This window comes from Phodopus roborovskii, unplaced genomic scaffold (assembly GCF_943737965.1).
Source record: "Phodopus roborovskii unplaced genomic scaffold, PHOROB, whole genome shotgun sequence".
Classification (NCBI taxonomy): domain Eukaryota; kingdom Metazoa; phylum Chordata; class Mammalia; order Rodentia; family Cricetidae; genus Phodopus; species Phodopus roborovskii.
The window spans coordinates 58345059-58921774 of record NW_026126407.1 but is presented as its reverse complement, the minus strand read 5'-3'; the positions used below and the strand labels follow the sequence as shown (position 1 = coordinate 58921774).

Here is a 576716-nt window from a genome sequence, read left to right as displayed (position 1 = left end):
GCTAATTTTCTGTTTTAAATGATTTCAGATTGTTCTATTACATATCTGTTTAATAAACCTGTCACTATTTGGATTTGGGTCATTTACAGAGAAGGGGAAATGCAGACAATGAAAACAGAAAGATATGGATCATGCAAAGCATGACTTTGCAAAGAGATTAATATATTGGTAAGATACATGCACAAACGATCCAGGCTTCACTTTGCTCTTTCTAAACTGCTATTTGAAGGTGCTACATTCATTAACATACCTTACTCTGGCAGTGAAAGTGTACATTTTTTGCACACTCTCACCCATGCTGGGTTTTAGCAAACATTTGCAAATTTTTGTCATTTTGATAGATAAATAATTTGATCTTGTTGCTATTAAACTAGCTTCTCATTATTCATGAGCATAGTTGCACATCTTGGACTTGCCTTAGTAATCTGAAGTTCTTAAAAATGTCCCCTTGCTGCTATAAGCACAGGAGCTGTGCCCTTTCAGAAGGAGGCTTCATTTTTCACACCTTTTCCTCCCCCTCCTGGAGGTTGGCTGTTTCTCTGGCAAAGCCCTGGGAAAATGTGAAGATGGTGTTACCACACTTCTGTGAACACATGCTTTTAGGATGTCTGCATATTGAATCTCTGGTAGGGAATCCCAAGTCAGTTCACCTGCCATCTACTATACCCCAGCCCTTTACCTTCCCAAGCAGAGGTGTTTTTGTTCATTTGTTTGTTTTTGCTTTTTTTTAAATGTAAACTCCAAAAGTAATTAAAATTACAAAACACGGATGAATCAGAATGTTTCCTGTGAATGGGCACATTAGTTTGTCATGGATGAAGCTAGAAGGATATCTTTAATTCTTTTAGATTGGGATCTTTGTATCAAGAGGGCAGATACCCAAATGGAAAAAGAGTTTTAATGACACTTCCTTCTTGTCAGGAAGCAAGGGAGTAAAGGGTTGTAGCATCTCACCACCCAGTAAAGGCATGAACCTGTGGAAGTCAGGCATTGGCTCTAGGAGCTAGGACCTGATCCTTTGGGATGGACCACATTGCAACTGATACCCAGACCAGTACATGTGCTGTCCCACAGGTTCCTAGAGAAGAAAGCCATGGATTAGGCTGTGTTCTGAGTAACCAACTCTTCAACAGTGAGATTCCAAGGGCCTGGTAACTCAACAACACCTGCTTATTGTGCTTCCAAATTCCAGTCACTCATTTATATATCAAACACTGTATCTATTTTAAATTAACACCTCTTTAGCTTTGGGGGGAGAGCAAAGATAATTGTTTCCAGATACATTTTTCTGTAACTAAGCCCTAAATATGTCATCATTGTATCTAAATACCACCTAGATGTGTGCTTAGAATATTCTCTGTCTTTTCCATTGATATGAGGTTTGGTTATATAACTTGTTTAGGACAATGGAATGTGAGCCTGAGTGATGTAGATCCTCATAGGTAGAAGTTTTAATGACTACCGCATGGAATTCTAATTTAATAGTATTTCTTTTTATGAATGATATGATCATCAGCCTCCTACAGAGTAGGGTCCTCTTCCATCAGTCTTTACCAAGACCTCTTTATTTCTTTAATTGATATGACTTCTGAAATCAAGAAGTATAAGTCCCATAAGGTTGGTGGGGTTTTGTTTGCTTATTTAACATGCTTGTCATGGTTCTCTTGTATATCCATATAAAATCAGCTTATCAACTGTTGTAAAAGTAGGATCTAGGACTGTGAGATATTTAAAGTTGACATTTTAGATAAGTTTAGAGAGTCTTGTCATTTTTTTTTTGCAATATAATGCCTTCTTATCCATGACTATAATATGTATTTCTATGTATTTACTGTTGAATTTTATCATCAGTTGTGTTTAATGTTTTACAGTTTTCAGTGTCTCAAGCTTCTATTGAATTCTTTTGTTACATTTCCTAAGAATTAGTAATTTTTTTTTTTTATTTCATTGACAATGGAATTGCTTTCTTGGCTTCTTCCTTTTAGGGTTTGTTCATTGTTAGTGGATATGAACAGAACAGGGTTCTTTTGCATAGTTATTTTGTATCTTGTTACATTTGCACATAATTTATTAGCATTAGCAGTTTGAAAATATTTACCTAGGAATTTCTTTAGTCATCACCTTGTCATCTGAAGACACGTGCTACTGCCATTCCATTCTTTCTGATCTGGATGCTAGTTACTTAATTTTCCTCAATTAATTATTTTAGACAAAAACTCTAACATGAAGTTTAGTAGATATGACAAGAGTAGACATCTGTGTCTTGGTTTTGGTCTTGGATGGAAGCATTTAATCTTCCATCATTAATTTTAATGATAGATGTGGGTTCTTCACAGAGAGATAATTTCTTTTTTCTTGATAGTTAACTATGGGCTTAAATTTATACACTCTACAAAATACTTCATGGTTAGCTTTCTCATTTCATTTCTTTTTCTCATTTTCATATTAGTTCTTTGAGAATGCCATATACTGAATTTTGATCATATTCTCTCTCCTCCCCAAACTGCTCTCAGATCCAATAAAACCCCCTAGCTATCTATTATTGTGCATTCCTTATATAAACAAACCAACAAAAATCCTCAAGTACAGTTTTGCTGCCCATATGTGCTTAGATATGTAGGAATTCAGTAGAGTGTGGTTGATCTATCAGGGAATATGCTTTTAAAAAGAATGACTCCCCCCTTTCTCAGCCTCTAACAATTGCAAATAGCTCCTTAAATAAGGGTGAGACTCAAGCAAACCTCAACTTTCCATGTTGGAATATTGTCTGCATTAAGTTTTCTATTAGCTGCTGTAAGTTTATATGGGGAACCAACTTGGTGTATCTGAAAATCAGTTTCCTCGTATTTGTTCACCAACCTCTTACACTATTTGCACCCTTTCTTTTGCAGTGTTTTATGACTCTTGGAAGGAGAGGGTGTGATACAGATGTCCCATTTAAGGCTGAGCATTTCCTAGGCTTTCCTTCTCTACAGCTTGACCAGTTCTGAGTCTCTATGTTAAACCACTGCAAAATACCTTCTCTGATGAGGTATATACTAATACATGGGTATTAAACTAAGTCATTGAGAATTGGTTTAATACTAGTCATTCAAGAAAGCAGTAGTAGGTTCTCCCCTAGGAATTTATAGCTTCTTGGCTCCAAGAGTGGTGCCACGTGTGAGGCCCAACATGTGGAATAGGCCTAAAATCCACTCAGGAAGTGGCTGTTTACTCCTGAGACATTAATGCACATATTTTACCAATTGCCATATTTTATCAAGCTAGTTGTTATTGACTTAACTGTGTCAGCTTGATGGTTACTTAATCTCCTCTGGTAGCATGTATAGTACCTTTTAGTACTATGTAAGCTAGCCAGTAAGAATGAAGTTTCTAGATAAGGTTTCTCTGTGTTCTAGGATTCAAGTATGTGGTATCTTCCACAATAGGATCTTAGCATCAAGTCCTAGAGTATAACCAAGAGCATTGCCAGTAACCTCCATTGTTTAGGGATTCTATGAGACCTTATAGGTTGTATATATTGGTTTTGTGTGTCAACTTGACACAAGCTAGAGTCATCACAGGAAGGAGCTTCAGTTGAGAAAATGTCTTAATGTCTTAATGAGATACAATTAGTGATTTTCTCAATTAGGGATCAGTGAGGGAGGGTCCAGCCCATTGTAGGTGGTGCCATACCTGGGCTGCTTGTCCTGGGCCTCTATAAGAAGGTGGACTGAGCAAGCCATGGGAAGCAAGCCATTATGCAGCACCATTTATGGCCTCTACATCAGCTCCTGCTCCTGGGATTCTGCCCCTTTTTGAGCTCCTTTCCTGACTTTCAGTGATAAACAGCAATGCTAAAGTGTGGGTTATTCAAAAACCTCTACTTGTTCTTTGACAAATTGGTACCAGGAGTAGATATTGCTGTGATAGACCTCACTATGTTTTGGGGACTTTGGAGGTTTGGGTTAGAAGAACCTTTAGGTGTTAAGAGCTCAGTGGGGTATTTTTTAGGAACTTGGAAGATAAGAACACTGAGAGAAGTGCAGAGGATGGAGGCCTGGCTTACAAAGTTTCAAAGAGAAGTTTAAAGACTATCAGGGTCATATGTTATTTTGAATTAAGATCCTGGGGTTCCAGTTGTCTGAGGCTGAAGAATCAGCTGTGATTAACAAGATATCAGAACAACTAAGGCAAATTTTTGCTTTGCTGGAATACTTGATGATGGTTGGCTAGAGCTAAGAAATTAGTGATGATTAAGAAGACACCAGCATTCCTAAGGTGAAATCTGGGAAGTATTTCCCAAAAGCACAGAGAAGTTGTGTTCCAGAGGTTGCTATGGTTTTACATTGTGTTGGCAGCCAGACTTGGGTGTAAGAGTCACCCAGGTGGTACTAGTTTTGAAGGCATGAATGGTCCATAGAGAACAGCTGAGGCTTAGCACTATGAGACCAGCATAGTCCACTGGTAAAGGTTCAGCCTCAATGGTAGTTGAAGATCCAGGACTGAAGGGGTCATACAAAGATGTTGAGACTTGCAGCCATGAAGCATGCCTATGATTGGCTATTGGTGAAAGGGCAGCCCAGTTGCAGCAGAAGACCCCTGTGTTTTGGAAATGTCAGTATCATGGGATGACTGCCAAGAACATTATCAGAAATGGAGTGGAGCCATCTGGACCCTAGAAGACAAGCTGTGTGTGTTGTAGGGGGCAGAGCTGGAAGAGTGTTCCAACCTCTTTGGAGGGGTTCAGAAGATCATAAAGGATCTCAGTTACTAAACTACTGGAATTTTGTTTTGCTTTGATTTGATTGTGACTGTGTCCTGATTCTTGCCTTTTGAAGAAAGATGTATTTTTATTGGAGTCCACATTTGAGAGACCAAATTGTAAAACACTTTGGATTTTAAGAGATTGGTTATTTTAAAGGGATGTAAATTTTTAATGTGTTTGAGTTTGTAAAGACCTTGGATCTTTTAACATTATTTAAGATCTTGGGGATGGATAAGAATGGAAGGGTTGTGGCTTAATAGTGATGTGTTTGTGTGTCAAGTTGACAAAGGTATCTACGGCACTGGACAACAACTCAGAAGAAAGTAACCCATTCCTAGCATGGAGCTTTTGTTAACATGTGTCACTGGAAGAGCAGCCAAGAGTTCACATGCTAACCCACAAGTAGGAAGCAGAGAAGGTACATTGTGGGTGGTACATTCTTTTGAAGTTTCAAACAATGCCCACTGACACACATCGTCAAACAAGGCCACATTTAACTCTTCCTAAATAGGTTCACCAACTGGAGACCAAGCATTCAAACTTCCTCTTACCTGCTGGGCTTCCTCTCCAGACCTGAACCCTTACTTCTTGCTTGTGCTGAGTCTCAGAGTCAGCCAACAGCCTTTACAGTTCTTTCAATATGTTCATCTCTAGATGAACACATAGCCTTGCATACATCTGTGTCCTTCTAGTCTTTCAGAACTTGTAGATTTTTAAAAGTATCTGTGGACATCTCACTCTTCACCTTTTACTTTTAAGAATTTTGTTTTTAATACACTTTTTGCTTGTACAATTTTTTTTGCTGCCTCTGGCAGATGCTGTGTTCAGAAATTGCCCCTCACTGTTTTTGAAAAAGGCTGCAGGAAAAGATTGTCTTGTGGAAAGCTTTGAACAAGTTCAAGTAAATACATGCCTTATGAGATGCTGTTCCCAGGAAACTTTCCAACAGGCCAAAGATGACCATGACCTGAGAACTTAGGTTCTGGGTGCTCAGAATAGTTCTGCCCATTCCAGTGGCCAGAAGCCTTCTGGCCCCACCGTGTGCCGGCTGCTGGTTGCCAAGAACACCATAGAACTGGAGATGAATAGAAAAGCAATGTCAATGTAACAAAATCTTAATCATGTTTAGCTGTGTTTTCCTTAGTAAAAGATCTGTGTGTTTTTTAGAGCATTTGGGTAATCTTCAGAGTTCTAGAAAAGTCACTTTTGACATTTTTACTGCCATTTTCACTGCTTTTTGAGACAACAGATTTGGAGAGGTTTTTATTGTGCTGTTCCCACTGGTATGCCTCTGATGTCCCCCTGATGGACTTTAAATATGCAGCTAAATGATTTGCTTTAATAATCCCTTTTGTAAAACACTGCTTCCATCATCCTAAAGGTTTTACAAAGACAGTGATTGAGTTATAACCATCTACTTCTTACAAGGAACTTCTGTACAGCAAGCATTTGATATGCATTTGATGAATCTAAGAATGAACAACTGAGTGAGTAGAGTAAAGCTGATAAAGAGTTAAACCCAATGAAAACTTAAAATCAAGTCATTACCTTACTCAGGTGGGGTATACATCATTTTTATTGTAAAGATGGATGCAAGATCAATTTTAGAATTTGTAGGATTAAAAAAACAACATTTTAAAATGAATAAACAATGTGTCCTAAACAGAAAATGGTAGTATTCTCAATTTTATATAAAGAGGAACTAAGTCACTTATCTGTAACAACTGTCCTAAGGTCACAGAACCAGTATGAGGAACAGCCTTGTTTTAATCAGTGTCTGCCTTTGACATTAGTATACATAAATATTCATCAGTAGGGGCAGAAATGTATATTAGTGGTAAGACATACAAGGTTTAGAATTAGGATATTTCTGAGTTCAAATTCTAGTCTTATACATATGTACCTCAGATAGCTATGCATCCTCCCCAGATCTCATTCTATTCATTTGAATAAATGGGGGCATAGTAACTCCAGCATTCAGAGTTTGGGGTACAGAGTGAATGCAATGATGCGTGCAAAGTATCTGTATATGAAAAATACTAAGTACATACCACATGCTAATTGCATTAATGTAGATGGAGTTTCCATTCCACCTGGCCCCACAGCCATTCAGCCCCAAATAAATACACAGCAGAGACTTCTAGTAATTATAAACTGTTTGGCCAATGGCTCAGCCTTCATACTGGCTAGCTCTCTCTTAATTATTAATCCACTTCTATTAATCTAAGTATTTCCACATGGTCTTATCTTATGGAGAAGGGTGCAGGCCTATTACTCCTTCCTCAGCTATATGGAGTCTCTTTGGCAGCTCCTCCCAATGTCCTCTCCCCAGAATTCTCCTTGTCTGGTAGCCCCACTTATACTTCCTGTCTGGCTACTGGCCAATCAGTGTTATATTCATCAACCAATAAGAGTAACATATATACAGAAGGACATCCCCATCATATTAAATAAATAAAAAAACACATTAAAGTTATTAACAGACAAGAAATGGAAAAGAAATGGACTTGTTTTTTTCTTCTATCAATTATCTTATTTTAGAATAGTCCTTTTATTAAAGGGACAATGGCACAACATTCTTCTAGGGAAATAATTCTATTTTAAAAGCTTACACTGAGCTGGGCATTGGTGGTGCACACCTTTAATCCCATCACTCAGGAGGCAGAGCACTTGGATCTCTGTGTGTTTGAGGCCAGCCTGGTGTACAGAGCTAGTTCCAGGAATGGCTCCAAAGCAATACAGAGAAATCCTGTCTGGAAAATCCAAAGACCAAAAACTAATAAAAGCTTACACTGAAAGTCTTGAAGTTCATTTTTCTAATAGTGTATATTCCATAGGCTTTGGATACATTGGGTAACACTCCCTGTGCCTCCATGTGAGCACTGTGAATAGGCTTGTATGTGATGCTTAGAATAAATAACCTCTTCAAACTCTCATGTCAGTAATTGTAGGCTGTAAATAAAGGATGCTCTGTTTGGGAGGATTTGCAATGGTGAGTAATTGGAGTTCATTTGGCACATTCACTAGAAAGATGGAATGTTCATGAGATGTATTATGTACCAGTAGATTCTTCCCCTGCTTGTTCTGTTCTCCAAAGTGGTGGCCATCAATACTTCTAAATCCTGGTCCCAGTCATGGTACCCATTTGGCTTGAGCCTCAAAGATCCCATCTCTGTCATTTTCCACATGCTGGTTCATTTTACCTTGTCAGCCATGGGAATAAGTATGGACTGATCATGCAGAGATGCAGACAACTGTCACGACTTTTGGGTGTGATAGGCTTAAAGACTGCAGTCCACATCATACCATATCCATATGGATTCATATAATTGAGGTAGGGAAACAGATACATCAGCAATTACTTTTAAACATGTTGAAGTATATTTTGTGTACATGCATTCATGTATGAACAAATATTTGTATGCGTGTGTCTTTTAATGGCATGCATGTCTCATTACATTCATTTGTATCTGTTTGTACTCATGTAGGATTTGTATAACTACATGCCTGTGTGTATGAACCTGGGACATGTCTGAACTAATGTGGCTCAATGTGTAGTGATTAACCAAAAAGTTCTGTTTATAGATTGTCTTGCTTATACCCAACTCCACACTGGCTACTTCAAGAAAGAAGTTAATCTCTACAGACATCAGTTTGCACATGTGCATAATGAGAATAGCTAGGACTGAAGCATCCAGATAAAAAGATTAAATAGCACTATATATGAAATATAGTATTGGTATAGTACCTATCACATAGAAAAAGCCCAGTAAATCCTACTTGAAAACACACTACTCTACCACCCTTTGTTGTTTCTTTATTTTTTTCTTTTGCACTTAGTTACCAATATATTTTACTTACTATTTTCACCTTATAATCAGTAAATCCAAAATTTGTGCTCAAGGGCAAGCTTATCATTTATTTTTTTAAAACTGTTGCTGCCCAATCCTCAGGTCCAGCAGATACTTAATAGTTAATCATGGTCAGTTATACACATTTGGCTTTGTACACATCTGTCTTTTTGTCTGTCTGTATATGATTGACTATACCCAAAATGAGGGTATAGTTGTCTGCTCGAATATATTTAGAAGACTATGTGTATATATGTTGGGTGAATAGATTCAGCCAAGGTTTCCAATATGGCAAATATCAAGAGACTGAGACAGATTTTTCCCATGTTCTGACAGTAGATACCATATTCATTGACGTCACACCTTGGGTTTCACTGACACCAGTAGACCTAGGAAATATGGGGTTACTTGCAGGTCAAGGAGAGCCTCACTGAAGCCCCATTCCTGTTCTGTGAATCTTATTTCTGCCTAATCTATCTATGCATTGTCCAAGCCTGCTGGTTCACAGAGGTATGCCCTTATGAAATGAGTTCAATGCTGTGGTCTCATGTTTCTATCTACAAATTGCTCTTCAGATATGGTGTGAGATTGATGGGCATTGGTTTCCAGGCTGCAGCAGAGAAATGGAAGCATTTATCGCTTGTCTTTAACATAATTTTTAAGTGATCATTTCAATTCTTCCCCAACACTGAACATGCCAAGAGTGATATTGATTGTGGTAGACATGGAGATGCACCATGGAAACCTTTCAAGTAGGTTGGGGAGGGTGTGGTCAACAAACACCCTGTGGGTTTTTGTTTAAGTGCAGATAGCCACCTGATCAGATGTCACATCATTCCCAGGATATCTTAGGCAATAGTAAAATGGGAAGAGATAACCTTGTGGACCCGGTGATAATGTTTCTGTTTTGTAGTACTTGTGTCCTAGTTGGTCAAATGTTTATTCAATATGCCTCACTTTCCATGTCTCTGTTCATCTCTCTTCTTTCACAGGTGATGTCTGCCAAATGTTTTGCCTCCAATTACTTCATTGCCCAAGAACTGAACACTAATAAATATGCAGTGTCCTAAAGAAGCTGGTCTACGGGCATATGAACTTACAGTGAATTCTATTATATTTGCCTACGTGCATATTGCTTCATTGTGCTTCCATTTTGGCTCACACAGCAGCTTCCTTGGTTGTTTTTGTCACTGATCACATTTTATGAATGTGTGAGCACAGGCACAGAGACAATAATGATAAACTCTAAGTCACATGACAAGTATCTCCAGGCACTTTCTAGAGCTGGTGAGAGGCTAGATGTTGCAAGTACACCTGTTTAGTCTGTATGTTGCTTGGAAATGGGGCACACTGTACTATAGACTACACTCAGGTGTGTGCAACAAGTAGAACTAGCTAATGATTGATGCTTTCATGACTGGAAGCAGTTCCTGTCAATTGGGATATGAACTCCATCCTGTTGCTGGACAAGGTACTTGGCTCTAAACCAGACAAGGGTGCTAATAACCCAGAGAGTGAGAACTCTTCTGATAAAGGTAGAAAAACTTGGCATCTGGATATTAATTTTTGTGCAAGTTTTTTCAGCATATTCACTGAGAGTCCACCCTCTGAAGACTTGGTGGTTTAACAGTTATGCAGACACACTTCTGGAGAGCAACATGGCAGTCAAGAAAAATGTAAGAAAAGCGAGTTTGCTTTATGTTGAACATTTTATTTACTTTTGTATTTTTAACTGTGTTATAATTGAAACAGAATTACCTCAATTTTGAATCCTGCCAGGGAAGCAGGTAGGCTGACTGCAAATCTATGCCTTTTCCTCTATTCATCCAGATCCAATTCCCTAGTCTGATTTTTATCTCTACAGCAGAATACTTGTTTGCTAGAACCTTCCCTGTACCCCTGACACTATCTCCTGTGAATTCTACAGACCTTTCTCTCTTAACCTCTATTCTCATTTTCTGACTCATTTCTTTATCACAGCCCTCAGCTCCATCAGGCACTCCTTGTTATCCCGTAGGCCATGCCTGTCAAGGAAGCAATTATGCTGACTTCATTTCTTCACCTCTCCTGATCTTCACCTCTTCTGATCCAATTACCCCAGTCTCATTGCCAGCTCTGTAGCAGGGCACCTGCTGTGGTCTCCCTTTCCTTTCTGACCCTATCCACACACAAGAGAGCACAAATCCTCCTTTCCACCAACTCACCTTATTATTCCAGCTCCCAACTCTAGAAGGCACTCCTTGCTGGCCAGCATGCCACTCCTGCCATGAAGCAGGTAGGCTAACTGTAACTCTTCCCCTCTCCTTCCATTCCTACAGATCCAATCTCATCTCCAGCTCTATAGCAGGCTTTCTGGGGTGGGCTTTCTTTACTTTTAACCCCTATTCCAAAGACACTAAATAAGCATACCCTGGTGGAACACCTTGCTTTCCTCCTTCCTATGAGCCCCCCAGGCCTCTAACCTATCCCCCAGTACTCTCACATCCCAACACCCAGAAATGCAATTTACCTGGAATCTTCAGTGGCCACGCCTATCAGGTCCACAGAAATTTTTCTACCACCCAATACACAGTCACCACACAGAAAAGAAAAAAAAAACCAACAAAGACAAAACCAGACAGCAGCACCTAGATTAGGATCTTCCCAATCTCAGATTCTTAGACATCAGTATTAAAACACAATCCACAATAGCCAGAACAATATATCTCTACTAGAGCCCAGTAACCCAACCACAGTAGGTTCTGAATATTCTAACATAGCTGAAGCATAAAAAAAGACCTTAAAACATACTTTGTGAATTCTATGGAGGTCCTCAAAATGGAAATAAATAAATCCCTAAAACAATTCTAGGAAAACACAGACAAGACCTAAAAATGGAAATAGAATCAATAAAGAAAGCATAAACTGAGGAATTCTGAAAATGAAAAATTTGGGAATTCTAATAGAAACCACAGTAAAATACAAGAGATGGAAGAGAGAAGTTCAGACATTGAACACACTATAGAAGAAATGGGTACATCAGTCAAAAAATGTTAATCTGACCCCTTTGCTCATCACTCCTCCCTATCTGCAACTGGATTTCAGGAGTTCAGCTCAGTGTTTAGCTGTGGGTGTTTGCTTCTGTTTCCATCAGCTACTAGATGAAGGCTCTAGGATAGCATATATGATAGTCATCAAACTTGTTATCAGGGAAGGGCATTTAAGGTAGCCTCTCCACTATTGCTTAGTTAGTTAGTTGCGGTAATCCTTGCAGAACTCTGGTCATTTCCATAGTGCCAGATTTCTCTTAAAACCTATAATGGCTCCCTCTATTATATCTCTTTTCTTGCTCTCCACTATTCTTTCCCTGACTCAATCTTCCTGCTGTCATGCCCATCTTCCCCCTCCTCTCCTCCCCTCCCCTCTCCCCCCATGCTCCCAATTTGCTTGGGCGATCTTGTCCCTTTCCCCTTCTCCTGGGGACTATGTATGTCTTTCTTAAGGTCCTCCTTGTTTCCTAGTTTTTCTGCTTGCTCTATGTCTGAAAATCATATATGAGTGAGTACATACCGTGTTTGTCTTTTTGTGACTGGGTTACCGCACTGCATGGTCTCTTTGCTTGTGAATTTCAGGATTCCATTGTTTTTCCACAAGTAGTACTTCATTGTGTAAATGTACTACATTTTCTCCATCTATTCTTCAGTTGAGGGACATTTAGGTTGCTTCCAGATTCTGGCTATTACAAAGAATGCTCCAATTAACATAGATCAACATATGTCCTTGTTGTGTGAATGTGCATCATTTTGGTATATGCCAAAGAGTGAAATTACTGAATCTTGAAGTAGACTGATTACCATTTTCCTGAGGAAACTCCATACTGATTTCCAAAGTGGCTGTATGAGTTTGCACTCCCACCAACAGTGGAGGAGTGTTCCCCTTTCTCCACATCCTCTCCAGCATAAACTCTCTTTGGTGGTTTTGATTTTAGCCATTCTGACAGGAATAAGATGGTATCTAAGAGTTGTTTTGACTTACTAAGTATGTTGAGCACTTTCTTAAGTATCTTTTAGCTATTTTATATTCCTCTATTGAGAATTCTCTGTTTAGTTCTGTACCCCACTTTTTAATTGGATTATTTAGTATTTTGGTGACTAGCTTCTTGAGTTCTTTGTATATTTTGTATATTTTGGAACTCATCCCTCTGTCAGATGTGGGGTTGGTGAAGTACTTTTCCCATTCTGTGGGCTGTCATTTTTTCTTACATAAGCTTTGCAATTTCAGGAGGTCCCATGTATTAATTGTTTATCTTAGTGTCTTTCCTACTGGTGTTATGTTCAGGAAGCAGTCTCCTGTATCAATTCCTTCGAGGGTACCTCACACTTTCTCTTCTAAAAGTTTCTGTGTAGCTGGATTTATTTTGTGTCTTTGATCCATTTGGACTGAAGTTTTGTGCATGGTGATATATATGGATCTATCTACAGTCTTCCACAGGTCAGCATCCATCTTCTACAGTTATGCCAGCACCATTTGTTGAAGATGATTTCTTTTCTCCATTGCACAATTTTAGTTTCTTTGATGAGCAAATGGGTCAAAACCAGGCTGGAGAAACCCATATAAGCTGCTGACCTGAACAAGGAAGAGCTCATGGACTCCAGTCTGATAGCTGGGAAATCAGCATAGGACAGACCAAGATTCCTTGAATATAGTGTTAGTTGGGAGGATTGGGCAGTCTATGGGGCCTCTGGTAGTGGATCAGTATTTATCCCTAGTATACGAATGAACTTTGGGAGCCCATTCCACATAGAGGGATACTCCCTCAGCCTAGACATATGGGAGAGGGCCTGGGCCCTGCCCCAAATGATATGACAGACTTTGAAGACTCCCCATGGAATGCCTCACCCACTCTGGGGAGCAGAAGGGGGGTGGGATGGGCATTGGTGGGAGGAACAGGGGAGGATGAGAGGGTATGCGAACTGGGATTGAAATGTAAAATAACCTTGTTTCAAATTTAAATAAAAAAATGTGAAAAAAATGTTAATCTGACCCCCCCCCGATAGAAAACATACAGAAAAACTGGGACACTATGAGAAAATCAAATCTAGGAAAAATAGAAATAGATGAAGGAGAAGAAATCCAGTTCAAAGGCCCAGAAAATATTTTCAACATAATCATAGAAGAAAATGTTCCTAACTTAAAGAAGGTGATGCTTATAAAGGTATAAGAAGCATACAGAGGCCCCTTTGCCTGTCATCTGCTTGATGTGAGTCTGGGACCAGCTCAGGCCAAATCCCCCCCCCACATCCTTTGATGGGAACTCCCTGGGTTAGCTTCTTTGGCCCTGCTGGGCCCATTGCTCGGGGTGAGCTATTGGCCAGATAATAGGCCCAACACCCCCACCATTTCCTTAGAACTTCCTGGGTTGGCTCTGCGCACATTGGACCCACCTCTCCATGCAGGACCATTTTGATCCTGTCCTCACCTGACCTTTGGGTCTCTTTGCCTGCCTTCTGCCTGAAGTGAGTCTGGGACTAGAGCAGGCCAAATCCCCCTGACCACATCCTTTCCTGCGAACTCCCTTCATTAGCTCCACATCTCAACCCCCCCCATGACCTTGGCCTGAGTGGTCCAGTCCAGGTACTCTGGACCATCCACCATTCAGAGCCTTCCTTCCCCTCATCCTTGGCCCTGCTGGGCCCACTGCTTGGGGTGATCGCCTTGCCAGAGCACAGGTCCATCAACCCCACCCTCAACTTAACACTTCCTAGCTCAGCTCTGAGTATACTGTACCCACCCCTCCACAAAGAACCAACTAGAGCCTGCCCCCAACCTGACCTTTGGGCTGCTTTGCCTGTCTTCTGATTGAGACCTGGCATGCTGGACCATCCACCATCCCTAGCCTGCCTTTCCCTCATTCTTGGCCCTGCTGGGTCCAGTGCTCTGGGGTTGGCTCTGAATATACTGGACCTGACCCACCACACAGGAACATCAGGAGCCTCTCCTCATCAGTCCTTTGGGCTTATTCACCTGCCTTCTGTCTGAATGCTTGAGACCATCCTGAGCTTACATTTCCCATATCATGGCCTTTCTGTGGCCTCTGCTCAAGAGAACTCCAAGAGAGAGTTCGAATCATCCAGAGTTGCAGACATTGAACTCCTGACTCACCTACACCCACTGGGAGAGAGGAGAGAGAGAGAATACAACTGCACCCACTGGAAGAAGCAATGGGAAGACATCAATACAAGAAAACACTCAACAATAGAAAGACAAGTATGACACCACCTGAATCTAGGGACTCTACATCAACTAGAACTGAACACAACAAAGCAGATGAAGCAGAAGAGAACTACTTAAAAAATAACTTCGTGAAAATGATATCTCATATCTTTAAAGATATGAGAAAAACCTTTAAAGAAATGGACAGTAAAACAAACAAAAATTTGGAAGAAGTAGAGGAAAAGACCAAGCAAAAATAAAATGTCAAGAAATGAACAAATCTCTAAAAGAAAGCAAGAAAAGCCAAGAAAAAACAATCAAACAGATGAAGGAAACAATTCAAACAGTTCAAGACCTGAAAACTGAAATAGAGACAATAAAGAAAACTCAAACTGAGGGAATGCTGGAAATAGAAAAAAAAAAAAAAAACTGGATAAATGATCAGGAACTACAGAAGCAAGCATAACCAACCAATAGAATAGAAAAGATTGAAGAGAGAATCTCAAGTGTTGAAGATAAACTAGAGGAAATAGGTTCATTGACAAAAAAAAAAAAAAAATCTTAAATCCAAGAAATGTGGGACCCCGTAAAAAGGCCAAACCTAAGAATAATAGGCATAGAATAAGGCAGAGAAGCCCAGGTCAAAAGTGGAGAAAACATATTCAACAAAATCATTAAAGAAAACTTTCCCAATCTGAAAAAGAGCATGCCTATGAAAGTACAAGAAGCATACCAAACACCAAATAGACTGGAACAACAACAACAATAAAAAGTTCCCATAATAATCAAAACACCTAACATACAGAATAAAGAAGAATATTAAGAGAAGCGAAGGAAAAGGCCAGGTAACATATAAGGCAAACCTACCAAAATTACACCTGTTTTTCCAGGGAAACTCTCAAGGCCAGAAGTTCCTGGATAGATATTCTACAAATACTAGGAGTTCACTGATGCCAACCCAGGCTACTATACTCAGCAAAACTCTCTATTACTATAGATGGAGAAAACAAGATATTTAATGACAAAGCCAGATTTTCACAATACATAACCACAAATCCAGCCCCACAGAATGTTCTGGAGGGAAAACTCCATTCCAAGGAAGCTAACTTCACTCACAAATACATAGACAATAGATAATCGCACTTTACCAGAATCCAAAAGAAAAAGCAGGACAAACATACTCACAATATCACCACCAACAACATATCTAAAACAAAAAAATAACAATCAATGGTCCCTACTTTTCCTCAATATTAATGTTCTTAACTTTCCTATAAAAAGACACAGGCTAACTGAATGGATATGAAGAGAGAACCCATCCTTCTGCTCCATATAAGAAGCACATCTAAGCTTCAAACACAGACACTAACTCAGGGTAAAGTGTTGGGAAAAGATCTTCTAATCAAATAGACCAAAGATGCAAGCAGGTGTAGTATTCTAATATCTAACAAGTCAGACGTATTACCAAAATCAATAAAAAGAGATGAAGATGGTCATTTCATAATCATCACAGGAGAAATCCATCAGTACAAAGTCTCAATTCTGAACATCTATGCATGAAATAAGAAGGCACTCACATTCATAAAAAAAATTACTAAAACTCAAATCTCACATAAAACTTCACACACTCTTAGTGGAAGACTTCAACACCCCACTCTCACTGCTAGACAGGACCACAAGATAGAAACTTAACAAAGAAACTAACAGAAGTTATATCCCAATTGGGTTTAACAGACATCTATAGAACATTCCATCCAAACACAAAAGAATATATCTTCTTCACAGCTCCACATGGAACCTTCTCTAAAATCAACCACATACTCTGCAACATAACAAACCTCAAAAGATACCAAAAAAAAAATGGAGTAGGACCCTGTATCTTATCAGACCACCATTCTTTAAAGTTGGAATTCAACAACAATACAAATTTCAGAAACCCAACAAACTCATGGAAACTGAACAATGCGCAATTGCACCATTCCTGGGTCATGGAAGAAATAAAGAAATAAATTAAAGATTTCCTAGAATTTAATGAGAATGAAGAATCAAACATACACAAACTTATGGGACACTTTGAAAGCAGTGCTATGAGGAAAGTTCATTTCACTAAGTGCCCATATGAAGAAAACTGAGAATCGTCACATTACAGAATTAACAGCACAACTGAAAGCCCTAGAATAAAGAGAAGCAAACTTACCCCAGAGGAGTAAATGCCAGGAAATAATCAATTTGAGGGTTGATATCAATAAAGTAGAAACTATGAAAACAATATAAATAATCAATGTAGTAAAGAGTTGGTTCTTTGGGAAAATCAATATAATAGACAAACCCTTATCCAAACTAACCTAAAAGTAAAGAGCAAAATCAGCAAAATTAGAAATGAAAGAGGGACATAACAATGGATACTGAGGAAATCCAGAAACTCTTCAGGTAATACATTGAAAACCTGTAGTCCACAAAATTCAAAATTTTAATGGAAATGGACAAATTTCTGGATAGATATCTCTTAACAAAATTAAGAATAGAACAGATAATCAATTTAAATAGACCTGTAACCCCTAATGAAATAGAAGCAGTCATCAAAAATCTCCCATCCAAAACAAGCCCAGGACCAGATGGCTTCAGTGCAGAATTCTACCAGAAATTCAAAGCTCTAAGACCAATACTCCTCAAATTGTTCTACACAATAGAAGCAGATGGTTTATTACTAAGCTCTTTTTTAGAAGACTACAATTACCTTAGTACCCAAGCCACACAAAGACACAACTAATAAAGAAAACTACAGACCATTATCCCTCATGAACGGTGTCTGATAATGGGAGGGGTTTCTGCCATATATAGAAAGGGGAAACCAGCTCAAAGAAGCTTGAGACTTTGTCATGAAGACACGACAAGATGTGGGCACTGCTATGTGACAAAAGGAGACTGGAAAGCCATCACTCTTGCTGATCCCTGCATCTAGCATCCCAGCCTCCCCTACTGCAACTCAGTAAATGAACTATGATTGGGTATCTTTTGAAAAATCTATATACAAGCCCAAAAAGGAGAGGGAATCCAAGTGCCATAGGTAAAATCACTAAAACATTCTATGACACAAAGATACATGTTAGAGAAGGTTTGCAAAGCCATGTTAAATTAAATATAGTGATAACTACATAAATATGTGTCGGTAGAGCATGAGACGCTTAATCTCAGGGTTGTGGATTCGAACCCCATGTTGGGCGCCATGTAAAGAATAAGGTTTTTCTGCCCGCCGCTGGTCTTGTCCCACCGCTATGCCAGCCCCAATTAATACACCAAGACTCTGTATTTGATATAATGCTATTGGCCAGGTACTAGTTTCTTATCGGCTAGCTCTGTCTTAAGTATTAACCCATTTCTGTTGATCTATGAATTTTCAAGTGGTCTCATTACCAGGAAGTGGGGCAGGCATCTGGTCTACCCAGTCTCTCCATGCTGACTCCTCCCTACCCCTTCTGTGAATCCTGCTTGTTTCCTAGTCCTGCCTATCTTGCTTTTCTATTGGCCAACAGTGCTTTATTCATTACCCAGTATGAGAAACATATTTACAGAATGACATCTCCCATCACACCCCTAATGATCCACTTCCTTCATATATCTTCACCTCAAAAAAGAACCACAACTTTTGAACAGGTAGAAACCAAGTGTTCAGATACACTATACTATGTGGTACAGTTCACATTCAAACCACTGCAAGAGGCCTCGGTTTTATTGTCTATTACATTAAGCTATACCTAATAAACTTAACACGTATTTTATGAATGAAATAAATGGCCAAATGAGTGAGTAAGTGAATGAGTGAATTTTACATGCATGGAGATATGTCCAGAAATAAGTCCAGGAGATTATGTTAACATTATTTAGCTGAGCGGCTTTGGAGAATGGAAAGGACTTTTCCTGATTATACTTTAAAACTATTCAACTGTTTCAGAAATTACCTTTGACTTAAAAGAGTGTTGCCATGTATTCATGCTTTCTTCCTGTTGAAGGAGACAGGATTTATGTGTTAAGCTTGTGTAAAGGTGTATCAAGGCCTGGATACCTCTTCATAGTGAAAATTAAAATGTGTCTCACTATAACAAGAAATTACAGTTGTGATATTTCTAGAAGTTCCTGTTTTTAAAGTTCCTTTTAATTTAATAATTGCTCTATTTTTAAGAATTCTTTTTAAAAAGTCACTTTGAGTTGAACATTTTGGCAGCATACTAAAAATATTTCTTTTAAAATTGGTGTGTATGCAAAGCATACAATGTATTTTAAATAATCCCCACCTATAACCCCTTCCCTCATCTTCACTTTCCTATGCCCCTTTATTCCTTTTGTTCATAAACAGCTTCACCTCTATTTTCATGCCATGTACACATGTAGCTATATAAAATTTAGCATCCACAAATGAAAGAGAACATATTTCTTCTTCAGAGATTTCTAATATGGTTAATTTGATAATATTCAGTTGTACCTAATTTCATGCTATTGGAATAATCCAATTCTTCTTTTTGGAAGAACGAAGTTTTATTGAGTGCATACACATACAGTCTTTACTTTTCTATGCTGAAGAACACCTAGGTTTAATCCATAACCAGTGCTATGATAGACACCCATATACAAATAATGGATACAAACTCAAGTGTGATATAGACAGATCATATGGTAGATCTATTGAGGGGGCATAAATTAGTTCATCTTCTATGAAAATCAGAATTGAGGTTCCAACTTATTGTTTACAGCCAGAGAGCAGAGGACAACACTTCCTCTGTTCCCAGATGAGGTGAAACATGAAAACTGGGAAATCAAATGTCATTAGGATTCTATCCTCTCTGTCTCTCTGTCCCATGGGACACAACAGTCTTCCCTGAGCCCCACAAATGTCTGTTGTGTGGGCAGATGCTCCCCTGGTATTGATCCCTATCCTGAGAGAGTTTGGCTAGGTGATGCTTAATGACTGTAACCAGTTTTAATAATAACACAAGAATAAACAAAGGGAGAAATTTGGCCAACCTCTTCCTGTTTTCAGTTTTTAAGGTATTTCCACACTGACTTCCATGGCAACTGGATTAATTTATGTCCCATTGCTGATGGCACAGAGGATCTTCTAGTGTGTGATCTGACTGTACCACTCACATGTCCCAGTTATATATTCCTGGATATTGACACAAAGGACTCCAAGTCAACATCTCACAGAGAAACAACATATCAGTCATCACACATTCACAATAGGTATGCATCAACAGAGTGGTCACAAAGAAGAATGAAGTTGTGCCTCTTGCAGAAAATGGATTCAAGCAAAAACCATCATAGTAAAGGGAATCCAGTAATTCTCAGAAAGACAAATATCATGTTTTCTTTTATTCGCTGCTCCTATATTTTATATGCCTATATAAATATATCTAGATTCTATATAGGCACATAACATCATTTATGTGTATAGGGCATCAAGGTAGAAGTGTATTACATAACAGTTTCCTCTGAGAATGAAACATTCTATCCTACAGGGAAGCTTCTCATGCAAGAAGGTAAATAATTTAAAAAAGCTTCAGGAAGTCCCTAAAACTGACAAGATTCACCAGATCCCTCCCTGCTAGAATAATACAAACTGAGAATTGCCTTCAGAGGAGACAAACTAAACTGGAAAAGAGAGTCTCCAATCTGTTGACTTGCCTGAAGGCTGTGCAGTATGCTCCAGGTTCCCAACTTTGTAAACTGTCACATGCTGGGGTGGGCCTTGGAACAATTTCTGCTCCTGTACATATAAGTGTAAGTGTTATAGCTCTAAAAGGAAAGGCTTCCCCATCAGTAGTGTTACAACTCTGAAGGGAAAGGTTTCCCTGATGGAGGTGTTGAGACTTTGAGGTAAAAGGCACCTGGCAGTTAGGATCCAAGGAATATCTCACAGCCACATCACACAACAAACCTCACACTAGAAATTTACTGGGAGAGACACGAGGGTGGTTGCCTCTGCTCAGGTGAGAATAGTGGGGAAGTGGGTAGGAGACAGGCTTTATATAGGGTTTCTCAGCACGGAGTTTTCCAGGGTGGGAATTGGCAAGATTTCAAGCCAAGGCCAGGAATGGAGGCATTTCAATTTCAGGGCTTGGTGAGTTTTTGTGCTCAATGATTGGAGGAGTTTGGTAGGGGTTTCAAACCCAAAAGTGGGTGTAGTGAGATAGTCCTTCTTTGGCACTGACCACGCCCATTGGGGGGATGGAGCCATGGGCAGAAGTGACCTGTGGAGGGAGGTCAGAGAAAGAGCCGGGAAATGCTCTCTTGCTGGTGGGACTCAGACAGGAGAGCATCAGGTGGAATTTCCTGGTGTTCATCTGTCTAGGTTGTAAGTAATTTCTCCCTGAATAAACATCTATTTGGCCTATTTGTTTATCCTGATCCTTATTTAACTGCAATATCTGGTGTCAGAAGCGGGATTAGGATTTTCAGGAGACCTGGGTTTCACCCAGGCAGCAGACGCCACTCCCCTCCCCCACCTTCCCTAACGGGCAGGGTCCCTTGCCTAACCAGGTGGACTCACCACAGCTTTGGGACATTTGCCTCTTCCTTACTGCAAAGGAGATCTTTGCCGCCAAAGCGGACCTGAGAAGGCACTCACCACTTCTCCTTTTTTGCCCACTTCTGCACTGCACTTTGCATTCGCACAGAGCCACTTGGCACCCTCCTTGCCTGTGCGTTTTCCCGCCATAGTCCTGCGGTCCCAGCAATTCCACAAATCTCCTTTTAACAAAATTTCCCTTGCCATAGTTTGTTAAGAGCTATTCTACAGGGACCGGAATCAGAAGGATCATCTGCTGCCGGACAATATTTGGCAGAACACTTCCGGGCAGAACCGGGATCAGACGGGCCTCGGCGGCTAGGAGCTATTTGGTGGTACACCTCCAGGCGTAACTACCACAAGCTGAGATCTACAACTAAAATCATCAAAGTTCCAAGACAGCAGAATTAAGGTAATTGTAACATCCTTTGCAATTTAAGCTGATATAATATCTGAGATCAATTTTTCCATAACTATGGCAGATAATTTTACAATGCAGGACTTTAGGAAATATTTTACTTCATATATAGAAGGGATTTTAGCAGAAGAAACTTATGACTGGACCAATATGTACTTTTATTTTGTAATAGCAATGGATTTCATCATTAACATGATATTCTTAAAGAAATGGTTTGAGATTACAGCAAAAAATAAGGAACTTGAACAAACCATAGGAGACTTAGTAACAAGTATTCGAAACATTGAAAATGATAGAATTCAAAGCATAGAAAGTATAGAAAGAAAGGTTCAGAATATTGAAGATGGCGTTGGAGAGCTGACAGGTAGAATACAAACCGTGGAACATGAAAATGACCAAGTAAAAAACAGAATTTGTTTCATGTCAGATACCTCAATAACCAGAACAGAAACAATGCAATGCATTAACATGCTAGCAGAAACAGCTCATTCCTGGTCCGAGGAAGCTACTAATAAGTTTAAAAAACTGGAACATCAGATAGAAAGATTAGATGATAGAATCTCTTCCATGTCTGAGGATAATGGCAAGCTAGCAGATAGAACATTGTTTCTGGAAGGCAGTTTACATGCCATTCAGATAATATCTAAGGATGAGAAGATTAAAAACATGGAATCATTTGTAGTTGGAGAAAGTAAGAAGCGGACTGATGCAATGAAGTCTCTAGAAAGTTATTTGATTTAAGAAGTTCAGACACTCAAAGAAACAATGGTGAATAGATTTCAGGCTTTAGAAGACCTTCAGTAGGACACAACAGAAGAAGAACTACTGGTAACAGGGCATGAAAAAGACTTAAAATTTTCCACACTATTTAGGATCAGGGGAGCTTTCCCTGTATCTATTAATGAAAAACAAGCAACGAAAAAACACCCAAAAGGTGTCGTTGCATATCACTGGGAACCAATACGTATGAAAGATTTAAAAGGTATAAAGGAAGCAGTAGTCTCTTGTGGCATGCACTCACCTTATGTGAAGCAATTAGTAGAATCATGTGCAAGGAATAACAAGGTAACCCCTACGGATTGGGATCAATTAATATCAGCTGTCCTTGAAAACTCCTCTCAATTAGAATGGAGGGCTTTATGGAGAGAGGAAGCAAAAGCTCTTGAACTTCAGGGCTTAAAGAAAGGTTATACAGCTCCCCAAGTTAAAATTCTTGGTGAGGGTCTCAATGGTGTTCCAGAAACCCAAGCTGCCTATGATGAACATATCTTGTCTCTATGCTGTACTGCAGCTTCGAATGCTTGGGATAAGGTTCATGAATTAGGAGAGAGGATAGAACCCTATACCAAGATAAGGCAAGGACCTAGAGAACACTTCAGTGTCTTTCTAGAAAGATTATCTAGGGCAGTACAATTAGAGGTAGCAGACATAGATGCTAGGTAAATACTCATAGAATCTTTAGCTTATGATAATGTGTATCCTCAATGCAAACAGGTGCTTTGGCCTTTAAAAATGCGATCAGCACCCTTGCATGAATGGGTCCTAGTTACAGGCAACATTGAGTATAATGACAATAAGAATGAAGCATGGGTAGGAGAAGCCATATCTAAAGGTCAGAGAAGACATCAAGATAACAGAGTTCCTTACTATGGTGACTTAGAAGCTTGGGTAGGAGAAGCCATCTCCAAAGGTTTGAAGAGATATCAACATGTCAGACGTTATAACTGTGGTAAGATAGGACATCTAAAAAGAAATTGTAGGCAAAGCTTCCCTAGAAATAGCACTCCCAGGAATGAATCAAACAAAAGGCCTCAGCCTCCTGGGTTATGTAGAAGGTGTGGCAAAGGCAGACACTGGACAAATGAGTGTAGATCGACCAGAGACAAGCAAGGAAACCCTTTACCATTGGGAAACTCCTTGGGGGGCCTCTCAAAGGCCCCCATGTCACAGGTGGTCTGAACATTCCCAGTCACAGTGGAAGACAATCTCCCACAGGACAATTAGAAAATTATGTGCCTATTATAAAAACTCATACGGCTATGGATGACAAACTAGTGATGGAAGTTGAATCAAACATGACAGAAGGAAATAAAAAACCTATTATTTTGGCAAACTGCTATAAATAGTCATAGGCCTAGATTGATAGTTAAGATGAATAATAGACTGTTTGACAGTCTCCTGGACACAAGAGCAGATGTAACTATCATATTTAATAAATCTTCGCCTCGAAGATGGCCCCTGCATGAGGTAAATGTTCAATTCTTAGGGATTGGAACCCTGTCTTAGGTGAAACAAAGCATGAGATGGATTGAATGTATAGGACCAGAAGGACAGAGAAGAAGGTTGAGACCATATGTGAATGATGTAGTGATAAATTTATGGGGTCATGATCTATTACAGCAATGGAATACACAGATTATCATTCCTCCAGTATTAGATAGGAACCATATACGACCTCATAATTGTGGAAAAAATATTATAAAGTACTATACAAGACAGATACCAAATATCCAGGCTGTACAAAAACAGAACACAAGTGCTGAACAAACAGAGGAACCAAAAGCCCTACCTTTTAAATGGCTAACAGAGGAACCTGTCTGGGTAGGACAATGGCCTATGACCTCTGAGAAGTTAGAAGCTTTAGAAAGCCTGGTTCAGAAACATCTAAATGCTGGACATATCGAGGAATCAACCAGTCCTTGGAATTCTCCTGTATTTGTGATCAAAAAGAAATCTGGTAAATAGAGAATGCTTACAGACCTGAGAGCCATCAATAAAGTTATCCAGCCAATGGGCTCTCTACAGCCTGGAATGCCCTTGCCTTCTTTGATACCCAAAGAATGGCCTATTATAGTTATTGATTTAAAGGATTGCTTCTTCACTATACCTTTACAAGAACAAGATAAAGAGAAATTTGCCTTCACGGTACCTAATTACAATAATTCTCAATCAGTGAAGAGATATCAATGGAAGGTTTTGCCACAGGGAATGCTAAATAGCCCCACCTTGTGTAAATATTTTGTACAAAAACCATTAGAAATAATTCGTAAACAGTTTCCACAATCCATAATCTATCATTAGATGGATGATATATTGTTAGCTGACTCTAAAGGAGAAATGTTAGAAAAAATGTTTGAGAAAGTAAAGGAAGTTTTACCTCAATGGAAATTACAAATTGCACCTGAAAAAGTATGAAAAGGAGAGTCTATCAACTACTTAGGATATAAAATAGGTCTACAGAAAATTAGACCACAAAAAGTACAGATCAGAAGAGATCGCTACCAGACACTTAATGATCTTCAAAAGTTACTAGGAGAGATTTCTCAACTGCAAACCATTATTGGAGTAGAAGGGCATGATTTGAAAAACCTGAAAATGGCCCTAAAAGGAGTTAAGGACTTGAACAGTCCAGCTGAAGGTAAAAAGGAATTAGAATGGGTAGAAAAGAAGCACATGTGGACTGTGTGGATCCAAACCTAGACTGTATTGTGGTTATATTACCATCTAGAGAATATCCTTCAGGGATTTTGATGCAGAGAGAAGATATCATACTAGAATGGATATTCCTACCACATAAACAGAATAAAAAACTAAAAACATATATAGAAAAGATCTCTGACTTGATTATAAAAGGTAAATTAAGACTTCGTCAGCTAATAGGAAGGGGCCAGCAGAAATTATAGTACCTTTAACTAATGAGGAAATTTCCTCCTTATGAAAAGATAACGAATATTGGCAGAGAGCTTGCAGTAACTCTTGGGGAACAATTAGCAACAACTATCCCAAAACTAAGAGAATCAAATTCATAAAGAAAACAATTTGGGTCCTTCCAAGAAAAACATCTATTTCTGGAGTTCATACATTCTACACTGATGCAAACAAATCAGGTAAGGCAGGATATAAATCAGGAAAAATTAGTAAAGTGGTTCAAAGCCCTTACAATTCTGTACAAAAGGCAGAATTGTATGCCATTCTCATGGTACTTATGGATTTTAAAGAACCCCTCAATATAGTTACTGACTCTCAATACGCAGAGAGAGTCATTTTACACATTGAGACTGCAGAATTTATTCCTGATAATACAGAATTAACTTCATTGTTTATACAGTTACAAGATACTGTCAGAAAGAGGACTCATGCTATATATATAACACACATCAGATCCCATATGGGTCTGCCAGGTCCTCTAGCACAAGGCAATGATGAAATTGATCGTTTATTGATAGGAAGTGTGCTAGAAGCCTCAGAGTTTCATAAGAAACACCGTGTGAACAGCAAAGGTTTAAAAAAGGATTTTTCTATCACTTGGGAACAAGCCAAGGAAATAGTAAGGAAATGTCATACTTGCTCATTCTATAACCAAACTCCTTTACCACCAGGCAGTAACCCTAGAGGTATAAATATGAATGAAATATGGCAAATGGATGTGTTTCATTTTGCAGAATTTGGAAAATTAAAATATGTACATCACACCATAGATACATTTTAAGGGTTTCAATAGGCTAATGCTCTGAACTCTGAAAAGGCTGATTCTGTTATCACACACCTATTAGAGGTAATGGCCATTATGGGCATACCTGCACAAATAAAAACTGACAATGCTCCAGCATATGTCTCCAGCAAATTGAGACAGTTTTTTGAGTATTATAACATAAAGCACGTAACTTGTATACCATACAATCCTACAGGACAAGCAGTGGTTGAGAGATCCAATCGTACTTTAAAAGAAATGCTCCATAAACATGCAGGAGGAACCAAGACACCCAAACACAGATTACATAATGCTTTATTAACATTAAACTTTCTTAATGCTGATGAAAAAGGAAAAACAGCTGCAGAAAGACACTGGACAATAGAAAAAACTTCTGAACTAAATCAGCCAGTGTACTTCAAGGATGTACTGACCTCAGAATGGAAAGCAGGATATATGTTACGTTGGGGTAGGGGTTTTGCATTTGTATCTACAGGAGAAGAAAAACTATGGATACCATTTAAGTTAATCAAGATTCGAGTTGAAAAAGAGAAACATCTTAATGAAGAGAAATGACAAGTCAGCCAACAAATTAGGTCCCATGAGGTGTGTGGAGGCCTCTCAAAGGTAGGGGAAGTGTTCTGTTCTTGTTCTTACAGGAAAACAGAAAACCTTTCATCAAGCAGCCAAAAAACACTGAACATGTAGGTGCCTACAGAAGAGAAGATAGCTCTTCAGAAACAATCACTTAAGGAAGCAGAATCTGATATATGGGGAAAAAAAACATTTAATTGTAGTAAACTATTTCTATACAGAAATCTATTTCTCTCTACTATCTAATATTCTTGAAGTCCCAATTTATGTAAACCAATGCTGGCTTTGGAGTTGGATTTGGCTTTCCTTCTCTAAATTCAAGCATGTTGTTAAAATTAAATTCATGGTTTCTGCCTTAAATCAAGAAGCCAATTGGTGTAAGGCAGAAGAAAACATAATCTGGGGACTCATTTCTTATATGCAATTTTCTCTCTGAAATCCTAATTTTCTCACATACGTTTTAATGCTTATTGTTGTCTTTCCCTAATGCATACCTTAAAACTTGAAAATTTTACTTTAATATTGATGTGTAACTTTTCCCCAAGGAATAATAACAATTCCTAACAGCAGTCTTTGAACTCTCCGGAAAGAAGATGGGGCCCCACATCATCGTTTCCACTTGACTCAACCTGATGCATCTGAACTACAAACATCACCCTAAAACCGGTTTGAGACTGTTTTGCTCGAGACAACTTATGACTAGCTAGCTGTAATGGTGCACCTTTTTATTACACCCTGGCCAGAGTTTCAAATAGAACTACAGTCAAGAATTTTCTGGCACACAGTGACTAGCTACATATGTCACAGCCAGTTCTGTTGAGAAATTTGGTTGCTAAAAATTTTCTTCCTACAGGATCCATTGGAGCAATCATTTTCCCATTTCAGCTGGAAGTAACCTTAAGATAAAGATGCCCCCTTTCCCTACCCTTGGAATTTGGGGATAATAGTCATCGTCTTTGGGTTGGTTTTAGTTATTTAGGGTTGGGAATAGAAGGTGATACTTACACTTGGGTTTATCTTTTAGACAGGAATAGGGAATGGTTGGGAAAGGTATGGTTTAGATGGGATATAGGTAGATTAGCCTATTTTCTTGTGAATTGGAGTAAGAATGAGATAGTATTTTACAGCTTACATTGTTATGTATTCTTATATGTGGTAAGCTATGTAAAATTAAGTTTATATTTTGTTATATTGTGTTAAATCTTTCCACTTACAATGTTTTATGCACATTATTTTTACCATATTCTATGTATGTATACTTTCCTTGTATTCAAAACATTTGTATATTGATACGATTTGGGATATTTATCATGCTGCCCTTTATAGTTCTACCTCTTGCCTTGACATTTCTACTCTACCTCTATTTTAGGGATTTATATGTATGCATATGTATATAGTTATATTGTTTAAGTATTTGTTCCTGCTTTACTCAGGGAAGTTTTAATCAGCTTTTTAGCTAAGTTCCTGAGTATTACAGATTATCTCCACTCATGTTTCCTGTACCTATGAGATTAGTCAGATATAGATGCTTAATCTTCAATCACTTCATAGACATGCAGAATATGGCATTTAAATGTTTTAATATTACTACTCCATTGACATGAGACACTGTTGCTCCTGAAAGCACCGTGCACTTTCCCGAAAATATGTTGGACACTGTTGTTGCTCCTGCTGGAGTTCATTCTCACCTCAGCTAATGGCCTGTTGGGCAAAGAATTGCCCCCACCTTGACCACTGATTTGGACATGCAGTCCTATGTGCTTGCAGGAGACAAATATAGAAGACTGCTTGACCTTGCCAAGTCAGGGTAAGACAGCCATTCTACCTCCCTGCTGTTGTTGTGGTCTGTCAAGTTCTCTTGGCCTTAGCCAAAACTGGGTGTATCAACATTGCTGTGAGACCTAGGGTGACTGTCCAGGTGGCTTGCTGTTTCTGTCCTTGCTGCACCTTTTGGAAGTTGTCCATCCGCACTTCTTGTCTACTTTAGTATTATTATTTTCCTTCTCAGGTCTTGATGAGGTTGAAGATTAAACTATCACAACTATTATTCTCTCTTCCTAGTTAGATATATTAGGTACTAGACTTATGTTTTTCAGCTTAGGACAACCCTATTGTAAACTCCATTATGCCTTCACCCTAGGACTAGATATGTAGGTCATTTTGTTCTCGATTTTCCTTTTCTTAGAGCACACTTGTTATTCACTGTTTTGTATATAGTTTTGTATTAAGCCTAAATCTTTTCTTTAGACTAAAAGGGGAATTGTAGTGAGATAGCCCTTCTTTGGCACTGACCACGCCCATTGGGGGTGGAGCAATGGGCGGAAGTGACCTGTGGAGGGAGGTCAGAGAAAGAGCTGGGAAATGCTGTCTTGCTGGCAGGACTCGGAAAGTAGAGCATCGGGTGGAATTTCCTCGTGTTCATCTGTCTAGGTTGTAAGTAATTTCTCCCTGAATCAACATATATTTGGCCTATTTGTTTATCCTGATCCTTATTTAACAGCAATAAGTGGGCTCAAACCTTTTATCTTATATTCACCCTTTTTTCTTTACAACCAGGGTATATGAAAGGGGGCAGCACCTTCATAGACAACTTCCTGATGATTGGGGGTGTTGAAGTCCTTTGACAGATTCATCTGGGAATAATCAGATGTCACAGGATTATGGCTCCATAATGAGGGACCAAAAATCCTGAAATAGCAAATGTTTAAAAGCTCAGTTAGAAATCTCTTGGTTCTATTGTTGAACAAATCTAGATAACAAGTTTATAAGACAGTATGCAACTAATATGATTAAGAAGAGGAGGAAGAGGAGATTGAGAAAGGAAATATCTAATTTCATATTGACTATCATTCGACCACTGGCCAGAGGATTCCAGCTGTTTGTTATATTTTTATTTTGGAGATCCATCTGGAGTTGTCAGATTTTATCTTTTACTATACCAGATTGGTTAACATAAAAACAACATTCCTCCCCAAGGAAGAGGCAAAGTCTACCCTCCTCCACTGTTAGTAAATATTATAATTGCCTATTTTCTAACACCACATCAGACAGTAAGTCTATTTTGCCCTGAAGAGTGAACATGGTCTAAGACACCCTTTGGAGATCTTGAATAAACTAAGAAGAAAACTGATGTTAAATTGTTAGGAAAATAGTAAGTCTGCCCACACTAGTGGTCATACCAGTTGCTAAGACCAGGACTGCAAGAAGGGGTAAAACCTGTACCATTTGTCATGTCATGTTGCTATAAAGTCTGTAATTGGAACTAGCAAAAGTTCTTCTTGGTGTACCACTCCTAATTTTGGGAAAAGGAACAACATGGCATAAGTCCCACACCACTCAAATGGTAGGAAGCAGTAAAATAAATTGAGTGCCCCAGAGAACAGAGATATTGTGAATGTTTAGACAAGTTTAGACATAAAGGCTGGTTGGCAATGCTCAGGATCAAGATATTATTAGAGTCTGAGGGACCCAGTGTGTTCATAAAGTACATCCCTGAGGAGTTAAAGCCATCTGTGATACCAAGAGAGAGATATGGGAGAGATAAGGGGTGAGAGTGTTATTTGGCTCAGAGAAGTTAATGAGAGGCAAGGTGAGAGAGTTTAAGTTCAATGGGTGAGGCCACAAGTGGTGGTTGTGAGTTTGACCCAAGAGGGACACATACAACCAGCACTCTCCAAAGTAACCAAGCAGAGTGTTACTCAGTAGCTGATATGTAATTAGGATGGCCCAGATTTGTCCCATGGTATTTGCAATACCAATATAGGTCACCTCTTTAAATTCTTGGTATTTTTTTTTTACAATAATCTTCATCTTGGTCATAAATAAATCAGATGTAAAGGGTAGGCCATGGTGGAGGACAATGGATAGGGGAGGTATAGGGAACTGAATTGGCATTGACAGTTTGATATAAAATAATTTCTCAACCTTATTAGGACAGGTTGTTGGTTAGAGGTAGGGTTTTTTTTATTTGTTTGTTTGTTTTTGGATGATAAACATTCATACGTATGAGCTACCCTAGACAGTTATAGATATGATTAAGTAGTTTTGTGTCATCTAGCATCCTCCAACAAGACCACACCTCCTAAAAGTGCCATTCCCTATGATCTTATGGGGGCCAAATACATTCATACTACCAGAAAAATAAGACCTGAAAATATAAATAGAAGTAATAAAGAAAACGCTGAGGGAATTCTTGAAATGGGAAATCTGGGTAAATGAACAGGAACTACAGATGCAAGCATCACCAACAGAATGTAAGAGATGGAAGATCACACCTCAGGTGTTGATACAATAGAATATATATATATATATATATATATATATATATATATATATATATATGAATATATATATATATATATATATATATATCAGTCAAAGAAAATGAAAAATCTAAAAATTTCCTGACAAAACATCCAGGGATTCTGGGACATTATGAAAAGGCCAAACCAAAGATTCATAAGAATAGAAGGATAATATTCCAAGCTAAAAGGCCCAGAGATTATATTTAACAAAACCATAGAATAAAAATTTCCTAACCTAAAGAATGAAATGCCTATAATGGTAGTAAAAGCTCTCAGAATACAGAATAGATTGGATCAGAAAAGAAAGACTGCCTAACCCCATAATAACCAAAACACTAAACAATAAAAAATATGCTAAAATCTGCAAAAGAAAAAGGCCACATAACATATAAAGGTATTAGACTTCTCAATGGAAACACTAAAAGCAAGAAGCATATAGAAAGATATGCTGCAGACTCTAAGACACCTCAGATGCCAGCATAGACTACTATGCCCAACAAAACTTTGAGTGACTATAGATGGAGAAAGCAAAACATTCCCAATAAAGTAAAATTTAAAATTTAAAAATATCAACAAATTTATCCCTATTAAAGTAACTGGAAGAGAAACTTCAATCCAAGGAGGTTAATTTCACCCATGCAAACAGAGGTAACAAATATTCTCACCCCAGCATAACGTAAAAGAAGCGAACCACAGACACATACATACCATACACTGCCTTTACAATCAACTACAACAAAATAACAGAAATTAACAATAAGTGGTCATTGCTATCTCTTAATAGCTATGAACTCAATTCTCTAATAAACAGACACAGACTAACAGGATGGATGTGAAAACAAGACACACCTCAATATCAAAGATAGACATTACTCAGAGTAATGGTTTGGGAAAATATTTTTCACAAGAAGCAAGCTGGTGTAGCTGTTCTAGTATCTAACAAAATAGACTCAAACAAAAATTATTAAGAGATAGGGGAGAACACTTCTTACTCACTAAAGGAAAAATCCATCAAGATAACGACTCAATTCTCAACATCTATGCTCTAACTGCAAAGGCGTCAACATTTGTAAAGAGAAAAATTGCAGCTTAAACCACACATAGACCACCACACTTATATAATGGAAGATTTCAGTACCCCATTCTAACCAATTAACAGGTCACTCAGACATAAACTAAACAGAGAAATAATGGCAGTAGCAGATATTATGAGCCAAATTGATCTAACAGGACATTTCACCCAAACACAAAAGAATATAACTTCTCAGCACCTCACAGAATTTTCCAAACTTAACCACATACTCCGTCACAAAGCAAGTATCAAAAGATACAAGAAAATTGAAACTCTATACTTAATGACTACCAGGTCAAGGCAGAAATAAAGAAGGAAATTAAAGGCATCCTAGAATTCCATAAAATGAATGTACATTATACCCAAACTTATGGGACACAATGAAAAACATGTTAAGAGAAAAGTTCATAGCACTAAGATGGAAAACTCTCCTATGCTCATGGATCTGTAGGTTTAACATAGTAAAAGTGGCAGTCTTAGCAAAATCAACCTACAGATTCAATGCAATCCCCATCAAAATTCCAACACAATTCTTTATAGACTTTTAAAGAACAATACTCAACTTCATATGGAAAACAACAAACCCAGGATAATCAAAACAATCCTGTACAATAAAGAAACTTCTAGAGGTATAAACATCCCTGATTTCAAGCTGTACTAGAAAATTGTACTAATAAAACTGTATGGTATTGAAATAAAATAGACAGGTAGACCAAATGGAATAAAATTCACACGCTATGGATACCTGATTATTGACAAAGAAGCCAAAATTATATAATGGAAAAAGGAAAACATCTTCAACAAATGGTGATGGCCTAACTGGGTATCTACATGATGAAGAATGCAAATAGATCCATATCCACCACTCTGCACAAAACTCAAGTCCAAGTGGATCAAAGACCTCAAAATAAAACCAGATACACTGAACTTAGTGGAAGAGAAAGTGGAAAATATATTTGAGGGTATTTGAGACAACTTCCTGAAAGGAACATTGATATCAACAATTAAACATTTTTTTGGGGGGTCATCTTTTCCTCTATTTCTTCCATTTTTTTTGTTTGTATTTTCTTCCATTTCTTTAAGTGATTTTCTCATCTCCTCTTTTAGGGCCTCTATCATTTTCTGTTTATATCTCTACCCATTTGTAAATTGGATTATTTGGCTTTTTGATGTCTGGTTTCTTAAGTTCTTTATATATTTTTTTGGAATTAGTTTTCTGCCAGATATGGTGTTGGTGAAGATAGTTTCCCATTCTATAGGCTGCTGTTTTGTCCATTGGAGAGTTTCTTTTATGTTATGAAAGCTTTTCGGTTTCAAGTTTATGTCTGAATCCAATTGGATTAAGAGACATCTATAGAACATTCTATCCAAACACAATAGAATGTAACATTCTTCTCAGCTCCCCATGGAACCTTCTCTAAAACTGATCACATACTCAGTAACATAACAAACATCAACAGATACAAAACATTGGAATAGACCCCTGAATCTTATCAGACCACCATGCTTTAAGTAAGAATTAAACAACAACACAAATTGCAGAAACCCTACAATCTCATGGAAACTGAAAAAATGTGCAATGCAATTGCATCATTCCTGGGTTAAGGAAGAAATTAAGAAAGAAATTAAAAATGTCCTAGAATTCAACAAGAATGAGGACACAGCATATGGAAACTTATGGGACACTTTGAAAGCAGTACTAAGAGGAAAATTAATCACATTAGAGAATTAACAGCAAAACTGAAAGCTGTAGAACAAAAAGAAGCAAACTCACCCCAGAGCAGTAGATGTCTGGAAATAATCAAATTGAGCCCTGAAATCAATAAAGTAGAAACAAAGAAAACAATACAAAGAATCAATGTAACAGAGAGTTGGTTCTTTGAGAAAAATCAACAAGATAGACAACCCTTTATCCAAACAAGCCAAATATCAGAGAGAGAACATACAACTTTGCAAAATCAAAACTAGAAAGGGGGATATAACATTGGGCACTGAGGAAATCCAGAGTGTTCAGGTCATACTTTGAAAACCTGTACTCAACAAAATTTGAAAGTTCAAAGAAAATGAACACATTTCTAGATAGATATCACTTAACAAAATTAAATCAAGAAGAGATAAGCAAACAGACCTATAACACCTAATGAAATAGAAGCAGTCATCAAAAGTCTCCCAACCAAAAAAGCCCAGGGCCAGATGGCTTCAGTGCAGAATTCTACCAGAAAATTCAAAGAACAGCTAATATCAATACTCCTCAAATTATGCCACGTAATAGAAGCAGAAGGTTCATTACCAAACTCTTTTTACGAGGCTACAATTACCTTGGGATCCAACTAAGAAAAGGAACTGCAGACCACTATCCCTCGTGAACATTTATGCAAAAATACTCAATAAAATACTGGCAAATCAAATCCAAGAACACATCAGAGAAATCATCCACCATGACCAAGTAGGCTTCATCCTAGAGATGCAGGGATGGTTCAACATACAATATTCACCAATGTAATCCACCATATAAACAAATTGAAAAAGAAAAATCACATAATCTTCTCATTAGATGCTGGAAAAGCCTTTGACAAAATTCAACACACCTTCATGATGAAGGTCTTGGAGAGATCAAGGATAACAGGAACATACCTAAACATAATAAAAGCAATATACAGTAACCATCAGCCAACATCAAAATGAATGGAGAGAAACTCAACGGGATTCCTCTAAAATCAGGAACAAGACAAAGTTGTCCACTCTTTCCATAGCGCTTTAATACTGTGTTTGAAGTTCTAGCTAGACCAATAAGACAACAAAAAGATATCAAAGGGATATGAATTGGAAAGGAAGAAGTCAAACTTTCACTATTTGCAGATGATATAATAGTTTACACGAGTGACCTGAAAAACTGTAACAAGTAAATCCTACAGCTGATAAACACCTTCAGAAAAGAGACAGGATACAAGATTAACTCAAAGAAACCAGTAACCCTACTATATACAGATGATAAAGGGGCAAAGAAAGAAACCAGAGAAACATCCATTGAGATTCAATAAAGATCAGGAGAAACAGATAGGCTGAATAGATGTTTATTCAGGGAGAATTAACTTACAACATAGACAGATGAACACCAGCAGGTCCTTGTTTCCAAGGACGCCTATAGATGTTCTCCTGTCCCTGTGCTGCAATCAAAAGAACTCCCGGAGGCCCTTCCTCAGTCTTAGTTCCCCCAGGTAACATCAGCCCCTGTCCCCACCCCCAATTGGTGTGGTCTGTGCCTCAGGTGTGGACAAAGTGAATATCTCATTACAAACATCAACATTTACAATAGCCACAAACAACATATAACATCTTGGGGTAACACTAACCAAACAAGTGAAAGACCTGTACAGCAAGAAATTTGAGTTTTTCAAGAAAGAAATTAAAGAAGATAACCAGAAAATAAAAAAACTTCCTGTGCTCATGAATAGGCAAGGTCAACAGTAAAAATGACAATCTTGCCAAAAGCAATCGAAAGACTCAATACAATCCCTGTCAAAATTCAGGCACTATTCTTCACAGACCTTGAAAAAACAATACTCAAATTTATATGGAAAAACAAAAGACCCAGGATAGCAAAATAAACAAATAAATAAATAAATAAATAAATAAATAAATAAACCTGTACAATAAAGGAACTTCCAGAGGCATCACCATTCGTGACTTCAAGCTTTATTATAGAGCTATAGTCCTGAAAACAGCTTGGAACTGGCACAAAAAATAGACAGGAAGACCAATGAAATCAAATTGAAAACCCTGATATTAACCCACATACCTATGAACGCCTGATTTTTGACAAAGAGCTAAAATTATACAATGGAAGGAGGAAAGTATCTTCAACAAATGGTACTGGATGCTGGCTTATGGAAGACTGCAGGTAGATTCACATCTATCACCATGCATAAAACTTAACCAAATGAATCAAAGTCCTCAACATAAATCTAGCTATACTGAATGTCTTAGAAGAGAAAGTGGAAGGTACCCTTGAATGAATTGGTACAGGATACCACTTCCTGTACATAACACCAGTAGCAAAGAATCTGAGATCAACAATTAATAAATAGGACCTGCTGAAACTGACAAGCTTCTGTAAGGCAAAGGACGCAGTCAACAAGACAAAACAGCAGGTCACAGAGTGAGAAAATATCTTCACTAACCTCACATCTGACAGAGGTTTAATCTCCAAATTATACAAAGACTCAAGGAGCTAGTCACCAAAACACAAAATAATCCAAATAAAACGTGGGATACACAACTAAATAAATTCTCAATAGAGGAATCTAAACTGGATGAAAGACAGTTAAGAAAGTGCTCAATATCCTAGGTCATCAGGAAAACACAAATCAAAGTAACTCTGAGATATCTTCTCACTCCTGTTGAATGGCTAAAATTAGAAACATGAAAGACAGTTTATACTTGAAAGAATGTGGAGAAATGGTAACACTCCTCCATGGCTGGTGGGAGTACAAACTTGTACAGCCATTTTGGAAATCAGTATGGTGGCTCCTCATGAAAATTGGAATCAGTCTACCACTAGATCCAGAAATTTCACTCTTAGATATACCCAAAAGATACACATAAATGCAAGAAAGACTTGCATTCAGCTATGTTCATAGCAGCATTATTTGTAATAGCAAGAACCATGAAGCAACATAGATGTCCCTCAACTGAAAAATGGATAAAGAAGATGTGGTACATTTACACAACATAGTACTGTTCATCAGAAAAAAAAAAAAAACAATGGAATCTTGAAATTCAAGGCAAATGGTTGGAACTAGAAGAAACCATCCTGAGTGAGGAAACCCAGTCACAAAAAGACAAACATTATATATACTCACTCATACATGGATTTTAGATATACAGCAATGGATCACCAGCCTATAATCTGCGCCGCCAGAGAAGGTAGGAAACAAGGAGTGCCCAAGAGAGATATACAGAAGGGAAAATATCTCCTGAGCAAATTGGGGGCAGGGGTGGAGGGGAGTGGGAGTTAGGAGAAAGAGGAGAAGAAGAGGGGAGAGGAGAACATGAGGGAGCAGGAAGATTGAGTCAGGAGAATAGAGTAGAACAAGAAAAGAGATACCATAATAGAGGGAGCTATTATAAGTTTAAAGAGAAATCTGGGGCTAGAGAAATGTTCAGAGATATACAGTGATGACCGCAACTAAGAATCTAAGCAATAGTGGAGAGGCTACCTTAAATGCCCTTCCCTGATAATGAGATTGATGACTACCTTATATGCCATCTTAGAGCCCTCATCTGGTAGCTGATGGAAGCAGAAGTAGACACCACGGCTAAACACTGAGCTGAATTCCTGGAATCCAGTTGCAGAAAGGGAGAAGTGATGAGCAAAGGGGTCACAAACTGGCTGGAGAAACCCACAGAATCTACTGACCTGAACAAGGGGGAGCTCATGGGCCCCAGACTGACAGCTTAGAGACCAACATAATACCGACCCAGACCCAATGAATGAGGGTCTCAGTTAGGAAGTCTGGGAAGTTTATGGTACCTGTGACAATGTATTCTGAGTGCAGGAACAGACTTTGGGTGCCCACTCCCCATGGAGGGATACTTCCTTTGCCTGGAGACACTGGGGAGGGCCCAGGCCCTACCCCAAATTTCTTGATAGACTTTGATGATCCCTCATAGAAGGCCTCACTCTTCCTGGTGTGTGGATGGGAGAATGGATTGGAGGGTTCTGTGGAAGGAATGGGAAGATGGGAGGGAGAGATTACTAGGATTGATATGTAAAATAAGAAAAAAAACTACTAAATAAAAAAATGGAAAAAAAATAAATTAGTATTTAAACCTGGGACTTGATGCTAAGTATCTGTTTGTTTTTGACCAAAACATTTCTCGTTTGGGAGTTCTTGTTTCCTAAGTTTGAACCCTTGAAGGGTCCTTGATTTCCTCTTTTTCTAATAAGGTTTCTGTTTGAGGAGGGAATAAAGCAGGCAAGATACTTCTGTTAACCATGTTTAGCACTGGCTGTTACCAAGCCAGGAGGAGTGAAAACAGACTGTGGCTTTGGAGCCCATACTCTGAGACAGAGCCCACCATTCTCAGCCTAGCACCCACTTGCTGACATCAGCTGGGAACTTTAGATGCAGAAGTCGTTGTTCCAGTCAGGACTGATGACTGAACTGGCCTACTGATGGATCAATCCCCCTTAAGCAAGCCAGGTGCTTAAGGTTCCCCCTTAAGCAAGACCAGAACCTCTGGCTCCTGTTGTCTAACTTTGGTCCTCTTTCATGTACTTCCCAAGCTCCTCCCAAAGCCCTCTTGGAAGAACACACATGACCACATGGTTTTGCTCATTAGGATGCATGAGGTGGGTTCCCCTAGAACTCTAGGTAGCAACAGCAATCTAGTCCTGGCTGGATCTTCTGCTCCTCACAGTTTAACAACTCACCTTACTTCTGGGATCACAAGATGTTCTGCACCCTCTCTCTATGTGGTTCAGAACACTGTGGTCCAGGATGCTGTGGTCTGGGACACACTCCTCTCAGCTGTTGCAGCAGTAAATTTCATTTTTGACTATCATTAAAAATTTTGAATGAGCAGAAGAGTTTAGACTCACTTAACAAATCCAAACTGTCGTCTAGGTCCAATGAATAATCTCATTTTCATACCTTGCTCTGTAATCTCTCCTTTATCTTCTTAAACTCCTTGTGTTTCTCTCAATGTGGGACACTATTCTGAAGTTCTGGAATCTTATTGATAAGCTTATTTATAAATTTCAATAAATAGCACAGAATGTTGTTTGTATATCCTTTAAACTTGTCCCAAAAGGAATCAGAGTGAATACATTATGTAGCTTACTTTTTCCATTTGTCATTTGTTTGAGACTATTTAAATCCAGTTTGTTCATTTTAATAGCTTTCAAATGTTCTGTTACACAAGTATTACACTCTTTTGATATATCCTGGTACATTTTCTTTCTACCACACGACATTTAGAAATATATATATATTCACATATCAGTGATTTTTACTCTTACAGAACCTCATTCCTGTCAGGAAAAGTATCTGATAATACACCTGTCTACATGCATATTCATTTAGACAGCATGGATTTACTTTTTGTCAATCATCTGTTAAAAAAGTTGACTTTTCTTCTTAGTTTCTAAGCAAAAATAACAACTTTCATAGTCTTGCCATATTCCAATCTTTTAAAAAAATTTAAATATCTTTTGATTTTGTTTTTGCACAAGTCTTGTCTTAGAGGCTACTCTTCTAACCAAGTAATTTTTTTTTTAGTTTTTATTTTTAAAGCAATCTTATTTTATATACCAATCCCAGCTCCCTCTCCCCTCTTCCTCCCACCATCTCCCCACCTCACCCCCATCTACTCCTCAGAGATGGTGAGACTTCCCATGGGGAATCCTCAAAGTCTGTCACATCATTTGAGACAGACCCTCCCCCCACTACATATAGGCTGAGTAAGGTATCCCTCCACAGGGGATAGACTACAAATGGGGCTGTTAGCAATGGATCCAGTAATTATTCAAATACGCTTTGATTATGTATAATTTAACCTACCACTTCTCTTCCATACAAAGTAGAACTGACAAGAGGATTTGCCTCTGATCAAAGCAGTCCACCACTTTTCCAAAGCCTGTGACCATCTTTTAAAGTCTTCTCTCTCTGGGACTATGGACTGACTCGGTAGGCATAGTACTTGCTTAGCAAAATGGGTTTGATCCTTGCATTGTGTAAAATAGCTGTGAAATTCCATGCCAGCACTTAGGAGGTTGAAGCAGGAGAATCTAAAGTTTAAGGTCTTTTTGAGCTGTGTAGCAAGTTGGGGATCTACCTGGGCCTCAAATAAGAAAGTAAGTAAATAAATACATAAGTCCTCAGCTTTGAAGCAAATCAGGATTTTTTTTGTGTGTGTGTTACATTTTTTTTTCTCATTCTTATAGCAATCCCCACCACTCAACACAAATAAGTCTTAAGACTACATAACACACTTTATTGTTGAGGCTGCATGGGCCTTTCTCCTGGTGGCTAGAAGTCATGACTGATTCTTTTATATTCCTAAATAGAGAAGACCAAGAATATATGCTTTCAGAAACATGAGAAGTTGTGTTACCTTCTTAGATAGGAGACAAACCATGCTACTAAATTTCCTTAAAACCCCTTTTCCTCATACTTATTGTATTGAAAGATGGCTCTAGAATCCCAAGAAGAGGAAAAACATGTTCAAGACCATCCCTACCCTTCTACCTAGCAGCACCCTCTACTCAGGAAATTTCACATCATGTATCCCAATTCTGCTTATCTCCGGATTCCCCCATTCCTAACGATAAAGAAGTCAACTGAGTTCACAAACTGCTCAAAATATCAGTTTCCCTCTTAAGGATACTATGAATATGAGCAAATGGTTGACTTCTCTGGAAATTACCTCCTGTTCTGAACAATGAGAATGAATAATATTATTTCCCTATTTTCTTTGTGAGGCACAAATGGCAGATTATCTCTAAAGTGTCCAACTTTTTAAAGAGTAAGAGTATAATAAATGTTAGCATGGGTAACCCCTTACATACCTGTTTTATATATGCAGTTAGCCTTAGTTTAAACCCAGCTTGATTAGGTACCACAGAGTAAACACTGTGGTGTCTAACATTCATATGTACTCAGCACATGGAGGTTCCCCAAAGATTGATCACTAAGTGGTGGTTTTCAAATGCTGAATGCTTTTAAAAATTTACCCTGACAGTTGGCTTAAGACTTTGTTTAGATTTTGTGGAGTAGTGCTGCTTGCTGAATTGGTTTAATGAATGGCTTGCTGCATAGGGAATGGTCTTTGAAACAAGGAGATGAACTGTATGTAATATTCTATAGTTTGTAAGTTGCTGTGCAAAGTGTATAACAAAAGAAAGAAGGTCATTTTGGTTCAGTTTGAGGAAATAATCAACCATGGCAGGGAAGGCACAAGGAAGGAGCAAGAGATGCTGGTCACATGGCATCCACAGTCAGGAAGCAGAAATAGATGACCACTGGTGCTCATTTGGCTTCTCTTTTTTTCTTTAGTTCAGAATCCCATCCCAAGAGATGGTGTTTCCCACATTCAGGACAAATCATTCCACTGCTGTTAACTTAATCTAGAAAACCTTTCACAGATATTCCAGAGACTCGCTACTTGTCAAGTTAATAATCAGTGATAACCAATGTGTATCAACTCAGCTATTTATAATCAGATATTTGCTATTAAACAGGGGTCTAATGAGTATAAACACTGTCATTACCTGGAAATTGAAACAAAGCCATCTGACCACCAGAGTCAGAATCTATGTGTTAACAAGATTCCCAGCAGATTCGCAAGCATAATGAGACTCAGATTGTGTTTATTGGATGTTTAAAATGTATATGAAAACACTCAAAGCTGTGGGTATAGCTTATCACAGAGCACTTACCCAGAAGTCACAAAACCCTCAGTTCAGTCCCCAGAATTCCAAACAAGAGTGCCACCACCACTAAGGAAACCAACCCCATTCTTCTTAAACAGACATGCTGATTCTGTGTATATAAATAACAGTGAAAATGGTGGACAAAAGGCACATTAAATTGAATCACTGATTTTTGAGTAATCTACAAAGTCATTTTAATTGATATCAATCATTAAAATAAGACACAGATGCATAACAGGTGGAAATTTTATACATGCAACTTGCCAATGGTTTTGGACTATGGAGGTATTGTTAGCAGTACCATGCAGTACTAATACCACAGCAGGCACTCTACACACTTCATCATGTGCCAATCTAGAAATTTTTGCAGATGTGAGATGAAACTGCATTTGAAGAAAACTTGACCCAATTTTCCTGTAGAGTTCCAAATCCATGAGTTCCCAAAGCATTTTTGAATTACACCTCCATTTCTAACAATTAGAACATGTTGCTCTAAATATTTTTGCAACCCATTAAACACCAACATTGAAAGTGTTGAATAAGATGATGCATAATAAATTCTAATACCATGCCTGGCACATATCTTCCATATATGCACAACATAAGTACACCAGCACTTTCCTCACATCTCAGGTTCTCCCTGCTAAAGGCAATGCTAGGTAGCAGTTAAGAACACAAATATGGAGCAGACTTTCATGGACTCAAAGGCTTATTAATCCATTTACTACAAGTATGACTTTGTGGGTACTTTGAAGGCTCTCCAAGGCTGTCTACTAGACATGATGCTACGTCTTCTACCAGCTTGTACAGAATGCTAAACAAATTCTTGTACATAAACCACTCAGCAGAGTATGGAATAGCTAGGGTGGGGTAGATATTAACTTTCAATACAGTTATACGTTTGGGAAAAAAGTTGTATTGTCCCAAGTTTCCAGATGTTTGGACTAAATTTTCCCAGATTATTTTAAGTAGAAATGCATGGTTCTTTGTTAGTCTCTACTCTTCCTATTCTGTTATTCCTTATTAAGTGCTCATATTCTCATTCTAGCCATGGATAAAAGAGTTGAACTCCTAATGTTACCAGCAACATGCTCAAATCACCATATGGCAACCAAAGAAAATTGACAAAAAACAGGTGTGTTCATTAAAACTGTCACTTGCAATAATCACAGTTGGTAAATCCACCAAAGTGCACAATTCTTTAGACACAGAAAAAAATGAAGACTTCCAGAAGTTAATCCAAGAATAAATGAAATCGGAAGCAATCTTTCAGATGCTGTGTGCTATCAAACTGTCTCCTTAATAAAAATATTATTTTTATTCATTGCATTCATTGTAATTGGGCATTGTCAATTTAATATTGTCTATATGATGTATTGTCTGTGAATAACAACACTGAATGGTGCTAATTATATTTGGGTGAAAGAATTGTATTGCATATTCACTGAAAGATACACGCCTTGGAAATTGTGCAAGTTGAGTGAATACTGAATGAGGGCACCCTGTGTTGCTTGTTCTAAATTTGCCTTTTTGTTTGTTCAGGGTGTCTCTTGTCTTTCTATGATCCAACATCTAAGATAAAGAGACAATTACTTTTCTTTCCGCCATGCAGTGTGTACATTGCTACTCCCTCCCCAGATTCTGGTATGTTTCATATTCCATTAAGGATTTCTTGAGCATAGCTCTTACAGGGGAATCTTGGGCAAGTGTCAAAGGCTTCCCAAAGCCATCAGCATGCACTAAGCAATAAACATTAGGAACACATTTAGATAATCTGAGTGCATTATAAGGATTTGTGTGGTGGGATTTTTATTTACTCATTTTTTTTCTGTTTGTACATGATCATGTCTGTGTATGTATACACATATGTGTGAAATACAGGCCACAAGCTCAAGAGTCCTTTCTCAAGTGCCTTTCATCTTTCATTTGAGACAGTCTCTCTCATTGAGACAGTCTATAGAAACATTGCGTGCTAGCAACTGGTTAGTGAGCTTCTTGAGGCACACTTGCCTCTGCCTCACATCTTGCTGTCACTGGGATGGCTAGTATATTCACTATAGTAGTTATCCTCACAATCCAAAGCCAGCACTTTGCCAGGTTCATTTCTCCTGGACTGTTGTTTCCTTTGCATGTGTAGTTTCCATGTGTCTTCCCCATCTTCCCGATTCAGATGCCACTTCTCTTAGTCATGTCTTGCCCAGCCTCACAACTCTTGCCACTGTCACTGACTCCCTTTGTAATACATTCTATCAATCATTCTTTTCTTCAACAAATGTTTCCGAAGTTCATTTTAGGTACTAGTTGCTGTGGTGAGAACTTAGGATAAAATGACAAACAGAACAGACAGTCCTTCTTCCTCAAGGAAAATCCCTCTGGTGAATTATATTTCAGAGAAAGAGACTACTCTGAATTTTACTAGGGCCACTGACATAAATCCAATGTGCAAATGATGTTTTCCTGCCTGCTAGCCCAAACACACTGTGCCCTCTGCTCATAAACTCCACATTTCTTTCATTTCTATGTACCCAGAATCTACAGAACATTGGCCCCATGGTTAAGGATCAACAAAATGTATCTCCTTGTGATTGTGTGAATAAGAATGCCACTAGAGGTTCATATATTTGAATGCATAATCACCAGGGAGTGGAATTATTGAAAAATTAGGAAATGTGGCTTTGTTGGAGGAAGTGTGGCATTGGGGGGTGGACTTTGAGGTTTTAAAAGCCAACACCAGGCCCTATCTTCGGCCTATGGTGAGGATGTAGCTCTCACCTACTGTTCTGGCACCATGTGTGCCACCATGATAATAACAGAGCAGCACTCTAAACTGTAAGCAAGCCCAGATTAAATGCTTTCTTTCATAAGAGTGGCCTTGGTCCTGGTATCCCTTCATAGCAATATAATAGTGACGAAGACACCCTTCTTCCCAAAGGGATAATAATCTAGTACCAATACAAGTGGAACCCCCAGGGGAACCCAGATAATGTTGTCGTTTGGCATAGAATTCCTCCTGCATGTAGAAACTCTGAGTTAAGAGAAATTCCAAGAAGTCACTTGGAGGTGGAAGAAAAATCCATATCAAGACTTTGGAGGGGAGGCAATGAGAGGAAAGGCTATGCAGCTGTGAGTGAGGAAGTGGGTCTCAGTGTTGTTATTGACTGGGGAGAGGAAAATGGGAGCAATGGAAACAATGCAGAGGAGAATTCCATGGGTGGGAGAACACAAGAGAGAAGCACACAACCAGAGACACACAAGGTGCAGTGAAGCAGACAATGAAATCCTCTAACCCCAAGAGAACCCAAGCATTTCAATAACAGAAAATTCTTTATAATATTTTCCTATTACTATAATTAGGACACCTCCCACATTTGCACCACAAACCTTGTAATCTCATGCTAGTTGTCATCTCATAAATGCCTCTGTGAAGTGTTTTTGTCAGTGCTTATGTGTTTAGAAAGCAATGGAGAGGCTAGATTTATGTCTAAGGCATCACAATGAGGGCTGGAGCCAGGGTTCATGGGATCACCTTAAAGATTAAATTAGTGTACCTGGTTAGGATATAACTAGCCATTGCTGCTGGCTCCACAGAGGCTATTATTGTTGCTACTACTGCAGAGACTTAACACAGCAGAATCCTAGAAGAGTGTCTGGACATGTGACGTTACCTCCTTCACTTCTCCCCACAAATCTGTGGTACAGGAACTTTTTCAATCCATGCATCATAGTTGTGGAACCAAGGTTTAGGAACATTAAGTGGATTTGCCAATGCCATGCAACTAGCAAGTGATAGCTGAATGAAGCTTGACCTTCAGTATCTCTGGTTTAAACACTCAGAATTTTTAAATCTGTATTTACTAATGATGAACAATAGTGAGCGATTGTATGTAAGTTAATATACTGAGAAACTAATGGTTTACATAAGGGCCCCTTAAACCAATAAAACATTAGTGGTATTGGGGGAAATGCCTGTGGTAGGTGTACACTAGGGCAGTGTGGGGATGCCTTAGGAACATGAAGGTGCTGAAGATTTCAGGATCTGAAAGGAGAAACAAGATTTGCTTGCCAGATCCCTCTGCACTCTTGGGCAATCTTGGGCAATAACATCTTTCTGTGTTTTGATTTTGTCATCTATAAATGGGAATGAAAACAGCACTATTGTTAAGGACCTGAAAGTGAGGTGAAGCATGTAGAGATTATAAGATGCTTAGCTCAAAACAAATTCTCAACAAGGGATGAAACAGAGAGAAGAAGGTAAAAATGAGAAGCATTTCAAGTTTGATGATGGACTGGAGGCTAAGGAGAGGTGGCCTTCAACTGATTTCTGCTGCAAGCAGTCAAGGGGTAGTGGTGCCTTTACTGAAATTGATGATCCTGGTGGGGAGTCAGATTTAGTCAAAGCAAAATAAAAAAAAAATAGTTCCATTTTCTCCATGAATCAAAGGAAATAGAGGGTGGGAGTCTTAGGAAAAAAGAGGAGACTGGATTTTTATAAAATTCAGAGGCAACATTGAATCATTCCTCCTTGTAAAAAATAAAGACTTTAAGAATATTAGAGAAACACAGACTCCTTCACATGAAGCAACGTCTACCTGAGTCTGTCCACAGAAGATCCTGGGAGCAGTACAAGAGTGCAGGTCCGTTCTATGGCACTGCGGGGGTAATACAAAGCAGAATGGCAGGATAGAGAGTTGAAGATGGAGCAATGATGGAGCTGTTGGGTGTCTTTCTGGGAAGCAAGGTAGACGGAGCCCAAAATGTTCCCCTTAAAAGCCTGAGGGTACAGCATTTACCCATGGAATCACTTTCCATTGGCTGAGCTTTGAGAAACTTCTATGAACTTGCTATACTTCCAAATTACACCTATGTGTGACAGGAGCTAGAACCTAGAACATTTTTCTAGTAAAATGTCTTGAGAGAGAAACATACTGTGTCTGGAGTGGTCTGCAATGCTGCAATGCAAGTAAGAATTGAGGCCTGTATATGCGAGAGTTCTCTGACTGGTCTTGGCCTGACCTACTTGTCTCCACTTCTCATCTATAGTTCCCAGGGATAACTGTATGGAACACAGGGAATGCAATATTCTGAGACAGGAAAGAATTGGCAGGAACAGCATAGGCTCTGGTCCAGTTCTCCTCAACCCCAAACTCAATGTCACCCTGTGATTTCCATTGCCTTGAGGCATAAGATTCAGGACTTCCCAGGCTTCCTAAGCTGCTACACAAGTGGGGTGTGCACAGGTGAGACTCCCACTTACCCCAGAGCTCAGGCTCATGAATCTTTCAGTGGTCTCTTGAAACCAGCATGTTCTAAATCAATATCCTGTAGCATGCATAGGGGTGTTGTATCTCACCAGATTCCATTAAGTTGGGAAACAATGTGCAGTAAATCTCTTTTCCCAAAATAAAGAGACATTGAGAACCCACATTATCGGCTAGGAAAAGGTAAGTAACAATAAACTCAGATTTTACAGAAATCCTGAAATGTGTAAATATTTTCAGTGTCACTTAACATATGTCTTAGGCATCAGATAGGGAAAAATAGGTGTTAAGTTGGGGTGTGAGGATCATATTAGACATAAACTACACAATGCCCACCCCTCCATGTAGTCGGCCTTTAGCAAATAATCATACTAAGGTGAGAATGGAAACAGCATCAATGGCCTGATTCTCTCCAGCAATTAGTGCTGGAATTTTGTTGAGTTATTATTGTACAGACCAGGACCTAAAATACACATTTGTTGGCAGGATAAAGAAGAACATAAGAGTTATGGATAACCTGAAATGGCATATTCGTCTCTGCTTAGAGTCCAATGTATGGGATTGCAGTTCTCAGTTCTATCAGTCATAGAGTCCAATGGATGTGGATTGCTGATATCAGTCCAATCAATCATAAAGTCCAATGGGTGGGGATTGCAGTTCTCAGTTTTATCAATCAGAGAGTCCAATGGGTGGAGATTGCAGTTCTCAGTTCTATTAACCATAGAATCCAATGGATGGGATTGTAGTTGTCAGTTCAATCCAGAACTTCTATCCCTAGGAATACAGTGCTATTTGTGATTCAGGCTTGTGGCCTGTGAGGAGGAATTCCAGAACTTCATTCCATGATCTCTCTACTCAGCATTGTACCCTGCCCACTGAGCTCTTTCATTCATTATGACAGGTTCTTCCAACACCATTTGGTCTGGAAAACATCCTGTTTTCTAGGCCAGTCATTCATTGTGAGCATCTCACTGCTATGCTGAAACAGCAGGGCTACTTATTGCAGCTGCCCTTGGCCATCTGATGTAAGTCAAATATTATGCAGGAAGGGGATTTCCCCACTTGTTCAGACTGAATCACATGGAACTGAATGTGTCCTGAGAGGTCTGAAAAGAGAACAGAATTCTCTGGTCTCTGCTTCTAAAGGATAGAGAGAGAGGATGAGATGTGTTGAACACTTATTTATTTCAACTACACTACATGTTCATAGATTACTCCACATCTATTGGTACTGCTGAATGTGTGAGTGTGTATGTGTGTGTGTGTGTGTGAGAGAGAGAGAGAGAGATGGAGAAGGAGAGAGAGAATTTGCTTTTCAAAAGCCTATACTAGGTGTTTTTCTTCAAACATGCTAGCAAACAGCACAGCATGCTTCTCCTTCTCATCTGCCCCAAGTAGACACCACTAACCAATCAAGCCTTTTATTTCCTTGACATCTGAATGTTTCTCATTCCATTGCCTCAATCAAATGGAGTGAGGTCAGTTGATATTCTTCCCGCATAGGAAAGATTTGTCTGAAAAAGGAAAATTCTCTTTCAAAAGCAGTTGTATTTATCACAGAGTCACACTGAAATTCTCCAAATCTCCAGGACGACACATCACCCCAAAATTACCACTGAGATCATGTTTATATGCTATCAAGGAATTGCTGCCTTGAGCCACCCCACCATTTCCCAACAGTAATTGATAACATGTTCCTGCATTTTTGTCAGTCTCTTCTTCATTCTACACATTTTACTGTTTACTTGAGCTTAATGATTAAACTAGAGCAGGTTGCAGATCATGCCTTCTCTCTCACTGTTAGCAAAAAGCATCCAACAAATTCCCATAGCCTAAAAAATTCCATTTATTGACATCTCTTTTTCCTCAGGTTCATGGAAAAAGGCAACCTGACAACATGTTTTCTTCATTCACTATTCTACCATTCCAATGCTTAGGGTAGATATTTTAAAAGATCTATTTACTTTTATTGTATGTGTATGAATATTTCATCTGCATGTATGCAAGTGTACCACATATGTGCCTGGTGCTTGCAGAGGCCAAAGATTGCCCCAGATACCCTGGAACTGGAATGTCAACCCAGAGAATTGTAAACCACTTAGAGTGGTTTCTTCTCACTCCAGCCTTTTGCCTGTGAATTTCAAGATTCCACTGTTTTTTTCCACTGAGTAGTATTCCATTGTGTAAATGTATCACATTTTCTTTATCCATTCTTCAGTTGAGGGGAATCTTGGTTGTTTCTAGGTTCTGGCTATTACTAATAATGCTGCTATGAACATAGTTGAACAGATGTCCTTGTTGTATGAATGTGCATCCTTCGGGTATACGCCTAAGAGTGGAGCTGGTGGATCTTGAGGTAAACTGATTCCCATTTTCCTGAGGAATCGCCATACTGATTCATAGAGTGTATTTTTAAAGCAGGCTAAGAAATGAGTATTGCACTTCAGCTTAGGCATGGCTGAGGGCTTGGGCTGGGAAAATTTTGAGGAATGAAGCCTGAAGAGACTATCCTACTGGCTTTGCATCTATTCTCTATACTTTCAGCTGACACCCCCTTTCCAGCCTGTTTTGATGCCATCAAAGCCTTTAGGTTGAGACATAGCCAGAAGTAGCCTGGTGGATCCACATCTTGTTATTACTCCCTCCCTCCTTGAAACAGTGAATCTGGAAAGAGTCCTCCTCGGAGAGCACTGTGTTTGCTCTCTTACTGCTGTTCCCTGTGTTTGATCTGATGTTTCTTGCCTGGAGCTCTTATTTCAGACTAGAGTAAATTATTTACCAATGTTAGCAACCAAGCCTTGTGTTATTCAGAATATAAAGCTGAAATATTAAGGAGTCAGACATTACCAGCTGATGCTGTTTATACTTTGTAGATATAGAGACAGATCAAAGGGTGATTCATAATTATTCTAACACAATGTGATTTTTCCAAATGAAAGAAGGAAAAATGCAGTTTCCCTTGGTGACTAAGTACTAAAGGATATGTACACCAACTTGAGTGAGCTTCCTTAAAGCATCAGCAGGAACAGGCAGAATGTCAGAAGCTGGTCTGGTTTGAAAATGGCCCTAGCTTTTGCCTAGTATATCAACAGATCTTGGAATATGCTCATCATAGGGCATGCCCTATCTGGTGCTTGCTCTACTTTCTCTGACCCAAGTCCACAAGTTCTTCATTCAACTCCCATTTTTCTTGCCCCAGGGATGCTGATAGTGGCCATCTAAAAAATTTTTGTCAGTAAACAGATATTTGAGCAGGATTCAAACCCAGACCTATGTCGGGGTTTCTTCATCACTATTCCACAGTTTCACCAGCCACTATCCTTTTCTGTTTCAAAGGAGGCCACCCATAAGGCAGACTTGCCCCAAGTTCCTGATTCTCAACTTCCTCATGTGTAGAAAAAGGATTTTGACAAAAATGGATTGAGAAAATTTATATTAAACAGTCAAGTGAAGGAGGTTATTGTAGAATATTATTTTAAGGTATGTTATTTTTGTTTATGCTGTGGAACATATTGTATTTGTTTAACTCTGTGAAGCTGTGATTCTTTGCCTGTTTAAAATACCTGATGGTCTAATAAAGAGCTGAACAGCCAATATCAAGGCAGGAGCAAGAATAGGTGGAGAGAATAAATAGGAAGAATAAATGGGAAGAATGAGGAGGAGCAACAGAAGGAGGAGCAAGATAGAACAAGAAGAGGAGGATATAAAGGGTCAGTCACCCAGCCATCCAGCTAGCCATGGAGTAAAAGTGAAAGTGAGATATACAGAAGAGAAGGGAAAAGCCCAGAGGCAAAAGGTAGATGGGATAATTTAAGTTAAGAAAAGCTGTAAAGAAACAAGACAAGTTAAGGCTGGTGGCATTTATACGTAATAATAAGCCTCCCTGTGTATTTATTTGAGAGCTGGGTGGTGGGCCCTCAAAAGATCAAAAGAGTAAAGACAGAAGAGCAAAGAGCCAAAAAAATTAAAAGAAACAACCAACAATAATAAGAATTAGCATAGTCCCTGTTTAACAGTTAAACAGACAGTGCCCATTACTGTTGCTGGGAAGATTTGGAATCTTTCTATAGCTCTAGGAAGCACTGTTAGTAGAAGGTACTTAGACTTGTATTCACTGGACAAGGTAGATTCTACATGAGCTTAGAGCTTGCCTACTCAGACAATGTCAAACATGTTTTGAAAGAATAAAGAGGGTTTCTGTGCAATGAGGAGAAAAATCTTAAAACTAGTTCACGTGTCAGCACTCACTCTTCCCTCTCAATAAGTGTAAATTAGGAGAATGTGAAGGGACTCTGGGGTACAAAGGTCATCTAAGCCTAACCTCACATGTGTATATCTGCAACCCCACAGTCCCAACATCACTCTCTGAGGCTGGAAAGAAATAGAGCCCGGCTATGTGTCTTTATCAGTGTAGATACAGTGTTAGACAAAACTGACACATAGCTGTCCAGAAATCTTTTTGTCTGCCTTCTAGGTAGCTTCCTTTGAAACAGAGAAGGACAGTGATGAGTGTCATATACATACATACAATATAAATACACAAACACATACATATATAAAACATACATATCTTTGTGCATATACATATGCATATGTGTATAGGGATATATAAATATGAATAATACCATATATGAAATATAAGAACATAAGATATATATAAGAATATATATATAAGATATATAAGAATATATAAGATTATACATATCTTACATATGTATACATATGTAAAAGATGTATGCAGATATATAAAAAAGCAAACATGTATGATATATCAAAATATATTAAATTATATAGATATAAAAGAAGGCATGCATAGTTAGAGGATGAGGAAGTGATTTAGGATAGGCCACTTTGGAAGCTGAGAAGTCTCAGAATAAACTATGTTCTAGCCAGAGAACCTGGGAGAACTAGTGTGGCTAAGTACAAATTCCAAGCTTTAGAACCAGGGAAGCTAGTACTATCTCAATCTATGTCAATGGCCTGAGATGATGTGAGCCCTGAAGTCTGAAGACAAACTGAAGCTTTGGCATCCAAGAGCATGAGAACAAGGGTGCCTGAGTTTCAGAAGTAAGAGATCCAATTGCCTTTCCTTTGCTTTTGGCTCTATTTGGGTCTTCAACTCATAGGCTATTGTTGACGGTACCTTTCAATCTCAGCCCACTGACACAGATGCCAGTCTCTTCCAAGAAAAACCCTGTAGATGCATCCACAAATTATGCCTTATAGCCATTGGGACACCCTGCAATCCAGCCAAGCTGACTCTTGAAATTAACTATGCAGGGGCTTTCTCAGATGATTCTGGTAACGTCTATGTGACTAGTATGTGACTGAGTTCAGGAGTATCCCTCCTGAGCCAAGAGACCATTTATTTCTTTATCAAATGAAAGTGACATTGTCTTAATGATTCTCTAAGCTCATCCTGGCAAGATATCCATTACCTATACATTAGCACCTTCCTAGGAGATAAACATGCAGTATGTGTGTATTAGCTGCTGATATTTATGCTTCCAGACATGCTTTCCAGATGTGTAAAGGCAATACAACTCTGAGCTGAATGCCAAGACACATTAACTAAAAGGACATTTGTTCAAACAGAAATGCTTCAGCTGTCAATGATTTGGAACTGTCAGCAGTGGGCCTGTTGATCCTTGGTCAGACGATCTGTGGCACCGGAGTTCTATCTCTATTCTGAGATCCTCAGGGTCCTGGACCCTGGTAACATCACACTCACATCTGCAGATTTTCTTCCCTGTAACTCCAGACACTTTAATTTTTATAAATGTAATTTTAATGTGTATGTGTGTGTTCACACTGCATGTGGTGTTTGTGAAGGTCAGCAGAGAGCATAAGCTTCCCTGGAGCTGGAATGACAGATGAGCCACCTGAGGTAGATGCTGGGAACTGAACTCAGGTCCTCTGGAAGAGCAGCAAGCACTTTTAACTATAAGGCATTTCTTCAGACCCTGCTTTGTTTCTCTAGGCTAGTTTTACATTTTCTGAAGAATGCAAAGGTGCCTTTTTTGAGATCTCTGTCCTTTTAGTACATCATGCCATTGATCCTGTGGATGCTTGAGATGCAGCAAGTTCCTGGCAGTGAGAAAACCTGAATTGATGGCTATGTTCCTTGTCTCCATGTAACAAGCTCTTGAAACAAGGGCGATATTTGTGGGACTTAATATTTGCCTCACTGGATGGGTTTTCATTCTTTTTTTTCTTTTTATTTTTGGTGTGTCAACTGAGTTTATTGTAGTTAATTATAATGGGAGTCCAAACTAAAGTAAGGTTGATTACATTGATCTTCTTAAAGGTATTCCAAATGTACAACAGATCTTGTTGTTCAAATTTTCTTCTGAATTTTTACATTGTGACAGCCTCCAGACAATACTACTGACACCATATGAGGGAACATTCTGACCTAAAAACCCAGTGCATAGGGCCCAACACCTTCCAACATGGGAACAAAGACCTTATCCATCAGAGACCTAGACCACCCATACTACCAGGGAAGTCCCCAAATATACAAAGCTTGCTTCCCATTTTTGTAATTCTGCCTCATGCTAAATGAAGTGTGACAACCAGGCTGTAGATTTTTGTGCATGGAAGGCAAAGGTCTCTATGCCTTGGGGGATGCGTGATTTGGGTGAGTTCCCTGTGCAGCAATGGTTGGACAGCACTCAAGATTTTCTTTTTGATCTGGTGGGCTTGCCTCTCATAAACATGAAGGTTATCCCAAAGTTTGCTTTCTGGTGATTCCATGAATTTAAAAGTCAAAATATGTTGTCATTGTTCCTTCTGTGAAAAGTGCTCTGACACAAGAAAAAGTAAGAGATGTCAGAGGTAGACTCAAGCCAGGACAGCACCTGAAAGGCTCCAGTGTCCAATACTGTTCATACTTTGATGTCACACTCTAAAACCACAAGATGGGGCAAGCAGATGGGTTTTCTTTTAAGGAACGAAATGCTTGTTCTAGAAACAACCTACTACTTTGATATACTTCTAAAAATAAGTTATGTCATTCAAAACTATAGCTAGGCTAGGTCCACTTTAGTATTATTTCCTCATCTATATATGCAAAGTTCTTTGAAGGGAAATCCTCAAGTTTCCTTGCTCACCTGTTCTTAACAGCTATTTCCTCTGCATTATTATCTGAGATCAGAAACATGTGTGTGTCAAAGACACTCATATTTTCTCAGGTTGTCTGTGAATGTAAGTGGGCACTGACCTTGCACTTCATGATTTCACTTGGAAGCAGATCTGGGAAAAATTGAACTCCAAGCTTAGTCCTTGTTTCCTATAAGCTCCAGGATATGAAGTAAAATTACAAAATTCTTCTATAATAAGTTACCAAAAAAAAAATAGATACCAGACACTATATTTTTTTTCACTCATTATACCAGAGAAATAAAAACAGTAAGCTAAGTACAATCCACTATTTTACTTTGGTTGTTTTTGAGTTAATTAATGGAGGCAGAGGAGAGGAGCCAGTCTGAACCAAAGACTTAACAGTGACATCAAAAAAAGAATGGGAATAAATGTCCAAGTTCAATGCGATGGAGAGACAGAAGGGTTTATAGCACTATGTTGTTTATGCAAACTAAAAACACTCACACATAATTGGTAGGCATCACATTTTTCAAGGTAACAGGTATATTTTATTTATTTATTTAATTTACAACCATTGTTATTTTACATATCAATCCCAGTTCCCTTTACCTCGTATCCTTCCATGGCACCCACTAAGCCCCTCATCCCTTCCCTATCTACTCCTCAGGGAGAGTGAGGCCTTCTATGTGGAATCATCAAAGTCTGTCACATCATTTAGGGGAGGGCCTAGACCCTCCTCTGTGTGTCTGGGCTGAAACAGTATCCATCCATGGGGAATGGACTCCCAACGTTCATTTGTGCACTAGGGATAAATACTGTTTCCACTCAGAAGTCCCATAGACTGCCCAGGCCTCCTAACTGGCACCCACATTCAGAGAGATAGGCTCAGTCCAATGCTGGTTCCCTAGTTTTGCCACTGGGGTCCATGTGCTCTCATTTGGTCAGGTCAGCTATTATTGTGGGTTTCTCCAGCCTCGTCTTGACCCCTTTGCTCATCCCTTCTCCCTCTTTACAACTGGATTCCAGGAGTTCAGCTCAGTGCTTAGCTGTGGGTGTCAGGTTCAAGTACTGGATGAAGGCTCTAGGATGGCATTTGAGGTAGTCATCAATCTCATTATAAGGGATGGGTATTTAAGTTATCCTCTCCACTATTGCTTAGATTCTCAGTTGGGGTCATCCTGTGGATCTCTGGAAATTTCCCTAGTGCCAAGTTTCTATTTAAACCTATAATGGCTCCCTCTATTAAGGTATCCCTTTTCTTGCTCTCCTTCTCTATTCTTACCTCAGTTCAATCTTCCTGATCCCTCATGTTCTCCTCCCCCATCTCTTCTCTTCTACTCACCCCACTTTGTGCTCCCAATTTTCTCAGGAGCTCTTGTCCCTTTCCCCTTTCCCAGGGACCATATATGTCTTTGTTAGGATCTTCTTTGTTTTGCATAAATTAAGATTGTTGAGTTAGAAATTATATATTCAGTTTACTAGTGTATGTACCTTGTAGAGTAGTCAATCTTTCATTGTCAACCTTTCCAATGCTGAGACCTTTTAATGCAGTTCCTCATGCTGTAGTGACCACCAAACATAAAATTATTTCTTTGCCACTTCACAACTCTAATCTTGCTACTGTTAGGAAGTATAATGTAAATGTCTGATATGCAACCCACAAAGGTTGAGTAACATTGTTGTAGAGAGAGAAGAAAATAAAAATATTAAATGAAGAGGCTTCTCACCAACTAGGTCTGATAACACAGCATGGGTGAGGAGGAATGAATCTCTTCCTCCCATTAAAGATAAAATAACAGTCATTTTGTGGTGACTTGCTGCTTTTATTCTAGGGAAACAGTCAACCAATAGTGCTTTTAGTAAAGAGATAGTCTGTAATATTTAGTAGACTTGGGAGCCTCCAAGGATTTAGGGTAAACTGTGCCACCAAGTCTATTCTGTTCTTCAGTAGGCCCAGTTTTGCCTGAAAGCATCACTGTCATGCTCTCTACAAAGCTATAGGAATAATCATGTCATAATCTGAGAGAGACACAGCTAATTTAATCTGTCTTCTTAACACTTATACCCAAGCCAGCAGGTATGTGAGCCGTTGAACATTATCACAGAAGAGAGGTTTATTTAAAGCTATGTGATTACCAAGGCTGGTTTCTTGACACTTCCTTCCAGTTTCCATATGCATTGAAGATTTCTGATTCTTTGTCTTTATCTATGGATTGAACAGAATATTGGACCTTTAGTATTTTCGGATCAAGAAAGCCATGAGAATGAATATTTCAAGTTCCTTATTGTAGTGTCTTTTAAAGAGCACACGACATGGTGTGTTTCATGAGCTTGAACTTGGGTTCTGTCATGTATTGATTGTACATCTTGGTGGATATAAGTTCATCTCTCTTGTATCTTGACTGTCTCCACTTATAAAATCCCAAGAGTAATAGTATCTGCCACAAGTTCTTAGCATCATGCTTAGAAAATGATAAATATCTAGTAAGAATTTCAGTTACATTATTCTTGTTGCAACTCTCATCATTTCCACAGCTACCATTAATGTTGGTGTTATTACCACATTATCCTAAGCAGATATGTTGCAAAGATGTGATTGTTAGAAAATAATTTTGAAATTTTCAACACAGGTAAAGACAGAAAAAATTTAAAAGAGGCATGTTAGTAGGTATCGCATTACCTTCATTGGAAACATTCCTGGTAAAATATTCATGCCTACTACCCTTTACATGTGTGCATGCTTGCCCACATACACACACACAAACACCACTTTAAATATCAATTATTATACAACCAATAATTCAGAGAAAACCAAATACTGACTTATTTTCAAGGTCCAAACAACCCCTATCCCTCCTCATTCCTCACAATGCCAGCAAAGGCAGAAAAACTCTGTTTTCCATCTGCAACTCACATAGTAAGCTTCCCAAGTAATTAAAATTATCAGCAAAACCATTCATTCTAGAAATTTTCTTTGAGTAATAGCATACATTGATGAAATTGTCATTGGTCTCTGTCATTAACATGTCATGAGTTGTGTTACTTAGTTTACTCCTTAGGCTGTGACAGAGAAGGCATGCTCTTTATTGCTCCAGGTTAGTTTTATAAGCTGATTTGTTTTTGTTTGCATCATGACAGCAATGATTAATTTCTACCAAATTATCATTCCATTGTTAAGTTACATGTAGTTCTAAGTATTTTCTCATGAATTAGTATTGATGCTGGGCTTCTTGAAAAGCCCAGCCAATGAGGTGAACACTTCCCAAGATGTTTATGGATGTTTTTCTATTGATCTAATTAAAGATCATGGTGCTTAATGCAATTAATTCCAGTTGCCCTTTCTAACAGAAAAGTTCTTATACTGTGGAAATGTAAGCACCAGGACTAACTTGCTTTGGGGATACTGAATTCTCAAGGAAATGGCTATCAGGGTACAAAACCTTGAATCAACTAGGACTAATTGTGGGATTACCCCCCTTGTATTTTAAACTAATTGATGGCTATTATCCTTCCAGATCAAATATTTATCCACATGGAGTTTAAATATCTCATGCAATTTTGTCAAGCATACATCCAGTTCTTGAGCACATGGCATGGGAAATTGTGATTTACACATCAGTCCAGAAGATTACTAGTGTTAATGTATGTTACGAAGGGGAGAGAAGGAAGATTCCTATCCAACATGCAAAGACACATAGCAGCTGAGGCTATCTGTAAAAGACTGGATCCTTTATGTCCCATCATAAACACAGAAGGTGTCCATGAGGTCCCATAGCTTCTAGAAGAGGTATCAGCTATTAAGGGTTGCTAGAACAAAAAGTGCATTTTAATTGATGGTGTATCCCTGAAGGGCTAGTTGGGAAGAGGAGAGGATTCTATTGGAAGAAAAGAGAACTAGCAGACAGTAATGTGTGGAGGAGACATAATCACAAGACAGTGCATATATGTATGAAACTGTTAAAATATATTAAGTCTAGATCACACATTGAGGGTTCGACTTTTGGAAGGTGAGAAACAACTTATATAGAGAAGAAAGATGCAGTGAGAGACAAAGCACTCATTGTAACTAGCAGCCTAGCAGTTCTATGTGCTAGTTTTATCTGCTCAGGTGTAACATGGAGAGGGCATATGATTTGCTGCATCTAGGAATGGATTTTCCCAGGCGAGAATGGTGGAGAAAGCAAGGAGACATAGCTCCTAAGTACAGGCACATAGAAGTAGTTATTGCTAGTCATGGACCAAGAGACCTAAATATGGTAATAGCAGGAGTAGGAAAGTAAGAACATTCATAAAGAAGGGAAGAGTACAGTGTGAACAGTCTGAAGATACAGTGAAGCTAAAGGGTTAGAGCAGGTCAGTACACTCAAATCAAAAAGAATTGGCAGCCACAGGGAAGGGGGCAGGGACATGGCATCTATAAGTCTGTATATCGATGAGGCGAGATCAGTAAGAGTAAGTTCTCACTGTGCTAGCTGAATTACAGAGGAGGTAGAAGAACAAATAGTATGAGAATTGCATTGGCAAAGATGAGCAGACTGGCAGAAGTCAGCCTAGAAAAAATTATTAGCACAACTCTTCACTGACCTTGAAAAGATAATAATCAACTTTATATGAAAAAACAAATGACCCAGGATAGCCAAAACAACCCTGTACAGAAAAGGAACTTCAGGAGGCATCATCACCTCTGACTTCAAGCTGTACTACAGAGCTATAGTCCTGAAAACAGCCTGGTATTGGCACAAAAATAGACAGGTAGACTAATGGAATAGAATTGAAAATCCTGATATTAACCCACACACCTACGGACACTTGATTTTTGACAAAACAGCTAAAAGTATACAATGGGAGGAGGAAAGCATCTTCAACCAAATGGTGCTGGCACAACTGGATGATGGTGTGTAGAAGACTTCAGATAGATACATGTCTATCATCATGCACAAAACTCAAGTCCAAATGGATCAAAGGCCTCAACATAAATCCAGCCACACTGAACCTCTTAGGGGAGAAAGTGAGAGGTACCTTGAACAAATTGGTACAGGAGACCACTTCCAAAATATAAAAGAACTCAAGAAACTAGTCATCAAAACACCAAATAACCCTATTAAAAAGTGAAGTACAGAACTGAAGAATTCTCAATAGAGAAAATCAAAAAGGCTGAATGACACTTAAGAAAGTGCTCAACATCCTTAGCCATCAGGGAAATGTAAATCAAAACAACTCTGGGATACCATCTTACTCCTGCCAGAATGACTAAAATTAGGAACACCAATGACAACTTATGCTGGAGAGGATATGGAGAGAGAGGAATACTCCTCCACTGCTAGTGGGAGTGCAAACTTGTACAGCCATTTTGGAGATCAGTGTGGCGGTTTCTCAGGAATATGGGAATCAGTCTACCACAGGACCCGGCAATCCCCCTTTTAGGTATATACCCAAATGATCCACATCCATGCAACAAAGATATCTATTCAGCTATGTTCATAGCAGCATTATTTGTAATAGCAAGAATCTGGAAGCAACCTAAATGCCCCTCAACTGAAGAATGGATAAAGAAGATGTGGCATATTTATACAATGGAATACTACTCTGTGGAAAAAACAAATGGAATCTTGAAATTCACAGGCAAATGAATGGAACTTGAAGAACCCATCCTGAATGAGGTAACCCAGTCCCAAAAAGAGAAATGTGGTATGCCATAGTATCACCAGCCTATAATTCACACAGCCAGAGAAACAAGATACAAGGTGTATTCTAAGAGATTTATACATGGTCCCTCACAGATGGGGAAAAGGACAAGATATCCTGAGCATATTGGGAGTGGGGGGAGGGGCAGTGAGTGGAGAGTGAGCTAAGAGAAAGAGAAGGGGAGGAGAGGAAAGCATGTGGGATTAGGAAGATTGAGTCAGGGGAGGAATAGATGAGAGAGAAAGAGAGAGATACCAAAAAGGGGGAGCCATTATAGGTTTGAAGAGAAAACTGACTCTACAGAAATGTCCAGAGACCTACAAGACTGACCCCAACTAACAATTTGAGCAACAGTAGAAAGGCTACCATAAATGCCCGTCCCTGATAATGAGATTGATGACTAACTTATCCACAATCACAGAGCCCTCATCTAGTAGCTGATGGAAATAGAAGCAGACACCCACAACTAAACACTGAGCCGAACTGGAATCCAGATGTAGAGGGGGAGGACAAGACAGAAACCTGCAGAGACAGCTTACTCGAACTAGGAGGAGCTAATGAGCCCCCAGACTGATAGCTGAGAATCCAGCATTGGCCTGACTCAGACCCCCTGAACATGGGTCCCAGTTAGAAGGCCTGGGCAGTCTAAGGAACCTCTGACAGTGGAACCAGGAGGTATCCCTGCTGCACAAAAGGACTTTGAAAGCACATTCCCCATGGAGGGATACTCCCTTAACCTAAAGGCAGGAGGGAGGGCCTAGTCCCTACTCCAAATGACCTGACAAATTTAGATGACCCCTCCTGGAAGGCATCACCCAACATGTGGAGTGGGGGGGATGGGATGAGAAGGTAGTTGGGGAGCATGGGAGGTTGGGAGTGAGGGAGGAAGGGAGATAATAAAGGAGGGTTGGAGGGGGAAAGGAGGGGGAGAGGGACTGGGATCAATATGTAAAATAAGAATAATAAATTTTAAAAATGAAAAGAGTTCTAGCAACTCTGGGGAGAGATCATGAAAGTTTGGCTATGATGAGATTGGTAAAGAAGTAGGCAGGTTGGGGAGAGACTTTTGTAGGATGGTTGGCTTGATTCATTTTTATTTTCAACATTTCTAGATTAAGAAATGAAGGGTACCTTAGTGTGGTACATTTGTGAGTGTGTCTATGATGAAATTCCCAGCTAATTAGGTCTTGAGGGTTTTGACATAATGAATGGGTCAATCATTGAAGGATTAATAGCATTTGAATTTATTAGGAGGTGGTAAAAGGTAAGAAAGGAATCTTTGGAAGAAGGAAATACTTGGAGTGTGTTCTTGGCCTTACCCCTTCCTTGTCCTTGCTTCGTACTTGACAGGTAAGTAAATAATTTACTCTATCACATACTCCTCCATCATAATATTCTCCACAATTGCATAGTGTCAAGTAACTATGGATTTGTCATGGATTTTGTTACATCTACACATACACAGTTAATAGAATGGTGGGTGGGCTCCCTGGGCTTGTTTGTGTGAGTTCGGGAAGAGAGAAAATACAGAAGCATTTCCAGAGGTTGTGGCCACTATATGGTGGGGAGGAATAATCAATCCAGAGTGGACATAGAGTCTTGGATATTTTTTAAAGTTTTAAGAGAAATCAAAATATCTCTGTGGTATATAGATGAGGTCTTCACATGACACTTTCAATGTTTCATTTCCTGAGGAGCAATTTACATTTGACTAGGTGAGTAATTCTCTCTAGAATTTGTGGGAGGAAAGAGTGTTTTAAGTGAAGGGATGGATTCAGAAGTTTAGGGAAGGTGTCAGAAGTGAAGATAAGCCTACCAGGCCTAGAAATAACTGAAGTGGTACTTCCTGGCCAGGCTGGAGAGTCTTCTGAGCCAGGATATAAATAACTGTGGTGATAAACTCTAAACATCCTTTGTGTTCTCCAGAGCTGTGGCCATTATCATGGCCAGTGTTGTTCATCTTCATTTTTAATCCTCTCAGCGTAACACTCAGGACTTTCTCCACATCCATCTTACACTCTCATGAAAGAGTAATGGAGCTGCAGACTAGAGAAACACACTTATCCAAGATGGCACAGAGTGTAGGAATCGAATGGAACGACGTGGAGTCTTTCACTGAGTGGACAGAAAATGTGAAGAGAGGGATGCATTAGGAAGGCTGAAGAAGAGGACAGCTCTGCAAATATCAGCAGAGTTGCTCTGTGAACTTTGTGAACTTTCAACTTGTAGTTCTGGCCCTTGTTGGATTTTACCATCGGCTAAGCAAGAACTTACTGAGTACAGTCTATGACCCTAACCCTAACCCTTGCCAGGTGCCATGGATACAAAAGTAGGTGAAAGCAAAACTGACCCTTATCCCAGTATGGAATTGCTGGAGACCTACCCACAAATCAAATAATTATACATACAAATGTGTTATTGCAGTTGTATTTAATGTTATAGAAAGGTACTTGGTGCAAAGGTAAATGGTCAAAGTTGTCCCAATGGAGAAGATCTGAGAGGCTTTGCATGACAATATGTTCACTAAAATACCAAAAGCATACAGGAAAGAACAAGGGTACTGGCATTCCAAGTAAAGGTAACAATATATGAAGGCCTTCTTGCAAAGCACACCTAATGTGTTTCTTTTACTGTGAAAAAGTACCATGGCAAAAGCAACTTGGTTTATGTCATTGTGCAGCTTTCAGTCCATCCTCCAGGGAAGTCAAACAGAACAGGAACCTGAAGGCAGGGACTGATATATGTAAGAGCACTGCTTACTGGCTTGCTCCCCACGGTTTACTTAATCTGCTTTCTTATAACACCCTAGACCACTAGCCTAGAAGTGGTACTGTCCACGGTGAGACAGTCTCCCACATAATCAGTAATCAAGAAAATGTCTCACAGGTTTTCCTGGCTGTACAGAGCCCCTTGACAACCAGTGTATGCCCTCCTCTATTGAACCACTCTCCTACACCCTATTGTATCCCCAACTCTGGAACATCAATATTTATTTCTCCTCATGCTTTCATCATTGTTTTTATCAGTAACATTTGTGAGAAAACTAGGTCAGTTTATGAACACTGAGAGCCACATGAATTTTGATTAACTGCCCCTCTAGTCACATATATCATCTACCTGACTTTTGAGGCCATGAATGATTGAGTTTCTGCAGGAAGGATGTCTTTGGCAATTGTCTACTGATTGCTCTCAACAATTGCTTAAAGGCAAATATAGGTTCTCTCTCTCTCCCTCCCTCTCTTCTCCTCTCTCTCCCTCTCTCCTCTTTTTCCTCCTCTTCTTTTCCCCCTTCTCTCTGCTAGGAATCGAATCTCTGCTTGGAATGATGTGTTATTCACTTATCCTCTTACTGTGATACAGTACAATATGAAAACAATTCAAGAAAGGAAACATGTGTTTACTTTGGCTCACAATCTGAGAGGGCATTAGGGAAGGCCTGGCAGCAGGAGCCTGGGGCAGCTGGTCACATCACATCCACAGCCAGGAAGCAGGGAGATGGATGCTGATGCTCATTTCTCCTTTTTCTTTCTATTCAGTCTTGAACTCAACCCACAGATTGATGCCATACACATTTAAAGTAGATCTTCGCAGGTCAGTTACCCGTCACTGACAGGCACAGAAGTTTGCCTCCTCCATAAAATTCTAGAGTCCCATCAAGCCGATAGTCACATTAGCCACCACAGATGGACAGAGGCAATCTACATTTATTTTAAGAAAACAATGCTTTAGTTCACTAGGAAATGCTTCTCTGGAAGTGGATTAATTCACTGAGTGTCATTTGCATGGGACAAGCAAATGGTAACAATTTTCCTTGTATTTTCACATAACTCACCAGGCAGTAGACAAAAACTCAGGTCCTTAGTAGCAACAAAATATTGCTTCATCAAATTATCAATTGTTTCTTTGGATTCTTCCATGATGCAAAATCTTGATTGATGCCTTAGCACAGGAACCACCATTACTGATACTATTTTTTAACACAAAGAAAGATGAGGGTTACTTCTCTACCTTTGTATTTGATGAAAGTCAGTCCAGTCCTATGGATGCTAAATGTTAACTGAATGCAACTGGTGAACCCTGGGAATAGTATGGAGCCTTTCGCTGAGCTCCCACAAAAGGGGAATCAGGGATCTTCTGGTCTTAGCAGCCTCCACACTGGAACCACCCTCCCTTCAGTATTTAGCTATAATTAGCGAGAAACAACCATATGGTGTGTCTTTTCAGGCCAGATGGGTGGCTGTCAGGCAGCACATGATCTTTGCTTCACTTTGAAAGAGTCATGAGTAATCCTGGGGATATTAATCTGACAAAGGCTATATTTATCCTCCTTTCTTTGGCTGATTGCATGTCTCTATTTCTTCTCTAGGCATCAGGGGACAGAGGGCATAAGCACCAAGATAGATTTTATAGAGATCCAAGGAAGCAGAGTGCCTCTGCTTGGATCCTAGTGGAGCCCACAACCCAATCCTCAGTTTACTTCAGGAAGCCTTGAAGACATGAAGTATCAAAATCTCATGTCATTACAGAGCCTTTGACGCTGCCAAGGCAATTTCACAGATAAGGGAAGCATGGCTGATTCAGAACAAGTTATGGAAGAAGCTAGAGTGATGGTCACATGACATCACTGTAGCTTTATATAGGCTTAACTTGAATTTTACATCTCCTAGCATGATATATTTCTTTAATTCTTCAATACTTATAGTTGTATATGTTTTGTCTGCTATGTGCAGTAAAAGCATGCAGAGGGCTAGTACAGAAAGCAAACCTTGGAGTAATGGACTAGAAGATAATCAGAACTCAGAAGGAGTTCTAAACATACTCCATCTGACTTCCTTCTCTCCAGCTTTCTCCCTGATCATTGGCTCTATATCTTTTATCTCTTAACTTCATTACCTACCTTCTGTCCTAATGAGTCTACCTCCTTAAGAGAACATCAATCTTATTGATTCTACTAATAGCCAACATGTTTCTTGTCCACCCTCTTTTTGAATCAGGAGACCTCAGTGTTCATTGACAAACCAATAGATGAGTAACAGTCAAGCTGCATGGCCACTCAGATGTAATCCCTACATCAGAGTGTCTTAGCTGAGAAGAAGTAGCAGTAGAACCATGCTTCTGGAAGCATGGTCACAAACACACTTTGGGTTGTATACAGAAGGGTCCTTAAGATTTTAATGACTTTATTAACAGCATCAATATTAAAAAATGACACATTTTATTGACCACTTCCTATTACCAATTTACATATCTTCATACAATACCAAAAATAGGTTTAAATGTCCCTATTTTACATTAATACCTAGAGTAATATCTTCATTTATGAAATAAAAGGAAAGGGAGAGTGAAATTACATGTCTGTACCCTTACATGGAATTTGTTTTGTTACTTTTAAATTCTCCCTTTCTTTAGCAGGAAAGTAGAGACACCTGTAAGGAGTAGGGTTTTTCCTCATGCTGCCAGTCTTGTCCCACCGTCGTGCCAGCCCCAAATAACACACCGAGACTTTGTATTTGATATAATGCCGTTGACCAGTTACTTGTTTCTTATCGGCCAGCTCTGTCTTAAGTTTTAACACATTTCTATGTATTTCCACAGAGTTTCACCTTACCGGGGAGTGGGGCAGGCATCTGGTCTCACCAGGCTCTCCATGCTGACTCCTCCTTACTCCTTCCTCTTTCTTCCTTGTCTCCTAGTTCCTCCTACCTTCCTTTCCTATTGACCAACAGTGCTTTATTCATTAACCAGTATGAGAAACATATATACAGAATGACATCTTCCATCATGTCCTCTTTTCTGTCTAAATAAAAAGAAGGGTTTTAACCTTAACATAGCAAAATATATAACACAACAGTTATCAAATAAGAATCACAGTTAACAATATTTAGTTCATTAACACTTAGCAAGATTTGAAGAAAATATTTCATCATCTATCCTATCGTTGTGAGTCTAAAGTCCTATATGTAACTTATCTGAAATCCTAACTAAGGAAAACTATAACTTTAACTATCTGTCTTCAACTCCTTCAAAGACCACAGAAGGATAGTATATAAACTCAAGAACTGACAGAGACAACTCACTGCCTGGTCAGTCACCTGAAGTTCTTCTGTAATCTTCCATCTTCAGCCCAAAGGCCATAGTGTCTCTGGCAGACTCTTCAGCAATGAAGGAAGGTTTAAACTGTCTTCTTGTATTGGAAGTTTGTCAGTGACTTTTCTCTTTGTCCTGCAGAATGTCCAGCAGACTCTTCTTCCATGAAACAAAAACTCTGTAGCAATGTCCATCTTGAATCATCAGTCACTTTTCTGTGGGTCCTGCATGTCCAGTTTATACAGCATAAAGTCAAACAGTCCAGACAAAAGCAATATCTTGCCCAAATGGCTAGTTTTGCCATATTGGAGACAAACTCCATAATGTGTTTCTTTGATGTCCATCCTCCTTTCTGATACAGGTGGTGTTGCCAGGAGCAGTTGTGCCTCATTGTCAAGAAAATCCCTAAACAATATTAAATGCCATATTCTGTAGGTCTTTGAAAGATTTGAAGAATTCCTATCTATCTCAAATATATCTCTGTGTGTCTTGAAAACCTAAGTAACTTAACTCTAAGCTTTGACTATCAAAGGTAATTATCTATAATCTGTATTACACTATATATTACATTTCTAAATGAGCTATATAAACATAAGACCTAAACAAAAGGCGAAATATACACATCACAAAATTAACCTTAAATTGTATCAATAAATGAAAATCCCATTCCAAAACAAAGTACTCATATCTATACCATATTTCCCTTTTTATCTTTAATCATTAATCATTTATAACCAACCCCATTTAAATGAAAACAAACATTTACAAACAATATTTGGGAATTTGGGTGTCGTTCTTTCCAAACTACTTCCTTCTGGTAAAGGGAGCTGTCGGGGGGGACACTAAGAAGATGCAGAAATCTTGGCTGTAGACTGTAAGGTTGCTTTGTTCAGCTGTTTGGAATTAAGATCACCTGGTACTCTGTATCAGGGGGTCTGGCTTGCTCAAACCAAATTAGTCTGGAAGGTATCCACAGCTTTTCATTTTCTGTGGAAACAAAAAAGAAATCCTTTTCCCCAGTAACTTGTCCTTAGGCTTAAATTTTGAAGTCAAAGCATTTTTAAAATATATAAATTGAATTGATCCAGCAGCATTTGTTTTAACAGTTGTTTCCTCAGCAGTCAAACAATACAAAGACAATATCATACCATACAGAATCCAGATTCTTTCCATCTGTGGCTTTTTTATTTTTCTGTTTCTTTTCTATTTTTTGGGACAGGGTTTCTCTGTGTAACTATTATCTGTCCTGGAACTCACTCTGCATACAAGGTTTCCTTGGAAATCACTGAGATCTGCTTGCCTCTGTCTCCTGAGTGCTGGGATTAAAGGTGTGTGTCACCACACCCAGTTCCTCTTTGTCTTTTTAAAACCATTTTGTTCTTTTTTTTTTTCTTCCATGTCTATGTATATTTTAGAACACACTGTTAACCTTTAGTGGTTTTTCTTAATATGAATCTGTCTTTACTGTAAATCTTTATCTTTGTCTAGCCACGAGTCTTTATCTGTTAAACAACCACATTGCTAAAATGAAAGTCATAGTTGTTTCTGCCTCGGTTTATCGAAGATGGCAGGGGCTATTTTACCACCAGCACTGAGAGCTGTGCTCACTGTCTTGGTCTGTGCTGCCATCCAGCAGAATGTTGCCAGCTAGGAGATGTGGTCACTGCCATTGCCAGCTCTCATACACACCAATAAATTGTTAGCAGTGCTTCTTAAAAGCCATGAGGTTTTTTTTTTTTTTTTTGTTTTTTTTTTTTTTTTTTTTGCAGCTTATACTGAGTCAAGAAACCTCCCTTAAAGGAGTCGTGTAAATCTTTGCTTGTCTCTCACAAAACAGAGTCCAACTGAGAAGAGAAAAATGCTGCTACCAAGAAACCTTGCTTGTCTCTGTTCTTTTGTTTCTAAAACCTTTTTTAAGCTTTTGTTAAAGTTTAAGTTGACGTTCTTATTATCCAAGTGGGCGCCATATGTAAGGAGTAGGGCTTTTCCCCCCAGCCGCCGGTCTTGTCCCGCCACTGTGCCAGCCCTAATTAACACACAGAGACCCTGTATATGATATAATTCTGTTGGCTAGTTACTTGTTTCTTATCAGCTAGCTCTGTCTTAATAATTAACCCATTTCTATATATTTCCACGTGGTCTTATCTTACCAGGGAGAGGCGGCTGGCAGTTATGTTCTCTCCAGACTTTTTATCCCTGAATTGTTATGAAGAATGGATTCTTAAATGTCCATGGAAGTGCCCAGGAGAGATGCAGCCCTTGGCACTTACTCAGTACACATTGAAACTCCACCACTAAACTCAGCATTGTCTTAGATTCCCAGCAATCATGAAAAAGCTCCTTTTTTTTTTTTTTTTTGTCCTAAAGACATTTCCTTGATATTAGTACTAATTCTGCCTCATTCATTATTTCTTGCTCTCTCATTTTCCTCCACAACACAACTTGCACCTTGAAAGCACCCTTTTCCCTTGCATTTTAAGAGGAGGTGATTGCTCTTATCTTCGCCCCTCCTCAGATACATCTCTCAAGCTTTGCTCTTCTTTCCTGCCTGTTTTAAAGAGTGAAGGCTGAGTGTGACTGTGTAATAACTGTGGTTTTGAAGCAAGTTTTTAAGTTCAAGTTCACTGAGAAAGACTTCCACAAATTTTTAGCAATATCTGCCTGGGCACAGAGTGGAGAATGGCAGACCATGTACCAGAGTTAGTCTGTGTTTAGTACATAGCTTTACTCCCCCCACATGCAATATTTCTAGAATTGCTTCCACATTCTGCTGAGGGTGAGCACTCAGTTGAAGCTTAGTGCACATCCCCATTGCCACTCAACAAACCATTCAAATGCATGTGGTGTGATTCACTTATTACTGCAAACATAAGTGACCCACTCAACCATCTTTTCTGAGCAGCTGGAATCAGATCATAAAAATTTTTGAAATTTTCAAACATCTGAAATGATCCATGCAATTAGATACAGAGGCTGAGGGAAGTAGAAGTCATAGTCTTTAGGTGGGGGTTCTAATAGATCACCACCAACACAGTCAAAGGGTGCCCTCTACCTTTGCCCTGGCAGCATGGCAACCATGCTGTGCAGCACACTTACCTATCTTCTTATTCCTTCCTTTGTTCCTACCTTCCTTCCTTTTCTCCTTCTTTACTTTCAAAGAGGTCTCAATATGTGTGGAGCCTGTGTTCCTCTTCTACGTGCTTCCGAGTATGGGACCACAGACATATACCACAATGTTCAGCTCTCATTTAAATTTTTAGCAAGTCAGCTCATGTAGGGGAGGAATTTTTCTATATGGCACTGTATGTGTATAGTCAGGCTAGATTTTACCCTAGAAGCCAACTGTGTCCAAACCTTGATTCTCCCCACTCAAAAAAAAAAAGGTTATTTTTATTTCTTGACAAAATTCTGGAAGTTATCTGCAAGTTCTTTTCTTGTTTGCTATTTAGTTGTCATTTGAGATGGGAAGTGTGTGTGTGTGTGTGTGTGTGTGTGTGTGTGTGTGTGTAAGCACGTGTGCAAATGGCTCTATATTTTTGTGTAGGTAAGTGGTTTTTGGTTTTTTTTTAATACAGTAGAATGAGCAATGCTTTTCTCAAGGTGGCAGTTATGTAGCATCCACTGATGATTCAAAGAACAGGGGTCTGCATATCCAGATATACAGAGATGTATTTGAGAAGAATAGATATTCTTCAAACCTTTCAAAGACCTACAGAATATGGCATTTAAAATGGTTTAGGGATTTTCTTGACAGTGAGACATAACTGCTCCTGGCAACACCACCTGCGTCAGAAAGGAAGACGGACATCGAAGAAAGAAGTTATGAAGTTTACTTCCAATATGGCAAGACTAGCCATTTGGACAAGATATTGCTCTTGTCTGGACTGTTTGACTTTATGCTGTATAAACTGGACATGCAGGACCCACAGAAAAGTGACTGCTGATTCAAGATGGACATTGCTACAGTTTCTGCTTCATGGAAGAAGAGTCTGCTGGACATTCTGCAGGACAAAGAGAAAAGTCACTGACAAACTTCCAATACAAGAAGACAGTTTAAACCTTCCTTCATTGCTGAAGAGTCTGCCAGAGACACTATGGCCTTTGGGCTGAAGATGGAAGATTACAGAAGAACTTCAGGTGACTGACCAGGCAGTGAGTTGTCTCCGTCAGTTCTAGAGTTTATATACTATCCTTCTGTGGTCTTTGAAGGAGTTGAAGACAGATAGTTAAAGTTATAGTTTTCCTTAGTTAGGATTATAGACAAGTTACATACAGGACATTAGACTCACGATAGGATAGATGATGAAATATTTTCTTCAAATCTTGCTAAGTGTTAATGGACTAAATATTGTTAACTGTGGTTCCTATTTGATAACTGTTTTGTTACATGTATTGCTATGTTAAGGTTAAAACCCTTCTTTTCATTTAGACAGATGGACATGAGGGAGGACATGATGGGAGATGTCATTCTGTAAATATGTTTCTCTTATTGGTTAATAAATAAAGCACTGTTGGCCAATAGGAAAGCAAGATAGGCAGGACTAGGAGACAAGGAGAAAAGAGGAAGTAGTTAGGAGGGTCAGCATGTAGAGACTGGAGAGAGCAGAGGTCTGGGCCCACTCTCTGGTAAGATGAGACCACTTGGAAATACTTAGATTAATAGAAATGGGTTAATACTTAAGACAGAGCTAGCTGATAAGGAACAAGTAACTGGCCAACAGCATTTATATAAAAAAAAACAAAAACAAAAACAACAACACCAAAAAAAAAAAAAAAAAAAAACACCAAAAACCAAAACCAAAAACAAAGAACAGGGATCATTCTAGACTGGGCCTCAACCAAGTTGGACAGTTTTAGATATTCCAGTCTCCAGCTCCTGTTAGGTGAGTTTTCTGTGGAAGGCTGTGATGAAGAGTCCTAGATTGAAAGACTGGAATGTTTTCTGGAATACTTAGCTTCCTAGATTAAACAGAAGTGCAATATCTTGTTCCAGGAGGAAAGGATGCATCCTGTTTATGGAATCCCAGTGCATGAGGCTCCCTGCTAAGCACTCATAAATATACAATGAGGCTTCTTTGTATCTGTGTGTTCGTCACAATAGGTCAAAAGGGGAAATTCTTACTGTCCCAACTGGGAAGACTAGAAAAGATCCCTGTGCTAGCAGGGCTCAGACTCCAGTTAGGAGGAGAAGTTTGATTCTTCCTACCACCTCCATGAAGGTTGGCTGTTGACCAACACCAGCCCAAAGTTTAGACAGACAAGCCAATAGCATCCAGGAGAACACTGACATCAGAATAAGGCGAAATATGAAAAGTGCAAGAAAGAAGAATGCAAAGAACAGTCTGTTCTGATTGTCTCGAGGACCCACTGCATGGCTCAGTGAGTAAAGGGGCTTACTTTCAAGCCTAAAGACTTGAGTTTGATTTCTGCAGCCTACATAGTGAAAGGAAAGAGCCAGCTCCCTCAATTTGTCTTCTGATATCTACACATACACTGTAACATGAGCTTGCCTACACACATAAACAACACACACACACACACACACACACACCAATCAATCAAAATTTAACTTAAAATCAGTTACTGATAGTTATTGATGAAGTGAGAACTGTTCTTGCTGTGAAACTCGAGGTGGTGTTGGTTTTGTGATCCACAAATGGCCAGATTGTTTCCACTCTGCAAACTGGACATGTGAGTATGATTGAGGAAATTGGGAGGAATAAGATATATGTGAAATATGGAAGCATGATGGAAAGGCAGGTTTCTATGGCATCTGTGACTGCTGTTATGCCAGGATTAGCTGGGAGTTAGACAGTTAGACAAAGTGAACGTCACTTTTTCATTTCCTCCTTTCTTTATTTTTGTCTGTATGTGTGAGTCTCTTTCTCTCTCTTTATCTCTATGTGTGTGTACCTCTCTCTCTCTTCTCTCTCTCTCTCTCTCTCTCTCTCTCTCTCTCTCTCTCTCTCTCTCTCTGTGTGTGTGTGTGTGTGTGTGTGTGTGTGTGTGTGTGTGTGTGTGTGTGATAGTGTTTGTATGGAGGACAACTCTTGAGAGTAATTTCTCTCCTATACCAGTGAGGTCATAGAATGTAACTCAAGTCATGATTGGGCTTGTAGAAAATTGCATCTAACTGATAAGACCCAAATGAGCTTAACTGAGAAGCAAGGCCTTTGTAATTAATTCTTTGCCACAGGTTGTAGAGTTTTAATTAGAAAGTATATAGCAGAAAATGTTTCATCAAATAGAGGAATTAAGAAACTCTCATATACCACCACCATCATCCCATTTTTACTTCTGAGGATTGGGGTGTCAGGACAGAACATGTGGCTGCTCAACAGCAAATCCCTAGTTATCTATGACATCTTTTATTATCCTGCCATTTCAGAGTTCTGGACAGCCTTTCTGGATTATGCTTTGTGAAATTTCTTGTATGCCCCAGTTGCTTCTCTATCTCAGAGGGAAATCTCAGTTGTTCTGAGGTCTCTGATAAACAGCAGAGGTCCAGCAGAACAGTGCAGCTTCCTGGATGCTCTGGTGGAGAGATTTTTACCCTTGTTTGTGTTATAAAAATGCATTCTCTTAATGATCAATTTATTTTTCTTTTAGGTGTGTCTTGCCTACATGTAAGTGTACATACTGTGTACATGCCTAGTGTCCATGGAGGCCAAAGGATGGCATCAGATCTTCTGGGACTGGAGTTTCATACAGTTGTAAGCCACCATGTGGGTACTGGAAACTGAACCCAGGTCCTCTGCAAGAGCAGCACTGCTCTTAACTGCTGATTCATCACTCTGTCCCTCAAAAATACTTTTAAATCATATTTGAAACTTCTTTGTAAGTGGGTGACTCTGACATCAACAGAAATTGCTAGGCCAGTTAGAGTAGTTGAGTCATTTTCTGGTTGAGATTACTTTCACTCTCATGGTCTCTCACTTGATTTTTTAATATTTTTCTAGCAAGAAATGGAGATTTCTCTGTAAGTGACTGACTAGTCTGCCTATTCTTCAAAGGTTCATCATAACTTTCCAAAGATGACAACATTGAGTAACCCTCTTGTTCTGCTTTGTCAAGATCTTCCTGGTTTTTATCACTGAAGGCCTCACAACTGGGAAATCCTCTCAGTTTCAGACTGATTAAAATAGATGGTCATCTTGCAGGTTTCTTGGACTGTAGATGTAGTCCAGCTGGTAGGGGTGCCTACCTAGCATTCCCAAAGCCCTGGTTCAGTCTCTAGCATAAAACTGGATAAGTGGCATGCTCTTGTATTGCCTGTATTGCTGGTGCCCAGGAGGCAGAGGAGGAACAAAAGTTCCAAGTTATCCTCACTTACGTAGTGAATTTGAGGCTAGCCTATCTCAAAACTAGACAGACACACAGACACACACACACACACACACACACACACACACACACACCTAATTACCTCTTCCAAAACTCCTGTTTTCCATCTACGTATAGAGACCCTTTGTTTTCTATGCAAAGTTATCTTTTTTTTTCTTAAACTACTTCCAAGAGCCATCTGTCTTGATATGTCCCTAAGTACCACTCTCTAATTTCCTTCCTGACCTGATTAGTAAGAGACCCTTGTCCAGGACTGACAGAGGCATATCTGAAGTGTATGTCCCATACTCACAAAGATCAGTGTCAGAGCTGCAATCCTCACCATGTAAATCATCTCAAGCTGGGATCAGAGAGGAAACCAAGGACTCACTGAAAATCACACCAGAGACAGTGTGGATGGGAGCTACAGTCAGGGCCAGAGAGAGATGTCATCTTGAAAGAAAAATTCAATTACAGATGCAAAGTGTTTCAAAATGTGGGAATTAAAAGGGGAAAATGTACTGTGGTGCAAGCAGGCAGATGAAGCAGTTATATAGAAAACCAAAATTTACACAGTCTTCTGTTTTTTAAAAAACAACACTGTGAAGCTTAAGCTTTGAAACTTAAAAATGTATTCTGTATAATGTGATTTGGTCATAAAATTATTGTGGTTGGTGTATTTAAAGATGTGAGAACATAGGAGGAAGCAGATGAGTTTTGGGGGAAATAGCTCTTTTTTTTTGAGGAAAGTTAAAACATTTTGAAAAATTCTATTAAGGTGAAATTTCTCATTCTTCCTGCAGATGTTCATGATTCTATTTTCAGTCATCTGTGTTTCCCGTTCTCAGTTAGCTCTCAGGAACCCAGGCATTCATTGCCTCCTCCCATCCATCCATTCTCCCTTCCCCTTGTCACTTGTGGAGCACTAATGTAAAGAGTAAGGTTTTTCCTCCCGCCGCTGGTCTGGTCCCGCCACTGTGCCAGCCCCAAATAACACAGAGAGAGACACTGTATTTGATGTAATGCTGTTGGCCAGGTACTCGCTTCTTATTGGCTAGCTCTGTCTTAATTATTAACCCATTTCTATGTATTTCCACGTGGTTTTACCAGGGAGAGGCGGCTGGCGATTCTGCTTTCTCCAGACTCTCCATCTTGACCCCTCCTTACTCCTTCCTCTTTCCTCCTTGTCTCCTAAGTGACCTGTGAAAGGAGGTCTGAGGAGGAGCCAGGGAACATGCTCTGGCTGGCGGGTTGTGGAGAAGAGAGCATCCGGTGGAACTTGCTGGTGTTCATCTGTCTAGGTAGTAAGTTATTTCTCCCAGAATAAACATCTATTCTGCCTATTTGTTTATCCTGATCCTTATTTAACTGCAATACACTAAGTTTAATAGCCCACTTAACCTGGCACTTAATCACACTGTATATTTGTATGCAACTTCTACTCCTGTGATTAATTCTGCCTCTTCAGAGTTACAGGTTGGTTGGTGCCTATGTTCACTCATGATGGTGATGGCCATCTCACTGGGCTTGCCTTTGGTACAGGCTGGGACTAGCTTCATTTAACTGACATCTTTTGGGAATAACATTAGCATTACAATCATGAACTCATAGTAGCAGGGGCTGCCTGCATTGGGCCTGTACAAGACTGGGCCTGTCAACATTTTCATGGATGTGGGAGGGGCTCATGGGTTCCCTATTTCTCTGGAAGGATGCTGTAAAAGAGAGTCAATCATTCTTTTTAGTGGGTCTCCATGCTCCGGTGGGTAGCTCTACACCAATGCCACATGGGTTAGTTTTACCGTATAACAAAACAAAAATACAAAAGACACTAAAGTGAGAGGGAGTCTTTAAAGGAGGAAGAGGGCAGGAGGAGGTCAGAGAGGGTGTAGGGATAAATGCAATCAGAATGTATCATTTGTATGAAACTGCCAAACAATAAATTTAATAAAGGAAAACAAACTAATTAATCAAACATTACAATGAAAGTAAGTATAATATGTAGACATTACAATGTCAAGAAAGAGCCATGTGTACTAAATAAGGTGCAACTTTCTAAATATGTAAGTGAGGCACATGAAATACAAAAGAATGCAGATGATGTGTGTCCCATTAATTAATACATGCCACAGAATAAGAAAGAATAATAGGTATACAGTCACTAAGCTTCACTGGAAAGGATCTAAGAAACTGTAACAGAGAATGGACTTAAGTTTCACTTCAAATGTAATTTGCATATATTGGCTCCACATTTTGGGTTAACAAAATAGAAGAATGGATAAATAAAATGTGTCAGTGATACTTTGACACATTGTGTATATTCAAGAAGTCACTGGGCTAGGGAGATGGTTCAGTGGGTAAAGGTGCTTGCTATATAAGCCTGAGGAGATGAGTCCAAATTCCCAGCATCCATGTGAAAAACACAATCATGTCAGTGCATGTCTGTAGCACATGTGCTAGTGGGTGGAGCATGCAGATCCCAGAGCTTGCTGTCTATCCAGTTTATCTAACCTGGTGAGTTTTGAGTTCAGCGGAGGATCCTATTTAAAGGAAATACAATACATTGCAAAACAGTAGAAGAGGACAGACAATATTCCTCTCTGACCCCCTAAGACATGCATACCTATACTCATGCATGCACACACATTCCATGTACACACAACAGAAGTGTGTCATAATTAATTAAATGTTTGAAATTTATTAATTAAGTCATCATCCACACAAGAGCAATGAACACCTGTAGTTGAATGACCTGAAGTAACTGCCTCTGAGGAAAGAAGGAAGAGTCTTGCTGATGATCTGAGTGTGCATCTGGATGGTTCCTTCAGCAGTTTGGTCATTTCTACATAAAATGATGGCTGAGGACTTTTACCATGTTCAGGACTGAGATGCACACTTGTGCTGCAGAGATGAATGTGGCTTGGCTAACTCACCTAACACACCATCCATCACTGCAAGATGATGTAATAATCACTCAGCACAAAGATACTTGATAATGACCTACAAAGAAGATTATTTGCGTTACCTGCAAATTTCCTCAGTTAAGAGCACAACATAACTTAGGAATCATATTGTTCAGTTCTTTCATGAGAAAGCCAAGGAAAGCAGATCCAATCAAGGTCAGGCTATGCTCTGAATATGAAATATGCCTAATAGGCTCACTATGACAACATTTAGGTAGAGCCTCATTGGAAGAGGTAAGTCACTGGGGGGGGGCGGCCTTAAAGTTCTTTAGCCTAGCTCACTTTTTGTTCACCCTCTGCTTCTTGACTACAGATACAATGTGATAAACTGACCTCTTGCTCCTGTCACCAAGGCTTCCTTCTTGTAACAGAGGCAATCCTTGAAACCATAAGGCAGAAAAAACCATTACTGATTTAAATTATTTCTTATCAGGTCACAGCAATGAGAAAAGAACTAATACAAGCATATGAAGATCAGGAATCAAGGCTTTTTAAAGCCAAATATGTATTTTTGCTTTTACCATGAACAAACACCCAAGCAGCTCAGCAGGATGAACCAACAAGAATTAATTTAGTTCTGTATCAAAAGGTTGGTGAGAGGTGAAAGACATAGCTCTGCTCTACTCTGCTCCATGCAGCTTTCATCCAACAAGATGCCCTGGGCATAGAATTCTCCTGGCATGAAATACAAACAAGAAAGTAAATAAAGAATAACTCATAAGATCTTGGATGATGACATCTTGGAGATGGCACAATGCCACATCTAGAATTCTATTGACTAAAGAATTATATGCTAGACTCAAATTAAGGTACCAGAATAAAAGAAAAGAAAACAAAATACAAAAGGTGAGACTATACCAAAGGATGAAGAAATAGTATCAACAAGAAAATCTATGACTGGGACTTTGGTCATAGCTCAGTGCAGGGGGCTTCCTCTTACAGAGTGATTTCTGCTGTGCAAAGCCAGATTCCCTAGAGAATATGGAGAGCTATGGAAGACACTCTTATCCATTCTTCTGTCATGGACAGCAGGACAGAGGAACTACATCTTTTTCTTCTCTTTCTAATATAATCTTCTTAAAATATGGCAAGTACAGAAGTGTGGGCAGGTGATACTGAGGGCCACTTCTTCAGGAGCTTTGGAAGGAGATGCTGAATCTCTTTAAGGAGGTGATACTGAGCTCTCCTTACGGAGGCGATGCTAAAAGTCTCCTAAAGGATATGATGCTGAGAGTCTCCTTAAGGAGGTGATGCTGAGGACCACCTCCTTGGTGCCCAGGTGGATTTAGACCTTGAATAATCAAACATAAGTGTATTAGAGGAGGAGAGTGGACAGATGCTCTCCTCTTTCAGGCATTGCAAAAGTAGAAGTCTTTTCATTATTTCTTCAAATCTAAGATATGAATGTTGTGTTGCTGTGAGGAACATGTGTTTAGACAAAAGAAGCATGTGTGTATGTTTGTGTGTGTATACAACCTTAAGGTGTAAAGAAAGGCAAAAATCTGACATTCTAGTGTTCTATTGACTTCAATAATCACAAAGAAGAGGCTCCACCTCTAATAGACCCCTCTTCCAGGCCCCACTGGGGCTCTCTTCCTCCCTGATAGGGACCTTGCTAGACCCTGTGGTGGATTAGTCAGGGAGAGTAGCTAGAGGGACTCCTTTTGGTGTACTGGGAAGAATAGTATTGAAGGTTACTTTCACAGTAATTGTGGCAGGTATTTCCTTGGAGCAAGATGTCTATAAATTGAGAAATAAGAAGGCAAGAGCTGAAATGACAGCTTTTGAGCTGTTTCACATCCAAATCATAGATATTGGTGCTGGAGAAGAAGCAAATTTTTTGGGTGGGTGTTGAGTTTGTTTTCAGGAAAATTTGATTACAAATACATTCTAGGATGATTCACTAATAATGACACATAAGGAGAGGGGTAAAAATAATAACAATGGATACCCATATATGGAACTTCCATTCTGTGCTGAAGATCTCTCCAAAGTCGACTTTTTCTCACCACCACAGGGCAGCTGACCTACTGTCAGCCAATCAGATTCCTTCCTTGGGTTCTGACTCCAGTGAAGTGATATAAAGTTAGTGGGAGTCATCAAGATTAATTATTGTTTATCCCAAAGTTGATACCTAAATAAAACCAATGTGGTATGCTATTTTATTTTCTCTGTCATCTTAACTGAGTCACAGCAAGCCCAGTGTCAGAGTGTCCAGGAAGGGGTTTCTGTGTTAGTGTTTTAACAGGTGGGCTAGAGAAACAGATTGCCCTCCCTAATGTGGATAGGCATTGTCTGGAGACATAAGGAAAAAATGGGCTGCTAAAGGAGAATTTTCTTTTTCTGTCTGGCACCTTTTGAGCTGGCTTATGTATTTATTCCTACCTACATTTGTACTATTTCTCACACCATTGGCTATAATAGGTTCCTATAATAGGTATGGATATGGATGTGAACATGGATACAGAATGCATATGGATGACTATAGATATAGTTGACATATACAGATATGTAGATAGATGTAGATAGCAAAGTGTCCTAGATTCATCTCTGTTGTTCTGATAAAACACCCTGAGATAACTCAACTTAGATAAGAAAGTATTTTTTTTATCCTCATAATATTCATCTACAGTACATCACTGTGAGGAAGTCAAGGCAGGAACCTGAAGAGTCATGTTAGATCCTGTCAAGAGCAAAGGTAATCAGTGTGAACATGTTTGTTCATTTGGAGTCCTGCTCATGAAATAGTGCTGCCACATCCAAGGTGGGTCTTCCAACCTCTTGCTAAACCATTAAGGACACCCTCAACAGGTATGCCTACAGGTCAACCAGTCCAGGATACCTTCCCCAGCCTGTCTTCCCAGGCAGTATTAGGTTGCATCAAGTTGACAATTTGAAGCAACCACCACAATTACAGAAATATTGGTTCTGTTTCTCAGGAAGATTCTTAATTTTTACATGTATTTATTTTATTTTATCTTTAATTTTTTGTATGAGTATCTCGTTTGTATGCATGTATACTGTACATATGCCTGGTGTCTTCAGAGATCAGAAGAGGCACTGCTTCTCTGGAATAGGAGTTATAGATAATGTGGGCTACCATAGGGGTACTAGGAATAGAACCCAGGTCCTCAGCAAAAGGAACAAGTGTTCTTAACCACTGAGCTCTGGAAATTCTTAATACAACCCTCAAGAAGTTTGTGCTGTGAGGGTTCATTGGAGAAGTCAGGGTTTTAAGCAAGTGCTTGTTCAGCCTACTTCCCAGCATCCTGAGAAACATTTCTGTTCCCTGACTGAATCAAAGGACCAACAACCAGCTTCTGCTACTGTGATGAAAAACTATAATATAGCTCCAGTATATGGATAAACACTATTCTCTTAAAGGCTAAAGCAAATCTGTATCTATGGACCTGGTGCAGGAGGCTTATAAAGGCAGGATTTAAATGAGTTTGCCAGACCCAACATAATGATAAATAGGTGTTTATTAGTGAAGAACTTACACAGATAAGACTAAATAACTGCCAAATAACTGCCGTGGCCTTCCTGCTCCAGAAGATGCAGTCTCTACCCAAGACCCAAGACAGTGAAAGTGCCCCCAGATACTCTACCTTAAAGCAATTATGTCCTGCACCTGAAATCATATCCAAAGGGTGTGGCCACCTCTTTAAGTTCATTGGCAGGGCAAGATGCCAGTACAGGCCTGTTATTCTAGTTACTCATATAGCAGAAGCAGAATCATGAGTTCAAAGTCCCCACTGTCTAGGACAAGTTTGGTGGCATTTTGAGTAAGTTAGTGAGGGGCCTCTGTTCAAGGTTTAAAAAGTGAAAAGAACTTAGGATCCAGTTCAGTAGTAGAGCCCCTAGATTCCTTCCCCATTAAAACAACCAAATAAACTGTCCCCCAATCCCAGGAATTCATGAGAGGAAACAAATAGCCAGGGAGCAGCAGAGCCAGGATTTGAACCAGCATGCCTTATCTTGAGCTGCTCTTTCCCACCCGGTTACAGTGCTCTAAATATATGTTATCATATTATGGAGGTTTTTCCTATCAGAAGGTAGAAGAATGGTTGCTGGATGTGGCACTACTCCCTCAATGTGTCTTTTTGCCAGTGCTCAAAAACACAAATACCCACAGTCAGCCTCCTTACCTTAGTCTGAGTAAAAGAGATGCAAATGGTCAAATGGTCAAAGCTAGATAGACAGAGGGCGTGGTCTGCTCTAGTCCAGAGCTCAGCCCCACACTGTAGACCTTCACCGAATCATTGGATGTTCTGCCACTCGAGGTATGTGAGAGGTGGTGGATCTTCTGGTGAGGCTTCATGACAGTGCGTTGATAGACAGTGGAATGACAAAGGCACTCTGCATAAACAAAACAATAATAAGAACCTGTCTTTGTGATGGGCACCTCCTAAATATTTCTATAATTTGCCCTTAATTGTCAAATGAATATTAGCATTATTATCTTCTTTTTAGAAAAGGGAAAACACAGAGAAAACTAAAGCCTCTAATTGGGGATTGGAGCCTAAACAATTAAGCTATGTTTTATTACAGAGCAGGGCTTGGAAGCCAGGGTATTGATGGGAGATGTCAGTCTGTAAATATGTTTCTCATACTGGTTAATGAATAAAGCACTGTTGGCCAATAAGAAAGCAAGATAGGCGGGACTAGGAGACAAGTAGGATTCGAGGAAATAGTAAGGAGGAGTCAACATGGAGAGACTGAGGAGACCAGATGCCAGCCTCACTCTCCAGTAAGATGAGACCACGTGGAAATACTTAGATTAATAGAAATGGGTTTATATTTAAGAAAGAGCTAGCCAATAAGAAACTAGTAACAGGCCCAACAACAGCATAATATCAAGTACAGAGTCTCTGTGTGCTAATTGGAGCTGGCACTGCGGTGGTCCCAGGCCGGCAGGAAAAACCTTACTCCTTACATACAGCACCACAATGTGCCTAATAAGAACTTCAATTTAAAACTTAACAAAAGCTTTAAAAATAGTATTATAAACAAAAGAACAAAGACAAGCAAGGCTTCTTGCTAACAGCATTTTTCTGGGTTGTGAGAGACAAGCAGAGTCTTACATGGCTCCTTTAAAGGAGGTTTCTTAACTCAGCATAAGCGGCAAAAAACTACACGGCTGTAAAGAAGCACTGCTAACAATTTATTGGTGTGTACGAGAGCTGGCAATGGCAGTGACCACATTTTCAAGCCAGCAACATGCTGCTGGATGGTAGCATAGACCAAGGCAGTGAGCACAGCTCTCAGTTCTGGTGGTAAAATAGCTGCCACCATCTTGGATAGACTGTGGCTAACACAACTATGACTTTCATTTAAGCAATGTTGTTGTTTACCAAATGAAAGACTCATGGCTACAAAAAGATAAAGACTCACAGTAAAGACAGATTCACATTAAGAAAACCTCTAAAGGTTTACAGTATGTTTTAAAATATATGTTGGCTTGGGAGAGAAAAAAAATAAAATGGTTTTAAAAAGACAGCGAGGAGCTAGGTGTGGTGCCACATGCCTTTAATTCCAGCACTCGGGAGACAGAGGCAAGCAGATCTCTATTATTTCAAAGTAAACCTGGTATGCAGAGTTAATTCCATGACAGGTTAAAGGTGCACACAGAAACCCTGTCTCAAAAAACGAAAAAAATAAAAAGTAAAAGAAACAGAGTAATTAAAAAGCCACATAAAGATAAAAAACACAAAAAAACTATGAATACTATACACTATTCTGTTGTCTTTAAATTGTTTGACTGCTGAGGAAATAACAACAACTAATAAAAAAATGCTGCTGGATTAATTCAGTTTATATATTTTTTAAAATGCTTTGACTTCAAAATTTAAGTTTAAGGACAAGTTACTGGGGAAAAGGATTTCTATTTTTGTTTCCACAGAAAATAAAAAACTATGAATTCCTAACCGACTAATGTGGTTTGATCAAGCCAGATCCCCTGAAACAGAGTTCCTGGTGATCCAACATTCAAAACAGCTTGAACAAGGCAGCCTTGCAGACTACAGCCAGGATTTCTGCATCTTCTTAGGATCCCCCATGACAGCGCCCTTTACCAGCAGGAAGTAGTTTGGAAAGAATGACGCCCAAATTCCCAAATATTGTTTATAAATGTTTGTCTTCATTTAAATGGGGTTGGATATAAATGGTTAATGATCACAAACAATATCTTTTTTAAGGTAAAAAGGGGATTATGATATAGACATGAATACTTTGTTTTGGAATGGATTTTCATTTATTGATACAAATTTAAGGTCAATCTTGTGATAAGTATATTTGTCCTCTTGTTTAGGTATTATGTTTATATAGCTCATTTACATATGTAATGTATAACTTAGTACAGATTATATATAGTTACCTATAATAGTCAAAACTTAGAGTTAAGTTATTTAGGATTTCTAGATATACAGAGATGACTAGGCATTCTTCAAACCTTTCAAAGACCTACAGAATATGGCATTTAAAATGGTTTAGGGTTTTTCTTGACAATGAGGCACAACTGCTCCTGGCAACACCCCCTGCATCAGAAAGGAGGATGGACATCAAAGAAACACATTATGGAGTTTGTCTCCAATATGGCAAGACTAGCCATTTGGGCAAGATACCGTTCTTGTCGGGACTGTTTGACTTTATGCTATATAAAATGAGACATGCAAGACCCCAGGAACATGACTGCTGATACATGATGGACAGTGCTACAGGGTTCCTGCTTCATGGAAGGGTATGCCAGACAGTCTGCAGGACACAGAGAAAAGTGACTGTAAAACTGCCAATACAGGTGGACAGTTTAATGTTTCCTGCTTTGCTGAAGAGTCTGCCAGACACACTATGGCCTATGGGCTGAAGATGGAAGATTATACAAGAACTTTGGATGACTGACCAGGCAATGAGTTGTCTCTGTCATTTCTAGAGTTTATATACTATCCTTCTGTGGTATTTGAAGGAATTGAAGAAAAATAGTTATGGTTATAGTTTTACTTAGTTAGGATTAAAGATAAGTTACATATAGGACTTTAGACTCAAAAAAATAGGATATTTTCTTCAAATCTTACTAAATGTTAATGGACTAAATATTGTTAATTGTGATTCTTAATAAATGTTATGTTATATATTTTGCTTTGTTAAGGTTAAAACCCTTCTTTTTATTTAGAGAGAAAAGAGGAGATGATGGGAGATGTCAGTTTGTAAATATGTTTCTCATACTGGTTACCGAACAAAGCACTGTTGGCCAATAGGAAAGCAAGATAGGTGGGAGTAGGAGACAAGAAGGATTTGAGGAAGTAGTAAGGAGGAGTCAACATGGAGAGAATGGGGATACCAGATGCCAGCCTCACTCTCCAGTAAGATGAGACCACGTGGACATACTTAGATTAATAGAAACGGGTTTATATTTAAGACAGAGCTAGCCAATAAGAAATAGTAACAAGCCAACAGCATAATATCAAATACAGTGTCTTTGTGTATTGTTTGGGCTGCCGCCGAGGTGGATCCTGGCAGACAGGAAAAACCTTACTCATAACAGGGTATTTACAATGTAAGTCAAGTGCTTGACCACTGGATTGCATTCACAGCTCTTCCTCCAACTCAGAAGCAAACAGCAGATGCTGGGGCCCCAGGATCACTTTATCAGGAACCCTCTTCCTGAATACCTATTTCTCACAGTTGTGATCCAAATCTTGGAACAACATCATGTAAGACAGTCTATGCAGAAACATTCAGATTTTTTAAAACCAATTTTGTTTTAATTTTATGTGTATGGTTGCTTTGCCTGCATGTCTGCCCATGTATCATTTGCATGAAATGTCATGGAGGCTGGAGGTGGGTGGTGCTTGTTGCATCTCCTAAGATTGGAGTTACAGAAGGTTGGGAGCATCCATATGGGTGCTGAGAATTGAACTAGTATCCTCTGTAAGGGCAGTGAGTGCTCGTAACTGCAGAGCCATCTCTCCAGCCCCAGCACTTAGATTTTATGGCAAGTATGATGTCTCCTGTGATCTCAAATAGCAGTTGAAAGATTTAGAGGCTGTTTTTTGATTGACTTAACCAGGATTTGTGATTCTGATACCGCAATTGGTGATCTGGATTCTTTCACCCTACTCAATTCTGTTTCTTTTGAAGCCAGCTTTGCAACTACCTACATACTTGAAGTGGGAAAGAATGAGGGCACAAGCCCAGGGAAGCTCATTGCAGAAGTGGGCATTGCTATTCCTTTGTTCTTGTTTTTATTTTGTGTACATATGGGAGTGCATGTTCAAGTGGGCTTTTGTGTGTACATGTGTGTACATGCCCACACGTGTGTGTGTGTGTGTGTGTGTGTGTGTGTGTGTGTGTGTGTGTTCAAAAACAAGAGGTCAACCTCAGATATCGTTCCTCATGTATTGGATCTTGCTGATTCAGCTAGCTCATGAACCCCTATCACATTCATCCACCTCCACAATACCTTAATTACAAGGGTACACTGTCACAACTGGTTCTTGTATGTGATTTCAAGGTCTTGAACTCATATCCTCATGCTTGCCTGGCAAGCACTTTATCATCTGAACTATCTGTCCAGCTCCCTTTGTTACTATTTATTTACTCTTACTGAATACACATTCTAGATTTTGATATTCCACATAAGCCTGGACCAGCCTCCCAGACTCCTGGGCTACATTTCACCAATCTGCTGTATATATCTCAGACACAAAGTGGGGGAGAGGGAAGAAGAAACTCCCTACTCCCCCACCCACAAACTTGTTTTCAAAGGGCTCTAGCTGCTCTGAGTCTGGAGTCATAATAAGCCTGCTGAATTAGCTACTAAGAGAGGAAAAGGCTGAGAAACTATTAGGCAGATGCCTGGCTACTTTGAGACTTTATGACTCCAGGGGCCTTTGAGACACTGAGCGGGGAAGGGGGCATGGAGGGAGACTGGATATGAAGTTGAGGCTGAGCTCATTTTCAATTATCTTTTTCTATTAATTCACAATATTGTCATTACTATTATTCTTTAACACTGGCAGATATGTTTATGTGGTTGATTGAACTCAATCAAGGCCTTTAGGTATTTCGAGCCATTTCCAAATCTAATAGAGACAATAGACTATAGAGAAGATATTATTGCTATGAGAATTAAGAAGAGTATTAGCCATGAATTTATTCAGAAAATACAATACACAGGTACATGATATATAAACTATATAATTAAAGCTCTCTTACAGTGTTTATCAAGCATTTAACATTTATAATATTGGTTACTTTAAAAATCTTAGTTAATTACCACTAAGATGCAGTTCTTTCACAGTGTACATTTCACAGAGATTTTAAAACATTGAGTAGCTACTCAGTGATCACATGGATGTTAACTGGTAGAGATATTATTGTGATTGTTATTACTAGCTTTTTTTTCCATAGGACCCTGACTCTAACAAGCCATTGTACATATATCCATGTTCAAACACACTAGTGAGATAAGACAGATTCACCTGAATACATAGGGAACAGATATTATGCAATAATACACAGCCAAGTGCACTTCTGAACACCTGTAATTCCTGCACTGGAGAGGTAGTGTCTTAGTTAGGGTTTCCTATTGCTTCTACTAAACACTATGACCAAAAGGCTAGCTATGAAGGAAAGGGTTTATTTGGCTTACACTTCAGCATTGCTGTTCATCACTGAAAGATAGGAACTTGAACTGGGAAGGATCCCAGACATAGGAGCTGATGTAGAGGCCATGCAGGGGAGCTGCTTACTGGTTGCTCCACATGGCTTGATGAGCCTACCTTCTTATAGAACCCAGGACCAACAGTGGCTCCATCCACCATGGGCTGGTCTCTCCCCCATTGATCACTAAATGAGAAAATGCCTCATTGAGGGATTTTCTCAGCTGAGTCTCCTACCTCTGATGATTCAATATTTAGTCAAGTTGACAAACAAAACCAGCCAGTTATAGGTAGAGACAGGGGGATAAAGAGTTCAAGGTTATCTTCAGCTGCATACAAAATCCAGGTCTCAAATAAACAAACAACAACAAAAACAGAGAGAAAGAACAGAGAGAAAAATAAAACCCTAACAGGAAAAAGCCCTTGTTGGTGTATAGACTTTAACTTCTCCTCTACAATCATGGTATTTTTGAATTTTTTATTTCAATGCCAATTCCCAAGGTGATAAATTATGGACAGCAAAATGCAAAAGCTGCCAGAATTATTTTCTCTTAGGGGAATTTGAGGCCCATGGTAGGTGACAATAGAAAGCATTCTAGGGGAAAATAATTAACTCTTTCACTCAGCCACCAGATATGTCCTGTGCATTGTAAAAGACACTGATTGAAGAGACAGCTATGGTGTGTCAAGGTGCTTGGATCTACAGATATCAAAGACTACTGCTTTTGTTGCATCTTTGTAATGCCACCTATTTCAATGAAATGGCAATAATCTGGGGACAGTGGCTCCATTTGAGATCTTGACTGTGGATGCTAGAATTTGGGAATCTACCATAACAATCATTAGCCACTTTGGTTAATTACACTTGAATTCAAACATATTAAAATGAAATCTTAGAAACCCATCAGGGACTCTGTCACCATAGCCACAGTTCTAGTGTTCAGGACCTCTTTCACCCACATTTCAATAACTCAACATATAGCCTGGCTGAGGGCTTCATACTTGCTGACTCATTCTATCAATACGTAGAGCTCCACTCCAGAGAACTACAACAGAATGGGTAAAATATAGGTTAGACTTAAACAACTTTGGTTCTCCTTATATATTTGGTAAAATGGATACTCAGAAAGAGGTAGCCACACAAGGGACATACAGTGCACCTAACCTCAAGTGAAAACAGTCCTTGCCAAGTAATAGCCCTGTTTCCAACATTGTCTTGCCCAGCATGCCAGTTTCCATTACAATCTAAGGTTATTTTGGCATAAAATTTGTTTGATATGCTTTGCATGTTCTGTGGAAACCAGATAGTCTTCAGGGGAAGCCCTCAAGAGCAGAACCAGCCATTTCCACAGGAGATCATGTGCATCAGAAGAAAGAAGAAGAAGAAGAGGAAAGAAGAAGAAGAAGAAGAAGAAGAAGAAGAAGAAGAAGAAGAAGAAGAAGAAGAAGAAGAAGAAGAAGAAGAAGAAGAAGAAGAAGAAGAGAAAAGCAGCAGCTGTCCTGTGCGGATGGCTCCTGGTACTGTGATTGGCAAGCAATATCTGTTTTAATAGTCTGGGGTTATTATAACAGGGGGAAAACAAGAATCAGAAAGCTGCATTAACTTGTTCTAGATTATCCAGTAACAAGGTGGGAAGGAGAATAGGAGAGACAGGAAGAAAGCAAGGGAAGGGGAGAGAGGTATGGACTGAATCTGGGTCTTGATCTATGAGTCCACATTTTCTCTAACCTTGAATTTTATCTTAAGGCTTTATTTTCATGAGATAAGAAACAAATAAAATGGCAGGTTTTCCTGTTTTTTCTGGCTCTCCTTAAAATTAAAAAATTAAAACAAATGTAAAACCAGCTTGAACAAGAACCATTCCTGCTTGGAGAGCCACACTTGCTCTTCTCCATCCTGGTCAATTATAGCAGTTCTCCCCCATCTATACACTGGGAGCCCCTGGAAACATGGCTGAGGCTGTGAGAGATAGAAGGAGATATGGGTGAGGCTTCTGAAAACCAGGGATACGCTGAGGATTCTGAGTTATCCCTTGCACCTCTGTCTCAAGATGGATGAGAGAGACAAACACAGAGACTCCCTTGATGACAGGTTCCCTTCCAACCTCAGTCACAGTTATGCCACTTCAAATCCATATTGGCAAGGAGGAGAGATGGCTTTATTCTTGTGTGATAAGGTGTTATCATCTCTTATTCATGTAGGGTTTACCTTGTAGTCACTTTGAGGACTGAAATATTTGCTTAAGAGTTCTCCCAATGGATCTCCTAGAGCAGGAGGAATGCAGCAGGCTAGTGAGTTTTTCTCACCATGAGTTGAGTTTGTTTTGCAAAAATAAACACAGTGAAATGAGTCTTTGGAGACTATCTGAATCCAAATGGGAATGCAAGCCTAGTGGGGGAAGGGTGTGACTATACCACAGAGGGCTAAGGCACTGAAGCTTGGTTTAGAAAGTAAAAATGATTTCAGAAATTAAATCTTTTAGTCCATTTGTTTTCAGCAGATAACTGTCATGATCTGGATTTATTTGATCATTTTGCAAATATTAAGTTCCTGCAATGTGCCTGCTACTCTTCTAGGCCCTACAAACTGCAGCATGCACCAGAGAGGCACATCCAGGCTCCCATGAGGCTGGCATTCATCTAGCATATTTTTCTCAACTTGGGACTTTGGAACTGTCAGGAGGCATTGTTAATTTACATAACATGGAGAAGGTAGAACACTTTTGGAATCTAAGAGTGGATTTCATGGATGTTGTAAACCATGCTGCCATATATAAAACAACCTGAGCACAACTGGCGATTGTCAGCTAGTGCTGAAGGCACTGGGAAACCCTGACCTAGCCATAAGCCCAAGAACAGCACAGACCTGTCTCCTTGCATATAAATCACAGTCAGTACCACAGTGCCAAGTGAGCAGAATATAAATAACAAATCAAATAAAGTAAGGATATACCAATGTCAGACTTTAAATATTACAAACAAAATTTGAAAACCTGTGTTTTTTTTTTTTTTTTTTTTTTTTTTTTTACTTCCACGTACAAGTCCCTGGTATTCAATTTGAGACATCCACAATTAGGAACTTCAGGTTACCGGTTATTTCTGAGAGAAATGACTAATGAGGTAGGGTCTGTGACAAATAGGCATAGACTTTTTAATTTGCCACCCAAAAGGATCAGTGGCAGATTTTATTCATCAGATACCAGCTGCAAGCATGTACTCATCATTGGATGTATCTAACTACCTTTTGAAATTCAACTACAGAGATCCTGGCTTCAAAGCTGAATGAGCAAAAGAAATGAGGTTAAGTAACCTGTCCAAGCCCATTCAACACAGCAGAGGCCAACTCTGAAACATAGCACTTTGGCCTCAAAACATGCACAGTACCTACATTTCCTCTTGGGGTGTTTCCTCTCATTGATGTTTAGGAACCCACCATTTAGCATCCCCAACTAGTCAGTTGGTATTGCTTCCAGACTCAAACTGCAAACAAATGTAGAGACCTAATCCAAAATGGTAATACAGATTCATTCAAGCCAATGCTTGAACATGTTTGTCATCTACACTCTGGGTCCCACTTTCTGAACCATTATCACCTTCCACAATCATAAGTATTCCTCCTGCTTATGTCACTATTGTAATTTTTAGACATCCAAGACTAGTGAATTCTCATACAGACAAGCTCCAGGGAAGAGTTTCTAAACCTGGTAATCAGCTCAGGGGTCAGGCTGTGGGAAAAGGTGGATGTAATATATAAAGATCAGACTATAGCCCAGCTTCAGAATGGGGGAGAGGGGAAAGACTATGGGAGTTGCACATACCTAGATCTGTCTGACTAGGCTCTACTCACTGTATAATTTCAAATAAGTCATTTAATATGCCTCTAGTTTCCTATTCTTGAAAAAGATCTCTATTAATACTTGCATTGTAGAGTTGATTAGAGGATCAAATGAGCCAATAATGCATTTCATCACTATTAAAATGCGCATCTACAAGTTACCGTCTCTGGAATTTGAATGTGACTTACAATTGACAGATTATCATAGATAATGTGTGCAGGGTTTGATTGTTTGTTTGTTTGTTTGTTTGTTTTTGCTCCATGATGCATAAAATAAAGTGTAAATTACTAATTTTGTGTTAGAGTCAATAATAGAGTTATGGCTGGAATTACAAAATCCTAAAATATCAGGAATTATTGCCAGCTCTTAGCACATCATCAGGGCCCACTAAATGTAAGTTCAGAACAGATTATCTAGGGTTTGAGTCTGACCTGAAGGCACATATGAAGATTTGGATCCATACAGCATGTGGAGAGGTCACACTCTGGGCTCTCTTCATGCAGAATCACCTTGGCAAGAAGAAATGACAAAACTCTGGCTGTAATAAATTACAATGGACAGCTCTCCATGTTTGCAGGCAATGTTTGTAACCATATTCCTCCTCTGGAGCACAATTTACAGCATAAAACCATCAATCCCTCCACCTGGCCTCCCAGTCTCCCAGCAAGCCATTCAGATTGTGAGCCCAGTGATGTGTATGTCATGTTGCATGCTCAGACAGACTCTATGGGACCAGTGATAAGCCCTTTCCAAATACCATCCCTCAGCTTAAACATGGCCACACAACAACAAATCAGTTTGGCCTCACAATAGCACATCTGAATCCTCTTGGTTATTTTTATTATTGCAATGCCACTTTCTGTTGTTTATTTTTTCTAAATTTTGACTTATTTATTCGATAGTTAGTGGACATGAAGCTCATTTGGACAGTTTTTGGTCAACATTTACTTGTGCTAAAGAGTTGACTTGAGAGAGGCAACATGTTGAGTTCATCAAGATAGAGAGTAATTGTGTCTAATAAAACTATTTTCCCATCCTTACTCCTAAGTATGTGACCTTCTTTCTATATAAAAGCTGTCCAAATACTATAAATTCTCTAGGCTTCTATAGAACAAATGATAATAGTAGATGATGACATTGATGATGGTGTTTTGTGTAAGGTAAGATGGAGAAGGAGACACTGCCTCCATGCCATTCAATGAAAGAGAAGATTTAAAATAACAAAATCAAAAAAAAAAGAAAGAAAAAAAAGAAAACAAAAACTACAGACTTACTCCAAACAGAGAAAGAGAGGAAATACTTAGAAAGAGGCAGAGAGAAAGACAAGTGATGGCCAGGCATGGGGGCACATACTTTAATTCTAGGAATTTAAAGTTATAGGCAGGTGGATCCTCTGAGGTTAAAGAAAATGTGGTCTACATACTGAATTTGAAAACATGTTCAACACCCTTGGCTATCAGAAAACTTGAAGGACTAAAGTAAGAAAATATACATGCATACAATGGAATTTTATTTAGGTGAAATATGAAACTATGATGTTTTTGGTAAAAATAGGGAAATGAAAAATAGAATAATGAGTGAAATAAGCCAGACTCAGAACCACAAATACATTATTCTATCATGTAGTGTATAGAGTATAGGGCTGTGTGTGTGTATGTGTGTGTGTGTGTGTGTGTATGTGTGTGTGTATGTGTGCATGCTTGTAAGAGATAGAGAAATGTGAAAGAAATAAGACAGTGAGAAGGGAGAAGAGAAAAGAGGTGAAGGGAAAAAGAGAGAGTAATGAAACACACTTGACAATAGAAAATTATATTCTGGAAAAGGAATGGGACCAGATGGAATGAGAAGCACAATGAAGGGTACTGTCGGGGGAATGAATAAGAATGAAATATAATGAGACATATCTATGAAATGAAAATATCACAATGAAACCTGTTGCTTCAGGTGACAACTTAAAAAAAAAACTAGTATGTTACATCTTAGACACTGTTCAATGAAGTGTGCATCCAAATATCTAATTCTGGGTTAAAGGTATCATGCTAAGTCAGTGGCAGATACATCTCTGTGTATTTGAGTCCAGTCTGGTCTACATGGCAAATTCCAACACTACATAGAGCTGATCAAACCGTCCATAAGGTACATATCCTTTAAACATCCCAATCTTTCATAATAGAAAGATTGCTTCCAGTGGTTGCCTAGTTGCCCAATTAGACCTGGACCATGACACATTATGGTTCCATTGTCATGTTCTTACCTGCAATTCTAGGTAGCAGCCCAAATTAGGTCAAAACGGCTCCCTGAATGGCAGGATTGTCTGGAGCAGTGCATGTGATGAATTTAGCCTCATTCTGTGGTATAGAGACACAACAATAAAGGCTACTTTTTCAAATTCCATAGAAAAATCTTGTGTTGTCATGCCATATCCCTAACATAGAATCTCTTGCTTCAACAATGGAAGGTTTAATGGCATTGCATGGACTCTTCTAAGTACATTTGAAGGTGCTGTACTAAAAGGGGTTTGTTTCAGGCCATACCAAAATTAAAATGAATGGTAGGTGTTTAATTCCAATCCCCCTTTTTCTCCAATACAACCTGTGACTGCAACATGTTCTATTTGACATGGGTATACCCATATGATGTTCAAGATGATCAAGTAAGTTTGGCATTTGGATCATAGATCAAAGTGCCAAGAATAAGGAGTTGTGGTAAGGAAGATTCACATGGGTTTACTCCATCTCGTTTTTGTAATGCACCAAACAGCATGATTAACTGCAGGCCCCATGCTGTACAGCAGATCTCTAGGATCCAATCACTTTTTATGGCTGAAACTTTATGCCAAGCAATGAGCTTCTTGATTTCTACTCACCAAGTTCCTGGTAACTGCCATTTTAGTCTATGCTTTTTAATTTTTAATTTTACTGTTCATCTATGTATGTGCCACATGTGTGGGTGTCCACAGAGGCCAGACAAGACATTCAGTACTCTAGAACTAGAGTTACAGAAGGTTGTGATCCACTAGATGTGGGTGTCGAGTCTCCTTCTGAGTGCTGAGTGATCTCAGTTCATTAATCCATACTTTTATGAGTCTTACTACTTTTAAATTCATGTAAATATTCTTGCTACAAAAGAAAAAAGGGAAGGGAGAGTGAAAGATAGGGGAGAGGGAAGGAAACGTTTGGAGATGGTGATGGCATCCAAGTATGTAGATTTAAGCAGGGGGGTGTTATATGTGGCATTTCCATCAATGAAGCTATTAACAGTAAAATAAAGAGAAAAGGCATTTCCCTCATTGCATAGTGAATTGCTCCAGAATTAACCCTAAGTTTTCAGATTAGAAGTTGAACTTAGAAATCCATGGAGGGTGCATGTGGTTCCTAGGTTTGCCCTCTGCCTCCTAGCCAAGTCTTGTTTTTACCCTAGTGCCCACCACAGAGGTTTCCACACAAAGCTTCTTGTATAGTTTACCTTGGCACAATAAAAAGCCGTGTCATGTTTGGTACAGAAAATTAGGAAAATACTGAGGAAAAAAAGAAAGTTGTGACAAAAATAAAATGATCTGTTTCCCACCACCCAGAGAGCTGTAGATAACTTGGCACAGTTCCTTCCAGGCCTCTCCCTCTGCATAGCTTCAGGTTTGTTTTCCCTTTCATCTTCACACACTTGTGAATACTTTGTATACACAATTTGCTACCAGATTTCCCACTTAAATTAGAAGTATTTCCATGTTATTACAGCCTGTTTGTAAACATTGCTTCCTTCCCAATAATGAAATGCAGCATTCCCTGACCTCCTTCCACCATCAGCCTATTTATATGCTTGCAAGAATCACTTTTAACCATTTACATTTCAGGTTTTCCTGACAGTTACTTCAATTATATTTCCTATTGCTGTAATGAAAGCCCATGACCAAAAGTAACTTCCAGGATAATGAGTTTATTTTGACTTCCAGTTCTAGAGAGAGTCCAGTATGACAAGGAAAGCATGGTAGCAGGCAACCAGAGTAGAGCAGGTGGAATGTCCAGGCCAAGGAAAGTTCACTTTGTGCTAGGCCTCCCTCATAGTGCCTAATAACTGTTTGCCCTAGATTCAAAATTACAGAAAGATAAGTTCCTAGAAAATTACCAACTTAGTGACCCCACCCAGAAAGGTACAGTCATGACTGAATACTTATTATGATATGACTGGTTTTGGTTGGTGTTGTTGTTTGGTTTCTTTGACCTGGTCATACAGATGCCCAAACATTATTTGGAGTTGCCTTACCCACTTGGCAGAACACAGACCAATTTTTATATCCTTGCATAAATGTTGAAGGTCTTCTTATATGAACCCCCCCCTGGGGGGGGAACCAATAACAACAACAACAAAACCCTTCCCCATACCTCTCCTCAAGGACATGACTAAGATTTGGCATTAAGGATGTCTGCCTGTCCTGCCAGCAACTGAGCAATCTTTTAACTCTAATCAGATTGAGTCTATTGTTTTATCCCAGGAATCACAAAACTGATAAAATAGGCATCTGGGAAAGTGAGAGAATGAATGGGAAGTGAGGGGAAGAAATACACTATTATAGCCAATCCTAGTGACATAGTTCCTCCAGAAATTTCCTCCTACAAGTTTCACAGTTCTCCAAAGCATGGGGACCTTGCCTTCCTTCACATTAAATATTTCCTCCCGCTGCTTCCCCAATACTTCATTTGAATTTCACTTCCTATTGCAATTATTATTTTGAAATAATTTCCAAGCCCCACTTTTATCTTCCTGGTAACTGCTTATCCTACAAGATTTTAAAAGATCTCTTCTTGCTATTCTTTTAAACCTTTCTCAATTTTGAATCATAGTTGTTTTTTCAATTAATCAGTTTTGATAATGTTTACAGTCTTGATCTGAGACTTGAAAATTATTTTAAAAATTTATATTATTGTGAAAAGTCATCTGTTAATGGCTGCATAATATTCCATAATTTGACTGTACCACAACTTACTTTAATATTATAAGAACATAGGTTAGATTGTAATGTAGTTCTTTAATTATTTGCTGTTATGAATTGTGCTATACTAAGAGATCTGACTTTCTGTGCCTGTATCTGTTTTTATTTGTTCAGTAGTGACAGGCTTTATATGCCATCATGTACTCTTGATCAAGATTCATTGAATGAATGGACCAAGCATAGCAAGTCTGAACAGTGTTAAGGCCTCTGATACCTTGCTACTCCACAGCAAGTCTTCTAAGTCTTGGATATCTGGGAAGCAAGAATCATTCTCATATAAACCTTATTTGAACAAAAGGAAGGAAAACTGCACTGATTTCCAATCACTAAGCATTGCCTAATTTTGTAATTAAAGTTTTATTTAAAACATTGCCACACCAATTCCAATCTTAGGCATATACCCAAATGACCAACATCCATGCAACAAAGACATCTATTCAGCTATGTTCATAGCAACATTATTTGTAATAGCAAGAACACTGAAGCAATCTAGATGCCCCTCAATTGAAGAATGGGTAAAGATGTGGCACATTTACACAATGTAATACTACTCAGCAGGAAAAAAACAAACAAACAAAACAAAATGGAATCTTGATATTCACAGGCAAATGGATGGAACTTGAAGAAACCATCCTGAGTGAGGTAACCCAGTCACAAAAAGAGGAACATGGTATATACTCACTCATATATGGATTTTAGACAGAGCAAAGGATCACCAGCCTATAATTCACACCACCAGAGAAGCTAGGATACAAGGAGGAACCTAAGACATTCATACAATGTCCCTCACAGGAGGGGAAAGGAACAAGATCTCTTGAGCATATTGGAAATGGGGGTAGGGAGCAGTGAATGGAGAGGGAGTTAGGAGAAAGAGAAGGGGAGAAGAGGAGAACATGTGGGACCAGGAAGATTGAGTCAGGGGATGAATAGACAAGAGCAAAAGAATAGAAGGAGCCATTATAGGTTTGAAGAGAAAACTGACTCTAGAGAAATGTTCAGAGACCTACAAGGATGGCCCCAACTAACAATCTAAGTAACAGTGGAAAAGCTACCTTAAATGTCCTTCCCTGATAATGAGATTGATAACTAACTGATAGAAACAGAAGAAGCAAACACCCACAGCTAAACATGGAGCCAAACTCCTGGAATCTAGTTGCAAAGAGGGAAGAGTAATAAGAAAAGGGGTCAAGACCAGGCTGGAGAATCCCAAAGAAACAGCTGACCTGAAAAGGGGGGAGGCTCATGAACCCCCAGACTGATAGTTAGGAAACCAGCATTATATCGACTCAGACCCCCTGAAAGTGGGTCTCAGTTATAAAGCCTGCACAGTCTAAGGGACCTGTGACAGTGCAACCAGGATGTATCCCTGGTGCACAAAAGGACTCTGGGAGCACATTCTCTGTGGAGGGATACTCCCTTAGCCTAGAGGCAGGGGCAAGGGCCTAGACCCTACACCAAATGACTTTACAGATTTTGATGATTCCTCCTGGAAGGCACCACCCATCCTGTGTGTTTGGGGGACATGGGAGGAAGGGAGAGGGAACTGGGATCGATATGTCTATAAATTACCAGTTACATACTTCAGTGATATAGGTGGGTCTTGTTGGCAAAGATCATAACATTCAGGTGGTAAAATATAGTAGGCTTAAATGCTTACTGCTGGCAGGGTTATGGTGGCCCAGACATTAGTCACACAGCAGGCAGAGACAGGCAGATATCTGAGTTTGAGGCCAACCTGATCTACAGAGCAAGTTTCAGAGAAATCCAGTCTCCAAAAGAAAAAAAAAGAAAAAAGAAAAATACTTACTGCATGGGAGTTATGGAAATATTGATAGAATTCTTGCCTACTAGGTCTTAATACAACTAAGATTAATGTCACAGTTTTAGACAGAAGGAATCACCTGGAATGGGCTTTGCCTGTCTTCCTGAGTATTCTTCTTCAATGCCTTGGGCAAGCACTTGTCTCAAGAGAAGAACAGGGAAGTATGTAATCCAACTATGTAACAAGCAGGCTTGCATATACTAGTTCTTTTAGTTTTCTTAGCAATCTTGTGAAGCAACTCCTACTTCTGTCAAGTCTTCTGTTTACAGACGAAAGAACTGGCATAAAATCACACCTGTGGTGTGATCAGAAAAAAATCACAAGAAAAAGCAGGGTGCCTGCAGACCTTCTCTACTCTCTCTATTCCCCCAGATCCAATCCTCCAGTCTCATCCCAGGTTCTTTAGCAGAACAGCCATGGAAACCTTCCCTGACCTCCTCCCATCTCCTATAGACTCCACAAGTATTCCTCTTCTATCTTTCCTCCCCCACCTGTTGCTTTGTACCAGACTCCAATCCCAGCAGGCACACCCTGCTAACCTAAGGGTAGGTCTTTCCATGACAAAAGAAGGCAGATACATACTTCCCTTACTGTTCCTGAGTTCCAATCCCCAACTCTCATCTGTAGCTCTGTATCAGGAAAACTGTTGTGGTCTCCCTTCCCTCTTGGACTTCATCCTCAATGGACTACAAAGACCTCCTCTAACTTCACTTTCCCCAACTCATCCCTGTGTCCTAGCCTCTGACACCAACAGGCATTCCCTGTGAACCTAACATGTGAGCAGGCCAGAGAAAAGAAAACACACCACCACCACACTCTCCAGAGAGGAAAGAGAAACCATGAAACAAAACACCCACCCAGCAAAGACAAACACAGAAATCAGCATTGAGAATTATACTCATCCCAAACCCAAATGACTAGAAACCTATGTAAAAACACAATCAACAACAACCAGGGCAACATGTCTCTACTATAGCCCAGCTGTCCACAGCAGGCCCTGAATATTCCCTGAATATTCCAACATAGCTAAAAATCAAGGAAATAAAACCTTAAAACATGAAGGTGACACGGGTCCTCAAAGAAGAAATTAATAAATCCCTTTAAGAAGTCCAAGGAAACACAAAGAGTTTAAGGGAATGGATAAATATGTTCAAGACACAAAAATAAATCTATAAAGAAAATACAAACTATGGGAATTGTGCAAATTAAAAATGGAGGAATTCGGAAACTACAGAAGAAAGATTCAGCAAGAGAATACAAGAGATGGAAGAGAGAATCCCAGGCAATAAAGACACACTAGAAGAACTAGATGTCAGTCAAATGAAATGTTAAATCTAAAAACAAAACAAAAAAAACCTCCTGACACAAAATATATGGGAAATATGGGACACTATGAAAAGACAAAACCTAAGAATTAAAAGAATAAAAGGAGAAAAATCCTAGCTCAAAAGGCCCAGATAATATTTTCAATACAATCAAAATTTCCTAACCCAAAGAAGATGTTTATCAAGGTACAAAAAGCATACATCTCACCAAATAGACTGGGGCAGAAAACAAAATCCCCTTGTCACATGATAATCAAAACACTAAACATAAAGTACAAAGAAAGAATAATACAAGTTGCAAGGAAGAATGACCAAGTAACATTTCATTCTAACAACAAGAAGAAAATAACAGGAATCAACAATTATTGGACATTGATATCGCTCCATATCAAAGGTCTCAATTCCCCAATAAAAAGACAATGACCAACATAATGGATTTGAAAACAGGAACTACCCTTCAGTTGCACCCATGAAGCACTTTAACATCAAAAATAGATACCGCCTCAGGATAAAGGATTGGAAACATATTATAAGCAAATGAACCTAAGAAGCACGTTAGTATAGTCACTTGAATATGAAATAAAATAGACTTCAAACCAAAATAAGCCCGGATAGGAAAAGATACTACATATTCATCAAAGGAAAAATCCACCAAGATAGCATTTCAATTCTTAACATACTTTGGACTCCTTTCTTTTCAGTTTGTATTCCTCTTGATCTGTTTCACTTGTCTTAATGCTCAAAAATTTTAAAGGACTCAAATTGAAAGAAAAATCATTTGTGGTTTATGTGAAATTAAAATTTATCTGAGTGTTATGCTCACATATAAAACATAATACATATTGTGGTATGTTTAGATTCGTGTGTGTGTGTGTGTGTGTGTGTGTGTGTATATATATATAATTATAATTTTAGATATGGTATCTCTATGTATACCTTTGTTCTGGGAAAGCTTGCATGACTTTTTTATTCTATACATACATATATACATACCTATATTGAGCTCATTACTTTCAGTGCAATATATGTTCTTAGTCTGAGAGATCTATGAATACCTTTGGTATGGAGGAGACAACATAGAATAAAAAACCATCAATCCAACACACATAAACAGAAATGAGAGAAGAAATACCTCTGGGTCCTGGCTCATTCCTTTTCTCAAACTTGAATTCCACATGACTTCCACCACCTACAACTCAAAACCATCTTGAGAAAACTCTCACACAGTGTTGGATACTGAAGCCAAGCTAATACTTATAATTTTTTGTTTAAAATTATCTTTTTATTTTATTCTTAAATTATTTACATTTAAGTCACTTTTTAAATTTTTTCTTATTTTACATATCGATCTGACCCTCCTCCCATCCCATCCCCCACCCCCACCCCACAGGGAGGGTTATGCTTCCATAGCCTAGAGGCAGGAGGGAGGGTGTGGTCCCTGCTCAAACTATTTATAATTTATGGAGAATTCCAAGCAAGATTCCAATCTTGAAGTCCCTGTTAGACCTCTTCAAGGTAGGCTTGTTTCTATGATATGCAATTCTACAAAATTACTTTTCTTTCATATATCACTATTGAGTTAATTACCCCTGCTGAATACACACAATTCTAAGGCAAATATACATCAGGAATATCACTCTTTGAGCAAAGAGGTAGGCTGAAAGGATGAAGGGATAGGACATACAGAAGGCTTTATTGAATTTATCATGGTTTAGTTCTCAGGCTATGAAATGAATGTCTGCACGTCCATTCAGTTGTTCTCGAGATAGTTCTTATTTCCTAAACATTTTATAATATTTTTATTATACTCTAAAAAACCACGTATAATCCTTGAACTTAATTATAATATGTTAGGAGGTCCTCTGCTTTTATTTTGTTATTTATGGTTTGGTCTGGAGTTTGGTGTAATGGAGCCATGCCCAAGTTTTGACTCTTTACTTTCTCCATGCAAAGACTTCACCACCCAAAAACCAGTGTTCATTATCTATTGAATCAACATATGACAGAAACATAAATTGTTGGCTACAAATGACTATTTATTTTATTTACAACTTCATCTCCCATCATAGATGTGCTTATGCCTGTGTTATGTTGGGAGTGAGACAAAGTAGATAAGGAGGATTTGGTGCAGTTATTGTTTTCTATGAGACCAATGCGTATTTGATTTTATGTAACCAACTTGGTCTTCACCAATTTTCATTGAGTAAAATGAAATGAAATGAGGGTCATGACCTCAGGACCCTCAATGCTATGACTAAAAAGAAGGGGAGAGGACTAGGACCCATTATTGTGTGAAACCAATCTCTTATCATGCCACTCCCCTCAACTAGCATGCTCTCTGAAATTTACAAGACATTTCTATCACATGCTCACTCACAAGAAGCCAGAAAAATAAAACCCCAAAATTCTTCTTTCCCAAGAGGATATCTGGAACAAAGGCTACTTTGATGACTATAAAAGAAAAGTTCATCCAGTCTGATGTTCTGAATTTAAAGTAGCTCTAGGATATAGTGTTTCATTTTCCCATTGTCCTATTTGTGTCTGTAGAACCTACAAATAATTGTTTTCTAAGAATATCTTAGTGTAGCAGATGTACACCGAATGTCCTGAAACAGCAAATGACCATAAGTATTAGATGGAACATGCAGCAAGATCAGAACCAAGCTTTCCCAATCTAATCTGTGGAGCCAGCACCCAGGCTTTGATTCATGAATGCCTATTCACTTTAGCTATAGTGAAATCCAACTATAATTTCTGGCAGGATCACTAGCTATCCTCACCTCAGCACAGGTGTAAGTCCCCGAGTTTTCTGAAGAATCTATGTTTGAATCTGGATGTATAGCTCAGTTTGAGTTGAATAAAATATTACTCTTGCACATAGAATGACCTGAAGTTAAGTTCCCAGAACTCATGTGAAGAAAAGGATGGGCACGGTAAAAGGTAATCCCGGTGCCCAAAATAGAGACTAGGGATCCCTGGGTCTTGCTGGCCAGCCAGACTGGTCTACTTGGTGAGTTCCAGGCAAATGAGAAATCCTATCACAAAATACAGGACGGGCAGTGTCTGAGGTAGGAAGTCTGAGTTTGACTGTGACCTTATACACATAAGACATATGCATGTGCTTCTGTAAACAAAAGAACATACATATACTCATCCAAAAAAGAAATTCAAATCCTTGGGTAGATAAGAGAGACAGTAATTTTTTAATTTAAAATAATAATTTAAGTCACTCTTTTAAAATGTAAAACAAGTGTTTTGTTAATTTCCTTCCCACTAAAGGTGTGTGAACAGCCTTTTGATTTCTATAAAGAGAATGAGCTAGTAAAAAAACGAAGTGATGTTCAATAAAGGCTTAGAGCTTTATTGCATAAGAACTGTGATTCCAAAGGCTTTGAGAAGAAATTTTGTCTAATTAGTCATTGTAATCAGGTGTCTTCGGGGATAAGTGCTAATTGTTGAAATAGACAAGCAATAAATCACATCTCCTTGTCATCTTGAGGGCTAGTAGCAGCCTCTGTGCTTGTGGACTTCTATACAGACAACATGAGCAGACTGCTTTCCCAGTCTTTACAATAGGCTTTCAGATAGTGAGAGCCTATCATAGCTCATCCCATACCTTCTGAATTCTTAAAGCTTCAACCATGAACTTGGAACAACGGTAGCAGAAAATACATGAAAATCATTAAAACAGAATGTTTCCTCTGTTCAGAAAGGAACGAGGCTGACAATAAATAGCATTTTTAAAAATGGCTTCCACATTCCAGTTCTGCATCAAACTGTGGAATTCTTTTTGAGCTCTTTAGTCTGCTGTGATTCTCATGTAACAGACAGTGAAGCAGGTGTTTAGAGTTGACAAATGACAACTTTGAGTTTTCATGGTAATGACATTCAAACCCAAGCCAGCATGCTATCAGTTTCTATTTATTCCTTAATATTACAGATCTTATTTGTAATATATTAAATGATAAAATCTTCTGCATACTATGGAACTATTTCATTCGTAACATTCAGAAATTACTGTTGGCACAAATGCTACCAACTTCCACAGGTACATTTACAGGTATCTCTATGTGTGCATCAATCTTCAGGTGCTTGAGATATTCATTGATGTCCTTCTATCCTAACAAGAAGAAGTGATAGTTTAGGACTTTGGACTCTGGAGTTAAAATCCTAGCAGCTCACAGCCACTCTCTGATTCTCGGATTGCTTTGCTCTGGGAGAGGTTCAGTACCATGTGGAGCAACTTCTGGAAGAGCCCTTTGTGGAAAGAATCTGGAAAGAGCCACAGCATAGGTGGCCAACTTGCAAGTCTCCAAAGGCAAGGCTGTGGCCTTTCTCAAGACTGCAGGTGACCGAAAGCCCAGCTCTGGATTGCATATTTCCGGAGCAGCTGGGCCACTCTGAGAAACTGAGAGTCCCAACCTTTAGACAGTTAAGTTTTATGTTTTTATTATTCAGTTTATTTTTGCTTTTTATTTGTTTTTTGAGACATGGTTTCTCTGTGTTGTTTTGGAGCCTGTCCTGGAACTAGCTCTGTAGACAAGACTGGTCTTCACTTGCAGAGATCCTATTTTTGCTTGATTACTAAATGTGTTTTGTATTAAGCCAGGCATGTTGCAGCTTAACAATAAAACAAAAATTTGTGAGTGCTTTAAGGTTTTTTTTTTTTCATTATTTTTTTTGTTTGAAAACATAGCATTTTAGGGTAACTTATTACATAGCAAAAACTAGTACCTTGCATGCCTTTGTGTGTAATGTGTGTGTAATATAATAGTGACTCAAAATTTATGCTGAAGGACAGTGGTGTGACCCATGTACCATCAGTCCCAATGCTCCCTGTTCTTGGCAATATTCTTCCTCTAGTCTCCAGCTTAATTGATGAAACAATTAATCATCTGCTCAACCAACCAATTGTTGAAATTGTGAACACAAAAAATTCTAGGCTGCCCTTGATTCCTCCCTCCTACTGATTAGTTCTCAGTGATAACCCAACTCCTGTTTTCCAACTGTTGCCATTCTTACCCAGCTATTCATCAGTGCAAAGCTATATTGTTTAGAGCATTTTCTTAGTTAACGCTTACCTATACTTCAAAGCCCCGAGGATTTTCATCATGTAGGAGTCCTTTCTCCCATCTCTGCACTTTGCACACATTGGTGGCTCTGCTTAAGTAGCTATCCTCTTATTTTCACTAGCTCTTGTTCTTCTGGGGATAAGAGTTTTGTTTCGTTCCTCTTAATTTCTCCTTTCTCATGCAAGGGTCGGGAAAGGTAGTAATATGAAAATAATATTGTACTGATCATCTGTTCCTTTGTAACAAATTATAATGGCTTAAAGCAACATACATTTATTTCATTTTCAGTGGGTCAATGATAAGAGTGATTTAGACTTATTGTTTAATTACAAGTCCCTTTCAAGGATTCAGTCTTCACTCAAAGTTCATCTTGAAGTTAAAAATGTACTAGCAAATATTTGCAGGGCATGGCTCCTTCCTAGTTGGAATTGTCAGTTCTTCACATTATGGGCCTTTCCACAGAGTAGCCTGCAACACGGAAGCTGGAGCTCACCAGAGAGAGGGAGGGAGAGACAGATGGCAGAAAGAGGAATGAAGGATGAAAAGGAGGAATCACACGAGGAGGGAAGGGAAGATGAGGAGAAGAAGAGGAAATGGAGGAGGAAGGATAAGTCCACCAAGTTCTGGAACACTAATCTCAGAAAGCCTCTTTCAGCCTCTCTGCTATTATTGGGTGCATTAGAGGCTGGTCCAGTGAGGTGATTACACAAGAGCCTGAACACCAGAGGATAGGCTCATTGGAGGTAATTTAGGAAGTCACTTTGGACTTGTCTTTGAGACTAAGTCCAGTCTGGAGTGTTCCTCACCTCTCCTATTTTCTCACTTTCCTACCATATACCTTTCCTGCAAAGTACAAGCTGAGACATCTGACTCTGTAGTGGGAGGCTTCATTACCTTGGCCTTGTTGTCTATTAATATGTCTGCATTTCCTTTCTGGAGATGTTATCCTGTCTCACTAGTAAGTAAGTTAGTAATAAAACTCACCACATTGGTCTTAGATGAGTGTGCATATGTCTGTGCAGGCCTGGTGCATGCAGAGGCCAGAAGAGAGCATTGGAGTCCCTGGACTCAATTGCAGGCAGCTGTGAGCCTCCATGTGTGGTGGGAACATAACCCAGGTGCACTGGAAGAGCCATGGTTCTCTCACTGGCTGAGCCATCTCCAGCCTTCACCCTATAAGTTTCTAGTAAAGTTTTTTAGTACATAAAAGTTTCATGCAGGGAAGGAAAGGCAGTTTTAAGGAAGGCCACATGCTCCAGTGGACAGCTCCACAGGCTGGAATAACATGGGCAACACAAATTGGATTTAAGATTGTGTTTTTTTGTTGTTGTTGTTTGTTTCCTTTTGTTTTAAACATGAAGTTGTTAATGGGTAAAGGTAGGGATAGGAGTAGGCGATGGAGGTGATCAATATACAACCAATGAGATTATCAAAGATTTTATAAAAATATATTATAATGATTTTAGTAAGGATAATTGTGTATGGTCACTCACATCTGTAATCTCAGCAGGTCTGGAAGACAGAGGCGGAAGCATTGCCATGAGTGTGAGACCATCCAGAGCTACATAAAGTTTGTCCTTACAAACCTACCAGGGGACTAGAGGTGCAAGATTCCCAGCACCCTCATAGTGGCTCATAGACTGCTGTGACTCTAGTCCCAAGAGATCTGACACCTTCTTGTGGTCATTGTGGGCATCAGGAATGCACACATTACACAGACATACTTGCAGGCAAAAGTACTTATACAAATAATTTTAACTAAATACACACACACACACACAAATTTTGTATCAATTTTAAAAACTGAAAAAGCAGTGAATAGTGGTAAGAATGTGTAATCCTAGCACTCAGTAGACTGAGGCTGAAGGGTTGTGAGGTTAAAGACAGCCTGGGCTACATCCTGCCTCAAAAAAATATTCCTGGACAATCTTAGCATGCAAATTCTCAATAAAAATATATTCTTGATTACAACCAAGCAGGACAAAGAGACCCAAATGCCTGCCTACCATGGCCTGCCTCAAGTGTTAAGGAGAAAGCCTGGGCCCATCTGGTACTGCAAGGTACTCACTATTATGGTGAGCAAATATATGGTAGGGTTTGGGGGGAGAGAGACACACAATGGTTCATGTTATGTGGAGAGGCAGATCTGAAGAGGAGAAGGTGGTGAGGAGCAGGCTGAGGTAGATGGCTTGCTTGTCACCTGGGGCATGGTACTGTCTGTAGCCATGGTTTGTGTTGCTGGCCATGATTCCTGTTACTACCAAAATACCAAGAGAATAGTGCTACTCAAAGTTGGCACTGCCAACTCATAGGCTGCAGCACTAGGGAAATGGGGTCCCACTCTTCATCTGACATATGGTGGTATGGGCAATGGAGAGATGCCCTCCTCTCACCTCTCACAGACTGTGGCAAGTGGAAGAGCTGGCCCCATGGTCATGAGAGCCCCTCACCAGCTGCAGCACTTGGAAGGGTGGCATCTGCACCTCACCTGGGCTACACATTAGAGGTGGCCTTGGTGGTGTAGGTATGGTTGAGCCAGCTCTGAAGGAGTGAAAGCAGAAGAACTGGCCCCACCCCTTTCTCCACACTACATAGGGTGAACTATTTGGGGCAGCCTGCTGGTAAAAATGAGAGAGAGCTGGGAGCCTAACAAACCCTGCAACCACCCTGGCCAGAACCAGGGCCATGGCCCACCTCAACATTCACCCTATCTATGACCTTCTGGAGCAAGTGAAGGGGCCCATCCTACAGACCCAAGGCTTCAGGATTTCTACAACCCAGGGCAACAACAGGATAGCAAAGAAAAGTCCCAGTGAGGGCCCAGAGGCCTTTAAACAGAACAGTGACTCTTTTCAATGAACACTTGCAAGTAAAGACCCATGGATAAAAGGGTTTACTGTGTGATACACTAACACACTATAGCTTCCACAATGAGGCTTTTCTGTTTCTTTTTTCTTTTCTTTTAATTTTATTTTTTGGGACTTGGAGATGAGTAGGATTGAGATGCATGATGTGAAATCCACAAAGATTCAGTAAAAAGTATATTTTTAAAACAAACACACACTCTCTCTCTCTTTCTCTCTCTCTCCCCTCCATTGTACTTTTGCCCATGGAAGTCATTACATCTAAAAGGCAGCTTCTTTGTGGTGGCATGACATCCAACCTTGAAGGATGGGTCGGGAGCTTGAGGTTGAAAAACACAAGGCTGTGAGCAGCCTTGAAGACAGATGCACTAAGAAAGACGCTGGAAGTAGATTGAGATTAGATATCAGTTTAAACTAAATGTAAAAGCCATAGTATGCACATAAATCAGGCCTGAAGAGGGCCATGGGTGCAGCTGACTTGTGTTATTCTGGACTCTCGAGCAACCATATCAAGCAAGTAGTCATTCCAAAATTCAAAGAAAAAAAATTTAAAAGTGAGTAACACAGTAGCATTGAGAAATTTGCACTGTTCTGCACCTCTCAGCATGCTACAGCTGGAAAGCATTGCCATTATCCTAGCTCAGAATGCCTTCCCTGCTCAGGATCTTGCCACTATCTTCTCCCACCAATGCCCTGGCCATGCCAATGTGCATAAATCTCATGTCATGTCTGTGTTTATTGTTTGGTTTCTTTTGCTTCATAATTTTTCAAAGTGTTTTTTTGAGGCGCACCCACATTTTACTTTTATTTTTTGACAGTTTCACACAAGTATATATAGTATTATAGGGTCCTGGGTAAGTCCCACAAAAGACCACCATCCACATATGCAATTGGCAAGAGCATTTATTATCTTGAGAATAGAAGTACTAGTATGCTAGGGTTTCACATCCAACATAATGGCAAAGATGGAGAATGGTGACCTCCAAGGAAAGCTTGCAGGCTCTTTTATAAAACTAAATGAATTCTAAAAATAGTACCAATCTATCTAGGATTCACTTACACAAGTGGCAATCATATTAGCACATTCTTAATTGGATAGAACTTACAAGGGTTGGCTAAGGCTTTTTCATTCTTAGGCAAGTCTGTACAAGTCCCAGGCTTTGTCCTTATTTGGTTTATTGCTTTAAGGTAATGGGGGTGTGTGGCCCAGGTCTAAAACGTGTGGTTCTCCTGGTCCTCACCATCAGGAGTGTTGGCGATTGGTTGCTCTTTGTTCACATTGTCCCCAGAAGTTTCTTGTTTACTTTTCAGAGGCAGTAACTGAGGCCTAGTTCTTAAATGAGTTATTAGGGGCCTGTTATGATGTTTTCCTGGCCCTCTCAAATATATTTTGGGCAAGCTCACCCATATTAGGCACTCAGGCCTTCCCTAAACTCCCTCCTCTTCCCAACAAGACACCTCTTACTTCATGTCTTCTTATGTATGTGTCCCTGACTTTACTTAGGGTTGCTGGCAGAAGCATGGCCATGGGGTTATTGATGGAAGCATGAAGAAGATTCTATATACCACTGAAGAAAATGACACAGCTCTCCCGGCAAACATCTGCTGCCAATAGTTCCTAGGGAGAACATGGGGCCTTATGATTCCCACAATCTTACCATTTTCTCATCTATACAAAGTGTTGATGAACCTGATCTTGGGTGGGATAGTGAGGGGGTGTGTACATGTGATGGATGGGTGCTGGTGATATGTGTGCATGTCTGTATAGAGTCCAAAAGTCTGCATCATATATCTTCCTCAATCTCTCTCCACTTTATCCCTTGAGCTGAACCTGAAGCTCACAAACATGGTTAAACTGGGTGGTCAGAGAGCTTCAAGGGAACTCCTGTCCTCATTTTACCATCACTGGATCACAAGTGCACTGCTACACATGACTTTTTCATAGATGCTATGGATCCAAACTCAGGTGCTTTATCAACTAAACCATCTCAGCCCGAGGTTCATATACATTCCTGGTGGTTCATCTTCAGGACACACTTGACTGTCTTGAGCATCACCTGGGAGATTGATGAAGTAAATTTACAGGTATCAGAGGGGATTTTCAGGGAAGTTAAAAAAAACTCACCTGAAATTGGGTAGCAGCACCCCCAAAGGCTGGCTCAGGAGGGCTACAGAAGGGGGAAGCTGGTGTGTATAGGCATCACCTCTCTCTCTCTTGGCTTTCTGGCTGCTGTGATGCATGTTTCTCTGCTTCACCACATTTTCCCCCTTATTTTACATATGATTTCCCTATCTTTTCTCCCTCCTTCCCTGCTTCCCTCTCTCCCTCCCTCTCATACCCCACCACCAACCTACCATCCCATTCCCCAACCCACCCACTCTACAGGGAGGGAGATGCCTTCCAGGAGGGCCTCATCAACAAAATCTGTCAAGTAATTTGGAGTAGGGACTAGGCTTCTAGGTTAAGGGAGTATCTCTCCAAGGGGAATGTGCTCCCAGAGCCCTTTTGTTTCACCAGGGATACCTCCTGGTTCCACTGTCAAAGGTCTCTTAGACTGCCCAGGCCTTCTAACTGAGACCCATGTTCAGGAGTTCTGAGTAGTTCCAATGATGGTTTCCCAGCTCTCAGTCTGGGAGCCCATTAGCTCCTCCTGGTTCAGATCAACTATCTCTGTGGGTTTCTATAGCTTAGTCTTGTCCTCCCACTCTGCATCTGGATTCCAGTTCGGCTCAGTATTTAGCTGTGGGCGTGTGCTTCTCTTTCCATCAGCTACTAGATGAATGCTCTATGATGGTGAATAACTTAGTCATCAATCTCATTATCAGGGCATTTATGGTAGCCTTTCCACTGTTGCTCAAATTGTTAGTTGGGGTCAGTTTTGTAGGTCTCTGGACATTTCTGTAGAGTCAGTTTTCTCTTCAAACCTATAATGGCTCCCTCTTTTATGGTATCTCTCTCTTTTTCTCTCTCATCTATTTCTCCCCTGACTCAATCTTCCTAGTCCCATGTGCTTTCCTCTCCTCCCCTGCTCTTTCTACTAACAACCTCTCCACTCATTGCCCCCGCCCCGCCCCAACTCCCAATATGATCACCAGATCTTGTTCCTTTCCCTTTGTAGCCTAGTTTCTCTGGTAGTGTGAATTATAGACTGGTGATCCTTTGTCTAAGTTTAAAATCCATTATGAATGAGTACATACCATGTTCCTCTTTTTTTGTGACTGGGTTACCTCATTCAGGATGGGTTCTTCAAGTTCCATCCATTTGCCTGCGAATTTCAAGATTCCATTTTTTTCCCCACAGAGTAGTATTCCATTGTATAAATGTACCAAATCTTCTTTATCCATTCTTCAGTTTCAGGGCATCTAAGTTGCTTCCAGGTTATTGCTATTACAATTAATGATGCTATGAACATAGCTGAACAGATGTCTTTGTTGAATGGATGTGGATCATTTGGGTATATGCCTAAGAGTGGGATTGCCAGGTTTTGTGGTAGACTGATCCCCATTTTCCTGAGAAATTGCCATATTGATCTTCAAAATGGCTGTACAACTTTGCATTCCCACCAGCAGTGGAGGAATGTTCCCCTTTCTCCACATCCTCTCCAGCATAAGTTGTCATTGGTGTTTCTAAATTTAGTCACTCTGACAGGAGTTTAAGATGGTATCTCAGAGTTGTTTTGATTTGCATTTTCCTGATAGCTAAGGATGTTCAACACTTTCTTAAGTGTCTTTCAGCCTTTTTGATTTCCTCTGTTGAGAATTCTTTCTTCAGTTCTGTACCCTGCTTTTTTAATAGTGTTATTTGGTGTTTTGTTGACTAGTTTCTTGAGTTGAGAGGGGAGACTAGCCCTCTGTCAGATGTAGGATTGGTGAAGATCTTTTCCGAGTTTGTGGGCTGCCATTTGGTCTTGTCAACTGTGTCCTTTGACTTACAGAAGCTTCTCAGTTTGAGGAGGTCCCATTTATTAGTTGTTGATCTCAGTGTCTGTGCTACTGGAATTATGTTCAGGACGCAGGAAGTGGTCTCCAGTACCAATTTGTTCAAGGGTACCTCCCACTTTCTCCTCTAAGAGGTTCAGTGTGGCTGGATTTATGTTGAGGTCATCTTTGATCCATTTGAACTTGAGTTTTGTGCATGGTGATAGACATGGATCTATCTGAAGTCTTCTACATACCATCATCCAGTTGTGCCAGCACCATTTCTTGAAGATGCTTTCCTCCTCCCATTGTATGCTTTTAGCTGTTTTGTCAAAAATCAGATGCTCATAGGTGTGTGGGTTAATATCAGGGTTTTAAATTCGATTCCATTGGTCGATACCTGTCTATTTTTTGCCAATACCAGGCTGTTTTCAGGACTATAGCTCTATAGTAGAGCTTAAATTTGGGGATGGTGATGTCTCCTGAAGTTCCTTTATTGTACAGGGTTGTTTTGGCTATCCTGGGTCATTTGTTTTTCCATATAAAGTTGATTATTATCCTTTCAAGGTCAGTAAGGAATTATGCCAGGATTTTGATGGGGATTGCATTGAATCTGTAGATTGCTTTAGGGAAGATTACCATTTTTATTCTACCTATACAAGGACATGGGAGATCTTTCAATTTTCTGGTATCTTCTTTCTTTCTTTAAAGACACAAAGTTCTTTTTATATAGGTCTTTCACTTGTTTGGTAAGCATTACACCAAGATACTTTATGTTGTTTGGGGCTATTGTAAAGGGTGATGTTTCTCTGATTTCTTTCTCAGCCACTTTGTCATCTGTATATAGTAGGGCTATTGATTTTTTAGCATTTTTCTTGTATCCTGCCAATTTGCTGAAGGTGTTTATCAGCTGTAGGTGTTCCATGGGAGAGCTTTTTGAGTTGCTTATGTGCTTCACCACATTCTTCACACCAAGATGAACATAAACCTATCAAACCATGAGAGTACATGTAAAGTAGAGCTGCTCCTCTATGTTAATCCACCGAGGAACTTACCTGTATTCCCTTCCTTCAGATGGAGAAAACAGAACAACCCCATTTTCATAGATTCACTGTCCTTTAGGGAGGGCCATCTGGAGGAGTGGACCCACCCTGGGGAATACTCAAGGCAAGATGCATAAGGAGGAACTGGTACAACTGGGACCCCTCCCAGAGGCTCCAGGTGGAGGAGGACTCTGGCACGTTATGATAGAGGAAGGAGGTGGCATCTCTGTCTCATTCAGGCTGAGCTCCTGCTTGAACAAAATGTAGTTCAAAGAGCCTCATCTGTCATTCCTGGGTATTTGGTTGGTAGAACAATATACCATTCAGAACCTTGACAGATCCAAGATCAATGCCATCTGGGCTCTACTAAGACAATTTGCACCACAAACTCCTTACAAATCCTCAGTTATTTCCACAGTTAACTCATGCTTGAAGTACCCATGCTGACTCTCATATGCTGCATTATTTTCCATCACTGTGAATGTAGGCTGTTTCTGTTCCACCCGGCCCCACAGCCATTTAGCCCCAAATAAACACAGCGATTTATATTAATTGTAAACTGGCCAATGGCTCAGGCTTCTTATTGGCAACCTCTCTCTTAATTATTAACCCATTTCTATTAGTCTAAGTATTTCCACATGGTCTTATCTTACCTGAGAAGGATCCAGGCTTCTTACTCCTTCATCAGCTACATGGTATGCTGGCTTCTCTCTGCATCCTCTCTCCAGAATTCTCCTCATCTGGTAGCTCTGCTTATACATCCTGCCTGCCTACTGGACAATCAGCATTTTACTCATCAACCAAGAAGAGAAACATATCCACAGAAGGACATCCCCATCATCGAGGATGCCTGACAGGAGCAGCTTAAAAGCTCACAGTTTCAGAAATTTAAATCCTAATTGACAGGAAGGCATGGTAAAACCCAAGTCAGTGGGAGCATACAGTGGAAACTCTTCACATATTGAAGGATCAAGAAAAAGACAATAGTTGGGACTAGGAGCCAGGCTATTCACCTAAAAAGGCCCTACCTCTACCAGCTAGGCCTCATAACCTTCAAATTCAGCTGGGGCTGAGCATTCAAAGAGGGGGAGATTCTGATTTGATTGTGACATGTGTGGGTGTGCAGACTCTCTGGGAAAGTGTCAATTATATTTTAAAGGGGGAAATGAAGACCTACTTGTAAAGAATTAAAGACCAGAGTGGTGAAGAAGTAAGAGGAGAATACAGAGAACTAAGAGACAGAGACACATGGAGAGATCTTATCTCAGGTCTGAGGAGTGTCTTGATCTTTGCATTTGGTAGAGTCCACATCCCTCTCAATTGATATTTGATCCCTTTGGACAATTTCCCCTTGACTGGAGGCCAGCAGCAGAGAGAGTAAGGACAAGAGATGATGATGTGGCACACTTATTGATTCCATTCCCCCAGGAGTACATCGGAATGAATCCCAGGATTTGAGTGAATCGATCCCTTCAAATTAAATAGTTTATTTTCAGCTGCTTCTCATGAGATCTGTCCTAATTGGGGTCTGATGCCCAGTTCACAATGGGACTTTCAGGAGTCTGACTCCACATTCTGCTGGTGGGGCTCACAGACCACAGGGCAGATAGGACAAGATATGAGCCATACCCCTTTCTGACTTCTTCTGGAGGCCCAAGATGCACTAGCTAGTTGGCAAGTAAAGACAGTAGGAGGGAATCACATTTTCAGAGGAGTTCCCCTAAGGATCTGATCTGGCTGAAGAGGAGCTGGCTTCCCCTGACAGATCCTTGCATCATGGCATCCTACTCAAACCGAATCTGGGGGTGGAGCTGGTCCAGGATGCCAACACATCTTGAAATACAGGAGTAACAGGGAGAAAAGTGAGAAAACCTGCTGCTGAGCTCTGTTCTTACTCCTGCCAGCATTTTACATCTTGTTTTTCTTGGATCAAGGTATAATTTCACATCCTGGAGGAAGAAAAGAGCTGGGCTACATTGAAATAGGGAGGGCTGGATACAGGTGGAAATGGAAGGTGCGATTTGGGGAGAAGTCTCTTCAGGAAAACCACACTCTATCTGGAGTAGCATCTGCGGGGTGCAGATGAGGACACTGAGGCATGGTTACACAGAGAACCGGCATTTGGGCATCTTCATACATATTCATTTCTACCCCGTGGAATTCCACAGCTCTCTCTGAGTGGTAGAACTCCAGCTTTTGTGTCTACCAGCTGTATGCGTTTGGTCAAGTTATATAACATCTCAAGGCCTCAGCTCCTCTGAAAAGCAGAGAGGAAGTTCATATACACTTCAAGAGGTTGTCAAGAGCCAGTGAGTTGCAAAGTCTCCATGATCTAAATGTTCATTTAGAAGAGCGGCTTCATTTGCCAGGTGATGCTAATAGGCTTTGAGCATGGGGATCTTTAGACCATTGGCCATGAAGCAGTTCAGTGCAATCAAAGGAGTGATACAAGTGTATTTGTTGGAGGGACTGTGTAGACAAAGGGAGAAGCAGAGCTCAGCTGGGCACTGTCGATGGTCAGGAAGTCACTAGCCTGCACTGTGAGTATCTTGCTGTAAGCCCTCTGCACAATAGTTTTTGCCTTGCTCTGTCAGCTCTAAGGGGAACCAGTGAGACTGCTCATTTTTGCCAAGTGGACTAGAGACAGATCTCCAGACATCCTGTGCAGATAGCTTCCCACTCTATCTGTAACCGGAACCCAACTCTATGGAAAGAAGCTGCACATGGCTTTGCCCAACTTCCCATTGCTCTGAAGGCCATAATTAGACCAGACCTCAGCATGGGCACCAGGATGTGCTACATGGAAGTTTGGGCCCTCCTTTCCAAGGGCTCACTTAACTGAAAATCTCTTCCCAAGCCTACACATCAGCATTATGCCAAATGAGGCATGAACTTTCTCTGGCCTGTAAAGCCCTACCAATGCCCAAGAGTGAACAATGTCGCAGCAGTCAAGAACTTAAGCCCTCAGTTTAAAAAGAAATGGGTTAAACTCCAGCATCTGCCACTTCTGAGTACTGGGATCCAGGAGAAGTTACTTGTAAGCATGTAGTATGCTAAGCACTTACCCTAGCTCCAAAATAAGTATAGTGACAAGACAGCATCTGGGTTGCTTGAAGGTGATTGTTGTGACAATACAATGTCCAGATTATTTTGGTTATCACTGGATGGGACCTCCACGTAAAACTCCCAGCACATTTCCTAGGATACATTGATAAGTTATAACCAGGACTCCCATGAATAGACTACTGGAGTTTACAGGGAACTCTCTCCCAGGGACATAGGCCAGTCTCTTCCTCATCAGTAGGATTCACTACTATGACCTCAACTTCTGGGGTATCTGCAAAGTCACACCTGGGAAGCCTGATATATTGTTACTGCATGGACAGGGGCATCAAGGGCATCTCTGAAGGAATAGCATCGAGACATTGGGTTGAGCAGATAATACATTAAATTCATTTCTATATCTGCACAAGTTTGTTCAATAGAGAACTTCCAAAAGTATTTCCTGAGCTTGACAGCACCCATACGTTTACTTCTTTGTTTTGCTCTGACCTCTAGAAAGCTGAAGCCAACAGTCATTTCAACTATCTTACTGATTTTGCTGAAGCCAGTCCCTTTACTGACTAAGGATCTTATATCTACTGTACCCTTTAAATATATGACTCTTTATCATCTCATTAAAGTCTAAAGACTTTCGCTGATTGTTTTATTTTAGATGCCCACTGCATTCCAGGCACTCCAGGCTTCCTCATCTGTTTTACATTTTCCAAAGACAAATGAAAATCCAAACTCCAAGCCTTTGTTGGCTCAATATTTTAACCCATAGGAGTAACCTAAGGTTAATATGAAACTCAGAGAATGGTGAAGAAAGCCTTTAAGACAAGCCTTCTTGAGTGAGAAGTTGGCAGGTGCCCAAGTTCCATCCATAAGGGATTGGACTAAACTATAAGCAAATATTGGTGTATTGGAGAGGCATGTGGGCTTCTCATCTTTAGTCCTATGTGAATGTCATATTCCAGTCATGCTGGTTAGTTTTTATCTTCACTTGACACAAACTGGAGTCACCTGGGCAGAAGGGATCTCAAATGTCAAGATCTGATTTCCTGTGACCTATATCTGAAAGGATCTTTCTTGATCATTAATTAACAGGTTAATTGACTGAGAGTTGGGCCCATTGTAAGCATAACTATCCATCCAGAAGGTGGTCCTGGGCTGTATATAAACACTATCTGAGAGTAGCCAGTGAGTGAACCAGGAATCTGCATCCCTCATTGCTTCTGCCCTTCTTTCTGTCAATGATGGATTAAGACCTGGAATCATATGATGAAGTAAAACCTTTGCTTCCCAAGTAACTTTTGGTCATGGCATTTTATCACAGCAACAGACAACACCACCCACAGGTGTGTTAATATTTATGTACAGAGTAATTCTGCAAGAGGCATGGAAAATGATCAGTTCAACAGATAGAACTGCAACTCCCTTAACATTCAGGGTCATCTGGGGTCACCTGCCACATTCCCAGTGTGTTTTTCGGTGCAGTGAATCAGAAACATGCTCCCAACCATGTGTGTGTGCATGTGCATGTACTCTTCAGGAAACAGAAGACAGAAAACAGCAATCATCTACTTAATATAAATTGGAAATTAATGCCAGGATTTGGTACATAAAATGCTAAATTTGCAACTTTACAATTTACCACTTATTTTCCCATCTTCAGAAATTCTAGAGCCTATTTCCTCAAAAGAAAAAAGAGAGAGATGATGAGTTTTACAGAGGGGGTAAATCATAGCTCTTTTCTTCCAAAATACAGAAGAGGTAGAGGGGGCAAGAGATAGGTTTTCAATAAAGTGAAGGATTCACCTGGCTCTGTTGACAGCACAGTGACAGATAGGCTGGATTTCATGGTGAAGATGTGGCAGTTAGGACCTGCACAAGGATCAGACCTCACTTGGAAAGTTAGCAAATAAGATTTTGGTGAGGACAGACCCTCCCCTTCCTGCATCACACTCAGCGGGGTGACATAGCTCAAGAGGTTCCAGCTCATAACAACAAGATATGGATTGTGATTCTGTTTAAATAAGCTTTAGAATCTTAGAAAATGCCTGAGAGAGACAGGGAGAAAGAGAGGGGGGAGAGGGAGAGAGGGAGGGGGGGGGGAGTAAGGGAGAAATCCAAAAGTCAGCTCTGAATGCATTCTTCAGATGATGGTACCTTGTATATTACTTTTTCCCTCTCAGAGCTTCTCAGAGCTTCCTCCTCTTCAGCCCCATCCCTTTTACTGCCCCACTTTTTGCACTTTTTCAAGCATTTATTGTGAGTTGTTTTAGCTCTGACTTAATGTAGAGTTTTGTTTTGTTTATCAGTGCCCTTCTTTCAATGTTACAAGCCTAGTAAGGGTTCTCTTTCCAATTTCTGGTGAAGGACACATAAGAGTTTTAACAAAAACATGGAAACCTCTTAAGGCTTCAGTTTAGAAACAGCACTTATCCAGGCACGGTGGCACAAGCCTTTAATCACAGCACTAGGGAGGCAGAAGATCTCTGAGAGTTTGGAGCCATTCTGGTCTAAGTAGTGAGTTCCAGAACAGTCAGAGCTATATACAGAGATCTTGTCTCAAAGGGAGGAAGGGAAGGAGGGAGGGAGGGAGGGAGAGAGAGAGAGAGAGAGAGAGAGAGAGAGAGAGAGAGAGAAGAAACATCATTAATTTGCTTCATTTAGTTTGAGTCACATGGGAAAAATCAGAAAATGGAAATAATATCTCACACATGTAATTCTCCTGTTGCCAAGAAATTAGCAGTTATAGGCTCAGAACTGCTACTAAGCCACTATTACTCTCATGAATTTACAAATAAATGGCCTCAATTCCCCAAGCACAGGATAAAAGTCAGTTGGATGGATTAATAAACAAAATCCACTTGCCTTTAGTCTATAATAAATTCACTGTACTTTCAAAGATATGAGCCCTGAAAGTGAAAAAGTTGGAAAATTATTCCAAACAAATAATTGACATCACCGTCCTAACAATATCTACTAAAATAGACTTCAAACTAAAACAAATCAAAAGAGTATAAGGAAGGACATTGTGCTCTGGATACACAGTAGGAGAAGTGATTGGATGTAAGTAAGAATAGACCAGAGGCAGGGATAGTCATTAGGAAGCTGCTGAAAGCATCCAGGAAAATTACTACTCCCAGAGTAAAGTAGGAAATAAGGGAAGAGATAGAATAAAAACCAGGTACTGTTATTCTACTTTGTATGTATCTGATCATCAATCTTTCACTGTTTTGCCATTGTTTACTTTTATTTTTTAGAATTTTATTTAAAATATAATTTTAATTAAAATTTTAATTGATATACAACTATATCACTTATCCTCTTTCCTTTCCTCTCTCCAACTCCTCCCATGTTCTAACCCCAATTCTCAAATTGGTAGCTTTTTTTCTTTGATTATAATTGTTACAAACATATAAATACAACCTGCTGAGACCATTTTATTGTTTGTGTGTATATGATTTTAGGGTTAACCACTTTGTATTAATGGGATCCTATGAGATGTTTTCTTTTTTCTTTATTGTGTCTATTGATATTGTCATTGTTCAAGTCTTGTTTATGCAGTCATTTGTAGAAGAGATGAGACTCAAAATATAGTTAAGATATTCTGCTGACCTAGCAAAGGGATGCTAGTAGATGCTTCTAAGAATATGGCCTCACTAGCCCCAGGATGTTGCCTAGGTTTTGAGTACAAGCATGATTTTTCCCTCCTGTTGAGAAGGCCTTAAGTTCACTTAGACAGCTGTTGGTAGCCACCAACACTGGTGCCACTACTGGACCTTCATGAAAGTCTTGCTATGCTGGTCATTGTTGTGGACCATAGGTGTCACAGTAGGGAATGACTATTAATTGCTTCCCTCTCATAGCAATTTTCATAGTATGGTATGATGAAGGCTCAACCACAAGAAGAAGCCATTCAGTTTAGCTCCAGCGCAAATAACCTCAGTCCTGTGTTCTAAGTATGCAATGCCTTCAGCAATAGGGGCTTACCTTCAACCTCTGGGAACGCTGGGATAACAGCAATACCCTATTATTGTTTGAGGGAGTCATGTATACTACCCTGGCCAACCATTTGCAAGGAGGTGTCTCTTCTTAGGACTGGTACTAGGATTTTTGTTAGTGTGTGGTTCTTCTGGAGTGTTGTCAAATCAAATAACATAGCTTTGTTATGTATGCATGTATGTGTGTATGTATATGTATGTTTAATGTGTGCATTTATGTTTTTATTATATATAATCCATTTATATTATGTATTATGTATAGTTTTAGGTAATATAAAATTATGTTTCCCCAAGTCTTTATCAAACAACCTCTGTTTTTGTCCCTCCCCCTTCTATTTCTGCATTGATCTCCCTCCCCAGTTCCAAGTTGGAATTTTACTCCTTCAAATCACATGCATCCTAGAGGCACAGACCAATAAATGAATATATTTTTATATCAAAATAATGTATTAAAAAGCTTATATTGAAATAGTAAAACAGCTGTCTCATACCTGAAAGACTGAGAACCTGGTAGTTTCTCAGTTCATTAGGCTGGGCACTTCAAAACTCAGAATAAACTAATAGTGGCTGTCTCAGGAGAGGCTGACAGCTCAGTCCATATGGCTGGGTACCTCAGCAGTCCAGACCTGGCACCAGACATGTGGAAGGTTCCTGAAGAGCTACTGGTTCTCAGTCAGTGGGGGAGACCTAGAAACTCTAGCTCTGCCATCAGTGAAAGAATCACCAGTTGTAACAAAAGCATAAGCCAACTCAGCAGCTAGTGGTAAGACCAAGTGAGCACATGTTCTTTTGTCTGGTTGCTACCACAAGTGCTGCCCATATGTCATTTAGGGCAGTCAGGACAACTCTTGAGTTGAGGCTTCTTGCTCATGCAATTCTAATTTGTGGCAAATTGACACTAAAACCAACTGTCACAAGGACTGAGTTCATGTCTCTAGCACTCACTTAAAAGAGCCAGGCAAGGCAGTACATGCCTGCAATCCCATAACTGAGGAGGCAGTGTCAATCAGAGATTAGCAGCTCGCTGGCCAGTCAGTGCAGGCAGTCAGTTAGCTCCAGGTTCAGTTAAAGACCAGTCCAAAAAATAAAGAATACAGTGATGGAGGAAATGTCAGAAACTGATACCTGGTTACATAGAAATACACACACACACACACAGTCTAGAATCAGAAGGAACTTAGTAGGGGAAAAGAAAATATATGGAAGTCCATTTAAGCTTAAAAGAGAGAAGACACTTGTAGATTCATATGTAAGAAAATTGTGAAGCCCAATGAAGAGTGTTGCAGTCATACCTTTTGTTAACTTGCTTTTCTGTCTCTTTAGCAGAATTCATGTGCTTGTGACCCCTATGGTGTCTCCTAGGAAATTCAAAGGCAGGTTTGTAATCTGCCTATCACAGCTGGCTAAGGGTATAATAGTGCTTATTTTCACCCTGTGCCTCCTTCTGTATCATTGCTCTTCTCTTCTATTTTTCAGCTTTCCATCTAATTGTGAACTTAGACTCTCTCAGTTGAGTTTAACATATTCTTTAGTATCAAAACTTATTCTTACAAAACAAATCATATTAAGACATACACTGAAGTGTGTGTATGTATTATCACATTGTTCATATACACAAGTTTATATTTTCCCTATGAGGATCCCTTTTGTACATGTAAAAAAACAGTATGAATATATGAACAACATGAAAACAGATAACAGTGTATTTATTTTGTTATTCCTGTGTCAACTTCAAATTTCTTCCCTGGTAAATTCAGTTTGCAAAGATTAAAGCAAGAACAAGTTCTAGCCAACAAGCCTGATATATCAAGTTGAGGAAGGACCAAGACCCTCCCTGCTGCATCAAGTCTGAGCAAGATATCCTACCACAATGAATGGGCTCCAGAAATCCTGATCACACTGACAGGGTCCCCACAAACAGACCAAGCCACTCAACTGTCACCACATTCAGAGAGCCTAGTTCACTCCCATGCAGGCTATCCTGCTGTCAGTTCAGAGTCTGTGAGTTCCCACTAGCTCGGGTCAGCTGTCTGTGTGAGTTTCCCCATTATGAACTTGTTCTGTTCTGTTCTATTCTATTCTATTCTATTCTATTCTATTCTATTCTATTCTATTCTATTCTATTCTATTCTATTCTATTCTTGCTCTGCCTCTCCTTCCCTTCCTCTTCTTTGTGCTTCTTCCTCCCAAGTAAGAAACAGGGAGACCACACAAGAACATAACCATGCTGCAAACTGAGAAAAAGTATCTATTACTTAAGCCAAATCTATGATAGTTTGTAATAGTTGTCCAAGCCAATTGATACAAAAACAATACAATTCACTTAAGTTCTCATCTCTATAACTGTTTGGTGCTCTTTTTTTCAGTTGGCTTTTACCTGTTGGTTGTTTTCAGCAAACATTATCACTTTAGCCTCAAAATAAAATCTTCCACTCAGATTTACAACATGAGGGACATAATATTCTGTGGCTCAATAACATCATGCACTTTTGACACTCAAAAGTCAAAGCTAGAGCTGGCAAGATGTCTCAGCTTTTAAAATATCTGTTACTGGAGCATGAGGACCTGAATTTACATCTCCAACACCCATCTAAAGGCTAGTCACTGCAAGCATGAATCTGGAACCTCAATGCTAGGAGTTGGAAGAGATAAGAGAAATCCCTAGGGCTTGCTGGCTGGCCAACTGAAAAAAAGTTTAGTGAAGAAGCACTGTCTCAAGTAATCACTGTCTGAGAAATTCAGGTGAATAACAATTCTGGAAGATGTTCAATGATGACTTCTGGCCTCCACATGTGTGTGTGTGGGGGGCATATACATGCATGTGTGCACATGCATATATACACAGGAGCATATCACACACATGAAAAAATTTCAAAACTGAGCATGTTTGCTTCACTCAAAGCTCCTACTCTGATAATATGTTCATCACATTTGATTCACTGAGTAACTGAGAGATGCCAACATCTGCACCCTTCTAGATCATTCTTACATTTCCCTTTGTTGTCATTTTGATGACAATATCTTCACAAAAGTACCTATCAATGCCTGATTAATTTCTGCCACACTCTTCTAATCTGTCTCCATAATTCCAGTGATGCCCTCTATTATCAGCTCCTCCCTTATATATCTTACATCCTACATCCCACATAATGAGACACACCCTCATGATGTTTCCTATGCCTGAAACATCAGAAACAAAATCCTGTTGTACTCCTATGTACTTTTGGCTAGCATTGAATATGGCTTATCTCTTCAAACACATCTAAATATTTAATTACCCAAACTACATGTTAATATTGTAAAGGGGGTAAATTTTAATCAACTCTAGTGTTCACGTGTAAGATTTTTGACAAGTAACTAATTTAGATGAAGTTTTCCTCATGATGGAATCCTGGTGGCTTTATGAGAAGAGGGATAGAGACTAAATCCCCAGAGAGGCTTGACGCCCCCACCATGACAGTTGCTAGAGCCTGCAATGTTATTTGCATTTTTAACCTCAAAATTGGTAGCTAAATAAACGTCTTTTCTTTATTAATTAGCTAAGCTTTGGTGTTTTATCACAAATATAAAGCTATACCAATAAGCATTCCCAACATCATATTATTTCTTACTGCTTTCTATTCATACTATTTACTTCAGCAATGTAGACCATCTACCATTCTCTTGAACTACATCATGTGTAGTAATGTCTCTAGATAGTTGAAAGTCTCTCTAATTTGTTCATCCCATCTTATTCAACTGAGCTAGTTCACCTTCTCCCTTCTAGTTTCCATTTCACTGGGAGACCCCACTACACACACACACACACACACACACACACACACACACACACACACACTCCCATCTAATTGAATTTTCATGGGTTCTTGTAAGCCCACTTTATGTTATTAATAATTGGGGATTACCTTTTTTTTTCCTGCTAGAATGTGAGTACCTTGTTGGTGAAAGAATGCTTGGAGCCTGTTCTGAATGCTTAATTATAATTAATTAATTGTTCAATTAATATGTCTGATGGGAGATTCCTTCTGTATATATGTCTCTCTTATTGGTGAATGAATAAAACAGTTTGGCCAATAGAGGCAGGAAGATAGGCAGGACTAGGAGACAAGGAAAATTCTGGGAAAGGTAGGCAGAGGGAGACTGAAAGGAGATGTGATGTAGCTACTAAAAGGAATAATAGGTTCAGGCATTCTCCAGCAAGCCAAGATCATGTGGAAATAATTAGATGAATCAAAATGGATTAATAATTAAGACAGAGCTAGTGAATAAGAAGCCCTATCCATCAGCCAATAGTTTTATAATTAATACAGTGTTTCTGTGCATTTATTTGGTACTGAAGCAGCTGTAGGACTTGGCAGGACAAGAAAAACTCCAGCAACAATATGTCAATGTGTACTAAGAAAAACACTTATCAAAAGTATTCAGACCCATGTCTAAATCCCGATTCAGAGTAGTCAGAACCCATTAAGTTCAAATTTTACTTCTGTAAAAAAAAGTAAAAAGGCTGTAATACTCATGTGCTGGCTACCAAACATGACAACCTGAGCTTAATGTCTAGGACACATGCAATGAAAGGAGAGAACAGACTCCCTAAAAGTTAAAGTTGTATACACACACACACACACACACACACATACACACCATGTTAAGTGTACCATTAGGCTACATAAACAAAACTGGAACAATGACAACATGAACAGACATACTAATGTGGAAGGGGTAAATGCCATGGGCTCTCAAACCTAGATAGGAACTATAGGCAAGTAATGATTTCTGGGAGAGAGAAAATCAGACTCTCCCAGGGTTGAGTCTCCTTATCCATTACAAAGAAGTCAGTCCTGAAACTATATACACATAAACAATAAAAATGGACTCATCAGGTTATAGTTATATGATGGGAGATGCCATTATGTATATGTGTTTCTTATACTGGTCAATGAATAAAGCACTGTTGGCCAACAGGAAAGGAAGATAGGAGAGACTAGGAGACAAGGAGGAAAGAGAAAGTAGAAAGGAGGAGTCAGCATGGAGAGACCGGGGAGACCAGATGCCTGCCCCACTCCCCGGTAGGTGAAACCACATGGAAATACATAGAAATGGGTTAATAATTAAGACAGAGCTAGCCAATAAGAAACTAGCACCTGGCCAACAGCATAATATCAAATACAGAGTCTCTGTGTGTTATTTGGGGCTGGCGCGGCAGCAGGACAAGACCAGGCGGCGGGAGAAAAAACCCTACTCCTTACAGTTATATATATGTGTATATAGATATAATATGTAAATTTGAGGGTGTGAGCAACATATGAGAGGTTATAGGGAGGATACTGAGGAGGGAGTTGCAAGGAGGAGGGGAAAGAGAATAGTGGTGCAATTTTAATTTAAAAGTATTACATTTTTTAAAAAACTAAAATTAAAATACTCTACACACACACACACACACACACACACACACCACATCATAAATGCTTGTGAGGTCTCTGTGCAATGTTATTTTCATGACTTTAGATGCAAGGTCAAATTGACTCAGGTTCTGTTCTAACTTGATTAACGTCTTGAAAATCTATTCTACTTGTCAATGTCTGTCATTCTGGGGTACTTTGATCTACAAATGAAAATCTGCTATATCATTGATTATCCTCAAGTGATGAATAGACACACATCAAAGCTTTCAGATGGATTTTGCAGATGGTATGTTTGTTTGTTGTTTCCCTTCTCCTGAATATAGATTTAGGGTGTTTTTTTTTTTATCATTGTTCACTGTGGGATAAGCAAACATTGGGTGTTATATTTTACTCAGACAAGGTATTCACTCAGACCTATATATTTATTTTATCTAGGCTCTGCAATTTTACACTAGTTGTAACCATAAAGAAAATGTTTGGATACAGTAGCTTCTCTGAACAGGATGTAACTTCTGGGTTAAAGTGCATGACTTGGTGGAAGAATAAAATCGGGCATATATTAAAGTCTGCACAGAAGCTGAGGATGGCTCAGAGGTGTGAAGGGATTACTGCACAAGCACAGAAACCCAATTTCCCATCCCCCACACACACATACTCACACACAGGGTTTTGTGACTTTGTGGGATGATACCTGGCACTAGGAGTTCAGAAACAGTCCTTCTGAAATAGAAAATTCTAGTCTCAGTGAGCTACACTGTCTCAAAACAAAGTGGAGAGAGCTAGAGAAAGATATGAAAGATATCCATGTAATCCTTTGGCCTCCAGGTATGCATGCATGAGCACCCCACTCCACATACATGTGCATGCATGCGCGCGTGCGCGTGCGCGCGCACACACACACACACACACACACACACACAGTTTTTAAAACAGCAACCCATAGCGTAATTAGATAGATGTTAAGAATGCCGAGACACCACAATAAGAGGGCAAGGTAGCTGGAAAAGACTGAAAATGAAGATTAGGTTAAAGAACAAAGAGTCACCGTTTACCAGAAGGATAACTGACTAAAAGACAGAGCAGTTAATTCAAACCCTGCATGTCAGAATTACTTCATGTAACATGTTCATGCTTATGAAAATGTCTTGCATGTAGACCTTAAACCCAAAGATTCTAAAAGTGGAATCTATGACTAAAGACATAGGATGTGACCCAGATAACTGCCAGCTTCCAGGAAGGACAAATAAGAACACATATTCAAAATAAAGCATCCTCTATAAACACAACAAAGGAAAACTTCCTCCATTCCCTTATTTTATTAGACAAAAGAAAGTAAAGAAAAAAAATTAGGACCCCCCCCCCATGATCTAAATCTGCAGTCCCTGCCAAGAGAACAGAAAATATTCTTGAAATTTCTGAATAATTGCTGAGCTAAAGAATTGCTTCCCAGCTGACATCATTCAATTTAAATCTTGTCGATAATTATAAGCAGCAATCAATAAATACCACTCATCTGAAGAAATCCAATAGTGTATAAAAGCATTCAAAAGACAATAAGCATATTAATGTGTAAGGAACAGTTAACAAATTAAACTATAAGACATTTATTGTACTGTCACACCAGTAAGAAAGAACAGGCTGGTGGGAGGGGCTTCGGATAACCCTCAAAAACAATTTAAAACTAGTGTAGTGGGTAGTGGTTTTAATTGTCAACTTGACACAATTTAGAATCTCCCAGAGAAGAAAATCTTACTGTGAGACTGTCTACATCAGGTTGGCCTTTGGGCATGCTTCAAGGGATTTTCTTGATATAAGTCATGTGGAAAGGCCTGCCATGGGCAGTGCCATCCCCTAGGTTTGACCCCTGATCTGTAAGAGTAGACAGGAGACTGAACACAGGAAACTCTCCCTTGACCATGGATGTGACTGGATGTTTCCAACCCCTCTCTCATTTCTTCACAGTGATAAACTGCAATCTGGACCTTTTCTTAGTGTTGCTTAGGCCAGGGAGTTTACCATAGCTACAGAAATGAAACTAGAACAATGAAGATTGCCAAGCTAAGAACTAAAAGATGGATGGTCTGTATAGAAGCATGGAAAACATTGAATATTAAAAACTTGACTGAAATATTTAGCAGAAAAAAATAACCCATAACTATCTAATTAAAACAAACAGGTCAAATATAGGTCAAATATAATGGGATCTCACCAAGGGAAAAAATGTGTATACTTGGTAGATTCAGTATTTATTCAGCAAACCTTCAAAAGAATGGGAGAAATTAACAAATAAATATGAAAGGGTTTTTTTAAGAATTTATTTTATTTTTAATTATGTGTGTCTGTGTATTTGTATGTTCACGTAAGTGTAAGTATGCACAGAGGAAAAAGACACTGTATCCTCTGGAACTGCATCTCCAGGTGACTCTGGGCTCCCCAACATGAGTAATGGAAACCAAACTAGGGGCATCTAAGAGCAATACATGCTCTTACCTGCTGCCATCATGCCAGTCTCCTGAGAGGAATTCCGGGCTTCCCACATAGCAAGTGGTAATATTTCATTTATTTATTATTATGTGTATGTGTACATGAGGTGGGGGCACACATGCCAGCAACATTTATGTGGTTTCTGGGGACCAAACTCAGACTGTCAGGCTTACATGGCAAGTGTCCAAGTGTTTTACCTGATGAGCCACCATTTCATCTGTTAAGTGTACTTTACCAAATACACGAGTGTTAGGACTTATTTAAAATACAACATGAAAACATATTAGTGAGCACATCTGGAATCCATGTATTATGGGAAATGCTAAACTCTGTTGCTTTGGGCTCGAGTATTATAATCCTCAGGCCAAAAGGCTTTTTAGATGATGGGAAATAGACAGCTGAAGACTCTGGTCCCTGAAAGACAGGGCATTCTCAAGTGAGTTCTATGATTATCCAGCTCTCTGCTTAAAAATGTCCCCAGCATGACACAGAGAACCAAAGATCTGGCAGAGCACAGTGGTTCCCCTAATGTACAGAAGCCAAGGTCAGGAATGATGTTTGACATCCACAACAAAGCAACATGAAATCTATTTAATAAACTGATATTTATAATGTTGTCAAAGACATGAATATGGACATTGACTTTGATGGAGAGCATTCCTTCTAGATCCATCACTGAAGTGAGGTGTCTCCAGGTTTACTAGATACTAGATGCTATGGAACTTAGACTCTATGGTGCTGGGGGAAGTATGCAGAAATGTAGGGGTTGCTGCTCCCAGAGTGCAGAGACTTTTTGAATAATTCCATTCCTTCTTGGAAGCAACTGAGACTATGGATGCTTTTCTTTTAAGACAAGAGCAGATCCTAAAATAGGACTGGCCCCATGGCCTGCCCTACTGACAGCTGAAAGTAAGCTTGAATAAGATCTGAAGGGGGGAGCTGGAGATGAGTAAGCCAAGAAGATCGGACAGATGGGTCTATGTTGGATTCACACAAGTCAAGTGAAAATCCAAATATGCATGTTCATGGCTATCATCCAGTCCACTCAGGGGCTTCCTGTACAAATAAAAAGAAGACTACCATCTTTGTAATATATTATCCACCATGGTCTGCATTAAATTAATTCACTGACTATACAAAAAACAAGTTAAAAAGTGTTTCACCACCAAGAAAAATAAAGACATCACTCTGATTCAATCCTGAGCTGGTCGAAATGTGGGAATGAGCAAATGAAAAAAAATTTAAACAACTATCATAAATCTTGTCAGTCCTCTATATCCACAGGTTAAACCAGCATATGGCATTCAGACTTACTCAAACAATGGCAAAAATTTTTAAGTATTAAAATTGTATCTGTCCTGAGCTTCTTGTCATTATCATTTTTAAATGCAATGTAAAGTATTTAGGTGACATTTATATTGCATTATCATAAGTAATCCAGAGATGATTTAAAAATCAGTTCCGTGTAACTACCATGCTATCTGTACCAGAAATACGGGCATTGATATTTAAGGCCTTGACACCAATTAACAGTAAGAGATGACAATATGTGAAAATGATTAAAGAGTTAATGGAAAATATGGTCCTTATGGGTGAGTAAGAAATCTCATCAGTGATATAGAAATAAGAAAGGATCAAATGAAAAGTCTAAACCTTAAATGTAGAATAATTAAAAGCGCAATAGCTGAAATGTAGTAACTCACCATGTGGGCTAATAAAACATTACAGCAATAGCAATCCTAAGGTAGACAATGACTCGGGATCTTCTGGGCTCCCCCACAGGACTTGGGCCACTTCTCTGGCTCTGCCCTCTGAAGCACACGTAGCTTGTCTTCCGCGCTCTGGCTGGCTCCACTACACTGCTGCCACTGTTTTTGGTGGCCTTCCCATTGTACTAGCATCTTCAAAATGCTGGGTCTCCTGCTACAACTGGGTGGTACTTTCACCAGTAGCCTCTCCTGGGCTCTCTTTGGTGACTAGCCCTGCCACACAGTGTTAAGCCTCAGCTGCTCTCCATGATCTCTTTATGCCTTCAAAACCAGTACCACCTGGGTGACTCTTACAAATTACACAGGAGGTACAACCCCAGCCACTTGTGGATCACAGCTTCCTAAGGAAACACTTCCCAGAAAAATTTCACCTCAATAATGCTGGCTTTCTTCTTAGTCACAGTTGATTCTTCAGTCCCACTGACTGTCATACTTTGTCCCAGCAAAGGTTTCACTTAAGTTGTTCCGGTATATTGTTAATCACAGCTAATTCTTCATCTCCAGCTGACCAGACACCACAGATTCTTTACACAAAGGGCCTGGTAGAGTCTTTGCTTCACATCACAAGCCAAGCCTCCACCATCTGCACTGATTATTTTATCTCCCGGGCTACTACAAACAGTTCTCTGCACTCTCAACACTCAATGGTCTTTTTAGCTCCAAGTTCCAAAATCCTTCCACAACCCTCCCAAAATCAATGTCATGCCTGTCACTGCCATACTCCACTGTCTTGATACCAACTTGTCTTCTTTAGAGTTTCTATTGCTGCAGTGAAACACCATAACCAAAGCAACTTGGAGAAGAAAGGGTTTATTTGGCTTACACTCCCACATTGTAGTCAGTTAGTGAGGGAACTCAGGACAGAACTCATGCAAGAAACCTAGAAGCAAGAGCTAAAGCAGATGCCATAGAGGGGTGCTGTTTACTGCTTGCTCTTCATGGCTTAATCATAGAAGCAAGGACTTTCTTGTAGAAGCAAGGACTACCAGCCCAGGATTGGCACCACTTACAATGGGCTGGTCTCTCTCCATTAATCACTAATTAAGAAAATGATCTACTGGCTTATGTTTTTGGTTGTGAGCCTAGACTTTAATGGCTGAGCCATCTCTCCAGCCCTGAGGTTCCCCCTTCTCAAATGACTTTAGCTTCACATAAAACTATCCAGCACAGTCATAATAATTTATCCTAAAGAAAAGATAAAATGAAGAAAGTCAACAGACTTCCAGGAATCTGATGAACAATAATCAGACATAGTTTTTCAAGTCCCTAAAGAGAAAAGGAAAATATTGGAGCAGTTAAAAAAAAAAACTTACATGTTTTAAGCAACAATGGATAAAAAGTTTCACAAAATCATGGGGGTAGGGGAAAGTAAAGCAGTGAGTTATCGTTTAGAATCTTAATAAATATAATCACATTTAGAAATAATACAGTTAACCTAGTTAGTATCTGCTGTCACCTGACCCAACTGGGAGTCATCAGTTAAGGTGCTGTTTCAACCAGACTGGCCCATGAGGCATTTCTTTGACTGTTGATTGATATAAGCAGGTGGATTTCAGCTGTATAAAAAAGCTAGGAATCAAGAGTAGAGAGAGAGGTTCTGTTTCAGTTCCTGCCCTGATGGTATAAGCTGAGATAAACCTTTCTGTCTCCTAGTTACTTTCAGTCAGTGTTTTATTACAGCAACAGAAAACAAACAGACAAAAAGAAAAAAGAAAAAGAACAATGGACAAACTGGAAAATTAAAATAAAATCAGAAAACAAAAACATAAGATACACAAAAAAACAGGAAGCATGGATAAGAAACATCAGTGATTTCTCCCTGACCAATGGAAGACAAAGACAGAAGGAAAAAGATGTTCATAAATCTAAATATGACAGAAATAGCCTTCAAAGTTAGGAAACAACATGGGCATTTTAGATAAATGCAACCTAATATGATACGTTATGAACAGAGACTGCATTGTAGGACATAGAAAGGTTATCCTTCAAGCCAAAAGGAAACAAAACAGATAAAACAAAAAACAAACAAACAAAGAAAGAAAAACTATGAGCAACACTGACTAGACAAAGCAGTATTGTAAAGTAGGATTTGAAACAGACAGAAATAAAACTACACAGACCAGTACATAAAGCAGAGGGGTTCTTTGTAATGAAATCACACTCATTAGGTAAGAGGCATGAGGTGTGAAATGTAGAATCTGAAGCAGACTTTAGAAGAAGCGATCCAGAGATTACCTGTAATGGGGGGAGGGCTGTGAAGAGCAAACAGAAGTTATTAGTTATTCATTGTGAAGAATGAAAGGGTACAATCTCATCATATGCACATAAATTAAGAGTATATTTGTACACCCAGAACAACCACTGGAAATCATTGGTGCCTTAGTTTCTTCCCTGTTGTTTGGACAAAATCCTCTGACAAAGGCAACTTAAAGAAGAAAAGGGTTATTTCAGCTCACAGTTCAAGACAAAGAAGCCAAGTCAGGAGGAGCTTGAAAAGGGTAATCACATCACATCCACAGTCAGGATGTGGGAAAGCAGGGGACCACCCACATCCACAGTCAGGATGTGTGTGCAATGAGAGCATGCTGGCACTCAGAGCCTTTCTCCATGATCTATAATCTGCTACTCAGGGAATGGCCCTGCCCATAGTGGTCAGGTCTTCTATTCTCAAACAATGTAAACAAAAAATCCAACACAGACATGCCCAGAGCCCCTCTCCTAAATGAGTCCAGATCCTGCCAAGTTGACAATTTAACTGTCATATAAGAGATATCTGATTAAGGAGGTGGTAAAGAGTACAATATAGATAACTCACTACACAAGATCTTAAAGAAACATATTTCAAAACGTAAGTGCATGGTGTGAGGTGATAGCTCATGGGCACAGTGCTTGTCTCTCATGCTTAGATGCTTGAGTAGACCCCCACCAGTGCCTACATAAATAATTAAATGTATGTATGCATGCACACATACATACATGCATATGTACATAGACACAGAGGCATGTACAACACTGACATTTAAAAAGTTTGCTATGCAAACAACATAAAAAAGTGTTAAACCACATTTAAAAGGAGTCTTATGGGCTGGCACTATAGCTTGGTAGTAGAGCACTTGGCTCACATGTGCAAGGGATTCAGTTCTCAGCATGACAATCAAAAAGTCATTCTCAGTATGAAGTTTTAAAGAAATGAAAAGGATACATGACAACAATAAAATTCACCATGAATATACCATGACATTAAAATTTATGAAGCAGAAACTGACAGGAATAAAGAAATAAATATCTTAAAATCATATTTGGAGGTGTGAACAAGCCCCTCCCACCAGCTAATAGAGGAAGTGAGAAGTTCTTAATGAGGGTATAAACCTTTGAAACAACACTGTGAGCCAACTGAGCCAGCTGATGTTTGCAGAACAGCTCACTCAAAACTGCAGAATATATTCTTTTCAAGGGCTCAGGAAACGTTCACCAGGGTAAGGTGCATACTGTCCACTAAGGTATCAATAAATTTCCAAGTGCTGAACTTATTTTTATATTTCAAAGGAATTGATGTTACTAGGTGGGCTAGTGACATTTAATTCTTCCATCACTCCATTTTCAATGGACATTTAATGGCAGTAAACACACCCATGGTGTTTCATAACCATCACCATCATTAATCTTCAGAAGATTTTATTTTTTAGTTTTGGTGAATATGTACTAGATTTTTATATTAATAAAGCTCAATGTAATGTTTCTATATACATACACAGTATGCATTAATCTTATCAAAGTGAATCTTATTTTATTAAAACATTAAATAGCTTGGGCACAGTGGTGCACACCTGTGACCCAACACTCTGATCTGAGGCCAGCCTGGGCTAGAGACCCTGTTGGAGGAGAATAATGAGATGGAGGAGGTAAAGAAGAGGGGAGAAATGGAAGGGGAGGAGAGAAGTGTATTTTTGAGTTAATGGAAAATAAACTATATATTTTAAAATAATAGATGAGTTGAAATCAAGAAAAGAATTACATTCTTTGTATTAGTATTCAGATATCTGCACTGGGCTGTCCTTGGAGTTCTGACAGGTTATACTCAGCTTAGCCAGTAAGGGCCTTGCCTACCTCCAATCCTCCACTGTCTGTTTGTCTGTTCTCTCTCTCTCTCTATTTCTCTCTCTCTCTCTCTCTCTCTCTCTCTTTCTCTCTCTCTCTCTCTCTCTCTCTGCTCTTTTTCTCTGCTCCTCTTTTCTCTCTCCTGCTGTTCCTGTCCCAAGAAACCTGTCTCCCTCTTCCCTTTTCCCCATTTTATGATCCCTTTCCCTAATTAAAAAACAAAACAAAACCCTTTTGTATGTCATCTTTCTCTCTTCGTGCACTTTTCTTAAATTACAACACTTTGTACTAAGTGAAAACAAAAATCTAATTTAAATTTTTGTGCTTTTAGGAAAGTAGTATGTAGAAGAATTTTTATAATAACAAATAAATACATAAGCTGGCAAACAGATTCAAAATAGACTAAGTTTCTGCCTTAGGACAGTATAGGAAAAAAGCAGTTTAAGCTTACAAAGCAAAGTTTGATTTTTGAAAAGATGACAAAAATTTATAAACTATCTTAGTTAGAGTTTCTATTGCTATGAAGAGACACTATAATGATGGTAACTCTTATTAAGAAAATTGGGTGGCTCACATACAGTATCAGAGATTCAGTCCATTATTGTCATTATATGGAGCATGGTGGCATGTAAGCAGATGTGGTTGTGATGCTGAGAGTTCTACATCTTTCATGCAACAGGAAATCGATTGAGACACTGGGCAGTATCCTAAGCATGGTAAAACTCAAAGCCCACCCCTATAGTGACACACTTCCTCCAACAAGGCCAACAACACCCTCCAACAAAGGGATACCTCCTAATATTGCTACTTCCTATAAGATTATGGGGGGCAATTTCATTCAAACTATCACACCAAACTTACCAAGAATAAAGGGAAGATATAAATCACTAATATTATAAATTAATGAATGGTTATCAATACAGATCCAATGGGAATTAAAAGCTAAATACAATTATAAAAACTATAACCAAGATAAGCAAACAAGAATTGTTGTAGAGGAGGGCATTTTGAATGGTTGGTAGGAATATGGGTTAGTAAAACCACAATGAAAATTAGCACACATGCTCCTGAAATAAATAAATAAATAAATAAATAAATAAATAAATAAATAAGAGCAACTGAGTGACCCAGCCATGCCACTTTTTCAGAGTATATCTTCATCCAGCCATGAACTTTTTGCATTTCCTCATCCAGCCAAAATACCACTTGTAGGTATACTGAGAGACCCAGACACACTTCTGTGTATACTTAGAAATCTAGACACACACACTTCTGGGTATAATGAGAGATCCAGGCATGCACTTCTGGATATACTTAGAGATCCAGATACACTTCTGGGCACACTGAGAGATCCACACACACTGTTGTAATTTAAGAAAAGCAGCATGCATGAGAAAGATGCTATGGAAGAGCATTCAAGCAGAGGAATTTTTTTTTCTTTCCTTAGAGAAAGGGATCATAAAGGGGGAAAAGGGGAGAGGGGAGACAAGTTTCCAAAGACAGGAGAATCAAGAGAATAGAGAAAGAAAAGAGGGGAGATAGAGGAAAGAGGGGGAAACAGAAAGATAGAGGGAGAGAAATAAAGAGAGAGAAGGATGGGAGGTGGGCAGGACCCTTTTAAAGGGAACATAGTGAATGTGCACAGGTGGTGTTCTTTGTGCTGCAATTGAGAGCATATCCTGTCAGAAACCCAAGGCCAGGCCAGTACAGATGCCTGAGTGCTAACACACACACACTTCTGGGCAACCCTCAGAGGAATCAATCAGTGTACCACAGAGGTGTCTGCATAGACATTTCATTTATGCATTGTTTACAAAAGCCAAGCTGTACAATCAGCATTCATACCCATCAATGTATCAAATGTCTGTAGTTTTTGACCATAAAGAAAACCAAATTATGCCATTTATTTAGCAGAAAGCTGAACAATAATAAGCTAGAGTCAGAAAGACAATTATTATGTTCTTTTTTAAAATCATATTTAGAATCTAGAGACAAATAGGACAGAAATGTAAGGGAAAGAGAAGGAACCCTTGAGGAGGGATAGATGGACAAGACAGGGCAATAAGGTGGGTGTCTGTGAACAAAGTCTGTGTTGAATTATACAAACTATACTTTGGACAATTAATACTAATAAAGGATGACAGTAGATGCATGCTCCAAACAACTTAACCCACATCTGAAGACTTGATACCTTTAGATTAAATGAATAATTCCTTTAAAAAACACCATCAATTAAAACAAAGAGAACAGGTCGTCTGAAGAAATGACCAGGAAGTGAACATCTCAAAGTGAGACAGATCTCCAGGTTCATGTGCTGACCAAGTATTTAAAACAGAAATGACACCAGTTCTCTACAGTTAGTAGAAGATAAGGGGGAGAGAGAGACACACACTGAGACAAACAGAGAGAGAGATTCCTAACTCATCTCATTCTAAGAGGCCAGCATGTCTGTCTCTCATATATTAAATGTATTCTAAGAGGTAGAATGCAGAGTGATATTTCTCTTGAAAACAGATGCACAAATCAGCACAACTTACCTGATGGACTCTAACAATGTATGCAAAGACTCTATTTTTATAGTCATTGGGATAAAACTAAAGGCATCTAAATGAAACATGAACTTTGTTAGAACTATGTATATAGCATGTTAACACTGGTAGAACTATGTATATAGCATGTTAACACTGGTTCCTTAATGAAGCAAGCACTGTGACAAATGTGCCATACAAATATAAGGCACTAGTAATAAAAGACACACAGGTCTACTACAAGAACACTTCTGTACTATCTGCAGAATAATTCTATAAATCTAAGCTACTCAAAAATAAGAAACTTTACTTACAAAATGGGAGATGAGAACTGGGAATAGTTGGAGGGCATGTGTATCAGGCATGGAAGTGAACAGAATGTGGATAGAGGGGTCGAGAGTCAGCAAAGCAAATGTATGAAGATGCAGTTCTGAAACTCTGAAGTGTGTTAGTTTGTGTGCTCATTTTAAAATGTAGGCATACTCCTTTGAAAGAAATTGAAAATAATACTATGTTCAACCTGCACAAGTCAAGAAAGCAAAATGGACCCCTCTCTCTCTCTCTCTCTCTCTCTCTCTCTCTCTCTATCTCTCTCTCTCTCTCACACACACACACACACACACACACACACACACACACACCAGTTAATAAAAATAAACATTTCTGTGGATGGGAAAACTGGTTCAACTCCCACCAGCGAGTGGTTATACAAAATGCAAACAGCCGGAGCATGTAACCTGCAAAGATGTGTTTAAAAGTAGAGTCTGCTACTATTTGATGGCTGTCTATAAGACTCATACTTTATTATTGCACTAGTTGCCTTTCTGTTACTTTGATAAAGTGTTATGACCTAAAGCAACTCATACTGGCTAGGAAGCAGGCATCAAGAGCAGAAGCTGAGGGATCAAATGTCAGCTGCACCAGGAAGTAGGAAGACAGTACTAGCAGTGTGAAAGCTATAAACTCTCTAAACCAGTGGCTCTCAACCTGTGCATATCAGATATTTCTATTGATTCATAACAGTAGCAAAATTACAGCTATGGAGTAGCAATGAAATACTTTTATGGTTGAGGGGGTCACCACAACAGGGAAAACTAACTATATGAAAAGATCACAGCATTAAGGTTGAGAACCACTGCCAGCTATCCCGAGTGACACACTTCCCCAGTAGGGCTCCATCTTCTAAAGGTTCCATGACTTCCCCAAACAGTGCCTCCCTAGAGCAGGGATGGGGGGGGGCACAACAAAGACTTCTTATTCAGACACTGAAACCAAAGGGCTCCTGAGAGGCAGAAATGTATTCATGGAGCAAACCCCTCTCCAGACATGGGAGCATGGCTTGGGAACTGTGACACTTCCCTTCACAGTAATGTATTTTTTTTCTTTATTTTGAGTAGTATACAGTTAGTACAAGTTAGAGACAGACTCAAGGCCAGGCTTCCTGAGACATGTGATCATATGCCTTGCCATTGGTGGAGAAGGTAGATCAAATAGTGAGTAGCATATGACACTGCATCATTAAATAACCTTGGCCACAACTCAGAGAGGGATACTGACCCATGCACTTTAGGAACATGCGTTTGATAGTTACTAGGTGATGTCCTTGGCTGGAGGGAATTCCATGGAGGGATGGAGATCACTGCTAAGTGCCCTTGACTTTTTCAGCCACTAAGAGTTCTTGAAGCCTGTGTGCTGGGGAATTTGGGCCACTGGATCCAGTCAGAAACTTTCTCCCCCCTCCTTTCAGGGTCAGTCAGCTATAATTTGGCTCCCCTCTGTCTGCCCCCATTATCTCCCCCCCAGGAGATTAACAACCACTTCACTGCATAGTTGCTAGAAGCAGGGCTTATTAATTAAAATTTAAAAAACATCATTTTATAAACCTTTGTGTTAGAAACTGCAGGAGTGACTAACCTCTCAAAGAGATTTCAACTGCTTGCCATGGGAAAGAAAACTTTTAAAAAATCATATTTATATTTATTATTTGAAGAAACCTTTCCCCCTCTAGACAACATTAGCAGTACAAAGTCCATTTCTTAAGAAGTATATATATATATATATATATATATATATATATATATATATATCAGCGATCAAGCCATAAAGGCACACATTAAGGCAGAATAATCTTGCCACATATAGCACTTGGAAATTTCCCCAGAACATTAAATTGGATTCAAATGGGGAAAGCAAGAGCCAGGATATCAAATTAAAGAAGAAGAAGAAAAAAGTACACTGGTGAATAAAAGTGACAATTTAAAATAATGATCAGTCCATTGTCTTCTTTCATCAGGTGCCAAGACAAATTTGGATGAGCAGAAACACACTTTTAATGTTTTCATTTATGAGGCTTCAAGTGAGAAATAAGCAAGCTAATGGCATGTGTTATAGATATCTGTCTGGCCAAATCCCTTACTTGTGTCAAGATTTTCATCTTGACAGAGGCAGAAGATATTAGTGAAGTTCTCAAGAGCACAGCAAGTGATTCACTCCCAAATGCGACCACTTGGGGAGCCTGGGCAGAAGGCTTAGCTAGTGAAGCACTTGTACCCAGTATCAGTCCCGGAATCCAATGTGTAAATCAGGATATAACAGTTGAATTGTAGTCCCAGCATTGGGGAAGCAGATATACTGGATCCCTGGAGCTTAATTGCCAGCCAGTTTAGCTGAATGGGTGAGCAGCTGGTTCAGTGAGAAATCCTGCCTCAAAATATAAGAAGAAGAAAAGCAATGAGGAAGACACCTGAATGTCAACCTCTGGCATCTAAGTATCTGTACAAGTACATGTGAACACAGGCATACACCACACAAAGATGCACACTTCAGAAGATTCAGCTTCCACATAGGTATTTTCAGCTTCAACCTACTTGAACCTGATACCCTGATTGGTGGCCCCAGAAGACTGTCATAGATGATCTCAGAAAGATGAGTGACTACAAATTTGGCAATGGATGACAGTCCTACAGCTTCTTAATTTTAGGAGGATTGAGGGAGAAAATGAGAAATTCGCTGAGCTTCTCCTCTGAGACTGGCTCCATGGCCTCTTTGAAAAATCTAGTTGAATTTTGCTAATGCCTTCACATTTAGCAATTGAAGAGCCTGAATGCTAAGAGACTGAAGACTGGGATTTCACAAAATATTGCTGGGGCATTATTAAAGAGTCTTAGTCAGTAGGGTGGGCCTGTTTTGTATTGTCATGCATGGGACACAGAAGTAAAAATTGAGACCTTATTAATACTGCTGTCCCACAGCTGAGAACAAAATGAGCCCAAAGGAATATAGCAGAAATTCTGATGAGTCAGCTTGAGGCTGGGGCATAGTATCTCCACTGTTATTCCTCCACATTTTGACAAGTTCAGACAATGAGAACAAAAGCAGTCACATAGTTTTTTTAAGAGTGTAAATCTGCAGGGAGAAAGATGGAGGAGGGCATCCGTGAGTCAGAATGGAAAGTCTGCAGCATGTTAAAGGACATAGGTGATTAAAAAAAAGAAAAAAAAAAAAAAAGAGGCTGGGGAAAATGGAGACCCTGTCAACACGCCTGTAGTCTGGTGAGAAACTATGCCATGACAGTGAATCTTTAGAAAGAGGAGAAAAAAATACAGCACAGTAGCACATCATAAGAGAGACAGTGGAATTCAGTATTTCCAACTCCACATGCCCAGTACACTCAGCCCTTATATATAGTGTTTTTGTCTATACATGGTGCATTGCTGGCATTTTCCCAATAACAGTTGGCTCTACCAGCTCTGTGAGAGTGTCCACGGATATCCCCCCTTCCCTATTGATTTTACTTAACACCATAAAGAACTCCAGTTTTCATATTCGACTTAGAGTGGACAGTAGGAGGATGGGGGTAGTTATCCCAACTTCACACTCACATCAGAAAGATGATTGCTTGTTTACAGTCTGCGATCATGGAATGGATTTTTTTTTTTTTTTGAGTCAGATCTCTACAGCCAGGCTAGTCTCAAACTCCCTACCTCCTTAAGAATGACTTTGAACCTTCTGGCTTCCACCTCCATGTGCATCACACCTGGTTGTGTCTGTGCTTCTTGCTGTCTCATCACATTGCTTTTATAAGCAGCTTTGTTGTGGTTTATTTTGTATCTCAAAAAAAAACTCACCAATTCCAAATGCATTCTTGTGAATTTCAATAACTTAACTAAGTGTTACAACCACCATTATAAGTCAATTGAGAACAATTGAGACAGACAGACAGACAGACACACACACACACATACATACATGCATATACGCACAATCATGCTCACATGCTCACACACAGTATTGAGTTAATAATGATGTCTATGTCTTCTTTCCCTTCTACCTTTCATCTCTTCTTTATTCAACCATTTCTTCATCCTTCCCTCCCTCTTTTCCTTCCTTCTTCACTCCTTCCCTTCCTCCTTTATTCCCTTTGGAGTGTACTGTGAGAATCTGGTGTGTGTGTATGTGTGTGTGTGTGTGTGTGTGTGTGTGATATGAGTATGCATATGTGTAGATGTGCCTATGCAAACACATGGAGGCCAGAAAAAGACATGTGTGCCCTATCCTATCACTCTCAACTTTTATGTAGGCATTGAACATTCGAACTCCTCAGCCCCTTCCTTCTACCATATCATATGAGTACAAGGATGTGTTGTAAATACAAGCATGTGGCTTCTGGCTCTATCTCCTCTTCTCTTTTGCTCTTGTTTATTCCACACAATGTTTCTGAAGTCCACCAGTGAGCTGAGTGCCAGGACTTTGTTCCTTTCTGTTCTGGCAAAGGTTCTCATGGGGCGAGCAGACCACATGAGCACAAGGAAAGCACAGCAGCGGTTTTGAGCACAGCTACAGGCTGGCACCAAGCAAATACTCTTAAACAAGTGTCTATCTATGGTTCTCAAGACCAAACACAATGATGAGTGTCGAATGGGCTTGAAGGGCTCAGAACATTAATTGGCAGTCAAAGTTTCCTGGAGACACTGTTCTGCAAAATCTCCTTTCTGAGCACCCACAACCCAATTCTAGATCACCACTGTGGGCCTTTGTCTTATTGTCTCTGAGCTTGGCCAAGACCTGCCAGCATGTGAGTCCCATGGTACAGCAGAGGCTAGGACCAGGCCTCTGCTATCCAAGGTGCTGTTCAGGCTCCTCCCACATTTCCCTTTGCAAGGTCAGCTTTCTTCTTTGTTTACCATCAAAACCCAAGACTGCTTCTGTAGGATGCTCCTAACCAAGCTCCCTCTACTGGAATGTGGTCTTCAACTGCCTCAAGGTGAGTTCTTTGGGCCTTTCTGATTCCAAGGTGCTCTGTCCACTTTCACTTTCTGTTTCCTGCCCATTTTGCTAGGTTCATGAGAGATAAGAGAGAGAGATTCAGCATAAAGCCACACTGCCTGCCCAGTCACCCCATCATAGAAGCATATTATTATCTTTACTTCAGACACTGATCCACAAATAGGTTAACTGGCCGAGGTCATACAGCTGCTAAATGCAGGTCCAGTACTTCAAATCAAGTCTTAAATCCACAGCTGCTATACTTTGTAGTACAATCCGCTGGATTCCCTTCATCTTGCTTGCAGAGATGGTTTCTACTTTCCCTTTAAAGAGCAATTTAATTGCAAATACATGCTTGCAAAGCTCATTTTCTCTTTTCCTTCCTCACTCTCCGAAGAGACAGTCATTAGGAAGGATCATTCTGTTGCTAAGTCCTCCCTGCCTCATACTAAAGGTCTCCTTCCAATGAAGACAGTGAAGGTACCCTGGAGAGTTGCGGCCTTGTCTTCTCCCTGTTGGATCTGTGGAGTCTGTGTAAAGTATAAGCTTTCTGCTATGAAGTCCTCTAGCTTGTTTCAGCCAGCCTGCAGCCCACAGAACCTCCACCTCCAGGGGAAATGCAAATGAAAGGCAAGCTGAATTTTTCATCAAATAAACAGTTGGATTCATTTGGAGTCTGGTGAGCAAGGCATGGCATTACTCCATTTTAAGCCCTTATCAGAGCCCAGCAAACAGTTCTTCCAATGTGTGACTGGGTTAAATTGACAGCTGCAGGTAGAGAGGTGATAATGGAGTCATCCTCTCCAGGTCTCATTCCAGAGCACTTGTATAAAAGCTCTCTTTGGGGAAGTGTCAGCCTTGCTGTTGAGAAACTTTCTAGAGGTGAAATTTCTAGAGGTGGTGTCTGCATGCATATGGGTTTTGCTCCCAACCCTGAGTTAGATCTAAGATCCATGTGTACAAAATATATGACCTTGGTCAAATTATAGCATTTCTTTGAGTGACAGATGGCTACCATCTCTACAGTTTTATTTCTGCCATTGTTTCATGCATTCACCCAGAACTAATGCCCATATCCTTTCTTTTGGCAAGAACAGTATAGAGCACTACAGCTGAGAGAAGCCATTTTCTGTCTGCCTATGTCTTTTAGATAAGAAACTGGATTGCAGAGATGGGAGCAATATCTAAGATCACAAAGAATCAATAGAATACAGAGCTTGGTCAAGGCTCACTATTAATAGAGAAAACAGGCAAGCAGGGAACAGAATGAGCCCAGACATGGCCATCTAAAGGAGAAATTTGGCCTATGGATGACCTCTAAGAGTTTGAGCATGCACAGATATGTAGAGAAAGCATGGACTTGCCAATTTCTCATAGACAGAAAATCAAGCTCTGAGGGAATCAGTAGTATCTCCACCATACTGGGCAGATAGTTGACCCAGCTGCTATTTATTTGTTTTAATTTTTTTACATTTTAAATGTTTAGTTATTTAAATATTAGTGGAAAGGTGTGTGTGTACAGGACAAATGTATATAGGAGCCAAAAGTCAAGCTTCGATGTTTTTCCTCAGAAATTGCTCCCCAAGCTTTTTTTTTTTTTTCATTAGTTAATTTATATATTTTTTATTTTACATGTCAATCCCAGTTCACTCTCCCTCCCTCCTTCCCTCCCTCCCTTCCTCCCTCTTACCTTCCCTCCCCCCTCATATGCACCCTGACCACACTCCCATCCACCCCCCCACACTACATGTAGAGCTATACCATCCAGGTGGTGTCATGTAAATCTGACAAGTCATTTGAAGTAGGGACTAGGATTTCTTTCCTATCTCTAGGTTAAGGGAGTATCCCTCCATGGGGGAATATGTCCTCAAGGTCCTTTTGTGCACCAGGAATATATCCTGGATCCACTGTCTGAGGACACTTAGACTGCTCAGTCCTTCTAGCTGAGACTCATGTTCAGGGGGTCTGAGTCAGTCCCATGCTAGATTCCCAGGTATCAGTCTAGGGGCCCATTCAGTTCAGGTCAGCTGTTTCTATGTGTTTCTGCAACCTGGTATTGTCGTCTCTCTCTACATCAGGATTCTAGTTATGGGTGTCTGCCTCTGTTTCCAACAGGTACTAGATGAGGGCTCCGAGATGGTGGACAAGTTAGTTGTTGATCTCATTATCAGGGAAGAGCATTTATGGTAACCTTTCCACGGTTGCTCAAATTGTTAGTTGGAGTCACTCTTGTAGGTCTCTAGACATTTCTTTAGGTTCAGTTTTCTCAAACCAATAATGCCTCCCTCTTTTATGTTCTCTCTCTCTCTCTCTCTCTCTCTCTCTCTCTCTCTCTCTCTCTCTCCTGTCTTCTATTCCTACCCTGACTCAATCTTACTAGTCACATGTGCTTTCCTATCCTTCCCTTCTATTTCTTCTAGTTACCTCTCCATGCACTGCCCCCCCCCACTTCCCCTGTGCTCTGGGGACTTGTCCCTTCCCCCTTCTGTGAGGTACCTTATATGAATCTCTTAGAATACACCTTGTATCCTAGCTCTTCTTGTGGTGTGAATTATAGGCTGGTGATCCATTGTTTTAGGTCTAAAATCCATATATAAGTGAGTACATACCATGTTCCTCTTTTTGTGACTGGGTTATCTCAGGCAGGATGGTTTCTTCAAGTTCCATGCACTTGCCTGTGAATTTCAAGATTCCATTATTTTTTTCTACAGAGTAGTATTACATTAAGCAATCTACAGATTCAATGCAATCCCTATTAAAATCCCACCACAATTCTTCACCAACCTTGAAAGGATAATAATCAACTTTATATGGAAAAACAAAAGATCCAGGATAGCCAAAACAACCCTATACAATAAAAGAACTTCAGGAGGCATCACCATTCCTGACTTTAAGCTCTACTACAGAGCTATAGTTCTGAAAACAGCCTGGTATTGGCATAAAAATAGACAGGTAGACCAATGGAATCAAATTGAAAATCCTGATATTAACCCATGCACCTATGAACACCTGATTTTCCACAAAACAGCTAAAATTATGCAATGGGGCAAGGACAGCATCTTCAACAAATGGTGCTGGCACAACTGGATGAGGGTGTGTAGAAGACTGCAGATAGACCCATGTCTGTCGCCATGCACAAAACTCAAGTGCAAATGGATCAAAGATCTCAACATCGATCCAGCCACATTGAACCTCTTAGAAGAGAAAGTAGGAGGTACCCGTGAACAAATTGGTATAGGAGACCACTTCTTGAACATAACTCCAGGGGCACAGACACTGATAGAAACAATAAATGGGACCTCCTCAAACTTAGAAGGTTCTGTAAGGCAATGGACACAGTGGACAAGAACAAACGGCAGCCCACAGACTGGGAAAAGATTTTCACCAATCCTATATCCGACAAAGGGCTGATCTCCAAAATATACAAAGAACTCAAGAAACTAGTCAACAAAACACCAAATAACCCTATTAAAAAATGGGGTACAGAACTGAAGAAAGAATTCTCAATAGAGGAATTCAAAAAGGCTGAAAGACACCTAAGAAAATGCTCCACATCCTTAGCTATCAGGGAAATGCAAATCAAAACAACTTTGAGATACCATCTTACTCCTGCCAGAATGCCTAAAATTAGAAACACCAGTGATGACTTATGTTGGAGAGGATGTGGAGAAAGTGGAACACTCCTCTACTGCTGGTGGGAGTGCAAACTCATACAGCCATTTTGGAGATCATTATGGCGGTTCCTTAGGAAAATGGGAATTAGTTTACCACAGGACCCGACAATCCCCCTCTTAGGCATATACCCAAAGGATTCACATCCATGCAACAAAGACATCTGTTCAACTATGTTCATAGCAGCACTATTTGTAATAGCAAGAACCTGGAAGCAACCTAGATGCCCCTCAATTGAAGAATGGTTAATGAAGATGTGGCACATCTACACAATGGAATACTACTCTGCAGAAAAAAATAATGGTATCTTGAAATTCGCAGGCAAGTGGATGGCACTTGAAGAAACCATCATGAATGAGGTAACCCAGTCACAAAAAGAGGAACACAGTATGTACTCACTCATAATGGATTTTAGACCTAGATCATAGGATCACCAGCCTATAATTCACATCACCAGAGGAACTAGGATACAAGGTGTATTCTAAGAGATTCATATAAAGTCCCTCACAGAACTGGGAAGGGACAAGTCCCCCAGAGCTCAGGTGAAGTGGGGGGGGGCAGCGAATGGAGAGAGAAGTAGGAGAAAACGATGGGGAGGAAATGAAAACATGTGCGACCAGGAAGATTGAGCCTGGTTAGGAATAGAAGATAGGAAAGAGAGAGAGAGAGAGACAGAGACAGAGAGAGAGAACATAAAAGAGGGAGCCAATATTGTTTTGAAGATAAAATTGAACACAAAGAAAGTTCTAGAGAACTACAAGACTACTCCCAACTAACAATTTGAGCTTCCATGAAAGGGCTATCATAAATGCCCTTCCCGGAGAGTGAGATCAACAACTAACTTCTCCATGGAGCCCTCAACTAATGCCTGTTGAAAATAGGAGCAAACACCCATACATAAACACTGAGTCAAACTAGAACCCAGATGCAGATGGAGAGGACAAGACCATGCGGCAGAAATACATACAGACAGCTTACCTGAACAAGGAGGAGATAACGGCCACTAGACTGATAGCTGGGAAGCCAGCATGGGACTGACTCAGGCCCCCCTGAATATGGGTCTGAGCCAGAAGAACTGAGCAGTCTAAGAGACCTCAGACAGTGGAGCCAGGATGTATCCCTGGTGCACAAAAGGACTTTGCGAACATATCTCCCATGGAGGGATAACTGCCTTAATCTAGAGACAGGAGAGAAGCCCTATTCCCTACTTCACATGACCTGTCAGATCTACATGACTCCAACTGGATGGCATTCCCCTACGTATGGAATTGGGGTGGGGGGATGGGAGAGGAGGGTGGTTAGAGTGCATGTGAGAGGGCAGAGAGGGTAAAAGGGAGGAATGGAGGGAGGGAGGGAAGGAGGGAGGGAGGGAGAGAGAGGGAACTGGGATCGACATGTAAAATAATAAATTAAATTAAAAAATGCTTTGACTCCAAAATTTAAGGTCAAGGACAAGTTACTGGGGAAAAGGATTTCTATTTGTGTTTCCACAGAAAATGAAAAGATGTGGATTCCTTCCAGACTAATGTGGTTTGATCATGCCAGACCGCCTGAAACAGAGTACAAGGTGATCCTACATTCAAAACAGCTGGACAAAGCAACCTTACAGACTACAGCCAGGATTTCTGAATCTTCTTCAAATCCCCCATGACAGCGCCCCTTACCAGCAGGAAGTAGTTTGGAAAGAACAACGCCCAAATTCCCAAATATTGTGTATAAATGTTTGTTTTCATTTAAGTGGACTTTGTTATATAAAATAAATTAAAAAAACATTATGTAGATGTGCCACATCTTCTTTATCAATTCTTCAATTGAGGGGCATCTAGGTTGCTTCCAGGTTCTTGCTATTACAAATAATGCTGCTATGAACAGAGTTGAGCACATGCCTTGTTGCATGGATGTGGACCATTTGGGTATATGCCTAAGAGGGGGATTGCTGGGGCCTGTGGTACACTAATTCTCATTTTCCTAAGTAACCACCATACTGATCTCCAAAGTGGCTGTATGAGTTTGTACTCCCACCAGCAGTGGAGGAGTGTTCCTCTCCAGCATAATTTGTCATTGGTGTTTCTAATTTTAGGCATTCTGGCAGGAGTAAGATGGTATCTCAAAGTTGTTTTAATTTGCATTTCCCTGATAGCTAAGGATGTTGAGCACTTTCTTAAGTGTCTTTCAGTCTTTTTGATTTGCTCTATTGAGAATTCCCTCTTCAAATCTATACCCCATTTTTAATAGGGTTATTTGGTGTTTTGTTGATTAGTTTCTTGAGTTCTTTGTATGTTTTGGAGATCAGCCCTTTGTCGAATATAGGATTGGTGAAAATCTTTTCCCAGTCTGAGGGCAGCTGTTTGTTCTTGTCCACTGTGTCCTTTGCCTAACAGAACCTTCTAAGTTTGAAGAGGTCCCATTTATTAATGTTGATCTCAGTGTCTGTGCTACAGGAGTTATGTTCAGGAAGGAGTCTCCTATACCAATTTGTTCAAGGATACCTCCCAATTTCTCTTCTAAGAGGTTCAGTGTGGCTGGATTTATGTTGAGGTCTTTGATCCATTTGGACTTGAGTTTTGTGCGTGACAATAGACATAGGTCTATCTGCAGTCTTCTACACACCACCATCCAATTGTGCCAGCACCAGTTGTTGAAGATGCTTTCCTTCCCCCCCCCATTGTATACTTTTAGCTTTTTTTGTCAAAAATCAGGTGTTCATAGGTGTGTGGGTTAATATCAGGATTTTCAATTTGATTCCACTGGTCTACCTGTCTATTTTTGTGCCAATACCAGGCTGTTTACAGGACTATAGCTCTGTAGTAGAGCTTAAACTCAGGGATGGTGATGCCTCCTGAATGTGCATGGTTGTTTTGGCTATACTTGGTCTTTTGTTTTTCCATATAAAGTTGATTATTATCCTTTCAAGGTTAGTGAAGAATTGTGCTGGGATTTTAATGGCAATTTCATTGAATCTGTAGATTTCTTTTGGCAAGATTGCCATTTTTACTATATTTAGCCTACCTATCCATGAGCATGGGAGATCTTTCTATTTCTGGTATCTTCATTAATTTCTTTCTTTAAAGTCAAAGTTCTTATGATATAGGTCATTCACTTGTTTGGTAAGTGTTACCCCAAGATACTTTATGTTGTTTATGGCTATTGTAAAAGGTAATATTTCTCTGATTTCTTTATCAGTCCCTTTATCATCTGAATAAAGTAGGGCTACTCATTTTTTTTTTTTTTAGTTTATCTTGTATTCTGCTAGTTTGCTGAAGGTGTTTATCAGCTGTAGGAGTTCTCTGGTAGAGTTTTTTGGGTCGATTATGTAAACTATCATATCATCTGCAAATAGAGACAGTTTGACTTCTTCCTTTTCGATTTGGATCCCCTTGATCTCCTTTTGTTGTCTTATAGCTTTAGCTAGAACTTCAAGTGCAATATTGAAGAGATATGGAGAGAGAGAGAGAGCAGCCTTGACTTATTCCTGATTTTAGAGAAGTTGCCTTAAGCTTCTCTCCATTCAGTTTGATATTGGCTGCTGGTTTACTGTATGTTGCTTTTATTATGTTTAGGTATGTTCCTGTTATCACTGATCTCTCCAAGACCTTTGTCATGAAAGGGTGTTGAATTTTTTCGAAGGCTTTTTCAGCATCTAGTGAGATGATCATATGGATTTTCTTTTTTAGTTTGCTTTTATGGTGGATCACGTTAATAGATTTTCATATGTTACACCATCCCTGCAACCCAGGGATGAAGCCTATTTGGCCATGGTGGATGATTTCTCTGATGTATTCTTGGATTCACTTTGCCAGTACTTTATTGAGTATTTCTGCATTAATGTTCATCAGGGATATTGGTCTGTAGTTTTCTTTCTTAGTGTGTCTTTGTGTGGCTTGGTCACCAAGGTGATTGTGGCCTCGTAAAAAGACTTTGGTAATGAACCTTCAGTTTCTATTGTATAGAGTGATTTGAGGAGTACTGGTATTACCTCTTCCTTGAATTTCTGGTAGAATTCTGCACTGAAGCCATCTGGCCCTGTGCTTTTTTTGGTTGGAAGGTTTTCGATGACTGCTTCTATTTCATTGGGGGTTATAGGTCTATTTAAGTTGTTTGTCGGTTCTTGATTTAATTTTGGGAAGTGATAGTTATCCAGAAATTTGTCCAATTCCTTTGAATTTTCAAATTTTATGGAGTACAGGTTTTCAAAGTTTTACCTGAAATTTGTCTGGATTTCCTCTCTGTTGTTATATCCTTCTTGTAGTTTCTTATTTTGTTAATTTGCATGTTCTCTCTCTGCCTTTTCATTAGTTTGGATAAAGGTTTATCTATCTTGTTGATTTTCTTGAAAAAACGGCTCTTTGTTGCATTTTTTATTGTTTTTATTTTGGATTCTATTTTATTGATTTCAGCCCTCAAATTGATTATTTCCTGGTATCTCCTCATCTGGGGTAAGTTTGCTTCTTTTTGTTCTAAGGCTTTCAGCTGTGATGCTAATTCTCTAATATGACTATCCTCTGTTCATATGGGCATGTAGTGCAATGACTTTCCTCAAACACTGATTTCAAGGTGTCCCATAAGTTCTGGCATGTTGTGTCCTCATTCTCACTGAATTTTAAGAAGTCCTTAATTTCTCTATTTTTCTTCTTTGACCCAGGTATAGTGCTATTTTGCATTGTTCAGTTTCCATGAGTTTGAAGAGTTTCTACGATTCGTATTCTTGTTGAATTCCAATTTTAAAGCATGGCAGTCTGATAAGGTACAGGGGACTCTTCCAATTCTCTTGTATTCATTGAGGTTTGCTATGCCACCTAGTATGTGGTCGATTTTAGAGAAGGTTCCATGTAGAGCAGAGAAGAAGGTGTATTCTTTTGTGTTTGGATTGAATGTTCTATAAATGTCTGTTAAAACCAATTGAGACATAACTTCTGTTAGTTCTTTTGTTTCTTTGTTGAGTTTCTGACTGGTGGTCCTGTCTAGTGGTGAGAGTGACATGTTGAAGTCTCCCTCTATAAGTGTGTTAGATTTTATGTGAGTTTTGAGATTTAGTAGCATTTCTTGTACCAATGTGGGTGCCTTGTATTTGGGGCATAGATGTTCAAAATTGAGACTTTGTATTGATGGATTTCTCCTGCAATGAATATGAAATGACCGTCTTCATCTCTTTTGATTTATTTTGGTTTGAAGTCTAACATATTAGATATTAGGATAGCCACACCTGCTTGCTTCTTGGGTCCATTTGATTGGAAGATCTTTTCCCAACCCTTTACCCTGAGGTACTGTCTATCTTTGAAGCTTAGATGTGTTTCTTGTATGCAGCAGAAGGATGGATTCTGTCTTCGTATCCATTCTGTTAGCGAGTTAAGGCCATTAATGTTGAGGGAGAGTAAGGACCATTGATTGTTAATGCTTGTTTGTTTTATATTTGTTGTTGGCAATGGTATTGTGGGTGTGTTTTTCCTGCTTTACCTTTGGGCCTGGTGAAGTGAGATTATCTGTTGCCTATGTCTTTGTGTGGGTAGTTAACTTCCTTGTGTTGGAGTTTTCCTTCCAAAACTTTCTGTAGGGCTGGATTTGTAGATACATATTGTGAAAATCTGGCTTTGTCATTAAATACCTTGATTGAGAGTTTTGGTGGGTATAGTAGACTGAGCTGGCATCCATGGACTCTCAGTACTTGTAGAATGTCTATCCTGGATTTCCAAGGAGAAGTCAGGTATAATTTTGATAGGTCTGCCTTTATATGTTACCTGTCCTTTTTCCTTAGCTTCTTTTAATATTCTTTCTTTACTCTGTATGTTAGGTGTTTTGATTATTATTTGTCGAGGGGGTATTTTTTCTTTGGTCCAACCTATTTGGTGTTCAGTATGCTTCTTGTACTTTCATGGACATGTCCTTCTTCAGATTGGGAAAGTTTTCCTCAATGATTTTGTTGAATATATTTTCTGCACCTTTGAGTTGGGCTGCCTCACCTTCCCCTATGCCTATTATTCTTAGGTTTGACCTTTTCACAGTGTCCCACATTTCCTGGATGTTTTGTGTTTAGGATTTGTTGGATTTATGATTTTCTTTGGTCGATGAATCTATTTCCTCTAATTTATCTTCTGAGCCTGAGATTTTCTTTTCCATCTCTTGAATTCTGTTGGTTATGCTTGCGTCTGTAGTTCCTGATTGTTTGCCCAGTTTTTCTATTTCCAGCATTCCTTCGGTTTGTGTTTTCTTTATTTCCTCTATTTCAGTTTTCAAGTCTTGAACCATGTCATTCACCTGTTTACTTGTTTTTTCTTGGCTTTCTGTACTTTCTTTAAGAAATTTGTTCATTTCTTCCAACTTTTTTTGTTTGTTTTTCTTCCATTTCTTTAAGGGATTTTCTCACATCATCTTTGAGGGCCTCTATCATTTTTATGACGATAATTTTTACGTCATTTACTTCTGCTTCATCTGATATGGGGTATTCAGGTCTATTTCTTGTAAATTCCCCCAGATTCTGGTGGTGTTATGCTTGTATTTCTATTGTTAGGTGTTTTCTTGTATTGCCGTCTTCTCATAGCTTCTTCCAGTGAGTTGGTGGGGTCTCTCCCTCTCTCTATGGTACTTCCCCAGGTGGGCTTAGGTGGGTCAGAGGTTCGATGTCTGAGGCTCTGGGTGGTCTTTCCACATGCAGGGGCCCAGAGGTGGGGGTCAAAATCAGGCTCTAGCAGAAGACTGGAGATGGTATTCAAAGATCCCAAAGTCTGGGACTCAGGATGTTCAGTATGCTGATAGGCAAATCTAGCCTGGGCCTGGCACTCTCCAGCTGTAGCCTCTTTGGCAGAGGTCCTGTGATTGTGTTCAAGGATCCAGCCCGCAGGAAGTCAGAGTAGCCCTCTAGCCAAGGCTTGGCAATGGGTGTCAAAAATGATGGGGGTCAAAGACTGGGCTGATACTCAGGATGTTTCAGCACTGATAGGTAGATCTAGCTGGGGCCTGGCACTCTCCAGTTGAGGCCTCTTTAGCAGAGCTCACCAAGCTTTTGAGGCAATGTCTCTTTCTGGAACCTGGCACTCAGAGTCAATAGTCTCAATGGATATAATAGATGGCCCCAGGGGCCATCTATTATAAGAATATACCAGCACATCAACATTTCTTATATGGGTGGTAAGGGCTTTACCAATGGGGCATCTCTCAAGCCTTCCAGCTGGGGTATAATCTCTGACTTTGAGGGCATGCTCTGTGTTCCAAAGGGATGCAGAGTGCTGCAAAAAACCTTGCAGTACTTTTGTTGAACTCCAAGTTTATACCTTTCTCTAGGGTCAGCCCAGGCTAAATACTTCTTGAAAGGCTTCTTGGGTTCCCCTTCTTAGGAGCCCCATCTATCCTTCCTCTGAAGGACACAGCACTTGGCCTGTACCTTCTTGATTTGAGCATACAGAATTTCTTTTTAACTTGCGATTTTTCATAATAATTTTATTATCTATGAATTTTCATATACTTCTACAATATATTTTAATTAAATACATCCAGTACTATCTCTCTCAAACCCTACCACCCAATCAGTGATTGTTGAGGACTGAGACCATTCATAGGCACCTGTAGGAAATCTTAATCCTTATATTCTCAAAAATGGCATTAAATATTGTTGGGAACCAGCAGTCTGAGGACCCCACCACCTGATGATGGGTAGGATGCCCATCGCCTTGTCTTATCTATGTCATGACTTACCTGGCTGCTCAAGCTTTACCTGGATGCCAGGGAACCAGTTATACAAGTGCAAGTTTCCCTTTTAAAGCAAGCATGCCAAGGGTGCCTCTCTCTTTGGCTCCTTCTCTCTCTCTCTCTCTCTCTCTCTCTCTCTCTCTCTCTCTCTTACTCTTTTTCTTCTCTCTCTCTCTCTCTCTCTCTCTCTCTCTCTCTCTCTCTCTCTCTCTCCTGCTTTCAGTTGGCCACCAGCTAGCCCCCTTTCTATCCCCTCTCTCAATAAACTCCACATGGGCGCTGAGTCTCATGTTTGTGTTTCATAGGTCATAATTATAGCAAAAGAACAACATTGGTATTGTAAGACTCGGTCAGACCCTTCTCTAGTACTTGGTGGCCACCTACTATTGGATGGCCAGCCTGAGGCATTCGGGGACCCTGATTAGGAACCAGTAATCCACTTCCATCCACCCGTTCACTTGAAATACCATCCCACACCGGCTACAATTTGGTAAGGTACCCTTTTTCATTGTAATTCGTTTTATTGGGGTCTTGGATATTTTCCACGGGGTGATTTAAGATTCGTCCTACCTTCAGACTGCTGAGTCCTTATAAGGCACTTTGCCCTTGGCCACATTCTGGGGCTGATGAGTTCCAAAAAATGATTGGTCAATTTTTACTTCACCCATGGGAAATAAACCAGCCTAGATATCCCCTAAAAAATAAGTCAAATTGGCCAAAATTACTGCCAGGGAACAGGTAGATGGAAGGAGTTTTTCCTACCTCTCTGCTAAACAATCTCTTTCCCTAAACTTGTTTCTGTTCTCTTCCTGCCAGGCTAAAACTCTCCTGCCCGCTGCATCTGCAGCCTGTCTCAGGGCAGGAACCTCTTTCCACCAAAAAGTGTTCTGTTCCACTAGGCATCCTATACTCCTCTTGTTTGACCTCTCTGCTGCCCTTCTCCTTTGTTTATTCTCTGTGCAGATGCCAGTGGCTCACAGTGGGCTGGGCTGAGGCAGCATCTGCTCAAGATACTCTGAGAGTTTTTCTTTTTTCCCCACGAAAGAGGTTTTCAGATTTTGTGCTAGGCCTAGCAGCATTCATGCTGACTGGTGCATTCCTGTCTCAGACCCATGAGGGGTATCTCAGGTTTTATACCCTAGCACTGCCCTTAGACTGGTACATACATTTCTCAGACCTACTGTAGTCTTTTTGGATGTTGTACTCCCGTGTCCTGTTACTTTTACAAATCCTTCCGCCTCACTCATAGAGAGAAAAAAAAGCCAACAAAATTATGTTTCATAACTTTGTGGTTTCTGCCAGCTGTTATGAATGTGTTTATGACAGCTGCCATCTTGACCATGTGGCCTAGTCTCACCTCCCATGGTCTTACCTAGGCAGAGGTAATATAGTCAGCTTCTGCTGCCAACAGAACCTGTAATTCATTTACTTTTTGTCTTTTATTCTTTGTCTCCAATTTATTTTTTTCACTGACTATGTTACACATAGCTTCACACTCTAGTCCTTCTCATTTTTACCCAGAAGAAAATTATGAAAATTATGACTGGACTAATATATACATTTTTGTAATAGCAATGGGTTTCATCATTAACATGATATTCTTAAAGAAATGGTTTGAGATTAGAGCAAACAATAAAGAACCTGTACAAACCATAGGAGACTTAGCAACAAGGATTCAAAACATTGAAAATGATAGAATGCAAAACATAGAATGCTTAAAAAAAAAAGGTTCAGAATATTGAAGATGGCATTAGAGAGCTGACAGGTAGAATACAAAACATGGAACATAAAAATGACCAAGTAGAGAACAGAATTTGTCCATGTCTGATGCCTCAATAACCAAAGCATAAACAATGCAATGCCTTAACATACTAGCAGAAACAGGTCAGCCCTGGTTAGAGGAAGCTACTAATAAGTTTAAAAAACTGGAACATCAGATAGAAAGATTAGATGATGGAATCTCTTCCATGTCTGAGGATAATGGCAAGCTAGCAGATAGAACATTGTTTCTGGAAGCCAGTATACATGCCATTCAGATAATATCTAAGGATGAGAATATTAAAAACATGGAATAATTCGTAGTTGGAGAAAGTATGAAACTGACTGATGCAATGAAGTCTCTAGAAAGTTATTTGATTCAAGAAGTTCAGACACTCAAAGAAGCAATGGTGAATAGATTTCAGGCCTAGAAGACCTTCAGTCTGATACATCAGAAGAAGAACTACAGGTAACAGGGCATGAAAAAGACTTAAAATATTCCACACCATTTAGGGGCAGGGGAACTTTCCCTGTATCTATTCATGAAAAAACAGCAAGAAAAAAAGCACCCAAAAGGTGCCATTGCATATCAGTGGGAACCAATACGTATGAAAGATTTAAAAGTTATAAAGGAAGCAGTAGTCTCTTATGGCATGCACTCACCATACGTGAAGCAATTAATAGCATCATGGACAAGGAATAACAAGGTAACCCCTAAGGATTGGGATCAATTAATATCAGCTGTCTTTGAAAACTCCTCTCAATAAGAATGGAGAGTATTATGGAGAGAGGAAGCAAAAGCTCTTGAACTTCATGATTTAAAGAAAGGTTATGAAGCTACCCAAGATAAAATTCTTGGTGAGGGTCTTTATGCTGACCCAGAAAACCAAGCTGCCTATGATGAACATATCTTGTCTCTATGCAGTAAAGCAGTTCTGAATGTTTGGGATTAGGTTCATGAATTAGGGGAGAGGCCTTTAAAAATCTTATCAGCACCCTTGGAATAATGGGTCCTATATACAGCCAGCATTTGCATAATGACAATAACACTGAAGCATGGGTAGGAGAAGCCATATCTAAAGGTCTGAGAAGACATCAATATAGCAGAGGTCTTAACCATGGTGACATAGAAGCTTGGGTAGGAGAAGCCATCTCAAAAGGTTTGAAGAGATATCAACATGTCAGATGTTATAACTGTGGTAACAAAAATGGTAGGCAAAGCATCTCTAGAAATAACACTCCCAGAAATGAATCAAACAGAAGGTCTCAACCTTCTGGGTTATGTAGAAGGTGTGGCAAAGGCAGACACTAGACAAGTGTAGATCGACCAGAGACAAGCAAGGAAACCCTTTACCATCGGGAAACTCCTTGGGGGGGCCTCTCAAAGGCACCCCCCCCGTCAAAGTTGGTCCGAACATTCCCAGTCACAGTGGAGGACAATCTCCCATAGGACAAATAGAAAATTCTGTGCCTATTGTAAAAACTCATACTGCTTTGGATGACAAACTAGTGACAGAAGTTGAATCAGACATGACAGAATAAAATAAAAAAAAAAAAAAAAAAAAAACCTTATATTATGGCAAACCTCTATAAGCACTCAAAGGCCTAGATTGATAGTTAAGATGAATAACAGACTGTTTGAAGGGATTGTTGACACAAGGGTTGACGTAACTATCCTAACAAATCTTGGCCTCAAAAATGGCCCCTGCAAGAGGTAAATGTTCAATTCTTAGGGATTGGAACCCTGTCTCAGGTAAAACAGAGCACGAGATGGATTGAATGTGTAGGACCAGAAGAACAGAGAGGAAGGTTGAGACCATATGTGGCTGATGTAGTGATAAATTTATGGGGTGATCTATTACAGCAATGGAATACACAGATTAACATTCCTCCAGTATTAGATAGGAACCATAAATGACCTCATGATTGTGGAAAAAATATTATAAAGTACTATACAAGACAGATACCAAATACCCAGGCTGTACAAAAACAGAATACAAGTGCTGAACAAACAGAGGAACCAAAAGCCCTACCCTTAAAATGGCTAATAGAGGAACCTGTCTGGGTAGGGCAATGACCTAGACCTCTGAGAAGTTAGAAGCTTTAGAAAACATGGTTCAGGAACAGCTAAATGCTGGACATATCGAGGAATCAACCAGTCCTTGGAATTCTCCTGTATTTGTGATCAAAAAGAAATCTGGTAAATGAAGAATGCTTACAAACCTGAGAGCCATCAATAAAGTTATCCAGCCAATGGGCTCTCTACAGCCTGGAATGCCCTTGCATTATTTGATACCTAAAGAATGGCCTATTATAGTTATTGATTTAAAGGATTGCTTCTTCACTATACCTTTACAAGAACAAGATAAAGAGAAATTTGCCTTTATGGTACCTACCTAATTACAATAATTCTCAACCGGTGAAGAGATATCAATGGAAGGTTTTGCATCAGGAAATTCTAAATAGCCCCACTCTGTGCCAACATTTTGTACAAAAACCACTGGAAATAAACAGTTTCCACAATCCATATTCTATTGTTACATGGATGATATGTTGTTAGCTGACTCTAAAGCAGAAATATTAGGAAAAATGTTTGAGAAAGTAAAGAAAGTTTTACCTCACTGGGGATTACAAATTGCACCTGCAAAAATACAAAAAGCAGAGTATACTAACTACTTAGGATATAAAATAGGTCTACAGAAAATTACACCACAGAAAGTATAGATCAGGAGAGATCACTACCAGACTCTTAATGATCTTCAAAAATTACTAGGAGAGATTTCTCAACTGCAAACCATTATTGGAGTAGAAGGGCATGATTTGAAAAACATAAAAATGGCCCTAAAAGGGGACAAGGACTTGAATAGTAAAAAGGAATTAGAATGGGTAGAAAAGAGGATATTAGAAGCACATGTGGACCGTGTGGATCCAAACCTAGACTGTACTCTGGTTATATTACCATCTAGAGAATATCCTTCAGGGATTTTGATGCAGAGAGAAGATATAAAATTAGAATGGATATTCCTACCACATAAACAGAACAAAAAACTAAAAACATATATACAAAAGATCTCTGACATGATTATAAAAGGTAAATTAAGATTTCGTCAGCTAACAGGAAGGGACCCAGCAGAAATTATAGTACCTCTAACTAATGAGGAAATTTCCTCCTTATGGAAAGATAATGAATTTTGGCACAGAGCATGCAGTAATTTTTTTGGATGATTAGCAACAATTATCCCAAAAGTGAAAGAATCAAATTCATAAAGAAAACAATTTGAATCCTTCCAAGCAATGTAAGAAAAACACCTATTTGTGGAGTTCATAAATTCTGCATTGATGCAAGCAAATCAGGTAAGGCAGGATATAAATCAGAAAAAAGAAGTAAAGTGGTTCAAAGCACTTAAAATTCTGTACAAAAGGCAGAATTGTATGCCATTCTCATGGTACTCATGGATTTTACAGAACCCCTCAGTATAGTTACTGACGCTCTATATGCAGAGAGAGTCATCTTACACATTGAGACTGCAGAATTTATTCCTGACAATACAGAATTAACTTCATTGTTTATACAGCTACAAAATACTATCAGAAAGAGGACTCATCATATATATATATATATATATATATATATATATATATATATATATATATATATCACACATCAGATCCCATATGGGTCTGCCAGGTCCTCTAGCACAAGGCAATGATGAAATTGAAGGGTTATTGATAGGAAGTATGCTAGAAGCCTCAGAGTTCCAAAAAAAAAAAAAAAAAAAAAAAAAAAAAACCAAATCACCACATGATTTGAACAGCAAAGATTTAAAAAAGGATTTTTATCACTTGGCAACAAGCCAAGGAAATAGTAAGGAAATGGCCTACTTGTTCATTCTATAACCAACCTCCTTTACCACCAGGCAGTAACCCTAAAGGTATAAATAGGAAAGAAATATGGCAAATGGATGTGTTTCATTTTGCAGAATTTGGAAAGTTAAAATACGTACATCACACTATAGATACATTTTCAGGGTTTCAATGGGCCACTGCTCATTGAAAAGGCTGATTCTGTTATCACACACCTATTAGAGGTATGGCCATTATGAGCTTACCTGCAAAATAAAAACTGACAATGCTCCAGCATATGTCTCCAGCAAATTGAGACAGTTTTTTGAGTATTCTAACATAAAACACATAACTGGTATACCACACAATCCTACAGGGCAAGCAGAAGTTGAGAGATCCAATCGTACTTTAAAAGAAATGCTCCATAAACAGGCAGGAGGAACCAAGACACCCAAACACAGATTACATAATGCCTTATTAACATTAAACTTTCTTAATGCTGATGAAAAAGGAAAAACAGCTGCAGAAAGACACTGGACAATAGAAAAAAACTTCTGAACTAAATCAGCCGGTGTACTTCAAGAATGTATTGACCTCAGAATGGAAACCAGGATATGTGTTTTGTTGGGGTAGGGGTTTCTCCTTTGTATCTATTAATACATCTAAGCTATTGATACCATCTGAGTTAATCAAGATCCGAGTTGAACAAGAGGAACACCTTAATGAAGAGAAATGACAAGTCATCCAACAAATTAGGTCCCGTGAGATGTGTGGAGACCTCTCAAAGGTAGGGGAAGTGTTCTGTTCTTTTCCTTACAGGAAAACAGAGAACACCTATCTTCAAACAGCCAAAAGACACAGAACATTAGGTACCTACAGAAGAGAAGACAGCTCTCCAGAAAGAATTACTTAATGAAGAGGAATCTGTAAGAAGTACGGTTTTTCCGCCCGCCGCCTGGTCTTGTTCCGCCGCCAAGCCAGCCCCAAATAACACACAGAGACTCTGTATTTGATATTATACTGTTGGCCAGGTGCTAGTTTCTAATCAGCTAGCTCTGTCTTAATTATTAACCCATTTCTGCTGATCTATGTATTTTCACATGGCCTTCTCTTACCGGGGAGGCAGCTGGCGTCCAGCTCTCTCCAGACCCTCCATCTTGGCCCCTCCTTACTACTTCCTATTTCCTCCTTGTCTCCTAGTCCCTCCTATCATCCTTTCCTATTGGCCAACAGTGCTTTATTAGTAACCAGTATGAAAAACATATATACATAATGACATCTCCCATCAGGAATCTGATTTATTGTAAAAAAAAAAAAATTAATTCTTGTAAACTATTTCTATACAGAAATCTATTTCTTTTTACTATCTTGTATTCCTGTAGTCCCAATTCATGTAAACCAATGCTGGCTTTGGAGTTGGATTTGGCTTTCCTTCTCTAAATTTGAGCATGTTGTTAAGATTAAATTCAGTTTCTGCCTTATATCAAGAAGCCAATTGTAAGACAGAAGAAAACAAAATCTGAGGACTCATTCTCTTTTATGCAATTTTCTCTCTAAAATCCTAATTTTATCATATACATTTAATGCTTATTGTTGCTTTTCCATAATGCTTACCTTAAACTTGAAATTTTTATTGATATTGATGTTTAAGTTTTCCACAAGGAATAATAACAATTCCTAACAGTAATCTTTGAACTCTCTAGAAAGAAGATGGGGTCCCAATTCAACATTTCCACTTGACTCAACCTGATGCATCTGGATTACAAACTTCACCCTAACACCAGTTTGAGACTGTTTTGCTCAAGACAACTCATGACTAGCTAGCTGTAATGGTGTGCCTTCTTATTACACCCTGGCCAGAGTTTCAAATAGAACTCCAGTCAAGCATTTTCTGCCACACAGTGACTAGCTACATATGTCACTGCCAGTTCTGTTGAGAAATTTGGTTGCTAAAATTTTCTTCCTACAGGATCCCATGGAGCAATCCTCGTCCCATTTCAGCAGGAAGTAATCTAAAAATAACGACGCCCCCTTTCCCCACTCTTGGAATTTAGGGATAATATTCATCTTCTTAGGGTTGGTTTTAGTTACTTAGGATAGGGGATGGAAGGTGATGCTTAGACGCAGGTATCTCTTTTAGACAGGAATAGGGTATGGTTGGGAAAGGTATGGTTTAGATGGGATATAGGTAGATTAGCTTATCTTCTTGTGAATTATTTAGGAAGAGTAAGGTAACAGTATTATACAGCTTACATTGTTATATATTCTTATTTGTGGTAAGCTATGTAAAATTAAGTTTGTATTCCCTTCCCAGAAGAATATTATATTTTGTCATATTGTATGAAATCTTTCCATTTATGATGTTTTATGCACATTATTTTTACCACATTCTATGTATGTATACTATTACTTATGTTCAAGACATTTTGTATATTGATACAATTTATGCACATTATTCTTGCCATATTCTATGTATGTAACTTTTGCTTGTGTTCAAGACATTGTGTATATTGATACAATTTAGGATATTTATCATGCTGCCCTTGTCTAGACATTTTTACTCTACCTCTATTTTAGGGATCAATATATATATATATATAATATATATAATATATATATATATATTATATATATTATAGTGTTTAGGTATTTATCCCTGCTTTACTCAAGGAAGTTTTAATCAGTGTTTTAGCAAAGTTCCTGAGTATTGCAGATTATCTTCACCCATGTTTCCTTTACCTATGAGATTAGTCAGACATAAATGCTTAATCTTCAGTCACTTCATAGACCTGCAGAACATGGAATTTAAATGTTTTAATATTAGTACTCTGTTGACATGAGACACTGTTGCTCCTGACAGCACCGTGCACTTTCCTGAAAATATGTTGGACACTGTTGTTGCTCCTGCTGGAGTTCATTCTCGCCTCAGCTAATGGCCTGTTGGGCAAAAAATTGCCCCCACTTTGACCACTGATTTGGACATGCAGTCCTATGTGCTTGCAGGAGACAAATATAGAAGACTGCTGAACCTTGCCAAGTCAGGGTTAGACAGCCTTTCTACCTCCCTGTTGTTGTTGTGCTCTGTCAAGTACTCTTGGCCTTTAGCCAAAACTGTGTGTACCAATGATGCTGTGAGACCTAGGTTGACTGTCCAGGTAGCTTGCTGTTTCTGTCCTCGCTGCACCTTTTGGAAGTTGCCCATCTGCACTTCCTGTCTACCCTAGTATCGTTATTTTCCTTCTCAGGTCTTGATGAGGTTGAAGACTAAACTATCACAACTATTATGCTTTCTTCCTAGTTAGATATATTAGGTACTAGACTTAAGTTTTCCAGCTTAGGACAACTCTATTGTAAACTCCGTTATGCCTTCACCCTAGGACTAGATATGTAGGTCGTTTTTTCTCAATTTTCCTTAGAGCACACTTGTTTTCACTGTTTTGTATATAGTTTGGTATCAAGCCTAAATCTTTTCTTTAGACTAAAAGGGGAATTTTGTAGTGGGATATTCAGTTTGTTTCCTTCTGTGGCACTGACCATGCCCATTGGGGGGTGGAGCCAGTGGTAGAAGTGACCTGGGAACTAGGTCTGAAGAGGAGCCCAGGAATGCTCTCTTGCTGGCGGGTCGTGGAGGGGAGAGCATCCGGTGGAACTTGCTGGTGTTCATCTGTCTAGGTTGTAAGTTATTTCTCCCTGAATAAACATTTCTTCGGCCAATATGTTTATCCTGATCCTTATTAAACACAACGCCCATCCCCCACCTTTTTAATAACAATAAGAGGTGGGAATGTTGGGAACCATCAGTCTGCTGACCCTACCCCCAATGATGGGCATGATGCTCATGGCCATGTCTTCTCTACATCATGACTTACCTGGCTGCTCAAGCTTTACCTGGCTGCCGGGGGACTCAGTTAGGCATGAGCAAGTTTCCCTTTTAAAGCAAGTGTGCCAAGTGTGCCTCTCTCTTGAACTTTCTCTTTCTCTCTCTCCCCTGCTTTCAGTTGGCCACCACCTACCCCCCTTTCTCTACCCTTTCTCAATAAACTCCATGTGGGCACTGAGTCTTGTGTTTGTGTTTTATAGACAATAATTATAGCAAAATAACAACAAATATTATTAGGGGAAAAGGAATACAACAGACTCATGTATGAATGTTTAGAAATACAGAAGTAGCATTTTATAAAGGTCTTGACTCTAGGGAACCACCAAGAGGGGAGACCTGAAGACAAGAGGAACAATGTAAAGCTAAACTGTTTTGATATTTTAAAAAAATGTCACATGTTAAGAACAAGTCAGTGACCATTACAACAGGCAGTGGAGTCCCATGAGCAGAGCTGGATCCTTCTTCTGTGACCCTGTAGTTCAAGAACTAAGATTCTCCTGTTCGAGCCAGCAGATGCAAGGAGTCAGAGATGTGAATGGTGCGTCCCTGGATAACCACCTTATGCTCTCTCTGGATGTCAGCATGTTATTGAAAGACCCGCAGCAGGCGTGGACCCTCAGGCCCTGACTCAGGAAAGGTGGCTCCCCCAAATCATTCACGAGAAGTGATCTTGATGCAAAAGCATGAGGTCTTTTATATTCCAGTGCACTGGGGTCCACAGCCATACTCCACGCGGGGTAGAGGACTGGGAACCCTGGGTACAGGGTTCAGATAGCTTTTATAGGGTTACAACAAACCAATCATCTCATAGCATCCAGTGTGGACCAATCAATTTGAACTATCCAAGCCTGCGCTTAGCCCAGGAAGTCTGCTTTCACTAGGGCTTCTGGATAGTGTGACAAGGCTCATTTCCTGTTCTCATTCACTCACAGGTGCTGTTGGTAAACAGCCCTGTCGTAAATAGTCAAGAATGACCTTTTTCCTACTCACTGCTAGAGGGCAGAGTCTAGGGAAAATTAGGCTAAATTTTCCATCCTTACATTCCCCACTTCTTCTCTGGTTAATAGTTCTAATCTTAGAACTGGGAGGACTAAAAGGCCATAATTTGGACCCCATTCATTTGCTTCCTAACAAAAGTAATAATGAGCAACAAGATAGGAATAAAAATGAGCAGTTGTAAGAGGCTGTTCCTGGGTCTTATAACCTCGAGTGGAATGGGGGTAAGTCCAGGGGAAGAGGACATATTCTGGAATGGCCACAAAGTGGGCCCTTTCACCAAGTCTCAAGGTTGCTGTGCAGTGACATCTAATGTAGACTGAATCTCCTCCAACTTGGAAGTGATGTGGAACTTTCAGAACTTCTCTTTTGACAAGTAGGCCCCTTGGGGCTGCTTTTACTTTTGCTATCTCACCCATTTGAGCACCTTAAGCCTAGCAAACAGAAGCTTGGACACAAGCACATCAGCACTATGTACAGAGGCAATTTTTATCAATTGAGGGCCCCCCTCCCATAGAGCCATTTATAGGGGGTCAGCCCAAATGGTCCAGGGGTGTTTTTAACCCTGAAAAGCACAAAGGTTAGCAGAGCTATCCAGTCATTAATGCCAGTCTCTGCGGTCAATTTAGTGAGGGTCTTTTTAATGGTTTTATTTAATTTTTTTACCTGCCCTGAGCTTTGGGGTCTGTATGCACAATGTAACTTCCAATCAACCCCTGTAAGCCAGTCCCTGACTTACCTAGGCAACAGTATTTTCTTAGCCACCATGGTTGAGGTCTCCTTCTTGGTAGGGTAAGCCTCTACCCATCCTGAAAAGGTATCTATAAAACTAAAAAGTACTTGTTACCATATTTGGCAGGCTTTACCTCCATGAAGTCCATTTCCCAGTGAATGCCTGGATGGCTTCCCCTCAGTCTCTTTCCAGGAGGCATTCTTGTATGGTTAGCATTAACCAGCTGACAGGGCACATAATGTTTTAGTACTGAGTCAGCCACCCCAATAGTCTCAGAACATGATAAGGGGATGTTTTAACCAGTATCTGTAGATGTTTAGCCCCTAGGTGGGTTAGACGATGTATCTGCTGGATGTATTCTAACCCTTTTGAGTATGGTAAAGCTTCTTTTCCATCTGAGGTATAGCAAGTCCTCTCTGTTTATATGTGCATATGTACAGTTACAAAAGCATAACTACCATAACTACTACCTGTGTGGATGTTTACAGATTTTTTTTTTTTTTTTTTTTTTTTTTTTGGCCAGCTGCAAGACCTGTGTTAAAGCCATGAGCTCAGCTTCTCGTGCTGAGGTTCCTTCTGGCAGGCTGCTGGCCCAAACAGTGCAGGTTTCATCAACCATCATTGCTCCAGCCAATTTTTTACCTTGTACCATGTAACTGCTCCCATTGGTGAACTGGTTCAATGCCTCCCCGGCCAGCGGGATGTCCATAAGATCTTTGCGAACTCCAGTCTCTTTAACCAGCAGTTGATGGAAGTCATGAATCACCAGTTCATCAGTCTCTCTTTTGCAGATCTGGGCCTTTTTGGCAGAGGCTCGATAGCCCAGATCTGACAGTTCCAGCAGCAGTGCTTTTGCTCCTTCCATGCAGTCGTGCTGGGCGGCTCCTGCTAGAAGTAGATCGTCCACGTACTGGAGCAGGGTCACCTGGGGGTGTTGGGTCCTGAAGCTGACCAGATCTTTATGAAGGGCCTCATCAAAGATGGTTGGGGAGTTTTTAAACCCTCGTGGCAGTTGGGTCCAAGTGAGCTGTCTGGTTCTGCCCTTGTTGGGGTCCCTCCATTTAAAGGCAAAAAGCAGTTGGCAGGCAGGATGTAACCTCAGGCAGAAGAAGGCATCTTTTAGGTCTAATACGGTGTACCAGCTCCACTCAGGTGGGAGGGCACTCAGGAGGTTATAAGGGTTTGGGACAGTAGGATGAATGTCCTGTGCCCTTTTATTGACCTCTCTCAAGTCCTGCACTGGCCGATAACCATTGGTCTCACATTTTTTAACTGGCAGCAAGGGTGTGTTCCAGGGAGATTGAATAGGAACCAGGATGCCTTGCTGGATCCACCTCTGGATGTGGGGTCGAATTCCTTCCTGAGCCTCTCATGGGGAACTGTTTAACTGACACTGGTGTAGCACTAGCTTTCAGCTGAATAACCTTTGGAGGCACTTGCTTCGCCAGACCCATTTCAGATATTTCAGCCCAAGTTAAGGGAGTATGGGCCAATCATCAGTCCATATTGGAGGTTCCAGCTCCATCTGAACAGTCGAGGTCAAGCCCTGGCTCCTCATGGATTCTGTACTCATCTTTCAGCCTAACAGTAAGGACCTGCAATTGATTTCCCTGTTTATTGGTAACTGATGGCTGTTCAGAGTCAAAATGAATCTGGGCTCCTACTTTTGACAGAATGTCTCTTCCTAATGCAGGGTAAGGGCATTCTGGGATAACCAGGAACAAGTGAGATACCCGGCCCACGCCAAGGTCCACTGTTCTTCGGGTAGTCTATGAATACTGCTGTTGCCCTGTGGCACCCATTACAATATGCATATTGGTCCTGTCAAGAGGGGTCCTGTTGCCCAGGCTTCCTGACTGTCTAGGGCCTGCTCTAAAAATTTTTAATTACTGCAGCCAAGATTTTAGTCAAATTTCTTTCCTGTCTTCTGTCACACCTGTTCTCCCTCTAAAGGCCAGAGTCATCGAAGCTCTCTGGGCTTCTGAGGTAGGGTCAAAGGGAGTAATCCGCCTGAAGGCCTCCATGAGCCTTTTAAGAAACACCGAGGGAGATTTGGTTGGTCCCTGAATTATTTCTCTCACCTTAGCCAAATTGGTGGGCTGTCTCACAGCACCTCGGAGACCCGCCATCAGAGCCTGGTGATAGGCTTTCAAGCTCTCCCTACCTTCGGCGGTGTTGCAGTCTCAACTGGGGCAAGCCAAAGGGAATCCCAAGTCAATAGTATTCTCTCCCGCTCCTCGGTTGTGAAGAGCATCTGCAACTGGCTGTTGACTGTTGAGAAAACACAACTCTACCAACCCCATGAGGCATTGGCAATCCTCTGAGAAAGGGAGGTGGTTAGTTTTTCAATTATAAAGATTTAGTTTTCCAATTACAAAGATCTGAGGCACAGCACTGGAGGCTACCAGACATTGGGGGGAGTCAAACATGCACAGTGACAGGGTCATAACCCTGCCCATCCATTCCAGCGTGGCTCTGCCGTAGCAGCGGCAGCAGTATGCTCCAGGGGGCAGGAGGCCTGCACTTTTACATTCTTGCTGGGTCTTCAGGTCCCAAAGATGGCCCCGCACATGCTCTCTGGCAGTGGGTCAGGATGAGAGCCAGGTCCTGAAAAACAGTTGCCTTAACAGCTTGGATAATCTCAGAATTAAGTGCCACCTGGCACCGAATGTCCGCCAACTCCGGCACAAAAGTCTGCCAGAATCTCCTTAGTCCCTACTGACAAATTATGGGTTAACATCAGTCCAGTGGTCAAGAGTTAAACTAAGAAGGAGTCGTCTGTCACAGTCAGTAAGGGGAAGTCGACCATCACAGTCAGTCCTAGGGTATAACTATAGACAAAGACAAGATACCAAAGATTCACAGAACAAAAACACATCAAACAGAAACTAACAGATCCAGACACGTGACCCGCAGAATCTCCAGCAAACATCAGGCAGCAAACAGATTCAGACTCGGTCCTACTGACCTACAGACAGAGCCAAGAGCTTCCTCATCTCCCGGGGTGCCCCCCCCGCCCCCGGAGGCATCAAACAGATTCAGAATAGGTCCTACCAACTGCCAGAAGCCTAGAGCATCCTCACCTGAGGCAGTGGCCCTATTCCTATTGGCCTACAGACAGAAGCTTACAACTGGGTGTCCCCAGGCTTCTTATATCTCCCTGGAGATTCCCCCAGGGCCACAGCTTTGTGACCAAATAGCACATCTGCTGATCACAGCCATTTAGTCCTTACGGCCCAAGAAGGCAGCTGCAAACTGAAACAGAGAATGCGTTCCAGAAAACCGATACCAGAAAACACATCAAACAGCAACTAACAGATCCAGACATGTGACCCACCCGTATCTCCAGCAAACAGGCAGAAAACAGATACCAGAAAACACATATTCAGAACAGAGACACGGGCCAATACACAATACATACAAGCACACACATACACACACACACACACACACACACACACACATCAGAGGTGATCCCCGTATTTCCAAGCTGGTTCTCGGGTAAGAGGGGTGGTAGCGGATTCCCGGCCATTCCCAGCCAATGCACCAAATGAAAGACCCGCGGTGGGCATGGACCCTCATGCCCTGACTCAGGAAAGGCACCCCCCCCAAATCACTCACGAGAAGTGATCTTGATGCAAAAGCATGAGGTCTTTTATATTCCAGTGCACTGGGGTCCACAGCCATACTCCACGCGGGGTAGAGGACTGGGAACCCTGGGTACAGGGTTCAGATAGCTTTTATAGGGTTACAACAAAGCCTGCACATCACAAATCAATCATCTCATAGCATCCAGTGTGGACCAATCAATTTGAACTATCCAAGCCTGCGCTTAGCCCAGGAAGTCTGCTTTCGCTAGGGCTTCTGGATAGTGTGACAAGGCTCATTTCCTGTTCTCATTCACTCACAGGTTCTGTCAGTAAACCACCCTGTGGTAAACAGTCAAGAATGACCTTTTGCCTACTCACTGCTAGAGGGCAACGTCTAGGGAAAACTAGGCTAAATTTTTCCATCCTTACATTATCCTCACAAAGCGAATCCTCCAGAAATGTCCCCTTTGTTGTCTTCTGCTTGGAACCCATTATGAAGTGCTAACAGCTATATGTATAATGACAGGCACATGGGTATAACCAGTATGACGTGTCTACTTGGACATAATAGGGACTTAGCAACTTGGTGTATGGAACAAGTAGTGACAGTAGTTTCCAACATAGATGCTACTTTTTTTTCTAGCTATGTGTTGACTTTTTTAATTAAAGAATCTCTAGGATAGATATAAAGACATTTAGCTCATTAGAGAAAAAAAAATCACAAGGAATTGTGCCCACCATTCTACAAGGGAAGATACGTTGACATTAAGGAAGGAAACACAACCATTAACACTATCAAGGGAGCATCTTCACTCTCTCATATATGTGGAGAACATTATGTACTGCAAAGCACTTTACACAGTGTGAATTTCTCCAAGGGGGAGTTTTTCCTTGAACATAAGGCATGGCTTACTCATTTTAGCATCTAAGCATCTCCCTGGCCCTTACCCACCACCGAGGCCTACTACAAAGCAGCTAGTCAGTTCCCACTGGACTGGGGGTATTGTGGAAGATAAGCCACGAGGTAGGGAGGTCAAGAGTGGGGGGTCCGACATGCCCCTCCATGGAGGTTTTTGGCATCAGGAATCCTTTGAGATACAAAGATATGTACTTCAAGAGAATAGTTCCAGGTGCTACCTAAAGAAAGTGTGTGGGACAAGAAAAGACCTCTGGGGCCAGATTCTCACTGGCCCCAGGGCACTATTAATCTGAATTTTACCAAACATAAGCAGTATTTTTTGGAGATACAGAGAAAACAGCAGGGAACAGACACACATTGCTCTGACTCATTCCTAACAGCTTAACTCAAGTAGCGAATGGATTGTATCATTTTCTTAACTGGTCCCCTATCCTTATACTGTTAGAATGCATTGTTCTTTTCACCTCTGTAAATAACAACACAGTGAAGTGGGGTGGATTTTCTTTCTTTCTTTTAATACCCCCCTGCCTCCACAGTTCTGCCACATCCCAGTCACTTCCTCTTCTTCTTCTCCTTCTTCTTCTCTCAGTCTCTCTCAGATTTTCCAACTGAAAATAACATCTACAGTTTCATTTTTCTTTTTTTAACCAACAAAGTTTAACACTTTCCCCTATCTTTTGCTTTATGTTTATTTTATTTTATTTGTTTTGTAAGCTATTTTCCCCCTCTTTTTCTTTCTTTTCTTTTTTTTTTTTTTTTTTTTTTTTTTTTTTTTTTTTTTTTTTTTTTTTTTTGTTTTGTTTTGTTTTGTTTGCTTTAGGTTTTAAGATCTTACTAATTTTCTAAGCTTTTTAAGTTAAAATTATCAAGCCTCAGTTTGTCATTCTTGCTTAGAAAATGATCCCATTTCACTTCTTAAGATTGGTTAAGCCAAATACTTGTTCTAAAATATAATTTAACCTACCAATCCAACATTTTATGATGTTGTCAACCCACTTTTTCGGATTCAACTCCTTGATAAATGTTTAATTTTATATTATTCTGTTGCTTATTTGTATTTAAAATAATCAGCCTTTTACTCTGGAAGTTTGGGGCCCTCTTTTCTTTTCTCTATTATCAGGATCAACTCTGATGTGAGATTAACCTGAGTTTTTGGTAGATTACAACCACCATTTGTCTCAGTGGTATTTATTGTAATAATCCCACAGTTACTCATCCTCATTAAGGTGTTATTCTTCAGAAAGGCTGTTTCTGGTCCCTCCTTTTTGGAGCTTTACAATGGCCTCTGGGGAAGTTCCTATTTTTTCTCTTCAGCCCACAACCACCTACTGAGTTTCTCTGCCAGCAGAGTTCTCAGAGACAGCCTAGGACTTCAGCTCAGAGTAGAGCCTCTAAAAGACTGCTTTTTACCTATCTATTTTGCATTTGCAATGGCAGCCTGCACTCTGGGCTTCTGGGGCCTAGTGAGCAATTCCACTAGAGGCCTAGCCTACACTTGTGCCTGTGGGCAGCATAGGTTCTCTTCTCTAGAGCCTGTACAAGTATCATTGTGTAGACAGCATGAACACGGTTCCAGAGAGGCACTGAAGGCTCTGAGAAACATAGAAGCCCCATCTTAGTCCAAAACTGAAAAAGGAATCCAATAAATGACACAGGAAAACAAACAAACAGACATTTAAAAAAAAATTAGACAGCTATGCTTAAAACTATGAAACTAACTTTCAAGATGAAAGAGCTACTCATAAATAAAAAAAGACTTGTTTCTCGGGATCAGCCAAAGAAGGAAGACAAGGAGACAGAAGAACAGGGCTGCCACTCTCCATTAGAAAGTTGATTGACACTTCTAAGTGTGGGTAAACAATTGCTCTGAGACAAAAACATAGCACATCTTAGGGATCAATCAGTTAAGCATGGCAACATAAACAAGGTACACTAAAACACAGCACACTCACAATCGTATGCGATGTCTGATAAGCAGAACTGAATCCCTTTCCATAGTGTAATACATGGTGTAAGATTGATCCCTCTCCATGATGTAATACATGATGTAAGATCGTAAATTCTGATTATATTTCTCCTTTGGGAGTGCACAGAGTGCCAAGAACAGTAGCTTGTAATGGTGAAGGCCCTATGGAAGAACCAGCTAGACTTCTCTGTGTTCATATTTAGTAAGTTGTATAGGTGGTGTCTTCAGCAATTGGGCCTTGCTGTCAGTATGTGGGAAGCAAACAACAGTCATGAAAACCTCCTGGTCTTTGGAGGGCATGCTACCAGACCTCTTTGGCCAAAATCTCAATTAGATGTTAACCTCCTATTCCTGGTACTGGAAGATTTATTTGGTGAGAAAAGATAGCCATTGGGACTTTGTTTTCCCTCCTTTGGGTGCCCTGCCTTCAAAATATGCTAATGCAGTGGTGGCACAGAACCTGTGGGAGTAAACAGCTAATATCTGATTTGGTCTAAGGTCCACTCCATGAGATGGAACCCGAACCTGTCTCTAGTCTTTTCTTGAGCTCTTTTCCCTTCTGTTTGTTTCCTTTGTCCTTTTTTTATCAGTCTCTTTGTTTTATCTTATTCCATTTTATTTCATTATTATCCTTAACATGTCTGTTTGTGTTTTAATACAAATAGAAAGGGGTCAATCCAGATGGTAGGAAGGTTGAGAGGAACTGGGAGAAGCAGAGGGAGAAGAAGCCATAATAGGGATATATTGTACAAAAAAAAAAAAAATCTGTTTTCAAAAAAAATGAAGAAAAAAAGCAAACAACCACCTCACACTCTCACCATCTAAGCCAGGGGGGATATGAGTGAGAGTGGGGAACCATGCTCTCACTGTGAGTGTGCACTCTGGGTGTGTGTCCAATGCACTCTGGGTTCAGGTACACATGCACTCTGGGTGTGAACACACACATTATTCTCATAAAATGAGCCCCCCCAAAAAAACCTGCCTCTGAAGCCAGAAGGTTCTCTCTCCCATACTAACTGTTTATGGTTTGGGGGAGGAACCAATGTTTCTTTCCTTTCTTTGGCTGCAGCATCTGTCACATGATCTGTGGTGGTTTTCTGTTCACTTTGGTTTTCAGATTGGACCTTGCTGCACAGACATGGACCACTACACCAAGTCATCCGTGCATACTCCGATGCTTGCATATGTTTGGTGAATATTGAAAGTGGAACAGAAGGGAGAGGAACAGGAAAAGAAGGGGAAGAAGGGGAAAGCAGGGGAGGAAAAAGGAGAGGAAATGGGAAAAATGTTATTGTTTTCCTCAGATGCTTATCCATTGGTCTCAGATGGCTTCTGAGAACATAATTTAGTTTTCATACTTCAGGGTGAATTCTTTGTCCTGTCTTGGACTAAGGTGAGGATTCTGTGGCTAGCATCAAAAGTAAATACACTGTTCCTTCAACTTTCCTTCCTATTCCTAAAACAGGACTCATCTACTCCATGTATGATGTTAGGAAGAGAATCTTCTGCAGCAGAGCCCAGTGCTAGAGACAAGAGGGAGGCAGCTCTTTAGCAAAGTAAGACAAGAGAAACACCAGCAGCAAAGTTTTTATTGAATTTTGGGTGCTTCAAACAATCTTGGTCAGAAAAGCAAGGGATATTCTGCCAGTTTTCCTCTGTACTCAAGGTTGAAACATCCTTCGCCCTCTTTCCTCAGCTGTGTGCTGGAATTTTATGTAAATGTGGCAGCTGGATTTGGAAACCAAACACACCAGGAACAGGAAAGACTCTGAGGACCAAAACTGTATCTCTGGTTCTATCAGTGTTGGTAAAATTATATACATAAAAACACACTTTATTTGAATTTTTATGCTACATTTAATGGCATGCATATGTAATGCCAGCAGTCAGGAAGCAGACACAAGAGGATCATGAGTTCAATGCCAGTCTGAGCTACATAGCACCATACTTTCTCCAAAATATTTAGAGCTGAAGAGAAGTAATGATTTTCTTGGATAATAAGTAAGTATATAAACAAGTTTTATTTTATCTACATATCCCAGTCTCTTTATTTGGAATTATGTATAGAATCCCAATAAGTTCTGCCATCATAAACAGATCTCACATAGCCTTACACCACCTTACCTGATAATGAAAAATGATAAAGAAAAGAGTCTACACATAGCCATGAGGAATTATGGGTTCCTGATAACAGAGTCTGTTGCTACTAGCTGCAACACTATGATCATAAACCTCCCAGTAACAGTCCACACCAGCTCCAATCCCTAGATGAAATAGCTGAGGGAGGTGTTTGTGAGGAAGGATGGCAGGCATAGGTGTATAAGGTTGTGGGAAGTGGCATGAGGGCTCTAGAAATGAGTTTAAGAGACAAGGAAAACTGACTCCTTGGTAGAGGGGGTGGTTATATTGAAAGAAAGCTAAAGTCAAGCATGGGTATCCCAAGCGTGAATATTCAAATGGAGAATTAAGGAGATATTTATCCAATGGCTGTGGAAATCAAAGGCATGGTGCAACAAGGTGGTGAATTAGAATGAAGAGAACAGTGAGAAAGCCACTTTGCCTTCCACAACCTCAGATGAATGAGCAAGGGTTGGCTCCATATTCCTCAACTAGGCAGCCACAGCAAATTCAGCAGTAACATTCCATTTATGCCAGAATGATCAGCTAGCTCAGATGTGGCCTTCATGTCTTCATCCTATCTCCTGTCATTCATTCAGCTTGTGTTTGAAAACCTGTTCACTAGAACAAGCTACAGAAGTTCACCACAGGGCAAACTGAAAAAGTTCAAGGAAGATAGAAAGCCCTTTTAAGAATCATCTGGCCTATTGGACAAGGCTGCTAGGCTGTAAGATAAGTGCTCCAGTATGGACAGAGTGAAGGAAGAGCTGGCTGGCATCAGGGAGTCTGGGGAATTCTGCCTTTTAAGTAGGTTGTTGGTGCTCACCCATTCTCTTCAGGAACAGAGCATATCATATCCAGCTTTCTTTGCTTGGTGATTGACAGTCCGTTGTTTTAGCTAGATTGTTTGGAGGCATTTGAGGATGGTAGAAGTGTTGTTTTCCTCTCAGTCTAAACCTCAAAGAGAACTTTTGTCTCTTATCTCCATTTTCCAAGACTCTGTCTAGGGGGCCCACCTGGGCTGACTGTTTTAATTAAAGTCTACATTATCTATCTGCTGCTTTTGAAGCTGCTTGTCATGTTGTAGATACTATAGCTGCACTGAGACATGCCTGAAGGCTAGTTTTGCCAGCAGACTTCCACTCACTGACATCTTCAGCCACAGAACAGAGAAAGGAGGCAAGAGATGTTTTGATTCCTGGGGGATAATGTATTTCTTCTCCTAAGAAATTAGGCCACAAATGCATTAAAAGTCAGTATTTCCATTCTCTTTGTCACAGTCCTCTAAGGCTCGTGAATGTCATGGTCACTAGCCCATATATTCTTTCAGGTCACAGGAAGTGGTAATGTTCACAGCCATGGTCTGATGGACATGTATATTATTACTCCACCAGCTTCTCCCAATACAAAGGCACAAAATGTGTCTGTCACTTTGTGATTGCCATGAGCAAAGTCCTGAGATGAAAGCTTAGGAGGAAAGGCTTGTTCTGAACTCATGGTTTAGGGGGTTTGGTACACACTGCATGGTCACACGCAGAATGGAACAGTATAGCTGTGTCTCTGCCTTATTTCTTGGTAGAAGAAGCAGAGACAACATAAAGGACTGGAAATCTTGTACAACCTACCAAGACATACTTATAGTGATTTACATCCTCTGAATAGTTCCCACCTTCCGAAGCTTCTACACTCCCCTCCCCAAATATCACCATATATTGAGACCACACCTTCAAACTTGGGCTTATGTGGGACATTTCACTTTCAAGTCATTCCGAAAAGCACTAAAAAAGTATATTGGGTTATAAAGAGGACTATAAAGAACATAATTTTACTACAAGACTATAAGGTTTGGGTTCCAATATTCATTATTGGTCAAAAAAAAAAAAAACCCTCTCAAAGAGCCCCATCAGCTAGACAAAAATTGATGAGAGTTTCAAATCTAGTATAAATTGGACTCTGATATTTACCATCCAATAGTTCTCAGCCCAGTTACTTCATGTCAGTGTGTAGCAAAGTATATTAATGCTGCACTCGTCATTGTCAGTGTTACTATTTCCCAATCAACAGCAGCAGCAGCAACATCAAAATCATGACAAATATCACAACTATTACTAACATCATTATCACTAGCAGCAGCAGCATCACCATGACAATCATGGCAAGTATCATCACCACCGTCACTATCATCATCACCTTAAATAGCATTATAATTATCATTACCACCATTGTTATCATAACCATCATCAATAACCTTGTGGATTAAGAATTAATTAATACTATTTTTTATGGATTATCCCAAACAACAAAGAGATTCCTCAAGGGCATAGACAACAAAGTCATGTATCTATTCCATATTCATTTCCAAAGACCATACTGATTACACTGTAACTATTCAAATATTATTACATAGATGAACAGGAAGATGGGACTTATGACTTACTAAGCAATAAACTTTAGAGCCTGTTTTTTGTTGTTGTTCTTTTTTTTTTTAATTACATTCCAATCCCAGTTCCCCCTCCCTTTTTTCCTCCCAAACCCTCCACTTCCCATCTCCTCCCATCTGTAGAGCCTGGTTTTGAAGACTCTAGGAATCCTTGGAAAATTTGGGCTTCTATCACTAGGCTATTTTATAAAGATCCTGAAAAGTTAAGTAACTTCTCAAAAGGCAAATCATTAAGAATTGGCAATGGCAATACTCAAACATACATCTGCCCAGTGATCATTTCATACCAGGCTGGCTCCCTAATGAACCAGCAAGTGTACTTCTACAGGATTTTCTTTACTCTGAGTAATCTAAGTAATCAAACTTTTACTGCCTCCAAATAGGGGAGAGGAGCTAGGATTGGGAGTGAATGGCAGATGGCCCAAAGATGTCAACAACACTAAATTACCTGGCATTCAGGCTGCTAAGATTTTCTACTCAAATTCTAGCCACTTATAATTAAGAGAGTGTATATTTTGTTTTCTCCATTTGCAAAACTATCCAACCAAACAGGACATGCTGAGAAGTCTGGTCATGATGTTGTTATTTGCACAGGCTGCTTTTAAAATCTCTGCAAAGAAAATGACAAACACAGGTTTAAGTCACCAATAAAATGAAGTATTTAGACTGGGGTTTCTTCCAGCATAAGGAACAGATTTCATCAAGGGGAGAGGGAGCTAGCTTTCCAACTGAAAAGGTCAAATGATAGGGCTTTTACATAAGTGCTTATGGGGGCACTCCAAGGTACCATATTGAGATGGCACTTTATGTAAATGACACCTGAGCTGTTTCTCAGAACCACAATATTTAAATGGGTGTAATAATGCCTCCAGGAAACAGCAACTGAAAGTCCTTTGCTCCATGAAAAACAGTCAAAATGCTGATATCAGAATAACAAATCAGGTCCAAGGAGATGCTATAGTTGGCAAAGTGCTTGCAGTGTTAGTCTGGGGGAACCAGTTCAGTTCCCAGACCCATGAGAAAATGAGATGGATGCTGTTGTATGTACTTGCAACCCCAGTGACGGCAAGGCAGAAACAGGTAGATCTCTGAGATTCTGTTACCAAGCAGCTAAATGGGTGAGTCCAAGGTCAGTGAGACACTGTCTCAAAAACTAAATGGCAAAGTGGGAGGTGGAAAGATTGCTCAGTGAGTTGGCTGAAGAGATGGCTCAGTAGATAAGAGCACTGACAGCTCTTCCAGAAAACAGAGATTTGATTCTTTTTTTTTTTCCCTTTGATAATTGTTTTAATTTAAATTTGAAACAAGCTTGTTTTGCATGTCAATCCCAGTTCCTGCACCCTCCTATCCTGTCCTGTCCCTACCCCACCAATCCTCATCCCCTTTCTGGTTTCCCCTCTGTCAGACTGAAGTCCATGAGTTCCCCCTTGTTCAGGTCAGCTGTTTCTGTGGGTTTCTCCAGCCTGGTCTTGACCCCTTTGATCATCACTCCTCCCTGTCTGCAACTGAATTCCAGGAGTTCAGCTCAGTGTTTAGCTGTGGGTATCTGCTTCTGCTTCCACTAGATGAAGGCTCTAGGTTATAATACCATTATCAGGGATGGGCATTTAAGGTAGCCTCTCCAGTATTGCTTAGATTCATAGTTGGGGTCATCCTTGTAGATCTTTGGACATTTTCCTAGTGCCAGATTTCTCTTAAAACCTATAATGGCTCTCTCTATTATGGTATCTCTTTTCTTGCTCTCCTCTATTCTCTCACTGACTCAATTTTCCTGCTCCCTCATGTCCTCTTCTCCTCTTCCTCCTATCTCCCTATCCCCTTCCCCCAAGTTCACAATTTTCTTGGGAGATCTTGTCCCTTTTCCCTTCTCTGGGGGACCGTGAATGTCTCTCTTAAGGTCCTCCTTGTTTCCTAGCTTTTCTGGTGATGTTACCAAAACACCAAATAATCCAATTAAAAAGTGGGGTACAGAATTAAATAGAGAATTCTCAATAGAGGAATCTAAAAATGGTTGAAAAACACTTAAAGGGCTCAACATCCTTAGCCACTAGGGAAATTCAGATATAAACAACTCTGAGATACCATCTTACTCCTGTTAGAATGGCTAAAATCAAAAATACCAAAGACAGTTTATGCTGGAGAGGATGTGGAGATAGGGGCACAGTCCTCCACTGCTGGTGGGAGTGCAAACTCATACAGCCACTTTGGAAATCAGTGTGGCAGTTACTCAGGAAAATGGGAATCAGTCTACCTCAAGATTCAGTAATTCCACTCTTAGGCATTTACCCAAAAGATACACATTCATTCAACACGGACATCTGTTCAACTATGTGCATAGCAGCATTATTTGTAATAGCCAGAACTTGGAAGCAACCTAGATGCCCCTCAACTAAAGAGTGGATGGAGAAAATGTGGTACAACACACAATGAGGGGGGAAAACAATGGGATCTTGAAATTTGAAGGCAAATGGTTGGAACTAGAAGAAACCATCCTGAGTGAGGTAACCCAGTCACAAAAAGACAAATACAGTATAGATATATGGATTTTAGGCATAGAGCAAAGAATTACCAGCCAACAATTCAGGGGTTTGATTCTTAGCACCTACATGGCAGTTTACAATCATCTGTAACTCCAGTTCTAAGAAACCCAATAACCACTTATGGCCTCTGCAGGCATTGTATGCACTTGGTGCATACACATGCAGTCCAGATACTCACACATATGCACTCTCATATACGTATGAAACCACACACACACACACACAGAGTTTACCATCACACTGATCAAGAGATCTGGTTTCTAGAGATAGTGATGATGGTGATTATAATAATTGCTGAGCATATAACTTAACTGGAAATATCCCCAGTTACCACCCCTGGGGGTCCTATTCAGTACAGTCTAGGGTTGTTATAGTTAGACCAATCCCACTGATCTGGAATGAGAGTCCCAGAGGTTAAGTAACTTACATGTAATTAATAAAAGTAAGCCAGATGCTACTTAGACCAGCTTAATTACATTCATTACCCTATGCGCAGCATCCCCAAGTCTGTCTCCAGGGTTATAACAAAGCATCTTATGTCAGTAGCAATAGTGCTAAAAAGGAAATCTCTTTTAGGAAGGTTTCCATGCCATTACCTCAGCCAAGAGGAACTATGTTATCCCTTGGAGGTGGTATCCTTATAACAGTGGGGGAAAGAAGAAGGAAATGACAGAGGAATCTAGTTTTGTCTCCACTCCTACAAAACATTTTAAGTGAGCATAATTTTCTTGGTAGGTGATTTATATACTGATATCAGTTTTATCATTTTTAGAGTTGGAGGTGTGTGTGTGTGTGTGTGTGTGTGTGTGTGTGTGTGTGTATTCATTCATGCAAATGTCTGATTATGTAGGCAGATGCATGTAGGCAGATACATGTGTGCACATGAGTGGAGACCAAAGTAGAAGTCCGGTGTCTCACTAAATCATTCTCCAAATTAATTTTTGAAACAGGAGCTCTTGCTGAATTTGGAGCTCAGTGATTTGGCTAGGCTGGTGGTCTTAAGCTGCAGGAACCCAATTGTCATCACCCCCTTGGCACTTATATTACAGACAACTACCACAATGCCCAGAATTTTATGTGGATGTTGGTAATCCAAACACGGGTCTTCGTGTTGCATAGTAGGCACTTGTTTGACTGTGCCATCTCCCAGAGTTCTCAGCACTGGGTTTAAGGGCAAATTGAGGTATGGGCCCAAGAGTCATAAGTCTATGTATTTTTTTTTTCTGGATAAGGATCACCACCTCAATTAGATGCTCAAGGGTTTGAGACATCCCTATCACCAAGGAAGGGCTTCAAACCTTGGGACCTTTGACCACAAATTGTCCTTCATGCTCAGTAAACTCTTGTTATAAATGTGCAGGCTGGGGTAGAATTATGTACTACCAAGATGGAGATGCAGGAGGAAGTGGCTGAAACCTCAGGCTAGGCTCTAATAACCTTCTCTACCCTTTTTCTTTGAGGAAACATCAGTAGATCTTGAGGTTGCTTTGCTGGTAATCCAGACTACTCTAATTAAGATGGCAATGGCTGCTACATGCAGAGGACAGTGTTCCATGAAAAGCTCCCAGCAGGGGAGATTCCTCAGCAGATGATTACAAGGCTGTACGCTATCTTTTCAATTAAGGGTATTTTGGGCCATAAGAAGAAACATCTGAGCCAGGCTGGAAAGGCTGTGGGAAGTTCTTATCCATGTCTTGGAGAACAACATATAGAAAGGAATTCATTCTAGGTTGAGCCAAGGATTAAACCAGATGGTATGAAATATAGGTGGATGAATGGAGGAAATCCAACATGAATTTCCCCAGAGCATGAAATGTTCAATAATAGTAAAGGATTGGAGAGGTTGCTGGTCAGGTTGTGGAGACTGTTATCTGGCACGGCTTTACTGCAGGGAAGTGACCTGTCTTAGAGTTTATATTGCTGTGACAAACACTGTGAATAAAGGCAACTTGGGAGGAAAGGGTTTATTTCAGCCTACAGCTTCACAGCACAGTAAACTATCAAAGGAAGTTGTGGCAGGAAATCAAGCAGGGCAGAAACCTAGCGGGAGAAGCTGATACAAAATCCACAGAGGAGTGCTACTTACCTGCTTGCTTCTATAACTTGCTCAGCCTGTTTTCTTATACTACTAAGGACTCCCAGCCCAGGGATGGCACCACCCTCATTGAAGTGGGCAATCCCACTTCAATTCAATCAAGACAATACACCACAGGCTTGCCATAAGGCTAATCTGGTAGGGATGTTTTCTCAATTGAAGTTCCCTGTGCTAAAATGACTACAGCATGTGTTGACTTTACATAAAAGTAGCCATTAAAGGACATTTTATAGTGTTTAATTCTGTAAAAACTCATTATTCATATGATGCAAATGTAAACAACAATAGAGATCATCTCTTGCCATGGGGTGGGGTCACATTTCACACTATTTTCCCTGATATGTGTCTCCAGAGCTACAGAGAACCAATCTTATATACAATATTTTTGAAAGAATAAATTAGCAATAGAGATATGGAGACAGTATTTGAGAAATGTGTAGCATGTTAAATCAGCACAAACTGGAGGTAGAGTGGATGTGAAAAATAAAGAAGAGGGAAATTTAAGTTCCTTCTAGCATCATGAGATAAGTTTACCTTCTGAACTGGAATGCTAACTTTTTAGAGATTACAAATGTAGGGTTGAAAAATGGCTGTGGTGGCCTAATATGAAGTGACTGAAAAACAGTTACAATCTTTCTGTGTGTGAAAGAGAAGTGATGAAGAAAGGAATTGAGAAGTAGAGAAGAGACACAGAATCACCCAAATGGATAGACAAAAAGAAAAAAGAAAACTAAAACAATGAGGTTTGGAAGAGGGCAGTTTTAAAGGTGAAGAAGTGAGTAAAATACAAACTAAGATAAAATGCTCAAGCAGAAGTGTGTGTGTGTGTGTGTGTGTGTGTGTGTGTGTGTGTATGTGTGTGTGTGTGTATGTGTGTGTGTGTGTATGTATGTGTGTGTGAGTTTCAAGCACACATGGGCTTAAATATGCAGGGGCACATGCTTGGGGAGTAGGAGATGATTTGGGGGAATGGAGAGTTAAGAATTTTAGAGGAAAAAAACAGCAGAATGAGAAAGAAGGGGGAGAAACACTGGGGAGCACTGTGGGAGTGCTCTATTGACAGCATTCTATCTGGTGATGCCAGGTACACAAGTGTGGGGAGCTATTAAATTAGTTAAGAGCCTGAAGAGGATAAAGAGAGGAGAGAGGGGAAGACAGAGAATGAAATGAAGACACATGTGCAAGAGGTCCCTGTGGATGGAGAGGAAAGCTGTCTTGACTCTCAGTCTGTGCAACCTCCTGTCTGACCTTTCTAACCAGGTTCTAGTCAACTGATCCATAGCAAGACCATGTTGCCTCTGTTTGCACCTATTAAACAAGATGACACTTCACAAGCCAGAAAGGGACTGATCCTTCACTTGCCAAAGTAAAGTTCTTTTGCTTTGCCTCCAGGGTATCCACTGAAGTTTCACTCAATGCCCCAAAGACGGAGAAATTTTGATGTCACACCAGGCAACTATGCTTTCGAGGACAGTTAGGACCTACATGAAGTGATTATCTGGGCCAAGAACACCTTTTCTGGGAAGTATCATGGTAATTGCTGTCAGTCCTCTGTATGACAGATGGGAAAGTCTTGGAATACGTGAATAATGAAGTAGCAGCCTATTCTTGAATCCAATATTACTGACCTAATTGGGAGTCTGAATCTCCTGGGGTTCCCTAAACCATGACATGGCTCTCACAAAATCCGGAGACCAAAGCTGAAACATAGTTACTTATCACGAATATTCTGATTGCAATCAGTGGCCACTTTGGAAACAGGAACTAGTCCAATGTCTTATTTTCCTTCTCCCCAAGATTTGTGGTGATTAGACAAGGAAATTTCTCTATCGTAGAACAGACTTGAATAGAAGAATCCTTGCTCTCCCAATCCCTCCCTGCTTAGCTTGTACTCTAAAGCTCATTTTCTTTCTTAAGTTTGCACTAATAGTTCCCACATCATTTGATTTTGTGTGTGTGTCATTACTAATGTATGCAAATTGCCTTGTATATAATAGACTTTCAATAAATGATAGATGTTGGCTTTATAATTATTATTATGGTGGACATCTTTGGCCTGAAAAAGATTGGCAGTGTGACAGATAAAAACCCATAAAAACCCAGAGTTACATTTAGAAAACTACCACCCAAGTGTGCAGTAGCCCTAATTAGAATTCTCATTAAATTCTGATAATGAGAAATGTGTAAGAAGACACTTTTTAATCTCCCAGGAGAAAAGAAGAAATAAGAAGACTGTTGTTTTTTTTTTAAGTGAAGGAAAGAAAAGTAACTTTCCATATGATCTCACCTGGCTTCTCAAACTCTGTGGGTGCTGTGGGGGATTAGATGGGGTGTTCTTGTGTTCCCTTTGACCTTACAGGGTATTCCATAATTTTCTTGCCAGACAATGTTTTTTCCAAATTCAAGAAATAGTGGACTCTTATAGTGAGTGAACATAGGCTATGGTGTAGTTAAGGGTGCTGGAAAAGAGGCCCGGACAAAGGTTGGCACATGTGGACTTGCTGGAGCATGGAGTCATCCCCATATGAAGTAATGTAACTGAATGGGGTCATGAAAAAAAATTAAACAGTAAAATGTTTTTTGAACAAGTGATAATGAAAACTTAATTCAAAAATCAAGCGCCTAATGGATCCCAAATGTTTGCAACAGAGTTCCCTGACTGAAGCTTTGTTCTGAACACACAGCCTGTGCACTTGGCACTGTGCAGTGCGGGTGAATGCTACACTAAACACATCTGTTCACATTTGAGACTTTTATATGCTATGAATGTAGGGTTTTTACAGTGCATACAAAGTCTTCTGCTTTTACAGAAGCATAATGCTGTAATTATGGACAATGAAGACTTAATATTTTCCTACTGCCATCCCTGAGCATAAAAATATAGAATTAGTATATCTTTGGGTTCCATTTGTGTTTTGAGTAGCTCACTTGAGTTTTATTTTAAAAATCATTAAATGAATTTCAACTTGAGGTTAGAACAGAATTTGCAACAATTTCTAAAATAGACCAAATGTACTTACCCATTTAGTGTTATGTCATTATGTCCATAGCATTGACAGTTATAAAACTATGTATCAACTCTGAAAATCATTAATAACATGCTACATCCTATAGTATCAATATTCAGCCAAGATTGAATTTTTTATGACAAACCAAACAAACACTTCCCTCTCACATTCACGTTCTTTTAATTAAAAGGATGATTGCATGTATGTCAAAGAATTAATTCTAAGTAGCTATATATGGTCTATTATTAGAAAATATTTGTGTGTATTTTGTATAGTTATAGTCTTAGGGTCATGTAACAAATTCTTGAAGGAAAAGGGCCCTGATGGGAAAGGTGTAAGGTGTAAGAAACTGTGTTACATAACAACACATTCCTTCAAGGTCACCATGTGACCCAAGAAAAAAAGGAGATGATTAAAGGGGTCAAGCAGTATGAATCAGGACCGAGAACTTCAGTGCTGGCTTCATGTGAAATGCTAGTGACCTTTCTTTAAAGAATAGCATGGGGCTACACACAGAATTGGGTTGTTGAAGGATTTTCTATGGTTTTAAGAAATCTTTGAGCTTGGCCATCTTGTTTCTTTAAGCATCTCTTCCCATATGCAACGATGTGGCTGTTGTTATAGAAGCCAAAATAGCATCTTTATCATTTGACCTCCAAGAAACTTCCATTAGTCATTCTTTTGTTTTTACATGATGTCTAGAAAGATTTGTTGAATGTCTATCCTGCCATGGGCACTATGGTGGATGCTGAACATTACAACTGCAATCAAAAATTGGTACTCAGGGAGCTTCCATTCCAATGAGAAAACATGGATAATATGACTAGACATAAGTAGCTAAAATAATACAATATGATGCAAAGCACTCAGTGATATCAAAGAACAGAACAGCTTAAATACAGATGAGGAGGTTTGTGGCAACACAGGTAACACAGGAATAGGGAAGGCTGGAGGTGTCAGGTCATTGAGAAGGGAGAATATTAGTGGAAACTTGAAAAAGGCGAGAAAGGATGGCATGAAGGATAGAGGGAGGGGTAGAGGGAGGGATGAATGGAGGGATGGAGGGATGGAGGGATGGATGGGGAGGATGGAGGAAAGAATTGAGGGAGGGATGGATGGGGGATGATGGAAGGAGGAATGGAGGGGATGGAGGGAGGCAGGGGAGTGCTGTGTGAAGAAGGATCCTGCATGTTCTCTCATTGTTTTAGTTACTTTTCCAGTTGCTGTGATAAAACATAAAATGAAAGCAACTTAAAGAAGAAAGGGTTCATCAGGCTACAGTCCACTGTGGCAGACAACATGGAAGAGCTGGTCACCCCTCTATCCAAAATCAGGAGGCAGAGAGACAGATAAATGCCAGTGCTTAGCTCACTATAAGGTAAAGAATTCTGACACAGGGAATGGTGCCTCCCACATTTAGGGTAGGTATCCACTTTAAATAACCTAATCAAGAAAATCCATCATAGGCATGTCTAATATACACAAACCCCACAAGTGTGCCTTGAGGTTTGTGTCTTCAGTGATTCTAGATTCTGTTATGAGCAGTTTTTCCCACCAGCCTGGTCCCTCAGCAATGCCAGCCCCAAATAATATACAGATATACTGTATTAGATATAAAGCTATTAGCCTGTTACTAGAGTTTCTGTCTTAAATATAAACCCATTTTTATTAATCTAAGTATTTCCATGTGGTCTTATTTTATTGGAATTCTTCTCTCTTGGTCATATATTTTGAATGTCCTCCTACCTCTTCCCAAAAGCTCCTTCTCTCCTAGTCCTGCCTATCTTGCTTTCCTATTGGCCAACAGTACTTTATTCATTAACCAATATGAGAAACATATTTACAGAATGACATCTCCCATCAAGATTCTATCAAGTTGTGAACAAAAATATTACTCTCATCTTTAGGACTGTGCACATTTAGGACCAGATCATTTTCAGTTGTTGTAACTGGATAGTCCTGTATACTCTAAGATATTTTGCAATATCCTTTGTTTCTATGTGCTAGGTACCAATAGCAACCTGGCCCTACTCACCTGCAATTCCAGTGTTGCCAACCAAACAAACACCCCAAGTAGGGAGGTAAATTATCCCTGTTGAGAAACTCTATCAATGTAGTAAACCAAGTGTGAGCACAGAGTGAGAACACCAACAAAGACTGTGATGGTTGGAGCTACATTAACATAAGGATGAGCTGGATGACAGAAAACAAAGGGGAAACTGGGTGCCACACTGTACAGCTTTCCAAAGGGTGTAAGATAGAGGGAATGCAAAGACAATGTGGTATGGTAATTCTTGAGATAATGTGCTATGTACCAGACATTGCTGCAGAATATTTTATTTACACTGTGAAGGGCCACAGATCACAATGCCAGGGTTAAAATTTTGTTCTCTCTGGCCATGTGCAAAACCTCCTCTTACCTGTTGCAAGTAAGGTTTTCCTGCCGGCCTGGACCCACAGTGGCGCCAGCCCCTATTTGATTTAATGCTGTTGGCCAGGTACTAATTTCTTATCGGCTAGCTCTGTCTTAAGTATTAACCCATTTCTATTAATCTAAGTATTTCCATGTGGTCTAGTCTTACCGGGGAGTGGGGAAGAAGTCTGGTCTACCGAGTCTCTCCATGCTGACTCCTCCCTACTACTTCCTGGAATCCTCCTTGTCTCCTAGTCCTGCCTATCTTGCTTTTCTATTGTCCAACAATGCTTTATTCATTAACCAGTATGAGAAACATATTTACAGAATGACATCTCCCATCATCTCCTCTTTTCTGTCTAAATAAAAAGAAGGGTTTTAACCTTAACATATAGCAAAATATATCACATAACAGTTATCAAAAAAGAATCACAGTTAACAATATTTAGTCCATTAACATTTAGTAAGATTTAAGAAAATATTCCATCATCTATTCTATCTTTGTGTGTCTAAAGTCCTATATGTAACTTATCTTTAATCCTAACTAAGGAAAACAATAACCATAACTATCTGTCTTCAACTCCTTTAAAGACCACAGAAGAATAGTATATAAACTCTAGAAAAGACAGAGACAACTCATTGCCTGGTCAGTCACCCAAAGGTCTTTTGTAATGCTTCATCTTCAGCCCATAGGCCATAGTGTGTCTAGCACACTCCTCAGCAAAGGAAGAAACTAAACTGTCCACCTGTATTGGCAGTTTGTTAGTCACTTTTCTCTGTGCCCAGCAGAATGTTTGGCAGACTCTTCCATGAAGCAGGAACTCTGTAGCAATGTCCATCTTATATCAGCAGTCACTTTTCTGTGGGTCTTGCATGTCCACTTTATACACCATGAAGTCAAACAGTCCAGACAAGAGCAGTATCTTGTCCAAATGGCTAGTCTTGCCATATTGGAAGTAAACTTCATAACATGTTTCTTCGATGTCCATCTTCCTTTTTGACGTAGGTGGTATTGCCAGGAGCATTTATGTCTCACTGTCAAGAAAACCCTAAACCATTTTAAATGCCATATTCTGTAGGTCTTTGAAAGGTTTGAAGAATGCCTATCTACCTCAAATACATCTCTATATATCATTTTGACTATTATAGGTAATTATCTATATCTGTACTAAATTATACATTATATTTCTAAGTGAGCTATATAAACACAATACCTAAACAAGAGGAGAAATATACACATCACAAAATTGACGTTAAATTGTATCAATAAATGAAAATCCATTCCAAAACAGTATACCATAATTTCCTTTTTACCTTTAAAAAGAGGTTGATAGTTGTTATTAACCATTTATAACCAACCCCATTTCAATGAAAATAAACATTTATAAACAATATTTGGGAATTTGGGCGTCGTTCTTTCCAAACTACTTCCTGCTGGTAAAGGGCGCTGTTATGGGGTTCCTAAGAAGATGCAGAAGTCCTGGCTGTAGTCTTCAAGGATGCCTTGTTCAAGCTGTTTTGAATGTTGGATTACCTAGGACACTGCTTTAGGGGGTCTGGCTTGCTCAAACCACATTAGTCTGTAAGGAATCCACAGCTTTTCATTTTCTATGGAAACAAAAATAGAAATCCTTTTCCCCAGTAACTTGTGCTTAGACTTAAATTTGGAAGTCAAAGCATTTTTAAAATATATAAATTGAATTAACCCAGCAGCATTTCTTTTAACAGTTGTTTGCTCAGCAGTCAAACGATACAAAGACAATATCTAGATTTTCTCTGTACTTTTCATCCTAACGTGGCTTTATTATTATTCTGTTTCTTTTACTTTTTATTTTTTATTTTTTGAGACAGGGTTTCTCTGTGTAACTTTTATCTGTCCTTGAATTCACTCTGCATACTAGGTTTATTTTGCAATCACAGAGATCTGCTTGCCTCTGTCTCCTAGAGTGCTGGAATTAAAGGTGTGTGCCACCACACCCAACTCCTCGCTGTCTTTTTAAAACCATTTTATTCTTTTTCTCTTCCAAGCCTATATATATTTTAAAACACACTGTAAACCTTTACAAGTTTTCTTAATGTGAATTTGTCTTTATTGTAAATCTTTATCTTTTTGTAGCCATGAGTCTTTTATCTGGCAAACAACAACATTGCTAAAATGAAAGTCATAGCTGTGTTAGCCGCGGTCTATCCAAGATGGCAGTGGCTATTTTACCACCAGAACTGAGAGCTGTGCTCACTGCTTTGGTCTATGCTGCCATCCAGCAGCATGTTGCCGCTTGGAGATGTGGTCACTGCCATTACCAGCTCTGATACATACCAATAAGTTTTTAGCAGAGGGTTTTTTTTTTTTGTTTTTTTTTTTTTTAAGCCATGTGGGTTTTTTTTGTTGTTGTTGTTTTGTTTTGTTTTGTTTTTTTGTTTTGTTTTTTTTTTTTGTTTTTTTTTTTTTTTTTTTTTTTTTTTTTGGTGCTTATGCTGAGTCAGGAAACCTCCCTTAAAGGAGCCGTGGAAATCTTTCCTTGTCTCTCACAAAACAGAGTCCAACCCAGAAAACTGTTGTTAGCAAGAAGCTTTGCTTGTCTTTGTTCTTTTGTTTTTAAAACCCTTTTTAAAGCTTTTGTTAAATTTTAAGTGGAAGCTGTTTGGCCACATTGAGGCGTCATATGTAACAAGTAGCCAGCCCCAAATAACACACCAAGACTCTGTATTTGATATAATGCTGTTGGCCAGGTACTAGTTTCTTATCAGCTAGCTCTGTCTTAAGTATTAACCCATTTCTATTAATTTAATCTAAGTATTTCCACATGGTCTCATCTTACTGGGGAATGGGGCCAGCATCTGGTCTCCCCAGTCTCTCCACGTTGACTCCTCTTTACTACTTCCTCGAATCCTCCTTGTCTCCTAGTCCTCCTATCTTGCTTTCCTATTGTCCAACAATGCTTTATTAATTAACCAGTATGAGAAAAATATTTACAGAATGACATCTCCCATCACTTACCTGACTCTACTATGTCACAAAATAAATACTGAATGCTGCTCCTCGACCTGAAATCTTATTAGCTATCTAGGCTGGCTCCAACAAAAACAGGGCATATAAAAACAAAGTCTGGAAAAGGTACTCTATGAAAGCAGTGATTTGGGGAATATCCTTAAAAAGGAGAGAAATGCTAGGAAAAGTGAAGTGAAGAAGGGAAAGCCAACCCAGGGAGGAGATAGATGAAACTTATAACCCCTGTGAACATCTGGCTTCCAACCCTCTAGAGACCCTGAGAGGAACTGATATGTCATTTAAAAATTGTCTAGCCCCAAATCAGAAGTGAACAGTGAGTTCTAATCGTCCACTGGTCAAGATTCAGAGCATGAAGTTAACTCATTCAGCCTTGCATGCAGAAATTGCTCTGTTTCATCTTAAACTAAGGTCAGAAAGTTCAAACCCACTACTGCTTATTCAAGGTTAAACAAAAGGGTATTTGGCCTAAGAAGTAACTAATGGATGTCTTACTTTGACAACAGGATATTTAGCCTAATGTATGGTTATTGTCCATTTTGCCTTGACAATAGGATACCTGGTTTAAGGTGTGGTTACTTGATGTTTTGAGTATTGAGAAAGTAATTACACTTGCTTTTTCTTTGTATCTTGGTAAGGAAGTCTCTTCCTTCTCCCATTTTTGGTTGAGGTATTTAAAGACTGTAATAAACTTGGGTCTTTTTTTCCCAGCAGTCACCCTCCTAATTCTATTCTGTGTCTCTGTCTTTCTTTAGTATCTATAATTTTTCAATCTAATTCTTAATCCACACTCTCCGTCTTAGGCATGAATATGGGCAATGACACTCCAGGTATTGGAATGAGGAAGGCAAAGAATCAGAAAAGCAGACACTCCATAGCTCACCTGGCCCATCACTGTCTGCTATTTGTCATAGCCATGGGCAAAGTTAAAATTAATTAGCCAAGAGGAGTAAAACTGGGCTCCAAGGATATCTGCTATAAGACATGGGGTGCATAGTTATTTACTGTCATAATATGAATGGGTTAACTCATTGCTCTGAGCATAAGGAGGAATAGGATTGATTAGCTACATCCCATCCAGGTAGGGAAGTCACCAGCAGAAACAGGAGGCAGATATTCAGGATACACCAGTGTGAAGAACAGAAATAAGTATGTGCACACTGGTGATCTTTCTCCATTTAACTCAGTCAGGGTTCTGCTCAGGGTGCATTCCTGCCTGCATTTAGCATGGTCTTTCCACACCAATTAGTATAATCAGCATAATCAGCCATGGCTAGAGGCCCGGCTCCCAGGTGATTCTAGATACTGTCAAATTGACAGATAACATTAACATCAAACTACTTTTCCTCCATATTGTGTAGAATGATGAGTCTCCTTGATTTGATGACAGCTGCAGGAGCCTGCTTTGCATTATAAAACATGTACCAAAGTTGAGTTATTTGTGGGTAGACTACCCTTGGGAGGAATTCCATGCCAGCCATTGTCCTCTACACACCTCCTTAGTCAATGAGGTGTACAAGAGTAGGGGCTACCCCCCCCCAGTAGCAGTGACCCCAAAGAACAATATTCACCAGATGGAATCCTAAGCAGGTAGTGCTGGAAGTTGTATTGTTTTTGCTGTGAGGAATAAGAAATGAAACTGAGCTATCTCCCAAGAAAGTTATTCTGCATCTAAGTGAGGAATTACAATGATAATAAAGCATATATGGATGATATCTTCCACAATAGCCTGTAATATAGGGAAAAAGGAAAAATAAAATGGAAATGCCTTGACGTTTCTTACATCTGGTGGTACATAAAGGCTAGATCAGGGGTTACAAACCCTTCTTCATATCGCAAGACTTGAAACTGATGCAGGGAATTAGACAGTGGAAGAAGAGTGGGAAGAAAATGGTAAATCCCCCCTCTCAAGTCTGATATCTAATACAATAAAAGAAAAAAAAACCTGATAAGAAATACTCTCCCTCTGAACTACTTGAACTGAGAAAAACTTTTAAATTGGAAATGAAATAGCCAATCAAGGGCTGGCTTGTGAGTCTGTGGGACATGGAGAGGATGCAAATATGGTTGAGTAAGTGCCCTGAAAGCATAGAAACTGAGTAATACAGCCACCCATTCCCCCTTGAGACAGAGGTTGCATGCCTTAAGGCAATGTAAAGAAAAACAATCATCTGGTGAACTGGCTAATACAAGACATTAGAGATATTAGGTAATTTCTAGCCAAGGACTTCATAAATATAAGGACAAAAAAAAAAAAAAAAAAAAAAAAAAACAAAAACAAAAAACAGGAGCACAGAAATAGCCATGTGTATGGAAGGGCATGTGTGATGCCTAGTACATTGGCTTTAATAGGGTTGTGTTCACAGGGGAATTAAATATGGTTCATTCAACCAGGACCTCACAGGTGGTATATGGGGCTCTAGTGGCTTTGCTAAGTGTCATTGTGGAATGTGATATTATACAGCATATAAATTGGGTTTGTAAGGTCTTAAAGCATTCAAGACAAAGAGTGGTACAGGAAAGCAGATGAAACTGGTCACTCATAAGCAAATGTGTAAAGATTTGCTTTGAATTGAAATTCCTATAGAAAAAAAAAGTTAACAGAAAACCAAATACTGTGATAGTCAATCTCTGGCAGACCTTAGAGCCCATACAACAATTCATCAAATGGCTGAAGAAAGAGTGAATGGCTGCAGCATCTTTAAACAAAAAATATTAATATTACTGTAGAAGTAGGAAGTTAGCTTCCCTAAGCATGCTGGATACAGTCTCCCCTGTGAGCAAGTTTATGAAGTAGAGATTGTTCCACCAGCCTTGGGCCCTTTCAGTAGCTATGCCTGACCATTAGAGAGTTAATGGCCAAGGTGAAACTGGCCCTAGTGAAAACTGGGGACCCAGGTCCAACAGTAGACACAGCAGTCAAGAAGGTGGCCTTGCTTTCTCATAGCCTTTGGCCATGCCAAGTAATAGAAGCTGGTCTGGATGAGCTCATCAGGACAAGGAGGTGAGCAAAAATGCAGAGATGGGGAGTATAGGTGGTTTATGGAGTAGATCTGGATTGGGAAGATGTAAATGGAGTTTCTATCCTATCTGGTCCCACAGAAGTTTAGCCCCAAATAAACACCTAGAGGCTTATATTCATTATAAACTGTTTGGCCGATAGCTCAAGCTTCTTATTGGATAGCTCTCTATTAATTATTAATCCATTTTTATTAAACTACATATTGCCACGAGGCTGTGGCTTACCCATAATCCGGCATGTTACTACTTCAGCAGCTACAAGGCTTCTCCTCTGTGGCTTCTCTCTGCCTCCCTCTCCCTAGAATTCTCTTCATCTGGTAGCTCTGCCTATACTTCCTGCCTGGCTACTGGCCAATCAGTGTCTTATACATCAACCAATAAAAGAAACATATATACAGAAGGACATCTCCCATTAGGTGAAAGACAGTGTCTCCCATTTTCACCCTTGCAGGCAACATTGCTATTTTAGTAATTGATAATTGATATGGATAATGAGCTCTTCTCATGCTCTATTGGACCTTTCTAACCTTTAAACTACTACCTTAGTTGCTAAAGACCAATTGGCACTTGCTTGGAATAGATGATAGTTAACCTTCGAAGATTCCATAGAATAGTTTGTTATTTAGTGTTTTGTAAGTTTGGATGCTTCATAAATAAGGAGAAGGACCTGGAAGAATAGAAAAATACAAAAACAAAAAACAAAACAAAAAGCAGTTATAGAGTATGAATGAAGATATATTACATGACATGTGTGGGGAAAGGCACTCCCAAGATCCAGTGTCATGGTTGAGCAACCCACCTATGAGTTGTTGGCTATGGAAGAACTTGAAGTCCTATAAACAGGAAAGACTATTATTGCTGTTCTTATTTGCATGTCAGAACTAGATGGTAAGACCATGGTAAGGAGACTGCACTATCTGACTACAAGACAGCAAACTGGAATTGAGCTAGAAGTTCTCTTCTTACTGGCTAATTTTCATAGTTCAGGAAGGTACTATGCAGTTTGCTAATGAAACTTTCAACAGTCCTCCTCAGCTATAGATGCTGAAGATCATATGCCAAATAATATACTCTCGCTGGTTCTATAGTGGCATGGCTATTATGGGTGTTATCAACCATTTTACAATTAAGTTTGTGACCTGCTTCACAGGAGGAAATCCATGTTTGATGCTGTAAACCAGAACCTGTGGTTGGAGAGGTCATGGGTGTTGGTAACCAGCAGTCTGCTGACTCTGCCCCCTGATGATGGGCGGGATGCTCATGGCCATGTCTTCTCTACATCATGACTTACCTGGCTGCTCAAGCTTTACCTGGCTGCCAGGGTACTCAGTTACTCATGCGCAAGTTTCCCTTTTAAAGCAAGCACCTCTCTCTTGCTCTTGCTCTTGCTCTTTCTCTTTCTCTCTCTTCTCTCTCTCTCTCTCCCTTGCTCTCTTTCCCCCTTCTCTCTTCCTCTCTTTCCTGCTTTCGGTTGCCCGCCAGCTACCCCCCCCCCTGCTCTCCCCTCTATCCATAAACTCCACCTGGGTACTGAGTCTCGTATTTGTGTTTCATAGGCAATAATTATAGCAAAAAGAACAACAATGGGTACCAGTGAAAAGACACTGCTATTGTTTTCTTAAAGTGATTTGTCTATTGAATTGACTTCTATACATTGTGATTATACTCAAAGATTACTTGTGCTATCAACCTTGCTCACAGAGGAAGAATTCATATTTGTAATAGGTAGTAGTTTCTTTGGAGGCTCTTACTGGTTAGACTAAGAATAAATGACTGTAAATTTGTACCTCTCCTTTCAAAGTTCCAAAAACATCACAGAGAGGAGGCAAAATATATCAGGACAGGAAAAAAGTATGGAATATTCCAGAGCTTTTCTTTCTAAATAAAAAATGCATCTTCCTAGAGGAAAGCAGGCTTGTGATGCTCAAGCTCATTAAGACTTAGGAGGTCCAGGAAGCTCATAAAATTTACAAGTGTCTGGATTCCTGTGCTGAGGTTATATACCTAGTATTCAGTTGCTGAGCAGAGAAAACTTTTCTCAGGAGCTGCCTACAAGTTGCACAGGGGAGCTCCAGGGTTTATAACTCAATCCTCTATTAGGATGGAATTTGTTTGTTTTTTATTTGTTTTTTTTTTTTTTATGATACAGCTGCCCATGAGTCAACAAGCGCTTGTAGACAGCATTTCATGCATGTTGCTACACATAACTTAGATACACTACTGGTTCACCAGACTGGACGTGACAGGTCCATTCCCTTGTCTGCTGTTGGTGTCCTGATTGGGGGTGAATAAACAGTAGTCCATGTCTCTTTAGGAAAAGTTATACTACCACACATAAGAACTGTTGTTGTGTTTGCTTCTTCTAAAACCTCTTAGGTTTTCACATCAACCATTTCATCTGGTACTCAAAGAAGTCCTGCAGTGATGTGGGGCATGGCTGAAGAGCCTCACTGTGCAGAGATGTTCATATACCCTAACAGACTAAGAGAAAAGCTGACAAAGGACTAGTGGCAGAGCCAAGCTCAAGTCTCTGTGTGTCTCAACACTTGTCTCCAACAACTTAGGTGGAAATCTCTGAGGTGTTTCTTAAAATGCCTGGTATTTCCAAATTATACTATTCAAGTCTAAGACATACCACTTTATACAAGTTGGTGGACTTCATCACTCCATCTGTAGAAACTGCCCTAAACTTTTTAATAATAATTTAATGGTTCTAGCCAAACAAGTCTGAGTCCAGCTTTCTGGATATAGAATTTTTCCCAACCCACATCTAATTGTGACCAAGAATCCTGAGATGTAAATTATTAAATTGGTTCCCATAATAGGTGTCATACCTAGAATAAGAAGAGATGGGAGAAGAAGGAAGAAGAAATGTGTATAGATAGGGTCCCTGGGTACGAAGACTAGAGCTGTCTTAAATTACTAATGAGAATCATCTCTAAACTAGATGAGCAAGGGGAACAGGTCTAGTATCATGCAGTTGTACTCAGAGCTGGAATGAAAGTCAAGAAAGTGTTCCTGACTCTAACTTAACTCTCTTAGGACTCCATTTATCTGCAAAATAGCAGGCAATTCACTTCTACACCTCTGTTGCCCAGACCCTCCACTCCCCAATGCTGATATAATTGCAACCATAAACCTGATTTGCCGTTTCCCAGGACTGCTCTACCACGATTGTCATCACCTTCACCTTCACCACCTTCTGGATAGCTTGAAGTTATCTCTAAGTCATAGTCCACCACAGATAGGGTAAGAATTGAACTGAATTCCTCAGAACCTTATGAACTGTACAACTTTCAAGAGAGCTTGGGATACTTCAGGAAGAAGCAAAGGCTTTACAATGCAAAGATCAGATATTCTTCTATGTATACTAAACTAGTTATGTATGTGGTGAGAAAAGGAGGGTACAAACCATAAATGCAAAGATGAAATGAAGTAGAATAGTGATGGGAAATATCATTCTGTAAATATGTTTCTCTTATGAGTTACTGAATAAAGCCCTGTTGGCCTATAGTAAAGCAAGATAGGCAGTACAAGGAGACAAGGAGGATTCTGGGGATGTAGTAGAGAGGAGTCAAGATGTAGGAAGTGAGAGAAAAGGTCCAGATCCTTTCTCTAGTAAGATAAGACCCCATGGAAACACCTAGATTGATAAAAATGAGTTAATATTTAAGACAGAGCTAGCCAATAAGGAGCTCTAACCATTGGCCAATAGCAGTATAATTAATACAGCATCTGTGTGTGTTATTTGGGGATGATGTGGCTGTGGGACCAGGCTAGTGGAAAACTGCTTGTAACAGAATAAAGTGGTGTGGAAGGAAGGAGAGAAGAAACCCTTCAGATATAGAGAGGAAGAAAGAGTGAGCAAATGTGAAGGAAGGAAATGGAGTCTTTAACTTGTATGTCTCCCCTCACTCTATGTCTTGCCAAAGTCTTAGAAGGCAGGCCTGATTCATGAAAATTTACCAATGACAGTCCTGAGTCTGAGTAGAACAAACTCTCTGTACATGTTTGTCAAATAAATCAATGAACATAAAAATATTTCTACCTATAGACAAACTTTTAAAAAGTATATTGTTATCCTTATTTCATAAATAAAGAAATCTAAATTTAAATCAATTACCCAGGGGGTATAGTGCTAATAGATTGAGTGTCCCCTCCAAAAATAGGATTTAGGATTAGATTTCCATTATAATCATAGCGAAGTGTAGGACCCTTAGGTACTTAAATTCTGAGGGCTCTATAGAATAGGGCTCATGGGAATTACCACAGGTTTGGTTTTCTGATAACAGGCCATGTTCCTGACTCTTTAGTCTGTCTCACACATGCTTATGTGTCTGTCAGCCACATTATGACTCAACATAGAGGCTGTTGCCAGACACAGGAATTGTGACCTTAACCTTTCCAAACTCCAGAATTATAAAACCCAATAAAACTCCAGTATCTATACTATAGCAAACTGTGGTATTCAAGTATATCTTCAAGAAACTGACTAAGACACATAGGTTCTAAAACATGAACTGTGGGTGTAGCTAAATTGGTAGAGCACTTACCTAGCATGAATGAGGCTCTGAGATTGATCTCTAACACTGAAAAATGAGCAAATAAATAAATAGGTAAGTGGGCTAAAATTGAAACTTAAGTCAGACAGACTGACCCCCTAAGACCATACCCTACATGCTTCCCATTATATTTAGTTCTCGTTGATAAATTCTCCGAATTGCTTGCATTTATGAACCAAGGAAAACTTATCCTTCTGGGACCAATTGAGAACAAATGTTCTCAGACATCTGGCTCATGCTTCACCTCAGTGTCTGTTGCTGGATCCTAATAGCTCCCTCAGGGGATAGGGTGAGAAGGCATGGCATCAATGGCACAGACACTAGAAGTCAGGTAAAGGCATACAGCAATATCATTTATTCAGCAATGATGAGAACCATATATACCCTCACACCACCCAGCTGTTCTGATCCATTGACACTGTGCTCACCCTGCGTTGGCTAGGTGTGATTAGGACCTCTGACAGCATCTGTTGCTAGGTCTTCAGGTAGACTCCAGGTTAGCTCATCCCTTAGCCTTATAGGCCTTATCTTCCTACATAACCACCCTTTTTTATTTATTACATGGGAGCTCAGCAGGAGCCAGAATTCTTCGCTTAGGCCTTGTTGACCCCATGTCATAAGGACTTAGCAACTGGACTGTGACTGCCTTAGGTTAGCCTGCCCAGCAAGCTCTTACCCATCATGGACTACTAGCCCTCAAAGAGCATTCATCCCTGGAGAGTTGCCAGGGTGTGGGGAGGGGGGGGACTAGGTTGTAGTCTTTTGAATTTCAGATAACCAGATGTGCATAACCCCCTGCAGAGGATTTCCAGAGGGATGCCTAAGAGCCATTAACACCTCAGTTGCTGCCTGATGCTGTCAAACATGCTGCAGGAGACATTCAAAGAGAATAAGGATTAACAATACCACCCCGTCAATTAAGGCTTATATGGGCATCCAGGAGGGATCAAATAGCCTTTCTATATTATTCCAAACCTTTTCAAAAATGAAGAGTCAAAGGCCATAACCTCTTCCCTTATCTGATCTAATTGAAAAAATATGTGTCTTAGCTGTAATGAATAATATAGAAACTTAGCTGACCATGGGCCCTTAATATATTTAGCCAGCTCCTGGTGTACTAAACTAACATTCCTCATCTTAAAAGATGTCATACAAAATAAAGAAAGCAAGGGTCACAATTGGGTCTCATCAAGGTATTTAAAGTGCTAATTTCTTTCTCTAACAATAAATCAATTTGTTTGGTGGGGGGACAATGAGAGCAACAATAGTGTGTGTATGTGTTACCCATTCTGGGTCATTCCCTCCTCCTTGGTGGAACCAGGCTGATCCAAGGATTCAAGAACAGGTACATGTCTCTTACCAGGACCTATAATCGGTGTCCTGTCAGTCAGAGGAAAAGCACAAGCATACCCTCACACATGGGTTAGCAGTGTGGCTGGTGGCTGCCATTGGAGATAAGTTCTCTCCATCTCACTAGAGGCAGGGGTGTGTTCTTTGGTAGAAATGCCCTGTGCTTGTCATCAAAACTGAGAAAGTTCATTTGTTCATATGCAAAATAATCTCTGCTAAGGTCAAATGAGGATCTCTCCTAGTCTCTGGTGAAATAGACCTAGCCAACAGCTCCTTAAGAGCACTTAAAGTCCTCTCTGCAATGGCTTGTCCCTGCAGATTGCAGGATATGCCAGTGGTATGGGAGATTTTCCAGGATACTAGCAAGCACTGAATTGTTGAGAGGCATAGGCAGGGACATTGTCAGTCTTAAGTGACTATGGTACACCCATAACTACCATGGCTTACTTGAGGGCTTTGTTAGCATTGACAGCTTTCTCCCCAGAAAGGGTAAGGGCATAAACAAAGAAGAAACAGGTATCTATTAGCACATGATCATATTTAAGATTTCCAAAAAAGACATAATGTGTAACATATATCTGCCAGATGGCATTGGGCAACAAGGCCCAGGTATAAACCCTTGTAAGCTGAAGTGGTCCTAAGGAAGCAAGTGGCACATGCCCAGGACAAATCTTTACAATGAGAAAGTAGTAATTTTAGAAGAAGTCAATGCAAATTCTGTGGGGACAGCCACCTAGACATCTTGATTCAAGAGCCATGTCAATGGAATGGGGCTAGGAGGCTCAATTGTGGTGGATTTCTGAGGGACAGTAGCCCTTAGAATTGAGGGTGTGATTCATGTTTAGGATAACAATTTGTCACACCTGTCTTTTCATGGACCTGATGGTCATCAAAGACAACTCTAACATCAGTAGTTAGGATAGCACCCATATCCTCCAGGATTTTTCTGCCCCAGATGTTTCTCAGTACAGTAGAAATGATAGCATGAATGGGTGGTAGGTTTTGAATCTTGTTGGCCTCCTACTCCACTGAGGGGAGGGCCAGATCTAAATTTCCAGTGGGAGAAGCAGGGCATCTCCGTTTCTGTTAATATGGTGATGTCTGCACCCTTGTCCATCAAGTCTCAAGATGTGGTCAGCAATGGGGAGCATGGAAAAATGGGCAGTGTCTGGTAGATTTTTGGATTACCAGAGCCTCATCTTACTGGCAGGGTTGAGGAGTACCCTGCATGGAGTTTAAAGGGGCAAATGCTTCAGCAAGCTGTGAATATGCAATCCTTTGCACAATGAAATTCTTTATTGTATCTGGGCTATCAGGTCCTAGGTTTTGCCTAGGGGCAGTCATGTCACCAGTGGCCTCGTTTGCCACATCCCCAACAAGTTCTACCTACTTGGGGGCCCTTGTGTGTGCTGTTGGCACTCTGCCTGTCTGCAAAGAGGGCATCCAGGGAAGTGGTGAGGGCAGCAATGGAACTGTAACTGAGTCAAGATCTCTTGTGGCTAGTACCCATTTGTTAACAAACTCACTGCAAACCACTGAGACCACTTTGCATGTTGGGGCAATTGCTTGATTACATTTCCCTAGTCAGGCCTGGGTCTACTCTCCACTTTATTGCCACATTGGCATGTGTGAGAAAATCAGTAATAAGTCCCCCTAGCTGTTGAATAAGATTGTTAAAGTAAGCTGAAGGGTCCCTTGGTATGCATGCCTTAAGAGCCTTGAAGGCCAGGTCAGAAACCTGTTTGTAGTAGGTTTGTTGGATAATCTGTACCCAGTGAATGGGATAGACAAAGTTACCCCATTCAGTGAACATATCAAGGGTCACTGGAACAGTAATTAAGAGGTTCATTTGTGCTGGAGCTTCTGCTTAATCATCATAAGCAGATTTCCAGCTTAAAAAAGGGAGCTGGTTCCAGCACAGCTTTGAGCAGACTATACCAATCAAAGTAAGTCTATAGTTGCATTGTCCATTGAGTGAGGACCCATTCAAAGTCAGGTTACCCATTTTGTAGAGGGAGACAGTAGCCAATCAACTGTCATAGAGAATATGAAAATCAACAGGGGTGTAAAATTGTGTTTCACCTTCATGTTTTATGCTGAGTGGGGAACTTCCATGGTCTTTTAGGCCACGGCTGTAAGCCCACACAGTGTCACTGTACCAGGGATGATCTTTAGGAACTGAGCCTTGGTTTCTCCTCCACAGCCCTTATATGGAGGTGCCAGGTGAGCCAAACCAGAAAAAAAAAGTGCCTTCCTAACTGGAGGGCAGAAAAACATGACAGACAATGCAAAAGAAGGAAAGGAAGGGTCCCAATACTTACCTGCCAAAAACACACTACATCGAGGGGCCTACTCACGAAAACATGCCATCTTGGGGGCACTGTCCAATGCTGCGAGTGAGGAAAGGGAGACAACTAGAACCTCTTTGGGCACCAGATGTTGCTGGGTCCTAATGGCTCCCTCAGGGTAGGAAGTGGGAAGACACTGCATCAATGGCACAGGAGTTAGGTAAAGGGCTAGTTTATTCAGAGTAGTTCATTCAGCAATAGGGAGACCCTCATATACCCTCCCATCACCCAGGCATTCTGATCCATTGACATTGTATGGTGACCTCTTGTTAGCTAGGCACAATCAGGACCTCTTATAGTGCTTTGCTAGGTCCTCATGCAGACTCTAGGTTGGCTCATCTCTTGGACTTGTAGGCCTTATCTTCCTACAGGTGTCCTTACATTTTCCTATTCCATGCGCTTCTGTTCATGGTTTTGTGTTCCTTTAATTATTTCAGTGGCTGAGGCTCTTTGGGGCCTTTGACTTTCCCGTTATTTTACTAATAGGTGGCAAATGCTTAAGAATGAAATCTCAAGAGCCTGGGCACACATTGTAAAGAGTGATCCCCTGCCACTACCCACTGTGAGGTGTCACCTAACATTTGATCCCTGCTTAGATTCTTCTTTTCCTGTCAAGCACACACACACACACATACACACACACACACACACACACACACACACACACACACACACACACACACACAAAACAAGAAACCGACCTACCCCATTATCTTGGCTGTCAGTGGGTCAGAAACAATGGTACATCAATGTTTCTATTAATAACAGCCCTGACTTTTTGAACACCCACCATAATTAGATGATGTTCTGTCTTCTTTCTAGTACTCAAAAAACACAAGATTGGTGTGATTGGATTTGTTCCAGAGATGAAAAAATATAGGCACTGCAAAGCTCAGTAACTTTCATTGGTTTACACACCTAGAAATTTTAAGAAGTGGTTCAACTCCAAGGTTATCTAACTTTCTATTTCCTATTCCTATGATGGCACATAGTTACCCAAAGCCCAGGATCCCCATGTTTAGGACGAGAAAGAAGTAGGCCACCAAGGGATTCCTGTCCTGCACATTCCCTGCAGAATCCTAAGTAGACTCTATGAACCAAATAACCAAACAAGGAGGTTTGAGCAGAAACATGTTATCTATATTTTACACAAAATTTCATTGACTCCTCATGAAATTCATTCTTCTAAAGCCTATGTCAAGAAATGAAAGTGAAGACAAAGACTTCCCAGCACAGCCTATGCAATGTTGACTTTCAGTGTGCATAACCTGAGAATTCTGCAGACACCTAGCTCACAGAATCATTGTACATTCAGTTCAACTTCCTTTGATAAAGGGTCTTCAAAACATGAAAACAAAATAACAGCATCAGAAACAGCTTCAAATTACCAGAAAATAAGACACCTGCACAGCCTAAATTGCATCTTCAGTCTTCCAAATTTTTGCCTTTTAAGATGGAGACAATGAATGCTCTGTTTGGATGTTGGGATTTTAAAAAACGATGTGCACTTTTTATAATGGTTTTCAAAAAGACATTATACAATTTGAATCTAAGTGAAACCTCTGAACTGGCAAAGAGGAAAACTTCAAGAGAATGTGACAAAATTATTTCAGCAACCATGACATTTCTTGATGTGAAACACTTTCTTTGAACTGTACAACACTGCACGAATAAGGATTTGGAATCTGACATGAAAATAAGTCAGATGCCAAGCTGATGATGAAGACATTCTTCTCCTACCAAGTTTTTATTCCTTCATATCTGAATCTAAGTATAGCCAACAATATTTAGAGGGGTAAATAGAATGCCTGAAAGTGGCAGAATCAGGCAATCCCAAACTCAAATCAACACTCTCGTACTTCCCTGTGATCTTGACTAAGTAACCTCATGGTTCCCTTATCCACAAAACAGAGCAATTAATGTCAGAGTTGTTGGGATGATTGAAGATAAAGCATTAAAGTTCTTAGCATGGACAGTGATGTTAATGGTGGTAGCATAATGTTTACTGGGTGATTTTTATGTGTCAGGTACAATTTTGTCTTTGATAAGAGAATTCTGTAAGTCACTAACATCTCTGAACAAGTCTTAACACAGGAGAAGAGCATGTTGTGCAGGAAAGCTCAGGGGTGGCTGGAATGGTAGTAATGGAAGTTGCACATACACAAAGTCATTCAGAAATTGCTTGACTAAAGTGCTGTCATCTTTAACAGGTGCTTACCAAGAATGGCCTGGGTGTTGACATTCAAACATCAGTTTGATAAGAGCATTGGATGGACTATGCTGGAAGTTTTCAATGGGCTACATCTCAAAGTGTCCAAAAACAGACATATAGTTCCCATACTCATGAAGAGGGGGAGAGATGAGAAGCATCTTGTGACTAGAGCCACAACTTCCATACAATGTCCTTCTTAGATATGCACTCAACAATCTGTATTACTCAAATTCCAGAGTAAAGGCCTCACATGGAGAGCTGGAGGGACATTCTCTTATCACTCCAAAGACAGAAAGCCTGAGACATATGAAGTAATAAGCAAATGAAGGGCTAAAGTCTGGTCCCAGATTATCTGGGTGGATGCTGTTCTAACCATCTCTATATATATGTTCATGCTATTGGAATGAAGGGAGTCTTAGATAACACCTGTGGCAGACAGCCTCCAAGATCCTATGAGTAGCTCCTGAATCTGCTCTGCAGAGCCTGGTGTGGTCTTTTCTCCTTTAGCAACTTGCTTCTGATCAATAGACTGTGACAAATTGAAAAGATGTCACTTTTGGCATTCAACAGAAAAAAATGGTAACTTCTTTCTCACCAGTAGACACTTGATTCTGACTATCCATTTATCATCTATTACTCTATTTCTTCGTCTATCTATCTCCCTATCTCTATCCCTGTCCCTATCTATCTATCTATCTATCTATCTATCTATCTATCTATCTATCATCTATCTATCTCTATTTAGCTAGCTATCTCTACCTATCTACCCACCTACCTACCTACCTATCTAACCCTATCTCCCTCCCTTCTTCCTCCCTTTCCTCAAGCCACTGCACTGAAGATATCAACACAACAAGGAATTGATGATGGCCTCTGTCTAAAAGCCAGCTAAGAACTGTCATCTCACCAACCCCATGAGAACTGAAATCTAGCACCAAATCTAAGAGGTGAGAAGTATTTTTTCCCTGCCAAGCCCCAGATAAATCTCCAGCCCCTGCTCATACTGATTCAGGGCCTCATTAGAGGCTCTGATACACAGGAGAGAGTGAGCCTTACTCAGACTTCTGACCGACCCCACAACTATAAAAATCTATGTTGGTTTTACACAAGTATAGTTTTGTGGGCTTCCGGGGCCTTCCTGGCCAACAGTTCCTAGAGAAGGATTTTCTTTTCTTTTTTTATTATTTTTTCTCTGAAGGTTCTTTATTTAACAAAATTCACTTTAATAGTAAAATAAATTATATTATGAATGTCTAGGATATTAAAAGTGCTTTCTGATGATATTTATTTAATCAATCCATGGCTCCTGAGATTGGCTTTATCCACCAATATGTGGTACCTATCTGCTCAAACTCTTTTTTCAAATGTTTTTAAATTATCATTCTCCACAGTGTTAGCTTTAATGATTCCTCAGGGGTTCCTTTTTTCCTATAGGTCATCTTTTAAATTTTTGTCTATTGTGGTTTAATATGGATCAGGAGAAACAAATAGGCCGACTAGATGTCTATTCAGGGAGAAATAACTTAAAACATAGACAGATGAACACCAGCAGCCTCCAGGTCCCAATGATGCCTCTGGACGGTCTTCTGTCCCTGTGATGCAAGCAAGAGAGCTCCAGGGGCCCCCTCCTCAGACCTCATTGCCCTGGTAACATCTGCCCCTGCGCCCACCCCAATGGGCTTTATCAATGCCACAGGTGGGGACAAAGTGAATATCTCACTACGTTTGTCACTCTCAGTATTCCCTTCCTGTTTCCACATCACATGTGTTTTACCACTTTCATCCCCTTTAAGGTCTCTTCCACACCCTTCAACTCTGCCCATGGCCCTTTTTTCACTTTCAAGTCTCCACGAACATTCTAAGCTAATTAAACAAACTAAAAATAGAAACTATGATGTACATATGAGAGAAAACATGCGGTGTTCAGCTTACTGGGCCTGGGTTACTATTCATTATGATATTTTCAATTCCATCTATTTTCCTGCAAGTTTCATGACTTTTAGCTTTCTTCTGTACTGAATAACATTTCATTATGTTTATATGCCCCATCTCCTCTATTCACTCACTAGTAGATTAACATATAGGTTAGTTCCATTTTATATCTACTGTGAATAGAGCAGCAATTAATGTGGATATAAAATTATCTCTGTGGCAGGATATGAAACCCTTGGGTATATACTCAGGAGTGTTATAACTGGGTTATGCTGTATGTCTAGTTTTTGTTCTTTGAGAAACTTTCAGACTGATTTCCATAGAGGCTGCCTTAAATCACACTACCACTAACAGTATATAAGTGTTCCTGTTTTCCTACATCCATGCTAGTATTTGATGTCATTTGTATCCTCAGTGAAAGCCACTCTGACTTGGGTGAATGAAATCTCATTTTTTCTGAAGATGAAAATTGCTGAAGAGTTTCTGAAATGTTTGCTAGTTTGTTTGTATATGTTCTCTTCAGGAATTTTGTTCAGTTGCCTCGCATGTTTTTAATTGTATCTTGTTTTCTTGATTTTGTTTGTTTTAGATTTTCTGTATGTCATAGATGTTAATCCTCTGACAGATGTATAGCTAGCATCTGGCTGCCTCTTTTGATTGACAGTTTCCTATGCTGTGTAGAAGCCTTTTAGTTTCATAAGAAAGATGCCATTTTCAATTGTTGTTCTTACTTTTTGCACTATCAGAATTGTATGCAGAAAGTCCTCACTTACATCTGAAAATTGAACTGTCCTTCCTACTTTTCCTCCAGAAGTTTCTGCATCAGTTCTTATGTTGAGATCCCTTGGTTGCCTACTAGAATTGGGTGGTAAGACTTTATTGCTAAAGACAACATATTTGGTTACAGAACAAAGAGAAACTATACTGAGAATGGCCTGCAAGCTTCTTCCATGCTTGCTAGCTTTCCAAAGGAGGGAAGTTGCTATGTAGGCAGCTGATAGAGAAAAATCAGTAATGGTCTTTCTCATTTTTAACATTGAATGCTACAATACCATCTTGCTAACCAAATGTACCTACTGGTACAATAGTAGCAACACTGTTGTGGAAGTAACCAGCTGATTTCTGTCTGAATCTGAAGACCACTCCACAGGAGAGAGTTTATATCTAGTACTACAGATCTGGTCAAAGGTCCAGAGCTTGAGATATAGGCACTAAAGTTGATTCTAGCACATTTGTGGTAGTAAGTAGACCTGTTGTCAAACTAATTCCTAATAATTTGTGTTTATATCCACAAACCAGTGCTTCTTCAGCCCTGATCAAAAAGCTTTTCTTATAAGTGATAGCTGTGCACTCAACCTTAAATAGAATACCAATATCACCATGTCCAAGGCTCAAAGGACATCATTAAAGAGAGCAGAAAGAATGTAAAAGTTTGACAATGGAGAGGAGGGGTGTGAAGTAGTGTCTTATGAGCATTATATGGTCATGGGACCCATGAGCTCACACAGTTTCCAAAAGACTGAAACTATAAACATCTAACCACAGATGGAAGAGAAATTCATACAGGGCTCACCCCTCCCGAGAAGCTGAGGGCTCCTGAAAGAGAGGAAGTTACTATCTTCATTATTGTAGCCACTATTGAGTTATTCATGCTCCTGTACTTTCACACTTATGCCCATGTAGGAAGTCCTAATCAAACTCCATGAGTCAAAATCAAACAAAAACAAAAAAGACCTGAAAGTGAAAGGAGATATGACAGGGGAGAGGTGAGAAGCATAAGAGATAAGAGTAGATAGGGGTGAGCATATCCAGAATGAAGTGTGTGTGTGTGTGTGTGTGTGTGTGTGTGTGTGTGTGTGTGTATGTTTAGGGAGAACTATGTGGTATGCAAAATAAAAGTAATCCAGGGGTTCTCAGCCTTTTTTTTTTTTTACTACTATGTGTCTCATTAATTATTATTTTATTCTCTATAAATTGCTAGATCAGAAAAAAAAATCTTTCTACCAAACAAACCACATTCACTAAGGAAGATTGATTTTCTTTCATTTTTTTAAAATATTGTATTAAATTATATCTAGTAGGCTAAACAAAAATATAATATTCTGGTCTTTGGTCTTTGTCTTGGTATTGTTTGCTGACAAAGAATTAGAAGGAAAGGCACCAAACCAAGTGTACTCATGTCTCATCCAAAGCCAAAGGATATGGTACTTTTTAACCCAAGGCCTAGGTCATACAGCCATCTTTGAATGAAATTCTAAAATACTGGATACAATGTTCGCTATGCTGATATGCATGTGTAGGTTCTCTTGCTTCATTGTCATAACAACATTTTGATGTTTCTTTAATGCTGATGGGGGAGAGGCTCAAATCATTCCTGAAGTTCCCATGGTCAGTTCTCATTCCTGGTCTTCCCCACTACAACTTTCCTGACATGATGAACTGCAACCTCTGAAACTATGAACCAAAATATTTTTTTCCTTTTTTCCTCACTTAAATCATTCTCAGATACTTGCTACAGCACCAAATACTCTGAAGAATACATATTCTCATTCTTATCACAGAGATGAAGGGTTGTCCCATCCTCTTTTGTCTACTCAATATATTTCTGGACTCATTTAAGAGACATTTGCCATAATTCTTTAATGGTATATGATCAAGACTGAATCTGAAGAAAACTTAAGATTTCTAGTGTCCTGTCTATTTGTTCCAGAATCCTTAAGAATTATAAGCACAAGGTTGGTCATCTGTGAATGGAGAATGGACATGAAGAAGACGTACAGAAACACCAATGGACAATGTGTCATTCAGTGCCTCCTCATCAGTGATAAGGGAAGAAGATACACAAGTGGTGGACATGATCTTGTCCAGAGGATTATGATCTTCTCTGATTTCCTTAAAACCATCTCTATCCATTTGTAATTGGACAGGAGAGGAAGCAAGCAAAGGTATGAATCATGCAAGAATTAAATGGGCCACGCAATAGAATTCGTTTGGAATCAAACAGCCTACTTTGACTTCCAAACCTGATACTCAACAGATGTATGAACATAACTCATTTGACTTCATTGAGAACTGATTTTTTCCATCTTGGTCATGGTTGTAAATATCTTGTTCATACTCTGTTGAGATGAAGAGATGAAGCAATACATGTATAATGCCTAATCCAGATCCTGTTATATGATACTCAATTGGTGATAAGAATTACTATTATTTTCAATATTAAGATTATGACTATCTTCTCAGACTAAGGCTGGATATATAAGGAAGGCTACAGTTTTGTGTGAAATATGACTGATATAATTTGATTCTATAAAGAGAGTCTTTCCATTTCTGGGTCTTTGTAACTGGGATCTTCTAAGCACTAGATTGGACAGAACTTACTCAACATTACTTTAAACAAGTAGGCAACACCTATTTTTCTTTTTAAGGGGTATGAAGAACTGGGAATTTATTTTGTTGTCTACTCCAGCATCTAGCTGGCCTCATTCAAGGGAGTAATGAGAACATTTAATATAACTACATTTTTTCCCACAAAATAGAACCGCTTATTATGTGATCAAGAGACCAAGGATGAATTACAAGAATGAGATGTTGAATAACTATGCCACTGATATGGTGCTTGCTACTTGAGCAAGCCTAACATTTCTGGTCTTTTGTGTTTTCTTCTATTAATGGAAGATAGTAAAATACTATTTCATAGGGTAAAGAAGACACATAATAAAATAATTATCATGATAGCAAAAATGTCTAAATATTTGCCAAGTGTCAAGTCCTGAGCTAATATCATTATTTTTCTTCTACAGCTAGCAATAATTATATCGCTATCTCTATTTTAAGTGCATGACTATGAAAGCTTGGAGTCAGGGGTAGCTGTTTGTCTCCTAAATCCAAGGGCATTTAATACTAATCACAGACTCCTGAGAGATCTGTAGGTAGAATTCAGTGGACTTGTGAACTTCAATGGAAAGAGCATTGTTTTCACAAGGTTCTAATGGAAATTTAGTATGTTTCTCAAATGATAAATGTAACAAGAAAAGACAGAAATACCAACAGGAGAATTAAATCACAGTTGCAATAGAAAGTATGAAGAACTGTCTGCTCAGTACTTGGATGGATGGCTTAAGAGCACTTGATGCTCTTGCATACAGCCTGGATTCCATTCCAGCATCCACACAGTGCCTCACAAACACTTGCAACTCCAGTTTCAAAGGATTTGATACCCTCTTTAGCCTTTGTTGGAACCAGGCACACATATGGTGTATACACATACATACATGCAAACAAAATATTCACACACATGGAATAAAGTTTTGGGGGTAAAAAAAAATGTACTGTCATGACTTTCTGTCATATCAAGGCTTTCTGTTTTAGTACATTTACTGAAAGTCCATATATTTTTATATCACAAAAATGTGGAGGTTTAAAATATTTTCATGACTATATTGTGATATAATAAGCTTTGGAATTCTATAGGTTTTATGTATGGAAAAACTTTGTTCTGAGCAAGGAATCTACAGGCTTTACCAGATACTGAAGGCACTGAAGGCACCAAAAGTACCAAAAGTTAGGTCTCCAACCAGACACAGTGGTGCACACCTGAAATTCTAATGCTTAGAAAGCAAATGTAGGAAGAATACAAGTTTAAAGCCAGTGACTCTGAAGAAAGAAGGGAGGGAAGGAAGGAGAGGAGGAGGAGGGTCTGTCTGTGTGAATTCACTGTCGATTGGGAACCAAGTATCTAACAAATACTCAGAATGCTGGGGTTACTAGGACATGAAGTAAAATTTCAGTGTTGCAGAGAAAATTATAGTGAGAAGAGCTTCAACCTTCCATTGTTCCACTGCCATGGTGATTCCAGGGAAGGCTCAGTCAGGTGAGATGGCAAGATCAAAGATTAACCCAGACTCTCTAGTAGAATCACAAAAAAAAACAAAACAAAACAAATCAAAAAACCAATTCCCAGGCCTAGGAACATAGTGAACAAGTGTTGGAGTCAATAGCATTGCTTACCATGTCTGTTTATTACAGGACAGAACCTTCCAGTGTTGGACACAAAGCCATAGGATGCGCCTACAGAGGCTCCCTCTCTGAATGAGCAGAATGTCTTCATTTCCTCTAGGTCCTGAAGTCTTAGGAAGAGTTACAGAGGTCAGATGACCAGTGTGCTGCTGCTCGAGTCTCACCCTGAGCAGCTGTCCTGAGAAGGTCAGGAGTTTGTTATAAGTGCTGGTTGCCCTAACTCACACCCACTTCATCTACCCTGTGCAGGGGCACTTAGGGACCAGCATGTTTCTCCAGCTCCCTTGCTGTGAGAACTGCTGACAGAGTTTTTGAGTTTGAATCCCTGTTGGGCTACTTACTAGATGAGTTTATATAAATGAATTGCTTCATTTTAGATACATCTCTAAACTTCAGCTCTGAAGTAAATACTTATGAGGATTAAATGTGCCATGACACTGTGTTTAGCAATAGCTGTTGTTTATGATTTGTGACTTAACCCCTGGTAGCTTAATTAGCACAGAAGTGTGTCTCTCCCCACATAGGCATGGGATTCTCTATACTGTGACTCTGTCAATAGGGTTCCAATGTGTCCTGGTTGATGGCTTGACTTTTGAGCATGTTCAAGTGCCAGAAGAGCACTCTTTTCTTTCAGATGCACCTGATGACCTGGCTCTGTATCAGAGAGTTTACCACATCTGCTCTGTGTGATGCCAAGTAACCCTCTGGCCAGTGGGGGACTCTCCAAACAGGGACAAGGCCCCTGACCCTGACTGCTCATTGTGATCCACATCTCCCACTGCTTGATGGGGAAAGCATTTCTGAACACTCCCAGCTTGAATGTATTATCCCCAAAGGACCTTCAGTCTCCAGATGTGAGAAGCCTACATTTTCCTGCCCCATTTGGCATCTTTGCACAAGCTGAAGCCGATGCACTGATTTCTGGTTGCCAATTGGTGCATCTCTGGGGTATGGCTTTTTCTCATACTAAAAATGTCTCTGTTCTTGTACTTGCCAGCCTGGGACTGTTTCCTCATGGGAAGTCCCTGGAATGAGGTAATTCATGATATAAATCAGACTTGGATAGTATATGCTTAACACTTTTCTTCATTTAGAGACAGGAACTCACTATCTAATCCTGTCTGACCTAGAACTCACTATATAGACCAGACTGGCCTCAAACTCAGAGATCTGTCTCCCTCTGATCATGAGTACTGTTTTTGAAACACATACCACCACACCTGCAAGACCTTCTTATAGAGTTTATATACATGAGAGCAAAAAAGTGGAACTAGCACCTAAGTACCCATTAAAAGATAAATTGGTAATAAAAATGTGTGACATGAAACTGATGGAATGTTACTCAGCAGTAAACAAATATGAAATCATTAACTTGCAGGAAAACACATGGATCTCAGGAGTAAACATTAAGCAAGGTGATCCATCCATACAACAGAAACTGCATATTCTTCCCTGTATGGGATGCTAACCTATAATGTACACATGTGTGAGGGTAATATTGGGCAATGATAAAGGATATAGGACAAACAGAAAAAGATATTGGGGGCTGGCTGGGAGCTGCAAGAAGGACTAAGGGAGCAAAGAGATTAGATTGGTAGAACCACACCAAAAAAAAAATTTTTTTTGTCCTCAAATATCATAATGCTATCTAATATATTATATAATGATTTTTAAGTATAATAAAGCCAATGAAAGTGAAAAAATAGTTTACCTACAACCTTAAGCCTCAACCATCTATGGTGACAATCAGCATGATAAGGTCCCCAATTTGCTGGTTTCCCTATCATATTCTCCATCTCCTCCCAAAATCCTATCTTCTAAAAAATTTTAATATATTTATTTATATGGAGTATTATATACATAACATAGGGAAGGTATTTGTGGAGGTCAGAAAACAACTTGCAAGAGACAGTTCTCTCCTTCCCCCACCTGGGTTCCAAGGATCAGAAGCAGGTTACAAGCTTGGCAGCATGCTCCTTTGCCTGCTGAGCCATCTTGCCAGCCCACCTTCACTCCTTAATTACTTTCTCTCAGTTTTTTAGACTTTTAGCCTCTTTCGGGAGGAGCCAGACTCTAACAGTGTCTCCTCAGTGCTGACAGAAGTCAGCCAGGAAATACAGTTTAATAAATAGGGGGGAGAACCTCATTCTATCCTATGCCCTGGTTACTAGTAGACACAAATGTCTGAAGCTCAGCCAAGTTCTTTGCCATTAATATGAGTTTAGTGACTATGAAGAGACCCAGAAATGCCATATGTAAGGGACTCAGAGTGAACTCTGACATGTACATACTTACAAAAAGACTAAACAGTCTGGAAGTCTTGTCGCTGACAACTGGGAGCCTCAGCTCCCTGTGAGGATGAACATTGCTCATAGAAGTCTCATTAATGCGTGGTAGAAACTCAGATCAGGCTGCAGGTCTTGAGAAGGATGAGGAGACACCTAGAGCATCACATATAATCAGTTTATTGCCAGGTAAGAAATTCATATTAATATAGTGAATACATATGTTTACAAATAGACATTCTTAGAAAACAAACAAATGTTTTTTTTTTCTTCATTGTAGGAAGTGTTATTGTATCATAAACTCGCAGTGTGACAAATGTTAACACAGGGTTACTTGCAGAACATACAATTACTAAAATATTTGCACATAAAATATGCTCCATTTACACAAAATAAAATAAAATAAACTGAGGGAGGTTAGGTGGGAATTCCAGGCAGAGCCCAAAGCAGATGGAGGCTGAGATACTCCAGGAAGGTGAAGGAAACCAGATTCTGGTCCCATGAAGTTAGAAACAAAGGTCACATTGATGGGCGAGAGAATGGTTTTGTAATCATATTTTTCCCTTCTTCTCTTCTATTTCTCCCCAGGGTGGCCACAGGAGCCTTGTCACATGGCAGACATCAATTGTCCTACAAGCCCTGTTCCCTTTAGATATCAGAAGGATTATCTGCATTCTCAAGAGGAAGAAAGAATAGACAAATCTTCCCTGCCTTATTGGCCCTCCTCGGTTGGTTTCCCAAAGTCAACTGGGAAGTGCTTTGTGAGCTGTGCATGACCCAAATTACTTGGGAAGTATATGCTACATCTTATTGGCCAAACTGTATCTTTGAAGTCAAAATTACAGTTGCAGACATAGTAGTCAAGTTCACTGGATAAAGTCTACTCTGAAAAGAAAAGTGAGCAAGAAATAGAAGACTATAGACTAGAAATCAAGAAAGACCCTTGTTGATCCCTCCTGGAAGGCATCACCCTCCCTGTGGAGTGGGGGCTGGGAATTGGATGGGAGGGTGCTCAGCGGGCATGGGAAGGAGAGAGGGAGAGGGAACTGGGATTGATATGAAAATAAAAAAAAAAAACAACAACAAAAAAAGGAAGACCTTTAAATTAGGATTAGATAAAGGGGTGATGAAGTGAGTGGAGAGGAAAATGAGCTAGAAAGAAAGGATTTCATCAGAACTTGACCTGGAAAGCATCTCTCAAATAGGGCAACCCAGGATTTCTTAAAGTATGTCACTAGTACATGCAGATTGTATGGCATGGAGGTAGCATTTTAACACCAACTTTAAAAATATTTTCTTTTCATCTGCTTACCCTTTCATTCAATTATCCCAAGGAAGCTCTCTGTTGGGTACCAGTATCTTTAACAACATTAATGCCTTATGAGAGAGAAGAGACCAGGCAAGACCTTCACTAGAGTTCTATCTTTGAGGCCTTCATGTTTTCCATTATGTTTACTGTTTATTCATGGTAAATGATGCTGGTAATTTGTATGTAATGAAGGCAAATGTTTCCTTTTTAAAATAACATGGATTAAAGTGAGTCCATTAAGATGCCAATACTATGATGATAATCCCCAGAAAATGATGTGTTTCAAGAGTGGAGCTAAGGCATGTCAAAAGAGATGTGCATTTCAGGAGTTCATACTCCCCTGTGGAGGGTGCTGGGGTCTCAACATTTACTCTGACTTCTGTGTTGCCCTTTTCTCATCTCTTATATGGGAATCTTATAGAGTTTATTCTTTGAGGAACTTTAAATAAGAAAAGAGTAATAATTTTTTAAATTTGAAAAGGCTTGATTTAGGCCAGATTCCCCATGTCTCAGATGGGAGCCAACCCCAGAGAGATCAAACATATTGCCAGGTCCTTCATACTTGCTTGGAATGTGGGGAAAACATTCAAATGCACTGATGTTGTAATACCAGAGAGACCCAGGAGGCAGCACATCACATGGAACACTCCAACTCACTTTCACCTAGATTTTTATACTGTAAGAAAAAAAAAAGCTGTGAGTATTTGGAAGGTTTTTGTAAATTACCTAACAACTTCAGGGGCTATTTGAAGACTTTCATTTTTAAACAAAATTCTCTTGCTTCTCCATGTACCTTTCTACACTTCCACAAAATGAAAAATGAAGGACTTTTTAGCAGAACTCTTCTTCTTAGGAACCAAGAGCTGTTGGCTCTAGAAACCAATTTGGAAGTGGCTTTGGTTTTGGGAGAGTCCAGGGAGCAAACATGGCACAGAGTACCTCTGGAAGTCATCTGGTGTGATTGGGGGATTCTGGGAGTGTCCTTAGGGCCCCCTGACACTGTAGCAGCCCCTTCAAAGAGTATTAATTGATTGCTGGGCTCACCTACAAAAGGGAAGGTGGAACATCACTACTGCAGAAGAAACAGGAGGGAGGAAGGCTAAAAGAACATAAGATGCACTTAGAAACAAGACCGTCACTTGAACAATAGCAACACATTGAAGGCACCACCCACGCTTATGACAATTTCACTCCAAAGCAGTTGAAGTTTGGCAGCAGCAGCAGCAGCGACACACTGAAGTGGAAAGGACATTAGGGACAGACAGTTCATAGAGGACATTTTTGTCAGTGTTCCAGGTCTTGGAGGTGAGGGAGAAACACCAGGAAGTGGAGGTTTCTCAGTCCCTAACACACCTCCTGTTAACTCTCCAACTGCAAATTTTCTAAGCCCTGGAAAAAATTAATATGCTGTTCATTTCACATGTCACTTTAAAAGTTCATTTTTTAGTATTCTCTGGATCCTCTGGATATCATGAAAAGTCCATCCTTCTCAACATCATGGTCTTTCAGGGAATTCTCTAGAATGTTCTTCCCTTCCATCATTGATGGTGGACTTAGAGAATATTAACTTGTGAGATTTTTGCTTTTTAGCTTGATGGTATGCAATGTTCCATCAGTGTGATGCTTAGGGTCCATTACTGCCTCATACTCATCACAATTCTGTGCTTCCATCACTTCTTGGAACTAGGAAATGCTTGTGATGCGAACAAATTCCTCCCCAAGTACTCTGAAGCTACCCCTGCCAGTGTGCCCACCCTTTTCCTTTACCAGGAAAGAAAGGACATGGGAGATGGAGTGTACTCCATGGGCAGTTTGTCTATATTGTGCTACTTATATATATATTTGTTATAATGGAGTTCAGTTTCCAGTTGGGGGAAAAGGAACATGAGCCCCCACAACTTGGGCCTGAAGCTGAAAGTTTCCCCTCTGCTGTATTGCTTGCTGAATGTCCATGCTTCGGTCTCACTCAGCTACCTGCTGGAGCATATTAAGCATGGCCCAGGAAAAGCATGATTCTGTATCACGAGTAGGTCTGTGGTTGGTTCCTGGAGAACAGAGTGTGTGGGTCTGCTTGGGGGTTGGGCAAGACCAGGAAGGTGTGGGTAGGATGGTATTTTTTGCCTCTCTCAGTTGAGTATGGTCTCCAGGGTACTCCCTGAAGTGAAAGCTCAGACAGTCACTTCTGTTTTGCTGTTGGTGATGAAGTATGGCTGTGTGGGTGGGAAATGCTGGGTGCGAGTCCCCAAGGGGTCGCAAGAGCCTGACTCAGCTATACCAAGCTTGCCCTTGTTGCCATAAGCCTGTCGCCGAAGAGACTGGTCACTGGGATCCCAGGTCTTAAAGTTGGCAGTAGAGTTGTAGGCCAGGGGATGAGGTGGCATCTTGTTGGTTCGAGACTTCTGTCCATTCTGCTGGGCAGGCCCATGCTCCGGGCTGAAGGCCCTGGGCTCATCTTCCACTCTGACAGGGTGCAAAGGGAGATTTCCCTTGGCAGCCAGCTCTGCCAGGTGCCTTCGCTTGGTGTAGAAGTCATCATTGACCTTGTCAGCTGCACAGTGGGGTGGGCAGATGGAGAGGAGAGCAAACATGGAAGAGAGAAGAGATAGTTAGGGAGTTAGACTAGTCAGTTTGAGGATACTGCAAAAATGGGCTTACAATCCAAACAAGACACATCGGGACTCCACCTGGAACAAGACAGAGGCAAGCGTGGCACCATGCCCTTTTCACAGTTCAGAGCAGAAACAGGAGGTTTAAAGGTACACCCAATTAAACACACCATGACCACTCAATTAAACACATCTAGACCACCCAGTTAAACACATCTAGACATCCCCCCAATAAAATGGTTCTCCCACCACAGTTTCACACCTCTTGCCCATTACCTTGGATTTTCTAACATTCAAGTGTTGTTTCTTCATCATTAAAACAATAAATCTCACTAAAGAAAACACTGGAAATTTTGAAAAATATGCATACCATGTACCAGTAAGGAATGGCAGTATTGGCTGGTGGATGTATGTATGTATCTTTATCTGGCCTCTTCTGGAGTTTGTGTATATGTGTTGGAGGGAACACATGAGAACAAGTATCACTTCAGATGTCTTTCTCAATTACTCTCCATCTTTTATTTGAAGCAAGATCCAGATAATGCCAGGTGGCCAACCATAGAACCTCAGGGGTTCTCCTGTTTCCATTTTCCCAGCACTGGGATTATGAGAGCATGCCTTGACTTTCATAGGTCTCAAACTCAGGTCCCCCACTTGTACAAAAAAATATGTCACCAACTGAGCCATTTCCCTGTTCCTTTCCTGTATTATTCCTAGTTTGTATCATTACTTTAGATTTTTTAAACTTTTTTATTTTATTAATTTATTTTTTAACATATCGATCCCAGTTCCCTCTTCATCCCTCCCTTTTTCTCTCCCTCACTCCTTCCCTCTTTCCTTCTCTCCCCCTCCCTCACATGTACCCCATACTTTAGTTTTTGCTGTAAGCTTTAACTAGTATTGTGCTCAAATCCCGATTCTGCCATAGGCCTGCAGTATAACTTTGGCTGTCTTACTTAAATTTTACCACTATCAACTTTTGCATAAGCAAAGTACTCAGAACAAACTAACAAAGTGTATTTCTTGGTGTTGTGTGGACAGCTAAGTGATTTGATGTGTACTGAGCATTTTCAGTGCTTCAGTCCTGATTATCATTATCATCAAAACTGCTTTAACTCCTCCGATGATAGTCTATGGAGCATCCTCTAGCTTGCCATAACTACTTAACAAATAATGTCTTAATGACTAAATATTATTTCATCAATTACGAGAATTAATTCCTTTAGTGATGAAAAGTTAAGCTATGCTAATGTTACTCTTATAAATAAAACTAGAGACAAAAATCTTATGACTTAAATCTTTTGAATTAAGATTAATTCTAAAATATGTTTTCTTAATCTGCACCAGAAAGTAGCAAATTGTAGCCCCATGCAGTTACCAACCATCTGTTGTTATAAATAATGTTTTCTTGAAAACAAAGCCATGCCCATTTATTTACCTATTGCCAGTGGCTGTGATGTAATCGAGTTACATGGCAGACAATCAGTGGCTGAACAGCTTGAAATCTCTACTGCTCTGCCCTTTAAAAAAAAAAGTTGACTAACTCCTGACTGGATTGTCCAGTGTAGAGTGCTATCTACAAAGAGTAGAAATGTTGCTCTTCATTTTACCAACTGTTAAGATTTGAGCCAATTTTTACCACACCCTGTCCTCACTGATGGTCCCTTGCTTTCTCCCCTCCTCCTAACTTCATTATCTTGTATTCATTATTTTTTGAGTTCTTAAATGAATACAGTATTTACATCATTTACACTCCTCATGCCCCATTTCTCCCCTTTAAATTCCCTCTTCTTCAATTATTATTGTTGCATATATGGGGAGTGTGTGTGTGTGTGTGTGTGTGTGTGTGTGTGTGTGTGTACAATCTAATGAGTTCACTTAGTATGGCTGATAGTGCATGCCCTTGGGACTGGATGGATGCCCACTCAGGGGACTTGTCTTGGAGAAGACTGACTCTACCTTCCTCAGGAGCCATTCATTGTCTGTAGTTCTTCGCTTACAGATGGGGCTTTATTTATTTAGATCCTATTATTCTAATAATCCAACGATTTCCATTTTTCATTTTTTTCTTATTTTATCTTATATTTTTATTTCTAAGATTCTTTATAATTTTAAATTCTTTTCTTAACAATAATACACTTGTGAATTTGAATCTCACTAAGAAGTTTGTTGTTCATTTGCCTATGCTACTAGTAGCTAACATCCCATAGAATCCTTACAAGGTTACAGATTTCGGTAAGCACTGTTGTTCATTCTTTCATCTTTCTATACAAAAGATGGGCATTTTGAATTCTGTATATGGGTTCTGCTATACAAACTAGGAAACTGTCAAATTCAAACACATGAAATGAACCAATTGAGGTTACTCACAGCTTGTTGATCAATCCTAGTAATAAAAGCAGCCACCTGGTATTAAGAAGACAAATATTCAGGTACCCAGACCCATCTCTAATTGTGTTTAATCAGAATCGTTGAAAGGCCAGTCCAGACACCCTTTGAGTCCATGCAATCAATCTTAACCCACTGCTGCATGGGTAGCTTTTCAGAGAAAATCAACTAAGAATGGATTCCCAACACACTATTGGTATCCTTCTATAAATATGTTCTTCTCCAAGATTCTTGCCATTGCTCCCACTCTGCAGCTGTTCCACACTGTGTTCATTGTTGTTTATATTGCTCACTAGAACTCCATGAAGGCAAGGCCAGGTCTGTGTTCTGTCTCCCCTTTCATAACAATGTGAAGCTTGGTTTCTAGCAAATACTGAACATACAAATGTTTGATGGTGAGTGCACAAGCAAAAATATCATAAAGTGCAGAGAAGCACAGCTAGTCAAGAGTACAATGGAGCAATTCCCCTTCCTGTTGCCTCCCCAGGCTTCTTTTACTGCAAATCTCACTTACTTTCATTATGTACCTGGTCCTGGCCTAGCGTGGTCATTTGTGTACTCCTACCCCTCAGACATTAAACTAAGCCCAAGATTATCTTGGAGCATGGTTCAAAGTTTCCCATTTTCACAAATGGAAAAAGTGATTATGGAAGAGGCAAGACCATCTCAGAAAACTATAAAGAGAAGTAAACATGGGAACATTTGCCTCTTGGGCTGTCAAGGAAGATGAGAGTCTCTGCAGCTGACCAAAACCAAACTGTTCTATTGGTGAACCTGGTATTGGAAACACCTTGGGAATTGTAGAGTAGTTTTTAAAAAAGTATGGACTGTGAAGTCAGACAGACCATGAAGATGCCACTAAACACCTTATACCTGTTTCCTTAGGCTAAAATGGGGATAACACTATATACAGGTAGACTTATGAGGACTAAAGAAGCATATGTGATATATATGCTATATACAATAATTCCTAGAGTACAATACAACATCCTACTTCTTTGCCTTTGAAACATCCTTTTGCGGTGTCTGTTTTGCCCCCAGGTACTAAAGCTATGTCTGTACTTCACTTTGCTAAAACAACCCCAGAGACCCTTGGAGGGATTAGGTCAGCCATATCAACAGGCATGGTAATGGTATGATTTTGCTTTCTTCCCTGTACCACATGAGTATTTCAGTTTCCCGTGCTTCTTCCTGACTTAAGTAGCCCAGAATTGTAATAAATATATTACAATTTATTGAACATTTACTCTTTACTAGGCAGCCTACTGGGCATCAAGTAGGCATCCATCAAACCAATCTGCTTCCTTATGGCTCCTTTCCTTTACCCTAACTAGCAGGTTTATTAAGTGCCCGATTACTCAATGAGAGAACATACAAAAGACGAGTAGTGGTAAGGAGAGGCTTCCATAAAAAAATCTTCTTTAAGCTTGCATACAGAGGTGGTGAGTAAATCTTCACTGTATAATAAGACCTGCCATAGTCCTCTGCAGCTCTTCTGATCAGGGGACAAAGTCTGTTTCTGCACACCTAGAACTGGGCCTGCTTTATTGCTTGCTTTGACTAGATTTTAGCGGTTTCTGGGAGCAGCTGCTTGAAGCCCCTTCCATGTGAAGCCCAGCTTCTTATCCTTAAAGGATAAAAAACCCACAGGCCTACTACTCACATTCAACATAGCCAATGGTCTTCCAGTGACCAACTGTCTAGTGAGAGCATCCTACAGTCAGCTACAGTTAACCTGGCTAAGAACATTCAGTCAAACCAGAAGTAGGCTCAGAATCATGATCCCAATAAGTGGTGGTTATGCCAAGCCACTAAGTGTTGGAGCCATGTGTTGTGTAGCACTTGATAGTTGACATATAGCAAGCAGCATGTTGCAAATCCCTATCATGAGAAGAAGCATGGGAAACCGAAATACTCATGTGGTACAGGGAAGAAAGCAAAATCATACCATCACCATGTCTGTTGATATGGTTGACCTGATCCCTCCCAGGATCTCTGGGGTTGTTTTAGAGAAGTGAAGTGCAGACATACCTGGGGGCAAAACAGACACTGCTAAAGGCTGTTTCCAAGGTGATTTCAACACCTTGGTGATCAGAAGCTAGCAGTGTGGAGCATTCTCACCTGGCAATTCAGTGTTCATGAAGCCCGCAACTCCCTTCAGTATTTCTGGTCTCTTTTGTGGACTAAGAAGGGGGGGGGGAGGCTGCTTACCTGACACACTACATGTGTGGTCCTGTTTTAATATGTCAAGAAAAGCACCTAGTTAGGGAAATAACAGATTCACTGAGCAGTTTGTAAGCCCCATTAGAAAATGCATTAACCTAATCAGCCCCACACCTCATAGGCAGATGGCTGACAAGCTGACCAAGAAACAGATGCTGTAGCCATTCAGCAACATTATAACTCTCTGGTTTGATTTCCTTTTTACCTGAAAAAGGAAGGAAGAAAAAGGTGCTTTCCTTCTAATGAGCCTAATTGCCTTGAAGGTGCCAGGTTAGTAAAACACAATTGCACCCTTCCTCCATCTGTCTCTCTGAATTAGCAGCAAACAGTGTAGAGGTGCTGGTGGGGTGGAAGCCTGTATCTGGGGGAAGTAGTGTCAACATAGTAACCAGTTCCTCAGACAAGCTGCACATCTGAGGGGCTCAGTGGGTGGCCACCCACCTACCTCCTCTCCTTGGGCCAAAGGAACTTTCAGGATACTTCTTAGAGCTTGTTTTCACCTGGTAATACTCTTGTAGCTCAGAGATGGGTTCACATGGGGAGCAATGCCCAGCCAGAGTCTCCACCAGCTCCCTATATCTCTGTCTTTGGTTCAATAATATGATAAATATACCAATTAACCTTCCAATCACATTTAAGCACAGGGTCTGCACTCTTTGGAAAGCCCTCAAGTGTGCATGACTGGACTCTTGATCTTTGTGCACACTGCTCTGTTCTGTACTGATGAAACCCCATCACAGGATGAATTTCCCCTAAGGCTGCTGCAACAGGGTAACACAAACTGACTGGCTTTAGACAACAGACACATATTCTTTTTTCAGTTCTAGAAGTCAGAAATCTCGGTTACCATGGTGGCAGAACCACAGCTGTTCTCAAAGCCTTGCCATTTCTAGTGCCTATTGGTTGCTGGTAATTTGGGACATCCATTGTCTCATAACTTCTGCCTTTACATGAGGTCTTCTCCTTCCTCCTTTCCTTACTCCCTCCCTCCCTCCTCTCCCTTTGTGTATGTGTGTGTTTCTAGATGTATTTCTTCTTGTATGGCCTTAGTCATTATGTTAGATTCCACATTAATCCACTATGCACTTATTTTAATCTGGTGGCATTTACAAAGACCTTATTTCCACATGTGTTCACAGCCTGAGTAGACATGATCTCAGGGACAACATTCTACCCAGGATATATAAATTGCTTTCTGTTCTTGAACACAGAAGTGTATCACTAGGCCTTTGAACCTCACTCCTACTTATCCTAGGTAAAGTTCATCTTTTAGCCCTCTGACCAAAGCCTACTTCCTCCTAACAGTCCTCCTGCTGACCCAAGACAAACATTTCCTGACATCCCCCTTTTAGGCCCATCGTTTTTATTGTTATATGAAATTATCTTCCTTGGCATTTTCTTTCCCTTTGGCTAATAGAAGGTCTCTACCTGTTCTCACTGCTGTTTCTCAAACACCGAACCTAGTGTCTCGTGCACAGAAGTCACTTTCCAAGACAACAAGGAGCCTAATTGTACTTCGTGAGTCCCACACAGATCTCCTGAAGCCCCTGGCAAACTGTAGTAATGAATCTGGAGGCACTGAGATGAAAATAGGTATTTTGCTCCTCCCTCCCTCACTTCCTCCCTCTCTCCCTCCCTTCTCCTTTTCTCATGGCTACCATAATGTAAATTGTCCAGCTTGACCAGTCTCCCCAACCCATGACGGACCGAAGCTATGAATTCAGGTATTTTGTTTAAACAATAAATCCTAACCCTGATAGCACTATTGGAGACAGTGGATTCTTAGGAAGTAGAATTGGGACCCTGACACCCACCTGGATACAAAGCAACAGGGCCAAGTAACCACAAACAAAACATCTGCAATGAAAATAAACCCTTTCTCCCTTGAAGATATCCCCTCAGGTATTTTGTCACAGTGGAAGAAAGCAGAGCAACATGCTGCATGATACCAACCAACTCTGATAGTGCAAATCCTGGTAACACAGCAGGGCGCTAAAGGTGCAGGTTAGCAGAGCCTGTGTACCTGTGGACTACTTGGGGTCATATGGCAGAGAAACACATCTTTCTTTTAGGCCACTGTATTTGTACAGCAATATTTACTTTAACTTCTATTGAAATGGTTTCTGGGCCTCTGCCTTTCTTCTCTCCCCTTCACAAGCTAAATTAGAAGAGGCAAGGTGGGACATTCGGGTTGTTCATGGCATCCTACAGTTCTTTGAAATGCACACTGTGAAAGCTGTCCAGGTTCCCCAGAAGTCCCAGAAGGCAGAAATAGGAAAGGCAGTGGAGGCCTGATCTGTCTACGGGCTTCTCGGCAGGATCAAGGTGGAAAGAAGACATGTCTCTGAGCAAGTTAGTCCTTTACTTGGCTCAGGGCCTTGCAAGGAGAGGGGACTACATTTGAGCCAGGCCCTAAGGATGCTTTCACCATGAAATATAGAACACCATACCATTCTTGGAGCAAGCTTCCCTAAGAGAGGAAAAGCAGAAAGTAGAATTTGGGCACCTGGTCTTTTTCTGCCTTAAAATTCTGAAGGCCACTGGCAAGACATCTCATGGTTTTTGCTGGAGCAGGTCCTGCCTGGCTTGGACTTTGCATCAAAACTCTCCAGAGTCTACCATGAACTACTTGATGGGCCCTTTGTTGCTTCCCTCAGTCTGGCTGGCTGGGCAGTCTACATTTTCAGCAAGGCTGCCAAACAAAAGTATATGGACTGAGCTCCATCCAGAGGTAATCACATAGTCTCTGACACAATACAGCCCAGAGTGGGTTGTGTCTGCTCACTGCTTTCTTGTGTGTCTGGCATTGCTGCTATACAAACACAGGTCTTCTCAAAAACCCATGACGTGGTTTGTCTTCTGGTTTACCTCCAGACTGGTGAAATGTTCACATGTGTTTAAATTGGAGCAACTGAAGAGAAAGGCTCTAGTCCTACACTCTGCACTCAGCACCTTCTACTTTGCTGTCTCTTCCTGGGGCAATCTAAAGTCCATAGGTAAGATTTGAGGTGTTGTGGTAGTTGGAGGTATTAACGAAATTTTGCTCTTCCTTGTATCAGTAACTTTTCTCCATATGACATTGAACTCCTCCAAAAACAGAAGAAAGAGAAAGAAAGCATGACCAACAGTTATCACAGACAGGACCAAGATGGTGGTTGGGAGAAGTGCTTGTTGGGTTTGCTTTCTCTCTGGTTCCATCATCACTGAAGATTGTCTCAGCTCCCTCATTAAGATGAGTTGAGCATTCCATCATTCCAGTGGGAAAAAATGTGGCCTAGATGAGCCAATGTCCAGCTACCCTGTTTGGAGGTTAACACAGTTGAGACTGGAAGAACCTCCGATCTCACAAAAGCCAGTGATTCAAAGAGTCCTTCATCTGAATAGATGCTGAGCCCAGTAAGTTCTGTGAGTTCTGAGCCCTCTGTCACAGGGCATTGTGTGATGACAGATAATGAATGTTATCTGTCCTTTATTCACTTCTAAGAGCCCTGAGTTTCCAGTTGGATCCTCCTCACTGCTGCTCCTATTATTTGTGTGTGAATGATAGACCTTTGCACCTCTGTAGCTTTTCTACTTCTCTCTCCTGTTTTGTTTTAGTAGTTATAAGAAAAGGATGCGGTGTGTTTGTGTGTGTACATGTGCGTGTGCGTGCGTGTGTGTGTGTGTGTGTGTGTGTGTGTGTGTGTGCGCGCGCGCTCTGTGTCTCTTCATTTAGTACTATGTAATTATCCACAACATTTATGCTGAGTGTCTACTGTGAGCTGTGAGTACCACACAAGTAGGCTCTGTGATGGATGGATCTGGCTGTCTTATGCTCAGAGTAACACACTTTTAAAATAGTAAACTGTTTATTGCAATCCTTATGTGGTGGCATTTTTATGAAGGCCAAAGAACTCTCTCCACAGGCTCATCTCATGGCCCAGGGGTTCTCAGGCAGGTTCACCCAAGATCCAGAGCTGCCCTGTGGTTTCAAAGGGGCAGAATGAAAGACAGGGTGGGATTTGAGTTTTATTAAAGAAAATTCTCCTCTCATCACCCCTGTTCCTCCTGCTTGCTACCAAACCAATATCCCAAATCAGGAAATTGCCAAAGCTACAGAATCATGAAATAATGTCTTAAGGTTGCCTTTGGGTGGGCATTTCACCAGTGTGGATTGCACACTGTGTATACTCCAATGAAGAGTTAACCAAATTAAACATTTTCTTTTGTCCTGTACCTCCTATAATATTCCTTAGAAAAACAACTTCACCATGAAACATTTGCCTTCTTTCTTCTGTCGTCCTTTTGTCCTTCCCTTCCTTACTCATTTCTATGTTTTTATGAAGAGATTGTCTGACTATGTAGACTAGGCTAACCCAAAACTTGTGATCTACCTCCCTAGGCTCCTAAATGCTGGGATCATAGGTGTGCAACATACCTGGCATAGCTATCTCTCAGGAGAAAGAAATAACTAGACTTTTTTGAGTACCTCCTATGGGCTAGATAAGGCTTTAGCCTTTCACTTCCATGATCACATTTGAAGTCTCTTAAAGAAGCAAGACCAACAAGGCATCATTGTTCTTTCTGTGAGGTAGAGAAAGCACATAAGACCCAGAGACACTGGGCATCTTGGTTGTCAAGTCACTCTTCCATGAGTTGCAGAGCATGGAATGATATGGAAGATCCACCACCACCCATGTTATTTCTGCTGTGATGTGGCTTTAACTACCACAAGGAATATAAGCAAACATCAAAAGAAAGAAAGAAAGAAAGAAAAAAAAAACACTTGTGTTGGTTGCCTAGGGATGGGGTTTGGAGAGACACAACTAAGGGGGCTGCTTTTTTTTGTTCAGCTTATGAAAATGATCTAAAATTGAATGTGGTAATAGTTGCATTTCTGAGGATCTATAGTAAATGTTGTTGAATTATGAGGGGAATGCATCTTGGGAAAAATGATGGCATGTGAAAATTGGTGCTCTGAGGTACTGAGTATGTATTTGTGTTTGCATTTAGGGTTTGGTATTAGACAAAGTGGAATAAAATAAGAATATTCAGAAGATACATTAAATGAAGAATGTGCTGGGAATCTTCCCCACATACACATACTTACAGACTCAGATTCTTAGGGGTGGGTAGGTCCAGGACTTACATTTGCAAACTGACATCTCCAGTGATTCAGGATTAAGTCCTTATATCCCTGTCTGGTCTCAGTCCTGATCCTGTTGAGATGTAATTTTCTCCTGTAGCCTGAGGCAATTCCTGGTTATCTCTAAAGGGATAGGGATGGGTTCCCAGTATCCTTACCTGTGCATTTACATCTGAATGTCTCCTTCACTGTTACTAAGATTGATCTCTTGAAGAGTTGAATAGAGAGCCTTAGACCACTGGCCTCTTCTAGGCACACTCTGGACCTGTGCTAAGACATTTATTTACACCCCCTCATAGAGTTACTCCCACAAAGCCCACAGGGAGTGAATACTCTGATTGCTCTATCTTAGCAATTGTAGAAACAGGAGTATGTCAGCAGTTTGAGTAAGAACATAAAGGCTAACTCCAGTTAAAACAGCAGTATTCTGGGAATGTCCTTCAAATTATGTGCTCCAGTGTAGCTCTGAAAGATCCACACTCAATTAGAAGAATGTTTTCCCAAAAGTTGGCTTCAATTTGATTGTGGACTTGAAGTATTTTGTTATCACAGTTACAATTTCTTACCAAAATTCTCTGGGAGACACCAAGCCCCTACCATCTTCACAAAGTTCTCATGAGGTTTTAAAACCAGCCCCCAACAGTATGAGGGCAACCAGCTGGTAAGATGCCAACTTATTACCATAAAATAAAAGACCTAATGTCAAGGTTGTCTGGGAAATGATTTAACCAAAGTTTAATAGCTTTGTGTCATCATGGAACTCTTCAGAGCCCCAGGCCTTTCCTCACCTGCTAGCGTTAACCACTTTCTATATGCCAGGGAAAATGACATATGTTTAAAGCATTATTCTATTTTTGCAGCTATCTAGGAAGTATCTGGCATGATTATCTCCATTTTGCAGGTCAGGAAAGCAGGACTTAGAGTTTGCTACTTTGAAAATGCCTGATCAAGTCTCTTCAGAAGCTAATCTGGGTCAGATCAGGTTGGTGCTTGGAAGAAAATACAGGCTGAGAAACTGAATGACTGGTTGAAGGTACCAAGACCAGCAAAGCAAGGGCAGGTCTGGGACTCCTGTGTGGCTGGCTGAGTCACGGTCAAACCCAGCTTGTCTCATCCTATAAGAAGGGCATGACTGTGCAAACCTCAGTCTTATTTTCATGCTTTGTCTATAAGGTGAACAGGTGATATTTGAGGGAGACCAGTGACCCCAAAGGAAGATGGCCTGGCCCTCTTTTCTCCTCCCCATATAAGGTGAAATAAAGAGAAGTGCACTAAGCACAGCAGGAAACAGCTTTCAAGCCTTTGACATGGTCTGAAATACTGTCTAAAGATATCAGACCACAGTAGGCTGATAAAGGCCAAGGTGCAGCCTGATTCCCCAGGGCTGTCACAGGACCCTAATAACTTTGTTTTTCACAGACAGAAGGGGGGACTGTATGCCTCTCAAATCAGTAGGTCTGTCATGTTCCAAATTTTTTGCATTTCTAAAAATGGGGTTTGACATGTGAACGATTATTATTTAATGCAGGATCCCAAGTCTGCCTCTCTCAAGTTAACAGCCTGGTAGTCAGGGAACCCTCATTAAACACAAGCCTCTTCTCCAGGGTGGGACTATTGTGCCCCCAGATTCCAACCCAAATTGACTTGGAGCTCTAAAACCTTTGACAAATTTCTTCTTCAATTCTTTCTTAAGTCTTGGGAATATGTTCCATGTCCTCATTTGAGAGTGGTTGTCTCCTAGCAAGATGTCTGTCCAGCAGTAATGTTAAGTGCCCAGGTCAGCAGTGCGGCACTCCAGAAGTTATGGACAACTCAATGCCTGGAGCTCCACCCAAGATCTAGTAAATCCAAAGCACCAGGGTGCTCATATTATTCTAAAGCAAAACCATCTGCTTAGTAGTCCTAACCTATCATGTCCACTTGCTTATATAACCTAAAGTTCCCAGTTGTCCCTCCACTCTACTTTCTTCTCTCTATCCCATACCTATGCCAGTTGAACACCATCTGTGTCCAAGACCATCCTAGCTAGTATCCCTAACCCCAGTCCAACTTTCCATAGTCTAGTTCCCATTGAGAAGTCAGAATGACCTTTTAAGAAAGCAAAATAGCACACAGGTACCTTGTCTAGAGTCTTTATTGTCTGTCTCCTGCTCTTTCTCTGCTCACAGTCAGTAAAGAAATCTGCCTCTTTGGGGTGGCCAATCCATTCCTACTATGGGAGTCAGTGAATGAAGAATAATGAAACCAATACTATGGCTGGTTTAGAAAATAGATGCTCCCTCCCTCCACCTACTGGGGAACAATTTATCCATTAGCATCAGACAGTCACACTCTCAAGTTAAAGCACCACCTTTAGTGACCGAATTCCTTTAGATAAGTGTGACTCTCCCTCACTTGACCTAGTTCTAAAAGGGTATGACAATACTTAGCCAAGTATTTGGAAAAATTAAGTAACACAATAAATGTAAAAGGTCATAACTCTGCCACATAGTAGAGAATTAGTACATCAATTATAGCCATTACTTGACCTAGTCACCCAACTAGTTAATTCAAGGACTCAACTCAAAAAGTTCCTCAGTCCTGCTGCTCATCTGCTGGGAAAGTTGAAAACAAATTCTGTTCCCTAAAAGTCCAATTCCCCAGACTTATGTTAAAGAACTTGACTGTGTTTATCTCTCTATAAGGACTGTTTTCCTCCCCATATACCAGCAGCAATACTTCTAGAATTAATTTATTTTGTTTTCATTTCTGCACTTTGCTTTTGTAGTTCTCTTTGACGAAATTGCCTTTCCTGAGATGTGTCTAATAGAGAAGTTCCTTAAAACAACAAGTAATGGGAAGTGAATAAAAGGATAGCACATTGTTCCACAACTTCCCTGAGCATGGACACCACACCCAAGTGCATGCACATATGCACACACACGCTACAAGACACGCCTATGCACTCGAGATTACACAGACTTATAGGTACCAATTAGAGAAGACACACATATAACCAGGTCACATACAAACACTGGGACTCTCTGTCCCTTCATTACTTAATGTTGAGTTTGACAACACCTGAACAAAGAGCAAGCAAAAGCAATACGGTACCTTTTGGTGACTTAAGCGTTGCCACTGCCCAGTCACCATCAGAATTTCCTAAAAAAATAACAATCAAGAGATGCTCATCTGGTTTCCTGGAAGCCCATGCTGTGTTACCCTCACACCCAGGTGGTGTGGCATTTGCTGTCTCAGCTGCAGTGTCCAAGGAATCCAGCCTCAGGGGACTCAGGGAACAAGGAAGGGAGCCAGTGTGAATTTACAGTAGGTATGCACCTGTTCCTACAAGACCTAACAGGTTATCAGGAGAGACATACCCTGAGTATCCAAGGAAACAGCATCAGAGGAAGGATTAACTACTGGTAGTCTACTTATAAGTTTCAATTCACTATGAGAGGTTGGCTTTGCTAATATGTACACAAGTGGACAAGACATGGAATTTGCTTCCTGTTTGCTACAGGCATTCTTCTGAAAGAGGGTATGTCATTGTTAAGGAACACCCCAATCCCAAAGCATGCCCTCCTACCTGTAGCTGTAAATGCTACATTGGGTACAACCTGCCTTTCCAAATGCCTAAGTGTGAAAAATAATGTTGCCAGAGTCATTTTCCTTAAGTACAGAAACTCCCCCCAAAGCTAAAGGGATTAAGCTTGTTCTCACAGAACCCCACAATGAGTAATACATTGTTTTACAGAACAAGTGTGTGGCTGGAATTTGTTTATTATAAATCAGGTTTTCCAAATTTCATTCCAGATGTACCCAGTAGCCCCTGGGTGAGTGGTCTCATTAACAGAGCCTCAAGGGGTATCTTATAAAATAAACAACTATGAAAAGAACTATGGTTGTACCCCACTCCTTCACTAGCATCATCTGTAAAATTGAGTTTATCTTAAAGTGGAAAAATATCTGCCAATGAAAGCCTCATCCTATTGGCTAGAAGTCTGACCAATCAGTGATTGCTAATGGCTTTCCTTTTCTTTCCTAGGAACCTATTTGGGCAGACTCATCCTGAACACTTTCTATACTTCCAGAGACCAACAGGCTGAAAGGAGATCAAGGGAACAGCCTCTGGCTGGTATGATTATAGAAGACAGATCTGACATTTAAACATTTCTAATTGGCCTCCCTGGTACTTCAAAGAACTTTCAAATTGCCATGTACCCCCTGGGGAACTGAACCCTACACCCTCAACACTCAAACAGAGTAGAACTGGGCCTGGTAGGAGAGTGAGTTAGTGTTCAGTGCCCTGCCTGCTATGCTTCACCATGTCTTCTCCCCTCAACCTAGGGTCATCTGGAAATAGGCATAGGGCCCTAGATCTTCATTTTCTGGTGGACAACAAGCTGACCAACCCCCAAGGCATAGATAGGCTCCAAGGAAGCCTATCTTCCCTTCATCAAGTTTGCCTTTAAGGTATAATCTGCTCTACTGTCACCTTTCCCCAGCTTTTGTCACCTTTGCCTAGCTTCCAAGACATGGTGTAGGGCTGACCAGGTGGTAACAAATTTTCTTCTAAGACTCCACTGACAATGAGAATAATAGTAAGAGGATAGCCAGCTGCATGGGCTCCAGTGGCACTGGCCGACATTAGAGGAATATTTGAAGATAAAGTTGCTTATTAAAAGGAAATAGACCTTTTTAGACAAAACAAGAACTATAGGAAGGAAAGGGCAATGAGGGAAGGTTGGATGTGGCGACTTATTTCTTACCTTTGTTGGGATGTGTTTTCTCCACTACATAGAGTTTTCAATTTCATTGTAAAATTAAGAGCTATGTGACTTGCTCCTCAAAATTTTCCTCATACATATTATATTTCAAGTATGTTATAACTCAGTTACACTCACCACATGGAAAAGTTTTTAGCTTCACAGCAAAAACAACTGACACTTTGGTGAACCTTGCCTCACACACACAGGGAGGAAGTAGAAAATGGGACCTACAGAAGGAGAAGAAGTGGGAAATGGGTCTTGAAAACTCTTTTGTCTGCTGGTACTCTCTGACAGTCACAAGTAGCCCTGCAAAGGCATCATTTTGTGCAAAGAGTACGGTTTCCAAGTCAAGCCATCTTGAATGTGAAGTCAATTACTTAACTGTACTGAACCTCAATTTCTCCATTAGTCACACCACAATACAGTAGGTACTCTCTCTCTTGGACATGTGGTGCTTTGGAGTTTGGTGGCATTAGACTCAGCTAATACCTAACTCTTTACAAAATTAACCCAGCAGTCATCAGTTCATGGCTGGGAACCATATGGGGGAATGTCCTTTTGTGTATAGGTTTCTCATATTGGTTGATGAATAAAACAGTGTGGCAAATTGAGGCAGGGAGATAGGCCAGACTAGGAGATGAGAATTCTGGGAACAGTTGCCACGTGAGTCACCAAAGGAGTTAGAAGTCTGGTAAGATAACACCACATGGAAATACTAAGATTAATAGAAATAGGTTAATAATTAAGACAGAGCTAGCCAATAAGAAGCCAACAGTTTTGTAATTAATATAGCCTCCGTGTGTTTATTTGGAGCTCAAGGGTGGCAGGACCAGCCCAGACAAGAGAAAAAGAACTTCTCATTACAGGAACCCCATATTTTTCTTTAGGTTTTGGTACAAGACACCCACAGTGAGGATAGAGAAGGGACCCCTGCATCATTGCTGATGTTTCCAATTTTTATTGGAATATGTAATGTGTTCTGAAAAAAAATGATCGTCTGTCAAATAGCAAAAGGGAAATATTTTTCTTAATATAAAATTAAACATTGCGTTAAAATGAAGGCATGCAGCATTTCATTTCTCAGGCTGATAAAATCCTTCTTCCTTACACTGGATGGCCAAGGGTTGCACTGAACTACATATATAGCCTGTTGTCAGGGACCTCCAACGGTCTAGGAGCTCAAGCCTCAGCAACATATGATCATGGATCAGGGCAGATGGGAGATAAATATGGATTGCAGGCAACTTCCTGTTTGTGATGTCCATTGGAAATTATATAACAGGATGAAGATTTCCCTGCTCTAGGAATAGGAGTACTCCCTCTCTAAAGCACCAGGTAGGAATATCTTCATGGACACTTCTGCCTTACTAGCATTGTGTGAGGAAGAGGTACAGCTGTCCTCATCATATACCTGCCTAGCATGTGGTGACTTGGGTCAAGGAAGGGTAATACATAATCATGTCAACTTATAAGGCACATTCCTCAGCTTCAACCTTGATTGGAAACATCTCCAAATTGTGAAAGAAGCCAGGTGAGTCATGTGTCCTTTTTGGTGGACAGTAGCATGCACACATCTGCATTCCATATCTTGCATACTTAGATGGAGAAAGTGAAGTGACTTGGGCTGGCCTTGAAGATTATTAGCATTCACAGGAAAGTAATTTGTTGTGTGTTCTCTTGCTTCTTACCACCCCCCCCCAGATTCCTAATGTGAGCTAACTTGCAGCATGTATATCTTTCTCAAACTGGTATCAAGAATATGGATTCTGCTCTCTCCCTCAAATCAAAATGTGTACCATTCAATGTCCTAGTGTATCTGGGAAATTAGAAGGACATGACTGGCAGGCAGTTCTTCTGGAAGGGAAAATGTAATAGGCTGTAGTAGTTACTACATGTGAAGGTCGTTTCCTAAGCTGAATCATTGGCTCTATCTAAGCCATTCACTGTATGTGATTATTAATTCCTCTAAACTGAGACCCAGGGAACTTAATTGTTTCTAAAATTCATTGATAATGTTTGAGTCAGGACTTAAAACTCAGTCCTGACCAATTTTAGTGTTATGTGCATTCTTCCTTCTTGCTGGTCACCTAAGGTTCTGATTTGACATGATATCTATCACATGTCAGTTCACTGGCTTTTACAAAGGGCACTGATAGTTGGAAATGCCCCATATGGTGCTGTGTACTGGAGATATTATAGATGGTATGAGACAGGTCCATATCTCAATGGCACCTATAGTCAACGGGCACCAAATTCAGTACCTGGAGAATAAACAAATGAATGAATGAATGATATCTAATTCCAGCATGCTTTCCCCCCCACAAGAGTCCTGTGTGGCTCAGCCCCTGACATTTCTCTCTTGTGCTTCAGTGCCTTTTGCCAATAACTTAGCAGTGAGCCTCCTGGTAACAGACCATTCTACTGTCACATGCCCGAAATGACCAAACAGTGTGTGTCAAAGCCCTGAACTCTAAAAGAAGAATGTTCTAAATATGAATGGGGCAATTTCAATAAAGCAGCAAAAGTAGAATGAGAGACAAAGGCAGGCAGGCTTGGGAATCTGAATCAGGGCTTAAAATATGTGTATAACTCTTTCTTCATATCTGACCTCCCACCAACACTGGCAATAGGTGAATGAGATGTTTCAGCCCCACAGTTATTATAGTAACTAGAAGAGATGGAATGGGTTAATATTGCAATTATCAAATTTAGAGTGATGTTGGGGACCATCCAACCCTGCTCCCTTGCTTATCATATGAATTAGAAGTCTAAGCATTTCTGTGGCTGGCTCAGTGGCACACAGCTAAATAACGATAGAGCCTGGACATTCTAGGAGCACCTGAGAGATATGCACCTGATGCTTTGAATACTAAAGCCTTCAAGGTAGTTTTTTTTTTTTCCTTTTTACTTTTTTTTTTTAAGTTGGCAGTTAACATTACAGGTTAGCTAGACCCTCCTTATCTACTGGTTTGAAAGATTCTACACAGTGAGTCTGGCTCTTGGAGGTTGCAGAGCTTTAGATGGTAAACAATTTTTAAACAGCCTTGCCCTGGGTGGTAATGATATTCTAAGGGAATACATTGCCTGCCCCTCTCTCACAGGGTTTGCATTACACCTTAATAAAGAACCCTTGAAAGAACATTTACTATGAGATTTGAAGTTCACTGATGCAGGTAGATGCTGGGGTCCTAGGGATTGACTGGGTCAGGCAGTTCCTCAATCAGTCACAAACTGACACTTTACTCAAGGGGATGGACCAGATCACCCACTGCTCAGTTAGAGCCCAAGAACTCCACAGTTGTCTGAGGAGAGACATTTACTGGATTGGGGCAAAATCCCAAGAGAGACCCTTCCATTTGCTACAAGAAACAAAGATGATTTCTTAAAACCCAACTAGTATCTGATTCTTGTCAAAGGCAAATGCATTCATTCATGCAAAAACATATTCCTGGAGTTCCTGGTTGCAGAAGAAAGGGCTACATGGGGAATGACAAACATATTTTCATATCGCAAATTTCATTCCAAATGTTCTGCAGACATTTCTTGTCTAAAGCAACCCTGCAGAAATCACAGGGAGGATCAAGGAGCTATGTTGGAACATTCATCAATTATTTACCCTAAGAGCTACTAAGTATCTGGTTTGTGTGTGGATCTAAGTTAAAGAAATGAGTTGCATGGAATAATTTGACTAGTTCTCAAAGAAATAAAACACATCTGTGTTGATTATTTTTAATGTCTAAAGAAGAAGCTCATATAACAATAGATGTTATTTATCACTGAATTGCAGGGTTCAGAAAGGAAGGGGGAAGACTAGCACTTGCAGTTTGCTGCAGCCTTGTGAGCGGTTAAGACACGCTTACCTGCTCTCCTTAGTAACACTATCTCTCTCTTCCTTGTAAAATGTGGATGCTTAGGATGTACATGTTATATAAGAATAGAATGAAATCAATAAAACTGATGGCCATAGAGCATAAGAGGGGGCATTTTCTTTTTCAAGGGACTATGGGAGGCAGAAAAACAAAGCATGAAGCTCAGATAACTAGTAGGGAAAGACTTACCAGGCAGGAGATATAGAAAAGCCTGTCTGTCAATCAAACATGTGACCTTGGTGTGTACACTTAGCTCAAACTCTTAAATAATTATTCCATCCTGAAGGCTTAGGTAATTGGAACTTGTTTTATGAGTATTATTATCATTATCAACCATAGATCTCACAAACATCAGAGCCACATGGTAGTGAGTATCTGTACTTTAGATCCTAGGGTTAGGATATTTTGTAGCTGAATGAATCAAAGAGTACCTACTACCCCTTCTCTCCAGAGGGGCTGCAAGAAAAGAAGCTGGTCAATTGATTTTTAAAAAATTATATCTGTGGTGTCCTCTATCTGTCCAATGTTTCCTGGAACCAGAACTATGTGAGAATAAACGAGTAATGATCAGAAAAGCAGAAAGAGCTCCATCAATCACTCAGATGGAATTCCAGACTAAAGCAGTTGTTCTAGGATTCAAAGTTCCTGGTAATCAGTCCTTCAGTGAAGGAGAAGAGTCCTTCATTAAGGAAGATATTTAAAGACAATGAAGAAGACCTTCCAGGAGGACCCAAGCTCAGCATGAGAGAAGATAGAACCAAGAAAGGAGTTGGCATGGCTGATCACAGTAGAGTGGGGACCTGGGAAAGAGGGGCATGGTGAATGATGTCACTCAGCTTGTTTAACTTGAAATGTCTCTGTCTACACATTTTATTCACTGGAAAACTGAGGACTACTGAGGGTTGGGTGTTGCACAATCACCTGGAAGCTATGTGGTGGAGCCAGGATTTGAGTTCATATCTGCCTTGTTCTTTTAAGCTCCTCAAAACATAAACTCAGAAAAGTGGCAGGCTAAGTGGAAAGGTGGGTTTTCAAACCTTTCCTCAAAGAGAGGACTAGAAAATGGAAGTCTCAGTATGTAACAAGAAGGAAACAAATTTCCTTCTTGAAATTTGTTGTATCTGGAGTGAACAAGAATGTAGGAAGCTTGCAGTTGATTTGGGAGAGGAGAGGAAGAGCAAGCAGTGGACATGGGGTCCAATTCTCCTGAATGCTGGCTTGTGGAGGAGTCTAAGTCAGTAGTCCCCAGCTTTGACTTCATATTAGAAATATATAGACATTTTGAAATTTCATATATAAGGGTGTTCAGTCATGTATCTCTGCACACCTTGTGTATTCCTGGTGCTTATGGAGGCCATGAAAAGGTGTCAGATGGAATTACAGATGGTTATAAGCCATCATGTTGGTGCTGGGAATTGAACCAGGGTCCTCTGAAAGTCACTGAGCCATCTCTCTAGCCTTTGTTTTCTCTTTCAAATGACCATATATGAATTCCACCCTCACCCAGCTCTGTTTAAAGCCCCAAGGCACACTGGGGCCTGGGTACTGTTTCCTGCAATCAGGTGATGCTGGGTCATCTCCATCAATGAGAACCTCAGTTGCTACAACCAACCACAAACCAGGAACTGACAACTTTGCTGTGGCTGTGACTTCATCCAATGGAATGTGTCTGAGAGAAAAGCACCATGTTCAAGTGGGAGAGACTGAGGAGACATAGAGGGAAATGGGTACTAGGGTAACAGAGGCAGCAAGAAGACATGGGAGGGAGAAGGGTACAGTGGTGATATACGCAATTGTTCAGTCTCAGCTCTGTTTCCTGCTGCTGCTGGGTCTGTTGAATCACTGCTGTACTCAATGTTTCTTAATCTGGTCATTGAGCTACTAGTTTTGTTTCTTCTATGGATCACTGAGACAGCATGCCTAGGAAGTCAAATGTAGTACTATACACTTGGTAAGAACAACCTTTATAGCAGCTCTAGAGTCTAGATTCTAGACTACTCTTCTCTGGGAAATGTTATATCCTGAAGGAGAGAGACTACCTGAGCAACGACTGTGTGCTATCCATAAGCTTCTCAGAGATGGCAGAGGATGTGTGGGTGATGGACATGAGCTTGTTAGAAGTTCAGGCATTGCTAAGACTGACAGACAAGATTCCACACCTGAGGGTCCTGAGGACTACCAAGAACAGAAGGGGAATGCTAAAGTGGGTTAAACATTAGTGGGATCACATGAGCATCCACGTCATTCTCCCCAGGAAAAAAGTCCTAACTAAATCAGTGCTCCAGATGACCATCCTACTCAGACAGCAAGGCAGAACTCAACTAGTTCAAAAGAAGAAGCTAGGGGAGTCCTGATTCTAGATAGATAGGTAGATTGAGGGAAGATAGATAGACAGACAGACAGAGAGATAATAGATTCATAAATTGACATATATAGATAGATGATAGACTCATAAATAGATTTGTATTATACATATATGATAATCAGTTCACAGACATATATACAGAGATATAGATAGATGATAGATATACATAGATTTCTATATACATAGACATATATACATAGATACATATGTGAATTATTTAATATATTCATACAATATGATAGATAGGCAGGTAAATAATAGACAAGAGAAGATAAACAAGCAGAGAAAATAGGTTTAATCAAGAAATAAGCATAAAAAGAAGTCCATAGGGAGAAGCCAAGTAGAGGAGCAGGTGGGGAAAGAAAACAGACTTGTCCTTACCTACTGCCTTTAAGGAGGCATACTTGTTGAGCTCTTTGCCTGGAGGCTGCTGTTCATATGGATTAGAAATCTGGCCCAGGTTGGGATAAGAATGTGGGTGTCCCATCTGCTGGAGCAGAGGAGAAGAGGGTACTGCATTGTTCATCTGAGTGGTATCTGAAAATGAAGAGAGAAATGGTCATAAACAGAGCAGGACCTTTCAACCATCCCCACCATCATCACATCCCTCCAGCCTGAAACCTCCCCATACTGTGAGCATGTACAGAGAGCACCATACAGAATGGTAACATATCAGGTTTCTATCACTGTACAGCAACTCATGTTGTTGAAACAGTATGAGCTGCTGTAGAGAAATGGCTCAGTGGTTAAGAGTCCATTTTGCTTTTGTAGAGAGCCCAAGTTTGATTCTCAGCACTGGTAGTTAGCATTTCACAAAACACCTGTAACTCCAGCTCCAGGGAACCCAACATCTTGATCCAACCTAAGAGCTTGTACTCACATACACATATCCACACAGACACATAGAGACTCAAAATTAAAATTAAAAGAAATATTGCAACCCCCCACACACACACACAAACAAGATTTTGGGTCTAGAGAAATGGCTGGGTGGCATGAGTTCAAATCCCAGCATGTATGTCAAAAAAGCAGGCATGTGCATGTCTGCCTGCACATCTAGCACTAATGGGCAGAGAAAGGCCTATCTTTGGAGCTTTTCAGCCAGCCTACCACAGACACCCAACTTCTCAACATCTGCATGTGTGTGCACTGATGTATATACCCCAACACATGCACACACACACACACACACACACACACACACACACAAGAACAAACATGATTTGTTCAACAAGAAGTTCAACTTCAGTAAATATAACTCAGAAGAGCTCCTTTGCCAAGAATCTGATGAATAGGATGAATAGGTCACCAATGATGGCAAGAATGCTGGAACAGAGACCTCAGAAGCTTGAGGCCTATGTGCAACCTGCTTCACCTGCCATACCTGCAGAAAAACACCTGGTACACTGAAATGTACACTATTGTGTATGTGAAACAGACAATATCATCTCTGGTATTCAAGCCTACAGAAATATATAATCATCATAATGTAAGGATATTTTCTCAGAAACATTTTTGTACTATTTCATTGTTTTTAATGTAAACTGGAAAAAAACTGAACTACTATAGGAAAAAAATTTTCTTTGAGACAGGGTTTCTCTGTAGCTCTGGAGCCTGTCCTGGAACTTGTTCTGTAGACCAGACTGGCCTTGAAACTGGGAAGCCTTTAAAATATTTCACATATGTGTTATGTACATGGGTTATGCATGCATATGGTAGAATTTCATGCAACTGTTAGGGGAAAAATTTTAGAGTAAATCCACACTACATATATAGGAAGTTTTCCAGAGACTGGATAGGAAGCATGTGAATCTGTATAAATGTTACAGTGTTTATATTAGAAAAGAAAACGTTCCTATGCCTGCACTGGAAGGCTTGCATAAGTTAAACGGCACATGTGTTGAATACTGACTACTTTGGAGGGACTGAAAAATCCATGGGAAGGGAATTTCCAGAAGATTCACCTCTTCAATTCATTCTGAGATGAGATATGGAGGAAAAGTAGAATATCAGTCAGGTGTTGAAGGTGTAGAAGGTACTAGAACTTACAGGCAGAGGAAATGGCAGGTGGCTTTGTCACTGGAGGTAAGATGGCAGGTTCAGGTTCAGGCTCAGAACCTGGGGAGTGTTCCTTGGTCTCTAGACGCACATGACTGGGAAATGCATCATGAAGGAAGTAGAACAAGATGCGGCAGCAGAAGCTGGCAGAGCCCAGCCAGCTCATTGAGGGACCCCATCTTCACCTTGAGAGCAATGAAATAAGGTTCAAGGGAGAGATGGTCAATCCAGGAGAGCCAACCAGGGAATCTTGTAGGATCTCTCCAGCATCAGGAAGCACCTGTGTTCATTAAGGTGCACACTGCCACCAAGGTGCTAGGGCTACCTCATGAGATGCCATTAGTTGGTACTCTCAGTCACAAGCCATCTAATCCAGTCTCAGGCTCACATACAAAAGGCAGGGTGTCCTGCCACCATAGCTTTTTGGCTCACCCAAAGTGATGAGAGAAATTTGTTGATAAGACATGGCACTCACTATGCCCTGAGCCCTGAGATGCTCCTACATTTCCTTTGCAGAACCAACCTCCAGCGAGTATGTCTTTTACCCATGGAAATGCCAGGCCAAGCAAATAATTTCCCAAACGCTGGTCCAATGGAAAGCAACTTGGCATATATCATCATCATCAGATGTGCTCTGTGTTTCTTTGTGTGATTTATTTTACTGTACAGCCACTGTGTTCATAAATTTAGAATCACCACTTCCTTTAATATGCTTCTTCATTTTTATCACAGTCATATGATGAGCTGTCAATCATCTTAACTGTCCAAGTGTGAGCTTGCCTAGAAATCATAAGATAAGACCTTAAATGCAAGCACATTTGGGATATTATCTGAGGAAACACTTGCAGCAGAAGGGCAGAAGGAAGGGAGGAAAATGAAGCAAAGAATGTGACATCTAGGAAGATATACTAGTGGTTTAATGCCATTCTGGAATTCTACTGCATGGTGTTGAGTGCCTCCTTTGCAATTTATCACTACAGGTACAATGGGGCTTCCTTTGTATTTACATAGCAAGTCCAATCCATTGCTGGTTGAGGACCCTTCTTAAAAACTCTCACATCAAACCTAGGTTTGTATCAAGATGGGAATTCTCTTGCCCCACTGCCTTGCTACCAAGATACATTAGAAATTTTCAGGTGGAAAGCAGTGGGAGAGATATGGGAGAGGTTGGCTAACAGGTACAAAGATTTTATAGTGGAATAAAAGAACTAAATTAATCTCATAGTAGGGTGACTGTTAACAATAATAAATTGTCTATCTCCAAAACCTAAAAGAAAGGATTTTTCATGTTCTTACCATGAAGATATGATAAATTATTTGAGGTTATGGATAGGTTAAATGGCATAATTGAATCATTAAATGGTGTAATCCATGTATCAGGGTACCACACTTTACCCCTGGGTATGATAATTACTGAATGTCAATAAAAAATGAGATAAAGCTTCTAAGATTGACGGAGTGGTGCATAAAGAAAGCCCAAGGACATAAGTAAATTCATATCTTTTTTCCCCCTCTCCCAGGAAGACATCTAGCTTGTCTAGTTAGAACTGACATCCTCTATGTCAGTCCTCCAGCATGAACCTAGTCCTCCATCCTCTCCATCCTGCATTGTGGACCCTCATCACTACACTTACATGCTATTTCTACGCTCACCTAGGAATGCTAACTACTTCATTAAAGGAGGAGAAAGCCTGTAGAGATGTTCTGCACAGGACATCTTAGGACAGCTTTTATATTACTAAACAGAATACTTAATATTACATTACAGAGCATTTGCTTTTAGATTATTTCTGCTAAGTTTTGTGCTGCCTCAAGGGCACTGAGTGGTTATTGAACATAAGTAGGTATGATGGAGAAGGCCCACCAAAATGAACTCTCACAAGAAGAAACGAAGCTGCCCCTGAGTCATGCCTCTGCTTCATATTTAGAACCATAAAAGTGACTTTCCCGCAGCCTTAGATAGCCATTTTGTTCTACCTTCTAGGCGCTGGATATTCAGAAATATTAAAATTCCAACCCTCAGGGAAGCCATCAATAACTGTTAAACAGACACTTGTGGCTGGCTTTTGACACATTATTTTGTTTTCCTAGACAAAAAGATAGGTTAGATCACATAGCCTGCTGTTTGTTGAGTTCCCCCAAATGTGCCCAACAAAGGAGTCACAAAACAAGAGGATGAGAGGAAACTCTGGGCTGATGTGTAAAAATTACAGAACAGCCCTATGGCAAAGCAGAGGGGAATAAGGCTGCACTCTGGAACTGCCACAGCCAGGGTGAGAAAAGAAGTGTAAATGTGTGCATGCTAATGCTATCTGTAGCTGTGTGTACAAATGCACACTTATCCACGGTATGTATGCATACTTTTTTTGTATTTACATAGCTATGGCCATAGAGGAACCCAGTTGAACTAAGGGAGTATTTCTCTTGGAAGAGTGATTTCTCTTAGATATACCTCAGTTCCAAAGAGATCTCATGCACTTGCATAAAAACAGACTCTCTGCCCAACCCAACAACAAAATTATTCCATACCCTTACATTTTTACAGTTTATTACAGCCCTTAGAAAGACTACAGCACCTTTGCAGTTCTGGGACACTAGCCATATTCCATAAACAACCTCCATTAGCATGCAAGAAGCTATTGACACCCTTGTACTTTTCTCCTAAGACAGAAAGGGTCTTCGTGTATGCAACAATCATTTTCAAAGAATATTGAGGCATAATTACTCTAATTGGAGGCATCTAGCATTCTTACACCAAGGTAACCACCTTGGAGGTACCATTATTATGTGTCATTCAATAGAAATAAAATGCATGCAATTCAGATCATGTCAGTTAGGGTAAAATGTGCTCAGCTCCAAATAGGGAGAGGGTGTTTGGAGTTTCTGTGTGGAAAAGAAAAATGGTGATCAATGGCTCATTTGGGAGGAATGACAACAAAAATAGCCCCAAAACATTTCATGGGAAAGACTAGCATGGAAAATAATGAAGGCCCTAAGTGTGCTGCTTTGATGGTACTCAGGGACTAGCTTCCCAAATACTGCCTCCTTCACTTACTCTGTCTTGTCTGACAGCAGGGGTTGTGTACACACAGGTACACAGATGGGCAGGTGTGTGTGTATGGGGAGGCCAGAGCTCAGCATCAGGTGTCATCCTCTACTACTCTCTACTATGTTTGCTGAGTCAGGGTTTCTCACCAAAAGTGGATTGGCTACACTAGTTGGCCAGGGCTTCCTGTGTCTCCAGCTCCCCAGTTCTGGGAGTGTAGGTTCATGCTGCCTGGCCCATCTTTTCTACATAGAGGCCAGGGATCAGATTCATGCTCACACAGCAATCATTTCCTTGACTGACAGTCTCCCCAGCCTCTGGGGACTTTTAAAATATTTCTGTGGTTGAATGTTTTGCCTGTTTGTATATATGTGTACCATATATGTGCCTAGGACTCAAGAAGGCCAGGAAGGTGTGTCAAAATCATGGAACTGGAGTTACAGGCAGTGTGGGCTACCAGGTGAGTGCTGCAAAGCAAACCTTGGTCTCCTGTAAAAATAAGTGTTCTTAAGCACTGAGCCATCTCTCCAGATGGACACTAATGTAAAATACTTACAATGTGGTACAGAAACATCCACTATTGCCCTCAACCCAGTTTCTCTATTGTGAACATGTACTCTTGGGATGTTTGTTGCAATCTATGAACCAATATTGATAGTTTACTAACAAAAGTTTACACTTCATTAGGGCTTCCTACACTCTTATCAATACCCTTTTTAGAATCCCAATCCATCACGACATTAAACTGAATCTCATCTCCTTCATCTCCTTTGTAAACAGTTTTCTCAGAATGTGTATTTTTATGTCTTTGATGGTTTTGTGGATCATGGTCTGGAGGGTACCTTGTTCAATGTCAATTAAAAGAAGTATCTCTCATGTCATCCTTGTGATTCAGTTTGGGTTATTGGCTAATGGGAGGGAAAGCACAGAGGGAAACCCTGTCATCATAGCGTGTCATTGCTAGATGTCCCATTTTATCACCTAGCTCTGTGGGCAGTGCTCGCAGGGATTCTCCACTAGTGAACTCCTCCACTTGCCCCTCCTTTGCACATCCCACCTTCACTCTTTGGAAGGAAGCAGGTATACATCATCCACACCTAAGGAGCAGGAAAGGATGCTGCACCTCCTCAGTGGAGATGTAATACACAAACCATTTGGAACTCATTTTCATTCCACATTCCATCTTTTATTCCTATCACTGTAGATACACAAAATGTCTTATGTCTTGGGTTATAATCATAATACTTTCTTTGTTGTGTTCCTCAATTTGCTACTTTGTTATACTTCCATCTTTTTTATGTTGTGGGTCATTGTTTACTCTTGGTGATGTAATATATCTCATTATATATTTCCTGTCCGGACCCAAGGATCATCCCAAGTCCCTTCAAGGACTGATACATGTTAAAACAGACACCAAAATTTTGTGTGTAAGGGAGCTGTGGTTAATTTGCAAATCTCTCTGATGACAGATTAAGAATGTTTCCATATGTGAGGACATAGACACGCACATACCTATAAATATTTAACCACCTGTACCTGTATTAGCCTGTGCATGCTTTCATTCTGATCTCCCCAACTATGATCCATTGTCACATACATCATTCTTGATCACCCCACCTGCTTATTTTACTTCTCTACCCCAATATTAATAAACTCAACTCCTATTGCCCTCTATCCTTCCTGTTAATTATTGATTCATATATATGAATATACATATATATATACATATACATATATATATAGGTGTGTGTGTGTGTGTGTGTGTGTGTGTGTATGTGTATGCAATGACATCAGAATTTTTAGCTCATATTCAGAAGGGAACAAACTTTATTCAATAGAAGACAGTGATTGGGAACTGTGTGTTTAAAATTGTTTATTATCATTACTCATTATATAAAATTATGCATTTCATTATGGCATTCAATATATGTTTATCAGGTATTTTGCTCACATTTATATCCTTTACCCTCCCTTGTCCTTGCCTTCCCAGTTCCCTCTGATCTCCTCCATCTTCAACTTTCATATCCTGTGATATTATTTAAATTCTAGATTTTTATATATAATAGAAAGCATGTAACATTTGCCTTTCTGAGTCTCCAGTTCCATATTTTCCCTAGCAAAATGGCATAACCTTTGTTTTTCTTTGTGGCCAAATAAAAATCCACTATATACATGTATCCCATTTTCTTTATCCACTCAGCTGTTTGATATGGAGGCTAATCCCATAACTAATGCTACAATGATTGTGGATATGCAGGCATCTCTGTGGCATGCTAACGTTGATTTCTTTGTATTTATACCTGGACTAGTAGAACAGGATTGATTTTAGTTTCTTTAGCAACCTCCATACTGATTGCCAAAGGGGCTACACAAGTACACATTCCCACTCACAGTGAGTAAGGATTACTTTTTTCCAGTATCCTCATCAGTATTTGATGTTTTCTTGATAGTGATTCTAACTGGAGTGAGATGGGATCTCAGTACAGTTTTGATTTACATTTCCCTGAAGGCTATGGAGACTGAACATTGTTCATATGTCTAGTGGTCATTTACTTTTCAAGATTATAATTACAACATTTTTCTTTTTCTTTCTTCACTCCAAACCCTCCTCTCTCCTTGAAATTCATAGCTTCTTTTTTCACTAATTTTATTTCATACATGTGTGTGTGTTCTCAAATATAATATGTTCAGTCAATATAATAATGCTAAATGTATGTGCCTTTCAGGGCTGACTGTTTGGTGAGCTCTTCCCTGGGAAAGACCACCTCTCCCAGCTTTCCTCAGTTACCTGTAATTCTTTGTGTAGGGATGAGGTCTATTGTGGTTTTTTTTCCCATCCACTTTGGCATGACCATTGGTGTCTTTCCTGTCCAACTCATATTTGAACAGTCATATTAATGACACGGCTTTTGGGAACTGTCCAATCTATAAATTTTCTGATTTATAGATCAAATTATTTGGGTTTCAGTATTTATTTTTATTATAGTTCATTACATGTTCTATATGTAATGCTTCATCAGATGGAAAGAGGGTAAAGAGCCTCTCCATCCTTTGGGCTCTCTCTTGGCTCATTGATTGTCTCCTGTCCTACACTGAGGCTTTCTAATTGGAAGTCAACCCATTTGTCATGCTTTGTTATTGAATACTGGAGTCTTTTGCCTGTGCCTGTATCTGGAAGTATTTTCTCTGCTTTACTGCAGCAATTTTAAAGTTCCTCAGCTTACATAGAAGTCTTTGATCCACTTTGTACAGAGATAGGAACAGATATCTAAACTTCTACACATGAACATATGAATATCCACTTCCCTGGCACCATTTGTTGAAAACATTTTGCTAGTTTGCATTGTGGTTTGTTTGTTTTTCACTTTTGCTAAGAGAGAGAGAGAAAATAAATTATTATTTATTTTCTCTGAAGAACCTGTGCTTGGCAGATGCTAGGTATAGCTAGGAATTTAGGATTTATTAGGAGGTGTACAGTGAAGGGGGAGTGATGACTACAATGTTAAAGATGGAGAATGTGAAAACATCCCCTATTTATAACTAATATAGAAAGTTAATGAGACATGAGGCAGTCTTCATATACAAATTCATCCACTTTTTCTGGGGTCTCTATGTATCCTCATATTCAACTCCATTTCATAGAGGAAGAAATCCAGGCACAGGAGAGCTTTGCCCACATGAAATCCTGTGAGAATGGTAGAGCCATCCTGACTCTAACAGTCAACTCTAAAACTCTATGGTCTCAGGCATTTTCTTCCTATCTCTCTAGGAGCCAATATTCGAATTTTTGACATTCAAAAGTCATTTTATAGCCAGATAATAATCAATTCCTAAGTCAGACTATTATTTTTGCAGGACATTCCTCCCTCAAATTCCTTCATTTTCACTCACTAGCATATTAAAGCAAGATAAGGTTGGCAGGATGACAGGGTTTTGAAGAAGATGGACCAGAGAAGGAAAATACAAAAAGCTCATCTGCATTGACTCTTGGTGAGTCTGAAGATGAAAACAAAGAGACAAAGAAGACTAGATTCTGTCACGTGACTTCCCTTCAAAGAATTTCCAAGCCCAGGTAAAGGGAGGAATGATGGAAAATCAAGGAAAACGCCAGAAGGAGGTCACCTGCACAGCTCCTGTTTGGGATTCTAGCTGGAGTCTACAGAATTAGCTATGAGCTCCTGTGAGTAATTAGTGTATGAAACAGTTGTGTGGGGCTTGTGAGATGGCCCAGTAAAATGCTTGCTATATTAGCATGGGTGCTTGAGTTTAGTGTCCTGGAACCCACACATGAAACTAGGCATATGAGCATGCAATTTAAACTCAGCACTGGGAATGTTGTGACAAGACACTTCTGTGTGCTTGCTGACCAGTCAGCTAGTAGTATTAGTGAGCTCCAGGAACAACAAGAGACTGTCATATCTTAAACAATATGGTAGAAAGTGAATAGGAAAGCTACTTGATATTGACTTCTGGTTTCTAGATATACACACATGAACCAGCACCTACACATACACGCATGCACGTGCGTGCACACACATACACACACACACACACACACACACACACACACACACACACACACGCACACACACACACGGACAAAAAGAAAAATAGAAAAGAAAAAGAAACAGTGATATAAGCCAACCAAATGATTGCCTAGTTGGCTCCATGATTCTGAGATAGCACATAACCTGTGATTGCAGGTTGCAGGGCTTACCTCAGAATGGATCATTGAACCTGACACACACACAGCAGATGGAGTGAATTTCCTCCCATTTCATTCTACTCTCCTTTCTCTCCTACGCACATGAAAACCACAGTCCACTCAGACATTGGTCATATAAAGCCAAGTGTGGAGGTGTGGAGGTGCACCCGTGTTTCCCAATGCTGGAGAATTGGAGATAGGTCTTGCTGGCTGGCAAGCCTAATCTATTTGGCAAGTTTCAAACCAGTGAAAGACCCTGTTTCAACAATATGATGAATGGTACCTAGGTAATAACAGTGAACATGTACTCTGGCCTCCACATACACACATATGCATTCACACTTGCACATATCCATGTACCCACACACAAAAGAAAGAAAACAAAAACCCCAGATATATTCAGTGGTTTGTCTATGCAGTGTTTCCTCCACTGATCCAGGCTGCTGTTAGCATGGCACTGAGCCATCTGTGTGGAGAGAAAGTCCCCTGCCTCCAGTCTCTTTCCTTCTTTGTGTAGTATTCCAGTCAAAGGAATGCCTGCCCAGATCCACACCTATCCAGATCCATGCCTGTCCAAATCCACACCTATCCAGATCCATGCCTCCCCAAATCCACACCTATCCAGATCCATGCCCTGTCCAGGGCCATGCTTTTCCAGATCCATGCCTGTCCAGAGAACAGAGTTTACAATTTATTCAGAGAATGAATGAACTCTCGATTCTACAAAACCTGGTGTCCTTTTGGAGTCTCCTGTATCATTGCCTCTTCATTAGATTATCACATTCATTCCTTGGCACAGACTTTAGTATTTCTGATCTTCCAGGGTTTTGCTTTGTGGGTAAGTTCTAGCATTTACACTAAAGAATCTCATAAAAATCATTTCAACCCTTTCACCATTTGAGAAGGACTGAGTCTTTGGAGGCCATGGTTCCTCACATCCCCACCCTTTCCAACACACTGTGCACAAGACTCAGACTTAGGCTTCTCTTGTGTACACAGCACTGTCGTGGATAATATGATGACTATGATAACACAAGAATGCACTCTATGAGGCAGTCAGGGACTCAAACTGTGACTTACTCATCTACCTATAGCACCTTTGATGTGCCATAAAGTGTTTATGGACCTCAGCCTTCTAACATCCAAACTGTGGCCATAACAGCTTCCTCCTGAGATGCTGTGGGTTCACAGCCCTGAAGCAGAATGTATGTGCTATCATTACCAGCATCCCCCACAGTAGCCGAAGCCTTATTGCCTCTGATTGCCCAGGAAATCAAAGCAACATAAGGTAGCCACGAGAAAGGGTGTGTTGAGTTTCAGAATGCTTGGACATAAACCAGAATTCTTTTCAGCTATATCAAAACTAGCCCTTTGAGAGAGAAAGGTCAGAAGATGTCCTTGCAGGCACCAATTGCTCTGGTAATTATCACAACAACAAAGAAATGGACATTCAAAGTTAGAACAGAACCCTGGCTTTTAACTCTGCATTTCCCTTCTAACCTTTTGCAATCTTTATGCCTACCATCCTTTTAAGGGAAAAAACCTGAAAATTAAATTATTTGAAATACCACATAGATGTGTCTTTCACCACAAGCAAGCAAAATAAAATAAAATATAAATAAATAAGACAACAACAACAACAAAAAGAGGACATAGCAAGCTACTCTCCACCAGAAAATATTCATGCAAAAAGAGAATTAAAACCACCTCATTGAGTCTCAGTAGCAGAAGGACAAGTACCAATTCATAATGGAGGAAAAAGCATAAACATCTAAAAGTGAAATCTCTGGCAACAGCAGCTCATGCTACCCTCAGGTTTACATATTCATGGTGTGCAAGCACTTATCTTTATTCTGACTTTAGGAAGGGAGTATTTTAAAACTAGAGTCGTGAAATATTTATTTAATTTTCAGTCTGTGGCCAGTTTTATGTCAGCCCTGGAATGCCATCTGTAGTTCAAGTAAAGAGAGTGTAGAGTAAGAGCCACACGGGCTATATGACAGAAGACATGACAATGACAGAAGTTACAATCCACACAGTTAAAACTGTGACACAGCCAGACAAAAGCACTCATGGAAGCTCCATAAAGGAGCTGGAGAGGTGGCTTTGCACTTGAGTGCTTACTGGGTTCTGCTCCCAGCACACACATGGTAGCTTGTAACCACCCATTTCTAGAGGGTCTAATTACCTCTCCTAGCCCTTACATACTCCTATATGCACATAATACACATAAACTCATGCACACAAACATAAAATAAAACACATGTACACAGAAATAATTTTTTAACTGCAAGAGGGCTGTGTTGCTTGGCTTCACAAGATAGAGAATCTGCTTTGTTTCTATTAAAAAAATAAAACAAAGTAACAAAGACAGCAAAACAATTTTAATCTGAAGTGCCATTGCGTGCATGCTTAAGGAACTCAGTTACCATTTCATGCTACAGTCTGTTGTCATCACCTCTACACAGATCATCTCTGCCATGCTATCATGGGAATGCTATGGAATGGATGTTGAAATTAATCCCTCATCATAAAGGCATTAAGAGGTCACCAAACCTCTGGAAAATAACTAGAACAATAGGATGCACTGATAAAGTCTTCATGGGACTGTTAGTTACCTTGAAAGAGGGTGTTTGCCCTTTGGTTTTGCAACATTTGTCTCTGCACACAACCAATTGCCTTTCTGTTTCCTCCCATGAACAGACATGCCACAATTCCTTTGCCAGGTAGAGCTGCCCAATCCTGGGCTGTCGCCTCTAAACCCTGAGATAAATCATCATGTTTCTTTATAAATTACCCTGTCTTGGGTATTTTGTTATAGCAATAGGAAATGAACTAAGACAAGTATTTAACTTGTGGCTGATAGTTCAGAACCATCACTGTACATACAAAAGATTATTCAATGCCCATATCAGCCATCTTGGCTAACTTCATGACAGAATTCTAGCAGTAGACACTTTCTCCTTTGCACATCAGTCTCAGAGTGCTGAGATTCTGTTTGTGTTTCTTTATATCTTCTCCCTGCACCGTCTCCTATGACTCTTCTTAGTCTGTGGTTTCCATTTGCCTTGGCTCTATCATTTTCTGCCAGCCACAGAGCAAGCAGTAGCCAATCCTTTTAGCCTTCTTTATTTCAAGCTTTTATACATTGTGGGATTAGAAACCAGGTGTTCAACCATGTTAGAAAAGATTACAAAGTGACAATTTACCACATTTTAAAAGGTCCATAGCATGCTGTGCTTTGTGTTTGTGAAACTAACTCTTTTCTCTCAGTTTGAGTGTCAATCCTGCATCACTTCCACAGCATCAGGAAAGACAGCTTTACACTACATTAATATTTACACCAATGATGGAGCATGCATATGTCAGTGATCTTATAAAATATCACTCAGTGATGCTGTAGGCATCTTTATATTTGCACATTGGCAAAATACCCAACAATGTACGTTCTAGAATGTATCTCTGTTGCTGATGTGACTGTATTGTGTGGGCCCCTTGACTAACCTATGAAGGCTATGTAAAATTTCCTATAAAACTGAGTGGTGTTGACCACAGAAACATATTGACCTCCAGTTCTAGGAGCTAGAAGTCCAAAATCAAGATGAAAGCAGATATATTTTTTCCTTAAGATGGCGAGAGAGAGCCTGGGTAGCTGGCATTTGATATCCTGGGCTTACAGAGGACAGCCTTCACCTTACATGCTATCCATCTACAATCTGCTTCATCTGAATTCCATGCTTCAGTGAGGGCTCCAGTCTCGTTGAATGAGGGTCCACTCTGCTCCAGCATAGACTTATTTCTACTTATCATATCTACAGTGAGCATATTCCCAAATAAGGTCACATTCACTGACATTAGAAACTACAAACTTCTGTATGACTTTGGACAGAATATAATTCAATGAAGAAGTGTATTTTCTTCACTACTCACTTGACAACTCTTCCCCATACCTCTTTGAGATCATGGAGTATGTCTGTTTTCTTCCACACCCCTGCCCTGCCCTAGCTTATTCTCTTACAGGGGAGAAAGGAAAGGAGACTATTTCCAGATACCTACTTTGCAACAGGCAATATTTAAGAGACTGCATTTTACCCTACAGTCTGACTTTGCTCAAAGCAAACTGCATAAGGATTAATACATTGGTTTAGCAATATAAGCATCCAGGATGCTCTGAATTCTTTTTCTCTTTTTGGAGTATGTGCATAGTGCATATATCCTTTGTTTATGGAACATTTGTTGCCTGGGACAAAAAATGACAAGAACAAGGGGAAAAGGAAGATAATAAAATAAATGAGAAAACTGGGCTTAGCTTACCCGAAAAGCCTGGATACTGAACTGCTCAGATAAGAACACAGTCCATTTTTCTCCTGGATGTGAGATGATAACTAAGTGATTCACAGCATGACCATAGCAAAGAGATTTGACACAGGACTGGGAAGGTCCTTTAGACAACCCAGCATCAGGCTTGCTTGCTTGCTTGCTTGCTTGCTTGCTTGCTTGCTTGCTTGCTTGCTTGCTTGCTGAGGTACACCAATCAAGGCATTTGGATCAGCTTTAGTCAAAGCTGCCTGAAGCCAATATATGGAGCATTAGGAGGACAGGACACACAGCTGGAGGGAAATGAGAGAGGACAGGGGATCTGGATCTAGAGCTAAAGAGAACAGGGGAGGTTTCATTCACCTAAATATTTCTAAACCGCTAGGGAAATGGATGATATTTTTACAGCAAGGTTTGTATGGAATTGTACCTAAGTGATATTAGATAGGTACATTAAACCCTCTGATGACTGTCTTGTCTCCAAAGCATGAGGGAGGGTAAGGGAAATGGCTTCTCAATAAAAATCCTTGTTGTGCAAGCACAAGAGCCTGAGATCATGCTCTAGAATCCACTAAAAATTCAGTTGAGGTGGCTCTTGCTTGTAATCCCAGCAATGGGGAGACAGACAGGTGGGTCCCTGAGAATCAGTTCAGCCAGTCTTACTTTGTGAGTCTCAAAGAACTGAAAGACCCTGTCTCAAAAAATAAAGGTGGAAAAAAATGGATGCTGCCTAAAGGATCCCTAGTCTACACATGAGCGCATGTAGATACACACAGACACAAACAGACGCACACATGGAGGGGAGCCTGGCACATAGACATACACACCAAAAAATAAACTAATGAAACTAGTGTAGGATAAAAATACATTATCCTCATGTATGACTACAATTTTTAAGTTATAATACTTATCTCAAATAACATGCTCACCCTCAAAGACACCTAAAAAATAATCCCAGGAGAGCAAAGAGAAATTCAGAATATTGGGGAAGATTGAATAAGTTTTACTGTCAAACTTTGGATCTTCTAAGATCAATCATTTGCTTTATACCTTTCTCTGTGTTTGTTCCACATCCCAGCATAATGATTTCCCAACCCCATCACCTCCAACGGTGTTTCTTACCTTCCAACATAAGCACTTTATATCCTACAGCACCATACTTAAGACTGGTGACATAGAATAAGTTTTGTTAACATTCTAATTATTGCCTCTTCAGTTTTTTTCTGAGTCTCTTAAAGTAATTGTAGGTAACCATGGTTCTGTTTCCCAGCTTTACCCTGAAATACATATCACAGGACATTTTATTTTTAAAAATTGTTCTTTGAGAATACAAGAAATGTTATCTTACCTATCCTCCCTTCTAATTTCCCCAGGAACTGCTTAATACAATCCTGTCCCAAATTAATCCTCCCTCCCTCCCTCATCCCCCCTACTCCCAATCTCTCTCCTATGTGTCACTCTCTCCCTTCCTCCATTTATGTGTGTGCTGTGTGTCCACCCTCCTTTCTGTACCCCAGCTGTCATGAGGTAATGAGTGCAATAGCCATGCCATATCTAGAAGATAACATTCCACAGGACCCCTCCTCATCTTCCAGCTCCTATAAAATTCCTCCGTGTTTCCAGAGCCATGTTAAGGAATCTGGGATTGATGCATATGTTTCATGTAGATGGAACACTGGACATTTTATTCTCAGCACTTTACTGGTTATGACTGCAGCCATTGCAACAAGAATTTTCTCTGAACAGATTGAGATCAGCTCAGGTCTATGGGCACAAACATAAACATTCAGAAGGTAGTGTGAAGATGTCCTCCAGTTCTCCTTCCAAGTATTTCCCAGATTCACTCTTTCTCCTGTCCTCTTTCTAGATCAAATGACCATCGTTTCTTCTAGAGACAGACATGTCTGTCTTCCTCACACCCACTCCTATATGAACCTACCACTAGTCAGACTAATATTCAGTGCACATATGCCAGCATACCAATTCCCCTTGCATCATAGGATGAAAAGCAAATACACACCATGTAGAGGTCTCATGTGCATGTGGCAGTTTTCTCTGAAGATATGCTGCACTACTTTCTCATGACTCCACACAGTGTATCCCACACACACTCATAATGTTCACTTTTTGTTTAGAATGCTTTCTCATTCATCATGTTAGACTTTTTTGTATCTAAATTTTTTAAAAGAATAACCTCTGCATACAAATGAAGTCATTAAACTATTGCAATTAATTATTGGATATTATAACTATTATAGAATGATAAAATGATAACAATACAATACCCTTTCCTTTTCCTTCATAATCATAGTTCATGAAAATATATCTACTTGTGTGATTACTTATTGATGCTCCCTCTTTCATCAAATGTGCAAACCACATGTCTATTCTCTTTGGAATAATGTCAGTGCTCAGCACAATGTCTCTTGAACATGTTAACATCATCATCATCATTATTATTATTATTATTTTCTTATTTTACATATCAATCCCAGTTCCCTCCCCACTTCCTCTCTCCCTCTCTTCCTCCCATGCCTCCTGACCACCCTCCCATTTCATCCCTCTCCCCACACACATACTCCACTTCCAGGAGGGATCAACAAAATCTGTCAAGATATTTGGAGTAGGGTCTAGGCCCTCCCTCCTGCCTCTAGGTTAAGGAAGTATCCCTCCATGGAAAATGTACTCCCAAAGTCCTTTTGTGCACTAGGGATCCATCCTGGTTCCACTGTCAGAGGTCCCTTAGACTGTCCACACCTTTTAACTGGGACCCATGTTCAGGGGGTCTGAGTCGGGTCTGAGTCAGCCCAATGCTGGTTTCCCAGCTTTCAGTCTGGGCATCCATTAGCTCCCCTTTGTTCAGGTCAGATATTTCTGTGGGTTTCCATAGCCTGGTCTTGTCCTCATCTTCTTATCACTCCTCCCTCTCTGCTTCTTAGAAAATTTTAGGATTCAAATAATGAATTGTTGATGGTCCAAAGACACAAAATTCTACTACACTTGAATCTTGATTCAATTAGCTATCTCTGGGGTAACAGTAAATGACCATCTAAAAAGGAAATTACTCCCCATATCAGCTTCTTGAAACTGAGATTTCACATCTTTCTTGGCAATCTATAGGGTGTCTGTCACCTGGTTGAAGAGGACAGCTCAGATTCTCATTTTCTCAGCTCCCCAGATTTTCAACATAAAGCTCATATTTGGTCACTTTATATTATTCAATCTAAGCAAAAGGTCAGCCATGGTAGGCAGATTTGATGATAAGTGTCCTGCACATGTGGTTCAAGCTTTGGTTACCTAGGACAGGGGCACTACTGCAAGGGATCACTGTGGAAATCATCCTCCCTCTTGCCTATGAGTTGACCACTCATCATGGAAGTTAGAAAGTTAATAATGTCCTGATTAGACTTCCCATGGGAACTTAATGTTAAAATATGGAGGTGTTTAACATGCCATGGCATGAACAAACATGTCAGGTACATTGCATATGGTCTAATAGTTCCATGGAGCTGTGGAATTCATAGTTTCTGGTAATTCTAAGTTAAGAATACAGTTAATCAAAACAATTGAATCTTGAAATTCACAAGCAAATGGATGGAACTTGAAGAAACCATCCTGAATGAGGTAACACAGTCACAAAAAGAGAAACATAGTATGTACTCACTCATATATGGATTTTAGACCTAAAGCAAAGGATAACCAGCCTATAATTCACACTGCCAGAGAAATTAGGATACAAGGAGGATTCTAAGAGATCCATACAAGGTACCTCACAGAAGGGGAAAGGAACAAGATCTCCTGAACTTATTAGGAAGGGGGGCAGTAAGTGAGCAGAGAGGGAGTTAGAAGAAAGAGAACAGGAGGAAAGGAGGACATGTGGGACCAAAAAGATTGAGTCAGGGGATGAATAGAAAAAAGAAGAAAAACCCTAATAGAGGGAGCCATTATAGGTTTGAAGAGAAAACTGACTCTAGAGAAATGTCCAGAGACCTACAATGATGGCCCCAACTAACAATCTAAGTAACAGTGGAAAGGCTACCTTAAATGTCCTTCCCTGATAATGAGATTAATAACTAATCTATATGCCATCATAGAGCCCTCTTCTAGTAGCTGATGGAAACAGAGGCAGACACCCACAGCTAAACACTGAGCCAAAATCCTGGAATCCAGTTGCAGAGAGGAAGGAGTGATAAGAAAAGGGGTCAAGACCAGGCTGGAGAAACCCGCAGAGACAGCTGACCTGAACAAGCAGGAGCTCATGAACCTCCAGATTGATAGCTAGGAAACCAGCATTGTACTGACTCAGAACCCATGACCTAGACCATACTCCAAATGACTTGACAGATTTTGATGATCCCTCTTAGAAGGCATCACCCTCCCTGTGGAGTGGGTGGGGAATGGGATGGGAGGGTAGGTGGGGGGGGCATGGGAAGGAGGGAGGGAGAGAGAACTAGGATCAATATGTAAAATAAGAAAAAGTATATAATAAAATAATGCAGTTAATCAAAAGGCCTTTCTTCTTAGACTTACAGGGTTTTCTAGCCACCCGAGTCTCTCATCTTGAGCAAAGACCAACTCAAAGAAAGAAAAAAAAAAACCTAAACAACAATTTTGAGTCTTATTCCACTGATCCAATCCTGTATCCTAAGCAATATTTTAACACAAGTTCTTCTACCAAGGGGAATCAATAGTGGATGTTCTGTCAACTTGACCATAAATTCAAAGAATTCTAATCTGTTTACATTTGAGACCTTTACCTCATCCATTAAATGTTCTGCTTGGGCTATGATTTATGGATTTTCATTTTGAGCCTCATTATTCGTCATTCATGAGACACATAGGAGAGTCTCTCTGCCTTTTACAGCCCACTCTTCCTCTCAGGCCACCATGGTCAGAGCCAAGGACGGTAGCCATGCTCATTAGGAGGAGTCTCCATCAAGAACTAGAGGTGGGAAGAAAGGGGTGTAGGTGTGCTCTGGTGAGTCTTGGTTCTTCCTTTTGTAGCTGGATAATTTTGCATAATTTATTATCACTTAAAATTTGTTTCTTCAGCTGAAGTGATAACCACAGTACCTACCTACAGAAATGTTGTTGTAAGAATACTATAAGCATATGAAGATGTGAATGCCTAGGACACAACTGCTAACAACAGCAGTAAGATGGAGCCAATAACAGAAGTAGGATGGAGCCATTGCTCTTGAGGAGTAATAAGTGTTTTAGATATCACAACTGAAATAGGAAAAATGTGCTGTTCTTATGAAGGTATCTTACATTTAATACCAGGCCTTTCTAGAATTATATAAATCACTATTGAATAGGGCAGAAAGAAAGAATCCAACTGGCTGTTGAAAAGGTAAACACCAGGGGGGGGGTGGAGGGGGGAACAAGTCAAATAATGAATGCCTGACTTTTCCCCAGCATCTCCCACTGCCTAGGCAAGACTGAGACACCAAATTGTACATCTACATTATAGCTCAAGCACCACTCTTTGCAGGTTGCTTCCTCCAATCACATAATGTAGACAGTTCTTCAGGAGATAGTGAAGCTGTGAGCTTGAATATTCTCCCAGTCCCGTCAAAAATTTACATATGAAACAAAAATGAAAATAAAACCCAAAGAGGAGGCAAGCTTGCATATGACCACTCAGCAAATATACAAAATGAGAGCCAGCCCTCAGTGTTACAGACTGTCTCTCCATAGACTCCCTGATCTACCCTTGAACCTGACCCAAGGGTGGACAGAAGCCCTAAACCCTAAGAAAAATAGCGAGATTTCTTGTTTGGACTTGTCCTTTAAGTTCAAACATATTTTCTGTTCTATTCTCCACAGAATCTCAGAATAAGCCCATTCTTTCATCCATGCATTCATTTATTCATAATAGTTTGCAATGCCTTTCTGTACAAGACACTGTCCCTGACACTGAGACTATATCAACAAAAAAGTAGACCTCAGTGTTTAGAGCTCACAGACCAGTAGGCAAGACAAAAATTAGACATAAAAGAAATCACACAAATAGATGCCTACTTAGAACTGCCAGATTATTCTTAAAGAAAAAGTTGACTAACAGCCATGCCTTAATGCAGTCGTGGTGAGATATTGTAAATAGCGGATTATAATATTTCCCCATAGCCACTTTTGTGTGATGGGCACTTCCTTATTATGCAGATGCTCTGAGAGGAGATTGTATTGTGTGAACACACTACAAAAGAGCCCAGTTATTGATTTTTGAGGTTCCAAATGCAGCATTGATACAAACAAGCATTTTATAAACCAATTTTTTTTTGTTTAATTATATCCCAGGAGGCAGGACTTCTAAGTTACAAGAGAGAAAATTTCAGATAGACAACAATTAAATGAGTTGTGTGTTCTCTTAGACAGAACATTGTACATTGTACCCTGTCCATGGTAGGATCAAGATGCCAATCTCTCTAACCTTTTTGAAACATCTTAGAGTTTGGTGGAGGATTATACACACACTCGTATATATGTACACACTCACACACTCACACACACACACACACACACACACACACACACACACATTGTAACATTTGGGATGAAGGGAAGTGGCTCTCTTCTCTTATGTCCATCTGCTTTAGTCTCAGGGTGCCAGTGAGGATGTCTGTTGCCACCTGATTGTCCAGGGAACTCTGTGACCCAACGCTTGGGTGCCCTATGCTGACTTGAAATATTCCCTGGGCAGTGACCAGCTGTGTGTGTGTGTGTGTGTGTGTGTGTGTGTGTGTGTGTGTGTTGGGGGGGAGGTCTCTAATTTTTTTCCATTTCATCCCAGCCCTGAACTTCCCAGAGCAGGATACCTTCTATTCTTAGAATCTTAGAATATTAGTGTTAGAGGCACACTTATGGCTTATGACTTTAAAAAAAACTTTATTAAGATATAATTTATGGGCTGGGTGATGGTGGCTCACACTTTTAAATCCAGGCACTTGGGAGACAGATTTCTCCGAGTTCAAGGCCAGCCTGATCTACAGAGTGAGTGGTAGGACAGCCAAGGCTATACAGAGAAATTCTGTCTTGAAAAACCAAAAACTAAAAAAAAAAATAAAATAAAAAATATAAAATCCATGAGGTTGAGGTGTGGCTCAATGGTAGTGTGTGTTACCTTTTCTAAGACCCTGGATTCAACTACTGGAATGAAATACCAGAGGAGGGGAGAGAAAGGGAGGAGGGGAAGGAAGAGGAGGGAAGGGCCCTGTATTATGGTGGCACAGATGTGTAATTGGAACACTTAGGGAGTAGAGGTAGGAGGATCAGGAGTTCAAGGTCAGTCTCCACTATGTTGTGAATTACAGATCAGACTGGGTTACCTGATGGTCTGCCTCAAAAAGGCAAAAAAATAAGCAGACAAGCAAGCAAATGATAAAACAAACAAACAAAAATACAAACAAGAAACCCATAATCATATAATGCACATAATTAAAGAGCACCTTTGTGGCACTTAGTGCAATCAGAGTTGTGATTTTATTGTTATTACTCCAAAATGGAGCCCTGTTCTCCTTAAATGTTTCACCTCTCTGTCCTTGCTCCCACAGCTCTGGTATTTCCTTTTGTAGCATTTTGTGTGAGTGGGACCATCCAGTGTTCATAGCCCTTCACAATTGGCTCCATCTTGGTGCAGACATGAGTTCTGAATTGCCTTCCTTCTCTTTTCTCCTGTCCCCTTCTCATACATGTCTTACACCCCTCCTGTTTCTCCATTTACTCTCCTAGCCTCCTCCTCTTTTGTATATCCAGGGATGGCGGATTAAGCAAAGAAAAGGAATGCAAAGAGAATCATACTTTTTGATCAGCAAATGAGAAGGATCAAAGATCAAAAGTGAAAATAAAAATGTTATTATTGGATTCATGTGTTTTAGCCAGCTTTGGAGTAACCACACAGATGAATAACGAGTCAACATCATGGCTCACTTATTGTCTCAACAACAGATTAAGAACAGAATGAGAGAAGAGATGTGGATGGTCTGAGGATTATGGATCTGTGAGGTCTGCCTTGAGCTTCACAGCCCACCCTACCACCTACTCCTCCAAGTGAGGTTATAATGTAACAATAAGCCTGTAATTATGTTTTACTTGTTGAGAGAAAATGGTGATGAGTCAAAAGGCAGCTCACAGATGCATTGGGCACCAGTCTTCCCATAAGTGACAACCCAAGCATGGCCCTTCTCACTTATGGGAAGACTGGTGCCCAATGCATCTGTGAGCTGCCTTTTGACTCATCACCATTTCCTCTCAACAAGTCATGCTTGGGTTGAATCTAGAACACTCAGCACATATGATGATTAATGCTAATTAATCATCAATTTGACATGCTCAGGAATCACCCAGGAGACATACCTCTTTGCAAACCTATAAAGGATTATTTAGGGTAGATTAACCTTTGGATGCACCTGGCAGGGATTATCTTCATTATGCAAAATGAGGTGAGAAGATCCAGTCCCAGGGTTGGGTCTCCGAACTTCCTAGGAGAGAAGAGCTAGCTAAGCCTGTGCGTTCACTGGTCTCTTCATTTTGCCTGTAGTTGTAATGAGACAGTTGCTTCCACCCTGACTTTCTCAGTATGATGGAGTAGACCAATTGTGAACCAAAATAGACTCTTCCTTAAGTTGCTTTTATCAGGAATTTTGTCAGAAGATACAAGTAACACTGTAGGTCTATGTACTGCCCTGGGCTGGATCTCACAATGTCTATGAGAAATCCTTAGGCCTGATTGGCATAAAAAAGTGTAGGAATTAGCTATTAAGTGCATTATGTTATGAGTGGTAAGACCACGTCTCTAATTATAAGAGGCTTGGAGACTTGGACTCTCCTTGGAATCAAGGAGAGAAGCCATAGCAAGATTTGTGGCTCATACAGTCAGAGGCCAAAGTGAAAACTAAGTTTCTCTTCTGGAGTAAGGAGTGGTGGCTCACCATAACAAACAACCAAACTGGGTGGTGGAAGCCACTGGAATTAATGACCACAAGCTACACCTCAAAAATTACACTATGTGAGACTTTGTGAGACTTCTCTAAAACTAGAGGTCTGCAACCACCATTGAACACCCCTCCTCCTAAAGCTAAATTCCCTGAATGAGGTTATCCCTCCTAGGGATTCTCAGCAACACTGGAATAATCCCAAATTCCTTAAGGACAAGCTGAGGCATTCCTTCACCTCTTGCTGGCCACATGCCATCACTGTCAGCCTGGAGATCTGTGAAGCCATCAGCCTGGGTAGATGCTAACCTCAGAATCAGATATAGTTATGTTTTATCCAACCCAAGAACTTTCTATCCCCACGAATACTTTTGATTTCTCTCAACTTAACCCTCAAGCCTCTCTGAAACATGAGAAGAATCACCATGTATCATATTTTCACTGACAGTTTTATACCTTTATGGGTTATAATGTGCTGCTTGGGATACCTCCTGAGTATACATATTAAATAAAGGCAACTAGTGCATCAATCACTGTAAACATCTGCCTTTTCTGTGTTCTGCCTATTAGTTACACACAATAGAGCAGAAAAAACTTTTCCTTCTACACTGGGATGTCACAACTACTGGCCAGCCTCTTCCATCTTCTTCCCACTCCCATCTCTTCTTTTCTAGAGAAGACATGAAGCTCAGTGAGATCATCCTACATACAGATCTGGGAACCAGCTGACACTATTCCACATCAGGGGCGGCATCCTTAGTGAGGCCCTGTGCTGAGGACCGGGACACAATTAGACTCTCTGGTCTCTTGGAGTGCAATGAGTAATTGGAAACAAGGCTTTCCTCCACATGAGAAGTCCCCCTTTACTTGTCTCAAGACCATCTCTGACCCATGACAGTGAAGCTCACTCCTTTGTCCCTGTGTAGCCTCATATCCTCGTAGCCTGACTGGCCCCTTTGTTTGGAAAGGAGAGATAGAGAGCCCCCCCTGAGTAAGCAGCTCTACCAGCACAGCCTGAGTGCTTGTGTAAGCACTCAGCAGTTCAAGTCCAACTGTTCTCCTGGACAGTCCCATCTCCTATACCCTGGGTGCAGCACTAACCTGTTCCTCAGATTCCTTCTCATCAACAGTTGCAACATCTTACTCCCTACCCAAATCCCAATTCTTCCCCATTTTATCTGTCCTATTTTATGCCATCACATTTTTTCTAAAACCACCAACAGGCCCAAAGCTCCTAGACTTCTAAGAGAAACTCAAATACTATGGCAGGGATAGAAAAGTGGTATACACATCACATGAAGAGGCAGGAGTTCTGTGTCATAGAAGTTAGTACAAGGCAGGGTATGGACCAAGAAAAGTCATTTGCTATTAAGTAAACAACCAGGAGTCTGGAACTTGCCATGTGAGAAGATTTTACAATTAAGGGCAAATAATAGAAAACAAATTATCTTTACATAGTACATAACCTGTACTCTCAGCACTAGGGAGGCAAAGGCAGAAAGATGCATTCTAGGTCAGTCTGGGCTACATAGCAAGATGTTGTTTCAAAACAACAGAGTGTTATTATCTAAGGAAATAAAATAAATATGTTGAAGATATCTTCACTCCTGTGTTCACTACAGTATTTTTCATAATCTCCAAGAAATGGAAAAACCCTGGTACTCATCCACAGATAAATAGATGAAGAATGAGTACAATATACATTGCTCACTTTATACTGTGCTCTCTTTGGCAACATATACACTAAAATTGGAATGATAGAGTAGCAGAGAAGGAAATGTGGCATGTACATTATAAAATAAGGTTCAGCCATTTAGAAAATATATGAAATCGTGTCCTCTGAAACAACATGAGTAAAAACAAAGGTCATTGTGTTAAGCGAACTAAGCCAGACATAGAAGGACAAGAATGATCACTTATAAGCAGACTGTAAAACAACTCAGTCTCAGAGAACTTGAGAGTAAAATGGTGGTTGATGAACTGGGTAGATTTAATTAGATGATAGTTGCAAGGGGGAGAGAGAGATGAAGAAAGTTTGACAGATTGGTATTGGATTATATTTAGATATGAGCAAGAAGCTCTAGTGTGCTGTAACAGATGAATGACTGTTTAAGCATCATATAATGGAAACTCTAAACATGTATGTGCTGGGCATGGTAGTGCATACCTGTATTAGAGGCAGGTGATTATAGTTTAAGATCAGCCTCAAACCATATTGAGTTCCAAGTTGGCCTTAGAAACATAATGAGACCTTATCTCAAAGAGCAAAGAAACAGAGCATTGTATGTGACTCCACCAATATGTATAATTTTCTACATTATGAACTAGTTAAAAATGCAATACTTTAAAAAACATTTAAGTCCTTTTACTAGGAGGAAGTAGGAGACTGAGGCCCTGGGAAGTGAAATGGCTTCAGTAAAGCCATGCTTATTGAGCCAGACTGTGGCATCAGCGGAATTCTGATCCCCTATTAATTGCTTCTCAGAGCCTTTCCTCATTTCTTTTTCTGGCTAATGTCTTGAAAGTTTGTCAGTTTGTCCATTACCAGGAAACCCAGTCTGCCCCAGCCCAAGCTGGATGAGGTACCCTACCATTTGCACTGGCAACAATCAGACCAAGCTCCCATTGACAATGAATGTATTTATCAGACAATAGCGGAACTTCTCATTAGGCCATGATCTCCTAATCTTAGTAAAACTGATATCTAGGGGTTAGGTGACTCTCGGGTTGGGAGTGAAAGGTTGTGCTACATCCTGCAGTCTCTTGTGGCATCCCTTTCCTCTGCCCACCAGAAGCCAGGAGCCTCTCTTGAAACCTAAGACAATCAAAACTTTCTTTAGACATTGCTACATGTCTCAAAATGGGGTGGGTAGAAAAAAACTGCCCCCAGCTGAGAATTTCTGGTATAAATTAATGAATCTATAGGAGCAGAGACAAGACCTGTTGTTCTCTGTATTCTACTCTGCCACACAGGCTGGGCAGCTCCATAACTGGGTGATACACTGAAGCTCCACATGCTGTGTGTGTATCTCAACTTGCCAACATAGTTTCCAAAATATGTTGTCAAAGGATGCAAAGGACATTGTTTCTCTGGGACTCAGCCCACATTTCTCCTTCTTTCCTGGCATTGTCAGAACAAAAGTAACAAAACATGGGTTTGAGGAGACAACTCAGGCTATAGAGTGCTTGTCATACAACCCTGAGTACTTTAGTCCAATGTCCATAATCCTCATAAAAACCCTGGGATGGCAGTTGTGCTTGTAATCCCAGAGCTAAGGAGATGTATACAGGTGAATCCTTGGTACTTACTCTCTGGCCAGCCTGGCTTGCCTAGAAACCCCTGATCAATAAGGTATCCTAACCCAAAATAAAGTTAGAGGTGTCTGAGGAAGAACACCAAGCCTGACCTCTGGCTTTCACACACACACACACACACACACACACACACACACACACACACACAGAGAGAGAGAGAGAGAGAGAGAGAGAGAGAGAGAGAGAGAGAGAGAGAGAGAGAGAGAAGGGGTTCTGACAACCAAAATTTAACAAGCTTTTGCTTTGGGAGTAAGTGTGTGTGTACATGTGTGTATCTGAGAAAGTGTTTGTGTGTGTGAGAATGTGTTTGTATATGTGTATATAAGAATGTGTTGTATGTGTATGAAAACATATTTGTGTGGCAATATGAGAAAGTATTTGTGTGTGAATGTGTGTGTATGTGCATATGAGAATGTGTATATGAGAGTTATATGAAAGTGTGTGTGTGTACATGAGGACATGTTTGTATGTATGTGTGTATGAGAGAGTGTGTGTATGTGTGTGTGTGCGTACCTGTGCTCTGAGTAATGCACAATTCTTTTGCAAACAACATTCTCTTGAAGAAGAAAATGTATTTTCAGTGAAACAAGAAATTCCTTCCTCAGTTTCATAAAAGACATTATGGGTCATTAAAGTCTCGTTATATGTTGAGCTTCTAATATGCTGGTCTTTACTTGGAAGCATGTAGCAATCACAAGGAAAATTTTTTATTGCCAGATGAACAGATTGGGAAGTAAGATATTATGAAATGTGCTCTTAGGCAGCCAATAAGTAATTAGGTGACAAGCAAAATACATTATCTGGCATTTCACAATATTTCCACTTCATCACCAATTCATTAAAATCCCGCCTCCTCTCTCATAGCCCCCTAGGAATTAACATCAAGATTATTTACTGAAAATAAATACAAAATGAAGCCATCAAGATAAGTGAATTGTGATTAAGTCCTATGATTGCTTTGAGTACTTTTCTGGGTGTCCAAATAGATGCGGGATCAGACTCCACTGTATCACTAGATCACTGGATGGTGCTGTGCTTGCCACCTTAGGGGATGCTAAGGTGATTTTTAATAATTAGTCTGCAGAAAGGGGAACTAAGAAGCCATAGATGGTACCACAGAAAGGAGAATGGTATAAATCAATAGCAAGATTATTATGCATCCTTAAAGGGATTGTGTACATTGACTTTCTGCTGTGAATAATGACTGATGACTGAATTCAATAACACACTCCCCAAAGTAGAGTGATCAGAAAGCCAAGTGATTCCCATTTAGTCTCTACTCCTTTTTATTTACAGAACACCTTCTTATGTTCTTTGGGTCATATACATGACCAGGTCCCTTAACTAAGATGTGGGCGCACACTGAGAAATCAGGCATAAAGTGACCTACTGAATACTTGTTAGTAGACTGATAGAGAAACAAGCAAGATGGAGATCCTGGTTTAGAAAGTAAAAGCACTAATTCCTAAAGGTTAAAAGACATGAGGCATATGCTTAGATCACTTTAAAAAGACAAAAGAGAGGATGGGGAAGGGAAGAGATGGGAGGAGAGAAGCAGAAAGTGAGAAAGAAAGAAAGAAAGAAAGAAAGAAAGAAAGAAAGAAAGAAAGAAAGAAAGGAAGGAAGGAAGGAAGGAAGGAAGAAAGAAAGGAGGAGAAAGTGGGAAGAGAAGAGGAAGAGAGGGAAGAGAGAAGGAAGGAAATGTTTTGCATGAACTCTCGAAGCACTAGGAGCATTTTCAGCTGTGTGAGTTTGTACACGACTTAGTGAAATCCAGAAAGCCTGCCATTAGGACCACTTCATGAATGAGGAAAGGACCAGAGAGACAGAAGACAACCCATTCATACTCTCAAAGTATTTCAGCCTTAACACAAGCATGTTATTTGCTGTTCATGGTGGTATCTATTCTCTCCAGATGAAGATAACAATTCCTCCTGGCCATACAGCCCTGGCTATTCTTAGACCCCTGTTCCAGGTATTTTCTTATCGCTCACTACACTTTCAGCTACCTGGCCTCCTTACTGTATTCCAATATTCTTTGTTCCATGCTTATTTGGGATAGGCAGTGGCCATTTCCTCCTCATTCTCCTCCTCCTTTTTGGAAAAGCCTCCATGCATCCACGCATTTTGTTTCTAAACACCCCTTTCCCATGTCAGCTTTGGAGAGAACTGTTCTCCATCTTCTTTGATGCTGCCTAAGTTCTCCATCTGTTACAACAATCTCATTTGCAATTGCTGTGCTCTTATATAATCCACTCATCCTGTAGCTGCCACAGTATACAACTTGTAATCATTGTCACAGTGGTGAATCAATGAACCGGTGGCTACATATGTTTAAATGGCTATAGTTTTAAAAGCATGCACAAGAATTCCAAAGGAAATTTTCCACACCAGCTAAAGATGCAAGAAACCCAGGAAGTCCCAAAGAGAACAGAGTGGTCCTAAGCTGGGAATAGCGTGTGCTTCCATCCAAAGCTATGGCCTGCTATCATTAGCTTTGGGGGAACCTAGGGATCACTCCACAGTGGCTGTGCTGCTCTGTAATTGCTGTCCCAGGCTGCACACAACTATTTCTGACACCCAAATAAGGAATGTGTTGAAGTGTTCTCCATTTTCTGTCTCCTTAGAAAATGTCAGATCAATGGCTCTGTGTTTTCATATGTTCTTCAGTCGCGCTTTTCCATCAGCATTTCACATTAAGGATTCCTCATGAAAATGGCTATAAGAGAAAAATTTAATGGGATTGTGAGTTTTTACAGCTCTATCTCTCTAATTAATACCCCAGAGGGAGAATTTTTTTCTAACATAATGGCCTTTCAGTGTTAAAAGGGCTCAATATTATGGTAAAATATATTCCCTTCCTGGCTTGCTGACCCAGCTGATAGCATGAAGAGGGAACAGATCTGTCCTCCTTGAGCGTCTACCACCACAAATGGTGTTGTTTTCAGTGTTTTCATAATGAACTAATTAGTGCTTATTCACTAATTGTGTCTACATTAAAAACTTAATACCCTGGGAAAGGGATGCACTGTAATTGACCTTCCAACTAGAGTGGGAGGGTGAGCACCACATGACAAGCTGGAGACAGAAGAAATAGCCAACGTGAAGCAGGATATTTTTTTTCTTCTCTGAAACAGGTGTGAGGTCCTCTCTCAAGTCACCACATGTAGAGATGAAAATCCAAATACAAGGAGATGTTGCTGTTTTGTTAATGTCTGTGACTGTAGGTTTGCTATAATTACCAAAATGATTGAAACAACCACTCTAATGATGGCAATGAGTCACTGAGTCCTGTGTTCCAGATACTATGCATGCATCATCACTGATGCCCATATCAACTCTGAGGCAGTCATGGATGCCCGTTCCTCCTTATAAAATGGGCTCAGAAGGGGAAGTGTTAGTTTCCCAACACCACACGTCCTCTTCTGATTCCATGTTCTCACTTTAGACCTATATCTTGCAAGTAAATGACTGAAAAATAGGAAAAGAGTTGCCTATAGGATAGTCTCTTGACTTTCTGCACAAACTTGTCAAGTATTCTATTCTCCTTTATGCCATGTACTAGAAGCACATGATTTGTGCTTTACTGTAACTGAGGCACATTGGAAAGATTACATTTCCAAGCTTCCTTAGCTTATATCCACTAGGACCATGTGATCACACATTGGTCAATAAGGTATGGGCAGAAGTGACTGAAAACGTTTTCCATGTTACTAGTGTGGTAGTTTTAAAGATCATGTTTGGATGTTTGGCTACAAGATGGAGGTGGAGTGCCCAATGTATGGAATACTTTGTATAAGAAAAGTTTCATTGTGTTAAATAATTGGATTAGCAAGCTTGTTCATCACTGTTAGCCTTGCCTAACAAGAAAATCCCTTATAGAAGCTGTATCTCACTGTTCTACATCCATTATTGGCATCTTTCATGTGCAAAGCAGCAGAGATACAAAGACTATTGAGACATGCATGCCCCATGTTTCAACAAGTCTAGTGGGAGAATAGATATGACAAATAACTAGACAATGAATTTAAAAAAAAAAATAGGTCATTACAATCCTGGCATTTTCCATGTAGGAAACCAACAGGACTCTTTAAAAGCATGGCTCCATTAAAATTAATATTATTCATGTTAGCAAGGCCAGCTAATGAAGATATATGGTTGCACATGTTGCACCATGTCACCTGGGAAGGCATCAGGGTCAATTAGAAGCAGAACTGTAGAGAACTGAGAAGAGCATTTTTTCCCCTCATTTCCAAGGAAGAAATAGGCAAGACAGGATAGGTGGGTTTAGAACTGACTAGTTAAGTCCTTTAATGATCAATGATGCACAGGGGTTTCCCAAGTGTGCCTGCATGAGGGTGTGGGTAGCAGAAGCCCAATAATCTTGCGTGTTCTAACCATTGTCCCCTTCTGTGTCTCTTTTCTCTGTAACCAGCCCCCTTGTTCTAAGTCATGTACTAAAGGTCTCTTGCAGTTTCTTACCATCACACACCATGATCATTTGCCTTCACTTTTGACAGTATCTCTACAGTATTTGGGTGAGGTACCAGAGACAGAACTGTTGGGAAATTTAAGTACTTGTCCCTTACAGCTCTCTCCTCCCCACCCAGCTGTAGAACTTCCATGCAAACAAGGTTGTTTTCAGAATTTTCCGGTGTGCAATGCCCATACCTTGACCCCAGGTGTGGGGTCCTCCTATGCTTAGCCCAATCCCCTGGCTTGGGTATATAAACCCATTACTCTCTGTAATAAACAGTAGTGGCAGCAGCTTCTTCTTAACTTCTAGTTAATTGTTTCAATCCCGACACCTTCCGCCAAGATTGGTACTCTTGCTGTGCAGGCGTGGCACAGAACAGTTAGATAAAATAGATAAAAATACCTTTCTCGGGGCTGGGGAGATGGGTCAGTTGTTAGCCATGCATCACTTGCCTTGCAAGCATGAAGAACTGAGTTGAGATCCCCAGAAACCACATAATGAAAGGTAGGTGTGGCCATGCATGCATATAATCCCTGTGCCAGGGAAGCAGAAATAGATGGATCCTGAAACGCATTGACTGACCAGTTTATTCTATTTGGTAAAAGCCAGAACAGTGAGAGATCCTGTTTCCAAAAAACAAAACAAAACAAGAACACAACCAACAAAAAACAAAACAAAAAAAAAAAAAAAAAAAAAAAAGCAACAACAAAAAACAGTGAATTTCATACTCACAAGGAGTACCTACTCATGGGGGAAAGGATAACAGATTAGATAATTATGAATCCCAAGGTTCTGAACAAAAATAATGGAGGGAGAGAGAAAGTTTAGAGGCAATAGGGAAAAGGGTTTTATTCAACACATCAGGGTATACCTCAGCAATTTTGCCTTTTGGCTGTGATAAAAAGCAGAAAATTGACCCTAAGTGGAAAGGAATGTGCTAAGATAGGCAGGGAAGAAAACAAGTAGATGATCTGTTTACAAGAAGGCTGGGTGTGAATGGGGATCTGACATGCCTGGAAGGGACTATTCTCAACCAAATGCTACTGTTTCTTGTTTCTGTATTTCTGAACCCACTGTTTCTTATGTCTGGAAACTCTTAGCAATCAAGAGTGGGGGTGGGGGAGAGAGAAACCTCAATCTTGGCCATTATCTATGAAATGGGAAACAATGAAACTGACATTGGTAGAATCAAGGAATGCATACACAAAATACTGAGGGCGAGCTCCTACAAACACAAGGTATTGACAAACCACTATCATTATGAGAATGACTCCCCATGGAGAAGCCAGTAGCTGGGGAATCATGAACTCAGACTGATAATACCTATTATTTTCTTAGAGATTGTACTGACCTTACCACATGGGACCAACAATGCTTTGGGGGCCTGATTTAAAGCACCCCACAGTTTTTTAAAATAAAGATATGTTGACATGATTTATTGGAAACCATATCTATTAACATTTTAACTATTCAATAACCCCCAACCACCTCTGTAAATTTATCTTAATAAATTCACAGCAGAAAGGATTTTGCTCACCAATCAGCATGCTATAGAGGGTCTCTTGAATGCTTGCTCACGAAAATGGATGATGTATGAGGAACTGTGAGTTAATTAAAGACAGAGGAAAGACCCTGTGAAGTTTTACCTCCATTTCAATCTGTAAGACCACCACATACTTCAGCCTCAGTTTCCTGGTATGTTGGATAACTTTTAATAGGATGTTTCTAAACCCTGTCCTGTACATGTTATTGTCTCATTTTACCATGAACTATTTATTGAACAACTACATCCAGGTATGGCATCACTATCTCTGGTTTGTTCTTAGCAGCAACATCCATGAAACTGAAGAATTGCTATGCTACTACCTAATAGCCAGAATTTTCCCTGATGAATTAAAACATTGAAAATAGAGTACCCTACATCCTCTGAATATACATTATGGTTGTACAGCTTGGTGTTCCTGTAGGACTCCTGACAGTGAGAGCAGGGGCTGTCTCTGACTCTTGTGCCTGTTTTTGGGATCCTTTTCCTCCTACTGAGATGCCTTGTCCTGCTTTAATATGAGGGGACTGTGCCTAGTTTTGTTATGACTTGACATGCCATGTTTGGTTAATATCCCTAGAAGGCCTTCCCTTTTCTTAAAGGAAAGAAGGAGGGAATGTGCTGGGTGGGGGGAGTAAGAGGAAAATGTTGGAATGTAATATATGAGAGATGAATACATTTTTAAAAGAAAGTAGAGTATATTTTCCTATGTCTTTGACATCTTCGCTTCCTTACCCAGAGTGTACCCAGAAACTGATGCTAAGTTGTTATGCCAAGAGGGGATGGGGAGCACAGGTTATGAACCCAGACTGTGAAGTCTGGCTGTGTCTTATCACACTTCTGTTGATGTCATGTAAGAATACAAAGCTCCAAACATTTAGGACAGTGCTTCCTGTTATCACCTTGCTCCTGTTAAAATTTTCCTAGGGAGCATAACACAATGCCTGAAGAGTGATAGACATGCTTATGGGGAAACCATATAAGCCTTAGAAAAGCAACCTGAAACAATGACAGGATAGTCCCCAGAGCTCAGTCAGGAAATATGGTAGTTCCTGCTGCACAGCCCAGTCAATCCAGAAAGGTTCTGCTTAGTAACGAGGCAAAATTATCTCTAGTATAAATGTTTTTAAGGTCATCACCAACAATGCCTTCAAGCAGTTCCCAAAATGATAAAACTGTCTCCAAGCAACTTGATTGCATCCTAGAAAAAAAAAGCTAAGATATTCATGAACAAAAGCAAGCAACAATCCCCAAACACCCAAGGTCAGTGTACAATGGCTGTCACCCAATAAAAATTATCAAGCATGCAAAGAATCAGTGAAAACAAGCCATATAACATAAAAATCAACCAAATGAAGCACCCTTAAAAATGTAGTGTGATAGAATTAGGAAACAAAGACATTAAACCACTGATTATAACTCCATGTTCAAAAACTAGAGGAAATACTCGGCATCACAAGTGAAGATATATAAAAAAGCTCAAGACAGGATTAAAATCTAAATTGTACAAAATAATCAAATATACTAAAGATTACACAATTAAGGAGAAAATAAATACTGATGAATTGAAGAATATAGGAATACAATTAATTAATGTGAAACAATGAAGGACAGAGTCTGTGGCCCAACAATGAATCTCTTGCCTAGCATACTTAAATCCTTGGGTTTAGTCACAAGTATGGAGGCAGTGCTGACATTTAATCATTTATTTGTTGTGCATGCACAGGCCCACTTGGAAGAGATAGTTCTCTCTTCCTCCATGTGAGTTTATGAGGATCAAGATCAGGTCATCCCTCTTCAGGTTTATCTCTTTTCTCATCCCATAAAAATGATTTTTTAAAAATAAAAGATAGGAAAATAGTACCATTGAGTTTTGGAAACACTAAATGTTCTAATATATGTATGATCAGTATCTCTGGGGAGAAACAGAAAGGAGAAAATAAAAAATCTGAATAATGAATGATGAACTACTCTCAAAATATTATGGAAACTATGCACTCCAGATCCAAGAAGACTAACATATAATAAACAGAGTCATAAAGAAGACTATATGGAAACAAATCAAAACCAAATTTTTGAAAACCAATGATATAGACAAAACCCTTAAAAATAGCCAGGGTAATAAAAAGATAAAGCAACATTCTCATCAGAGATAAAGTAGCCCAAAATCAAACCACAGAAGCCTCAGAAAGATATCAATGATGCTAAAGTGTTCAGAAACTGACAACAATGAAGAGTCTGCTCATACCATAAAATGTGCATTGCCCAAAGCCAGTCATGGTGCACAACTGTAATCCAAGCACTTGGGAGGTGGAAAGAAGATGATCAAGAGTTAAGGATAACCTGGGCTGCTTAAGACCTTGTCAAAAGAAAGAAAGGAAAAGGGAGGAAAGGAGAGTGGAAGGGAGGGAGGAAGGAAGGAAGGAAGGAAGAAAGAAAGAAAGAAAGAAAAGAAGGAAAGAAGGGGGGACAGGGAAGAAGGGAAGGAGGTAGGGAGAGAAAGAAGAAATGAACTACACTGCCCATGAAATTGGATACAGATATAGGATTTAAAACTGAAAATACAGTTGTAAAAATAAAACTATAGATCAAAGGGGGGAGTTGAATTTAAATGGGGATGTGCTTTGTACTGAAGAGAAACATAAGCACAGCATACTAAGATGTGTAGGCTGCACTTTCTCAGAACATGCAGGGTGATCTACAACAAAAATGCCCATGTGAGAAGACTGCAGTGAATGAATTCAGCTGCTACCCACAGAAACATTTAAAGAGGCAACAAATCCTTTCCCATCAAAAAGGAGGGATTGTTTCACATCTTAACTGTAAGAAGATAGCTTGCACTGATCACAAAATCAAACCAAAAAAAAAAAAAGGTGGGGAAACTATAAACCAATGTACCAATGTTCTCCATAGGTTACCTAGCAGCATATACTTCAAAGGTATATCATGGCCAATGGTAGCCATCCCATAAAGTCAAAGCTGGTTCCTAGGACTAACAGTCTAACAGGCAACAGTAAATCATTAGTTTAATGGATGAAGAGAAAAAAATAACATTGAATAAAAGCCAACACCTATCATCCAACAAAACTTGCAGCAAAGTGGAACACACAGGAAAGCCTCTTCAAACTCCTTTAGGACATTAGTGACTTTTACAGAGGCTTCATCCTTGCCTGTATGGCCAGGAAATGGGCGGTGTGTGTGCTGCCTGTTCTGACTCATTATGGTTCCAATACAGAAAAGCAAAGCAGGGAGGAAGTCATATTTGAAAGGAAAAAAAAAATGTTTTTGTTTGTTTTCTGTTTTTTGAAACAGAGTCTCTCTTTGTAGTTCTGGATGTCCTGGAGCTTGCTCTGTTAACCAGGGTAGCCTTGAACTCACAGAGATCCACTTGTCTTTGTCTCCCAAGTTCTGGGATTAAATATATGCACCACCATGTCCAATGAAAAGAAATGAAATTGCCTATTTGCAAGCTAGAATATCATCTTTATAGAAAACTCCTTTGGAATCAATTTTTAAATACCAATCATTTATTCGGAATCTACCTAAAACTAGTAACTACTACAAGTAACTGACTTTCACAAGGTCATAGGCCATAAGATCAATACACAGAATCAATTGTCATTCCATAGGCAGTAATAAATTGACAGAAATGGAAAGGCAAAGAAACATCTACAAATAGCATCACAGATACTCAGGGATAAGTCTGACAATATGGAATATATATATATATATATATATATATATATATATATATATATATATATATTTGCAAAGCCTTGGAAGAGGAGGTTGTGCTGTAGTTGCCTCTGCATTTTGCCCAGCTGTGGCTTTTCTCAAGCTCTGTCTAAGTTCTGCAAGTATGCATATGCCTTTTGTATAAGAGGCACTGGGGATGGCTCATCAGTTAAGAGCTTATACTCTTCTTGGGAAGGTTCAGTTCCCAGTACCACAGTGTGCAGCTCACAGCTCCAGGGGATCCAACACCTCCAGCCTCCAAAGGTCCACATATGTGCACATACACAATTTAAAATTAAATAAATCTTAAAATGAATACTAAAATTATAGGAAATAGATTTAAAATAGCTTTATTCCTTTACCCTTAATTTTCTTCTTAGAAATAACAGTGAATTATTTTTTTAAATACCTCAATGATTTACATTAATCCATTTTTGTACAACAGGGTAGCTGCAACTCCAGTATGATAAAACACAAGGACTCTAAAACCTTTCTCTTTTCCTTATACCAGTATGTTTTCTTAGAAATAACTAAATTTACTTTTGTCTCCTGAATGTTGCAATGTAAATCTTTCTTTAAGTCTTCTAACTTCTCTGTTGCTAAAGTCCTCTTCAGCTGCTCCTCTACCAGTAAAAACTGCACTTCTGCTGGATCATAGCCACCAGCTACTTAAAATTAGAATGATAACAACCCCTCATGGTTAACCACGATCAAGGCCCAGAGCTAACACACTTCTCCTTAGGTCTGTCTATTACAATCAAGTACAGGTCTCTGACTTGCTTTAGTGGAACTTGGTTTACTATTCTAGAAGTCAGTTTCATGCATGAAAGATGCTCTCCCACCAGCATAGTGATTGATGCTAATGTAAGGCATAGAAGAACACCCCTGCCTCTCGAAGCCCTTTTCCTTGACAGTCCTGTTAGAATCAGCTCAGTAGCTTGTTGAATTTGTGTCTGAAATCTCTTATATCTAGACAAATACTTCCCTTGCCTGTTTCACAGGAAAGAATTACACCATTCTACTCCCACTCAAAAAAATTCTAAAAACACATTCTTCTCATTTCTTCTATATCAACTAGTTCTCCAAAAACCTGAGATTTATGTGTGTGTGCTCTGTACTGAGAATGGAAAGCTCTCTTCCAACTCCTGCCCAAACACCTGCCTTTCTTTACTTTAAGCTTTGTGTTAGAGCATCATGGACCACGTGAGTGAATTCATCTGCTATTGACAGGCACACATTAAGGCCAGCTCTGCTAACATGTTTTCTTACTGCCCCACATTTAAAGTCCCCCAATCTTAGGAAACTCCTACACTAATATGGGAAAAAATAAAAAGAAGTGAATGCCTTTCAAGGCAGAGTCCAAACTCATCATGCTTACTCAACTCAGAACATTACTTTGCATTGCTGGCTGCTTGGAAACCCACCACCTATAAAAGGATGGGCAATTGGTACCTTAGCTTCAGGTAGAAGTTTGAGGTTGAGGTGGGAAAGATGTAGAGAGGCAAAATTGAAAAAAAGAACAATGACTAGCTGTTCAGAAGAATGCTTCGAGGTTAGATAAGGCTGATTACAAGACACTGCTCAACAATGCTTCCAGGACCTGGGTCTCTGGTGTATGGTAAATTCTGGTGACATACAGGCCTCAGAAGCAGGGGAGGTACCTGGTGAAGTCACAAAGAGTGTCTCATTGATATAAGTTCCACATGCTTTTGACCATCCTGGGAGATTCTACTTTCCTATAAGCCTGTCTGGCATCCCCGGCAAACTGGAAGGCTGCAGCCTGTGTTTCTCCCTACAGTACCTCCTGGAGCTGACAAGAACAGAAAAGTCTGAGCATGTCTGTGTCTTCTTCAAAACCTTTTTATTGTTAATTCCAGTAAATTATTAATAAAGCTCTAGCTGTCATGCCTTCCTTCCAATCTCCTTTATGACAAGGGGGGCTAAGGAAAGAAATGGGTCATTTCGACACCCATCACCACCAAGAATCTGGGAATCTGGTTCTTTGGCAACCATGATGTGTAAGGAGATGCTGAGTTCTTCCCCAGCCCATCTCAGCCAGAGCCTGCAGAATTAGAAGGTGTCACATGACATCACTTCTCTCTGTCACCATGCTCCTGATATCCTGTTTCCCAAAAGGTCCGTGTAGATGCTTGACAAAGAAGTCATTAAACATCAGGATCAGAATGTAAAAACTTACCCCCACAAGACCTTAGGAGTATTTCCCATCTCATAGAGGTCCTCGTATCCTATGCTTGGGCTCAGATATCCTGATGGGATTGCACTGGAAAAATACACCCCACTCATACCTATCCCACCTAAACCAGGATAGGACCAGGTGGACTTCTGATTTGAACTTCACTTTGGAGGAACAACTTGAAGAGAATAGGGCAATCTGACAAGGATGAATGGCTGTCAACAGCAGTTAGGTACTCCTTGAGTGAATGGTGCATGAGTCATGCATATCCCTAGATGGATTTGCAGCAAAGAAAAACAAGAGATACAAGCCTACTTTGTAGATGCTGACTACATAAACCAGGACCCTGAGAACTAATAAACCTTATCCGTCACCATCTTTCTCCCATGGTTCTTATCAGGTATTGGTCCCCATAAAACACAGCTCATGTCTACTGGAAGAGATATATGTAACTTGGTTTCCTCCCATGGGTCCTGATTTACCTCTTTATTTGAAGGGACTTTGCAATTTATTTAAATTATATTATATTTTACACAATACAAAATTATTTCCTTTCTTGTTTACGCTCCCTAAGAGCAGTGTTTCCACTGTGGCATAGACCCTCAATAAACACCTGTGGGATGAAGAACAAGAATAGTGGTGAAAATAGGCAGTGGGAGCTTCAGAACCATTTGAACCCAAATGGCTGTGAAGAACACTGATGACATGGATTTGAACCTAAGCCTTGGACAATGGGGAAATAATTTTTGTGTATATTTTCCTCTAAGGGAAACCTATCTGTCGATATCTGATGCATATGGTATGTATTCCAAAGAAGGCTTCAGTGATAGAGAAATGTAGCAAATGCCTATGAAGAGAAAAGTAAGATGCTTTGGAAATGAACTGATAACCACTTGTTCCAAATGGATTGCTTAGTCTCACAGAGTAAGAACTTTCCGATCCTAAATTCTTTGAGGGAATTTGATTAAATTTAACTTTATATCAAGAGTAAGTATTCTTAGAAATATCTGGAGCTGTCTACAGCGTGGAAAGAAGGCTTAGTCTCAGCATAGCTAGGATTGAGGATACTCTGAGAACTGCTCCTGGACACTTAGATCTGAGAGTACCTACTAAATATTAAAACAGAAACTCAAATATTTTTATAAATTTTTAGGTTTCGAGATTATATCTACATCATTCCTGCCATTCTCTTTCCTCCAGGCAACCTTTTCTCTATATCCCTTTCATTCATGGCCTTTTTCTTTAATTTTTTAATTGTTGCTGCTGTTGTTCATGTGTGTGTGTTCCTAAATATGTAAATACAACCTGCTCCATTCATACACTGTTAAATATATATATATTTATATTTATATGTATATATACATATACATATAAATACATATACATATACATATATATTTAACAGTGTATGAATATATATATTCATATATATGTATATATATATATATATATATATATATATATATAATCTCCAGGCTGACCATTTTGTATTAGATAACTAATCAGTGTGGTATGACATATCCCACTATCAGTATTCCTTCAACTGCAGTAGTTCCATGCCAGGGTTGAGGCCTGGTGATCTTTCCCCTTCTATGTTAGCATATATAGTGCTGCCATCACTGTTCAGGTCTTGTTTGGTTTCCACACTGATGAGATTTCATGGGTATAGCTTCTTTCACATTTCTAAGAAACATAATCTCACAGCAAACTTTCTGATCCTCTGGTTCCTATGTTTTTTCTGTCCTCTCTTCCACAACAATCCCTTAGCTTTAGGAAGGAGTTGTATTGTAAGTACAGCAGTTGGAACGAGGCATTTTGAAGAGTTGTAGTTTTCAGTTATAGTCTTCATCAGTTGCAAAGAGAGGTGTCTTGATGGCAGGAGAGAACTATACTCATCTGTGGGTATAATGATAAGTACTTGTAACATAGTTAAGGATTGTGCTGGTTTAGTAAAGTGCTAATTGTAGACTTTTCCTCCAAGATCCATGATTTCTCCATCTCTGAGTAGTTGGCTAGTTTCTAGTAGCAGGCATGATTTCCCTCTTGTTGAGCAAGCCTTAGTTGAATTAGAAAGCTGTTGGTTACTGCCAAGGTATGTGTGCCACTATTGCACCCATAGGGTTATTGTGCCATGCTAGTGGTTGTTGTGGTTCATAAATATCATAGCTGGTAGGACTACAGGTTGATTCCATCCCTTGGAAAGAGGCTTTCAGTTCATTCCAGCTGAGGTCCTCCAGACCCTTGGTCTGAAGTGCGTGCTATCTTGAGGAATAGGGATTTATCTTCCATCTCTGGCAGGCAAACAAGGGCAACAACGATAGCCTATAATGTCTTTGGAATCTCTTGGACAACCCTAACCAACAATTTAAAAGAGAGTTTCTCATGTCTGGTGTTTGTGTTTTTGTTAGATCATCTATTGTTCTCAGGGGGTGAGGTGCTTCTGCCCAGATAGTAAATTTTCACTTGAGCTACACATACACACACACACACACACACACACACACACACACACACACGTACATATTTCAAGTAGATAAATAATATGCTTTCTTATGACATTTTCGGACATCCTTACTATTATTCCTCCCTCTTGTTTCTCTCCTCTCTCCCTAATTAAAGTGACCCCCATGGTTTCCAATCACACCCTTCAAATTATCTGTATCCTGATATTCGTCTTTCTGTTGCCCCTTCACAATCCTTTTATTTTCCTGGTTTGGTTTCTGAAGTTATTCCAGAAAAAAAATATTAAACACAAATAATGTGCTAGGCACCAAACCTAAATTTATGTACCAACCACAAGAATCCCTAGAAACGGGGCTTATTTTCTAAATTTTAAACAGGACACATCCATAGTAAAGATAGCAGTTTAAGTTTAGTCTGCTTTTGTTCTGTTGTATCTTAATCATCCTCATCACTTAGCATATGTGCAGAAGGGTCTCCCTGATCTCTGTACCTGATCTTATGTCACCCCCTCCCCACCTGATCTCATATGTCGTCTTAGAGAAAAAAAGTACTCTCTGAGGAGTTGAAGAGAATTTTTTCTCAGTTCCCCATGATCAAATAAGAGCATGTGACCCATGCTTGGCCTATCAGTCATGCCATCCCTACACTTTGAGTTGGAAACTAATGTTACAAGAAACAGAGACAGTGATGAAGCCATCTTTGGAGTGGAAGCAAATGGCAATGTTCAGTGTGTAGTAGAGGGATCATCACCTGAAACACAGACTGGAGGGCAGTTCAGGCAGCTGCAACTGTATCATCTTACTTTCCACAATATTTCCCAGACACCCTGAAAATTCTGTGGTTCCCTAATGTTTTTCCCATGCATTCATTTTCTGCTACAGTTATTTAGAATTTGTTTCTTTGCTTTGCAACTAATAACTTAAACTGAATCTGCTTCAGGGAAGACAAATAAACCTTAGCTGGTAAGAATAAGATCCAGGTTTGACTAGCACTAGCGAAATTTCCAGGAATCCATAAGGATGACCCCAGTTAAGCAATAGTGGAGAGAGGATGTTAACTGCCCTTATCCTGTAATCAGATTGATGACTACCTTAATTGTCATCATAGAACCTTCATCCAGTAACTGATGGTTGCAGATGCAGAGATTCACAGCTAAGCACTGGGATGAACTTCTGGAGTCCAGTTCAAGAGAGGGAGGAGCCATAATATGAGCAAAGGGGTCAAAACCATGATGGGAAAACTCATGGAAACAGCTGACCCGAGCAAGTGAGAGCTCACTGACTCTGGACTGACAGCTGGGGAACATGCATAGAACTAAAATAGGCTCTCTGAATGTTGGTGACATTTGGGCAGTTTGTGGGGCCAATAGCAGAGGAACCAGTATTTATCCCTAGTGCATAAACTGGCTTTTTTGGAGCCCATTCCCTATGGAGAGATAACTTGCTCAGCATAGATACAGCAAGAGTGTCTTGGTCCTGCCTGAAGTGATTGTGAGAGACTTTGTTGATTCCCCATGGGAGGCCTCAACCTCTCTGAGGAGTGGATAGGGGGTGTGGTGGGGAAGTGGTGGGGGGAGCAGGAGGATGGGAAGGAGAGAGAACTGGCATTGGTATGTAAAATAAGATTAAAAAAAAAACAGATCAGGGTTGAAATGCTGTTGACCCAGGGGGAGAGAGAGAGAGAGAGAGAGAGAGAGAGAGAGAGAGAGAGAGAGAGAGAGAGAGAGAGAGAGAGTTTCTATAACTTCACTACTCTTGGTGGGGCTGGACATCACATTTTACTCATGATGCACAGAAAGGACTTTATCTTTGAGACTGGAACCACTATTGAAGCTCCAAGGAGCCCGTGTCACATGTCAGAAGAATTGATCCCATTGGTGTTGCTAAAAGTCTCTTCCCAAAGAAAGGCTCAAAGCTGTCTCTACCTGGAAACCTGAAAGAGGGGATAAATGACAGATTCAGAGTATGGGAGCAGGGGTGGGGGCTTCATTTCAGAGACAGTGAGAGGTGATGACCAGCATCCAGTCACAGGAATTGCTCTGTGCAGTCCAGGGTTACAGTATCAAGTGCAAAGGGTTGTCTGAGTAATAGCAATTTCAGTAATAATATACAATATTTAACAAGTACCACAATCTGTTTTAAATGTTCTCATGCCGTGGCCTTTCATTCCTCACCAAACATTGTTGCAATGTGAAGTTCTGTGACCTCTGCTTTAGTGATAAGAAACTGGGGTGATGAAAGGTTAGGTAAATTGCCCAGACATAGAAAATAAATTGCAGAGTTGGCATTTGACTCCAGCTATCCTAGCTTCAAAATGCAGTGTAGAGTCCTATACACATGAGGAACATCTGACTTATCTATGTGCAGTTATTGATGTAAATAGACTTCCTTGTGTCAACATAATCTCATAGGTGTGCCCAGCTGTTTTTTGCAAGGATATAACTTAAGTGTATACACAATTAGACCCATCAGTGAGTGTTACAGGATGGTGAGTATATGTATTTGTGCACATCGTTAATAAGGGCTCTTGTTTAGAACTTGTTGTGTGGTTGGCTCTATCCCAAAATATGAGACACATTGCCCCATTTAACCTTCCTAGCAGTTGTGGATGCACCAGCAATGCACCATGGCTATGCCTGGGCTGTATGACTACAGATTTCTGTAGGAAAGCATAGGCTCAGACTGGCTGTCAATTTTCTGCTGCTTAACCCAAGCTACATGAATAGCATCAGGAAGGCACACTCTCCTAGACTAGAAGCAGTAACAACGAATTAAAAGATAGATCATAAAGTCCTTTCAAAATACTATCCACTTAAGAGACAGCAGACACCCAGCCTGCACTTCCTTGCTGTGTAAACACATTCCCACCACTTCACTTGCTTAAATAAGGCTCACTATGGTTTGGCATCCCACATTTTTTTTTTTTTTTTTTTTTTTTTTGCCCTTTCTTCTTCAAAAAACAAGACTTCCTCGGCAACTGTTTCCAAGCACATTCACACATTCTCTCATTCTGGGAGAGGGAAGGATAAAGAGAGAGAGAGAGAGAGAGAGAGAGAGAGAGAGAGAGAGAGAGAGAGAGAGAGAGAGAGAGAGAGAGACCTCTTGTTACTATACAGGGAACACAAAATAGGGTCTGGGAGAAAAAAGTAGGAAAGGTCAAAAGCTAATGATATAATAAGATAGTACTTTACCAGATGTCCCCTTTGAACAGCAATATTTAGCCCTGTACCATCATCTTCCCTGACCTCCCCCTTTCTCTCTCTCTCTTTCTGAATTCTCACTAGCTCAGGTCAGCTGATTCTGTGGTTTCCCCATCATGGTCTCCACTCCTTTGTTCATATTTTCACTTCTCCCTCACTTCAGTTGTACTCCAGAAGCTTGGTCCAACAGTTAGTTAAAGCCACACACATTTTTTTTAAACAGCAATTCTAGTCCATCTATTTCATTACATGCTACTCATCTTTCCAGTACATTCCATTTTAACCTGCTTTATTTTAAGGTATTCGATTTGAAGTCCAGCTCATCCCATTTAAACCCAGTCTAATGCATTTTCCCTAACTTTCTTCCATTATCTTTCATTTCATGACAGCCCAGCTTCTTCCATTCCCAGCCTTCCTGCCTTGACTCTTTCTGTCCCACTGCTCATCTCTGAACTCTTTTAGTTGTTGTCCAGTCACTTCATGCTATTCTAGTAACTCCTACTAAAGATATTTTATCAGCAGCTGTGATATGAGCATCATACATATCATGAGGGATGTAGAGAGACAAAGCCCCTTTTTTGCCATCTTCTTGGAGATACACAAGTGACCCTTACAAAGCATGAAACCCATGACATACTATCTTCTTAGGACCAGGTAAGTTGAGAACTCCAGACAAGGAGGGCACCTGCATTTGATGTCTTTGTTCTCTATAACTTCCCTGGTGCCACACAGACCAGACACAGAAGCATCAACCACGTGGGAAATTTTCAATTCTTTTCTTTGGCAGCTGTTTCAGGGGGTGATGCTGTTCCACCCACTGGCATAAAAGAGTTTGTGGCTGAAGACAATGATCAATCTTCTTCACTCAGAATTTGTGACTCCCTCATATTGAGCAGGATCTCTATCCCCATGTCATCCTCATGGCCAGCACCAGATGACAGGCAAACCTCTTTGTGGTATATTCTGTCACCACAGTGGAAGCAGTAAGCACACAGAAAATTGAATATTGGTTCTCCATATTTTCATGAGAAAAATTCATTTATGCTCATATTTGGCCATGCTAAAAAAGATGCATGCCTCACTCAAAGTTCAGAGAAAATTAAGTATTTATTGGGAAGCATAAAGACCAGCAAAATTCTGTGGGCTGGCTAGAAGAACCTAGGTAAATTTAGTGGGATGCACTAAAAATACCTGTAAGTCCCTAATTCTTATTTCAAGCCCTAGTTTTCTTACATATAAGATAGCCATGGTCAAAGCTATTTCTCAGGATTGTCTTAAATATTAAAGGAAGATTCGTGAGATTGCTCAGTGGTTAGAGGCATTTGCTATAAGCTCGATGACCTGAATTTGATCAACAGAACCAATGTAAAAGATGGAAGGACAGACTTATTCCATAAAGTCGTCACCTAACCTACTACATTTGCCATGGCTTACACATGCATGTGCATGTGTGTGCTCAAACACAAGATATGCTGTGTACATACTTACAATAATAGTAGTGTACATATTAAATAGACAAATATAGAAATAGCCTAGCACACCCTAGGTACTTAATAAATATTAATTTAATTTCCTTCCCCAAGCCTCAGATTTATCTCCCTGCCAAATTCCTTGCAAAAACATCAGAGGCCCAAGCTAAATGGCTGTTATCTGGGAACAGAAAGACACATTGAGCCACAGCTCCACTCCCACCCCACCCTGAGATCTGTTTCCTCTAACTGTGACAGGAGTTTCAGCCACGTGCTAATGGATGATCCATCTGCTTCACAAATGTAATTATATCACAACACTGATTTCTGATGGGCAGAGACCAATACCCAGAGATGCTTCATTCCCAAACATTGAAGGAAAAAAAGTACCACACTCTCCACAGCAGAAGTGTAGTCACAACGAACGATCATCAAGTACAATATTTTTCCATGCCCCAGAGAAGACTGGCAGACGTCCTAGAACATCAGGTTTGGTCCCTTCCAGAGAGCCACATTGCTCTGCTTGCTGTAGCTTCTAATGGGGTGCAATTGGTACATCAATGCACACATTTACCACATCTAAAGAACCTATGTGAAGCAAGCTCTGGAGACTCCTTTCCTTCTTAGAAATCGGTTCACTGGCATTCTGCCACTAACTTCTAAACTCTACACACCAAAGAGACAGCCAAGACCCAGGGCGGTATCCACTGTCCATGCATCTGTTCTCGATTACACCTTGAGAAAATGCTATGATTTTCCATCCCTTCATGGACTGCACCATTAAAGGTGCAAGAAAAAAAAATTTCAAAAGTACACCCTGTTTCTGACATGTGTTGCTTTTTCTGATGGTTATCTGTGTTCATTTCCTTTTACTGCTGTGACGAATCACCAGCCATCAATTTAGTGGCTTCAAACAAACACTTCTTCAGGTCTTAGATCCAAACTGGGTCTCACCAGACTAAAGTCAAGGACTACACACTGGGCCTGTTGGTACAGGCCTGTAATTCAGAGCTGAAGTCAGGCCTGAACTATAAAGTGAGTTCAAAGGCCAGTCTGGGACACTTAGTGAGACCCTGCCTCAAAATAAAATATAAAAGAGGGCTGATGGAGGGGCAGAGTGCTTGCCCTGCATGTACTAATGAAATCAAATAATAAAAGGTAATAGAATAGACTAGGTCAACCTATTCTCTTACCTTTTTCAGCCACTAGAGGATGCCATATTCTTTGACTCAAGGTCCCCTCCCATCTTGTCAGTTGACACTTGGACATCCTTCCATCTGTTTCTACATTGAAAAGACCCTTGAAATTCTACTGGACTTCTCTGATAATCCAGGTTAATCTCCTTATTTAAATTTAAGTGGTCTGCATTCTTAATTTTACTTGCACTTTTAATTCTTCATTGCCATAACCTGTTAATAGTTCCCAGTAATCAGGACAAAGATGCTTTTAGGGAACCATTCTACCTATCACAACATCCATTCTTCCTTCTCCTGACACAAATAATCCTTCAAACTGGTTTTTCATCCTCACCAAGACCACAGAATAAACCGAGTCCCAAGGTGGGCCTTGGAACTTGAACTTTGAGTTGAATTGCCCCAGTAGCTGAAAGTGATTGGAATCCAATGTTCTCAATGACAAGGCACCCTGAAAGTACCCTCCAGGTCCAAATTTCTGCATCTGTTCTCCTCCTAATAGCTGGTTCTCAAGCATTTTCTATGGTGTGGTGGCTACTATAAATTTCTTTTAGTAGACCCTGGATCTGCTTCATTCATCCACAGGTAGGTGCTGTTGTTGGCAGTCTATTAGCCCTGATGGAGTCAGACACTGCAGTGAAATAGGACTAAAAGCAGAGAAAGCCACCAAGACTAGAGATACACATGTACAGTCAGCCTCTCTCAACTCACACAGAAATAAGAAGCTCACCATAATTCATTTCTAGGGCGTGCAGATTCCTCTATGCAGCTTTGGGTATTTTCAAGGTTCTGTTGTTAAAGCTATCCCCCTTTTAGTTATGCATGATGAATGATAGGTGACATAAAAATATGCATGAAATCGTGGCCCTTCTTTGTTTTCTTCCCTCATCTTTTTCTTTTACTGTTTAGTCTGGTGAGCCATACTGATGATCCTGGAAGACAAAATCTGCAGAACTGACTCCTGATTCTGAGCATTTATTCATTCAAAACCCACTTAAACTTTACTATGTTCCATAAAAGGATACAATGTTTCAAAATGGCTAGATCCTCTGTATCCTCAGGTCCTATGTATTTCTTTGCCAGTGGAAATCTTCCTATAGACATCTTCTAAGTGCCAGCCTAGTTATCCTCTCTTTTTGTCAGATCAGAGTCAGGTAAGAAGGGCTTCAAGTGGCACATGCTGGTGTGAAGAATCTGTTTTTCTCAATGAGAAAAACACTTCTGGCAAGTTTATAAGCATCTAAAAAATGCATTTGGTTTAAGTGTTTGTAAAGGTTTAATTATGCAGCCATATAAATTTGGAAATGTGCTTTATATAAAGACAGTAGCAATAGATACTAATTGAGGGGATTTGAGGTAATATGTCTGGGTGGATAAGATATATAAAGACACCAGTAAAACAAGTAGGCTACATTGACAGGATCTTCATGGTCATGTGACCATAGCAAGGCAAGCTTGCTGTTGTTCAAGCAAAGAGAGAGAGGATGTGAGCCTCTGAAAATAGAAGGGAGTGGGTACCACTCTGGGCTACCTCTTTTGTAGAGCTCCTCTTAATGGTAACAATAATACAAAAATAAAATCTACATGCAACTGAAATAAATAATGAGAGACAAAGTAACACAGAGTGTACTAGCTCTTCCTTTGGGGGAAAATGGGTCAGAGTTTGAGAGATGATTTCAGATTGGGGAAAATGTAAAATGAAGAAGGATTATTCATGAATGTAATGAGGACAGGCCAAGACTGGATTTCCAATAGCATCTTAGATAAGTTGCCTATGGGGTCTCCTCCATGATCATGTACATGACTGACTCATCAAGCTATCACCATCAGTGTATTGGAGGAGATTCCTGGACAAAGCTTTGAGAAATGAATGCTATCATTATTAACATTCATATTCTGGTTCTTAGGGACAGGGTGGGTCTGAATTCTCCGTACTTAGGTAGTAAAGCAGCCTGAGGTCACTGAGGCTGCTGTGAGTCCTATTCAGTAGCACTTTCTCACAGCTCCCAAAGAAAGGTAATTCAGCTGAATGATGAAGGATGAGGTTGAGAAGAAAGAGGAAGAATTGTAGCAAAAGAGGCAAAATTAGGCAAAAACAAACAAACAAACAAACAAATAGGCAAAGAAGCCTAATTTCAGGACTTGGTGAGGTAGCACAGTGGTGAGAATGGCTGCCTACCATGTGTGATCTTTGGATAGAATGTTTGCTTACCATTTTTTTGGCAATGAAACCAAATTTTTCTTTTTTTCAATTTGAACTAACTCTGGGCTGGAACATTATGAAAGGTGATGTCTGAGCCCAGTGTAGAAAGGTGATCAGAAGCTTGCTAAAGTGACAAGAGGAAAATAGTGGCTTATACAACAAGAAAGCATAAGAAAAGACACATGATACTGACAGATGCAGCTATCTGAAATTGCTTAAAAGTCAAAAGGATGGATAAAGAGTAACGCATGGCCCTCAAATGAAAACTATGTGAATAAGACTTTTTAGAAGTTGACAAGGCCAGAGGGGGAGCGTGGACACCAACAGACAAGCTTAGCTTCTAAAAGGATGAAGATGGTGACTTTCCAGCACTTTCTATGCCTAGCACTACACTGAGCTCACTCATGATTATCTCTTTAAAACCTTACTGCAATTCCTAGTTTAGAGGAGATAAAGCCTCAGAAAAGTAAAATAACTTCAGGGTTAAGGAACTAGTGGATGGCAGAGCTGTAAGTAAACTCAGACAGACTCCATGTGACTGACTAATACTCCATGCCACTATACCTGTTGATACAGGAGGACTTCTAACCCTGGTGGATGGTGGGTTCTAAAGATCCAGTAACCATATGGCTTGAGCTATGGGTCCTGGTGTTTGGAGTAGGTAAGTGCTGTGGAGACTACATGGAAATGTAGTGTTGATATGTTGTTCACAGGAGGACATGGGCTATGGCCCCATGAACCTACAGCACAGCAACTGCACTTAAAGTTTTGAGTTTGTAGTGGATGTCAACAAACCCCCAGCAAGAACTACATATAGTCTCTTTCTATGGATCCTTCAGGTCTATCCCAGCTGCATTAAATCCCCAGACTCAAAACTGTAGCATAGGCAGTGGGAGTTCCCATTTCCCCCAAATATTTGTTTACCAATCAGAAAACATGTAAGCTGGGTGTGGTCAGCACATCTGTAATCTCACCACTTGGGAGGCTGGGGCAGGCACATCTTAAATTTAAGGTCAATGTGGGCTACATATGGAGATCTTGTTTCAAAATAAATAAGCAAATATTTATTTGCAGGAACAGATACTTCTTCACATACTGGTTTCAATAGTTACCAAGCAGGGGTCAATGCACCAAGGAGGCTCAGGCAACTTGCTGAAAGCATCAGCCCACACACATCCATATTCTACCCCTTAAGCATGGAGTCTTTTTCCTCGCCTCCTTCCTCTGGGACACCTGCACCTGCTGCTCTTGGGGGGGGGGTTGTAGATAAAAGGGTGTTGTGCTTCCATCAACTCATCAGTCACCGTCACTGAAGTAGGCACTGACGTCAGGAGTCAAAGCTGCTGGAGTTACATAATGCCAGAAGCTGCTTGAGCAGAAAATAAGGACATATTTAAAACCTTGGGGAGCTAAAAATAGGCAAAGAAAATTTTATTTTTTCACAAACATTTTAAGCTTTAACACACACACACACACACACACACACGTGCGTGTGTGTGTGTGTGTGTGTGTGTGTGTGTGTGTGTGTGTGTGTGTATGTTCCTAGACTATTGTCATATGTGGATTCAGACAAATTTCAATATTGAATTGGGATCTCAAGAAAATGAACATGATATCTATTTATGAGATAGGGTGGGGGGAGTTAATTATGTGTGTGTGAATGAGAATGTGGAATGTGGGCGGGTGAATGAGGACATGTGCCTGTATAGGGAGTATGTGTGTAAATATAGATATAGATAACAGACAGAAATACAGAATAAAGGTGATCTGAGGTTTGCTGTAGTGATCTGGTACTGGCATGAATGTTAATTTGACTTTGGAAGGTATGTAAGTTCTGGGTGTAGGTATTTTGTGGGTGAGAAGGCTTTGTCACAGGTGTGTTATATTGGCTAAAAGCATGTGGGTTTTATTTTTGTGGGTATAGGGGACTGCTGTGGAGGATACATGGCATGTAGTGTAGTGGCAATGTATTTGCAGGCATGTGCAAATGCCACGTGAACATAGAGCACTGCATCCTCTCTTGTGATTGTGAATTTGCAGTGTATGCACTTCAGTGAGTGTGAAGAATATGTGCCTGCATATGGCTGATATGTTAGTGTGAGGAAGCAAGGTTTGCAAGATGTGTAGTGTGTTACAAGTGTGGACAGAATATAGAAGATGCAGGTGTCTGGTATATATTAGAAGAGATGTAGACGTGTGTGGAAATACACACATACACACACACACACCATATCTGATATCAAGAAAAATGATCAGAGAATCCTTAACATCCTTCCCTGATGTTTAGAACATTCTAGGCCATGCTTCAAGCCTTTGGGCACTTATGGAGAAGCGTATAAAGGTGTCTCCATGGCAGTTCATCATTACTATTATGCTCATCTGTTTCCATGGCCCCAGCTTCTAATTACTCCCTAGGTCAGACTCAAAACACTTAGGTCAAATAGCATTTCTTGGTACTTACGAGTTTCTTTCATGTTGTTATCTAGAGGCTTTTTATATAGTAGAAATAGTCAAAAGTAAAAAGAAAACAAAGCTAAAACTTGCCCTGAGAAGAAGCCTTAAAACCCAGTTTACTCTTTTCCACAATAATTAATGAAATTCAGTGCCCTGTCAGGGAAGCCAGTAGGCTAACTCAGATCATCACCTCTCCCTCTGCTCCTTCCTCATTTCTAGGGTATTACACAGATCTTCCCCTCCAAACTTCCTTTGCCCTACTTTATCCCAGCCCCTAATTCAAACAAGCTTTCTCTGGGAACCTGCCAGCCAAATCTAACAGAAACTCAAGCAGGCCAGAGAAGCAGATAGGCAAGCTTCAGCTCTTCATCTCTCTCCACTCCTCTATACCCAGTTCCCCCAGACTCATCCCTAGTTCTGTATCAGACTAGCTATTGTGGGGTCTCCTTACTGTCTGCCCCAATTCCCAACGGACAAAGCAGATCATGGTGAAACTTACCACTTTCATCCCTTCAGCCTCCACTTCTAGCTGATTCTCATTCCTAAATTTCAGCACCCAAACCCTAAGAATACATTTTCCTGGAACCCACAGTGACCACATCTATCAGAAAAATTCCATACCAGAAAACTCACACAGCCCTCTGAGAACCAGAGAGCAACAGAAACAGGAATAAAACTCCCATGCAACTAAAGAAAAGACCAGATATCAACACCTAGAATTGCAATCTTGCCAAACCCAGATACCTAGACATCAGGCATAAGAACACAATCAATGACAGCCAGGATAATATGTCACCAATAGAGCCCAGCAACTCAATGACAACAGGCCTTGGGTATGACAACATAGCTGAAGCACAAGACAAAGACCTTAAAATACCCTTTATAGACATGATAGAGGCCCTAAAATAGGAAATGAATAATTCTCTTAAATAAATCTATGAAAACACAAACAGTGGAAGCAAATGAATTAAACAGTTCAAAACAAGAAAGTAGAAATAGAATCAATAAAGAAAACCCAACCTGAGAGAAATCTGGATATGAAAACTATAGGAGCTTAAATAGGAACTTCAGAGACTAGGCATCAGAGATGAGATAGAATGAGAAAAGAAATGGGTACCTCAATTTTTAAAAAGTTATATCTAAAAATCATAAGGACATACTTTAAAAACCTGTACTCCACCAAACTGGAAGATCTAAAAGAAACAGATAATTTTCTCAATATATACCACTTACCAAAGTTAAAACATAAGCAATCTAAACAGACTATAATAAAATAGAATTAGTAATTGAAAGTTCTCCCACAAAAATGTCCATGGCCAGATTTTTTTTTAGCATAGAATTTTACCACATTTTCAAAGAAGAGTTAATTCCAATACTCTTCAAATTATTCCACAAAATAGAAACAGAAGTAAAACTGCCCAATACATTTAATGAGGCACAGTTAGCCCAATACCCAAACCACATAAAGACCCAGCAAAGAAAAAGAATTACAGACCAATTTCACTAATGAACATAGACGCAAAAGTTCTCAATAAAATATTTTCAAATAAAATATAATAACACATCAAAAAGACCATCCTCTACGATCAAGTGGGCTTCATCTCAAACAAGAAGGGATGGTTCAACATATATAAATCAATATTGTAACCCATCACATAAACAAACTGACAAAAACACATAGTCATCTCATTAGATGCAGAAAAGGCCTTTTACAAAATCCAATACCCCTTCATGATAAAAAGACTTAAAGAGATTAAGGATACAAGGGATATTCCTCAACATAATAAATGCAGTTGACAGCAAGCCTATAGTCCATATAAACTTAAGTGGAGAGAAATTCAAAGCAATTTCACTAAAATCAGGAACAAGACAAGGTTGTCCACTCTTCATATACCTATTCAATATTGTACTGAAAGTCTTAGCTAGAGCAATATGATCAAGGGGATACAAATTGGAAAAAAAATAAGTCAAAGTATATTTGTTTGCAAATAATATGGTAGTATATATAAATAGCCCTAAAAATTCTTCTTGGAAACTCCTACAGCTATAAATACTTTGAGAAAGGTAGCTGGATACAAAATTAACTCACAAAAATCAGTGACCTTTCTTACTACAAATGATTAGTGGTCTGAGAAAGAAATCAGGGAAACAGCACCTTTCATCATGATTTCCTCAAATAATATAAAGTATCTTGGGGTAACTCTAACCATACAAGTGAAAGACCTGTATGATAAAAACTTTAAGAACTGAACACAGAACTTGAAGAGGATATCAGAAAATGAGATCTCCCATGATAATGTATTGGTAGCAAAATTGGCCATCCTACTGCATAAAATGCAAAAATCAGATACACTAAACCTGATAGAAGACAAAGTGGGAGAAAGCTCTGAACTCATTGGCACAGAAGAAGGCTTTCTGAACAGAGTAGTGCTAGCACAGGCACTAACATCAACAGTTAATAAATGAGACCTCATGAATCTGACAAAGTGGAAGCCTACAGGATAGGAAAAGTTTTATGCCAACTATAAACCCAAATAGAGGAATAATATCCAAAATATATAATGAATTCAAGAAAGTAGACATCAACAAACCAAATAATCCAATGAAAAATAGGGTATATATCTAAACAGAGAATTATCAATAGAGGCATATCAAGTGGATGGAAAAACACTTAAAGAAATGTTCAATTTCCTTAGCCATCAGGGAATTCAAATCAAAAATACTTTGAAATATGTCAGAGTAGCTAAGATCAGTAACACAAGTGATACAATGCTGATGAGAATGTGGAGTAAGGGAAATACTCCTTCATTGTTGGTAGGAGTGCAAACTTGTACAGCCACCATGGAAAACAGTGTATTAGTTCCTTGGGAAGATAGACATTGATCTGCTTCAAGATCCTACTATACCACTTTGGGCATATAGAGAAAGGACACTTCATCTTACCACAGAGACACTTGCTCAGCCATGTTCATTTGCTGCTTTATTTACAATTGCCATAAATGTGTAAACAATTGAGATGTCCCTTAACACCAGAACGGATAATGAAAATATGACACATTTACACAATAGAGTATTACTCAGCTATGTTTAAAAAAAATCATGAAATTTGCAGGTAAATTGAATCATCCAAGACAAATATGGTATTTATTCACTTACAAGTGAATACTAGCTACAATCTAGAGAACCATGGAGGTTAGGTTAGAGTAGGGAACAAGGGAGTACATAAAGATCTCATTAAGAAAGGGAAATAGAGTAGTTAAGGATAGATGGTGTTGGGCTGGAGTAAGATGATCAAATGGGGAGGGGGATAAGGGAGAGAATACACAAGACAGATAAAATTTAGGGCCATTTGAAGGGTTGTAATATAGTAGAAGCTTCCTAAAATATATACATGTATGAAGACAATCTAAATGAAATCACCAGATAATAGGGGAGACAGAGATCCAAGTTAACATCTCTTGCCACCAAATGAAGCTTCCAGTATCAAGTCTAGATTACATCTAATTGAATTATTGGCCAAAGGGGTCCCATGGAACCCCCCCAAACAATCTAGGCTGCTGTTACATCTATAAGTTGCTCTCCACGAACTAATGCTGAGTCTCCATTGCTGAAGAAAATACCTATACAACCTATTGTACATGTTGATGTTGAGATGGTCATAGTCATTGATAAAAGAATGTACTCTGCACGCTACCAAAAGAGAAGCATGAACTAACCATAAGCCAGATATGCTAGAGCAATTGTGGCCCAAAGTTTGTGGAAATAATCAGAATATATTATGTGAGAAAAAATATTTAAATTCAAGGAAAAACTACCTTAAAAATTGAAGAAAAAAAATTCAGGGTGACTTGGAAGGTGTGTAACAGCCTGGTGTTTCTAGTTCCCATTCAGTAACTATTCTATGGTCTGACCTTGTGGGGAAAGTTTTTTTCTTCTTGGCTTTAGACTCTTGTCTTACCTCTCACCCACTTCAGCCATGTGTTTATGTAACATGTCTTCTGTGCTTCCCCACAGGCGTTGGGCAAAGTCACAGTGTCCTTAGCATAGTACTCAAGATATTTTACAACCTGGCTCAGCTGCTTGCTGATTCCCTGCCATCATTCTACCCGCCACAGCTTGGTTCACTCACCTACTAACTGATGCTCAGAGGCAATAGTTCTCAGCAAAACAATGTACACACTGCTCCTGTTGACATTTTACCTACTTTAAAGGAGATACCTGATGGAAATCCTGTAAGAGAGGGGGTCTTATTTGGGTTTAAAGTTTCAAAGGTGGTGGGGATGGGTAATATGATATGGTGTGGTAATAAAAACAGAAAGGGGGTACAGAGGGCAAGATATAGCTCCCAAGGATCTGCCTCCAGTGTCCTATTTTCTTCAACAAAGTCTCACCACATACCTTTCACCATGTGTCATGTGAATTATCAAGGGATTAATGCATTCATGAAAGCCCTCATTCTCTGTTTCTGGAAGCCTCCTCACAGACAAGCCCTGAGACATTCTTCCCTACTTTCCTAGGCAGTTCTCAAGTCAACCAAGTTGACAGTGAAGATTAATTGTCACGTGGGCCTTTGTGCTCAGTAAATAAGTCTCTCTTTCCTTCTCCTGAAAGACCAATTGCAATCAAAGGCATCTTAATACATTCATTTAATTTTTTTAGAGATTTTAGAGCAATAATAGGCTTCAGTAAGATTAGACATTCCTCGTGCATCAGTATAGTTTGAGGATTAAAATTAAAATAAACCATTCTCCAGCTACCTTGACTAGTAACTTATACAGGAATGTAGAATGAGGGACACTTTGAGGGAGAGATCCCACCCTTGCTGTACTCTACTCCCAACATGATAAATGATACCTTTGAAACTTCAAACCAAATGTATCCCATAAGATAAGAGGGCTATAAGTTCAATAGCAGGCACATTTGTGTTTGAAAACTGTCATCATGTAGCTGTGTGGTCTCAAGTGACTTTACCAACCTCTCCAAGTCTCAGTCATTTTATGTGATAACCCTATCTCATAGAGACATTTTCTCACTTGCAGGGCTCAGTCAGCACTGGCTTTAGCAGCTATGCTCCTAATGTCTTCATGCTCCTAATGTCTTTCTGGTGGACTTAGGTAGTATCCCTTTTATTTCCTGAATGGAAAAAAAAAACTGCCTTCAGCTAAAGTACTGTGTCATTCAATGTCTCCTCAATTTAAACACTAGAACTTCACTCAGTTTTACTAGTGTGTTAGGACATGAGATCCACGGGGATTTTTCTTTCTGTGTGTGTTTGGTTGGTTGGGTTTTGTTGTTGTTGAATAAACTTCAGACATCTAGAGAGTACCTGACACATAGTAGGTGCTCAGTAAGTATCATTTTGCCCCAAGAAACTGGAATTTTATTGCCAGGAGTCACAGCTCTAAGTGACTTAGTGACTTTGCATAATTTCTACACTTTCTACACTTTCAGTAGGAGGAACACTGTTGATATCTTGTGTTTTTTTGCATAGATGTGGAATGAAGTAAATAAAAAAAAAATTAACTCATTCTTTGGGGATATTCAACAGAAATTCTCAGTCATGGGTGAATGAATTCTGCATCTGTCAGGCAATTGCAGAAATTGATCTGTCTAGTTATCATTTTGACTAATAACTCAATCACCACATGACAACACAATGCTCTATACCTCACCTTTGACCCTCTTGACAATCATGAAGGTAGACATTCTACTTCATAAGTAAGACAGCTTAGCCCAGGCTCAGTCTGCTCACTAAGTATTCAAACTAAGTGAGTCCAACACTCTCCTCTGCTGTGACCATGCCCTTCTGTGAGTTCCTAACAAGAGGCTGAGAATCTTTGTTCACTCTGCTTCCTCCAAAGGGGTCCTTGGCTTGCAGTGATGTACACAGAGGAAAAATAACTGACATTAACAGAAATAATAAAGCTAGAGAAACTGTTGTCAATAACTGCCCAAAAATCATAACACTAATTAAGAAAGATGCTCCTTGTTCTGCCAAAGCTCTGTCTTCTCTCAGGGATCAATAAGTCAAAAAAAATTGTTTACTTTTCCTAGGTCCCCACCCACTTGCCTTTATTTTTCCTTCTTTTTTTGTACAAAATGAAAGTTGATGAAGAACCTCATTTTCACTAATGAAAGAAACTTATGTTTTGACACTCATTAAGAAGAGCAAAATCTGCTTAGTGCTACCCCTGCTATCCCTATTTGTCCAATGCAAGACCTGAGGTCCCGAAGACAAGTTTGAGCATAAATTTCAAACTTTCACTAAATCTATTACTATTGTCTTTTTTTTTTAAAAGACATAATATGATAGTTCCAAAAATCACTAAGTGACAGCAGCCTCTTCTCACATTTGCTTTCTGTTTCATGTCTTGACCCCTGACCTTAACAGTTTACATAAGACCAGCAGGTAACTGGCCCCAAAGGACATTAAACCTCAAAACCTACTGAACAATAGCATGTGAACCTGGAAACCCCTGAATACCGGTGAATACCCAATTTGAACTAGGTTATTTAACTTACAGAATTAGTAAGTAATTTTCATCTTCAAGGCTCATCATGAATACTAAATTCTCAGAGGGTTCTTTCCCAAACATCCACATAGTAAAAGAGGATGAATGAACAGATCAGTCATGTCCCTCCCAAGACATACATTGTTCTGGGAATATTACATAGTACACATGTTAGAACAGTGGTATGGCAATAAACCTAACAATTAAGTTTCAGGGGATAAAAAGTGATGTAAGTGAAAACATCTGCCAGCTACCATAGTATAAATACCTCCACCCCCGCAATGTGGGCAACTGCAAGTGCTCAGTTATTCAATGAAAGGTCATCAAATGCATGTTTTGGCAGAGCTATATCTAATGGGTTCTTGTGGACCAAAGTTAGCTTGCTACAGCATCCTTTGAGATCTTTGGATTTTCAGTTAATGCCCCATGTGATTTGGCCCATGAGGAAGGATATGTTTGTATGATTTAACATTGCTTGCTTGATAGCTAGCTCTTCTTCCTTGTGAACAAATAAGTGTCCATGGTATTTGCACACCAGCCTTGTTGGAGTCAGTTTCTGAAACTCAATCAAACCAAGAGGGACTTAACTGGTACATGGTGATCAGAACACACATAGTTTCCCACCCAAAGACCCACACACTGGCCCACTGGCCTCTGCCTCTCAGAAAATCATTATTACCCACTGTTTTAACTGTTGCAACACTGCCACATTGGTCTTTTCCAGATTGGCAGTACACCATGGAGTTAGTTTATCATTTTCATTGATGTGTTATGGTACACTAATTAGAATACCCAGTGCAGAAATTGATGCCTTCTCTCCACCTACACTTGCTGTTAAAGTTCATGGCCTCTGACTTCGATATATCTTCTCCCATAAAAACAGGAGTTAGGAATCAAGTCCCCTCTAATGAATTCCCTAACCTACATACTAATGTGCTTTTGATGGGTTCAAAATGGTAAGGTTTCTGTATCACCATGGAAACACCCCCATTGTGAAATAACGTGATAGTAATAAAATAAAGGTAATAATGAGATTATAATAAAATAGTGCACTTCAGGTAAACAAGAAACACAACCATTTTGAGCCAGATGATGGTAAATACAAACTATCTGGCAAGGAGAGAGAAGCATCACATAAAGGCTGCACAGGAGAGGTGGGGAATTACAGGGGTTCTAATCCTCAGACTTAAAACACTATAGATCACTGGTTCCTATATATTCAGGTCTATATGAGCTACTTCTGCATTGCTAAGACAAGAGATCCACTTGAGAGAGGAAGATTTACTCAGACTCATAGATTCACAGGATTCCATATGCAGTGTTAAGGCATGGCAGGGTGGAGCAGCTCTAGTCACAGCAGCCACAAAGGAGAGAGAAAACTAGCATTCAGTTTTCATTTTTTCTCCTTTTTATTCTGCTCAGGCCTGCCCAGCCCTGATCCACTGTTTTTAGAACCACTTTTACAGTGGTTCTTGTCCCTTAGTTAATCCCATAACACACACAAGTGTGCCTCAGTAGTCTCCTACATGACTCAAATGCAGTCAATTCACCATGGTCTCCTTGCCATTGGTCATAGGAGTACACCACAACATGGATTCTAATGAGAACAGTATGAAAAACAAGTGGAGCTGGAAGAGACTTAGAAGCTACAAAGAATTAACCTAACTAAAGTTAATTTAAAGATATTTAAAACCTTTAAAATATCTAAACTAGCTGAGGATTTGGTTCCATAGGTAAGCATTAGGACCTAAGTTCAGACCTGCAAATCCCATGTTTTAAAAATAAATGAGCATTGTAGTACACATCCATTATTCACATGTTACAGAGGTAGTGATAGGAGGATCTTCCAGGCTCATGGAACAGCCAGTCTAGCCCAATTGGTGAGCTACAGGTCAGTGAGAGGCCCTGTCTCAACAAGGAAAGTGGAAACATGGTTTTGTATTTATTTCACTTGGAGAACAAATAGAAGCCAGAAAACTAAACAGGGCCCTTGGGGGAGTGGGTGAACACATTAAGGTAAGAGGAATAGTAGATTACAGTATTGAAGTGGAATGCTAGATGTGGGGTGGCTTAGCCAGGGAGGGGCTTGGGAGTATCAGGGAGGCCTTGAGGTGAAAGGGAGGACTCACCCTAAGGAAGGTGGTAGGAAAAGCCATATGGTAGCCTACTATTTCACAACACAGATTAAGAATAAATAAATTGTCTCCAATCCAAGTACTAACCAGGTCCTGTCCTGCTTAGCTTTTGAGATCAAGAATATTCAGGGTAGTATGGTCAGAAAGCACCATGTAAGCTTCTAAAGAAGGAAAACAACAAACAATACTAACCAGCTATGACACCTGTGAACCACATCAATGACCAATGAGGCAAGGTAACCCCAAAGTTACACATACCTTGGTGATAACCAACAGTTCTCTTAGACCCTGGATCTTAAGACCCTCTCAACAAGAGGAAATCATGCTTGGTACTGGGATCCTAGACAACTGCTCAGTGCTACTGAAGTCATAGTTATTAGGAAACAATCTACAACTACCACCTTACTAAACCAGCATAATCCCTAAAAATAATCCATAAACATTTGTCCTTATTTTCACAGATAAGTGTAGTCTTCATTCCTCATCAGGAAAACTTCTCACTGGAACAGATGAGGCACTACAGAAGATTACAACCAATCAAAATGCAGAATGGTGGATTCCAGTTCCAATGGATACCTCTACAAAACACTCCTGAAACCAAGCATTGCAGAAGAGGGGCAGAACAATTCTGTAGGAGCCAGAAGATCAGGGAGTTTGTTGTAAGACTTTGTCTTCTAGTATTGTTAGATGAAACACCCAGAAAGTCTCATGAACATGACTGCTCAAACATGAGTTTAACAAGGAACACACCAGTGAGAATGCTAAAGTAGATAGGGGAAAGTCCATAAGGCCTCATCCCTACAGACAACTGGGAAAAGTTGGAGGCAAGAAAGATGAGTTTCCTCAGGGGAAGAGCATACCATTCAATATCAGTCAACTCTGAAACTTTACATACAAGTTACATTATACAGACCAAACAACATGTTTCATTTAGGAATATATATGTATACATGAAGGTGAGAAAGGAAGTCCATGAATGCCTGAATAAAGAATAACAGATATTTATTTGGGGATCACTCGCAAAATGATGGTAAATAACTGCCTTGGATACTGGAGGGGTAGGGTCTGCAATGCAAGATGCTCAGACCTCAATCCAAGGGAGAGCCTCAGTGATCCCCTCCTCTTCCTTATAAGGGATCACATCTGCACCATGAAGCCGCACCCTAAGGCCATTACCTCAAGTTTTGGCAAAACAAGATGCCACTACATTTCCTTTTTTGTCTAAATAAGAGGGTTTTAAACCTGATACAAAAACTACATACAGTGATAACAAATACCAAGTATAGGGCAGGAGAAGAAAAGGTAAAAATATATACAAATTTAGACCTATAACCAGCAAGAGCAACATTAAACAAGAAACACATACTAAATGTTCAGGCTAAGGGTAATGGCATATAATAGAGATTACTGCAATAACTGTCCTATTCTGGAAAGTCTGTCTTGTACCTAATATGCTCTGCATAAGATAAAAGAGGATATTAGTTATGACTCTCTAGCCTTCACCCTCATCAAAGACCTCAGGAGAAAAATAACATTACTAGGATAAGCAGGAAGTGCAAGCAGGCAACTTCCTAAAAATACAAGAAATGACAGAAATAGCTGGCTGCCTAGACAGTTGTCCAAGGTCTTACAATAATGTCTGGGCAACCAACTTTGGATAAGGCCTAGAGTAGCTGACAGACCAATATCAGAAGCAGGAAAATTTGAAAGACTGTGCTACCCTGTCTTGGCAAGATTTAACAGTCTCATTTTTGTTTATATCCTGCTTGTCCAGTTAGAATAGCATTTCCATTGTCAGTGGTCAAGGCAAGGACAGTTCTTTGCCCAAAAAGTCAATTTTTCCAAGAAAAAATTGAACTCCAAATGGAGTGTTGCTGGTACCTGATGGGAGATGTCATTCTGTATATGTTTCTCATACTGGCCAATAATAAAGCACTGTTGGCCAATAGGAAAGGAAGATAGGAGGGACTAGGAGACAAGGAGGAAATAGGAAGTAGTAAGGAGGAGTCAGCATGGAGAGTCTGGAGAAAACAGAACCGCCATTCCTCTGCTCTCGGTAAGACCACGTGGAAATACATAGAAATTAATAATTAAGACAGAGCTAGCCGATTAGAAACTAGTACCTGGTCAACAGTATAATATCAAATACAGAGTCTCTGTGCATTACTTGGGGCTGGCGGGACTGTGGGACAAGACCAGGCGGCGGGCGGAAAAACCGTACACCTTACAAATGGCACCCATGTGGCTAATAAGAACTTCCACATAAAATTTAAGAAAGCTTAAGAAAGTGTTTTAGAAACAAAAGAACAGAGACAAGCAAGGTTTCTTGGTAGCACCATTTTTCTCGGTTGAACTCTGCTTTGGGAGAGACAAGCAGATATTCGCGCTGCTCCTTTAAGGGAAGTTTCCTGACTCACCATAAGCAGCAAAAAACCACATGGCTTTTAAGAAGCACTGCTAACAATTTATTGGTGTGTATCAGAGCTGGCAATGGCAGTGACCACATCTCCAAGCCGGCAGCATGCAGACCAAGGCAGTGAGCATAGCTTTCACTGCTGGCAGTAAAATAGCCGCCTCCATCTTTTATAAACCGTGGCAGAAACAATAAAGACTTTCATTTTAGCAATGTTGTTGTTTACCTGATAAAAGACTCATGGCTATAAAAAAATTTACAGTAAAGACAGATTCACATTAAGAAAAAGCGCTAAAAGTTTACAGTGTGTTTTAAAAAATACGTAAGCTTGGGAGAAAAAAAAAATGGTTTTAAAAAGACAGAGAGGAGCTGGGTGTGGTGGCACACGCCTTTAATCCCAGCACCCAGGAGACAGAGGCAAGCAGATCTCTGTGATTTCAAAGTAAACCTGGTATGCAGAGTGAATTCCAGGACAGATAAGAGTTACACAGAGAAACCCTTTCTCAAAAAATAAAAAGTAAAAGAAACAGAGTAATAATAAAGCCACATAAAGATGAAAAGCTCAGAGAGAATCTGGTTACTGTATGCTATTGTGTTGTCTCTGCATTGTTTGACTGCTGAGAAAATAACAACTGATAAAGGAAATGTTGCTGGATTAATTCAATTTATATATTTTAAAAATGCTTTGACTCCAAAATTTAACTTCAAGGACAAGTTATTGGGGAAAAGGATTTCTAGTTTTGTTTCAACAGGAAATAAAAAGCTGTGGATTCCTTCCAGACTAATGTGGTTTGAGCAAGCCAGGCCCCCTGAAACAGAGTTGCTGGTGATCCAACATTCAAAACAGCTTGGACAAAGCAGCCTTGCAGACTACAACCAGGATTTCTGCATCTTCTTAGGATCCTCATGACAGCGCCCCCTATCAGCAGGAAGTAGTTTGGAAAGAACGACGCCCAAATTCCCAAATATTGTTTATGTTTGTTTTCATTTAAGCGGGTTTGGTTTTAAATGGTTAATGACAACAACCAATCTCTTTTTAAAGGTAAAAAGGGAATTATGGTATAGATATGAATACTTTGTTTTGGAACAGATTTTCATTTATTGATACAAATTTAAGGTCAATTTTGTGAGTGTATATTCTCCTTTTCTTTAGGTATTGTGTTTATATAGCTCATTTAGAAATGTAATGTATAATGTAGTACAGATAATAGATAATTATCTATGATAGTCAAAGTTTAGAGTTAAGTTAGTTAGGTTTTTCAAGATACACAGAGATGTATTTGAGATAGATAGGCATTCTTCAAACCTTTCAAAGACCTACAGAATATGGCATTTAAAATGGTTTAGGGTTTTTGTGACAGTGAGACATAATTGCTCTTGGCAATACCACCTGCACCAGAAAGGAAGATGGAAGATGGACATCGAAGAAATGCATTATGAAGTTTGCTTTCAATATGGCAAGACTAGCCATGTGGACAAGATACTGCTCTTGTCTGGACTGTTTGACTTTGTGATGTATAAACTGGACATACAGGATCCACAGAAAAGTGACTGCTGATTCAAGATAGACATTGCTACAGAGTTCCTGCTTCATGGAAGAGTCTGCCAGACAGTCTGCAGGACACAGAGAAAAGTGACGGACAAACTGCCAATACAAGAAGACAGTTTAAAGTCTCCTGCTTTGCTGAAGAGTCTGCCAGACACACTATGGCCTATGGGCTGAAGATGCAAGATTACAAAAGAACTTCGGGTGACCAGGCAGTGAGTTGTCTCTGTCATTTCTAGAGTTTATATACTATCCTTCTGTGGTCTTTGATGGAGTTGAAGACAGATAGTTATGGTTATAGTTTTCCTTAGTTAAGCTTAAAGATAAATTACATATAGGACTTTAACTTACAAAGATAAAATAGATGATGGAATATTTTCTTCAAATCTTGCTAAATGTTAATGGACTAAATATTGTTTACTGTGATCTTACTTGATAACTGTTATGTGATATACTTTGCTATATGTTAAGGTTAAAACCCTTCTTTTTATTTAGACAGAAAAGAGGAGATGATGGGAGATGTCATTCTGTATATGTTTCTCATACTGGGTAATAATAAAGCACTGTTGGCCAATAGGAAAGGAAGAGAGGAGGGACTAGGAGACAAGGAGGAAATAGGAAGTAGTAAGGAGGAGTCAGCATGGAGAGTCTGGAGAAAACAGAACCGCCATTCCTCTGCTTTCGGTAAGACCACGTGGAAATACATAGAAATGGGTTAATAATTAAGACAGAGCTAGCCGATTAGAAACTAGCACCTGGCCAATAGCATTGTACCAAATACAGAGTCTCTGTGCATTATTTGGGGCTGGCGGCGTGGCGGCAGGACAAGACCAGGCGGCGGGCGGAAAAACTGTACTCATTACAGGTACCCACCATACTCTTAGGAATAGCTCAGTGCTGCTATGGGGGATGTCCTTTTGTATGCTGTGAATATATGTTTCTCTTATTGGTTGTTTTGGCCCAACAGCAGGATTTAGCCAAGTAGGAAATCTGAACTGGGTAATAGGCAGAGTCAGAGAGTGGCCATGTAGCCACCAGGGAGGCAGATGAAGGCTACATGGAGATATACAGATTAATAGAAATGGGTTAATAATTAAGGGATAGCTAGACAGTAAAGAGTCTAAGCCAATGGTCAAACAATTATAAGTAGACATTAAGTCACAGAGTGGTTATTTCATAGAGGCTGTGGGAACCCAGTTGGGTAGAGAGAAACCGTTCCAGTGAGACAGAGTAGCCAGAGAAAAATCTCAACATATATACAAATACAAATATGCATGTAATAATAATTAATGGTAAAAGAATCCATAAAATTTTTTAAGGAACAGAAAGGGTACATGGGATGGTTTTGGAGAGGGTAATAAAAACAAAAAATACTGTAATGATACTATGATCTCATTTTTTTTTTTAAGTTAAAGAATAGTAGACCCCATGTGAAATGAAAGATGAGGGTATGCTAAGGACGAAGGGGGGCTATTTTTTAAAAGCTTTGTGGAAAGTCACTAACTAGTAAGGTTACACAGTGGAATATTTATTCAGCTGTTAAAAAATTGACATTATGAAATTTGCAGACAAATGGAACTAGAAATAAAATACCCTAGGAAGATAGCCAATACCCAGAAAGGCAAAGATGGTATACCCTCACTTATAAGTGGATATTAACTGTTAAGTAAATGATAATCATGCTGCAACCTGCAGACTCAGAAAATCTAAGTAACAAGGAGGGCTCAAGGGGGGGGGGGTGCATGTGTGGTGTCCTGCATGGATCTCCCTGGGAAGAGGAAATTGAATAATTTTTTGCTGGTGGACTGGGGACAGATGGGGATGGGGATAGGAGGGATCAGACAGAGAAAGGGTACTGGGAGAGATGTACTGGGAGAGATGGCTGGAATTGAGGGACACTTGGGGAAAATGTGGGAATCTAGTGTAGTGAAAACTCCTGGAATCAAAGACTTCTAGTAATGAGGACTACACAGCCTGAACTGGCCAGCTGACATAATTAGGCAAGGCTTCAGTAGGTGGGGATGGGACACCAACCCAGCCACAAAATCTTTAACCTATAATTTATCCTGCCTGCAAGATGTGCTGGGACAATGTTTGAACAGAATTTGTAGAAATGACCAACCAATGACTGGTCCAACTTGGGCTTCACACCATGAGAGGAAGTCCATGCCTGACACTGCCTGGATATCCAGGAACCAGAGGCCGGATGGCCCAGAGACCTAATATAGATCCAAATATGACTGGCCAAAAAAAAAGTCAATGAAATTATTTCCAATAATTATCTGCTATACACATATACACATAGATCCATGTCTGGCCCAGTTATCATCAGAGAGTAGTCATCTAGCACCTGATATGAGCAGATGCATATCCCACAGCCAAGCATTAGGCAGAGCTCATGGAACCCCATGGAAATAAGGATTGTAGGAGCCAGAGGGGTCAAGGATGCCAGGAGTACATGGTCCAAAGAATCAATAAGCAGGGCTCATAGGGGTTCATAGAGACCAAAGGGACAATCACAAAGCCTATATGGTTCTGATATAGGTCCTCTAAATATGCGTTATGTCCGTGTAGCTTGGTACTCTTGTGGGACTCCTAATAGTGGGAGAGAGAATGCCTTGACTCTTTTGCTTGCTCTTAGAACCTTTTTCGTCCTACTGTATTGCCTTGTCCAGTCTTGACATCTGAGTTTGTATGTAGTTCTGTACTGTAACTTGTTATAGCATGTTTAGTTTATATCTCTGGGAGACACACTCTTTTCTGAAGGGAAACAGAAGAGAAACAAATTTTGGGGATAGGAGTGGTAGGGATGCTGAGAGGAGTGGAAGGAGAGAAAACTGCACTTGGAGTATAAATTTCAAAATATGACTTTAAAATAAAAAATAGTTTGATGGTATTGCCATTCATGGTAAATAATGTCTCAGAATACATAGACTGTTAAACAAAAAGCAAGTACAAGTATGAGATGCTTCCCTATGAGTTTGTGTCAGAGAGGCCCCAGCTATCTCCAAAACAATATAATACCTTTACCCTTGGTTACTTATCATAACTTCATGATAATACCCTAATATTGAAGACAACACAAACTTTGGCTGCAAGAAATAGAGAAAGCAATCTCAAAATATCCAAGAAACTTTCTCCCTGTTGGTTGCTGAGGAAGAAAAGACATCAGTGACCTTATTTAGCACTGGACTTTTCGTGCTGCATGATTGACCTGCCAAGCAAGGTGTGCCTGCTAATGCAGTAATGGCACAAGTGTTATGCAGTAACTGCTCCTTTCTGATTTAATTTATGCCCTACTTCACAGGAAAAAATCTCATGTCTAGTACTCTATTCCTGGTGAAAAGTTAGGGAGGTTATAGGTCCTGGGGTAGAGCATGCTATTGTTATTTTATTAAATTGAAATGCATGTCAAATGTCCTTCTAAATATGTATGCTTTTATACATTGTGGTTATGTGAATAAAAATAGATTATATATTTAAATTCCCGGCCATTTTTTGGTGAGACTATTTTAGGAAGGAGTAGGATTATGGCCTTGTTGAAGGATCTTTGTCACCTAGGGTGGCTTTGAGGTTTCAAAAGCACATGTAAAGCCAAGTCTCACTTTCTCTTTCTCTGCCTGCTGCTATGCTACCCCCATGATGGTCTTGGAGTCATTCTCTAGAACTTTAAGAATCCCACAGGTAAATGCTTACTTTCACAAGCTGCCCTAGCCATGGTGTCTCTTCATAGCAATATGACATCAACTAAGAGATACATAGAACTAAGCTGCTCTCTAGTCAGAGAAATTTCTTAGTGTGGTGGACAGCTGTCAATGGAGAGATTCACAGCTGGTTAGAGTGCTAAAAATAAGAGACAGTGCTCAGCCCTAACTGTAACATTAACTCACCAACATGCCTTACTGCACATCACAAGAGAGGCAGAAGGAATGTAATGGTCAGAGGATGGAGAGGAGTCTCCAAAATGCTGCCTTCTAGACTAAAAATGGATAATGCAATCATAAACCCATGGCACCTATGATTACCTGCATGAGACTTGCATAAGATCAAGTCACACAGACTCCTGGTTATCCCCAGGTCACAGATATTGGTGGTGGATAGTTTCTGGGGTGGTGAGAGAAACATTCTTATTTGAAATTGTGACCAGTGATGAGCTTCTCATGCCCTTGTGAAGTGGTTCTCAACCTGTGGGTCACACCCATTTTGGGGATAAAATGATTTTCACAGTAGTCTCCTAAGACTATTGAAAAACACAGATATTTACATTACAATTCATAAGAGTAGCAAAATTACACCTCCAGTCCTCTGCTGGAGACCTGGGCCCCTCCCAGAAATGCGCCTATCTCCGCAGGTCCACTCTGAGTTCCCACCAGCAAGATCCCTGACCCCCAAAGCAAGGCCTCTGCTAAAGAAAGAGGCCTCAACTGGAGAGTTCCAGTTTCCAGTGAGATCCCACTATCCTGCAAAAGCTATCCAACTTACAACTCAGCCTTTGTCCTCTTCTGCCAGCCATTGGCTAGAGGTGAGTCTGGGTCCAATTGGGGCAGCCTCTCCCCTACAACCTCTCCTCCCACCTCCCCCCCCCCAAACTCCCTGGGTTGGCCCCTGATCCCGCTGCTCCTGTGTCCTGTCCCCATCGAGAGCACCCTTGGAGCTCTGATACATCCCAACCCATCTCCACCACGAGCCTGCCGCTCACACCCTGTGCCCTATCCTGCCCACTGTTCTGCCACTCTGGTTGAGCACTGGGACAGAGGGTGGAGCCAACAGTCCACCCTACTTCAGAGACTTCTTGGAGCAACTCTGAACAAAGGAGACCTGCCTATCCACACAGAACCAAACCTTAATTTCCACCTGCTTGGTCTCTGACCCCACCTCCAGTCCTGGGCCCCTCACAGAGATCCACCTATCTCCGCTGGTGCACTCTGAATTCCCACCAGGAAGATCACTGAACCCCATAGCAGGGCCTCTGCTAAAGAAAGAGCCTCTGCTAGAGAGCTGCAGTTTCCAGTGAGATGCAACTATCCTGAAAAAAACTTCCCAAGTTACAGCTCAGCCTTTGTCCTCTTCCGCCAGCCATTGGATAGAGCCATTGGCTAGAGGCATCTTCTACTGGATCCTCAGCCCTGACACCATCTCTGGATCCCTGTCTGTGGAGAGACCGCCTATAGAGCTTCGACCACCCAGAGCTACAGATATTGAATCTCTGACTCACATAAGCCCACCAGGGAAGTACCATAGAGAGAGGGGGAGACCCCACCAACACCTACTGGAAGAAGCTATGGAAAGACAGCAATACAAGAAAACACCTAACAACAGAAAGACAAGCATGACACCATCAGAATCTAGGGAATCTACACCAACTAGAACAGAACACAACAACAAAGCAGAGGAAGCAGAAGGGAACAACTTAAAAATTACCTTCATAAAAATGATAGAGGCCTTCAAAGAAGATGTGAGAAAATCTCTTAAAGAAATGGAGGAAAAAACAAGCAAAAAAGTGGAAGAAATGAACAAATTCCTTAAGAAAAGTAAAGAAAGTACAGAAACTGAAGAAAAACAATTAAGCAGGTGAAGGAAACAGTTCAAGACATGAAAACTGAAATTGAGAAAATAAAGGCAACACAAACCGAAGGAATGCTGGAAATAGAAAAACTGGGCAAAAAATCGGGAACTACAGACGCAAGCATAACCAACAGAATTCAAGAGATGGAAGAGAGAATTTCAGGGGCAGAAGATAAACTAGAAAAAATAGATTCATGGACCAAAGAAAATCATAAATCCAACAAATCCTTAACACAAAACATCCAGGAAATGTGGGACACCATGAAAAGGCCAAAACTAAGAATAATAGGCATAGATGAAGGTGAGGAAGCCCAGCTCAAAGATGCCGAAGACATATTCACCAAAATCATTGAGGAAAACTTTCCAAATCTGAAGAAGGGCATGCCCATAACAGTACAAGAAGCATACCGAACCCCAAATAGGCTGGACCAAAGAAAAAAGACCCCTCGACATATAATAATCAAAACACCTAGCATACAGAATAAAGAAAGAATATTAAGAGCAGCGAAGGAAAAAGGACAGGTAACATATAAAGGCAGACCTATCAAAATTACACCTGACTTCTCCATGGAAACCCTCAAGGCCAGAAGGTCCTGGATAGATGTTTTACAAGGGTTAAAAGAACATGGATGCCAGTCTAGGCTATTATATCCAGCAAAACTCTCAATCACTATAGATGGAGAAAACAAGATATTTAATGACAAAACCAGATTTTTCCCAATACATATCTACAAATCCAGTCCTACAGAAAGTATTGGAAGGAAAACTCCAACACAAGGAAGGTAACTATGCCCACAAAATGTAGGCAACAGATAATCCAACTACACCAGAAACCAAGGGTAAAGGAGAACAAATATATTCACAATACCACTGCTAACAACAAACCTAAATCAAACAAGCATCAACAATCAATGGTCCTTACTCACCCTCAACATTAATGGTCTTAACTCACCTATAAAAAGACACAGGCTAACAGAATGGATACGAAGACAGAATCCATCCTTCTGTTGCATACAAGAAACACATCTGAGCTTCAAAGATAGACATTACCTCATGGTAAAGGGTTGGGAAAAGATTTTCCAATCAAATGGAACCAAGAAGCAAGCAGACATGGCTATCCTAATATCTAACAAGTTAGACTTCAAATAAAATTAATAAAAAAGAGATGAAGACGGTCATTTCATATTCATCGCAGGAGAAATCCATCAACACAAAGTCTCAGTTCTGAACATCTATGCCCCCAATAAAAAGGCACCCACATTCATAAAAGAAATGCTATTAAAACTCAAAGCTCATATAAAACCTCACACACTTATAGTGGGAGACTTCAATACACAACTCTCAACACTAGACAGGACCACAAATCAGAAACTCAACAAAGAAACAAAAGAACTAACAGAAGTTACATCTCAACTGGGATTAATAGACATCGATAGAACATTCCATCCAAACACAAAAGAATATACCTTCCTCTCTGCTCCACATGGAACCTTTTCTAAAATCGACTACATACTAGGTGGCATAACAAACCTGAAAAGATGCAAGAGAATAGGCATAGTCCCCTGTATCTTATCAGAACACCATGCTTTAAAATTGGAATTCAACAACAACACAAATAGCAGAAAAACTGAACAATGTGCAGTTGCACCACACCTGGGTCAAAGAAGAAATAAAGAAAGAAATTAAGGACTTTCTAATATTCAATGAGAATGTGTACACAACATACCCGAACTTATGGGACACCTTGAAAGCAGTACTACGAGGGAAGTTCATTGCACTAAGTGCCCATATGAAGAAAACAGAGGATAGTCACATAAGAGAATTAATTAACAGCACAACTGAAAGCCTTAAAACAGAGAGAAGCAAAATCACCCCTTAGGAGTAGACGCCAGGAAATAATCAACTTGAGGGCTGAAATCAACAAAATAGAAACCAGGAAAGCAATACAAAAAAAAAAAAAAAAAATCAATAAAACAATGACTTGGTTTTTTGAGAAAAATCAACAAGGTAGACAAACCTTTATCCAAATTAACGAAAAAGCTGAAAGAGAACATGCAAATTAACAAAATCAGAAAAGAAAAGAGGAACATAACAATGGACACAGAGGAAATCCAGACAATTTTCAGGTCATACTTTGAAAATCTGTATTCCACAAAAATTGAAAGTTCAAAGGAAATGGACAAATTTCTGGATAACTATCACTTACCAAAATTAAATCAAGAACAGACAAACAACTTCAATAGACCTATAACCCGCAATGAAATAGAAGCACTCATCGAAAGCCTTCCAACCAAAAAAAGTCCAGGGCCAGATGGATTCAGTGCAGAATTCTACCAGACATTCAAGGAAGAACTAATATCACTACTCCTCAAACTCTTCCAAAAATAGAAACAGGAGGGTCATTGCCAAACTCTTTTTATGAGGCCACAATAACCTTGGTACTCAAACCTCACAAAGACACAACTAAGAAAGAAAACTAAGGACCAATATCTCTGATGAATATTGATGCAAAAATACTCAATAAAATACTGGCAAACCAAATTCAAGAATACATCAGAGAAATCATCCACCATGACCAAGTAGGCTTCATCCCTGGAATGCAGGGATGGTTTAACATGAAAATCTATGAACGTGATCCACCATATGAACAAATTGAAAAAGAAAAACCATATGATTATCTCCCTGAAGGCTGAAAAAGCCTTCAACAAAATTCAACACCCTTTCTCTTGGAGAGATCAGGGATAACACGAACATACCTAAACATAGTAAGAGCAATATACAGCAAACCAACTGCCAACATCAAACTGAATGGAGAGAAACTTAAGCCTATTCCTCTAAAATCAGGAAAAAGACAAGGCTGCCCTCTCTCTCCATATTTCTTCAATATCATACTGGAAGTTCTAGGTAAAGCTATAAGACAACAAAAGGAAATCAAGGGGATCCAAATTGGAAAGGAAGAAGTCAAACTGTCTCTATTTGCAGATGATATGATAGTTTACATAAGCGACCCAATAAACTCTACCATGGAACTCCTACAGCTGATAAACACCATCAGGAAACTAGCAGGATACAACATAAACTCAAAAAAATCAGTAGCCCTACTTTTTTCAGACAACAAAGAGACAGAGAAAGAAATCAGAGAAACATCACCCTTTACAATATCCACAAGCAACATAAAGTATCTTGGGGTAATGCTTACCAAACAAGTAAAAGACCTATATAATAAGAACTTTGTGGCTCTAAAGAAAGAAATTAAAGAAGATACCAGAAAATGGAAAGATCTCCCATGCTCGTGGATAGGTAGGATAAACATAGTAAAAATGGCAATCTTGCCAAAAGCAATCTACAGATTCAATGCAATCCCCATTAAAATCCCACCACAATTCTTCACCAACCTTGAAAGGATAATAATCAACTTTATATATGGTGCTGGCACAATTGGATGAGGGTGTGTAGAAGACTGCAGATAGACCTATGTCTGTCGCCATGCACAAAACTCAAGTCCAAATGGATCAAAGACCTCAACATCAATCCAGCCACATTGAACCTCTTAGAAGAGAAAGTAGGAGGTACCCTTGAACAAATTGGTATAGGAGACCGCTTCTTGAACATAACTCCAGGGGCACAAACACTGAAAGAAACAATTAATAAATGGGATCTCTTCAAACTTAGAAGCTTCTGTAAGGCAAAGGACACAGTGGACAAGACCAAACGGCAGCCCACAGACTGGGAAACGATTTTCACCAACCCTATATCCAACAAAGGGCTGATCTCCAAAATACACAAAGAACTCAAGAAACTAGTCAACAAAACACCAAATAACCCTATTTAAAAAAATGGGGTACAGAACTGAAGAAAGAATTCTCAATGGAGGAAATCAAAAAGGCTGAAAGACACTTAAGAAAATTCTCCACATCCTTAGCTATCAGGGAAATGCAAATCAAAACAACTTTGAGATACCATCTTACCCCTGCCAGAATGGCTAAAATTAGAAACACCAGTGGTGACTTATGTTGGAGAGGATGTGGAGAAAGTGGAACACTCCTCCACTGCTGGTGGGAGTGCAAACTCATACATCCATTTTGGAGATCAGTATGGCGGTTCCTTAGGAAAATGGGAATTAGTTTACCACAGGACCCGGCAATCCCCCTCTTAGGCATATACCCAAAGGATTCACATCCATGCAACAAAGACATCTGTTCAACTATGTTCATAGCAGCACTATTTGTAATAGCAAGAACCTGGAAGCAACCTAGATGCTCCTAAATTGAAGAATGGTTAATGAAGATGTGGCACATCTACACAATGGAATACTACTCTGCAGAAAAAAATAATGGTATCTTGAAATTCGTAGGCAAGTGGATGGCACTTGAAGAAACCATCCTGAATGAGGTAACCCAGTCACAAAAAGAGGAACACAGTATGTTCTCACTCATATATGGATTTTAGACCTAGATCAAATGATCACCGGCCTATAATTCACATCACCAGACAAACTAGGATACAAGGTGTATTCTAAGAGATTCATATAAAGTCCCTCACAGAACTGGGAAGGGGCAAGTCCCCCAGAGCTCAGGTGAAGTGGGGGAGGACAGCGAATGGAGAGAGAAGTAGGAGAAAATGAGGGGGAGGAGAGGAAGGCATGTGCGACCAGGAGGATTGAGCCTGGTTAGGAATGGAAGATAGGAAAGAGAGAGAGAGAGAGACAGAGTGAGAGAACATAAAAGAGGGAGCCAATATTGGTTTGAAGATAAAATTGAACACAAAGAAAGGTCGAGAGAACTACAAGACTGCTCCCAACTAACAATCTCAGCTTCCGTGGAAAGGCTATCTTAAATGCCCTTCCCAGAGAGTGAGATCAACAACTAACTTCTCCATGGAGCCCTCAACTAATGCCTGTTGAAAATAGGAGCAAACACCCATACATAAACACTGAGTCGAACTAGAACCCAGAAGCAGATGGAGAGGACAAGACCAGGCAGCGGAAACACATAGAGACAGCTTACCTGAACAAGGAGGAGCTAAAGGCCACTAGACTGATAGCTGGGAAGCCAGCATGGGACTGACTTGGGTCCTCCTGAATATGGGTCTCAGCCAGAAGGACTGAGAAGTCTAAGAGACCTCAGACAGTGGAGCCAGGATGTATCCCTGGTGCACAAAAGGACTTTGCAAACATATCCCCCATGGAGGGATAACTGCCTTAATCTAGAGACAGGAGAGAAGCCCTAGTCCCTACTTCACAGGACCTGTCAGATCTATATGACCCCAACTGGATGGCATTCCCCTACATATGGAATTGGGGTGGGGGGATGGGAGGGGAGGGTGGTTAGAGTGTATGTGAGAGGGCAGAGAGGGTAAAGGGTGGGAGGGAGGGCTGGGGGGAGGGAGGGAAGGAGGGAGAGGGAACTGGGATCGACATGTAAAATAATAAATTAAATTAAAAAAAATGCTTTGACTCCAAAATTTAAGTTGAAGGACAAGTTACTGGGGAAAAGGATTTCTATTTTTGTTTCCACAGAAAATGAAAAGATGTGGATTCCTTCCAGACTATTGTGGTTTGATCACGCCAGACCGCCTGAAACAGAGTACAAGCTGATCCTACATTCAAAACAGCTGGACAAATCAGCCCTACAGACTACAGCCAGGATATCTGAATCTTCTTCGAATCCCCCAAGACAGTGCCCCCTACCAGCAGGAAGTAGTTTGGAAAGAATGACGCCCAAATTCCCAAATATTGTGTATAAATGTTTGTTTTCATTTAATTGGAGTTTGTTATATAAAATTAAATTTAAAAAATCCAAAAAAAAAAATAATGAACCCTCTCTTTATCTTGGTACACATGTTTCTATGAAGGCACACACCACACTGGCTGACAACATGTGTCTATTTGCATGTGGAGATAGACAAGGAGCATAGTAAGAAAAAAGGATATTTAGTATCTTATATGTCACAATCCCTTCTGCCCAGTCCAATGCCTGGTCCACAGAGCTGGTTGTAAGAAACCTTTGTCAGGTGGAGTTACTGAGTAGACAAATGAAGACATGCTTGGACTACCTGTAGGCAGGAATGTCATCAACTCACCAAAGTACTGACCAAGACTCAAAAGCCAAATCAGAAGGGAAGAACCAAGGTGGAAAGTCATGTTAGAGATGGAAAAGACAATTGTAAGAGCACAGAGATGACTGGGATCATCACTGGAGAATCAGTGGCTTGCTTAGGGACTAGCAGGAACTGTTTATTCTGTGATTCTAGAGTGACAATTTTAATTTTGTTTTGCCCACAGATAACAGATAAGAAATTCTACCCTGATTTGCCTTGCTTGCTTATATAAGAATTAAATTGTCAGGGATAAAATGCTCTTTAGAAATGATAAACTATTGGAGATTATTTGGATGCCTCACAGGAAGAGGCACTTAAGAAAGATGGGTTTTCCATGCACACTGACTCTTATTCATGTGCCAGTACATGCCCTGATCATAAATCATTTATCTTTTGTTCATATTAGCAGGTAATAAGGATCCTATTTGGTAACATATTTTTTTGCCAAATCTATTCTATTTGCAGATTTTATTCCCATGGTACCAGCTTTGATTTGCTTGCTGGGCATCTTGAAGTATCCTAAGGAACACAATGTATTAATGAAAGGAGCTGGAGAAGAAGATTCACTGATCACACCTTCTGAATAGAAGGTGCAATGTCTGCTGAACCGATGATGACAGGAACAAAGATATCAGTCCAGTGTGGCTACCATACTCTGTTTTCTATACTTTCATTCTTTTAGCTCATTTTCCCCTCCTATCTCCTCTTTTCCCCTTCTCATCCCTTTCCTATTGCTTTTCCTTATACTTATCTACTCCATTTCCTTTCATTCTCTTCTCACTTTCTCCTGACCTCATCATTTCCTTTACCAGTAATTCCTATGAGATGCCAATATGTAAGTCAATCTCTTTTTAGGCTGAATTGGGTAACTTAAAACTAAAGAATTATCCTACCCTAAACCCTCTGTCTTTAAACAGAGGGTTTAAACATTCTAAGAGACATTTTCTTTCTTCTTAAACATTTAAAATTATTGTCATTCCATAAGAAATTCTTGGAGGAAGGATAATGGAGGGGCTGGGGAGAAGTGGGGAGAAAGAAAAGAGGAGAGAAGATAAGGGGGAGCAGAAGGGAGGGGAAGAATGGGGAAAAGAAGAGAAGGTGAAGGGAGGGAGTTAAAGAGATGAGAAAAAGAGGAAGAAAATGAGAAGCATGAAAAAGGAAAGGAGAGGTAAGTTCTTTTAATGGTGTAACCCATGGGAGGTTGACCACACTCCAGTGAATGGGCACATGCCCATGGGTTTTTGACAGCACAGATTAAACACACACAATGCGCACACAGGGGCAGAGACAGAAACTGAAGAGATGATTCAGTAGTTAAGAGCACATATACCTACAGGTAATTCCTCACCCATACTTCTCCCATCCAAGTACTAACCAGGCCTAACTCTGCTTAGATTCCGAGATCAGACTATTCTGGGCACGTTCAGGGTGGGCTATATGGCTGTAGACCTCACCCATACTTCTATAAGCAAGTTCACTGAATTTAATTTTCCTGGAATTGTTTCTTTGGTCTGTTGTCAGCTCCATAACTGAGGTGAGTAGGTGTTTATTCATTTTTTTTCTTGGAAAATTTACACAATGGCCAAATTCTCTGCATTAGTCATAAACACATTTGAGAAATAGCAGCCATGTGAATTGACTTGAGCTTAGTCCTGAAGATGGAAGGAAAAGTTAGTCATGAGATCACAGACAGGAGAAGAAATCAACACAGAAGTGGCAGCTTGGACAGACCTAGATGGAGGAATGACAGGTAGAGTAGTCTGGAGATGACTGTTAGGTTCAGCTGCAGTAGAACACATGGTCAAAGAGGTAAATCAGGGATGTGGTCAAAGATTTAGACTCATTTCTCTTTTATAGGTCTCTCCAGTGTGACATCATTCACCAGCAGATGGTCTTTTTCTTGCTCTATCTCAAGTCATCACTCACCCTCCAGGTATCTTGGAATGCATCTTTCTCATGACATTAGACTGTGATCACTACTTCCTATGGGATCTCCATGAAACAGCATCTATCATAGATAGCACTGTTTGTCTTCCAGTTCAATTCTGACAGATATATTTCATTTCATTCTTCTTGGCCAGATAGAGAAAGCCAGAATATCAGTAGGCCTCTAAAGTAGGCCTCACTCCCCATCTCTTACACAGGCTTGAACACTTCTGGAAGTGTTCAGACATGCTACCTTGAGTTTTGTCATCTCATCCCTTCAACTATTCTCCTAAAATTCTGAGATGCCAGTAACTTAAAATTATTAGGAAGAAAGTATCTCATAGACATAAAATTCTTAATATACCACCATACCACAGGGATTGTAAATGGATGGCATGTGTACCACCACTGTCATTTTGCTCCCATAACAGACATTGAATGATGTCACCACTTTTTCCTATTTAGCCCTGATCCTATCATGGAAATCTCAACTTAGCTCCTTAGCTTTCCACCTCTGACTTAGTGGAGCTTCTTCCTATGAGACCTCCTAAACATTTAACTTTTAAACAAGACTTATCACTCAAAATAAATAGTTTTGAGATATGAGGGGCAGGAAGCACTGCCATAATTTGTTATACATAGTATAGATTGGCCAGTAAAATATACCCTAACTAGAGTCTATGCCAAAGTACTTACTTGACAAGGAAGTTTTACATATTGTACTCAAGGGGAAGAAAAGAGGGGAGATACATACTGATGGAGCCTCTCTATATGCCATGCACTTTGCCAGGATGGATGCATGGGTGGGTAGATAGATAGATAGATAGATAGATAGATAGATAGATAGATAGATAGACAGACAGACAGGCAGTAGGCAGGCAGGCAGATCAACAGACATACAGACAGATAGAATTATTAGTATAATACATTATAATGTTAGCCATAAGATAGAAGTTTTCGTTATATTATGTCTTTACCATAGGCTGTAAAGAGGAAATAACCAGATTGCAGAAGTATTGATTAAGCAACAGATCATTCCCTAGGGTTTTGTCTGATAAAAAACTGTTTTGGTCCTTATACATTTTGTGCTCCTGAAGGAAAAATTAATTGCAGGGATCTACTCTAAGGTTCTGTGGGAATCAACAAGAAGCAAACATGCGAGCTTCAAGCTCTTATTTTATATTTATATATTGTTATTATATTTTTATACATTATATTTATATATTAATTATATGTAAATAATATTGTATGGTACTAATTTTATGTTATGTATAATTAAATTTTTATTAATCTATTGAATCTATTAAGTTCATCTAATCCCCAAGAGAGTCATGTAGGGTAAATATTGTTACCTGTATGCTACAAAACAGTTTCAGAGATGACATGACTTGCCTACTATTGAAGAAACAATAGATAGCTAAAATTCAAACCCAGGTTTCCCTAATTGGCACACAGCTTCTTGTCTCCTATACTCTGATTAACGCAGACACCTGAGAAATCGCATTCATTTTTCAGAAAAGAACTAGGCCATGGAATAATAAGCATTTCATGGTGGATCTTTCTAGAAAGCTCTGTCAACTAAAAGCCACTGGATTTTCTTAAAGGCTCTTTCTAGCCCAGAACTCTCAGTACCAGATGACCCGGGGCACACATTTTAGCTTCTGGTTGATTCCCATAGAACCTTACAGTAGAGCTCTGCAATACTGACTTCAAGAGAATTTAAGGACCAAAGCGGTGTTTTTGTCAGACAAAACCCCAGGGAGTGATCTGTTGCTTAATTACTAATTTGCAATCTGGTTATTTTCTTGTGTAAGCGTAGTAAGGATGTAACATAATGAAAACTTATATCTTCTAGTTGACATTATGGCTTATTACATCAATATATTAGTGTCATTATTAGCATTACAACAGTATCACAGGGTAGGTTTTCCATGTACAGAAGCTGTGATAAAAATTTAGGGTTCAGGGTATTCTCAAGGAATCTCAAGAAAGTGAACTTGAACCTGGTCTGAAAAGCCTGAGGTAACCCAGTAATGAGCTGTAGGATGAATGTTGCCCATTAGGGTTTTCCTCTTTCAGAAGAAAATAGTGTAACCCTTGTGTATCTGCCTCATTTCCTCGCTAATGTTGGATACTCCAGGAAGAATGTGATCTCCAGCTGAGGTAATCCCTACAGGAGTACACATCTTCTGAACACACTCCTTGCAGCTAGGCAGCAAGTCCTTTGAATAATAAGGATCCAGGTTGCACATCTCTATTTTTCCAAAGTAATAATACCTGCCAGTGTTTGAATGGGTTTGACATTTTCATATCTAATTACATTTGATTCTCACAGTACAGACCTGACCATGGAACACTCTGGTAGAATCAACTATTGCTCAAAACATGTGCTGCTTTTCCCTATGGAGGAATTGATTCTTGCTGACAGTGGGTCAGACAGTGACTTACATTAACCATTGACAAATTGGTGAATGTAATGTGTATCATTTCTAAGCAGATGTTTAAGAAGACTCTCTCCTTTGTCTTCCTGGCCAAGAATAGAGGGTCTGCTCCTTCAGCACAGATTCCCAAGTGAAGGAACATGGAGACTGGCAGCTAATTGGCCACTGTGTGTGGCTATTGTTGGTTTAAGACATTAACATACTGAGGGTATCTATACCCATGAGAACTTAGCCCAGACAGGCTGAAACATCTTCCAGTACCTATAAGGCACAAAGAACACTTTCCATATTTGGCCCCTGGACATGTCTCCAGGCTCATCTCTCACATTTATGCTTACTCCCATCACACAAAACCCACTTTTCTATTAGAAGACTAATTCTCACAGGGGATTGATTTCACCCACCAAAACCTAGGGAACAATTGACAAAACAATGTTTGGTTGGATAGAGACCAGCAGTGTTACTAGATATTTACTGCTCAATCTGAGTGTCCACTCTGAATTTTTCTTTCTCGCCTCTTCTCGGTATTAAATAACCCTCCTGTCTTCTCCATTAGTCCAGATAAGAACCATTTTTCAAATCCCCATCTGGTACCTAGCACTATAACTGACTAGCCAACTAACAGTTAATAAATGCTTAATCAAAATAAATAATAATTAGTGTATAATGAAGAACTAACACCTGATGAGCACTTTAGTAACTTATTCACATGCATTATTTATTTAATATTTATTTAATTTTATTTGTAAATTAAATTAGGTATTACTTATGCCTTTTATTTTACATGGGAGAACTTTAGCCTGGGAGGGTAAGCACCTTGGTTTGTATAACCTGGCACTTCAATCTACTGGATTCTAGTTCTCTCCAATTCTAACAAAGTTCTCACACAAAGTGGAAACTCACTGAAAAGTAGAAAGTAGCAGTGGTGCATGAAAGTCACAGTAGCTTGAGAGCTCTGTCCCCACTGAAACCATAGAATGCACATATTATCAGTATGGAATTTTAAAACAATTATAAAATCATTACGATTTGATTCACTGTGTGGCCATAATTCTAAACAATATTAGCAATAAGATATTGCTTCTTCTCTGCCAAGATGGAGCACTTCACCCCATACTTCTTTGATAGAGCACAGAATGGTTGCCAACTGAATGAATGCACTCATTTAAAAAACTGGTGATGATGAAGATGCAGCTGCTGACCGACAGCAAGCCAGTTACTTCCATGACTTTCAATTACAGCAAAGCCCATAGCCTGGTGTGGCATGGTGTCTCCCTTGGGCATTATGTGAAAAATGGGGTAGGGAGTCCAGCAATCCCAGGTGGCTAGAATTGGTGCTTGGGGCAGGAAACAAATCACCCACTTTGCTGACACACACAGACGGCTGTGCCTCACTCACAACCTGATACCCCCACTAAATCTGTATAGGCATGAAGAGTCAGAAAGGCCTTAGAATCCAAAATCTCCAAAGACCCTATCATCAATTAGACAAGTCTCCAGAGCCCACTGCTCACTAAAATAATATTCTTTCAGAAAAAAGAGGAATGAACACCACAAACAGTCCTGATGAGGCTTTTGATAATAATTCTACATGCATTTTACCATGACAGAGAATGAGAATTCACTATTTCTCCAGCATTCTGCATCAATGCAGAATTCACATACATTCTATTAAAATGTCTAGGTCCAGAAAAACAAAGGATTTGTGAATACCAGCAGCTTCTTGACTTTCAGACTGAGAGACTACTCACTTATTGTCTGCTTATCTGCTCCCTGGATCACTTTATGAGTTTCTGTAATGTGGAGATGCCCATCTCATCCATCTTTTGTTTCCTTAACTGTTAAAGTAGCCTTTGGTTTGTTGAATGAATAAATGATGGCTTACTTCTCTCTGCCATGTTTTTACTCCTTGGACACATTCCCTATATGGCTATGAAGCTTACTTACCCAGGTATTCTTTATGGGTCATCAAGAAGACATAGAAGTCTGGCCTCATTTTATCTGAAATATTCCTTTCAACCTGCCCACATGTTCCCCCAACACATCCTCTGAAGACCTCAGTAACTGAACTGCTTTCAGTACCTTTTCTCACCAACATTTTTTTATTTAATTTTTTTCATTGTATATACCAAACCCAGTTCTCCCTCCCTTCCCTTTTCCCACCCTCAACTCCCCCCATCCTACTCTCCCACCCACTCCTCAGAGGGAATAAGGCTTCCCTTGGGGAGTCAACAAACTCTAGCATATCAAGTTGAGGCAGGATGTCACCACCTCTTTATGCTCTCACTTTATGAGGAAGGTGTGTGCTACAACTAGACAATCGAAGGGAGGAGATAGTGACATTGAACTCCCCTCTCAACTGGCCTCTAGTTCTAGGGAATATTGGTGATGTCAAGACATTGTTCTAATAGTCACAACCACAAAAAGAGGCTGCTACTCACCCTTGTGGGTACAGGCCAAGGATCCTGCTAACACCTAAACTGTTCAAGGTAGGCCCATGACAAAAAATTTGTAAATAGAGACACACACACTGTATGACAGGCACCAGAAATTAGCAACAGAAAACATACCAGGTTATAAAATGTTGGAAAAAATAATAATGCTAAAAGTCATAAACACCCCTCAGGAGACACACACTCCACTGGGTGACATACTCTCTAGCAGTCTTCATCCACATCCAAGTGTCCTCTGATGTACAACTACCAACTCCATGTTGCTAATGAGGAAAACAGGACACATGCAGGCCCTCGGTTGTGGAACAGCTGAGCCACGATCAGTCTCTCCACTGTTAGCTTCAAGTCTGCATTACTCGACACTCTGGAGGACTTGGGTAAGTGGGGCTTCAAGCAAAAAGGCGCAATGTCTTGACCTCATCATGGAGATTAAAATGCAACAAAGCAGAGGGGTCATACTCCTGTAGGGTTTGCTTTTTTTTTTTTTTTTTTTTTTTTTTTTTGGAAGGAAGCGCTCCTGATGGGAGTGTGAGCAACTAGCATTTGCAGTCAGAAGCTTAAATGGCAAATCTCTGAGTATCAGTTGGGTTTCTGCTGTGCTGCTGTCATGGGTAAAACAACAGAGTGGCAGAGTGGAAAGTACATTGTGTCAAGAAGAAGAAAAGAAAAACATGGATGCAACTTGTGACACAGCATGTTGTAGAACTTCGGTAAATTCCTAAGACTTGGTTATACTTTCAGGTTTTCTGTCTTAGTATTTTCCATTGCAGGTTTACTGCTGAGGACTGAGTGGAAGTGGAATATCTGTAGCTCATGAACAAGCATAACTATCTCCTTGTTATACTGACCATGTTATTAGAAGGCTGTGGAGATGCATGCTTGCTGTGCAATTATGAGCACACAAGTTTGACTCCTAGCCCCATGTGAAAGGGCAGATTGTGAAGCTGTAACCACTGGTTGCTGTCCAGCCTGCCCAGTGAGCTCCAGAAGCTGAAAATGAGATAGACAGCAGTTGAGAAAGACATCTACCATCAGCCTCTGACCTTCATACAGGTACATATGTGTGCACACATGGGAACATGTACATGCATTAACTACATGTGCACACTCACAAAGAAGGTCTTACTGGAACCTGAGCACACCCACCTTGTATGTGTGACCTAGGGTGAATGTTGTGCTTCCATGGCAAGGTGGAGAAGCTGTAATGTAAAAGAAATCACATGGCCTATGAACCAAATTGTTTACCACCTGATCTTGAACAGAAAAATTTTACATATCACCAGTATCTTAATATGGATTTTTAAACTCTGAAAATTAGGAAAATCAAGATTCATAAGTGTTCTAGGCAATATATTAAAATATCATGCTGTTCTAATGAAATCATATGTAAGAAAACACTTTGGAAAAGCTAAGAAATGTAAATATTAAAGTGTTGACATAAATGGATAGGGGTGCACTTAACAAAGTAAAAGAAGAAGGGAGAGGAGAAGGGAAGGGGGAAGAATGAAGGTTCAGAAGAAGGGAAGGAGGGGGATGAACAAAGAAAGAGGGCAGAGAGACAGAGTGAGAGAGAGAGAGAGAGAGAGAGAGAGAGAGAGAGAGAGAGAGAGAGAGACTCAAGTGCACTGGAGTGTATAAACAATCATCACCATAGTGATTTGGAGATAGTTATTAAGTTTATTTACTCTAGGTTCTCTTTTTTCTTTTTTTAACATGTGGGTATAGACACATAAGGAAGCAATGGGAAGATGTCCAGTATTCTGCTCCATCACTTTCTCTCCTCCCGTGACACAGGGTCTCATTCAACCAGGAGATAACCAACAAGCCCTGTGACCCTCCTTTCTCTACCACCCCAATTCTGGGATTACACACATGAATGGCCACACACCTGACCTTTTACATAGGTTCTAGGGTCTAAACCTGGATCTTCATGCTTACACAGCAAGCATTTGCACAGGTTGAACAAAATTCCCAGTCCCAGACTCAGTTTTCTGAATAGGAGGTCATATTGGAGCAGAGAGGGAAATCTTGAATCATTTCTAAGGCTTCTGGGGTTATTAAATAAGATAAGCTCAATGGTTGACCGATTTGTTCAGTAACTGCTTGTCCCACATTGTTCCAGGAGCTGTGTGGATCTCCAGCTAGCTATGCTTAGACAGCCTGTGGCTCTTCTTTCCCTTAGGACATGAGGAGAGGAGATGGATTTTGAACAAGGAATTTCTTTTTTTATTTATTATTTTTCTTATTTTACATATCTATCCCAGTTCCCTCTCCCTCCCTCTCTCCCTCTCTCCCACCCTCCCATACCAACTGAATCCCCTCCCATCCCATACCCATCCCATACTCCACAGGGAAGGTGATGCCTTCCAGGAGAGATCATCAAATTCTGTCAAGTCATTCGGAGTAGGGACTAGGCCTTCCCTCCTGCCTCTAGGTTAAGGAAGTATCCCTCCCTGGGGAATGTGCTCCCAAAGTCCTTTTGTGCACCAGGGATACATCCTGGTTCCACTGTCAGAGGTCCCTTAGACTGCCCAGGCCTTCTAACTGAGACCCATGTTCAGGAGGTCTGAGTCAGTCCAATGCTGGTTTCCCAGCTATCAGACTGGGGGTCCAATAGCTCCCCCTTGTTCAGGTCAGCTGTCTCTGTGGGTTTTTGTAGCCTGGTCTTTACCCCATTTTCTTATCACTCCTCCTCTCTGCAACTGGATTCCAGGATTTTGGCTCAATTTAGCTGTGGGTGTCTGCTTCTGTTGGAACAAGGAATTTCAGCACAAGAAAGATCATTGAAAATTGTGAGAGCCATTCAAATCACGTGACTCCATTGTTATGACCATTATTAATGGCTTAGACTATTTTAAAGACACAAGAAGCTCTCTGGTATCCTAGTCAGGAAAAAGCCTTTGAAAGGTAATGGAGGACTCACAAGCATAGAAGAGCTTCACTGGGGAGAAGGAAAGGAGAAGGCACATACCTCGCAGATTAGAGGCTCCAGAAGGACATGGAGTAAAAGATGGCAAAAGTCGTGTATTTAAAAATGCGCATCTTGCATGAGTGAACACTGGAGACCAGTGAGGAAGCAGTATGCATGTATGGGATATGTCCTCTTTCAAATAGCCCTTCTGAAACCTTCCAAAAGAAGCCCCAGCAATGATCCTCAGCAGAGCATCAGCACAGCCAGCACTGTGTACAGGTAACAGAGGTTGCTACTTCTTCTTCCCTGGAAACTGGATCACTTTACCAGCTCCCCTTGTCATTATATAGAGTCATACCTGTTAAAGTTCAGTGGAATCTTAGTAGAGTCACATTCCTCCCACATACATGATAGCTTCATTACCCCCTTTGTCTGCTGATCAGGTACATTGGACCTAGGCAAGTATATCGAAGTCCAAACAGAATGAGAGCAACAAGACAGAAAGTGCACAAGTCCCTGGCTGACTAAATGGAGGAACATTCCATGTGTGAATAAGAAATAAACATCAATGATACAATGATAAATATTTTAATATTTCAAAATTTTCTTCATGCCCCTTTATGCATTTGGTCACTGGAGTAGAAATGCCATGAAAGTAAGAACTTTATATCACCCCTCTGGTTCAAACATCATCTTACATAAAGGTACTCAGAAAACATGCACAAACCAAAAAAAAAAAAACCCAGCTACCTGAGGGCAATATAAATCACAATCCACACAAAGAAACATTGGAAAAATAAAACCAGTGCAAATATACAAGTCTGCATTTCTGAGAAACAAATGAAAGTTCTGTCTGGGCATCAGATTTACCATCATCATAAAAGTGGCTTTGCACATGCAGAAGCTTAGGTACAATGATTGGTACAACCCCAAACAATGAGGCATGGCCACAGTGATGGGCTGTACCCCCAAACAGTGAGGCATGGCCACAGTGATGGGCTGTACCCCCCAAACAGTGAGGCATGGCCACAGTGATGGGCTGTACCCCCCAAACAGTGAGGCATGGCCACAGTGATGGGCTGTACCCCCCAAACAGTGAGGCATGGCCACAGTGATGGGCTGTACCCCCCAAACAGTGAGGCATGGCCACAGTGATGGGCTGTACCCCCCAAACAGTGAGGCATGGCCACAGTGATGGGCTGTATCCCCAAACAGTGAGGCATGGCCACAGTGATGGGCTATACCCACAAACATTGAGGCATGGCCACAGTGGTGGGCTGTACCCCCAAACAGTGAGACATGGCTGCAGTGGTGGGCTGCATCCCAAACAGTGAGGTATGGCCATAGTGGTGAATTTTACCTTCAAAGAGTAAGCCAAATTACTTCAGTTAATTTTGTTGGGTATTCTGTCACAGTAGCAAGACAAAAAAACTAATTTGTCTTGTGTCCTGGCTACTAGGCCTGAAGCATGTGCCAGTTTTTCCTCCTTCATAAAACAGGAGTAGCAGAATTTATCAGATAGGAATGAAATTAAGTTGGATTGGGCACATGGAATTTTCTGTCAAACACCTGGCATTTAGAAGGGGCTCAAAAATGTGCCACCTTCCCTTTACCCCATAGTTCATGGTTGCCCCTACCAAGCTCTGACCTCAGAAACTCAGCAGCAAGCCAAGGCTGTGTCCCCAAGTGACCCAATCACCAGGACCAGCCAGTATGCACCCAACCCTTAATAGCATTTAAACTTTGTCTGGGCACCTAATTATCTTGATGATGCAGAACTCAAAATAGCCCTGTGTGTGCACCCCAGGAAAGGTCCAGTGCACAGACCTATCCCTATTAAGCCAGAGAAAAGCATCTAATACAAGAATTTAACACTGAAGTCCTTATAGCAGGAAGACTACCAGGCCGGCCTCAGAAGCTGGCCCACTCCACTACCCTTCATTTCTCTTGCCCTTTCTGTCTGTCTTCTTCCCACTTCGTCCAATCTGTAATTTTTCAGGCATTTGAGAACGTGAAACACAATAGTTAGCTTAAAGAAGCCTATATTCAGATGAGAGAGAGAGAGAGCAAAGAAACCACACAACCCTAGCAGTAATAAGGCGCTTGTGATAAAATAATGGGATGAGATAAGGCAGGAGAGCACAGAGAAGGATCTCTGAGAAAGCTTGCTCCTAAGACTTTCTCTGCTCCATTGGCACAACTGCAAACATCACTATTCACACACATGGGCTTACTAATGATTCACCAAACTCCATGGATCACTGGCCACTCTCCTGGGCATAACATGAAGTCAGACCCCCCTGTTGGCCTCCCACCAATTTCAAATGTCAATGGCCATGTCTGGGGTGAGAGTAATTATTGAGACAAAAAGAAGGCAATTTTCTCTTTTTGCTCCATTCCAGGTCAATAGCCAATCAATAGTCAATGTCCAGTATACCTGTATTGTGTGAATCAATTAATAAACAATAAGTAAATATCCCATGAGCACCTGACATAGTCTTGCATCGTATCTTTATCACAGCAAGTTTCTCCTGTCAAGAAATCTTGTGAAGAGAGAATCACATGCCAGATTTGGGATCATTCAGATTTGGGCTCCTAATTCTGAGATTCAGGATAAGTGTGTGTGACAGAGGTCAACCTCAGGAGTCATTCTCAGGTGTGCCCACTTTGTTTCTTTGAGGCAGGGTCTCTCAGTGGTCTGGTTTGCCAAGCAAGCTGGGCTGGTAGGCCAATGAGCTGCAGTGATCTGTCTCCCCAGGGCAGTTCTCACAAGTTTATGCTGCCAAGCCTGGATGTCTTCTGTGAGTCTCTCCTGCTTGCATAGCCAATGCTCTACCAGCTGAATCACCTCCCCAGCCCCTGAAGAAGAAATAATCACTCTATGGAGCTCTGTGTTTCATTATTACATGTGAGGACAACAGCATTGAGAGTTCAAAATTGAAGGACAAAACAGAGCCTTGTGCAATGTCTCATCCGCCACAAAACCAGGATGCAGCAAAGGATGCTATGGTTCCTAAATGTCCCAACTGACCCTCATCACAGATTCTGAGACATGTGACATTACTGCTCATTCACTCGGAATGAAGTAAAGGCTCCTAGAGGAGACTTCTGGGATTGGAAACACTCATCCTCCCTGCCAGGTAACTTCAGCCCATTCTGGAAGTCACTTTCAGGAAGTCAGTGATAAAGTCCATAGGTCAGTCTAGATGACAGTTGGGGTCGGTGGGTTCAGTTTTTTACACCTTCTTACATTGATGGAGTCCAAGCTGGTACCTTTTCTGTTTTTGCCTTAACCCATCATTCCTTGGAAGGTAATTGGTTACATTTCTAATAGTGACAGGTTCTAAGTGCTTCATGCTCTAAAGAATCCAATCTTGCCTGGGCATGGGAACTTGACACTACTTCTCTCTGCTTCCCTATCTTGGCTAATATGCTGGGTCAGGTGGCACCCTCTCTCCACAGCCCTTCTCTCCTCCCAGCTTGAGCAAGCTCTGATTTAGTGGTTGTTCATTATCCCCCCATTTAGACAATCTTCCACACACAGTGGAACCTTTAAACAGTGTGAACAATGCTGTCAATCTTTTCACACATTGCCTCTGCTAGGCATTAAGAGGTAAATTGACTGCACAGCAGGGGTGGCATTAGCAACACAGTTTCCATTAATAGTAAGGGGCCTTGAAATTTAGTCAAGAGAAAGGGGCACTTCAGACACCTGCATACTAAGAGCTGGGCTCTGTCTGAGTCAGTGGACCCTTTCTTCACCAGGGAGAAAATTTACCAGTGGTTCAATGGGTTGGACAGAGAAGGGAGACTATACATTGGATAGGTGCTATGTGCAAAGGGCATTGCACAAATTGTCGTTTTGACCTCAGAATAAAACCAGGGGTTAAGTACAGTAGTCATATTTTAGAAGTGAGAACATAGAAGTAAATATATAAATGTCCACAGTTCATAAGTGATGGAGCCATGGTATGGTTTGAATATGAAATACACGCATACAACACACACACACACACACACACACACAGGCTTATGTGTCTGAATTCCTAGTGTTGGGCTGGCCATACTGATTTAGAGATTGTGGTGACGTTAGAGATAGTGGGTCCCTGGAGGTGGTCCTTCAAGGCTCACAGTTCCCTCCCCACATGCTATGGTCATCTCCTAAGATGTGAAATGTGCCTGCCGTACTCTCCTGATAACCAAAAATTTTACCATGCCCACCAGCAATGATGGATTCAAACAGTGAGTGAAAGTCCTTTTTCAGCTCTGGTGATCCTAAAGCTATCAACCTTCCAGAAGTGGGTCTTCTCTCTCTTTCCCATACTAGGTGGCTTCCTTTGGGGCAATTGAAGAACTGCCAATTCATCATCATCTGCTAATGTTACAAATGAGACACCCTCATGGGATCCTTGGGGGCTGCTGAATAATTCTTCTCATCCATCTTGTGTCTTTGTTCAAACCAGAATGCAGTTATTCCCCCTTGTTATCTGTGCTGCTCAATAAGACACTGTCTCTTTGCTACTGAGAGCAGCTTTTCTCCACCCCTTGAGTGCCAATCAAAGACACAGCACCCTGGCTACTATTCCCCCATCCTACATCCCTAACAGGCACCATTAATCAATTTCCCACCAAGAAGCTCTTCCTAATGGATCAGATTAGATACTCAAGATTTAATTTTCTCCCCATCCAAGGCCCAAACCAATCACAGGTCTCAGATAAATGAGTGAGTCTGTCCTTAGTGAAACACAAAGACTATTCTGCCTCCCCACCCCCATTTCCCAGTAGAGCAGAAAATCAAATTGACCATATTCTAATGATCCATTTACCATCATGTCTCTTTTGTTTTTCTCTTCTCCACACACCTTCCTAAGACTGGGATCTAGACAGATATCCTTGCTTTTTAATTTTAGTTGGATTATGTTTAGTTGACTTAGTTTCCACATGTAAAACAGAAATCATAACTTCTCTGCAGTAGCTTGGGGCTATTCAAAACGAACCTCAAGGTAGTGACCAAACACAATACCAGAGAGTGAATCAGAGCTCACACCTTTAATCCCAGCATTAGGGGATTTAAGACAGAAACAGGGCCTTAGAGCTGGCATTCTTTCTCCAACCACATTGAGTATAAGAAGGCATTCAATCTCTGGAGGTTCTAGCCACATTGAGGAGAACATAGCAGTCTGAGTGAACCTGAGGAGCAATGAAGTCAGAAGCAGTTTGAGGATCACCCCTTTGGTCTGAGCTGAGGTACAAGTAAGAGCTAGTGGCTGGATGCTTTGCTGTTCTGATATTCAACTTGAAATTACACCCTCATTTCTGTCTCTGGGTCTTTTATTTATCATGCTACAGTACACACTAGACTAATCAGTTTCTACATAGCAAACTCCAATGGCTTTAACCATTAGCTTAAACTTTTGCAGTAACATTGGACATGGACAGAGAGTTCCCCACACACTGGGTATCTTACATGGACAATCTTAGCCATATGGTAATCCCATACAATATTTCTACAATCATCATTATTTTACCAAGGAGAAACTGAAATTGAGAACGCAAATGCTAAAGGTGCCTTTTATATATTTTATATAGCTCTGCGGGGTGTGTGTGTGTGTGTGTGTGTGTGTGTGTGTGTGTGTGTGTGTGTAACACAGTGGTCTATGATCATAGCAAGAATACTGAATAGAATAGGCAAAATGAGGCATTAAGACATAACACACTACTTCTCTTCCCCATCCCACCCCATGTGATTCACATTCTACTGTTTGCTGTAGATGTTTGCGGACACTGTTCACAGGGGAAAAAATGGCCATAATGGATATCATCATCCTTGTCTCAGACCAACTATTAGGGGTTTCACTTTTTTAATGTGTATATTTTGGTTGAAAAGTGTTATAAGAAAAACATAAAAACAGATGACCTCAGATTATCGACCCATCACAAGACTCCCCAGCCCAAGCTGGGCAGGTTAGACACCACACAATATAGACCAGCACTATAGACCATGAGCAACATCTGCAACTGGATCCCACAGAGCCTCATACAAACAGAATCTCTCCTCTCCCCTCCTATTCTCCCTGACCCTCCCTTGGATTGTTTCTCCTGAATAATTTGAATCCTTAATTTCTGGTCATTTATGAAATGGACTACTAATAGTGATGAACAAGTTCCTATGTTTAGGAAACTTCCTGTCCTACAGATATTTGTCACTCAGATGAAACAGCCCAGCCCCTCCCTTCCCCAGCCGCTCTATCCTATGCGTAGCCCAACCCCTGTTTTCTTGCTCTAAAGAGGTAGCTCAGGCATCTCGTGTTTTTCCCTTTCTGGTTTTCTTGAGAACTTCTGGAGTCATTTGCCTCTCTCATAAATATTTGCAAGAACCCTGGCTTCTCTATCTCATTGTGTTTTCATGTCTTGTTTTCCACATTCTTAGCAGAGTTGATTTGACATGAATATTCATGTATAAGAAGATGTTCTCCAGATCCCCAGTGTCTTTTACTCTGCATACTACCATGGGGCTGTGGGACCTCCAAGTGTGGTTTCTCTGTGTGCCCTGGGGAGCACAATGGTCATCAATGCCATCCCAAGTAGTGGGAGAGAGAACAGATGTCTGATATGCAATCTGCATTTTACAAGCTCCCAGGTGCCAGGCCCTGGAAGATATGCCAAAGGCTCCCAGGCTCTAAAGTAGGACCTACTAGCTCTCTCTACCTCTCTAGAGAGGGTCCATGGGAGTGTGGATGGGTGCGAACAAATCTGCATCCTCGCTGTCTTGACCAACCGTTAGAAATAGTTACATATATAATTATATGTCTTCATCTCTTTTCTTTAATCCATTTCTTTAATGTTAACTGAAGGTTTACCCACACCTACCTTTCCTTCTTATGTCAACTGTCTTACCCTCATCACCCAGCCCCTAAGTTGCCCTATCCTCATCCTACACATCTCTCTGACTTGGTCACATATTTGCTGTAGTCTTTTGTTCTGTATTTTCTAGGTCACTTATTAACTCTCCTGTCTCTTAGCTATTTCTTCTGTGAGGGTGAACTAACCCAGGCTCTAAATCCTGTTCAACCCTCAACAATGACAAAGGATTAGCCTCCTTCCACTCACTATTCAATACTTGTCTGGTATAACTAGCTACTCAAGAACTCCATAACATGCTAGTCTCAGACTAAGCATGAATTCCATACTACAGTCCTTAGAGCTCTGATCAGTAGGAAAGATATTTCAGGAGAATCCCAATTCACCCTCAGACCCTGTGAGGTACTTCCTCTGGAAGCAATATCAAATAAATTGCTGTCCTCCCATCTTTGGAAGCTTAAATATTATTTTATAGTTACATAACATTTTGTTTAATATATGAATACTATAAAAAAACTAATAACCAACATGCTTGTCATATCAATTACCAGCTGACAAAAATCACCTTAAAGAAAAGTAGGTTATAGCAAAACTGTGTGGTGAGTTGTTTAAAACAACAGTAGACTCAAAGTTAGAAAACGTAGGTTCTAAAATCAATACCATTTAAACCTCTGTAACTCAGAATGGTACCACCACTCCACCAATAACTATTTTTCAGTGATGTAAGTCAAGGGTCTGGCTCTCCCCAGGAAAGGAGGCTCGAATCAGATGAGAAACTGGCAAACATGCTCCAGACTTAAGTGATCCATGGCTTTGTTCTCCAGTGTGGATCGTAGACCAGCAACCTCTCATGGGGATTCAAAAGGCATGTGGCATCTCTGGACCCACCTCATATAATCTGAATCAGAATCAGATTGTCTTCATTTTAACAAGAGCTTCCCCATCCCCAGGTGAACTTCCTGCATCCTACTTTGGGGAGTGGGGTTCTGAGAGCCTACCAGACATTCCCATGAGTTAGAACAACAAGAATCATTGCCCATTCTTGGTTCTTGCTGTCTCATGGCTCTGTACTCTCTACTGAAATGCCCTTTTAAGGACTATCTACACTATATACTCACAGTGCACACACCTGATACACACGCATGTGCGCTCACACACACACACACACACACACACACACACAAACACACACTAGGTTATCTGATCTTACTGTGTAACACAGAGAAATTCCCTCCATTTGTCAGGTTAGCTTGCTCTGTTGTAAGACTGTTGGTTAACAGGGCATCTCCAACACTGAGACAGTGAGTATTTACAATTATTGCAGTAAGGATGTACACATAACTTGGCTGTCTGTGTTCTGGAAGGTTGGAATTGAAGTGTCAGCAAGACCAAGCTCTCTCTGAAGGTACTAGGAAAAAGTCCATCCCTGACATTTGCCAACTTGGTAGCTCCAGGGGTCTCTGCCCATTTCCATGTTATATTCTCTCCTTCTGGTATCTCACTGTTCTGTTTCACTCTTATAATGACACTAAATTTAGAGCCTGCAATCAAGCATGGACTCATCATCTCAAGGTCCTTGATTCAGTTTTCAAGAACCTCTATTTTTCCAAACAAAGTGACATTCATTCATAAGTTGTAGGACAAGAGTCCTTCTTAAGGGGTACCTTTCAGCCCATTAAATCAGCTCAGAGTAACCACCAAAAATAAAAGCCTGCTATGTTCATGAAGACCCTTAAAGACACACATGCACAAACTCAAAGGCTTCAAGATGGACCTAAGTCTTCTCATCATCACACAACAAGTCCCTGTGTTTTTGGAATGACAGACATGTACTCCTAGGGATATCTTAATGGACACAGGTAACCCCAGAGTGATAAGGCATGATTCCTGGTTCTAACATTATTGGTTGAATGAAGGAATGAACAAATGACAGAATGGATTAGTAATTCCCACTAGGGTATTTAGGAAATTCTATATTGACTGGGAATTCAATTAGATGACCTGTTGTCTATGGCCACAAAGCTGTTTTCTCCCTAAAATATGGGTCTTGGACTTTTTCCAGTTTCTGTTGTGTTCGAACCTCCTCTTCCATGGCTTCCAAGAACACAGACAGAGAACACAAATGAATAGGCCCAATAATTTGGGGGCCATTCTCAGTTCCTGGGCTGGATCCCTGGAGCAGATGAACACTCAGCACACCAGCTCTGACCTTGCTGATCAAATTCCTTTGTATCCAACATAATAATGAGCTTTAGCCTCGCCAACAAGACAATTTTCCCAGAGCTTCCATGTCTATTCCTGTCCAGTGAGTGCCAAGTCCTGAGAAAGTCTGCCAGTTAACTCAGAAGCATTGTTCCAAAAGCTCCAAAATGGCCCTTTTCTACCCTAGGAGGAGGGGAGAATGGGGAGTACAGACTGCACAGGTTTGTCCTCAGGGGCACTCCCTGGAATGCAACTTCTGCCTAGCTCCAACCCTAAGTGGATAGCAGAGTCCTCTTAGATGTTCTGTTATCTGTCCTGTGGGGAGCCATCAGAGCCACCATCTCTACAACCAATGAAAAGACTTTCAATATAGGTATGAAAAACAGGAAGATGTTTTCAGATTTCTTGTTCCACTGCCAGGGACTTGAGTTAGAGTATCAAAAGAAAGAGACCCATATTCTTAGAGGGCCTGGGTTTAGAGAAAGGGAAAATATCAACCCCACATTCTTTTGCCCTTGCCAATATAAACGGGAACTTGCATTGAAATGGGGGTACATTTTATGTTCTCTGAAGTTCAAAATATCAATATAATCACTGGAAAACATCCAAACAAATGACAGAGCAATAACCTATCCAGAACAATCAACTTGTATTAATCTCTAAAATTTGCTTTATAAAAACTCAATGCTGTAGCTCAGCTGATAGAGTGCTTTCTACATAAAACTGGGAATTATGGTGTGACTGCAATCCCAAGGCTGGGTAGGCAGAGACAGGAAGATCATAAGGTTACCCTCAGCTACACACTGGGTTAACAGCAAGCCTTGACTATCTCAAAAATCAACAGCAACAAAACCCCAACAGCAAAACAAATTATTCCACTATGGCTTCCATGGCCCTTCATGAGAGATGCAGTGTAAAACTACCTGCTCATATATTTAAAACTAAACCCAGCACAGGGTGGGGACCTGGAAAACATGTGGCAAAATGTCTCATTGGGCTGTCCAACCTGTGGCCTGTGTGCTTCAGAAGCCCAGGGTAGCTATGAATGTGACCCAACGCAAAAGCCTTAACCTTACTTACTTGATTTTGGGGGCTTTGTATTCTGTAACTTGATGATGAAGTTCTCAAACAAGTCTGAATTTGGTAGAAGACAATCAATGACATTCCGGGGTCAAAAGATGGAACACACATGGAGCACAGAACCCAAAACCTTTCCGTCCCCCACCTTGCACCCTCATACTTCAACTCCATACACACATACACATGGAGTACCTTCTTAACTAAAAGGCCAGCTTGTCTTTAAAATTTAGCAACAACTGAAATTTTATTCAGCATCTTAGTCTCTGATTAATCAGAGAAGATATAGCTCACTTCCTTTAAAAAAAAAAAAAAAGAAAGAAAATTAAAAACCTTTTATTCCTTTGTTTGTTTATTGTGAGGCTACTGGGGCTTAAGTAGAAAGAGTTTGGGAGTCACATTTAGAAAGCAAATGGCAATCCATATGTGGTGGTGCAAGCCTGTAACCCCAAACACTCAGAGGACTAAGCAGGAAGATCATGGGTTCTGGCATAACCTTGTCAAGACCCTGTTCCCCAAAAAGGAAAGAGGGAAGGAGGGAGGAAGAAGAGAAAAAACAGAAGAAGGAGAGAAGGAAAGAGGGAGGGGCGAAGAGAGGGAGGAAAGGGGAGGGAGGAAAAGCCCTAAAGTCAGGAAAACCAATTTTGAATCCTAAATGCCCTTCTTTGCTGTGTGTTTGTAGGTAAGGTCCCAAACCTCTCTGTGTTTTAGTGCTTTCATCTGCAAATACTACATGGCATGGACTTCCAAGGACAACAGCCTAACATGAGCACTAAAGGCAAGGTCACCACTCAGAACAAGCTTTTCTCTTCATTTCTTCTTGTCCCCCCCCCCCCTCTGACATACCTTTGTCACACATTAAACAACGAAAAATCTTTAGGGTTTGGCAATGTTGAATTTCCAGGGAGTATCTGGAAGAGCACAAAATCAAAGTTCACCTATCTGGTAGAATGATTTAGTGTTTAAATCGCAACACACTAAGTGTTTTGATCAATAAGGAGGAACTATATTCAGCCCTACTGCAGACATACAGGACCAAGGTGAAGAGAAGGTAAACAAATTAGCCAATGATCTTCTTCAACCAATAGATATTTGAACTCAGGTAGTCTGGAGCTCAAGATGACCACAAAATGAGAGAGGAAAGTTTTTCCATGCCTCCTTATGAGTGCCTTTCTAACATATCACTTGGGAGCCCAGTTCTTGATATTATTTTAATGCCTTCAGGCCCATTAGGGGAAATCAGTCACTAGTTAATGAGCCCTGTAATGTTGGCACCTGTTCAATTTTAAATGGCTCCTTTAAATATACAAAGGTTCAGTTCAGTAACATTGTTTGAGACCAGATTCCCTGGGCTCTCCAGGGAAGAGCAAGGGCACTACAGTCTGTGATCCTGGGCTCCAGATATGTCACAGTTCTTTGACTGGCTGGCCTCATTGGCCTGCTACACTCTCACAAGGTCATTTCCACATCTCCAGCATCCTTTGATTTTTATTTATGTTTCAAGTCTCTCTTCTGTAAGCCTCTGGACATTGCCAAAGATCCAAGTAGTCTCTCAATGCAATCCATTTGTTTCAGGGACACAAGATGCAAACACCCCTTTCTTTTCAGGCCAGTTTCCAAAGCTCACCTTTCTGTCTCAGCGGTTTTTTTGTTTTGTTTTGTTTTGTTTTGTTTTTCCTCTCTTGCATGAAAAGCCCTTTTCAGCAAGGAAAATTGCAGCTGCTTTTTTGCAGCTATTGCATCGATCCCAGATGGAGAAAACTCCAAGTTCAGATGCCACATGAGTCTTTGTATTCCCTGTTCCCTGGGGTGGCTGTTGCAGGAATGTGATGGTTGAAGTGTGACTGGTGGGTGGAACAGCTCCAGCAAATTGCTAAGCTGGAAGAATGTGAACTCTTAGCCACAAGTCCAGCTGCAGCTGTGCAGAGAGCACCCTGGACCATGAAGAATGCTCAGACATAGCCTTTTGATAAGGCTAGGGGGACTTTTGTGATAGTTTTGTCTTGTTTTTGAGATAGGGACACACAGTCTATATATCAGGCTAACCTTAAAGTCACTATATTGCCCAGGCTGGCCTATTCTCCTTTCTTAGCCTCCAACTAAGAGTGCAGACATACCACACTAGTGCCCAGCTCCAAAGGACATTCTGACACAGCATAAAGTTCTTCTTTTTCAGTTTAATATAATCTTAATGCATTACACAAACATTCTGAGACCAGAAACCTATGCTAGCAATGAAAGTGTGTGTCCATACAAAGACATACCTGTCAATATTTGTGGCACCATTACTCACAAGAGCCTCAAATGTCTACTGATGGGTGAAGATGATATATAATGGAATCAACATTTCTCAGCAATTAGGAGGTAGATGCTCTTGTGTCTTGATCAAACAATGTCTCCACCCACATTCCTCAACAATTCCTCCTTTCCTACCTATCCTTCTTCCTGAAGTACTTCTCTTCTTATTGCTCTTCTTGGTTTTCCCTTGCTGTGACAATGTGAAATGACAGGCAGGAAAAGATTTATGTCAACTCATGGTTTTATAATTTTGGTTCAAGGTTAGCCAACTCTATTTCTCTGAGCCTGAGATGGGACAAAAATATCAAAGCAGGTGGAGCATGCAGTGGAGGAAGCACCTCATCTCATATTAGCCAGGGAGCAGGGGTACAGGGGGTGATAGAGCAGGCTATTGCCATCAAGGCATGCCTCCAGCAACATCTTTCCTCCAACCAGCCCCACTCTCTGCAGCTCTACCATCTCCCAAAAGTGTATTCAAATGTTGGATCCATTAATGTATTAAACTGCTGATAATGTCAGCCTCCTGTGATTATCTCTGAAGACACTGATTCTCCCAGACAATCCCAGGAGTATACATTACTAATCTCCTAGATGTCTCTGAATCCAATAGAGATTAGATTATAGCTCTGATCACCATGTGACATATGATGATGTCACTAAAGTACCCCGGGCTCTCTCTTTCTCACAGTGTTTGGCAGGAGACATGTGCTCCATTCATGAATATAATAAACTAGGACACCATAAGACCACAGCTGCCATAAAATCTTCTCACTTCATTGGGATTGGCTGTGATTAAGGCTTGTACAGTGTTCAACAAGACTTTAACTCATAGCTCCCCTGCCCAGTCAGGTTTATGGCAGACTTCACATCCTCTTCTACTGCCATATTTTGGTTTCACAAATGGTCTACTAACCTTGAGTTTACCCATCTAGACCATGACCTCTAATGAATTTTTATGGCAGTTAAGATTCCTAGTCCCAAACTACCTGGTCAATTCTCAAAGCAACCTCTATTGTAGCTCTCCCATAAGAAAAGTACTTGGTCTCAATAGCATGCTCCCAGATTCTAAGCAATGAATTATTTGTGATTTTTAAACATGGTGGAAACTGTGAGGTGAGTGCAGTTGACAAAAATCAAGCATATATTAGACCTGCCACAAGAAATCTGACATAATAGTTTGTGTGAGCAGAATCCCTGTATATATGAATGGGCACAAAAGCCCAAAAAGATGTCTGATATGCAGATGCATCCTATGTATACCCTAGGAAGCCAGGTACCATGCTTGAGAGATGAAATGGAGCTCATCTGAGGTTCTTCCAGCTCTGCCTTTGTCCATGACCTTGGCTTTCTTCCCATCAACCCTTGCACTAGACTGTGTGTAAGTCATTAATGTTCAATAAGTTATCTCGGAAACATGATAATTTCCATCTATGCAGAACCAAAGCTTGGTAAACCAAACACACTGTAAAAAGACAAATCACCAACCTATGAGGTGAATTCTCAGAAAAGGCAGTCCAGAGTCTCAGAAAGACAGGGATGAAGAGCAGAACCATGGAGGGGTAGGAAGAATCCTCCTCAACTGCCTGACATACTTTCGGCTCTGTGAATTCTAGACTATGTTACTTTTCTTTACCTTGATATCCTGATTGTTGCAATGTTATGAACTGTTTCATGATTATGTAAGGATGTTTGCCTGCAAGTATATGCTTGTGTCCAGCTGTGTCACTAGCACCCACAGAGGCCAGAAGAGGGTGCTGGATCCCCCAGATCTTCTATTTATATGAGCATATGTTATTTTATCCATTTCCTCTCACTGAACATTTAAACAAAGATAAAACTTGCCATTTTTAAATATCTGTATAAAACAGAATGTCACTCACAAGCAACAAAAGTCAACTTTAGCCAGTTCAAAGGAAAAAAAAAAAAAAAAAAAGCAAGGAATGGAGGGAAGGATGGAGTCAGATTTCCAGGCAAGCAGCTAACAAGAACTATAGCCCAGTTGGTAGAGTGCTTGCTAGTGTATACAACTCTGGGTTCAACCCCCCCCCAGAACCACATAAAATTGGGGATGGTGGTATATTCCTGCAATCCCAGCACTCAAGAGGTAGAGCTAGGAGGATAAGAAGTTCAAGGTCATCCTTGGCTATATAGAGAATTGTGGGCTAGCCCCAGTGACATGAAATCCTATCTTTAGAAGGACATGAATGAGTAAAATAATGAAACAACAACAAAACATTTTATTTTCTGTGGCTATTATAGAACCCAAGAATGACTTAGAAGCTAACTCAATATGAATAGAATTTTATTGTCCATTCCACTTCTCTTAGCTGTTTCTCTAAGCCTCATTCTGAGTAAAGCCCTCTCCTGCCTGGTGGCAAGAACAGGTTACTGTGCATATGGCTGCTAAAAATCATTATCTCAGAAAAATGAAACCTCCTTCCTGGTATTTCTCACTGAAATCCCAGAGAAGCCATGGGTTGGTCCATCCAGGCCGCACAGTGACCTTTGAACCAATCCCTGTGACCAAGACAATCCCATATTCTGATTGGCCATGCAAGCCAAAGTCATGATGCTGTCCTTGGATATGGAGGCTAAAGTCAACTTTATAATTGTTGTAGCCATTGAAAATTAATACAATTGGGTTTATAGACTGGGTATAAACCAAAAACTAACACATATCACCTCACCAAATCTTCACAAGCACCCTAAGTTGGAGTTATTATCCTCTAATGAAACTGGGACCTGGAAAGCTAAGAATTGGGGGTATGAGACTCTGCACCATAACTTAAGCATCACCAATTTGCATTAGGTTCTGTGCTGGGCAAGAAAAGCACAGAGATGAAAAGTGGAAGATCTTCACATCACACAAAGGAGAAAGTACAATTCATTTAAACATGGTGGACACTGTGAGGTGAGTGCAGTTGACAAAAATCAAGCATACATTAGACCTGCCACAAGAAATCTGACATAATAGTTTGTGTGAGCAGAATCCCTGTATATATGAATGGGCACAAAAGCCCAAAAAGATGTCTGATATGCAGATGCATCCTGTGTATACCCTAGGAAGCCTGGCGTAGCCAGGTACCATGCTTGAGAGATGAAATAATGTGCTGATATTCTGAAATATTCCAGAAAAATATAGGAGGCATAGAGCTTAATAGTTAAGAATTTGAATTCTTGAATAATGAGTCCTTAGTTCTAACTTCAGATGTGGAGTTCACCAGCTGTGTGACCTTGAACTAGGATTTCATCTCTGCCTGCACAAGAAAAGATAGGGATGGCATGTCTGCAGGAACCAAAACAGAGACAGGAGGATAAAGGAACATGAAGGATCAATCCAAGGTGAAGTTAAAACGCAGGTATAAAAGGTATCTACTCACTCATATATGGATTTCAGACATAGAGCAAAGGATTACCAGCCAATAATTCACCCCGGCAGAGAAACTAGGATACAAGGGGGAACCTAAAAGATTCATACAAGGTCCCTCACAGAAGGGGAAAGGAACAAGATTTCCTGAGCATATTGGGAGTGGGGGTGGCAGTGAGTGGAGAGGAAGCTAGGAGAAAGAGAAGGGAAGGAGAGGAAAATTGAGTCAGTGGAGGAAGAGAGAGAGAGAGATGCCATAAAAGAGGGAGCCATTATAGGTTTGAAGAGAAAACTGAGTCTACAGATATGTCCAGAGACCTACAAGACTGACCTCAACTAACAATTTGAGCAACACTGGAAAGGCTACCATAAATGCCCTTCCCTGATAATGAGATTGATGACTAACTTATCCACCATCACAGAGCCCTCATCTAGTAGCTGATGGAAACAGAAGCAGACACCCACAGCTAAACACTGAGATGAACTGGAATCCAGATGCAGAGAGGGAGGAAGAGACCAAGCTACAGAAACCCACAGAGACAGCTGACCTGAACAAAGAGGAGCTAATGGGCCCCCAGACTGATAGCTGGGAATCCAGCATGGGACCAACTCTGACCCCCTGAACATGGGTCTCAGAAGGCCTGAGCAGTCTAAAGGATCTCTGATAGTAGAACCAGGATGTATCCCTGGTGAACAAAAGGACATTGGGAGCACATTCCCCATGGAAGGATGCTCCCTTAACCTAGAGGCAGGAGGGAGAGCCTAGTCCCTATTCCAAATGACTTGACAGATTTAGATGCCCCCTCCTGGAAGGCATCACCCTACATGTGGAATGGGGGGGGATGGGATGGGAGGGTGGTCAGGAGACATGGGAGGGTGGAAGAGAGGGAGGGATGGAGAGGTAACTGGGATTGATATGTAAAATAAGAAAAATAAATTTAAAATGGTGAAAAAAAAACAAAACAAAAAAAGGTGTCTGAAAAGTAGGATACAGAACTAAATAGAGAATCCTCAATAGAGGAATCCAAAATGTCTGAAAGACACTTAAGGAAGTGCTCAACAACCTTAGCCATCTGGGAAATGCAATCAAAACAACTCTGAGATACTATCTTACTCCTGCCATAGACTGCCTCTCTCTACAACTGGATTCCAGGAGTGATGAGCAAAGGGGTCAAGACCAGGCTGGAGAAACCCACAGAAACTGCTGACCTGAACAAGGGGGAGCTCATGGACTCCAGTCTGATAGCTTGGAAACCAGCATAGAACTGACCCAGACTCCCAGAATGTGGGTGTTAGGAGGACTAGGCAGTCTATGGGGCCTCTGGAATAGACTTTGGGAGCCTATTCCACACAGAGGGATACTCCCTCAGCCTAGACACATGGGGGAGGACTTACGCCTTGCTCCAAATGATATGACCGACTTTGAAGATTCCTAATGGAAGGCCTCACCCTCCCTGGAGATGAAAGGGGGTTGTGTGGGGGTTGGTGGGGGAATTGGGAAGAAGGGAGGGTGTACAACAAGCTTGTTTCAAATTTAAATTTAAAAATTATCAAAAAGGTGTCTATGATAGAAAGCAGACCATGACAATCAAAATATGCTGTATGAAATTCTCAATTAATTAAATATATATTTTGAATTAGCAACTTATCACCTAAGACTGTGTGCTCTATTTAGTTCCTTGTTTCACAGCCTTGAAGCTCTGTATCCCAACCCAGAAAGAGTTAGGTTCTCTGTCAGCACAAGGGAAAGTTGGAGTTTCTCTGCCCCTGGCAGCTCTCCTCACAGGCAGGCTGATTTCTCGTGACAGCCAAGCAACTGCCAAGCGCAGAATTAAACTGGCTGTTTGGAAAGTTTAGCTCCCTTTCTTCACTCTATTTTCTCTCCTTAGAGTTGCAGCCTTGCTGCTGGCAGGAGCCCAGCTCTCCCTCCTTCTCTGGAGTCTCCCCACAACTAGTCTAATTGGAAGGCTTCAGGAAGCCCCATGGGACATCCTGCCCCTCCCCTGACTTTCTGAGCCTTTGTACAAGAAGCTTTGCAAAAAAATAGAAAGCAGGAGCCCAAGAGCCTGAAGAGAAGGGGAGGCCTGTTGTGGCAAGCAAGGGCAAGGGAAGGTGGCACAGACTGAAATGATGTCAGAACTCACGTGGGACTAAAGACGCACAGTATCATAACAACACTGCATCTGCTCCAATCTTAGGCACCCTCAGTCTACTGACATGATGGGAAACACTTTCCAAGAGAAATGGAACCTGACGGCTTTGGTAGCCACACACTTCTATGGTATAATTCCAAATGTATGTACCACAAAGGATGGCTTAGCAGTCAGGAAAACGACAGCCACAAAAATACTTTCAGTGAACACATTGCATAGAGATGCTCATTTCATTTATTTTTTCATAGATACTTTTTATTCAATGCTAATGTTACAGAGTTCTTACACTACTGAACTATCCAAAGAAAGAAACAATGCAATGGACAGCCTCATCCACCCAGACAGTTTATTGAAACTTGATTCATGTGCATTTTGATAATTTCACAATCTTAAAAAAAATCTCAAAATCTTTAAAAAAAAAAAAAAAAAGAACAAGACTTGGAGTTTACATCTGCTGCAGGTCTTCAGTTTTCCAGTACAGTATGCCACTAAACAAACCTCTTCACATCTGTCTCCATTCACTTCTTAAACCCTAACCCCAAATAGAATTTGGGGGTATGGGGTGAAAGCATACTTTAAGGGAAGTATGTGGCTCAAGGTGTAAGATTATTTGTGTTAAGGTTTTTGGTGCCCAAGTAAGTCTTCAGTTTAACCAAGAATCTCAAACTTCTAATCATCCAACCTCTCTCTGGCTGGATCAGACCATGCCAACATTATTGCCCAGAATGGTATGCAGTCTGGTCAGGAAACACTGCCCTACACACCTTCTTGTGTTCCTACACTGCTGCAACTATGCCTCTCAAGCTGGAAGAGCTTCCCCTTAATATCTGTATCACTCCTGTAAGTAATGAGCAAATCTGAGCTAATTTGACAAGAGTTCATTACATAGAAACCCAGGTACTGCCATCATGCAGTCAGTTGAAATGGTCAGTTTCATACACCTAATTACATTAATTCTTTGTTTTGTTATGTTAAATATTTTCATGCTTTAGTCAATAAAAATCTTTGGAATAAAGCTATGAAGTAGTATCTAGCCCACTGTATAGACAAAGACGCCAGAGCTCAAGAGAGTGAGGTCATCCATGTTGTGCAAATGGCAAGCAACACTGTAAGAGTTCAGACTAAAGTCATCTGAAGTCCAAACTCATACATTTTCTTCCCAAAAGAGCATTATTGGAAAACCATATAATGGTAACCATAAATTCACTTATTGCAAAATATATTTCTACATTTTAAAAATAAATAAACCTGAACATTGCTGTAGATTCTGGTCCTCATCATCTTTCTGTTTCAGAATGCTTCCCTCACACCTATTTGCCAATAATTTTCTTTTCCAACTCCAGCCACAGACAACCACTAACCTTTCTGTTTCTTTCTGTGGAGGACTGAGAATATAATCATCCAGTCTACACATCTGGCTCCCTCCACTTGGACTACGGTTTTTGATGGACTCCCAAGCTACATGTCGCACAACCTTTTTTTATTGCTGCATTATATTTCACTATATGGATATACCATATTTCATTTATCCACTAACTGCCTGATTGGCACTCACATAGTTTTTCCTTTGGAGTTATTATGAATAATGTTAGTATGAATATTCATGGGTATGTCTTTGCGTGAACATATGTTTTCATTTCTCTTGGGTAGATTCCTGAGAGGAAAAATTGCTGGTTTGAATAGTAAGTTTATATTTAACATTTTCAGAAACTGCTAAACTGTTTCCCAATGCTACTGTACCATCTCCATCCCACCCAAGCCCTGATATTAAATATTGCTATGTCCCACCTCAAAGCCAAACTGGAACTCACATCAGGTGAGGGCACAACCTCTTAGCCTGATACTCTGGCACAGACTGTTTTACAAGAGTTAATTATGAGTTGATAACATCATCCCTTTTAAACCAAAGCAAAATCCTCCCCTGAACATTGCTAGTAGGCATCTTTATAGTATCCATTTACACTCCATAGTGTACTTTCTTTTCCTATTCATTTTCCCAAACACAGTATAGTGAACTGAATATTTTTCTTTTGCAAAATACATACTATTAACTTGCATTTATAGCTCATTTTTTTAACCATATGGATTTTGAATCTCAATGTAGGGTTGGACAGCAATTATTGGGCAACTAGGTATATCCAATAATAAATGGAAACCAACTGAAATATAGATTACTCTAAATGTAAACAAACAGAACTATGAGGAAAAGGAAGCAGATAACAAAAAACACATGAGACTGAATTTGATGCAAAGTGTCTAAAAGTCAATGTGATGGTGAAGAGTTGTAGATACTGTGACATACACTGGACATAGACTTCCAGAAACTCATTTGATTTGTTTATTTTATTTTTCAATTTCTGAACTTGCTATATTATGATTAGGGAATGATACTGGTTATCTTTTTACTCTGGAAATTTCAATTTTGTATTTTAAAATATGCTAACTTAAAAATGTCTCTTATGTTTACGAGAATAAATCATCTTTTTCATTATTATGTTATAGAGATTGCTATGTACATATTAATTGCATCATAATAGGTTGTTCATTTTCTGGCTTTATTTATTCAATATAATTTATGTAATCTTTCATATACAGGTATAATTTTATTTAAGTGTTTTACTATTGGTGAGTCTTTCCTCTCTTGAGTTTTTGTCTGTCTGTTTGTTTGTTTGTTTGTGGAGGTGATTGCTATTTTGATGGTTCCATGATGATGTAAGCATGCCAGGCTTTGTATGTATAAAAAGAATGGAAGGAAGGAAGGAAGGAAGGAAGGAAGGAAGGAAGGAAGGAAGGAAGGAAGGCAGACAGGCCGGCCAGCCGGCCAGCCAAGGGCTGAGGAAATGGCTCCACTTGTAAAGCACTTGCTTTCTAAGCATGAGGACCTGAGTTCAGGTCCCTAGAAATCATAATAAAAACTGGACATAGCAGTACACCTATACTCCCAAACCAGGAAAGTGAAAACAGATGAACCCTGTGCTCACTGCTAGCTAATGTCATTAATCTGGTGAGTTCCAGGCTCAGGGAAAGAACCTGTCTCAAACTAACAAGACAGGGAACAGTAAAGGGACATCTCTGAGGCTGACCTGATGTCTCCATATGTGTGTCCATGCACACTTGTACATGCATGTGCAGAGACAGACAGACAGACAGACAGACAGACAGACTGACTGACTGACTGACTGACTGACTGACTAAGGAGAAATGAAAATCTGGAATTTAAATGAGCAATTTATCCTTTATTATTACTCTGAACTCCAGCAGTGACTGTGCTGGATGCCACATGATTAGGGATTAACAGAGGCAATAAAACCCACAGAGGCTGAATTATCTCCAAACATAAAGGGGAATCAGTGAGGCATACCAGTGGTGAAGAAACAGGAGTGAGTCACAGGGAGTCCGGAGAAAGGACAAAAGGAAGAAAATCAATTCTGACACCATGGCTGAAATGCTTCCAGAGTCCCAGCTGTGAGCCTGACTTTGCCATGTGACCAAGCTACATTCGGGCATCAGAAGAGACAGAGAGAAAATACACCCACTTCTTGGCACCCCAGTATTTCACAAAAGCAGCAGCTTCTGCCACTTAAACCAGGACCAGCAGATGAGGACAAATTCGCCTAGTGGAAGTGAGGTCCTTCAGCCCCAAGAACTCGGGACTGCTGGGAACTTATCAGGAGGTCTGCCCTGAGCCTGCTGGTAACTCCCCCTAAGAGCTGATCTGCTCCAATCTCTGGGACTGAGCCATGGAGCTTGATGGGTTTGGGGAGTGCAGCAACAGCAGGGGAGTCATAACTAGTCATTGATTAGGACAGACTCAACATTCTGAATCATGGGAATAGATTTTCCTTGAGACAAGACATAGCCCCAGAAGAGCTTTGCCTCAGACCTGGAGCTCCAGCCTCAACAGGTCCAGACCCAGAAGCCTGAAAGTGCGGGAAGACAGGGAGAGGTGCTGTGAACAAAGTGGACCTGGCAGGGAGATGCTAAAGCAGACCCCAGGCTCACTAAGGGAGTGGCCATTCCCAACACTCACAGGAATCTGGGCCTGATGTGGCCAGCATCTCCTGGTGGCTCAAGCCTAGAAATTAGAAAGAAGTCCTATTTCCTCCTCCTCTTAGTATTTCCTCACTTATTTTTAGCTGAAAACTGACAATTGTACAGAGAACCTCCCAAATATTGGAACAGCTCTTATCAAAAAAGGGGGTAGATAATCAGTGTTGTGAGGATATGGGGAAGGGTCTGACAGGCTGTGGAGGGAATGACAACTGATACAAATGTTCTTCTAAAAAATAAAAATAGAATTACTACATGATCCAATCATCCTTCTTTTAAAATACATACCCGAAGGAGCTAAGACAAAGCTTAGGAATTTTAAAAGCCAGAAACTCATTAAAACTGTGTGTGTGTGTGTGTGTGTGTGTGTGTGTGTGTGTGTGTGTGTGTGTAAGAGAGAAAGAGAGAGAAGATGGAAGGCAGAAGGTAAAGTAACTGCTTTGCAGACACAGGACCTGAACTGTGTTCAAGTCTCAAAACCCTTATACAATAAGCAAGGTATGATAGCAAGTTCCTGTAATGCCAACACTGGGGAGGCAGAGACAGGCAGATTCCTGGGGTTCACTAGCCAGTCAGTCTATCCTACTTAGTATACTCCAGGCCTACGAGAGAAGCAGTTTCTGAAAGCCAAGTGGGTGGAACAACCAAAGACCTTGTTCTTTACATTTATGTGCACACATGTGCAAGTACAACACACAAACATATATGCACACACAAAAAGTGTGTGTGTGTGTGTTTGTATTATACAATATGTAGACACACTTTATTTATAAAATAACCCATGAAAAAACCAACTGCTGCCCAGTTTGGTCTGTAGGATTCAAGTGTTTCTGTTGGTTTTCTGTTTGCTTACAGTACATCATACCCCTGTAGTATATATACATCATACTACAGGGGTCATGACCAGTTACAACATATCCAAGAATAATTTTTCTCACATAACTGAAACTTGGTCCTTTTTCAGGCATATCCTCCTGTTCTGCTAATCCCTGGTGGTACAATGAACCTGAAGGACATTATACCAGATGAAAAAAAAATCCAAGCATGCAAAGATAAATGCCTCGACATCTAATGTGAACTCTCAAGCAGTGCCACTCACAGAGGGAAAGTATGGATTTCTGGTGTTCAGGACATCTACACTGCCTGTCCCCTAGTGTGTGGCCTGGAGAAGGCTCTGTGAGTCCTAAGCTTCTCAGTCTTTTGGACATCCTTGAGCACACAGTTAGACCCCAAATATAAGTCAACTGTGATATTATGGTTTGGTTATGAAGTGTCCCCTCTTCAAGTGATAAAGGATTTAATCTCAAGCTGGTGGCACTGTCAAAAGGCAATTGGGCTCCAAGGAGAGTGGATGGATCCATCAATTAGTTAGGACTGTTAGGAGGTGGAGTCTGATGAAAAGCAGTGTGTTGTGTCACTGAAGGCATAACTTGAGGAGTAGATCTTGTCCCTGGATCCTTTCTCCATGCCCCCTCCCATGCTTTCTACTCCATCTCTTGATCCTGAGCCATTAGATCCTGAGCCATTGCTCTGTCCCAGAGCAATGAAGCCAACAGACCAAAGACCAAAGCCTCTGAGACCATAAAACAACATTTTAGCTCCAAGTTGATTTACACAGTCATTTTGTCACACAACCAAAGTGACCAACATAGTGCTATAAAATTACCCTCTGGGCAACAGAAACCAAAAGTGCCAAATACTGGTACGTTGTATTTATACCCCTCAGAGATGACTGCATAGAACTATGGAGTCCACCTAAGTATGTTCTGGATCAAGTCACAACTTATATATGCAAGTTACTGGAATTGATTTTCTAATGCCAGGTCGCAGTTGGAGGACAGGTTCTTGTGTATGCATACATATAAATATGTATGTGCATGTATACACATGTGGATGCACACCAGATCCTTGAATTCAGTAAACTAAAAATGTATTTGCTGAAAAGACAGGGCACATTTGTTTTACCTTCTAGTTGAATTATTGATTAGCATGTTAAAGTTGCTAATGAAAAGCTCCATCTCTTGTTTACTAAAGATGTCAGCTACAGTGACACTGATCTCACAAGCCCCTCCCCCTTAAAACAACAATCTGCTGGAGACAAACTATATCTTAAAGGACAATGTGTTCTTTATTTTAGTCTATGACCGTCCCCACAGCTTCCTGCTGTATCTCATTCAGCCAGGCCTTTGTTGGTATCTGGATTCTTGGCCCTGTTGGAATTATAAAGGGAAACAGGCAACAATGGATGGTTCAGAGATTCATCTGGAGACTCTCTGGAATATTTAAGTTTTAGGCATTGTCCAGAAACCCCAGAGGTCCTGTGCAGTATAAAGTATGATCTGTGCCGTTTCAAGTGACAACACTAATCATTTTTGCTCATTTAGAAGGAAAAGTAGTTCTCAGAAGTGTCACCTCCCCTCACTCTTGGTCTTGCTGGGATTGTTGGTCAGGGTGAGCATCGGGCCAGAGTACAGGTCCAACACCCCATCCACCTACTTGGAACTTCCTGGGTCTTTTCTGAGCACACTTGACCTGCCTATCCACAAGGGACCAACTTGATGCCCCACTCACCTGATCATTGGGCCACATAGAGTGCCCTCTGCTGGAGGTAAATCTGGGACCAGTTCAGGCCGATTCCCCCCCCACACACACACACACATACTTCCCCGGGAACACCCTGGGTTCGCTCCTTACATCGCTTGCCCCTATAATTTTTCCCTGAGTAGTACTCTGGTCCATATACCACACAGAGCCTGCCGTCCACTCACAGTTGGTCCTGCTAGGACCACTGCTCTGGGTGAACATTAGGTCAGAGTGTGGGTCCAATACCCCCTTCACCTCCTTGGAACTTCCTGGGTTGGCTCTGAGCACACTTGACTGGCCTATTCAAGGGACCACCTTGAGGACTCACTCACATGATCTTTTGGCCCCATTGCCTGCCCTCTGCCAAAGAGATTTCCAAGAGAGCTCAGAGCATCCAGAGTTACAGACATTAAACTCCTGACCCACCTACATTCACCAGGAGAGCATGGTATATATATATATATATATAGAGAGAGAGAGAGACTCCACCTGCACCCACTGGAACAAGCAATTGGAAGACGCTAGTATAAGAAAACACTCAACAATAGAAAGACTGGTATGACACCACTAGAATCTAAGGACTCTACACCAAATAACCTGAACACACCAAAGCAGATGAAGCAGAAGAGAATGATATAAAAAATAACAACATAAAAATGATAGAGGCCCTCAAAGATGATGTGAGAAAATCTCTTAAAGAAATGGAGAAATGGAAGAAAAAAAAACAAACAAATCATTGGAAGAAATAGAGGAAAAGACCAAACAAAAAGTACAAGAAATGAACAAATCTCTTAAAGAAAGCAAGGAAAGCCCCCCTCAAAAAACATCAAACACATGAAGGAATAATTCAAACAGTTCAAGACCTGAAAACTGAAATACAAACAATAAAGAAAACAAACTGACGGAATGCTGGAAAGAGGAAAAACTAGGTAAACAATCAGAAACTACGGATGCAAGCATAACCAACAGAATACAAGAGGAGGAAAAGAGACTCTCAGGGGCTGAAGATAAACTAGAGGAAATAGATTCATCGACCAAAGAAAATTGTAAATCCAACAAATCCTTAACACAAAACATCCAGGAAATGTGGGACACTGTGAAAAGACCAAACCTAAGAATAATAGGCATAGCAGAAGGCGAAGAAGCCCAGTTCAAAGGTACAGAAAACATATTCAACAAAATCATTGAAGGAAACTTTCCCAATCTGAGAAATGCCTATGAAAGTACAAGAAGCATACAGAACACCAAATAGACTGGACTAAAGACAAAGACCCCTCGGCACAAAATAACCAAAACACCTAACATACAGAATAAAGAAAGAATATTAAGAGCAGCAAAGGAAAAAAGGCCAGGTAATATATAAAGGCAGACCTATCAAAATTACACCTGATTTCTCTGTGAACACTCTGAAGCCCAGAAGGTCCTGAATAGATGTTCTACAAGTACTAAGAGTCACAGATGCAGCCCAGGCTACTATACCCAGCAAAACTCTCAATCACTATAAATGGAGAAAACAAGATATCCAATGATACAGCCAGATTTTCATAATACATATCCAAAAATCCAGCCCAACAGAAAGTTCTGGAAGAAAACTCCAACTCAAGGAAGTTAAACACATTCGCAAAGACATAGGTAATAGATAATCACACTTACCAGAACCGAAAAGGAAAAGTGGGGCATTTAAATTATGTTCACAATACCAATGCCAACAACAAATCTAAAAAAAAAAACCAAACTTAACAATCAATGGTCCATACTTTTCCTCAATATTAATGATCTTAACTCACCTAAAAGATACAGGCTAACAGAATGGATACAAAGACAGAACCCATCCTTCTGCTACAGACAAGAAACACATCTAAGCTTCAAAGACAGACAGTAACTCAGGGTAAAGGGTTGGGAAAAGATCTTCCAATCAAATGGACCCAATAAGCAAGCAGGTGTCACTATCCTAATATCTAACAAGTTAGACTACAAACCAAAATTAATCAAAAGAGATGAAGAAGGTCATTTCATATTCATCACAGGAGAAATCCATCAGTACAAACTCTCAATTCTGAACATCTATGCCCCAAATACAAAGGCACCCACTTTAAAAAATAATAATAATAATAAAATAAAAAAGCAAAACAAACAAAAAAACTACTAAAACTCAAAGTCAGAAACTTAACAAAGAAACAAAAGAACTAACAGAAGTTATGCCCCAAATGGGTTTAACAGAAATCTATAGAATATTCCAACCAAACACAAAAGAATATACCTTCTTCTCAGCTCCACATGGAACCTTTTCTAAATTCAACCACATACTAGGCAACCTCTACAGATACGAAAAATTGGAAGAGCCCCTGTATCTTATCAGACCACCATGCTTTAAAGTTGGAATTCAACAACAACACAAATTGCAGAAACCCTACAAACTCATGGAAACTGAACAATGCGGAATGGCACCATTCCTGGGTCAATGAAGAAATAAGGAAAGAAATTAAAGATTTCCTAGAATTCAACAATAATGAAGAAACAACATACCTGAACTTATGGGACACTTTGAAAGCAGTGCTATGAGGAAAGTTCATTGCATTAAGGGCCTATACGAAGAAAACAGAGGATAGTCACATTAGAGAATTAACAGCAAAATTGAAAGCCCTAGAACAAAAGAAGCAAATTCACCCCAGAGGAGTAGACACTAGGAAATAACCAATTTGAGGGCTGAAATCAATAAAGTAGAAACTAGGAAAACAATAAAAAGAATCAATGTAACAAAGAGTTGGTTTTTCAAGAAAATCAGCAAGACAGACAAAATTTTATCTATCCTAACCAAAAAAGCAGAGAGAGAACATGCAAATCAATAAAATCAGAAATGAAAAGGGGGACATAACAACGGACACTGAGGAAAGATAGAGGAATTTCAGGTCATAATTTGAAAACCTATACTCCATAAAATTCAAAAACTTAAAGGAAATTAGCCAATTTCTGGATAACTATCACTTAGAAAATTAAATCAAGAACATATGCAATTTAAATAGACCTATAACCCCTAATGAAATAGAAACAGTCATCAAAAGCCTCCCAAACAAAAATGGCGCAGGGCCAGATGACTTCAATGCAGAATTCTACCAGAAATTCAAAGTGTTCCAAACAATAGAAGCAGAAGGTTCATTACCAAACTCTTTTTACGAGGCTACAATTATCTTGCTACCCAAGCCACACAAAGACACAACTAAGAAAGAAAACTACAGACCAATTTCCCTCTTAACATTGATGCAAAAATATTCAATAAAATAATGGCAAATAGAATCCAAGAAAATATCAGAGAAATCATCCAACATGACCAAGTAGACTTCATCCCAGGGATGCAGGGATGGTTCATCATACGAAAATCTATCAATGTGATCCACCATATAAACAAACTGTAAAAGAAAAACCACATGATCATCTCACTAGATGGTGAAAATGCACTTGACAAAATCCAACACCATTTTATGATAAAGATCTTAATAAAAGCAATATACAATAACCAACAGCCACCATTAAACTGAATGGAGAGAAGCTTAAGGCGATTCCTCTAAAATCAGGAACAAGACAAGGCTACCCTCTCTCTCCATATCTCTTCAATATTGTACTTGAAATTCTAGCTAAACAATAAGACAACAAAAGGAGATCAAGGGTATAAATTAGAAAGGAAGAAGTCAAACTGTCACTATTTGCAGATGATATGATAGTTTACATAAGCGATCCAAAAAAAAAAAAAAAAAAAAAAAACTACCAGGGAACTCCTACAGCTGATAAACACCTTCAGAAAACTAGCAGGATACACGTTAAACTCAAATAAATCAACACCCCTACTATATACAGACGACAAAGGGACTGAGGCACAAGTCAGAAAAACATCACCCTTTACAATACCCACAAACAAAATAAAGTATCTTGGGGTAATGCTAATCAAACAAATGAAAGACCTATACAGCAAAAACTTTGCATCTTTAAAGAAAGAAAATAAAGAAGATACCAGAAAATAGGAAGAACTTTCATGCTCTTGTATAGCTAGTTTAAACACAGTAAAAATAGCAATCTTGCCAAAAGCAATCTACAGATTCAATGCAATCCTCATAAAAATCCTAGCAAAATCTTGAAAAGATAACACTCAATTTCATATGGAAAACCAAAAGACACAGGATAGCCAAAACAACCCTGTACAATAAGGGAACTTCAAGACGCATCACCATCCCTGACTTCAAGCTCTACTATAGAGCGATAGTCCTGAAAACAGTTTGGTATTGGCACAAAAATAGACAGGTAGATCAATGGAATCAAATTGAAAATCTTGATGTTAAGCCCCATACCTACGAACACCTGCTTTTTGACCAAACAGCTAAAAGTATACAATGGTAGGAGGAAAGCATCTTCAATGGTGCTGGCACAACTGGATGAGGGTGTGTAGAAGACTGCAGATAGACCCATATCTATCACCATGCACAAAACTTAAGTCCAAATGGACCAAAGACCTAAACATAAATCCAGCCACACTGAACCTCTTAGAAGAGAAAGTGGGAGGTACCCTTGAAAAAAATTGGTACAGGAGACAGCTTCCTGAACATAATACCAGTAGCACAGATACTGAGATCAACAATTATTAAATGGGACCTCCTGAAACAGAGAAGCATTTGTAAGGCAAAGGACACAGTCAAGAAGACAAAATGGCAGCACACAGACTAGGAAAAGATCTTCACCAACCCCACATCTGATAGAGGGTTGATCTCCAAAATATACAAAGACTTCAATAAATTAGTCACCATAACACCAAATAGCCCTATTAAAAAGTGGGGTACAGAACTGAATAGAGAATTCTTAATAGAGGAATCCAAAATGGTTGAAAGACACTTAAGAAAGTGTTCAACATCTTTAGCCATCAGGGAAATTCAAATCAAGACAACTCTGAGATGCCATCTTACTCCTGTCAGAATGGCTAAAAATAGAAACACCAATAAGAGCTTATGCTGGAGAGGATGTGGAGAAAGGGGAACACTCTTCCACTGCTGGTGGGAGTGAAAACTTGTAAAGTCATTTTGGAGATCAGTATGGTGGTTCCTTAGGAAATTGAGAATCAATCTACCACAGGACCCAGCAATCCCCCTCTGAGGCATATACCCAAGTGATCTACATCCATGCAACAAAGACATCTGTTCAACTGTTAATATCAGCATTATTTATAATAGCAAGAACCTGGAAGCAACCTAGATGCCCCTTAACTTAAGAATGGATAAAGAAGATGTGGTACATTTACACAATGGAATACTACAAAGCTGGAAAAAAAAATGGAATCTTGAAATTTGCAGGCAAAGTGATGGACTGTGAAGAAACCATCCTGAGTGAGGTAACCCAGTCACAAAAAAGAAGAACATGGCATGTACTCACATATGGATTGTGGACATAGTGCAAAGGATCACCAGTCTATATCACACCACCTGAGAAACTAGGATACAAGGAAGAACCTAAGTGATTCATACAAGTTCGCTCACAGAAGGGGAAAGGAACAAGATCTCCTAAGCATATTGGGAGTGGGGAACAGCAATGGAGAGGGAGTTAGGAGAAAAAGAAGGGAAGGAGAGTAGAACATATTGAACCAGGAAGATTTAGTCAGGGCACAAATAGACGAGAGCGGGAAAAAAAAAAAAAAGATACCATAATAGAGGATAGAGGGAGCCATTATAGGTTTGAAGAGAAAACTGACTCTAGAGAAATGTTCAGAGACCTACAAGGATGACCCCAACTAACAATCTGAGCAACCTTAAATGCCCTTTCCTGATAATGAGATTGATAACTAACTTATCTACCATCATAGAGCCCTCATCTAGTAGCTGATAGAAACAGAAGCAGACACCCACAGCTAAACACTGAGCCAAACTCCTGGAATCCAGTTGCAGAGAGGGAGGAGTGATAAAAAAAAGTGGCCAAGACCAGGCTACAGAAACCCAGAGACAGCTGACCTGAACAAGGGGGAGCTCATAGTCCCCCAAACTGATAGCTGGGAAACCAGATTGTACTGACTCAGACCCCTTGAACATGGATCTCAGAAGGCCTGGGCAGTCTAAGGGACCTTTGACAATTGAAATTGGATGTGTCCCTGGTGCATGAAAGGACATTGGGAGCACAATCCCCATGGAGGGATACTCCCTTAGCCTAGAGGCAGGTGGGAGGCCCTAAACCCTACTCCAATGACTTGACAGATTTTGATGATCCCTCCTAGAAGGCATCACCCTCCCAGTGGAAAGAGTGGGGAATGGGACAGGAAGGGGATCAGGGGGGAATGGAAGAGAGGGAGAGGGAACTGAGATCAATATATAAAGTAAGAATATATATATATATTATATAAATAATATAAATATATATATACATATATACATATATACATGTATACATGTATACATATATACATACATACATACATACATACATACATACATATATATATATATGTATATATATATATATATATATAAAGAAGTATCACCAAGATAGTTATGGTGACTCAGGCCTGCTATCCCCATACTCAGTGGTTTGAGTTCAGAGGACTGATGTGAGTCTGGGGCCATTCTGGGCTACAGATAAACCATGTCACAAAAACAGCAAAAATACCACCATGCCCAAGATCAGATGAGGGTCCTCAACCTATTGCTCCTCTCATTCTCCCTCAGCCTGGCCTCCTTACTGCATCTAGAGTGCATCAAGCACGAGTCTGCCTCAAGATCTTTGTACAGTTCCTTCTGGAGGATTCATCCCTGGACATCTTTACTGCTTACCCCAACAGTTTCTCAACTAAAGGCTAAAGTTACAACCACAGCCCTCCCCAACCTACCCTGTCTTTCTTACACATTTTATTATTTCCCATCAAGCATACTACACTCCAATGCAGTGTATTTGTATAAGGTGTGGTAGGAGGAAGTCTTACGGGACTCCTCCCTCTCTAGGGATCTATTGGTATTTGGTGGTTCCTGGGGGGAGGGTAGAAATTATTTTTTCAATGCTGTTGTGGCTGGTAAGTTGTCCATACTTCTGGAAATAACCTCTCACTCATGTTCTTATAATCCACCCTAATGAAACTTACTGGGGCCACAAAAATAACACAAGAGTAGATGGGGGCTGGTTAGAAATGAGAGAGGAAATCCTTGGTAAGAAAGAGACAAGAGACAGTAACAGAGGGGTGAGTGTGATCAAAAATGCAGTGTGTGTGTGTGTGTGTGTGTGTGTGTGTGTGTGCGCGCGCGCACGTGCACATACACGTGCGCTCGCAATGTCATAATGAAATCTATTAGTTTGTATAATTAAGACATACTAATAGAACATACTTTACAGCTTGTTATTCCAGCTACTCAGGAGACTTAGGCAGTACATTCATGAGTTCAAGGATAGCCAGGATCACATAGAGAGTTGAAGACTAGGTGGCTTTGCTATTAATATACTGTCTCAAACTAAACATAAAAAGTTTGGATATCATTCCAATGGTAGAGTGCTGGTTCACACACACACACACACACACACACACACACACACATACACACACCACAATACAACTACACACATACGCATACTACACATGCATATATCACACATACCCCACACTCCAGTATACCACACACACACACACATAAATATACCACACGGGCATATGGTTGAACATACATACCACTCATACAGCACATGCACACATACATACACAAAAGCAATATATTTACTGCGCCAATCCTTTGTTTTCCTGCTTCAAGAGGACAGAGACATGTGTGTAAGTGTTTTCCTATTTCTCATCACTGGCATCATCAGGTTTTCATACAGATAGTAAATACCAGAAATTTGTGGAACACACAGTCTCTGTCACAGTTACTCAGCTTCATCACTGTAACAGCAAATCAGCCATAGATGACACATTAATGAATGGCTGTGGATATGCTCCAATAACACTCATTTACAGAAACAGGTGGCAGCTGGATTTGGCCTGAAGACCAGTGATTGCCAACTGCATGTCTAGAATGGTAGTTTCAGCTCTTAAGTTCCTCATGAGCATTTTCTAGACCGACTTGGCAGCATTTCATAACAGTTCCCTACACATGCAGAACTTTATTTATTCCTCTGTGGGCCTTCTTTTGTGTGTGCTGGGAGTTGAAAATACATGCTTGATTAGCTGCTTTGACTTTTTATTTTGAAATGGGGTCTTGTTAAGTTTTCCAGGTTAGCCTTGAACCCATTCTGCCACCCACATGACCCTTGAACTTGCAGTTTCCTGGAAGCTAGAGTAACAAGCCTATGCCACCATATCTAGCTCTTTGTTACTTATAATTATGCTATTTTTTAAAAATGTTTTTTTTAATTTATTTATTTTACTCGTGGAGGCCAGAAGAGGGCATCTGGTCGCCTAAAACTGAAGTTGCAAACTATTGTGTACTATCATGTGGGTTCTGGGAATAGAACCTGAGTCCTCTGAGCCATCTCTTCAGGCCTAAATTGTTTAAGTAAAAGAGACAGCATGGAATTAGCCAGTTAGAGAAATATGATGACTCTTTGAGTCTCTGAGACTTTGAAATGGAACTTCAGCTACTCAGAGCAGTTAATCCTGAATTAGCAGTAAAGACCAGTAACCATTAGTTGTAAGAGCTGGCCTTTATGGACACCAGTTACATGTCAGGAACCCACTCCGCTCTTTAAATACATTAATTCTAAACCCATGCTCCAGCAAAGGAAAATATTTTCACTCATTCTGTAGATGAAGAAGCCACGGTTCAGACTTGTCCTTCACAAGCCACAAGCCACACAGCTTCTAGGTATCACAGACCAAAATTTGAACCATGTTTACATAACCCTTCAACATCAACATTAAAAGCCAGTGCTCTGGACCCAAGTTCAAAACTGGTTCCAAACTGGAGGTGGGTAGCTTCATCTCTGGGAGCCTCAATTTCTTTATAAAATAGGTGTTAGCAAAGCTTGTGAATTCATAGTTATTGAAAAAGACTCTGTGTGCAAGCACTAAGCATAATGATTCACTCAGAGTAAATATTCACTACTGATTATGACTGCCACATCATGTAGTACAGTTAGAAGTAATAGGACATCACTAGCAGACTCTAACACAAAGGGTCACAAGGGTCTCACCATTGGCTAAGGACAGCCAATGAACTACCATGAGCTCTACCAAGATGTCTACTGTCCCCGTTTCTAAAACTCATTTCCACTCACCCCACACTAAATCGTACTCTATGTAGGAAGGACATCCACAAATTAATGATTTTAAGGATTGTGTGATCACATATTACCACATCCCATAACATGCCCCATCCCATAACCCATTACCCATAACTCATAAGCCATAACCCATCCCATAACATGTTTGAGCCAGCACAGGCAATTGTATTGGCCAAGTGGTCAAGAGTCTTGGGCTCAGGGCCAGACTTAATGCAAACTCCTTTGTGACCTATGAAACTCCTTTCTTTTCCTTGGCACTCAGTTTCTTCTTATATCTTTGATAGTCTCCAAGGACCCGGATGGGAGTCTCAATAGGGATTCACACTCTCATCATTTTCTTTGAGCACATGACATTTAACAAACACTTCTCCAGTGTTTACAGTACATAAGATACACTCAGTGTCTAGTTTTATAGACCTGAACTTCTACATTAACAGATCAGGGCATAAACTTTGCCCAAATAGAAGTATAATAGTATAAAAGTACAGTGTAAGGAGAAGAGTATTCACTTTAAATGAGGTGTCAAAGGGCTAGTGGTAGAGTACTTGTTTCTTGGTCCCATCACCAATGCTACAAATAGCAACAGAAGATAACAAGGCCAATAGTTGGGGCTAGCATCCCTAGACAGTTGCAATGAAAGGATGAATTCGTCTATCCATTAAACATTCTAAGAAAGAGAATTCCATGTGAAAGGTCCAGCACATGCAAGTGTCTAGGATCAAGTCAAGTTTTCAGTCCTCACAGAGCATCCAGGAAAGATGAAACTGAACAAGAGAGTTAATCCCCATGTAGTAAGTATTCTGGGAAATTGATTTCCAACAAGGACTTGATTTGATTTGAGTGCCATGAAGAGCCTTTGGGAATCTATAAGATCAGCAAGTGGTAATACCAACATGTCCAACATGTTTTCTGCCCATAAAATGTCCCAATCTTCTACATTTTAAAATATACAGCTTTGGTCTCATCCAGGATCCCCAAGAGCCCTGGATATATTAGATAGCCTCTGTCAGTGTTCCTTGAGAACCTCAATCTAGTTCATGGGACCATGATAGATGTTGGTGTTAGAATCACCATGATGGCAAATCTCTGGACATTTCTCTAAGGACCTTTCTAAATTTAGCCAATTGAGGTAAGAAAACCTACCTTAAATATGAATGACACCATTCCATTGGATAAGGTCTCAGACCGAATAAAAAAGAGATGGAGATCTGAGTACCAATGTTTATTGCTGTGTGAATACAGATGCCATGTGAACATCTGTCTCAAGCTTCTGTCACCATGCCTCCCCACCATTACAGACTATGTTCTCCTGAACTGTGAGCCAAAATAAATTTCTTCTCCCTTAAGATGCTTTTTGTCAGACATTTGGTCACATAAATCAGAGGAATAATTAACACAATATATGACTGTTAGTTTGACTAGATACCATCTCAATGCAAGCTCCCTAAGGATGGGGAATTTATCTTTAGTCTTCATAATGCATAGCTCAGTATAGTGAGTACATGCTATGAGCTAGGCTTACACTGAGAGAAATCTCTCTCCAAATTCTCTTCATCAGCTTAAGACATAGGAGTGATTAACCTGATTTCATGGGCATAGAATCAGAGACTTAAAGGAGGTAAGTGGCTTACTCAGAGTTACCCAGATATAATCAGTGAAATAAGGTTCCTTTCTCCTGGACTTTTTACTTGACTATCAGAACAGTGGTTTTCAAAGTGTGGTCCCTGACCCAGCAGAGCCAATATCTGCTGGAAAACTTTTGTAAAATGGGTATGTTGGTCCCAAACCATGCAGAAAGCCCCAGAAGCTTTAGACATGCTGGTCAACAGTGTGTTAACCAGTCTTATATGAGGTTTGAGTAAACAAAATCTGAAGACCATTAGATGGTATTGTCCCACAGTGTAGCCGCTCACTATTCTGTAACAATATAATGGTGAACAAACACCATCAGTAGCTCCTCCCTTTGTGGAACTCATTGCATCATATTTATTGATTGGATGTTGGATATACCATACTTAGAAGTCCAAATTCCTTCCCCATTAATTTAAAACATGCAACCTTTATTGAATGAGAGGTCAACTAGTATAAAAATGAATCAAAGTGTCTGCTTCTCATCTTAGCTTGAAAGCATGAATGTGAATTGTATGTTGTAAGCTAAGGGATCTGCCAATGCCATGGTGATAGAAATGAAAATGTTGAAAGCAAAACCCTAGAAATAAGTTCTGCATGGAAGGTGCCAGCAAGTTTCGACACTCAAAAAGTTCCGTACCTCTCCCTAACCAGGAAGTGTTTGGCAAACCACTAAACCCAGTACATTTTCTCTGCAAAGAAGGAAGACAATGATAGATCACATATAAAGAGGAAGATGTTTGTATTTATCAAGGGCTACTGTGTGCTAGTATAGTACTGTCTGTACTGTCTGTGTTGTGTATACATTATTGTTGATTTTAAAACACTCTTACACATTAAAACTAGTCTCAATTTTAACCAGAACTCAGAAAGACTAAGTGACTTGACAATGACACCCAGCTAATAAGAAATAAAAGTTGAATTAAAACCCAGGTTGGCTTGACCATCAACATATGGTTTTATTCACTATAGTATATTTTATCCTTCAGTAAAAACTCAAAAGAAGTCTATGAGGCAATTAGGAGACAGATCCAGGGGAGTCCTTCAGTGAGAAAAACATTCCATCCTCAATTTCAAAAGTGTAAATCTCATTTAATAGGATCTGGACACAGAAAGAAAATGAAATTAAAATTGGCTTTCCCTCCAACTCTGAGAAAATATTCAGGGAGTGTTTTTCTATTTTAGGCACAGTTACAACCAAAGCAGTCAAAGGGAATTAGTTGTTCTCTCTCTCTCTCTCTCTCCCTCTCTCTCTCTCTCTCTCTCTCCTTTTCTCTCCCTAATTATCTCTCTCATTTTTGCTTAGTCATCTGTAAACAAGATCTATTAAAATAATTAAATGCAAATTCAGTAATTTCTGCAACATTTAACTCAAAAATAGCAGATTTAATAAGAACGGGTATATTTAGCACCAAATTATTTCTTAGTTTATTTTGTCTAATGGTCTACCTTAAAGTCATGTTCACAACATAGAAAGTTGGGATGCATGTATCAGCTGTCCCATGGCATTCCAAAGAGGGAAAATACCATCTTCCACGTTTGTCTTAAATCAAAGTAGCATATTTGAGGAATTTGACATACTTTACCTTCTTTCTTGTGACAATCTTTTCTTTCCCAGAATCCCTTCTGCTGGTGCCATGGCAAATAGCAAAAAAAAAAAAAAAAAAAAAAAAAAAAAAAAATGGAAAAGTACCAAGATACCAGGACCCTGTACCTTCCTCAAGATGGGAGACAGGTATGCACAGCTCTCTTTATAGCATCTCTTTAATGGACACAGACTAGAGATGGGCAATGTTGGGAAAGCAGGCAGAGGAGGGAGGACCAAGCAGAAGGTGGGGGCAGGCCACACCTCTTTAAATCCTGTGGCACTTCCCTTCTGCCAGAGAAGTGAACCTTTGAGTCAGCAACAATTCCATGTGAACTAGTTTGCCCTGCTGCTATTTATATCTCCCAAAGTATTGTATAGAGTGGCAGAGAGGCCCTGCTAGGGATGCACAGAGAAAGGGCAGGGTTGAAGCTGCTGAAGCTCCCTAGGAAGTGCTGAAAGCACACTTGAGTTCCTGGAAAATATGTCAGGACTTCCCTGAGGTAATAGCCACTCAGTGTTGGCCAAGAGAACCCAGCATCCCAAGACATGGCTTTCTCTGGGTCTCCTTTGATGTATCCATTCCTATCTTCATCTCCCACATGTACATACCCTATCTTGAATTTTAATGGTAAACTGTTCTTGCAAGTCTTTATCTGGCAATCTATGGCAGTTAATATTCACAGGCTATCCCACTTTATGGGATTCTTCAAAACCCAAGGTAAGCACTCTCCCCTGAGACACCCATGCTTAACCAGCATTCTTCTGACTACTATTATAATTTTACAATAAACTTGTCATTTCATGCATGATGGAGGCAACCCCATCCAAAGTCCTGCAGGGTGATATCTTATCACCTCACTTTGTAGATGTCATACTGGGGCCCAGCAGGAGAAAGCTCCAAAAACAACTCTGCCCATCAAGTTAGTAAGTGAAGCGGCACACCTCCAGCCTCACAGCTTATAAATATTGTGTTGATGGTGTTTGTTTTCCTTCTGGTAGTGGAGATAAAACACTGGGTCATGCACCTACTACTGGGGGTTCCACTGAGGTACACTCCAATCCTTCATTTTTTTGCTTTTTATTTGAGACAAAGTCTCACTAAGTTGTTCAGGCTAGTCATAACTCTCACTATAGCAGAGGGTGGTTCCAAATATCTAATCCTCCTGCCTCAGTATCCCAAGTAGCTGAGATGACAGGTCTACACTGCCAGGCCTTGCTCAGCCTTCATGAGAGGTTCTTTCATTCTAGGAACCCATAGATGTAGAATAATGTCAAAGGAGCCTTGCTGGCCAGCTATCTCTTGGCTCCCACAGCAAGACTTCTGTCCCACTTGCCATGCCAGAAGAGAACACAGATCTCACTCTCTTTTTTCTCACTGCAGATTTTTCTTAACTTTGAACTTTGCCCCAGGGGAAACTTCCTTGGAGCTCCCTGGGACATGTGAGCAGTTCTTTCAAAAGGTGGGAGAGTTCTGGCTCCTGGAAGTGTCAGCTGCAATTCTAGTCCCACATGAATCCAGGCCACTTAATGAGATTCCAACCTTAACAAATGTGTTCTCATCATCTAGAACTTCAGCCTTATATTTAGTCCTTGAAACAGTCCCCATGATGCTTTCCTATACCATTGGAAATTAGTCCTGGAGCTCTAAGAAATCACAAAAGGCAAGAATCATTTGAGCCTACCATATTACTAAGCCTGCCCATCCCTCGGTACCAGCACAGTTGTAATTATACATCTAAAACTGAGAATTTAGATTGGGATATATAGCTTGGTGGCAGAGTACTTGCCTACCATGCATGAGGTACCAGTGCCTTAGAAAACAACACATAAAAAATACAATTCTTACTTTGATAACCCCAGCATACATACACACACACACACACACACACACACACACACACACACACACACACACTTCACATACACTTCTCATCTTCATCTAATTCACTCACTAGCAGAGGTATCCAAACTCTTTGTTTTTCCAGACCACACTGGCTAAAGAACTGTCTTAGACCACAAATTAAATCAAGAGGTGTCTATCACATGACCTGTGGGGTTGTGAGGAGATACATACATTAATGTTGTATGGCACAGTAATACAAACTATCCTGATCTTCCCCTTCTTCCATGATGTATCCTGTGCTTTGGAGGGAGTGTTATCAATGTCCAATTTATGGCTCAGCATTCAATGGTCACCTATCTCTTAGAAGATGGATCAGTGAGAGGAAAAATGAGAGAACAACTTGAGTGAATATGATAAAATGCATTATATACATGTATGAAACTAAAATAATGCATTAACTAGTATGTGCTAATTTAAACCAAATTTAAAAGTAACTTCAAAAAAGAATGGACATGTTATGTGTTCATACTAGTCTGACATGTTTGAATTTGGGCTACTTGCCTTTTGTGAATTTAATTTTTCTTGTTTTAAATTGAGCTCATCCAGATGGTCTAGAATACATGTCTCTTTGACAAAAATTATGCTAATGTGAATCACTTCACTTTAAGATGCAGGGAGTTTCCCCCCTTTCCTTGTCAAATGCCTGCCTACTGACAGGTGGCTTTGGGCAAGTTGCTTGAACACTCCCCTTCAATTGCATACCTGTAACCTGGAGTTAATCCCAAATCCTGCCTCCTACCTCCTTTTGTCACCAGACTGCATCCATCCTGAGTCAGTGGCTGTCATTGGCCCCCTGCCCAGATTCCACCAGCAGCTGTCCTCATCCCCCAACTAGTGTGAAAACTAGCTGTTCATGGCTCATAATTATCTTCTGTGCACAATTGACTCCAGGCTGAATGAGAGCTGGCCATGCTGCAGGGATCTTCCCAGACCACTGAACAGGGTCTGGTTATCTGACTGCCTCAACCCAATCACTGTCTAATTGACATGTAAATATAGAAAGTTAAACCTATGTGATTTGGGATGTCCTTCTGTATGCTGCAAATATGTGTTGCTTTTATTGGTTGATGAATAAAGCTGATTTGGCCAATAGCCAGACAGAATAGAACCAGGTGGAAAATCCAAACAGAGATATGAAGAGAAAGAAGGTGGAGTCAGAGAGATACCACCTACATAGCCACCGAAAGGATAAGACGCCACCACATGCCACAGCCATATGGTGATAACACAGATTATTAAATATAGGTTAATCAATAAGACAGAGATAGCTAGTAAAGAAGCTTAAGCCATTGGCCAAAAAATTATATTTAATATTAGCCTCTGAGTGATTGTTTCATAAGCATCTGAGGGGAAAAGATGGTTCAGGGGGACCAGTGGGATAGAGAAAAATGTTCAGTTACACCTATGCTGCATCTTGAGCCCTGACTTGAGGAAGAATCCCCCTCAGAACTGCTTCGAAGGAAGCCGGTAAAGACACAAGTGAGGCACTTTTGCTCTGCACATATCATCTCATGTGATATACATCAAGCCCTGAATGTTCTACTCTTACATTCATTGTATAGATGAGATACAATGCTAAGATAATGAGAAACTTGTGTAAGCCAGAGTCTTACAATGTCTCTGTCCTGGTAGTTTTATGTCAACTTGACACCAGCTAAATTCATTTGAGAGGAAGAAGCCTCAACAGAGAAAACAGTCTCCATCTGGTAAAGTAACCATTCAGCCTCATGAAGCAACCATGAACCCTGAGAAGAAAAAGAAATGCTGAGAGGAGAAAAAGTATCTTCTTGTCACATGTGTCTTTGCCAACCAGTAAGAGCAAACACACATGCGCGAGCACGCAAACATTCACACACACACAGTCTACTGCCTATTGGCAGACTGATCCTGAATCTTACAGTCCTGGAGGACATTCAGGAGCACTTGACACCTCAAGTTTGAGATGAATAGAAATTAGGAAGGGAAATTCCTAGAGGGGTTTGTGGAACAGTCCAGCATAAAATTGAACAAATTACTTAACACTCTAAGAGACAGTGAAGGACAATGGGCATTTCTCTAACAAATGCACCTTGATGCTCTGTGCACACCATGAACTTCCCATCTGGGCCTTAGTTCCCATATCACTCAAGGAGTGATTCTTAGGCAACACACAGCCCCAACCTACAAATGTACAAGTTACTTTTGTGAAACAAAAATATTTTTATTGATTCTCCAATATCCATTCTTCTCTCTCCATTCAGTCACACTCTACTCTTTTGGAGAATTGACTTCTACTCCATCCCAGCCATGTGATTTGGGCAGAACTGACACTTCATTCCTAAAAACTAACCTTCAAACCATTCCCTATCCAGCAACTATCTCAAAGATTAATGCACCACCATAGTCAGAGCAATGAGAGAAAGAGCATCCTGAAAACTGAGCAGAAGTCACCTAGAAGGTACCCTGTCTTCTCCAAACATTGTGTGATGAAGATGCAAATTCTTCCATTGTTCCATCCATCTTTAGACCAGATAAAGGACAGCATGGCTCTGGGATGACCCACCAGCAAGCATCTGACTATAAAGCAAGCTTTATGGAAGGTAATCAGGTCTTTGAACTTCTCGGTCAAGACATACCTACAGTAAGAAGCATTTTTTTCTATTGCTTTGCCAGTAAACCAACCCTGGGTGATTAGGCAGTTTTTTTTAAATTTATTTTATATAACAAAGTCCATTTAAAAGAAAACAAACATTTATACACAATATTTGGGAATTTGGGCATTGTTCTTTCCAAACTACTTCCTGCTGCTAAGGGGCGCTGTCATGGGGGATTCGAAGAAGATTCAGAAATCCTGGCTGTAGTCTAGGCAGTTTTATTTTAAGCAATAAAAATATCTTAAATCATTTTATTTAAATTCTCAAGAGAGTTCAGAGTCTCTGGTTGGCATCTCACACCTACTTCGGAGAGTTGGTTCCTACGAGCTTCATTGATCTCTCAACACAACCCTTGGAATTTCTCTGCTTTGGTTTCTTGTTATTATGTTGCCTTAGCAGCTATCTAATAAGTTATTGGTAATTCCCAAGAATGGCAAAATAATGTAAAATATTGATTACAGGACATGTGTCCAATTGTCATATTAGTCTTAAATCAGGATTAGGGTCAATAAATTATCCTACCCATAATCATCACTCAAACACACACATATTTAGACACACACACACACACACACACACATTATAACCTCTGTCTTCAGGTTTCTATTGCTGTGAAAATGACCATGGCAACTGTTATAAAGGGAAATATTTAATTGGTCCATTCCATTATCATCATGGTGAGACTTGATGGCATGCAGGCAGAGATGGTGCTGGAGAAATAGCTGAGAGTTCTACATCTTTTAGGCAACAGGAAGTGAACCAAGACACTGGATATGGCTTGAGAATATATAAGACCTCAAAGCCTACCTCCACAATAACACGCTTCTTCCAACAAGGCCATATCTACTCCAACAAAGCCACAACTCCTAATAGTGCCACTCCTTTTGGGGACCATTTTCTTTCAAACCACCATAACCTCTAATGCATGTAGCAACAGAAACATTATTGTAGGAATGGTGTGAAATGTACTCCCCTCAGGAAATAAGTACTATGATGTCCTGCCTTGACCATGTCACACAGTCATCAGGTCCCCATTATCCATGGCTCTGGTATCTGTGCCTTCAGCTCCCTAAAGTCAGTAACAAGGCTCTGCATGGTCCAGCAAGTTGACAGGAGGGAAGGGAGGGAGGAGAGGAAGGAGTAAAGAAAATTTGTCATAGTATATATAAATGAAGCATTCATGTGGGTGTTGTAGATACAGGAAAAGCATAGAATAGATAACATGCATTCCCATTCAAGGTTCTAGAGGACCATGATGTAGAAGATCACTATGGGTCCTAGGATTGGTAGAGAGAGGTATGGAATGTACAGACTGGCCACCCTGAATCAAAACTATGCCTTATAGTTTGCTACAGTCTAACTTCCTTTACAGACAGAAAGTCCCACCTCATGTTCTACTAAATAATTCAGAATGCAATTTCAAGCCCAGATTTTCTTTGCCCAAGCAGACTAGCCAGTCAGGCCTGCCTGAGCCATTTATATCATGATGAAAAGTGCTGTAAATCTGTCCTTCCCATCTCATCTTCTCCCCCATGCTAACCAGTCCTTTCCCACAGCTTTGGGTTTCAGCTTGGACAAGGAATTGTTCTCTGTACTAACCAACTACAGAGTTAAGTTAAGCTGTTAAGCTGTTTGGCCCTTGGAGGTCCATTCTGTATCCATTCCTGGTTACAATAAGATCTGTCTGGATTAATAAAATGAAACTGAAGAGAGTCTTTAAAATCCCAATCCTAAAGAATTTAATGCTGTAGTCTGGACATTTTAGCTCCCTCCCTAGATTCACAGGTTGCAGCCATGATGGTGTTAGGAAGCATGCCTTTGGGAGGTAATTAGGTCATGAGGATGGAGCTCATGTAAGTGATATTTGTGCTCTTCTAAAATAGGAGAGTGATGATCAGTCCATTCATCATTTGAGGATGCAACAGAGCAGCAGCCATTTTCAGAGCAGGAAGTGAGTCCTCCCTAGCCCCTGTATCTGCTACATCCTAATTTCTAGGATTTGAGACCTTCAGCCTCCAATACTGTAAGAAATCAATGTTTCCCAAGCCATTCCATCTGTGACACTTTTCTCAAAGTCACTCAAAATTACTATGATGCCTTATATCTCTACTGACAGTTACCCTCACCTTATCAATCACTTCCACTAAAGTTGAATGTTAATTAACCACTGCCCACCATTACCTGGACATTTTGGTAAATGGCAAGTGAAGAAAGGGAGTTTACACACATCAGCATACCATCCTCCATTCCTCTCATACATGCTCTACTTTAAAGACCTATCCTTTCCCTTAAGGCTTAACTTTTTGATAAAACTACTAACCACAAGTCTCATTCTCCCATTATGGTGGTGTAATACCCAAGACAGACAACATAAAAGTGGTGCCCAGTTTCACAAGTTTTTGTCCACAATTCTTTGCCCCAGTTACTCTAGGGCTATAGTGGCACAGTACAGCATATTGGCAGTGTGGGATGGAGCAGTATTGTTTGTTCCTCAGCAGGTGGAGGGGGAGTGAAGAGGAAGAGACCAGCCCAAGGACAGCCTCCCAGTTACCCAATTTCCATACACTAGTCTGCTCTCTCTAAAGATAACTAAAGGCTGGACTCCAAGCTTGTAATACAGGAGCTTTGGGGGACATTTCTAAACCTTAAGCCCGTACCCTGAAGAAAGAGGCATGGGGTCCCAACCCCAGGGATACTTCCCAGGATTTTATCCAATGAAACAAGGTTGAGACCAAGGCTGCAGCCCATCTGGAGATGGAGTTAGGAAAAGACTAACCAGTTGTCCTGCTACCCACACCAGGTCTCTCTAGTGTCTGATTCTTTCTCCTTCCTTCCTCTTACAATGGCAATGAAGTCTCACTTCTTTCTTTCATGTTATGCAATGTTGGTTTCTGCTGTATTAATGCACACTTATGTGTAGTGTTAGCTCTCCCAGAAGGAGATTTCCTAGGATTTTTAAGCTTTGAGTGTGTGTGTGTGTAGGGGTAGGTATACTGTATAAAACAATGCACATATTGTTTTAAGAATTATTACATAAGACTTTGGCCCCAGGAATGAATAGCAAAGTTTCTCCCTTGTATAAACCAAAAGATGTCATGACAACAGAATTTTGTCAAGGAACCAGAGTCCTCTGAAATTGTTTCTGTGATGTTGATCTCATGTCTCATTAAAATTAAGCAAATCAAAGGGAATGTAAGCACCACCAGACTAGGTGAGCATTGTCAGTTGAAACAGTGTGTATTCCAGGAGAGATGCTTTGTCTAAGCAGTGTTGTGACTGGGACACCAGCCTCCTCTCCGTAAAGCTCTCTTTTTTTTGGGGGGGGGTATAATTTGCTATTGCATAGTGCAAATCACTGAACAGTGGAATGGGTTTCCTGTTGTCAGTTTTAATGACCCACCTTTTCCTCCATGCTCCTCTAGTTTATCAATCCAGAATGCTGATGGCAAAAAAAAAAAAAAAACCATTGTGTATGTAGTGAGAGCATATGCACTGAAACAAGTACTATCCCTCCACTCCAAAGATTCTTTCTGGGAAAGAGTCAGCTTACATGTTCCCCACAATTGAAAGCAGAGGCTAAGTAGAATTCAAATCCTGGAACCTCATCCATACTCTGATGGCATGGATTGTTGTGTGCCAGAAATTAAGCTAGATATTTCATGTGGCACCATCCTCTGGCATGTGTTCTTTTAGCCCTGAATTACAGAAGAGGAAGTTGAGCCTCAGAGAGGCTAAATAACTCCCATGAAGCCCAGTTTGTCTGTAATTCACTTCTAACCTCTGCTGTTCCTCCTCTAAAGAAAGCTAGCCACACTCGCCTTCTGTTCTCCCTTAATCAATCTTAAAGCCTTTTGGAAGTGTTTAAAACACTTCAACGTCTATTGCCCACTATCAGGTTCTACCTCACACCCAACACTGAGTTGGCGAAGGATTATATGAATTGACATAGAATCCATCCACCAGTTAGAATAAGATATAACAGTCAAGTATGTAAACTATTTTCTTTCTTATATGCAAGAGAATTAAACATTGTTTCCAAATATTATAAGGACCTCTGACTTCCAGCCATGTATATTTTGTCCTTTCAACCATCATGGCTTTGTTCAATAAAGCTGTCCCCCCACCACCACCATCATATATTTCTCCCCTTTGCCCCCTCCTAGTCCTGTTACTTTTATATTTATCCTTTGAGAATTTCCTATAATGAGTTTTAACCTTATTTATTCCCTAATGATCTACCTACTCTGTACACAATCAGATTTGTAACTTTTTCACACATCAAATCCTATTTGTCCTATTCATGTATTCTTGGATATTTGACCTCTACTGAAGCGTCGGTGACTCCAGGGTAAACATTCTTAAAGAAAACTGACTCTCGGTGTCCCAGGAGCTACCAATTGCCAATTGATCCTCTGCTTAGGGTGGGACTTTATGCCTCCCTGACTTCCCATGCTGGAATTTGGTCTGGCATGAGCTTGCAAAGGGATTGTATATGCTGTCACAATCTTTGTGGGTGTGCATGTGCAACTGCCTTGTTTCCAGAAGACAGTTTCTTTGTAGTCATTTACTGTCTCTGGCTCTGTCTTTCCTTCCTCTTCCAATAGGATCCCTGAATCTTGGGAGGATATAGATGTTCCACTTAGGACAGACCATTGTCCAATCTCTTATTTGCTGCACATTGGCCAATTGTGAGTCTCTCTGTTAATCAACATCTACTATAAATAAAAAGCTTTTTTTGATAAGGGTTGAGAAATGCATTAATCTATGAATATAATGATGTCTTGGTTTAATACTATTTCTACTTAACAAAATAATACTCATGGGTTCTCCCCTGGGATCTATGACCTACCTGGCCACAAGTTCTTGCCCTAAGTGGTGGCAGTTATGGGTTTCATCTTGTACAGTGTAATGTAAATCCAATCAAAAAGTGATTGGGGTTACTCTCATGATGTTGGTGCCACTAATGCACCAGGGAGTCTGTCTTGCCAGGTCAGTCATTATTGTAACTCAAAGCATCCATGGCTAGGTAAAACTGATAACACTTCCCTTCTCCAATAAAATGCATAGTACCTCCCAGGATTATAAAAGTTGTCTAGTAAGGATGAAGCTTCAAGATCAGTACTTGATATCTCTATGTTCTGTGACTCAAGCATGTGGTGTCTGCATCAATAGTTTCATTGTCAACCCTGGAGAGTAACAAATAGCACTGGCAATGTCCTGTAATCTCTGGGTATTTATAAGACTACACTGTTCAAAAATTCCAAAAGAGGCAACCCATTCTAGGCACTGGAATTTTTGTTAGCCTGCAGTGTAAAGTAAGGACATTGCCATACCATTATAAAGTAATTCTGCTTAAGCTCTTATTATATATGTATAAATATTTATTTTAGGAAGCTTCTACAGTAGTACGTAGATTTTACATGTCTTTTTCAAAAGATCTTTAATGTTATTTAACCCTCCCCATATTCCTTCCTATATCATACCCTTCTATCTTCAACCCCAGTTTTTGTTTATTCATCTTGCTTTTTAATTCTTTGATGAACATACAATTTTATATATGTGTGAAATACAATATGATATTTCTAGTCATTTTCATATTGCATAAGGTTCAAGTCAGGGTACTCCCCGAATTCATGACTTTAAACATTTTTTTCATGTCTAGCTCTTTAGAAATATACAATGCATTGTTACAAACTATAGTCACCTTCTGTATATAAGATTCTGAACTTACTCTTCCTGTCTAACACTTGACATTGAGCCTACTGCATCTTTTCCTATCCCTCAGTTCTTTTTTTTTTTCCTTCTCTCGTGGCCTCTGGAAAACACTAATATACTTACTGAACTTCTATGAAGTCAGTTATATTTTTAGAGTTCACATATGGGTGAGATAACCTGAAATCTGTCTGTGACTAAATTGAATTATATAATATCCTTAAGGCTTTGTGTGTGTGTGTGTGTGTGTGTGTGTGTGTGTGTGTGTGTGTGTGTGTGTGTGTGTGTGTGTGTGTGTGTGTGTAAAATTCTGCCTGCATGTAAGCTTGCACACCAGAAGAGGGCAACTGATCATATTACAGATGGTTGTGAGCCACATGTGGTTGCTGAGAATTGAATTAAGGACCTCTGCAAGAGTAGCCAGTGCTCTTAACCTCTGAGCCATCTCTCTAGCCCCATCCTTCAGGCTTTTCCATGCTGTCTTAGATGACAGAATTCCATCTTTTAATGTTTGAGTAGTGCCCCCCATTCTCTCTCTGTGTTCATTTTCTCTATCCATTCATCCATTGATCACCATTTATATACAATGTCTGAAATTAGACCATTGGCTCTCAAGTCCCCCTTCCCCTCAGTGGATACTTGACAATGTTTAGAGACATTTGGGTTGCTATAAGTGAGTTGTGGATGCTGCTAATATCTGTAGTACAGAAGCCATAGATGTCACCAGTCATATAGCCCACAACATACAGGACAGTTTTCTAAGACTCTGGTTCAAAGTTCAAGAGTCCCAAAAACTGCAAAAGCCTAAGCTGGATCAATCATGTGTGATCAATGCACTTAGCTTTTCTTTAGATCTTGTTTAGTCTTCTGTAAAATGGGAACCAGTAGTACAGCCAGGTAGAGGGAGTTTATGGAGGCTAAGAAAAGACACAAAAATAATCTTTACATAAAGGAAAATAACCAGCATTCTCAAGAGAAACACACTGAGTGGGACATTTTGCACAGCATTCCCCAACATCTCTAGCCTAAGGTCTTCAGACCAGAAGGCTCTTGTTGTGGGGCTCACAGACTCAGTGGGCATCCTCCTCAGCCTGGTGATCTCCTCTTTGTAGTTCTTGAAGGCAATAGGACCAGCAGAACAATTTGGATTACAAAAATCTTCCGTTGGGCTCACTGAGAACAGGCTCAGAATTTTTTGGCTTCAGGGTTCAGAGAGTCAGGCAGGTGCTCTTGCTATCCAGGTGCCATGGCTGCTGGATAAGCTGACAACAAGTACTTGACATTAGAATGAAGCAAATAATGGAAACTTGAAAAGCATGCCATACCTTCTATAGTTGACTGCATGACACCATCTAAGCAGGTGACTAGAAAACCTCCATAGCCCTGCTCAGCTTCCTCAGTAGTCCTGCCTCTCACATGTAGGTCAGAGAGTGGAGCTGCATGCCCACTAGTTTTGCTGACCTCACCCCTTAGCCTTGACGTTGTGCCAGGGTGTGGTGGCAGAAGGACCAGTACAGGGACCTAAACAGGCACATGAGCCTCCACCATACAACAGGTTCACTTCTCCTCCTGCCAAGTGCACAGATGCAGAGAGAACTCACAGTAAGAATAGCATCCCTGTGAGTGTGGGAAGCTGGTTAAAGAATGTCTCATTTGGCTTGGCATGGCCAGACTGGGATACAAGAACATATATATATATATATATATATATATATATATATATATATATATATATATATATATATATATATGTTCAAAATATAACACCCCTTGAGGCTAAATGCTCTCAACTCCTCAGGCATGCATGCAAATCACATTGGAACCTTTAAAAAATATGTACATCCTTGGGCTGATTCTGACTAGGCAGACTAGGGTCTCAAGTATTTGCCTGCTTGCAAAAGTCCTGCTATTGACCACTGATTCTCAAACTTTGGCACACAATGCAATCACCTGGTGGTGGGGAGAGTGTCTGGCTCCCTTCCCTGTGGTGATCATAACAAATGACCTCAAGCAGGGAGACATAAACAGCAGATATTTATTCCCACATACTTCTAGAGGCCAGGAGTCTGAAGTCAAGGTACCATAGGCTTTTATTCATTTTGAGATGTTTCTTGTATTGTATAATGGTTGCCAGCAACAGTTGGAATTTCTTGGCTTGTGGGTACACCATTCTGATCATACCTGCCTCTTCACATACCTTCCTCCCTGATACATTTTTCACTCCTTTTCTTCTTTTAGAAGGACACTCATCATTGATTGATTTTAGGGTTTACCCTAATCTATAATTACCTTATCTTGTGACTCTTGTAATAGTAGCATCATCAAAAGGGCTGGGAGATTGCTTGTGTGGTAAAGTGCTTGCTGATGAGTATCAGGGCCTGAGTACACTGCTTAAAACCCAAGTTCAGAAACAGAAAACAAAACCTGGTGTGGTGCTCTGTGCTTGTAACTCCGAAGCTGGAGAAGTGGGGACAGGTAGATCCCTAGGGCTCACTAGACACCCAGCCTCACCTAATGGGTGAGCTCCAGGTCCCAGGGAGAGAGCCTGTGTCACAGAGTGTGAAAGAGTGAGAGAGCAAGAGCAAGAGAGGGCAGAGCACTTAAGGAATGACAGTTAAAGGTTGTTTTCTAGCTTCCACATGCACAAGTATGCATCAATATACACACGTGCACACACATACACACACATGCACACAAGTATGTGCACACATGCACATTCACACACACATTCACACACATTCTCTCTCTCTCTCTCTCTCTCTCTCTCTCACACACACACACACACACACACACACACACACACACACACACTGACATTACCAAAGGCCCTCTTTTCCAATAAGGTCACATTGATTCATATGTGCTCATTGGTGCTCACTGCTCACCATCAGCATCAGGCTCACAGCTGGAGATTCTGACGCTGGAGGTTTAAATTAGGACCTGAGAACCTTCATTTCTGACACATCCCCATGTGATGCTGATGCTATAGGCCCAGACATCCAGCTGGAGGACCACAGCAAATATTCCCCAAATGATTCCATGTCACAGTATCGAGCAAGTATCAGACAGAACTATGAAAGATGACAAGGACCCTTTGCCCTCATATTTCAACCTTGGCCATGTAATAACTTCCTATTCTTCTCAACAGTGACCCCAATTAATCCTTAAAAGGCAGCGTGTCTTGTTGGAAAAGAAAGAAAAATAAAGGGGGAGGTAAAGCTTGGTAAGACTGGCTCTACAATTTGCTACCTGTATGTACTTGGATGAATCATTCTGTCTCTCTGAGCCTCAGTTTCCTCCTATGTAAAGTAGGCATAAGAATATTGTCTTGGTGCTTAGAAGACAGTTCTGTCAGCAAAGTACAAGCACAAGAACCTGAGTTGAATCCCTAAACTCACATAAAAAGCCAGGATGCTGATGCCTACTGGTGACCCAAATACCAGCACCTGGGAGGCAGAGGCAGGAGGAGGATCCCTGGACCTTGCTGGCCAACCAGCCAAATCTTCTTGGCCAGCTCCAGGCCGGTGATACAACTTGTCTATTACCAAATAAAAAATTGACTGTGCCCAGGGGAACAGCCAAGGTTGACCTCCAGCCTCCATATGGATTAGGGCTGGCGGAGGGGCTCAGTAGTTAAAGCACTTGCTACACAAGTCTGGGCATGTGCCAAGACTTCACCTGGTGGGGCTAAGAGATACATTGCTCCTCACATAGACATAAGAGAAGTGAAATGAAATAGCCCAGCTTTCTATGTTGCCTGGACATCTCTCAGCATCCAGAAACAGGACCCAAAATCCCCAGTGGCTGATTCTTATTCTTTACATTGGAAAAGCAAAGTATAGAATCAAAGTCACACAGGCTTAGTTAGCTCTACATCTGACCCTGAGTTATCTTTAAAAATTGTAAAATAAATGTAACATACAACTGAGGAGATGGCTTGGTGGATAAAGTGAGTTTAGATTCCCAGAACCCATGTCAAAAGCTTGGTGTGGTCATACCCAGAAACGCAGCAGTAGGTTAAGGGCAAGCAGATGCAGGGGCTTGCTGGCCTGCCAGTCTAGCAGAAACCTAAACAGTGAGTTCCTAGTTCCGTGAGAGACACTGCATGAAAAATAAAATGGAAAGACAGAAAAGCAACCAGCTTGTATATCTGGCCTCTGGACACATCCACTCATAAGTGGCACGTGCACTCACACACACAGGCATATTCCACACAAACAAATGAAGATGATGGTGGTGGTGATGTGATGATTAAAAAAAAAATTAGCCATCTTCAAGTCAGACCCAAGTGTTGTATGGTAGCATTAAATATATTTATGTTGCTGCATAACTACCATCTACCCATCTCCAGGAACACTTGCCATCTATCTTTCACTCTCTTTCTTCCTGTTTCTCCCTCCCTACTTTTCCCTTTCTATTCTGTGGTGCTTGGAATCAAACACAAGGGCCTTGTACACGCTAAGCAAGAGTTTTTTTTTTTCACTCAGCCGCATCCCCTCCCCTCCCTTGTCGTTCTTGAATAAAGACAATTCAGGTGTCTCACATCCATTCCCAGGAATTTGAGAGTTCCTTGCACTGGATGATGGTTACTCCAGAGAAAGGACCAAGGTCAAGGTTAAGGGTGGACTGTAAAGGAGGGAATCACTGAGCACTATCTGGCCCGCCCTCTCCTGGTCCTCCACTCCAGTAGAGCCCCCATGAATCAGTGAAGACTGGGCATGGTACCACACACCTGTAATCTCAGCCCTGAGAAGGCTGAGCCAGGGGGATTTCCATTTCCAGGCCAACCTGGGAGTAAATGTCTTTTTTTAAAGATTTAAGACCTCACAAGACACACCCTCTGTTTGCCAGGTGTTACTTATTCTCCCTCAGTCTCTCTCCTAACCTGTAGAATAGGGAGAAAAACAACACCTATGCCCAGGCTTGCTAAAGCTGATACACAAAAAGTGGCTGTTCTCTAGGTGTTAGCCATAAGGCTCACAGCACCCCACCCCCACCCCAGCCTCCTGCTGTTTTTTAAATCCTTGTTCTTGGCCTCCTTATGTAACTCCAAATCCCCAGTAGGCCAGGGAAGCCTTCCCCAGCAGCGAAGCGCAGCCCACCAAGACAAATTCATGTCTCTGGCATATTCCTGAGATTATCCCTCCCCCCAAAGAGACTGCAGACAAGAGAGAATCACCCCGAAAATCTGCCCACCAACCCAGAGTCAGGTCTCAGCCTGACCAATCACATGTGTTCACCCTGTGCTGGTTGCCTAGGTAACCAGCACTCCTGTGCCAACTTGGAGAGACTGGGTGCTGGGAGAGGAGAGGCTGGGGAAAGAGAGAGAGAACTACCCAGAGACCTTCAGAGAGAGAGAGGGACAAAGCAACAGGGACAGTCATGGAGACAAGCAGGAGCAGGCAGGTGCACAGGCGAAGTGACAGAAGGAGAAAGGGGGCCACCTCTGGCTGTTTTTATGCACATGTATGCACATGCAAGCACACACAGGTTGATATCCTTTTAAGAAAACCGGCTAAAACTATACTATAAAAAGGAAGGTCCCAGATGGTAGGATTTCTCAGTGACACCCTCTCTTTTAGTTCATTCAAGCTGCTGTGCCAAAATGCCATAGGCCAGGGGCTTGTCAGTCATAGAAACTTTCATCCCACTGTTCTTGATACTGGGAAGTTGAGGTCTGAAGTGCCAGTGAGTTCTGCCCTTCTGGCCCTTTCCTTACAGATGGCATCTTCTCACAATGGTTTCACATTACACAAAGGGAACATGTGCTATCTCAACATGGAACCCTTGGGACTTAGTCATCCCCTGCTGACCCCACTTCCTGATGCCCTCATTCTAAGACATGAATGAGGGGACAATTCTTAAGGCTTTTGCACCCTGCCTTGTAAGAGAACACTTAGTGATATTTATTTATACACACAAACCCTAGAACCTTTTTGCCACTGTGAGTCACTCTGGAAGCCAGGTTTCTCAATGGCCCAGTCACAATATTTGCTAGAATTTAGGCTATCTGCCCAATTGACTTGTATAGCTTCTAGTGGAGACACACAGAGAATGTAGTAAGGCATTCAGCCCTGTTCCCCAGCTGACAATCACCTCCTCTGACTGGCTCAAGGTGCATCAGACACTTGAAACTACAAATAGCATATCCCACATCCCAGAGCAGCAGCTGAGTGAGGATAAGGGTATCTATGTGTGAGCCCTCTCTTAGAAAAACCTTTAAAATGGAAAAGAGGTAACCCTCCCCGCAGCATTCATCTGACTTCTGGGAATCCAAAATCCAAACCTAGGGCTTGTACAGCAAGCTCTTTAACCACAGAGCCTCTCCCTTGCCCTACAACCAGTATTGTTTAAAAAACTTTCTAGATGGTAGTGAGCACTGAATGTTCACTGTCTCGTTGTATCTACACAGAGAATGTAGTTGCCATTGTATGGGTAGGGGAGCTAAGATATGGGAAAGTGAAAACTGTCTTCAGTGTCAGATATCACAGGCAGGGAAACTGAGGCACAGGGAGGTAAAAATCATGGACCTATAAGCTTCCCATGATCTCAGTCACGAACCCAGGGTTCTAGCCCTCAGAGATTGGTCTCAGAGCATCAGCGTTGAGTTCTGCAGCCACTAGAGCCTTCCAAAATACTGACCATTCCCCAGCTAGTCTGGAATTTGCATGTGTTGGAGAAAGCAGACAATTAAAAGGATGACATCAGTTTGCATGGTAAATGCCAGTGTCCGTGGGTTTGAGGAGGTGATATCTAAGTGAGATATGAAGGTTGGGGAAAATCGGTGGGAGGACAGCAGAGGGTGGAAGACAAGAACAGGGTTTGTGAACAGAGACAGCAAGAAGGCCTGTACAAAATTTGGATGGAGGCAGACTGTAGCAGACGCAGCAAGCAGAGTGAAGATGTAGTCTGAGCTGTTTGGCAGACATCAGGTTCTCCCTGAAGACAGTGCAAGCCACTCAGGGCATCTGCCTTAGGAGATCAACCACGTGATCAGATTCACTTCTCAAGAACACATTGGCCTCATCCAAAGGAATAGATTGAAGAAGGCAAGTCTTCGTAGAGAGATGCAAATAAGCATGTGACCCTCATAGATACACCAAGGCAGAGAGGAGAGGCTAGAGGCCCACACCACTCATCTAGAGAGCTAAGGATACATATCTAAACCCGAGATTAATTCAGTAGCCCTTCAGTATATAGCCAAGGCCCTGCTGACATGGGCTCCCAGAGATCTTGCCCAGTAAGCCTGTAAGAGATTTCCCTGTGCCCAGTGCTTTCTCATTGGGGTTAGATCCCACAGCCAGCATTGAGAAAGCTCCTGAGCCACTAATTCCCATGACTTCCTTCTGATTGAACACTCATCCTAAGACCCACAGCAGTTATACTACCTAGACCACAGGTACCCAAGACTCAGACCTGCTCGTGAATATGTGAAATTTACTGTCATCAAGGTCAACTTTTGAGTGATGAAATGCACAACTAACTAAACAAATAAGATAAAAAATGAAAAATACCAAAGCCACAACACTTCAAAGACTTTTCCTGGGGAGGACAAAGGCAAAGGCTCAGGTGGGAGTAGTAAGTGAGTTAGTTCTGTGGCCAGAGGGGACAAAGGCTACTGGAATAGCTGGCTGCTACAGAGAAAACCCTACTCTCTCCCCAGGCAAGAACATTCCAGGCCATTCTTGGTCATGATCTCCCAGGTGACACTTCTTTGGGAGTCCCTTCTCTCATGCCATTCCCTGTGTCTCTGTCACAACCTCCATGGAATGGACACTCTTACTTAAATTTCATCACCCCACCCTGCTGGCAGTGGCAACATGTAATTAAAACTTCACAAGAAGTAAAAAATAACATGTCTTCCTGGTGTAGAGGATGTGGAAGATCGTGAAGGAGACAGTCATATGGACAGTCTACTTCCATATCCCACTGCTGTCTCTTAAAGAGTCACCAGTGAAGAAAGTAGTAGGTCTTTGTTTTACAGGTGCGAAATTAGGTTCTAATACAGTGGAGCTCAGAGCTATCCCATCATCAACCCTTGGTAAATGAAATGCCAGGGTTAGGGTTGGGCACTTAACCTGATCTTCTTTTCCTAAATAACAGTCACCTTTGAGAAACATGCTCCTGTTACAGCTATTCTACAGAAAGAAAAACTGAGCCAGGATTATTTAGCTTAAAATCAATGGTTTTGAGAACATATCTAGGTGAGCATGTTTGACCCAGACACTGTTATTTCCCCCAGGAACCAGGGCAAGAGAAAAGCCAATGAGGCCAAAGCACGAGAGGACTCCCACAAGCTCAGTCATTAAAATGGATAATATGAAAATCAAAATCAAAAGTAATTCCCTCTCAAAATGCATGTTGGATGAAGTATCAGAATTTTAAATACAACAGAATCTGTTATGGTGTAATGCCTGTCTCAACTAAAGCCTAGGGCAGAAGGAAAAATCAATAATATTCATCTCACCTTGTTCCAAGAAATTCCTCTGAGTACACTGGTCTTGGGGCCATGAGGACTGCGATTGCTTATGCCCTCCAATAGTAAGACCTCACTCCTTACAGCAAACATTCTGCTGCCAGGCCCTCAATACAGAAGATCCAAGTTAGGACCCTGCTTCTTAGGTGTAGCAACTGGGACACGGGAAAGTTAAGTAACCTGTTCCAGGTTACACAGCATGGTCAGACTGCTCTCTATAGGCCTGCAAGACTAAGATAGAAAACATAAAGTATGGTCTGCTTATACAGTCTACCTGAGTGCTTCTGCATGGAGTTAGTTGACCACTACAATTAGGATTACCAGATTTGGTAACTAAAATATAGGACATCCAGTTAAGTATGAATTTCAGATAAACAGTGTGTGTGTGTGTGTGTGTGTGAGAGAGAGAGAGAGAGAGAGAGAGAGAGAGAGAGAGAGAGAGAGAGAGAGAGACTCAGGCTAAGCTCTTACACATTGTTTATCTGAAATTCAGATTTATCTGGGCATCCTGGGTTGTAATTGGCAATCATAGCTGTAACAGACTTGAGAAAAAATAAAAATAACAGGAGTTAACATTGCCTGGGCACAGCCCTCTGTCATCCCCCCTCCTCTTTTCTCTGCACCATCATCAGTTCTCTCCAACCATAGCATTTGGCAGGAGGGATCCTGTCATTCATGGTGCTCCTTCCCCCACCCATTGACAGATTAAAGGTTTTAGGCTTGGAATCTTGACTTAAGTGGTACCTCCAAGACCATACCAAGCCAACCCATCACCTCATGTCCCATTTAATTTAATTATTCATGCTTTTATTGATTGTATCTATATACTTTGCTCAAATTCATGCCCCCATTAGCCTTTTACCCTCCCTCTGCTGTTCAACCCTCCCCTCTTTCAATCAATTGTCTCCCTTACTTCCATGTTCTTTCTATGTCAGTGGCCCACTAAGTTTAAAGAGAGTTGGTTGCATGAGTGTGAGTGGGGGCAATTGAAGTATGGTCAACTTAAGGGGCTACATCATCAAAAGAAATGACTCTTCCTCTCCTAGTCACCCATAAACTGCCCAAGGAGCAGTGGGACCTCATGAGCCAGCAGCTGTACCATTTATCAGTTTCTTTGCAGAAGCTATCACACCCAGAAATGACTGTAGTACATGGCTAGCTCCTTGTTTGGGGTTGCAAGCTCAGACAACAGAGCTGTTTTCCCAGCACCTAGCACCATCCCTTGTTCAAAGCCTTCAGTTAGCCTGTTGAGTCAAGTAACCATGGAGTAGCCCTCTTCTCCCATAGAATCATATCACCTACCCCTACAGTGTTCTCTGGTATGCCCTTATGTCAAATTCCTTTGAATACAGACAGTTTATAAACTGGCCAGTTCAAAGATTTTGATGGCATCCTATAACTTTAGGGACTCAGAAAGCTTTACATCACGTAACAACAATAAACACACACACACACACACACACACACACAAGATGGGGGGAGGGAGAGGAGGAGAGAGAAAGAATATTATATAACTTCAGATGAGGAATAGTCATGAAAACTACCTCCTTGCCTACATTACTGCGTTATTATTTTGACATCTGTGTAGGCTGCAGAATGATTCTTTGAACGCTGTGTGAGGCATATTTATATCTCTGGCTGTAGCATGGAGCATATGCAGAGCTTTCAGAAGCCTGCTCTAGTAGGTCTCACTCAGCCACAGAAAGCCCTGTGTGGAGAGCCTGTAGCATCAACCCTGTGTTTACTATGTCTTACGGAATACATTCCCAAGTGGCAGGATGAAAACTGAACCTTGCCTGTCCTATGTGCCAGTTCCTTTGATCTTTGTGGAAACAGAAGCATTAGGACCCAGAAGGCTCTACCCTCCTAAGCCATGCAACGAGACCCCATAGAATACTCCATCTGATGTCTAGTGACAACAGCCTATAGTTGTAAACTCTCCATCATGGTGGCAAAATGCATTCCTCTGTCTAAGAGTAGACCAGAAGGAAAGCCTGGCAATGTCCTACATCTGTCTGTTGGGCCTTATGTCCCCCAAAACTCCACAATTTCCCAAAACACCACCAGCAGCTGAGGATAAGGTGTTCAGATACACACGCCCATTAGAGACATTTCACATTCAAAAGGTAACAGCTGGCCTTGAGTTACAAGGTATTATTTATCCCTCCCTGTTTTCCTTCTCATGACATTGCAAATGTGCATCACTATCCACATCCAACAGAGAAGGAAAGTGAGGCCTAGGAGAAAGCTTTGATGTAGAGAAGTGACAATACCTTTTGTCCCTGCTCAAGAACCATCCCTTACCTTGTTCACAGATTTAGTATCTCTAGAGACAAGCCTCCAACTTGCATGTATAAGATTCTCTTGGGTATTATAGGCTTGAGAAGTGATAAAATCAGATTGTTATGAATCTAGTCACTGGAAACACCTTTTGTTTATTTATCAACTTAAAATTCATGTGCCTGCCTCACTCTGAGCCTTCCTGAGTCAGTCTATGGGAGGCAAGATTGGCATGTTCATGGGTGCAAATGGCTCTACAGGTGCTTCTGAGGGCACCCTTGATTTAGAATCACTGAGATAGAGCTGCAGAGCCCAAGCATGTGAAGTATCAGATGTCCTTGGCTGTGTGTTTGAAATGTGAAGTCCCAGCCTCTTATTTCCTATTATCAGTTTACACAGATCAGGGGCAAGACCCAACAACCTGCACTTTCAGAAACTTTCTAGCAATTATAATATGGGGAGTTAGGGGCCCTGGAGACATTGCCTCCTTAAGTTGCTATGTCCTAAGAATATCTATTTGTTTGCCTTTTGGTCACAAACATGCCTCTGAGCAGCTCACTAGCTGCTTCCTAAAACTGAATAGTTAGCCCTGTGAACCCTAGCTGTGTAGGACCCACCCCTGGTGTGGTGTTACAACTGCTCAGCCCACTCTGCTGATGAGGCTTGGCTTCTGAATCAAGTCCTTGAGCTTGCCATCACAGGGTGGTGGAGGAAGCCTTCCTCTACCATGTTAACCTCTTAGCATGTCATCAGCTAGTCCTCAATCAGCTACTAAACCTGTCCAACTACCCTGTCCCAACCTCCTTCTGCCCCCTTCTCACTTCTTCATAAAAACTTTGGGTGTTAACCTGTCCAGTCAAAGAATACTGTTCCATGATGCCAAGTGGCTCCTCCCACCTAATGAAGCCTAATGCCCTAAGCCCCACGGCTCTTGGTCTCATACACCCATGGGACGTATTAACTTACTGGCCTCTTATTCCCAAACTAAAAGGCCTTTTAAGTGCCGGAAGTTAAGGCACAAAGTGGTGCAGTAATGAACTAGTATCCAAGACCTCTTAAAAAGCAGACTCCAGATTTGGACTCAGGCCATTTGGCTCCAGAGCTACTTATCTATTCATCTTTACTCTCCACAATCCATGTTAATTGAGTCTTCACCCATATGCACTCCTTCTTGCACTAATGTCTGACCTTCATTTCTACACAAAATTCCAGCATATATAGAAGCCACTGGGGATTTAGAGAATGAGGGTTTTATTTCTTAACCCCCGAGACTTATGTTCCAGTTTCATTTCTGTCACTGTGGTCAACATCTTGACTAAAAGTAACTAAGGGCAGAAAAGGGGTTGTCTGGCTCCACTTCCAGGTCACAATCCAACACTGCTTGCTGAATTACTGACAGGCTCCCCAGCTAGCTTCCTGATAGAGCCCAACCCACCAATCCCAGGAATGGTGCTTCCCATGGTGGGAGAGTCCCTCCTACACCAATTATCAATCAAGAAAACCCCTTACAAAAATGCCCACAGGCCAATCTGACCCAGAAAATCCCTCAACTGACAACTGACACTCCCTGTCTCAAGTTCAAGGAAAGGTAACTAGGACCCCTACTAGACCTTCAAGATCAATGAAAACTAATGAGTACACCCTCTAGGCCTTCTCTAAACAAATCATGCATTGTCTGCACCATAGAAAGTGCATTTCTCACCTGCCACTGAAGTCTGTTTGACTAAAGTGAATGTCCCCACATGTTCTGTCATGTGTTGTGACACTTGTGTACATGCTTTCTCTAACTTATTCAGGTTTTGCAGCAGCCTTCTGTCATCTGTCATCATTCACTCATCCAAAATTGTCTAGACACCTTCCATGAGTCCATGCCCATATCCATGCATATCCATGCATCAAGGTGAGCACATATAGTAGAGCACCATGGTCAGAAGCAAAGAAAGAGAAAGAAGAGATCCCAATAAACCCTTCAAGGGCACAGTCCCAACAACCAACTTATACCCAACAAGCTCCCTTATGAAGGAGACAGGTCTGTTGCTGGGAAACACATCTGTGTCTCAAGCATTCTGAGAACCACATGTTGTTGCATCTGTGAGAATCTGGAGGTCCAGGGGGTACCCTCCCTCAAAGGCATCTTTTAGCAGGGGTATGTCAGATACCATAAAGGAGAGACAGCCCCTTGTTCAGCCACTTTCATCTGCACATAAGAAATGGTATTTTTTAAATTCCTTGGTTGATTTTGTAGGATCCTCAGTATTGTAGTGACTTCTCTGTGATTCAGTGTTATGATTTGAATTTTAAATATTCCTCACAGGCTCAAGTCCATTTTGAATGTTGGATCTTCCTGCTGAAACAGTTTTGAAATCCCTGAAGTCTTTAATAGGTGGAGTCTAGCTGGTGGAAGTGGGCCATTAGCAGTGGGACTTTGAAGGTTAGACCCACCCCTGATTCCTGTCTGCTGTCATGTGACCAAGACACTGCCTTGAATTCCCACTGCCACAAAAGGAGCTACTCTACCCTTGCCTTTCCCACTATAATGAACTAAGATCCCTTCGAAACCATAAGCCCTGACCCCATGCAGTCCCCCTTCCTCTAGTAAGTTGTTTCTATCAGGTATTTTGTGACAGTGATGTACAATAGTAACTATTTTCCCCAGTGTATCATGGGACATGGAGTCCTGCTCAGCTCTTATAAAGCATAATGGTGCACTGTCTCATTCTAGCAAGACCCTTTAGACCCTGAGATGCAGAAGTACAGAGAGAGGGGCATTCATGAACCCCAGGGTAGTTGGTGCCAATATCATTGTGAGACTCTGCTGAAGCATTAAGGGACCACTATTCCCAGAGAGCTTAACAGAAGCAGCAGGCTGAGGTTAGAACCATGACTCTAGAACAAGGGTAGCAGTTACCTCACTCCCTTCTGCTTTCTGAGCACATGATCATAAATAAACTGAGGAGTTAAAAATGTAGGACCAAGAGGAGTAAGAGGTCAGTCAGGACCCTTTCTCCTGTAAGATAAGACCATGTGGAAATACTTAGATTGATAGAAATGAGTTAATATTTAAGACAGTGCTAAAATTAAGAAACACTAGTAAACAGCCAACAGTTTCATAATTAATACAGTGTCTCTGTCTGTGTGTTATTCTGGGACTGATGTGGCTGTGGAACCAGGCTGATGGGAAAAGTCTCATAACAAAATGGTGCCTGCAACTTGGGTACTAAGAACTTCCACTTAAAACTTGAAAAAAGCTTAAAAAGGGATTTTAAAAACAAAAGAACAGAGACAAGCAAGTCTTCTTGATATCAGCAATTTTCTGGGGTGGGCTCTGTTTTGCTAGAGACAAACAGAGACTTGCAAGAGTCCTATAAGGGGATTTTCCTGACTCTGCATAAGCAGAAAAGACTGCAGGGTTCTTTTAAGAGACCCTGCTAGCAATTCAATTGTGTGTACAAGCAGCTAGCAGTGTTAGTGACCACATCTCCAAGCTGGCAGCATGCTGCTTGATGGCAGCATAGACCAGTGTATTTTAAAATACATGTAGGCTTGGGAGACAAAAAAAAAAAAAAAAAAAAAAAAAAAATAACAGGATAAAGTGGCTTAAGAAAACACAGAAAGAAAGAAATAAAGAAAGGAAGGAAGGAAGGAAGGACAAAAGAAAGAAAGAGAGAGAGAGAGAAAGGAAGGAAGGAAGGAAGGAAGAAAAAGTGTAGTTGGATGTAGTGACACACACCTTTAATTCCAGCACTCGGAAGCACAGGCAAGCAAATCTCTGTGCTTTCAAAGAGAACCTGGTGTACAGAGTGAATTTCAGGACAGACAAAAGTTCACAGAAAAACCCATCTCAGAAAATGAAAAGAAAGAAGTAAAAGAAATATAGTGATAAAAAAGCCACCTAAAAATGGGAAATACACAGAGAGTCTAGATCCTGTGTGCTATTGTGTTGTCTTTGAATTGCTCAATCGCTAAAGAAGGAACAACAACTGCTAAAGTACACTTGATTATCAATGCTGCTAAATTAATACAATTTATATATTTTTAAAATGCTTTGACTTCAAAATTTAAGTCTAAGGACAGGTTACTGGGAAAAAGAATTTCTATTTTTGTTTTCACAAAAAGTAAAAAGCTATGGATTCCTTCCATACTAACATGGTTTGATCAAGCAAGAGACCCCCTGAAACAGTGACCCAGGTGATCCAAAATTCAAAACAGCTGAGACAAGGAAGACTTGCAGAATACAACCAGGATTTCTGCATCTTCTTAGAATTCTTAGGAAGCAGTTTGCAAAGAATGATGCCAAAATTCCCAAATATTGTCTATAAATGTTTGTTTATAGTGGGGTTGGTTATAAATGGTTAATGATCACAACCAATCTCTTTTTAAAGGTAAAAAGGTAGAAATTAGTTAATATTTAAGACAGTGCTAGCCAATAAGAAACGCTAGTAACCAGCCAACAGTTTCATAATTAAAAAAATAAAAGTAAGCTGAGATTCCCATAGCTGAAGAGATGCATAATTAGCACATAGACATTTTCTTTTCTGTTGCTAGCCCCCCCAAAATGCCATGGTGAATTCTTGTTAATTATGAAAGCTTGGCCTTTAACTTAGGGTTGCTCTTGACTAGCTCTTATAACTTATTGCCCCATTGCTATGAGTCTATGCTCTGACATGTGCCACCCATCCTGCTTCATCTGTGTCTCCTGATGCCTCTCTCTCACACGCCTGCATTCCTTCTCCTCTTCCTCTCTTTCCCTGTAAGCCCCACCCATACCTGCTGCCTAGCTATTGGTCATTCAGCTTTTTATTACACCAGTTCACAGCAATCCATCCTCCCTCAGTGTACAAATATCCCACAGCATTAGAGAAGCAACCTCAAATGATAGTATACAGAAAAACTAACTGACCTAGTACTGTGTGATAATGGACAAATGGCCATGTTAGTGCAACATTTCATTGTGACAACATGGGAGGCACAAACACCTTAAGGGAGGACAGATGTATTTGCTCATGGTCTGAGCCTTTCAGTCCTTCATGGGGGGAAGAAGTGGAAGGACAAAATAGCTCACATCACTCTGGCAGGAGCACAGTGGGTTAGCTAAGTCCCCATCTTGGGGTGGTGCTAGTTATGTTTGGGCAGGTCTTCCTTCAGTCAATATTACAAGAACTCCCCACAGACATATGCAGAAGTTATTCAGACACTCTTGTGTGTGTGTGTGTGTGTGTGTGAGAGAGAGAGAGAGAGAGAGAGACAGAGAGAGACAGAGAGAGAGAGAGAACTTGTCTGGGGGGAGGTGTGTGTTTATGTGAACCAGACACTCTGGTATCTGTGTGTGTGTGTGTGTGTGTGTGTGTGTGTGCGTGCGTGCATGCGTGTGTGTGTGTGTGTGTGTGTGTGTGTGTGTGTATGTGTGTGTGTGTATGTGTGTGTGAGTCTGTGTGTGTGTTTATGTGAACTCAGATTCTGGCATGTGTATGTATGGGTGTGTGAATGTGTGTGTTTGTGTTTGTCTAAATTTTTGACACTCTAGTATGTGTGTGTGTTCATGTATATGTATGAACTGGGACCATCTGGTGTGTGTGTGTGTGTGTGTGTGTTCATGCATGCATGAATGCACATATACTCTGTGTGTATGTGTATGTACTGTATGTGTGTGTCTGAACTTAGACACTCTGAGAGTTCAGGGTAAAGCTTAAGGCCTTAAGCTTTGAGTAAAATTTCCCAAGAGTGGCTACTTGAGATTTGAAAGGACCATGAAGGTGTCTAGTAAAAATGAGTAAAAACTACAAGAAGCAGAATAAGTAAAGGTCCTGTGACAGCAGGGGAGCATGGACATTTCCTAGCACAGAAATGAGGACAGTATGGCTGGAAGGCAGACAGCAGAGAACACATCTCAAGGTGAGGCCAGAGGCCAGAGTAGCTGCACACTGAAAAAATGGCTCTCTCTTTCAGTCATCTTCCAGAGAAGCAGGTAATTCATTGTGTTCCCTCTTGTTTGGCATCTCTGGGGGAGTTTCACAAGCCCCCTTCAGCAAAATCCCACTGTTGCCCTAAAAACCAGTCCAATTCACCAGCTATTTTTAAAAGGAGGTTCTGAGAGAAAACTAAAGGCATTCTCCTTGACTTGCCAATGAGAATTTTCAGGACTCTGTGTGTAATCAAATGACTTACAAGCCTCCTTCATTCCCAGAAATACCAGGGAGTTTAAAATAGAAGTCATCACTTGCTGCTGGGGAAACTTCAATGCCTTGCAAAAGGATGGAAGAAAAGGGACAAAGAAACTTTCACTGAAGGCCAGGAGTGTACCTGCTGCAAGAAGGCAGAAGCCCCAGTATTGATACCCCATCACCTCTATGCCTTTCCTCTCTGGCAAAAAGGAGTAGCACCAACATTTCCACAGACAACACTGAGGATCCCAAGACCAGTGTCAGAACCAAAAGTCTGATTCCAGTAGCATTTCCTGCACGCCTGGATTTGTGGTCCAGGTAAGGATGACAGAAACTGATGGCTAGGGTGGAGTTGTTGGCATGGCCTCAAGTCTTGCTTATTTTTCCCAAGACTTTTCAAATCCAGGACTGGAGTGATGGCTTAGTTGGTAAAGTGTTGGCTGTGCATGCATGAGAACCCAAGTTCAATCCCCAGGACCTATATAAAAACAAAACAAACCATCTCAAAGTCATTGCAGCCTACACACACACACACACACACACACACACACACACACACACACACACACACACACTGTGACTGACTGAGGTACACACAAACCCCAAAGTGACTAAGTACACATACACACATATATACACCAGAGTGTCAAAGTTCATATACACACACACATTCACACACACATACCAGAGTGTCTGAGTTTACACAAACATATAGCCTACACTTGAAATCCCAGCACTGGAGAAAAAGAAATGGTGGATCGCTGGAGCGCCCTGTTTAGCCAGTCTCTGATGAGCTCCAGATGAGTTAGATAGCCTTCCTTAAAAACAAGAGACAATGCTCAAGGAAGAGGACACCTGAGAGTGACCTCTTGCCTTCACACACATGTACAACACACACACACACATATGGGGGGGAGAAAGAAGACAGACAGACAGACAGACACAGAGAGAATTGAAAATGCATGTGTGTCTTACATGACATGGTGACTAGGGTCTGTCTGTCAATCAGATGTATTACTTCCAAAAATCAGACTCAAGACTCAATTATTTCAGAGCAATTTGTAGCCATGAACATCAAAGAGACATGGTTGGTTCATCCCAGGAGGGAACAAGAATGGACTCTCCTACTGGCCATTTTACAAAGCTTTCACTAGATGATGCCTGATATGTGAGCTTTGTGCCGTATCCCTGCATTCTGTCACACACAGTCTTTCATTATCCTTAGAACCACAGAGCTCAAATAACATGTTCACCAAAAGCTATGTCAGAAGAGTTGTATCATCTACAGTCTAGGAAGTATATTCAGGAAAGGATAGGGAAAAAAAGACCCAGATCACTGAAGGAAGCATCACATCACATTCCTTGGAGATCAGATGAAAAGGTTAAATGTATCCATGATAGTGCATTATAGATGCTTTGACATTTTGCTATCAACACGTGTATGTGTATGTGTTCATCTCGCTATCAGCTTCAAACAGTGATATTACAATATTAGAAATCATGATGAGCTGTTTGGTTTTTTGGTTGTTTTTTATTATTACTATTCAATAACAGAAAAGTACCCATTTTTATATGGGGCAAGATATTTCAAACTATTAATTTTGAAACAAAAGAGAATAGGAAGTATGGTGGTTTGAATCAGAATGGCTCCCATAGGCTCATACTTGATCTCTAATTAATAAAACTGTTTGGGAAGGATCAGGAGGTATGGTCTTGTTGAAGGTGGTGTGTGACTGGGAAAGGACTTTGAGATTTCAATAGCCAATGCAGGCCCAGTCTCTGCCTGCTGTCTGTGGATAAGATGTATGCTCTCAGTGGCTGTTCCAGCACCATGACTGACTGCTGCTGCTATGCTACCAGCATGATGGTCACAGACTAACCCTCTGAAACTGTGATCCAGCCTCCAATTATTTAATAGACCAGACTCCTCATAGCTTGGTTTGGTTTGGTCTGATCTACTGTAGTTTTGTTTTATTTAGGGGTGGGTTTTGTTTTATTTTTGATAACTGAAAAGAATTTTTATTTTTCAAAATCACTTTTGAAGTTCAATTTTAATGAATTTTGTTTGTTTATTTGTGAAATTATCATTGAATTACAACATTTCTCCAATCCCTTTCTTCCCTCCAAACCCTCTAATAAAACCCCCCCTGACCTCCTTCATCTTTTTGACAGAGTCTCCCTATGTTGCATAGGCTAGCTTTGAACTGGCTACTGATATGCAAGCTAAAATTCAAATCCACATTTTCTTACTTCAGTCTCCATGTTCCTATCTGGCCATGTTTGTTTGCTTACTTGTTTATCTTTGGCAGTCTTTGGGATCCCAGCTTGAACTCACTATATAACTAAGAATGACTTTGAACTTCTGACCTATAAGATTGTTACCTTAGAATAAATTCAAGATGTTGCTTTCCCTTTGGATAAAATTATAATTTCTATTCTTAAAGACTGTCAGAGATAAGCATGGAACAAATGAGAAAACAAATATTGAAGGAAAAATACATGGTCTGGGGTCCTAGGCTGGTTTTGACCCCATGACATTCTCTCTCATATTTGATCATCTTTTGAAATGAGGATCATGTGACCAAAAAAATCCCCAGAAGTGGTGGAAGATGATGCTGGTAAATTGTGACTGTGCAGCCTTAGGAAGAAAAGCAGCAGGAAGTTAAGAAGGGCTCATTATCCTTTCATGACTTTTTTTGTCTAATTTTCTCCTTTTGACTGAGAAGATTTATGCTACAGATAAAGAAGAGATGCATGCTGTCAAGAGCTGTCATTGTTTCAGTGACAATGCAAGCATCCAGCCCTACTATTGTGTCTCCCCTCAACATGACCAATAAATCAGTGCATGGAAACAACCAGGAAGACATTCCTCCCCAGAGTGTGAGGAGCAAAGCCAAACTAGGTCATCTTCTGACACATCCTCATTTCAAATCAGAACAGAAGCAGCAAAGAAATTATTGCCTACTGTGAACACAGGGCTGGACATTGAGTAAACAATCAGAAAATGTATCTGGAGTTATCTGGTCAACCCGCCTATTTTTTAAATGGGAAAAGTCAGATTTCAAGGATGGTAGTAAATCTGCCAGGGTGTAATCTTCTAACTGGGTCTGAATATGCTTCTTCTACTCTAATGCTTCTTCTACTCTAGAATAGCTTGGCAACATTCATCCATGTTGTTCCATTTCATTATTTTGTATTTTTTTATAGTTTCATATGAGTATAGAATGAATTTTGGTTCTTCTCACCCTCTAGTACCTTATCTCCTCTCCCTTTCTCCCACTGAAACACTTCTACTTCCATGTTGTTTTCTAACTCAAAGATATAGAAAAACTTCCATGACTTTTAGATGCCTGTCTTGGCAAATGCCAAGACTGATCTTGGAAGTTAAGACACATGTACACCCCCCGACACACACACACAATCAGAATGATGTTCATATCATTAGACTCATGAATAATTACTGGCTAGTGCCTACAGAAACTAAAATAAGAACTAAATTTCAATTGAGTATTCTTTTCTTTTTGATAATCTACCACATCAGTTATTATACCAAAATATTGGCTGGATGACCAAAGTATTTAATGGGCTCCATGGCAAACTCAGTAAGTATTAGAAGAAATCAAATATTATATAAGTGAATATTATATTAGTTGAATAGGTAAGACCCAGCTATAACTCTTAGTTCTATAAGCAAAGGAATCCAAGTCATAATACAACAAATGCCTACACAGCCTGTCTACAGCACTTTTCACAGTAGCCACGTTATGGAGTCAGCCTATATGGTTATCAACAGATAACAGATGAAAAGGATACTATATTTTCAAAATGCATTACTATTCAACCATTTGTAGACAAATGGATTGCCCTGTTAGATAAGTCCATCCCAAAAAAACAAATATCAGATGATTGCTTTCAGATGTAAACTCTAGACTTTTGGGGAGAAAAAAAGACTTGAAAGGAAAGGTGGAACCATTGGGAGGAAGAGAGGCACCAACAGCAGGGAGGAAAGGAGCATGAGAGAATAGAGTGTGTAAGATCAAAAGACACAGCTCATTATGTTGTGCATGAACATAAGCTAATAATGAAGTGACCTGGTATGTAAGATGAGTATGAACACTCTTGAATAGTTGACCCATGACTTAAGAAAAAACAGTTTTCAATCAATTAGATCCCATCACTCCTAATCACTATGAGATTCTTTTAAATTCCAAAGCTTGTCTTAGCACAGAATGTCTACTCTCTGTATTCTTTACCCATGAAATAGTTGGGTTTTTCTTCAGTGCTGCAAGTGAAGCACATAAGGTAAAGGTGCTTTCTGCCAAGCTCAGTGACCTGAGTTTCTCCTGGGACACACATGGTAGAAGGAGAAAACTGATTCTCAACAGCTGTCTTCTGACCTACAGTATGTGCCGTGTCAATACTGTACATACTCACATATGCATGCCAACTGTAATTTTTAATGCTGAAAATCTGTAAGCTACACCAGTGTCTCAGGGCCTCACTCTGGAGATGCCTGAATTTCTTTTTCAGTGTCAGTGATGTCCTGTCTTCCCATCCTGATCAAAGGGGCCAAGGACCCAAACTGATTTTGAATTATCAAAAGGGGTAAAGATGGAAGCAACCACTTTCTGCTTCTGCCTCACATCACCTGTGAGACATGCCATTACCAAAACAACAGAGGGAAACAAATATGAAATTAGTTGTTCAGTAATAAATGTTGTCCTTAAAACTGCAGCCTCTGAAATCACCAGAGAAAATACCAGCTCAGCAGGTCACTAAATGGGACTGCTGCATTTTGTATAATATGGTTTGTATCATGAATGCCCCCAAATGCCATATGTTGAAGGCTTGTCCCAAGCTGGTGAGGCCGTGAGGAGGTGGTGGAACCCTTAACCATCAAGGTCTGGAACAAGACATTAGTTCAATGGGGACATACACTAAAAGGGGATGTTAGGACTCAGCCCCTCCCCTTTTTGGGCTACTGTGAGGAGTCTTCTGTTTTTGCCACAGTGAGCTGTACCACCTTAGTCCCAAAGCAACAAGGCCAGGTCACCAAGGACTGAACCTTCTGAAACCATGAGACAAAATAAACCTTCTCCTTTCAGTTGATTGTCTCAAGCATTTTATTACAGTAACAAAATGCTGACTAATACATTGGGACAATAAACTTTGGAGCCTAGTGGGTAGAGTATAACTTCAAATTTCACATACATAAACCTCTGGATGTTTTACAACATTTGATACAGAGCTTCTGTCCATGAAGGGACATTAACAATGCCCACCTTACAGGTGAGGACAATCATTCCCAGAAGATAACATGTTCCAACTATTCATCATGCAGTCTGGAACAAGAGAACAACTTAGTAAACTTCAGCAATTTATTGTTCAATATCATGACCTGCATTAAGCCCATGGGATTTGTGTGAACCTCAAGTAAGTCAAAAGCTATAGAGAGTGTGGCTTGGGTTCTGGCTTTCTGGGGGCTCTTGATAAAGGGTTACTTCTTGTCACTTTTTTTCCAGATGGCCTTATTGGGAATTTTCTGAGTGTATGATTTTTCTGCAGGGCAAAAATCATTATGCAAGCAAATTCCTACATACCCTCTAAAAGCCACCATCAAATAGTAAACACAAGCCTTGAGTATTCAGACCACACAAAGTAAGCAGACAGACTAACAACTTTTCTGTTGCCTAAGAAAACCTATTAAAAATAAAAATGGAAAATATGTCCCAATCTGAGACTGGATGTGGTTCAGGATTAGAAGCTACAACTGAAGGCCCTGCCCTGTGCTAAAAGGCACTCATAACTTTTCCTGATTTTCCTTCCATAGAGGGGACACTGTGAGCTAAAGGTATAACAAGCAGCCTTCTGGCCACAAGCAAAAAAGAGCTAGTACCTTCTTACCATGGTAGACAAAGGGGCTAAGAAGAATTGATAGGGGTTCTCAGGGAAGACATAGCAAGACAGAAATCCCTGATTCCCAAAGGCAGGGGATCACAGAGGTCTTTGTGGAGGAAGTTTCCAGACTCCTTTGGTTTGGTTATCTTTTTAGGAGATACCTAAACAGAGCATTCTACAGAACTGCACACTGGCTACCAAGCTGAATGTTAATGCCTCTCACTGGGCTTCTTCTCTGTGCCCAGCATAGGGAACTCTAACATAGAATTCCAGCAACACATAATAGAGTGAGGTCACCACAGGAAGAAACCAGCCAGGCCAGGCTCAGGTACATATTCTGATAGAGGAAATGACATTACTCAAGTCTTGTAGATAAAAAGGAGATGGAAGTGATTAGACAAAAATCAACAGCAAAAATTAAACAAGTTCATAGTGGCTAGATAGGAAAACCAGGAAAAGTAAGAAGTCAAAATAGACCAGAACCAGGTCATAAAGCATGGGAAAGAGTTTTGCTTGCTCTGTTAAGTGATAGGAGCCATGGAGTATTTTAGACAGCAGGCAGTAGAAAGATATTTTCTTTGGTGAAACTAATTCCCAGGGAATTTTGGTTAACTTCCTGTGTGACTAGAGATACCTTGAACCTGCTCAAGCCCTGTTTTCTGAAAAATGAGAAAATAGAGCTTAAGATGTGGAACCTTAGCTCTATTATCCTGGATCTCATCGGAAACCTGTGGATTTCAGGACATCACATAGCACCTCCTTTATTCACATCTCTGTTCTCAGAAAGCCATGGTCTCCTATTTAAAACAATGGAAATAGCTTTTGCCAATCTTCTAGAACCTGAAGCCAGGCTCACTGCCTCTTTACATAGAGACCCAATACCCATAGAAGGCTACATTTCTATCCATCTTGGACACAACAAAACTGTGCAATAAATAAACACTTACAGAGAAAAACTTCCCACCCTCTCAGAAATAAGGAGGCATAAATGCCTACCTTGAGCTAGTGGATAAAAGTGCTTGCTACCAAGCTTAAGAACTTGAATTCAATATCCTTCTGTGTAGAAGGAGAGAACTGACTCTTGACAAGTGATTCTCAGATCTAGTATATGAATTCTCATGCTAGTATGTGCACACACACACACACACACACACACACACACACACACACAATGTAAAAAAACAGCATTGACAAAAATATATAAAAAGAAATCTGCCTTTCATCTGGCCATTGACTACAATGATGTCCTTGCTTCACTGCATTTACCGGCAATTAATGGGCTTCAATGGTTACTAGTAGGCTGCCTCCCAGTTCTACTGTGAGAGAGCTACAGAATAATGCCAACAACGACTTATAGTAAATCTATGCTCTGCACACTCATGCAGAGGTCTGACTCCACAGGCCAGACCATTTTCAAATTTGGGTGGGGTTCCTAACAGTAATACAGCTTAGTGTTGTAAGTTATTCCTCCCTGAATAAACATCCATTCCACCTATTTGTTTTTCCCTATCCTTATTATTTCACCATAACTTAGCTTATCATTCCCAGGCAAAAAATAGCTTCCCATGTGGGGGTAGTCATATGAAAGCTCTCTGGCCACTCTCTATCCCATTATCTGCTTTTATTTCGATCACAGTATTTATCTGGATCTGGAATTATCTGCTTTGTGTCTCTGTGTATTGACTTACCGCCTGCAGGCCAAAGCTCTGTGGGAGATTTACCATTGGCCATTGTAACCCCAGCATTTATAGTGGAGCAGAGCACATAGTAGATGTCCAATAAGTATTTCCTGAGTGCACAGTCATTCACCATATGGGTCTTATTCCCAGACAATTACTCTACACTAGTTGAACCAAACAAGAGTAGAGAGGTTGTGTGTGAGTGGGGCAGGCTCTAGAAACAGAATGCTTGCATTGAAAAATCCCTGCTTGCACCAGGCATGGTGAGTCATTCTGTAACCCCAGTACCAGGGAAGAGGAGGAAGATTCATAGTTCAAGGCCAGTCTGAGCTACATAGTGAGTCTAAAGACAGTCTGGGCTACATGAAACTGTATCAAAAAAGAAGAAATTGGGTATAAAGAAAAAGAAGAACAACCCTTACTCTGCCATTCACAATATAAATCAGAACTTACCTATCTACATCTACAAAGTGAGTTAACAATACCCGCCTCCTAGTGAGCATTCTGTGAGATATGTAAGTGCAGTTAGGACAGTGCCTAGTAAGTACTTGAACACAACAGGCTATGGCCTTGACTCTTTTACATTGACCACCTTTTTTTCTTACGTGCATTTTTTAAAATTTTCATCCCACCAGGAGTAGCCTTTTGAATCCCTACAGTGATCCAGTAGCAGGGTACTTTATCATTCCCATTTTAGAGATCAGAAAACTGAGGCCTGAGGTCTACTGTGTCTTCCTATCCTTACTTATTCAGCTTGTCTAATCACAGGCTTTGTCTCATGCTCCATAATGTAGACTGACCCACAAAAAATATATGTTCTTGCTACTCAAGACACACAAAATGCCACATTGAAAACTCTCACTGCTTTTGAAATGGAAAAGATTGAAGATCAACGTCAATACCTTCAGCTTTAACTATAATGGAAACTTACAAAACAGAGAAAACATGACAACAAAGGTTAGAGTAATCCTTCAGCTGTTTTCCCTGTTTCATCCTGGGACCAACCACAGTGACAGCCTCAGTGACAGTCAGGAAAAGATAGCCATTTTCACGGACACCCCACACAGCCAGGCATCCCCTCACCTTATAAATCCTTCCTTAGCTTCTTAATTTAGCTGCATTTGCCTTAAATTTCCTGGTCTAAACCCTTCACCACCACTTGCTGAGTCCTGTCTTTGCATAACAATCGTAAGCTGGATTTTCAAAGCATTTATCCTCCCCCCTCCTTGTTTTTGTAGATTTATGTTTATTTCACTCACTGCCACAAGGCCTGCACTCCATAGGCATTCTATAATCATTTGCTTCATAAAACAATAATTGGCTGCCAGGTGTGCAAGTACACACCTACTATCCTCACACTTGGGAGGTGGAAGCAAGAGAACCTTAAATTCAAGGGCAGTCTGGGCTACACAACGAGCAATCCAATCATCCCAACAAAGTGCTAAGAAGTTAGTAATCAGTTAGGCACTTGTCACAGGAGCATAAGACCTTGAGTTCCATCCCTAGAACTCATTAAAAAAAGCTAAATATGGTGGGTAGAGACAGGAAGATTCCTGGGGATTGCTAGCCAACCAGGCCAGCCTACTTGGTGAGTTGAAGGCTAGTGAGAGACCCTGTCTTGAAAAAAAACAAAAGCCACAAAGTGGGTGCTGTGTGATGAACCACACCTGAAGTTAACTTCTGGCTTCTACCTGCCTACACCACAAACACACACACACACACACACACACACACACACACACACACACACCACATACACACAGACACATATACACATGCACACAAACATACATACACACACATATATGCACACTTACAATATACACACACATACACACACACCCCACACCCATACAGACACATATATACACCATACACATAAGCATATGTACACACCCATACACACAAACATACACACACACACCACATGCACACACACCATACACAAACACACACACACACACACATGCACACACCCTGCACACATTATTGTCATCCTCCTCATTTTGCAGATGAGATAACAAACCAAGGACCAGGGAGTTCAATAAGGTCCCCAGAGTCACCCAGCAGTAAAGGCAGGGTAGGATTCAAATCCTATTCACAAGTTTTCTATGAGCACCACATAGGTGACCACATTCACAAAGCTGAAAATGGAGAGTTCAAGAAGACATCCTTTTGGGTCTCTCCCCTCAGGTGTTAAAAAGGTACTGGATGGAGTTGTGAAGTCTCATGAGTGGAAGTTCAGCACCCAACCTCTCTTGTTACTCAAGCATCACTGGCCTCATGTGTGCAGTGTGAGACAAGGAGAAATGAGTTATTCTTGCCATCTGTGAAGGGATACTGGATAAGGAAGGGCAAAACAAGGCACAGCAAAGGGAAATCCAGAAGCTTTGGGCTCCATGGCTGGGAAAAATGGGAGTTGGAAGATTGGTGTCCCATAGCAGAGAGGGATTTGAGTACCAGCCAACTTTAGTTCTAGTGCATAATGAGGCTTTCATGGTGTTCACAGAGTTGAGACCTGGAGGGAAATGCACAACTCTACCAGACAGGGTATCAAGATCCAGGTGAGCTTTGGGCCCAAGGCAGTTGCTGGGACTAGGAGTTCAGGCTACAGAACATGAGTTCCTTGCTGGAGGAAAAGAGATTGGGACTGTATCTCTTGTTCCTCATTTTAGTGCCAGCAAATTTAGGCTGACCCCAGAAAAGGCTTGCAGTACTCACCAGGACAACATTAGGTAGGCAAGATTTGCTCATGATTCTACAAAAGGCATTTGTTAGTCTCAGAATATGGGTCATTCATTGGTGGAGCATCAGACCAACATGCACTAGACCCTGGGTTCCATCCCCAGCATAGCAATGTAATGGCAAACATAGATTTACCACTCAACACACACACATCCACTCTTCAGAATACTGTAGGGAGATGGAACAGGCTTTCCAGGTAGCTTTTCAGTATTTCTTAATCTGAAAATTCTACCAGGATATTCTGTGCATCACTCAGAGCAAGGGAAAGCACAGGCCTGCTTTCTTGGGTTTATATTCTAATGTGGAAGTCAAGCCATAATCATGGAGATGTACAAATGAATAAGGTCATCTGGGATGTGATCAATGTTATGAAAAATTAAACAAATACAAAAGAGACAGACTGGCAAAAGCAGGAAGCTGGGTAGAAAAGGAGGCCATCTCCAGAGGTGGCATTTGAGATAAATCTGAATGATATAAAGATAGCCATACAAACAGGAGAATAGGAAGACATGCATAATGATGGCACATGCATGGATTCTGAGGTGGGGGAGAGGATTCAAGGCAGAGTAGGTGAGAGGAACCAAAGGGAGGGCAGCAGACAGAGCAGCCCTCCTCTTGCAGGGCACAGCAGGGAGATAGCAGGCAGATCCCCCTCAGTGCATGGAGTGGAGAAGAGACAGGAAGTGATCAGCATTTGAAGGGCAGCATAAAAAGGCTGTCATTTACATGAAGAGCAAGATAGAATTAGAGAAGTCTGTCAGGAGTTTGTGAAAGTTCCCCAGCAAGGACCAAGTGGTGCAGGTGAGTCAGGATGGCAGTATGCTGCACACCAGCCATCTACAGGGATGGTATGCTTCTTTGTGAGGTTAGGAACCTGAGGGTCAGGCCCACAGCTGGAAGCTGTCAGGTCCCGCCCCCAAGCCAGGTCCTCCAGGCTGCAGAGCAGGCTCCTCCACCACCTTCTGCTTAATGCAGCTTTTTGCTCTTGGAGGTCAGTGTAGAGGAACAGGTGCATAGGGGGTTGTGCCTTCCACATTCACCAACTGTTCCTCATTTGGGGAGGAAAAATGAACCTTGTACTCATTAATGCCACACTGTTTATTGATTTAGGCAAATGCTTGGCAGCTCCAATTCATCTTCCGAAGGCTAATGTAATAAGGGCCCACATTATACTGTATCTTTCTCTGGGCTCTGCATATGTCACATCCTTACTCGCACAGTTTCTGTGAGTTAAGGAAATAAACAAGCCCTGGCATTGACGCATTGAGCAGGCGTATCTTCTTGAAAATAATGAAGCTGGGGGGAGTAAAAGGAGAGCTGAAGGCAGAGGCTCTTCAACAGCTGTGTGATACAGAGCTAGTTCCTTAGCCTCTCTGAGTCTTAAATTCCTCATGTACCCCCCCCCAAGTACCTGTCTGTCTGCCTGCCTACACACTTACCTACCTATATAGTATCCTTGCCCTGCCTATCCTTCTATTTGAACTATGAGTCAATTAAGGTGTTTCAGGAAGACTTGGGAGTTAGTTCAGTGGGTAGGAAGCTCGCTCGCTGAGACAGCATAAGGACTTAGGTCCATTCAGATCCCTGGAACCCACATGAAGTTAGACAAGGGTGTGTGTGTGTGTGTGTGTGTGTGTGTGTGTGTGTGTGTGTGTGTGTAAAACCCCAGCACACCTACAGTAAGATGGCATGTGGAGACATGAGAAACCCCAGAAGTATCAAGTCCAGCTAGCCAGGCATGCACACTGGCTAACATGAGGAAGCAGCAGGCAGGGCATGAGGAAAGAGAATGGTGGGTGGGAGTGATGAGACTATGAGACTAAGTGATGGAGAAACCCACATGAGGAAGTTCAGGGTAGGGGAATGTTTAGCACATTAACTGGAGATGGAGGAGGAGTAACACACATAGGCTTAGAGAGATGCAGGCACAACATAAACTTGGAATGGCTAGAATTGGGAAGACCATTTGGCTACTACTTCCAAGGTCCAAGCAAGATGTGAAGGCCACCTGATACCTGTGTGAATGGGAGATGACCCAACCTGGCAGGTGGCAACTGGAGTGTGAGCTTCCATTCTGAACCTCTAATTTACACAGTACTCCCTACTACTTCTTAGCCATGTGACTCTCAGAAGAACCACTTTAATCTCTTTCCAAAACCAACTTCACTGAGGTAGAATTTGTAATCCATAAGTATATCCACTGAGTTATACAACATGCACAAGAAGAGTTCCTCTCCATCCTGTTCCCATACCCAAAAGCCTTCTCCAAACCTTAGCTCCCAAGGTCCTTTCAGCTGTAACATGCCTGCACACCACCCTGCTGCAGTTGCCTCTTCCCCACCTTGGTCAGCCAATGCATGCTAAGAGAACGAACAGGTGAAGGAACTCTGTCTGACAAGGCATTTTGCACATCAAGATGATCTTTGAGAGACTTGAGGGTGCACCTGTAGTAGTTCCACACATAGGCATGTACCCTCACTCACCTCACCTCTTCCTTCAGACACCCTGAAAGCAGAATTCAGTTACCTAGGAGAGATAAAAAAAAAAAAAGAGTCTTCCCTTTCAGAACGTGGCACTCAACTTTAAAGTTTTGTGAGCAAGTGTGTGTGTGTGTGTGTGTGTGTGTGTGTGTGTGTGTGTGTGTTTGATTCATTATTCCCCAGTATCCATTTTACATAGAAAATTGCACTAGAGGGCAATGCCTAATTTCTCAACTGCAAAATGAGGATAATAATAGCCATTAATTTACAAGTCATTAGTTAGCATAAAATGAAATAATACATATAAATAGGGCCTTCTGTGATATCTGGCCCATAGAAGACATTCATTAGAGGATTTTTGGAGCTGCCTTTTAACAAGCACCTATTCTACTGCCAAGCTCTATGCTAGGGGCTTCCTCTTGCCTTTCCTTATTTACTATGTGCAGGCACTGACCACGGTCCTGCTGTATCTATCTATGGCAGTTGGGCCCCTTTTCCTTCTCAGCTCCAGGAAGCTGATTATGCCACTCCATCAATGATGCTCCAGTAATTCTTAGCCATGTGACTCTGAGAAGACATAGTTTTAAGGCTCTGAAAAAGAAAAAAGCTTTACTGAAGTATTATTTATAATCAACAAATGCACCTACCCAGCATGTGTGTCTTGATGGCTTGAACAAATCTGTACACAGTGTAACCAGCAACAGCACCTACAAACATCCCACTAAACATCCTCTTGATGGACCTATCATGCCCAGCCTTAACGATGCTGATTTCATGATACTACAGGTTTGATTTGCCATTCCTAGATTTCATATAAATGGAATTATATATCATGCATTCTTCTCTGCCTGTCTTCCTTCTCTCAGCACAAGGTGTTTGAACTTGTCCACCCTGGCACACATGTCAACATTTGTGTTGCTGCTTTATCCCACAGGTAGTTTATCTATCCATATAAAGATGGACTGGGGAGTTGTTTCCACCTTGGCACCATTATAAATTGGGAGCACTAGTGTACAAGTCTGTGTGTGTACAGTTTTCATTAACCATGAGATAGAACTTGGGATTCCATCTCAAGGGTTACATGGTTAGCTTAGGTTTAACTTCATTTACTTTTAATTCTACTACATTCACATTTAATGGTGAAACTCTTTTCGGCTATAGCACATCTTTCACCTGCATTGTATGAGAATTCTGCATTCCCACCCTTACTGGGTGATGTTAGTCTTTATAGTGTTAGCCATTCTAACAGGCAGTTATTTGTGACCATTTCAATTTGCGTTTCTCTGATGGCTAATGATACTGAGTATCTTTTCCAGGGGTTATATGTCATTGGTATGTCCACCTTAGTGGGATGGTTATTTAAATCTTTGTCCACCAAAGTCTAGTTTGAATCACAAGATCTTCATGGTACATGAAGATACATGAACTCCAAAATAATGCAGCCCATAAGAATATCCCCTTCTTGAACTGAGCTCGCTGGACTCACACCTATTTCTAGCACAGATGCTGGGTGTGCAGATGTATTGTAGGTCTGTGGGCACAGTGGTATAATTGGAAAGACCTGTCTTGATATCTCAGACCAATCCCTAACTAGCTGGTTATGAATCATTTAAAAATTATGATTCCCATTCCAGTTGTCTACAAAATAGAAGTAATGAAATTATTTCATTGTGCTGTCAGGAAAGCAGAAGCCAAGGTCCGTGTGGTATGTGTTAGATGTGTCAAGGGTGAAGCAATTTATTCTATCCCAAATACACCAGGCATCTATTTATTGCCTCAATAATGCTGCTCTAAAGGCAATCTCCAAACAGTATAGCTTTTGAAAACTGCTCAGAGACTTTGGCAAGTATCACATATCTAGTCTCTGCTCAGCTCTTCCACTGTCTAGGATTGGCTGGATGTTGACTGATCTGGGATGATCTTGGATGGTGCAAAGGAGTGACCTGGCTCCCACTTCCCATGTCTCTCATCCTTTAACAAGTTAGTCTAGGAGTGTTCTCTTGGCAGCATGGAGGTGCAAGACAGAAAGCAGAAACACAAGTGCCTTTGGCTCTAGATTTTGGACTGGCAGACTTTCCTACCACCATCTTTTTGGCCAAAAAAAAACCACAAGGCCAGATAGACTCAACAAGTGGGAAAATAGCTTCCACTTCTTTGGAGATACAATCTCCTAAGTCAGGGAAACGGTGTGTTCACAGGGAGGATCTGGGTCTAGCATTTAATTTGAAGAAAAGAAAAAAAGCAAATTCCAAGTGATCCAAACAGATACTCCCTGCCCCCGGCCACCATAACACTCTAATTATAGACAGGGTGGAACATCTATGATCCAGTTGCTTCCTATCTCAGAGGGGAAAAGAACATCCTGGTGACCTGACTTTTGTCAACTGTGTATATACACCCACTCATTAGCAAGTCTGGCAGGGCTAGGAGGTGAGACCAAAGCTAAGAAGTTAGGTCATCCTCATGTCATGTTGATGGAGCTCCCAACTCCACTCATTCCTCTCTGTCCTGAAAATGAACTGTCACCCAAGTAGCTAAGCCTATCACCTGGATGCTTAGAAAAGGGGAAGCTCTGGCTTCAGGTGGCAGTGTATTAACAAGCTTTCTTCCCTTCATTGTATGTGGACCAAAGCCCACGTCCATGCAGGACTCCAATTCTGAAAACAATCACTGGTAGGTTCAGATCTGACTTCCCCTGCTGGGAAGCATGACCTATTCACAATGACAATTCAAACTCATTTCTCATCCAGAGACCTAACGTGGGGAGTGAGGTGGGGGAGGGGGAGGTAGGGGTGCTGGCACATTACTTTTACAGCAGGGCAACTCCACTACCATGTTGGTCTTCGGTGTTTTCAATGGTCTTGGTCCAACAGAATGAGAATCACCACTTAAGAATTTGAAATTGATTTATACATTTCCTTCTGATGGCTTGCCCTGCAGTAGTTTGAGAAACATAGGGTTGGCAGTATCTGTTCATTGTGAAGAGAAATAAACACTTCAAAAAAAAAAAAAAAAAAAAAAAAAAAAGAAAGAAAAGAAAAAGAAAAGGAAAAGAAGGAAGGAAGGAAGAAAAGAAAGTGGAGCAGGCATGAAATCCAAATGGCTTCAAAGTGCCTGGTCCTGGGAACTTCTTACAATGCTGGCTCCTGGTTCTGCCTAATATTCCTTCTTCCCTACCCAGGTCCCAATATTTTAAATTTTCTTTGGAGAACTGCCTCCCCAGTCCCTTAGTCTAGACCACTTGCACAGGAGCTGATCATAACCAGATTCTAAAGGGGAAGGGGTAATGTCACCTAAGCCAAGCAAGAGCATCGCCTTCCTTGGGCTGCATTTATAATCCCAAAGATGGACATATGACCTAGCTAGAGCCAGTTTATCCCAAGATTTCAGCAGATGAGACTAGGAGAGACACAGTCTCAGTTGCATTAGGCTTGAGACTATATGAAGTGATCCAGGAACTGGTGACCACCATCTGGTTTTCACAAGAAGAAAGTCTGCCTGAAATGGAGACAACACAGCAGAAGGTAGGGCTGGGAGATGGGAACAAGGCCCTGCTAACAATACAGACAGGTTCCCATAGCCAGCTCCAACAGAAGCAAGAGTTTCGGAACTTAGTTTTAAGCCAACGCATTCTTCTTATCCTAACTTATTTTGTATATGCTAGGGACTGAACCTGGTGCCTTGAACATGTTCAACAACTCTGCTTATCATTGCAGTATTTACCCAGCTCCTAAAAATTTCCTTTTAGAAAACATTTTCTAGTAAGCATATAAAGTAAAACGTTTCTTAATGACACTTTCATGTGTTTTTATCAGTGTTCTTTGTCCACATGTACTGCCCCCTCCTCCTTGCACATAGTCTCCATTCTGCTCACATGTATGTGATTCTAGAGTCTTCATATAAGAGAGAATATGCACCAATTTTCCATCACATATTAAATTATTTCGGTCTTAGCAAATGTGAATTTGAATTTTCTATTTCTTATAAAAGTCACAATCATAACATCTCTGAAGCCAAGTTACCCTGCACCATCCCTCCAGACCATTCAAGAGTCTTCCTTTTCAAGCTAGGAGGCTGGAGGAGTTTTTCTCAGTAATAGTCCAGAGTCCTAGTCCAGCTATCTTCAAGCCTGATTATGTAAGGATGGAAAGCTAGGATGCAAGGGCACTTCTGACACTCTGCACAGGACACTACTACTAGGCACCTTCATTATAAATTTGGCCTGTCCTGATGTAGCATATGCAGCCCTAAACTCAATATCCTTTGCAAAAATCATACAATAAAAACTACAGGGTTTGTGAGAAAATCAGCTTAGGGGCATAACACTCATAAACTTTACCAGTGACACAGTAAAAATAAACAAGACCCTAATAAAAAGGCAGCACCACTTTACAAGTGTTGTGTGGCTTTAAAACTTCAATAAACATTGTGTTAGTCTGAAAGCCTGCAATTGGGTTATCAAGTCCAGTACTGAGGGATGGCTAGAGTTTCTGATTTTTATGAAGCAGTAGAAGCTACAGAGAATGGTGTAACCTCAGAAAGGGATAGGAGTGGGTCATGATTTAGAAGAAGGGAGAGACTGTCTAAGTCCTGTCCCAAATTGCACTTTTTTTATTCCTGGATGGCTCAGTTCCACTGAGGAGTTCTCTGCAGTCACCAATTGTTTTTTACACAATGAAGTTATGCCTAAGTGATGTGAAAGCCATATTATGTTCAAATTACTTCCTACTATATCAGTCTAATTGGAACAAATCCATGTTTTTGGAATACATGTCATAGAATGCTCATATGAGCCTAACATTTTAGCTTTTCTATTTTAAAAGAGAAAGCACTGAGGCTCAAAAAGTCAGTGAGTGATGTACATAAAAGACCTGTGTCCATCTGACACCCAATTCTTACATGTTCCCCTCACTGGCCTGGCCCACCTGAACCCCAGGCTTTCCTCTGGCACGTGCATAAGACCTACTAAGTCTCAGGAATGACAGTATATCACAACCAAGACCTTAGTGAGTCCTCTGCATTCTATGGCCTCAGTTTCCTCCTCTGTGTACTGCTACACTGCTCACTCCACCCCAGTGACCCCATCTGAAACAGATTCATGTCCTTTACTATTCATTCACTTCAACAGTGAGATGTGTTGGTTGAACACGGAAAGTTGAACATAGTGTGCACTACAGTTCATGAACTTCCCAGTGCTCGCTAATTGGCATTCATCTTAATGCACTCCATTGGACAGAGGAGGAAGCTTAGCTTGCAGCATGCAGAGGACTTCCCAAGGTCACACAAAAGACAGTAACTAAAGAGGGATTTAAATCTGGAAATGTGGGTCATTTTCCAACATGCCTGGAGTAAGATCCACAGGAACCACGATGCCTCCTAGGATCTTCAGCCACTATTTATTCAAACCACCCTCTCATCGGCAACATAACAGGAAAGTCTTTCTAAGCCATGCAGTTTCACAAAGTAACTTGCCTAAATGCCATGTAGTGACTGGTCATTCTGACACAGAGTGATAACCCTTATTAGGACCCAAGGTAATCAATTCTGCAACCAATATGTACTGAGAACTCCCACCAATGACTCCTTCCCTTTCTACCATAAGAAGATCTTTTGGAATTAATTTCTCTCCCTGCATTCCTGTCCTGTAAATGTTTTCATGGAGGTTGCCTATCCAGAAGCTGCATTTATTAAGGAATAATTAATTCTTTTCTACCATATTTTATTCATCAAAGCCTTAAAGAACTGCCACTCTGCCCTCTGGTCTGCAGGAGAGATAACTGCACTTCACTGAGACTCAGTGCTGATGAAATTCTAGCTAAGGCTAGACAATGTGGTGTTGCAACTCACTTATGGTATGCAGATCTCACCTCAATGCTCTTAGGGCCAGCTCTGAAACTGAGTTTGAGGGGGGTCTTAGTCAGTATTCTACTACTGTGAAGAAACATATGACCATAGCAAAGCATTTAATTGGGACTGGCTTACAGTTCCAGGGGTTAGTCCATTTTCATCAAGGTGGGGAGCATGGCAGCATGCAGGCATGCTGGAGGGGCTGGGAATTCTACATCCAGATCCACAGGCAGCGGAACAAGAGAAGGCAAGCCACTGGGCATGGTATATAGTTTTGAAAACTCAAAGTCCACCCTCAGTGACACACTTCCACCAACAAGGCCACACCTCTCAATCCCTTCCAAGTAGTGCCACTCCCTGATGACAAAAATAGAGAGGTCTGCCAAGCTAACACTTATGAACAACTGAGGCTCAGTCCTGTGGGAAGCTGCTGGAACAGGCTATATTGGGTATCACAGAGTATTATCACTCAAGGGATGAGAAAGATGACCAACCATCATTAGCTTAGCTCTGTTGCTAGGAGCATCAATTCCATGATTCTCCCAAACCAGCTCCCCTGCAAGCAGTCATGCCCAGCAAAGCCCTCAAGACACTTGGGAAGTTTTCCAGTAAGATGGAATCAATGTAGCTGGGAATTGAAGTGCTAATGGCTCAAAGACACCTGCTGCACTTGGTTCTAAGTAAATGTTCCATTCTATAAAGTCCTCCAGAAATGCTAGAACTAGCAGTAAGTGATGTAACTGATAGCAATGGCTAAGTACTTACTGTTTTGGCATAGTGTTAACACCTACTGTGACTTACCCATCTATAACAGTGCCATGAGGTTGGTCCTGTAATAACCCACATACACCCCATTCACAGATAAGGCAACTGAGCTCTGTGTAGTGAGATATTCATTTTGTCCAAACCTGTGGCACAGACCACGCCCATTGGGGGTGGGAACAGGGGCAGATGTTACCTGGGGAAACTAAGTCTGAGGAGGGGGCCCCCAGGAGCTCTCTTGCTTGCAGCATGGGGACAGGAGAGCATCCAGAGGCATCCTTGGGATCAGGAACCTGCGGGTGTTCATCTGTCTATGTTGTAAGTTATTTCTCCCTGAATAAATATCTATTTGTCCTATTTGTTTCTCCTGATCCTTATTAAACCTCTATAGCTCTGGAAAGGTTGAATACCTTGCCTAGAATCAGAAGGCTGGCAAGGGGAAAACCTAAAGTTTTAAACTAACCCCTCCACACACACCAAGTCTAGTGCCTTTGTCTGTCTACTCTTGTGTGCTGAAAAAAAATCACTCAGAGTGATGAAAACTGGTGGGTATGATACTGTAGCATAAGAAGACAGGAGAGGAAGGAGCCTAGCAGAAAAGTCTAGGAAAATATGAGTTGAAGGCCTCTCCCTCCCTTAATCCTTTCCTCTATCTTCCAGAATAGCATTTCCATTTTCTTTTGGAAAATGACTCCTCCCCAATTCAAATCCCATGCATTTTTGAAGAGCTGACAATACACAAGGATAACCAACATGACCTAGGCCTGACCAATCCAAGCATCCCAACACCACCCTTCGGCACAATGATTGGCTCAAAGAATGCCATATGATCTATGTTGATGCAATCTCCATCTATGCCATAACTTTTACCTAGGAAAAAGCTTTCTTTCTGAGGAGGTTGCTGAAGTGTGTGGCATAAACCATCAAGATTTACCAATGCCTGCCTGAGGAGAATGTCTGAAGTTAGCAGAGCTAAGATCTCTTCAGCTAAGCTTTACTAAAGCATGATTTTTAACTCACTAAAATGAATCACACAGAGTGCATAGCTTGATGAATGGTGACACATGCATCTAGCTAGGTATAGCAAGGTATTCAAGACAGAATGCAACATCTGAGAAAGGTATTTCACACCTGGTAGCAACATTATGCGAGCACAGTTTCCCCCTCTTAGGGTCGCCTCTGAACACAGCTGCATGGTGTATACTCCCAATGCCTGTATTCTCTCGTTCAATGCAGTGCATCTGAGATGCAGCCATGTTTTGTGGATAAGTATATTCATTCCTTTTTGTAGCTGAGATTTGTTTCACTGTATGGCTGTGAGGTATGTTTTTTTTTTTATGCATTTTGTTGATTGGCAGGCATTTGGGGTTGCTACTAGCTTGAGACTATTATGAATAAAATGTGTGTGAATATGAGTGTAGATTCTTTGGGTGGATGCAAGTTTCAATTCTCTTGGGTCATACATGGAAGTGGAGCTGCTGGGCAGCATACTAAAGATATATTGAGTTTTAATAAATAGACTTTTAAGAACCTCTTTCGAGCACTTGTATCTGGCTGCCTTTGTAAGCTTTTTCTAATTTAATTCAGCAAATAGTACTAATTGCTGAAGCAAGCTTGAGATGGATTTTGCTAGTAGGAGTCGCTGAAAGTGAACTGGGGAACCTGTCTCCCAGTAGTAACAGCCATAGTGCTGGTTCCAATTTCCAAGAAAATATGGGCATTCTGTACCCAAAACCAGGGGGGATGCCACATATTTTGCTGTTCAATTGATGGTATATAGCCTCCAAAGATTCCAGTATAGCAGGAACTGAGGGGAAGTTCTCTAGCCTTCATCCAAACCATAGAAGTTATAGTGCCCAAAAGGTAAGGTGGTTGCCTTCAATCTTAAACTCTAAAGTGTTGGCTCTGGCACAGGAAAGTTGTTGACATCCCCTTCCCTTATATCCTTAACTTTGGACTGAGGAGATGGTTCAGAGGTTAAAAACCTTGGCTGTCAAGCCCCATGACTGGAGTTTAGATCCATAGAACCCATCTAAATGTGGGTGGGCCTGCTAGCCTGACTGTAATTCCAGCCTCAGAAGGCAGAGATAGAGCAAGCTGCCTAGCATGAGTATATCGATGAGCCCTGTGTTTGACCGAAATACCCTACCTAAATGAATAAAGTGAAAAACTGTCCTAGGATTATTTTTCACACTAACCTCTAACATCCACATGTATGATATGAACATATGCCCACCAAACACATGCAAAATCATGTACATGCACACAGGTGAGCACCCCCACACACACACACACAAAATTGCTCAGTGTCGTATCCTTCTCTAGTAAAATGGAAATAACACTGCCAGAGGTGACTGGATATTTTCCATTGTATAATACGCCTCACATGTTCCATATAAGTAATTCTCAGAACAATGAATGAAAAGCTTTCCATTATTACTACATTATCTTCAGGAAATGAAGAATTCCAGAGGTTAAGGACTGATCCCCCATGAACAGATAGAAACAGAAAACAGGTGGAAGTTGTCCAAAAATAGCTTAGCACTACTAAGTGATTCAAGAATCCTGCTTCTAGGGTACAGCCAAAAGAACTGAAGCCAGGATCTCAAACAGACACCTGCACTCATGTGTTCTCTGTAACACAATTCACAGCATCTAAGACTCAAAGACAACCCAAATTCGTCTCAACAGATGAATGGGTAAATAAGTTGTAGTGTATCCATACAATGAAGAATTATTTAGTTTTGTAAAAGGAAGAAATTCTGTTGTGTACTAGAACATGAATGAGACTTGAAGATATTATGGTAAATAAATAAATTAATAATAAAAGAATGACTCTTATGTGTCACTTCTATGAGGTATTTGAAATAGTTAAGCTCATAAAAACAGAACATAGAAGGGAATTGGTCAGGGTTTGGGTTGTAATTATTAATCAAAGAGTATAAAGTCTCAATTTTACAAGATCACCGTCTATGTAGTATTGTCCCTATAACTAATGATGCCTAATTATATGTATCCTTTGCAAAAGTTGTAAATGTTGTTAGGAGAGCTGAAGCACTCTAACTGTTCTTGCAAAGGACTGAAGTTCTGACTCCAAAATCCACATTAGGTGGCTCACAATTGCCTATAACTCTGGCTCTGAGCTATTTGTTAAAATTCAATATATCTTTGGACCTTTGTGTATATCCCTACATACATATCCACATACCCAAACACAGACATAGACTCATATACATAAATAAATAATAAAGTAAATCTTTTAAAAATGTTAAGAAGGGTCTGAGGGTGCAGCTGAGGTGCTACAGTGTGTGCTTAGCATTCATAAAGCCATAGGTTCAATGCCTTGAAAAGTATAAACTAGGCATAGTGGTACACACCGTAATTACAGTGCGGGTGGTAGAGGCAGGAAGATCAGGAGTTTAAGGTCACCTGTCTCAAGAAAGCAGATTAAGAAGACAGACATCATGCTAGGTTTTTACCACAATAAAATGGAAGTCAAAGAGAAATAATGTGCAGTTATAGGAAGGCAGATTTGACTGCCATCAACCAATTGCCCAGTGGGCCTTCAGCAGCCATACCCAACTAGTCATCAAGTAAAGCTCCCTGTTGGTGGTCCCCACACTTGCTAAACATGATTGTGTCTCTTAGTAACATCAGAAGCTACCCCTGTACAGTCTCACCAACATGACCACCCAGAAGTGAGCTGAACAAAGAGAACAATAATGAGTATCCCAAACCTGACACAGAAAAGCCCATGGCCCTACACAAAGAACTACAGGCAGCTGAATAAAGCTGAGATCTAGAGTGTAGCCCTCCCTAGGGAAAAACACACCAATTGGTTGTCAAGTGCCAAATGGTCATACCTGAAAGCATACATGCAAGTAACATTATATGGATTCTTCAGAATATATATTTGAATGCACAAATACCTATCTGCATGCACTAACAATTAATGAAGAGGAGGTCATGAATTTGAAATAGAGGGAGGAGCTATATATGGGAGGGTTTGAAGGGAGGAAAGGGAAGGGAGAAATACTATAATTAGAATACAATCTCAAAAATAAACAAACAAAAACAAAAACCTCTGAAGATTTTAAAGAATTTCAGTGGATCTGCCACACCCTTGCACAAGAAATCAGAACCTCCAAAGTGCAGACAAAAGCATCTGTAATCACCAATGCTTCTCAGAGATTCCAGAGTACATTCACACTTGAGGGCCAGTGGTCTAGGTCAGAGGTTTGAAGCTCAGGTGGCCATCCCAGAAGAGTCTGGTGGTACAGGCCTGCAGTTCAAACTCCTCAGGAGGCTGACATAGAAGGATCTCAAGCTTAAGGCAAACCTGGACTACAAGGTGCAAGGTGAATTCCAAGCCAGACTGAGAAGTTTAGTGAGACACTGTCTAGAAATAATGTAAAAATAAGGCTGTGTGTATAGCTGATTGGCAGAGTACTTGCCTATCATGCACAAGGTCTTGGGTACAATCTGTGCCAGCCACAGGCCCAGAATTTCTGCTGCAGGATGTCTGGGGTACTCTCAGAATCTGTATCCATGTTTCTACACAATGCTGCAGCTGCTGCTAATGTAGGGATCAAAGAATCATTAACCCTTGAATTCAGATCTGTCCCTGTCTTATAAAGAGGCCATTATAATACAGTGTTGCAAGGACTATGGTAAAGTATAGGTTGTTCTCAAAACTTGGAGCAGAAGGACATCAAACATGGAAAGGTTCAGAGGCATGGTGCCAAGCTGGGTTGATAATACAGAGTTTGGAAGATACTCTTTAAAATACACTTGCACTAGTGCCAAGGTTACTGCAAGACATGGGCTAAAGCACCTCCACAGATGCTCACTGAACCTAAGTGGAAGAGCCCTAGTAGAGTGAGTCACTCAGGACCCAGAGCCATGCACTCCCAACACACCTTCTCCAGAACCTATCTCCTCCCTGAGCAGTGAGGCCATCACAGCTGTATTTGATGAAAGATGCTCAACCATGGGATCCCAGCCACACAGCTGGTATATCCAGGCAGGCAAGCATAGATAGAACCTGGCTGGGCACAGGGCAGCATCACAAGAGCCACATAGTACTCTGACACATGGCCTTGGGGGCCAGCAGTGAGTGGACATTGCCTAAGGTGATGTATTTTGTAAAAAGAAATTGGCATACCTGAGTTTACAGAGAAGAAAACCAAGGCTCAGGGACCACACAGCACATAAATGACAAAGTCAGAGCTGAAATCAGCCCAACCAGTAAAGTGTTTGCCTTGCAATCATGAGGACCTGAGTTAGATTTCCAGAACCTGCTGGAGACAAGGTAGGAAAGGGTGCCACCAGCTAGGAAGGCAGAGATAGGTGGTTAAGAACTCACTGGCCAGCCAGACTAGCCTGCTTGGTAAGTTCCTAGCTTGTAGAGACCTTGTCTCAAAATACAAGTGTGTGGCACCTGAAGAACAGCACCTGAGGTTGTCTTCTGACCTCTGTACATGCACCCCCAAGTGCACATGCACATACCCATACGGCAATAATAATTAATAATTGACAAAGGTGGTATTTGCTTTCAAGTTTGTCTTATCCTAGTCTGCTCTTCCTAACACTCTACACTGCCTCTCAGAAAGCCCTTCCTGAGAAAGAGCCCATGAGAGCAATGGTTGTGTATAAACAAAGTCATAGGTTCAAAGACTGAGTGAGAAAGCACTTGCTGCTCAAGTGTGAGGGTTGATGTTCCAATCCTCCAAGCCAAGAAGGCCAGGCAAGTGTGGTAGCCTGCCTGTCCTGCCTGTGATCCTAGTGGTTAGGGGCAGAGATGGAGAATCACCCCAGCAAGCTGTCACACTATCTAAAACAGCAAGCTCCTGGTTCAGTGAGAGATTCTGCCTCTATGGATAAGGGGAAGAATAATAGAAAAAGACACCTGATGTCAACCTCTGGCCTCTACACACAATCCCACATGCATACAGAGAACACACACAGAGATATGCAAAACAAAACAAAATATGTTTTAATTAAAAAGAAAGCCTGCCTGCCTGCTTCCCACCAACTCCAGTGGCCCTAGCAGGAAGAGAAAATTCTAACCCTTGATTCATTATCCAGTTCCCCAACAGTGCCAAGTGGCCAAGGGTGCCAGGAATGTTGCATTTGAACCAGCCAAAGTTTGCCTTTGCATCCCTTCCTCAGGAGGCTCTGGGCCAAGTCAGCTGTCCAGCATCTGGATTCCAGCTGCTAGAGGCAGGCAATTGAACACCAGGCTAGGGTAGACCCAAGAAATGCAATGAATGGTAGCTTCTGTTTCAAAATAGAGTCCTGAGCTTGGCCTCTCCCTGCAGCTGCTGATTGGAGATGGTGCAGATGTTATCATTGTCCTAGAAAGACCCGAGCTCTGGAGCAGATGATCAGATTCTATTCAGTCCCTGTACAGCTCAGCTGCTTGTCTGCTAGCTCTTTAGAATGGAGAAACCCAATCCATTAAGTGCTAGTAAGATTCCTGGAGATGAGAAACAAAGGACATAAATCCAGCTCCTGATCTATTACTTTCTTCTCTTTGGCCACTCCTTTTCCTGAAAGTTGGTTGGCAAATCATATTGCAGAGATTTTTTTCAGCCCTTTCTGTTTCTTTAAGGTATGTTTGCACTGGAAGAGGGGCATACAAAAGTTCTCCTGCATATGGAGGCTGGAAAATGTTGTCCTCCAGTGTCATCCTCAGAAATCCATTCACTTCCTTTGGAATGCAGTCCTTCACTGGCCTGGAGTTCACAAATTACACCAATCTACAGGCCAGTGAGCCTTAGGGATCATCCCATCTCCAACTCCCATGCTGAGATCACAAGGACACACCCCAGCATGTCCCCGGCTAAGTGGGTGGGCTCTAGTCTAAGAATTAGTGCCTTTGCTAGAAGAGATACCAGAAAAGCATCTGTGTCTCTTTACACAAACTCTAAAGAAAGACCAAGCAGGTGGCGGTCTGCAAGCAGGGAAGAAAGCCCTTACCAGAAACTAAATCAAATGAATCAGATCATTGAGGAAATACATTTCAATTGCTTAAGGCACTCTTTCTATGCCATTTCTTTAGCAGCCTAAACAGACTAATGTACAAGCTAAGGAGTTCAGACTTTTCCAAAGTTCCATTCTTGAACTATCTGCAAGCGAAGAAGATGCACCTCTTTTGGATCTGGCTCTGAGAGTGAGTGGCTGGGACTCTGAACTTGCATCCACTCTGCTTAATCACTGCCAGTGGCCATTCCCACACTGCTGTCCGAGGGTGCTAACAAGCATGGCCAAAAGGAAAGAAGGGGTACAGGGTCAAATAGTCTTAGGAGACACCCTATCTTTGAGAATCACAACTCAAATTAGCTCACTAAAGAACACATTCAGTCCTGAATCTACCAGTCCTATTTAAATTTGTGATTGCAGAGGGTGGCTACAGTGTTGGGTGTTAACTCAGCTGTGTTCACTGGTTTATGTTAACTCTCTGAGCCTCAGTTTCCTCATTTTCAAAATGCTGATTGTCTAACTTAGGTTTCTATTGCTGTGATAAACACCATAACCAAAACCAACTTGGAGAGGAAAGGGTTTATTTCGTCTTAAAACATTTAGTTCATTATCCAGGGAAGCCCTGGCAGAAACCTGGATGTCGGATCTGAAGCAGAGGCCATGGCGGGTGCTGCTTACTGGATGCTTCTCTTGGATTCCGCGGTTTATTTTCTTATAAACTCAGGAGCCCAGAGGTGGCACCACCCACAATGGACTGGGCCCTTGCCCATCAATCACTAATTAAGAAAATGCCTTACAGACTTGCCTTCAGAGTGATCTTATGGGAAGACGTCTGAACTTCTCAATTCCCTCTTCTCCTCTCCAATGAGTCTAGCTTTTGCCAAGTTGACAGAAATCTAGCAAAGTGATAACAGCAACAGCTCCTACCCTGTGTTTTGCCAGCTTATGCTGATGCCCTTGGGCACCTAGCTCGATTCCTATTTGTGGTAATAGCATTCAAGATACTTTCCTGTCTGCTGTGGTTTAATGTAAGACATTCTCCCACAGGCTTTTTCGTTTGAACACTTGATCCCCAGTGGATGTTACTGTTTTAGGAAGGTATAATGGACTTCAGGGAGAAGCCTGGCTGGAAGGAATGGGTAGTTGAGGAGTGGGAGTTGTGGATTGTAGTCCAGCCAGGAACCCAACCCAAGCTCTCTGCTTTCTGGTTGGTACTGTGTAAAAAACAGCTGTCATGAGCTCTGCTTCCAGTAACCATGGCACATTTCTGTCCAGGGTGGACTATATCCCCTTAAGCCATAGCCAAAATTGATCCTCCCCTCCTTAAGTGGCTTTTATTCAGGTACCCATCACAGTGACAGCAAAACTGACTAGTATATTCATCAGTCTCCTTACCAGTACCCCTTACTGGTAAGAGACTGGTGAGAGGGTGTGAATGAAGGTGGTACCTTAGGGATTAAGAAGAGTCCTTTAGAGCTTTTCAGAAAGGTCTCATGGGTGGGATATTTGGTAGATGAGTACTTAGCATCTAGTTAATTCCTAAGTGCTGAGCATGTGACTTAGTCAAAAAGCTTTCCATTGAGTCCTCAGTCCATGGGTCACTTCTAATAGCCATTGGCCACATTCTCCAGGCACACAAAAGCCCAGCTTGCTCCTTAGGGTCTGGGTATCATACACAAAGGCCTAGAAAGCCAATACAGGCCTGAGGTTAAGAAACAAAGGGCTGCCAGTCACTTCCTCCTCTGGGCTATTCCAGAGAAAACCTGTGTCAGCCAGCTCCAGCAAAGGACAAACAGCCTGCTGCGGACTTGTTCCTGGTCAAAGCTACAGGCTTTTCAGCTCATTAGCACTGGTCCCTTGCAAGACTACCAACCCTGGAGGTCCTTGATGCTGCTCACAGACCACCACCGCCTGATAAATCTGCCTCTGATCCTAATACAAATGGTAGGAAGGTCCTGCCTCGTAACCCTCAGCCTGCTTAATCAATAATAGCTTCAGAGAGAGAAGAGAAAGGGTAAGAAAGGCAAGTCCCTTTTCTCCCTGTCTTCCTGTGCCCCTCCTTCCCTCCAGGATGCTGAAAATAGCCTAATTAGACTGTCCCCCTGCCTGGGTGCCATGGAGATGACAGGCACAGAGCCTGTCACAGAGCTCACACTCCCTTCTGAAAGTTGTCTCCAGCTCTCTGTTGGCTGTGGCTGATGGTGGCACAGGACTCAGCCCTGCAGGACCAGGAGGACGGGCTGTCATGAGGCAGCAGTGATGTATAGGTAGTGCAAGCAGCAACATGATGCTGATTAGAGCACTGGGCAGAGTCAAGTGGGTCCCCTTAAGAAGCTCTATGTAGCCAAGGATATCATCAGCCCCAGCCCATTCTCTGAGACCTGATTTACATGCAAAACCACTTAATAAGCAGTAGCAATCCATATGTGGAAGGCTGAGGATTAGACCAAGTTTGACAGTTTCTCAGTACTTACTTGGAAAGAAAAGATGGTACTTACCCAGCTGTGTGGCCCTGTCTGCCTCCCCTCTCTCCCTTCCCTCCCTCACTGTGCTATAGCCACACCAGTGCTCTCACTTCAACATGATCATGCAAAGCCCATCTCCATCCCTGCAACTTATGTTATTGGATCCTGGGACTCCCCCTAACTGAATCACCCTCATAACTCAGCTCTCTGCTCTAAGGTTACCACAAAGACAGAGATACATTTAAGGACTGCCAATGACACCCTTCTTTTCACCCATTGTAATTGTCTATATATTATTCTATTCAGATCTTCTTAAAAATGAGCAGTGGCTAAAATCAGTGTGTGTGTGTGTGTGTGTGTGTGTGTGTGTTTACTCCACCCACCCACCCAATAATGTAAACTACATCATAATAGGGTCTTTGTCTATTTCATTGTTCACAGTAGGCACTCAATAAAAACACTCTTCAAATAAGTTAGCAAGAATATCATAGAGGGGGGAGGATTTCATTCAAGCAGACATTTGACAATTAGAGGTCTTGAAACAACATCTCCTGAACCAAGTACTTGATTGGTTTAGTTTCATTACTGTTGCTGTGATTAAAAACAAAACAAAATAAAAAACAACTTAAAGGAGAAAGCATTTATTTGGCTCCCAATTCCAATTCCAGGTTGCAGTCCATCAATGCATGGAGGCCAGGCACATGGAACTCAAAGAAGCTAGTCACACCACATCCACGCCAGGAGCAGAGAACAGTGATTACACACACAGCGCTCAGCCCTAGCTTTTTCATCTAGTCCAGGGCTCAGACTATGAAATGGCACTGCCCACATTCAGGGTGTTTCTCCCCACCTCAATTAACCCAGTGAAGTAAAGTTCTCACAGGCATGCCCAGAGACAACCCACTCCAGATAGTTCCTCACTGAGACACCCTTCTCAGAAGGTTCTAGAATGTGTCAGGTTAATACTAAGTGTTACATATAGAACTGAATGAGTGAAAGACTCAAACCCTGAAGGGCCAGCTCTAGTTTTCTGCCTCCAAGAGAGTGACAAGCACACATTTGGCTGCGTGAGGCTGGAGCTCCAGAGAGTTAGAGCAGAGACTGAGTGTGCATTGCCTGTTACATTCACTCCCACCTGGAGTAGACTGGCACAAGAATGACACTAAATACCTGTTTGTGAAATGAGTGATTTGAGGAGCTTCATAGCACTGACAGACTTTAGACACAGTGAGCTAAAATATGGCAGATGATACAAAGAAAGATGAACTTACCCTGGTAAGGACAATGTCACAGGAGTGGCTACATTGATGGCTGAAGAAATGGACAAGAAACAGAGGACAAAGTAATGGACAGAAGTGAGAGTGAGACTTCAGAGACCAGAGAATGGTCAGTGGCATATAGCAGGTGTAGCCAGTGAGGAAAAGAAAAGGATATAAGTGGCTGTGGCTGTTCCTGTGTCTCCCTACTTCAAATATCTGAAGGCAGATCACTGTCTCTTCATTTGTGTCTAATATAGGTCATTCTCTCATTCATTCCCTCACTTGTCCACCCAACAAATAATTATTAAGTGGCTATTATAAACCAAGCATCATGAAAGATACTGCAATAAGCTACCTAGTGGGTGAGTGGGTAGATCAATGGATGGAAGGGTGAATGGATGGATATATCCCCCAAAGTCCTTGGGGACAGAACCTCTGTGTCATGCTTCACTGGTATTCTATTTGCTCTCAAACACTAGTCAAAGAGACAGAGAAAATACTCAGTAAATATTGACCAAATGTCATAGACAGACTGATGTCTTGATAGGTGGTATGGAATTGAATGAGACCCTCTTCCTTTCCAGATTCATTCTTACTCATATCAGATCCTGCTTGACTTCAGGTTTAGAATAAGCTAAAAGATGGCTACTTAACTACATTAACTGCCCCCTGGCTGCTGAGGTCACTCTGGCCTTTTCCTTTAGGGAGAAAGGGAAGAGATCAGACAGGGGTGCTTTTCTTTTTCTTTCAAATAATGCAGATTCTCCAATGTGAGTCTGTTTGCACATGTTAGCCAATATAAACTGGTTGTAAACACCTCTCTCTCTGTCTCTGTCTCTGTATCTCTCTCTGTCTCTCTCTCTCTCTCTCTCTCTCTGTGTGTGTGTGTGTGTGTGTGTGTGTGTGTGTGTGTGTGTGTGTGTGTGTGTGTGTTTCACTGCCCATCTACAGTCTGAGCTGTTGGGAAACATGCCTTCGTGGATGACACTGAATCACAAAATCACAAAGGTCTCCAACATTTGTGCTCCACTCTCTAAAATGAAAATTTCCCCTGCTTCAGACCTTCCTCTGTTGATAGCTGAGGTCACCCAAGAGTTGTCATGGGTGGCAATATACCTCAAAATGGGCAGCCACCAGGAATCTCAGGCACCATTCTGTGCCTGAGAGCCAAGTGTCTGTGTGGTAAGCACCCTTTCTTGGCTCCTGCCACTATCCACCCTTGCTGCCTTTGTTGATAATTCTCCCCATCCCTTACCCTTCAGCCACAGGGATGGGTGAGGACATCAGCATGCAACTTCCGGGATTCCCAGGTTGGTACATGACCCAGATCTAGCCAATCAAAAGAACCCGATAAGTGGATGAAAACAGAGACAAAAAAAAGTCCTCAGAATTTTCAAGGAAGAGTTTATCCTAGGATTCTTGCGGGATCCTTAGAACATGAAGAATGTGTTTTCTAGGAGAAAAAAATAAGGTGGATTTAAATGCCACCTCCTTTGTCACTGACCAGCTGTGTGACCTTGTATTAATAACTAAGCTTCTCTTAGCCTCCTTTTCCTCCACTCATAAAGTGAGCATCCATCCATGTGCTGCTTGCAAGATGGCCCCCCACACAGTAGGTGCTTTGTAAATCTAGATTGCCCTTCACACACATTCACCCTCTTCCCTAGCAGCTGATCTCATAAGTCATATAACCTTCCATAATTCCCAAGTCTAAATCTCCAACAACAACCTTTCATCTGAACTCCAGACACATACATCCAACAGTTGACTTGGCATCTCTATTTGGATGTCTCCCAAGCATCTTGAACTCAACAGTTTGCCAAACTGATGCAGCCATCCATGCCTTAGAACTACCACCTTCAGAAAACAGTTCCACTCATTTCAGGGAGATGGGTCCTTGGGAGGTGTTATATGTGTGTGTGCATAGGTGTGTTCATGTTTACCTGTGTGGAGGCCAGAGGTTAACATTAGGTGTATTCTTCTCTCATTCTTTATTGATTTGAGACAGAGTCGCTTACTTCCCCTGGACTCACCATTTATTCTGGACTGGCTGGCTAATGAACCCCTGGACCCAATTCATTCTGTCCTCTTTCCAGAGCTGCAGATGTGTACCATTGTGTCTGGCTTTCTACACAGGCTCCATGGATTGTTACTCAGTACAGGAAACACTACCCACTGAGCAATCCACACAGCTCCAGGGATCATAACTCAATACAGCAAACACTCCACCCACTGAACCATCTACCCAGTTCCAGAGAGATAGTCCTTAGGTACTCTCTATACATGGGCCTATTTAGCCCCACCCAGAAATCCAGGATGCATTCTTGACACTTTTCTCTTTCATGTTTTTAACTAGACATCACCCAGTTCTGTTTAATCTCTTTCTCAGCATCTCAGTCATCAACTCTTAAATTCCTTTAGTGTATCAAACTTAAATTGCTAGATCAGTCTATTCTGAGCCAAATATCTAGGCTGTTGTGCTTTAGATACAAAGTGCCCCACAAAGGGCACATACACACAGAGATAATATTCAGGAGGTGGAGCCTAGTTGGAGCAGATGCCTGGATATGTCTCATTCCTAGCACCCCCATTCCTCTCTGCTTTCTGTCTACCATGAAGTGAGCAACTCTTCTCTATCCTGGTCTTCCATGATCATGGTGTTCTGCCCAAGAAAGTGACAGCAAATAACCATGGATTGCACCCTCTGGAACCATGGGATAATATTCTCTCTCAGGCATTTAGCCATAGCAATATAAAAGTAACTAATTCATCACTCAATCTGGTTAAACCACATATAACCATTGGCTCCCCAAGTAGTCTTAGAATAAAATAGTCTTAACCCAACAACAGAACAGGTTCTGGTTGTTATGTTGTCCCTGTTTTTGCCCTGACTTTGGTAGCTATCTGTCTTGACTCCCAAGCAGGAAGCTTCTAATTCTTGACCACCCCAGACATGCTGCTGAGTCTTGACTATATCAATGCCTGCTTCTCTACATTTCTCTAAAAAAGGAAAGTTGGTCACCAACCTGGACATTTTCCTCCAGCTGCTATGAAGCAGGCTTGAAGAAGAGACACATTGTGCCCCTCAGCATCCTCCACTCAAACACCTTCGAATGTTTATGAAGTAGAGTGCTATAAACATGCTGACTTATTCCATGCTGGCCTACTCTCCCCTCTTGTTGCCATGTGCAACTCATCATTTGCCCTAAACACCCCTATGACAGAAATCATAAGGAGCATATGGCTAGTGCACAGTCTGTCTGAGACCTATTTATTAGTCCTGCTGCACAGAACACAGTATGTTCTAACTTCATGTGGTTATTTGTTGTGAGTGGTAGTTACAGGCTGCTGTTATGTCCCCTGTCCTACAATAGGAAAACACTGTCATGTTAGTATAGCAGCATGCATTTTTATATATAGCCCAAATATCTGAATCTTGAAAATACATCAGTGTTTGAAATATTTGGAATCATACCATCCTTGTGACAACAGGGCAATGGAGCTGAACAAAGTCTGGGGCAGACAGATGCAAACTGGAATGCATTTGATTACTTCCTAACTTGTTTCACCATGATTTTCTCTTTCCTGAAATCTTGACATGACTCTTTATGACTGGCAGCTGAAGTACCAAGGCCCTCCCAAAATGGGAGGCTGCAGGTTGTGTTCCGGCTTCCCACCCTACAGCACACCGCACCAAACCTTCCATCTGTCCCTTTATTTCAACCACACTGCTATCTTTCATCTTAACTATTTCCCACAAGGAAGTTTTTACACTTTGCTGTTCCCTCCGAGAAAAATGTGCTTCCATCACCAATTTAAATTCCATTGTATTTCAGGCCAGTGCCTTAAAAAGACTTTCTTTTGGTCTTTCCAACCTTAAGGTTCAGCATGGTACCATTTGATGCATTCGTACACCAGCTAATACTAACTCTGCAGCACAGACCACAATCGAATGGCAATTCTCTCTTGTCTCTGTCAGGTGTTTGCATATCAAGGTAACAATAAGTAATTCATAGATCAATTTGATCACATCACTTGCCCCTGATTGTCTTCCATTGGCTTTCCAGGAATCTTAAAATAAAACAAAACCTCTTTCAAGAGAGCATTAACATGTCCTGGTTGCCATGGAAGCCTCACCTTTGACTCTGCTTTTTCCCTGACTCAGAAGTATTTTTCTTGACTCCCAAACAGACAGCATCTGGTTCCTGAACTACCCAGGCTTCATGATGACCCCTTTCGATATCCCTGGAGGCATAGCTCTATGATGGAGGAGGAGCTGAATGACCTTGTCATAGTGTGTCACCAGAGGCTAGCACTAGAACTAAAATACAGCATTTAACCCACTGAATGAATTGGTTGATTAAGTGGCTTCACAGCCTTCAAGATGAACAGAACTAAAGTCTAGAATGGTTGAAGAGAAAAGCAATTATTAAACCATCCAGTCTTAGGGCTTCTGTTGCTGTGATGAAACATGAAACATTATAACCAAAGCAAGTTGGGGAGAAAAGGGTTTATTCAGCCTACACTTCCACATCACAGTCCATCATCAAAGGAAATCGGGACAGGAACTCAACAGGGCAGGAACCTGGAGGCAGGAGCTGATGCAGAGGCCATGGAGGATGCTGCTTACTGGCTTGATCCTAATAGCTTGCTCAGCCTGCTTTCTTATAGAACCCAAGACCACCAGCCCAGAGATTGCCCCACCCACAATGGACTGGGTGCTCCCCCATTAATCACCAATTAGGAAAACTCCCTACAGGCTTACTTGCAGGCCAAACTTATGGATGCATTTTCTGGATCAAGGCTCCCTCTGCTATAATGACTCTAGCTTGTATCAAGTTGACATAAAACTAGGCAGAAAACATGCCAAGTATGTATCAATGGATAAATAAAAAGTCACCACAAGCCTGGCTCTGCCACTTAGTAGCCACATGACATCAATCTTGGAACACAACATCTCTGACCATTTGTGAGGACTCAATGAGATCTTTTATATAAAGTTGCTGGTATATAGTGAGCATGTCATAAGAAATGCATTTTAATATCTATGTAAGGTCAATGGTTCTCAGTCACCAAACAAAACACTGATGATCAGGAGGACCCTTTCAGGTCATCTGGAACCTTTTTTTCTGAAGGTAAGTCCTGGGCATTGGACCTTTCCTCAATGTTCTCACCATGAAAATTTGAAGAAAGAAATGGATGGAAATGCCACTGACAACCTAACTAATATATCCAACACATTCCAATCTTGCTTTATTACCTGTTTATCCATGTATCCCTCTACTTACTTAATGATCTAATAGGTGATGGCTGCATTGTTGCTTTTGAGATGGGCTTTCTGTGTAGTTACAGGTGGCCTAGAATTCATACTCTTCCTCTTCAGCATCTCAAGGACTCGGGCTACCAGCATGCACTCTTATGGCTGACTCCATGTTATTTTTTAAACATTTCAAGGTAAATGATAGATATCAGTATATTTCCCCCACACATAAATTATCATGTTTATAATTTCATTAATTAGAGTTCAACATCTGTTTACATATTTGTCTTCTGAGATGAAATTTATTTAACATGTAGTGCTCAAATCTTAAGTATTCTGTTTGATGAGTTTAACATTGTATATGCTCATGCAACCCTAGTCTCTATCAAACATAAGGCAAAAGCTCCCTCAGCTTTTGCACCCTTATTCCACCACAAATTACTTTAGAATACTGTATTTCAAATATTCTAGAGAAGAGTCTTTGTGAAGTCAAGATTCTGAACCAAATGAGTAAGTGTATTCACACTAGGAAACATCAGGAGACAGGAAAGAATGCAGGGAGTAGCAGAAGAGCTCTCTGACATTTCACCAATGAGTCTTTAGGGTTGCACAGTCCAAGGAGAGAATAAAATGCAGATTCCAGGACCCTACTCACCATTCATTATTGCCATCTAATGTTTGCACCATTAGTCAATAAGAAAATTGTCTAAAAAAGACGCAGCACAGGCTGGGGACAATCCTTGATCAGTAAAGTGACTTCCTTGCAAGCACAACTCCCAGAATCCACATTAAAAGCTGGGCATGGTAGCGTGTACTCATACTCTCAGCATTATGGAAACAGAGATAGGTGGACCCCCAAAGCTCATCAGCCAGCCAGCCCACTCTGCATAAAGTGCTCTCTAATACACACCAAGGGTAGAATTTGAATCCTCAGAAAAATATCTGGGTAGGCATGGCTGTCTAACTTAGGGCTCAGAAGGCAGAGAGGAAAGATTTGCAGAGCAATTAAACTTGCCCAAATGATTGAAGAAATCCAGATTCAGCAAGAGGCCCACCATGATGAATAATGTGGAAAGTGGCTTCCAATGGCGACCTTAGGTCGGTCGCCACAAGCACATGTACACAGGCACCCACACACATGTGAACCTGCACAATACATGCATGCAAAAGAAAAAGGTAGATGAACATCCAAAGTTTATCTCTAGCCTCTACATGTATGTACACACATGTACACACATGCACAGATACACTTGATGTAGCATAAGATGAAGGCAGTTACCCAACATCTCTCTGGCTATATTCACATCCAAGCTCTCTAGAAAAATGTTTTCCTTTTGAAATTTAAGACTTTCCCTTTCCTATGGCATGTACCCAGGGTCTAAATTTAGGCATCAGGTTGTAAAATAGGACTTAATTGCAATACTAATGGCAACTGCTTCTTTTCACATATTTTCTCTGACCCAAGAGCTCTGGTAAGCAATTCCTATGCACTAACACCTGTGAATCTCCTCAGATATATCAGTGTCCCACCAAACCTCCCTTTGCCCACTGCTGCAGAGAGAGTTGATGATGGTAGTGGTGGTGGGAATAATGATGATAGAAATTATGAAGTTGATGGTGATGGTGGTAATGATGATGACAGTGACGGAGGTGATGGTGGTGATTAGTACTGCTTTACTCAGAGATTCCAGAGAGTTGCTTCTCCAACTCTGGAGAAGCCCAGAACCCAAGACTGACATAAGAGCTTTGTCCTTTGTCTCAGAGTCAGACAACCTCCAGGGTGCAATTTATACACCAGGGTTAGTCACAAGATCAGCTAGCCACTGGCCAGTCTATAAACAATATCCTTGTTTAGTCTCCTCCCTACCCTGCCCTCCTTATTTCCTCACAGGCTTCTGCCAAGGGCGCTGACTTGTGAATTACTTATACATCAATTCCTCCCTCAAATTTTGTCTCTAGGGAAACTGACCTAAGATTTCCCCCCTTTGAAATGGAAAAACCAGACCCAAATAATTATAGCAGACTGTCCACAGTACCAAGTTATAACTGGAGGAATCAGAACTTGGATCCTACTCCAAATCTCTGATAGGACTGACTTCTAATAAGTCACTTCTAATAAGTTAAGAATAATACTGTATAGGATGACCATGGGATGGCCATGCATAAAAGAGCCCTATAACAATATGAAGATACAAAAGAGTCAAAATATCTCCCCACAGATGTGATGTCAAGGCTGACAGCAGACCATTTTGATCATTCACTAATACCTATTCCCTCCTCACGGGGCACATACCTACACTGTACTTCCAAGTGGCTAGGACACTAGTTCTGGCCAAGGAATTTGGGATGAGATGATAATGAAAATTTATGGACATTGATTTTAAGGAACAAATCATTAACACTTTCTTTATCCTTCCCCTAGTGTTATGAGATACTGGTGTTATGAGGACACAGAATACATTTGTCAGGACCATGTATTAGCTCAAGGTCATCTAAGGTCCCACGTCCATCACATATTTTTATGATGTCATAGCTTCACAAAAATGATGTCTGATGGTTGCTATGGTTAAAAACAAGTATACTAGCTTCTCTGCTCTTACCTATTCTGTATTTGTGAACTTACCTATACAGTGCAAATAATTTGTAACCTCAAAGTCAATACTTGAAGTCATGCCATTCATGAGCATATAGGCAGAATGGTAAAAATAAATATGACTCACCCAACATTCCCATTTTCAGCCAATAAGCAGCCATCTGAGTCCGAGCCTCCTTATTCTAGATCTCATACTTTATTCAAGGGTCCTTTTCAGGATCTACTTACTGCCCATAGCTTTGCATCTTTTCATTTCTTTTGGTTGCTGTCTGACATAGGCCCTATGCACAAGGGTAAAGTGCTACTTAAAGAAAGCTATATTGTACATAGAAGCTATGTGTGTGTTTGGATAAGCTTTCTTAGGCATAAATTATAGTACCATGGGACATTAGCTCAATGTTTCTAAATCAACAGTATCCATCAAATAGAATGTTTTTACACAGAAGTGCACATGGAACTAAGTTACATAGTGATCAGTTGAAAAGATTGTTGGGGCCAGAGGACAGGGAGGAGAGCTCTGAAAGCTGTCTTCTGGGAATACTACGGCCATTGCACTCATGAACTACTGGCTCCATGGTCACTTGCCCAAGGCCCACACAATGAGCCTGTCATTCCATCAAGCATGAGGAGGGGTTTAGGAAGTGCTGCCCTTCCCTGATAAGCTACTCAGTGAGTCGCAAAGACAATATGAAATAGGGGGACTTGTAGAGGGAAGCATGGATTCAGAGGGAATCAGGTGCACAATAACAGAGTAATGGGGCTCCGAATGTGTTATATGTATATAAGAAATTGTCAAAGAATAAATTTTTAATGCTACCAAATGCTTAAAGGAACTTCACCTTGGATTTCTACAGGAAGAATGTCTCCAGCTCAGTAGTTCAGTGTTTGCAGTGACCTTGGAGGACATTTCTACAACAAATAGGAATTTCCTGAAGTTCATGAAGATCTGCTTAAGAACTTATCTAAAAATGGTACTGCTTTACCACTGGCTGTTATGAAGAGAATAATGAGCAGCATTTTGAGGACCTGAAGTGAATTAAAAACCACCTGGATCATGAATGGCCATAAGAAGAGGAGCTACTCATCAACCAAGAAAGCTGCCTTAGACTGTCACAAAGCAAGACATAAACATCAAATTTCTTTGAGACATTCCACACCTCAGTCTTTTCTTTTTCTACAGTGCTGTAGCCCACCCAAAATGGTGTATGACAATTCTTACCTTTGCATTTGTAGCTCTCATTGTCATACATGTATAAAATACAAATCAGGCATGTATGAGTCTAAGAAAATATTACATTTGAGATAACTGGGTACATTAACTCAACAAGCAACGTCACTTTCGTCTGTGTACAAGTAGTGGAGGGGAAAACAAAACATAGTCAGTCCCTGGTTTTCCCTTTTACTGGCATAGGAAAGACATACTCAAAGGCAAAGGTTTTCAACAAAGAGACAAATCGTGATGTAAAATTTCCTCCATATTAAAATATTTCAATTTGGAGGGTGGCTCATTAAGACAAAATTTACAAGGCTTAGAAGTAAATAACCTGTATGTCTCAGGAATCTCCTAAAACAAGGTTCACAATGCCTTTCAGCAGGGTCCTTCTGCTGCAGAAAGGAAGCCAGCAACCGGCTGAGCAACCTACAAGCGATGTAGGAAGAGCAGGGAAGTAGACTTTGTGAGGAGACATCACAAGTAGGCTTGTCAGTGATAGAGTTGCTTTTGAGTCATTCATGGTCTGTAGGTAAACCCTCACTTATACTCCAGTAAGAAACCTCAATAAACTCACCACTTCACCATGTCCAACTTGGGTGGAGCAATTCTTCAATTTATGCTGTGCCCTACCTGGAACAAGTAGACACTTGTTCATACCTTACCAGCAAAAGTCACACAATACAAGGTAGATAAATACATAGATGGTATGCAGGCAAGCATGCAGGAATATGGGAAGACAGACAGACAGACAAGTGAGCAAATCTAGATAGGAAGATACCATTTATATAATTGACTCAGATAAGCTCATTAGTACACTATAAAATGTATTGTCAAACAATAGTTGGTGAATCCAGTTGGTAAACCAGAGCCAAGATTATGAAGGGCCTCGTTCTGGGCTCATTCTAAACTAGAAATAAGCCCAATGCCATCAACAGAATAGATAATTAGTATATAATATTCAGGGAACTACTATTCAGAAATAAAAAAAAAGTGAACTTATACACAGCAACCCCAATGAACCTCAAAGAGAACTTTGCATTGAAGGAAACAAGCACAAAGCACTGTAATGCTATGACTCCATGTGTAGAGTGTTCCTGAGCATGCAAAACTAATCTATGACCACACACATCAGAACACTGGTCTCCTCTGGGATGGTGACTGAAAAAAGACATAACAGATTGTGGGGATTCAGGGAAATGATCTTCAGATTTATGAAGGTGCTTGTTGCATGGGGAAAAGCATCTGTCAAAATGAATTAATTGCACACTTATGATATGTCTATTTCACTGTATATGAATTATACTGAATCCAACAAATTCTAGGCTAAAGATTTGGCAGTTGATGGCTTCAGAAGGCAATTGTATGCAAGCTGAGTGGTTTTATCCTCAAAGGACTCAGCACTGGGTGCTTTATATAAAGCTAATTTTGAGAGAAATCTTTTTCAACTTTTCTAAAGAAAAACACCCTTCCCCCAAGCATACTGTTATTAAGCACTCCAAAATAACAGACCAAACACAAGCCATTCTGTTCAAAGCAAAGGTAAATGATGGAGGGTCTTCAAAGTGTCTGAGACTGGGGCCTCCCCTTCAACTCTGTATGTACCCTGAGAAATATTCAAAAGTTGGAGGAAGGATTCAGATAACCACTGATACAAGGAAGCAAATGGGGCAACTGAGTGTAAGCTGCACAGTTGAGCACAGCACAAATATAGGGTGAATGGCATCCCCTGGAGGTGTGGAAGGAGCCTTGCTGGCAAAATAAGTAAGTCAAACAAGCTCGCAGAAAACAGCATATGGTAGCTAGCCTTCAGCCATAGCCTCCAGCTTAGGGAGGACAATTTGTACTCAACCCCAGCCCAGCAAGGCCAGATCTTCAGGGGTGGGGTGGGATAGGGTGTGGTGGGGTGAAGTGTTGTTTGTTTTGTCTTTTTATTGTTGGTGTTTTTTTTTTACTTATTAACTTTGAGCTTTATAATGTTTCCCTTGTTTTTGCAAGCTGGAAATTAAGTCAATTTTGAAACTATCTTACACCCCTCAAGCCCACCCTTTCTAAGCCACAAATTTTCAATTTTGGGGTTAAAACTATTGCACCTGATCTCCTGGCTTTAAATGAAATGAAGCATGGTTACTCCTCCTCCCTGTGCCCTGTATCTATCCAGGGTTCTGAGCTGTCTGCCTTAGGAGTCCAGGAATTTACCAGCTCCTTCTTTCAGTTTCTTAGGAATTATGCAACCAGCCTTGCTGAGGCCAGTCCAAGCACAACTCCAGAGACCTGGGATCAAGGTTGGAGCTTTTTGTGTGTTTGCCTACTCCTTAGAGCCTTGTGGTGCATGGCACTCACCACTACAAAGCAGGAGGTACATGAAGGCAGCCCATGGCCCCCACCCTGCTCAGCTCTGACACCATTCACATAGATACATAAGATAAAACTGCCAATTAAAACTCTTCCTAGGTCATCTGAGGCTTGCTTTTTCTTTGTAAATAAGTAAACAGAAATGAAGGCAAACAGGTTTTGATCTTCTATCTCTTAGATCCATTAGATGGCTTTAAGATATCCTCTAAAGTTTGGCAACTCTAATGAGAGAATGCAGAAGGCAAGCAGAGCTGTCAGAGAGCTCAGGAAGATCGAAAAACTAAGCATATCAGTTCTATGGTTGGGTGCTGGATAGATGTTCAATAGACACTCAGTTTAGAGTTGAGACATCCCCATTTAATCCAATACCCTTCTAGTGTGATACCCCACACCCCCACCATAGATGCACCAAGCTGTTCCTTAGAAATTTAAATGTCTAGTCCTACCAGATGCCTATTAGGTAGGGGACCTTTGACTGCAAATGCTACATCTTCTTGTCCACTCAACCCTGAAATATGTAATCTCTTTTAGAGGAACTATAAACACACACACACACACACACACACACACACACACACACACACACACACGAACTGCATTTCTAAAGAATTTGAGATGAGGAAAATGGAGAGATGGCTCAGCTCCTAAGTGAGCTTTTTGCTCTTCCTGAGGGCTAAAGCTCAGTTCTTGGCACCCATGTCAGATAGCTTACAAGTGTCTGTCACTCCAGCTCTAGGGGAACAGACACCCTCTTCTGGACTTTGTGGGCACCTGCATGCATGTGTGAATACACACATATATACATAAATAAAGAAAAGAAAAAGAAATCCAAGATGGAGCTGGGAATGATGGCACATGCCTGCAATCCCAAGCACTTGGAAGGCTGTGGTGAGAAGACATTGTCTCAACAACAAAGAGAACAACAGTAAAAAGATCCAAGATAGAAACAAGAATAGGTAGCCTTTACTGCTGTGCTATATTATACTATATGCTATGCTATGCTATGCTATAGTATATGCTATGCTGTACAGTGATAGACTACATGCTGTTATGCTATACTACATGTTACTCTATGCTATGCTATTTGTTGTACTTTGCTAACAGTACTATACTATATTATAGTGTTGATTGATATGATCTTTCTGTTGCTCAGTTTCCCCAGTTATGAAATGGGATAATCACACTCATGCCTCCTCAATAGCAGTGTGCCAAGGTATCAAAGCAACACAGCACCTGGAGTGCTCAGTTATTGCCTAGTCTGTGGCAGCATTCAGTACAAATGCACAGTCACTGAAAGGTTGCCCTTGGGAAACTTCAGGATGCTGTTTATCCTTTTCCAAACAACCTTTTGCTATAGCTCTAAGAATTATGTCCATGTCCCTGAGACAGACAAACTGGGGATCTGGCCTATTTTCTGGCTCTTGCCCTACAACCTTGGGCAACCTTTCTGTGAGACTTAATTTTCATATCTAAACACATGGGTGTTAACAAGATTATGTTTTCAATTCATTTTCCTACCTCCTTTACACTGTAATTGAGAATATCTATAAATCTATTATACTAACTTATTCAAGAATTTTATTTTTATTCCTTCACTCAACAAGCCTTTGTAAGAATCAGTTTGGTGGCATATGCCTGTAATGAAAGCACTCAGGAGACTGAGGCAGAAGACTGTGAGCTTAAGGCCAAAGGGACTACACAGCAAGCTCCAATCCTCTAATCCAGCCCCTGGGTTACACAGTGGGATTCAGCCTTGCTTTTTTTTTTTTTTTTTTTTTTTCTGAGTGCCAGCTGTATGTCAAGCATTATTTCAGACAGAGATGCTCTTGTAGATTGTTTTTACTTAATGTCTATCTTACTCCCACCCTGAGCAATAATATCCCTGAACTCACACAAAGACTAAAAGAATATTAGATGGGTTTTCAATTGCATATTAAAATAAAAGTCTAAATAATCAAAGAAAGATGGTCTGTCAATACCTGCCTGAAATCTTAAATATGGTCAGGGATGCAAAGTGGATAGTTTTGGACATAGGATTTGGGTAGGATCCACTGCAATGCTGAGGCATGTACAGTTCTGAATTCCTGTGGAAGAAAGGTTGACATGGCTCATCTTCCTTTCTTCCAACCCACTCTGCTGCAGAGATGAACAGAGTGATGGTAATTGAGTAATTATTCAGAATTACAAGAACTTTTTCTGTGCCTGCAAGGAGGGCTCTGTCAGTTTGAGAACATACTTGAACTTCCAGGGTCTCTGTTCTTAATTCAGAGTCCAAACTTCAGTCACTTTCATCTTCTTTTCTTCAATAAAATGGTATGTTTGTTTACACCTGGATGAAGGTGTTTTCATCTTCAAAGAAAATTATCAACCCACAATGACCTCTCTACATCTGATGGGAAGAGACTCCCAAAACCCATAATCATCCTACTAGACAGCTGTTGCTAAACACATTTAGCACATTGTGCATAACCAGTCAAGAGTGATGTTCAGAGCTGCCTTTGAAATTGTTTTTTTTTTTTTCTTTTCTTTTTTTTTTAAATCTTTGAAGGGAAAACTTTCCCACCAATCAATTAAAATTCCTAAAACTTCAGTAGAAAAATAGGTTAAGGACATGAACTGGTAATTCACTGGAGAAGAAATATAAACAATTAATCAGCATATGAAAAGATTTTCAACTCCTGAATCATCAAAGAAAATACAAATTAAAACAAGAGAGCTGTAAGGCTTTTTTCCCTTTTGTTCCAAGTTAAGCAAGGGTTATAGCGCCTGAGCGATGTCTCAGCAGGTGAAGGTACTTGAACTTGATGGCCAGCCTTCTGTCCTGAGTGTAATCCCTAGAACCCACAAAGCAGAAGGAGAGAACCAACTCCTGCCAACTGTTCTCTGACCTCCACACACATTCCATGGCATACCGCCCCCCTCTCTCTCTCTCTCTCACACACACACACAAGAAGGAAAATGCTGTAAGATAATAATGTTTCATGCTCATAGAATGAGGAAAGGACTGAAAAGTGATGCCTCTCCATGTCTGAAAAACAACTTGGTATTGTGCCTCAGGAACTTTGAAGGAGATCATAATCACTGAAGAATTCCATTTCTAGGAATCCACCTGTTGTAGAACACTGTTCTCCAAGCCAAACACAGATAAGGTGCACCAACTTGCAGGAGGCCATCCAGGTCTACTTTGTGGATGACTGAAACTCCCTTACAGAAGAAGCAGGTTCAGAGTCACTGAAATTCCAGCTCACTTCCCTGGCCATTCATATGTAATTCTGCCCTAATTACACCTGTCCTGGAGTCTCTGCTAGGGCAAAGGTTTCTAGGCTGTGAAAGGCTAAGGGAAGAGGGCTCCATCTGCATAGCTATAGGGATGGCACCATTCTTGCTGGGTAAGAACATTTCATTGCAGCTGCTTTGGGGTCAGTCATGCTACTGTAAGCAACCCTCCTTCCATGCTTTGTAAGTAAGCCCCATAAACTCATTTCATCAGTTCCCCAGGTGGAACTTTGGTGAAATTGAAGTCTGGTTCAACATTGGGAACCTAGGAAGGAGAGGAAGACACATTTTACATGTTAATATCTCCCCAGAGAAGGAATTTCTCTAGTAAGGACAAGAAAAGAAGGAATTTTTGAAATACCAGCATAAGAAAATCATGGTCGTTCTAACACGTTTGGTTTAAAAATAAAGTATGTTCAGAATGATAGTGATCTACAGAAAAGCATTATGGGCATCTGGGTTTAACCAATTAGCTCTTCATGGAAACTGTTCTGAGAACCGGGGGATGTTCAGCAGCTGTAGTGGCTGTCCTGGGCACTGGAGGGTGTTCAGCAGCTGTGGGGACAGTTCTGGATACTGGAGGATGTTCAGCAGCTGTGGGGACAGTCCTGGGCACTGGAGGGTGTTCAGCAGCTGTGGGGACAGTCCTGGACACTGGAGAATGTTCAGCAGCTGTGGGGACAGTCCTGGGTACTGGAGGGTGTTTAACAGCTGTGGAGACAGTCCTGGACACTGGAGGGTGTTCAGCAGCTGTGGGGACAGTCCTGGACACTGGAGGGTGTTCAGCAGCTGTGGGGAATGTCCTGGGTACTGGAGGTTGGGGGTTCAGCAGCTGTGGGGACAGTCCTGGGCACTGGAGGGTATTCAGCAGCTGTGGGGACAGTCCTGGGTACTGGAGGGTGGGGGTTCAGCAGCTGTGGTGGCTGTCCTGGGCACTGGGAGAAGGGGAATTCAGTAGCATTCTCAGTGTCTATCTGTCACACCCTACCTACTCAGTCCCAGTTACCATAAGCAAAATAGTCTTTAGACACTGCCACATGCTCCTTGTCTTGGGTTAAAATCTGTGTCAAGAGTCACTGATCCAAGATTAAAAACTTCCAAATCACCAAAATGCCCAACCACAGAAAAAAAAAATGTCATCTGTTGACATTGTGGCTGACTATTGTTTTATTGAACATGTTGTTTTTAAGGAATATTTAATGGCATAGAAACCTGTCATAATAAAAGTGATAATTTTGTTTTTTAATTAAAATTATTTAAATAGACATATATTCTTAGAAAAGTAACCCCCCCCAAAGAAGCTAAATTAATGTCTACTCTAACTATTTCAAGAGAATAGGATAAAAGGCAGTTTTCATTTCCATTTTTAAAATATCCAGTGGTTCTGTAAGCTCAGAGAAATGGTTCTAGTCTGAAACCTTGGCTTCAGACTGGCTTGGGACTCCAGTAGTGCTGATTACTAGTTCCTATGTACTTTAACCTCCCAGTCACTGAGACTTCATCCACTGAGCAAAAGTTTGTGGCCATTACAGGAAACATTCAAGGGGAAGATGGCACCTATTTCCCAAGGTGCCTGGCAGGTTGTCAGGGTCCAAACAAGGTCAATTCTCATTGGTTGGTATTCCTTTTCCAACTAATGTCATTTTGTTCTAAAAAGTAAAAACATGCAGAAGAGCAAGCAAAGAGCTTCTCCATGGTCTCTGGGGAGAGTCTGTCTGGGGTGATTGCTGAGTTGGGGGTTTGGCACTGAGCAGTACTTATTAATGAGGATAAAAAGAGGTTAAAAAAAATTCAGGGGGCAAAACCTGTACGGAAATGTGATTCTAACTGGACAGGTTGGTGAACAAGCTTCAAATCAAGGTTAAACTTTCACTATCTCATAGCACACACTTCCAAAACAAGGTCTTTTGAAGAGTGCTCTTATGTGTGCCACTATCTGCATTGAAGCCTGGATGGCCACAAGTCCAGATCCACTGGAGAAGAGCCTATGAGTCACATGGGTGCAGTTACTGGCATGCAACATAGGGACAGGGAGGGCTTCAAGGTCTTGCTATTTTGCCCTGAGAGTTTGTTTTCCTACCTTCATCTCTCACTTTGATGTGCTTAGAGACAGAGGGAACTATGTGTTCAGGAACAGCAACAGTAAGGAAAAAACCCCTGAAGAGGAATCCTGGCTCTGCTATTTAGTAGCTATTAGAGACCAAGTTGATTACTTTGATTACTTTCATGGATTGAAGCCTTCCTATGTCTATAAAAAGTAGACAATATCCCTACTATGTGTAAAGCATTTCAGACGGTATCTGGAGCTTCTGGGAAGTAATGAATAAATAGCATTTCTAATTCATCTTGTAAAAAATTAATCCAAATAAAAACTTAGAATAACAAGGAGTTAGTCCTTCTAGGTCCTTATTTTTTAAAAAATGTATTTTGTCAGACAGTGGCAGTACACACCTTTAATCCCAGCATTTGGGAGGCAGAGGCAGATGAATCTCTGTGAGTAAAAGGCCAGCCTGATCTACAAAGCAAATTTTAGCACAGCTAAAGCTGTTGCACAGAGAAATCCTGTCTTGAAAAGCAAAAAGCAAACAAACAAAAACGATTCATTGTATTATTTATTTTGTGTATGTAAGTACCTATGTACATATATATGGGAATGTCTAAAGAGGTCAGAAAAAGAATATCAAATTCCTCCCACTGGAGTTACAGGCAGCTGTAAGCCACCCCACATGAGTACTGGGAACTAAGCCCCAGTCTTCTGCAAGAACAGCAAGTACTATTGAGCACTGAACCATCTCTCCAGCCTCAGGAGTTTGTACATTGTGTCAATTAATGGACAGGATCACAAAAGTTGCCTGAGAACTTTTCAGTACTATAAAGAATTTCCAGGGTCCACTGGGCTCACCATGATGCTGTTGATCTGGCCCAGGGCCTAACAGATACTGAGAAGACCAAGACGATTAATACACAGTCCCGGGCCTCAACTTTAAGGCAATATGAAGAGGCTGGTACTTTTAATTTGACTATGATGCTATCCAATGAAAGAGGAAGCAGAATCTTCATAGCCATGTGCTTAGGTCTTGAAGAAAAATGAACTGGATAAAACCCCAGACCTTCCAAGCCTGGTGAACCTGGGCAGAATCCTTAGCCATAATTTTAGTCTTTCCATCTGTAAATTGGGAATATTAGTAGAGCTTTTCCCTCATAGAGCTTGGAGTACTAAATAAAAGGAAATCCTTAGAACCACATGCCTAACACACAGGGTTTAGTAAATATTGCAACTATTAAAATCTAGGCAATTGGGAGTTGAAGAGAAGGCTTGATTGGTACAGTGCTTTCTATCCAAGCATAAGCACTTGAGTTCAATTCTCATTTTTTTTTTAACTCTAAGCAGCATGTTTGTGCAATTGCAGTGCTGAGACAGAGAGCCAGAGGCCCCCTTGAGCCTGCTGTCCAGCCAGTCTACTAAGTCAGTGAGCTTTAGGTTCAGTGAGAGACTCTGCCTCAAAACTAGCATGGAAGGTATGGTGGTTTGAAAAACCATGGCCCCCATAGGCCCACAGGGAATGGTATTATTACAAGGTGTGGCCTTTAAGTTAGAGTAGGTGTGGCTTTGTTAGGGCAGTGTGTCTCATTTTCTTATAACCACCTATGGATCTAGATGTAGAATTCTCAGCTCCTTCTCCAGAACCATGTCTGCCTGCATGATGCTGTATTCTCACCATGCTGATGATGAACTAACTCTCTGAACCAGTTAAATATTTTCCTTTATAAGACTTTCCATGGACATAGTGTCTCTTCACAGCAATAGAAACTCTAAGGCAACAGATAAAGACTCCCAACATCCACATCTGACCTCTACATGCATAGGTGTACATATATGTATGTATGCACACACATGAACATAAAAGGTGCTTACCCACAACAAAATCTAGAAAATCAGTTATATAAATGTTGGAAAACAGTGTAATTCTCTGAACTGGAAAGGAGGTAAAACCTCCCAAAGAGATTCATCCTGAATCTGGACTGAGAACTTTCGGCTCCTTGAGCCACCTCACCTGGATTCTCCCTTAACATTACCAGGCAGAAGATCCACAGCAAGTTTGTTTGTGAATTGAGATGTGCAATTAGAAATGTTGTGGCACACCTATGAACACCTGATTTTTGACAAAACAGCTAAAAGTATACAATGGGAGGAGGAAAACATCTTCAACAAATGGTGCTGGCACAACTAGATGAGGGTGTGTAGAAGACTGCAGATAGACCCATGTCTGTCACCATGCACAAAACTAAAGTCCAAATGGATCAAAGACCTCGACATAAATTCAGCCACACTGAACCTCTTAGAAGATAAAGTAGGAGGTACCCTTGAACAAATTGGTACAGGAGATGGCTTCCTGAACATAACTCCAGTAGCACAGACACTTAGATCAACAATTATTAAATGGGACTGCCTCAAACTTGAATCCTCTGTAAGGCAAAGGACACAGTTGACAATACTAAATGGCAGCCCACAGACTGGGAAAAGATCTTCACCAATCTTACATCTGACAGAGGGCTGATCTCCAAAATATATAAAGAACTCAAGAAACTAGTCAACAAAACACCAAATAACCCTATTTAAAAAATGGGGTACAGAACTGAATAGAGAACTCTCAATAGAGGAAATCAAAAAGGTTGAAAGACATCCTTAGCTATCAGGGAAATGCAAATAAAAACAACTCTGAGATACCATCTTACTCCTGCCAGAATGGCTAAAATTAGAAACACCAATGACAACTTATGCTAGAGAGGATGTGGAGAAAGGGGAACACTCCTCCACTGCTGGTGGGAGTGCAAACTTGTACAGCCATTTTGGAGACCAGTATGGCGGTTCCTCAGGAAAATGGGATTCTGTCTACCACAGGACCTGGCAATCCCCCTCTTAGGCACATACCCAAAAGATACACATCCATGCAACAAAGACATGTGTTCAACTATGTTCGTAGCAGCACTATTTGTAACAGCAAGAACCTGGAAGCAACCTAGATGGCCCTCAACTGAAGAATGGATAAAGAAGATGTGGCATATTTACACAATGGAATAGTACTCTGCAAGAAAAAAAACAGCAAAAAAAAAAAAAAAAATAACACCAACAAAAAAACAAAACAAAACAAAACAGAAAACAACAAAAAATACCAGAATCTTGAAATTTGCAGGCAAATGGATGGAACTTGAAGAAACCATCCTGAATGAGGTAACCCAGTCACAAAAAGAGGAACATAGTATGTACTCACTCATATATGGATTTTAGACATAGAGAAAAGGATCACCATCCTATAATTCAAACTGCCAGAGAAACTAGGATACAAGGAGGATTCTCAGAGATTCATATAAGGTCCCTCACAGACGGGGAAAAAGGTCAAGATTCCTGAGCATATTGGGAGTGAGGAGGGACAGTGAGTGGAGAGGGAGCTAGGAGAAGGAGAAGGGGAGGAGAGGAAAGCACATGGGACTAGGAAGATTGAGTCAGGGGTGGAATAGACAAGAGAAGAGAGAGACAGATACAGAGACAGAGAGAACATAAAAGAGGGAGCCATTATAGGTCTGAAGAGAAAACTGAATCTAGAGAAATGTCCAGAGACCCACAAGACTGACTCCAACTAACAATTTGAACAACAGTGGAAATGCTACCATAAATGCCCTTCCCTGATAATGAGATTGACAACTAACTTATCCACCATCATAGAGCCCACATCTAGTACTCCAAATGACTTGACAGATTTTGAACCCCTCACTCTCGCCTGGTCTTGCCTGACAGAGAAAGGTTCTATGGCAGTCCCACCTGATCATCTGCTTGCCCTAGGATCTTGGGTCATCCCAGGTACTTCTCAAGATGAAAAGACTCCTTGTGATCTCCAACAGAATCCAAATCCAGACCTTTGGGCAGAGAGAAGTGTCTGTGGCTTTTGTGTACTATCTGTGAGGAAATCACTAAATCATGAATTGAGACTGACCAGAATGAGATTCCCAACTCCACACATATAAATCCACAGGTACACACACATACACATATTCCATGCTTCTCTATGACCCTATGTGTGGTTATGCACAGGAACACAGATAGAGCACATTTCTTTATGACCCTTTGTATGATTACTTGAAATGATAGGCAAAATAATAAGCAACCTAAATAGTGAAGATGGCCACCCACCAGAGTTACACATGACCACAGCTTTAGAGAAGAGTCTGGAATTTAGTTTAAAACCATAGAAAGATCAGATAACATGGGTGGAGGCTCTGGGTAGCAGGTGCATATGTCAGACATCTGGCTATTTTCTGGTTACAAGGACTCAGTGTTCTTGTAATCAGTTAAAATGTGGGCATACTCATGCATCCCAACTATGGCAGACCAGGTTTCCTAGTGAAAAACTGAAATGCAGATTTGAATGTCCATGGCTTACTTTTTAAAAAAAATGTTCATGGCAAGCAGGAGACAGTGAGGAGGCAGATGACACAGCACAGAAGGAAGAAAGGCCAGTAAGGCTAGGCACTTCAAGCAAGTCCTCACATGATAGACTCAGTCTGGTCCAACAAGGGGCTCCAGAGAACAAGGTAACTCAGTGCTGATCTCGGGTGACAAAGTCAAGCTTTCTTATTTCTGCAGCTGGTCTCATCAATCAAACACTGTCTGGGAGCAGGGTACAAACTTCCAGGCATTTCCACCCCACCCCCACGTATGTATGACAAGCATTTCCACCCTGCTCCATGTATGTTTGACCAGCAAAGGATCACCTCAGGTGTCACGCCTCAGGCACCACCCACCATTATATATTTACAACAGGTTCTTTCACAGACCTGATGCTCATGAAGTAAACAGGCAAGTTTGGCCGAGTCCCATCTCCGCCTCCCCAGTACAACTTGCACTGGCTACTGGGAGTCAAAACACAGAAAAACTGAGGATTGGAAAATACAAAAATTATTTAAAACAAACAAAACATAGCTAGGAGAAATGATAAAAGCCAACATCATCTACAACAGACAAGAGTCAAAGAAAACCTCCCACTGGAAGAGAAATACGGCAGCAGAAGCTGCAGACTCCAGTGTACAGTTCTTTCTAGTACTCACCTCCTCTTATGACTGACTGTTCTATGTATGTGCACGAGTGTGCATGTGCATGTAGGTGCATGTGGGGGGATGTACACCTGTGTGTGCACATGTGGTTTACAGAGGATAACCTCAAAAGTCTTTTCTCAGGTGCCATCTACCTTCCTTTTATCTTGAGTCATGGTCTCTCACTAGCCTTGAACTGACCCAGTAGCCTAGACTGGGGTGGTTGGTCAGTGAGCCCCAGAGATCTGCCTCTGACCCAACAGTCCTGGGATTAGAAGCACATGCCATTATATCCAGTCCAATCCACATGTGCTCTGGAGCCTGAACTCAAGTGCTCACATTTGCAAGGCAAGCATTTTACCAACTGAGCTATCTTCCTTGTCCTGGTTGATGATTTTTTTTATTGACAAACACATGTGGTATATACATATGGTGTACAATAGTTTTGATGTATGTGGTAAGCCAATTAGCTTATAGGAACATAGTGGACTAAATGATAGCTACACCACTGAAAAGCTCTCCCTAGCATGGGTGATGACTCACAAAAGCTGAATCCCTGAGTGTAAAACTTGTACCAAAAAAATCTCCACTCCCAGCAATTATTTAGTGCTTTTATATAAATCTTGTAAGTTTTAGGTGCATCCTTAACCTTGTAAGTTTCCTTACCTTTCTCATTTTCATGAGCCTTTCTCATAAAATGTCAGCTCAGAAGAAATCTCTACCCAATAGTCATGGGACAAAATTCAGAGGCAAAGCCCAAAGAAGCCTGTCAAAGAAATCACAGGCCATCTAGACAAAACAGGTACACAGTCTACCTAGATACCTGGCATGCTAATCAAAAAGCAGAGCACATTCTCAAACTCCGGTCTTTAAACCAGGAGAACCAATTTCCCTCCTATTCAGGTGTAAAATATATATATATATATATATATATATATATATATATATATATATATGTATCCTTTTTCTGATGTTCTAAAGATTATGTATAGGACCATTTATAGGAGTTGATTATTAAAATATGGCTTTAATCTAGGGAAAGTATCCAATTTCCCATCTCTAGAGAGAAATGTGTAATTGAGTAACTTGTCTATGAATTCTAGCTTTATTCACATCAGTTAATAAAAGGGAATTTGACTATTCTCCCAACTTCAGAAAATTGAGCTCATATTTTGGGGGCAAGATAAAAGGCAGCTGAGGCTTAATGTAATGTCCTCTGCAAGAAGCATGACTGAAAACATTACTGGGGCTTTGATTTTGATCACTGCAAATTCTGAATATGCCTTTCATTTCTTTCTGCTGCACAGTACCTCTGCTCATTTCCTTGATGCTAGAAGTGCCAAAACAGAGGAAGCTTAAAGAGAAGGAAATTTCTATGTGGACAATGGATTAACAAGGCAGAACTGGTTGGAGGGCCAAGGACCCCAGGCTAGAAATCCAGGGTAAATGCCAAATGTCATGTGAGGAGCCACATGGAACAGAACTCTAGAATCTATGTTAATTATCAGATATTATAAAATACATCAGTTGCAAGAAGAGTAGGAAACTATATAGAGGCCATGAACAGGAGTCAATGACTACGCCAACAAGCATGAATTATCTAAATCATCCACCACTTGCTGATTTAAAAAATGAGACAAATAGCTCTGGATCAAGGGAATTCTAATCAGAAGGATTTAATGTAGAAACAAGACTTTAAAAGTCAACAGGCAAGGAGCTAAGGATTCAATCCAGTTGCTACAATTGGTTCCACCCACATCATATTGTTACTGAGGGCTCTATTATGTATTAGAAACTATGTTATTATATACACAAGGACATTCTACAATTTAAATTTGCCCACTTTTCAGGTGCAAAAGCCTAGGAAATTTCCAAGATTACACAACTATCAAATCACAGAGTTGGGATTCAATGTGTCATTCAATGTCCCACTCCTTTCACTGTCCACATAAGCTATCTGAATCTCTCTACTCCCTGCTTCCATATGTGTGTCTATCTTGTCTGTCTGAAGGTCTCAGTGGGTTGGCTCTCTACTGCCTCATTAGTCTTGCAGAATGGCAAAATAACCTCCCTAAATCTGCTTCTAAATAATACCCACAAGAGACTTGAGCCCATCATTATCCATCATTCAATTGCACCAATTGCACCTGCCAACAATGTCAGTACCTTTTTGTTTAAAGTTGCTATTAAATTTTAACAGGGAGAGGGCACATACCATGATGCCCATGTGGAAGACTGTGAACAACTTTCTGAAGCTGGTTCTCCTTCCAACACATAAGGAGTAAGGACTGAACTCAGGTAGTCAGGTTTGGCTATAAGCTCTTTTGCCAGCTAAGCCATCTCACCAATCCTTGGTTCAAAGTCTTAAAGCGACACATATATTAGCCTCATTCCTTCATGCATACCACACCTTTCCAGGTGCTGGGGGATTCACTGGGGTAGGAATGCTCACACCACCCTCAAGGGTTCACACTGCCTAATACACAATTGGGAAAGCCATCACACCCAGCAGAATGAATGCTGGTAACAAGGCAAGATAATGAAAAACACTCCCATCTTGCAGAAGTGGGCACCTGTTCCAGCCTAGAAAGTAAAAAGAGATATCTTAAACACATAACTATGGGAACTATGCCTGACAGATAAGCATCCATATACAAGGAGTCTACAGCATACCTCACTTGTGGACTCTGGGACACTAGTTAAAAACAGAAAATAAAGGCTTTGAAAAGAGTACCAGAGAACAAGGCTTGCAAGGTATGCCAGAGCCAGGCTATAAGCAACAATCTGTGCTCAAAAAGGGAACATGTAGTTTCTTGGGTGGTGATACAATCCAATGAGCTGCTGCCCAACAGAACTTTCCATGGTGATGGAAATGTTCTAGTCTATGCTGTCCAATACAGCAGCCACAAACTATATAGTTGGCATTTCTCTGGTGTGACTCAGGAGTTTAATCTTTAATTCTATCTAATTTAATCAATTTCAATTTAAATTGTTACATGAGATAGTTGGCTGCCAAGTTGGACAACTGAATCTAATAGTTAAGTTGTCATCCCTAGAAGCAGACATGATACTGGTCCCAATATCAACTGGCCTTGTAATTCCAAGTAAGCCCTTCAATGGTACCCCAGTTGAGCTATTTATGAAATGTCTGGCTTATGTGAGCACTCCACGAGCTTCTGTGTAGCTCAGCAGAGGAAATATGAAGAGTTGTGCAGCACAGGTCTGATCTGCTACCATTCAAGAAAGGATATTTACTCAAGCTGCCTTAACAAATCAACACAGTAATACAATGGTGGCTTGCTTCCTCACAATTCCTGAGGCTCAGAAGTTCAGGGTGAGGTGACAGGGTTGACTGGTCTCAGACTTCACTTCTCTATTATCTTCCCTCCATATGAATGTGAATTAGATAAAGGCACTAATCATACAGTATAAGAACCTGCCAATAGGATTGACTTCACTTAAATGACCTTCTTAAAGACTTTCCCCCAAATGAAGCCACAGCATGAGTTAAAGGGTTTTTAGAGTGCAATACGTGATTTTGAGGAGATAGGGCATATTTCTACAACAGAGACCCAGCAAGTTGAAGATCAGAACTTCTAACTCTGAGCAAGATACTGAGCTCTAACTGCTGTTCTAGCTCCTCCCACCATTGCTGGCCTTCTTTACCACAGAACTAGGAACACAGTGACTAGATAAATGAAAATGGAGTAGATATACCTGAAGAACACATCAGTCAACTGGAAGATGAGATGAAAGAAACCTCAAAGAAACAAATGCTAATTGTCCTCTGGGGAAACAGAGGGCTGATGAGAGATTTCTTGGGCATCTGAAGAACTCTGACCATCAAAAAACAAACCAGAAGGCAGGTTGCAGACAATGTCCTTACTGTCATCACTCCAGGAAAAACAGTGCTATCCCCACAGCCCAACTTGGCTCACCAGGGATAAATCAGGGCAGATATAGATTCTTGGGTGTGACTGGGCAGCCGATGTGGGGGCTCTGCCTCCCTGTGCTCATCCTCTCATGCACTGAAGGCACTAGGGCTGACTGACAAGTTGGGCCTTAACCATCTACACCATCACAGAAGTCTGATATCCCCATGCCAGTATGAGCACTCAGCCAAAATCAGCTCATAGTCCCAAATGCAAGCTACTTGAAGAGTCAGTCTTTCTGAGGGAAAACAACACAACAGATGACAGAGTCCAACAGAAGCAAAAACATTAGATTAGATGGACTTAAAACAGAGTTATTCTTTTATTGGAGATTTTTAAAGGAATGATTGAACAACATAAAATAAGAAGAAACAACTTCAAAGAAAAAAGTTTAAACATTCAGGAATGAAAATGTTGACATTAAGATCACAAATAATGGATAACTGAATTCAGAATACATAGAGCTGAAGAATGAGTTGATCAATGGAAAGGTGAAATTGAGGAAATCCTTCAGAAGGGAGAGGTGACAAGATAGAGAAAATTAAAAGTTAAGTGATACTCAAGAAAGACAATCATAGATTCCCAGGAAATGAGTGAAAATTAGAAGGAATGAAAACTTAAGTAAATAGATAAAACATTTCTCCATTTTTTACTCCCAAAGACTAGAAATTAGGAAAAATGTACATCTAGAGGAATTAGAATAAAAGCAAAAATTTTTATCAAGGATAAGAAAGAACTATGAACTTTCAGGAAGAAAAAGCAGGTCAGCTTTTTGTTGTTGCTGCTGCTTGTGTGGAAAGTCAGATTGACTCTAGAATATGGATCCCATCAGCAATAATGATAATGTCAAGAATATTTGAGGTAATATTTTAAGGAATTTTAAAAGTAGGGTAAAAATATTGTGTTCAATTTAAGCTATCATCCAAATATAAAACTATGGTAAAATATTTTCAGACAGAATATCTTGCTATTTATCATAGAAAATTTCAAATTAAAACACTCTTCAAGGGCTGCATTGGGTAAAAGCACTTGCCACAGAACTTGCCAAGAGGAACTGAGTTCAAATCTCCTGTCTTCGTGCCGAAGGCAAGGTGCCTGCACATCTGCCTGTAGCCCCAGTGGCATGGAGAGTAGAGACAAAAGGTTTGACAGGTTTTCTGGCTGCCAGTCTAACTCCAAATAAAATGAGAGACCAGGCAGTAAAGCTAAGAATAACACAGCAGGATACCCAACATGCTAGTCTAACCTCCATATCAACACACATACATGTACACACACACACACACACACACACACACTCATTTTTGGATAAGGATAAATTTATCTAAATCAAGGGAAAAAGGAAAGACACCTGCAAGAAATTATTCTAAGTGTGTAGATTAAAGGAATCAAATGTCTTGGTAAAATATGATGCTATTTTTAAAGAATGATAACCAAGTAAAAAAGAGAAATTATGCTTGTAAAAATACACAATTTGTGTTTAAAACACATTTTACTATGCTGAGAATCAAACCAAGGACCTTTGTGCATGCTAAGCTGTGAAGTGCTAAACAAGTCGTCTACCACTCAGCTCCATCCTAAGCCTAGACACAGAGTTTTGCGATTCTTCTTAGATTTCCTGGACCAGCAGAATCAGTCCCACCTCAGCTTGGCAAGCATGTACCCACAGCATGCTGTGACAAAAAGTATGAACCCACAGCATGCTGGAATGGATGATATCATCTCATGAGGTACCCTAGATAATATGACTGTGTATTGAAAATGAAAAACTGTTGGTCTACATGATGCCAACATAAAACATAACAGCATAATGGAAGACAGTGGTGAGAGGTGACAAAGGGATGGGGGGAGTCACACTAAGATCTTACTTCACTAGAAGAGAGATAGACCTTACATTTTTACAAAGGAAAGAAAAGATAAAAAGTAAGACATACAGAAATAAATTAACATGGATATCCTGCAGACAAAATAAATGAAGTATAGCAACAGCAATTAGTGAATGAGAAAAAAAAAATTCATGGAAGTCCAAAACATAGTGTGTAACAGGTCACACATGTCAAAGGGCAAAAAACAGCCATAATAAAAATGCAGATATTCAGTAATACAACACAGGCAATATTGCATCTGAAAGAAATGGGTAAATGATTGTTGATGATGAGCTTTATGCTGAGGTACATGATATTGTTAATGTTTGGGCTTTTGTTGGTGGTATGATTATTTAATTGTTGCACATGACTCTAACTATTAAACACAGTTAATTAGACAAAAGTAAGTCCTACATGGAATAAAGGAATGAGACCAGCAATTATGAACAATTTAATTTTATATGCCTAAGATGAAAATTTAAATTTAGGCCCTAACTCCCTGGGTTGGCCCCTGATCCTGCTGCTCCTGTCTCCGGTCCCCATCGAGAGCACCCTTGGAGCTCTGATACACCCCCACCCATCCCCACCACCAGCCTACCCCCCCCCACCCTATGCCCTACCCCACCCATGGTCCTGCCGCTCTGGTTGAGCACTGGAACAGAGGGTGGAGCCAACTTCGGAGACTTCTTGGAGCAACTCTGAACAAAGGAGACCTGACTATCCACGCGAGACCACCTATAATTTCCACCTGCTTGGTCTCTGACCCCGCCTCCAGTCCTCTGCTGGAGTCCCGGGCCCCTCCCAGAGATCTGCCTATCTCTGCAGGTCCACTCTGAGTTCCTGCCTGCATCTTCTACTGGATCCTCTTCCTTTACCCCATCCCTGGGTCCCTGTCTGCGGAGAAACCTCCTAGAGAGGTTGGATCACACAGAGCTACAGATATTGAATCTCAGACCCACATAAGCCCACTGGGGAAGTACCATAGAGAGAGGGGGAGACCCCACCAACACCTACTGGAAGAAGCTATGGGAGGAAGGCAATACAAGAAAACACCTAACAACAGAAAGACAAGCATGACACCACCAGAATCTAGGGAATCTACACCAACTATAATGGAACACAACAACAAAGCAGAGGAAGCAGAAGGGAACGACTTAAAAATTACCATCATAAAAATGACAGAGGCCCTCAAAGAAGATGTGAGAAAATCCCTCAAAGAAATGGAGGAAAAAACAAACAAAAAAGTGGAAGAAATGAACAAATTCCTTAAGGAAAGTACAGAAAGCCAAGAAAAAACAATTAAGTAGGAGAAGGTAACAGTTCAAGACTTGAAAACTGAAATAGAGAAAATAAAGGCAACACAAACGGAAGAAATGCTGGAAATTGAAAAGCTGGGCAAAAAATCGGCAACTACAGACACAAGCATAACCAACAGAATTCAAGAGATGGAAGAGAGAATCTCAGGCGCAGAAGATAAACTAGAAGAAATAGATTCATCGACCAAAGAAAATCATAAATCCAACAAATCCTTAACACAGAACATCCAGGAAATGTGGGACACCATGAAAAGGCCAAACCTAAGAATAATAGGCATAGAGGAAGGTGAGGAAGCCCAGCTCAAAGGTGCCAAAAACATATTCAACAAAATCATTGAGGATAACTTTCCAAATCTGAAGAAGGATATGCCCATGAAAGTACAAGAAGCATACATAACCCCAAATAGGCTGGACCAAAGAAAAAAGACACCTCGACATATAATAATCAAAACACCTATCATACAGAATAAAGAAAGAATATTAAGAGCAGCGAAGGAAAAAGGACAGGTAACATATAAAGGCAGATCTATCAAAATTACACCTGACTTCTCCATGGAAACCCTCAAGGCCAGAAGGTCCTGGATAGATGTTCTACAAGGGTTAAGAAAACACGGATGCCAGCCTAGGCTACTATATCCAGCAAAACTCTCAATCACTATAGATGGAGAGAACAAGATATTTAATGACAAAACCAGATTTTCCCAATACGTATCTACAAATCCAGCCCAACAGAAAGTATTAGAAGGAAAACTCCAACACAAGGAAGGTAACTACGCCCACAAAAATGTAGGCAACAGATAATCCAACTACACCACTGCCAACAACAGTAAAGCAGAACAAATATATTCACAATACCACTGCCAACAACAAACCTAAATCAAACAAGCATCAACAATCAATGGTCCTTACTCACCCTCAACATTAATGGTCTTAACTTACCTATAAAAAGACACAGGCTAACAGAATGGATACGAAGACAGAATCCATCCTTCTGCTGCATATAAGAAACACATCTAAGCTTCAAAGATAGACATTATCTCAGGGTAAATGGTTGGGAAAATATTTTCCAATCAAATGGAAATAAGAAGCAAGCAGGTGTAGCTATCCTAATATCTAACAAGTTAGACTTCAAACCAAAATTAGTCAAAAGAGATGAAGACAGTCATTTCATATTCATCACAGGAGAAATCTATCAACACAAAGTCTCAGTTCTGAACATCTATGCGCCTAATACAAAGTCACCCACATTCGTAAAAGAAACACTACTAAAACTCAAAGCTCATATAAAATCTCACATACTTATATTGGGAGACTTCAATACACCACTCTCAACACTAGACAGGACCACAAATCAGAAACTCAACAAAGAAACAAAAGAATTAACAGAAGTTATGTCTCAACTGGGGTTAACAGACATCTATAGAACATTCCATCCAAAGACAAAAGAATATACCTTCTTCTCTGCTCCACATGGAACCTTCTCTAAAATCGACCACATACTAGGTGGCATAACAAACCTCAACAGATACAAGAGAATAGGAATAGTCCCCTGTATCTTATTGGACTACCATGCTTTAAAATTGGAATTCAACAACAACACAAATAGCAGAAAACCTGCAAACTCATGGAAACTGAATAATGTGCAATTACACCACTCCTGGGTCAAAGAAGAAATAAAGAAAGAAATTGAGAACTTTCTAATATTCAACGAGAAGGAGAATACAACATACCCGAACTTATGGGACACCTTGAAAGCAGTGCTACGAGGGAAGTTCATTGCACTAAGTGCCCATATGAAGAAAACAGAGGATAGTCACATAAGAGAATTAACAGTGCAACTGAAAGCCTTAGAACAGAGAGAAGCGAATTCACCCCTTAGGAGTAGATGCCAGGAAATAATCAACTTGAGGGCTGAAATCAACAAAATAGAAACCAGGAAAGCAATACAAAAAATCAATGCAATGAAGAGTTGTTTTTTTTTTTTTTTTTTTTTGAGAAAATCAACAAGATAGACAAACCTTTATCCAAATTAAGGAAAAAGCACAGAGAGAACATGCAAATTAACAAAATCAGAAACGAAAAGGGGAACATAACAATAGACACAGAGGAAATCATGACAATTTTCAGGTCATACTTTGAAAATCTGTATTCCACAAAAATTGAAAATTCAAAGGAAATGGACAACTTTCTGGATAACTATCACTTACCAAAATTAAATCAAGAACAGACAAACAACTTAAATAGACTTATAACCCTCAATGAAATAGAAGCACTCATCGAAAGCCTTCCAACCAAAAAAAGTCCAGGGCCAGATGGATTCAGTGCAGAATTCTACCAGACATTCAAGGAAGAACTAATACCACTACTCCTCAAACTCTTCCACAAAATAGAAACAGAAGGTTCATTGCCAAACTCTTTTTATGAGGCCACAATAACCTTGGTACCCAAGCCTCACAAAGACACAACTAAGAAAGAAAACTAACAACCAATATCTCTGATGAATATTGATGCAAAAATACTCAATAAAATACTGGCAAAGCGAATTCAAGAATACATCAGAGAAATCATCCACCATGATCAAGTAGGCTTCATCCCTGGAATGCAGAGATGGTTTAACATATGAAAATCTATGAACGTGATCCACCATATAAACAAACTGAAAAAGAAAAACCATATGATTATCTCCCTGAAGGCTGAAAAAGCCTTCAACAAAATTCAACACCCTTTCTCTTGGAGAGATCAGGGATAACAGGAACATACCTAAACATAATAAGAGCAATATACAGCAAACCAACTGCCAACATCAAACTGAATGGAGAGAAACTTAAGCCTATTCCTCCAAAATCAGGAACAAGACAAGGCTGCCCTATCTCTCCATATCTCTTCAATATCATACTAGAAGTTCTAGCTAAAGCTATAAGACAACAAAAGGAAAGGAAGAAGTCAAACTGTCTCTATTTGCAGATGATATGATAGTTTACATAAGCGACCCAATAAACTCTACCATGGAACTCCTACAGCTGATAAACACCATCAGGAAACTAGCAGGATACAACATAAACTCAAAAAAATCAGTAGCCCTACTTTTTTCAGACGACAAAGAGACAGAGAAAGAAATCAGAGAAACATCACCCTTTACAATAGCCACAAGCAACATAAGTAAGTCAAACAAGCTCACAGAAAACAGCATATGGTAGCTAGCCTTCAGCCATAGCCTCCAGCTTAGGGAGGACAACTTGTACTCAACCCCAGCCCAGCAAGGCCAGATCTTCAGGAGTGGGGTGGGATAGGGTGTGGTGGGGTGATACACCTTAAGAAAATGCTCCACATCCTTAGCTATCAGGGAAATGCAAATCAAAACAACTTTGAGATACCATTTTACCCCTGCCAAAATGACTAAAATTAGAAACACCAATGATGACTTCTGTTGGAGAGGATGTGGAGAAAGGGGAACACTCCTCACTGCTGGTGGGAGTGCAAACTCATACAGCCATTTTGGAGATCAGTATGGCGGTTCCTCAGGAAAATGGGAATTAGTTTACCACAGGACCCGGCAATCCCCCTCTTAGGCATATACCCAAAGGATTCACATCCATGCAACAAAAACATCTGATCAACTATATTCATAGCAGCACTATTTGTAATAGCAAGAACCTGGAAGCAACCTAGATGCCCCTCAATTGAAGAATGGTTAATGAAGATGTGGCACATCTACACAATGGAATACTACTCTGCAGAAAAAAAATAATGGCATCTTGAAATTCGCAGGCAAGTGGATGGCACTTGAAGAAACCATCCTGAATGAGGTAACCCAGTCACAAAAAGAGGAACACAGTATGTACTCACTCATATATGGATTTTAGACCTAGATCAAAGGATCACCAGCCTATAATTCACATCACCAGAGGAACTAGGATACAAGGTGTATTCTAAGAGATTCATATAAAGTCCCTCACAGAACTGGGAAGGGACAAGTCCCCCAGAGCTCAGGGGAAGTGGGGGGGGGCAACGAATGGAGAGAGAAGTAGGAGAAAATGAGGGGGAGAAAAGGAAAACATGTGTAACCAGGAAGATTGAGCCTGGTTAGGAATAGAAGACAGGAGAGAGAGAGAGATAGAGACAGAGAGAGAGAGAACATAAAAGAGGGAGCCAATCTTGGTTTGAAGATAAAATTGAACACAAAGAAAGGTCTAGAGAACTACAAGACTGCTCCCAACTAACAATTTGAGCTTCCGTGGAAAGGCTATCATAAATCCCCTTCCCGGAGAGTGAGATCAACAACTAACTTCTCCATGGAGCCCTCAACTAATGCCTGTTGAAAACAGGATCAAACACCCATACATAAACACTGAGTCGAACTAGAACCCTGATGCAGATGGAGAGGACAAGACCACGTGGCAGAAACACATAGAGACAGCTTACCTGAACAAGGAGGAGCTAAAGGCCACTAGACTGATAGCTGGGAAGCCAGCAAGGGACTAACTCAGGCCCCCCTGAATATGGGTCTCAGCCAGAAGGACTGAGCAGTCTAAGAGACCTCAGACAGTGGAGCTAGGATGTATCCCTGGTGCACAAAAGGACTTTGCGAACACATCCCCCATGGAGGGATAACTGCTTTAATATAGAGACAGGAGAGAAGCCCTAGTCCCTACTTCACATGACCTGTCAGATCTACATGACCCCAACTGGATGTCATTCCCCTACATATGGAATTGGGGTGGGGAGATGGGAGGGCAGGGTGGTTAGAGTGCATGTGAGAGGGCAGAGAGGGTAAAAGGGAGAGAAGAAGGAAGGAAAGGAGTGAGGGAGGGAAGGAGGGAGGGAGGGAGAGGGAACTGGGATCGACATGTAAAATAATAAATTAAATTTAAAAAAAATGCTTTGACTCCAAAATTTAAGTTGAAGGACAAGTTACTGGGGAAAAGGATTTCTATTTTTGTTTCCACAGAAAATGAAAAGATGTGGATTCCTTCCAGACTAATGTGGTTTAATCAATCCAGACCACCTGAAACAGAGTACGAGGTGATCCTACATTCAAAACAGCTGGACAAAGCAGCCTTACAGACTACAGCCAGGATTTCTGAATCTTCTTCGAATCCCCCATGACAGCGCCCCTTACCAGCAGGAAGTAGTTTGGAATGAACAACGCCCAAGTTCCCAAATATTGTCTATAAATGTTTGTTTTCATTTAAATGGATTTTGTTATATAAAATAAATTTAAAAAATAAAGTGTTTTTACTCCAAAAAAAAAAATACCAAGAAAATCAATAAAAAAAGAAAGAAAGAAAGAAAGGAAGAAAGAAAGAAAGGAAAAAATTAAATTTAAAAATCCAGCTTCTGGAAGGATGTCTTGAGTATAGCAGACACTGCAAAAGCTTATGAAATAAGTAGGGAATGACATTGACCACAGTGTGAAAGATTGAACACAGAGCAATCAGCCAAAAAGGGTGTGCCAGGAACCTAGACATGAGTTGATGAAGAAGGGAGCCACTACAACAAGAAAGGGGAGGGTGGCATCTGGAGATTCAACATAGATTAGCTATGTAGATGCATCAAAACTCTTCACCAGGACCCATAATTTCCCAAACAGAACAGGAAGTACTCTGTGTTTCAGAGAGATTCTTTCTCTTGTGATCTGGTTCCCCACACATCTTCTCATACAAACTATGCAGTATATAGAAAGAATTTAATGATGAGAATATACAATCTCAGCTCCTAGATTCCATAGTTAATATTGGGTGTAAACACATATGCCCAACCCTCTACATATCCCTTCAGACACTGCTCATTTTGTTTTGTTTTTGATTTTTTATATATAAAGAAGAGATTCTCTTATGTTGCAATGGGAAGAAAAAAATTAAAATTGCTCACTTACTTAAATAATTTGTTTTTAGGAACCAAATGGTCTCCACTGACCTCAAACTGTAACTGAAAGTCAAAAATTTCTTTAGAGCTACTTATGACATCACAATTTACATTAGACATTAAGTGTTTTATTCTGGAAACAGACACTGGTCTTGGTGATTGTTTATGAGAGTTTTATGGAGGTAGTAATTCTTGCTATTGGCCTTTGGTTTGGAGTTTGGATACAAACTTACAAGTACACAAAGTTATATACCATTAAATTCTGAGTGCTTCAAATAATCCACATGTGTCAGTTACAATCAAAATCAACTCTTTGGACCACATAACACTTTTCCTTGTGGATGTAAGTTGATGTAGGGCCACACTTTCTCAGGAGAGTGTGGAGTGGGGGAAGACAGAAGTCAAGCTCCTTCAGTCCTGAATAAATAGCAAGTGGTCCAAGGAGTTCTACCAAGTCAACAGTACTATTGTGGTGCTATGGTCTAGATATAGAAAGCATGGGCTCTCCCAAGTCAATAGCACCATTTTGGTTAAGGATATCCAATGATTCTATGGTCTAGATATAGACAACGTGCGGGAATTCCATGTTTCCTGGAGAACAGCATCATGTCACTCTGCCATCTGCTTGTTTCCAAGCTCTTGCATTGTTTCCTCCCTTTCTGTTTTATCTGTCTTCTCACCACATGGTCCTTCTGCAAAATCCCTCACCTTGTTCACCCACTCAATCCCCTCTCAGTCTTCACAACTCAGCTTAAATGTCAGTTTCCAATAATCCTCTCCAGTTTCCCAAATTAGTCTGTGTGCTATGCAGCACCAATGCTTGTCATTAGCTCTCTGAGAGTGGGGCCATTTCTTCCACTTCTACATCTTCAAAATCCACTATCATCTATCTGAACTCAAGCCTACTAGAGTCCCCACTGTCACAAATATTATTAGTCTTCCAGAAAGGAGACAATAATTCCTTGCCTTGGGCAGTAGCTCTTAAAAGCATATACCCACATGTAAATGGCAACAGTAAGTTATGGGGTTATGCTTAATTGAATGAGAGCTAGGGGGAAATGTATAAGACACTGTCTGCTTACCCTATCCTTTCTATTTCCAATGATTCTTCCTCCACAGAAATTGTACAGTCATGTGTTAATCCTCAGAACTATTTCCTCCTAAAAGCCTGGCCTGGCCTCCAACCAGACACCCTCCAAGTCCAAGATATACCTGCCATTTCCACATGTAGTTATACTTTCTATATACTTTCTATATTTAAGATGACATTCAAGGCAGAAACACTCCTGAAACCACAGCAGTCTCACCCTTAATAAAGATATTTTTACTGGCTTTCATTGTATCAGAGGAGTGGGAAAGTCATAGGCACATGGAATGATTTAGAGAGATCCTGAGAATGGCTCTTTGGTCCAGATATCTAACATAAATAATTTGAAGAGGATTAAGCATCTTTCCAAATGTCTCTGGTTCCATTGAGATGGTAGCAAAATAAGAATTATCTAGTGAAAGGTGTTAGGGAAATGGCTCAGTCGCTAGAATACTTGTCACACACATGAGGATCTTAGTTCCCTGGGTTTGCTGGCCAGTCAGTCTAGTCAAAGCAGTAAGATCAGGGTTGATTGACAGACTCTGACTCAGAAATGCTAAGTGGGAAATGTCACAACATTATCTCTGGTCTATATGCAAACAATCATGCACACACACATGCACACACAGACAGGGGACATTCAATCCCAAATATTTCCACTTGCAACATTCACAAGGGCCAGAAAGAAACCTGAAGGGCCATCATCTACAAAAGTTAATGAGCTGCTTTTGCTAAAGCAATGAGTGGAAATTTGAGATAGGAAGGCAACTAATGATTGACTTCAGCTTGTTGCCAAGCAAGTGAAGCTAAATGAGAATCACAGTAAGCCTGTAGTTAGTTAGGATTCTCTAGGATGTCAGATTTACTGATAAATTAAAGCTTAAATGAAAAATTCTATGAATTTATTGGAAAACATTTCCAATAAACAACACTGTTGTCATTCTTTATAACTTAGGCCACTAAGTATGCCTTCATGTCCTTCCAGGATAACCAAGAGTCTCACCAACTCTCTGGATTACCATCCACCCCATGTCTTCCCCTTCCCCACCCCACTCAAAAACTTATAGCTTAAATTCTCACATCTGATCTAGTCTGTATCAGACCAGTCTTGTCAAGATGGCCAACCTTTTGTCCTCCAGTTCAGTTTTTACCTCCTGTATCTAAGCCAGCAACACCACCACTACATAGAAGGACCTTAGCAATCATTTATAGTTAAAGTGTTTGTAAAAAAAACCAATAGTTTACACAGCTGCAATTGCACAGCTTATAGCAATCCTCAACATCTACAGATTTTCCTTGAGTGCATGTTGTCTGCAAGAAGAAAAGAGTAGAAATTAAACAGATCTCTCCACACCCAGGTAACTGAGAAGCCTATGTGGCTGAAACCAAGATGCCCCACTCTAACTTGGGTCTTGTAAAGGAAGGAGCCACTGCTGTGAGTTTGTGAGTGTAATTGCTCAATCATGTTCACAAGACACCATTTCACTGCAGTCCCTCCCAATCTTTGGCCTGGATAATGTTTCCACCACCTCTTCTGAAATGTTCCCTGAGACTTGAGGTGGGGAAGGGTAATCTAGATGCTCCATTTAGGGCTGAGCATTTGCAGACTAAAGGAGTCTTTATCAGCTTCTTATCCATGTATGTGGCAGGGAGTGTGGGGGGGTGGTGCTGCTTCTACTGTGCTACAAATCAATTCTCTAGAAAAACATGACCGTAATGACCCAATCCTTCAAGCTTCTCGCCATCCCTGGATCACTTCCTGTTGCATTCACTATCCAACTTGACGATCATGGCTGCATAGAGTTGTTCAATTTTAGCTTAACATTAAGTTAACATTAAAGAAATAAACAATTCATTTTCCAGGTTGCACTCAGGTGTCCGTTGATCAACAACCATATATGATTAGTAGCTGCCACATTAAGCAGAAGAGATATAGAGTATTTTTGTAACCATGGAAACTTCTTTGAACAAAGCTAACTTAGAGGACCAGCCCAATCTTACTAGGGTCTGTAAGATTGTCCTCTGAATCCCCCCTTCCAGCATCTTAACTTCATCATGTATCATAATTTATATTCACTTGATCTTACTACACTGGCTAATTTTCCTGCCTCAGGATCTTTGCACCAATGGTTCCTTATGGCTGGAATCCTCTTCTGCACTCTTTTGTTGCTCTTTTTAACAAACATGTCTTAATTCAGAAGATGCCTTTTCAGGGCCCTTCCCTAAGTTCTCTGCCTTTTTAACACTAGTATTTACAACTAGTGAAAGTATTTATAATTATTTATTAGTTTATCTTGTTATCCATTTCACATGCACACACACACACACACACACACACACACACACACACACACACACACAGTTTGTTTACATCCATGTCCCCAGTGTCTAGAATATTGTCTGGCATAGAAGAACTCAAGAGACTATTTTATGGAATAAGTAAGCTAAATATAACACAAAGTAGGGTGTAGAATCCTTGGGACAAATCTCTAAAGAAATAGCTAATAGAAATAACCCCACGGGTCCAACCAAATCGAGCTGAACACTGAGCCAAAACAGAGAGAATAAAGTCTGCAGAATACAGGCTTTCTCTCCACTTCTTCTCCCAAGATGTTCTGCACTTTAGCTGCTTTGATTAATTGCTTCAAAGATCCAGACAATAATAATGATAGAAAAAAAAATAGGGCACCAAGCATGTTCCCTGGTGCTCAGGCTCCTGGGAAGCAATGATCTATAGGGCAGCACAGCATGAGTAAGGGGATTCATGAATTTTTAAAGCAACAACATTCCCAGAGCACAAGAAGGAATCCTGCCTCCCCAATTATGCATCAAATGAAGCTGCAGCTCCCTCCTGGCCCCTCCCCAAGAGGCTGACTCATGTTTCATGGAAAGACCTTTCTCCCATACAAGTCTGGGATGTCAGCCAACAGCCAAACAGGTTTCTGCCCACCTCCCAAACCCTGAAGGCCATAGCCTCTGTCTCTCACATAGTCTTCTTCCCAGTCTGTGATCAGAAGTGATATCAACTTTCTAGTTTCTGACAAAGGCATAAGGGATTCCTAGACAGCCCTGTAGAGCCAGTGAGCAGAAGGCCCCTCCAGCCTTCTCTTCTCATTGACCTTTTAGGACAAGCATGAGCAGCAGGCACCATCTTTGAAATATGTGCCCCAAGATTTTAGACTTATCATTTAGGCCTTCAAATAGTTATGTCTTGCTCCAGGAAAATGGCTTTGTAGCTAAAATACTTGCTGAGAAAGCATGAGACCTGCTGTTCACATCCCCAGAGCCTACATAAATGCCATGCAAGTATATTGGCCCACCTGTAGGCTCTTCAGATCAAGCTAGCTAGCCAGACTAGTCATATTGGCCATCTCTGGGTCAAGTGATGGACCCTGCATCAATTAATTAGATAGAAGACTCCTGACAAACACCTCTAGCCTATAAGAACCCAAACACACATGTACACATGCACATGCAACCCACCTACCAACACATGTATCTAAATGCAGGCAAACATACATACATACACACAACACAAACAAAGATAAAATATGAGCATGTCTTAAGACTGGGATAATAGAGAACCCTTGAAATGGTCAAGTTTCCTGTCATGACTCCAGTGTCTCCTGGTAGAGAATCACTGCTTCTGCTGCTAGGGAGTCTGTACTCCCCCACCAATCCATAACTGCCCCAAAGAGGAGCATATCATTCATCAACATTATCCCATGAGTACCATCTGTGTGTCAAGTCCTTGCCCCTCATGGGTCTGTATTCTTCTGAGTTCATTCTAAAGCACACACATACACACACAGACATGTGAGTCACTGAATTTAGCAAGTGAAAAATCGAGCTGGGCATAGTGGTGAAGGCCTATAGTCCCACAAAGCAAGAGAACCACATGTTCAAGACTAGTCTAGACTAGAGTGAGTTCAAGGTTAATCTGAGAAACTGAATGAGGCCTTGTCCCAAATTTCAAAACAAGTAAAAAGAAGATTGGAGATGTTGGTCAGTGGTTGAGCGCTTGTCTAGCTTACATGAATGTCTGTGTTCAATTCCCATTGGCACAAATGAATTAATAAATAAATGTGATCCTATAACAAGCCCCATTTCCTCCCTCACTCCTGACCCCAAGATCCCACTTCCCTAAACTTGGTGCTCACTGTTCTTGCAGCATCTTTTTAACCTTAAGCTAGCTTATGGCCCCTCAATAATTTATTGTAGTTTTAGTGTTTTACACTTTAATACATCTCCCATAGTCACTGTTTGCACAATAGAGTTGAATGCAGAATTTTAGCTCATTCATTGTGTCTCTTCTAATGTAAAGCAAATGTTAGAGAACATTGGAGAAAAGTACATATTTCATAAATACATGGTAACAAGTGTCAATTAAAGTGGGTAATTAGTCCCCTTTTTGAAGTAATTTCCAGAGTCCCAGAAACTATCTCACATGTCTTTGCATTCAGGAGCCTCCACCTGGCAATGCGCTACACAGACCTTTCACCGCGAGCCCATTGTTCCTGAATATAGATCGGTAAACAGCACACACCAGGAGATGTAGGTTAGCCCCATATACCACCTGTTCTTATGAATAAAGTTTTATGTGAACACAGCCACCCTCACTCATTTGTCTCTGGTTTATGGTTGTGTTGGCAGAGCTAAGCATCAGCAAGGCACCACATCACTTAAAAATCTGCAAAATTCACTCTTGGGCTCTTTACAGAAATGTTTACAGGCTCCCTTGATAGGTGTTCACATAACCTGAGATGCACAGGAGACACACTTGGGTGTCTGCTTCTTTTACTCCACTGTGTATTTGTGAGATTCCTATATATGACTGTAGCCCTATGTGCTGGGTGATAGATGATACTCCATTTTGTGTTTACAACACAGTCTATTCAACTATAGATGGATGTTTGGGCTGCTTCCAATGCTGGGCTCTTATGAATAATGCTGCAGACAACATTTTGTTCGTGTCTCCTGGCAGAGTCTATACACTACAATCATGGCAAGGTAATCCATTACATTAGTACATCATAATATAGCTATTTCCTCACTTGATAATGGATGCTGAGGCCATTAATTTCCAAAGTAGTCTACATTGAAATTACCTGGAAGCTTCAGAATAATGACTAGGTCATACCCAAGCAATTATAATGTACTTGATGTGGGATGTTCATGTCTCTGAGCTTTGGAATTTTAGAAAATCTCCATTCGGCAAAAACAAGAAGAGAGGGAGAAGGAAGCCTTATGGGTCATTGATAAGAATATTAATTAATTCAGCCACTAAGGAAAGAGTACTCAAAAAGACTAAAATTAGAACTACCAGCTATATCCTCCTTGGTTTATACCCAAAGGTATCAAAGTCAAAACTGAGAGATCTACCCATCCAGGTTTATCAGAGTCAAGTTGTTTAATCTGCCTAGAGACCAACCAATAGGTGATAGTTGACTAAACTGGGATATATGATATAATAAAATATTATTCATCTATCAAGAAGGACAAAATCATGTCATTTGCAGGAAAACAGATGAAAATGAAGGTCATCTGTTAATCTAGATAAGCCAAGACTCAGAAAAACAAGTGTCATGTTTTCTCCCACCCATAGAATCTTCTAAGAGACAAAGGCAGAAAGAAATAGGAAGAAAACTGACCGGGGATAAGAAGGGACTGGACAGGGGGAAATGTGGGATACAGGGATTCAGACATGCTGAAGGGGATGGGAGGTCAGTCAGTGTGTAAACTCTATACTCTGAAGCCTAAGGAGCTGAGTTTATCCCCAGCCCATGTGAGAAAGTCAGGTGAGGTAGTGTGCACTTTTTAAATCCTAGCACTGAGAAGGGGGAGACAGGAGGATTCCCGAGACTCACTGACCAGCCTGCCTCAAGAATCCCAAGTCCCAATAAGACCCTGCTCTAAACATAAGAATCCCAAGGAATGTCACCTAAGGTTGACCTCTCAAATCTGTATGCATACACTTGTACATACTTGTGTACCCAAGTACATGCCCACAAGCATGCATAATGATGATGACTTGAAGGCTAGAGATGTATATCCATGTAATACAGATATGAACAAATATATGAATAAATTATCCTAGACTCCTATTTTTTGAATCACCATGATTAATATATTTATTAGTCCCTATGGCTACATGTAGCCACACATTTTACACAGCTTTAAAAGATGCCATACCCAGTTGAGCTTTCTGACAATAGCAAACTATAAACAGGACAGAAATTCTAACTGTGGCTCCATGGTGAGCTTCACTGGCTTCTCTGAGGTGAACACAGTGAAGAATGCCCTCACTCCACTCCGTCATGTTCTCTATTCCATCTGTGCTACACAGAAAATCTGGGTAGTCTGCTGAATCCTTCCCATCTCAAACCAGATTGTGTGTCTGTGGAAAACTACCATTGACCAAGCCATAGCACCATACTTCAAACCGGGATGTTGTAAAACATGTCGTCACATGAACTTCCTTCAACCTGAGGTTTTAAGACAAAGCAAGGACTTGCTAACACTGACATTGCTAGATCAAACTTCTCCTGAACCCCACAATACTTTTAGACATTTGGTTACATAGACAATAAATTATTCTTTCATTATTGTTAAGTCTGTTACCAAATAGGGGAAATTGCCTTGATTAATATACCATGGCTTGTTCTATTTTATTACATCTATGGTGATGTATGAAATTAGTTTAAGACCTTTTCTATTTGGTCAGATAACAGATATTTATTTAGTGTCACTATGTACGAAGGATCTGAATCTTTAAAACAATGTATGCATTCTTACATCATTTTAAGAATGGCTCTGCTGTATCGCGGATCCACATTTTCTTCGAACACAGTGTCTCCTCAGGATAGACCTGAAAATGGACTAGTTTTAATATATCTGTGGTAGACAAGAGACCAATTCCCCTCCAGCAGCAATTTGGTCTGGTGAGAGCGGTGATTTGTCTTTGGGCCTTTGAAGTCTCCTTGTTCACAGGAAGGTTGTCATTAAGTTAATTATGCAGCTATGAGTTGAAGAGTTTCTGAAGTCCACTCCATGAAGATCGCAGGGAAAGAATAACGTGAGTTTTCTCTTGGCTCCAACATCTAGGATGTGCTTTAGACCTTGTTTTAAGGACTTCCACCTGAGATGAGCATCATGTAATTCAGGGCTATGATGTCTCACCCTGTCATTCACAGTTTAGATTGAAACTAACAACCCTATATATAACACCTCAAGTGCTAATGAGAGCTAGAAAGAGCAGGACTTGGAACCCAGTGGCATTTCCCTGTAACCATGAGCTAGTTATATGACTCTACCTTGGTCTCCCCATCTGCAGACAGGGAAGAAATAGTAATAGCTACCTCCTTGAATTATTAGGAAGACCAATGGAAGATAATATGAAAAACACCAAGGCATTTGGTATGTGGTAAGTACTTGATTAATGCTAATTATTATTAATTGTAATTATCTCACATACCAAATACTTTTCTCCACCCCAGTGTTTTTCCCTTCATGCCCTTATTGCATCCACCCCAACATTATGGTTTTTTATTCCTGTTGTGGCCTGAATCTGAAATGTCTCCTCATGGGGCTCACTCATTCTTTGAAACTTGATCCCCAGTTTGTGGTACTTGAGGCACCCCCCTACACACACCAAACCCCTTTCTGTGTGGCTCATACAAAAAAAGACTAGGAAGCTGTGGACCAGGCATGGCAAGCAGCAGGATTAGAAGTGAGTGACAGGAACCATGGCCCCTAGAGGCTCTCCCAGCATCCCTGTGGAGGGAATGTGTTAGACTATAAAAGATTAAAGAGACCAGACCCCGGACAAAGAAGCCAGATGGCCCAACATGGTCAAATATCCACCAGTCAAGTCCTGCTGAGAGAAATATTTTCTCCAAGTGGTAATTCATCATGTGGCCATTGTCTTAGCCAACAAAGATTGCTTTAGCAAAATACATAAATTGATAGCTTAAACAACAGAAATGTACTCCTGACAGTTTTTGCAGTGGCTTAAATGAAAATGGCCCCATAGAGAATAGCAGTATTAGGAGGTGTGGTCTTGTTAGAGTAGGTATAGTCTTGTTTGAGGAAGCGTGTCACTGTGGGGGTAGACAATTCATGGTGGTGTGCAGGAATACATGATGCTAGAGAAGGAGCTGAGAGTTCCTCATATCCGGAATCACAATCAACAGAAAGTGGCCTGTCTCACAGGGTAGACATACACTGGCACACTTTTTCCAACAGGATCACAACTACTATGACAAGGCCATGCCTTCTAATAGTGCCATTCCTTTTGGGGGCTATTTTCTTCCAAACCACAAGATTCTACTCCCTGGCCACCAAAGGTTTATATCCACATCATAATGCAAAAATGCATTCAGTCCAACTTCAAAAGTCCCCATGGTCTATAGCAGTCTAAAACTTATTTAAAAATCTAAAGTCCAAAGTTTCTTCTGAGATTCATTTGATCTCTTAATTGTAATCCCCTGTAAAATGAAAATCAAAAAGAAGATCACATACTTCTAGCATATATTGGCACATGATACACATTACCATTCCAAAAGAGAGGGAAGAGTGGATGTTGATGAAATACTGGACCAAAGCAAGACCAAAAACCATCTGGGAAAATTCCTAACTCTGCATCTCCACATTTGATGTCAAAATGCTCTTCAGATCTCCAATTCCTTTCAGCTTTGTTGATTGCAACACACTTCTCTCTTGGGCTTGTCACCCTCCCTGTTAGCAGCTTTCCTCAGCAGGTATCCCACAGCTCTGGCATCTCCAACATCTTGGGGTCTCAAGGCAATCCAGGCTTCAACTTCACAGCTTCACACAATGGCCTCTCTAGGCCTCTATCCAGGGACACCCCTGACACGTGCCTGGCCTCAGTGGTTTTCCTTAGTGGAAAAGCCAATCCACAGCCCCTTTCTTTTATCCTTAACTCTAGAACTACATGGACAAAGCTACCAAGTTCTCTTGCTTACTGGGGCTGGAACATGGTTCCCTCATTCAATTACACCTTTACCAGCTTTCTGTTTTCAATGGTTTCCTTCACTACCTAAGCTTGACTATTCTGGAACTTTCTTTGTACACCAGGATGGCCTCAAACTAAGAGATCCTCCACCCTCTTTCTTTTGCCTTCCCAGTGCTAGAGTTATAGGCATTCACCACCACACCCATCTCTAAACTTTAATTCCTTTTCACAAATTTGAAACTTGAGATCTTGCCTTGAGGTCACCATTCCCTTTATTCCATTTCTTAATCTGTTCCATTCCACTTACTGGTGCCCCTTTTCTCCTCAAATTATATATTTTGTAATTTACTCTGCTCAGCTTGCTCCTTTTCATTATATATCTTCATTAGAGTCACCACTAAAAACCACATGAAAGTATATACTAGGCTGTTTTGAGAATTCCTCTGCCAGTAGAATTAATCAAAAAATCTTTGCTTTAACCTCAGGGAGAGGTTTTGGACAAGGGCAAAAGGCAACCACATTCTTCATCAAAATATCATATGGTCAGTCTCTAGGTCACATACTAACATTCTTTTCCTCTCACATTCAGCACCACTGCCTTCCACACTCCTACTAGTGTGGCCTTTTAAGCTGTATTTAAAGCATTCCACTGCTTTCTAACCCACAGTCTCAAGATCAATATTCCTTCAAACAAAAGCATAGTCAGGCCTCTCACAGCAATGCCCAGTCCCTGGTACTAACTTCCATCTTAGTTAGGGTTTATAGTGATGTGAAGAGACACCATAACCATGGCAATGCTATAAAGGAAAACATTTAATGTGGTAGTTTGCTTACAGCTCAGAGGTTTAGTCCACGATCAACATGGTGGGAAGCAAGGAAGCTTGCTAGAGAAGGAGATGAGAATTCTTACATCTTGATTCACAGGCAACAGGAAGTGGACTGTCTCAATGGATGTGGCTTGAACACATATTAGACCTCAAAGCCCGCCTCCACAGTGACACACTTCCTCCAACAGGACCACAACTACTCCAACAAGTCCACCCCTCCTAATAGTGCTACTCCCTTTGGGTGCTATTTTTGTTCAAACTACCGCAGCCAGTAACTTCATAAAACTTAAAGGAGCAGGGACAACAGACCTTGGTCTGTTCATGGGGCCTCTGTGAGTCTCAGTTTCCCCTACATGTCCTGTAGAGATTTCGCCTGGAAAACTGGGGATGTTGTATATGGAATGACAATAGCATCACCCCAGCACACCACAGTCAGTTGATGGATGGCAATGCCCTCCAACTGGCTAGAGAGAGCCTGGCCTGTATAGACAAGACAGGCAGAGCACCAGGCCTCAGGAAACAAGCCCAGCCACAGCCAAAGGCCTCCATGCTGGGAGCTTCGCACTAACATCACCACAGGACAGACCACACTGATCCTATTTTAATTACTCTTTCCAGGCCAAAGCCCTGGCCTCTTGGAGTTGTGTCCTAGCTGTGCTAGAAGATGGAACTTGCTGGCCAAGAAAGGCTAGCTCGGGCAAGTGTATGCAGTCACAGCTGACAATTGCCCATCAGTCAAGGTCAGCTGATGCCTGCACCTCTGAGGCACTTGCAGTTCTAGTGCTGTACACTCCTGTGCTTTCCAGGGCTGGTTCCCAAATGGTTCTCAGGCAGGAGGGTGGAACTCTGTTCACTAGAATTCTAAAGTCTATGAGGTTTCCACTCACCCTCTTACTTGTTCAGCCTTCAGGGATGATTCTCAGGACACATCCCCAGAACTCCTCAACCCTATTTCTGGTCGTTCTGCTGTCTCCACACACACTGTTACATCATGCCTCTGGACCTTAGCCCTTGCCATCTCTGCTAACACTCACACAAGCTCTTCTCTCAACTAACTCATCACTTCCCCACAGTCACCACCTCTGGGACACCCTTGTTGGCTGCTCATTGTCTTGCTCTATACGTCTACACTCTGCTCTTCCTCATATCATGCCACATATCAAAAGTGTATTGTCTCTTTAAAAACCTGATTTAACTGAAACACATCATCCTCACCATAAAGCCTCTAGCATGGGGGCTAGAACACAGTATCTACTCAGCTGAGCGAGAAAACAAGTTAGGATATGTAGTTTGCCATCCTAAAGAGAAAGGGCACACTGCTATTAGCTGGAAGAAGATAGCCTGAAGCCCAGCTCAGGACTCAAGGTCCTGCCCAACCTGGCTTCACCCCCTTCTCCATCCAGGTGTTGCCTCTAGAGCAACCCTTATGATCCTCTATACCAAGCCTTTGTATATTTTTCTCCCTCTCTCTAGAATGCCTTTTCCTCCAAGAACACTCTACCCTCTACCTACCTGTTAAACTCTTATACATGTCTTAGGGCCTTGTTAAGGCAGCTCCTCCCCTTCCAGGAAGCCTCCCCAGACAAACCCCCTCCTATTTCTCTGTACTTCACTTGGGCCAGGTACCTTTTTGACTTACAGTCCCCATTATGCTGCAGGGTAGTAACAGGTGTCTGTCTGGCTCATTAGACAACAAACTGTGGAAAAGCGACTTTGCCTCTTATTCATTCCTTGGAATACTCTGTAATACCACAGCACTGAATACACAAAGCACAAAACAGACAGTAAGTAACATTAGATTAATAAGTGGCTTTCCACAGGGTGTCCTGAAAAAGTGACCTTGAACAGTGCATCTCACCTCTCTGTTCCCCCACTGTTTTACTCACAGCACAATGTAGATAAGCTGTTGTGAGAATGAGATTCTCATTATTGGGAGTATGGCTGGCATCCTGAATACAGCAAGTGTTCAATAAAGTCAGATAGCTTCCAACTAGGACAACTTTCTACACTACTGTCTGAAAACACTGATGGCATACTCTTACTGGTGCTGCAGTCTTGACAAGATGTATATAGGAACCTACTTCTTGAAGCCACCTGTTCCATATATAGTTGAAACATCAAGGGCAAACTTGTATACATACCTACATATGCATGAGCAAGTACACACACACATACTCACACACACACATGCACACCATCAGTATCAGACACTAAGAAGCATTAAAATGAACACAGATGGGAACTATTGATGGTAACCATGCTCCCTTTCAGTCATCACTGAATCTTTGCAGGGGATGTACATGTGCTCATGACCCACATGAAAGCCTGGGAAAATGGCAGGTGTCCTGCTCCATAACTCTCTTTCTTATTTCTTTGAAACAGTCTCTTACTGGACCTGGAGGTAGGCTGACAGTCTGCAAGCCCCAGTGAGACACCTGACTCTGCCTCCCATGGTGCAGGAATTACAGGCACATACACAGCCTCGCTTTTCCCATGGGTGCTGGGGATTTGAACTCAGGTCCTCATACTTGTGTACCTCACACTCTTACCTATCTAGTGTCTCAGCAGGAGCTGTCACTGAACCGCTGACCACAACAAAGCATTAAGCATTTTGCAGAAATGTTTGTGGAGGGAAAGGAGGTATAAAAAAATAATAACGTGAAAAAAGGAAGGGAGGAATGAGGGAGAAGAGGGAAAGACAAGGAGGAAGGATGTGGAGGGGAGTTGAGGAAGGAAGGAGACAGAGGAGAGGATAGGTCATGGAAATGAAGAGAGAAGACCAAATGATCTATTAGGCAATGCACTGCACTCAGCACTGCATTAGACTCAGAACAGAGTGGAAGAGAACAATAAACAGAAAAACATCCTGCTTACAGTCTGATGAGATGACTCATTTGCATAAGAGAACATAACTAGGGTTCAAGGCTGAGCAAGATCAGGGCCAAATGCCAACGGACACACCAGGCAAATAAACACACAGGCAATTCAAGCCCTGCTCTGACCTATTTATAACACAGTTCTTCAAAGATCCCATAAATACGTAGTACCAACTACTATATAATTACAAGCCATGGTTCTTACTCCTGAAGGGGAAACCTTTCCATGTGAACAGTTAATTTTCAATGTAAATTCACTTCATGTGGTTGGTTTTTAATTGTGAAAAGGGCATTTTTTTTTATTCAAAATGAGCATAATTAGTTTTCTTTTCCAAAACCTGTGTTTAGGTGAATATAAGAATGCAGCATGGGTTCTGGCATACCTGGCTATAAATCAGCAAGCCCTCCTGCCTCAGTTTTATCTTCTACACAATGGAGCTCAGGAAACGCATGGAAGATGGCTGGCTCTAACAATTGCTCTCTTCTTTCCTAGTGATGACACCCCAAAAAAAAGAGACCCAGGAGACTTAGACCCAGTTATGCCCCAGTTTTCCAAAGTCTGATGGTAAAGGATTGAGATGAGGGTTCCATGTGAGGGCTCCAGGGAACAAGCAGTATCTTTCCCAGCCCTTCCTGCTGCCACCTGAAAAGGGAGTACTCGGTAAGTATGTTCTCAGTGTGTAGAATCATTCTGTGATTCAATCAATGAACTAGTGACTGACTTGGAGAGCCACACAGCTCTGCACCTCCATGATGGACTAGATCTCTCACTGTGCTGCTCTTCCTCGGAACCAAATTCATTATTACCTAAATAAAACACTTTTAAGATCTCTTTTTATAAACAATCATAGGAATCCATGGCTGAGCAAATGACCCAAATAAGCTCTTAAAACACAAATCAGAACATATCCCTCCTACATAAAACCCTCTAATGGCTTCCCATGGCAATAAACATCAATTCCCCTTACTGTGGCTGGTGGTCTGTGGTCCCAGCTTTTCTATGCTGATATCAGCTTGTGTCACTCTCTCCTTGACTTCTATGCCTAACCATACTAACCTGTCTGAAATCATCCCAAGTAAAGCCAGTCCCCAAAGTCAACTCACAGGAGGAGGAAAACTATAAGATGCCCTCCCTACCTTCAAATTCACACTCTTGAGCATCCAGCCTTCAAACAGAAGTAGGTTGTGGGTGAGTGAGATGGCTCAGTGGTAAGGGTACCTGATGTAAGTCCTGACTACATGTGCCAGGTTCCTGACCCATAGGAAGGAGAGAACCCCTGACCTCCATATGTGTGTCATGGCACACACAAGCCCCCACATAAATGCACACAAAATAAATAATCTAAAATTGAATAAAAATTTAAAAAATTAAATAGTTTGCCTATGATGACCCTGTACTTATATGGGCAGCATTACTGGAACTCAGTAGGAAATTAATTAAAGTTGGGAAGGCGATATGTTGGGGGAGTTCTGGGAAAGTTAGAGGATGTAGATGGGGGTGAATATAATCAACATACACATAGGAAATTTCCAATGAATAAACAAAAACATTATTTTAAAAAATTTTTGGAAAAATTATCTGCACTGAAAATATGGTTTATTTTCTTCCATTATTCCATAAACAATATAACAACTCTTCCCATGGCATTTAGATTATGGTAAATGCTCTAAGTAATCCAGGGACAGTTGAAGTTTATGAGGACTGTATAGCTTATGTGCAAACACTATAGCATCCTTTGGAGGGACTTGAGCATCTGTGCTTTTTCTTAATATTCAGAAGGTATTCTAAGACTAATGTCCCTTGGATACCAAGGGACAGCTTTCCTCCCTGTTGATGTAAGTTGCTGAGATGGGAGGGTATTCGTTATGCAGCACTGTTGACATTAACAGCTAACCGGTGTAGTGTTCTAATACTTCCATTCACTACATACACAATCTTCAGAAAGTCGCTTAACCTCTTTGAGCCTCAGAATGATTTACAATATTTTGAAGATATATTCTTCTCTTCTCCACTAACTTCATGCTGTGACTGTGGGACAACAGATGAAAGAGATTTTAAAACCTGTAAAAAAAATGATTGAAAATATAAAATAGCATTATCATCTGGCATGGGTTTGACCTTGCAACAGAGTGTGGCTCAGCAGTGTAACTCAGGACATCTGCCACGAAGCTCATCATGTCCAATTTCAACAAGCTGGGAATCAAAAGTCATGGTCACTTCTGAGCCTTTACCTGAGGGGAACCATCAGGGTACACAGACTGGAGTACAGAGAGGTCTGTCATAATTTATTTAGAATGGTGGGAAATGGAAGCAATCTACATGTCTAACAATGGAGAACCAGATAATCTGTAAAATACATCTACATGGTAAAACACCACAGTACCACTCATAACCACGTTAGATCAGAGAATTTTTGCAAATAATGATTCTTGGGAGATGAAAGATCAAGAAAGTTGATTCAGAAGTGCCCTGGATGAGAGAAGAAAGGACTGGGCAGAATGTGGGTCCTCTATTCCATCTTAAATAAAAGAGATACTCAGGGATGGAGAGATGGAGCGCTTGCTACTACTGCAGAAGATGGAAGCTTGATTCCAAGAACTTACCTCGGTAGCCTAAAATCAACAATAGTCTCACCCCCAGAGGAGCTAACATCCCCTTCTGGCACCAGCACTCCCCCCCCCCACATCCATGCATGTACACACACATCCTTCCATGCACACACACACACACACACACACACACACACACACACACACAAACACATTCAGGAATGCATGTATGCACTTGCATACACATGCATACATACACATGCATGAACAAATAAAAACAAAATAAATCTTGAAAAAGAAAATCTCAAATTGTACTTGCACTATGGATAAATGCCTCTGCTTCCCTCTACTCCATAAAACACGGATGCTGAAGCTCTGTGACAGTGTGAATTGATCCAGAGCACTGCCAGTAATAGTGCTTTTGGGGAGAAGTGGAACCTCTGGAAAGTCAAGTCTAGTCTTCAGACCTAAGATGCAGGTCTACTTCCCATTTTGTCTACATTTCCTGATCCACTAAGCTATAAGCAGCCCATACCCCAAGCTCCATCTAGCCTGGAATGACCTACCTCTACCTCCACCATGATAGACAAAATTCCCTTTGAACTACAGGTCAAAACCAAACCTTCCTCCCTTAGATCATTTCTGTCCAGTATTTGTCACTAATACAAGCCCTAACCCTCAACATAACAGTATCTCCAAATTATCTTTGGAGATAATTAGATTTAAATGAAGCTATAACTGTAATAAATACCTGCTATTTCAGCCCTCGTCTATAGGATTGCATTATAGCAGCCTGCTGTGAACTCTATTTATCTCCACAAAACCCCATGTTGACTTGCCACCCCTCAGTGTGGAGGTGGAGCTTTGGGGAGGTAATTAGGATTAGTGAGGTCATAAGGGACAAATGCTCATGAATGGAATGAGTGACCTTTAATATGTCACCAGCCAACATGCTTTCCTATTTGCTCTCTGCTGCTGGAGAAGGTGCCAACCTGCAACCTGGAAGATGATTGTGACCAAAATCCAGCTACACTGGCTCCGGACCTCAGCCCTCCAGACTCCAGAACTGTGAACAGTAAATGTCAGTGTGGATAAACCATCCAGTCTACAATGTTTTGGGACATCATCTTGAACAGGCTGAGACAAAGGCCAAGCACACTGAGAATTTCTCAAGAAATGTTTCCAATGACTGTATAAAGAAAGGTTTTAAGAGCTGCTGAAAGACATTTATAGACCATCACCAGAGAAGCATAAATCCTGAAAGAGAAGTCACCCAGGGGGGTGGGAACTTATTTACTGTGTGATTCATCTTGTAATGAGGAAGAGTGGAGGGTTAAAGAGAGGAGGAGGATAAATGTTCTCCAAACCCAGCTGCATTTAGCTCGGTGGGGTCTTTCCTTTTGATTTCTTCACTTGACTTATCTCAACATGCTCAGTATTTACAGATCAACTGTGGTCCCCTACGTGGAAGATGACAATAAGTCAAAGAATCAATTATTCAATAAGCCATGTCCTTGTTATGGTTTGAGTATGAATTTTACCCCCGCAAATGCTCATAGGTTGAAGACTTAATCCCAGAGAGTAGCAAGACAGAGATGGTTGGGTCCTGAGGGCTCTGAAATCATCAATTACTGGTTAAGCCATCAGTTGGTTCATAATGTGACATTTTTGAAAAGTGATGGAAATTAGGAAGTAAGGTCTAGCTGGAAGTAGATCACAGGGGACACTTGTGAAAGGAAGTGCTAGCCTTGGCCACTTCCTGTTTCTTCTCTTTACATTCCTTCAGACATATGAGCTGCTCTGCTGTCATGCCCTTCAATCCATGACACTCAGCCTCAGTTCAGACCCAGAAATACAGAGCCATCAGATGTGAACTGACCTTCCTGAAATTATTAGCCAAAATGAAGCTTTCCTGTGTTGGGCCATTTTTCTTCAACTGTTCCCTGGTAACAAAAAGTCCAGCTAACACAGTGATTATGCCTGCAGTTGACTAAGAGCCCTTGAGGCCAAGTGTCTAGGTTCCAATCCCATCTGAACACTGACAAACTAGATGTCCTTTGGACAAAGACTGAAGCTTATGGAGCCCAAGGGTCCCAGCTGCTGTGTGGAGGTCCTCAGATCTCTGCTTCATTGCATGATCAAGACATTAACAATCAAATGTCTGTAAGGATCCAGAGGCAGTATAAGGGAGGCCTGTAGAAGCTGCTTCCACTGTAATTTTTTAAAGCATCCTCAGAGAACATTTCCTTCAGAAGTTCTTTGCCTGCTTTTTCTGAGGGGAACACCCCACATACATCCTTATTATATTTCTCTTTCCATCTTCATTTTATTCACAGTTCTTACTACTCCCTGGCCTTACATACATTACCTATTCACCACCCCTCTTCTCCACAAGTGTGTAAGTCAAGCATTGTGGCTGGCTCACATGTCCACCAGTGTGTAAGTCAGGCACTGTGGGTGAGCCATGTAGGCTGAGCACATGGCAAGAGTTCAACGAACATTTATAAAACACAAGAAGTAAGGAGATGTCAATTCTGACTCAATGGAACAGACTTTGACAGGAAGACAGTAAAAATGGAAGTAACCATCCTAAAACACTATGAGTAACATCTAGAGAAGAATCAACCATGCATTGCTCTAAGGCCCACTGGGAGATTCTCTGAATCTACAAGGAGGGCAACCACAGGGCAACTAGAGGAGATACCCAGACCTAGTGGAGAGATTCAAGTCCAGCCTAAACAAGCCACAGAAATTCCTCTAGACACTACAAAATCATTTCAATAGAGCAATTCTACCTTGAAAAAACATGAGCCATGGAGCTACAGTTTCTCCAGAATTTTGTATTAATTATTTCCTGGCCTAAGGCATTCTATGTTAATTGCTCTCAATTGAAAAACTTCATGTTTATGTTTGTGTTAGCAAAAAGCTGTGGGGATATGCCATTTTTTAAAAAAAGCATTTAAATCCTCAAGACCTCTATCTTCCAGAGTATACCAGTCTCACAGACCTTCAGGATACCAAGCAGCATTTTCAGAGGACATATTGACATACATATGTTCCTCCCCTCCAGTTCTGAGAAGAGAGTAAATGTTTGGTTTTGTTCCCTTCCTTCTGTGTATTTCACCATCTCTAGCATCTATTGCAAGAGAATTTTATAGTCCAAGCTACCAGAAGTAAAGGTTCCTCCAAGGCAATGGCATGGGAAATACTAGGAAATGCCTTCTAGGGGTATGGCAATGGATCAGTCTGCAAAGTGCTAGCAATGAAGCATGCAGACTTGAGTTCTATACATAGCACCTGTGTTAAAAGCTAAGCAAAGCAACATGCACTTGGATTCTCAGAATTGGGAGGCAGAGGCAGATAGAGCCCTGGGATTCATTGACTAGCCAGCCTAGTCCAATGGGTAAGTAAGAAGCTCCCAAAGAACTACTGATGTCTCCTCAAGATTCTTCCTGCAGACTAGTTCACAGAACCAGGAACCCAACTCCTGGAGCCCATATCAAGACTGGCTGCTTAGAGCTGGATAATTTATTTTCCAAAGCAAGGTCACCAAACTAGAGCTCAGGGACCAAATCCAGTGACTTTGTAAATAAAGTTTTATTGGAATGCATTTATGCCCTTTTGTTTATGTTTGATCTGTATTTGATTCTTCAGCATGATTGTATGACTGAGGAACTATGGAGACAAAAGGATTTGCCAAGTCCACAGAAGCTACCCTCTAGTCCTCTGAAATATGTTTTATTAAAAAAAAAAAAAAAAAAAAAAAAAAGCTTGTGACTTGTCACTCCTGTTGTCCATGAAGCATCTCCTCCTTCTGCCTGTTTCCAGAACCCTGACCAACATAATCCATACCTTGGCAATATATATCCCCCTACATAAAGTGAAAGGGTCACCCCCTCCTACCCCTGACCAAGGGAAGCTCTGCATTTGACACACTGGGAGTAGATGGACTCCTGCTTCTTCTTTCCAGTTTCCTCAGCATCAAGTTGTTCTACTCAACATATGAGGCAGCTTCTGCACCTAGTGTGACACTGCTTGCTTCCTTACCAGCATGGCCTCACTGCTCAGTGAACTGCTGCCTATGCTTCCCCTATGCCACAGAGTTCATCTCTTTGAAATCAAATACTGAAAGACAGGCTGGGGAATCTTTAGGCACTAAAAGGATGCATTGGAAAGCAAGCAATCATGTACTTTGCTTCTCCACATTATAATCTCTGTCTTGGAAGCCTGCAAGGTTAACAAATCTTTTCTAAACCTAGCCAAGTCCTGACATGCCTAAGATCTCATGATGAAATAAGGCAGATAAGTTAAGGGCCACACTCTTCCCATATCCTAAGAAGCCACCCATATTTGGGCAGCTTGTTTGGTGGTTACTTTTCCACATCTTCTACATCTACCACTTTTAGTTTGTTTTTCTGTGTATTTCCCTTAAAGGAAAGATAGTGGTGTGTGTGTGTGTGTGTGTGTGTGTGTGTGTGTGTGTGTTTCTGGTGTGGTGGCACATGCTTGTCATTCCAGTGCTAAGGAAACAGAGACAGAAGGTTTCCCGGCTTAACTGGCAAGTTACAGATCAGTGGAAGATACTGTCTTTACATGAAATATGGCACCTGGTGTCTAATGACCTCCACATGCACACACATACATGTGTAGCCACACATATATAAACACACACATATACACATGCATAATAATGATGTTGACACTGACTTTTTCACACTAAGCTCTCACAATCTGATGTTTACTTACATCAATGGCACATTTGCACTGGGACAGCCTTTTCATTGCCACAAGTGGCTTTCTATTGCCATATAGGAAAGAGCCACTCTTGAGTCATCTATGGTGTTCACATCTTGATCTTCATCAGGAACCTACAACCCAATGGCCACTAGCATAAACCCATGGCTGCAGCAAGAGGCTAACTGGCATACTTCATTCCAGCTCTCCCCATGGATCAGGCTGAGATTGATCTCTAATGAAGACCTTTCCTCTCTTGTCCCCTGCCCTCTCTTACTACCATCCCTGCTTCCAGAGCTCTCCCAAGAAGTGCCTTGCACAAGAATTCCCATCTCAGGCTCCACCTCTAGGGAACTTGTCTAGGTTTGGAGGGAAAAGGGAATAAATATTTATTGAGTATTTAGCACATGTCAGATACATAGTATTTATTATCATTCTACAAAAGTATAAGGTGGGAAATATGATCCACATTTTATATATAAAGGAGCCATAACAGCCAGGCATAATGGTGCATGCTTATGGCCCCAGAACTCCTGAGCAAGGGAATTTGGAAATTAAACCTAGCCTGGGCTACATATTGATTCTCTATCTCCCACTCACAAATAAATAATAATAATAATAATAATAATAATAAATTAAAATAATAAGAAAGAGTAAGAGAAGAAATAGGAGAACTGATGGGAGAGAGAAGAGAGTGGATGGCGGGCATGGGAGAAGACAAGGAGAGTAGAAAAGGGGGAAAAGAAGAAGGAAATAATAGAAAGCAGGGAAGAAGGATAGCAGGAATGGAGGAGAGAGGGAGGGCAAGAAGGAGGAAGGAAAGGAAATGGGATGAAAGCATATACAGCCATATAATAACATACTATGGAGTTATTTAGGTAGACTTGTAAACATATGCAATAATAATGAAATGCTTGAGGTATAACATCCATTTGGAAAAGTAAGACAAAAGTCATCATGTGGATATGTGATTTTTTTTTCAAATATGACCACGGAAGTTAATACTAAAATGATTTTAGGTATGATCTGAATTATTTTGTCTCCCCAAATTTCATATATTAAAACCTTAACCCTAAAAGTGATAATACTAGAAGGTGAAACATTTGGGGAGTTCCTACACAATGAGGACAGAAGCTCACGAATCTCATTCACAGCCTTATAAAAGCAGACCTGAGGGAGCCTGCTTGTCCCTGCTGTAATGGCAGGATGATGAAGAGGCACCATTTCTTGCCTACAGTCTCACATTCTTCTGCCTCTTGAGCACTGGCATCACAGACATGCACCACCATGTCTAACTCAACAAGCCACCATCTGTGAGAAAGCAGGCCTCACCTGACTCCAAAATTGCTGGCACTAGAGCTTGGGCATCTCAGCACCTACTGCTGTCAAATGGGTTTGTATTGTTTATACATACAACAGCCCAAGCACACCAAGACATCAGAATACCAAAAGAGTACCATCAACAACTTTCTTTGGACATTTAAAATGGATGAATGTTGGTTTTCTTCCATTTATCTTTGCTTTATAACATCAGGAAAATGTCACTTTACCGATAAGCTATGGTATACACTGTCATGAAATAGCTAAAGATCTTGATTTGGTTTGGAAATGGCCAGACAAGGGCTCAAATCCTAGCTCTCTCATGTGTTAACATCTCCAAACTTCAATTTTTACATCTGTAAAAGGGATAGGACACACAACTCTTAGAAATGTTGTGTATGAATTAGCATTCAAAGTGCTTAGTCTATGTCTGGCATGGAGTATTTTCTCAATAAATGGGAGATCAATAAATAGAGACTAGGTCATGTTGTCTCAAAGATTATTAGTCACAGATTTCCACCATTATCTCCAAATCCTCCAGTTCTACTAGATCAGGTGGCCCTCAGCCTAGCAGCAGAGTCAGAGATTGACACCTGTGAGTCAAGGTAATGTCCCTACACAAGAGGATCTTTGCATAATTTGACCACCTGAGTTCCATTTACGGGAAACATCCCTCCAGCTCACAACTGGTCACTACCAGCTTTAAGGTGCAATAAGATCTTTCCTTCATGTGATTAATGAGACTTAAATTGGCCCAGTGACAATGAGTTTTCCTAAAGGCATTGAATATTCAACACTGAATTCTCCTTTGATAAAATAGTCTATGGAGTTTGAGAGCTATCATCTGTGTTCCTGTGAAGAAGCACATGATACCTTCACTTGCATCAGGAATGGAGATGGCCTTTTCTCTTTCTGCCACTGCTGTAAAGGCAGAAACTGCCCTTTACATCTTTATCTGAAGTGACCTGAGTTGTTTATGATGATGCCAATAATTGCTTTTGAATGTATTTGCATTCCGAACACCCGAGATTGTGCACTCCCCACAGAAAGGTTTGGGTTCTAAATGCAATTCTTCCCCACACATAAACCTCCAGTGGCCTTCTGTACATAGACTAGCTACTGCCTCAGATATCATCTGAGAGAAGTCTCTGTCCTGCATTATGTCCTCTTAATGTGGTCTTCTGCTGCCTCCAGGTGTACTTGCTTCCCTGGCACCAGTATAGAACTCAAGCTCTCAGTGGCTGTAACCCCCGGATAACATGCCATTACTTACAGCCCTATCCTGTTCCAACCCACTTAACAGTACTTTCTGAAATTACATCGCAAATAAAGAAAATTTCTCAAATCCTTGTTTCAGATTCTGTCTGCATCTGGGGGAGCTATATTGAGATGGCTCTGCCAGCATGTGGACATTGAAAAAAATTCTTCCAGGCATAACAAGAGACAAGAAGGTGTGTGGAAAAGCACATGGGTGACTTGATGTGCCATGTTTGGTTGATATCCCTGGGAGGCCTGCCCTCTCTGAAGTGGAAGGATTAATTGGATCTGGGGGAAAGCAGAGGTTGGGGGGGGACAAGGAGGAAAACAGGGAAAGGAAACTGTGGTTCAGATGCAATATGTGAGAAAAGAATAAATAAAAATAGAAAAGATAAAGCACATGGACTCCTTGCTAATTTCTGGCTGGAAACTGTGGCTCTAAGAAATTCCACATGATGGCTTCACGGAGACCTATCCTCAGAGAGACTTTCAAAACCATGTCTGTTGCTAATATCCTAGTCCCAATTTGCTTCACTCTGGTCCTTCCTGGCAGCTCAGGGTACAAGGAGGGTTTTCACTAACCAAGTGTGTGGTCAGTGACAGAGGGCTTTCTTGGTACACACAAGCTCTCCATTATATCCCAGAACTACAAATGTAAATAAATAAATAAATAAATAAATAAATAAATAAAAAGAGGCATTGCTTTGGGCTCAGCAACATTCCTGGAAAAAATAACAGAGATTTTAAAAGCTGACATGTAAGTGCTTGCTTACCTCTGAGAGTAAACCCACACAATTATAGTTTAATACTCCCAAATAGAAACTGGAGACTGGAGAGACAACTCAGTCAACAGTGTTACCTTGCAAGCACAAGAACCTGGGTTTGATCCAAGAACCCACATTTTAAAAGCCTCATTTGGTGATATATATTTGTAATCTCAGTACTATGTAGGCAGCCACAGGCAGATCTCGGGGGCTCCCTGGCCAGTGCTTGAAGATGATGCTTGCACATCCCAACACAGGTATATACACCTACATATACTCACACGAATGCTCATGAAGAATGTGGCTGGCTAGAGGACAAGGCAGCACAGATTAAGAAGTTCAAAATTGGCCAGTTCATTTAGTCAAAAACATTTATTGAACATCTACTAAGTGCCAGGGAGTGTGGTTGAGAAAGATATGAACTCTAAGGTATAGTCTCCCTCTTAGATCTTGGTATTAAACTGTGTGTCGGATATGCATTAGATGAGGCATCTCCCTCAACATCTACAAATAGAAGAATTGCATTTTTTTTGGTTTGGTTGGATCTGGGGTGCATTTTTAGTTTAGTTTTGAGACAGTGTTTCATTATTAACCCAGTTAGGCTTGGATTCATGACCCTCCTGCCTCAGATTTCCAAGTGCTGATAGGATGCACCACCATGTCAAGCTAGGTAGGAGCTTACAACAACCATGCTCACAACAGAGGTTCTGGCTGTGCAGTGTCCAACAAAAGACAACTTGCCTTCTTTCAGATATTCTGCATCAGTCAAATATATCATCTTACTACGATGAAGTGATTAAGAAAACAACTTATAAGAAAGGTTTGCCTTGGGTCACAGTTTCAGAGGTTCCAGTTGTTGCCACACATTTCATTGCTTTGAGCCTCAGGCAAATTCAGGAGATCATGGTAATGGCAGCAGAAGCATATTGTAGAGGAGGCCAAGAAACAGAAAGGGTGTTGAAAAGTGAGGGAAATAAAGAGAGAAGGTGGATGGGGAGGGGGCTAGAGACAAGATAGACCCTGCCAGGGCACCTCTACAGGAATCTACTTCCTCCAATAACTAGGCACGTCTTACTTTCTACCACTTTCCAACAATGCCAACAAATTGCAAATCAATCAATGGACTGACCCATTGGCTGGGTCAAAGTTCCAATGATGTCTTCCACAAAACCCCAGCTTGAAGTTTGCATTAAGCCCGAGTCTTTAAACCCTGAGTCTTTGAAGAAAAATTTCTATTCAAGTCCTAGCGAATTCTGAAGCTTCAGCTCATCTCTCTGCCCATCTTCAATCAACCCCTCCTTCCTTTTGTATGGAGCTATGTGCTGACTTGTTTATCCAGTCAGTTTACACATCTTATCATTTATTTATTCCACCTCATTTCACAAAGGATTTCAGGCAGCAAGCAAAATATAAATAAACAATCACACATTGAATACAGGAGAAATATAAATTAGTACAGAGGTATGTGTGTTTTTGTCATTGTTGTCTATTTAGAATCTCTTCCTGAGGATCTACCCTGTAAACATCATCAACACACACACACACACACACACACACACACACACCTCCCTGTTATATAGAGACTCTGCTCCTCCTGTGAGATTTGGGCAAATGACTCCACCCTTTCACACCTAACTGCTTCCCTTGGTGCACATTACTTCTCACAGGCTAGTCATAAACCTCTCTGTGGTTTTCAGCACAGCTGTAGAGAAATTCCCTCTTTCCCACCCTGTATCTCTGGATCATTAGAAATTATCACATTCTTTGGCTGTGACTACCAGTAGTGACATGGCCATTTCAGAAAAAGAACTGTTTAGAAATTAAGTCAAGAGATAATACACAATTTATACAAAAATCTATATTTATAGATGAAGAGACAAAGTGGAAGTCCTAGAAACACTGGAGATCTAGCAGTGTCTACAGGTCAGACATTGTCTAACATATTCTTCTTTTTGTTTACATTAGGTTTCTGTCATCAGGAACTGCAAGTTCCTGACATAGTACATGTCCTATATAGTTTATGATACGTGAAAGATACTAAACAGGCAGCAGGAGATGACAGTTTCCTAAGTTTCAATTTCTCACATACTCTTTCAAGCAGAGTGGGAAATTGATCAATTACACTGTTTTCCTGAAGCATGAAGTAAAAACACTCTAGAACCTTGGGGAAAGCAAAGTTCTTGCCCTGGCTTGTGCTTCTCAAAGCATGATAGGCTTTATAGAAAGAAACACTGGGTGGAGAACTGAGCATTTGGGTCAGTTAGTAGAGCACTTTCTTGGAATTCAAGAATCCCTGAGTTCAAATCTCATCACTACATAAAACTAGGCATGGTAGCACAAGCCTATAATCCCAGCACCTAAGTTGAGGTAGGAGGATCATGGATATGGATTCAAGGGCATTCTTAGGTACATAGTAAGTTCAGGGACAGCCTGAATGATAATGAGGCTTTGTGTCAAAACAACAAGAGAAATACTAAGCACAGCAAGGATGGTGATCTCACTGATGATCATCTTTAAGGAAATCCATTAAGACATAGAAGGCTGCTGCTGATAGGTTCTGCTATGGATGCCAAGGGACTCACCTACAACTTGTACTTGATTCTGTAGGATTAGACAGAGATAATATGGTCTGAGCATGCATGCTCCCAGAGGGTCTCACTAAAGTTGAACATTGTAGGAACTGTTCCCCCACACTAGCCACTACTAATTCTCAGCCCTTTTGCACCAACTTCTGAATGGTCTACTCTTGTCTACCACAGAGGGAAACTCAAGAAGCTGGGAACTACTGCCATCCAACCCTGAGAAGTGTCACACAGATACACTGGCAAATGCTAGGGGCTGGTCCTCCAGAGTGCCCCATTCCTCACCTCCTGCTTGTGATTAATTTAAGCTGTTTTGATCTCACATTCCCACCAGGCTGTCACTGCACTGAGCATCTCAGATGGCTCCAGCCCAAGTAACAGATTGTTCTGAGCAGTTACTTGTCCTTACAAATAAACAAGAAAAATATTGCACTGTGCCCTTACACTTGATAAAATCCATTCTAACCACAAGCCTCACTTAAGTACCACAGACAAGGCACATTTCAGACACAATGTTATAACAATGGCACTGGAGAGGACCTGATCTCTGTTTTGTTTTTCCTTTTGATGTGTATGTTTGCTTTCCCTACCCTAGGAACTGTGCCAAGGGTGTGACAAACATTATTTTCTCTTGTCTCAACAGTGATCTAAGATACTAAGTAGTAATACAATTTCCTACAGGAAGAGGGAAACCCTGTGTAGCTTTCCCAAGGTCACTCCATTAGGAAAGGGTCAACCCCAGAGATTCCAATGCCAGAGCTCCTTTTCTTGGCCTCTACCTTAAAACTCTGACAGTATCACAGACCCATCAAAGGCAGGAATCCCTGTCCAAGTTCAGTTTATCCAACCGAGTTTTTCTTTTCTTCTCATCAGGGCCAGACAAGACTCCAACCATAAATGCTGAGTTGGGTTTGTGTAGGAAACAGAGTTCAGCGGAAGAGCATGCATTGGGTTCAATCCTCGGAACTGCAAAAATATGTTATTTGGAACAGTCAACTCTTACAATGCTTAAATTATCTACTAATTACCCTATAGGAAGAATTAGTTGGCCAGATAGGGCTTGAAATGCAACAACTCTCAAATTATTGTCCATGACTATCTGCATCCGAATTAAATGGTAATCAAATGGGTAAGTCTGCTAAACATGTGTCTATCACAGCCTAGTCTCCACCCATAGCCAAGGCACAAGCAAAGTCTGGGCTCCAGTCACAGCCTGGGCTGCTGGAATGTCCCAATGACTGTCATGATAAATGGCAGGGACATGCAGACTGATGGTGGATAAAAGGAACAAAACACAAACTAGACACATTTAGGGTTTCAAATTTCCAAACAACTACTTATACCAGTGACAACTTCTCTGATTATGTAAATGAGAGCTATACTAGGTACAATGACAATCATTGGTCAACTGTAGGATTCCATTCAAAGTGCAGTGGTCCTTCCCATGTATAGACTCCACCAATCAATTCCAACAAATACCAGAGAGGGGCATGACTTGTGTCTACATTGAAATTGCACAGAATGCTGTTTTTGTCATTATTCCTAAGACAGTAGAGCTGCTACTTAGCAACCGTGTCACTAAGTACTATGAGTAACCTACACAGGATATATGCAGATGCTCTGCCACATTGTGTATGAGAAACCTGAGCATTTGCAGCTTTCAGATTCTATGACAACCAACTCCCAATGAGTACCAAGGGACAAGCATATAGCATGCCTAGTGTAAACACAATGTGCATCCCTCTAACAACAAACCTGGGAAGAAACATGATGGGACAATGAATGACCTTCAGAAGAAAACATCCTGGGTCTTTCTCCTTTCTTTTGCATTGTTCTTCCCCAAATAAGCAAAAGAATGTGTTCTCCCAACAAGCATTCACACAGTGGTTGTTTTCAGAGAGCATGGTACACATTAGACATGGTGTGGAACACTTAGAAGTGTTTGGTATCCTCAGAAAGTCCGTATTCTAGTTATAAAGGAAAACAAGCAATCCCCATGAAATATAAAAGGCACAAAATCAAATGCAAGTCAGCAAACAAAACCAAAGGGCAGAATGAGAACTCTACACCCGTAAGCAAGTGTGGAGAGATCGGGAATGGATGGAACAATGAAAACTATTCATGGGCACTGGGTAGAAAGATGGGCTGAGAACAAGGTGACCTGGGCCATGTTTGAGGTCTCAGGATGGGGAAGGGACTGAAGTGTTGGAGGCATGCCAGATCTGTACTGTGAGAGGGCATCTATAGCCCCACTGGCCTCAGGCTCTCTGAGTCCTGGGTTTCTAAGGACCAAGAACTGCCTTGCCAAAATATATAGACTGTAACAATGATAGATTTCTCCTTCCCTTTCCTGCATGGGTGTCTATCTCATAATCACCCCAAAAGAGTCAAAGGCTCATGAAGTCCATACTCTCTCCATATTGAGCATGATTATCAGCTCATCTGGGAACCAGCAGTGTCCACCTACTAAGGTCCCCATGATCCTCCAGGATATCCACCATTAGATTTGGATTCTGCGTCCCTCCCCTTCTAAAGTCCTATCTGACACCAGCCATCCAGCATTCTCAGTTCAGTCTTCAGGAAAAGGTAATAATGTATCTTCAACTAAAGCTACTTGCTGGATAAGCATCTCCATCATCTACTGCTGCAGAATGAATGTCTTTGCCCTGCCTCCATATTCATATTGAAGCCCAAGTTCATAGCATAACTGTATGTAGGGATTGTGAGCAGATGAAAGTTAAATGAGAGACTTACAAGAAAGAAGAAAAACTCTTTCTTTCTTGCCTCTAAGAAGCCTCACCAGAAACCCACATGCCAATACCTTGGTTTTGACTTTCCAGTCTCCAAAACCATTATACAGAAATATTCTGATGGTTAAGCCGCCAAATCTGTGGTACATTGTTATGGAAGTCCAAGCAGAGTAAGACACTAGCTACAGAATGAAATCAAGCAAAGTACAGAGATATTCATAAATGTTAACAAATGCATAGGATATCTCTGGAAGACCAGCCAATAATGATCCCCATTGGAGACTATGGAGAAGAGAGGTGAGGATGGAGGACATTCAGTGTTTGCTCTATTCTTGATGATTTTTCCTGCATGTACACATTGACCTATTCAAATACATTCATTTTTAAAGATGGACTAAACAGAAATGGACAGACAGCTGGCCAAAAGACATTGCCTGAAGGTGGAGAGTAGCTATCCTGGGAAATTTTAAGCTCAACAGACCTTCTAACTCTTAATTCATAAAATCCCAACAAATCTGAACACAGGTCTGTGGCAAGCTGCAAAGCTTGTGATTCACAGGGGGTTCTGCTGTTTAGAGTACTTCTTTCTGTGATGTCAAGAGACAACACCTGGGCACAGAACAAATGTGTAACCCTTCCTAGTGAGGCCATGCAAGTCTGAAAATGGGTAAAATCATATGGTACCACCCATGGTTACTAAGAGAGGGCTTCGGACCCGAACAGGGAGCCTCATCTTGGGCTGAGCTGAGATCAGAATGGACAGCTACAGTCATGTGCTGTTCAAATTCCTTGGGATGGATGTTTCTTTGGTTAAGCACCAGATGATATAACTAACTTGTATTTAGGGGCCAAGTTATATGAAATATGCATATCTTTAAATGCTAGAATCACACTCTGGAGCAGCTCGTGGGAAGTGAATGTGTCTGAGGCAGAAGCAGACGCATGTCTCCCGTCTCACTTCCAGCATATGCTCATTGTGTAGAAGGGGACAGGAACACTTGAATTATTTATGTTACAAGCTCATACTCCTCCCCCCACCACACACACACTACCACCAATCTCTTCTCCTCATCCCTGAACTGAGATCACAGAGTTGAATTCACACTGAAAGACACTTATAGCTCACTGTACTCCATAGTAAGGTAAGAGAATACAGCACCAGGCCAGCCTGGCTCCTCCTCCAACCATGGCAACCTAGAATATTATTGTAATAAGATCACAACAGCTCAAGCATCCCTTGTTTCCTAGCAACCCTCAAAAAGCTCTGGTGAAGGATTGGAACAAAGACTTCATGGGTAAGGTAGTGGCAGCTGTGCTTAAGATTGCTGGAACACATCTCCCAATGATCTTAAAGGTCTCTCTTCCCCACTACCCAACAACCTCACAAGGCCCTTGTTAGAAAGAGTTGTCAGGCTCAGTCAAGAGCTCCCAAAGTCTCAGTTCTGAAATGTTCTACCTTGTCTTTGAAGCCTTCCACACATCTTTCTCCATGAGTCTTCATATCCCATGAAAGTCCCCTCTGAGCAAGCAAGGCAAGTTCTCCCCATCTGTTAGAGCTTCCTGCAAGCACGCTTCTCTGTGGGCTCATGTGACTATTCACACCTCCTTCTCAGTACATTGCATGGCCAATACTTTCCAGCTGATTACTTGGCTATCTATCCTCACGATCATGCAAGTGAGTTTTTGTTAGAGACATGCTGTAAGTTTTATGATTGCCTAATAAAGCCACAGGGAGACATATTCCCATTTTCAAAGGGCACTCCAGGGGCTGTGGCACATGACATGGAAACCATACAGACAACATTGTCATGTTGGTGAAATTGAATGGTATAGGCATCACTTGCATAGATGTCAAAGACTAATTAATACTAGACGACAGAATATTCAGGAAAAGGGACTATGCTGGCTTCTCCCAGGAGTACTTCTCTTCCCATCCTTATATTCAGCAAAACCAACAAACAAAACATCTACCTCTCTCAAGGCCAAGGGTTGAAGATGTGGATCAGCCAGACTCTTCTCTAGGGCCTTAAACTTAAACAGGCACAAAAAGAAAAATATGATCAGAGTGATCCATGCTTTCAAGGCAGCTCTGAAGAAAGGATATGGTTAGAATACTTGGTGCTTTGCATGGTCATTTATATTAGTAATTTCCGATCACTGTGACAAGAGGTAGCTTAAGGAAGGGCTTATTTTAACTTACAGTTCGAAGGGACACAGTACATTATGGCAGCTCCTGGCTCACACTGTGTGTTAGAATTCAGGCATGTATACTGTCCTGTCTTTGGTGTTACAGGCTATGCCTTCAGCTGCAGCCACTAAGAGCACCACCTATACACATTCGCTACATTCCCTTTTAAAAAGGCCCTGCCTACCTCCTCTCTCTCTCTCTCTCTCCATCTCTCTCTGATTCTCTGCCTGTCTCTCTCTCCCTCTCTCTATGTCCCACCTTTTTCTCTCCCTCTTTTCTCCTCTGCTGCTCCTGTCCCCAGAAGCCAGCCTCCCCTATCCCCTCCCCCCTTTCCCATTCACTTTTCCCCAATTTAAAAAAAAAAATACCTCCACCAAAGCTCTGTTACATGCTATCTTTCTCTTGTGCAACACTTTTTAAAATTCCGATACTGTGAGCAGTCAGGATGCAGTAAGAGAGCAGGTGTTGGGGTGGAGCTGAGCAGGAGCACCACCTCCTAAAGTTCTTACCTCCACTGCCTCCAGCTAGGGACCAAATGTTCAAACACATGAACCTATAGATGCCATTTTATAATCAAACCACATACAGTGCATTCTGCAGTTCTATAACCTTAGTACTTCAGAGGCTGAGACAGGAGGATAGTGAGTTCAAAATCAGTCTGTGATGAGTAGTAAGACTCTCAAAAAGAGGTCAGGGTGAGACAGGTAAGAGAAAGGGGTAGTGCCTTTGTTCCTGTTTTCCCAAGCCAAGACACTTATATATTTCTTAATTCTATGAACCAACACAATTCTTCCAAAAGATAGGTTTCTTCCTTTACTTTTTGTAGAATCCACCACTGTGGTGGTGTGACTTTGAGCCTTACAAGGCAAGAGGTACTGGGCAACAGAGCGGAGAGGGGATAACTTACTAGTGGCTTTAGCTTTCCTTCCTTCAGCAGCTGTTTTAAGAGATTTGGCTGACAAATTGGAATAGATATAAGGCAAACTCCTTGTCAATAAAATCAGCCTGGAAACAAGATGGATTGCAGTGGAACATAGTGAGTTTATCACCACAGGAGGTGATAAAGTAGGGACAGGTAAGCATTAGTCCACTAGTATTTTTCAAAGTTGGCTCTCAGAATATTACTTCCCTCTTGATATCAATAATTGATACACCAGGTATTTAATAGATATATCAGCTTGCAAAACTGAAATAAGCACACTTAAAAATGGCTCTGTGCATTTTTATGGTCCCTCATTTATTTTCCCAAAGAGCTCTGGTTTTGAAGAATTTGTCCAAGGAGCAGTGTTTAATGCCACAGCCACTGGGAAGCAATACTGGATGACAGTCCCTTCCCATTCACCCTTGAGTCAGGCCTTCACTGTCACTTCATCACAGGACTCTTTCTTGGCTTAACCACATCACCTCATTCATTTTATCCCCTATTTATCTTAAGTAGTATTTTTCATTTTTATCTAGTAGCTTTTTTGGACAGTGTCTTAGTTATGGTTTCTATTGCTGTGGAGAGACATCATGACCATGGCGACTCTTGTAAAGAAAAACACTTAATTGAGATGGCTTACAGTTTCATAAGCTTAGTTCCTTCTCATCATGGTGGGACATGTCAGTGTACAGGCATGGCAGTGCAGAAGAAGCTGAGAGTTCCACATCCTGATCCACAGGCAACAGGAAGTGAACTACATGTCACTGAGAATAGCTTGAGCTATTCGCTACAAGGCCACATGTCCTAATAGTCCTATTCCCTATGGGGCCATTTTCTATCAAACCACCAGTCTTCCCTTACTGAAATACAGGTTCTAGAAGTCAAAGACATGGCTTATTTTTAATTTATTAGTACAATGCCTCTTAGATAATACAATAAAAAGATAAGAATAAAATTGGAATACACAAGTTTATTCTCTATATGAACAATACTGAGGCAAGGTGGCTCAGTGGATAAAGGCATTTGCCACACAAGACTGTAACCTGTGTTCAGTTCCCAGAACCTACGTGTCCTAGTTGGTTTTATCAGCTTGACACAGTCAAGAGTCATCTAAGAGGAAAGCCTCAAGTAAAGAATTGCCTAAACATCACCCTCCCTGTAGAGTGTGTGTGGGGAATGGGATGGGAAGGTGGTCGGGAGACATGGGAGGGAAGGAGAAAGGAAAGGAGGGGGAAGGAGGGATGGGGAACTGGGACCTATATGTAAAATAAGAAAAAATAAATAATTAAAAAAAGAATTGCCTAAATCAGACTGGCCTATGAGCACAAATTTAGGGATTGTCTTGATTATTAATTGATGCAAGAGGGCTCAGCCCACTGTGGACAGCACCATTTCCTGAGTAGGATGTCTTAGGCTGTATAAGAAAGTTATCTGAACATGACCCTGTGAGTGAGTCAGCAAGCAGCATTCCTCTGTGGTTTCTGCTTCAGTTCCTGATATCTCTCTGATGGACTACAGCCTTAAAGTGTAAATGAAATAAATCCTTTCCTCTCTTATGTTGCATTGATCATGGAATTTCTCACAGTAATGAAATCAAACTAGAACACTGTATAAACTGTGGAAGATGAAAACTGACTTTACAAAGCTATTCCAGGACCTATACACATTCTCTATAGTATGTGTACTCCCACCTGCAGACAATATGCACACTGATGGGGGATGTTCTTCTGTATGCTGTGAATATATGTTTCTCTTATTGGTTGGTGAATAAAGTTGTTTTGGACAACCAGATTACAAAGGAAAGTGATTGCTGATCTTGCCAAAAGACAGAGTGGTCCTTCTTTACAGAAGAAAGCAACTGACAAACTTTGTCAATACAAGACAGAACAGATCATCAAATTTCCAAATTCATTAAAAATTCTGCCAGGCACTATGGCCTATGGGCTGAAGATGGATGCCCCAACATTACAGAGAAACTTTGGGTGATGGCCCAGGCAGAGAGATGTCTCTGTCAGTTCTAGAGTTTATATATTATCCTTTTGTGGACTTTGATGGAGTTGAAGACAGATAGTTATGGTTATGATTTCCCTTAGTTATGATAAAAGATAAGTTACATATACAACTTTAGACTCACAAATATAGGATAGATGACAGAATATTTTCTTTTAATATTGTCAAGTGTTAATGGATTAAATATTGTAACTATAATTCTTGCTTGATAACTGTTTGTTATATATAATTTTAATTTGTTAAATTTAAAACCTTCCTTTTTATTTAGACAGAAAAGAGGAGTTGATGAAGTATGTCCTTCTGTATGCTGCAAACATATGTTTCTCTTATTAGTTTAACAAAACGCTGATTGGTCAGTAGCCAGGTAGGAAGTATAGGCAGGGCTACCAGACTAGGAGAATTCTTGGAAGAGGAACACAGAAAGTGAGTTGAGAGAGATGCCATCTAGCTACTGGAAAGATAGGACATCAAGCCAAAATCATGTGGAGACACATAAATTAATAGAAATGGCTTAATAATTAAGAGAGAACTATCCAATAAAAAGCCTGAGCCATTGGCCAAACCATTTATAATTAATATAAGCCTCTCTGTGTTTATTTGGGAGTAAATGGTTGCAGGACAAGGCAGGGGAGAAACTCCCATCAACAATACACAGTAATAATTTTACAACAAGAACACTGAGCAATGTGAACTCCCCATTTTCTACAGCATCTTTGCAAAAATACAAATAGATGAAATTTCCCTTGTTATATAAACTATAATTTGAAAATAAACCAACACTGTTAAAATATAATTCTGTATTAGCATTCCCATCAGAAACTAAAGAAATAGTATTGATGGACAGTTTAAGGCACTCCAACTTTACAAAATGGCAGAACTCTGAGGATATCAAGGAATCAGAAGTTGTCACATTTTCAACTATTCAGCTGAATGTTCACTCATTCATTAAGCAAAAATATGTTAATTGCCTACTATATATCCAAACACCATATGGTATGCACTTCACACTTGAGGCCTTCTCGATCTATCAATTTGGTTTATATTTCCCTGTAGCATATCATATGTACCTCACTTGATTTACAAAATCACTTGTCCTTTGGAGGTCTTTTATCATATTTGTAAAAGAGATAAGAATAAAAATATATGGCACATAAGATCTAACCTATTCTGCTATCACTGTCAGTGTGACTAGGCAATCATAACATTCATGCCTTCTCACTGCAGGCATGACTAAGCAATTACAACACTTGAGTCCTCTTAGCTTGAATACAGTCTTGAAATCCATTTTCAGTATTTCATTGCAGGTAGCTATAACCAGTTATCAGTGACAGCACTCATACTGGAACTTCCATTCAACTTTGGATGAAAGAAAGAGTCTAGGCTTGAGAGTCAGACCAGAGTGTACCTGATTCCTGCCTTCTCTGGGCATTAAATATAGAGTCTATGCCTGTTTATATATGACATAAAGATCCTTAAGACATATCCTTAAAATATGGGTAAGCTCACCCATTTTACACAGTGTTGAAAAGAATAAATGAGGTAATACATTGAAACTCCTGGCATACCACAGCTATCCAATACACATTATCATTGTTGGTCACTTTCCACCTGAGTACACCTTATACCTTGGCTTACATCCATCTGCTGCTTGATAAGAAATGAACAGCTGCAATGGAATACACAGAGATCAAAGATCAAACCCCAGAGAAAGCCCTTACTTGACAGAGGCCTTTTTCTTCAGTGGTGTAGCCATTGGAGACTGGAGAGTTGTCCACATTCCTGTGCACAACCCCTCGCTCACGCTCCTATAAGTAACCCTGATTAAACATAATGTTTGGTTTACAAACAAATGTGAAAATTAAAGGAGACTAGTTGAGAAGAGGAAGAACATCAGGAGGAGGGACAGGGAGGAGAGAGGGTAAAGGGTTGTGAATATGATCAAAGTATATGAAGATGCCATTATAAGACAAATATGTATAATTGGTATATTCTAATCAAAACTCAAAACAGGGAAACACCTTCAAGAAGGGTTTCTGCCCTTCCTCCACAGCAGTGGTTCTCAACCTACAGGTCTTGACCCCTTTGGGGTCACATATCCAATAGACTGCACATCAAATATTTATATTATGATTTATAACAGTAGCAAAATTATAGTTAGGAAGTAACAATGAAACATTCCAGTTAACAACTGCTAACCAGGGCTTAGGGCTTGTCACTTGGCAACTGTTCTGTAAAAGATTTAGAACTGACCTGTATGTACACTGTGGGTTTCCATTTTCCTTCATCTGTATATCTTCACCCTCTGGGTTTTAAACTTCCTTTAAAGTATAATAATTTTTTGTTATTGTTTTTTTGAGACATGGTCTCTCTGTGTAACCTTGGCTATCCTGGAATTCACTCTGTTAGACCAGGCTGGCCTCTGCCACACTAAAGGCATGTGTCACCATCTCCTCCCAGCAGACCATAATAATTAAATGTGAAACAAAGCTGTCACAGACTTGGTAACACACTAAAATCAATATTATGAGCCAAAGTAGAGGATTATTAAGGTTACTTTGCCTCTCTAGAGCTGTTTTTTCTATTATTCAGATCAACATAACATAATCATTCCATAAATATTAAACACACTCCATTCCCTCTTTAGTTTGCTTTGACGCTAACATGATCGAGAACTAGCATAGATAGACCATCATAAGTCAGAGAAACAAAATGAAATTGAGGGAAGTAGTACTGAAAAAAAATCAATTATGATTGAAACAGTAAATTGATCTTGGGAAACACTGCCTTTGTGTAACATTTCCTAATTGCCAGCAATGTCAGAATACAGGCTTGTGAGCTTTACAAGGTACACAACAACTTCTCTTGGTACATGACATAACATTTACTAAATTCAGATACAATAAGAAAATTTAGTCCACAAGAAGAAAAACTCCAGCAGACCAGCAGATTTACAAAGAAAAACAGTAGAAGCAATGCATTGATAAAATGTGCCTCATATTGTAATCTGAAAATATTCATTCGCCCAACAGATTTTTACAAAGCACCTCCTAGGCACCAGGTACTGGGAATACAGTGTGGAATGAGTCAGACAAAGCACCCTGATGTCTGCCATCTTGGTGAAAAGACAGAAATGGAATAAGGGAGAGAGATGAGTTTAGATGGTGACGTGAGCTGTAAGGAAGGTAAATTGTAAATTCCCGAAACAGGTCCCTGCAATGCAGCTCTACACTGAGGCTTTGCACAGAGAAGGCATTTTAAGAGAGAACAGGTATTTATGTTGCTGTGACAACACACTTGGCTGGAAGCAATCCAAGGGAGGACTTCTTTGGGATAAAAAGTTTGAAGGGATGCAAACCATCATGAGGGGAATCAGGGCCACAGACAGCTCCATGGGGCAGCAGTGGTCAGCTGAGACTTCTGTCTTGATGGAACATGAAGCACAGAGCAGACAGGAAGTGGCAATGTACCTAAAACCTCAAGGCTCACTACCCTCAGCTAAGCCACTTAGTGAGGGTTTCTATTGCTGTGAAGAGTCACTATAACCTTACAACTTTTATGAAGGAAACATTTAACTGGGGCTTGCTTACAATTCAGAGGTTTAGTCCATTGTCATCATGGTGGGACTGGCTGCATGCAGGCTGACATGATGCTGGAGTTGAGAATTCTACATCTTGCAGGCAACAAGAAGTGAACTCTCACTAAGTGTGGCTTGATCATAAGAGCCCTGAAAGCCCACCTCCACAGTGGTACACTTCCTCCAACAAGGTCACACCTCCTAATAGTGCCACTCCCTTTGGGGGACATTTTCTTTCAAACCATCACACTGCTCCTCCAAAAGGTTCCACAACCTTCCAAAATAGAGCCACAACATAAAGATCAAGTGTTAAAACTTTACCTTGAGTCTGCAATGTGTGTGTGTAGGGGGGTGGCATTCTATATTCAAACTACAACCATGGTTTGAGAAATACATGAGAAAGAGGCAGCCCTATGAGGGTCATAGGGAAGGATGTTGCAAGAAAAAGGAACAGCATGTGGTAAATTCCATGGGGTGGATGCAATTCTGTCACAGTTAAAGAATGCTGGGCCTGGCCACCTCTAAGTTATCAGCAGACTAAAAATGCTCAGAGTGAAATGGTTTTATCAACATGCTTATACAATTCCTTTGTCAGCTGTCATCAAAGAACTGTTCAATTGATGACCTTCAATGTTAAATACACACATTCATTTTTTTAAACAAAATACCTTGATCAGTGAGATGTTTCTTGCATTGCTGTTACAGCCCAATAAAGAAAGTAAATATTGCACTCTGCCTTCACAGAGCTTCCAACTCAAGGCCTATTGGTAATTCAGTGCATTATTAAAATGTCAACTATCTGACTATCTCAAAGGGTTTCCTTCTAACAACAGGCAAGTAACTATACCCATCAATGAAAATGTCTACCCTTGCTTCCAGATTCCTATGGAACCACCAAATCAGCATGTATTTGTGATCATTCATTGTACCCTAAATATTCAAAAACTATTTTTACAAAACAGTATTGACCAGACAAATTTTGCCATATTTTCCTCCAGACCTTGCTTAATATGTGTGTATGTATCTATTCAATATATCCAGATAGATTGATAGGTGATTAATTTTTAAATTTATCCAAGTAGATAGATTGTAATGAGTCTCTGTCCTGCCAGGCAGCTCTCAAATAATTACATGAATAATTCTTATTAATTATGAAAGCTCAGCCTTAGCTTAGGCTTATCCCACTAGCTCTTATAACTTAAATCAACCCATTTATATTTAGCTATGTTCTATCACATAGCACGACCTCTCTTCCATCTTGTACATCTTGTTTCCTCTCTGTGTCTCTTGGAGTCTCCTCTGTGCCTCAATCATCTTCTACTTCCTCTCTCTGTCCAGAATTCTTGCCTATCACTCCTGCCTAACTATTGGCCTTTCAGCTCTTTTTTAAGTCAATCATAGAAACATAACTTCATAGTGTGCACAAACATTTCCCCCTTTTTCATCTAAATAAGAAGGAAATATTTTTAACTCTAACAGTAAAACTATATACAATAAAAACAATGATCAGGTAAGAATTATATTCACAGTGTCCAGTTCATTTGTATTTGGCATTTTTAGAGAAAATACTCTATTTAATTAGTCTTATTTTGATGAGTTTAATGTTTTATACCTAAACCATTTCTATTATAACTTCAATTACCATCCTAAAAATACCTTTTTAGACTTAAAAACATCTTTTTAGATAAACAACTTAAGCTTTCATGTTTCTCAACCTTATAAGTTTTACATCTCTTATGTAAAAGTTTTTTTTCCTGAATTTGATAACAAGGAAAACTGTGTACTATTTAGTATTAAATTTCCATCAGAGACACAAGAAGGATATAATATCACCTGAGTAAACAGGAAATGCAAAGAAAGCAACTTCCAAAACTATAGAAATGACAGCAACATCTGACTTCCTAGGCAGTCATCCAAGGTTCCTCTGTAACCTGGGGTTATCCATCTTTGACCTATAGGCGTAGAATATCTGACCGACTTTTCTGTGAAGCAGGAATTTTGAAAGACTATCCTATCTTGTCTTGGCAAAATTCTGCAGTCACTTTCTTTGTGTCCTGCTTATCCAGTTTGGACAGCATACTGTCAGCAGTCAAAGCAAGCATAATTTCTTACCCACATAGCTAGCTTTGCTGCACTGAACTCAAACTCCATATGGAGGTTCTTTGATGCCCATCATGCTTTTGTGAAGTAAATTGGTGCTTCCAAGAGCATATGTGTCGTAATGTCATGAAAAGCCTTATGTTATATAACCATTTTAAATGCCATATTTTGTATGTCTTTAAAGTATTTGGAGACCATCTATCTAAAATATATTTCTTTGTGACCATGAAAACATACCTAATATGATTACAAGTTTGAGTGTTATAGATGACTATTAACCTGTGTTTCTTAATTATCCTAAATGGTTTATAATAATAGCTTTTAGGGACTAGTACTTTATATTACATTTTTAAATGAGCTGCATAGGTACAACACCTTAAACAAGAATATATATATCTCCTTACATTTGCATCAATATATAAGAATCCATACCAACATAAAATATTTGAGACTAGAGGTTGTTCAAAAATAGACCTAATAATCTGCCCCTTTATTCCATCATTTCTATACCATATCCTCCCTTTTCCCTTCAGAAGAAGATCCATGAATCTAATTTCCTTTGTATAACTTTTTTTCTGACCAATAACAACTTGTAACCAATCCTCTAAACAATGACAAACATCCACAACAGAGGCATTATGAGAAGCTGGATCACCTGGAATACTTTTTCATTGGTCTCTGGTCCCTTTTTTCTGAAAACACACATAATTTAAAAGTTAACATATATATCTGCATTAACACAAGTATGGAATGTGCCATGTGCACAAGTCAGTTAAAGATAATTTTTTCTTCTATGCTTGAGCAGGTAAAAGGCATCTATCAATTGTTTAACTGCTTGGACTGAATAACAAAATCTCTATCCATGCCATATGAAAGGGTAGTGTGTAATAAATAAGTCACAAGGACTCTGTAGCCAATAAGATCTATCATGTCCAAACCAGTTCTAGAGCTGTTCTCTGAGATCAGCATATACATAACCTGTCCTGTAGTCTTTCTTGCTTTATTTTTTATGTCTGTAGCCAAGATTTTCAAGAAGTCTCCCCCAGTCAAATAAGATCTTCATACATTTTGAAGAGAACCATAACTTTTTGTTTCCTATGGAAACAAAGGCAAAACCCCTTCCCCAGTGTAACATATTTTCGGACTTTCATTTTGAAGCTAAGACCTTTTTTAAATATATAGGTTGGTTTAATTTAGCAACTTTCATAATTCAATGTCTATCAGTAGATATTTGGGTTTGTACATGAACACTTAAAAAATTCAAAGTCAACAAAGTACCATACAGGATTCAGACACCCTGTGTATTTCCTATTCCAGAAGTCCTGCCTATACCTCCTGTAATGATTCAGGCATTATGCTGACCTGCCCCTGTCACCTGGCAGAATGCACTCAAGCAGTACACTGGTCAGTCCAGGGTTCCATGATTGTGTAGTCTGCACACAGGTGCAAAGGACCCCTTAAAATGACAGACCCCCACCCACTTAAGCTCTTTTTTTTTCCAGTTCTCTTTCTCACTCTCTTTCCCACTGTTCCCCTGGAGGCAACAGGATTTTTTCTGACTCCCTTTTCTCTTCTGTCCTCTCTCTGTGTCTCTGTGTCTCTTTACCTCTTTTCTCTTTCCTTCCCCCTCCCTCCCCTTTCTAATAAAACTTCTCACTTTAATTCTGTCTGCTGGGCATATTTGTCCCCTGCCTTGGTCACCCTCACCTGCCATGGTCCCCCATGTAAGGACTCCCTAAAGCTTTATCATAACACCTCCTGCCTAGTTATTGACTGCTCAGCTCTTTATTAAACCAACCACAGCAATATATCTTCACACAATATATAAATATCACGCAACAATAGAGTGTAGAAATAAATTGATAATTTCTTCATAACTAAACCCAAGTCACAATGCCTAGAATTTAGTAAATAACAACTACTCATTTAATGATCAAACAGGAAAAACACAAACATACGTTCTCATTTTCAGTCAATTGAAAGATTGATGGATGATAGATAGATAATAGATAAATAGATAGATGAATGAATGAAAAGGGTAAGAGTAGTAAATTCATAGAAACATAAGTTTTGCATGAGCTTAATTTCACTTGGTTTGGATTAGACTTTGGGGCTTGTTTTTGTTTATTTTTTATTTGGTGGGAGTGGTGGGGGTTGTGACAGACTCTTGCTTCCTAGCACAGGCTGGCATTGAACCTACAGTCCTCTTATAGAATGCTGGAACTGAAGTCAGGTGCCACCAAGCCAAGTTTAGACTTAGGTTTTTTTTATAACTAGCTCTTGCCTACATGTTTGGTATTTAAGTACCCACATCTTTTATGGCACAATAAAGATAACATTTAGTAATTGCGTCTTAATTTCCTTTATTGGAAAAATTATAAACCTAGCACATTGCATGTACCCCTGACTTCTTTGAAGTCAGAAACACAACAAAGGCAAGATGATGCTAAAGTTCACCCCAGCTCCAAAATCACTTGAGATAGATTTGGGGTGAGGCAGGGTGGCTTGAGCTAGGTAACTACAGCCAAGAGGTTCAGAGGCTGTGCTGTGTGTGTTTCTACAAGTCCAAGGAGCTGGATTTAAGTGTATAAAATACAAGAATTGACAGCAGCGCTCTTAATGTAAGCTCAAGACTCCAGGCTGAATACCTGAATTAATGACTTTGAATCTACATTTAATGAAATATTCAGATTGTGATTACACTCAGCTTCATTAACTGTAATTCTCAGGCTAATGTAATGAGATTTCCTTTCAACTTGTAATTAACTTTATTGAGAATGCTTACAGGGATTTTTTAAGGCAGGTTTCCTCAAACCTTACTGTAAATTATTTTAATGTATGTATCATGATATTAAGTATATTACTTATTTTTTGTTGGCTGTTAATTTCCAAAAAAACCAAAGGTTCAACATTAATCTCCTCTAGTGAGAAACAGCAGGCTGGCAGAGTGAAGAGAGTCCTCTAACCAGAAAATAACAGATTAAAATCTTGATAGTTGACTCTGAAATCTCAGCTTCTTCTGTCAGACTTGGCATTCTTATTTTTCTACCAAAATCATTATGATCCTAATCAAACAAAGCCTCCTCTCTGTATACAATTTGCGATAGAAAAATAAGAACCCTTTAAAAGGAGTTTGCTGTGCCTCAAAATTCTCCCTTCAATCAAAGACGAACAACTTCAAAGTGCTCCCCCCCACCCCCACCAGCTCTGTTTCTTGGAAAGTTGTTGGGGAGCATTTTCTGACAGAATAATTTTGTCAGTCTCTCAGGGAAGCTGCCCTTGCTCCTCTGTAGCCCCACGTTCAGAGGGCCCTCCTGTCGCTCCCAGTATACCCTCCCACAGCCCCCATCATTACCTTCATAGCTTTATCCCCCCATGACCTTCTAGAGTTGATAGGATATACAGTGCTTCCTTGCCCATATCTCTCCCTCCCACTGATACATAGAGGGAATTTTTTAAATGCTAGTTGAAAGTTGATTCAAAGAAAATATTAATTATAGTCAAGTAAACAACTGTCAGAAATATCTGGTGCTCCATAACAGGATTGGTAACTTTATTTAAGTGGGTTTATTTTCAAATATGAGGATAATTGAATGCTGCAATTCTTAGAGGGAATCAATCAATAAGATAAGAAAGAGAAAGGAAACATAAACCTGATAAACTATGCAGCAAGGGCCCTCAGGTAAAGTGTAAGAATGGGCATGGCCAGAGCGTGAGATTTCCAGCTCAGTACATGAGTTTACCTTCCTGAGTGTCCCTGTGGTCCTGGGCAGGTCACTCAAAGTCCCCAGTTGACCTTTGCTGCTGAAAGCATCGTTCCATTGTTTCCCAGTGCTTTGGGGAAGTAGAATGAGCACACCTGGTAAGTGGCATGCCAATGGGTTCGTGCCACTTGTGATTCTTTCTAGCCCATCAACTCACATAGCAAGTGCAGCCCCTCCCTTCATCCAGACACAAGAACAGAAATGCTCTCGCAAAGGAATCCTGTCCAAGGACAGGCTCCCCCTGGCATGCAAGGAGCGCAAACTTGGCAACTTTGAAACTCAACCAGCCACAGGGTTAAGTACTTGTGCTTTCTTTACAAATAGTACTACAGCTGGTTGGGAAAGCAGTGCAAAGTTGATTAGGGAGCATATATGGCCACATGAGAAGAAAGTTTTGAAAAGAACTTACTTAAAGTGATTTTTCTTTTCCTTTTAGGGCTCTGTCTTAGTTATGGTTACTATTATTGTGATGAAACACCATGGCCAAAGCACAGGAAAGGGTTTATTTGGCATGTTGCTACACTCCTTATATAGGCTCATACATTTAATCTTCACAGTCATCTTATATGGTAACTATTACATTATTCCTTCTGTAGTGTAGAAAAGAGGTTCACAGAATTCTGTTAACTTTTCTAAGCTTGCACAGCTGATAAGAGATGAGACAACATCCAGGTCCTAGCTGCCCATCTCCAAAGTGAAGATGTTCCACTTGCTCACTCCACTGCCTCACACTCATGCTAGACATGTTTAATAAGGATCTTCCCAGTGTGGGGGACTCACAAACAGCACTGAGACCACAGACAAGTAGACTTCTTGTGGTGATATATTTTTTATGATCTAATAAAGCTTGCCTGGAAATAAGAATGCAAAGCTAGCCACAGCCATAGAGGCCAGGGAGTGGTAGAACACACCTTATTCCCAGGACTCAGGAGACAGAGGCAGATGCATCCCTGTGAGTGCAAGACCACCCAGGGCTACATGATAGTGGATCAGGTTAAAAGAGAAACAGAGCTCACACCTTTAATACCAGCACTAGAGAGGTATATAAGATAGGAGCAGGGTCTCAGAGTGGGCATTCATTCTCCAGCCATGTTGAGGACAGGAAGGCAATTAGTCTTCAGCCATGTTGAAGTCGGGATCACCCCAGTCCCGATGGAAGTAAGAGTTCTCTGGTAGCTTGGCTGCTTTGCTTCTCTGATTTTCAGCTTGAACCTCAATATCTGTCTCTGGGTTTATATTATTAATACTACAATTTCTCAGGCTAAAGCCACTTGAAGTCATATAGCACAGACCACTTTCATTAGCTATATTTCACCAGTGCATGTCCCAGGGCCATTGGACTTAGATGGGACAAACAGTGTGCCTTTCCTTGGCAGGAAAAACTTTTAGAGTTCAGGAACAAGTCGGTATATATGACATCATAAGAGAGTTAAACCCTCACTTGAGTTGGAATGAGCCATGATCCTTCAAAATTTTAAATTCTATGATTCCTCCTCATTGTTTATTCCACTAGGGTTGTTGTTGAGCTTGTGCTTGACACTCTTGCATGCACTGACCCCATAAGTATCTATGAACATAGTAAATTTTCTAAATACTAGGGAAACAGGGAAAAACCTAAGCAAATGTAACTCTGTTCATCCTCTACTTCCCATGCTCCTGTTTGCAGAACCTGCCCCACCTAGCACTTTAAAAACCCCAAGAATATCCTCTACCTTGCCCAAATGACTGTAGCTGGTCCCAAAAGACTCACAAACCAGAGACCAACATTTGTGTGCCTTGTACCCCGCCCAGGTCAAGAATGAAGCTGGTCCTCCTCAGGCTCATGTTTGAACACTCTCCAACTGGTGACTCTCTCTAGGGGTCAGCCTCGCTGGAGGAGGCCTTTGAAGGCCATATCTGCTCCTGGTCTTGCCTCACTCTCTGCTTCCTGATCCTCCACCAATTGAACAGGCCCTGCCATATACTCCCATTGCTGTGTGTTCCTGCCATTATGGACTGTGCCTCTCAGCATGTCTTCCCTATAGCACAGGGCTGAAACTCTCTGAAGTCATGAAGAAAAAAAAATTCCTGTCTTAAGTCAATCCTGTCAGGTATGTTGGTCACAGTTATGGAAATGTCACTTATGCAATTCCCCCCCTAATAGCTGAATCTCAAAAGGAGGCAGACCATACTATGCACATGCCCAGGTGTGAATCCCAGCTCCTTTGCTTAGTCACTGCAGTGTCACAGCCAGATGCTTTAACATTAATTCCTAATTTACACATATACACACATAGTGAGAAAATGACAAACTCCAGGTATTTTGCTACCCAGACACAATGACTTTCTGTATTTTTCCAATTTTGTTTCATCTGCCATCTCCTACAATTTTCTATTTTTTTCTGGAATTTTAAAAATCTCAGTCAGTCAAAATGTTAAATGAATTGCTTAACTTTCCTCCATCTCAGTTTCCTCATCCATAAACTGTGAGTAACAATGCCCACCTATACTGGTCAGACATTCACACAGTTGCTGCCTCAAACAAACACAGCCCACTGTCAGGGAGATGACTGTGAACACACACAGGACTTTAGTCCATGTGTATTGTTCTGTGCTGGAAGATGGATGGATAAAACAAGACAATTTCAGACAAAACAATGTGTTATAAAGAAAATCCTAGTGAGATTGGAGCAGTTGATGACTCAAGGCCGGAGATAAGCAGAAGATCTCGCTGAGGAGGCAGTTTAGAATCAAGCATGCCAAGTGAGGATCCCTGGGAATAGTGTGCTTGGGTACCATGCACAGCAGGGATAAGGAGCCAAAGGCAGAAGGGACTTGGCTACCTGGGGGCTGTTCTAATGAGTTACTAATGAGTACTAATGAGTTAACACATTCACAGCACTTAACACAGTGCCTGGCATACAGGAATTGTTCAATAAATGTCAGGCCTCTAAAGGAGGCCTCACTACAAGATGGCAAACTGGATGAGGCTCTGTGCTGTGGTACCAGAGGAGCTTTCAGTTCCTTCAAAGTACCCATTCCCAGAGGGACACCACATGTTCTGCAAACACCTGCAACACAGGAGAGATAGAATGGTGTTAATCACAGCCCATGGGGCCTCACTGCTCCATTTCAGTGGTACCCAGTGGTGCAGACCAGTAATCCTAGCTACTATGGAGGAAGAGCCAGTCTGACAATTGTTTGAGATACAAAGTGAGCTTAAATCCAATCTTAACCTTGGCGGCTTGGAAAGACCCTGCATCAAAACCCAAAAACCAAAACAAACAAACAAAAAACATGATAGAAGGATGTAAGGATATGTCTCAGTGGTAGAGTGCTTGCTTACCATGTGTGAGGATACGGGTTAAATCCCCAGTACTGGGGTGGGGGGATTGCAGTTCTACCAATTCATAATTATGCGAATGTTATATCATTAAATCTTTTAAGCCTCAGTTTCCTGTCTTAACAATGAAATACCTATCAGTTTTGAGAAAGCAGTGTGTTTGGGTTTTACACAGCCATTTGCCCCACTCATTCATAACATTTACTACCTTAGATATACTTTACTCTTAAATACTGATTATCTATATAGACCTTTCTGCCTGCCCTGGCTAGGGAATCTCCCTGGCCCCTACATATTACAAAATATCTGAGAATCATTATGTCAAGTTTTCCAAAAGCCAAAGATAAACCATTCCATCCCAACCTTGGTGAATATGTACAAACGAGTGGGCCCAGGCATGAGTTTCACTGAGTGCTTCTTAGTTTATGAGACGTTTAGGAGTCTATTTCAGAAGCATTTTCTTTGTTGTGGATTCCATGTTTTAAAACACTAAATCACTATTTTACCTCAGTATTGGATAAAATCTCACTTGTTTGGAATATGGTAATAATCCAATAATAATTAATAATAACAATAATAAGTAGTAGTGGGGCTGGAAAGATGATCCAGTGAGTAAAGTGCTTGCTTCACAGGCAAAGATTCAAGTTCAGATCCTCAGTACCCTGAAAAAACTGGACATGCTAGTATTGTAACTTCAGTGCTAATGTGTAGAAGGAGGAGGATTCCAAGGGGTCATTGGCCAGCCAACCGAACCAAAATGGAAAAGGCCAGGCTCAATGAGACACCCTGCCTCAAAAAATAAGGAAGAAAGACAGATGAAGCCATCCAACATTGATTTCTGGCCTCTATATGCACATACATAGGTAAGCATATCTGCACATACTTGTGAAACAGATAAGTGATGATAGAGGCAGATAGATAGATAGGTAGGTAGATAGTAGATGATAGATGAGAGAAATGTACAGAGATGAATAGATAGATGATAGAGATAGAAAGATAGATGATAGATGATAAAGAAATGACTGATTTATTGATAGATAATCGAGAGATAAATATATAGGTAGGGATAGATAGATAGATAGATAGATAGATAGATAGATAGATAGATAGATAGATACATAGATGGATACACAGGCAGATAGACTGATTAGATAGACCAAATGCCAAAGCCATGCTGCTCATGTGCATAGGGCATAAGAGCATATTGCCCCACACCTCTGTATCCAAAGCATATTCCAGGCATCAGCTGTTTTCACTCAAGTACTGACTGGATGACTGCTTTCAAGTGGGTGTTAGAAATACTAGAAGACACCTGTACCTGAGTTAATATTGCTCTCCATCTTCATCACATCGTGCTACAATGTCACACAACTAAAATTAATCCACTGAAGAAGGATGCACTAAAGAGACAGAGGCAACCAGAGTGGACCATGAGATATAAAGAAACCAGTAAACAATGTGTAGCTAAGAGACATTTGCCCATGTAGACTCCTTAATGTTCATAACGGAACCTGAGCGATGTAAGAAGCTAACAGAAGAGAGTTGGTGAAGAGTATACAGAAGACCATGGACAAATCTCTGCAAATCTTCTGAAAACAAAAATATCCAAAACATATTTTGTTTATTTCAAAAATGCCACTGTTAACACTACTAAGCTGAGACACACCTAGCTGGATAGCATCTGCAACCCCTCACTCACAATTCCCATCCTGAAAAAGAGTGGATTTCAATAGGAGGGCTTTCTCTGGAAGACAGAGGTTAGAGGGGGAGGCAGGGCGCTTTCTGAGTACACAATGTTTAGAGAGTTTGCAGAAAATCAATGTCCCATCAAAATTTGCATTCTGTCCATCAACTATGTGAAGCCTTTCTGATTATCACAACTAATTATGGTTAGGCAACACCACTGGATGCCTGGAAAGAACAGAAACAGCATTTGTTTCTAGGGGTGGAAGAGCTAATCCAACCTTTTATGCAGGAAAAAATCAACCCTGGGAAATTTACAAAGGAAAACTGGTAACAATGTCTCCCACTTTGGAACTCTCTCCTCCTGTTTCTCCTACCACCTGTTTCCCTTTCCAAACAACTGTGCTTTTACAGTGTAACATTTGACCCAAATTTAAAGCACTGGTCAGGAAATGAGCTAGCCCATGTTTTAAAGATGCTGAGAGCTCCTCATAGTGGTACAGTACTGCAATCCCAGCACATAGGAGGCTGAGACAGGAGGATTGCAAACTCAAGGCAAGCCTGAGGCACAAAACAAAAACGTGTTTCACAGAGGGATGGGAAGGAATGAAGAAAGGAATGGAGGAAAAGAGGGAGGGAGGGAGAAAAGGAGGGAGGGAAGGGTGAGATGATGAGAGAATTAAAAACAGAGATTGAAGGAATCAGTATAGGATCAGGACATGCCAAGACCAAGTTCCCAGCACAAGGAAGATTTACTTGTCCCAAGGGGACTAAGGGCAGGGAATATAAGACAAAGACAGGAGAGAGAGTACAAGGGAAACAGAGAAGGGAACTAGGGAGAGGGAGTGGGGGTATTTGTCTCAGATGGACAAAGGGCTGTTCTGGATAGAAAGGAGACAAATGGGGGCCATAGATAAATGGTGATTTATAAAAGTAAAGGGGAAAGCCCATGTTAGCATGAGGTGTTTAGTTTTAATTGGGCATGCTAGTTGAGTGAGCCAAAGGGGGCTTCTGATCTCTGGACTTCAATACTTTGTTAGCTGGGCCTTGGAGTCAGCCTCAGGAGGAGGAAGTGGCCTAATAAAGGGAATAGACCTTGGGGATTAGCTTTAGGGATGTAATCTAGCAGTTTTCAGCAAGGCAAAGGGAAGAGGGAGAAGAACAAGTCCTGCAGAACTATGACTGCCATATTCAGGCTGGCTAGAGTCTCTTCAGGGATTAGTGTTCTATGAAAGCATTGTTGAACAAAAAGGAAAAGGAGATGTAGACTGAGACTATCAAATCCACAGTCAAATCCAGCAAGTGAAGAATAACTCAAAAAAGGAATCATCTTCCCTTCTCAATGTGTCACAAATACATGCATCTTTCTTTTCATTTTGTAATGGTAAGTCACTATAGCTCCCACAATGCCCAGGGAGTAGTTTTATATTCAGTTATGTTTGTCCTAATTTTATGAAGGGCTGGTCTAATTGTCCATTGATCAAATCAGATAGATTCCTCTCCAGTTTCTTCTCCATCAGCCAAAATGGGTTCTGTGGCTGCTCAGCTTGTTAAGGCCTTGGTAAGTAGTCCTAACTCATGTAGTCCTCACCTCTCAGAGAACTCCCAAGATCATTCCATCTTCTGAGCATACACATTTTAGGTGACTATAAATCATTGAAAAGATAAATAATTCTTTACAAAGAAGCTAATTTTTACTGTTAATTACTATTTTGCAGAGAATTTACCTTTCTAAAGTGAATTTGGCTTACAAGGTTACACAATCCTACTGTTCCTATTAGTCAGATGCTCTCAAGAATACTTGGGGAGAAGGACTGGGTCAACCTGGAAGAATTAAATGAAAACAATGTCCATAGCAAGTCTTGTAAGGATACAATGTTGGTGATAGCGCCAGTGGAATTCTTCCCTGGGGTTTAACAGGAACATCCTCCTGTAGTGTTGTTCTCTTTTATGTCAGAAGACCACAAAGCCAGGCCTTATGAGACCTGTAATTCCAGCACAGGAATATCTAGAGGTCAGTGTGAGCCAGGGCTATATAAGAGCTCAAGGGTACCCTGGGCATTAGTAAGTGAAACCCTGTTTTCCTAATAAAAGGCAAAATTAAAAAAAAAAAAGATTGAGTATGTTGACCACTAATATAACGCCATCCCAAAGAATAATCACACACACCAAAGTGGCTTCTAGAAGACACCTGAGTTCTGCAGTCCCTGGACATCCACCTCCCAGCAGTCACTTATGCTCAGCACAACTTTAAAAAAGAGCCCCTTATTTAAAGAGAATTAATTAGCATTCCTCCCCTGACCTTCTGCCTGTGCATTGAGGAAAGCTGGGTACTCAACACCCCTCCCCCCCCAATATACACAGATCAGGTATTAACCATCAAGGCCAGGTTTCAACATCCCCACTAACACACACACACACACACACACACACACACACACACACACACAAACACAAACACATGGGGGGGGCGGTTAGCTATAATGACCAGGACTTAACATTCTATTATACACACATGGGGGGTATATGTCTTTTTTATGAAGTCCATTTTATATTTTAAAAGATAAAATTCTAAACTTGTTCCTTGAAGCAGTATGAAACCTAAAACTCAACCTCTGAAGGCAAATAAAACAATTGGTTAACAAGTGATCCCATCAATATGAACCAGTAGCAGGGATGGTGGTGCAAACCTTTAATCCCAGCACTTGGGAGGCAGAGGCAGGTGCATCTCTGTGAGTTCAGGACAAGCCTGATCTACAAAAGCAAGTTCCAGAACAGGCTCCAAAACTGCACAGAGAAACCCTGTCTCGAAGAACAAAACAAAAAGATGAACCAGTAACTCACACAACCCAATTAACATGAACAAAATAAGACGGATTATTAACAAATAAACAACCTAAATCTAACATGATGGCCAAGTAAATAGGTCAACAACAATGAACCAATCAAGTAATCTAGTATTTAATAGGAAACCAAGTAGATCACTATTTAACAGAGAACACAACCAAGTCAACTCTTAAGGTGCCAAGTTCAGCATCATATCAAACTGTGAAATCTAACTCATCCTTGAGTTGCTCCTTGCTGATCCAGACAGGCCCCAGGAAATCCTGTCACACCACTGCCTATTGGGACTAGAAGTGGCCAGTATACCCGTACTTACGGAGATTATTTATGGGGGTTCTTGTGTCCATGTTCTCATAGTGCTGCACGTGGACGACAATGTTAAGGTCTCTCTCCATGTGGTCAGTGTTGCAGTGACCCTGTGGCCTCATGACATCTGCAAGGGCTCTGGAGGAACAAAGAACAGAACACTGCTCATTCGCAATATGACAGCATGTACCTGCCATGTGCCCAGCACTGCCCAATTAGACAAAAGACAAAGCTATCCCTTCCAGAGAGCCACCATTCCAGTTAGGATAGACAGGAAAACACAGAAGTAATAAATTGGAGGTTACAAAGTCACTCTATGCACAGGTCACTGGCAGGTCAGATGATTAGCTCATGCAGTGTGGCTCCACCCCAGAGGCTGACACAGATGCCTATACTTCCTGTTTAGCAATGGCCCAGTCCTTGTCATAAACTAATTATTAACCTAAGCACAGAAAGCAATGGCATGGCATCCCTTACCAAAGCCAAAGAATATAGACCATCCATTTACTCCTTTACAGAAGAGTGGATGAAGACTCAGAGAGGTGAATTAACCTTCCCAAAGTCACACAGCCAGTATGTAGCAAAGAGACACCAGCCAACCTTTTCTTTTTACTCATATTTTATTTTTCTTTTTAAGAGGATAGGAACATAGTTAGACTGATATTGATGGACATCACAATGAGATGTAAACTGTGTTTGCACTTAGAACAGATCAGACAACAGTCAGACACATGTCACATCCTAAAATCAGACCAATATATACATCTCCCTCTTTATTTACCCTCCATGACATGTGTACTTAGAGATATGCAAATATTCTTAAACATATGTAGTACCAGAGTGTTATTTGCATGTGAATCCCTCCACACATGTGGTCTCCTTGAACCTCCTTCTGTTTTCTCCTTTGTTCATGCACATGAAGCTAGGGGGAGTGCTGACTGCTCCAGCCTCTTCACTACCATATCCACTTACCTGCAAGGATGGCTGTCTCTATCTGCAACCCTAGCAAGGTGGATGAACCAACCAGCCACAGTGGAGCTACAAGCATGGAGGTGTTCTGTGAAAAACCAGTAGATGCATCTCTGTTATTATGAACAATCCCAGGAACCAAGACTTTGGCAAACATCTTCATATCAATCTCTTCTTGGCCCAGGAAGAAGTGCATACCTGCAAGCCCTGCTTCCATTTTTAGGGGATATAACCAGATGTTCCTAGCCAAGTAGACTCAGAGGATCCTTATCAAAGAAGACAGAGAAAGGGGAAACACTGCTTTGGAGGGGTCCAAACAGATTCCCAGGAGCTCAGCAGAATTTATCTGCTGAAGGAACCCCTCCACAGCACTAATAAGCACAGCTTAAACTGTCTAGATCCATCTGAATCCAGAGGGTTTAGAAACCTCAGAGCTGGGGCATGTGGCAGGTGCTTTTGAAAGCCCTCCTGTGCACCGACTGTGTGCTTAAATTCAATTTTGTGTCTGTGCTAGAACCACGGAGAGCTGAATGAGAAAGGTTTGATTGTGGCGACAGGCTGTGGCCAGAACCACAGCTAGGGAGAAATCTGAAGGAAGAGAGACCAAGGGCAGTAAGCCAGAGGCTGCAGGGGCTAGAAGCCAAGATGATATCCATGAAAAGGAGAATAACAACAGCTCACACTCATTTGTTCATTCAACAGATGTTTATTGTCTACAGTATGCCATGCATAACATGAGGCCCTGGGGATACAGCACTGCACAAGCTGAAAGAGGTCGTGGGCTTCTTGGAGCTTACATTCTATGGAGAGAATAAAAATAAATATGTTAAATAAAAATAAGCAAGAGCTGAAATAAACAAAGAAGGATGCAGCCAACAGAGCCAGGAGCCAAAACAGCATTTTCCATAACAACCACAAAGTAGAAACAGTCCATATGTCCATCAGCTGATAAGCAGAATGCAATGTTTGAAATGGAATATTACTCAGCCATGAAGAGGAAGAATGGAGCCCTGACACCAGCTCTAACATGAATAAACTTGAAAATCTTATGGCCAGTAAGAGAAAGCAAACACAAAAATCCTGGGTTTTTATGGATTTTTTTTTTTAACAGCAAATGTCTAGAATAAACAAGTCAATAAAGAGAAAGTACAATTATGTATGCAGAAGCTATGTGGGAACTGAGTAATAACAGATAAGGAATGATTTTGGTTGGGGAAGCAGTTTGTGCTTCATTAGATTATTGCATCTTAAAATGGGAGAGGTAGGGAGAGATGCCAGGGCAGCATTCTATGAAGAAGTGAGACTTGAGTGAACAGAGATAGGCTGGTCATGTCAGGCCATAGTCTGTGGACTCAAAGATGTATGTCAAAGGTTCAGTTTCCATTAACACTGTGGATTATAGTGAGAACTTTACAAGGCAGGGATAGTTGGAGGTCTTCAGGTTATTGGAGGCATGTCCTCAAGAATTGTGGGACCTGGTGTCTTCTGTTCTGTTTGCCTTTCTGTTCATGAAGAGAACAGCTGTGCTCCAGCACATGCTCCTGCCAAGGCATGCTACCTCATTGCCAAGGTCAACATATTATGACCTGAAACCTCCAGGGCTGTAAGCCAAAATAAACCTGTTCTCTGTGTAAACTGATTAGCTTGGATGTTTGTTACAGTAACAGAAAGCTAGCTCACACACATGAAGGTGACAGAAATAACATGTCAGGCAGGACATAGGGAAGAATTAGGCAAGCAAGCTATAAAGCTGGAACAGGGCAAATGGGGAAACATCACAAGGTATAGATTGTCATAACCCATTTTGAAGATCAAGGAACTACCCACTTCAGCTCCACCACTCACTGGAGTCAGTGGAGTCCCAGTCCTGAATGTCTGAAATAAAAGTTCATGCCCTTCCTACCTCTGTGCAATAGGCATGTTCTGAAACTATTCAGGAAGGCTTCAGGGAAGGGGAGCTCTGAGAGCAGAACAGGGCCTTGCAAACCTAACTTGCCTTTTTCACTTCTAAACGGGCTCTTCATCCTGGGCTTCAAAGGATCGCTGAATTCCTCTGGAATTGAATGAAAAATTTGTTTGTGCTGCTTTTTTTTTTCTTGAGCAAAGAAGCCATAACTTTCATCAAATTCCCCACAGGCTCACCCCCAAAGTACCAAATATTCAAGCTTTCCAGAGAACCACAAAGCAAGGGTTTGGAGTGGCAACCTTCAACCTAGCTGGCACAGGTCTCTGGGCAGCTTCTGGGTACTGGGAACTGTGATACTCCAGCTTCAGAGTCAAAAGGCAACTGTCTCCCAGTGCTGTCATTCATAAGGCATGCAGTGGGACCAAAACCTAGAGATCCAGTTCTGGATGCAGAGCATCAACAGCATTCTTGGCTCATTCCAGTGGAAAAGACTATGCCAATATGGCTTTTGGTCATTAAAATGAGAAAACAGTTCACTTCTGTGTGTCGATGCCATTCTCTGCTGGATTCACACAGCAGATGACAGGAGTCAGGGACCAAGGACCAGGGAAAGTAGCCACCAGAGACACCCTCACCAAGACAATAAATTATAAACATTAGATCAGGCATGAACATTATAAACATCATGAAGCAGATACATGGCTAAATGAAGAGCTTTCCTCTATAAAACTACAGGCCAAAGGCAAGGCTGCAATAGTAACAACACAGTAGGCCAGGTGTGGTGCTGCACACCGGTAATCAGCAATGGGAATTCCTGCCCAGACAGGAATATGGTAACTCTGAAGCTACCCTGGGTTACATGGGGGAGTTCAAGGCCATCCTAGGCTACATAGTGAGTCCCCATTGAGAAGCAGAGCAGACAGAGGGAAAAGGGAGATGGGAAGCAGAATAGAACAAAGGTGAAGGGAAGCAAGAAATGACAGTAATGGAGGGAGAGATGGAGAGGAGAGAAAAGGAGGGAAAGGAAGAGGAGGTACAAACAACTCTACTCTCCATTAGCTGTTCACAAAGTTAAAATGGGAGTGGTCCATTCAGATCCAAACTAAGTCATCCCCCCCCCCCGCAAAAAACTCAAACTCTCAAGAATCACATTCAAAACACGGATTTATTTATGTGTGTAGAACATTATCTTTAGTGTACACAGTGCCTTGGAACTGTAGTTAGTGGAAGCAGGAAGACATCACAACTAACTGCAGACTTCAAATAATTTTTATTTTTCCCACCTTCTACACAGTACAAAACTTTCTCATGCAAGCTTTACAATACACCTTATACTTGTGCATAGGTTCTGGTGTATGCTAATTAACAAAATGAGCATTTTATGGGATACATACTAAAACATTTTTAAGCAGGGAAAGGATCATCTATTCATCACAAACAAAACAAACCAACACTGAAGGGTTTGACACCCGGTTCTGGTGTCTGTTCAGCTTCATTGTGCTTATAGAGGACATAAGATTATCTGGAAATCTTACTAAAATGAAAATTCTGATTCAGTAACTCAGATAGGACCTAAAAATTTGCTCAAGCTGACAATACTGCTAGTCCATAAAGATCAAGATACTACAGGTGCTGATGCTGTATGTACTACAGTAATTTGGCTACATTGTGCCAAGATGTTTGACAAAACTATTTTCTGGGTGCTTCTGAGAAAGTACTCTTGGATGAGATAAACATGGAATTGGTAAACTGAGGAAGGTAGATTTCACATTGTAATGTGGGTAGGCCTTATTCAATATTTAGGAGTCTAAATAAAGTAAAGGATTGACCCTTTCTCAACTAACAGAATTTTTCTGCCAGATGGCCATGAAACTTGAACACTGATTCTTCCTGGTTCTGTAGAATGCTCTCTGTCAGCCTTCAGGCTTGTCCTCAGATAGCAGCTTGTTAAATTTTGGGCTTGATAATTCTGTATAAGAAAGCTTTTGATATATTGATTCTGTTTCCTGGATCATTCTCTCATTTGTGTCCCTCATAGAAGAAACTACACTTAGACTCCTTTCCTCCCTTCCCCTGCCATATACATTCTCTTAACCTAGTCCATGACAACTGTGTCTTTGTGGTTGAAAAATGATTGAATATTGGCAATTTGGCAAGCTTCAACCTACTTATCAATTTTCTTGTACATTTCATTGTGTGATACCTATCCCTCCAATATGTGACTAACAGCTCTGTGAGGGAAAGAATTGCATCTGTGTCTGTCACTGTCCTCTCATAGTTCTAGCTCAGAACTGGCCAGAAAAATGAGTATCCATTAGATGGATGAAGAATGGATGGAAGTATATGAATGGATGGATGATGATGGATGGATATATAGATAAACAGATAAATGATTAGGTAGATATATGAATAATATATAAATGAATGAATGGATTGATATGTGATATGAATAATATATAAATGAATGAATGGATTGATATGTGAATGAACAAATGGATGACCTATAGGTGGATGGATATATGAAAAGATGGATGGATAAATGGATGGATATATGAATGGATGGATAAATGGATAAACAGATATATGAATAGATAAATGGATGGATGGGTTGGGATGGTTTGTGCCAAGTAAAACAGAATTCTCTATATTAGGTACTCAGGAGAGAGGTATGGGATGCCTGTCCCTGCATTCCTGTGAGTAATAATGAAGACACAGATAACAAACCAATCAACTGATAAACCAGTAGCTTACTTTGAGACCATGCTACAAAGAGAAGAAAACAACACTGTGCACTCAGTTGGAACATGTGGAAAAGTGGAGAAGCTCAGCATGAGAGGTCAGAGGACTTCCTGGAGAAGGGAACATTATAACCGGAGCCTCAATGTGAGGATGTGCCACTTGAGCTCTAATATCTAATGGAAGAGGAGTGAGCCAAAGAGACAGATCTGAGATGGGAATGAGCATGGCCTGTTGTTGGCGTTAGGATAATTTGAGAGGGATCTTGATAGAGGATTCCATGGCAAACAAGGGTGACTGAGCAGAGGTGGGGTGGGGGGGTGGGGGTGGATGGGGCAAGAGGAACGGGGGCTGAAAGAAAAAAGAGGTAAAGAGACAGACACAGAGAAAGGACGGAAGAGAAGGGGCTGACAGGGAAAAATCCTGCCTGTCCCAGGGAAACAGCAGGAAAGAGGGAGCTGAAAGGGGAGCAAAGACATTTCTTTTAAAGGGTCCTTTGCACCTTGGCTGACCAGGGTACTGCCTGAATGCATTCTGGCGGGTGACAGGGGCAGGCCAGAAAAATGCCTGAATCCTTATAGATGTGACAAAACGGAAACATTAAATCACTGTTCTTTCTGACACAGAAAGCAGATGTCATTATTTCCAAACAGAAAGCTATAGTCCCTTGCCTGAAAGCCCCCAGGAGTCCAAGTCGAAACTTTGGAGAAGATTGCTTTCTTCTTTGCTTGTTTGTTTTTGGTGGGTATATTTTGTTTTGAGACAGGGTCTCATGTATTAAAGGCTGGCCTCAAATTCCCTATGTAGCTAGGGGTGACCTTGAACTACTGGTTATTCTACCTCCTCATCCCCCACCCCAGAACTGGGAGAATAGGTGTGCACCACCATGCCTGGTTTTATGTCTGGTTTTATGGGGCTCACATCCAAGACTCCATGCACACAAGGCAAGTTCCCTAACAGCAAAGCCACATTCCAAACTCATGTCCTGAACACCAAAATCTCTTGCACAAGAAACTTCATTCATTGTTCAGAACACAAGGACAATGGTCACAGTCAAAGTCTCTAGAGTGGTAGTTACACTAGTGCAAACAAATACCAAAGATTATCAAACTCTATAGCCAAAATGTGCACATTTGGCTTTATAAGTTATGATCTGTAACGCTGTTTTTCAATCCCCAGAGAGAAGCAAATGTGCCCTGCAAGAAAAATAGAGACATCTGTGGTCAGCACACAGGGGCTTCTTCAGCAAGGAAAGCCATGAAATAACCACAAATGCTCAAAAAAATGTCAAGCAGGAGGGTCATGGTCACAGGAAAGCCCCAAAAGAGGACAGTTACCACTCCGTGTTATGTCTTTGCAAAGGACTATGGATTTTCTAACCCATTTTTTTCTTTTTAATCACACAGGACACTGCTATATCATTTGCCCACATGGATTTATATTTTTCTGACTTGGATTTTTTTTATTCTGTTTGAAGGTAGGAAAAACAACATGTGTTTCCTACTGGCTTCAAGGAGAAAGAGCTTCAAACATATGCTTCTGCCCTCAAGGTTGCTTCCCCAACACTTGTACCAACTCTAAACCTGCCAGGGCAGATACATAAATATTACCAAATGTGATCTCATACTGACTCCTAGAGCAGGCCCTGATGCATGGTGCTATTTTTGGGACACTGGGCACTTCTTTGGGATCTGAGAAAACTGGAGAATCCACACTCCAGCACGGTGCAGCCTAGTGGCCAAGGCTTTGGTCTGGGTTTAAAATAAGACTCCTCTAGCTCACTGGGTGCTTATTCACCCTCTTGGAAAGCAGTCTCTGCCTTTGTAAACGGCAGACTGTCATAGAAGCTACCTTGTGGGGGAAGGGTGTGAAATTAAATGAGAATTTACACATAAGCTTGTGGCAAAATTGCAAATCTAACACGGGTTCTTCGACATCCCCCAGACAGCACTTCGCAATACATTTCTTCTAGTCCCACACAAGCCATCCCTCCTGTTCAGAGGTTGCCAGCTTCGCTGATCAGATGGAAATGCAAATCCAGAGGTTAGACTTGGCCACTGCCACAGAGTACAAAGTACAGACTGGTTACTGTAGTGCAAACTGCAACTCACCCTCTTCAGTGAACAAGGGATTCCAACAAGAAGGATGCTGGGTGGTGACTCTAGATATGTTAATCACTTCCAAGTCTGCCTCTCTGTGGTTTCACAACCTTCAGATGAGAACTGGACTCTCAGAGAGGTGAAGCAACCTTCCCAAGGTCACACTAATATTAAGGCTTCACTAGATCTGCTGGGAGCATGTGCCATTCACACAGGCTCCTGATGCTCCCAGGTTCACAGGTGACATGATAAAGTTAGTTGAAAGGATTCTCTAAAGGGGACAGTCACCACCCAGCCACAATCAGTGCTGCTATGTGAAGACTGTAGGTATGGATTACAAGATCTCCCAAACTGGCCAGAGGAATCAGAAACTGGAATTCTCTGAGAATCCCAGCTCTTCAGTACTAGCTAACTTGGGAGTTGGTTTTAAAACAGTGTGAATATTAGGGACCAAAGAGATTTCACAGCTTAATACAATACCTCTTTACCAGATCCAGACTTAACTCTGAAGGCCATTTAGGGTATGAGGAGACTTTAATAAGATTGGACAAATAGTGACAGTATGGTATTTTGTTGTTGTTGTTCTCTTTGTAAGTTATGATAATGGACTTGTACTGTGTGGGAAATGTTCTTGGTCTTAGAAGACCCATGCTTTAAGTATGTGGGACTGAATGCTGTGTCTGAAACTTATTTTCAAATGGTTCAGCTGAAGGGGGATAGGAAGGAAGAAGGCAGAGGAAGAAGGGAAGAGGGAAGGAAGTAGAAAGAGAAAAGGAGGGGGGAAGGGAGAAAGGAGATTAAAATGGAAGGGAGGGGAGTGAATGGAAGGAAGGGGAATAAAGGTCAAAAGAAACAACAAGAAAGCCTGAAATGGAGCAAATTTGACAACACTGTAAAGCTAGTTTAATTAAGATTAGTGGTTCTCACTGGGGGGGGGGAATTTTACTCTTTCGTGTTATATGACAGTGTGTAGTGACATTTTCTACTGTCATGGCAGGTGTCATTTACTCAATGGGTAGGGCTCAAGGATGTTGCCAAACACCCTACAATATGCAAGGCAGTTCCCACCACATGGGTTCTTATCCAACTCTGATAAATAGTGCCAGGGGTGACAGGCTGTGATCAAGCAAAAGATGTCCTAAAGCTCCTCATATTCCCTTCAAGGTTTTTGAATGTTTAAATTTTCTCATAGTAGAAACATATGGTGGCACACACCTGTGAACCCATTCGCTGGGAACCTGGGGTGAAAGACTAAAAGTTGAGGGGGGCTGCCTGGGCCACACAGTCAGTCTCTGTCTCAAAACAATACGCAAAAAACTTCTAAGATACATAAATAGTAACTAACACTTTGCAGGAGGTTTAAATGGTTAGCCAGCATTGCAGTCATATTGTCCAAAAACAGGGGCTGCCTATAGCTGCTACCATGGTGCTACGGCAATGCATCCATGACTTTCATCCCCCCTGCCCCGCCCTCCTTCAGTGTTATATGTCTGTGGGGGGAGAGAGCTGCACTTGACTCTGTGTGGGGACATGTGGAAACCAGAGGTCAATGTCTGAATACTCTCTTCTATTCTCTCCATTTTACATTGGGAATGGAGTATCTCACTATACCTGGATCTCACCAGTTGGTTAGACTGACTAGACAGCAAGGCCCTGGGACCCACTTGTCTCCACCTCTAGCTCTAGGGTTACAGCCATTCACCACAGTGCTCAGCTTTTTATGTGGGTGCTGAGATTTGAACCCAGGTCCTCATGACTGCACAGCAAGCACTCTTCCTCACTGAACCATCTCCCTAGCCCATGCACATGTACAGTCCTTACATGATGGCATGGGTTCTCTCCACCCTTCCTGATGGCTGTGCTTCTCTTCTTTTTCCATCCTCAACTGCCCAGAGGGAAGTGGGCCATATGCCAAGAATCTAAATGTGCATTTGATATGCTGGTGGCCTCCACTGGAAAACACAAGTTTCCTGGTCACCAGGATGAAGTGTGCAGAGGAATACTACCACCTTTATGTCCTTGACCAGGTGCTTCCCAGGTGACATAAGAAAAAACCCATGACTGCATCCTGCAGCTCCTGACAGACACCAAGAGGCTGTGGTTGGCAGGTTAACTTCACCTGGAATATGCCTCGCCTCAGAGCAGCTTCTTTTCTACTAAGCTTGAGGCACTGGTCCCTGCTGGAAGATCTTAGCACCATAAGGCAGAAGCTAATGAGCCTTTGCCACAATGGGTTCCAAATGATTAAGTACAAAAGCAGCACGTGATGCATCCTGAAGGACCTGGGGCAGCCCGGGTGCCACAGGAAGGTTATACAAGTGGGGAAAACAAGCTACAGAATGCAGAGAGTCACACTGCTCTTCGATGTTCTCTTGGATTAACTCTGATCTTCCTACCATTGGAAAATATTTCCAAACTTAAGGCCAGTGTTTCTCCTGGATATCATATTCACTGAAAGAGGGTGTTAAAGGAGACATCTGGGGCCCACTCCAAACATACTGACTCTCGATCTCCAAAGCAAGAATTAAAAGTCTGTACCTTGGGAAGCTCCCCAGATTCTGATGCTGGGCCTGAAAACATATGATCCAGATGCAAGTGAGTTCAATCCAGTATTACTATGGACAGCACGACTGTCTTCTAATTGTGTGACTTTGAGCAAAGCCACTTCATGATTGTCTCCTATATAAACAGGAGATTAAATGTAACAGCTGTCTCATAGGCTAGCTGTGAGAACTGAGTTTTTACACACACACACACACACACACAACACAACACAACACACACACACACACACACACACACACACACACACACACACACACAAAACTACCTTACAATCCCTGGCACCCAGCCCTGTGCTTAGCAGGTGTTCATTCTTTTCCCTTCACAGAATCACCCAGAGAGCTTTGCCAGCCCAATGGTATTTGGCTCCCACTCCACATTCTAATTTAAAGTCAAAGGTGCCCCCCCACAATAGGGACTTTAAGCAATATAGGTGGTCTCAAACAGCAGCAAGCATGAAAAGCATGCCTAAGAAGCTGCCAGTAACATAATCGTGTCTTCTGCCTTTCCAAAGTCAGGAATCCACTGCATTCTAGAACCCCAAATGTTTTTAGGAAGAGTGAGTCAAGTTGCTGCTATGTCAGATGTTGCCTCTAAACAGACCTTGTCTAGAACTTGCAGAAAAACTGGAGTCAGTACCTCCAAAGGAGCTGCCTGAGATAAGGGATCAGGACAGGTTTGACCAGAACACCCAATCTAAGAAAACTTGAAGCTGTGGCAGCATAGACCTCTCTCACAGATCTGAAAACAGTAGTTCCTCTTGTCACCAAATCCCCAAAAGGGAGACTTGAGAACTCAGCAAAAAGGCATGGTGGGAATTTCAGTCCCAGTTGTCAGCAAGGCAACCTACCTGTCTGAGCACTAGCTCCCTACACAGCAACACAATGGTCACAGGATCTGCATCCATTTCTCACCCCCACCCTAACAATGACATGGATACTTCCCTGGATAGAACTCTCCTTAAGAGAACCCACCTGGAAGCTGAAGTTAGTTGACAGGGCACCTTGGGGTAGCAGGAGATAGGCTGGGCCAGTGTCTTACTCTTTTGGTCCTGGTTTCCTGGACCCCCTGCTAGGTTACTTTTGTGCTCCAAGACCATACCATCTACCTAGTCCTCCTCACTAACCCAAACTGATCAAACCTTCCCCACCTTCCCCTCCAAATCTCTTATCTTTGGGAAAAGAATAACTCATTGGATACTCTTCCACATATAAATAGAAAATAATTACTAGTGAGGTGGTGATGTTCCTTCGACTATTTTTGGTGGGTCTCTTTGTTCAGATTTTTAGGCAAGTACATGGATCGAGTGCATGCACACTCAGGCATACACACACATGCACACAACTGCGAGCACATGCACACACACAGGACCCTAGTGGGGGTGGAGGTGAAGTAGACTGGAGGGTGAAAGATCACAGGGACTTCAATGCCCAGACTCAGAGTCAGCTTTTGCTTTAGCCATCCCACTGTCAACTGGCCCTTATGGTAGTTTATCGTTTCATCTCTCTCCCCAGGCTTCACACTAACCCCTCATCTTTCCCCTGAGGCTGGGCTCAAGTCTGAATCCTTCTTCTCCAAAGTTATTGAGTTCTGGGAATCAATTTAGACATCCAGGAAAGGGGTTACACAAAAAAAGCTAATAGCTCTCCATTAATCCCCAAATGATTTCTCCCATCTGCTGCGACTTTGCCCTATGTTGGGACTTGCATAATAAAGGGAAAAGCAAAGTTGACGAATCAAGGTGCTTGGAAGGTGGAGGAGGGTGGCCTCAGAGGCAGCTCCAACCCAGGCAAGGGGCTCAGCGCTGTGATGGCTGCAGCATAAAGATAGACGTTGAGGGAGAAAATGACGGAGGGGAGAGATGAGGTTCCAATCATGGGCTATCAAAGCACTGGGAAAGCAAAGCGGCCAGCTCCAAGGAGGCTTTTGTCCTCACTCCTTCCTGCACTCTCCCTCTCCTTTGCGTCGTTTTCGCTAGTGTACGAGTTGCAGGAGGCACTCATTCCCTTCCCCCTTCCTCCATCACACACGCGTACGAAGGATCACACTCTCACCCTCCCTTTTAACTTCGCCTGCCTCTGTTTACCTAGAGAGGAGCATCTAGAATCAATGGATCCTCTTCCCCAAAACCCCAGAGTTTGGAGACCCGGCTGTGTTTCAAGTCCCACCACTCTCTGGTGAGAGGAGATAGCAAGTGGGCAAGGGAGGGAAGTGGCCTTCCCCCTTCACACTTGGCGTTCACCCCCACCTGTGCTAAGCTCAGAGCCTCTGCTCATACTGCTAGCGAAAGTTGTTGTCCTGGGTGACATTCCCCAATAGGAAACGTTGGGGTGGGGAGAGCCATGGCTAGGGATGCTGGGATGGGAGGGAAAGGAAAGTGAACCCACGAGGAGGGCGAAGGGGAGGCAGCCCACCTGGACATGTGTTCCCTTTGGGGCCGGTGCGCTTTCTCCAGCCCCAGCTTGGTGAAGATGCCCACCAGCACCATGACAGCCACCACCCCGCAGATGATGTAGACAATCAGATTGGTCTTGTCCTTGGTGGGGTCGTGCAGGGGGTCATCCTTCCGCGCCGGGGGCTTGCCGGTGTTGAGCCAGAGCGGTGTGTCGTAGTTGGTACAGGTGCTCTGGTTCAGTCGCCGCTTCTTAAACGTACAGCAGAACCGGAAGCCACAAGTCCCGCAGCAAAAGATGAAGTCGCCCGAGCTGCAGTTGAACGGTGGGTCCCACTGGCCCATGACATCGAAGTAGCCCCGACAGGAGTCCGGCGTGGGCGCCCGAGTCGGCGGTGCGTCCGATCCCCCGACGCCCTCACCTACCTCTCCGGAGGCGGCCCCAGAGCGGTTGCCCCCTGTGAGCAGCAGCACGCCGCCCAGTTGAGCCAGCTGCCCGTGCCCAGCTCTCTCCTGCGCCCGGCACACGCGGGCGCACAGCTCGGTGAGGAAGCAGCCGAGGAGCAGCCGGAGGACTCGGCGCATCATGTCTCCCAGCCCGGGCTGGAGCGCTCGCCCGCCGCTGGAGCCGCTGCCGCCGCCTCTGGACGCGCGGCCGAAGCTGCCGAGGTTGGTGGCGGGGGCTGCGGGCCGCCGCTGGCCGCACATGCAGGGAGGCGGCGCGGGGCACTCGGTGGTCGGCGGCCACTACGCTCGGCTCAGCCTGCGTTTGCCTCCAGCGCGACGCGCTCTGAGAAGGGGGCTGGCCGGGGAGGAGCGCGCCCGGGCCGGGCGGGGACGAAGCAGGAGCGGAGGCCAGCGCGGGGTGCAGGTCCTGCAGGCCACCGGGGGAGGCGGGGGCGGAGAGCCGGGGAGAGTCGGTGTGTCCGTAACTCCCCTCCGCCTGCCGCCTGGGACTCGGCTCCCACGTCCGCTCGCTCGCAGGATGCTTTTCACCTCTCCAGCTCGCCAAGTGCGCTGGAGAGAGCAAAGCGACACTTGTGGAATGAAGGGAGGGCCAGAGGGAAGGGGGAAGGGGAGGAGGACGGGTAGAGGAGGCGCGCGTGGGGGAGGGGGCGGGCGCGATCTCGAAAGGGGCGGGGTCGCGGGAAGAGGTGACTCGGGCGGGCGGGCGGGGGCGAGTTGGGGGCGTGCAGAGAGTGCTCTGGTAGGAGCAATGAGCTCCGCAGCCGCCAGGTTCGGAAGAGCAGCTAGGATTTCCCGGCAGGTGGAGAGAACCTCGGCCAGGACCTCTGGCACCCTCTCGGGGAGAAAGGTGCGGCTCACCCCCAAGCAAGGGCTTAGAGGTGGCTCCGCCCGCGGCTTTCCCCCACCCCCACCCCACCCCCACCCCACCCCACCTCCCAAGAGGTGCGTGCGCAGGAGCTGCGGTTGCAATCTGTAGATCAGGGAAGGGGTAACTCGGGGAGAATCGGGACAGACTAGATGGCTTGCACACTCTTAAGACACACTAGATGCAGTATAGACAGGGTCGTCCTCCCCTTCCCGAACGGGCGGTTACCACCTTGCCCTTCCCGGGAATGCGCCCTGTCGCCTGTCGCGAGCCCGGGATGGTTTGAGTCCTTGGACAGAGAAGATAGAGGCTGAACTGGGAAGGTGGGTGAAGTGTCCAGCCCCTGGGCTGTGGTAAGCATCCCAGAAGAGGAGCATGGGAACTCATTAAAGAAGCCCAAGGGTCTGGGGAGGTAGCCAGTGGATAAACCCAAGGCAGTGGCTCGTCCTGGAAGATGTCTTCTAGTAACTCGCCTAGCCTCTAGGACCTGCAGCCTTCTGCCCCTCTTCGCCTCCGCAGCATTCTCTAAGCTCCACAGGAGGGCACACCGCGGCGCCTCCTCTGCGCTGGCAGTTTTGGCGCAGCGCAAGGCCTGGGCAGGCATCCTCAGCCACCCTGTCTTTCCTGCAGCCTGTGCGACTGTCTCCACAGCAGGCTATCCCCTGTCCCCTGTCCCCACAGAGCCTCCCCCCCCCCCGACATCCTCTCTTCACAGAGCTTGCTTCCTTGGCTCCCAACATCTCTTCTCAGCCTTTCCAAATCTCTCTCTCTCTCTCTCTCTCTCTCTCTCTCTCTCTCTCTCTCTCTCTCTCTCTCTCTCTCAGCTAATTCCTCTGAATCCACAATAGGCCCTCTCCCATTTCTCCCCCTTCTTCCTGTCCTCTGTTTGACTCCAGTAACCCCTAAAACAGGATTGGCATCAAAGCTGCTAAGCTAAATTTATATCCCTAACACCCTGACGTTTTGTTTTTAAATTATACTAATTTAAATTTAATTTAAATTATACTCTTTGCAGTGGGCTGAGTGATGCCCAGGGAAGTAATGCTCTCACTGTCCTCTCCTCTATTTGGCTTCAGCTGCAGGACTCTTTGGGAACATTTTCAAAATACCAAGAAGTTGGGCCATGTGTAAAATGGTATGTTGGGATCCCCGTAATTGGAAAAGTGTGGGAGGGTTTATTGGGACTGTGGGGCAAGAATTCTCCAAATCAAAGAATTTGGCTGAGCTCCCCATTCCTTTGAATGAAGGGCACCTTTAATGTTTGGAATAAGATTTACAGATGCAACCTTGATAGACTACACCAGGCCTTAGAGCAGGGACTGACTCTATTTCCCATCTGGGAAAGGGTGAGACTCCTAATTCATCAGCTTCCTCACAACTAGAGCTCAGAATTGGGTGGAAGGTACCCACACCTGCCACCCTCTTGTCCATCTCACAAGCACAGATGTTAGTATGATAGCTGATGGCAATTGACATTTATCTGTGGCCTGCATCGTAGCCCCTCAGCTTACTTTTATTAAAAATCAGTAATTAACTGAGTACCAGTAAATCTGAGGGCTTGTGGAGAAATCGCTGGGCCCAGTGGCTCCATTATTATCTTCCCAGTAGCAGAGTGGAGAAACTGTCTTAGCCACAAAACAATGAAAGAAGCTACCCAGGGTAGTTTGTGGAGTAAATGCTAGAATTGACATTTGAGTCAAGAAATCTGCTTCCAAAGCCTGTGGCCTAGTCACTTCCTATGCCTTCTTCACAGACACTCAATCCAACTCCTATTATTTATTCATATTTTTAATGTCTCCAAGTACTGCCATGTAAATAACGTGACTAAAAGGACTGTGGTTATCTGTGTTCCTCAGCACATAACAAAAGTTAGTTATGAGCTATGTTTAGTTATTTGATATCTTTAACAAGTTATGAATCAGGAGAGTACTTGCCATCAAAGCACAAGGACCTGAGTTCAATTCCCAGAACCTACATGAGAAGACAGAGCATGGTGGATATGATCAATCCCAGTGCTGGAGAAGTGAGACAGGTGGATCCCTGGGGCATGCTGGCCAGCTGGCCTAACCTACCTGTAGATCTCCAAACAATGAGAAAAATAGTCTTAAAAACCAAGATGGTGGGACTGGGGAGATGGCTGAGCAGTTAAGAGCCCCTACTACTCTTGCAGAGGACTAAGGTTTGGGTCTCAGGACCCATATCAGGTGACTTATATCACCAGTACTGAAGTATATGAAACTCTACCTCCACAGGAACCTGCATGCACTTGGTACACACAAATTCACACACAGACAAACACATATGCACATAAAAGATAAATCTGTAAAAAAAAAATAACACTTGAGGAATGACACTTAAGGATGTTATTTGTCATCAACATGCACTGGTACATATACATACCAACACCCACAAGAATACACACACCCACACACACAACACACACAGTAGAGGTGGAGAGAAAGACAGAAATCTTTTAAAAAAAAATCATTCTGCCTGAGACCAGAAGAGGATAGAAATACTCAAAACATGAGTGAATAGTTTCTTCCATCATGACCTCTGTGAGACTGAAAGATGTCTTCACTCGGGCTTGTGAAGGGACCCTCCAGCAGGCTTACTAGGATCCAAGAAATTGTGAGCTCTGTCCAGTAAGTGGTAAAGCTAAAGCTGTCCAACTACTAATGTAGGCGTCTGCCATTCCTGACCTTGTCCACCAACTAGATGCTCACCAACCAACATCTGGTCATCCTTTACAGCAATCTCATAGAAAAGCACTCACACCCACACCAGTAATACCATTGTAAAAGATGAGGGCTTTAAGACACTTTGAAACATGTTTTTTAAAATACTTTAGGCAAAGTGTAGATTGGAAAGTCCACTTCAGGACCTGCCTCTGCATTCAGGACTTTGACTCATGGCTGCTGCTCCCAGCTTTAATTAACAGAGACTGCCCCCTGTTTGCAATGAGGAAACTGCAGGAGTCCTGTGTGCTTCAGAAGGAAGCAGCCTGATATCCTGTCCCTTTCCTGAAAGAACCCCAAGGCTCCCCTGGAGCTTTCCCTGAGTCACTTCAGTTCCCTCCCTATCTGCAGTGGCTGGGCCTGTGCCTGCTGGGATTGCCCCAGCCCAGGGGCCAAGCCTTTGAAAATGTTTAGAAGAATCATCTTTGTTCTCTTCACTCTTGAAAGGGAGAAAAAAAAAATGTTCATTTTCTCCGGATGCATCAAGTCAGCAAGTATAACCGCTACCTCCTGGTAGGGGTGTGATTGTTTGACACACATGACTGAAAGGTATTTCTTTTAAGGCTTCTATGTGTGGGATGGGTTATAAAGTTGTTCACTGAAACACCTGACAAGTTCATGGACAAGGAAAAATCATATCAAATCTCTCCCTAAAACCACTTACAGAAATGAATCCATGTGAACATGTCACAAGGAAATGCACAGCCCTTTATGAAATTGTCTTTTCTAAGAAAGAGATGAAGATGCCATAGTTTTGCAACAGGCATTTTTTAATATTAAAAGACAATATCTTTTGCTCTGGCCTCGATTTTTTCAGACTGTAGTACCCACTGCAACAAGTATGCAATCGTACCCACTAACAATTAAAGAGGGGAACAAACAGAAGAAAGGGCATATGCTTCCTGGCACTACCTTGAAACCAGTGTTTAAATGCCATGCAACAAATTAAATTATCTGCACTGTGGCCCCTGCCTGAATGAGTTGTTTGTTAATCTTCCCCATCAGGTGGCTTTTAAGGTTCCAAAGAGGTTTCCAAGCAACTGCTAGCCTTGAGGGGAAAACGGAGAGATGGCACAGAGACAAATTGCAGCAAGCCTTGCAAGCTTCCAGAAACATATATTTGATGGATTTTATTCTCCATGTCTGAAGAGGTAAGGAATCCTTCCAGAAGAAGCAAGCCAATAGTGTGGTTCCTCACACTGGTGGCAGTTTCCACCACATGTATTTCACTTTCAATAATACCTTGCTTGCTTGGATATGTGTGAGAAAAGAAAGCATTTCCTCCAAGTGAGTTCATAGGCAGAAGTGCAGCTGATTCTTCTAAACTCACTAATGTAATGCCAATTTAAGAAAAATAAACACACTGTAGTATTTACAACAAAGAAAAGAAAATTTGGCATCTAGTGTGAACCCCAAAGCTGGGATGTGGGACTTTGGTTTCAGACTGCTTTTCCTGGTCTTGGACCTATTGTCATTTGGGACATGTGTCATGGGGGCATCCTGTGCACTGTGGGACATTTGACTGTCCCTACCCACCAGATGCCAATAGCACCATACCCTTACCCCATTGTAGTAAAACTAAACTTTGATGGACATTTCCAGATGTCTGCTGGAAGACAAAATGAAAACCAATTAAAAACCATGATCATGATGTTGTGCTTACATTTAAGTTCTGGCTCTTTCTGGCTAGAAGTCTTTTGAAATTTGAAGTGATTTGTGTGGGAGGGCCAGTGAGACAAGGTTTCATTGAGCAGTTCAGGTTGGCTTTAAACTCCTGCTTTCAAATAAGTTGCTTAATCTTTCCAATATTTGGTTTTCTCATCTACCAAATAAGGATAAGAATGAAGCCTCCCTAAGCCAGGTGTGACACAGGCTGTAGCATGAGCACTCAGAAGGCTAAGCAGGGTCATGAGTTCATGGCTAGACTGGCAAGACAATATTTAAAAAAAAAAAAAAAAAAGAGAGCAAACAAAGAATGATCTCTCTCTCTCCAAGAATGTCCAGAGCCTAGACACTTTGTGTAGTGATAGGCACTGTGAGTGAGGACTCTGAAGTACTTAAAGAGTGCTCTTTAAAATGTAAGGGTGCAAGATGTCAAGGCTACATAGAATGCAGGAGATGGAGACTGGCCTGTCCCCTCCAGCACTGCATAATCTCTAGAGAGGGTATACAACACAGAGCTAGCTAGGCTAGCTTCCTGGGTTTGTGCCCAAAGGAACCCACATTTAGTTTGAGTCCCTGCATATGCCTTTGAAGTTTGAAGTGATAGTGAGACAGGGATTCATTGTGTAATTCAGGCTGACTTTTAGCTTACTTTCCTCTTGCCTCAGCCTCCCAAGGGCTGCCATTGAATGTGTACACCAACAAGCCCAGCTTGAGGACAATTTTTGAGCAAAAGGCCCAGCACTTTCATTTTACAGAAAGTTTATAGATGAATGAAAAAGAGCATGTGAGGAGCAGGATTAGCAAAGACCAGAATAGGAACAAAACTCAACATGATGGAACACATTACTTTGTATGTTGTTTTTTTAAAAACTATGTAGTAGTTGGTAGACAGGACAGGAGGCTTCCCAGAGCTGGTGACATTTAAGCGGCCACCAGTTAAAGGATGTCAACATCCACAAGAGCACTGCAAGACCAACTGCCACAGACACTAGTGAAAAGCACAATGCTGATGCATGGAGGTTTCCTAAATCCCTAAAATGCTGAGGAATTTTGCTAGGTAAGCACCTGCTTTGGGTTACTGCATATTGTATTCATGCTATGCTTCACTACCTGTAGAAGGTTACAGAAATTAGTGTTGTGTTTATCAGAGTTGGTATAACTGTATGAGTGCTTTTAAATTTTTTTATGTATTTTCATGTACAACCATGTATATATGCATGAGGAAGCCAGAGGACAACACGCCTTGGAGTTATTTGTTTCTCTCTCCCCTCTCTTTTTCTCTCTCTCTCTCTATCTCTCTCTTTGTGTCTGTATGTACGTGTGTGTGTGTGTGTGTGTGTGTGTGTGTGTGTGGTGTGTGTGTCTCTGTGTGTATATGTATGATGTCTGTGTATGTGGTATGTGGTCTCTGTGTGTATATGTGGAGTGTGTGTGTGTGTGTGTTTAAGTCTGAAGTTGATGTCAGGATTCTCTTTACCTTACTAATTGAGGGCTGATCTCACAGTTAAGCCCAGAGTTACCCAATATATCTGATCTAGTTAGCCAGTTTGCTTTGGGGATCCTTTCTTTCTGCACCCCAAAAGTAAGGACTGTAGTCAGGTCACATACCTACCCAGCATTTATGTGGGACCAGAAGATCCAAACTCCACTCCTCACATTGTGTAGCTAGCACTTTAATCACTGAGCCCTCCAGACCCTTGCTTTGTTTGTCAAGACAGAGTCTTGCACTGGGACCAGGGCCTCTTGGATTAGGCTAGACTAGCTTACCTAGCCTTGAAAATATTAACATGGAAATATTAGTAAAATTGTTCATTAAAGTTAAAGATCCCATTTTTTTTTTTTTTGTAGTAGGCAGATCCTGATTAATAAGTTAAGAGTTAAGATTTTGTTCACAAGTTGTAAATGGAAGCAATTATCTGAATAATTGAAGTCCCTCCAATTGTTCCATGAAGCCAAAATAGGTTTGGGGATCATTAAAATAACGAGATATGTCCCCAGGAATAAGATAAAATGAAATCCCCACAGCTGTGTCATCTGCAGGCTCATGGCAGGTCACCAGTCAGTTCTCACCATTTAACAAATCACCCCAAAAGTTCACAGCTTTGCAAACTCACTTATTGAATAGACAGTTCTTCAGGTGGGACCTTGGGTTGGTCTTGCCAAGATGCCTTTTCTGGACTTGGACAGGCTCACTCCAGCATTTGTTATGGATAGCCAGGCTGGCAGGTGCAGGTTGGCTCCATTCTGTTTGCCCAAGTGAGCCAGAAAGCCTGGTCAGAGTCCCATAGTGCAACAATGAACACCTCTTGATGGAAGAGCTACAAAGTTACACCAAAGGAGGTGTGCATTTGTGTGAATAACTATAGCTGTTACTAGGATAAGCCTCTACTAGTACTGCAAAACACACTCTCCATACCCACAAGGCTGCATGGCCACTGGGACTCTGTCATTTGCAGGAAAATGGGCAGAACTGGAAGTTTCTGTGTTAAATAAAGTGAGCTAGACTCAGAAAGACAGTTGTCATTTTCTCATACATGTGGAATCTATCTATTAGAAACTTCCAAGCACTAATATATTCAGATGTATCCTAGCAGTAAGTAGATAGGGAGGTCTTTGATGTCACAGTGTCTTAACTTCTCCCGGTAACCAAATCATTTAATTCTGTGTAGGTATTTATCAAAACTTCAGTTCCCTTTGCCAACCCCTCCTTTCAAAGCTCTCTCTTCCTCTCCCCTTCCCTCCTCTCCCCTTTCCTCTCCTCCCCTTCTCTCCCTTTCCCTTCTCTTCTTTCCCATCACCACCCCTTCTCTTACCTCTGTTTCCCTTTCCATTGTCTCTACTGTAGTTTCAGCTTTCATCATTTGTCTTGATGACATTTTGTCTCCCTAGCCTCACTCCAACTCTCTCCACCTTTCTTCATCTCCTCATCCCTAATCCAATTGACTTTTACTTACTCAGCAAGTTTTTGCTGAAGTTTCATTTAGCACCAAGTGCTGTGCTAGGGATTGGAGATCAGCCAGTAATGAGATACAGCACACATGTGTTAGCCAACCTGTCATGTTCTATAATAAACACTTTCAGTTACTTAACACAAGTGATGAGTACACCATCCTAAAATCACTTGCTGCTAGCCATGCAGAAGAAGGTGAGCCCATGAAGGATCAAGTGAAACCCTTTGGCCTCAGCTCGTCAGATTCCATTACTTTAATACAGCCACACTACACAAATCCATGAGACTTCTTATGAACCCCAAGAAAGAAAGACTGTTGAATATATAACCAGTCCTTAGCCAGGAGAGACAACTGTACTATATGAAATGGATGCTATGTGTAAGCTTTCTCACCATCATGGGAGGGTACACCACATAAACAAATTACTGGCAGGGAAATGGTTTAGTGGGTAAAGTAAAAGCCTGGATTTCTAGCACCCACATAAAAACTGGGCATGGAGAGATATGCCTGTGGTCCCAGTGTTAAGGAAGCAGAAGATCCCAGTCAGAGAGTGTCAGTGTCTCAAAACCTAAGGTACAGAACAATTAAGGAAGGTACTTCGTGTCAACTCCACGTGCATGAGTGCACTTGCACAAACATGTACACAAACAAATTAAAGGAAGAAAGATGTATTTTGCTCACTGTTTCAGAGGGTTCAGGTCATGGTTATTTGTCCCAGGCACTTGGGTAGAGAGCGCATCATCTTATCAGGGTCACATGGCAGAAAAGACTTCACCTCATAGCAGACAGGAAGCAGAGGATGAGGTGGGGACCAGGTACAATATGTGTCATCTACTAACTATCCATCAGTGAGCTCATAAAATACATAAAAATATTAATGATTTGTTCAGTAGACAACAAAACTAGAGAATTATATCCTTCTGGTTCAACGGTGGCCAGGTGTTGCAGGGACTCTTTCTCTGGGGAACAATAAACAGATGTCCTTATACAAAAGCATTGACAAGCCAAAGTTCATCATGGGGAATCAGTTAATTTATTGTGCTCATTTAATGGGCATGGGGGAGAGATAAAAGTGTGGGTGACTTCAAAGCAGCTGTACCACCCAGTATGGATGATGTCTCCTCTTTAGTAATCTTCCACAGTTATATTCCCCAACTGTTCCCAAGACAAAAATGCCGTGTGTAGAATTACATGCAGCTGGCCAGGAGATGAAGATAGAGTGGCTGGAATCTCAAATGAAGACCCAGTGACCCTCTGCAGCTCCTTTTTCTATGAAAGGTAGTCATCAATCCACAGGCATGACCTCTGGGGTTTCTCCAAAGTTGTCAGTTTCTCTGGTGAAGATAATGGCTGTAATGTTCAGTGGTTAGTGTGCTATACCAGTATGTGACCCAACCTGATAAAATGTGCCAGAGACCTTTTCTCTCACGAAAATGAGATGGCTTTATCTTTTAAGATAGCTGGCATAAAGACAAGGTGAGAACAAAGCTGTTTCTGAGTGTCATTCATTGGAGAGCCCATTGATGACTCCAACTTGGAGATAAGACATTCCAGACATGAAGGAGGCATTGCTTTGTTTTTGAGACAGGGTCAAAAATAGCTTGCCTAGAAATCATTCACATAGCCCAAGTTGGTCTTTAAATTGCAACAATCTTCATGCCTTGGCCTCATGAGTAGGAAGATAACAAATGTGACCGAGTGAGAGAATCTTTGACTCTATGAGTCTAGCCAGCACAAGGCTTGACCTAGTATTTGGGATTTTATGAAAGAATGTATGAAGCCATTCTTTGTTCCCTTAGATCAAGTTGGTTTCATTAGAATGAAACAGTATTCATTAACACTCCATCTTCATGCAATCACCTCACTAACATGCCATCTTCATACAATCACCCTACTTGAAAAATATTGGGCCAAATCTCATAACTGATAAATCTTAGAATGTGTGGGATTCAGTCAAAGAACTTAAAGAGAATACTGACTCCTGAGTCTTGCCCACAGATTCTGAAACAGGATAGTGAACCCACCACAGAACTACAGAACTGCATCCTAGAAATACCTACCCTAAGTCTAACATAAGTCACATAATTGGGGTGCCTTTTTGATACGCATCTTTAACATGAATGAAGGTGGCTGTCTGATGGTGGCTGTCTGACAGAGTTTTTCCCATGAGCTGTACCTCTCAGTAAGGCTATGCAGCCACTTCCCTTAATGCTCCTGAAAAACCTTGGGGGAATACTTCACTTCATAATTGCAGTGATTTGAACACAGAATAGCAATTCCATCCTTGCAACAAGGAAAAACAGATGTGAGAAATCACAGAGCTCAGAGCCTAGCTGCCTCCAAACATTAGTTGTCCAAGGAGAAATATAATTAGGAGAACTTCATTCCTTTTTTGTGTTTAAAGGGTAGCTGTGTATGTGTGTGTGGTGGGGTGGGTAGGTAGGTGGGTGAGGGGAGAGAGAGAGAGAGAGAGAGAGAGAGAGAGAGAGAGGAGATCAATGTCAAGTGTTTTCCTCCATCACTTCCCACTTTATTTTCTGGAAAGAGTTTATTTTCTCTGAGCCTGATCCATTAGCTAGCTAAGGAACTTCAGCAATTCAGCAAGACTCCTGCCTCTGTCTCCCCAACAACAGAATCATAGGCATGATGTCACCACACCCAGATTTTCCACAGATGGTCTGACCTCAGCTCCTCATTGCACAATATGCATTTGGCCAACTGAGCCATCCCTCTGTTCCTACATGCTTTCTGGGCGACACATAATTCACTTGGCGAGGATATCTATACTGGCTCCATATGAATTTGGCCAATTGACTATCCCCAAGAAACAAGTACCCTGAGCCAGGTATGATAGTTTCTCCTTGTAATCTCAGATACATTGGAGGACAAGGCAAGAGGGCATGGCGAGCTTAGGCTACAGAACTAACTACAGCCATCCTGAGCAACTATGAGTTCCTATTCAAAATAAAACCTAAGAAGGAATGGGGATGTTTAGTGGTAGAGCACCTTCCCAGCACATGCAAAGCCCTAGAGCAACGGTTCTCAACCTGTGGGTCACAACTCGGGGTATTGAAATGACCCTTTCACAGTGGTCACATAACAGATATCCTGCATACCAGATATTTACATTAAAATTCAAAACAGTAGCAAAATTACAGTTATAAACTAGCAATGAAAATAATTTTATGATTGGGGTCACTACAATATGAGTAACAGCATTAAAGGGTCACAGCAAGGTTAAGAACCACTCTCCTGGGGTCAATTCCCAGTACTGATGGGAGAGGAAGAAGAGAAGGAGAACAAAAGGGGGAAGGGGAAGATCTGTTGCAAGCAGAAGGGAGGAAGAATATTTTGCAAGCACATGTCAAACAGACAAAAAACTTTGTGATCACTAGATGCAAAATCTATGTCCTTTAAGAGATTTGACTGAACACCTACATGGTGTGGAGACCAGAGGGTGGCTGAACCCAAAGGAAAATGATTCTTACTAATCAGGAGTGCTGTGTGTTCATTCTGCTTCTAAAGGTGGACCCCTGACTACTTATCTGAGAGGCCACCTTTCTCCCTCTTTCCATCCCAGGAATGCACAACAGTAGTGCAGTAAGTCAAACCCAGAGGTGTTTTTGAGTTAAGCAAAGCCCGAAAGCCTCACCCATCACTGGCCTATCCTCACTGGAGAGTTTCCTACAAGGGTGACCCCAAAGGGACAGGGCAGCATGGGAGGCTGGATCTCCTTGGTGTGGCTGGGGTTAATCTTTCCCACACCATGCTGACCTGATAGTACAAACCTGGCCTCTCACTGCTTCCAAGGCAACAAAAAGGTTGACATTAGCAGAACATGTCTGCTAATCCTCTAGGGACACAACAGGTTAGTATAACATCTACTGAGCAGATGCACTGACAGAAACAGGGCCAAATGGCAGGTTTGGTGAAAAGCAAAAGCCCGTTGTAATACAGATGATTTCTCAATGAAAAAGTGTTGTACTATGATAAGTAGTATCATAGCTTTTTCCCTTGTTATTTATCAACAGAGCAAGGTATATTTTACTTGAACTAAAAAAAAAAAATGAGTTCAACTTTGGATAATTTATTATATAGTTTCCAGGGAGGATAGGAAAAAGAAGGGTCTGTGAAAAATGCCAGAGTCATCCTCCACAAATAGTTGTTTCAGACCAGCAATGTTCTGCTTTAATGATGGAGGAAAAGTATGAAGCCAGACCCAAAAGGACTTGGAGCCTAATTTGAAAAGTCCATCAAGACACTGGAAAACAAGGGAAATTGTAGAGCACTGGCCCTAACTGCATTTGCTGACATCAGCATGTTGTGTGTAAAAAGCACAACACCATCTCCTTTTAATAACACACTGAACTTCCCACACATCCACAGGAGAACATGGTGTTTGCCAACTTAAAAAGGTGTAATCTCAAATGTAGGTGCAGGGAACGGTTTTCCTTTTAGGCCAAACAGGAGCTTGACACAGTATCTTGGGTGAAAACAGTTGCAATAAATGTAACAATGATCTGAACATCAAAACCACACGGAGGAGGGGATCTGATAGAGGAATAATCTCCAGGTCTCATTGGGAAGTTTAGCTTCTTTCAAAAAGGACTCTGTGTGTGTGTGTGTGTGTGTGTGTGTGTGTGTGTGTGTGTGTGTGTGGAAAAATCTCAAGGAAGGATTATAGTGGTAAAGGAACTGATTGTGAACAAATGTATTTTGTAATTTTGAGTGTGGTTTAGAGATATAGCAATGACCTGGTTTACTGGAATTTTCTCCAGAATTTATTTCCCATTTCTATGTCTTTTCACTGCAACATAAATATTTGGTCAAGAGCTTCAGAGAGCTCACTATAATGGTACATGCTTTTATGCTAGTTCTCAGGAAACTAAGGTTAGAAGGTTGTGAGTTCAAAGCCAGCCTAGGTAACTCAGTGCTATCATTTCTTCAAAAAAAGTGGGTGGCTGGGAGGACATAAGTGGAGATAGAAAAGGGAGGGAGGGAGGGAGGGAGAATGGGAAGGGAAGAAGTGAAAAGAAAAGAGAAAGAGAGGGAAATGATGGGGAGGGAAGAAAAAGGTAGTTGTAGGTAGACCCTGCCTCTATGTTTGTCATTGAATAAATCACTGTATAATCATCTTGTTACACTCATAAACTTTCTAGAATGCATCTAAAATTTCTCTCTGGCACCAGGACTTAGCTTTCAGTGCTATATGAGTCCAATGCTCTGAAACTTCTACAGAGCTTTTCTCCTTTCCTCCCATCTTTTTGCATAAAAGAGCAAGGGACTCTGTGACTCTCATGTGTCTTCTACACTATTCACCAGGACAGACTAACTAAAAGAAAAAGTATCACTCGTACTTGAAATGTCTGGTCACCTCTCACTGCCCACAGAATAAAGTCCCAACTTTTTCACAGTTTTCCAGAGTCCCCTGGAGTTCCCCAGTCTGCTTGCCAACCACACACTGACCTACTTCCCCTATTTGGTGACACCGATGGAACTTTTAGGTCCCTTGACTCCACAGCTTTTCACACCCTTCAGCTATGCTGGCTCTCTGCCTAGGACAACTTTCTCAGATCTTGTTTTCTACATAAAACATAACTAATTCTCTATGGATCATCTTAAACCTCCATTCCTGCAGGAAGTCCTGTTTCTTGTTGGGCCCCTAATCTCACCCAGGCCAATGCCCTCTGTACCATCTAACTGCCATGGACTCTTATGGGATTCCTACACATAGTGCTCCATAACTGCCAGTCTCCCTCTTGCTATGCTGAGTGATCATTTTGATCTCTCTTTTCAGTGCTAAACATGGTGCTGGACACATTGTGCTATGCCAGCTGGAATGTGAAGACACTTGATGTTACCCCCTGACTCCACATGCACCTTGAAGCATGCATGCCCATATTCACACAATTATACACAAACAGTTTTAAAGGTGGAGAAAGGAAGAATTTGTTCTCTCTATAGGCCTGCCTGTTTGGCTAGGGCATTGGGGGAAGGGTTGCTCTATTTTGTTTCATACCCCCCAATTGGAAGTATAACACTGGCTTTTTCTGAGTCAACAGCTTGTGGACTACAGATCTTGGGACATCTCAGTCTCTGTGATTCCTCATAATAAACACATACATACACAAAATTGATGATAAGCTGTGTGTAAACATCTGTCCTTTACAAGCAGAAGATCCTCACAATCAGGCCAGTTGTGGGAGGCTCATCAGATGCTCACCTGAAATCTCAGCCTCTCACTCCTGTTCCTCCCTGCCAGCTATATGTAATTTTGTTCCAACTGCATGCGGTCTCATGGTCTAAGGAGGTGCAAGAATGTGGAAAGTCATCTGGGGTTTAGAGAAGCTACCTATGCTGTGGTGAGACTTTCTTATAACCCTCACTGAACTGAACTGAAATTGACACATAAACTTAGCTTAGTGTGGAAGAGCCGTGGTGGAAGAGAAAGTGCTGAGGGCATCACACACTGTTCAAATGACTGCAGTAAAAGGTGCCTCTGAGGATTTTGAAGTCAAGGGGTCCTGGGTGACATGTATACATAAGCATAATTAAAAATAAAAGATTTTTTAAAGAAAGGAAAAATAACCTATGTGATCCACCTGTCCCTTAATCTCTCTCCATCCCCTGAAACCTAAAAGTTAGTTAGAATCAAGCATGTTAGAATCACCTAATATACCTATGGAAACAAATCACACCCTTCAATGACCATTTCCCTTTTATCTGAAATAGACTCTCAGTCAATACTATAGCAAGCCAATATAGTTTGATATTTATATAGATTCATTAAGAATTCAGTATTTTGCTATGTCACACCATCATCTTTTAGGCTATAGAGTAATTAACATACAAACCCCCAATGAAGTATATGGCATTAGATTAGAATTTCAGGAACAGAAATTCTCCAGAAAATTCTCTTTTCAAATGTTTGATATGCTTGCCCCTTTTTTATGCTTCTGTCTCTGAAAACAGATTATGTGATGATTTGCAGAGAAAAAATGTGGAAGAGGGGAGTTCTATATAAAGGATGTTCTCCCTTGCTCCTCCCGTACTTGTGGCAGACATTATTAGCTGATCCAGAGATTCAAAATCCTCAAGAAAGTTCTCTGGGCAGAACTGATCCAAGAGGTGAAAAGCGTTGGCCATTTCTTATCAAAGTGTGCAAAGAAATGTTTAGGCAGTGGCTCGTCTCTTATTTTTTTTTTTCTAAATTAGATGAAGATATATTCTAGTTGTTGCTGAAGCTGGTTCTAGTGCAGTGTCAGTTAGAAACTGGAACGCTGTTCTCCCATACTGGTGTTGACTTAATCCTGAGGGCCTTCCTATTGTCTCCAGCCTATACTGATTTTTCTCTTTCCTAATCACCAGTAGTCTTTGGAATTCATGCCAGTTAGGTGCTCATTCAGCTGGACTGCTAAAGTCCTTAGCAGTAGAGACAGAAGCAGACAGGCAGAGGCTGGACACACAATGGAGATGCCCACAGACACATTCCTTCTCTTGTTTTTGGTCTGAAAAGAGAAGATCACAGAAAAAGATTGTGCCTTCTTGATAAGCTTCAAGAAATAATATCTAAATAAAAACTTGGCGAGATTAAGACAGTTGCAAAACAGTTGCTCTGCCCTTTCCAGTCTAGTGCATTCAACCCATTTACAGTCACATTGTGGAGAAAGCCAGTGCAGGCTGCATTACCCAAATTCAGGAGACCTTTGCTGGGATTAATCATTTAATATTTTAAATAACTTTTCCTCACCTTTCTCCTGACAAGATTATTAATGCCAAATCTTCTCACTGCTCTGAATTTAAATCCTTTCACCATATTCCCTTGAAATGCTCCATTGTAGTGGAACATCCTGCTCCTCCTAAGTCCACTTCCCCACTTGCCTCCATCCATCCTGTCTTTAGGCTCAGTACATAAAAGGCTCACCTTTCACACATGAAAACTTGAGTTCAGCACTTTAGAGCCAGGAATGGTGGCACAGCAGCAAATCCCTGAAGCTCTGTGGCCAGTCAGTACAACCTACTTGACCAGCTTCTGGACAATGAGAGACCATGACTCAAAACATGACTCAGGATGGTGAAGTGCTTGCTATGCAAACTTGAAGACATGAGTTCAGACCCACAAAGCATCTAAAATCCAGAAGTGGTGACCCTCACATCCACAGTAGAGTGGGAGACGGAGATAGAATTCCTGGAAGTCACAGTCAGCTAGCCTGGCCTATGCAGAAGTGAAGGACCCAGTCTCAAACAAGGTAGAAGGTGAGGATGGACACCCAAGATGCCTTCTCACCTGTGCGCTGGAGCTCCCTCTCCCATCAAACTTCTCCCAGATCCTGGCTTGAAACACTGCTGCTCTAATTGCCCAGAACACAGTTTTTGCATCATGTTTGTGATTCTAATCCTCTGCCATGAAAGAGTGTCAGCTTCTGGGTCTGATAGACACCTAGACTAAAATCTTGGCTGCTTATATGTTTCAGATGAAACTCTTATCTCCTTTGTCTCCAGTTTCCTCATCTGAAAAGTTAACATAAAAACAGCACCCACCAGTTGGGGGTCCTGGGCAGTCTATGGGTCCTCTGACAGTGGAACCAGTATTTATCCCTAGTATACGAATGGATTTTGGGAGCCCATTCCCCACAGAGGGATACTATCTCAGACTGGATACATGGAGGAGGGCCTAGACCCTGCCCCAAATGATGTGACAGACTTTGACTCCCTAGGGAGTGTCTGAGGGTGGGATGAGGGCATTGGTGTGGGGCATGAGAGGGAGAGAGAACTGAGATTGGTATGTAAAATAAAATTGTTTTTTATTTAAATAGAAATTTATTAAAAAAAAAAAAACAGTACCCACATTGCCAGATGGGCCCAGCACTTACCAGGATGAGGTAAAATAGCAATTGCACAGCATGCACAGCCGTATACATAGTAAACACCTATTTAAACATGCATCCATAGTCATGAGTGCCATGTAATCTGATATTGGTGGGTGGTTTTTAATGTCTATCCTTTTATGCTGAAGCCGTTCAAGTTGAAGGGCTTATCGTGTCTTCTAATAACCTTTAAATATCCCAGTGGCACTGTTGAGTTAATTTTCCACACCTGTGTCAGCTCCCGTCCGAGAGTAATGAGCCATCTTCTAATTTAGTGCTTTAAATAACATCAATTATTGGATTTAGTGGTTCTTGAACTTTAGCATGAATCAAAATCACCAAGAAGGCTCCTGGAAGCCCATTTCTCCACAGTCCCATCCTAGCAGGTGACACTGCTAGGTTAGGGCACAGTCTGAGGACCAGCAGCTCTACTCATGGCCATAGCATTCTGGGCTGCACTCAACTGGGATGGCTGGGTATTGGCTGGAGTTCACTCATGCATCTATACCCAGGTGACCGAATGTCACTCACGCATCTATACCCAGGTGACTAAATGTTACTCATGCATCTCTACCCAGGTGACGACTGAGTGTCATTCATGCATCTATACCCAGGTGATGACTGAGTGTCACTCATGCATCTATACCCAGGTTACTGCATGTCACACATGCATCTATATCTAGGTGACTGACTCTGACTCATGCATCTATACCCAGGTGGCTGACTGTCACTCAAGCATCCATACCCAGTTGATTGAATGTTACCAGAGGTTGTTACGATCAGAGCCAGGCTCTGGCAACCCTAACAAGCTACATTTGGCCACCTACCCTCAAGAGGCCAACCAAAGAGACAAATAATTAGTGAAAAGCAGAGGAAGGAGATTTATTCAATGCAGCTACACTGGGAATAGAAACAAACAGGTCCAGTGACTTCCCACCCACTAAGCCCATCTTTAGGACTCGGTCATGAGGTTTATATTTAAATAGAGGACCAGAGGTAGCCAGAGCTAATAGGTCCCATCATCACTACCTAACTCTAGTCTTGCTACCAAGGTGGACTGACAAGTGGTCAGAAATGTGGCTAGGTTTCAGTTTAGCCTTCTTTTCCCAGCACAAGATTCTTAAGGAAGTTACAATTTCTTAGGGTTCACTATTTCAATGGTCTGATGGCTCAAAGGAAAATTACAAGTGTATCTTTACCTATAAAAAGTGTGTATGATTTGTTTTTCTACATGTATATGTATGCATATAGTGCCCAAAGAGACCGGAAGAGGGCAACAGATATTCTTGCATAAAGTTACAATCATGGGACCCATCATATAGGTTCTAGGAATCAACGCTGAGTCCTCTGGATGAGCAGCCAGTGCTCTTAACCTCTAAGATGGGACAGTGCAGCAGTTTCTAGGAGTTGGCTGTTGCTGCTAAGGAGACGTGTGACTGAGTCAGTCATGTGTCTCTGATGTGGCCAATCAACTCAGGATCATCATCACAGGGTTCCAAGGAGCCAAAGCCACAGGCTCCCTTAGCTCCAGGCTGGTCCTATGGCTTTTGCTACATCACAAGGCCAGCCACACATGTCATCTTGATGGGACAAGCCACATGGGTATCCTAGAAGTGTGGTTGGTGAAAAGGAGGCAGTGGGACACATGATAAGGTCACTGTAGGATCATAAATGAGTCTCCTGGCAACTGTTGTATTTGTTTACTTAGTTTTGTTTGTTTCGGGACAAGATTTTGCTGTATGTTAATCTTCCTATCTCAACCTGCTGAATGCTGGGATTATATGCATATACCACCATACCCCCTTATCTCAACCTGCTGAATGCTGGAATTATATGCATATACCACCATACCCCCATTAAATAAACTTAGAAGTTTACATATGGTGTCGTATTTGTGGCTTCATTCTGATAGGTCTCAAACCTGGGACAAACAGTTAAGGTGCCCATTAACTTATCAACATGGACCTGGACACAAGATTCTCCCAGAATCCCTCAGTCTCCACCTGTTAGAGGACCTACCTGTATAACCTGACCCCACCCTAAATTTTTCCAGCCCAAGGACAGGGCTGCCCTTCCCCTAGCTGCCCTTCCTACATAGTCCAGCCATTTTGGTTACCTGGCCTGTTTGGTTTACACTTGACTCTCTTGGTCAGCCTCTTGGCCCAGGGCCTCCTCTTGGTTTGTTACTTTCCCCTCTCCTCAGCCTGGTCATGTGCACTCCGGACTCTCCCAAATGTCCCTGCCTCTGGCTGTGCTCTCCCTCCACACCCAGGGACAGTGTTCTTCCTTTTTTTTTCTTTTCTTTTTTCCCTTCTTTTCATCCACATTCCAGCCCAGCAAAACACTGCTTGGGCTGTGTACTCTTTGCCTCCTTTCCTGCTTTCAGATATAAAACAAGGATTCTCACCTCTCAGAATTTGGGCAAAGATTGAATTTGAGAAGCAGTATGACATGAGGATTTTCAGATTTCCTGAACTATTTAACTTGTCTATGCCTCAGGTCTCTCATCTGAAAAGTGGTCACAAATAACACCCATCTCACAAGAGCTCCTGGGGATCAGATGGAGACATGTGTGCAGTGTGCTCACCTTGTCAAGCTCTCACAATGGTTTCTAATGAGATTGCATGACACAGCACAGTCCCTGGTAATGGTAAACACCAGGCCCAGATAACACTTGAAGTTTAAAAATTACCCTTCCTGCTCAATGAGTATCAAAAGAGCTGTTGGAGCATGCTCCAACTCCAAAGTTTCAGGCGGGTAATGATGCACAGATGTACAAGATGCCACCAGCAGCTTGGCCAAGTGAGCTCCCATAGCTGTCTCCAGCCGGACACCTCTGCCCATTTCTCTTCTACATCCAGCCCACAGCTCCACTGCCTCTGCTTATGAGGTGAAAGTAGGTCAGCTTGACTGTTCATACTTTAGAGACAGGAGAGATACAGAAGAAAAGGAAGTGGTAAACAGAGCCAGAAATCTGGATGATAGATAGCTATGGAGCTAGGAAAGTCAAGCCTTTTGCACTTGCCATGGGTGATAAAAAAAAAAGAGGGAGGGATGAAAGGAAACTGAGGAAAGAAGGAGGGAGGGAAGAAGAGAAGGAGAGGGAAGATGGAGAAAAGGTGAAGAACCCTGGAAGGCAGGTGCTTTTTCTGTCCCCCACCATGGGCAGCTCTGAGAGGAGAGACAACTGTGCTACTGCCCATTCAATTGCAGATGAAGCCACAGAGAACTCAGAAGGCCACACGTCCCACTAAAGCTTTCAGAGTGGTCCCTGGGGCTTCCCTCTCTCCAGGTGGTTCCCATTTAGGCCAGTGTTAATGGCTCTCCTGCCAAGAAGCCCTTGTCAGCCCATGTTAAGAGCCCCTCTTTCAAATAATCGCCATTAGAAACCGAAAGGCTCTGGCTAAGGGAGCTGAGGTATAGTTCCAGGCAAGACCCAGAGCAAGACAGCCTCCAGGCTTGCTATCCGGACTGTCTTACTTCTCAAGACAGACAAGGGTTAGGGTTAGGGTTTTTGTCTTTGCAGACAGACTCTCAGGGTGGAAGTGAGCTTGCTGTCAATCCAGAGTGAGATTCCGGTTCGAGTCCACTGTAGGAAAAACAAAGAAATCTGAGGAATTTTCCCAAGGAGGAGACTAAAGCTCTTCTCCCACTAGATATCTAGGGATGTTCATGAGCTGTGGCCTGGTTGGGGCCTTCTTGAAGATTCCAGGAATGCTTTCGATGGCTAAGCCAATAGGGAAGAATACTCTTAGGGAGTGGGGAGTATAAGAGGACATCGATCAACTAAACCAATAAGCAATCAGGACAGTGTCCAAGAGGAACAAGAAGGGATAGAATAAAGTGTTAATAATCAGCCTGAAGTGACACAGAGGAAAAAGCAGTGTTAGATAACAGGTTGGGGTAATCATTCAAAGACACATGATTGGGATTCCCCTCTGGATGCTATGAATATATTTTATTAATATTGGCCAGGGAACTGGTGAGTGGGACAAAAAACATCCAACTTGAGTGAAACCCTGAATGTGCTGAGGAAGGTGAATATGGTAAGAGGTCTGTGAGCTCCTAGGAAACAAAACCAAATAAGTAGGTCATGGTGGTAGCCAGCCTTCCACAAGTCAGTCCCAGGGATCCCCACCTCCTAGTAATCATGACATTTCATAGACCTGTGGGGTCAGTAGAATATTGTAAGACCCACGGAGGATGTGGACTTTCACGCCCCAACTCAGGAAAGGTGCCCCCCCAACAAATCACTCACGAGAAGTGGTCTTGATGCAAAAGCATGAGGTATTTTATATTCCACTACACTGGGGTCCACAGCCACACTCCAATTGGAAGTTGGAGACTGGGAACCCTGGGTACAGGGTTTAGACAGCTTTTATAGGGTTACAACAAAGCCCACACATCATAAACCAATCATCTCATAGCATCCTGTGCAGACCAATCAATTTGAACTATCCAAGCCGGCTCTTACCCCAGGAAGTCTGCTTTTGCTTGGGCTTTTGGGTAGTGTGGCAAGGCTCGTTTCTTGTTCATATACTCACAGGTGCTGTTGTAAAACCGCCCTGTCGTAAACAGTCAAGAATGTGACCTTTTTCCTACTCCTGGGGTCAGTGGAGAGTTAGGCTAAATTTTCCCATCCATACATTCCCCACTTCTTCTCTGGTTAATGGTTCTAATCTTAGAACTGGGAGGACTTTTAGTCCTTTTAGGCCAAAATTTGGACCTCACTCATTCACTCCCTAACCAAAGTAACAGTGAGCAACAAGATAGGAATAAAAATGAGCAGCTGTATCTACACCTGAAGCAGTTCCCACTCCCAAGGGGAGAATAAGAGTCAGCATGGTTAGTGGCTCTCTCTTCTGTTGGATCGACCTGCCTCCGTAAACTGAATGGAGTCACCTGTTGAAGAAGCTTGAGTTTAAGGGGATTCTCAGTACCCCCCTCTCCATTCGGGACCAGGTGGTGGCGCTGGTTTGACATGGGAGGCATGGATCCAGGTGGGGATTCCTTCAACCTTCACTGCCATCGGTGTGGTCAGGAGCACAAGATATGGGCCTTTCCACCAAGTCCCAAGGTTTCCTGCACGGTGATGTCTTACATACACCGAATCTCCGACCTGGAAGCGATGTGGGACTTGCAGGTCTCCTTCAGCCGAGTAAACTTCCCGGAGCAGCTTCCATGTTCACTGTCTCACCCATTCGAGCGCCTTTAGCCTAGCGAACAGGGGCTGGGAGGACATTGCATCAGCACTATGCACAGAAACAATTTCTACAAGTGGAGGGGGCCCCCCATAGAGTAATTCATAGGGAGTCAGCTCAAACTGTCCAGGGGTGTTTCTAACCCTGAAAAGCACAAAGGGTAGCAGAGCTATCCAGTCAATAATGCCAGTCTCTGTGGTCAATTTAGTGAGGGTCTCTTTAATGGTTCTATTCATCCTTTCTATCTGCCCTGAGCTTTGGGGTCTGTATGCACAATGTAATTTCAAATCGATCTCCAATGTCTTGGCCAGTCCCTGACTTAACCTGGGCAACAAAAGCTGGACCATTGTCTGATCCTAGTACCTTAGGTATTCCAAATCTTGGGAAGATTTCCTCCAGTATTTTCTTAGCCACCATGGTTGAGGTCTCCTTCTTGGTAGGGTAAGACTCTACCCAACCTGAAAATGTGTCTACAAAAACTAATAAGTACTTGTTACCATATTTGGCAGGCTTTATCTCTGTGAAGTCCATTTCCCAGTGAGCGCCTGGATGGCTTCCCCTCAGTCTCTTCCCAGGATGCATTCTTGCAGGGTAAGCATTAACCAGCTGACAAGGCACACAATGTTTTACTCCTGAGTCGACCACCCCCAGTAGTCCCAGAACATGATAAGGGGATGTTCTAACCAGTCTCCGCAGATGTTTAGCCCCTAGGTGGGTTAGATGATGTATCTGCTGGACCTACTCTGACCCTTCCGAGTGGGGTAAATCTCCTTTCCATCTGAGGTATAGCAAATCCCCTCTGGGGTCTCAGTGAACCCATCTAATTCCTTTATCTCCCACCAGTCTTCCAGAGTATACTGTCATCCGAGTTCTGGGGCTTTAGACCTCTCTACTACCGGCAGCAGGTTGATACTCTGGGCTGCCTGCTTGGCTACCTTGTCAGCCATCTGATTCCCTTTTGAGATGAAATCTTTGGCCTTTTGGTGCCCAAGGCAATGTATAATGGCCAGCCTTTTTGGCAAATGTAAGGCTTCTAGCAAGCCTAGAATTTCTTCCTTGTTTTTTACTTCCTTCCCTGCTGAAGTAAGCAGCCCCCTTTGCTTATAAATAGCCCATGCACATGTGCAGTTGCAAAAGCATACCTGCTGTCTGTGTAGATATTTACGGATTTCCCTTTAGCTAACTGCAAGGCCTGTGTGAGGGCCACGAGCTCAGCCTTTTGTGCTGAGGTTCCTTCTGGCAGGCTACTGGCCCAAATGATGTGGGTTCCATCTACTACTGCTGCCCCAGCCATTCTTTTACCTTCCACCATGTAACTGCTCCCATTGGTGAACCAGTTCAATGCCTCCCCAGCCAGTGTGATGTCCGTGAAATCTTTGCAAACTCCAGTCTCTTCCACCAGCAGTTGATGGCAGTCATGAATCACCGGTTCATCAGTCTCCTCAGGCAGTAGAGTGGCAGGGTTGAGGGTGGCTGGTGGAGCGAACGTAATCCTCTCAGTGAGAAGCAGGCTTTGGTAGTAAGTCATCTTAGCGTTGGTCATCCATCGGTCTGGGGCTGCTGAATGATGCTCTCCAATGCATGAGGGGCTATTATGGTTACTTTCTGCCCCAAAGTCAGCTTGTCAACGTCTTTGACCAGTACCGCCACAGCCACGATACCTTTTAGGCAGCCAGGCCATCCACTGGCTACAGGATTAAGCTTCCTTGACAGAAAAGCCACTGGTCTGTTCCATGGCCCCAGGGATTGAGTTAAAACTCCCTGGGCTACTCCCTTAAGCTCGTCCACATAAAGGGTAAAAGGTTTAGTAACATCAGGAAGAGCCAGTGCAGGTGTACTCAGCAGGGCCTTCTTAATAGCATCAAATGGCTTCTGATACTCTGAGGCCCAAGAGAATTTTTCTTTTTCCTTAGTCAGTGGGTAGAGAGGGGCTGCTAGGGTTGCGAACCCCAGGATCCATAGCCTGCAAAACCCAGCTGTCCCCAGAAATTCTCTCACTTGCCTGGCCATGGTTGGGACTGGTATCTGGACCACGGTTTTCTTCCGAGCCTCTGTCAGCCATCGTTGCCTGTCCCGTAGACTGTACCCCAGGTACTTTACCTCTCTCCTGCAGATCTGGGCCTTTTTGGCAGAGGCTCGATAGCCCAGATCTGACAGTTCCAGCAGCAGTGCTTTTGCTCCTTCCATGCAGTTGTGCTGGGCGGCTCCTGCTAGAAGTAGATCGTCCACGTACTGGAGCAGGGTCACCTGGGGGAGTTGGGTCCTGAAGCTGGCCAGATCTTTATGAAGGGCCTCATCAAAGATGGTCGGGGAGTTTTTAAACCCTTGTGGCAGTCGGGTCCAAATGAGCTGTCCGGTTCTGCCCGTGTCAGGGTCCCTCCATTTAAAGGCAAAAAGTGGTTGGCTGGCAGGATGTAACCTCAGGCAGAAGAAGGCATCTTTTAGGTCTAATACGGTGTACCAGCTCCACTCAGGTGGGAGGGCACTCAGGAGGTTATAAGGGTATGGGACAGTAGGATGTATGTCCTGTGCCCTTTTATTGACCTCTCTCAAGTCCTGCACTGGCCGATAACCATTGGTCTCACATTTTTTAACTGGCAGCAAGGGTGTGTTCCAGGGAAATTGAATAGGGACCAGGATGCCTTGTTGAATCCACCTCTGGATGTGGGGTCGAATTCCTTCCTGGGCCTCTCATGGGGAACTGTTTAACTGACACTGGTGTAGCACTAGCTTTCAGCTGAATAACCTGTGGAGACACTTGCTTTGCCAGACCCATTCCAGCTAAGGGAGTATGGGCCAATCATCAGTCCATATTGGAGGTTCCAGCTCCATGAACAGCTGAGATCAAGCCCGGGTTCCTCGTGGAGTCTGTACTCATCTTCTAGCCTAACAGTAAGGACCTGTAATTGATTTCCCTGTTTATCGGTAACTGATGGCTGTTCAGAGTCAAAATGAATCTGGGCTCCTACTTTTGTCAGGATGTCTCTTCCTAACAGAGGATAGGGGCATTCAGGAATGACCAAGAATGAGTGGGATACCCGGCCCACGCCAAGGTCCACTGTTCTTCAGGTAGTCCATGAATACTGCCTTTGTCCTGTGGCATCCATTACCCAGGATTTTTTGTCTTTTAATTTTCCTAACGGCTGTATCAGCACAGAATGCTCCGCTCCAGTATCCACTAAAAAAATCAACTGGTTTCCCCTCCACTCTTAAAGTTACCCTGGGCTCAGGGAGGGTGTCCAAACCCCATCTTCCCTAATCTTCACCTTCCCCCAGGGCTAGCACCTTCGATCCCTTGTTTCTCTTCTTGGGGCAGTCCTTTGCCCAATGCCCCCTTTCTCTACAATAAGCACATTGGTCTTTGTCGAGTGGGATCCTGTTGCCCAGGCTTCCAGACTGTCTATGATCTGCTCTAAATCTTCTAACTTCTCTCTCTCTTTCTCTATCATTTTTTCTTTCAACTTTAGCGGCCAAGATTTTAGTCAAATTTCTTTCCTGTCTTCTGTCATGCCTGTTCTCCCTTCTTTATTTTTCCTTCTCTTTTCTCTGTTCCTTTTCTTCCTCTGTCTCCCTTTTAAAGTACACTTTCTCTGCCTCTTTCACTAAATCACGCAACTCAGCTTCTTGTAACCCTTCCAGCCTCTGGAGCTTCTTCCTAATGTCCAGGGCTGATTGCCCTATAAAGGGCATCACTGAAGCTCTCTGGGCTTCTGAGGTAGGGTCAAAGGGAGTAAACCGCCTGAAGGCCTCCATGAGCCTTTCAAGAAACACTGAGGGAGATTCGGTTGGTCCCTGAATCACCTCTCTCACCTTAGCCAAATTGGTAGGCCGCGCGGTGCCTCGGAGACCTGCCACCAGAGCCTGGCGATAGACTTTCAAGCTTTCCCTACCTTCGGGGGTGTTAAAGTCCCAACTGGGGCAAGCCAAAGGAAATCCTGCATCAATCTCATTCTGCAGCTGCATGGGCCGCCCGTAGGCCCCAGGAACATTTTTTCTAGCCTCTAACAGAATTCTCTCCCTCTCCTTGGTCATGAAGAGAGTCTGCAACAGTTGCTGACAATCATCCCAACTAGGCTGGTGAGAAAACATAAGGGACTCCACCAATCTCATAAGGCGTTGTGGATCCTCTGAAAAAGGGGGGTGGTTAGTTTTCCAATTGTAAAGATCTGAGGAGGAAAAGGGTCAGTACTGCAGGGGCTGTAACTGCTCACCCGGTACTGGAGGACCAAATGTGCGTAGCTGCAGAGTCACAACCCCAAACATTTGCTGTGGTGTGGCTCCTCTCCAACTTCATGTCCTGGTAGCAGGTCCTCCTGCAGCTGGGGCCCGAGCTTCGGGGGATGCAGAAGGTCCTCCTGCAGCAGCCTGAATCGGATAAGGGGCTGGGGGGGACGGGCTGGGATTCCGGCCAGGCCAGAGGTTCCTCAATCTCAGGGTAGATTCGAGGAGAGGGTTCAGGTTCCCCAGGCAGATGTATTCTTCCACATCCGAGGGCCAGAACTCAAGAGCCTGGCTCTCTTGGCTTGCTCAGCCATGGCTTAACCCACGGGGGAGGGTTGTCTACCAGATCCTTCCATGTAAGGATATAGGGCTCTTGATCGGGATGAGAGCCCGATCCAGGCTGAAAGACAGCCGTCTTAATGGCTTGGATAATCTCAGAATTAAAAGTTCCCTCTGGGGGCCATCCAACATCCATTGCAGGCCACTCAGAGGTACACAAAGTCTGCCAGGGGTTCTTCCAAACCTCAACTGACAAATTACGGGCTCGAGATTTAACTTCAGTCCAGTGGTTAAGAGTTAGACTAAGGGGGGTCGTTACCGTCTGTCTCATGATAAAGCGATAGACAAAGACACCCAGGACAAAAGCACACAGAACGGCAATTAACAGATCTGGACACAGGCGACCTGGCCAGTGGTCAAGAGTAAGAGGGGTCGCTACCATCAGTCCCATGATAAAGCTATAGACAATAACATGCAGAACAAGAGAGCAAACAAGAGAGCATGATCCAGACACGTGGCACACCGAGTCTCCAGCAAACAGCAGGCAGATGGAAGTGGCGAGCCTCCCCACCAGAGGTAGCGAACAGATGCAGACACACATGGCACAGGCGGGCAAGAAGTTTCCACTTCAACAACAGAGTTTGGCCCTATCAGCCTACAGCAGGCAGAAGCTTACAACTGGGCGTCCCCAGGCTTTCTATACCCGCCCTGGAGATTCCCCCAGAGCCACAGCTTTGTGACCGAATTCGCGCATCTACTACTGGCCACAGCCTCTCTGGTCCTTACGGTTCAAGAAGGCAGCTGCAAACTGAAACCGAGAACATGTTCCAGAAAACTGATACCAGAAAACACATGCTCAGAACAGAGACACCGGCCAACACACAATACATACAAGCATACACACCACACACACACACACACACGCACACACGCACGCACGCACGCACGCACGCACGCACGCATGCACGCACGCACGCACGCATCCGAGGGGATCCCCGTACCTCCAAGCCGGTTCTCGGGTAAGAGGGGTGGTCGCGGTTTCCCGGCCAATGCACCAAATGTAAGACCCGCAGAGGAGGTGGACTTTCACACCCCAACTCAGGAAAGGCACCCCACACACACAAATCACTCACGAGAAGCGATCTTGATGCAAAAGCATGAGGTATTTTATATTCCAGTACACTGGGGTCTGCAGCCACACTCCACTTGGAAGTTGGAGACTGGGAACCCTGGGTACAGGGTTTAGACAGCTTTTATAGGGTTACAACAAAGCCCACACATCATAAACCAATCATCTCATAGCATCCTGTGCGGACCAATCAATTTGAACTATCCAAGCTCGCGCTTAGCCCAGGAAGTCTGCTTTCGCTTGGGCTTTTGGGTAGTGTGGCAAGGCTCGTTTCTTGTTCATATACTCACAGGTGCTGTTGTAAAACCGCCCTGTCATAAACAGTCAAGAATGTGACCTTTTTCCTACTCCTAGGGTCAGTGGAGAGTTAGGCTCAATTTTCCCATCCTTACAATATCATGACAATGGCAATGTAGGGCATGAGTCAAAGAAAACCAGTGTAGCCTCGTTTCTGCTCCCATGGGTCACACACACAGGAAATACAGCCACATGTGTGGAAGGCATCCCAGTGGATGCATAGGAAGGTTAACCGAGATCTCCAACCAACAGCCACCACTTCAGAAGACAGCTCATCTTCTGACCAAATCCTCACCAGGACTATGAACAGGATGATCCAGCCATGTCACTCCCAAATTCCTGCTCAAAAGAAAATACATGCAATGGTGATGAGGAGATGGCTCAGTCAGTATTGTAATTGCTGTATAAGCAAGGGAACCTGAATTTGGTTCTCCATCATCTGCTTAAAAAGTTGAGTGTGATGACACAGTCTATACTCTCAAAACAGGGGAAGCAAAGAACCCCTGAAACTCACTTGACACCCAGTCTACCTAATCTGTGAGCTCTAAGTTCAGTAAGAGACCTTAGCTCAAAAACCAGGGGCCAGTGATCAAGGAAGACACTCTGTCAACATTTGCCCTCAACAAGCATGTGCGCCCACATGTACATATCCACAGAGCACACAAATATTAATATGGAAGTTTGTGAAGCTGTTTGGATCCTTGGCACATAAGAATTATTTGTTATTCAGCAATAAATGACCAATACAGTCATGATTTCATGGTAAGAACTGTTTTTGGTATCCAGAGAGGATAAATGATAAAATGACAGGCATGGATTCATGCCCCTATGGCGCATGCCAGCTCCGTGAGAAGAATGAAGTACAGGGAGGCAAGAGAGACAAAGGTTCAGGGAGACTCTGATTTCCAGACTTCCTCTGTCTATTCTCTGCATCTAACCAGCTCACAGTGGCTATGATACAGTGACATCTAAAGATGAATAATCCTCTTATCCATCCTGCCCAGAGCTTCTCTCATCAAAGAGCTCTTAAGAGAAGCATCCCCGGGTGGTGGCGGTACATGACTTTAACCCCAACAATGGGAGGCAGAAGCAGGCTGATCTCAGAGTTCAAGGCCAGCCTGATCTACAGAGAGAGTTCTAGGACAGCCAGGACACAGAGAAACTCTGTGTAAACAAGAAGTAGGAGAAGGAGAAGGAGAAGAAGAAAGGATATGGGGCATGGCTACATTATCCTAGATCCTAGAGCAACCATGAGAAGTGGTGCTACTCTCAGCCCTAGACATGCACACAGCTAAATGGATTATAAGGCACTGAATACCCTTGAAGGATGTTTGTTTTCTCCTTGTAAACCCCACATACTTGCTATACATATTCTCCTACAATTAGTCTATACTGATAAAAATTGCCATTTTTAAGTCACCTATCTGACCTTAGTGTGAAGCACCACTGATGTCATTTAGACTTTACCACATCCCTTGCAGAGCAAAGATCATCTAAAGTTTTGAAATATGAGAAATGGAGGCTCAGAGGAGATAAGTTAAAGTATAGAAGCCTGTAGTTCATAGAATCACTGTTTGTAGGGGTTTGAAAATAAAATGCCAGGAATATAGTAAACTCTTAACTTTTTTTGCTTTATGATAGTATATTCTCTTTTTTTATTTTAAGTAATGTTCTGTTCATTTTAAAAAACCAACCAGTTTCCCCTCCCTCCCCTCCTCCCATTCGCTGCCAACATACTTTCCCCCTCCCCCCATCTTCTCCTCAGAAAGGCCAAAGCTTCCCATGAGAAGTCAACAAAGCCTGGTACATCAAACTGAGACAGGACCAAGTCCTTCCTCCCTACATCAAGGTTGAGCAAGGCTTCCCATAATAGGTAATGAGCTCCAAAAAGGCAGCTCATGCACCAGGGACAGATCCTGGTGCCATTGCCAGGGGTACCTAAAACAGACCAGGGCACACAACTGACACCCACATGCGGGGCCATAGTTCAGTCCCTTGAAGGCTCACAGACCATCAGTCCAGACTCCATTAGTTCCCAGAATATAGAGTCAGCTATCTCTGTGGGTTTCCCAGTCATGATCCTGACCACTCTTGCTCATACAACCTTTCCTCCCTCTCTTTAACTGGCCTCTGGGAGTTTTGCCCAGTGTTTGGCATGGATCGTTGCATCTGCTTCTATTAGTCACTGGTTGGAGGTTCTATGACAAGTATGAGGGTAGTTACCAATCTGATTACAGAGGAAGGCCTGTTGAGGTACCTTCTCCAATATTGCTAGGGTTCTTTGCTGGGGTCATCCTTGTGGATTCTCAGGAGTTACTATAGCACCAGGTTTCTCCCCAATTCCACAATGGCTTCCTCTATCAAAATATCTCTTTCACTGTTCTTCCTCTCCATCCTTCCCCCACCTCAACCATCCTGTTCCCTCATGTTCTCAACCCCTTCTCCCCCAACCAACCCACTTCCAGTTTACCCATGAGATCTCATCTATTTCCCCTTCCTAGGGTGATCCACGAATCCCTCTTAGGGTCCTCCTTGTTACTTAACTTCTCTGGGGCTGCGGATTATAGCCTGGTTTATCCTGTGCTTTACATCTAATATCCACTTATGAGTGAGTACATACCATGTTTGTCTTTCTGGGTCTGAATTACCTCATTCAGAATGATTTGTTTTTCTAGTTCCATCCATTTGCCTGAAAACTTCATGATGTTATTGAATTTTACAGCTGAATAACAATCCATTCATTGTGTGATGTACTACATTTTTCTTTATCCATTATTCAGTGTAGGGGCATCAAGGTTGCTTCCAGGTTCTGGCTATTATGAATAATGCTACTATGGACATAGTTGACCAAGTGTCCTTCTGGTATAATAGAGCATCCTTTGTGTATAGGCCCAAGAGTGGTATTGCTGAGTCTTGAGGTAGATGAATTCTAAATTTTCTGAGAAACTGCTACATTGATTTCCAAAGTGGCTGTACAAGTTTGCATGCCCACCAGCAGTAAGGGTAACACATAAGTGTTCCCCTTACTTTACATCCTCTCCAACGTAAGCTGTGCTTATGATCTTAGCCATTCTGACAACTGTAAGATGGTATCTCAAAGTTGTTTTGATTGCATTTTCCTGATGACTAAGGATGTTGAGCAATTCCTTAAATGTCGTTTGGCCATTTGAGATTCTTCTGTTGAGAATTCTCTGTTTAGATTTGTGCCCCATTTTTAAATTGAATAATTTGGTATTTTGATGTCTAGTTTCTTGCATTCTTTATATAACTTGGAGATTAGCCCTCTGTCAGATATGAAGTTGGTGAAGATCTTTTCCCGTTCTGTAGGCTGCCTTTTGTCTAATTTACCATGCCCTTTGCATTATAGAAGCTTTTCAGTTTCAGGAGGTCCCATTTATTGATTGTTGCTCCTAGTGACTGTGCTACTGGTGTTATATTTAGAAAGTGGCAAAGCATTCAAGGCTACTTCCCAAGTTCTCTTCTATCAGGTTCCAGTGTATTTGGATTTATGATCCCCTTGAACTTGAGTTTTGGGCATGACAATAGATATGGGTTTAATTTGCATTCTTCTATATACTGATGTCCAATTATGCCAAGCACCATTTGATAAAAATGTTTTCTTTTTTTCCATTTTACAGTTTTGACTTCTTTGTCAATAATCAGGTGTTCATAGGTGTATGGATTTATGTGAGGATCTTCAATTCAATTCCATTGGTTTACAAGTTTGTTTTTATGTCAATACTAAGCTGTTTTTATTACTATGACTCTATAGTAGAGCTTGAGGTCAGGGATGGTGATGCCTCCAGAAGTTCCTTTATTGTACAGGATTGTTTTAGCTATACTGGGTTTTTTGTTTTGTTTTTTCATGTCCGTATTGTTCTTTTGAGGTCTGTGAAGAATTGTGTTGGAATCTTGGTGGGGTTTTTAATTGAATCTGTGATTTCTTTTGGTAAGATTGCCATTTTTATTATGTTGATTTTTATCTATCCAAGAGCATGGGAGATCTTTCCATTTGCTGACATCTTCAATTTCTTTCTTCAAAGACTTATAGTGCTTGTCAAACAGGTCTTTCACTTGTTTGTTTTGAGTTACCCAAGATATTTTATGTTGTTTGTGTCTATTGTAAAGGGTGATTTCTCTGATTTCTTCCTAGGCCCATTTATCACTTGTATACAGGAGGGCCACTGACATTTTTTTTTTTTTTTTTTTTTTTTTTTTGTTGTTTAGTTAATCTTGTATCCTGCCACGTTGGTGACAGTGTTTATCAGCTGCAGGAGTTCTCTGGTAGAGTTTTTGGGTTAGTTATGTAAACTATCATATCATCTGCAAATAATGAAAGTTTGACTTCTTCCTTTCCAATTTGTATTCCCTTGACCTCCTTTTGTTTTCTTATAGCTCTATCTAGAACTTCAAGTACACTATTGAATAGACATGGAGAGAGTGGATAGTCTTGTCCTTTTCTTGATTTTGGTGGGGTTGCTTTGAGTTTCTCTCCATTTAGTTTGATGTTGGCTGTTGGATTAATGTATATTTCCTTTATTATGTTTAGGTATGTTCCTTGCATCCCTAGTCTCTCCAAGACCTTTATCATGAAGGGGTTTTGGATTTTTGTCAAAGGCTTTTTCAGCATCTAGTGAGATGATCATGTGGGTTTTTTTTCTTTCAGTTTGTTTATATGGTGGATTATACTGACAGATTTTTGTATGTTGAACCATCCTTGCATCTCTAGGATGAATCCTACTTGGTCATGGTGGATGATTTTTCTGACGTGCTCTTGAATTTAATTTGCCAGTATTTTATTGATTATTTTTGCACCAGTGTTCATGAGGGATATTGGTCTGTAGTTCTCTTTCTTTTTTGCATCTTTGTGTGGTTTGGGTATCAGGGTTACTGTAGCCTCTTAAAAAGAATCTGGCAATATTCCTTCTGTTTGTATTGTGTGGAACAATTTGAGGAGTATTGGTATTAGCTCTTCTTTGAAATTCTGGTAGAATTCTGTGATGAATCCATCTGGCCCTGGGCTTTTTTTAGTTGGGAGACTTTTTAAAACTTCTTCTATTTCCTTAAGGATTATAGGTCTGTTTAATTTGTTGATCCAGTCTTGATTTTATTTTGGTATTTGGTACTTGTCCAGAAAATTGTTCATTTCCTTTAAATGTTCCAATTTTGTGGAGTACAGGATATTGAAGTTTGACCTGGTGATTCTCTGGCTTTCCTCAGTATCTTTTATGTTCCCTTTTCATTTCTGATTTTGTTAATATGGATACACTCTCTCTCTGCCTTTTGGTTAGTTTGGATACGAGTTTGCCTATCTTGTTGATTTTCTCTAAGAACCAACTCTTTGTTTCACTGATTTTTTGTATTGTTTCTCTTTGTTTCTATTTTATTGATTTCAGCCATCAATTTTATTATTTCCTGTTGACTACTCCTCCTGGGTGAACTTGCTTCTTTTTGTTCTAGAGTGGTCAGATGTGCTGTTAAGTCACTGGTGTGAGATTTCTCCAAATTCTTTATGTAGGCACTTAGCACTATGAATTTTCCTCTTAGTACTGTTTTCATAGTGTCCTATAAATTAGGGTATGTTGTGAATTCATTTTCATTGAATTCGAGGAAGTCTTTAATTTCTGTCTTTATTTCTTCCTTGACACAGGGGTGATTCAGTTGAGCATTATTCAGTTGCCATGGTATGAAGGTTTTCTGTAATTTGTGTTGTTGTTGAATTCTAACTTTAAGCCATGGTGAGTGGATAAGATACAGGGGTTTATTTGAACTTTTTTTGTGTGTTTGTTGAGATTTGCTTCATGACCAGGTATGTGATTGATTTTAGAGAAGGTTCCATGAGGTATTAACAAAAAGTTACATTCTTTTTTTTCTTTGTTTTTTATTTTATATAACCAAATCCATTTAAATGAAAACAAACATTTATACACAATATTTGGGAATTTGGGCGTCGTTTTTTCCAAACTACTTCCTGCTGGTAAGGGACGCTGTCATGGGGGATTCTAAGAAGATGCAGAAATCATGGCTGTAGTCTGCAAGGCTGCTTTGTCCAGCTGTTTCTTTTATGGGTGGAATATTCTACAGATGCCTGTTAAGCCCAAATGAGTCATAACATCTGTTAATTCCATTATTTCTCTGTTAATTTTCTGTCTGGCTGACCTGTCCATTGGTGAGAGTGGAATGCTGAAGTCTCCCACTATTACTATCTGTTACTTATGTGGGTACCCTTGCATTTGGGGCATAAATTGAGACATAATATTGATGGATTTTTCCTCTGATGAATATGAAATGTCCTTCTCCATCTCTTTTGATTAATTTTAGTTTTAAGTTTATTTTGTTAAGTATTAGGATAGCTACACACCAGCTTCCTTCTTAGGTTCATTTGATTGGAAAGTGTTTTCCCAACCCTTTACTCTGAGGTAATATCTGTCTTTGAAGTTGAGGTATGTTTCTCGTATGTAGCAGAAGGCTGGCTCCTGTTTTCATATCCATTCTTTCATCCTGTGCCTTTTACACACAAATTGAGTCCATTGATATTAAGGGATATTAATGACCAGTAAATGTTCATTCCTGTTATTCTTTGGTTTTGTTATTGTTGATGGTAGTATGTGTGTGTTTCTCTTCTTTGGAATTTGCTGGTATGGAGTTATCTATTGCCTGTGTTTTTGTGGGTGCAGCTAACTTTCTTGGGTTGGAGTTTTCCTTCTAGTATTTTCTGTTGGGCTAGATTTGTGGGTAAGTATTACTTAAATCTGGTTTTGTAATGGAATATTTTTTCTCCATCTATAGAGATTGAAAGTTTGCTGTGTATAGTAGTCTGGGGTGGCAACCATAGTTTCCTAGTGTCTGCAGAATATCTGTCTAGGATCTTCTGGCTTTCAAAATCTCCATTGAGAATTTGATTGTTATTCTGATTGGTCTGCCTTTTATGTTACTTGGCCTTTTTCCTTTGCGGCTCTTAATATTCTTTCTTTATTCTTTATGTTCAGTGTTTTGATTATTATGTGGCAAGGGGACTTTTAGTTTTTTCTTGATCCAGTCTATTTGGTGTTCTGTAAGCTTCTTGTATCTTCATAGATATGTCCTTTTTTATGTTGGGAAAGTTTTCTTCTATGCTTTTGTTGAATATATTTTCTGTGCCTTTGAGCTGGTATTCTTCTCTGTCTTCTATCCCTATTATTCTTAGGTTTGGGCTTTTTATGATGTCCCAGATTTCCTGGACATTTTGTGCTATTACTTTGTTGGCTTTAATGTTTTCTTTGATTGATGAAACTATTTCCTCTATCCTCTATCGTAACTTCAAGCCAGGGAGTCTCTCTTCCATCTCTTGCTTTCTGTTGGTGATGCTTGCATCTGTAATTCCTGTTCATTTACCCAGATTCTCCATTTCTAGAATTCCCTCAGTTTGTTTTTCTCTTTATTGCCTCTCTATTTCAATTTTCAAGTCTTGAACTGTTTCCTTCACCTGTTTTGTTTTTTTGTTTTGTTTGTTTGTTTTTGCTTTTGTTTTTGTTTTTTGTTTGTTTGTTTTTGCTTCTGTTTTTGTTTTTTTGGTGGGTGGTTACTTTAAGGGAACTACTGACATTTTTTGTTTGTCTTTTCCTCTGTTACTTTTTAGGGAACTTTTCATTTCCTCTTTAAAGGCCTTCATAAAGTTATTTTTATGGTTATTTTCTTCTTCTTCTGCATTGGGATGTTCAGGTCTTGCTGTTGTTGAAGTTCTGGTGGTGCCATATTACTCTTTATGTTGTTGAATATATTCTTGCACTGGAATCTACCCATTTCTTCCTCCAATCTGTGCAGGCAGTACCAGTGTCTCCTGGGGTTGCTCTTCCTTTAATTGGTGCAGGCAGTGTCTATGCCTCTAGGGTTTGTTTACTCTTACTGTGATTGGTACAGCCTTTTGAGGCATGGCAGGGGTTGGTATTGGGTTTGGGGGGAGTGGAGTGAGGCTTGTGGATTACAGGGTCAAGTGAGGGATGGTGGTAGAGTGGCCTTGCCTTCTGACTGACTAGTGGGGCAGTGATGGGTGAGGAAGGGGCCTGGAGAGGAGACTAGGAGGAGTGAGGAGTTTCAAGATGGAGGACTGAGAGAGCAGAACTCTGGCCCTCTGTTCTCTCAAGTCTCCACATGCTGATTGATTCCTCCCCACTACTTCCTCGAATCCTCCTTGTCTCCTAACCCCACCTATCTTGCTTTCCTATTGGTGCTTTAATCATTAACAAATACAAGAAACATGCTTACAGAATGACATCTCCCATCACCCAAGCATGTGACTATTACTCAAATATCAGTGCCTTCTCAGTATTAGGCCTAGAAACCCAGCCAATGATTATGTCCATCTTAGTAATGCCTAAATTAAGACTTCAATACTTCTTATAGGTGGTCAGTTCTGGGATTATTGCTATAAGATTGCTCAAAGATAGTTGTTCTGTACCAGATAGCTTTCCTGGTGCTCCACCATGTTTTATTCACACTAATTTTAAAAAAAAAATCATTTTCAAGATAGATAGACTCAAGATGTTACCTCTATACACAAAGAACACTACAATTAACACAGAGACTAGTAAAAGTGACTATTGAGTTCTTAGCACTAAATAGAATGCTTGTATTTCCTACTGAGACTCAGGGAACATTGCAGAAGAGGGAGCAGAAAGAATGTGAGAGCCAGAGGGGTGCAAGCACTGTGGGATGCTGTCTTCTGGGTATGACATAGGCAATTGAAATCATGAGTCCACAGCAGCTCTTGTTATCAAGCCAAGAAGATCAGCCATATGCCACAGGAAAAACTAATCAGATTCAATGGAGTTTTTGTTTGTTTGTTTGTTTGTGTTGTTTTGGGGAGAGGGCATAAAAGGAAAGGAGATACATTGTATCTGGGAGAAATGGAAAGATGGATATGATCAAAATAGGTATGAAATTGTAAAAGAAGAAATAAAAGATAATCTATTTTTTAAAAAGAGGGTGGCCCACAAAATCATCTCTCACATCTCACCTTGAAGAGACTGATGACCCAGCCAGTGAAAGAATGTAAAAAGACCAAGCCCTTCTCTACATCCCTGAGCCCAGACAGAGAATTTTCCAGCAACTGGTCAGCCTCTAGCAAAACAGACTAATGTTTTGTTGTTGTTTTAATGAATCCCAGATGAGAGGGAGTCACAGTTCCTCTAGTTTCTAACCTAAAATGAAGTGAGTCTTGCTAAGGAAACATAGGACTTAGTAAGATTTTTCTTTTTAAATTCCCTTAGTTCTGAATTACATTAGTTTTGCATTAATATTGTGACCAAAATTAATTTTAGACCAACCAAAGGGGGGCATTATTCTTTATTTGCCTTAAAATATATTTTACCTTCAGAAACTTGGCAAGTAGCAAAATGGAATTCACTATAATAACAATCCTTGATAATTTGCAATATTACCTTTAGTAAAGTGTTAAGGGAAAAGAAACACTACAAAGATTTAGAAAGAAAAATGTTGAGAAGAAATAAATTTAATTAATGCAAAAGAAAAATAACAACCCAGCCCTGAAGGAATGCTAGGAAACTATTTTTTGTAGAAGACCAGAAAGCAAAAATTATCAGCTTTATAGTCCATAGGGTCTTTGTTGTAAATTTGCAAATATACCATAAACAATACATAAATATATGCAAATAGAACATAAACCTGTAAGCACATATAAATAATATGGAAATCTGCATGGGAAGTACCTCTAGAACAGAGAACTGGGGACTCTGGAAGAGACACACTTGTCACCCTGGGGAAGGGGAACAGGACTTATCCTTTTGAGGAAAGAGCTCAGTGTAATAAAATGGGCCTTTTGGGGGAAAAATAGTATGCAAACAAATAAATGTGGTCCATGCTCCAGTAAAACTTAAGATTCATATTTGAAATATGAATTTTTTTTTACTTTATTTTAGTTTGTTTTAGTCATACTCAAATATCAGAAATATTGTTAGTTCATGGGCAGTCAGATTCAGCACTCAGCTTATAGTTTGCTGCCCACTGTTCCAAAGCCAACTTTAAGCATCATCTCTGCCACCTAAGCATGCTTTGGGAAGACACAGAAAAAGCCTTTTCTCCTGCTTATCAATTGCTGGCTATTACATGGTTCAGCCTACCCTGTGAACCTTGGAGAAAGAGGAGGGCATGGCACTCTGAAACCATGAAAGATTCATTTATCAACCTAACAGAGGTTATCTTCCATTTAGATATCCATCAGGCTGTGGGGCAGGAGATAGTTATATGCCTACTGTAACACTCTGTCTTTATGTTTAAGTGTTGAATATGCATCTCTTCAGGCCAAGTAATTCTGCTTCTAGGAATTTCTCAGATATAAGCAAAAAATGTTTACAAAAGAATACTACTAGAAATTTATTTTTTGTTGTTGTTGTTACAAAGAAGAACTAGGCATGAACAGATACTACTTAAGAAGAAGCTTACAACACTGAACTTCACTCTTTTGTAATGCCCATTTTAAAAAAAAGGAAAGAAAGAAACTTACATTACAAATATCCCATGGAAAAGTATGTAGCAATGAAAAGGAATAAAATCAACTTTTATAAACAAGTACAGATGAATAATATATACTTGTGAGTATGCATGTAAACATTAAAAGATAAAGAAGATAGGATTTAATATTTTTATTTTGGCTGTAGTAGGGATGGGAAGATGTTTCAAATCATTGAAATGAGGGTCTAGAGGGTAGATCCTTGCTAGACTGACAGATAGAAAGAGAGGCCACAAACAGGTGACACACTTCTGGCTTCTTCTGCATACTCTTGACTGCAAGTGAAGGTCTGTCTTGCTTTTCCTCCCACCAGTAGAGTCAGGTTCAAGGCTAGATTAGGACATATTACTCCAAATCTTTAGACCAATCAGCCTTCCTATCTCTCTTCAAATAGACCAACCCTAAACTGAGGGAGGAAGACTCCCATCAAAGACCTCAAAGAAAGATAACCAGTTTCTTTCCTGGCTAAAAAATAAGAAATGTCCTTTGGACTCAAGGCAGCTTCATCTTTGCCAGAGGACAAAGATGCCAAATGTGTCAGGGGAGCTCTGATCTCTGATCTAGTTCTTAGGGTCTAGTGTCTTTAGGGAGTAAGGATGTTAAAGTAGGAGTTGAGACCTTAAGAGAAAACTCCTCTTATTCAAGACAGTAGACTCAAATCTGATGGTTTAAGGTGATCAGGTCAGCACCCTGACCAAGCAAGCACCCCTAGGAAGGCAGGATCACCTTAAACCAACCTAACTAAATAGATGGAATGGTCGCTTGTACTAGGGACCCAACTCAGGCCCATTGAGTCAAATAATTCTATTGCAGGTTTCCCCCAGAAAAAGACAGAAAAAAAGAGAGCTGACATCTTACTGCTTTGAAGAAAAAGAGTACTTAAAAAGAAGAAGAATTTCTGAGAAGTATTTTATGAGTCTTTTCAATTAAATACTATAAAACTGTCTTTTTAAAATACTGTTATATCTTTTTTTCTTTTTTTCTTTAAATTTGAAACAAGGTTATTTTACATGTCCTATCACCCCCACCAAACCCCAGCCCATCCCCTTTCTGCTGCCCAAGGAGGGTGAGGCCTTCCACAGGGAGTCTTCAAAGTCTATCATATCATTTGGGGCAGGGTCTAGGCCCTCCTGCATGTATCTAGGCTGAGAAAGTATCCCTCTACGTGGGATGGGCTCCCAAAGTCCATTCATGTACTCGGGATAAATACTGATCCAATACAAGAGACCCCATAGAATGCCCAGGCCACCTAACTAACACTCACATCCAGGGCATTTGGGTCAGTCATATACTGGTTTCCCAGCCATCAGACTGGGGTGCATGAGTTACCCCTTGTTCAGGTCAGCGATTCTGTGGATTTCTCCATCATGGTTTTGACCCTTTGCTCATCATTTTTCCCTCTCTGCAACTGGATTCCAGAAGTTCAGTTCATATTTAGCTGTGGGTGTCTGCTTCTGTAAGCTACAAGATGGCATATAAGGTAGTAATCAATCTCATTATTGTGGAAGGGCATTAAAGCTAGCCTCTCCACTATTGCTTAGATCAGAATTTGGTGGCCTGGAACAGTAATCCTTTCTCCTTCCTTTCCTTTATGTAGGTCCTTTATAAACTAACTAATCAAATAATATTATGAGGTCTGACCCCAGCCAATGGGAAAAGATATAGTCATGACAGGAAGAAGGCTGGAGATATGGTTCTGTGATTAAGAGTGCCAAGTCCACAGCACCCACGTCCAGGGGCTTCTAAGGTCTTCTTCTGGCTTCTAAGGTTACCTAGCATGCTAGTTGTGTACAAACACACATGAAAACATCAATACACATAAGTTTTTAAAAATAAGTAAAGTATTTGTAAAAGAGACTGTCACCACCTGAGTTAGAATAAAATCAAAGTGCCTTTCATGTCCCTCAACTGTAATTTCACTCTTATATCACTCAAGCAAGAACCAGTTATTACAGATGAACCATTTAGGGCAATGCCCAGCACACAATAAGGACTATGGAGATACATGTAACAGCTGATATGGAGATGCTACAACTGCTGCTGCTGCTGAGGAGTTATTGACCATGACATTTGTGCACTGGGTTAGTAAAAACCCATGCCTTTGACTAGAGAGGAACTCAGCATCCTTGGAGCACATGAGCACCCAGAACCTAAGACTGACATTTGCCAAGACTATTATCACCATATGCTGTATACCCAGGATAGCACCAACTACTTCATGTTGTAATTGACTGGCTATCTCTTTCTGTGCCCCCAGGGGTTTGTTAAGAAAAGAAGACGCAACTTGCTCATCACCATTAAAGGTATTTGATAAGTATTTTTGAATATGTGGGTGAATGATTGGGTGGGTGGTGATGTAATGGATAGATGGATGGATGGATGGGTGAATAAATGGTATAGTGGAGGTAAGGATGAAAAATGTGTGGATTGGTGGGAGAATTAGTGAGTAACAGTTAGATTAATAATAGATGAATAGATGGATGGGTTGGTAGGTGAATAGATGGACTGGCTGATGGCTGAGTGGATGGATTAGAGGAGGAATAAATAGCTGGATGGATGGATGGGTGGATGGATGGATGGATGGATGGATGGATGGATGGATGGATGGATTAGGGTTTAATGAGTGAGTCAGTGGTATAGTCAGTCTTTCTTTGGACTGTCAGTTCCAAAATAATGACACAGAGACTTTTAACTCATATGAAAGCTTAGTCTTAGCTTAGGTTTGTTCCCAACTAGCTCTTAAAACTTAAATTAACCTGATTATATCAATCTACATTCTGCCACATTGCTCATTACCTCTTCTCAGTGTGGTGTGTCTGACATCCTCCAAATCTCTCTAGCAAATCTTCCATCTCAGGTTCTTTCCCAGATTATCTATCTCTATCCCACCTATCCTCTCATGACTAGCTATTGGTAGTCATCTTTTTGGTAAACCAATCAGAAGGTTCCTTAGGCAGTGAGGAATGACATGGGCACATCTTCACACATGTACAAAAATGTTATCCCAAATGGGAAAATGAGGGATGGATGGATGGATGAGCTGAGTGGATGGATTAGTGCAGCCATGGAGAGGTGGATAGATGAATAAATGTGTCAGTTGGTAAGTAAATGGATGAATGGACTGGCAGATAAGTAGGTAGGTAGGTGGATAGATAGATTCTTCTGTCTACCTGTGTCTCTCCAAGTTCATCCAAGTTGGCACACCAATTTTCTGGACCAGCTTGGTGAGTCAGGCTCATTGTCCTTAAACCTCTTTAACTCACCCTAACCCTCTGATGGAGCTGGAGTCCCACACCCTAACTCATTTTTGGAAGAGCCCTATCCATATTTTCCCAACCTCTATATATGATGCACGTCTTTCACAATTCTTTACTCTTGAGACAGAATGAACATCATTCACAATTCTGAACAGTGAATATATTGTACCCTCAAATTAAAGAGCAGATTCCCTGTACAAACTAAAAAATAATTAAATTCAAGCAGGGACATTGCTTTCTTTTTCATTACTACCTCTCAAAAAACTAGCTTTCAAAATAGTTTTGAGTGAAAAATGAAAAACATATACGTAACTGCTTTTAATTTTTTATCAAGTTAATATCTATTATGCAATACTTTGACAGAGTTCATAGGAATATTCTTTAAATATATTTATTCTTTGTACCAACACTTACTGGACAAACACAGTGTATTCTGCACTTAATTCTACCTTAATGAGATGTAGGTGACTAGATGAATTCTCTGAAGATTGTTCCCCTGGGATATTCAAGTCTTCTGGATGTGTTGTCTTTGAAGACGCACATACCAGGATCCAGAGTTTATTACTGCTCAGATAGCCTCTGTAGAAGTCATGGATGTGATATAAAAAGCAATGTCTCTGTGTATCTATCACCCCGTTTTTCAAGATTTTTATATGCAGGTTTAGATTATTTCCATAAAGTTGAACAATTCATGAATAATAGATTTGTGCCCAGCTTCAAAGACCATAGCTAGAATACAATACCTGACAGAAGTTAAGTTAAAAGAAGAAGGACTGAGGACTGGAGAAATATCTCAGTGACTAAGAACTTGCTGCTTTTGCAGGGAATCCAGGTCTAGGTCCCAGACCCCGTGTAGCAGCTCACAATCATCGGTAACTCCAGTTCCAGGAGAATATAATGACCTCTTACAGTTTCCATGGGCACCAGTAACAAACATGATACTTAGATATGCGCTCATTTAAGTGAAACACCCATATGCATAAAATAAAAAATAAATAAGTCTCTTTTAAAAATTCATTTAAAACAAGAAAGGGAAGTTATTTTGGCTCCTAGTTTCAGAAGGTTCAAGTCATGAGCTTAGATGGGACATCATAGTAACAGGAGTGTGTGTGACAACAATGACAGGAAACAGAAGGACAAAGAAGGAACAGAGACAAAATAACCCTAAGGACTTGACTCCAGTTACCCATTCTCCGTAGTTTGGCTCTACCTTGTGAAGAATCTAGAATCTCTTAATAGTGCCATCAGTTGGGGACCCAGGCTGTCACATATGATACATTTAACATTCAAACCCAACCATTCTCAATTGAACCAATGACAGAAACCTAGATTTCTGCCCCCACTTTCATGGGGAAAAGACATTGCAAATTCTAGCCTGAGTGCAAAGCCACCCAAAATAAATAAATATTGCATATGTCAGTCTCTGCTGAGCAAGTTTGATCTGGTGATTGAATAGGAATAGGAATGGTTCCTACAGTCTCATATTTGAATGCTTAGTCATTAGGAAGTGTCACTATTTGAGAAGGGTAGGGAGGTGTGGCCCTGTTAGAGGAAGTATGGCACTGAGAATGGCCTTGAATTTTCAAAAAGTTTATATCAGGCTCAGTGTTCCACCTTTCCCCCTGTGAGTCAGGATGTTGCTCTCAGCTACTGACCCAGTGCCATGTGTGCCACTATGAAGACACCACTATGAAGACAATGGATTAAACTTCTGAAACTATAAGCCAGCCCCAAATTAGATGCTTTATTTTGTAAGAGCGACAAAACAGCTAAAATTATACAATGGGGCGAGGACAGTATCTTCAACAAATGGTGCTGGCACAACTGGATGAGGGTGTGTAGAAGACTGCAGATAGACCCATGTCTGTCGCCATGCACAAAACTCAAGTCCAAATGGATCAAAGACCTCAACATCAATCCAGCCACATTGAACCTCGTAGAAGAGAAAGTAGGAGGTACCCTTGAACAAATTGGTATAGGAGACCGCTTCTTGAACATAACTCCAGGGGCACAGACACTGAGAGAAACAATTAATAAATGGGACCTATTCAAACTTAGAAGCTTCTGTAAGGCAAAGGACACAGTGGACAAGACCAAACGGCAGCCCACAGACTGGGAAAAGATTTTCACCAATCCTATATCCGACAAAGGGCTGATCTCCAAAATATACAACGAACTCAAGAAACTAGTCAACAAAACACCAAATAACCCTATTAAAAAATGGGGTACAGAACTGAAGAAAGAATTCTCAATAGAGGAAATAAAAAAGGCTGAAAGACACTTAAGAAAGTGCTCCACATCCTTAGCTATCAGGGAAATGCAAATCAAAACAACTTTGAGATACCATCTTACCCCTGCCAGAATGGCTAAAATTAAAAACGCCAGTGATGACTTATGTTGGAGAGGAAAAAGGGGAACACTCCTCCACTGCTGGTGGGAGTGCAAACTCATACAGCCATTTTGGAGATCAGTATGGCAGTTCCTCAGGAAAATGGGAATTAGTTTACCACAGGACTCGGGAATCCCCCTCTTAGGCATATACCCAAAGGATTCACATCAATGCAACAAAGACATCTGTTTATGTTCATAGCAGCACTATTTGTAATAGCAAGAAGCTGGAAGCAACCTAGATGCCCCTCAATTGAAGAATGGTTAATGAAGATGTGGCACATCTACACAATGGAATACTACTCTGCAGAAAAAAATAATGGTATCTTGAAATTCGCAGGCAAGTGGATGGCACTTGAAGAAACCATCCTGAATGAGGTAACCCAGTCACAAAAAGAGGAACTCAGTATGTACTCACTCATATATGGATTTTAGACCTAGAGCAAAGGATCACCAGTCTATAATTCACATCACCAGAGGAATTAGGATACAAGGTGTATTCTAAGAGATTCATATAAAGTCCCTCACAGAACTGGGAAGGGACAAGTCCCCCAGAGCTCAGGGGAAGTGGGGGGGGCAGCGAATGGAGAGAGAAGTAGGAGAAAACGAGGGGGAGGAAAGGAAAACATGTGCGGCCAGGAAGATTGAGCCTGGTTAGGAATAGAAGATAGGAAAGAGAGAGAGAGAGAGAGAGAGAGAGAGAGAGAGAGAGAGACAGAGACAGAGACAGAGACAGAGAACATAAAAGAGGGAGCCAATATTGGTTTGAAGATAAAATTGAACACAAAGAAAGGTCTAGAGAACTACAAGACTGCTCCCAACTAACAATTTGAGCTTCCGTGGAAAGGCTATCATAAATCCCCTTCCCGGAGAGTGAGATCAACAACTAACTTCTCCATGGAGCCCTCAACTAATGCCTGTTGCAAACAGGATCAAAACCCATACATAAACACTGAGTCAAACTAGAACCCAGATGCAGATGGAGAGGGCAAGACCATGCGGCAGAAACACATACAGACAGCTTACCTGAACAAGGAGGAGCTAAAGGCCATTAGACTGATAGCTGGGAAGCCAGCATGGGACTGACTCAGGCCCCCCTGAATATGGGTCTCAGCCAGAAGGACTAAGCAGTCTAAGAGACCTCAGACAGTGGAGCCAGGATGTATCCCTGGTGCAGAAAAGGACTTTGCGAACATATCCCCCATGGAGGGATAACTGCCTTAATCTAGAGATAGGAGTGAAGCCCTAGTCCCTACTTCACATGACCTGTCAGATCTACATGACCCCAACTGGATGGCATTCCCCTACATATGGATTTGGGGTGGGGGAATGGGAGGGGAGGGTGTTTAGAGTGCATGTGAGAGGGCAGAGAGGGTAAAAGAGAGGGAAGGAGGGAGGGAGGGAAGAGAGAGGGAACTGGGATCAACATGTAAAATAATAAATTAAATTTTAAAAAAAAAATGCTTTGACTCCAAAATTTAAGTTGAAGGACAAGTTACTGGGGAAAAGTATTTCTATTTTTGTTTCCACAGAAAATGAAAAGATGTGGATTCCTTCCAGACTAATGTGGTTTGATCACACCTGACCACCTGAAACAGAGTACAAGGTGATCCTACATTCAAAACATCTGGACAAAGCAGCCTTGCAGACTACAGCCAGGATATCTGAATCTTCTTCGAATCCCCCAAGACAGCGCCCCTTACCAGCAGGAAGTAGTTTGGAAAGAATGACACCCAAATTCCCAAATATTGTGTATAAATGTTTGTTTTCATTTAATTGGACTTTGTTATATAAAATAAAATAAAATAAAATAAAATAAAAAGAGTTGCTTTGGTCATGGTTTCTCTTCACAGCAATGGAACAGTGACAGTCAGAGGAATGTTACGGTAGATCACAGGATCCAGTGGTCTTACCATGTTCCCTAACATCCTGAAGAAACCGGCCTGGTAGAAAGGAACAATTGCCTTTTGAAGACACAATTACAGGAATAGTAGCAGCCTGGATGTCTAGGACAGGGTTTTCCAAAAGGTGGTATATGCTTTGAATCAATCAAATATATGGTACAGTTTCTTCCAAATCCATGATCCATGGATCCAGGAATCAAGAGGAAGAAAAGGAAATGGTTCCACACACTATCCTTAATGACCCACTAGGAAAATTTTTGCTAGCTACTAGTTCTGTCTAGAGAAACCAGACTAATACATATGAAGTAGAAGAATAACATCTAACAGTTATCTGAAAGTCTTCACATGAATTGGCATCTTCACTTTGTGTTCCTTCACTATCTCCAGCTTCTTGCTGGCTGGAGCAATGGCATCACTTTGAACAATGAACTGTTTTTAAGGAATGTGAAAGGAGCCTCAGCACACCCTTACCCCTGTTGTCATTCTTTCCGTAAGCTACTTACTTCTAAATTTATTTATATAAAAAAGATATACTTATATTAACAGATGTTCTTAGGGGTTTCCTGTCGCCAAACTCTATGCTAGTGTTATCACACCAAAATGCTTCCCCATCTGTCATTGCTTTTAAGTAAAAAGTCCTAAAATGATGATTAATATCAATTGTACCTGAAAAGACCTTGGAGAATCAAGACTCTTAAAGCAGCAATACTCATGAAAACTGTTTGTTCAAAGGGAATATGTGACAGAGCTATTCCTGAAACTACTGTAGTTTGTCTTGGTTTCTGTCAAATACTGATTTCTCCATCCCATGACTCTGAATTTGTCACACTACTCTGTATTCATCCTCAAAGAAATAAGCTAAGGTGGAACAGAGAAAGGCAAGGCAAGGAAAAGGTTCTACTGTCTCCTTCATAAAGACAGTGTGCAAATTCTATCTTATTAACGTGGTAAAAATATGTTTGGGAGTGGGGCTGTAGCTCTTGGCAAGAGTATTTGTCCAGCATTCACGAGGCCCTCTTTTTTAATCTTCAGAGCCACATGAAAAAATAAATACCAGAATTAAAACATGGTCAAGAATTCTGGATTATATCTAAAACACACAATAGTCTTTCAGTAACATTATATTAATTGAAGGCTAGGTAATAATGCAAGCATAAGAACCGATCTTCAATTCCCCAGAACCCACATAAGAAAAGCCAGACATCTTGTAATTCTGGTGTCAGACAGTGGAGACAAGCAGATCTTTGGGATTCCCTGGACAGCTAGCCTAGCCTACTTGACAAATTCTAATAAGAGACCCTATCTCAAAAACTAAGATAATCCATGCCCAAGGAATGAAAAATTTATCTTCTAGTTTACACACACACACACACACACACACATTCATATACACAAAATTATATTTAATGTATATTTTATAAACTATTTACTCAAAGTTCCATTTTCTCCTCTTAAACTGTCAGTAAAGTATACTGAGAGTATTCCTTTCTCCATTTTAGGCAAAGATTAACTCATCCCAAGGAATTTTAAATGGAGGACAAATTTGGCAAAACAACAAAGAAAATCTGAGGTTTGCAGCCTTACACTCAAAAAAGAAAAAAAAAGTTACCACATAGCATGTATAAAGCAGTAATAGGGTATTGTAATAAAAATGGAATATTTCTATTAAGGTGCCTTGGAGGAAGGGACAAAACTTCATGGCCTCTAATCTGTGCTGATTTTCCTAGCTTAGAAAACATCACCCTGAAATATGAAAACAAAATTTAACTTTGAACTTTTATTTTTAAAATTAGATTTGTAGAAGCCAATTGCTGCCTACTGTAGCTCTCCATCAATTTCTTAAGATTGACTCTTCAGGAAACCTAATTACTGGTGACCTCCAAATGCGTCATTTTGACTCAATATCAAATATTTCTTTCTTGAGCTGTTTTTCTTGACCATTTCTATGGGAATAAGATGATTTTAAACCCCTCTTAAAATGTTTATTACCTTGCATGCACGTGTGCACAAACATACAACACAGTATGTGTGGACTTTTGGGAGCTGCCCACCATTTGGATCCTTGAGATTGAACACAGGTCATCAAGGTTGGTGTCAACCCCCTTTACCCAGTTAGCCATCTCACCAGCCCTAAAGAAAGATCTACAAAAACATTTGATTATTTATTGTTTGTTTGTTTGTTTTATGTGTATGGATGTTTAACTTTCATGAACTTATGTGTAACACACATGCAGTACAGTGCTCATGGAGTCCAAAAGAGGGACCAAGAAACTGGACTGGGATCCTCTGCAAAAGAGGGATTTTTAAACCAATCAAAACCATCTGTGAGCTTGTATATTTCAAAGGGTCCCTAAGACATGAAATCTGAGATTGGATCATAATTCTATATTTTGTCATAGCTATGATTGATTTTTGTCATTATGGTTCTTGAAAAATTATGCTAATTTGTGAACATCCATTTTTAATACCATGTGTTTGCCCTAAAACATATTAAATAAAGGAATATGCTACAGGAAGTGATTGTATTTTTAGGAAGTGATTTTTAAATGTGATAGTTTGATATTATGGTTAAATCTATAGTCACAGACTCAAATGAAATGAATTTGAGCCATGTTTGAGTAAGGCCAAAGTGTTTTCCTTGTATACATATACTCAGAGAAAAAGATGTAGAAGCCATGTTAAATCTCTCTTCTGATTTTCTGATTTCTATCTCTCCTCCCTCTGTGTCTGGTTGCATGCACAAATGTGTGTGTGTGTGTGTGTGTGTGTGTGTGTGTGTGTGTGTGTGTACATGTAGAGGAAGAGGAAAACTCTACAAATGTCACTCCTCAAGAGTGTCCCACCATGTTTTTTTTTTAGGACACACTCTCTCGTTGGGGCTGGGACAGGCTAATCAGGAAAGCTAGCTTGTGAGAGATTCCCTAGAATCTTTCCTTCCCTGCCTCCTCAGCACTGGGATTGAAAGTGAACTGGACCATGCCTGGAATTTCTATGTAGACTCAAAATAAGATCCTTGTGCTTGTGCAGGGCCACTTCACCAACTGAGTCATTTCCCAAGCCCACACACCATGCTTCCTGTAGCATAACCCTCAAGTCTGTCTACCTCTGTGATGAGTACAGTAAACCTTTACAATGTATCATGTCCACAAACTATTATTCTACCTTTTGTTTCCTCTTAGCTGTTGATGTCTTTGTTGTTCAGATAAAGTCTGTCTATATTTCTTAGGCTGGCTTTTCATTCTTAGTTCTCCTACCTGAACTCCCAAATTCTGAAGTTACCAATGCTTAGTTTCCTTTTTTTTTATTATTATTTCCTATGTGACTGTATTTTCAATATTCAATTTTCATGCTTTTTAAAAAAAAAACTATGAAAATTTTCTGGGATGAAATAGAATACTTATAGTTTTATGAAGAAAGTTTTCCCATTTAGTGGCTTTTTTTTTTCTGGCATCAGGGTTTCCAGGGATGGATCAAAATCATCAATCACAGGACAGATTGCTTCTTTCCCATATAGAAATAGAGTAACACATGGCCCTGTTCAGCTATGTGCCTCACTGTCTTCCTGCCTAAGTGTTAGAATCTATAGCTCCTGGACATTTGTCTCCAATGTATACAGCTTACATAATCTCCAAAACTATGAAGATGATGGAATGGAATTCACTTTACAGATCAGACCTTGGGAAGAAGAGGAAAGGCTGTAATGTTAATGGTTGGTCTAGGTCTAGGTTGCCAATTTGCCTGGAGTAAGTGATGTCTAGGACAGGCCTTTCTAGAGAGGATTAACATGTGGGACAGTGATGAATGTTGAGAGTGGTAAACTATGAGTACATGTGGTACCTTCCAATGGGCTGGAAACTCTGATTCTATGAGAGTGGAGGAGGAAGAACACAGCACAAAGAGGTGCATGAGCTCCCTCTTCTCATGAAGCAGTGCTTGCCACTGCTGCCCTTGTCCCAGGATGTCAGACTCCAGCTTACTCAACACCATAGTCTTTCCAACAGCATTCCAGACCTGTAGCACTGGTTGGAACTGCTGAGTTATTTAGCCTCTTAGACTGAGCAGATCCCTAGAGCTTGCCAGCTAGCTAACCTAGCCTAAACATGAAGTTCCAAGCCAATGAGTGACTGTCTGACAAAAATATGCTATGATTCTAAGAATGCTGGAGGAGTGGTCTTACAATCTGCTTCTACAATTGCTGGGGAAGAACAAATCTAGAGACTTTCATACCAGCAATTGGATGCTCACACTTGACAATGACAACTGACTCTACCTCCCACAATCCATTGGCCAGTGCTACCTACACATGTGGCCTGGATTGATGAAAAGAAAGCTATAAGCACCTTTGTGCGCTTAGGAAGGGACATGAGCAATGATAACCTCAGTCAGAACTGTCTGAATCTCCAGCTCTGTGCTTGAGGATGACATTGAGCAGTACACCCATGCACATGTTTCAGACCCTGCAGACATGCCTGCAGGGTGGACCCAGCCACAGGCCTTCAGTGATGACTACATGCTTCTACATGTTCTCCTAATTAGTTTCCTATACTTACAAGATGAAAGTCAGAGGTTCTGCTCAGTGGCAGAGTACTTCGGCCAATACATGGGGCTCTGGGATTGGTCCCCAATACCACTAAACATAATAATAATGAGCATAAAAAACAAGCATAAGACCAGAACTTTCTCCACAGAAACTTCAGCCTATGCTTTCTATCAAAACATATGGAAGGTTTGGTGGTGATCTTTCCTAAGTACCAGGTAGAGATTGGGTTCAAATGGATTACTATGAGGAAAACATAAAATTTCATATTGTATTTTCCTTCATATGAGCAGATGAAAAACAATGTAGAAGAATATGCACACCAAACTGTAACTCTTAGTTAACTGCTGGGAATGAGCCAAGATAGGAGAGAAAAATTCACAACCCAGAATTCATTTATTTTTAATTAGGTAAATAATTAATTGAGACAGTTTTACTATATAGGTCAGGCTGGTCTTGAACTCACAGAGATTCACCTGCCTCTGCTGAGATGAAAAACATTTACCACTGTGCCCAGCCCACCAAATGAAGTGTTTTCTGTGGCTAGGAACCCTCAGCACATTTGTACCTTTGTCATGAAGGCGAGGAGTTTGACACCTAAGCTGCTGAAGAGCTGGATAGCACTTCCTTTAGTATTGTTCTGCTGCCTTCAACACAGCAAAAGGAAATGTGAATGTAATGAAGCTCGAAGCCAGCCACTGGTATGAATTCCATACTCACTTTTTTAAAAAGGAAAGGCAACAGGGGAATAGCTGAGGAGGGGATTTTGAAAACTTCAGGGTAATTTAAACACCAAAAAAAAAAAAAAAATCCAGTTTATTCTTGTTTCTTCCTGCCAACTGGTGGAACATACGGACAAAGAGAACCATCAGAGAAAGCTTTGGCCTTGCTCTGGTCTTGGCATCCTGCTTGTCTGTGTTAGGCAGCCCTTCTGCACCCTTCCAACATCAGTCCTTCCAACAGTTTCTTCTGGAAGATTTCTCCTCATCCACTGCATCTGGAATTGTTGACTGACTAATGTAATTGAATGTCTCTGTAGAAGGTGTATTAGTTATGTGCCCTTTACTGTAACAAGATACACGGCAAGAACAACTTAAGGAAACATTTGTTTTTGCTCACAGTTCCAGGATACAGTTAATCATGGCAGGGATGTCATAGCAACTGATTGCATTACATCTGCACTCAGGTGGCAGAGAGAGGTGAATGCTGGTCTCAGCTCCCTGTCGCCTTATTTAATTGGTCCAGCAGTTAGGGTGGGAATTCCACCTCAATGAATCTAATGTAGAAAGCCATCACAGACATGTTCAGAGATTTGTCTGCAGAGCTATTCTACATGCTGACAAGTTATCATCACATAAATCATCACAAGCAGCCAGATAACAGGTGCCCTTCCCAAAGATAGCCACACCTTATCCCTGAATGTAGCAAAGGGGGATGAAGACTGGATTCTATAGTAACTATTAATCATGTGATCTTAAAGTAAGATATGGATGTCATAAGCAGAGCACTCTCAATGACCCTTTTAAATGGAAGAGCAACACAGAGGAGGAGAATCAGAGGGAGGTGTGAGAAATGGACTGGGGTCCTAGCCCAATGAGTGCAGTCTCAGACTTCTGACCTCCATAGCCTTATCATCCATCTGCATCACTTTACCATTGAAGCAATGGGAGACTTACACATGAGCTCATCCATTGATCCTGGAGAAGCTGGGTGCTTTTGGCAGACTGTGCCTCTTGCCACCCTCAATGGATGCTGGGAAGGTTCCCTGTTCTGCTTTTATACTGACTCAATTTTCTCCTCCTTTATATGTCTCTCAAGAACCCTCCCAATACATGCACCCTTTCTCAAAGCAGTTCAAGCACTGGGATCCTGTCATCTGCAATTAGTCCATTGTATTTTCAAAGTTTGGCAGAGGAACATTGTTAATAGAGTCTTTTTCCTTCTTTTTTGGTAGCATAGTCTTACCACTCATCTGACATGGGGGAAGATTAAATATCAAGCTAGGAAAATAAATGTAACTTCTTTATTCCCTCAGAATGGGAGGGAGCCTGAGGCTGGAAGCCCCTCTCCCCTATGAATGTTGGCTTGTGTGTTTTATGGGGCCCCTGGGTCCTCCCTTTTCCACAGTGGTCCTGTTTATATTCTTCCCTATGCCTTTGTACTGCCCAGGGTCCTGCCATGTCTTGGTTGGGGGAGACAAAAAGCCTCTATATGAAGATAGAGATGGAGAGAGCTTGTTTGTGTAAGTCTCACTTGTTTTCTCATTATTTCCATGAAAAATAATGATTAAAAACAACACCTTAATACAAGAGGAGGAGCTTAGTCCTACAGCAACTTGGTATGCCATGCTTTGTTTACACCCATAGGAGGCCTAAACAGAAACAAAGGAGGAGTAGATGGGAAGGGTGTGGTCAGGGTGCTAAATAAATAAATAAATTTAATTATTAATTAAAATCACAGTGTGGTTGATAAGGTCTGAGCTAGATGTGTACATAAGTCATGTGACTCACAATTCCAGTTTCATTTTCTCTGCTTACTTGGGTGATCGTGACTATTCACTCAGCTGCCTTCTCTCTCTCTCTCTCTCTCTCTCTCTCTCTCTCTCTCTCTCTCTCTCTCTCTCTCTCTCTCCTTGATACAGGGTTTCATGTAGGCTGGGTAGGCCTCCAGCTTTCCATGTACCTGAGAATAATCTTGAATTTCTAATCTCTCTGCTTCCTTTGCCTAAGTATGGGATCATAGGCATGCATCAGCATGCTCAGCATATGTGGTGCTAAGAATGAAACCCAGGGCTTCTTGCATGCTAGCCTGGTAGTCTGTTGACAGCATAAAATTTCCTATATGGTGATTTGACCATCATGCTCCCATGACTGCCTCAATATTCACTTTAGTATGTTTCAAAGAGGAATTTTTGCAAACTTGCATGTGTGTGTACACATATAAACACATACCCTCGCATACATCAACATGTACAACATATCTTCACATACATCAACACACACAAAATAAACAAAGTGGTTGTCTAGCACAGAGATGGTGTCTTCAGCCTCCTTCTTCTTGAACTCAAATACAACAGCATTGATATTATCTTGTCCTCCCTTTGGGCTAAGAGGATTTTCCTGCTGTTGCTGGGTGAAGAAAAAGCATAGCTGGAACTTTATTGTCTCTGGTGCCATTTGCCAAACAAATGGAACAAGCCATCATAATCCTGTCTGCAGTTGAAGAGCCACAGATAATGAGCACTCCAGAAAGGAGTCCTTAATATGGCTCCATTCCCAAAGCAGATCATTTGAATCCATGTCTCAATTAACCACACCTCTGTGCCTGGGAGTTTGCATACCCTGTTTTCTAATCCCAATATTGCTGACATTTATATGGTTAAGAAGTTCAGGGCAGGATAAAAAAAGTAAATATTCCCCATTGAGACACATTAAAAATGGTTGTTCTGGGTTACTATCACTTTTGCTGGTACAGAAACTATGTGGCTATAAAAATAAGTCTCAAACCATAATTATATCTTTGGGGAAAAAACTCTAGATGTGTTCCATACATATGTATTGAAAGTGAGTTTTAAAAAGTTTTGTTGGGGAATATATTACTTTTGGTTTATTTAAGTATATTTTGTAGTGTATTAAAATCCAGTAGAAAATTATTAACTGTAAATGTGCAATAGTATTTCATCAACCCAGTAAAATATACATATATGTTTGTATAATAAGCTGAAAGAAATAAACTTAAATCTAATATATCAAAGAATTAACCTTACTTTCCCTCTGAGAAGTTATGTAGTCTATGGTTTATTATTTCTCCTAAGAAATTTACCTTCAGGAGTGTCTGGATTTTAAAATGAATTATCTTCCATCTATTTAAAATAATGCATAGGTGGGCTGTGTTGGCTTGTAATGCCAACCTGTGCCACTGGGAGCAGCAGCATCTGTTATTTTACTTGTGTTGCTGTGTGGTTAGGGTGTAAGATTTTGTGGTTTTGCATTTTAACTGGGGTGATCACTCCTCCTCTTTGGACCTCAGTTCTTTCAGGAAGTGTTTGGAGGCTCCGAGATCATACCCATTAGAGTTTCATGATTTAATGGTGGTGGTGTTTTTAAGACAGGGCAGTGACGAGAACTTTGCTACAATTCCAGAGATGACAGTAACTTAATTCTGTGATGTGTGCAGTCATAGTCAATCACTCTCTGAATGTCTCAATCCATTTGGGGTCTGTCACAAAATATCATAAACTGGGCTTATAAATGACAGAAAGTTCTTTCTGAACCTGGGTGAGCCAAGGCCAAGGCATTGTAGAGTCATAATCTCTAGAGAACTGCTTTTTGGGTCAAAGCTGTTTCTTTCTTTCTAGTTAGCTCTCTTCTATTAGGCCAGTAACACTAATCAGTCTCTGTTGTGTTCATCTCCTGCACCCCCATCTCCACCCCTCACCCTCCAGTGTGATCTCACTTTGATGTGTTCACATCTTCAAAGCACCTGTTTCCAAACAAGGTCACAGTCACAGGTGACAAATGAGCACTTGAGGGAAATTCAGTCCAGTAGAAGTGTGGTGATGATGAAAGATGGAAAGATTGGAAAAGGATGAAGAAAATGAGACCAGGAATGATTGAGCACACAGAGCTCTACCCTGAGCAGTTCTTTGGAAAAGCCATATCCGACTCTCAGGCTAAGTCCACTTTCTAACCTGGCACTCAGCCTCTGAGAGGCCAAGGCTTTTTAGTCAATGTTGAAAAATGAATGTGAGATTCAAATCTGGGACACCAGGCTCTGGCCACACCTGTCTTGCCCTTTACCATACCATTGTTAAAGGGTCTAATGAGTGAATCTTCCCAAGTTTCTATCTCTGCAAACTGACAAGCTTAGTTTTGTGCAAGGCAAGCAACAGCATACAGGTTGATTTTAGGTAATGAGCAAGTGCAGATTACATGATGGGGCTGGGCAGCAGCTGCTCCTTTTCAGCACCTTATTTTGAAGACATGTGGGCCTCTAGGACACTGCTCCCAGATAGGATGGAAAATTCTGAGTAGCCATCACCCTGTTAAATGCTTTACATCCAACAAAACTATCATGACATACCAAACTCAGGAAGTTTAAGTACTATAATATTTAGGTCTCATGAGCTTTGACCTCTCTCTCTCTCTTTCTCTCTCTCTCTCTCTCTTTGTATGTGTGTGTGTGTGTGTGTGTGTGTGTGTGTGTGTGTGTGTGTATGATTCCTCTGTATGTGTAGTTCTGCATATTTCTACCTCATGTGACTGTCTACCCAAACCCAGTACACAATAGACCTCCTCCACAAAGGAGCTCTGAACATAGGCTGGGGGCTCAGACAGGAAGAAATGGGGAATGGAGGAGCCCACCAGCTCAAGAATCCTGTCTGCTCCCAGGCTACTGTCAGGTAGTAACTTTTTCTTTCTGCCATGATTCTTCATCCTCACCACAGGCTCAGACCAAGCTATGGATCAAAACCTATGAAATCATGAGTCAAAATAAGTCCTTCCCTCCTTAAGTTGCTCTTAGGTATTTGACACGGCTGAGCCTTTCTTGAATTCGATTCATTCATTTGGAGAGAAAGACACTGTTGGCATCCACCATTCATCTATTTTATCACACTTGGTGCTCTCCTCATCAACACAATCTCCACTCTTGGCCTTAGCATCACTAGCGGACAACAGAAGCTGCTGACATTCACCAAGAACTTGTATTCCCTGCAGCCATAGAGATACCAATTTTATAGGATATGAACACAAACATTTTTTCTCTTAAGCAAATGTTTGAGAATAATGATGAGAAAACACATAAATGAATGCTGTTATGAGTGGTTTTTCCTGACGGTCTTGTCCCACTACTGCACCAGCCCCAAATAACACACAGAGACTCTGTATTAGATATAAGGCTGTTGGCCAGTTACTTGTTTCTTTGTCTTAAGAATTAACCCATTTCTATTAATCTAAGTATTTCCACGTGGTCTCATCTTACCGGAAAGTGGGGCCTGTGTCTATTATCTCCAATCTCTACATGATGACTCATCCCTACTACTTCCTTGAATCCTCCTTATCTCCTAGTCCCGCCTATCTTGCTTTCCTATTGGCCAATAGTTCTTTATTTATTTATCAGTATGAGAAACATATTTACAGAATGACATCTCCCATCATCTCCTCTTTTCTGTCTAAATAAAAAGAAGAGTTTTAACCTTAGTATAGCAAAATATATAACACAACAGTTATCAAGTAAGAATCACAGTTAACAATATTTAGTCCATTAACATTTAGCATGAGTTAAGAAAATATTCCATCATCTATTCTATCTTTGTGAGTCTAAAGTCCTATATGTAACTTATCTTTAATCCTAACAAAGGAAATCTATAATTGTAACTATCTGTCTTCAACTCCTTCAAAGACCACAGAAGGATAGTATATAAACTCTAGAAATGACAGAGACAACTCACTACCTGGTTAGTCACCTGAAGTTCTTCTGTAACCTTCCATCTTTAGCCCATAGGCCATAGTGTGTCTGGCAGACTCTTCAGCAAAGTAGGAAACTGTAAACTGTCTTCTTGTATTGGCAGTTTGTCAGTCACTTTTCTCTGTGTCCTGCAGACTGTCTGGCAGACTCTTCCATGAAGCACGAACTCTGTAGCAATGTCCATTTTGAATCAGCAGTCACTTTTCTGTGGGTCCTGCATGTCCAGTATAGCATAAAGTCAAACAGTCCAGACAAGAGCAGTATCTTGTCCAAATGGCTAGTCTTGCCATATTGGAGGTAAACTCCATAAAGAATTTCTTCAATGTCCATCTTCCTTTCTGATACAGGTGGTGTTGCCAGGAGCATTTGTGTCTCAGTGTCAAGAAAAACCCTAAACCATTTTAAATGTCATATTCTGTAGGTCTTTGAAAGGTTTGAAGAATGCCTATTCATCTCAAATACATCTCTATATATCTAGAAATCCTAACACTATAAATTTTGACTATTATAGGTAACTATCTATAATCTATACTAAATTATACATTACATTTGTAAATGAGCTATATAAACACAATACCTAAACAAGAGGAGAAATATACTTATCACAAGATTGACCTTAAATTTGTATCAATACATGAAAGTCCATTATAAAACAAAATATTCATATCTATACCATAATACCCTTTTTACTTTTAAAAGGAGATTGGTTGTGGTCATTAACCATTTAAAACCAACCCCATTTAAATGAAAACAAACATTTATAAACAATATTTGGGAATTCGGGCGTCGTTCTTTCCAAACTGCTTCCTGCTGGTAGGGGGCGCTGTCATGGGGATCTTAAGAAGATGCAGAAATCCTGGCTGTAATCTGCAAGGCTGCCTTGTTCAAGCTGTTTTGAATGTTGGATCACCTGAAACGCTGTTTCATGGGGTCTGGCTTGATCAAACCACATTAGTCTGAAAGGAATCCACAGCTTTTCATTTTCTGTGGAAACAAATATAGAAATCCTTTACCCAGTAACCTGTCCTTGACCTTAAATTTTAAAGTCAAAGAATTTTTAAAATATATAATTGGATTGATCCAGTAGCATTTGTTTTAACAGTTGTTGTTTCCTCAGCAGTCAAACAATACAAAGACAATATAATACCGTACAGTATCCAGATTCTCTCCATCTTTATGTGGCTTTTTTTTATTACTCTGTTTCTTTTACTTTTATTTTTTAATTTTTTGAGACAGGGTTTCTCTGTGTAAGTCTTATCTGTCCTGGAATTCACTCTGCATACCAGGTTTACTTTGAAATCACAGAGATCTGCTTGCCTCTGTCTCTCCAGTGCTGGGTTTAAAGGCAGTACCACCACACCAGCTCCTCGCTGTCTTTTTAAAACCATTTTATTCTTTTTCTCTCCCAAGCCTAAATTTTAAGTGGAAGTTCATATTAGCCACATTGCAGGCACCATATATTACGAGTGGTTTTTCCTGCCGGTCTTGTCCCACTACAGCACCAGCCCCAAATTACATGAATACAGGTGATTTGCAGATATGGCAAAGAAATTAAGGAAGGTGATATTCTGATCCAAGGGTCTGGGGAAGAGTCATTGGACCAAGTGTTTGTCTGACAAGCATAAGGACATGAGTTCAATCTTTAGCACTTATATAGAAAAGCCAGGCACTACAGCACAACCTTGGAATACCAGTGCTCCAGGGGTAGAGGCAGGAGAATCCCTGGAGCTTACACCACCAGTTCAGCCAAACCAGTGAGCTCAATGTTCAGCTCTGTCCCAAAGAATACTGTGTTGGTAGGGAGAAGGCTCATTGATTAAGGACACTTGCCACCAAATGTGACAACTTGAGACTGATCCCCACAACCCAGGTGGTAGAAGCAGAAAACTGATGAGCACAAGTTGTCCTCTGACCTCCACACTCACTCACACACACACACACACACACACACACACACACACACACACACACACACACGATGTGATACACAAACTTTGGGATTTAAAGTTTGCAGAACCCTGAGTTAGGAAATGTAGAACATGGCCATTAAAAGTAGAAATTAAAGAAATGTGTTTTTATTCCTGTATCTCAAGGCCTTCATGTCAAAGGAGATTTCAATTTGGCTGGTCACTCACCATGGTGATTCATCCAGCCAGTCTTTGTAGTTTCCCCATTATTAAACATTGCTGCTGCAGGGATGGGTGGAGTATTGGGGCTATGACAAGGTGGTGGCTTGACTTTGAAGGTCTGGCAGACAACTGTTCATGTAAAAGAAGATGACATCATCATCAACAACAGGCAGGACTTCTGTTTTCTCCAATGAGCTAGGGTGGGTGGAAGGATCACCCAAACTGTTCCCTCTAAGAAGCAGAGGAGCTGGATGACAGTAGACAGGACGACCTCACAGAACAAGTCTCTACGGAGTGTCAAACTCATTACCTCATCATCCTTGCCTCTTCTTTTAAAATAATTCAATGCATATATTTTGGGGCCTCCAGATAAATGGTTTAAGCTCACACTGAGTCAGAAATATCAATTAATTTCTAAAAATCTCACTGTTGGAAATATTATCAGGTCTGCCTTCTTTTGGTGGCAGATTTTTCTGGGTGGTTTGAGACAAGGTCCTTAAAATTCCACTTCATATGTGACATGATTCCTGTCATCTATTTACTCCTTGATTGTTGAATAGCCAGCTCTTGAGACACTACAATGATCCAAAGCAGCACCAAGCATTAAAGATAAAGGAATAGGGAAAATGCAAGCTCCTGTCATATTGGAGCAGAAAATAAGATAACATATTAGTGAAAAGTGCTTGCATGAAGACCTGAGTTTATATAGGGAGGGAAAGGAAGACAGATTGTTGCAGCTCTCTGGGCAGCCAGCCTATCAAGCTAAAGCAGAAATCACTAAGTTCAGTGAGAGAGCCTATGTCCAAAAAAAAAAAAAAAAAAAAAAAGAAAACACAGCTATGAAAAAAGACACTAGCTCACTAGCTATCTACCTCTGTACTCCACAGGCATGCATACATATGCACTCACATACATTTAGTACATACACACATACATGCACACACAAGACAAATATTATGGCATATCTTGCTGTGATAGATGTTAGGAAAATACAAAATCAGAACATTTGGAGAGAGAAATGGCAGACCGTCTTTTCACTCAGATGAGAGTCTAAGTGATGAGTCTGTAAGCATTTATCAAATACCTATTATGTCTAAATGTGCTGCTGAGAGGAAGGAGGGGCAGGTAGAGTGAGTGTGCTGAGTAGGTGACCACTTCTGAGAAAGACAATGTCACAACGATAACTTCAAAGGGCCAGCTGAGTTTTTCGTGACCCGATGAAGACTTAAGCAAGGGGACAACTTAAATGGCACTGCAGCACAAAAAATGCCAGCCCTGAGATTTGAGCTCAGGCCTGCTTTACTCTAAACATGTGCCTTTTTTGTGTGGATGAAATTGGTGAAAGGTATGGTGAATTCAAATGTCTGTCATAAATTTTAAATATCTCAAACTAAAGAAATGCTCAATGTTGAGGTGATCATTTTGCTAATTACCCTGATTTGAAGGCTATGCTTCATAAATGAATGTGCTGAAATGCTACACTGTACCTGCTAAATATGTATGATCAGAATGAACTAAAAACAAAAATACACGACTGGAGAAATGGTTTAGCTGGGAAGTCTGCATAGGCATAAGGACCTGAGTTCAATTCCTGGCACCCACATGAAAGCCAGCTGCCCTGGTGCAGGCCTGTTACTCCAGCATTGAAGAAATGGAGACAAGAGGATCCCTGGGGCTTGCTGGCCAGCTCATCAAGGCAAACCATCAAACCCCAGGTTCAGTGAGAGACTATCTTTAAAAAGAACAAGGAGCCAGTGGTGGTGGCACATGCCTTTAATCTCAGCAGCACTCAGGAGGCAGAGACAGGTGGACCTTTGTGGGTTCAAGGCCAGCCTGGTCTACAGAGAGAATTTCAGGACAAGCTCAAAGCTACGCAGAGAAACTATGTCTCAAAAAAAAAAAAAAAAAAAAAAAAAAAAAAAAAAGAGGGGGGAAGAGGTAGAGTAGGATCAAAGGAGACAGGAGACAAGCTTACCTGACTCCTGGCCTCTAGAAGCACACCCAAGCATGTGATGTTGAACATGCACACATGTATGCACACACACACACACACACACACACACCCGAATAAATGAAATCTTTGTTTAAAAGATAACTGTCATATCTAAACTACAACAGAAGTCCTTTCTAAAACAAAGGCTGTATTACTGTATGGATTAGTCAGAAGACATCTGAGGATTTGGGAAGCTGGGAATCATCATTTTGAATGTAAGGTGTTACATACTGACATATACTTCTGAGTAATGGATGACATGACTCCCAAACCCTTTATGGCTATGAAGTTAAGATCTCTTGGGAATTCCAGATGTACCTATCCAGCTGCTTACTGACACCTCTGCATGCACTTGTAGGAGGTGCTCTGATTCTGTGTTCCCTGCAATTGCTGCCTTCCAACCTTTGCTCTCATCTTCCCTCTAGACAACACCTTCCTTGGAAGAGCAGTGGACAGAATCCTAGAACTATTTCTGCCTCCTTTTTGGCTTCTAAGCACTCGGAAATTCATGCTGGCCTCATTTTCAAAGTATATTCAGAACCTAGCCGTTCTTTCCACCTCCGTCTTCAGCATCTTCTGACTTGAAATATAAGCAACGCTCATCTGGATTATAGCAATGCCTTCCTACCAAGACTTTTGGCTTCCTGCCTTCCCAGTCTTTAGTCAGTTTTCAGTTCAGCAATCCCAAGTAAACCTTTCAAAATTTAAGTCAGGATGAGTCACCACTCTGCCACCTGCCAGGGCTCTGCACTTGCTTCAGAGTACAGGGAAAGCTTGTGCCCTGCATAGTATTAAAGGTTGTTGTATGTCAGTGAACTCCCAGCCTCTCCATGGCTATTCTTCCCTCTATTCTTCCCTCTTGTCCATCTGTTACCAGCACATTTGTGTCTTTACAGCCCTCACCATACCCAGCATGTACTCCTACACACCCTCTTTGGATTATTTCTTTCTACCAAATCTTCCCCCATATCTCCTTGGCTAACTTCTTTATTGCTTTCAAACCTTTGCTAAAATTGTGTTTCCTTCTACAGGGCTACTGTGCTCATCCAATTTAATAATGTCATCTGGCTCTACCTGGTCTGCTGTAATTTCTATTTTCCCATAGTTTAAGTATCATCTCTTGGCAGTTTTCATGTATTCTTCTACAAGAATACAAGTCCCACAAGAACAAGCACCAACAAGCATCTGCTTTGTTCACTCAGCTATCCCCATGTTCCCAAGTTCATGCCGGGCACAAAATAAGCAGGTAAACAACAATACATTTTTATAAATGAGGTTGAAGACATGGCTCAGTCAATAAGTGTGTTTGATCTACAAGATGAGGATCAAATTTGAGAATCCCCATATTCATGTAAAAGCTAGCTATGGTTCCTCAAATATCTGTAACTCTATGCAATGGGGATTGTAGAGGCAGGAAGGTTAGGGGCTTTCTGACTGCCAACCTAGCTCAAAATATGAACTCCAAGTTCAGAAAGAGACCCTGTCTCAATGGAATGAGAACCAGAGTGATGAAAGAGGACCTGATACCCCTCTTCTGACCTCCACATGCACCTGAACACACAGACACACAGAGAAGCGCGTGCGCACGCACACACACACACACACACACACACACACACACACACACACACCTACCTCTTTTATAGTTGGAGTGTACCCAAGAGGACACTTCACTCAAACATGGGACTGTGCATATTGATGCTGTTTATTCCAACATGGTCCAAACAGTTAGACAAGAGAATTCCATTGCTCTTGTCCATCTGCTCTTTTGATCATATGCTTAAGTAGGTAGTATGGCAATACCACTGAGAGTTGGTGGACTAGAAACCTTGACTGTGAGGTTTCGCTGCTTCTCTGGGCCATTGCACAATGCAGACAGCAGGCCTCGTGTCCCAAAGGCAATCCCTTCAGCAGAACAGGGCAGCCCACAGAAGGAAAACCCGCCCTGGTGATCTTTATGTATTTTATCTCCAGTGAGGAGAGGGGGACACTTTATGAAGAAAGGAATGAAAGGTGTGGTTACTGAGTAGACTAGAGGGCCTCTCTGTGGGTGTGACAGGCTGGCCCTACATTGTTACAGGAAGAAGAAAGTGGTTATTATAGGTTGAATCTGAAATGCCCCCCCCAGGATCATATTTTAAAAGTTTGGTCCCCTGA

General features: G+C 40.9%; 1 protein-coding gene across 2 annotated transcripts; it reads right to left on the bottom strand.

The window, feature by feature from the left end:
- Positions 1-211595: 211595 nt before the first annotated feature.
- Shisa9 (shisa family member 9) lies at positions 211596-513765 on the bottom strand. Of its 2 annotated transcripts, XM_051181450.1 has the most exons (5): positions 512718-513765; positions 500042-500169; positions 233593-233748; positions 225320-225367; positions 211596-212432 (listed from the first exon to the last, which is right to left on the bottom strand). In XM_051181450.1, exons 1-5 carry the CDS (start codon positions 513401-513403, stop codon positions 212053-212055), a joined length of 1398 nt encoding a protein of 465 aa, XP_051037407.1. In that variant the 5' UTR covers positions 513404-513765; the 3' UTR covers positions 211596-212052. The 2 variants fall into 2 exon arrangements, with proteins under 2 accessions (XP_051037407.1, XP_051037408.1); XM_051181451.1 differs by lacking the exon at positions 225320-225367 and having other exon boundaries at positions 211599-212432; positions 512718-513762.
- Positions 513766-576716: the final 62951 nt, after the last annotated feature.

Coding starts and splice junctions, on each gene's coding strand:
- Shisa9 (XM_051181450.1), bottom strand. CDS start 513,403: ATGTGCGGCCAGCGGCGGCCCGCAGCCCCCGCCACCAACCTCGGCAGC. Junction 500,170..512,717: donor CAAAGGGAACACATGTCCAG/GTGGGCTGCCTC, acceptor TTGTTCCTCCAG/AGCCCTTGCAGATGTCATGA. Junction 233,749..500,041: donor AACCCCCATAAATAATCTCC/GTAAGTACGGGT, acceptor CTTCATTTTCAG/ATACCACTCAGATGAACAAT.